Source organism: Mobula hypostoma, chromosome 19, assembly GCF_963921235.1.
Source record: "Mobula hypostoma chromosome 19, sMobHyp1.1, whole genome shotgun sequence".
Taxonomy (NCBI): Eukaryota; Metazoa; Chordata; class Chondrichthyes; order Myliobatiformes; family Myliobatidae; genus Mobula; species Mobula hypostoma.
The window spans coordinates 42332482-42820068 of NC_086115.1; the positions used below are offsets into that span (position 1 = coordinate 42332482).

The window sequence follows — 487587 nt, forward strand, 5'->3', positions numbered from 1 at the left end:
GTTGGCTTTGACTTTTCTTGTTTGCCACGGTTTTTGTCATCTTGCATCTAGAATATTTATTCCTCTTTGGGATATATATACAGTATATATCCCATGCCTTCCAAATTGCTTCCAGAAATTCTGGCCATTGCTGCTCTGCTGTCATCCCTGCCAGTGTTCTTTTCCAATCAGTTCTGGCCACCTTCACTCTCATGCCTCTGTAATTCCATTTACTCCACTGTAATACTGATACCACTTACTTTAGCTTCTTCTTCTCAAGTTTCAGTGAGAATTTGATCAAAATACGATCACTTACCCCGAAAGATTCTTTTACCTTAAGCTCTCTAGCCAATTCTGGTTCATTGCACAACACCCAATCTGGAATAGCTGATTTCCTAGCAGGCTCTAAAAAGCCATCTCGTAGGCATTCTAGAAAATCCCCCTCTTGGAATCCAGCACCAACTTGATTTTTCCAATCTACATGTGTATTGAAATCCCCCATGACTATTGTAACATTGCCCCTTTGGCATTTTCTACCTCCCATTGTAATTTGTAGACCACATATTGCTGTGAATAAAATCAGGGAGAGGTGTGTGTGTGTGTGTGTGTGTGTGTGTGTGTGTGTGTGTGTGTGTGTGTGTGTGTGTGTGTGTGTGTGTGTGTGTGTGTGTGTGTGTGTATCTTAGGGGAAAGAAATTTTCACTGCCATTCAGTACTGTAAAATACTCAATTATAGTCACAGAGAGAAGCTTAATTTTGGATTAATGACCTCCACAGATAAAAGGCCTACCTTCATAAAATGCAAACATTCATGTGTTGAAACTATCCATTGGGTGGGATTTGGTGTGAAACAGTACTATTGTCACAAGCTGGTGCCTTGGTGTGAAAAAGGAAAGTGGGGAAGGTTCGAATTTTAAATTTGTAAGTATATAGAATGTGAGTCACAACTCAGCATATTGAGTAGGGCATAAGCTCTCAGAAATCTAAGTACATTATTTCAAAAGGAATATTTTATACCTTTTCAACAAAACACAGGTAGAAAATATACTGAGAAACACTCACAAAATGCTGGGGTAAATCAGCAGGCCAGGCAGCATCTGTAGAAAAAAGTACAGTCAATGTTTCAGGCTGAAACCCTCTGGCAGGACTGGACAAACAAAGCTGAGGAGTAGATTTAAATGGTGGGGGGAGGGGAGAGGAAACACCAGGTGATAGGTGAAACCTGGAGGGGGTGGGAAGAAGTAATGAGCTGGGAAGTTGATTGGTGAAAGAGACAGAAGGCCCAGGCTGGGTCTTCATGCATTACCGCTGGAACCCCTGTCTCCACTTCCCCCACAGCCACTCCACAATCCCGTCTCTCTCAGGTCACGCCACTAGCTCTTCGGCCCTCAGAGACTCCATCTTCCTCTCACCCCATCACCCCTAAATACCCCAAACCTCCCTTTTCCTCAGACACTACTAATCCCCTTTCCCCCTCCAATCTCAGCTCTCATCCGTTCCAGGTTTTACCATTCCCTCAGACATTCCCATTTCTGAGGTAGAATGTACTGTCCTCAGTGAGGGCCTCAACTTTGTCCGCCTGTCAGTGAGTTCCGCGCCCCCCATGACACTGAGCTTTTCTTCAGCCGCCTCCATCTCTGAGCCTATTTCTTAGGCAAGGACTCCCTACTCCACACCGATGACCCCTTCTCCCGTCTTCAACCCTCATCCTCTTCCTGGACAACCTGCCCTGGTCCTCTGCCTGCTGTGGACCTTTTCATTGCCAACTGCCGACAGGACATTAACCGTCTAGACTTTAACACTTCTCTCTCCTATTCCAACCTCACTCCTTCCGAACACTCTGCTCTCCACTCCCTCCCCACTAATCCTAACCTCACCATCAAACCTGCAGATAAGGGAGGTGCTGTAGTAGTCTGGCGTACTGACCTCTACCTTGCTGAGGCCCAGCACCAACTCTCAGACACCTCCTCTTACTTACACCTCGAACAGGACCCCACTAAGGAACACCAGGCTTTTGACTCCCACACCATCACCAACCTTATTGACTGTGGGAATCTCCCATTACTGCCACCAACCTCATAGTCCTCGCACCCCGCGTCTCCCGTTTCTACCTCCTACCCAAGACCCACAAATCTGCTTGTCCAGGTAAACCCATTGTTTCAGCTTGTTCCTGCCCCACTGAACTCGTATCTGCATACTTCAACCCTGTTCAGTCCCTTCCCACCTACATCTGTGACACCTCACACACTCTTGGTCTTTTCAAGGATTCAAGTTGTCTGGCTCCCATCATCTTATTTTTACTATGGATGTCCAGTCCCTCTACACCAGAAAGGCCTCAAAGCTCTCTGTTTTTTTCTGGACACCAGACCTAACCAATTCCCTTCCAACACCACACTCATCGACTGTAAATTATTTCTCTTTTGGCTCCTCCCACTTCCTTCAAACAAAAGGGGCAGCCATGGGCACTTGCGTGGATTCCAGCTGTGCCTGCTTGTTTGTTGGCTGCATGGAACAGTCTACGTTCCAAGCCTACACTGGAGACCGTCTCATACTTTTCCTATGCTACATCGACAACTGCATTGGTGCTGCTTCCCGTACCCGTGCTGAACTCGTCGACTTCATTCACTTTGCCTCCAACTTCCACCTTGCCCTCAAGTTCACCTGGTCCATTTCCAACACGTCCCTTCCCTTTCTCAATCTCGCTGTCTCAATCTCTGGAGACAGCTTATCCACCGATGTCTATTACAAACCCACTGATTCTCACTGCTACCTGGACTACACCTCGTCCCAACCTACTACTTGTGGTAAAAACACCATCTCCTTTTTTCAATTCCTCCTTCTCCGCTGCATCTGCTTTCAGGATGATGCTTTTCATTCTATAAAGAAGGAGATGTTCTTTGTCAAAGAAAGGGGCTTCCCTTCTTCCATCATCAATGCTGCCATCAACCACATCTCTTCTATTTCACACATGCTTGCTCATACCCCATCCTCCCGCCACCCTACCAGGGATAGGGTTCCTCTTGTCCTCATCTACCACCCCACCAGCCTCCATGTCCAGCACATAATTCTCCAAAACTTTCGCCACCTCCAACAGGATCCCACCACCAAGCACATCTTTCCCTCCCCCCTAACTTTCTGCATTTCACAGGGATTGCTCCCTATGCGACTCCCTTGTCCACTTGTCCCTCCCCACTGATCTCCCTCCTGGCACTTATCCTTGCAAGCGGAACAAGTGCTACACCTGCTCCTACACCACCTCACTCACTACCATTCAGGCCCCTAAACAGTCCTTTCAGGTGAGTCGACACTTTACCTGTGAGTCTGTTAGGGTCATTTATTGTCTTCGATGCTCCCAGTGTGGCCTGCTGTATATCGGTGAAACCTGACATAGATTGGGAGACCGCTTCACCGAGCATCTACGCTCCATCCACTAGAACAAGTGGGATATCCCAGTGGCCATTCATTTTAATCTCACTTCCCATTCCCTTTCCGATATGTCCATCCATGGCCTCATCCACTGTCGTGATGAAGCCATACTTAGGTTGGAGGAACAACACCATATATTCTGTTTGGGTAGTCTCCAACCTGATGGCATGAACATCGATTTCTTGAACTTCCGATAATGCCCACCTCACCCCCCATAACCCATCCCCTTTCCCTCTCTCACATCTCCTTGCCCGCCCATTGCCTCCCTCTGGTGCTCCTCGCCCTTCTTTTTCTCCCATGGTCTTCTGTCTCTTTTACCAATCAACTTCCCAGCTCTTTACTTCATCCCTCCCCCTCCAGGTTTCACCTATCGCCTGGCATTTCTCTCTCCTCTTCCCCCCACCTTTTAAATCTACTCCTTAGCTTTTTTTTTTCTCCAGTCCTGCTGGAGGATTTTGGCCTGAAATGTCAACGGTACTTTTTTCCGTAGATGCTGCCTGGCCTGCTGAGTTCTTCTTGCATTTTGTTTGATTTCTGGCATCTGCAGATTTTCTCTTGTTTAGAAAAATACACTAAGTTGTTATGAACTACAGTGGAAATGGTGGATGAGGGTTGAATTGAAACATTTAAGAGAAGTATGGATGGGAGGGGCATGAAGAGCTATGATCCATCCTCACTCCATCCTCCCGCCACCCCACTAGGAATAGGGTTCCCCTGGTCCTCACCTACCACCCCACCAGCCTCCGGGTCCAACATATTATTCTCCGTAACTTCCGCCACCTCCAACGGGATCCCACCACTAAGCACATCTTTCCCTCCCCCCCCCTGCATTCCGCAGGGATCGCTCCCTACGCAACTCCCTTGTCCATTCGTCCCCCCCCATCCCTCCCCACTGATCTCCCTCCTGGCACTTATCCGTGTAAGCGGAACAAGTGCTACACATGCCCTTACACTTCCTCCCTTACCACCATTCAGGGCCCCAAACAGTCCTTCCAGGTGAGGCAACACTTCACCTGTGAGTCGACTGGGGTGATATACTGCGTCCGGTGCTCCCGATGTGGCCTTTTATATATTGGCGAGACCCGACGCAGACTGGGAGACTGCTTTGCTGAACATCTACGCTCTGTCCGCCAGAGAAAGCAGGATCTCCCAGTGGCCACACATTTTAATTCCACATCCCATTCCCATTCTGACATGTCTATCCACGGCCTCCTCTACTGTAAAGATGAAGCCACAATCAGGTTGGAGGAACAACACCTTATATTCCATCTGGGTAGCCTCCAACCTGATGGCATGAACATCGACTTCTCTAACTTCCGCTAAGGCCCCACCTCCCCCTCGTACCCCATCTGTTACTTATTTTTATACACACATTCTTTCTCTCACTCTCCTTTTTCTCCCTCTGTCCCTCTGAATATACCTCTTGCCCATCCTCTGGGTCCCCCCCCACCTTGTCTTTCTTCCCGGACCTCCTGACCCATGATCCTCTCGTATCCCCTTTTGCCTATCACCTGTCCAGCTCTTGGCTCCATCCCTCCCCCTCCTGCCTTCTCCTATCATTTTGGATCTCCCCCTCCCCCTCCAATTTTCAAATCCCTTACTCACTCTTCCTTCAGTTAGTCCTGACGAAGGGTCTTGGCCTGAAACGTCGACCGCACCTCTTCCTACAGATGCTGCCTGGCCTGCTGCGTTCACCAGCAACTTTGATGTGTGTTGCTTGAATTTCCAGCATCTGCAGAATTCCTGTTGTTTATGATCCATGTCCGGGTCAATGGGACTAGGAAGAATAACAATTTGGCATGGACTAGATGGGCTGAAGGGCCTGTTTCTGTGCTGTAGTGCTCTATGCCAGTAAACAAAAATATTGATCTAAACACTACATGTTTGAAAGTACTGTACAACATCAATGTATTTGAAAAGTACATATTTATTGGATTGTATTCGTACATTTGAAAGTACCTGTTTGTTAAGCATTATGGCCAAATCATTTTATATTCCCAAAAACATTAAACATGAACTTTGCATTAAACATTTAAAAAATGGATTGAAAAATAACCACTCCCTGCACAAATTATTACTTTCACTTTGTTGATACAAATCAAGGTTTAAAAATAAAATTTTACATTGCTTCATTGTGTGTTTTTCTTTAATGAGCAAGAGCCTACAGAGGTTTCTGACAGTGCTCAGCACATCACACAAAACGTGGCACTTTGCAATCCCAAAGGGGTAGTTAATGGCTTGAAATGAAAATGTCAAATTGCTTTTAGGAAATAGATGTGCCTGAAACATAATTAGCAACTTACAGGGCAATTGAAGAACAAACTATTGCCTTTCAAAACACTATCAAAACACAAAGAGTGGGGTTTCAAAAGGATTTAAACAACAGCAAATCAATATGGAATAATTACTTCCAGCAATGGGGATAGTTGTCCATCTGTCTACCATGCTGCATACATTTAACATGCCAACAGTTTGGTTTTAATTGATCTTTCAGGGGATGGGAGCTGTGTGCTTGTGCATTCAATCATTGTTTGTCAATGACTCAAAGCCACCTGGCAAATATCTCTTAATATGTCTGACCAACACAATGAAAAATTCATAAAACATGAATTTGAATGTGATTGGGAAATCTAATGCATCGCGTATATTTATGTACACTTTTGGCCTAAAAGTTTCTTCAGCTATAGGGTAAAGTGCATGAATGTAACATAATACAGTATCAATTCTCCAGTGTAGTCTCTGGCTGTACTTGTGGTTTCACAGAGCAGTATTGCCAATTCAGGGCTAAGTTAATGAGTACTTCAGTGCTGCAGATTTGTGCTCATTTTGGAAAAGGATAAAGACTGCACAAATTAATTGTGCAAATACTTACAATTAAGCAGAAGTACCACCCATCCCTCAGTCTGGGTCAGCTCGAAGTCAGTTTCTATTGTGACACTAGCTTTTTGGAATAGATAACAATAGTCACTTATAACACAATGTGTTTTAACTGTAAACCATTCATGCTTGTCAATACTATGTGGATGTCAAAAGAATAAAAAGTATATATTTTGCAACATTCATAGCAACCCTGTATTTTTGGTTTTTATTAGATTTCTAGCATCTGCGGTTTTATTTTGCTTTCCAAATGGTATTTCAAGTGATATTATCAAGAATTTGGGTCTTAATGAACACCACATTTGTAATACAAAATTTATATCTTTTGACAAGCTACCAATATCCTTTAGGCTGATGAATAAGCAGAATAACTTTCCGTTCATTTGAAACCATCCTCCTTAGCCATTTTACTTTCTGTTTGAAGACACTGACGTGCATTGGGATAATGGTTCTTCATGTGGGAGCTGAGAGGATGAATTCCAACCAGCTATTCATCTCAGCTGCCTCTTCTTTTCTATGATGCGCATCCCACTTTGAACTATTACTTGAACAGTTTCCCATTAACTTTGATGCCTGGCAAAATTAAGGAACAATTGTTTTTTTTCAACAATGATTTAATTTTGCCAGCACTTCAGCTTGAGTTAGCAATTTTAAAGTTGTTTTAGCGTTCTTTGTTTTTTGTTTCCAATGGCAGCTGCTCTGCCATTTCTCTCCAAAGTATTGTTGCTGCAATCAATAGATTTTCTAAAGAGAGTTCCTCCTTATGTCATAAGAATTACTACAACATTCTCAGTTCCCAAATGATGGCAGTAGACACAACAACACAGAAATATCTAATGCCTGCCTGACTATAATATTATAGGGGTGGCATGGTAGTGCAGTGATTAGCCTGCCACTTAAAAGCACCAGCGAGCTGGGTTCGATTCGCACTGCTGTCTGTAAAAACAAAAACAACAGGAATTCTGCAGATGCTGGAAATTCAAGCAACATACATCAAAGTTGCTGGTGAACGCAGCAGGCCAAGCAGCATCTAAAGGAAGAGGCGCAGTCGACGTTTCAGGCCGAGACCCTTCGTCAGGACTAACTGAAGGAAGAGTGAGTAAGGGATTTGAAAGTTGGAGGGGGAGGGGGAGATCCAAAATGATAGGAGAAGACAGGAGGGGGAGGGATGGAGCCAAGAGCTGGACAGGTGATAGGCAAAAGGGATACGAGAGGATCATGGGACAGGAGGTCCGGGAAGAAAGACAAGGTGGGGGGGGGACCCAGAGGATGGGCAAGGGGTATATTCAGAGGGACAGAGGGAGAAAAAGGAGAGTGAGAGAAAGAATGTGTGCATAAAAATGAGTAACAGCTGGGGTACGAGGGGGAGGTGGGGCCTAGCGGAAGTTAGAGAAGTCAATGTTCATGCCATCAGGTTGGAGGCTACCCAGATGGAATATAAGGTGTTGTTCCTCCAACATGAGTGTGGCTTCATCTTTACAGTAGAGGAGGCCGTGGATAGACATGTCAGAATGGGAATGGGACGTGGAATTAAAATGTGTGGCCACTGGGAGATCCTGCTTTCTCTGGCGGACAGAGCGTAGATGTTCAGCAAAGCGGTCTCCCAGTCTGCGTCGGGTCTCACCAATATATAAAAGGCCACATCGGGAGCACCGGACGCAGTATATCACCCCAGTCGACTCACAGGTGAAGTGATGCCTCACCTGGAAGGACTGTTTGGGGCCCTGAATGGTGGTAAGGGAGGAAGTGTAAGGGCATGTGTAGCACTTGTTCCGCTTACACGGATAAGTGCCAGGAGGGAGATCAGTGGGGAGGGATGGGGGGGACGAATGGACAAGGGAGTTGTGTAGGGAGCGATCCCTGCGGAATGCAGAGAGAGAGGGGGAGGGAAAGATGTGCTTAGTGGTGGGATCCCGTTGGAGGTGGCGGAAGTTACGGAGAATAATATGTTGGACCCGGAGGCTGGTGGGGTGGTAGGTGAGGACCAGGGGAACCGGATCTCCCTCCCATCCTCTGGGTCACCCCCCCCCCCGTCTTTCTTCCCGGACCTCCTGTCCCATGATCCTCTCGTATCCCCTTTTACCTATCACCTGTCCAGCTCTCGGCTCTATCCCTCCCCCTCCTGTCTTCTCCTATCATTTTACATCTCCCCCTCCCCCTCCAGCTTTCAAATCCCTTACTCACTCTTCCTTCAGTTAGTCCTGACGAAGGGTCTCGGCCTGAAACGTCGACTGCGCCTCTTCCTATAGATGCTGCTTGGCCTGCTGCGTTCACCAGCAACTTTGATGTATGTTGCTGTCTGTAAAAAGTTTGTTTGTTCTTCCCGTGACTGTGTGGGCTTCTTCCGGGTGCTCCAGTTTCCTCTCATTTCCAAAGACGCATGGTTAATTGGTCACGTGGGTGTAATCGGGCAGCGCAGTCTTGTTGGGCCAGAAGACTGTGCTGTATCTCTAAATAAATAAGATACATATATATTATTAATATATTGTCTGGCTGCATCACAGCCCTGTATGGAAACACCGATGCCCTTGAATTGAAAATCATACAAAAAGTAGTGGCTACAGCCCAGACCATCATGGGTAAAGCCCTCCCTAACACTGAGCACATCTACATGAAATGCTGTTGCAACAAAGCAGCGTCCATCATCAGGGACCCCCACCACTCAGGACATGCTGTCTGCTCGCTGCTGCCACCAGGGAGAAGGTACAAGAGCCTCAGGACTCATAACACTAGGTTCAGGAACAGTTACTACCCCTCAACCATCAGGTTCTTGAAGCAAAGGGGATAACTTCACTTGCCCCATCATCGATATCTTCCCACAACCAATGGACTCACTTTCAAGAACTCTTTATCTCATGTTCTCAATATTTATTTACTATAATTGTTTCTTTTTTTTTGCATTTGCACAGTTCATTTTCTGCACTCCGGTTGAATGCCCTAGTTGGGTGGTCCTTCACTGATTCCGTTACAGTTATTATTCTACAGATTTGTTAAGTATGCCCACAAGAAAATGAATCTCAGGGTTTTATATGATGACAACTATGCACTTCGATAATAAAATTTACTTTGTATTTGGAATTTTGAAATAAATGAATGCCTTTTAGAATCACTCCATTCCTGATATGCCATGCTCTCAGCGGTAGACCATAATGCAATTCTGTTGTCACTTCATGTTCCTTTCCAGGAAGATAATGGAAAGTAACACAAAAGTTTGCAGGCCATCTGGTAACCATTTTTATATCAGGGTACGGGGTGGTTAATCCAAACAGGGAAGAAGATTTATTTTAGACTTCTCCATTTCCAGTGGAAGAGGACTTAACTGCCACGATACTCTGGTTATTCGAATCTAAGGTTCACCAACCACACTATATTGCTGCACCTACCAGGCACAGACTGTGATTGCTAAATTGACTGGTTGGTGGTCAGCATAGAGTCAGATTTAGGCCTTAGCCACTTTATACAAGGACAATAAAGCCACAATAACTAATTATTTCAGGCCTGCTTCCAGCTGCTTGCAGGAATATTGGTGATGGTTCGGTAAAGTGGCACAGACTACAGATATTTTTGCAACCACTGAATGCAGTATTTTAATACCCGGGACTGCAGGCCATATACCGGGTTATTCCTCATCAGGTTGAGGACGATGGCGCCTAACCGCAACTCCTTTGCTTGCACTTTCGGAAACAGCTCTATTTCTATCTTTAATATCTCTATTGGAGTCACACGCTGACTTTGGTTCTTTGTGGAAATAGGACGTGCTCTCGGGGTCTCAGGACTGGTCGCTATTTGATATGCAAGGACAAGCGCCTTCAGGATTCCGGGATTTCGTGCCTCTGGAGGTGGGCAGAACTGAGGTGGGTGCTGGCGCAGAAAACTGGTGTGTTGTGGGAGACGGTCGATTGAAAGCAGCAAGCTGGCTGCTGACTGTGTGCCCAGAGACTCAGGTCCTTTGGGCACAGAGCTTGGAAGAAGCGATGCAACAGACTTTTAGCACCATAAGTCAGCGAGCTGTTTTGTTATAGAAACATAGAAACATAGAAAATAGGTGCAGGAGTAGGCCATTCGGCCCTTCGAGCCTGCACCGCCATTTATTATGATCATGGCTGATCATCCAACTCAGAACCCCACCCCAGCCTTCCCTCCATACCCCCTGACCCCTGTAGCCACAAGGGCCATATCTAATTCCCTCTTAAACATAGCCAATGAACTGGCCTCAACAGTTTGCTGTGGCAGAGAATTCCACAGATTCACCCCTCTCTGTGTGAAGAAGTTTTTCCTAATCTCGGTCCTAAAAGGCTTCCCCTCTATCCTCAAACTGTGACCCCTCGTTCTGGACCTCCCCAACATTGGGAACAATCTTCCCGCATCTAGCCTGTCCAATCCCTTTAGAATCTTATACGTTTCAATCAGATCCCCCCTCAATCTTCTAAATTCCAACGAGTACAAGCCCAGTTCATCCAGTCTTTCTTCATATGAAAGACCTGCCATCCCAGGAATCAATCTGGTGAACCTTCTTTGTACTCCCTCTATGGCAAAGATGTCTTTCCTCAGATTAGGGGACCAAAACTGCACACAATACTCCAGGTGTGGTCTCACCAAGGCCTTGTACAGCTGCAGTAGTACCTCCCTGCTCCTGTACTTGAATCCTCTCGCTATAAATGCCAGCATACCGTTCGCCTTTTTCACCGCCTGCTGTACCTGCATGCCCACTTTCAATGACTGGTGTATAACGACACCCAGGTCTCGTTGCACCTCCCCTTTTCCTAATCGGCCACCATTCAGATAATAATCTGTTTTCCTATTTTTGCCACCAAAGTGGATAACTTCACATTTATCCACATTAAATTGCATCTGCCATGAGTTTGCCCACTCACCCAACCTATCCAAGTCACCCTGCATCCTCTTAGCATCCTCCTCACTGCTAACAGTGTCTCCCCTCTCACTGTGAAACGGGGGCACCTCTTTTTCCCTTATTAGGGAGAGAGCCAGTGGTATGTCGAACACCGGGTGAATGGGTAGTCTTTGGGGTATTGCAAGCCTGTGTCTTTACTGATGCTTTGCTGCACGCTTGAGTGCTCGGTGGGGGGGGGATGCCGTTGCACTTTTGCTGGTGGGGGGTTGTTGCTTTGCTGCTGCTTATGCATGGGAGGGGTAATGCTGGGGGTCTTTGGGGTTCTAACATTTAACTGTCATTCATTCTTTGGGGCACTCCTCATGGATGTATATTGTACACATTTCTCTGACAGTAAATGTTACCTATTGAAACCTTTCAATTTTCACTATTCACCTCTCATCACCTAATAACCCTGGTGCATCCTCAAATACAGTTCTGTGCAGAAGTTTTAGGCCATATGTACAGCTAGGGTGCCTAAGACTTTTGTCAATGTGGAGCAGAGAACGAGTTTATAAATCTGGCGCAAGCAAAGGATGTTGGGAATGGCGAGGGTGGAGCACCGTGGGACAGATGTGGGATGGGTGAAAGGGAAGGAGCACCAGGGCGGGGCACGGCACAGGTGCCGACACACCCAGCCCTGAGACACAAGGCAAGGTCATTTGACTCTGAACAATTGGTTTATTGATCATTACAGAATGTCTCTCTGCTGCTTCCCGCTACCTTCCCCTTTTCCCAAATGTGACTCCCCTCTCCCTTTCCTCTTCCCACTCTTGGTCCACAATAGTGACCCATTTCTGAATCAGATTCATCATCACTCACGTATGTCATGAAACTTGTGTTTTTTTTTGCAGCAGTACAGTGCAATACATAAAATTGCTACAGTACTGTGCAAAAGTCTTAGGCTCCCTAGCCATACATATGTGCCTAAGACTTTTGCACAGTACTGTATGTTAACCCTTTTCTCTAGTGACTAGGATTTTTTACACTGACTCTGATACCCCTCCTTTTAATTGTCCAGATCCCTGTAAATTTTACCAGCACACAATATCCATCTCTCACCTTCAAATTGCTTTCCTCTGCCCTTCAAAGCCGCACCTGAAACTATATGGAATTATAATAATAAAATCATTCTGGAAGATTAGGCCCTATTAAAACAGTACTCCAGTGACCTTTGCTCCGGTTCTTCATCAGTTAGAATTAATTGGAATAGCATACAAAACAAGCAATTAAAAATGTCAAGGAAAGATAGGAATATCTCCCCCTCAACAATGTAATTTAGAAAAGTTCAAGAAAAGACAGAGACACTGCAGTACATGTTCATCTGGTCATCGTTGGATGATGATGGTGAACAAACTACCTTCTGACCCCACCCCCTGGCCAAGTTTATCATCCTGTAAAGCGACTATGGATGTACCCCTTCATTCCCTCTCAAACAGTTCCTCAGTCTGTTACTGCCACTAAATAACCTAATAAAACTCATCGCACCTGGTCTGAGCCCAAAAGTATTTTCATGTTCAGACACGCTTGGAAGTAAATCTTTAAATATCTTTTAAACATGGTAATTATACCCACCTCTGCCATTATCTCTGGCAGCTCATACCACATATCCACTACTCAATGTCTGAAAAATATATCCACCAGATTCCCTTTAGATCTTTTCCTTAAAGTGGGGTGGGGTTGTTTTCAAGCAAAAGTCAAGTTGGATAGAATATGGGAGGAATGAAAGATTAGATGCAAATTGAGACACATAAGTGGGTTCAAATGAGATGGATCCTCTTCATGGTAGGCCTGATTCAACACAAATGGCCTGTGACATGCACAGGTGCTGGACGTGTTAAAACCAACAATCCTGGCAACGTTGCTCCAGCATGTCGAGGGCTCCACCATTCATCTCTGTGCGTAGCACATCTGACAAAATAAGAAACCAAAAAGATAGACAACCAGCTGATTTCCCTCCTTGAGAAGCTTGGGAACTTGGCTCCCCTTGGAAAATCAGAAGTAACAAACCTGGGTGTTATCCTTGATTCAGATTCGAATTTTAAAAATTCTCAATCAAGAAACTGACCAGAGCATCATCTCTACACTTAAGAAATATTGTAAAAGTACGTCCATTTCAGTCACGTAATGATGTTGAAAATCTAATTTATGTCTTTATATCAAATAGATTAGAATGCTGCAATGCACTTTTTCTGGACTTCCAAAGCAATTGATTGACTAACTTCAACTTATTCAGAACGCCACTGCTAGACTTTTAACTAAAACCAGGATCAGGGAGTACATCATTTCCATCCTAACTACTTTTAGATTTTACAATTCTTTTATAATTGATTTTAAGGTTCTCTTACTTGTTTTTAAAGCTCCCAGTGGTCTGGGACCAGAGTACATCACAGAGTCGCTTTTGATTTCTAATCCTGCTCGAGCTGTCAGGTCTTCTTCTGCTGGTGTCTTAAATGTAAACAATCTCTCTCAAAAGATAATTGGCAGGTCAGCTTTTCTGAACCATGCTCCTAAACTGTGGAACTCAATACCTAAAACTACAAGGATGCATGACTCAGATGACACTTTTAAATGCCAGCACAAAACCTATTCATTTAGCCTTGTTTTTAACTAACATCATTTTGCCTTTTATTTTCATGATTGCACTTTATCCCATTGTAAAACACCCTGAGCAACATTCTTTGTGTGGGACGTGTTCTATAAATAAATCATATTATTATTATTAATAGGTTTTTCATTGAAATGGAATTGCGTAGTGCTTAGAAACATGGTGCATTGCAATCCAATTTCCAGGTAGCAATATAAATGTAAATTATTGTTGTCCTCAACACTCTTCAATTAGGTAGGCAATGTTTCTTCAATTCCTATGGCAGTCCTGAAAACGGTTTCCTTCTGTAAAGAGGAAAAGATTTGTGCTGGATGTATTCATTGCCAGCTCATTCCCATATCTATCTTTGCCCACATCAATTGGGTGTAAAAGTACCTTGTCTTAATCTGTGCAGCTATAGGAAGTGGATACCAAGCCTTATGGTTGCTCTCCTGTTGTGTTCGTCTTCATATCAGGAAGCAGTCAGCTCTGCAAATGCTTTCACTAAGAAAGTTATCTCTAAGTAATCACCTTAATGACCTTTAGGGCTACTCAGCAAGAACTCAGAACAAATCAAATTCCTTGTGACCTAGTAATCTTTGAAGTATAGACATACTGTAATTCCATACACAGAGCTAATAATAATATGCTGTAAATTGTGCTTTACATATAAATATGAACTCAGTAAAAAACTAAACTTATAGAAAATTCTTCTTGGTCACTGCTTTCAACTAGAGTGACGTAGACAAAGGAAGGTTGAAAAATACAGAGAAACTGAAATGACAGGAGCACTCAAAGGATGAGAGGATGTCGATTGTACTATCATGTTCAAGAGAGTTTAGCAAACATCTATGCACAAAAACATTTTCATCATTTTGTTGTGCATACTTGTTTAATGAAAATGATTCACCTTTTTTTCAATAGGAATCATGCACTTAAACATCTAAAGAGCAAATATCTGTAATAAAATTAACTATTTCAAGTAAAATAATACAACAGGTAATTGGCATTACAGCCAGCAAATTTTTGATACGTAGACATTGATGCAATTACATATTAAAACTTCAATCAAAATCTATACAAATAACCATATACTGCAGGTATATTTTGCATGTGCTACTTTACTATAAAAATATCATTATTAAAGATGAATAAATAATGGACAGTTTAGAATACTCTTAAACCTACCTTTCACTTCTGTTGTAAAATTATGTCCTTAGCAGTAAATGAAAATTTGGTAAATTTGTAACTAATAGCTGCTGCTCCCCACATACAATTTGCACAGAACACCAATGCAGAGCATATATCAAGTTCAAGTTCAGTTTATTGTCATTCAGCCATACACATGTATACAAAATGTTCCTCTGGACCAAGGTGCACAACACAGTATATATACAGTAACTCACACACACAACACATAAAGTTACATTACCACAAATAAATTAACAAATAATAAGGTGCATGTACATACAAGTTAAAAAGTAACAGTATAACACTACTGGCACTTCAAATGTGATGAGCCCTGGGTGGTAGCAGGGAGCTCAGTAGTCTTGTAGTTTGGGGGAAGAAGCTGTTTCTTGTCCGAATCCTAAGGTAGGTAGGGGTCAAAGAGATTGTTGGACAAATGGGAGGGGTCTCTGATAATGCTAAGTGCTCTGTGTACGCAGCGCTCCTGATAAATATCTCTAATGAGTGGAAGATAATGATGATCTTCTCAGCAGTCCTTGCAATCCTTTGTAGGGACTTACATTAGATGCCTTGCAATTCCCATACCAGACAGCGATGCAGCTGGTCAGGGTACTCTTGATGGTGCTGCTGTAAAAAACTGGTTAAAATGGGCCGGGTAGGAGTAGTGGAGCCTCACTTACCTCAATCTCCTCAGGAAGTGGAGATGCTGTGCTTTCTTGACCAAAGAGGGTGTTGAGGGGCCGAGAGGGACCATTATTTGCACTCCCAGCAACTTGGTGCTCCTAATGCTCTCCATGGAGGAGCTGTGCATGTGCAGTGAGGAGTGGTCAGACAGCTCCTTCCTAAAGTCCACAGTTATCTCTTTGATCTTGTCTACGTTGAGACTCAGGTTGATGTGCATGCACCATTCTGCCAGCTACTCTACCTCCTCTCTGTATGCCATCTCATCGTTATTGTTGATGAAGTCAACCACCGTTGTGTCATCAGCAAACTTGATGATTCAGTTCGGACTGGATCTCGCAAGGCATGTGTCAGCAGTGGGCTGAACATGCAGCCCTGGAGAGCGCCAGTGCTCGGTGTGACAGAGCTAGAGATGTTTCACCTAGATGGACTGACTGTGGCCTTTCTGTCAAGAAGTCCAGGATCCAGTTACAAAGAGAAGTGTTGAAACCCAATGAGGACAGTTTACCCACCGGCTTCTGAGGGGCTATTATACGCCGAGCTGAAGTCAATAAACAGCATTATGGCATATGAGGCACCATGTTCCAGGAGGGACAGGACAGAGTGGACTATGGCATCCTCAGTGGACTGATTTCAGCAATAAGCAAACTGAAAAGAGCCCAGTGTAGCAGGAAGATGGGATTTAATGTGATCCATAACCAGCTGCTCAAAGCACATTAATGTTGAGGTCAGTACCACGGTAGTGATTGAGGTAGGACACTATTGGCCTCTTGGACACCAGGATGATAGTGGCTACCTTGAAGCCTGATGGGACAGTGGTCTGTTCAAGAGAGATATTGAAGATGTCCGTTAGAACCTCCGTTAACTGGGCTGCATAGTCCATCAGCACCTGGCCGGGTATGCCATTCTGCCCCGCAGCATTACTTGGGTTGACTCTGGCTAGGGGCTTGAGCTATGGCAGGACAAAATGCCTGCTCCTCAGGGGGAAAAGGGAGCCTTCCTCGCTGGCATATTGCTCTGTGCATCAAACTGAGTGTAAAAGACATTCAGCCTATCAGGAAGAATATTTAATATGATATATTAAATAAGATAAAAGATGATTGATACCTTTCAGAATGGGATTACTTTGTTCTATTGTGAATATGTTACTTCAAAAACTGATTATCTGATTGTCACTTACCTTAGCGTTATTATAATAAACCATTTCATTCACTATAATCTTCACCCACCTATCATCAGAACCTAATGCTCCACTGATCAACAGTCCTATTGAGCCTGTCCTAAGCACCATCTGCTCAGTATATATAGGTCGTATAAAACATTGAAATTTCACCAAGACTCATTGTCATGCCTCCTCATCACAATTATGGTTTCATTGCAATAAAACCTTGGAAATTTCTTCCTTAATAAATTTTTTTTAGCATAATCTTTGCTAGTCCTGCTGAAGTGTGCAAAATTGTTAGAGGGAGCAACATGGTAAACATGGCAGGAATGGTTTCTCTGGCTGAGAGATCTAGAAATAAGGGTCATTGACTCAGAATAAGGGGAAGACATTTGCAACTCAAATAAGGAGAAATTCCTTTGCCCAGAGGGTTGTGGATCACTGGATTTCTCCCCCCTGGACAGCTCAGTCACTGACCGCATTTGAAACTGAGATTGATAAATTGTTGGGTAATAGGGGAAGCAAAGGATATGAGAACATGATGTTGAGCTAGAATATCTGGCATGATTTCAATGAATCGCAAAGCAGGCTTGAGAGACCCAATGGTCTAATCCTGCTCATATTTTATTTTTAATTCCTCAAAACATATCTGTTTGGCAACCTCACCACAAAAAGAATATCTAGTTCTTATTACATCATTCACAGCAAGAACTTACTGTGTGTGAACTGGCTCTAATGCTACATTTTGAGAACTCTCCATTGTCTGTAAAGCCCTTCAGCACGTCGTCAGTTTATGGAGGAAAGTATAGAAATGTTTGCTCTCTCCTAGCTTTCCTTCTTTTGCTTGAGTTGAATGACTACTGTTGCTGGTGCTTCTCCGCAGAAGACTAAGGAGCTCCAAGCCAGTGATGAATTCCACATGTGCATCAGGCAAAAGAATCCCACAACAATTGGTGAAATGCATTCTCCACTATTTGCTAAACCCTCTTGAATTTGGTCAAGCTCATCGCACAATAGTTAGCACAGCACAGGTACAATATTTTGATGTTGGTTCACCCCAACACTGCTGGTTTTTAACACATTATTCTCTACTGAATTGTTTTAGGTTTTTGTACATCTCAGCATACATCAGAGCAGTTGTGATTTATTTGAACAAAAACTCTTCAAGGGATGTAACATTACACAGTGCAACAAACCTACTCCAATTACTTGAGGATGTTGCTACTGAGGGAATATTGCACAGATGGAAGACAGGACATGAGTATGCTCCTGGATGGTCTGGTGCAGATTGATGCTCTCAGAAGGTATGTACCTTGTGCATGGGGACCACAGCGATTTTTCAGCAGGCAGCTGCCAGGGTTCTCTGCAAGAATACGAGTGCAGTCTTTGATGGAGGAACTTTTATCAGGGAGGCCATGAGTACTGGATTCAAAAACAATTACATCCCCAAGCCATGAGGCTGATCAACATCTCCACCCATTAACCCACCCCACCACTGCATCCATGTCAGCCACTCCTTTCCACAGCACCTCAGCACCCTTCATTCCCCCATGCACTGCCTCTTTACTTGTACACTGTGTTTTATAGGATTGCTGCTATATTTATTGCGTTTTTATGCTGCATTGGATTTGGACTAACAACCATTTTATTCTCATACTCGTGCATTGAAGAATGACAATAAACAATATTGAATCCTTATGGAATGTCTGGGTCTGTGCTCCCTACTTCTAAGCTAAACAAAGATAAAGACTTCTCTTGAGTTTGAAGTTTAACTGCCCTCTGTACCGCAACACTGAGCAGCAAAATGTGGGATAGCGCCAAGATCAGCAGCGGTTGGCTGGAGTGATTTTTGGCTGAGGAAACAGAGACTAAGTATGACCTCGACCTCTGATGGAAAAAAAATTGCAGGCATGTAATTTACATTTAAGATCGAAGGTGGTCAGAGATTTCAGTGATGCCAGGCAATACATACTTCAGTCTTAGCACTTTAAATTGTATTGTTGCAGGGCAACAGGATTAGTAAAGCTTGGTCACTCTGTGAGCAGATTATTATCATACAGATGATGAAACTGCTGTACTGAACTGGTATTGACAGCATACTGGATAACGTGGCAAGGGAGAAAACAAATCTTGCCAAATGTACCAGGAGAGGCATTTCCCAGCAGGCTCTAAGGCACCGAGAAATGTGCCTGACATTCCTTACTCCATGTTAACTTGAACATTATCAGTTCGATGGAACTGTTCGAACAGGTTTCTATCCAGAGATCTCTGTCTCGACAGCAGAACTCTTCACTCAGTCAGCCCTCCACTGCCGTGTCTCAGTGCTGATAGTTGTTGATCTCAGTGTTGATTCCCAGAAAAGTCTGAGCAAGTGATATTGCATCTACAGGTATTGTCAGCATCCAGGCAAGCAAAAGGATCTAAAATAAAAAGTGGACAAATGGAAAGAGTCAGCATAGAATGGGAAGGATAATCTGCAGCAGAGAATGTCAATGCAATGCATCAGAAGGCTGTCATGCCATGTAGATGTTTAGACCAAAACACATTCTCCCCAGTGCCATTATTTTCCAATGTACAAATTACCAGGTATGGCGGGATCTCCTAATTATAACTTTGTGGATCATTTATTCAAAATAATGCACAAGTCCCTGCCATAATTTCATCCGAAGTGATCTCTCCTTTAAAGTCTTCCAAAGTTGTGCTGATGATCATAAAGTGTTTGTTTCAACTTTATATGATGTGGTGAACACAGCTGCTGAAGTCCGGAAATGAGAAATGTTTTCTTTCCCAACCATTGAACATTCAGTGCCTTATTGAGGGTGACTGTGGTTTTACATACTATATCCTCAGCAAGCAACATACTTTCTTTTTCGCAGCAAGGAACTGGAGAATTTCAAATCTGCTTTAACTTTTATGTGATGCTCCAGCTGTACTACAACTTTCCTATCGACACCGTATTCAGTAACAGAATAAAATCAAATTTATGGCTAATGAGACTGCCTACCAGAAGCATTCAGCCAACATTTCCACATATGCTCACTCATTGAAAAAGTACTTGGCAGCTGTTGAAGTACTATTTACATGTGAAACTTTCAGAACTGTGACTTGTTTGTAGTACTCAAGAAGGCTTTGCTCTTCTCAAAAATGAGAGAGCGAAGGCACATGTGTATAGTTAGCGCTCATTCTAATCTCTCAAAATCTTTTACTGCTTCATTATGCGAGGTAGTGCGACTGAAGTTGTATTGGTTTCTTTATCTCCTTGCACTGCTACAAAATATGCAACCAGATTATTGATTCATATTTGCATAAAAGACAATAGAAAAAATTAAGCATACAGATATGCTGACACGATGTTTAACCTAAACATTTGCTCAGCCAATGGATTTAAAGGTTAACTTGGTCATGACATTACACATTTAAAATTAATACTGAAACCCTTCTGGAAAGGAAAATGTATTTTTAAAAGATTTAAAATCCTCCAAATTTGAATTTATCTTTCATGAATTTTACATGGACACAATGATGGGAGAATGACTTCAATAATGGTGGAGGAAATTGCTTGTGTTTTCTTCTTGCCTGTCAATCACAACACTGTAATTGCACAGCAACATCTGAAACTGAATTAATGAGATTCCTAATACAATAAAATGTCAGGATACATTTTCCATGAACAACTCTGTAAATACAATACAGTGAAAACCTTTGCCTTCTCACTAGCACTCCAAATGAAGGCAAAATGAACTTGTAGTGGTCATGCAGGTTGCTTATGAACTCCTGCAGTGATCCATTAACAAGCAGGGAAGCTGTCTCCAGTTGGCAGATGAGATCTCATGTAAAAGAATAACTCCAGCTGTGGTTTAGGAAGAAGACTTAATTTTCCTAGCAGCAATGCCTTATTTGGATGGCAGAGTGGGGGAATGATAGCACTGACAAAAATGTTCAGATGGATTCTACTTAGCTTTGCTTTTTGGTCTGAAGCTGCCCCATCAGAGCCTGACAAGACACAAGTACATGTGCTGGGTTCAGATTGCGTCAGATATGGAAAAGAAATGAAATCTTCATGTTCTGTCCAGCATTGGATTTATTATGGATGGATCGGGTCGTGATTTAGAGCAGATCCCTGATAAGTTGTGACCTGCAACTAGTGGACGTCCAGACCGGCTACAGTAATGCCTGGCATTGTGAACTTCAGTCTGAATGCTGTTTGCAGAATTTGTTTCTTTCTCTCTCTCTCTCTGTACACTGGGTGTTTGACAGTCTTCCTTTGCTTTTAATGTATTGGGGTTCTTGTTTTGTGGCAGTCTGTGAGGACACTATTTTCAAGGTTGTATAATTTTCATAATAAAATGTACTTTGAAAGACAATACCACCAGAAGTTGATTAACACTACATGCATTTCCCTTATCAATGGAGTTATGAGTGTCTGTTAATTGACAAATAGCAATGTTTTCTGAATGTGAAAAGCTGTTAAGTGTACTCCATCAAACTCGTCGTATCCATTGTCTCCAACTCGGTTTCTCCTCCACACATAGTTTGAAAGACACTTGGCCACAGAACTCATTAGAGCCTCACACAAAGTACAAAATACCCAATATTAGTGTGTACCTAACTCAAGATCACTCTAATCACCCAAGAGTGAGAAAGTAATGATATGTCTAATCAGAAAGTACATTAATATTCTGGTCAAGTGTGAGTCTTATTCTCTCAGAAAAATTATTGTTGACCACTATAAACTTTCACTTTTATTTCTCCATCTTTTTCATTCCTCTCTTGCTCCCACCATCATTTCCCTTACGTTATTTCATTTACTATACATGATTTAAATATTCTCATTTCTACTTCCTAATTCAGATTTTGTTCCCTTAATGTCTCACCTGTGTACACTTGTTACTTGACTATATGGGCGCCACGCTAAAAAAAGAAATCTGGTAATCATAAAATGGCCTCAATGGTTCACAGAACTCAAAGGTAGCTTTCCGGTGAAGAATGCCAGTAAGACCATAAGACAACAGAGCAGATTGAGACTATTCTGCCAATTGATCATGGCCGACTTATTTTCCCTCTTTCCCTATTCTCCTGCTTTCTCCCTGCTTCCTTTGACATCCTTACTAATCAAGAATTTATCAACCTTCATTTTAAATATACCCAATAAATTGGCTTCCACAGCTGTTTGTGGCAATGAATTTCACAGCCAGCAACACCACCACAGATAGAAATGTGATTGTGTTTACACTACTGAAAGTGACCCCAGTATATATTTTTTATGCATTGTTATTAGTAGATATTGTCTTCATATCAGAAACCATGTTCATAAAAAGCCAGACTTAAAATTATCAAATGGCCAGGTTAGTGAACATTAATTGCCGTAACCACAAGTACTAACTCACTACTTGGTAGTGACTTAGAAATTGACAGCAATAACCTACAACATACACAGCTGATGAACAAGGTGCAAAAATTAAAATAACCTAATTTCATCATTTTACAAAAATATCTTTATCATGTGTGATTTGAGATACTTGGCATAAAGTAATGAGATCAGTTTGTGCAGTAGAACTTAAAGCTGTTAAAACAATGAGTCAGGCATAACTTTTAGCCATAATACATGGTCAAAAATCAAAAATATTTTTTAGATGAACAGCTTTTGAAGGTTGCACTTACAGGCAACTTTCAAACAGCATGCATCCCAAGGTGAAGAAATACAAATATCCAACCAAATTTACATTTTAAATAAGCACGCCACACAGTTTTACAAAATGTCATAATTTCAACTGCAGCTCGGTTACTCACTCATTGCCATCATAAAAAGGTGATTTTTTTTTTTGCAAATTTCATACTTAAGGATGTAGCCTGCGAATGTAGTCAGACTGTTTAGGGTAATACAGGACTTTCAGAATTACTGTCCCCTCTTCTCCTAAGTGGATAGGATAGGTTCCATGGGTTACTTAAAAAAAAACAAAGATCACCTTTGGTATTTTGGCCAATACTGATCCCTCAATAAGCCTCACTCGTTTAGTTAGCTGGTTTTCATCATGTTGTTAATGAGAACTTGCAGTGGACAAACTACTTGCCATGCTTCCTATGTTAAGATCTGTTTACTATCAGGACAGTTGCTGGCAGATACTCCTATGATAGTGAGGTTCTTTGTGCCATCAATATACTAGTCAGCTTTAATTGACTATTCCTATCATTACGGCATGCCATGGTCGGAAAATAGCGGTAAATTGGAACAGATATGAACTTAATTTACAAAGGAAGCACAAATTCTTACAATGAGTAACCTGAAGGCCAGGGGACTGAATTGCTATGTTCGGTAATTTTGAAAGCATTTACTTTGCAAGTTTGTTTACCCATTTATGGTCAAGGCTGCTTTGTTACCAAGGAGACAGTCTGCTCTGTTTCTGTTAGTGCAGTCAATATTTATGAGAAATGTGATTACAGACATTAAAAATCGATGAAAGTGTAACAGATTGGCAATTTCAAAGGTGTCATTAGACAAGTACATTTAAGAACAAAGTTTTAGAACTTGCTTTTGCAGTTTATTGTAATATGTGTACAATGATTTTTAATCTTAATATAAAAAGATAATTTATTCGAGAGATAGAAGAGCAGAACAGCTCAAAAATCACAAATGCTGTTAGGTACGGTTGCATGCTTAATACATTAATTCTGTGGGCTATTTTGAACAAAGGAATTAACCCATTTATTTATAGGTACAGTAAGTATGCTGTTAAAATTAAGGACAGACGAATGTCATATTCAAATATTGCACATTGATCCAGCAACAATAGTGTCCAGCTTCAAATGCCTGAAATGCCAAACGAGCCAAATGTTTTTAATACAGGCGCCTTAAAAAAGTGTGGATTCTTTGCTAGAAAATAACTCATGTTTCTTCCCCCCCACCTTACCCTTCCTCAAACTCTTGAATTAAAATAAGTCAATAACAATTATAGTAAGTGACTATTTTAAAACAGTTATGTAAATATTTTAAGTTAAATTATTTTTGTTTTGAATGCCAATAAGCACCAGAATGTTAAAAAATACAGGGTAATTAACATTTCCTGTGCTTTTATTTTATTTTACTGTTTGTACTTGTCTCAAGCAGAATCTCAGTATATCATAATTTCTGTCTTGGTGAAAACTGCATTTTGTGCCACTTTTGAATTTGAATAAAATTGTGGGTATGCTTCTGGTCTAGAAGCATATCACTACATACTACATTTTTGCTCTATGTAGTATAAAATAGCTCAGGACCGTGTTTCACATATTAGCTCTCTAGGCCTCAGCAGCTTTAAAGAAAATCATTTTGCTTTCATCTCCACTTTTTGAATTTAGTGGATACTGCACTGAAATCTCACAATATCAATTTTTTTTCAAAAAATAAATATGTATATGTAACTTAAAGCTGTTCACCCTCTCAGCCCCAGATCCATTGATGTCAGTAGGGGATAGCCTGTCTCCATTGCCTTATTATTATTTGAGATTAGGCCAATCAGTGTAGTGTCATCAGCAAATTTAATTAGCAGACTGGAGCTGTGGGTGGCGACACAGTCATGGGTATACAGAGAGTAAAGGAGGGGGCTTAGTACACAGCCCTGAGGGGCACCCATATTGAGGGTCAGAGGGGCAGAAGTGAGGGAGCCCACTCTTACTGTCTGTCGGCGATCTGTCAGTAAGATCAGGATCTAGCTACACGAGGCAGGGTGAAGACCGATGTCTCTGAGCTTCATCTCGAGCCTGGAGGGAATTATGCTGTTGAATGCTGAACTGTAGTCCAACAACAGCATTCTCACATAAGTATCCTTCTTCGCCAGGTGTGTAAGGACAATGTGTAGAGCTGTGGCTATTGCATCATTGGTTGGTAGGTGAACTGTAAGGGGGTCCAGTGTGGGTGGGAGCAAGCTGCAGGTGTATTCCTTGACCGTCCTCTCAAAGCATTTGCTTATTATTGAGGTGAGTGCGACAGGACGCTAGGTGTTCAGACACGTTACCTTGGTCTTTTTAGGTACTGGAACAATGGCGGATATTTTGAAGCAGGAGGGCACTCTACATTTGGAGAGGGAGAGATTAAAAATGTCTGTAAACACACCTGCCAGTTGTGTTGCAAACATCCTGAGTACTCGCCCTGGGATACTGTCCGATCCCACAGCCTTGTGACTGTCCACTCTTTGGAAACACCTGCGTACTTCGACCTCAGAGATTACCAAGCTGCCGGTCGCTTCAGCAGCTCTCCTCAGGGGCTCAGTATTGGCGGCATCAAATCGAGCGTAAAAAAGATTTAGCTCGTCCGGCAGAAAGGCAGCGATCGTTCCTCCCTTAGTCTAAGTGTAATTACGAAGAAAGCACAGCAGCACCTCTACTTCCTTAGGAGTTTACGAAGATTCAGCATGACATCTAAAGCTTCAATAGATGTGTAGTGGAGAGTATATTGATTGGCTACATCACAGCCTGGAATGGAAACACCAATGCCCTTGAACGGATATGACCCAGTCTATCATAGGTAAGGTTCTCCTCACCATTGAGCAGTTCTACACAAAATGTTATCACAGGAAAGCAACTGGTTGAATTCACAAATTGGTACAGTCTTCCATTGATTTTATTAGGGTTATTATTCTATAATATTATAGACTTATTGAGTATGGCCTGCAAGAAAATGAATCTCAGGAGTGTATATGGTGACAATTGTTTGTGTGTTACTAGTTTACGCAGAATGTGCTTGTCTATTAATGTAACTTAGATGAAGATCAGACAGCATTTTACGAGCAAAAATGCAAAAAAACAGGTAAATGCAAGAGGTTCACAAACTTTATCTTGCAAGTGTATGTACCTTGATAATAAATTTATTTTGTACTTGCATTCCTTGATCTGAAAGGCTGTTCTTGCAGGCCCTTAAATAGTGGTAGAACTTCAGAAGACCCCGCTGTGGAACTCCCTGGAACCGTTCAGCCAACAAGAAAAGCCGTTATCATTTATCAAAGCCATCAAAGATTTAAGGTTTTTGAATGTCTCTAATATGCAGTAGCTTTTAATAGTTTACAAATAAACTATTTTGAAAAATGAATCAAAAAAGTTAAGCAAAACAAATAATTTAGAACACAAACTCCAGAGCTCTACAATCTTCAAAGAAATGCGTAGGTTTAAGGATCATGCAGCGGGTCTAACCTAGTGTGGCTTGATAGAGCAAAGTCCCCTGTGTAAATGCAGGGGAATCTCAGCAAGTTTCCATCCCAAAACTTACAGGTAATGCTCCAAGAAATACCAGCAACTCCACAGGGGACTGTTGTCACAATCCAATGAAACTCAAATTAGCATACCTACTATTCTACCATTAGGTTTGCTGAGAACAAACCTGGAGACAACAGTGGAATATAGAATCAATATCTTAAAATGCTAATAATTAGAAATTCTTTAGTGTAAAATCTTGTATTGAAATGGTGTTCACATGAAATCCTGCGGTCTGGTTTAAAGCTTTGGAAGAGCAATATTTTCCAGACTCACAATGTGCCATGTGCCCTCTGTATATCACATGCACAATAGGCCCAAGGTTGTAAACGATGCACAAACTTTGCTGGATCATGACCAGGGAACAGCTGCTTGAACTAATAAGACTGGTCTGTGCCCATCCGTCCTAGAGCAGCAGAGGGTAATGGAGATGAACCAGAAATTAAAGTCACTGGGGGTGGAGGAAGACCCAGATGTTTAGGGTCCCTTGGCAATAAAGAATTCAGAGGCTTACCTAACAGCTGGATGACCTTCGACCACCTGGGAGGAAACATAACCAATTCCACCCAGCTAGGAAAGGACCCTTTAACAAGTACCAGGAAGCCCTTATTTTCTAGTTAGGGCCTGCTCTTATAGTCAAACCATGTATTATTCATACATCTGTGTCACAATTTTGCTAAGGTGACATTAATCATATGTTGTACATTAACTGACATTATGGCAGAGATCTTTATCGCTCGTCCTTCCTGAATTTATTCACATTCTTATCTTACATGCAAAAACAACATTGATCATATCTGAGTGGGAAGAGTATAACTTGGTGAACATTTGACAGTAGTTCATATCAATTACTTAAAGCCTGGAACATACACAAATTATACTGAGAAAGATTATGTGGATTTTACTTAAGGTTTGAAAAGAGAATGTTTCTGAAAATTTTCAGAGATCTGTTAAAAAGATGTTCTGATTGCTGTTGCTAATGAAATATTTATTAAATATTTGTAGTGACACAGAATCTCTTCTTTTCAGATCTTACCATGTCAACTCAGAAATATTTAATGTTCAATCTGGGCCACCCAGGGCAATACAGTTTTGCAATTCACCGAACCACATCAGGGTCATTATAAATTATATTTGCAAGATAAACCGTCTGTGGTCCCCTGCACTGTTTCAATGAGACCTAATGTAAACATGAGGAAAAACACCCACCTTCTCTGTGCACAACCAGATGCAATATTGAATGCTTTTTATCGGTATCCGAATTAGCATTTCTACCAATTATCCATCTATGATTTTAGCTCAGTTTTTAAAAAAAGTCACACAAGTACAGCACAGAAACAGGCCCTTTGGCACCATCTAGTCCATGCCCAAACTATTTAAACTGCCTGCTCCCATTGGCCTGTACTGGGACTGTAGCTCTCTATATCCCTACTATCCATGTACCTATTCAAATTTCTCCTAAACATTGAAATCGATCATGTGCTGGCAGCTCATTCCACACTCTCATGACCCTCTGAGTGAAAAAGTTCCTCTTAAACTTTTCACTTTTAACCCATGACCTCTGGTTATAGTCCCACGAACCTCAGTGGGAAAAACCCTATCTATACCCCTCAATTTTGTATACCTCTATTTTCTCTCTATAAGTGCAGCCTAATCTGGTGGGTATGTTTCACAGCCCTGCTAATAGCAACACATAATACAGAGAAAGAGAAACATTATCACCCTCTAATTGCATACTAGCCCATGTGACCTGATCTCACTCTATCACTGGTATTCTTCATCCTATTCATTTTGCCTAGTGCCCATACTAGGCTGTAATGCAACTCAAGAACAAGATCGCAAGGGGTGACAGAGGATCGTACACTTAGCCAGCTTCAGCATGGGCATCATTGAGAACATCTTTAAGAGACGGTGCTTCAAGAAAGTAGCATCCATCACTGAGGACCCTCGTCATTTGGGATATGCCTTCTTCTTGTTACTGGGAGGAGCCTGAAGATCCACACTCTGATTCAGAAACAGCTTCCTCCCCTCTGCTGTGAGATTAGTCAATGGTGAATGAAGCCAGGAACACTACCTCACTAGTTATTTTGTAATTTATATTAATTTTGTCTTTACACTGTATTGCTGCCCCAAAACAACACATTTCACGTCTATAGAATTCCCTTTAAGGAAATTATGCTGAGTTTGACCTACCTTATCTTGTGTCAGAAACCTCAAATAGACTGCTAACATTTTGCCAACCACTGAAGTAAGGCTACCTGGCCTGATTAATTTCCTAATTTTTGGCCCCCCTCTTCTTAAAGAGTATAGTGAGATTGGCAATTTTCCAGTCCTGTGGAACCAGTTCAGAATCTAGTGATTCTTGAAAGGTTATTACTAGTGCCTTCACAATCTCTTCACAGCTCCCTCCTTCACAGAACCCTGGGATTCTGGTCCAGGTGACATTTACCTTCAGATCTTTGAGCCCCACAAGCACCACCTTCTCAGCAATGGGAACTGCACTCACTCTGCCCCCTGACAATCTCACATTTCTGGTATGTTGCTGGTGCCTTCCACAATGAACACTGATGCAAAAAGTAACACCATTACTACCTCGCTAGTGTCTTTTCCCAGCGATCTGATGTCCATTCTTGCCTCTTTTACTCTACATATCTGAAAAAAAAACTTTTGGTATCCTCTCACTGGCTGGCTTACTTTCATATTTCAGCTTTTCTCTCCTTACTGCTGTGTTAGTTGCCTTCTATTAGATTTTAAAAATTTTCCAATCCTCCAGCTTCCCACTAATTATTGGTATATTATATGCCCTCTCTTTTGCTTTTACGCTGCCTTTGACTTATCTGCTGGCAAAATGGTCTCATCCCCTCTTTAGAATGCTTCTACTTTGCAATGAATCGATCCTGCATCTTTCATTACTCAGACACCCCAGCATTACTACTCTACCGTCATTCCTGCTAGTGACTGCTTCAAATCAAAATTGGCCAGCTCCTCTCTTATGACTCCATAGTTACGTTTACTCAACTGTAATACCAATACATTCAATTTTAACTTCTCCCTCTGAAAATGCAGGGCAAATTCTATCAAATAATGATCACCACATCTCAGGGTTCCTTAACCTTAAGCTTCCTTTTGTGACGAGAATACACATAAAATTAAGATGTTTGCTGGCCTGGGTTAGCATCAGTGACATCAGCAAGTGGTCTGCCACCTGCCCTCAGGGGAAGGAGAGATAAGGAACAATGGAGCAGCGTCTGGAGATGTGTAATGAAGGGACGTGGGAGAGAGAGCTGTCTGGAGCGGCTCCCCCCCTTTGAACCCTAAACTGTTTGAAGTGATGGACAGGCGATACCCCAGCAGGGGGATAAAAAGGGACCGGTTTGCTAAGGCCACACACACGCCACCCGAGGTAACGAGACCCTGGAAGCAGTGCGCCTCTCACGAGTGGGTGAGAAGTATCGGACAACGGCCAGGGTGGAAAGGTACGATCAGCGGGAACCCAGTGTGTGTCCGCCCTTGCCTGGGTGCCGGGTTCACTGCAGAGGATCGACCGCATCTGGAGGAGGGGTCACAGTCGGTGACCTCAGGTGACATCACCAAGGACCCGCCCAAAAGCTGTTTGTGAGCCATCTCGCCGGTCTGTGAGTGAAGCAGTGTCTGAATGATCAGTTGTTCCTGTTCTATCTCTCTCTTCCCCCACGTTGTCCATCGCCATGGCAACGATTACTGCAAACTGAACTACTAAACTGGACTGAACTTTGAGTCACTTTGAAATTTGGTCATTTACCCCTAGACAACGATAGAGCTTGATTGATGCTGTTATCTTAACTCTGTGCACATGTGTGGTTATCATTGTTGAACTGTTGCATTTATTATCCTTTCGATTACTGTGTTGCTTGTTTCTTTAATAAAACTTTCTTAGTTCTAGTACTCCAGACTCCAACTGAGTGATCCATTTCTGCTGGTTTGGCAACCCAGTTACGGGGTATGTAACACTTTTAAAAAAAAATTATATTACATCCACCCTCATTGGCTACTTTATCAGGTTTATCTGCTGGTTAATACTACTCTCTAGTCAGACAATCATGTGGCAACACTACAATGCATAAAAACATGCATATATTGTCAAGAGATTCAGTCGTTGTTCAGACTAAACATCAGAATGGGGAAGAACTGTGATCTGAGTGACTGACTGCATGAATGTTGGTGCCAGATGGGGTGGTTTGAGTATCTCAGAAACTGTTTACTTCCTGTGATTTTCACCAACAGTAATCTCAAGTTTAGAAAGAATGGTGCAGAAAACTTAAAAGCATCCAGTGAGCAGCAGTTCTGTGGGCAAAAACACTTTGTTAATGAAAGAGGACAGGAGAATAGGTAGACTGCTTCAAGCTGCCAGGAAAGCGACTGTAACTAAAATAACCATATGTTACAACAGAGGTGTGCCGTAGAGCATCTCGGAACACACGTGTCAAACCTTGAAGAGGCTGGACGACAGCAGTAGAAGACCATGCCAGGTTCCTCTGCTGTACCTAATGATATACTCAGAGGCTACTAACAAAAATTTACGTATCAGTTAATGACTTAGATGACAGATTTGATGGTGCTGTGACAAAGCTTGTGGATGATACGAAGACAGGTGGAGGGTCAGCTAGCATTAAGGAAGCATGAAGTCTGCAGTATGACTTGGACAGATGAGGACTGTGAATAAAACTGGCACATGGAATACAACATAGGGAAGTATAGTCATGCACTTTGATAGAAGGAATGAAGGCACAGACCATTTTCTAAACTGGAATCAGAATCGGGTTTATTATCACTGGCATGTGTCGTGAAATTTGTTAACTTAGCAGCTGTAGTTCAATGCAATACATAATACAGAAGAAAAAACAAAAAATAGATAAATCAATTACAGTATATGTATATTGAATAATTAAAAATCGTGCAAAAAACAGAAATAATAAATTAAAAAAGTGAGGTAGTGTCTCAGGGTTCAATGTCCATTTAGGAATCGGATGGTAGGGGGGTTTTCCTGAATCGCTGAGTGTGTTCCTTCAGGCTTCTGTACCTCCTACCCGATGATAACAGTCAGAAAAGGGCACGCCCTGGGTGCTGGTGGTCCTTAATAATGGAAGCTACCTTTCTGAGACACTGCTCCTTGAAGATGTCCTGGGTACTTTGTAGGCTAGTACCCAAGATCGAGCCGACTAAATTTACAACCCTCTGCAGCTTCTTTTGGTCTTGTGGAACAGCACCCCCTGACCATCCCCATACCAGAGAGTGAGGCAGCCTGTCAGAATGCTCTCCACGGTACATGTATAGAAGTTTTTGAGTGCATTTGTTGACACACCAAATTTCTTCAAACTCCTAATTAAGTATAGCCGCTATCTTGCCTTCTTTATGACTGCATCGATACGTTGGGGCCAGGTTGGATCCTCAGAGATCTTGACATCCAGGAACTTGAAACTGCTCACTCTCTCCCCACTTCTGATCCCTCAATGAGGATTGGTATGTGTTCCTTTGTCTTACCCTTCCTGAAGTCCACAATCAGCTCTTTCGTCTTATTGACTTTGTGCCAGGTTATTGCTGGGACACCACTCCACTAGTTGGCATATCTCGCTCCTGTACACCCTCTCGTCACTGTCTGACATTCTACCAACAATGGCTGTATCATCAGCAAATTTATAGATGGTATTTGAGCTGTGCCTTGTCACACAGTCAGAGAGTAGAGCAGTGGGCTAAGCACACACCCGAGGTGCACCAGTGATGGTCGTCAGTGAGGAGATGTTATCACCAATCTGCACAGATTGTGGTCTTCTGGTTAGGAAGTCGAGGATCCATTGGCAGAGGGAGCAAATTCAGAAATCGGAAGTACAAGGGGACTTAGGAAACCTAGTGCAGGAGGCCTTAAAATTTAATTTGCAGGTTGAGCCGATAGTAAGGAAGGCAAATGAATGTTAGCAATAATTTCAAGAGGGCTAGAATATAAAAGCAAGGACATAATACTGAGGCTTTATAAGGCATCAGTCAGACCACATATGGAGTATTCTGATGAGTTTTGGGTCCCATATACAAGAAGGGGGATGTGCTGGCATTAGAGATAATCCTGTGAATGAAAGGGTTAACTTATGCAGAGGATTTGATAGATCTGGGCCTGTACTCATTGGAGTTTAGAAGAATGAGGGGAGAAATCTCATTGAAACCTGCCAAATATTGAAAGGCCTAACAAAGTGGACATGCAAAGGATGTTTCCAGTGGTGGAGGATTCCAGAACCAGAGCACAGCCTCAAAATACAATAAACTCACTCTAGAACAGAGATAAGGAGAAATTTCTTTAACCAGAGGGTGGTGAATCTGTGAAATTTATTGCCACAAACGACTGTGAAGGCAAAATCATTGGGTATATTTAAAGTGGAGGTTAATAGGTGCTTAATTAGTAAGGATGTCAAAGGTTATGGGGAGAAGCCAAGAGAAAGGAGTTGAGAGGGCAAGTAAATCAGCCATTCAAATAGCAGCGCAGATTCAATGTTCCAAATGGCCCAAATCTACTCCTGCCATGGTCATTTAAGAAAAGTGACAATAAATGTGATTCTGATTCTGTGCACTACCTTCTATGGCAATTTAAAATTCTTTTTTAAAATCTCTTTTCTGTTCTGACACAGGGCTTCAGACCTAAAACAATAACTGGAGAAACAAGAGAGACTGCAGATATTGGAACCTGAAGCAGTTTTCTGGAGGCACTCAGTGGGTCAAGTGGCATCAGTGGGGAGGTGGGAGGCTTGGGTTAAAACACTGCTTTGGGGCTGAAGCTGGGTTTTGACCCAAAATGTCAACAAGTCCTTTCCTCCCCACAGTTGATGCTCAACTTGCTCCGTTCCTCTAGTAGGCTGAAACAATAGCCATTCCTCTTTCTACAAATGTTGCCTGACCTACCGAGTTCTGCCAGCCTTTCTGCTCTCATTTCAGATTCCAGTAAATGCAATTTTATTTTCGATTTTCAGACTCACTCCAGCTGTGCATCATGTGTACTACATTTTTGAAGTAATTTTCCCTAAAGCAATAGTACAAGCAATTTATTCAGCATGCAAAATTTCCAGCTAGTTGCCTTTCAATTTGAGATTACTAGCACTGATGAGAGAAATTTAATTTTAAAAAATGCCCTTCAGGTTTGAATCCAGAGTTTCATTTTGGGCCCCCGTTTCTCGTCTTCTCTGGACTTAAAAGTTGTACATATTATTTAAATGGAGGAAGCTAGAAACATGATTACTGCAATAGTTACAGAATGTACGGTGTAATGGTAATCAATTACAACTTCAGGACCAAATTAACAGTTCAGGCTGAGATCCTTCATCAGGACTCACGAAGAGTCTCAACCTGAAACTTCCACTGTTTACTCTTTTCCATAGATGCTGCCTGGCCTGCTGAATTCCCCCAGCATTTCGTGTGCGTTGGTTGGATTTTCAGCATCTGCAGATTTTCTCTTGTTTATCCATCTAGACTAACCTTATTTGTATGCACTTGGTCCATACCTTGCAAAAATGGGAACAACTGGTGTCATTCGAAGATAGTCATAGGCCAGAGGATGGTATTAATCAGTTAGTAAAATGAAGCATGCAATTGCACTGGACAGGGTCTGAGGAGATCCACCATGTGGTTGCCCGGGATGGAATGTTTCAATGATTAGAAAACTTAGGTTTGTTTTACATAGAATTGTGCCGACCCTTCTGTCATGTTTTTGCACTGGCATTTTAATCTACTCCAAGATTAATCTAAAGTTTCCCTCCCACATATAACTCCCCTTTTCTTTTAACCATATGCCTGCTTAAGAGTCTTGTAAATATCATTAAAGTATCTGCCCACAACAAAGCATTCCATGCACCCACCACTCGCTATAAATGAAAACACCCACGTCCGAAATACCCCCTCCCCCCACATATACTTTCCTACAATCACTTTAAAACTATGCTGCCCTGGGGAAAAAAGGCACCTGTTTCCAATCTATGCCTCTTATCATTGTATACACTTTCACTCTAAAAAGAAAAGCCTGAACTCACTCAACCTTTCCACACAAGACATGTCTCTAATGCAGACAAACAACATCCCAGTAAATCTCCTCTGCACCCTCTCTAAAGTTTCCATATCTTTTCTATAATGAGTTAATCAGAACTGAACACAATTCCAAACATGAGAAAAATCTGCAGATGCTGGAAATCCATAGCAACCCACTAAATGCTGGAGGAGCTCATCTATGACAGAGTAGACAGACAACGGCTCAGGCCGAGACCCTTCTTCAGGACTGGGAGGGAAGGGGTAAGATGCCTGAATTAGAAGGTGGGGAAGGGGAAAGAGGCTAGCTGGAAAGTGATAGGTGAAGCCATATGTGTGGAAAACGTCAAGGGCTGGAGGAGAAAGAATTGATAGGAGAGGAGAGTGGACAATAGGAGAAAGGAAAGAAGGGGACTGGGGGGGAAGTAATAGGCAGGTGAGAGGAAATAAAAAATCAGAGTGGGGAATAGAGAAGGGGGGGAGTTTTGTTCACAAGAGAGGGAAATCTATATTCATGCCATCAGGCTGGAGGGTATCAGGACAGAATACAAGGTGTTGCTCCTCCAGCCTGAGTGTGGCCTCATCTTGGTACAAAAAGTGGCCATGGATCAACACGGGGATGGGAATTGGAATTAAAGTATTTGGCCACCAGGAAGTCTTTCTTGTGGCGGATGGTGCGGAGGTGCTCGACAAAGTGGTCTCCCAAGTTATGACGGTTCACACCAATATAGAGCAGAATGCATCAGAAGCACCGGACACAACAGATGACCCCAGAAGATTCGCAGGTGAAGTGTTGCCTCACCTGGAAGTACTATTTGGGGCCCTGAATGGAGGTGAGGGAGGAAGGGCAGCTGTAGCACTTTGGTCGCTAGTGCCTAGAGGGAGAGGGAAAGGGAGAGGGAGCAATATCCTTGCAGGTAGGTTTGCTAGTATGGTTCAGGAGGGTTTAAACTAACTTGCGAGCGGGATGGGACCCAGAGCTGTAGAGCAGTGAAAGAAGTGCGTGGAGTAAAGCCAGATCTAACATACAGAGAGGCTTTGAGGAAAGAGAAGCAGAATAAACGGTGTAAAGACAGTAAGGTAGAAGGGTGAAATGTGTGTACCTCAATGCAAGAAGCATCAGGAACAAAGGTGATGAATTAAGAGCTTGGATACATACATGGAATTATGATGTAGTGGCCATTACAGAGACTTGGCTGGCACCAGGGCAGGAATGGATTCTCAATATTCCTGGATTTCAGTGCTTTAAAAGGGATAGAGAGGGAGGAAAAGGGGAGGAGGGGTGGCATTACTGGTCAGGGATACTATTACAGCTACAGAAAGGGTGGATAATGTAGCAGGATCCTCTTTTGAGTCAGTATGGGTGGAAGTCAGGAACAGGAAGGGAGCAGTTACTCTACTGGGGGTATTCTATAGGCCCCCTGGTAGCAGCAGAGATAGAGAGGAGCAGATTGGGAGGCAGATTTTGGAAAGGTGCAAAAATAACAGGGTTGTTATCATGGGTGACTTTAAATTCCCTAATATTGATTGGCACCTGATTAGTTCCAAGGGTTTAGATGGGGCAGAATTTGTTAAGTGTGTCCAGGATGGATTCCTGTCACAGTATGTGGACAGGCTGACCAGGGGGAATGCCATACTAGATCTAGTACTTGGTAATGAACCGGGTCAGGTCACAGATCTCTCAGTGGGTGAGCATCTGGGGGACAGTGACCACCGCTCCCTGGCCTTTATAATTATCATGGAAAAGGATAGAATCAAAGAGGACAGGAAAATTTTTAATTGGGGAAAGGCAAATTATGAGGCTATAAGGCTAGAACTTGCGGGTGTGAATTGGGATGATGTTTTTGCAGGGAAATGTACTATGGACATGTGGTCAATGTTTAGAGATCTCTTGCGGGATGTAAGGGATAAATTTGTCCCGGTGAGGAAGATAAAGAATGGTAGGGTGAAGGAACCATGGGTGACAAGTGAGGTGGAAAATCTAGTCAGGAGGAAGAAGGCAGCATACATGAGGTTTAGGAAGCAAGGATCAGATGGGTCTATTGAGGAATATAGGAAAGCAAGAAAGGAGCTTAAGAAGGGGCTGAGAAGAGCAAGAAGGGGGCATGAGAAGGCCTTGGCGAGTAGGGTAAAGGAAAACCCCAAGGCATTCTTCAGTTATGTGAAGAAAAAAAGGATGACAGGAGTGAAGGTAGGACTGATTAGAGATAAAGGTGGGAAGAAATGCCTGGAGGCTGTGGAAGTGAGTGAGGTCCTCAATGAATACTTCTCTTCGGTATTCACCAATGAGAGGGAACTTGATGATGGTGAGGACAATATGAGTGAGGTTGATGTTCTGGAGCATGCTGATATTAAGGGAGAGGAGGTGTTGGAGTTGTTAAAATACATTAGGACAGATAAGTCCCTGGGGCCTGATGGAATATTCCCCCAGCTGCTCCACGAGGCGAGAGAAGAGATTGCTGAGCCTCTGGCCAGGATCTTTATGTCCTCGTGTCCACGGGAATGGTACCGGAGGATTGGAGGGAGGCGAATGTTGTTCCCTTGTTCAAAAAAGGTAGTAGGGATAGTCCGGTAATTATAGACCAGTGAGCCTTACGTCTGTGGTGGGAAAGCTGTTGGAAAAGATTCTTAGAGATAGGATCTATAGGCACTTAGAGAATCATGGTCTGATCAGGGACAGTCAGCATGGCTTTGTGAAGGGCAGATCGTGTCTAACAAGCCTGATAGAGTTCTTTGAGGTGGTGACCAGGCATATAGATGAGGGTAGTGCAGTGGATGTGATCTATATGGATTTTAGTAAGGCATTTGACAAGGTTCCACATGGTAGGCTTATTCAGAAAGTTAGAAGGCATGGGATCCAGAGAAGTTTGGCCAGGTGGATTCAGAATTGGCTTGCCTGCAGAAGGCAGAGGGTGGTGGTGGAGGGAGTACATTTAGATTGGAGGATTGTGACTAGTGGTGTCCCACAAGGATCTGTTCTGGGACCTCTACTTTTTGTGATTTTTATTAACGACCTGGATGTGGGGGTAGAAGGGTGGGTTGGCAAGTTTGCAGACGACACAAAGGTTGGTGGTGTTGTAGATAGTGTAGAGGATTGTCAAAGATTGCAGAGAGACATTGATAGGATGCAGAAGTGGGCTGAGAAGTGGCAGATGGAGTTCAACCCAGAGAAGTGTGAGGTGGTACACTTTGGAAGGACAAACTCCAAGGCAGAGTACAAAGTAAATGGCAGGATACTTGGTAGTGTGGAGGAGCAGAGGGATCTCGGGGTACATGTCCACAGATCCCTGAAAGCTGCCTCACAGGTGGATAGGGTAGTTAAGAAAGCTAATGGGGTGTTAGCTTTCATAAGTCGAGGGATAGAGTTTAAGAGTCGCGATGTAATGATGCAGCTCTATAAAACTCTGGTTAGGCCACACTTGGAGTACTGTGTCCAGTTCTGGTCACCTCACTATAGGAAGGATGTGGAAGCATTGGAAAGGGTACAGAGGAGATTTACCAGGATGCTGCCTGGTTTAGAAAGTATGCATTATGATCAGAGATTAAGGGAGCTAGGGCTTTACTCTTTGGAGAGAAGGAAGGAGACATGATAGAGGTGTACAAGATAATAAGAGGAATAGATAGAGTGGATAGCCAGCACCTCTTCCCCAGGGCACCACTGCTCAATACAAGAGGACATGGCTTTAAGGTAAGGGGTGGGAAGTTCAAGGGGGATATTAGAGGAAAGTTTTTTACTCAGAGAGTGGTTGGTGCATGGAATGCACTGCCTGAGTCAGTGGTGGAGGCAGATACACTAGTGAAGTTTAAGAGACTACTAGACAGGTATATGGAGGAATCTAAGGTGGGGGCTTATATGGGAGGCAGGGTTTGAGGGTTGGCACAACATTGTGGGCCGAAGGGCCTGTACTGTGCTGTACTATTCTATGTTCTAGATTAGTAAGGAGGGACAAATGAAAAAGAAAATTGCGGAGGGAGTGATTGCTGTAGAAAGCGTTGGGGTGGGGGGGGGGGATTAAAGATGTGTTTAGTGGTGTGGTCCCTTTGGAGATAGCGGAAATTGCAGAGGATAATGTATTGAATGCAGAGCCTGATGGGGTGGTAGGCAAGGACAAGCAGGGCTTTATTACCATTACGATGACAGGAAGATTGGGAGAGTGTAGCTGTACAGGGAGTGGAGGAGATGGGAGAGAGAGAGCAGCATCAATTGTAGAGGGAGGGAATCCCCATTCTTTAAAAGACCTGTCAGATGTCCTGAAATGGAAAGCCACATTCTGAGAACATATGTGGCAGAGTTGAAGAAACTGAAAAGGGAACAGCATTTTTAAAAGAGAATAGGGTGGAAAGAGGAAGAGTTGAGATAACTATGGGAATCAGTCAGTTTATAAAGCATGTCAGCTGTCGGTTTATCTCCAGAGTCAGAGATGGCCAAAGTGAATTTAAGGGCAGAGTGGAAGTTAGAGGCAAAATTGATGAAATTGACGAGCTCAGCATGGGTGTATGAAGTACACTGATGCAGTAGTTAATATAGCAGACGAAGAGTTGGGGAGTATGACCAGGGAAGGCTTCGAACATAGATTGTTCTACATAGCCAACAAAGTGACAGGCATAGCTCAGCCCATGTGAGTGCCCATGGCTACTACCTTGGGTTTGGAGAAATTAGGAGGAGCCAAAGGAAAAACAATTAAGTGTGAGGACCAGCTCTGCCAGACAAAGGAGTGTGGTGATGGAGGGGGATTGGGGTTCTTCTGTCAAGAAAGAAGAGCAGACCTTTGAAGCCTTCTTCCTTAGAAGAAAGGCGGCTGTGGGCAGGATATACAAAATTGTGAGAAGCATAGACAGAGGAGGTAACAGGAAACTTTTCGGCACTGCACAATAAAAAAAAGGACACTGGTTTATGGTAAGGGGCTTAGAGGAGATCGGAGAAGGAACTTTTTTGTGCAGAGGGTCAATGATATTTGGAACACATTGCTTGATTGAATGATGAAAACAAGCACTGAGTCAACAAGACATACAAGGTTATGGAGCGAGTGCTGGCAAAGGGTATTAGTTTCATTACTTAATAGTTAGCATGAATATGATGAGCCAAATGGCCTGTTTCCACACTGTGTGTAACTCTACAATCCTATCTTGATTTCATGATATGAAAGATATTTCAGAGGTAATGAGGGCCAAGGTCAAGAAAGGATTTTTATTACAAGAATGTGTTGTAGACCTGTGTAGATCAGCAAGCAGAGGTTATGTTGGGTAAATGAACTTGCCACAAACTGGGCTACAGAGCTCAATTCTAGACTGAAAGGAACATGAGCAACCTGAACAAATCAAATCTTGCGATAATAAAGTTATAAAATTGCATGTCAGCAGCAAATAAACTGAAACAGCTGGAGTGGGGAAGTGTTGTGAAGGTGGATACAATTGGTGTTAGCAAAGATACATGGCTTGTAACGGATCTTGGGATCAAAACAAAAATTTACATTAGGAACAGGGGTGGGTTACTTGACTCCTCAAGCTATTTTCACCATGAGATAAAGTTACGGCTGACGATATTGCAACCTCAACTCTACCCACAGCAAGTTTTCACAGCCTTGCTTATCAAACATCTACAAACGTCTGCCTTTAAAATTTTTAAAGATGACGAGTCACCTAATGTTCCAGTATGACGACATTTCTGCTGCAAAACAAAACTTGCAGGCAAATTAACCTTTTGCAGACCTACTAAATGTGGACAGCACAGGAGAGAAAAAAAAATCAGTTCAAATTATCCAAACACAAATATACCAAACTATTTTGAAAGCCTGCACAAGGCAGAATCACATTAAAAAATCCTATACACTCCCTGTCAATCCATGCATTTTTAAGAGGATTTTGACAATAAATTCACAGATTTTATGTACTACAATGCAAAGACAAGCAGTAAGCAAGGCCTGAATTTGAAAACCATGAATTTGTTCTTGGTGGAAAATTTAGGCTTCTTCAATTAAGCCCAGACATCCCACCCTGCAAAAACTCATTTCAGGGAGGTAGCACCATCAATTTGCAGGAGACTCCAGGAACTTCCGGGAGAGGTGGGATGTCTGCAATAGAGTAGCTCCTTAGCAGCTGGCCAGCTAGTTTAAATAACGTTAGCTATGCTAATGAATGAATGACACCTGTTAAACTCACCTCAACATGTCTTTTACAGTCTTAACCCACCATGGGCAATAGAAAAGTCACTGTTGCAAACAGTGCAGCGAGCAATACTGTCATTATCTTTAACCCCTATTAGGCAGGGGTATACTTTAGTGTAGTCTGGGGTGACATAAGTTTTATATTTTCTTTTTTTTTTGGAACACTCTGCCATGGCGCATTTGCGCTCTCTCTCTCTCTCTCTCGTGGTCGCTCGCGTGCTCTCTCGCTTGCTTGCTCTCTCGCTCTCGCTTTCTCTCTCTCGTGCTCTCGCATGCTTTCTCTCTCGCGCTCTCTCTTGCTTTCTGTTGCTTGCTCTCAAAAAAATTGATTTCCGTGATATTGTATGTAATTTGCAGGCATCAAGGAGCCACTATTCATATGCGGGAGGCTCCCGGAACTTCCGGGAGAGGTGGGATATCTGTAAGCCCAAAGACAGAAATCCAGAGTCCAAAGACCCACTTCAGCACTTGTCCCTACACCCAAACAAGAATGAGAAACAGCAGATAATAAAGGCCCAAGAGCATGAAGTAGCAGCAAAGGAAGGCTGAGGGAAAGCACAAGTAGATTGGTAAACTGAACACAGACTGAACAATGTGGTGTAAAATTAGCACCAGGAGAAAGTGCTGCCAATGCTTAACAGGCCCTATTGCTGATGGAACCCTGCAAAGAGGTAGTATCACAAGTAAATACAAAATTATTCAATTTAAATTATATCCAACATATAACAACAAGAAAGAAAACACACATAACTAAATTATGTTTCCCCCACACTTGAAGGAAACACTAAGCACACAGAACCAATATGAGAAACAGAGGAGACAGCTTAGTGGATGAACTGAAGTTCCAACAGGTGAATACAGAAAAGCACTTAAAAAGACACGTTTTACAACTTAAAAGCAATTTAAGGTGTTACATCAGAATTGCTGAGTGAGGAATTGAATCACAACACTTCAAATAAATGTGAAAAGTAGACTGCATTTTTAAACAAGATTTAATAACATGTTGGTAGGCTTCATGACATTGGCAACAGATTAATGAGGATGTGCAGAATAGTTTTCCAGGAGGTAGAAGCGATAAACCACCAGGAGTAAAACAATGTGGATTGTGTCATCAACCAACCTGCTGGAGGCACTCAGCAAGTCAAGCAGAGGAAAGGAATTAATGTTTCAGGTCAAAACCCTGCATCAGGGCTGAGTGAAGAGAATGACAGAAAAAACAGAACTGGAATAGCGATTAAAAATTCTGAGATGATTAGAAGACCGAGGAGGATGTAAAATGTCAAGCAAGTAGTACCGGGTAGGGGTTGTGAGCGAGGGTGGAGTTGAGGGACAGTGGCAGGTAAATGATAGATGAATTACACCCTTCCTAGTCTTCTAATTACATAAGAATCCTTCCTTACCACTCCTCTTCTTTATACTTGGCACCTCACCTCTCCACTGTCAGGGTTTTGACCCCAAATATCAACATTTCCTTTCCTCCCACAGATGCTGTTCGAATCCACTAAATTCCTGCAGCTGACTGATTATTGGTTCAGACTTGAGCATCTGCATTCTCTTTGGTTGAGCTTGTAAGTGCTTATGGTTTGGTCAGAAAGGCTTCAGTAAAAGATCAGAAATTACTCAGATTGATGAAGTCACGGTTAATGATAAAGAGTTTTCAAGGACTTGGTAGGGAGAAGAATAACAAAGTGGAGGAACAAGTAGCAGCCTGAACCCAGTATTTGTGATGAACTTTTAAGCGAGCTACACAGGAGATAAGAACAAGGTTTGAAAGGACTGGAGGGTGTTTGTTAAGCAAATACGAAGGGAATAGAAAGTGAAACTAACGAGGCATCTGCTAAAATGCTCAGGTTAAAGATTTCCCCATTCCATGAAGCCCCTGTTAAGTTCTGTCACAAAGCAAAAGCTGAGGGCAAATTAGGTTGCTTCAAACCTAGCAAACTTTGACCAACTATTGATCGAACAGGAAATCACACACTCAGTTCAAATCATTCAAATCATAACGATAAGGCCAGGATAAGGCAGAATCACATTACACAAAGTCAAAGCAAAATTTTCACCTCTGTCTTACATGTATTAATAGCGACTACTGTGTTTAATTATAGAAACAGGCAGACGAGTACGATCTGTATATGCCAAATGAAACATAAAACTGGAAATACTGATTCTTTCCCATTTCTCCTCTAAAACATCTACAGAAACAGCTTGTAAACATTCGCTAAGTTACTGGGTTAAGGAATGAGCATTTAAAGAAATTGGCAGTAAGTTTATCCTACTTCATTAACTAAAATTAGAACATACAGACTAGAACCACTTACAACTACAATTATCTCAAGTGTTGAGGTGACCACATCCAAAGTATTGCATATGTTTTAGTCTCTTTGCATTAAAAAAAGACATACTTGCAGTGGAGGGAGTGCCGTTTAAGATTCACTGGACTGAATTTTGGAATGACAAACCTGTCACATGAAGGCAGATTGAACTGACAAAATTTACAGTATAGAAGATGAGAAGTGATCTTGCATAAGTATTCAATATTTATTTACTTACTTACTGAGATACTGTGCAGAATAGGCCTTTCCAAACCTTCAAATTGTGCCACCAGTAATGTGATTTAACCCTAGCCTAATCAGGGGCCAATTTATAATGACCAACTAACATACCAACCGGTATGTCTTTTGACCTCTTGGAGGCTCAAAGGGTAAAATGGGGAGGATATTTAGAGTCACAGAGCAACACAGTGTGGAAATAGGCCCTTTGGCACAAGTCCATGCTGACCACTGGACCCACCCGACTAGTCCCAAATTCTTGCGTAAGCCCATATCCCAACAGGGCCCTCTCCTCCATGTACCTGCCTCAACCACTTCTGGCTCTCAATTCCACATATTCACTAAGTGAAGAAATTACTCCTTAGCTCAGTCTTTGCAGTATAGAGTGAATGATTGTCCTCTCCCACAGCACAGCCATGATGTGATGAAACCCACAAGTTTGTGTCCACTCTATCTCACACAGCAACATCCCCAAGTTTGAGTGTTGCTTTGGAAGAGTGACTGTGTTCCGTTGCTGGACTCAACTTTGGAAATATCAAGGAATTGACTGTGGACTTTAGAAATGAGAAAATCAAGGAATACACTCCCGTCCCACATCAAGGGGCCAGTACTGGATATAGTGCAAACACGAGGAAATCTGCAGATGCTGGAATTTCAAGCAACACACATAAAAATTGCTGGTGAATGCAGCAGGCCAGGCAGCATCTCTAGGAAGAGGGACAGTCGACGTTTCGGGCCGAGTGAGGCCAAGTTCCTGGGGTCAACATCGCTTAAGATCTATCCTGAGCCTAACATTTTTATGCACTGAAGGCGGCATGCCAGTGGCTACACTCCGTTAGGGGCTTAAGGATATTTGGTACGTAACTAAAGACCCTAGCAAATTTCTACAGTGGACAGCATTGTGACTGGTTGCATCACTACCTGGTATAAAGGGACCACTGCACAGGATAAAAAACAAAGCTGCAGATGGTTGTAGACTCAGCCAGCTCCATCATGGGCACTAACATCCCCACCATCAAGTACATCTTCAAAAGACAATGTGTCAAGAAAAAAAACATGCAGTATCTATCATTAAGGAGCCCACCAAGGACATGCCCTCTTTTTATTACTACCATCAGGGAGAAGCAACAGGAGCCTCAGATCTCTGAATGGTCCATAAAACCATGAATACTGTCACTAGTTTTGCTCTGCATATATGCATACTGTTATAATTTGTACTATACTCCATGTATTGCAGTACACTGCTGCCCCAAAACAACACATTTCACCACATATGTCAGTGATAATAAACCTAATTCTGCATTTTTTCCAAATCCTATATGGAAAATTGCATCAGTCCAGAAGTGTTATTGCCATAATAAGGAGGCAGGCTTTCAAGATTAACACATGCTGCAAAAGCAGCTTCCAAATAGTGAATGCAATTTATTGGTGGAATCTACAGCTTTTTGCTGCATTTAAAATAACACCGTTACTTGAATAATGGCTTTATGAACTCCAGGATGTCCCAATATGTTCTAGTGCTTAGGAGGCACTTTCAGAACATTGTGCTCTATTGCTGGACTCAACTTTGCAAACATCTTGGCACAGATTTGTGACATTGAAATTTCAGTTCTCTGGGAACCAGGTCAAAGAAACAGTGCTGAGCCAAAATGTACCAAATATGCATGGCTAGCAATCAAAAACCTTTATTTATTTCCAAAGTAGTTTCCATTGCCGAAAAGTAAATGTTAGCCACAAAATTTAAGTTACTTTATACCCAACTGCCATTTTCACATAACAGTACAAATATTTAATAATAAATATCTGTGGAGGTGCACCAAGGGCAGAGGAAAGTTATATAGTAGAGATAGATGGCAAGCTTAGAGAGGAGTGAGAGATAGAGACAGCGATTGCCAAAGAGTAATGCAGGCAGAATAGACCAGAGGAAAGACAGGAATAAGTAGTAAAATTGATTGAAGCAAAGGTGAGAGCAGTTAGCAAACAGAAGAAAAAAAGAACAAACTTTTAAGTAAATATAAGAACAGAACAATAAAACAGAAAATAATTACTCATCCAAAATTTCTAACTAGGGAACATATAGTGATACAATTATTTTTGTGCAGAAAACATTTTATTATAGCTTTGAAAATATACCAGACTGCATTGAATTATTTATTTAAAATCAGCACACAAGCTTGAATCATTTATTATTTTTTTATGCACCAATTTGTCAATTAGAACTCAAATTTCTAGGGGACAGTCACCAAGATAGAATCCCCAAATATGTATTGCACAGCACATCATACTGCAAAACACATACAGCACAGAAAGAGGACATTTAATCTAATGCGTCCAAGGCAATGTTAATTTGACTCTCAAGCCAGCTGCTACTCCTCTTAATTTGATTCCAGTGACATATCCTTTGAACTTTCTATTTTATGCCTGCATTTCTTTTAAAAATTTTCTATTTACTTATGATATTGTCTTCTGTCTTCTTAAAAGTTTCTTGTAATTTATCAGTGACTGCCTTATATTTTTCTATCATGGTTCATGTTTTTTCCAAAAGAAATAGCACTATGGCCACTTAACTGACTCCACTCATGAACATCTAAAAAATTCTATTTTATTAGTATTGGCATTAAGAAACCTACACTGTTTAAACTACCAGTTGCAAGTTAATTAGACATTGTAAATTGCCCTGTGATTAGGTTAGGATTAAACCAGGGGATTGCTGGCTCAAAGGGACGGAAGCGCCTATTCCTTGCTGTATCTCAATAATAGAGAACTATTCCACAAAATTCAATTTCTCAGTACTGGTATTATTTTAACAATGTTTTAATGAGATCAGAATTGTTTAAAAGCATATTAGTTTAACATTGCTTTTTAAAAAACATATTTTCTATTCTAACTCAGAACAAATCCATAGCTTTGTTAACCATTGTTTGTGCTTTCAATCTATTTATACACAAGCATGGGGGCTCTATACTTCCAAGTAAAAAGTACAAATACATTTATTACTCCAGAATGTAAACAGTATTTTTCTTTTATTTCAGATGCACATGCATTAAATGATAAATGGTTAATTTCTTTCCCACCAATCCATCAATTTAACATGAATCAAAAAGAAATTAAAAGCAGAAAATGCCCAGCAATTCACTGAGAAATTGAATCACCTGTGGTTACACTCTACCCATGAGGAAAGTGAGTTATCTGGGGCTATGCTAAGTGGAATTCAGAAGAATTAGAGGGGATCTTACAGAAGCAGAAATTTATGAAATGAATAGATGAGATAGAGGCAGGAAATTAGTTTCCACTAGTAGGTGAGATCAGAACTAGAGGGCATATAGCCTCAAAATTCTGGGGAATAGATCTAGGACAGAGATGAGGAGGAACTGCTTTTTGCAGTGGTGAATCAGTGGAGTTGTTTGTCCAAGGAAGCAGGGGAAGCTACTTCAATATATCTATTTGAGACATAGATTTTTGCATTATGATCATGGGAGAAAAAGACAGAAAGGTGGAGGTAAGCCAATCGCAAGATCAGCCATAACCTAATTGAAATGGTTGAGCAGGAGTAGTGGGCCCAGATGGCCTACCACTCCTCCCACTTCTTATGTTCTTAAGTCAGGCAGCACACTGGTGGAGAAAAAAAACAATGTTAACTTTTCAGGTTATATGCATCTCTACACGACAATACTTACTTTCTTTATATTTCAGATTTTCAGCACCAATGGGGCTTTTTTTAAAACACGACCATCCATTCCACGTTTAAAATGTGACCCTTCCTGGTGTGAGCAAGAAAAAGCCTAGTAATTCTCCAGGTTATATTGTAACCGTATAGGATCGGTCTGTCTGAAGTGGAGCTACTTGCTGCGGTGCAATTGCTCAGTGTAATAGTGAATGCCACTTGGTCCAACCCTTTGCTGTTTCGTGAAACTGAGAGCACTGAACCTCAGGTAAAGTGTATGAAAAAAGTTGTAGACCAACTTTATGTGACCAATAGCTACAGTTCACAAACCTACTACAACATAATATATATATACATACATACACACACTTCTACTAATGTGTGTATGATTGGAGCCTGTAATTTACATTTTGATAATATGTTTTTGGGCCGACTGAGCAACCTGGTACTTCTGCTGCCTTTGATGGAGTTCAGCGTGGTTGAAAATGGACTGTGTGACCTAATGGCGGAGCGTGAACCCACGACCTGCTTTTTTCCTCCCCGATTAAAGCGTCGAGCCAGATTGCAATCAACGAGGATGAGAGTGGGAGGTGAGCGATGGAGTTCGGTGGTGTCTGTCTGCACTTGACCAGTCTCCCTCTTGCTTGCTGCTGCCCAGAGGAAGGTGCCCGTGTTTGACTGGTCTCCCTTGCCCTCTCACTCACTGCTGCCAGAAGGTGGTGCCTGCATTTGACTGCTATCTCTTTTGCTTGCTGCTGCTGCTGCTGAAGGAAGGTGCAGGAGTCTTTGTTCTTGGGCAAGGTTTCATCAGCGCAGTTTGTGGATTGGACTCATTTTTAAGAGGACTCTATAGTTCCTGTCAAGTTTTTCTGGTTACTCTTTTTAAAAAATTGTTATTTTGTGCAATTTTGATCAGGGTAGACTGGCTCTGCCATCAATGAATAGCAACACTAAATGGAACTGAACTAAACTGAACATCCCTAGACTGCTTGATGTTTAATATTCTGTGTAATTGATCGTTTTTTTGCCTTTTGCATGACTTGTTTTCTCTTTTTGCACGTTGGGTGTTTTATGTTTTCTTTGCAGGTAGATGAATCTCAGGGTGTATACTGCATACATTGATAATAAATGTACTTTAACTTTGAATAACAGGGATTTCATAATGCTTACCCACTCAGCACTTTTGACTGAACATGGTTGCAAAAGCTTCTGCACTTATTTGGCACACGGGGATACTCTTGAAGCCTCAGTCTTGCATTAATCATTTAACTGTCCACCACCTTTCATGGATAAACATATGCAGGCCTACAGAACTTGGTCTTTTTACACATTTTTTGTGAAAATTGTGTATAACGTTTTTTTGTGAATGCTGCTTATATGATCCTATGTGCTTGTGATACTGCTGCTGCAAGCAAGTTTGTCATTGCACGTGTGCATACATGTACTTAGGCAAATAATGATAAACTATGATTTTTCCTGAACAGACTCGTTTGCTAAGGGATGCTCAGTGCCTAATTTAGGATACAGACCTGATAAGGTCAGCAAATTTCCTACACTGCAAAAATTAGTGAACCACATAAAAAAGATAGCTCAGTAGTTTTCTGGTCGTTGAAACTGCTACTAGCTTTATACTCCAGTCCTAATTATCTGTTTAGGTGGTTTGATATCAAAATTATATTTGATAAGTCCTATAATGAGCCTTGGGGCATTTAGCAACATTGAAAGGCCATATCCAAAATTGAACAAGATGATGAATCTTTTAATTCACCAAGGTAATTTGACAGTGGAAGGTTCATTTAAAGTTTCCCCTTAAACCAATGTATCCTATACAGGACATGAATATGTAAGTAACTTGCTCTTTCACAAATCCTCCTTTAAAACCAAAAGTAAACTTTAAAACATGATTGTTCCTCAACTTCTATTAGACATCCTGCAGAATATAATGGCACCTTTGACTTTCTTTTCAAAAAACAAGGTATGCTGTAACATATGCAAATTGAATTCCTACCTAGTTATTTTTAAAAAGTAAAACAGCTTCTATCCAAATTACTGAAACAGTAGTTGCTTCAAAGCATAACTCTGATGTTATAGGGAGAAGAGAAAGCTATTCAAATCAATAAAACCAAAGCATGCTTATTTACAAATTTTTGAACTGAAAACTATTTCCAGATCTGATCACATCTGAAGCAAAGCAATACAAAATAGAATGCTACTGTTGCACTCCAGGAAAAGTATGAGATGGTCATCTACATACAAGATATTTGCTGGTTAAACACACATAAAAGAAATCTAATCACAGATTGCCTGACAGGACAAAAACCATTTTGTATTCTCTCCTGATATCAACACTCAGATTATCAGACAAAGCAGGCATTCAATGGAAATATTATATTGAATGCTGAAAAGCACACACTTATTAGTGGCTTAAAATCAATGACTGTCATTAATTTTTTTCCCCTTATTTGGAACTGTTTTATGTTATTCTGTCAACACCAGTAACTTGAGCAATTACTCAATTTTCAAAAACAAATGTATTCAGTGCAAGACTTTGAGGCACAATTACAACAATGTTACATGGGTAAACAAAAACAAACTGAAATAAATGCTAAACTGCACAGAAACTAACATTCAATCTTAGAGGTACACCTGTTGCAAAAAACTACCAACTCATAAATAGGAGTTATTGTCATTTAAAACAGTTATTACTCAGCAGGTTCATTTATCGCTCACCTTCAAATATACAGAGGGGAATATTTATTTAAAGAAGTTGGTATACTTGGCCAAACTGACAGGAAAAGACAAATTCTTTCAGGGACACAGAAATAATTTTAAGATAAACCACATTATTTCCAATCAAATTTATATTTCTGAAGTAACCCTATTACATAAGTGGGTTGGTGGGGGGGGTGGTGGAGAGAGGAAATTATAAACCAAAAAAAAAATCACAGTCTAAAAATAAAAGCTGTAAGTGTGTAATTCAATTATCACGAGGCTGAACTAACAATCTCAGCTTTTCCCTATGGTACTGTATTGTGTAACCTTTTGGTTTCCAATTCTCTCAAATGTTAATAAATTTACATGGGATATGGTCAAAAATAACTTTTACAACAGAGAAATAGAACCAAATGGAGTTCAGATGCAGTGTTAGCACTACAAAAAAAAAGATATACAAACTGTTTCAATAGACTTTATTGCTGATTAGTTTTCACCTTGCTGTTGCTACTCCAAATCAGCAGTTTGTACAGTGGAAGTGCACTAGTAAATACACAAATTCAATCTGTTGGAAAGCAAAATCATACAGAGACTGAATACAATTCACTAGCGTTTACAATTACAGCAGCGCACATTTTAAAATTAACTGATACAATCACAAAATAAAATTTTTCCTGTACACATCATGTAAACTTAGAATCGCTCACTGCAATTTACTATCCAGGAAATTAAATCCAATTTAAGACTGATATTTTCAGTGCAGGGTCTTTGAAGTTGAGGTTCTATGCTGTCCCATACATGTCACAGCTTGCTAATTATTCCAGGGAATTGTTTAATAAGTTTTTCCCAAATCCAATTGGCTTACTTATGCTAATGCAAGTGGAGGAGTTGAAACTTCGTCTATAACTCTGAGGAGACATACACACATCTGTGCACAAACACACACACACACACACACACACACACACACACACACACACACACACACACACACTCTGCAGTAGCCTTTAATCATCACAACATATTTTTATGCAGAGGACCTCTTTCAGGATGCAAAAATAAACAAACAGCAATTAGAGCTTTTTTTTTCAGGATCAAATTTTCTACTCAATGGAATTTTAAAGATAAAATAAGTGATAGCTTTGGTACTGTAAATACATATATTTTTGTTTCAACACACTCACAGATTCACAAAAAGGGCTCGAGTCTTTTGATTACTCACCATGATAAAGAGATGTCCCTGAAATCAAGTTGGCAACAGGCAGAGTGACTGAATCTGTACATGTAGGAAAATGCCTTTAGCACTTATTGTCTATTTGTTGGTACATTTGTAGGAGAAAAACATCCATGCGTACAGACTTTAAATTTTTTAAATTCTCACAAACAGGATATCAGCACTGGATCTTAGAATTTAACCATTCTAGCTAGCAAAAACCAGGTTTATTTTTAAACAATTATCATTTTGTATAATGGTATTTTTAACCAGAAAATAAATGTCCAGGTACTTTTTTCCCCCCAATGAAGAATCAAATCAGTAACTTTGTTCCATTTAATAATGGACAAAAATCCTTAAACATGTCTTCTGTGAAAGGTATTGGAAACAATTACAAGACGGAAAAGACAAAAGAACAAAGATATTGCAGGAACAAGAATATAAAATTCTGTTAAAAGACCAAATTTTAAATTTGTCTGTATGACACTGATTACTTAAGTTTGCTTACATACCTCATGCAGAAATTTGCAACAAAAAAAGGGACACTGGGAATGTGGTGGAATCCTTCAGATAAGTCTTCAGGCTTCCTAGCTGTATAAAGAGATTGACAACTGAATTACCCCAAAACCCTATATTTGAAACAGGTCATTTGCGCACTTTTAAGAAAAATGGACCAGAGGAAGTCAAGGAGTGAATACCACCTCAAATTTCACTTCAAATTACATTCTCAACTCCTGCAGAAAGTGTTTGCTGATCCCCCTAGTCCCACATGGCAAGTACATTCCATACAAAATAGCTGTTTCTAAACTGTTCCATTTCTCCAGATTTCCCTTCTGAAGGCAACTGCTCGTGTTTTCATTTTGTTCTGCAGATAATCAATCCTCAATACGTAAGTGTCCATTCCTTATATTGTGGACTGCATTTCAGACTTGCCTAATTTGATAACTAGAGAGACTATAGCAGGATCAAATGGACAAAGCTAGGAACAAAAGTGATTTTTTTAACCCCTCCTATCATAGCCTTAAAATCCATCTGCATAGTAAGAACATTACCTTTAACGAATATTTGGGCAGAATACAGGGCAGGCTTACTGATGTGTATGGCTCCAAGTCATGAAGACATGATAACTAACTGGCACATTATGGAATACTCAAAAAGGCATCTCTGAAGAACAAGACTGAGCAAGGACACACTGGTAAGCATCAGGTAGTGCTTTTTTCAGTGGTTAAAACAGGACAATCTTTTTGAAACAAATTAGACTCAGTCAGAATTAGCGAGCTCCACTATACAAAATATAACTTACTCTGGGCCCCAATCATTCTAAACACGAGGACAATGCATTCAATAAATCTGTTAACCCCCTTTAACCAGTCAGGTATTATTTTTCAGGCATGACATGATCCTCATTAACTTCTACTTTCCTCTTCATTAAATCTTCAAAAGGTTGACAGTATGCAGTTATTTTAGCATTGTTGTGCAAAACAAACATTACAGCTAGCCATCATTCTACAATGAAAACAGGGTGTAATTAGAAAACACCAAATCATGGCATCCACAATATTGCTCAATGTCAAAGAGTCAACATTAAATGCCTTTCAATAAGGACTCCCCCTGGAAACTTGATCTTTTTATTAATTAACTCTTCTCCACTGTAAACTCATCATGTTACAATTTCATCTTCAGGTTACAGTACGGAACTATTTTCAAACCATTACTACTTCAGCATTATTTGTGCATTTGGAACATATCCAATGTTACTGGAGGAAGAGGCAACACAGGCCTTCTGCAAGCTTTGCATCTGGTGCAGAGATAATCATATGCTGCTAAATGCTAATGAAGTTACAAATAATGCCTATTATGCCCTGCAATTGTTTGCAAGACCATTGGGCAATTGCAGTATTTAGACATTTTATACTTGCTGTATTAAAACTACTGCATTACATAATTAAAAAAACAGGAATCAAAATAAAGAGACTAGTCTTTATCCATTACTCACCCTTAGAAATTTTTGCAGTAATTTTATTTTGATTGAGACAAGTCTTAGACAAAGAGTAGTGACTTAAATAGCTACATTCCAACTTATACTATTCACTGTCCACCCATGAGAATATGGGCTCCATCACAATCAATAACAGTCCGAAATGAAATGTCAGACTTCCCTCTGCTCCACTCTTGCCCGTCACAGATAAAGCCCAGTCCTTCGGCTCCTTCAAGATAACTGTTGACAAGAATTCACCAGGATCCGATAGCCTCGTAAATACCAAACAAAATTCTCCAATGGAGTACTGGCTGAAGATCAAAGCCATTTAAATCAGAGAGGATATTGACTTTTTTTTCTCCTGATCTTCGGCTATCTTAAAGAGAGAAGAAAGGAAAATTACTGCATCACAAGTCAATTAAAAGAATGTGGAAAGAAACTACTTGCACTGAAGCATTTCTACAACTGGACTTTGACATCTTGAAAATTACTCATTTTACAAATATGCATTGCAATACTGCTATAACAGGCTAATCTGCATCAGAAATTAAGCATTTATATTTTTTGCCTTCCTGATCCAGAGAAGGAATAGGCAAAACATCATTCATGGACAATAATTCAATATTAAACATGACATCAACACACAAACCCCAGGTGAGGTAATTTCTTCTCCCTGCCCCCTCTCCCAATCACAACATTGAGGTAAATCTGAAGCTGGCCCCTGAGACAGTGCTCAAAGATCACCCCCTTTGCCCAGAACCACAATCTGCATCATTTACATATTCAAACTTGAAATGGACACCCTGAGGACATTTATATGCCTGGCTAAATATCTTGTTAAGATTGCGTTAACTACTGACAAGTCAAATAGACCAGGGTAAAATACCAAGGCAGGTGGCATAGCACAATCCAAGCTAGAACAGAATATCTGGGCAGAACACAGGCCCAACTAGTTTCCATCAGGTGCAGTTTAAACAGCCAGGTTCGACTGCCGAATGTCACTGAACTGTGATAAATCCAACTATTATTCATTAACAAAATCTATCTCCAGTATTCTAACTGAACTAGTTATTTATGCAGAATTCAAAACCCTATTCAAATCTATTTTAGAAAACATGCTGACAGGACCCACCTATCCAAGCTTTCTATACAACTTAATGGATTTTAATTTTCTTTTTGTTGTTATAACAGGACATTTGGCATTATCTTAATATCTCATCCAAAATAATCTGGTGCCCCCTCCCAAGAAAAAGGGATCCAAAACAAAAGTGAAGGAGATTCTAAGGATTTGAAAAGCAGCCAGGAATCAGCATAGATAGAGAAGCAAGTTGGAACTGACAGAGCAGCAAGATTATCTTTTGTAATAGTAAGAGGTTAATGTTTGAAATTACAGAGAAAAACATGTTTCTAAAAATCATTGGTAGACATTTGCTAAATATGCACAAGTGTTGTAGCTGAACATTACTACTTTTTGAACGTTAGTTCTGTTGACTTCAGTAAACCACAAATGTGCTGAGGCAAGTACAATTAAGAGCAGGTGCTCATTCATGCATTTAGCTTATTACCTGAAGACCAGTTTTTTCTCCAGAGACTTTGAGATGCATGCAACATCTAATTTGGATGCCAGATCATTGATTGGAGGATTTCACTTTGTTTTTGGAATATTAAATAGCTTGCATTCAGATAACAACATTATGATAGATAAAGGAAAAACCAGCCACTGAAACTGTAGAAAATCAATGAAGTGGTGCAAAAAGTTGTTGTAGCAGTAAGTTACAAACAAGAAATTTAGGATGTGCAAAGCAGTGATAATACAACGCTGATCACAAAAAGGGGATCCAAGATCACAGAAGCTAGATCCTATACTGATACTTAAACCCTAGTAATAAAGAGCAAATCATAGCACAAATACCAAGAGCTGCTGCACAAGGTATTGTCCAAATTATATCAAGTATAATGTGCCATTCTAGTCACCTGATTATGGATGCTCTTTAAAAGTTCTGTATGCCTCAATTACCTGAATTTTGAAATTTTAGTATCTTTTTATGTTAAAGATTAAAAGTTTTTAAATGAACTGTAAACATTTCAAATGCACACAAATAAAACATTGTAATTAAGAGGAAAATGTGTATAAAATATTTTGAGAAATTCAGGAAAGCAAAACTTCCATTTACTCATTAACTTGCATGCAAACTCTACACAAATTCCTTTGGAAACCAAACCAGTCTGGTTAGACAGATTCTGTCCGAATTACTGTTAGGTGAATAATTTACTTAGAGCCCTCTGTAAATATCATGTGTGAAAACATCCAGTAATTTAATACCATTTAAAATTAAAATACTTCCAATCCTAAAAATAAATGCTAGAAATTAATTTGGAAGCTCATCAGCACATTTCAAAAATTGTAAGCAATATTAAATGAAATATGGCAAATGATGCTCTCCCATAACTTGCTGAAGGTTAAGTCCACCAGTCACAATAATGCAGATAAACTGAACTGTGCTGGCCATGTTAAGTTCTGAAGAAAACTGCCAGCACTATGCTCCTCTTGGGAAGTTAGACATTAGGTATTACAAAAAAAGATGATGCCAAATGTACAAAGATACTTCAAAATTACATAAAGGTATCTGCCTCCAACCTTACCCAATGGAGACCTGACATAAGACTAGAATCCTCATTGAAATAAGTTTGTATTCAGTGATTTTATTTATTTATTTATTCACAATGTCTAGCTTTTAAGTGAATATTAGAATTGCTCAGGGCTCCTGAATTAGAGATACAGCCTGTCATCAGACTGCTGGAGTGGAAACGTAACAAACCCACACATTTGGTCAATGTAAATGCAGGCAAGCAGAGGTAGCAGTCCATATCCAATTTGAGCAATTACACAATCATTATCATTTGCTCTCTTCTGAAGCTGAAATTAGGTTTTCAACTTGGTTTGGCAAAATTTTCAAGAAAATTTTGGCACATCAGTGGGTGATGATTTTATTGAGCAATATTGATCATAACATGTTCTCTTTTATGAAAGTAGGTCACTTTTCCAAGGAAGGATTAAGGGGAACATCAGCACATACTTCAACACTTGAATTATGTTTATCCCAATGAACTGAAGGCTGGACTGAAAATGCAGCTATTGCAGATTTTAGCATTGAAGAGATGGGGGGTGCCAAAGTTTTAAAACGTGTTGTTGGATCACAATCATTGTCGGTTAGCAAACTGGCACTGAGGTAGTGCCGAGAAAGAACTCAGTACAAGGTCTTTAGGTTTGTAGGAATGGTGTTGGGGATAGAGAAGGGACTTGGGGGTCATGTTAATGTTTAGAGACAGGGTTGTGGGTAATTAGGGGTCAAACCAGAGTCTGGGCCTCTGATCCACACTCAAAAGCGAGCAACATAGATGTGTGATGAAGGACATCCATAGACAGATATTGGGCCCTCAGAACAATGAGTCTTCGATGTGGTCCAGGATTGCAGCTCCACCCAGCAGGAGACTAGGGCCAGTGATACCCTAGGCACATGAGTGAGCAAGACCAGAGTTCAAGGCTAAGTGTTCGGGGTCCTCATTGCTGAGTCCTGGATCGACACCAAAGACAAGCGCAATGGTCAATCAGAAGTCCAGAAGTTGAGCCCCACTGGCCAAAATGAGTCCGAGTCTGTTGAGGAAGTCAAAAGGAAAGGGTCTTGTTTTACTGTTGCTGGTGGGCATGCTTTGTTGGCACCAGAGCACGTGCAAGACGTGCGGGCTGCCCTGAACACTGCCTTAGGTTGTTCTGGTTGTTAATACAAATAGCACCTATCACTTCATGTTTTGATGTACATGTGATAAATAAATGAATCTGAATCCAGGAACAGTCAGAGTTTGGTACAAGTTCTAGTTAATGAAAGTGGGAGTTATAGCCAGGAAGCAATGGAAACACAGGCCTGCTTTTTCTGTGAAAACAAACTGCTCTACCTGAAGAGCAAATTCTAGCTCAGAGAGAATAATCCAGGTATTGGAAACATTGCAGTATTATAAACAGCAGTGGAGAGGCTGAAGAGGCTGTAAGAAGGAAAGAGGAAATGGCATATAGCATTAAAGGAATTACAGTGCATTTTTATGTAATAGCCTAGTATTGGAGAGAATTCATTGCAAATAAGCATACAAACTTAAAATATAAATTGGAGGAAATTATTTTGCTCACATTAATGACTCTCATGGAATATTCTACTACACTTTATGAAACACTTGAAAATATAGCAACCAATTTATATGCTAGCAAAAAAAAAATTACAAGACTTTCACTGTTTTATTCACTGAGTATACACTGCTCCACTACTGCCTTTTGAAGAAAACTAATCAAAAGATGACAGTGCTGGAAAGCAAAGTGCCAAACCACTCAATTGTGGAACATCTGGACAGTGAAGATGCATATATCAGGATGCTCTTCATTGACTACAGCTTTGCATTCAACACCAACATCCCCTCAAAATTAATCAGTAAACTTCAAGACCTAGACCTCAACTTGTACAACTGGATCCTCAATTTCCTCACCTGCAGACCCTAGTCAGTTCAGATTAGCTACAATATCTCCTCCACAATCACCATCACCACAGCATGTGTACAAGTGTGTTTTTATTTCTAGCTTTTACAGTTTCAAAATAACAAAAAAGGAAAAGGGCCCGAAGCAAAAGTTTGGGCACCCAGCATGGTCAGTACTTAGTAACACCCCCTTTGGCAAGTATCACAGCTTGTAAACACTTTCTGTAGCCAGCTGAGCGTCTTTCAATTCTTGTTTGGGGGATTTACGCCCATTCTTCCTTGCAAAAGGTTTCTACTTCTGTGAGATTCTTGGGCCGTCTTGCATGCACTGCTCTCGAGGTCTATCCACAGACTCTCTATGATGTTTAGGTCAGGGGGACTGTGAGGGCCATGGCAAAATCTACAGCTTGCGCCTGTTGAGGTAGTCCATTGTGTATTTCGAGGTGTGTTTAGTATCATTATCCTGTTGTAGAAGCCATCCTCTCTTCATCTTCAGCTTTTTTTTTCCACAGACAGTGCAAAGTTTTCTTCCAGAATTTGCTGGTATTTAATTGAATTCATTCTTCCCTCTACCAGTGAAATATTCCCCATGCCATTGGCTGCAACACAAGCCCAAAGCATGATCGATCCACCCCTGTGCTTACCAGTTGGAGAGGTGTTCTTTTCATGAAATTCTGCACCCTTTTTTCTCCAAACATACCTTTGCTCATTGCGGCCAAAAAGTTCTATTTTAACTTCATCAGTCCACAGGACTTGTTTCCAAAATGCATCAGGCTTGTTCGTCGTACTTTATTGATCCCGGGGGAAATTGGTTTTCGTTACAGTTGGACATTCCTTTGGAAACTTCTGATACTGAATTTTGTGGTGAAGACACAGGGAAGGTTTTCTTCTGATGACTCTTCCATGAAGGTCATATTTGGCAGGTGTCACTGCACAGTAGAACAGTGCACCACCACTCCAGAGTCTGCTAAATCTTCCTGAAGGTCTTTTGCAGTCAAACGGGAGTTTTGATTTGCCTTTCTAGCAATGCTACGAGCAGTTCTCTCGGAAGGTTTTCTTGGTCTTCCAGACCTCAAGTTGACCTCCACCGTTCCTGTTAACTGCCATTTTTTAATTACATTACAAACTGAGGAAACCGCTACCTGAAAACACTTTGCTATCTTCTTATAGCCTTCTCCTGCTTTGTGGGCATCATTTATTTTAATTTTCAGAGTGCTAGGCAGCTGCTTAGAGGAGCCCATGGCTGCTGATTGTTGGGACAAGGTTTGAGGAGTCAGGGTATTCATAAAGCTTTGAAATTTGCATCACCCTGGCCTTTCCTAATGATGACTGTGAACAAGCCACCTTGGTAAAAGTTATCTGAGAGCTCAATTCTCTAAGGGTGCCCAAACTTTTGCATGGTGCTCCTTTCCTTTTTTCCCCCACTCTAAAATTGTACAAAACAAAAATAATATACTAATCTTGCTTGAAATGTTGAAAAGAATGTTTCATCTTTAACTTTATGACTTTTGGAGATCATTTTATCTTCTACTCACTTAATTATTCACAGTAACAGAAATTTTGACTGGGGTGCCCAAATTTTTGCATGCCACTGTGTGTCTGTGTGTATAGATACACACACACACAGTCAATGCTTCTCCCTATTGCAGCTTCTGCTCCCTTCACTCTTCCCCCTGAAGAAGGGTCTCAGCCTGAAACATCGACTGTTTATTCATTTCTATAGATGCTGCCTGACCTGCTGAGTTCCTCCAGCATTTTGTGTGTTTTACTCTAGATTTCCAGCATCTGCAGAATCTCTTGTGTTTCTGATTTTTGTCATCAAACTGATGTGGGAACATTCCCTCTACTACAGGTGGAACAGATTGTCCAACCCTTGGATATGATAGAAAAAAAGCATCAGCCATGATTGAATACTGGAGCAGACTCAATGGGCCAGATGGCCTGATTCTGCTCCTGTCTTATGGTCTTAAGTTTGCTGATGACACCACTGTCATTGTTCGAATCAAAAATAGCAATGAATCAGCATATAGGAGAGAGATTAAAAGTCTGGCTGGGTAGAGTGACAATAACAACCTTTCACTCAATGTCAGCAAGACCAAAGAGCTGATTATTGACTACAGGGGGAGGAAACCGGAGGTCCATGAGCCAGTCCTCATCAGGTGATCAGAGTTGGAGAGGGTCAGCAACTTTAAATTCCTCAGTGTTATCGTTGCTGCCTTTTGAAGGCTAAACAAAAGATGAGAACACTGTTGGAAAGCAACGTGTCTAAGCACTCAATCCCAATATTCTTTGTATTTACTGTGAATGCCCACAAGGAAATAAACCTCAGCATTGTATCTGGTGACACATGTACTTCGATAATAAATTTACTTTGAACCCTTATTGTAAACAGAACACTATAAATTGTAAAAGCCAAACATTCTCAGAATTCTTAAAAATTCTTGTCGATTGGAACCTGGGAAAAACTCAGTTTTTCTTTACTAGCAGCACTAAAAGCTAAATTAAAAACAAACATAAAATATCACATCCCCAAATCTGGAAAAGTAACAACTCAACAATTTGACTTCATACTCAAAAATTCAAGATACTAATATACAGCTTTTTGTTGCAATTTTTGTAATACATTCTTTGTTGCTTCAAATTTGTTTATTAAAAACGCAGAGAGTGGCGAGTGCGTTGAATGGTCTGCCGGTGGCGGCGGTGGAGGTGGAAACGATAGGGTCTTTTAAAAGGCTCCTGGATAGGTACACGGAAAAAGAGGGCTATGGGTAAGCCTGGGTAGTTCTAAGGCAAGGACATGTTCGGACAGCTTTGTGGGCCGAAGGGCCTGAATTGTGCTGTAGGTTTTCTATGTTTCTATGACATTCTGCACCTTTCCCTCTCAACCATTAAGAACTTGCATTCCTAATGCCTTTGACACAGAAGGTGTCAATGTTAGGAAGGATCTTCATTTGAATGTTTTACTGCAATCAAGTGATGCAACGGCAAGTTTGCTCAAGCATTCTTTGATGTAAAGTACTTGGCATATTCTGCTAATAACCAGAAAATTCACACTACCTTCCTTGCCCCCATTTATGGCTCTTCTAATTGTTGCAAAATTCTCTTCCTTGTACCCATGAAGCTTTTCAAGACCACAAAAAAACATTCTGGCACACAATACCAGGTAAAACAACCTGAAGTGGTACTTCACAGCATCATACACCCAAGGACAAAATAATATTTTAAGGTGTCTACAAGTACTGCAGGGAAAAATATTTAGAGATAGAATTCAAGAAGCAGGGGTTTTGACAATTGAAGATATATCTAAAACATTATCAAACTGGAGGAGGCAGAGGTAAAGAAAAACACTTAAAAAAAACAGCAGTTGGAAGTTTGCTTCTTTGTTCTAGTTTATGGAATGTTCCTAAAAATATTCCTTGAACACATACATTCAGGAAGCCCAAAAGATTCCATTGAGTCACAGACACTAAAAAAATTCCAAAGCTCAAAAATATTCATCAAAACGCCACTCAAGGATTTAACCCCTCTAAAAAATTAACTCTAGACGCTAGCTTATCAAAGAAGATTTGATATATCTCAGTTCCAGAAATACACTGCAAAACTAGTACCTGGAAAACTCAATGGCTTCGCACAAAGGCCAAGTGTCTTACAACAGCAGTGTAACGTAGCAGCCTAATGACTTCTAAATGCATTTCCATTTATGCAAAAAGGAATAAACAGATGTCAGCAACTCATTTCTAATACCACTTTATAACAAATACCTAAACTGTCTATAAAAGATTAGGAAAAAATATTAATTGCCTTATCCAGCACCTCAACTCCCAATGAGGGAGAAAAAAAAAGGGTGGTCTTGTCTATGAGATCTGATTACATCGGGGTCAAAGAGGGGTAAGGAAATTACTCAATATTTTTGCTGAAATATATACCAAACCTTTGTATTAAGCAATGGGACAGCTAAATTAATTGACCTTTTTCTCTTAAGTAATAATTTATCTATTTGAGAGATTACCCAGAAGTTTTATTTATGCAACTGAATGATATTTTAAAAAACGTGCTCTAGCCTGAGCTTTTTGGACTCAATTTGATCAGCATTTTGAGGGACCTTCTTCAGCTCTGAGATTTTTTGTGTACACTAACAGAGTAATGGAAGCTTCTGGACTACATGAATATGTGTGTCCTAGGAATATTTTGCATATTCTCCTTTCAGCTATGTGGGAAGTTTGGGCATACTCCTGTTTCCTCTAAAATCTCCAAGACGTGACTCATTAGCTATTGTAAATACCTCTGCTGTAGATGATTTGTGAGGGAATTAGGTACATATGTGTGGGAGAAAGGGGCGTGGGGAAAACAGGACAAATGGTTAAAAGAAATCCCAATTCATAAGGAAATACCAAAATATTCAAATAAATATATTCAGAATATGTTGTTATTGAACTGAATTTATTTCTTACATCCTTCACATACATAAGTAAAAAAACTTTACGTTAAGTCTCCGTCTAAATGTGCAATTTATAATAAATAGTATGTACAACAGGACAGTCAATATAACATAGAAATACAGTTGTGTCAGCATGAATTGGTCCTGGCTTTTATGCTGTGTTACCATTTCCCGGATGGTAGCAGCTGGAACAGTTTGTGGTTGGGGTGACTCGGGTTCCCAATGATCCTTCGGGCCCTTTTTACACATCTGTCTTTGTAAGTGTCGTGAATAGTGGGAAGTTCACATCTACAGATGCGCTGAGCTGTCTGCACCACTCTCAGCAGAGTCCTGCGATTGAGGGAAGTACACAGTTCCCATACCAGGCAGCAATGCAGCCAGTCAGGATGCTCTCAATTATGTCTCTGTGGGAAGCTCCTAGGATGTGGGGGTCCATACCAAACTTCTTCAACCACCTAGGGTGAAAGAGGTGCTGTCGTGCCTTTTTCAGCACACAGCCAGTATGTACAGACCATGCGAGATCCTCGGTGATGTTTAAGCCGAGGAACTTAAAGCTGTTCACCCTCTCAACCCCAGATCCATTGATGTCAATAGGGGCTAGCCTGCCTCCATTCCTCCCCGAGTCCACAACCAGCTCCTTAGTTTTTGCGACATTGAGGGAGAGGTTGTTTTCTTGACACCCCATGTCAGGGTGATGATTTCTTCTCTGTAGGCTGCCTCATTATTATTTGAGATTAAGCCAATCAGTGTAGTATCACCAGCAAATTTAATTAGCAGATTGGAGCTGTGGTGGTGACACAGTCATGGGTATATAGAGAGTAAAGGAGGGGGCTTAGTACACAGCCCTGAGGGGCACCTGTGTTGAGGATCAGAGAGGCAGAGGTGAGGGAGCCCACTCTTACCACCTGCCAGTGACCTGACAGGAAGTCCGGGATCCAGCTACACAAGGCAGGGTGAAGGCAGAGAGGTCTCCAAGCTTCTTGTTGAACCTGATGGAATTATGGTGTTGAATGCTGAACTAGAGTCCAAGAACAGCATACAACAGGAATTCTGCAGATGCTGGAAATTCAAGCAACATACATCAAAGTTGCTGGTGAACGCAGCAGGCCAAGCAGCATCTATAGGAAGAGGTGCAGTCGACGTTTCAGGCCGAGACCCTTCATCAGGGCTAACTGAAGGAAGAGTGAGTAAGGGATTTGAAAGTTGGAGGGGGAGGGGGAGATGCAAAATGATAGGAGAAGACAGGAGGGGGAGGGATAGAGCCGAGAGCTGGACAGGTGATAGGCAAAAGGGGATACGAGAGGATCATGGGACAGGAGGTCCGGGAAGAAAGACGGGGGGGGGGTGACCCAGAGGATGGGCAAGAGGTATATTCAGAGGGACAGAGGGAGAAAAAGGAAAGTGAGAGAAAGAATGTGTGCAAGAACAGCATTCTTACATAAGCATCCTTCTTCTCCAGATGTGTAAGGACTTCTGTTATGAAAGCAGATTTCCCAGTGTATGTTTGAAACATCAGCAAGTTTCTGCCGTTATTAGGTTAAAAAATGAATTCAGCAGCAAAGCACTATGGATTCGCCAAAATAGCTGGGAAGTTTAGGGGCCCTGAAACTTAACAGTACTTCACCTGAGGATCACTGGCATTTTAATATGCGACCCCAAGAGCCAGCAAAGTATCTGGCTTCAGGGCTTACAAGCATTACTCAAAGAAAGATAGATGTGATGCCATGAGTTTAGGAGAACCTCAGGAACTTGCCATTCAGACAATCTTTCAAGACTTGAGTACACAGAAGTACAGAGTGATTTGTAAATTATTAAGTGTGCATTAATGCTGAAAGTGTGATCCAAGTAATTTTCAGCTGTTCTGCCAGCCAGTCTCTTCCTCACCTTCCTTTCTCGGGTGACTTCAACCATGTTGCCATGGCTAGAACACTGCCCACCTTCATGCAGTATGTGAGCTGTACAACCAAAGGGGAGAGGACTCTGGATTTGATGTACGCTAACATTAAGGATGCATACAGCTCCTCTCCCCTCCCCCCATTGGGAAGGTCAGATCACAACCTGGTGCATCTAAAACCCTGCTACGTGCCTCTGGTGAAGAGTAAACCGGCAACCTCGAGGACAGTGAGAAAATGGTTGGAGGAGGCTTATGAGGCGCTCCAGGGTTGTTTTGAGGTGACAGACTGGCAGGCACTCTGTGAGCCACATGGAGAGGATATTGGTGGGCTCACAGAGTGCATCACTGATTACATCAGCTTCTGTGTGGACTGCAATGTTCCGACAAGAACTGTCCTTTGTTATTCAAATAACAAGCCATGGGTAACAAAGGACATTAAGGACATCCTGAATGCTAAAAAGAGGGCGTTTAGAGATGGAAATAGGGAGGAGCTGAGGGCAATACAGAGGGACCTGAAAGCCAGGATCAGGGAGGCTAAAGACAGGTACAGGAGGAAGCTTGAGTGGAAACTCCAGCAGAACAACATGAGAGAGGTCTGGAGGGGGTTGAGGACCATCACTGGGTTCCGGCAAACTAGCAACAGAGGAGCTGAAGGCAGTGTGGACAGGGCCAGCGAACTTAACCTGTTCTTTAGCAGATTTGACATTGTGGCCCCTGCCCATCCCCCACATGAGCCATCTGTTGTCGGCCCCCAACCAGCACATATTCCACTCTCCCCTCCCACCCCTCCTCACAGTCCCCCACCCTGCTCGCATGACTATACCCCTTTCCCACACGAAACCACCACGGAGGGCTTCACAGCTGAACCGGTGAGAAGACAGCTGAAACATCTCAACCCAAGCAAGGCTGCAGGACCAGATGGTGTCAGTACCAGGGTGCTCAAAGCCTGTGCCCCTCAGCTATGTGGAGTACTTCGCCATGTAGTCAACCTGAGCCTGAGGCTCTGGAGGGTTCCTGTGCTGTGGAAGACATCCTGCCTCGTCCCTGTGCCGAAGATGCCGCACCCCAGCGGCCTCAATGACTACAGACCGGTGGCATTGACCTCCCAATCATAAAGACCCTGGAGAGACTTGTTCTGTAGCTGCTCCGGCCTATGGTCAGGCCACACTTAGATCCCCTCCAATTTGCCTACCAGCCCCGACTAGGAGTTGAGGATGCCATCGTCTAGCTGCTGAACCGTGTCTACGCCCACCTGGACAAGCCAGCGAGCACTGTGAGGGTCATGTTTTTTTACTTCTCCAGTGTGTTCAACACCATCCGCCCTGCTCTGCTGGGGGAGAAGTTGACAGCGATGCAGGTGGATGCTTTCCTGGTACCATGGATTCTTGATTACCTGACTAGCAGACCACAGTACATGAACTTGCAACACTGTGTGTCCGACAGAGTGATCAGCAGCACTGGGGCTCCACAGGGGACTGTCTTGTCTCCCTTTCTCTTCACCATTTACATCTCGGACTTCAACTACTGCACAGAGTCTTGTCATCTTCAGAAGTTTTCTGATGACTCTGCCATAGTTGGATGCATCAGCAAGGGAGATGAGGCTGAGTACAGGGCTACGGTAAGAAACTCTGTCAAATGGTGTGAGCAGAATTACCTGCAGCTTAATGTGAAAAAGACTAAGGAGCTGGTGGTAGACCTGAGGAGAGCTAAGGTACCGGTGACCCCTGTTTCCATCTGGGGGTCAGTGTGGACATGGTGGAGGATTACAAATACCTAGGGATATGAGTTGACAATAAACTGGACTGGTCAAAGAACACTGAGGCTGTCTACAAGAAGGGTCAGAGCCATCTCAATTTCCTGAGGACAGTGAGGTCCTTTAACATCTGCCAGACGATGCTGAGGATGTTCTACGTGTCTGTGGTGGCCAGTGCCATCATGTTTGCTGTTGTGTGCTGGGGCAGCAGGCTGAGGGTAACAGACACCAACAGAATCAACAAACTCATTCGTAAGGCCAGTGATGTTGTGGGGATGGAACTGGACTCTCTGACGGTGGTGTCTGAAAAGAGGATGCTGTCCAAGTTGCATGCCATTTTGGACAATGTCTCCCATCCACTACATAATGTACTGGGTGGGCACAGGAGTACATTCAGCCAGAGACTCATTCCACCGAGATGCAGCACAGAGCGTCATAGGAAGTCATTCCTGCCTGTGGCCATCAAACTTTACAACTCCTCCCTTGGAGGGTCAGACACCCTGAGCTAGTAGGCGGGTCCTGGACTTAATTCCTGGCATAATTTACATATTACTATTTAATTATTTATGGTTTTATTACTATTTATTATTTATGGTGCAACTGTAACGAAAACCAATTTCCCCCGGGATCAATAAAGTATGACTATGACTACTATTTGTACAATCATCCAAGGCACCAATATCTGCTGGTTCCAGCTATAATCGACCTTAACACAATCAGTAGTCTGTTAAATGTGTTAGCTATCTAACCAATCTAAAAGATAGCACATTTTTAAATAAGTGAATTTTGTTATACTCCAAAATTCCTATAATAAACACTCAAATGCAAAAATAAAGATGGTTTACAACTGGACTTGAACTACAATGTTAAAATGTCTACTCTTCTTGCAAAACAAATTTTTGATTCAGGCCTAAGGTTAGTCACACCAGAAATTCCCATAGTTTCAGATTAAATTGTTGATATGAAAACATTAAAAATGCCATTAAAAAGTTCTGTTAGAACAAAGTATTTATTCTTAACATTTGGATCTTAATTCACTCTGCTACAGCAGTTTCTTATTTACTGCTACACTGGGAAATTAGTCCTTGAATGCTCGAATATTGATGCTCCAGATTCTTCTACAGCGTTCCACTAGAGAGCTGCATGCAAAATATCATCCCATTCTTCCCCAGACATAGAAATTAACAAGGCATGGGTGCTTTACACTTGGAAATCCCTTACTGACGTGGAATGATTGGAAATGGTCTTTATCACAGTCTACTCTGGGGTTGGACAGAGGGAGAAATTGAGTAAAGAGCACAATGCAATGAAATCTCTAGGCAGCGAAATTTTAAGCACTTTTGTGAATTTTCTAGAGATAACATTTGCATTTCAAGGGGACTGGTCATACATGATTTGAAATACCAGATACTATTGCAATAGGAAATCAGGAAATGGAAAACTTACTAAATATGTATTTGGTACAGGTCTTTAGGGAAAAGGGATGAGGGAAAGTACTAGAGAAAAAAAGGAAAATAAAAGCAAAGGAATTAGTAGATACAGCTGTTTAAAAAAAACCACAAAGACAGAAATCAGAACTTGGAAACCTATCCATCACAGTTAGAAGAGAAAGATATTGCCCACCTGTTGGTTCTCAATTTTCTAAATAAAATCACTTCATTCATAAACTGCTCTCTTGCATTGGAGTTTAATAATTGTTCATTTATTATTAAAGGCAAACTTGGAAATAAAATGATTATCACTCTAACATTAACTGTGGGACAGGTATCAGAGTCTGTTATTAGAAACTAAATTACTACACTTCAATTTTCTGGAATAGGAAAGTTCAGAACAGTTTGAAAAGGGGAGGAGGTAGGAGGAAATTGGCGCTAGGGAAGTTACAAGCTGCAGATCTCTCCAGTTCAAAAAAAAGGCAAAACCCAAAAGGTATCTTTCATATACTGGACTGGGAGAGGATAACAACTTTATTAATTCGTTGGCAAAAAAGGGGTTAAGCATTGTAAGTCTTTAAAGTGGCATAGGATGAAAGTTAATTAAAAAAAACTTACTTGCAGCAACATCACAGGAACATTTTAGAGATATTAAAAATGATACAAGAAAGAACAATTAAAACAAAAAAGTCCATTGTATTATAAAATGGTCAAAGTGTTCCTGAAATTCAAATGGAAACAAATAGGCAGGATCTGCTCATGCAATCATTACAGGGGTATTGATCAAAGTTTGTGATGAAAACTGAGAATCAAATACTCCAGAGTAGTTAGCAGTTTACCACGGGCTGCCATAGTAATGTAGCAGTGTGACACAATTAGAGCCTGAAGCAGAGTTCAGAGTTCAATTTTGCGTCTCTGTAAGTTTGTATTGCCTTCCCTTGAGCACCTGGGTTTCCTCTGGGTGTTCTGGTTTCCTCCCACAGTCCAAAAACATACTGCAAGTGGTTCTGCGATTAGGCTAGAATTAAAGAGGTGTGTTGCTTGGCAATGTGGCTCATTGGGCTGTATGGGCCTGTTCCATGCTGCATCTCGAAATAAATAAATTTTGGAAGAATAGATATAGAGGAAGAGGGAGACAGATTCATTCCATTAATAAAAGGATAAGAATGACATAGAGGCAAGGGGTAAACTTGGTTTAGAAGATCAAGATGTTATATTAGTCTGGGAGGAGATAAGAAATAGTACAGAAAATAAAGAAATGGGGGCTTGCAGCAAAGGCACAATAATCGTGGACCACTAATCTTCAGGTAAATTGTGCAAATCAAATTGGCAAAGGTACACTGGAGGATGAACTATTAGATTACACCCAGAACAAACAGGTTTTAAAAATCATTTAGCAAACAAGCCCTTTCAGATCTAGTCATGTGAAATAAGGGAGGGACCTAAAACAATCACTGAAGATTTGCAAATTAATACCTCTAAAAGCTGGCATACTCCTTGTATTCTGTGCTGAAGATATTCTGGAAAGATTCCAATGGATTGGAAAACTACAAATGAACAGCCTGTTATATAAAAAAACAGCCCAATTTAAGGAACTAGGAAGACAACAGTGGAAAATTATAGCATAGTAGTCTGACATGTCACTGGAAAAATTCTAGATTCCTTTATTGAGGAAGTAGACAATTATAAAGTCATAATATAATCAAGCAGAATCACGATTCTTCTATGAAAGGGAAATCATGCTTGACAAATTCATTAGATTTCTTTGGAAATATAAACAGCAGATGAAAGGGAAGCCAGTAGATGTAGTTTGTTTGGATTTCCAGAGGAATCCAAAAGCCCGCATAAAGGTTATTGCACAAAAAAAGGGCTCAACATACTGCAGGTAATATACAAGCATGTATGCAATACTGGCCAATCAACAGAACAAAATTAAATTATTATGTTCATCTTGGCATGTTGTGCCTCAGAAATATAATCCATATTTATGATCTGTGAAAAGAACTGGATTACAAAGCAGGGAGCCTAATTTGTTGACAATAGAGGCAGGTAAGAAATCAAGTTAGGATGAGAATATAAAATCAAAATAAAAGGGATTAAATGCAAGTTAAAGGTGGGCAAAAATCTCTGAGATAAAATGGAATAAAGAGAATATTTATTTAGAGAGTAACAACAGAACGCTGCTGTACAGAGAAACTAGAATGTCCGAACACAAGAAAGATTAAGTCAACAGAACTTGTAGGTACAACAACAGGAATTCTGCAGATGCTGGAAATTCAAGCAACATACATCAAAGTTGCTGGTGAACGCAGCAGGCCAGGCAGCATCTATAGGAAGAGGCGCAGTCGACGTTTCAGGCCGAGACCCTTCGTCAGGACTAACTGAAGGAAGAGTGAGTAAGGGATTTGAAAGCTTTCAGATCTCTTACTCACTCTTCCTTCAGTTAGTCCTGACGAAGGATCTCGGCCTGAAACGTCGACTGCGCCTCTTCCTATAGATGCTGCCTGGCCTGCTGCGTTCACCAGCAACTTTGATGTATGTTGCTTGTAGGTACAACATATAGTTAGGAAGGCAAATGGAGTATTGCCAAGCTACCACTGTACCTAGCACTGCCAGTACCACACACAGACAATCATATGTAGCTTCTCCCTCCTTATTTAATGGAAGATATACTTGCTCTGGAGACAGACTAGATCAATTCTGGAATTTGCTTATAGGGAAAAGGTGAACTTGCTATATTCATTGGTCTTTAAAAGAATAGCGGGGGGGGTGGGGGTGGGGCCACACAAGATTCAGAAGGAGGCTTGACAAAGTGGTTTCAAAATGATGTATCCCGTTGCTGGGAATCTAAATCTGGGGGAATTTTAGACTTAACATTACCCGATATCAGATCATGCCCGCTTTTACTTCTGAAATGGCGAAGGGTGGCAAACCCTAATTTCTTAAATATGTAAAAGATTTCAATGAACAATTCAGGCAAATACTGGACAATATGTCATTTGACTTAATTAAATGCTCAGAAATATGTTGTAAGAAACAAGGCAACTAACTCTTAAGCAGTTCTTTGGCCCCACATTTTCACTGAAACAGGCCTTTTGTAGTTAAGCTTTTTTTGAAGCACAATAGTTTAGATGTGTATAACAGAAAAATAGTCAAAGACAAATTGTGAATTTCATCAAATTGGGAAGTCTACATTTAAAATGCAGCTTGCCTGAAAACCAGGACTTGAAGAATTTGAATCAGAAAGCATAAAATATATAAACCCTATTAGAATTTAAAACTTTTTAAAACTTTGATCACAATGAAAACTTTCATCTATTATTTTAATAACTTATCCTTACTTAATGCTGAAGATCTTGTTAATTTCAGTTAATTGCTCTTTGACCATCCCACAGCAGAAACTCAATGAGGAAAGTATATGGCTCCATTTCTCACCACACCTAACCCACTATGAAACTATACACCAGCCCTGAAGATGAAAGCCTGCTTCACCAAAGGGGTCCTCAGCCCCCAAAACAAATGTACTATCCTCTGTTGTGGTTCCTTTATGACCACCTTCCTTCTTAATGGAAGAAGCAGCATGGTTGCTCTTAGTGCAAAAATATTCAGGCCTAATGCCTACACTTCAGCAGCAAACAAAATTGGAAAAATTCCAAAAGTCATCATAAATCAGGATACAGTGAAATATTTCATTAACAAGTTCACCCTTTTATTATTGGATCTTAATTTTTACTCAGTTACATTTGGCTGAATATATATACAGTTGCAAAAAGTTAAGAGACCTCTTTGCAATTACCAGGTCTTTGTATTATTATTTACTCATAAATAAGATTACCAAACACAATCTGCCTAAATTAGTAACGACAAACAATTGCACTTCTTCTCAATACAAAGTACTCCATTTAAACAATCACAGTCTAGTTTCATAAAAGTATGTGAACCTCTGCCTTTTACAAAAGCTATTTGGAGACCAGACACCCCACCCTGCAAAAACTCATTTCAGAGAGGTAGCACCATCAATTTGCAGGAGACTCCTAGAACTTTTGGGAGAGGTGGGATGTCTGCAATAGAGTAGCTCCTTAGCAGCCAGCCAGCTAGTTTAAATAACGTTAGCTATGCTAATGAACGAATGACACCTGTTAAACTCACCTCAACAGGTCTTTTAGTCTTAACCCACCATGGGCAATAGAAAAGTCACTGTTGCAAACAGTGCAGCGAGCAACACTGTCATTATTTTTGACCCCTATTAGGCAGGGGTACACTTTAGTGTAGCCTGGAGTGACATACCTTTTATACTTTCTTTTTTTGGAACACTGCCATAGCATGCTCTCTCTCTCTCTCTCTCGTGGTCGCTCTCGCGCTCTCTCTTGCTTTCTCTCTCTCGCTCTCAAAAAATTGATTTGCGGGATATTGTATATAATTTGCAGGCATCAGGGAGCCACTATTTATATACGGGAGATTCCTGGAACTTCCGGGAGAGGTGGGATGTCTGGGAGTCAGGTGTTCCAATGAATGAAATCAGATCAGAGGTGTGGGTTGCAGAGGTGCCCTGCCTATTAAAAAAAAATGCACACAAAGTCAGGTTACTGACAGTGCCTGCTCTTCTCAAGAAAGATCTGTTTATGAACACCATGCCTTGACCAAAATAGCTTTCAAAAGATATTAGAAAAAAAATTGTAGAGGTGCATGAAGCTGGAAAAGACTACAAAAGCATTTCTAAAGACCTGAGAGGTTATCAGTCCAGAGTGAGAAAATGACTATAAATGGAAGGAATTCAGTACTGTTGTACTGAAGTGGGTGCCGTGCAAAGGTCACAACAACAGCACAAGATACAATGCTGAAGGAGGTGAAAAAGAACCCAAGGGTAACAGCAAAGGACCAGCAGAAATCTCTAGAACTTGCTAATGTTTCCGTTCATGTGTCCACTATGAGAAAAACACAGAACAAGAATGCTGTTCATGGAAGGACACCACAGAGGACACCTCTGTTCTTCAAAACAAAAATGCTGCATGTCTCAAGTTTGCAAAAGACCACCTGGATGTTCCACAACTAACTTCTGGGACAATGTTCTGTGGACAGAAGAGACAAAAGTTGAACTTCTTGGCAGAAATGCATATAACTACGTTTGGAGGAAAAAGGACACTACACACTAATACTTCATCCCAACTGTGAAGCAGGGTTCGTGCTTCTTGATCCTCCAAAATATTCCGCACGGAATTTAAACTGGAGATGGCGGAGGGTGGGCTTAAGAAGGAGATTTTTGAAGAAAAGCTGCCTTAAATTTAATTGGGTTTGGTTGTGTGACTGTGTTAGGATTAAGATTATTCTATGCTTTAATTGTGCGGGGGAAAAATGAATTGCTGTACACATCTGACTCGTTAGTATTTCAAATTGAGTTGAGTGCCCTCATCTGCTCCTAATAAGTTTGGGTTCGAATGTGGGATTGGTAGTCTATATCAAATTGACCATTTAACATTTTGTAAAAACAGGTCAGGCGGTGTGCTTCATGTTTATCTTGGAGAGAGTTCCACTTTAATGAATTTAAAAGTTGAGTAACACTCGTTTCTCTCTCATAGGTATTTGTAACAAATCAGGCTTCCTGTCTTCCTGTCGCTCGACGGAAGTAGTGTTTTTGTTTGTGTATGGGTTCCATGCAGCAACTGCATATTCCAAATGTGGCTTAACAATGGTGAGTATAACTTCTCCTTAACTGAAGCTGAACAATAATGAAAATTGCATCTCCGAAAATTTAGGGTGGAAGGAGCATTATGGTTTGGAGCTGTTTTGCTGCCTCAGGACCAGGATAGCTTGTAATCATAGAGGGAACAATGAACTCAAAATTGTACCAAGACAGTTTTACGGGAAAATGTCAGTGTTGAGGTCCATCACTTGAAGCCATTTTCCAATCTGCTGGAACCATTCTAGAATCTAGTAATTCTTGAAAGATCATTCCTCCAAGATGCAGCACAGAGCGTCGTAGGAAGTCATTCCTGCCTGTGGCCATCAAACTTTACAACTCCTCCCTTGGAGGGTCAGACACCCTGAGCCGATAGGCTGGTCCTGGACTTGTTTCATAATTTACTGGCATAATTTACATATTACTTTTAAACTATTTATGGTTCTATTATTATTTATGGTGCAACTGTAACGAAAACCAATTCCCCCTGGGATCAATAAAGTATGACCATAACTATGACTATGAATTGCCTCCACAATTTCTTCAACCACCTCTTCCAGAATCCTTGGGTGCACACCATCTGGTCCAGCCCTTCACCTACCTATCTACCTTCAGCCCTTTCAGTTTTCCAAGAAACTTCTCCCTTGGAACGGAGACACACTTCTATCCCCTAACATTCTTGAACTTCCGGGATACCGCTAGTCTTTTCCACAGAGAAGAATGATGTTCATCCAACATTTCCTTGTCCCCCACTATGACCTCTCTAGTATCGTTTTTCAGCTGTCAGATATCCACTCTCATCTCTTTTACACTTTGTGTATCTGAAGAAACTTTTGGCATCCTCTTTAATATTACTGGCTAGCTTACTTTTGTATTTCATTTTTACCTTCTTCATTACTTTTTTTGTTGCCTTCTATTGGTTTTTAAAAAGCTTCCCAATCCTCTAACTTCCCACTAATTTTTGCTCTATTACATGCCCTCTCTTTGGCTTTTCTGTCAGCTTTAACCCTCTTATTAATCATGGCGGTTTCATCTTGCTTTTAGATATTTTTTCCACTCTGGGATACATGTACCCTGCGTCTTCTGAATTGTTTAACTGCTTCCAGAAATTCCAGCCATTGCTGCTCTGTTGTCAACCCTGCCAGTGTTCTTTTCTAATCAATTCTGGCCAATTTCTCTCATCCCTCTGTAATTCCCTTTACTCCACTGTAATACCGATACATCTGACTCTTAGCTTCTCCTTCCCAAATTTCTGGGTGAATTCAATTGTGTTATGTGGGCTCAACCACAAGTTCCCCTAAAAAGCCATCTTGTAGGCAGTCTAGAAATTTCCCCTCTTAGGAACCAGCACCAACCTGATTTTCCCCAATCTGCATGCATACTGAAATTCCCCACGACTATCGTAACACTGCTCTTTTGGCTTGCATTTCCTATCTTCCACAGTAATTGGTAGACCACATCCTTACTATCATTTGTGGGTCTGTATACAACTCCCATCAGGGTCTTTTTACTCTTGCAGTTCCTCAACTCTATCCACAATGATTCAACACCCTCCAACCCCATGTCACCTCTTTCTAATGATTTGATTTCCACTTTTTTTTTAAAAAACCAACAGAGCAACACCACCCCCTCTGCCTTCCTGCTTGCCCTTTCAATACAATGTGTATCCTTGGATGTTAAACTTCCAGCTATAATCTTCTTTCAGCCAAGATTTAGTGATGCCTACATCATACATGCCAATCTGCAACTGTGCTACAAGTTCATCCTTCGGTCCTGTATTCACCCTTTTCGATTCTTGTCCACCTTTTTCATTGCAACTCATCCTGTTAACTGCAATTTTGGCCTATCATCAGCCTCTTCTTGCTAGGAGTGTCACTAGACATAGCCTATCTTTTGGAAACCAAATACCTCATCACTCCAGTTTCCCCCCCACCCCCAAACAACCCTACAGCACTAGCCAACCTGCCTACAAGAACATTGGACCCCCTCAGATTTGGGTGTAACTCATTCCTTTTGTACAGGTGTACCTTTCCCAGAGAAGATCAAATGAGCCATAAATCTAAATCATCACCCTGTATACCAGTTCCTCAGCCACACATGCACTGTCATATTATCCTATTCTTACCTTCACAGGCAGAGGCAACAATCCAGAGATTAGTACTGTGGAGGTCCTGTTTTTCAGCTTTCTACCTCCTCACCTTATGTACCATGTCATTGGTGCCAATACTGTATGTACCAGGACTTCTGACTGCTCAATATCACCTTTGAGGATGTCATGGACCGGATCTGAGATATCGCTGACTCTGACACCAGGGAGGCAACTTTCCATCCAGGTGCCTCTATCGCAGCCACAGAATTTCATCTGTTCCTCTAACTATGGAATCTTCTATCAACACTGCAGTCCTTTTGCCCTTCTTCCCTTCTGAGCCACACCACCAGACTCAGTGCTAGAGACTTAGTTATTGTAGCTCTCCCCGGCAGGTCACCACCCCCCTCCCAAGTAGGCTACTTATTATAACAAGGTGCATTAGCAGAGTATTAAAACAATCTGATTACTTAAGGAAATTTGGTCTGACAACTCGTCTTTGATAGAGAGACTAGTATTAGCATGGCGCGCAAATGGGTTTTGAGGAGAGATTTCCAGACTTTTAGACCTGAAGGCATAGCCAGCTTGATCCAGGAATTAAAACAAAGATATGCCAGAAACCAAAACTGAAGAATACATTTTAGAATTATAGAACCAGAGATTACAGAAATAAGGCAGCATTTGGAAAAAAGCTTGAGATTTTAAGAGCATGGTTCTGATGAATTAGTAGGCACCAAGGACAAAAGAGTACCAGGATGAAAGAACAGAACTCTGCAAGCCCAACTACAAATGACTGAATATTTATAAGTTAATGACTGCTTACTATACTTAAATTTAGATGTGTGTTCTCAGCCTTTTTCTATAGTATATGTATTGAATTGAAAAATGAATGCTACACACACCTAAGATACTGGACACAATCCTCTAAATCCTACTGACTATTGGGCATCCGTTAGTCTTGTGAGACCATGGATCTGCACCTGGAAAGTCTTCACTCTCCAGGGCGCAGGCCTGGGCAAGGTTGTATGGAAGACCAGCAGTTGCCTATGCTGCAAGTTTCCCCTCTCCACGACACCAATGTTGTCCAAGGGAAGGGCATTAGGACCCATACAGCTTGGCACCTGTGTTGTCGCAGAGCAATGTGTGATTAAGTACCTTGCACAACACGTTGCCTCGGCTGGGGCTCGAACTCGCGACCTTTAGGTTGCTAGTCCACTGCCTTAACCACTTGGCCACGTGCCCACATTGACGATTGTGAATGGTTATTCACTACTGGGAAGTCTATAATATAGTCCCATTAATGTGGTTATTCTTTATTACTCCTCAGTTTCACCTATAATCACATCAACGGATAAGCCCTCCAATATATCCTCTCTGAGCACTGCAATAACATTTTCCTTGTTGGGCAATACCACCCCTCTCCCTTTGACAATCCCCTGTCATTCCTGAAACATCAGAACCCAGGAACATTGAGCTGTCGGTCTTGCCCCTCCTGTAACCAAGTTTCACTGATGGCCACAACATCACATTTCCACATATTGTGCTCCAAGTTCATCTACCTTGCCCTGCCACACTCAACCAGTCAATCTGTCTTTGCTTGAAGGCACCGAGGTATTCCGGCTCCCGCAACCAGCCTGTGCAACAGTTTCTTCCCCCAAGCCATCAGACTCCTCAACACTCAGAGTTTAGACTGACATCTACATCATTTATTATATTGTAATTTGTCCTCTACTGTAAACACAAAATAATCTGCAGATGCTGGGGTCAAAGCACCACTCACAACACGCTGGAGGAACTCAGCAGGTCGGGCAGCATCCGTGGAAAAGATCAGTTGACGTTTCAGGCTGGAACGTTTCAGTCCTGACGAAGGATTGTTTATTATTGTCTTGTTTATTATTGTACTGCCTTGCACTGTTTTGTGCACTTTATGTAGTCTTGTAGTCCTGTGCAGGTCCGTAGTCTAGTGCAGTTTTTAAATGTTGTTTTACTTAGTCTAGTGTAGCCCTGTGCTGTCTCACAGTCTAGTGTAGTTGTGTGTTGTTCAATGTAGCACTAGGGTCCTGGAGAAATGTTTTGTTTTTACTGTGTGCTGTACCAGCAGCTTATGGTCGAAATGACAAAAAACTTGACTTAATATCACCTTCCTCAGCCATTCCTCTTGCTACCCTGCCGACTCAGGTTCACACACCCCTGCAACTCTAATTTAACTGCCCCCCCCACAAAAAAAAGGAACATTAGCAAACCTTTCCACAAAGATTGGTCCCCCTCCAGTTCAGACCATCTCATTTGTACAACTACCACTTGCCCTGGAAGAGAACACAATGATTCAAAAATCATCACCCCTACACCATCTTCCTATTTCTTGCCTCACCAGCACTTGACACAGATAATAATCCTAAATTCACCACCCTGGAGGTTCCATCTTCTAGTTAAACCCTCAACTCACTTCTTCACTCATTCCTGCCTATGTCTTTGGTACTGATGTCGCTATAACTTCTAGCTGTTCTCCATCCCATTGAAGAATGCTAAAGATACTGATTCATCTCTGACCCTGTCACCTGGGAGGGAACATACCATCCAGGAGTCTTCTTTTCCACAGGATCTTGTCTGCTCCTTGAATCAATGAATTCCCTGTCACTACTGCAAACCTCTTCCCCCCACCCCCCGGCACTGCAGCTTTGCCCTGGTAGTTACCCCGACCCCTCCCAACAGTATACAAATCTGTAAACTTGTTATGCGGGAATCCATCACAACCATTAAAAAACACTGCTTTAGGTCATTCTTGTAGTACTGTGTAAAGTTCTGATCAATATATCTTGAGAAGGACTGCAAAGGGGTCAGAGGAGATTCACAAGGATGTTGTTCAGAATGGACCAATTCAGAAATGAATCAAAACTGCTAGCAAGGTAACTGGGGGGGGGGAGGGGGGGGGGAAAGAGAGGAGGGAGGAGGTTTTACAGATAGAAACAAGAGAGAATCTGCAGATGCTGGAAATCTAAGCAATACACACAGAATGCTGGAGGAACTCAAAAGGCCAAGCAGCTCTGTAGAAGTACAGTTGACATTTCAGGCCGGGTCCTGCTGAAGGGTCTCAGTCAAAATGTCGACTGTACCCCCCCGCCTCCCCCAATAGATGCTGCCTGGCCTGTTCCGTTCCTCCAGCATTTTGTGCGCGCTGCTGGGGCTACAGCAGAGCTGTTTTCTATGGGAAAAAGTTTTGTTTGAAGTTGTCTTAAAAGGTTTGGAGTAAGAGGAACTCATAGGAAGAAGAATTTCAAATCATTTGGTAGATATCAGGAATACACTACACAATGGGATGGTGGAGTCATAGATTCTCACAACATTCAAGCATATAGATGATTATTTGAATTGCCGAGTGAGTGAAGGCTACAGACCAAGTAATGGAAAATGGGATTATAGATGGGTGCTTGGGGGTGGGATAAACTTTGTGGGTCAAAGGGCTTACACATGTATGTGGCAGAGCAATATGATTTGGAATTGGTCTTCCACTAACATTTGTGCTTGCCAAAGCAAGTTCCTACAAGCAGTCCTCTGCTCATAAATCAAATGCATAATTGGGAGACCAAGCCTCAGGCAACTATCAAACTTTGCATTAAGGAACATGGCAGAGATCTGATGTCATTTAATTCTAAGAAATCAAATTTCAAACAAAACTTCACAGAATACTCACGGACTGCACCATAAACATACTGAGATTTTTTTTAAAAAATTGAATTGCACCTTAGAATGTATTAGGAATATAATTAGGTTTGAATTTTATTCAATAATTAAGCTCCAACCAACAAAACAACAAGTCCTACATGGAAAATTTGATTTTTAAAAAAATACTATTAAAACTCAAAGTTCAACATAAATTTATCAAAGTACATACATGTCACCATATACTACCCTGGAATTCATTTTCTTGTGGGCATTTACAGTAGAACACAATAGAATCAATGTAAAACTGCACACAAGACTGACAAACAACCAATGTGTAAAAAGCAAACAGTGCAAACAAAAAAAAGCAAATAGTAATAAATAAATAATATTGTGAACACGAGTTGTAGAGTCTTTGAAAGCAAGTCCACAGGTGATGAAATCAGTTCAGTATCGGGGTGAGTGAAGTTATCCGCACTGGATCAAAAGCCTGATGGTTGAAAGGTAATAACTGTTCCTGAACCTGGTGGTGTGGGATCCAAGGCTTCTGTACCTCTTTCCCAATGGCAGCAGCAAGAAGAGAATGACCTAGATGATAGATGCTGGTTTCTTGTTGCAGCACTCCTTTTGGATGCGTTCAATTGGTGGGGAGGGCTTTTCCTGTGATGGACTGCGCGGTATCCACTACTTTTTGTTGTTTTTTTCTCCCATTCTCGGGCATTGGTGCTTCTGTACCAGGCCATGATATAACCAGTCAAGATGCTCTCCATTTTGCACCAGGCATGCAGAATTATTTATTTATTTATTTGTTTTTAAAACAGTATGCTGCACATAACTTTTAAAGTTCTATTATAGATTGTGAAAACATAAGAATGGTTAGCAATCTGTAGATCATTAGAAAGTCATGAGACAATAATGTAAGAAAATAAAACTTTTGCAAATTCAGAGGGAAAAAAAAATCCTGAGCAGGTTAAGAAATGATTAAGACTGTGCTGGTCAACATTTGTACACATTACCCAATTTTAATTTAGTTGTACTTTAAGACCAATATAAACTTTAAATCACTGAAAATATCAAATCTTGATAAACACTAATAAGTCTCCAATATGTAAAACTTAAGAACGCAAGCCCCAAACATACGCCATAAAGTTTGTAATACTCAAGGGACAGCATCATTCAATCTGCACTTTGCTTTACCAAATTAAATGCAAAAGTTCATCCCGCTACCTTCAATCACTGTACACAAATATTATAAATCAGATTCCCTCAAAGGTCACAGAAATTAAGGGGCTAGTACTTGCTTCTAATAGATGTCAGAGAATTAACATTTTCCCTCTGCTAATTTTATAGTGCAAGACTCATCACCAGAAGTTTTCCTTGTTAAAATACTTCACCCACTTAAACCCTTTTGAGCGTCTTTTAGAAATGATCTCAAAATCTTTCCTTTTCTTGCAGCTGCAATTTTCATTCCCATTCATGTTAGGAGATCCATTTAAAGCCTTTATCCCGCTCATAAATTTGTTCACAGTATGAGAACTGCAGCCCAATTGAAGTTTAATGCATATTTATTCTTAACTCAATCCACACCCTAAATTTTATAATAAGCCTCAAAGTACTTTATGGAATTGCTTTTATAAATAGAACAAAAAACAAACTAAAGGTCCAGTAAATGTGTCTGTTCCTTTTCAAAAGGCGGATGCACACCAAATATAGCCAAATAATTACAGTACAGAAAAAACTGTACAAAATTTACAAAAGCACAAAGATAAAGCCATTTAGAAACTTGAATCAGACAGGCCAACTTCTGTGAAATCTTGCCTGCCAGTTATCCATCACAAGCTACAAGCAAGGATGAAATAAAAATGGCTGAATGCAGTGAAATGGTATATCTACGATTCATAGGCTCAGAATTAAACATCAATAACACGAGTCATAGTTTCAAAATAAAATTGCTTTAGCAAATGTAGAAAAGATTGCTTTCAAAAAACAGTACGGAGTAGAGCTCTTTTCATTATTAACTGACACCAGCAATAAAAACATAACTCTCTCTGGCTTTCCCCTCACCCCCACAAACTCCTTATAGAAAAAAACTAAAACTTCTTTAAAAAGCACCAAGAAAGTTGACGTTGTTAAACTTGAATAGATGAATTATTTTCTACTGCAGAAGTATCTCTTGAATTTGAGGCACTGACCAGATGCTTTCAATGCAATATAATCAAAACCTATTTAAAGGGATTATTCTAATTATAACCAGACCATTTTAAGGCTATTCAAGGCTACATCCGTTACAAATCATTGAACGGACACTGCAAAGTACAACACAGAAGGCATTCAGAATTATTTTCAGCTGAAGTGATTTAAAGGCCAAATATTTAATTGCCATATTTAGTTTGAGATCTGAGACCACTAAGTGCTGTGCCATTTCAAATTCATGGCATTTAACGCCATCACAAACTCCAAAGCAGTAGAAATCCTTGCTACGACAGAAATTTAGATGCAATAATTTTCATATTGCATGGGTATTTGCTAAAATATTAACAAAAAGCTTGAGACAAAGTTAGCAACTTTAATCGCTAATGAGAAAACAAGACTTCATTCACAAAGATACTTAATGCTGATTACTTCATTACGCACTAAAATTATGGTGATAAAATGCAACACATTAAGAACATGGAGTAATAATAGTTTAATTACAACAATCTTTAGGACAAAAGTACTGCACATCATGGAAGATAATTAAAAGTTCAAGTGACAACCCAAAATTATGTTAACAAGTCAGAAAATCATATTGCAATTTCAAACCAGGCTCAAACACTTGCAGCTCCAGTAATATATCCTTAAAAAAAGTTCAAATCAAGTTTGTTTTGACTTCAAAGGCTATGCAAAAAGTATGATGGCCCATATCAAAGTGACTTGTTACCACCATAATCATCACTCGCCCAGCCAGTGTCAGGAACATGCAATTTTAAATAACCTTGTCGTGATAAATGCAGTGGTTGACAGAAACAACAAATTAAGACTTCATGAAGTATCATATCAAGAAATATTAGAAAAGCAACTAAAGTTGGAAAAGTTAATTGGCTTAGGTAACAATAGATCAATAAATTAAAAGCAAGGAGGAATAGGTCAATTTCGCAAATCATTCTACAGAAAAATGAAGTCATCTCTAATCTCAAGGGCAAAAGAAAGTACACATAGAAACACCCAAATTGCTAACTAGTGAAACACTTCTGAACACTGAAAAGAATATACTTAAATACAAAATTAAAAAGTGAGCAGCTAAAAGGAAATGAACATAGAATACAGTGATCTGCAGTGATCACAGCAAAAGATCTTTTACCTTGATGGGTGCCAGATGACAAGTGAAAATGTAATTGGCTCTCTAAAAGGCTCCTAATAATAGACAGAAAATTGGCTCAATAGGGCAAGGATATTAAATGACTTCTTTGCATCATTCTTCACTTTTGTCGCAATTATACAACCAACTGCTATGGTCTTCACTATCAATGATTAACTTCTGATAATTACATTTTGAATTTTGGATAGAATTGAAAACAATCTTAAAAGTTAAACTCCTGTACAGAAAATCACTAGCCAGACTGAAAAAGTGGGATATGTCTCACAAATCCTTGGCAACATCTCCGGCAGCTAATAGGATTCAAGACTGCTCTCCATGAAATGATCAAAACAAGGGAAACAAGTCATATTCAGGAAGTTGATAGGTCCCAACGGTTGGACATTTGGTATTAGCCAAATTTGAATGGATCAAAGGATTATCTGATCAACTGATCATTAAAAATCAATAGCCAGATGCACAAAAACTCTCAGAAGCTGAATGAACTTATCCATTACCCATCTCATGAGCAATCACACAATAGTTCAGTATAAACCGTACTGACAAGTAATCTAAAATTCCTCATGCAACAATTATATGTGGAAACATTTTAACATCACTAAATGCTCAGCCAGGGAAAAAACATACAAAACAATTCTACATCTTCTGGCACACATTTCAGCTTGCTCCACAAATTGCATATTGCAATCAACTAGGAGCAACTCCCCTCCCCCCATCTTTATATTGTCACAAGATCTGTAACCTCTATAATCTACATTCATTTTTCAGACCTTGATAATGGCATTTTTTGATTCTATCATCAGCAGGAAGTCATGTTTACTGACTGTATTTGAAGTAAAAGATGAAAAATCATGAGTACGCCTGCAATTCTCTGATATAGCCAACGGCCAAAACCATAGTGATCTATATCACTTGTGTAAGGTTCTCAGTAATATTTCTGTTAGCCTTAACAGTTAACATTACTGTTAATATTACTGAGAACCCTACACTTGTATTTTCTATTTCTAACCAAACAGAAAATATAAGAATATCATGAATAATGATGAAAACCGTCCTCCATCCTCACACTCTGCACCCGCCCCCCCCCACCATCTACAATTCCCAGTCTCAGGAAGACATAATAGAAGTGACACCCTAGTTATTCTCCCTTTCCCATCAGAAAATACAAAATCTTGAGCACAGATCACTAGGCTCAGGGACGGCTTCTGCCCTGCCGTTATAAGACTCTTGAACACACTTCTTGTACAATAAAGATGAAATATTTAAACATGAAAATTAAATATTTAAATGTGAAGGACGAATCCTTGATCCCTCAACATAACTCGCCATGGCCCTTATACCTTCTTGTCTACCAGCACTGCACTTTCCTCTGTAATTATGTGTAGCATTGTTTCTTCAGCCAGAGGGTGGTGTATCCGTGGAATCCGTTGCCACAGGGATACAGGGAGAAGGCAGGAGAAGAAAAATAGATCAGCCATGATGAAATGGCTGAGCAGACTTTATGGGCCAATGGCCTAATTCTGCTCCTACATCTTATGGTCTTACATTCTGCAATCCTCTCTCTTCCCCCCCCCCCCACCCTCAAGTGCTGCAATGAACTTTTGTATGGAATGATCTGTGTCTCAGAGCATGTGATAATGGTAAAGCAATTGCCAACAACACTGAGACAGGTTTTTCAGCCAGATACCTCCCAACACTCAGGAGTTCCCGTGCAACAGACCTCACCTACATTAAGAGCAGGAGACTCTCCACTCCCCCCCCCCCCCCCCACCCACTGGCACAGCAAGGCAGCCAGGTCTGCTCCTTGATGACTGATAAGCAACTTCACCAATCCAGTCACTCATCAGAAAAAAGTAAATACCAGCAATTACAGTACGCAGGTGAAATGCTTCAACCCAATGAGTAACAAGACAAAGCCTTTTGTAATCAGTAGGAATTTAAATGGATTATGAATTGGCTGCATTCCAATCCGGTGTAATCAAAGGCTGTGGAACTCTTTAGGAGAACAATCTCCAGCATATTCTAGGATCAATGCTCATTTAAAAATAATGGTTCTAACTTAATACTTTCTTCAGAGGTAGAAGAGCTCCATTTTGCCCACCAAGTCTATACTAATTCTCCTAGTAATCCCATTCATCCTTTTATTTTCCCCTTTAACCTATCCTCTCTTACATTACTATCTTGATTTTTGTACACCAAGAGGAAATCCACTGTAGCCAATTACCTACCAACTAGAAATATCTTTGGGATGTGGGAAGAAATTGAAGCAACCCAGGTAAACTCATACAGTCACAGGCAGAACAATGCTCTACACAGTTATTCAGACTGAAGGTCAGAAATGAAAGCAGAACACGGGAGTTGCGAGACAGCAGTGCACCACTTGCAGCACTACCGTTCCAGATTGTGGCCTAGGTATTGAGACTATAGAAAAATTGAGAGGAGAGTTGCTGATTGATTTCCATCTTGAGCAAACTTATTCACACATGAATACAAAAATACAGAACCATTCAGATGTGCAAGCACTTAGAACATTGGAATGAGGATTGCTGTATCTCCAAGATTGGATAAGACCAGGCCTGGTAAGGGCAACTAGTGTACAAGTACCCATTGGCTAGCATATATTTACTCAATAATATACCAAAACCCACCTGTGTTCCAATGACTTAACTGGATAGGTAAAATAACTGGGAAAAAATATTATCTCCAGCACTAGCTTTATTTATCTGAGGGAAGTCTTGATAGATTTCAGTCTATAAATTGTATTTAATCTCAGCATTTAATCTGATTTTGGTCCCACCATCCCAGGAAATTACAGGGCTGCTGGCAGGAAAATAGCATCTAACCACAGAAACTTCAAACATGATTCTATGAACTGCCAAGGCCTCAAAGACTGAAAAAGTCTTTTGGTCACACTTTACTATGTAACTAATTACCGAATGCTCATATCTAAACATATACTATTGTATTATTCTCTCCCAATTGTGAATCTTCAGATGTAATTTAATTGATTTACAGGGTACAAATCCTGTGGAGTCAGCTATTTTGCTTCTGGAAATTTTTAATCACATACATGAAATAAAGTTCAAGAAGCCAGCTTTACCATCACTCACCTGCTTTGGCTCAGTTAAGTTTCGTATTGCGAAAGGAGAGATCGGATTTCAGGTGTCAGGTGATCAGCTGCCTTTGCAGCTTCTGTAATCGCCCTGCGGTACACTCCTTTCTTCTTCCTGTTAAACCTCAACTTAAAATACTCCAAAAATGGCGAGACTTTTGACACAGAAAGCAGCGATGTTGTAGGTGATCCAAACCAAGACACCCTGGCTTCCTGCCACACTGGAGTCCCATTTTCCTTCTTGTTAACACTAATGCCAAGAATACGTGCAGGCCACCAGGGGAAGCCATGAATCTTCCCCCATACAATATCGCCAACGGATATAGTCCTGCCTTCGGTTGTTACACATCTTGTGACAGTTTTGGTATGAAGTCTCACAGTTAAGGGTGGCACAGTCTTTTCTTCTTTGGAAGAAGATGACACAGATGCATCATCTCCAGGTGCAAAATCACATATTTCTGGTGAAGTTATTTCTGAACTAGAAGACTTTGATTCATCTAGACTATCGTTGCTACAGACTGATAAGCTTGATGAATCTGCTCTTTTTTTCCTATAACTTAAATATACAGTCAGATCATCTTGATCCTTGCTTCGACGACTCCTTTTATACCTCCATTGGTCCTCCTCTCCAGAACTCCCTGATGTCTCCACCGAACTCTTTCCTGTGGATTCTTCAGAATGAAGTGTACCACTATCTGATCTCCGTGCAGGTTGCACTTCACTATTTATATCATCTACAAGCTCAGCCTTATAAATTGCAACATTGTCCCCGTTACTGAGCCGATGAGGTTTTAATCGAATTCTAGGTGGTGGGATGTCTGCCATGGAATGCAAAGGCCTAGTTAGTTTTAGCTTTGGAATGGTTCCAGATGGACTAGAAAATGACTTTTCTTGAAGAACCTCCATCTCATCACAATGTGTGTTCTTGTCCTGGTCCACACTTTCATTTTGACCTAACCGTTTAGGACAAAATGGCTCAACTGAGCCATGTACCCGTGATGGAATTTTCACCACCTTTCCTTTCCCTTGAGGAGTGCTGTATGATATTTTAATTACTGGGCTTCGATGCACCATCTCACTAGAAAATTTATCATCTTTCTTTTCCTTTTTTATTTTCCTATTTTCACAACACATTACCTCAAGTTTCCTCTTTTCATTTTCTTCCATGCTAGTCTTTTTCTCATTCTTATTGTTGTGTCCATCTTTGTCATCATCATCCTCTTCCTCACGATTTAGTGTGTTTTTGCACTTTTCACACAGTACCTGCCTAGGTCGCAATCTAATGGTGCTCATTATAAGCTTACCAGGATCACGATTCCTTGATAGGCGCCTTTTGGTGCGTTTGATTGTCCGAGGTGGAGGCTGGGGAACCCACTGATTGTAAGTTTGTCTCAATACCAGAGGTTGTGGCAGAGGTACACCTTCACAATAAGGTGGAAAGCAAGGCACAGTTTTTGGTAATGGCTGAAGAGGTGAAACTTGTTCTCTGTTTGACATCTTGGGATGCTGCAAGTTGCAGAGCTCAGACTCAGTCTGACAGACTGGCTGTTCTTTCCCATCAAGGAATTCACTGGTGCATGATTCAACAGGAAACGGGTTTGGTAGTAAACCACACAAACCAGACCTGGTGGAAAAATATTCAAGAAACAAAGAGTTAATGGCATACTGACAGAATAAAAAGCAAAATCTAGACCATATAACTTCTTGCATGGCTACAAGAAAGTGTCCACATTAAATGGTTGAAATTTTAACTAGCATCTAATTATAAAGGTTTGTGCTGATTATAAATAGAATGCCAGATTCTGTGGAACCTTGCCACTGAAAATAGCTTTTATTTGCAGTCTTGATCCCCTAAATTCATATTAATGGTTTCAGTTTTTGTTTGCAGTTGCAGAGGGGGTTAAAACAAAGCAGAATTATAAAATACACAGTGCTGAAATTTTAAGTGAAAGACAGGATGGCATATTGAACCACTTTACATACTACTTATCATATTATTAAATATTTCCAACTTTTAATTAAACATGGCCAAACAATATATGTGGAGAATAGACTACAAATTAGTTTTTTTTAATAAAAAGAATGCAATGACTCCTTAAACTTCCCTACATTTCCTGCAAATGAGGAAGCTGAAAGTGACTAAGCTACAGATCACACTTATGAATATATTACAAAGTCCTCTTTATGATGGTTAGCAATTAAAGAATTTTATTTTATTGGCATATACAATTTGACATTGCAATGCAAAACACTTATCTTGTACTTTACTGATCAAGCAATATCAAAATGTAAAAAAGTGCACAGGTAACTGCCTAGAAGTGAACTAGGTGTCACTTGTAGCTGCAACAATCCTGTCAATTTAACAATTATGGTTATTTCGGGGCAAGGGGATGGGTTTTATTTGATTTCAGAATTAGTATTTTATCGGGGGGGGGGTGAGCAGCAACTGAGCACTTATTGGCAGTGCACCATCTTCACAATGATCTCCATGAACAAATCAAGGAACTGAAACTTGTTTATTTTAATGTCTAACAATTTCCTTGTTGCCACTCTAGTCAACATCACTCTTGCACAAATTGATAGAGAACCCAGGACTTGCACTGCATTTTAATAGCATGGACTCACTAGGGAAAAGGGCTTCAACTGCACTGCACCTGCTCCACAGCAATGGAAGCTCTAGATTTGATTCCATGGAGTTTACTGTGTTTTAAGAGAGAGCCTCAGAAAGGGCAACAAGAGGCCAAACACAAATCTACCATGCTCAACAGTGTGAAGTAAAATGCAATGGAGATAATTAGTATCCTATCTCACAACCCTGAGAACTTCAAAAATGGTAGAGCAAGTACAGATTGTGCCTCATGACATGCAAAACTAAAAGTCCTCTTCAAGTTCACCAAGAGCCAATTTAAACTAATTTGGTATTGAAGACCCATTTGTACTCTGCAAAGGAACCAAAGTCCTTCAAATAGTAAATTTTACACTTAAGTTTTTTTTATGAGCTATACTGAAAGGACCAGCCATAACGAAATCCTTATTCCGCTGAACCAGCATTTCTTTTGTTTGCAGCTTCTGAAGGAATGTATTGACTACAAAAAGATACACCAAAAAAACTCACTCAAATAACAGACTTTAAAGAGCAATAGAATGTCAATAGTGCTGGAGAGCATCTAATCAGATGTATCTATCCCGATTCAGTTGGAATACAAAACATTCAGCCAATATGAGCAAAATTCCAGTCGTGGTTTTCTTACAAAATATACGCAGGGAATTTTTATCTCATGACTTCCAGTGTGATTTTAGGTTAGGGCAATGTTGACAACCCAAAAAATAAAGGACAAAATAAAATTTAAATTTGAACTATTACATAGTTATCCAGGGATATCTTCAGTCAAATAAAAACACCATTTATGCATGGATTTTCATTAGAGAACTGGGTCAAGATTCTGTAATTTGCTGTATATCAACTGCTTAAAGGAATCTGCTGCTTTGAACTGAAGGCATGATATGATTTAAGAGAGAAGCAAGTTTAGTGCTCAGTGCCTCAAACTATCAGGCGCCAAAATAACAAGCATCATTTTGGGGAAAAAGATGCTATTGCAAAAAAAAAGCGCCTTTCCTCAGCATGTTTTCAGATTGTTCTTGATTGGATGACATCTAAAATATAGGATTCAATCAGATTGCCAACGTGATGCCCATATAGAATGGTAGAATAGTTGTTTCTATTATGAACTAGGTCACACTAGACAGCACTCAAAGAATTAATTCCTCAAATTTTGCAAAGCAGATTGTGTTTGATCTAACGCCAATTACCCATCTCCCTTGTGCTGAAAGGCCTAGTGCTTGCTGTAGAGCGTGGGTGGCTTCAAACTCGAGTTGTTTTACATCTAAATAAAATGTGTGCACTGACGGGTGAGGGAGGGGTGGTTGCTGGGGGAGTGGGGAGGGCAGAGGACTTACTTCTTGGCCATGTCTATCAGGATCCCGGTGAAGCTGCTGCCTCCGAAGTTGGTGGACACCACTAAGGTGCCGCTAACGACGTGTTCCACAGTGACGGAGAGCTGGGCGCCGGCTCGTAACCCCGTTGCGGCTCCGGGCTCCGGGCTGAGCGCCGCCATGTTGCTGGCGGGGCAATGCTGGGGTGCGGGGGGTGATTGGGGGAGGGGCGGGGTGGGGGGGCAGGGTGACGCAGCGGGGAGCGAGCGTCGCTCCGTGCCCGCGCCTCGCCCTCCACCTGTCAATCAAAAGGAGGCTCGCTCAGTCGCACGGCCCGGAGCGGAGCGCGGGTGCCCGACGCATGCGTCCCATCGCCTGGTCCCGGAGCTCGAGACAAACAGCTGCGCGCACTCACGCACACGATCACCAGTGCAGCGTGAACCACAGGCTGGGGAAGATTCGCTTGGGAGGGGGAAAAGAAGCACCGTTCTTCCCTGCAAGTGAAACCAGGAAAAACATGTTACAAACAATTCACCGTTCATTGCATATGACAATCATTCGCAAGAAAATCGCACTTCCCTCACACAGACAATTGTGATGAGATTAAACACAGCTGATCCACTTCCTTGGGTTCTCATTCCAATTTGCAGCATTAAATATAATCTCATCCATGCAGAACTGTTTAGAGAGAATTAGGGAGGCGCTTAATTAGGATTCAACCGTCTTCTTTGTTTTCAATATATGGAAATTAAGCGCACTGACCTTAACAGCTGTCTATATTTGACTATGTTGCTCTCTTTCAATCCTGGATTATGATTAATATTCCATGATCTTTAAAAACTAATCTCCCCAGACTCAACAAAAGTGGTTTATGCATTGGCTACAGGCCTTAAAGTATTAACAATTGTGCTGCCAACTACCAACGTGATTTTAAAGTATCCAGGTCGCCTTACATTTAAAACAGTGAGTACAGTCTTATCATATGTATCTTTCAATTCATTTTATATAATTAGGCTTAAAATAACACATTTAATTTAGGACAATAGGCTAATACATCACCCCTGTTGGCCTACGAAGCACCAAGTCATTTCAATTAACAAAAAAACTTTAAACTGTTCGTTCTAAGATTCTGATATATTTACCTTCAACAAATCAGGGTAATAAAATAGATTTTACTTTGAAACCACGCATAGAACACAGTGTAAAGCATCGTCCTATTTAAAAAAGCAATAAATAATACCTGAGAATGCACGGACTGAATACTACACGTAGACGGTTTCCTGAAGGTACACCATTTGAAGTCTTTAAAGCTTCCAGAATCAAACGCCCCACAGCGGCCTAATGAGCACGATGATTAATAAAGCAATGCAAAGGATGGATTGCGGAAGCGCTAGACAGCGTCCTCTTGCGGTTCGATTACACGTCCCTCAATACTGTCAATCACAGCATAAGTTTGTTGCTAACATTGCCGGCGAGTCCATTTACCATTGCTATCATGCTGTTTTCGCAGTTTGTTACCAACCAAAATATTCTTAAACTTGCAAAGAGATTAAAAGCAAAATTCTCACCGTTGAACAAGCTTGTCCAGCTGAGTTCCACCAGCGCCTTTTATATTGCTCCAGAGAAAAAAAGCAAAACCAGAATGTAACTCCCACCCTTCTACTTTCAGACTTTTCCTTCCCAGCCTGAACGTCGAAAGAACTTGCCTTTGGTCACTCCAAAACAGCCAACCCAAAGTGGTCTCTCTACCAATCCTTGCCATCTCTATCACTTTGTATAACTTCCCATCCCTTCCTCACCCCTTTCAGCATTCCAAAAGGACCCCTCATTAACAACATTGTTTAATGATTCATGCACCCCAACACAACCTCCCCATTTCTACAGCATCTAACTGCAATGCAACACCTTCCTTTTCTAACCCTTTGCTGCTCACAAAGTTAACCCTCCACATTAGGGAGAGCAAAGATAGAAGTGATCATTTTGTGACATAGAGTCATAGAATAATATAACGTGGAACCAGACCCTTCAGTCAACTGGTTTGTGGAAACTAGTCCCATTTGCATGTGTTTTGCCCACAACCTTCTAAACCTTTCTAATTATTGTACCTGCCTCAGCTACTGGCAGCTGATTCCACAAAGATACCAACTTTATGTTAAAAAAAGAAAGGAAAAGAATAGATAACTAACAATAACTATCGAGAATATGAGATGAAGAGTCCATAGGTTGTGAGAACAGTTCAATGATGGGGTGAGTGAAGTTGAGTGGATTTTTCCCCTCTGGTTCAAGAGCCTGATGATTGGGAGTAATAACTGTCCCTGGACCTAGCTGTGCAGATCCTGAGGCTCCTGCACCCTCTTCCTCATGGTGGCAGCAAGGAGCGGGCATGGCCTGCATGGTTGGGGTCCTTGATGATGGGTGCCACTTCCCTGCAACAGCGCTCTGTGTAGAAACGCTCAATGGTGGGAAGGGCTTTACCCATGGTGGACTGGACCATATGGACTAGATTTTGTCAGCTTTTCCATACCAGGGCATTGGTGTTTCCATACCAGGCCATGATGCAAGTAATCAATATACTCTCCACCACATTCCGATAGAAGTTTGTCAAAGTTTTATTTTACATGCTGAATCTTCACCAACTTCCGAGAAAGTAGAGGCACTGCTGTGATTTGTTACCACCCTTGATACAGCCTTACAACAGTGGTGTCATCAGTAAACTTGAATATGGCATTGGAGGTGTGCTTAGCCTCACAGTCATGCGTATAAAGTGAGTAGAGCAGAGGACAAACCACACAGCCTTGTGGTGTACCTGTGCTGAGGGAGATTGGGGAGGAAATGTTGTTACTGTAGGCTTTAGCAAATTAAGCAGTGAAGGCTTTTATGTTTTGGAAAAGCCATAGCAACTCATTTATTGAACACCAAAAAACTGAGCCCAAAGCATGCAAAAAACGCTTTACGTAATGCTGTTATCATATCAGACCAGCCTCTTAAAGTAAAACCCAAGTCAATATTGGTGGTTGTGAACTATGTACATTCCCACCAATTATGTTACCCTACACAGGCCCCTCCAGAATTCACTAAAACTGGCATTGTGATCCTGTCTGGAGCTCGGACGAGTTGACTAGCTTGGTTCCTACTGAAATATGTTTATCCCTCTTATCTATGATAAAAGTGTTTCACCCTGTTCCAAAATGCAGAATGGGCCATCATAAGGTGACCTAAGGGGATGGTGGTGTGCATCATGGCAGACAAGAACAAATGAGGCAGAATGAGGGTCAACAGGAACCCAAGAGTGCTGTATGCCATGATGGGAGGTAGAAATAAGTGAAAAGGAATTGAATTTACTGATGCAAACATGAGGAAATCTGCAGATGCTGGAATTTCAAGCAACACACATAAAAATTGCTGGTGAACACAGCAGGCCAGGCAGCATCTATAGGAAGAGATACAGTCGACGTTTCGGGCTGAGACACTTTGTCAGGACTAACTGAAAGAAGAGCTAGTAAGAGATTTGAAAGTGGGAGGGGGAGGGGGAGATCCGAAATGATAGGAGAAGACAGGAGGGGGAAGGGATGGAGCTAAGAGCTGGAAAGTTGATTGGCAAAAGGGATATGAGAGGATCATGGGATGGGAGGCCTAGGGAGAAAGAAAGGGGGAGGGCGGAAGCCCAGAGGATGAACAAGGAGTATGGTGAGAGGGACAGAGGGAGAAAAAGGAGAGAGAGAAAAAAAAATAATAAAAGATAAATAAATAACGGATGGGGTACGAAGGGGAGGTGGGGCATTAATGGAAGTTAGAGAAGTCAATGTTCATGCCATCAGGTTGGAGGCTACCCAGATGGAATATAAGGTGTTGTTCCTCCAACCAGAGTGTGGCTTCATCTTGACAGTAGAGGAGGCCGTGGATAGACATATCAGAATGGGAATGGGATGTGGAATTAAAAATGTGTGTCCACCAGAGAAAGCAGGATCTCCCAGTGGCCACACTGTCTTCTCCTATTATTTCGGATCTCCCCCTCCCCTCCCACTTTCAAATCTCTTACTATCTCTTCTTTCAGTTAGTCCTGACAAAGGGTCTCAGCCCGAAATGTCGACTCTACCTCTTCCTGTAGATGCTGCCTTGCCTGCTGCGTTCACCAGCAATTTTTATGTGTGTTGCTTGAATTTACTGATGGTGGGAAGCTGTTGAGAGGCCAACCAGGAAGTCATGGCATCAGGAATGAAATCACCTGTTACTCATAATGGCTACCCCTATACTAACTCAGCCACAGATGACTGCAGGCCCTCTTTTGGAGCTGTTCTAAGCCCCAGCAGAACCCATGGGAGACAATCATGCCAACACTCATCAGTCAGGGAATCCCTCAGAGCAGCCTTTAAGGAATGGTCAAACTGTACGCATCGGCCATTGGACTGTGGGTGATATGTCATGGTGCAATGTAGCCTAACACTGAGGTTCTGGGCCATTGCAACCCTGTAGTTTGATATGAACTGGAGACCGCAGTCTGAGGAAATATCAGATGGGGTGCCAAAACGAGCAACCCAGGTGCTGATGAATGCTTGAGCTACATCTGTGGCTGTCGTCAATGCTAGAGGAACAACCTCTGGCCACCTGGTGGTATGGTCCACCATGATAAGGAGGTATATGAAACCAGGGGAGGAGGGAAGAGGATCAACAAGGTCCACATTGACATGGTCAAACTATGGCTTAGGGACTTGACATGTCTGTAAAAAGTGAGTTTCCAGCAGCCGATATTTATTGTGTTCAGGCAGGTGTTCTAGTTGAGTCACCACTCTTGCAGCCATGGATTTTCTGAGCAAAGTTACTACATAGAAACATTTCCTGTTGCTTGGCAGAGATTTCTTGAAGTGCGAATTGAGCCTCAGCTTGCATGAACCAAGCGGCGGCATTTTGCTCCCAAAACTCCAGCGGTTTCAAAGCAGATACATTGGCTGATTTGTTCAATAACGCTAGGATTGTCCTAGAGCATTGGTGTCACTAATGTAGGTTTTCGCAAATAAAATGGCAGAGGCGTTTTATGATTCAGAAAAGCCGTAGCAACTCACTTAATGAACGTGACAAAACTGAACCCAAAGCATGCTAAAAACTCTTTATGTAATACCATCATCATGTCAGACTAGCTCTTAAAGTGAAACCCAACTCATTGTTGGTGGTTGTGAATTAAGTACATTTCCACCAGTTACGCATTCTTAGGCATCGGTATAATTGAAGCCCGCTTGAAACAGGTGGGTACTTTAGACTGCCAAATTGAAAAGTTGAAGATATCAGCACAGGTCTCTAGTATTCAGCCAGCTACCCTCTCTGGGTTAGATGCTTTCTGTTGGTTCTCCCTCCTGAAGCACGCTCTCTTGTTGGCATCAGTGACTGAAATCATAGGGTCATTAGGGATTGTGGGAGTTTGTGAAGGTGTCTTCATTGTTTTGATGGTCAAAGCAAGCATGAAGGGCATTCAGCTCATCTGGGAGTGAAGCCTTATTGTCACCGATGCTTCTTGGTTTCTCCTTGTAGGAAGTGATAACATTCAAGCCCTACCAACAGCAATTGAGCATCTTTCAAACTTGAGTGACTCAAGTTCGGTCCAGGTTCCCTCTGCTCTTTGAGAAGCATATTCTCTCTCTAGTTACACTTTTACTTTAATATACTTAGTAAAATCGTTTTAAACTTTTCTTTATCTTCTCTGACAAAAGTTATCTCATGTCCCCCTTTTGCCCTCCTAATTTCTTTCTTGACTACATCCATTGTACTCCTCCAGAATTTACTTGATCACAGCTACCTGTACTTGACTTAGGCCTCCTGCTTTTTCCTCACTAGGCCTCAATAATATTGTCACCTCTACTCCTATCAACCTTCCCCTCTACTCTATCTGGAGCATGTAGACATTCAGCTGTCGCTATCTTTCCTTTGAAAGTCTCCTACTTGCCTGTGGTCCACAAACAACCTAACCATAAGCCTTTGCAAGCTCCTATCCCATAACATCAAAATTAACCTTGCCTCAGTTAAGCACTTGAAACTGTGGACCAGTTCTGTTCCTTTCCATAACTATCTTAAAACTAATAGAAATATGGTCACAGGTCAACTCTGTTACTCGCACCATCCTATTACCCAAGAGTAGGTTGAACTTTGCCCTCTCCCTAGCAGGGCCCTCCATATGTCGTTAAAAGAAACTTCCTTGAACACACTTAAAAAATTCTATGCCATCTAATTCCTTAACAATACGGTAGTCCCAGTCTTTGTTAGGAAAGTTAAAATCCTGAATTATTCTGACAGTTCTGCTCAATCACTTGCCTATTAGTTCTTCTTCCTGTTGTCTAGTTGAAGGCCTTTCATACCATCCTAACACTGAGATAATTCACTTCTTTATTCTCAGCTCCACCCATAAAGCCTCACTGGATGATTCTTCAGTGATTTCACCTCTGACTATTGCTGTGACATTTCCCTTAGTCAAAAATGCAAGTTCCTTCCTTCTCTTTTCTCTGCCTCTACCCTGCCTAAAGCACCTGTACCCTGAAAGACTAAACTGCCAGTTCTGTCCCTCTCTTAGCCATATTTCCTTCATGGTTATAATATCCCAGTCCGATGTAGCTATCTGAAGCCTAAGTTCATCTGCCTTACTTGTCAGACCTCTTGCACTGAAATAAATGCAATTCTTTATGCACTGAAATAATCCAATTATCTTTCCTTGTTTCCAGCTAATCTCCTGCCTGCCAAGCCTATTCAAATTCACTTTCCAGGATGTTGGTCTCCTTTCAGTTTAGGTGTAACCCATTGCTGTACTGGAACACATGCACTGAAATCAACATCAGTGTTCCTTAAACATTCCAACTGAAGATTTGATTTTTATGCAACTTTCATCAACTGTACTTAAGGAATCAAAATGTTTTTTGAAGTCCAAAAGGTGGTATGAAGTAACTCTAGGTCATGATATTTTTTGTTTGAGATTTAGAATTATTTTAATTAGCTCCCTGCATGAGTCATTGAGTGGCGTACACTGTTTTAGACAATTCTTTGTGTCCTTTTTCTCGATATACAATAAGCAATGTACATCTCCCCAAATTTTCTTTAATGGCCCAATTATAATAGCCCAATGGCACTGTCCTCATATATCCCACTTTAATCTGTCCAAATGCAACCAGCACAATCCAAAAACTTCTATGCACTCACTATATTTTCCATTCTTACCCCTTCTTATTTTTGATTTCTATGTTGTCCATTCATGAACCTATCAGGATGAATTTCTTTATGACTTCCAGCTTTATCTCTTCTCTGCTGCCCATTTCATGAACTTTAATTTTCTGATTTATTAAATATCTTGATTACAATCACAGTCTGTGTAAAGCTTCTAAAACTCTTACCTTTCAACTCTACTTCCTTCCCAGCTCCATGTTTGCCATGAACCAAACAGTTTTGCTGTCCTTTTCATTCTAGGTAAAACTTAAATGGACGGGACAGATAAAATGATGTATTATTTGGAATTTTCTTTGAAATTATCTACCCAAGAAAGCTATGGATCAGATTCAGAATCAAAATCAGGGGTTTATTATCTTTGAAATAGCTCATGAAATTTGTAGTTTTATAGCAGCAGTATAAGGCAATAAGGTTCCTTAAGGTTGTTACAGCTGGGAGTGGTAATGGGGACAAGCTTCCACTACCTATTAAATACTCCTAATGGCGTGCACCTCAAATGGCCTCTGACAATCAAGTTCAGCTCCTGGCCTTCATGTGTGGCTTAGCTACTAAGCTTGGACAGGAGAAACTACTAAGTTTCTACTGATAGGATAAGGGGCAAAGGTGGGTTACTGGTACCTTAAAACCAGTCGCTTCAGACAGATGGGGCTCGTCAGTTGTGATTGGCAGCTCATCTAGGAGAAGGAAAACTCTGATCTCAAACCTCCACTGACTTGTGACTATATCCACTCATGTGGAAGGCTTTGGGAGTAAACCCTGAGGGAAAAATCCGGAGTCCTACATTGAGCTCAATACTGATTGGCAACTCCTGCGACGCTGCTGGTACCAAACTGTATTGGTCTCTGCCGTTCCTTTGGGTTCATCAAATGCATGGAGAGAGGGAGCTTGCTACATGAGCAACAACTTGCTCTCCATATCGTACTGCCCAGGCTTGCATAACAAGACAGTTAGGACGCTATATTCATGGTCAACTGACTGATGAAGGCCTTCACCATAGGGCAATGCATAAAAATTACTATAAATTACAAGAAGAATATATTAAAAAGTGCAAAATGAGAGCAAACTGTGAGGTAGTGTAGATGAGTTCATGGAACATTCCAAAATCTGATGGCAGAGGAGAAGAAGTTGTTCCTACAGTGTTGAATCTCAATCTTCAGCCTCCTGTACCTCCTCATTGATGGTAGGAATGAGAATGGGGCATGTCCTGATGGTGAGAGTCTTTTATACTAGATACTATTTTCTTGAAGTTTTGCCTTTTGGTTAAGTTCTTGATGGTGGGGTGGGGTCGCTTGTGCTCATGATGGAGATGGCTGAGTTTACAAGCCTCAGCAGCTTCTTCTGATCCTATGAATTGGTGTCTCCACGCCAAATTGTTTTCCATGGTACATCTGTAGAAAGTTACTACACTTTGGTAACATACCAGATCTTCTCAAACTCTTAATGAAATATAGCCACTGATGTATAAGGATTATGGATTGGTAAACATAAGCAGGCTTTTTTCCACTGAGGTCGAGTGAGGCTAGAACTAGAGGTCACGAGTTAAGGGTGGAAGGTGAAATATTTAAGTGGATCATTAACAGGAACTTCATGTTGGCAAAGGAGTTACTAGAGAATGATATAGGGTGGTTATGTGTTGCAAATAAGTAGGGTCACGGTGAGCTAATGGAGAAGAGAAGCAAAACAGCCTCTGTTACAAATGCATGGTTTTGCGCAAAACAGAGGAAGCGAGTTGTCAGAAATTAGAGAATTTGATTTTGAATAGAGAAGACTACAAAGTGTCCAGTCAGAAGATAAGGTGGTGTCCATCAAACTTGCCTTGGACTTTGTTGTAGTGCAAATAATCACAGACAGCAAGGTCTGAGTGAGAATGTGGTGGAGAATTAAAGGGGCAGGCAACAGGAAACTCCAGGTCACCTTTGTGAACAGAACATACAGTAGCTGCTCTGCAAAATGCCCATCCATTTTGTATTTGGTTTCTCTCATGTAGAAGAGTTCTTACAGTGAAAACTGAATGAAAATATTAGATACAGTGATGGGTAGGGAAGAGGTGTTGATCTGCTGTGGTTCTGAGGGAAAGCGCTATGGAGCAATTAATGAGGTAGAAGACTGCACTGGGGAGTCACTACCCCTTCTAAATAGCGAAAGGATTCAAAATATAGGATATATGAGGTGCAGGGCGGTGTTGCTGGTGGAAGAGGAATATGTGTCTGGTGGTGGAGTTCAACATTCAAAGTACATATAGGTCACCATGTGCAAGCCTGAGATTCATTTTCTTGTGGGCATACTTAATAAATCTTAATAGAATAATAACCACAATAGAATCAATGAAAGACTGTCCCGACTTGGGCATTCAACCAATGTGCAGGAGACAACAAACTGTGCAAATACAAAAAGGAATAAATAATAATAATAAATACATAAGCAATAAACATCGAGAACATGAGATGACAAGTCCTTGAAAGTGTGTCCACAGGTTGTGGAACACTTCAATGGTAGTGCAAAAGAAGTTGAATGAAGTTATCACCTTTGGTTCAAGAGCCTGGTGATTGAGAGGTGTAACTATTCCTGAACCTGGTAGAGTGAGTCCTGAGTCTCCTGTACTTTCTTCATGATGGCAGCTATTGGAAGAGAGCATGACCTGGGTGATGGAGGTCCTTGAGGATGGATGCCGCTTTGTGTAGATATGATCAATTGTGAGGAGGGCTTTACCCGCAATGGACTTGGCCATATCCACTACTTCTAGTTGGATTTTCCGTTTGAGGGCATTGGTGTTTCCAAACCAGGCTGTGATGCAGCCAGTCAATATACTCTCCACAACACATCCATAGAAGTTTGTTAAAGTTTTAGATGTCATGTCAAATCTTCATAAACTCCTAAGAAAGTAGAGGTGCTGTTGTGCTTTCTTCTTAATATAATTTATGTGCTGTACCTAGGACAGGTCTCTGAAATGTTAGCACCTAAGAATTTAAAGTTACTGACCTTATCCACCTCTGGCTTATGAACCTCCGATATCCTTTTCCTGAGGTCAATAATCAGCTCCTTGGTCTTGTTGACATTGAGTGAGTGGTTGTTGTTATGACACCACTCAGCCAGATCTTCACTCTCCCTCCTATATGCTGATTCGTCACCACCTTTGATTCCGCCTCTGATGGTGGTGATGTCATCAAGCTTGAATATGGCATTGGGCTGTGCTTAGCTGTACAGTCATAAGTGTAAAGTGAGTAGAGCAGGGAACAAAGCACACAGCCTTGTGGTGCACCTGCACTGATGGGGTTTGTGGAGGAGATGGAGATGTTGTTGCCAATCTGAACTGACTGGGGGCTACAAGTTGCACAAGGATGCATTGAGACCGAGGATCCAGTTGCACAAGAATGTGTTGAGACTGAGGTCTTGAAGCTTATTGATTAGTTTTGAGTGGATGAGGGTATTGAATGCTGAACTGTAGTTAATAAGGAGTATCCTGATGTATGCATCTTTGCTGGCCAAATGTTCCAGGGTTAAGTGAAGAGCCAATGAGGTGGCATTTGCTGTGGACCTGTTGCTCCTGTAGGCAAATTGGAGCAGATTCAAATTGTTCCTCAGGCAAGAGCTGATATGCTTCATCACCAGCCTCTCAAAATTCTCCATTACTGTGGATGTCTGGTAATCCAGTAAGATGATGACGCGTTCAAATGCAGTGGCCTCTCAGAAGCCAACAAAAGGTGAATTTTTTCTTCTTTAAATGCCTTTTTTACAATCACAAGACAAGGCGGGACTCCAAGAATTTTGGGTACTGCAGGTCTACCCCATCAGTGAGCTGCTCATTGGTGGAGGAGCTGGACTTGGTGCAGACCATGTTGCTGCCTGCTACAGGAAGGCATTGAAGGCATCAGAGTTGATGTACAAAGGCAGCGTGCAGTGTAACCATATGTAATTATTTTGGAAGTTTCTTTTGTGATCGCAAGACCCTGTTGGACATTGATAATGTAAGATGTCACATGCCTGTTTCCCTTGTTTGATGGTGCAGTTGATGGCAGGGAAGCTGCATGGCCTCGGTTCTAGCTAGGACTAGGCCTCAAGCTGTGGGCTTGCCTGCTCCTGCAGTCCAGGAGAGGAGACACCGGAGGTGGTGTAGTGTGGTGTCCATGCTTGATTGGGGGCTGGCCACTCTCATCAGTGCTTTCTGTACAGTGTCTGATCGGTGGAATGACAAGCTGGATTGCGTGCATGTTTTCTTCTGCAGACTGCCGGGAACTACACCATCCATTTGCGGGACATGTCACTCAGGGACTTGGGCTGTATATATACTTTTTTGCGTGACTGTATGTGAGCTGACTAACTTGAATGTGCCGTGTATATTTTGCACCTTGGCCCCAGAGGAATGTTGTTTCCTTCAGCTGTTTTCATGTATGAATGAATGATAATTAAAACTGAATTTGATTTGATTTGAAGCAATACTAGATGACAGTCATTGAGGCAGATTATTACGTTCTTCTTAGGCACTGATATAAGTGAAGTTAGCTTGAAGGGGGTGGGTACCTCAGACTGCTGAATTGCGAGGTGAAGGATCTCACTGAACACTCCAGCCAGGTGATTAGCACAGGTCTTTAGTACTTGTCCAGGTATCCTGTCTGGGCCATATGCTTTTCATGGGTTCACTTTCCTGAAGGCTGCTCATACATCGGCCTCAGTGATTAGTGAAATCACAGGATCATAAGGGGCTGTGGGAGTTTGTGATGGTTCCTCCATGTATAGACAGTTAAAGTGAGCATATAAGGCACTGTGCTCATCTAGAAGTTGAGGCCTGTTGTTACCTATGTCACTTAAATTAACTTTATAAGAGGTGATAGCATTCAAGCCCTGCCACCGTTGTCAAGCGTCCTTCATTTCTTCAAGTTTAGTCTGGAATTGCCACTTCCCCATGAGATGGTTTCTGGAGGTCATATCCAGACCTCCTGTGAATTTCTTGGTCACCAGACTTAAATGTCTCTGATCTGGTCCTCAGTAGACTGCAGAGCTCATGGTTCATCCAGGGCTTCTGGTCGGGAGTCTTGGTGGAACTGATGGAAATTGTAATGGATGGACAATTGAGGTAGGAGGTGAGGACCAGGGGAATTCTGCCCCTGCTCTGATATTACAAGGCACTGCACTGAACTTTTGCATGGTCCACTCCTGCTCTAAATTCTTGTGTCTTAATAGAAATAAAATCATTCAATGTGTTCCGAAGTGTAATTACTTATGATAACAGTGATTAGATAAGAGGTCTTGCAGTGTTACTTAAATGGTGTTTTTAGCATATCAAAATATTGGAAGATATTTTACAAAGTTGGGTCAAAGTACCAAGGAAAGTAAACTGGAAGTGTTGTCTGATAGTGAAAGATTCTGAAACTGAAAGTGAGTTAGGAGAAAATTGCACAGTGGGCCAGATTGCAAACTAATGTACATTATTACTTTCCTCCCTTCCTCCCATCCTCTTTTAGTCCCTTTGTCCCTTCCAGACTCTTACGATTCTGTACGTTTGTCCCTCCATACCAGCTGGTGATGCAACCAGTCCGAATGCTCTCCATGGTACATCTATAGACATTTATGAGAGTCTTTGGTGACATACCAAATTATAGCCGCTGGCATGCCTTCATGATGTCTGCTTCAATGCGGTGGGCCCAGGATAGATCCTCTAAGATATTGATGCCCAGGAAATTGAAACTGCTTACCCTTTGTAGCATTGTCCCCTCTATAAGAACTGGTGTGTGTTCTCCCGACTTCCCTTTCCTGAAGTCAACAATCAGTTCCTTGGTCTTGCTGATATTGAGTGAGAGGTTGTTGTTCTGACATAACTCAACTAACCAATCTATTTCACTCCTATACACCTCCTTGTCACCATCTGAGATTCTGCCAACAACGGTAATATCATTGGCAAAGTTGTGGATTGTGCTTGAAAAGTACCCCAGGAATGTAGCGTGAGTAGAGCAGAGGGCTAAGAGTGCATCTTTGAGGTGTGCCTGTGCTTGTTGTCAGTGAGGAGGAGTTGTTATCACCAATTCATATTGACTGTGATTTCTCAATGAGGAAAGAACATAATTGTAGAGGCCTCCAGATTTTGAAGACTGATATGATGACGGTGTTAAATCCCGTGCTGTAATCGATAAACAGCAGCCTGACATAGGTTTTGTTGTTGTCCAGGTGGTCCAAGGCTCACTGGAGAGCCAGTGAGATTGAATCTGCTGCAGAACTATTGTGGAAGTAAGCAAACTAACAGGGGATACAGGTCCTTGTTTAAGCAGAAACTAATTTTAGCAATGACCAAACTCTCAAAGCACTTCATCACAGTAGAAGTGAGTGGTACCAGTTGAAAGTTGTTGAGCAGCTCACCCTGCCTACTTGGACATTGGTATGATTGATGATCTTTTGAAGGATATGAGTACCTATGTGAGAAGTGAGTATTGAGAATTTGAAGATATCCTTGAGAACACCTACCAGTTGGTTGGCACAGGTTTTCGATAAATAACCTGTCAGGTTCACCATCAGTGTCTTACACCTTGAGAGGGTTCGCCCTATTGAAGGATGTTCTGATGTTAGCTGTTGAGATAGACGTCTCAGGGTAACCAGAAACTGTGGGGATTTGCACAGGTGTAAGTTTATTTTCCCTTTCAAAGCGCGCATAAAAGGCATTGAAGTATCATTTCATGCTGTTAGGTTTTGCCATAAAGGAAGTAATGGCAATCAAACCCTGCTACAGCTGTCATTCATCTGATTGTGTATCCAGCTTCACACAAAATTTCCTTTTCACTCTGATGATTGCCATCCAGAGGTCATACCTGGACTTCCTGTAGGGTTCTGGGTTACTGGCTGTAAATGCCACAGACTCCGATTCCGAGCATCTTTTCAGAAGAATCTTGGGTCCCTCAGGATTCCTTGTCATAGCAATCATTTATGATTCTGCACTCTTCTAACTTTTTTTGCTTTTTCTCCAAGGGATATTAATTTAATATTAGCTTCAGCACTGCTATAAAATATGAAAATCTTTTCCAAAATACATCCCCAATTGCCTGTGAACCAGCTCTCACTACTGTCTGCGGGGTGTTGCTGCACAGGTAACTCAGTTTATATGCTATTTTATCGTTTTCTGCTGCAAGATTTGGCTCCTCAATTGAAAATGTTTCCAATTCTACAGGTGCTGATTTCTTCATTTCCCTTCGAAACTCCACAATTCTTTCACTCTCTACCCAGTTTCCCCAATCTTACAGCATATGATCATAAGATTGCAGCAATTTTTCAGTCTTGGGCTAGAGCCAAAACAACAAACTTTGCAACTTCCATCAGCTTCACTTCCTCTCCTATCGGATGTCAGAACCTTTAGTCCTTTGTCACTTGGACACTTGATCTCCCATCTTCTGATGCTATTCCCACTCCCCTCTCACCTGGATTCACCTGCTAGCTCTTGCGCACCCCTTCATCACAGCTATCTCCACACTATTTTTCTGTCCGGATGAAGGCTCTCAACCTGAAATGCTTACTGTCTGTTTCCCTCCCTAGATGCTACCTGACCCAGTGAATTCCTCCATCATATTGTGAGTGGCTGCAAAGTTATTAATGAAAAGACAATGTTACTTCAACCCTATTCCACAATAATCATGGTGTTCAATCCAGAATTAATAATTAGTTGAGAAGCTAACTAATTAAGAGCAAAAACGTGATTCCAAGAAGAACTGAAGGTAGTCAGTGAAACTCACAGCCACTTAAAATGGACTAATATTCCTTTTTTCTTTTGGGCACAGAGGAATTTAAGCTGGCAGTAAGATCAGTCATGATGATATTGAATGGTAGAGCAGGTTTTGAGGGCGGGGGAAGGCGTCCATTTTCTCAAGTTCTCGTCTTCAAAATAGACTTCAAGCATCAGAGGCAATAATTATGATGGTAAGAGACATTTTCTAATTCTCCATTAAGACCGTAAGATATAGCAATAGAATTAGGCCATTTGGCCCATTGAGTCTGCTCCGCTATTTCATCATGGCTGATCCATTTTCCCTCTTAGCCCCAATCTCCTGCCTTCTCCCCATGTCTCTTCATGCCCTGACCAATCAAGAATCCATCAACATCTGTCTTAAATATACATCCTCCACAGCTGCCTGTGGCAATGGATTCTACAGATTCAACACTCTCTGGCTAAAGAAATTCCTCATCTCCATTCTAAAAGGATGCCCCTCTATTTTGAGGTTGGTGTCCCCTGGTCTGAGACACTACCACTATTGGAAACATCCTTTTCACACTGATAGGCCTTTCACCATTTGGTAGGTTTCAACAAGGTCAACCCTCATTCTTCTGAATTCCAGTGAAAACAGGCCCAGAGCCATCAAAAGCTCTTCACAGAAAGGATCTAAAAAGCGTGGATTGGGACAGGTTGTTCTCTAGCAAGGATGTGATCGGTAAGTGGGAAGCCTTCAAAGGAGAAATTTTGAGAGTGCAGAGCTTGTATGTTCCTGTCAGGATTAAAGGCAAAGTGAATAGGAATTAGGAACCTTGGTTCTCAAGGGATATTGCAACTCCGATAAAGAAGAGAGAGTTGTACGACATGTACAGGAAACAGGGAGTAAATAAGGTGATTGAGGAGTATAAAAAGTGCAAGAAAATACTTAAAAAGGAAATCAGGAGGGCTAAAAGAAGACATGAGGTTGCCTTGGCAGTCAAAGTGAAGGATAATCCAAAGAGTTTTTACAGGTATATTAAGAGTAAAAGGATTGTAAGGGATAAAATTGGTCCTCTTGAAGATCAGAGTGGTCGGCTATGTGTGGGACCAGAAGAAATGGGGGAGATCTTAAATGGGTTTTTTGCATCTGTATCTACTAAGGAAACTGGCATGAAGTCTATGGAATTAAGGGAAACAAGTAGTGAGATCATGGAAATTGTACAGATTGAAAAGGAGGAGGTACTTGCTATCTTGAGGCAAATTAAAGTGGATAAATCCCCAGGACCTGGCAGGGTATTCCCTCAGACCTTGAAGGAGACTAGTGTTGAAATTGTAGGGGCCCTGGCAGATATATTTAAAACGTCGGTGTCTACGGGTGAGGTGCCAGAGGACTGGAGAATGGCTCATGTTGTTCCGTTGTTTAAAAAAGGATCGAAAAGTAATCCGGGAAATTATAGGCCTGTAAATTTGACGTTGGTAGTGGGTAAGTTATTGGAGGGAGTACTAAGAGACAGAAGGTACAAGCATTTGGATAGACAGGGACTTTTTAGGGAGAGTCAACATAGCTTTGTGCATGGTAGGTCATATTTGATCAATCTATTGGAGTTTTTCAAGGAGGTTACCAGGAAAGTGGATGAAGGGAAGGCGGTGGACATTGTCTACATGGACTTCAGTAAGGTCTTTGACAAGGTCCCACATTGGAGGTTAGTTAGGAAAATTCAGTCGCTAGGTATACATGGAGAGGTGGTAAATTGGATTAGACATTGGCCCAATGGAAGAAGTCAAAGAGTGGTAGTAGAGAATTGCTTCTCGGAGTGGAGGCCTGTGACTAGTGGTGTGCCACAGGGATCAGTGCTGGGTCCATTGTTATTTGTCATCTATATCAATGATCTGGATGATAATCTGGTAAATTGGATCAGCAAATTTGCTGATGATACAAAGATTGGAGGTGTAGTGGACAGTGAGGAAGGTTTTCAAAGCTTACAGAAGGACTTGGACCAGCTGGAAAAATGGGCTGAAAAATGGCAGATGGAGTTTAATACAGAGAGGTGTGAGGTATTGCACGTTGGAAGGACAAACCAAGGTAGAACATACAGGGTTAATGGTAAGGCACTGAGGAGTGCAGTAGAACAGAGGGATCTGGGAATACAGATACAAAATTCCCTAAAAGTGGCATCACAGGTAGATAGGGTGGTAAAGAGAGCGTTTGGTACATTGGCCTTTATTAATCAAAGTACTGAGTATAAGAGCTGGAATGTTATGATGAGGTTGTATAAGGCATTGGTGAGGCTGAATCTGGAGTATTGTGTTCAGTTTTGGTCACCAAATTACAGGAAGGATATTAATAAGATTGAAAGAGTGCAGAGAAGGTTTACGAGGATGTTGCCGGGACTTGAGAAAATCAGTTACAGAGAAAGGTTGAATAGGTTAGGACTTTATTCCCTGGAGCGTAGAAGAATGAGGGGAGATTTGATAGAGGTATATAAAATTATGATGGGTATAGATAGAGTGAATGCAAGCAGGCTTTTTCCACTGAAGCGAGGGGAGAAAAAAACCAGAGGACATGGGTTAAGGGTGAGGGGGGAAAAGTTTAAAGGGAACATTGGGGGGACTTCTTCACACAGAGAGTGGTGGGAGTGTGGAATGAGCTGCTAGACGAGGTGGTAAATGCAGGTTAACATTTAAGAATACATTGGACAGATACATGGATGGGAGATGTATGAAGGGATATGGTCTGTGTGCAGGTCAGTGGGACTAAGCAGAAAGTGGTTTGGCACAGCCAAGGGCCAAAAGGCCTGTTTCTGGGCTGTAGTTTTTCTGTGGTTTCTATATGACAAGCTGTTTAACCTAGAATCATTTTCGTGAATCTACTTTGAACTCTCTCCAGTTTCAGCACATCCTTTCTCAGAAAAGGGGCCCAAAACTGCACATAATATTCCAAGTAAGGCCTCACCAGTGTTTTATAAAATCTCAACATTACATCCTTGCTTTTATATTCCAGTCAACTTGAAATGAATGCTAACATTGCATTTGCCTTCCTCATCACAGACTCAGCTTGCAAATTAACCTGCAAAAGGACTCCCAAATACAATTGTACCTCAGATTTTTGTATTTTCTCTCCATTTAGAAAATGGTTAACCCTTTCATCTCTTCTACCAAAGTGCAAGACCATACACTTCATGACACTATAGTCGATCTGCCATTTCTTTGATCATTCTCCTAATCTGTCTAAGTTCTTCTGTAGCTCCCTTTTTTCCTCAAAACTACTTGCCCCTCCACCTATCTTTGTATTGTCTGCAAATTTTGCAACAAAGCCATCAATTACATTATTCAAATCATGAAATGCGCTGGTATTCTCACTTTGAAGCTCATAGTTTAATAATTTTCTGCCAATGGAGAAACTTTAACCAGAAGTCATCAGAATTCCATCAAGGCAACTCTGGATACTGCAAGTGGATGGATTTGTGATGAAAATAAATTTTGAAGTTAAAATGTGCCCTTTGGTAATTTTGGATGGACTAAACATGTATTTTCCTGTACAATAAATGCAATAGGGAGCTGTTAAAATGAGTATTGTTTGAAAATGTTGTGTAACTTGTGAAGTGTGAAAAAATTCTATGTGTATTTTATAAAAGCTAAACATTGGGCTGAGTGTAGTCAAATTGCAAAGTATAACTTGTAGGAAAAGATAAACAATGAAATATTTTGGGATCCTACACTTTACAACTTTTGAAAGAGAAATACAAAGTTCATCTACTTTTTTTCATATTTCCTGCAGCAACAAGTGATTTAAGCAGGTAATTACAGTGAATTTCAACTCCACGTTACCTCAATGCAAGTACCTGAAAGTCATAACCAGGCTAAAATGAAAAGGAACAAAGGATGGAGTTTATTGCAGATTCCTGTACGTCGTAACAAACCTATTAAACAGATCAATCAGGAATAAGACAGTGCACTATTTTATTCTGGGATTCATGTGGGCTTGTAAAAACCCTGGCCTGGAACTTTTGCTCCTGGTGCATTTGGAATATTGCTGCCTTTGGCAAAGTTGTCTCTTGTAGATGTTTTCATAGTTATAAAGTTAATGATTAATAAAGTTTGCAACACATTGACTGTGGTTATATGCAAATATTTTAAAATAAGATCAATAAACTCTCTTTGTGTACGTGCCAGTTAAAACAGCAGTGTCTTTTATTATCACATTGCCGCCAATACGGCACGAAGTTGAAGGTTAAAGAGGAATTTTATTTCATCAGTGTTCATCCTTTTTTTTTGAGCTTCACAAAGGCTATAATCTCAGTCTCTGAACTGTGCACAAGGGATATGCAATGTGGCTCCTGTAACCCCAAACCACCAGTGGCATTTATATTGCAGATCACAACAGAACTTTAGAAGATGCATGTAGTAAAGCTCCCGCAGTATGGCACTCTTGGGATGTCAGTGATAGCAGATTAGCACATTTTTCTGACTATTGGATGTTATTTCTTACTAGTATGCCAAGGCACTTTAAATTGACTTATTTTTGATTTACAAATTATTATAGTAACTTTTCCAATTAAATCAATATGCTTAAAGGGAGAACATTCCCAGTGCATGGAAATGGGATGTGAAAATCAGGGTCCTTGTGAGTGAAAGAAGGCACAGGAACAGGGGCTCTGGTGAGTGGGAATGGAGCGTGGAAAACATCAGCTAGTGAGCTAGATGATCGGCATTCATGAATCATTTGATTGTGGATGATCAGAGATTTACTGTAAATTGAACTGCACAACACACTTATGAGCAACGTTGCTCACTGTTAACATGGCACCTCTTGGCAACTATAATTGCAGTTATGAGAAGATGAGAAATCGGGCACCCAACCAGTGCAGTTGTCTGAGATGCCCATAATCCTTCATCACTTGCCTTGAGAAATGTGAACACTGTGCTTCGTGTTTGAACAAGATGGCATTAACCTGAGTTGGGATATGGGCATATAATCAGAACGATTTGTCATAATGCAGCTTCTGCATGAAGAAATGCAATTTGTAGGTGTGTTGCATTGAAACTAAACAAATGCCACTGAAGGGCATAAACAAGACTAACAAAATGCTTCAGTAGCCCAGAATACTATGCAAAACAATCATTTTCTGCAAGTAGTAACATTCACATATGTTACATAAACAGTTGAAATCTTGTTTAACATTTTAATTGGAATTAAATATCAATGAAGAACATTTGTTTCAGTGGCACAACTTCTTACAATACCGTGAGAAAACTGAGCAACAATAAGCACGAGGCAGCAGAAAGATGTCTTTAGAACTATGGTCACTTGAAGCTCACATATAATCACTGAGTTGGCACAACCAGTGGCAGAATAGATCAGCCTGGAGTTTTGCTCCTCCTGTTTTTAGGAACACTGCAATATGGAATGATAGGGAATAAATGGCACAAAGTAAAAGTACCTTGACCATTGCTAATGAGATCTACTCTTTGAAAACACCTTGTGCGACTCTATCAATATTGTAGGAGGCTCAGCACAGGGCTGGTTAGCCACGTGTCTTGAGTGTCATGTTTCCACCTTGCACTGTCCTTTCCCTTGGTTATTTTTTCTCTTGAATGCTTGACTACTGCCCGAGTAAAATTTAATAATGTACACTATACCTCTTGGCATTTCTGATAATTTTTATCACCTTACTGTGGCACTTCCTTTTAATTCTCTCACCCCAATAAGTATCAGTCATTCACACGTTTCCTACACAGAATTCTGCAATAGGATCTATGAATTGTTGGTAAATATTGAAAAACTTGGAATCTGAGTGCCATCAGGATGTTAAATTTCTGTCTGAGATAGCAATCCACCAATGCTTTTGTCATCTTCAGCCTTAACCCTTTAAATCATCACCTAGCTTACTGAAATATATTTTATTTGAGTATATTCTGCTCCTCCTTTTCTATTACAGGCCGAATATTATTCAGCCTCTACCTCTGTTCAATGTTGCATCTCGGACTAGCAATGCCCCAAACTGAAAATGAGCACTTATTTTGTTCCAATCTCATCATTTTACATCTCCTTAACATTGGAAATATCTCCAGTTCTGCTTAATAGAATTTAGTTGGGACTCATGTATGCCACACATGAATGAATAACGTTCCAATCATTCTCCTATCAATTCTAAAGGATAACAGTCGATTGTTCTCTCACCCACAATGTTCTAGCATTCTAGTAATCAGGAAAATCTAATTCAAGGTCTGTCCACTGCATTGTTAGAGTCATAGAGAGGTACTGCACAGAAATAGGCCCTTTGAGCCATCTAGCCCATACCAAAATCATTTAAACTGCCTACTCCTAAAAACCTGCATTGGGACCATAGCCCTCCATATCCCTACTTTCCATGTACCTTCAAACTTCTCTTAAACACCAAAATCGAGCTTGCATGCACCACTTGTGCTGGCAGCTCATTTTACACCGTCACGACTCTCTGAGTGAAAAGGTTTCCCCTCATTTTCCCCCTAAACTTCTCACCTTTTATGCTTAACCCGTGACCTCTGGTTGTGGTCCACCCAACCTCACTGGAAAAAGCCTGCTTGCATTTACCCTAGCTATAACATTGTAGAGAGATGGCAGATGGAGTTTAATGCTGATAAATGTGAGGTACTACGTTTTGGTAGGACTAATTAAAATAGGACATACATGGTAAATGGTAGGGCATTGAAGAATGCTTTAGAACAGAGGGATCTAGGAATAATGGTGCATTGTTCCCTGAAGGTGGAATCTCATGTGGATAAGGTGGTGAAGAAAGCTTTTGGCATGCTGGCCTTTGTAAATCAGAGCATTGAGTATAAGAGTTGGGATGCAATGTTAAAATTGTACAAGGCATTGGTAAGGGCAAATTTGGAGTATTGAATACAGTTCTGGTCACCGAATTATAGGAAAGATGTCAACAAAATAGAGAGAGTACAGAGAAGATTTACTAGAATGTTACCTGAGTTTCAGCACCTAAGTTACAGAGAAAGGTTGAACAAGTTGGGTCTTTATTCTTTGGAGCGTAGAAGGGGACTTGATAGAGGTATTTAAAATTATGAGGGGGATAGATAGAGTTGACGTGGATAGGCTTTTTACATTGAGAGTAGGGGAGATTCAAACAAGAGGACCGGGGTTGAGAGCTAGGGGGCAAAAGTTTAGGGGTAATATGAGGGGGAACTTCTTTACTCAGAGAGTGGTAGCTGTGTGGAACGAGCTTCCAGCAGAAGTGGTAGAGGTAGGTTCTATATTGTCACTTAAAGTAAAATTGGATAGCTATATGGACAGGGAAGGAATGGAGGGTTATGGGCTGAGTGCAGGTTGGTGGGACTAGGTGAGAGTAAGCATTCAGCATGGACTAGAAGGGCCGAGATGGCCTATTTTTGTGCTGTAATTGTTATATGGTTATAAACCTCATACTTTTGTATACCTCTATCAAATCTCCTCTCAATCTTCTACATTCTAAAGAGTATAGTCGTAACCTATTCAATCTTTCCTTACAACTCAGGTCCTCCAGACCCGGCAACATCCTTGTAAATTTTGTCTATACTCTTTCAAACTTGTTTATGTTTTTCTTATAGGTAGGTGATCAAAACTGCAAACAATACTCCAAGTTATACCTCTCCAACATCTTATACAATGTCAACATAACATCCCATCTCCTGTACTCAGTACATTGATTTATGAAGACCAACGTGGCAAAAGCTTTCTTTACAACCCTACCTATCACACCGCTTTCAATAAATTATGTACTTGTATTCCCAGATCCCTTTGTTCTACCACACTCCTCAGTGCCCTACTGTTCGCTGTGTAAGACTTGCCCTGTTTGGTCCAACCAAATTGCAAAACCTCAAAATTGTCTGCATTAAGTGATAGAGGTGAAGGAAGGTGATATAAACTATAGACAAGGCAACAACCAGGAAACTGCTGCTATGATTGGAGTTCAGGTTTGTTATGGTTATAGTTTGTTCCCAGTGATGAAAGGGATTTCTACCATTCCTGTGTTTGACATTTTAGTAATAAGTCTATTGCAAGAGAATTCTTTAAGAAATTATATCATCTCACTTGTACCAAAATAAGATGTTGAATTAAGATATTGCAAACTATTTGCAAAACTGACATTTTTATACACTCATAGCTCACCTACCAGTATTTATGCTGAATTTTGAATACAGGCTTGAAATTTCACCAACACTATTTTTGACCTACACACGTCAAAGTTGCTGGTGAACGCAGCAGGCCAGGCAGCATCTCTAGGAAGAGGTACAGTCGACGTTTCAGGCCGAGACCCTTCGTCAGGACCTGAGTTACAGAGAAAGGTTGAACAAGTTAGGTCTTTATTCTTTGGAGCGTAGAAGGGGACTTGATAGAGGTATTTAAAATTATGAGGGGGATAGATAGAGTTGACATGGATAGGCTTTTTACATTGAGAGTAGGGGACCTGAGTCCTGACGAAGGGTCTCGGCCTGAAACGTCGACTGTACCTCTTCCTAGAGATGCTGCCTGGCCTGCTGTGTTCACCAGCAACTTTGATGTGTGTTGCTTGAATTTCCAGCATCTGCAGAATTCCTCGTGTTTGCGTTATTTTTGACCTGTTAGCTAAGAAGTTCATTTTAAAGTTCTTCCATGTGTTATTGAACCAAGGTTGTTTTTTTGTCAGTGTACTAAATTTGTTAACTTGTAATCATTGCAGTCACTTGTAATAGGCAAAGCGATCTTTGTTTCCTTTGCAAAGATTAGGAAATAATACACAACGTACTCACATATTAAGCAGAAAGAGTCATGTAAAGTGTAACCTTAAAAAAATGAAGTGCTTTGGTACTCTTCTCCTTGGATAAAACATCAATGTAGTTAGTCGAAGGAAATGCATGAAGACATAGCACACACATAGCAATTACTGAGCTAACAAATAACATAGCAGCCCTGCTGTTCTAATTGCTTTGCACTTGACAGCACTCAGAATTATGATGAATTCACATAATAAAAAAAAACAGAATTAGCAAAACAAGCTAATGGCAAGATATTTATCCATGCATGTTATAAAGGATGTAGTATTTGGATATTAAAACATACACTATTTGAAAGTTACAACAGATACACATTCAAATCACTGTCTTTATTTCCTCTTCTGCACTTGCCATTTAATTGAAATAGAATTAGAATTTCAGAATTTAGGCCATATATATCTGTTGTATCTCAATAGATATGGGTTTGTATTCATGGTTCTTGTAAAAGCATCCCCAGCTTCACCTCATCCCATCACTGAACCCTTTATAATTCCTCTTTGTGTTCACTGGTTCTTCTCAAATGTACCAAATTTGTTCACTCACATTTCAATCACATTCTAGGTAAACAAAAATCTCCTAAAATATTGGATTTAGTTATTACCATTAATTGTAAAAGTCTTAACAATCCTTACTCATAATTAATGACTACAGCCAATGATAGAGAGAAACAATATGTAAGTGTAACTTTAAGACAGATATAATTAAAGGGAATTTAAAATTTTTTGATACAAAAGGTGTTTCAGCCCAGTAACAAAGCTTGCCAAAGCTGAAGTGACATAAATTGATATGTGTCAATGAAAAAAAAATGAAAGGAAATGAAGGGAAGGCTGCTGTTTACATTTTTCATTGTTTACTGTGCTACCTCGTTAGTTAAGGTTAACAGCACTGATAAGGGACAAGAAGATGCTTACACTGCAATACAGCAATATCTGTGAATCTGGTGTTATTTTGATACATATCTGGCTGAGTACTGAAGACCTGGGCTAATCGACTTGCTGATATCTTTAACTTCTCACTTTGGCAGTCTGAGGTACCCACCTATTTCAGGCAGGCTTCAATTATAAGAATATTGAAGAACATAGTACTCTGCCTCAATGACCATCATCCAGTAGCACTAACATCCACAGTGATGAAGCACATCAACTCCTGCCTGAGGTGTGACCTGGTTCTGCTCTAATTTGCCTACCGTCACAACAGGTCAACAGCAGATGCCATTTCATTGGCTCCTCATGCAATCCTGGAGTACCTGGACAGTGAAGATGCATCCATCAAGTTGCTCTTCATTGACTACAGCTCTGCATTCAACACTACCATACCCTCAAAACTAATCAATAATCCTGGCCTCAATACCCCCTTGTGCAACTGATTCTTGATTTCCTCACTTTTAGACCACCGTCAGTTCAGATGAGCAACATCTCTCCCACAATCATCATTAGCACAGCTGCACCACAAGGCTGTATGCTCAGACCCCTGCTCTACTCACTTGATACTAGTTTGCTCTGATACCACTGTTGTTTGGGTGAATCTAAAGTGGGGATGAATCGGCATATAGGAGAGAGGCGGAAAATTTGACTGAATGGTGCCATAACAACAACCATATTCAATGTCAGCCAAACCAAAGATCTGATTATTTATTATAGGAGGAGGAAACTGGGGTCCGTGAGCCAGTTCTCATCGGGTGATCAGAAGTGGAGAAGGTCTGCAACTTTAAACTCCTCGGTGTTATCACTTCAGAGGATCTGTCCTGGGTCCAGCACGCAAGTGCCGTTACAAAGATGGGACAGCAGGATCTCTTCTTAGAAGTTTGCGAAAATTTAGCATGTCATTCAAAACGTTGGCAAACTTCTATAGATGACAAGTGGTGAGTATACTGACTGGTTATGGGAACATCAATGCCCTTGCATGGAAAAACCTACAAAAAGGTAACTAACTTCCCAGCACCATCTCCTCCATACAGCTCAATTCTACCAAGATACACAGATTGGCAGAACCATTGCTTTTAATTGACAGAATTTTCTTCCTAGTTTTGTTCTATATTTTTGTTTCGATTTATATCACACTACACTTTCACCACTGACTAAAATGGTCTAAGACTTTTCCCACAGTTTCAACTTAAATCTTAGGGAATCCACTTTATTGTGATAACCTTTATTAAATAGTCTAATGCAGTTGCACTCACCCTTGGCACCCTCCTGTCACTCAACATGTTTCTTAAGTAATAATTTGTCTCTAATACATGGTTAAGGTGTTGGACTAGTGATCTCACTTATCCTGTGCCCACCCACTACATAATGTACTGGGTGGGCACAGGAGTACATTCAGCCAGAGACGCAGTCCTCCAAGATGCAGCACAGAGCATCAGAGGAAGTCATTCCTGCCTGTGGCCATCAACCTTTACAATTCCTCCCTTGGAGGGTCAGACACCCTGAGCCGATAGGCTGGTCCTGGACTTATTTCATAATTTACTGGCATAATTTACATATTACTATTTAACTATTTATTAGTATTTTCTATTACTATTTACTATTTATTAATAGTAATATTACTATTACTATTTCTATTACTATTTATTATTTATGGTGCAACTGTAACGAAAACCAATTTCCCCCGGGATCAATAAAGTATGACTATGACTATGACTATCTGAAGGTCGTGAGTTCGAGCCCCAGTCGAGGCAGCGTGTTGTGTCCTTGAGCAAGGCACTTAACCACACAATGCTCCAGTTCACCCAGCTGAAAATGGGTACCAGCAAAATGCTGGGGGTTAACTGGCATCCTATCCGGTGGTGGGGGGAGGGGGGAGTCTCATACTCTCAGTTGCTTCACACCACAGAAACTGGCATAAGCACCGGCCTATGAGCCTATAAAGCTCGGGACAGACTTTAACTTTAACTATAGTAAATGGATACTATCCATTTGTTGATCTCCACTTGGGTAAAGAAGAATGTGATCAGTTTGTGATAAATTTTCTCTGTTGCAGCTATGTGGTTTTCTTTCTCATTAATATGTGATCACATGACCCATTATTTTCTCCTTATGCCACAGTCACTATGTGTCCCAATGATTTCCCTACGGCTGTTGAGGGAAGATAAATCTGAACATTATTGTCTTCTAATTTTGAAGGGTAATTTCAAATTATCTTTGATCGCAGCATTTTTTAAATCCTCTGTGAGAATGATAAAAGATCTACAGTGTTGGAACAAAAGTTTGCTTATTTTTCATTGGTTTTCAGGATTAATCACAATCATTCTCTCCTCAGCCTTACCTCTAGCATCCTCCCCTTGTTCTAGGTCGAGAACGGCGCTAAGTCATGATATGCATTTCGGCTTCTCAGAAATGAATACAAGAAAGTAATACAGTACTACAAATTTATTTTCTTTTGGTTTAAAAAGAAAATATAATGTAGTAACAACTGCATTTTACTAATCATTATCATTATGTGCCATGTCATATGACGTGGGTGATGACCATGATTGAAGTTCCTCTCTGTGCCTATTGGTGCATTGGGCAGTAACCTTGCTGTTTGTCTATTTTACAAGGCCGAGTTGCTAGCTCAACGCTCAACCCAGCACGGATGGAAAGCCTCCAAGGAGCCGTCCAGATTCGAATCTGGGACCGCTCGCCCTGAAGTCCGGTGTGGATGCCACTACACCGCCAACTGGCATTAATGACCATGACTGCTCTTGGCAAGTTTTTCTACAGAAATGGTTTGCCACCGCCGCCTTCTAGCATTTTACCAAAGAGAATGAAAAAACGAGATTTAAGTTAGTTGCACAATTTGTTTTGCAAAACAGAGGTGATTTGGAATGTATAAAGAAAATTGCAATTGTGGGCTCAAATGAGAAAAAAGGTATTGTATTTTTCTTTCGATAACTTATAGCAAAAGTGTTGCCATATTATTTGAACATAATTGTATGCTTAAAATGCCCTCTGAGCACTGCTGATGTTTTTGCCACCAATGGAGAAGCATGTTACACCTGTACAGACAGCTTCTATATATTTCATTGAACTACAAAGGAGCTGAGTCCGATACGTAGAGATGGATACTTTATTGATCCCAAAGGTAATTACAGTGTCACAGTATGTTACAAGTGCACAGGTATCCAACTATTAGAAGAGAAGTAAGAAGGAATAAAAAATAAGTTACATCAAACTTTCTAATGGGTGGGCGGGTCATCACTTCCATGGATATGGGTTGACTAACGAAAGAGGGTAAAAATAACCTCATATAGCACTCTTTGGAGCAATACAGTTGTCTTAATCTATTTCTAAAAGTGCTCCTCTGTTCAGCCAAGGTAGCATGGAGAGAGTGAGAAACATTGTCCATAATTGCCAAGATTTTCTGTAGTCTTTTGTTCTACCACAGCCTCCAGCATGTCCAGTTTGACTCCTGTAAAAGCTTTTCTAATCAGTTTATTAAGCCTATTGGCATCACCCGTGTGGATGCCATTGCCCCAGCACGCAACCGCACAGAAGATTGTACTTGTGACAACAGACTGGTGGAACATGCGAAGGAGAGGCCTGCATGCTTCAAAGGACCTCAGTCCCCTCAGTAAGTAGTGGTGACTCTGGACCTTCTTATAAACAGCCTTTGTGGTGGCACAATTTTCTAACCACTGCAGGTGCATATTTATACCAGTTAGATATTTTTCTTCTTCATTCCTCCTCCGCTCTCAAGACTATTACATTAATTAAAAGTTAGTATTTTACTGACTGTTTACCCTGGTGTTTTCTGATTGATAATATTTTAAGTGAATGGGGATTTTACAGAAAATGATATAAGGAGCTAAAGCACAGGAAAATTCAGAAGCCTTTCAGCAAGGGAAAGCTCTTTCTTCACCATTTATAATGATGGTAAACTGAAATAGGAAGTTAAAAGATTTAAACAATTCATTGTAGCACACACAAAATGCTGGAGGAACTCATCAGGGTAGGCAGCATCTATGAAATGAACAAACAGTCGATGTTTTGGGCCAAGGCCCTCTATCAGGACTGGAAAGGAAGGGCCAGATGCCAGAATGAAAAGATGGGAGGATAGCTAGAAGATAATAGGTGAAGCCAGGTGGGTTAGAAAGACAAGGGCTGGAGAGAAAGAAATCTAAAAGGAGAGTGGACCATAGGAGAAAGGGAAGAAAAAGAGGTCCCAGGAGGAGGTGATCAGCGAGTGAGAAAAAGAAAGAGGCCAGAGTGTGGAATAGAAGAAGAGTGGAGTGAGAGGGAAAGAATGTTTTTTACCAGAAGGCGAAATAATTATTCAAGCCATCAGGTTGGATGCTACCCAGATGAAATACAAGGTGTTGCTCCTCCACCCAGAGTGTGGCCTCATTGTGGCACAAGTTGAGGCCATGGACCAACATGTCAGAATGGGAATAAAAATGGGAATTAAAATGTTTGGCCAACATGAATTTCCACTTTTCGTGGATGGAGTGGAGGTGCTTGAAGAAGCGTTCCCCCCATTTCCGACGGGTCTCACCAATGTAGAGGAGGCTGCATCAGGAGCACTGGACACAATAGATGACCCAAGCAGGTTTGCAGGTGAAATATTGCCTCACCTGGAAGGACTGATTAGGCCCTGAATGGAGGTGAGGGAAGAGGTGAATGGGCAGGCGTAGCACTTAGGCTGCTTGCAGTGATAAATGTGGGGAGGGAGATTAGTGGGGAAGGATGAATGGCCAAGGGAATCACAGCTGGAGTGATCCCTGTGGAAAGTGGGGGGGGGGGTTAAAGACATGTTTGATGGTAGGATCCCTTTGGAGATGATGAAAGTTGTGTTGAATGATCTGTTGGATGTGGAGACTCATCGGGTAGTAGGTAAGGACAGGAAGGATTGTACTTCTGTTAAGACGGCGGGAAGATAGGGTGACGGTAGATGTTTGGGAAATGGAAGAGATACGGGTGAAGGCAGCATCAATGGTGGAGAAAGAGAAACCCTGTTCTTTGAAGAAGGAAATTAAGTGATCTCTAAGGGAGTTGAAGTGAGTTTGCATTTTTACAGTGTGACCTCAGCCAAAGCAACAGGAGTTTGGATTTCACTAATAGATACGGCAGAAGAAAATCCAATGCATTGTTTAATGGCTTTGTTTTCAAACTGAAAGAAATATGCCTACAAAGGTGAGAAGCAAATTTTTGAAACTTGTTAATAAATGTAATCAGGAAAATGGCCTGAATTACTTTGTAAGTAGTACACTTGCTCAGCAACTTTACTTGTATGAGATTTACAATTGGAAGCTACTATTGGCATACAAGACTAAGTAAATTTATTGCACTGCTTTTTAGGTTCTTAAACCTGCTTAAATAACTTGTGCACAATGTATTTGGAACTAATATGTCATAGGTCAACAAAAGGGCAATGTAAGTGTGTTATAAACAGAAAGGAGCAACTGTGGTGCTGTTCTGCATAACTTTTAATGTAGATTTACTCTCAAATAGCCAAAAAGCAGAAGTACATTTTAGGTATGCTAGGTGCCTGTGATTCTGCTGCAAATAAATTTTTCATTTGACCTGCGCCTACATGTACTTGCGAATATGATTTTCCGTGCTATATCTCAATAAATAAACAAACTACAGACTTTGACATTCACTTATTCCTAAGGTGTACCTCTGCTTGCAAAAGGACACCCCTCAGAAGTTGTAGGCTAGCTCCAGTTAATGACTAATACTGGACTGCATTGCCATGAGGTCATGATATTGGCTTCCACTACAGAAAGGGTGCCAGTGAGTAATCAGAACACATAAAAACTTTTAGATGCTAAAGATACGAGAGTTTAAAAAAAAGACATTGTTTAAGATACTCAATGTCGTCTGTTGAGTAATAACATATGAGGTACGAGAAATGGAGTTAATGTACAGTATCAGGTCAATGTACTTCTTCAAGACTGGAACAATGAGAAAAGAAGTGAAAAAGGATCTAGTGCTTTACAGGCATATATGACAAATAAACTCTTCTTGGGCTTCCAGCCAGGTACAGGTATCGATTTTAACGGACATTTCGATGACAAGGTCTAGTCCAGGCATGTCTGGTCCTGTGGTATATACCCCCATTGTTCATCTCTCCTTATAGGTTAGTCCTCCTCCAATCAGGTTTCCGCTGTCACACCTTGTTGACAATCAAATTCCAGTTCTCAGAGTGAGACCTTTGTCTTTGCTGAAATTCTTTTCCTCTAGTTTTATTTCAATGGCTTCCCTCACCAGGCGGTCCCAAAACTATTGGCGCGGCACAGTAACTTTATGCTGTCATAATTAATCCTGTGATCTTTACGAATGTCTATGCTCCTTGATGCAGTTTCCCCCGTATGCTCCATCTGGCCGATATACGCTGCTCCACATTCACAGGGAATCCTGTAAACGCCAGCCTTCCTGAGTCCCAGGTCATCTTAGACTCACATAAGCTGTGACTTGAGCTTCCTTACAGGTTTGTGGATGGTATTAATCTGGTATCTCTTCATGACACTGATGATCTTTCCAAAAACCATGGAAATATTCAGAAGACAGGCGGTAGTGATGGTTCCTCCTTGTTTATAGGTGAACTGAATTTTAAATTGTAGGGAGTTTTATGTCTTTCATGGAGTGGAGACCAAGGCGTACAAAAATGCTATTAATGCCATCTAAACGAGGGAGATAAATGACTGTTAGCCACAGCTGACCTGTCTAGTGCAAAGTGAACATAAATGAAGCAAGTAGATTGGAATCAGAAGCAATGCTGCAGTTGAGAGATGCAAATCATAACAGTTTTTGGAAATCCAAAACAAGAGAGAAAAAAGCTGATATCAGAGATGCAAATCACAGCAGTTTTTGGAAATCCAAAACAAAAGAAAATATCTGATATCCTCAACAGACAAGGCGGTGTCTAGAGAGAGGGAAGATCTTAAAGTCACAAGATGATGACCTTTCATCAGAATTGGCCAGTTATGAAACAAACAAGAACGGTTTTCTGTGAAATTGTTTAATTCAATACTGAGTTCTAAAGATAGCATAACGCTTGGAGAGAGTAAGTTCCTCATTCTAAGAAACTGTATACCCTCCCATTCACCTCTGCTGTCACCTCCATACAGGGCCCCAACAGTACTTGCAGGTGAGGCAACACTTCACCTGCAGATCTGTTGGGGCCACCTATTGCATCTGTTGCTCCCGATGTGGCCTCCTTCCTCTTCATTGGTGAGACCCAAAGTAAATTGGGGGACTGCTTTGTTGAGCACCTCTGCTCCATCTGCCAAAAGCAAAACTTCTGGTAACCAACCATTTAAATTCATATCCCCATTCCCGCTCTGACATGTAGTGGCCTAGGGCCTTCTCTTCTGCCACGATGAGGTCAGTATCAGGGTGGAGGAGCAACACCTCATATTCCATCCAGGTAGCCTCCAACATGATGGCATGGGTATTGGTTTCCCCTTCCAGTAGCTGTTTTTCTTTTTCCCGCTCTCTTCCTTCTTCTACTAGTCCCTACTCTCACTTCTTAACTCCTCTTCTCAGCTGAATATCACCTCCCCCTCGTGCCTCTCGTTCTTCCCTTTGTCCTATGGTTCACTTTCCTCTCCTATCAGATTCCTCCTCTCCATCCCTTTACCTTCCCATCCACCTGGCTTCATCTATCATCTTCTAACCTGTCTTCCTTCCTCTCCTCTAACACCTTTTTATCCTGGCATTTTCCCTCTTCCTTTGTAGTCCTGATGAAGGGTCTCAGCCTGAAACATTAACTGTTTGTTCATTTCCATAGGTGCTGCCTGACTTACTGAATTCCTCCAGCATTTAGTGTGTGTTGCTCTGCAGAATCTCTTGTATCTGCACAATACAGGCCCTTCAGTCCACAAAGCTATGCCGAAAATGTCCTTACCTTAGAAGTTACCTATAGGGTTATCCATAGCCATCTATTTTTCTAAGCTCCGTGTACCTATCCAGGAGTCTCTTAAAAGACCCTATTGTATCTGCCTCCACCGTCGTTACCGGCAGCCCATTCCACGCACTCACCACTCTCTGCGTAAACAACTTACCCCTGACATCTCCTCTGTACCTACTTCCAAGCACCTTAAAACTATGTCCTCTTGTGCTAGCCATTCTATCCACATGATCAATGCCTCTCATCATCTCATACACCTCTATCAGGTCACCTCTCATCCTCCGTCGCTCTGAAGAGAAAAGACTGAGTTCACTCAACCTATTCTCATAAGGCATGCTCTCCAATCCAGGTAACATCCTTGTAAACCTCCTCTGCACTCTTTCTATGGTTTCCATATCCTTCTTATAGTGAGGCAACCAGAACTAAGCACAGTACTCTAAGTGGGGTCTGACCAGGGTCCTACACAGCTGCAACATTGCCTCTCGGCTCTTTAACTCAATCCCACGATCGATGAAAGCCAATGCACCGTATGCTTTCTTAACCACAGAGTCAATCTGCGCAGCTGCTTTGAGTGTCCTATGGACTCGGACCCCAAGATCCCTCTGATCCTCCACATTGCCAAGAGTCTCACCATTAATACTATATTCTGTCATCATATCTGACCTACCAAAATGAACCACCTCACACTTATCAGGGTTGAACTCCATCTGCCACTTCTCAGCCCAGTTTTGCATCCCATCAATGTTCAAAGGTCGAATTTAATATCAGAGAAATGTATACAATATACATCCTGAAATGCTTTTTCTTCGCAAGCATCCACGAAAACAGAGAAGTGCCCTAAAGAGTGAATGACAGTTAAACGTGAGAACCTCAAAGTCCCTCCAGCTTCCACCCTCCCGCACGTAAGCAGCAGCAAGCAATGATCCACCTTCCCCCGACCAGCAAAAAAAAAGCACATTGGTACTGTCACCGAACCCAAGTGCGTGCGAAGCAATAGCGAAGACACAGACCAAAGTTACCCCAAAGGTTTGCATTTCATCCGACATTCGACAAACCACAGGTTACAACGTCCCACTGTAACCTCTGACAGTCCTCCACACTATCCACAACACTCCCAACCTTTATGTCATCAGCAAATTTACTAACCCATCCCTCCATTTCCCATCAAAGTTGCTGGTGAACGCAGCAGGCCAGGCAGCATCTCTAGGAAGAGGTACAGTCGATGTTTCAGGCCGAGACCCTTCGTCAGGACTAACTGCAGGAAGAGTTAGTAACAGATTTCTTACCAACTCTTCCTGCAGTTAGTCCTGACGAAGGGTCTCAGCCTGAAACGTCGACTGTACCTCTTCCTAGAGATGCTGCCTGGCCTGCTGCATTCACCAGCAACTTTGATGTGTGTTGCTTGAATTTCCAGCATCTGCAGACTTCCTCTTGCCTCCATTTCCCCATCCAGGTCATTTATGTTGGGGTCCCAGAACAGATCTCTAAGGCACACCGCTGGTCACTGACCTCCAGTCAGAATATGACCTGTCTACAAGCACTCTTTGCCTTCTTTGCAAGCTAGTTCTGGATCCACAAAGCAATATCCCCTTGGATCCCATGCCTCCTTACTTTCTCATTAAACCTTGCACGGGGTATCTTATTAAATGCCTCAAAAAATTCAATCAGGCTCGTAAAGCATGACCTACCTTTGACAAAGCCATGCTGACTATTCCTAATCATATTATGCCTCTTCAAATGTTCATAAATCCTGCCTCTCAGGATCTTCTCCATCAACTTACCAACCACTGAAGTAAGTCTCACTGGTCTATTGTGTTTATGAGATCCTCAAGCTTACTCTGTGTTTTGTTGGAATAATACAAGAAAACCAAGACAAGGAGGTCAGGCAACACACACAAAATGCTGGTGGAATGCAGCAGGCCAGGCAGCATCTATAGAAAGAAGTACAGTCGACGTTTCGGGCTGAGACCCTTCATCAGCACTAACTGAAAGAAGAGATAGTAAGAGATTTGAAAGTGGGAGGGGGAGGGGGAGGGGGAGATCGAGATCCGAAATGATAGAAGACAGGATGGGGAAGGAAGAAGCAAAGAGCTGGAAAGTTGATTGGCGAAAGGGATACAAGGCTGGAGAAGGGAGAGGATCATGGGACAGGAGGTCTAGGGAGAAAGAAAAGGGGAGGGGAGAGCAGGCAAGGAGTGATTGTAGGAGGGACAGAGAGAGAGAAGAAGAAGCAAAAAAAGGGGGAAATAAAAATAAATAAGGGATGGGGTAAGAAGGGGAGGAGGGGCATTAACGGACATTAGAGAAATCAATGTTCATGCCATCAGGTTGGAGGCTACCCAGATGGAATATAAGGTGTTGTTCCTCCAACCTGAGTGTGGCTTCATCTTGATAGTAGAGGAGGCCATGGATTGACATATCAGAACGGGAATGGGATGTGGAATTAAAATGGGTGGCCACTGGGAGATCCTGTTTTCTCTAGTGGACAGAGTGTGGGAGTGGGATGGCAAATTAAAGTAACAGGTAGCTAAAAGATTAGGGTTATCCTAACCACCCTGCTGCTCATTTTGCTTCCCCAGTTTCTCAACCTGCTCCACATCTATTCTGATAAGGAATCTTTTGACACCAGTGCTCCTATGATATTTTTCTTTGCTTAATAATGAGATCCTCTCTACTATAGTTAACTGGTATTCCAAATGCTTTTCTTCTACTTACCATACTTCTGCTCTTGCTCCTCTCCTTCCACTCAGAACAGTGATAGGATTTCCTTTGTCCTCACCTTCCACCCTCCCAGCCTCCACATTCAACAGATTATCTCCATAATTTTCACCACCTTCACTTAAGCCCCTGTGCCACATACAAGCATACATTCCTTTTCAGAACTTTAAAGGGGCTATTCCCTTTGTGACTGTATGGTTTGATCTCATACTCCTACCAACTACTACTCTTCCTTTCTCCTGCAACCACAGAAGATGCAACACCTGTCCTTTTACCTCTTTCATTGACACCATTCTGAGACCCAGAATTTTCTCAACTAAATTATTTGTACTTTTTCCAACGTAGTACATTACAGCCACTGCTGCTCTGTATTGGAGAAATGTACTGCAGATTGGATGATTATTCTACAGAATGCCTCCATTAAGTCCACAGGTGAGATCCCAGCCTTTGAGTTGCCTGACTCAAAGCAAAGGGGTTTTCCAACCCCTTTCCACTCAGATTTCTCCAACTTTGGCTTCCTTTACAGTTCCAACAAAGCTCAATGCAGGATAGAACAGTTCTCCTTTTCTGTCAAGGGCATGTTATAGCTTTTGGGGATCAATATTTAAATAAGTAGATTCAGGTAAGCAACCTTTCATGTTTGTGTCAGAACTACCCATCAGTAACGATAACTAAATTTTCTCTGTCCACAGATGCTACCTAACCTGCTGATTATTTTCAACATTCTCTTCTGCAATTAAAGCAAAAATCTTTAGCTTTGGCTGAGGTTACAGTATACTCAATATCAACAAGGTATAAATTACAAATGTAACTTCTTCATTGCAGCTTTACATGCACTACGGTGTACCTTTTGGTGAAGTGGATTATTATTGTTCAGATTTACTGGTATATCAAACACTCTTGATTGGACTAGTTTTAAGATCAATATCAATTGTGCTTTTCCATTTTGTGTAGATTTCATATCTGATGATCTGGAACATATTATGTGCAGCACATTTAAAAGTATCTGTTATACATATCCAGGTGGAATATCTGCACATTGGTGTATTTGAGTATAAATCAACATTCAAGAGAGTGCAGATGGCACAATCTGGAACAAAAAAAGTGCTGGAGGATCTCAGCAGGTAAAGCAACATTTGTGGAGGGGAAATATTTAAATTGGAACTAGAATTTTCAATGCAGTAGGAATCAAAAATCAATCAACTGCTGCTTTTTAATCAATCTACTCCAACTTTGCTCTGCTTCACTCGCCCCAACTTTGTCTCGAATATCCCTTCATTCCGCACCTGCACATTTTGACCCTTGACTCAACCTTGCCTTCACTCATCTTTCCATTGTGTGCAATGATCATTTACTCTTTTTTTTTCTCACAGAAAAAGTGTAATTAATGAAGTATTTTGTTGTATTCCTTGTTTTGGTAACCACTCATAAGTTGTTGCTCGCCTTCAGCAGCGCCATCTTAAACATCCATATCTCCAATATTATCCTAACAACAGGATCCCAGCCTCTTTCTGCAGTATTCTCTTAGCCATCCACTTCCAATCAGAAAAGCATTCTCTCACCACTACCCTCTGCCTGCTATCATCCAACCAATTTCAGATCCAATTTGATCCCATATGTTTGAGCTTATGGACTAGCGTGGACTACCATGCTGGACCCAAGCCAAATGCCTTACTAAAGTCCATACAGACAATGTCTACTGTTCTACCATTATCAGTCTTCTTAGTTATCTTCTTAAAAGGCTCAATCAGATTAGTAAACCAGGATTTTCCCTGCACAAAAACTTGCTGATTATCCCTGAACAGTCCCTGCCTTTCCAAATGTACATAAATTCTATCCCTTAGAATTTTCTCCAATAATTTCCTTATCACTGACATAAACTTACTTGCCTGTGGTTACCTGGCCTATCCTTCTTGCCCTTCTTTAAGTAAAAAAAAATCAACTTCTATTCTTCAGGCACCTCACCTGTGGCTAATGAAGGGACAAAGATTTCTATCAGGACCCATTACACCCCCAGCTATCTCCTCCCTGGCTTCCTGTGGCAATGTGGGATTATCAACCATTATGCTTTCCATGATACCTTGTAGCTTGTTCATACTTGACGTTCACCAGATTACCAAGTTGTCCTTCCTGAATTTCGCTGTGAAGACTCCTCCATTTCCTTCTCCTTAGTGAATACAGGCAAGTCATTTATTTAGGACCTTAGCCATATCACCTGGCTCCATACATTGATTAACCCTTTACTTATGGAGACCCACTCTTAGCTTGCTCTTTCTTTTTACTCATGTTCCTAAAATATGAGTAAATACAACTTCATAAAAATATCATGAAGTCGGGAGGAGAGAGAGCAGCGTGCTGCGCGTGCGCAGCCCTCTGGTGAAAAATGATCTCGTATCCATTAAATAGGGGCTGTGGACAATTCTGATTTGATGGAGACAGACGTGAAAGCACAGAGGAACATCTGGAGAAATTTCTGAAACGTCAGTTTGCTGCTGTTGTACTGCGTGATCGAGAAATCTTCCAGAGGGAAGGCCTCAAAATTCCCGGCTTTGCCTGCTGCTGGCGACCGAGATTGAGGTCGAATCGTTCGGATAGAGATGGCGCTCGGTACTTGGTGTCGGAGGCTGATTGGAGGCTCGAAGTTTTCGGATGACTCAGAATCGGACTGTGGTCGGGCATGGCAGGGAGAGTTTTTCTTCCTTCTCCCGTCTGCGTGAGATGTGGGACATTTGAGAGACTTTGAACTTTTTACTGTGCCATGGACTGTTCTTCATCAAGTTATGGTATTGTTGCACTGTTGCAACTATATGTTATAATTATGTGGTTTTGTTAGTTTTTTCAGTCTTGGTCTGTCCTGTGGTTTGTGATATCACACTGGAGGAAATATTGTATCATTTCTTAATGCATGCATTACTAAATTACAATAAAAGGGGACTGCGTGTCTTCATAATCTAAAAAGTCTTTTACTAAATATGTTTTTCAAACATGAAGGAAGCTACCAGTGCAACAGTAACTCTAATCAATCATGTTCTGAATCAGATGAGACATTTTCCTCCTTGATTCTTCATTTAAACTTTGTCAAATGCTGCTGTGATGTAACCATTTCCCCAAACTTGTCTTTATAGTTCATCATCTAATCAAGAGTTATGTTACATTGTACAAACCTGATTATTTGATAGGAGCAGTGGAGTACATAAGTAAACACAGTTTAAGGATTACCACCAGTTGTGTCACTGTGATCACTGAAAAACATCCAAAACTACTTGATAAAGTCACTAGAGGGAGCTAAAGCCACATGCTGGATAACTCACAGAGGGAAAACAGGTATTGCAGAACAGTTAACTTCACTAAAAGATTTCTGAATATTAAAGCTTTTACTGTAATCAAATCTGCAGCCAAGAGTCTTGATAGAATGCTATTATCTTTGAAATTGGCTCAAGATAACTTCTGAACCACTGCTTGAACAAGAAGAGGAGTTCTGGCTCATGAAATGTCTCAACTTCACAGCATCCCTCAAGAAACTGGATATCTGTAAATCTTGGTGTTTGCTAACCTACATACAGTATATCTTTTCCAGAACCAGTGAGGAGAATCCCACCACCCACCAATACAAATGACTAAAAATTCATCCAATTTAAGAATATTTTAGTTAAAGTTAAAGTCCGTCCCGAGCCTTGTGGCCCATCAGGCCGGTGCTTACGCCGATTTCTGTGGCGTGAAGCAACTGAGAGTACGAGACCGCCCCCCCCCCCCCCGGAGAGGACGCCAGTCTATGCGAGGTTACGCCCCAGCATTTGCCGGTACCCATTTTCAGTTGGGTTTTCTGGAGCAGTGTGTGGTTAAGTGCCTTGCTCAAAGGCACAACACACTGCCTTGGCCGAAACTTGAACCGACGACCTTCAGATCGTGAGCCCAACGGCCTAACCACTTGGCCATGCACCACACAATTTAAAAATATTCTGCAGTGTAAATTCTGCATTTATTGTGTACCAGTAAATTAATGATAATAACAATTTCTCCAAACTATCCATGGAAAAAACAAAATCAATATTCTGCTCAAAATTGTAATGAGTGAAATAGAATCTGCTGGTACCAGTTTTCATGTGCTTTATCAAGGATTTTCTTCCATGATCATGGAAATGCTGAGTTTGGGATCATTGCATAATGCACAGTTTCCATTGTAAATCCTCAGACAACAAAGCAGTTTAGGCTGATAACATCTACATCACCAAAATGGCAAGTAATAACCACCTCCAACAAACAGAAATCTAACCTGCTATTCTTAACATTCAACGGTATCACCATTGTCAAGTTCTTTACTATCAACATCATGGAGGATGTTGGAAGGTAAGGGATGGATACCATGTTGCACCTCTAAATCTGAATCTATTGACCAAAAGCTTACTTGGACCAGCCACGTAAATACTTGGTGACATGGGAATGTAAAGGGCTACAAATCTTGCAGTATGTCTTTACTCTTCTAAATCTCTCCATCTTGGTACAAGTCAGGAGTGCAATAGAATTCTCTCTACTTACCTGAACTAATGCAGTTCCACCAACCCTTGAGGACCTCTCAAAATTCATGAAAAATAAGTCCTTAAGAGTGATATCTAATTCACTCAAAGTGCAACATAGTGGCAATTATATATAATCTTCAAAAGAAATGTAAGACATAAGGATCTATTCAATTTCAACCTTTTACCATTAATTAATCAGGTTAAATAACTGATTACTAAGTGGTCCCCACTGTCTCCATCATTGATTGGCCGAATCAATGCTATTAAAATGATTATTTTACCTAAATTTTTAATATTTATTTCAAATGATACCAATTTTTATTCCTAAATCCTTTTTTGATACTATTGATCCTAAAATTTCCTCTTATATATGGCAAAATAAAAATCCCAGATTAAGTAAAAAATACTTACAGAAATCCAAGAAAGATGGTGGTTTGACATTGCCTAACCTAAGATTTTATTATTGGGCATTTAATATTCAATATTTAATATTTTGGACGCAAGATTGGAATACAACTCCGAGCCCATATAGGGTAAACCTTGAAGGCCACTCTGTACAGGGGTTTTCTTTAGTTTCCATTTTAGGAACTTCACTTCCTTTTGTACTATCTAAATTGAATAAACAAATATTTAAGCCTATAGTTAAACATACATTGTGAATACGGTTTCAATTTCGTAAATTTTTTTGGTCTGAATGAATTTATGTTATCAAGTCCTATTATATCTCATGTCTTTTTTCTACTCTCGGTAATGGACCAAGCCTTTTTGATATGGAAAACGAAAGGTATAATATGTTTTCATGACTTATTTCTGGATAACTGTTTTATGTCTTTTGAGCAGTTAGCTAAGAAATTTGATTTGCCTAGATCCCACTTTTTTTTTTAGATACTTACAAATAAGGAATTTTTAAAATACTACGTTGCCTACCTTTCCGACTTCAAATCCTACTGATATTATTGATAAAATTTTAGGTTTAAATCCCTTTCAGAAGGGATTAATAGCAATTATCTATGATATAATTATGAAATTACAGCCAGGTATATCTGATAAAATTAAAAATGAATGGGAAAGTGAACTTCAACTTTGTCTACCTATAGAGAAACGGGATAAAATTTTTCAATTAGTTAGTATTTCTTCTATATGTGCTAAACATACATTAATACAATTTAAAGTAGTACATAGAGCCCATATGTCCAAAGATAAATGAGCTCATTTTTATTCCCATATAAACCCTACTTGTGATAGATGTCACTCTGAGGTAGCCTCTTTAACTCATATGTTTTGGTCCTGTCCTCTTTTGGAAAAATATTGGAAAGATATTTTTGATATTATTTCAACAGTTCTATGTTTTGATTTAAAACCCCATTCTATTACGGCAATTATTGGATTGCCAATGGTAGAACATAGATCTTTGTCTTCTTCAGCCTGTCAGATGATAGCATTTGTTACTTTAATGGCTAGAAGACCTATTTTGTTGAACTGGAAGGAAACCAATCCTCCTACTACATTCCAATGGTTTTCTCAAACTATATTAGGTTCAAATTTAGAAAAAATTAGAAGTGATATTTTTGATCCTTCAGTTAAATTTGAAGAAACTTAGAAACCTTTTATGCAACATTTTCATACGATGTAATTTGACCTTTCCGAATTTTTTTTAAAACTTAAATTACATGAATAGAGGAGCGGAGTTGACGACATTACTGAACGTGTCTGATTCAAGATATTGGTCTAGCCCTGTTTTGTTCTGTTTCTTTTTGTTTGTTTTTTCTTTTTCTTTTGGGGGTTTTTCTTTGTTTATATATATTTTTTTCTTTTTATTTCTTTTTTTTAATGACTAATTTCATTATGAGTTTGGAAGTCTATTATACCTATGTTACTTTAAATCCTTTTTGTATATGCTTATTAAGATTATTCCAATCTCTTTGTATTAACTTTGTTACTGAGTTTATGATTTTGAAAATTAATAAAAAGATTTAAATAAGAAATGTAGCTATTCACACATCTACATCAACAGCAGCTCTCAGATCAGTAAGTTATACTATTTATACAGTCAAAGACAACAGGCACATTAGAACACTATCACTTGCAAATTATTTGCCAAATTGAACAGCAGGTTAGCACATCATCTTAGGGAGAGCAACATTTGTTCATCATTGCTGTGTTAAATCTTGGAACTCCCTACCCAACAAGACTATGAGAGTCCCTTCACCAGAACGACCAGTCATTTTGGAAGGCACTTTAGCAACTTCTTCTCAAGAGAAATCAAGAATAGCCAACATTGCTGGCCTTGGCCATTCGTCTCAAGAAAGAACAGGAAAAGTGAGAAAAAGACTCTCATTAACCATTTTAACAAAATATATTATTATTTATTTTGGTATTCTGAACAAAAGAGAGCTTCAAGATTTGCACATATAGAGAATAAAAAGTTTTATAACAAATGACTTCTTGTTGCAGTCAAATAATTATAAGCTTAAACAGAATTTATCAACAGAAAAACATTGATTTAATTTATTCAAATAGTGAATATTAACTTGGAATTTTTTCAGTGACTGCATTAAAATTACTTTACAGTGGATTATCTATGATTTTCCTTCTTGCAAGTTCGGATTTCAGATTTACAGCCTATACAAAAAGAGAAAAGATTGTTTAAATAGATTAGCCCTGTAAAATCTGTGCACCAATAAATGTAACATGGGTATTAGCAACCATACCTAAACATTACTGATAATATATACATTGTTGTATTGCATTTCCATTTCTATTAACGTTCATGTGTGTTTGTACTGCTGGCTTTCTACTCTTCCATTTGATCCCCATGGCCTCTCTGAAGAAAAAAAAATTACTGTTTGCCATTAAAATGGGATTAGGAGGGTCACCAGGAGGTAGTCCTGTTCAGAAGTATAGTTAACAAGAAGGAATACAGGGGTTAACACTTTTATTTCACAGAAAATCAACAGCATGGAAACAAATCCAGCTCTTTGAGTCTACATCGGTCATCTACACTAATCCTAATATATTTTACCCCCACTCACCCACGCACAAAAGGCAATTTATCTAATAACCACTCTTCCGGGATGTGGAAGAAGACTGGAGCACCTCAGGGAAACCTATGCAGTCAAAGTGAGAATGTGCAATTTCTACAAAGATAATGCTGGAAGTTCAGAACAAATGCTTGAGACTGTGAGCATGTGAGACTGATGCTCTACTACTTGTTTTGATTCTTCTGCCCCCCTATAAATACTTTCCTTGAGGACATTACCAAACATATTTTATTAAAAGTGAACACAATTAAGGCAAGTAGATAGGTTTGAATGTGGAACACAAACATAAATAAGAGTATATAATGAAAATAATGTGACACAAAACTGTGAAGAAGGAAACTAATACCCTGATAGAAAGGTATTTAATACATCACTAGATCTTTAAATGTGCTGCTCATTATGATTCAATGAATGTGTTATTTTGGGCCTAGAACTTGGATCATGTAACCCAATGTTCCTGTGAACTACACAATTAAATTTCAATAAAATAAAATTAATCATAATGAACAAATTATAAACTCAATCCACAATTGGTTGGATCATGGAGAAACCTGGTTAGAGCACTGTACATTGTGCATATAGAAGCTCATTACAGACTTCTAAACTCTCCCATTGCAGCAGAGATGTTGGGAATATGTTAGATCAGAAATGCACAATTTCCTTTGAAAGTCCAGGACGTTGAGTTGAAGGGCCAGATATAAAGCTTCTCTAAGGACTGATTCATTCTTTTGAATGGTTTGTTGTCCTTAATGTAAAAGGCAAGATTTTTTAGTTCTTTTTATTAGATTTGATTTTTATGTTTTTAATTAAATAATAATTATTAAAGAAAGTTATTTTACTTCATCAAAAATGGCATTCTTTTTGACTGGTTCTGAATGTCTCTGATCATCAGATATATTTGAAGCAGTGAAAAAGCCTTCTCTCAGCAGGTCAGCTAGGAAATCCATGGGCAGGCTCAGGTTGTGCTACCAGAAGCCAACTTGCTATCCACTCTGTTGTTTAGAACAGCCCTGAAGTCATTAGCAGTTACAGAATTGCAAAACATTAGTATGGCAACTGGATTAGTGCAAAGAATGACCTGGAGGAACAAGCTGATAGCAATCATTACTAATGTTGTTTACCTCTGGGTCCACCATGTGTCTAGTGTGTTAATGAACAGAACGGTAACCGCACAGAGCAGCATTTAAATGGTGTGTTACCAAAACCTGGATACCATATCTGCACCTTTGGCTCACATATGTGTGGCCCCAGGAAGCAGGGGACAATTCTTCTCTTGCCTGTAGGGTGTGTTTCATCAGAACTAAAGTGCCCTACCAGAGCAGTTCCTAGTCCATGTCGTGCAGCACAGGCAATTAACCTTAGATAGGTTCTTCTTGGAACCCTCTCCTGCAACTCTTTAGTTGTGGCCTCTATGCACCAACAACCAGCCCAACTCTCACCTGAGTATCTCACCAATAATTTCCAGGCCAATCCTTGCCTGATTTCTTTAGAGTGACAAATTTTAAATCTCACTCAGCAGCGCTGTGATACACTTTGGGAGGAACTAGATTAATGGCATTTTTTTCTCATCTGTTTTCAATAAATGTTACATACACACAATCACAAAGAAATAATAAAATTATGAAGTAAGTATTTTAACAGAGATTCTACCACTGATTTTTTTTTCAGGCAAACCCTTTGTATCATAGATCTTCATACACATTTAATTCCAACTTCATTCTATTTGTCTAAATTTTCACTTTGTTATTTTTAAATTTAAATTTCAAAAAGACAGGGGAAAAAAGGTTTTAAAAAGGAGAGTTTCACGGGGCTGGGCACATCAGCAGTGGACTAACTGATTTGAAGAGAATGTGAGCTTCGCACAGGTTGGGGAGAAGTGCGCAGACGCAGTAGCTCACCATCGCACAAGGACACTGAGAAAACTCCAAAATAAAAGGGAGACGCTGTCTAGGGGAGCGGTCGTCAGAGGAGTGTAAGTCAGAGTAGTAGGGCTTTGGCTCATTGGGGCTTCGGCAAGGTAGGTTACTTCCTTTTCCCCTCCTCCTCTAACAAGAATAATGGGTATGACTGTGAGGCCAGTTTTCTGTTCTGGGTGTCAGATGTGGGATGTCCGGGACACTTCTAGCCTCCCCGATGGTCACATCTGCGCCAGGTGCATTGAGCTGCAGCTCACTAGAAACCGAGTTCGAGAACTGGAGCTGCACCTCGATGACCTTTGGCTTGTTACGAAGCGTGAAGAGGTGATAGACAGGAGCTACAAGGCAGGTAGTCGCCCCGGGGCCACAGGAGACAGATAAGTGAGTGACTGTCAGGAGGGGGAAGGGAGGGCGTCAGATAGTGGAAAGCACCCCAGTGGCTGTCCCCCTTAACAATAAGTACTCCATTTTGAGTGCTGTGGGGGGGGGGGTTGGGTCGACCTTCCTGGGGAAAGCAACAGTGGCTGTGCCTCTGGCACTGAGTCTGGCCCTGTGGCTCAGAAGGGTAGGGAATGGAAGAAGATGGTAGCGGTAGTAGGAGACTCTGTAGTTAGGGGGACAGATAGGGGATTCTGTGGGTGTGAAAAAGAAACAAGGATGGCAGTTTGCCTCCCAGATACCAGAGTTCATGATGTTTTTGAGCGCATCCACAATATTCTGAAATGGGAGGGTGAGCAGCCAGAGGTCGTAGTACATATTGGTACTAACGACATAGGTAGTAAAAGGATGGAGGTCCTGAAAGCAGAATACAGGGAGTTATAAAAGAAGCTGAGAAGTAGTATCTCAAAGGTAGTATTGCTACCTGTGCCACGCGACCATGAGTATAGGAATAGAATGAGGTGGAGGATAAATGCATGGCTGAAGGATTGGAGCAGGGGGCAGGGATTCAGATTTTTGGATCACTGGGACCTCTTCTGGGGCAGGTGTGACTGTACAAAAAGGATGGGTTGCACTTGAATCCGAGGGTGACCAATATCCTGGCAGGGAGGTTTGCTAATGCTATTGGGGAGTGTTTAAACTAGATTTGCAGGGGGGTAGGAACCGAAGTGAAGAGGCAGAGGATGGGGAGGTTGGAGCACAAGTAGAGACAGCTTGTAAGGAGTTTGTGAGGAAGGATAGGTAGATGTTAGAGCAAAGATGCACTTAGCCTGATGGTTTGAGATGTGTCTTTTTTAATGCAAGGAGTATCATAAACAAGGTGGATGAACTTAGAGCATGGATCAATACGTGGAACCATGGTATTGTGGTCATTACAGAGACTTGGATGTCTCAGGAGCAGGAATGGCTACTGAGTGTGCCAGTCTTTAAATGTTTCAAAAAGATCAGACAGGGAGGCAAAAGAGGTGGGGGTGTGACACTGCTAATTAGGGATAATGTCACGGTTGCAGAAAAGGAGGAAGTCATGGAGGGATGGTTTACTGAGTCAGTGTGAATGGAAGTCAGAAACAGGAAAGGGGCAATAACTCTACTGGGTGTTTTTATAGACCTCCCCCCCCCCCCAATAGTAACAGGAATATTGAGGAGTAGATAGGGAGGCAGATTCTGGAATGGTGCAATAATAATAGGGTTGTTGTGATGGGAGATTTTAACTTTCTTAATCTTGATTGGCATCTCAACGCAAGAGGTTTAGATGGGGTGGAGTTTGTTAGGTGTGCTCAGGAAGACTTCCTGACACAATATGTAGATAAGCCAACTAGAGAGGAGGCTATACTTGATCTGGTATTGGGAAATGAACCTGGTCAGGTGTCAGATCTCTCGGTGGGAGAGCATTTTGGAGCGAGTAACCATTACTCTATCTCCTTCACCACAGCGCTGGAGAGGGATATGAGCAGACAATTTGAGAAAACATTTAGTTGGGGTAGTGGGAAATATGATGCTATTAGGCAGGAACTTGGGAGCAGATGTTCTCAGGGAAATGCACAGCAGAAATGTGGCAAATGTTCCATTGAGGCAGGGAAAGGATGGTAGGGTTTAAGAACCATGGTGTACAAAGGATGTAGGAAATCTAGTCAAGAAGAAAAGAAAAGCTTACGAAAGGTTTTCAAGAAATTAGGTACTGTTAGAGTTCTAGAAAATTACAAGATTGCTAAGGAGCTTACGAATGGAATTAGGAGAGCCAAAAGGGGCCATGAGAAGGCTTTGGTGAACAGGATTAAGGAAAACCCCAAGGCATTCTACAAGTATGTGAAGAGCAGGAGGATGAGCCGTGTGAGAATAGGACCAATCAGGTACGATAGTGGAAACATGTGCATGGTGTCGGAGGAGGTAGCAGAGGTACTTAATGAATGTATTCACCAGGTAAAAAGATCTTGGCAATTGTGGGGATGACTTACAGCAGACTGATATGCTTGAGCATATAGACATTAAGAAAGAGGATGTGTTGGAGCTTTAGAAAAGCATTAAGTTAGATAAGTTACCGGGACCAGATGAGTTATACCCCAAGCTACTGTGGGAGTGAGAAAGGAGATTGCTGAGCCTCTTGCGATGATCTTTGCGTCATCAATAGGACAGGAGAAGTACCGGAGGATTGGAGGGCTGCAAATGTTGTTCCCTTGTTCAAGAAAGGGAGTACAGATAACCCAGGAAGTTATAGACCAGTGATTCTGACTTCAGTGGTGGGCAAGTTGCTGGAGAAGATCCTGAGAGGGAGGATTTATGAGCATTTGGAGAGACATAATCTGATTAGGGATAGTCAGCATGGCTTTTTCAAGGGCAGGTCATGCCTTATGAGCCTGATTGAATTCTTTGAGGATGTAACAAAACACATTGAAGAAGGTTGAGCAGTGGATGTCGTGTATATGGATTTAGTAAAGCATTTGATAAGGTTCCCCATGCAAGGCTCCTTCAGAAAGTGAGGCGGCATGGGATTGAAGGAGGCCTTGCTTTGTGGATCCAGAATTGGCTTGGCCACAGAAGGCAAAGAGTGGTTGTAGATCGTTTATTTTCTGCATGGAGTTCGTGACCAGTGATGTTCCACAGGGATCTCTTCTCTTTGTTATTTTTATAAATGACCTGAATGAAGACGTAGAAGGGTGGGTTAGTAAGTTTGCTGATGACACAAAGGTTGGGGGTGTTGTAGATAGTCTGGAGGGTTGTCAGAGGTTACAGCGGGACTTCGATAGGATGCAGAACTGCGCTGAGAAGTGGCAGATGGACTTCAACACAGATAAGTGTGAAGTGGTTCATTTTGGTAGGTCAAATTTGAAGACAGAATGTAATATTAATGGCAAAACTCCTGGCAATGTGGAGGATCTGAGAGATCTTGGGGTCTGTGTCCAAAGGACACTCAAAGCTGCTGCGCAGGTTGACAGCGTTGTTAAGAGGGCATATGGTGTGTTAGCATGCATCAAACGTGGGACTGAGTTCAAGAGCCGTGAGGTAATGTTACAGCTATACAAGACCTTGGTCAGACCCTGCTTGGAGTACTGTGTTCAGTTCTGGTCACCTCACTACAAGAAGGATGTGGATACTATAGAGAGAGTGCAGAGGAGATTTACAAGGATGTTGCCTGGATTAGAGTGTGTACCTTATGAGAACAGGTTGAGTGAACATGGCCTTTTCTCCTCAGAGTGACAGAGGATGAGAGGTGACCTGATAGAGGTATATAAAATGATGAGGGGCATTGATTGTGTGGATAGCCAGAGGCTTTTTCCCAGGGCTAAAATGGCTAACTCGAGGGGGCATAGATTTAAGGTGCTTGGAAATAGGTACCAAGGGGACGTCAGGGGTAAGTTTTTCACACAGAGAGTGGTGGGTGCGTGGAATGCACTGTCGGCGGCAGTGTTGGAAGCGGATACAATAGGGTCTTTTAAGAGCCTCTTAGATTTGTACATGGAACTTAGAAAAATAGAGGGCTATGCACTGGGGAAATTCTAGGCAGTTTGTAGAGTAGGTACATGGTCAGCACAACATTGTGGGCCCAAGGGCCTGTAATGCGCTGTAGATTTCGATGTTCTATGTTAATAATGACCTTAGAACTAGTTTCTCTCTCTAAAATAAAATAAACAATACTTCAATCTTAGAAATGCTAGAAAAATAAGTTTTCAAAATAATTATTTTTTATAACTTAATTTTCAAATTCCTATTGAACACTATTTGCAAATAAGAGCAATTGGTCAACCTACAACTTCTAACTCTCTCTTTGCAGCCTCTAATTCTTCTTGTGGTGTTCCCTTTGGTTGTTTTCTTCTAGCTTGCATCAATTCAATATGCTGCTGGATCCGTAGTTGCAAGTCACGATCTTTAACAGCTCTACAGAAAAATTATTACAAATTAATTTAAATTTCAAAGAATAATTTGTCAAGATTATAATGAGAATCATTAACTCCATTGCTTTTTCCCCATAATCTGCCTGTCCTGCTTGGCGTTTCCAACACTTTCTGTTTTTATTTCAGATTTGAAATTTACAGGTGGCACGGTAGATACCTTAGTGGTTAGCACAACACTTCACAGTTCAGCAGCCATATGAATGATGTGAACAACGTATTACAGCCTGTATAGTGTAACAAAGAGCTTTCATACAGAGGATGTTGACATTAGTTCACTTAACTTGCCAACAGATTTGAAAAATCTTTTAGAATCATCATGAGTAATACAGCTCCTGTACTCTGAAGTGCCCATGTCTTGGAAACATCCTGGAGGACAATGATCATTAGCTTTGTGTCAGATTTGAGGTTTTAATTTTCAAACACTTACTGCTAGGAGATTAAAGAGTTGCTGATAACCTTAGTCTATTATCACTTTTTTCAGCACTGTCAAAACTATCAACACATCCAAGGGCCTAACCCTAACCGTAAGAAAAGAACACAGATTATCTAGGGTGGAATAGTTATTTGCCTCCCATTGGAAGAACTACTTTGAAGAACTCCCTAACCATGGCTCTTTTCTTGAGTGTCCTTAATTACCCTGTCCATTCCAGCATCATCTGAGAAGTCATCATATAAATTAAAGATTATAGTGTCCATTAATTCCCTCATTAATTGTTCCAAGATAAATGCTTGCAGATATAAAGTTCAGAGTGATGCCAAATTAGACATACTATAACTGTCTTTTTAATATACTTAAAATCCTGGCATCTATTGAACAATGTGGAAAAATTGCTCAAGAATATCTGGTTCATAATAAGATGATGGAACGTCTCACTGACAAAAGGCATTTAGGAGCCAGATATTGACCAGTGGGGTGAACTCCAGAAGTGAGGTGAAATGACTCCCTTTGACATAAAAGCAGCATTTGGCTTACTTTGATATTATGGAGATAACCCGCTAGTGACTGGTGTCAAACTACAAAGGAGGATTACCATCGCTGCTCGGACACTGTTATAGGAATTCCTTCGTGTCCTAGGACTAATCAGTTGCTTTCTTCCATTATAGGTCAGGTAGAACATTTGTTGATTATTGTCAAATTCTATTTGCAACTCCAGAAGAAATAAGCAATCCATACCCAAGTGCAAGATGATCTACACAATATACAAATGGAGATTGCTAAGCGTTTAGTAATATCTTCCCAGATGCTAAGAAAGTGTCTAACCATCAACTGCTAATATGGAATGGTATTACCATTACCACCAAAATATCTCAGGATCTCTACTTGTCAGATATACAACTGTCAAAACCACACCAATACAGTGACTACAAGATCATGTAAGATCATACAAGATCCTACAGTATATACTACATGACAATCTAAAGTCCTACTCAAGAAATACTTTGGATGGGGAAATTTTGAGTAACACACACAATATGCTGGAAGAACTCAGCAAGTCAGGCAGCATCTATGGAGGGGAATAAACAATTGATATCTCCGGCTGAGAATCTTCATTAGAACAGATCTAAAATCCCACCACCAAGGCACAATTCATGGAAGTGATTCACTTGACAGCTCCAACAACTGAAAATTAATAGCTTTCAGGAAAAAACTGCCTGCTTGATTAATACCTAAACTTTATTCTATCCACCACTGTGTACTGCAGCTAATGTGTGTTCTGTCTACAAAAATATACCACAGTTGCTTAGCAACACACACAAAAAATGCTGGTGAACGCAGCAGGCCAGGCAGCGTTCGGATCTCCCCCTCTGCCTCCCACTTTCAAATCTCTTTACTATTTCTTCTTTCAGTTAGTCCTAACGAAGGGTCTCGGCCCGAAACGTCGACTGCACCTCTTCCTATAGATGCTGCCTGGCCTACTGCATTCACCAGCACTTTTTGTGTGTGTTGCTTGAAATTCCAGCATCTGCAGATTTCCTCGTGCCACAGTTGCTTACCTAGGCTACTTTGACAGTATCTCCCAAACCCCTAATTTCTCCTGCCATAAAGGACAAGACTGGCAGATGAAGAACAGAAGTAGCTGCAGGTGGCTTTCCAAGTCATATATCATAGGGACATGGAAAAACAATGTCTTTCCTTCAGCTTTGCCTGAAACTGCCTGCTGTACCTTGGCAACATGAACTGCAGCAGCTTAATAAGATGACGTTTGAACAATCAGCTACAATATGTTGGTTGATTATATATGTTGTGTTGCATAAATATTTTAATATTTACTAATAAATAGTAGTAAGCCAGGTAAGGTTTCAGTTCACTGAAGTTGAATGTTTAATATGGAAACTACAGAAAACTGTAACAGAATTCCAAGTAAGCAAATGTTGGTGATATTTTTTACTCAATTATCCATTTAGTTTATATGTTCCTCTGTTTTGCTAGTTTGAAAATCTGATTATTATTATATACCCCATATTTCCTCAGATCTGTATCATTATCTGACTCATCTTAATTTTATCTATTCTCACTAACAGGTTATTTTCTGCTTTTTGTTATAACCTTGCACATGGTTCCATATTTTTGGGCTTCTATTCTGGACCACTTCCTTAAGCATACTTTAAAGAGGCTTCTTTCTGCTTACACTTTTAACATACCCCAAGAGATATTTCAATGTTGCATGACTGTCTATATTTAGGAATGCAAAACCAAATGTCATGCTGACCTTCCCCAATAAGTCAATGTTTTTCCAAATGTAAATAAATCCTGTTCCAAAGAATCTTCTGTAACAATTTCCCTCCCACAATGCAATGTTTATCAGCTTATAATTTCCTGGTTTGTCACTATTGCCCTTCTTAAATCAAGTGTATAAAATAATGAGTGGTACAGATAGACCAGACTTTAGAAAACTCTTCTGCATATCGGGGGTAGATAAAATTTGGAGAGATAGATTTAGGGTGAGGAGCAAGAGATTTAGAGGATATCTACTTCCCCAATAAGTGTTGAGAACTTGGCATACACTGCCTGACAGAGTGGTGGAAGCAGAGTTAAAGGTACTTAACAAGTGTCCAGATGAGCTTGCATCACCTAAGCATAGAAGGCCAAGGGTCAAGTGTTGGAAGATGGAATTAATAGGAACAGGTGCCCACTGGTCAGCATGGACGTACGGGCCAAATGCATGTTTCTATCCTCTTGACTCTATGACTAAGTTAGGTAGTATTTCATTGAAGTTTTAATTTTTTTTATAAGTATTTCAAGCATTCATGACATCTTCTGTAGCTCATCATCCACATCTTAAGCCAACTATCTGTAATAGTACTTGCAATTGATCCTTTATCCACTAACTCAGAATAAAAACCTATTTAAACTACAGTATAAAATTAAATAATGAGCCTTTGATTTTACACATTGAACTAAAATATGTTGTAACTGAACTTTTCAATAAATGTTGGCTTAAAGAACAGTACGCATAATTAGTGACATAAGAGAAGCTCGTCATTTAACCTATGAGTCAGCCACATAATTGTGCTAACTCCATACCATAAGGGGAGGGGAAGTGGGGGGGTGGGAGGGAACGTCGACTCAGACCATGAGAGGCCTGTGTCCGGCATTTTCATGCCTTACAAGGCGCAGACTGGAAGTCTGTGTGGGGCGCCACTCCTTGCACAGACACTAGAGCAATGTATGGTTAAGTGCCTTGCTCAAGGACACAAACACGCTGCCACAGCTGAGGCTCGAACTAGCGACCTTCAGATCACTAGACGAACACCTTAACCACTTGGTCACGTGCCACAGACACATATCACAAAAATAGCAGATATTGCATTCATTGGTTATCTGAAATACTACAGAAGAGAATAGCTACATATTGTTCAGCATTATTTGAGCTCCAGATTTTAGCTGAAGCATCAAGTAGTATAGTATAACATAGAAAACCTTGACCTTCTATCAAAGCAATTGAATAATATACATCTATCACTATGTAGTGTGCTATTAATAGTTACTTTAGGGTAAATCATCCTCTTATGTGATGGTATATATACATGTGAGGAAGAGTGGAAAGGTGGTTTCGAAGTCAAAGTACATTTATTCTCAAAGTATGTATACTTTATGGAACCTTGAGATTCATCTTCATACAGGCAGCTACTAAACAAAGAAACCTAACAGAACCCATTAAAACAAAAGAAGACTGTCAAACACCTAACACGCAGAGAAAAAAAATGTGCAAACAATAAAATTATACAATTAGTATTCAGAACTGAAGTTCACAAAAGTAAGTCCACACTGTGATAGCTGCAGGCCACAACCACAGTTTGGTGCAGAGATGAGTAAACCTTGCGGAGTAATGAGTTGAAGTTAAGTACGGAGATGAATAATTGTGGAGCACTGTATTGAACCAGCCGTGCCTTGCCTCAGGCCCTGACACCCTGTCCTTTTCAATCTGGCCTGGCACTTAAATCGTCTAGACCTTGCTCTCAGACCTGGATCCTGCTGCTTCGATATGCTCTTGGGCCAGTGCCCTGCCACCTCAATTCAGCCCATGCCCTCCTTTTCCAATTCGGTCTGGCACTTAAATTGATCTTTCCACACTCTCAGGCCCAGATCCAGGCTCCACAGCCTTGAACCTGCATCCCCTCCACTTCCCTCACCTCGGTTCTGCCAATTTGAATTGCCTCCAGATTCGCTCCAAGAATGGCCAAACATTGGCTCATTCTCCACTCTCTGGCCTGGATCCCAACACCTTGATTCAGCCTGTACACACCGTGCTGCAGCCGCCCTGCACCTTCAAGACTTTAGTTCTCACTGCAAAAATGCCAGGATATACAGGCAGATCAAAAGCTCTGCTCCGACAGGGAAGTTACAGTCTATTGTTTGCAGTGATTGTTTAGCAGAAAAAGTGTAATTAATGAAGTATTTGGTAGTTTTCTTTTGTTTTATTTGCCACCTTCAAGTAGTCACTGAGCGTTGCCAACACCATCTTACACTGGAATGGTTTGAGCAAGTTTTTGTTGGAAGAGAAGACATGAGGGAATAAGCAAATTCTTCCAAGTAAAAATCTTAAATGAATAAAGATGTTTTTTTAGATGCAACACAAGCAACACATAATAAGGAAAGTTTTATATATGTTAAATTTTGAACATATTGATTGCTTTCACATTATTGATGTAGAATTCTACTGATGGAATTGAACCCTTAAAATATACCTTAATTCTTTGATTTCCTTCTCAAAATCCACTTTTTGGTTATTTTTGTGGACAGGTGTTTTTTTCGCATCAATGACTCTTACTGTGTGGTAGTAGTTTGGATCTGTAGCAAATGGTGCATTCTTCACTATCTGCGCAAAGAACATCAAATAACAATCTGTATATATTAATTATCCTCTCAGGAGTTGCAGTCATTCACAATCTGTATTTTGCAAATATCTATTAAACCATACAGGAAATTTACACCCACTGAAGGTGGAAGTTTGGTGTAGCACTCTGCCACAGTATAGAAGGGTCATACCAAGCTGATTGATAATATCAACAAACTATGACTCTAATCATCTGTGGTTAGCACTCTGTCTTTCAGAACATTTCTAAATAGGACTGCCCACATATGAATTTTTATAATAACTATTGATATAAAAATCACAGGAAGAGGATTAATATATCAAGGTCTCTGAAAAGTGGAAATATATTGTACACACTAAGGGTTTGTAGAATTAGTTTTATTGCATTTTTTTTTAATGGGTATTTTGATAGCAACTACTGTATTGTTATTGTTATTTTCTTTGCAGTTTAATTTTCTTATGTCTGCTTGGATCGATGCAGTTATAAAGAAGACAAGACAGTGGCTATACTTCATTAGGAGTTTGAAGAGATTTGGTATGTCAACAAATACATTCAAAAACTTCTATAGATGTACCATGGAGAGTATTCTGACAGGCTGCATCATTGTCTGGTATTGGGGGGGGGGGGTGGTGTCTACTGCACGGGACTGGAAGAAGCTGCAGAGGGTTGTAAATTTAGTGGCTCTATCTTGGGTACTAGCCTACAAAGTACCCAGGACATCTTCAAAGAGCGGTGTCTCAGAAAGGCAGTGACCATTATTAAGGACCTCCAACACCCAGGGCATGCTCTTTTCTCATTGTTAACATCAGGTAGGAGGTATAGAAGCCTGAAGGCACACATTCAGCGATTCAGGAACAGGTTCTTCCCTACTGCCATCCGATTCCTGAATGGACATTGAACCTGTGAACACTGCCTCACTTTTTAAATATATATTATTTGTTTTTGCACAATTTTTAATCTATTCAATATACATTTACTGTAATTTTTATTTATTTTTCTTCTATATTATGTATTGCATTGAACTGCTGCTGCTAAGTTAACAAATTTCACAACAGATGCTGGTGATAATAAACCTGATTTTGATTCTGATTCTGAACAAATGCAGGATTAAGAGCAAAACTGACAGAAAAACTTACAGAAAATGGAACAAACTAGGACATATACAAACAGCATGTCAGCCAGACAAAAATAACTGGACTGCACTGGAAAGAGATAAAGATTAAAAAGTCAAGTTGCAATTTCAAAAAGATCACTGATCTGCATGCTGTTGATAAAAAATCTGATAATAATGAGAATGACTCACGACTGGGTAGTCTTGAGATTTATAATGTGAAAACTGACAAGAGACAAGTAATATGACTTACACCAGAAGTGAACAGTAAATTAATTGAAATGGAATTGGACACTGGCTTGATGTTTCAATTACTCTACAAAATGAGCTTGAACAGCATTTCAAAGATACCATTGGATTCCTGTGGATATTCAATAAAGAACATATACAGTACTGGCAAAAGGTAACTCCTGTAGGAATGACTTTCATAACAGTGAAATACAGCAACCATTGGGCTTGTATGTGGTAAAAGCAGGAGAATCAGCATTATGGGGTCATGAGTGGCTGAGACAACTTCAATTTGATTGGAGATCCACCCATCATTTGCATACCACATCCCCTGCAAGAGAGTTAACTGAAAGCTAGTTAAGAAAGGTACTGGATGATGTCACAGAAGTGTTCAAGGATGGTATTGGATATGCAAACTATCAAGGGTAAAACAGTGTTAAATGAAAATACCACACCCACATTTTACAAAGCCCATCTGGTACCTTATACCATCCATAATAAAGTAGCCAGAAAACTAGATTGCATGGAAGCTGGAGGAATTCTTTCTAAGTATGAGTGGAGCCCATGGGCAACACCAGTGGTTCCAGTAGCCAAGAAGAATGGGTCGGTCAGGAGCTGTGGTGATTGTAAGTACACTATCAATACACTCTGCCCAGGATAAAGAACATCCTTGCAAATCCTTCTGGAGGGAAACGCTTCAGCTGACTTAGCTGAGGCCTGCCTAAAGATGGAGATAGAAGCAGAGTCTAAAAGTGTTTCTCACCATAAGCACTCACAAAGGCTTTATCCCTTTAATGGGCTTATTTTTGGGGTAGCATCTGTGCCAGCACTCTGATAGAAAGCTATGGACAAGGCGATGAAAGGCTGTCTGGGTACTCATTATTAGTTATTTTGTTTTTTTTTCCTTCTGTATTATGTATTGCATTGAACTGCTGCTGCAAGTTAACAAATTTCACGTCACATGCCGGTGATGATAAACCAGATTCTGATTCTGGATTTTATATCATTGCTTATGCATGTGCAATTGTTCAGCATGTCCTCTAGTGGCTTGAATTCATTCTATTAGAAACTTGTTAGTTATCACATTATTTGAATATGGACTATCGGATTGGTTAACTCTCATCTACAAATCTGAAAGGAATGACTGTTATCTATGGTATAAGAAGAGCAGAGCACACTGGCTTGCCATTTTCTTTCTTCCATTGCTATTAGACTCTTGCTACTTTCCTGTTCAATTCCTTTGTTCTCTTAGCATTTCATAAAATGATCATGAAGCCACAAGTTTTATGCTTCATTCTTGACTTGTGAAAGAACTTGAATCAAAAACATCAGAATCCAACATTATTGTGTCATAGTGAACCATATCTGATCAATCGCGAGAATGTGGCAAGTGCACATAATGTGACTGATCATGCGGTGAATTGATTAAGCTTCCTACATAACTCAGTTACAATATTTAATTCTATTGTGATGGACAATCACTGCCTTTGGGAAAGGGGGGCCTTATTTTTTGCCAAGCTCAGCTTTCTATACAGCTGATGATATTTCTGAAGATCAAAGTGCTGTTTTTGAATAAGTTAAACTTTCAACCACTATCTTTTAAATTTAGTTTCTGGTCGTAAATGGGAGCCAGTCTTCAGTTCTTAATGTAATTGGAAAGAAGTAATTACTTTGAAGTTGAAAAGCCAGCTTTGCAAGCAAGCACTGGCTGTCTAAAAACAACGCTGGCTAAGTTATTATTTTAAGGAAGCTTGCAGGCCAGATGGATATTACTGTTTAGCCTATCTATAGCTGACTTCTTAATAAGTTGAAAGGTTTATGTATTCATGGGGTTAGCTTCACAGCATACCTGAGAATTCTGTTTCCAGAAATTTTTGGAACACTTGTGTTAAAAGGTATCTAAAAGAATACACATATTTGTGAAGTCATCCAAGTTGCAGAGAAATAGTATAAATTTAGACAGTAGATCAGGCTTTTTAGGAATGGTTCAGGAATATCAAGAAGATGAGATAACTAGAATCCATTCCTCCGCCTTCAATTTCTGTGATGGGTGACTGGTTTGTCTGTGGCACATGAGTATGTTTTTTAGCTTGTAGGAATTGTACCTGTGTTTTATAAATCCTTTGTGTTTTAGAAATGGTTTGTGATTTGTAAGTCTTTTATAAGGATGACTTCAGACATGAAAGGGTTATCATACAAGGAACTTTTGATGGCTCTGGATCTGTACTCGCTGGAATTCAAAAGGATGAGGCGGGGGGACTCTCATTGAAACCTTTCAAAAGTTGAAAGGCCTAGATTGAGCAGATATGGAAAGGATGTTTCCCATCATAGGAGAGTCTAGGACAAGAGAGCACAGCCTCAGGATAGGGGGGCGCCCTTTCAAAACAGAGATGCGGATAAATTTCTTTAGCCAAAGGATGGTGAATTTGTGGAATTTGTTGCCACATGCAGCTGTGGAGGCCAAGTGATTGGGTGTATTTAAGGCAGACATTGATAGGTTCTTGATTGGACATGGCATCAAAGGTTATGGGGAGAAGGCGGGAACTGGGGTTGAGGAGGAGAAGAAAAAAGGATCATCTATGATTGAATGGCAGAGCAGACTCAATGGGCCAGATGGCCTAATTCTGCTCCTATATCTTATGGTCTTAAGATACAAATCCTCTGATTTTTAAATGTGTTTTAAGACTGTGGCTTGGATTTAAATATGTATCACTGAAAATGGAAATACAGTGTTTAAATTACTATATCAGCAGGAGGTATCTCCTTCTTGGTGTGTGTGGGGGGGGGGGGGAGAAACTTGCCATGAAGGATAAACAGAGAAGTATAACCTCCCTTAAGTGAGGGTACCCGTGGCTATCTATAATCGGGTAGGACTCAAGATCTTTCTTTGAGTTTAGAAATTTGCGATCAGAAAACCCAAAACTGTCACATATTACTCTGTTGTCATTCTTGTTCTGCGCATACAGTACATTACCCTTTTAATAAACTTGACAACCATTTAAGGGTGCTGTGTATGGCTGTGACAAAAACAGAATGCAGCCATTCTTTACATTGTGATCAGCAGTGATTATGTATAATTAATCATGAATATAAGGGCGAAAGAGAGCAGTGGTTACAGTAGCCACGATCAGAAAAGAGACTCTAGAATCTGATCCTGCAATCAGAATAAATTATAATAAGTGATCTGAAGTGGGTGACATCAACCTCATTGTACTTCACCATAAATGTAAAAGCATACCCATTTTATCATAGGATAGATTTTCCATCTCCTTTCCTGGGTGAAGTATTTAATTTGCAGGCATCAGCAATGACCCATAACATTTAATAGTATGTTTTGATTGCTCTGAGTTCCTTGAGGATAACCTAAAATATGACAAATTACTTCAGTTCTTAATAAAGCATTCATCTTCAACTGCTTCAACAATGATCTTCCTTCAATAAGTAATAAAAAACTTGACAAATGATAAATTAATTTGAAAGGAAAAGTCTGAACATTTTTATAATCAAGTACCATGTTCTTTTCTGATAGATGTGGAGACCTTTGGATTCTTTCTTTTTCTTTCTTTTCTTGCAACAGCTGAGCTTTATCCCTCCAATTCTTCAATACTTTATAATCTCTGGAAATATGTAAACATCGATTTTATTTCTATTAATTTTTGAAATAGACAAAGCAAAAGAAACTAACTCTAGTCATAAATGATATCAAACAAAAATGTGAGAATGTTTTATAATTCCATATCATGAACTATTGTCATGGAGCAGGATGAGAAGTTAATTTAAATTACAATGGAAACAGACTTGAACTATATAATATTCTAAGCTGTAATAAACTAAGAAACAAAACTGAATATTGTTAGAACCAAAATCAATTAACATTTTATATGTAATATTTAGCTCAAAGTAAATTTTCAAAATCTTTAATTGACAATGTCTGGGTTCAGTTTGAGTTCCACCAAAGTCAGTCAGCTCCTGACTCCATGACAGCCTTGGTCTGAATATGAATAAAAGAGCTGAACTGTAGAGGAAAAGCAAGAATAACTTCCTTTGATATTAATGTAGAATTTGACCAAGCATGCCATCAAAAAGCTCTGCTTAAACTGAAATCAATGGGAAACAGGGGGAAAACCCTGTACTGGTTGGGATCATAGCTAGCACAAAAGAAGACTGGAGGTCAATCATCTCAGCCATAGGTCATCTCTGCAGGAGAATCCCAGGCTTAATCATCTTCAATTGCTTCTTCAATAACCTTCCTTCAGTAAGTAAGAATACTTAATAATGATTGTACAATATTCAGCACCATTTACTACTCCTCAGACAATGAAGCAGTCAAGAAATTTGGCATGTCTACCAACTTTGTTTGATACACCATGGAAGGCATCCTATTTGAATGCATCGCGACTTGGTATGACAATTACTTTGCCTGTGACCACAAGAACCTGCAGAGAATTGTGGACATAGCTGAGCACATCATGGAAACAAATCTCCCCTCCATGGAATGTGTCTACACTTTTCAATGCCTTGGTAAAGCAGTCAGTATAATCAAAGACCACACCCATTCCAGACATTCTCTCATCCCCTCCCCCACTGTGTGGAAGATCTAAAAAAGCCTGAAAACAATTACCACCAGGCTCAAGGACGCTTCTGCCCCAGTATTATTAGGCTACTGAATAGTTCCCAAGTACGATAAAATGGACTCCTGACCTCACAATCTACCTCATAATGAGCTTGCACTGCACTCTATCTGTAATTGTAATACTTTTTTTTCTTGCACTTTTATTATTTTAGCTTGTACTACATCAAAGCACCGTTGTAAAGAATTGATCTGAATGAATGGTATGCAAGACAAGTTTTCACTGTATCTCAGTATGTGACCAATTTATCCAAATACAGCAACACATGGGGACTGATAGGTGCATGTAACATTTGCGCCACACACACATGCCAGTCAATGATGATACCAACAAGTGAATTATCTAACCATAACCCAGTGATATACAATGGCGTTACTACAACTGAAAGCCTCTATCAGTATCTGGGGATTACCATTAACCAGAAACCGAACAGGAATACCCATATATGTTATGTGACCACAAGAATAGGTCAGATGTAGAAATCCACAAGACCATAAGGTATAGGAGCAGAATTAGACCATTTGGCCCATCAGGTCTGTTCCACCATTTCATCATGGCTGATCCAATTTTCCTCTCAGCACCAATCTCCTGCCATCTCCCCGCATCCCTTCATGCCTGGACTAATCGAGAATCTATCAATCTTTGCCTTAGATGTACATAAAGATTTGGCTTCCACAGCTGCCTGTGTCAAAGAGTATCCCACAGATTCACCACTCTCTGGCTTAAAAAATTCCTCCTTATCCTCGTTCGAAAAGGACACCCCTCTATTCTGAGACCGTATCCTTTGGTTTTAGACTCTTCCACCAAAGGAAACATCCTCTCCACATCTACTCTATCAAAGCTTTTCACCATTCAATAGGTTTCAATGAGGTCATCCCTCATCCTTCTGAACTCCAGTGAATACAAGCCCAGAGCCATCAAATGCTCTTCATTTGACAAGCCATTCAATTTTGGAATAATTTTTGTGAACCACCTTTGAACCTTCTCCAGTTTCAGCACATCCTTTCTTTTCTTTTCCAATATGTTTTATTGATTTCTATACAGAAGAATAGAGTCCAAGAGAATACATATTATAAAGCAAAATAAAAAATATAATAATACCAGATACAGTATATTGAATAACATTAACAAACTCCTTACCCTGTATTCATATAGATTAGATTAATTCGTATATTAGAATATAAACAATCTTTTCTAAGGTAAGGGGCGCAAAACTGCTCACAATACTCCAAGTGAGGCCTCACCAGTGCTTTATAAAGTCTCAACATTACATCCTTACCTTTAAGTTCTAGCTCTCTTGAAATAAATGCTAACATTGCACTTGCCTTCCTCACCACACTCAACCTGCAAATTAACCCAAGCACTTTGCCCAAGTCAGTTTTTCTTTTGTATTTTCTCTCCATTTAGAAAATAGTCAACCCATTCATTTTTTCTACCAAAGTGCATGACCATACACTTCCTGACACTGTATTCCATCTGCCACCTCTTTGCCCATTCTCCTAATCTGTCCAAATTTTTCTGTAGCCTCTCTACTTCCTTAAAACTACCTGCTCCTCCACCTATCTTCATATCATCTGCAAACTTTGTAACAAAGCCATCAATTCTATCATCCAAATCATTGACATACAACATAAAAAGAATTGGTCCTGACACCTGTGGAATAGCAACAGTCACCAGCAGCCAGCCAGGAAAGGCTCCCTTTATTCCCTCTCTTTGCTCCTGCCAATCAGCCACTGTTGTACCCGTACTAGAGAATCTTTCCTGTAATACCATGTTGACTATGGCCTATTTTATCATGTGCCTCCAAGTACCCCGAGGCCTCATCCTTAATAATCAACTCCAACATCTTCCCACCACTGAGGTCAGACTAACTGGCCTATAGTTTCCTTCCTTCTGCCTCTCTCCCTTTTTGAAGAGTGGAGTGACATTTGCAATCATGTGGTGAACAATTTGAGCTTCCTAATTCACCAAGGCCAACCACTATTTATAAAGCTTGTTAGAGTGATTTTTGGGTTTAGCACATTTACATTTAGCAAATAATTTTGGCTTCCAGTCTTTGGGTCTGAGTATAAATTGTGAATTTAATTGGAGTGCAGCTCTGAACAATAGGTTCCTAAAAGCCATGAATCCCAGACCAGACAATGCTGACTAAAATTCATTTGGATGTCTGTGGCATGGGTGCAAATCAGGAGGTGTGAAGTTTGTGTGTAGTTTCAAAAAAAACATTGTAGATACATTGTAAATATAGAATTGGCCTTTTATATTTAGCACGTAAGATTTTAAACTGAATATTGGGCCAGCCAGATCTTTCAACTGAAAGCATCTCCATATGATGCCTGCTGTTTTTTGTTTTGTTGAATAAAGCTGCTTCATATCTGCCAGTACTTTTCTCCGGTGACTTCATTCACGCACAACAAGGCTCAAGTCAGGAGTATGATGGCATACCCCCAACTTGCTTGAATGAATGCAGTTTCAACAACAATCAGGAGCTCATCATCATATAGGGCATAGTAACCCACTTCTTAGGGTTGCTACACCCTAAATGATATTGAGCAATTAATTATTGTTGAAATGGCACTCTTTCAAGCAAGTTGGGAGTATGCTATCACACATCTCAGCAAGGAAGCAGAGTAACAGCAGACTGTACCATCTACAGCACGTACTGCTAAAACTCACCCAAACTCCTTAAACATCAGCTTCTAAATCCATGACCTCAACCTGCCTGGGAACACCACTATCTGGAAGTTAACTGCCAAACCACATACTATTCAGACTTGGAAACTTTTACCATTCCTTCATAGCTGCTGCATCAAAAATTCCTGAAACACTCTCCCTAACAACATTGTGGATATACCCAAACCTCACGGACTGCAATAGTTCAAGACGAAGTTCACCACCACTTTCTGAAGGACAATTATGTATGCATTTAGACAATGCAAAGCCAACATCCTGTGATTGAATAAAAAAATACAAATAATGAATTCCCAAGGTTACTGTATTACACAGCTTTTAAAATAAATAACTAAAATCAGTGAGCCAATTAAAAGATCTGACATGGGCATACTTAAAAAGCCAACATTTATAAATTTGATTTCCTGTTGTTCATTTTTGTGCTCACATAACAGTCTGAAAATTTTGATAGGGTTTCTATTGCACATCTAGATTCTGTTGTGTTGCATTGACTTGGTTCATTAATGGGTAGAATCAGCAGACAGTTGTGAGTTATTCACACCAGCTGTGAGTTTAAAGTCCAGATGCATCCTTTGTATCTTACCAGCTCGAACTTTAGAATTTATTGGGAGAAAGCTTAGGAATTCTTGATAGTGAAAGCATATACAATTAAACAGGTAATGCATAATAAAGGGTCACACAGGACAGTTAAAAACAAGCCCCATAAGTGTGTGTTTCTCTCCAAGTTGCCTTATTACTTCAAACTGGATTCAATCCAATATTAAAAACAGAAGATATTGGAGAAAAATTAGACAATTCAGTCTAAGAAGTCTGCTCTGCCATTGGGTTATGACAAATTTAGATTTCATTTTCCAACCTATTCTCTTGCCTTTTCCACATAACCTTTGACACCCTTACAAATCAATAACCTATCAACCTCCACTTTAAATATACTCAATGACTTGGCCTGCACAGCTGTCTGTGGTAATAAATTCCACAAATTCACCATCCTCTGGCAAAAAATATTCCTCCTCATCTCTGCTCTAAAGGGGCATTCTTCTTTTTGAGGTTGAGCCTTCTGTTGTAGACTCTCCCACTATAACTATTGGGACACACACGCCCTTACATATTCATCAGCAAATCATTATAAAGTTCTGCATTCTGCATTTGAATATTGATGTTGACAAAGAAATATGGTACTCACAATTTCCTCTGTTCAATAATTGCTTGCTTTTCTTTGAGTTCCTTCAGTGCAGCGAGTTTAAGTTCTTCCTTTCTCTTTGCCTGAATGGACACATCATAGGCTTTTGACGCTGGAAATATTGTATTTGGATTAGAACCTTCCTTTCTGAAACATATTATAAAAAAACACATTTTTACATGAAAAATTTTAAAAAAAGAGTATTTTCCAAAAGAAAGGAATGCAAGAACAGATGTAGATCATTCCATTCCTTGAGCCTGTTCCACCAATTCAAAAAGATCAGGGTTGATCTCTATCTAAATGCTCCCTGTCCAATTTGGTTAAATATCCTTCAATACCTTTGCTTTGTACAGGCTTATTATTCTCCATATTGACATTTTCTATTGACCTATTATCAGTGGAACTTCAAGAGAGAGTGATAGATTGTCCTACTACTCCTTATGTGGAAAAGTGCTCTCTGATGTTGCCCTGATTGATCAACTCAAGTTTAATAAGGATTAATACTGTTCAAATGTGGCAGGTCTTCCTCTTTAGAAAACATAGAAAACCTACAGCACAATACAGGCCCTTCAGCCCACAAAGCTCTGCTGAACATGTCCTTACCTTAGAATTACCACGGCTTACCCATAGCCCTCTATTTTTCTAAGCTCCATGTATCCATCCAAGAGTCTCTTAAAAGATCCTATCATTTCTGCCTCCACCAATGCCGCCGGCAGCCCATTCCACACACTCACCACTCTCTGTGTAAAAAACGTGCCTCTGACATCTCCTCTGTACCTACTTCCAAGTACCTTAAAATTATGGCTTCTCGTGCTATCCATTTCAACCCTGGGAAAAAGCCTCTGACTATCCACATGATCAATGCCGCTTATTATCCTGTATATCTCTGTCAGGGGTCACCTCTCATCCTCCATCATTCCAAGGATAAAAGGCTGAGTTCACTCAACATATTCTCATAAGGCATGCTCCCCAATCCAGGCAACATCCTTGTAAATCTCCTCTGCACCCTTTCTATGATTTCCACATTCTTCCTGTAGTGAGGTGACCTGAATCAAGCACAGTACTCCAAGTGGGGTCTGACCAGGGTCCTATATAGCTGCAACATTACCTCTCAGCTCTTAAACTCAATCCCATAATTGATGAAGGTCAATGCACCGTATGCCTTCTTAACCACAGAGTCAACCTGCGTAGTGGCTTTGAGTATCCTATGGACTTGGACCCCAAGATCCTTCTGATCCTCCACACTGCCAAGAGTCTTGCCATTAATGCTATATTCTGCCATCATATTTGACCTACCAAAATGAACCACCTCACACTTATCTGGGTTGAACTCCATCTGACAGTCCTCCACACTACCCACAACACCCCCAACCTTTGTGTCATCAGCAAACTTACTAACCCATCCCTCCAGTTCCCCTTCCAGGTCATTTATGAAAATCACAAAGAGTAGGGGTCCCAGAACAGATCCCTGAGGCACATCACTGGTCACCGGCCTCCATGCAGATGACGTCCCATCTACAATCACTCTTTGCCTTCTGTGGGCAAGCAAGTTCTGGATCCACAAAGCAACGTCCCCTTGGATCCCATGCCTCCTTACTTTCTCAATAAGCCTTGCATGGGATACTTTATCAAATGCCTTGCTAAAATTCATATACACTACATCTGCAGCTCTACCTTCATCATTGTCTTCAGTCACATCCTCAAAAAATTCAATCAGGCTCGTAAGGTACGACCTGACTTTGACGAAGTCATGTTGACTATTCCTAATCGTATTATGCCTCTCCAAATGTTCATAAATCCTGCCTGTCAGCATCTCCTCCATCAACTTACCAACCACTGAAGTAAGACTCACTGGTCTAAAATTTCCTGGGCTATCTCTACTCCCTTTCTTGAATAAGGGACCAACATCCACAATCCTCTAATCCTCCGGAATCTCCCCCGTCCCCATTGGTGATCATTGCCAAAGGCTCAGCAATCTCCTCCCTCGCTTCCCACAGTAGCCTGGGGTATATCCCATCTGGTCCTGGTGACTTATCCAACTTGATGCTTTCCAAAAGCTCCAGCACATCCTCTTCCTCAATATCTACATGCTCAAGCTTTTCCGTCCACTGCAAGTTATTCCTACAATCGCCAAGATCCTTTTGCATAGTGAATACTGAAGCAAAGTATTCATTAAGTACTTCTGCCATCTCCTCCGGTTCCATACACACTTTTCCATTGTCACACTTGATTGCTCCAATTCTCTCACGTCTTATCCTCTTGCTCTTCACTTACTTGTAGAATGTGTTGGGGATTTCCTTAATACTGTCCGCCAAGGCCTTCTCATGGCCCCTTCTGGCTCTCCTAATTTCATTCTTAAATTCCTTCCTGCTAGCCTTATAATCTTCTAGATCTCTATCATTACCTAATTTTTTGAACCTTTTGTAAGCTCTTTTCTTCTTGACTAGTCTTACAACTGCCTTTGTACACCACGGTTCCTGTACCCTACCATCCTTTCCCTGTCTCACTGGAACGCATCTAATCAGAACCCCGCGCAAATATCCTCTGAACATTTCCACATTTCTTCCGTACGTTTCCTTGAGAACATCTGTATCTAATTTATGTTTCCATGCCTGATAGCCTCATATTTCCCCTTACTCCAATTAAACATTTCCCCAACTTGTCTGTTCCTATCCCTCTCCAATGCGATGGTGAAGGAGATACAATTGTGATCACCATCTCCAAAATGCTCTCCCACTGAGAGACCTGACACCTGACCAGGTTCATTTCCCAATACCAGATCAAGTACAGCTTCTCCTCTTGTAGGTTTATCTACATATTGTGCCAAGAAACCTTCCTGAACACACCTAACAAACTCCACCCCTTCTAAACCCCTAGGGAGATGCCAATCAATATTTGGGAAATTAAAATCTCCCACCACAATAACCCTTTTATTATTACTCCTTTCCAAAATCTGTCTCCCTATCTCCTCCTCGATGTCCCTGTTACTAGTTATAGTCATAGTCGTACTTTATTGATCCTGGGGGAAATTGGTTTTCGTTACAATTGCACCATAAATAATAAATAGTAAAAGAACCATAATAGTTAAATAGTTAAATGTAAATTATGCCAGTAAATAATGAAGTAAATCCAGGACCAGCCTATTGGCTCAGGGTGTCTGACCCTCCAAGGGAGGAGTTGTAAAGTTTGATGGCTACAGGCAGGAATAACTTCCTATGACGCTCTGTGCTGCGTCTCAGTGGAATGAGTCTCTGGCTGAATGTACTCCTGTGCCCACCCAGTACATTATGTAGTGGATGGGAAACATTGTCCAAGATGGCATGCAACTTAGACAGCATCCTCTTTTCAGACACCACCGTCAGAGAGTCCAGTTCCATCCCCACAACATCACTCGCCGTACGGATGAGTTTGTTGATTCTGTTGGTGTCTGTTACCCTCAGCCTGCTGCCCCAGCACACAACAGCAAACAGGATAGCACTGGCCACCATAGACTCGTAGAACATCCTCAGCATCGTCCGGCAGATGTTAAAGGACCTCAGTCTCCTCAGGAAATACAGACGGCTCTGACCCTTCTTGTAGACAGCCTCAGTGTTCTTTGACCAGTCCAGTTTATTGTCAATTCGTTGACTATTGGGTGGTCTATATATAAAAAAACACCTAGTAGAGTTGTTGACCCCTTCCTATTCCTAACTTCCACCCACACTGACTCCGTAGACAACCCATCCATGACTTCCTCCTTTTCTGCAGCCGTGACACTATCTCTGATCAACAGTTCCACGCCCCCACCTCTTTTGCTTCCTTCCCTGTCCTTTCTGAAACATCTAAAGCCTGGCACTTGAAGTAGCCACTCCTGCCCCTGCACCATCCAAGTCTCTGTAATGGCCACAACATCATAGCTCCAAGTGCTGATCCACACTCTAAGCTCATCCGCTTTATTCATAATACTCCTCGCATTAAAATAGACACATCTCAAACCATTGGTCTGAGTATGTCCCTTCTCTATCACCTGCCTATCCTCCCTTTTGCACTGTCTCCAAGCATTCTCTATTTGTGAGCCAACCTCCCTTTCCTCCGTCACTTCAGTTCAGTTCCCAAGCCCCAGCAATTCTAGTTTAAACTCTCCCCAATAGCCTTTGCAAACCTTGCTGCCAGGATATTGGTCCCCCAGGATTCAAGTGCAACCCGTCCTTTTTGTTCAGGTCACACCTGCCCCAGTAGAGGTCCCAATGATCCAGAAATCTGAATCCCTGCCCCCGCTCCAATCCCTCAGCCACACATTTGTCCTCCACCTCATTCCATTCCTATACTCACTGTCACGTGGCACAGGCAGTAATCCCGAGATTACTACCTTTGAGGTCCTGCTTCTCAACTTCCTTCCTAACTCCCTGTAGTCTGCTTTCAGGACCTCCTCCCTTTTCCGACCTATGTCGTTGGTACCAATATGTACCATGACCTCTGGCTGTTCTTCCCACTTCAATTTATTGTAGACGCAATCAGAAACATCCCGGACCCAGCCACCAGGGAGGCAAACACCATCCATGTTTCTTTCCTGCATCCACAGAATCGCCTGTCTGACCCCTAACTATAGAGTCCCCTATCACTGCTGCCATCTTTTTCCTTTCCCTACCCTTCTGAGCTACAGGGCCAGAGGCGCGACCACTGTTGCTTTCCCCATGTAGGCCGTCTCCCCCAACAGTACTTAAACAGGAGTACTTATTGTTAAGGGGGACAGCGACAGAGGTACTCTCTAGCACCTGCTTCTTGCCCTTCCCCCTCCTGACTGATACCCACTTATCTGTCTCCCCAGGCCCTGGAGTGACTACCTGCCTATAGCTCCTATCACCTCCTCACTCTCCCTGACCAAATGAAGGTCATCGAGCTGCATCTCCAGTTCCCTAATGTGGTCCCTAAGGAGCTGCAGCTCGATGCACCTGGTGCAGATGTGACCGTCTGGGAGGCTGGGAGTCTCCAGGACCTCCCACATCTGACACTGAGCACAGAAAACCGGCCTCACATACATTCTTTCTGTCTGTATTCTAATCAGATAACCTACCTCTCCTCGACCCTTTATTGCTGAAGCCCCGTTGAGATGTCAATTCAAATCAATAGCCTGTCCACAAAAAAAGGGCTTTCATTATAAAAGCAACCCAAAACACAATATACTGCATGTGGGTTGACCTACATAATTTTTATGAAACAGGAGATGCCCATTTATCCCAATCTGCAACCCATGAAATTCCATCAGTCCTAGTCTCCCCCTTCCTTATTTTTCTGTAGCCTGAAAGTATATTCCAGACCATAAGACATAGGAGCAGAATGAGGCCATTCAGTCTATCACATCTGTTCCGCCATTCCATCATGGCTGATTTATTCTCCCTCTCAAACCCATTCTCCTGCCTTCTCCACATAACCTTTGAAACACTGCCTAATCAAGAACCTATTAACCCCCACTTTAAATATATCTAATGTCTTGGCATCCACAGCCGTCTGTAGTAATGAATTCCATAGATTCACTACCCTCTGGCTAAATAAATTCCTCATCTCTGTTCAAAATGGATATCCCTCTGTCCTCTGGTCCTAGACTCCAGCACTACAGGAACCACCCTTGCTACACTCTGTCTAGGCCTTTCAATATATAATAGACTTCAATGAGATCCGCCCCTCATTTTTCTAAATTCCAGCGAGTACAGGCCCAAAGCCATCAAAAATGCTCCTCATACATTAACCCCTTTGATTCCCAGAATCATTCTTGTGAGCCTCCTCTGGATTCTCTCCAATGCCAGCATAACTTTTCTTACAGCTACTCACAATACTCCAAGTTGTGTCTGATCAATGCCTTACACAGCCTCAGTATTACATCCTTGCTTTTTTTATTCTAGTTCTCCTGAAATGAATGCTAACATTACATTCGCCTTCCTTACCACCAACTCAACCTGCAAAGTAACCTTGAGGAAATCCTGATGAGGACTCCCAAGTCCTTTTCACTTCTATTTTTTTAATTTTCTCCCCGTTTAGAAAATAGTCAACATCTTTGACACAACAGGTAGAGATGTTGTCATTATCATGGCTTGGCTTCGCGAATGAAGATTTAGGAAGGAGGCTGCCCACGTCTAGGCCCCTCTCTGTGTGGAGCAAGCAGTGCTGTCCCTAGAGAAGGCTGCTTGGTTGTTCAGGGTGCTGCTGAATGATATCGTTGTCACTAGGGACAACATCAGACGACCCATACACCTGAACCGCCTGCATGCAGGATTGGAACTGCGGCTTCCAGTGTCATCTTCCACCTGCCGTTTTCGCCCCTTTCTCATCGCTGCAGGGCTTGATGAATGGTCGGGGAGGATGGTCGTAGATGTGGGCATGTCCTTCGACCTGTGCAATGGTACTTTAAGTGGAGCACAGTGTGCGTGGTACTGGCCCCACCTTTTACACCCGGGGTTCATCTGCCATAGCCTAGCAAGCTGGGACGGTGACAGCGAGGTCCTTGGGTCATAGGATTTACATTGGAGCGTCCTTCTCCTACGTGGATGGCTTGACAAGGCTAACGAGCCCACCTACCCGGGTTTGGATTCAGAATTGTCCTTCTCTTAGGCTGGCTGCCAACCAAGGCTAACGAGCCCAGCCTACCCATCCAGTTATACCGCCGGACACTCGGTGGCACCATGATGTAACAAGCTTGCTGGAAACGGTGGGCACCGACGAGAAGGTGTTGCTACAGATGCAGTAATGTAGGAGAGGCCATTTGCAGTGGCTTCCTGCCTAGCAGGCCAGACAGTGACAACGCAGCGATCACTACACCAGGAAAGGAGAGGCGATGTATTGTGCGTACACTTTCCCTGGGTGAACGGGACGTCAGGTCCAGACCTCACCCGCCCCTCCAGATTTACAGTCTGGATGCTGTAAATCCAGACCAAAACACATTATGCGCCAGAGGAGCTCAGCAGATTAGGCAGCGTCTATGGTTGGGAATAAACAGTCAACATTTTGAGCCAAGACTCCTTCATCAGGACTGGAAAGGAAGGATGAAGAAGTCAGAATATGAAGGTGAGGAGGGAAATGGAACAACGTGGCAGGTGATAGATGAAACTAGGAGAAGGAGAGGGGGTGAAACAAAGAGCTAGGAAGTTGATTTGTGGATGAGATAAAGGGGTGGAGAAGGAGGAATATGACAGGGGAGGTCAGAAGCCCATGGAAGAAAGGAGAAAGAGAAGGGAAGGAGCACCAGAGAGAGGAGATAGGCAGGTAAGAAGAGCATGTATGAGAGGGAAACAAGAATGTGTAATGGTGAATGGGAGGGGAGGGGGGGAATTAACAGAAGTTTGTGAAATCAATGTTCATGCCATCAGGTTGGGGGCTACCCAGACAGAATATAAGGTGTTGCTTCTCCAACCTGAGTGTGGCCTCATCGTGGCAGCAGAGGAGGCCATGGACTGACATGTCGGAATGCGAATTGAAATGGGTGGCCACTAGGAAATCCCACTTTTTGTGGCAGTTAGTGTGAAGGTGCTTGATGAAGCGGTCTCCCAATCTATCTCGGGTTTCTCCGATACACAGGAGACCACACCGGGAGCACAGGATACAGTAGACGACCCCAACAGATTTACTGATGAAGTGTTGTCTCATTTGAAAGACTGTTAGGTGCCCAGAATGGTAGTGAGGGAGGAGGTGTAGGGGAAGATGTGGCTCTTGTTCTGCTTGCAAGAATAAGTGCAGGGCGGGAGTTCAGTAGGGAGGGATGGGTGGACAAGGGAGTCGCATAGGAAGCAATCTCTATGGAGGGAAAGATGTGCTTGTTGGTGGGATCCCATTGGAGCTGGCGGAAGCTACAGAGAATTATGTGCTGGATGCGGAGATTTGTGTGGTTGTAGGTTGGGACAAGAGGAATCCCATCCCTAGTGTGGTGGTGGGAGGATGGAGTTAGGGCAGATGTGTGTGAAATGGAAGAGATGTGGGTGAGGCAGCGTTGATTTTGGAGGAAGGGAAGCCCCTTTCTTTGAAGGAGAAGATCTTAGCTTTTCTGGAATGAACAGTCTCATCCTGAGAACAGATGCAACATAGATGGAGGAACTGTGAAAGAGGAATATATATTTTTTTAAAACAAGGGTGGGAAGAGGAAGAGTCAAGATAGCTGCGATAATCAGTGGGTTTATAAAAAATATTAGTAGATAGACTCTCCAGAGATAGAGACAGAGAGATCGATAAAGGGGAGAAAGGTGCCCTTTCTTTTGCTTTTATGTTGTCTTTGACTTCACTTCTCAGCCACAGTTGCACCATTGTGCCTTTAGGATACTTCCACATCTTTGGGATGTATCTATCCTACATCTTTCGAATTGCTCTCAAGAAGTCCAGCCACTGCTGGTCTGCTGTCATCCCTGCTAATGTCCCCTTCCAATCAACTTTCAATCGTTCCCCTCTCTTGCCTCTGTAATTCCCTTTATTCCACTGTACCACTGATACAACTGACTTTATACTCTCCCTCTCAAACTGCAGGGCGAATTCTATCATATTATGATCACTGGCTCCTAAGTATTCCTTTACCTTAAGCTCCCTAATCAAATCTGGTTCATTACACAACACCCAATCTAGAATTCTAGAATTGCACTACTTAATTAACTATTTTATTTGTGTGTGTGTGTGTGTGTGTATGTATGTATATGTGTATGTAAACATACAAACACACACATAATATACACACACACACACATATATATATATATATATATATATACACATATACACACACACACACACACATTCTATTAGTATGCATTAGATTGTACTGCTGTTGCAAAGACAACTAATTTTATGACATATGCCGATGATATTAAACCTGATTCACTAGTGGACTCAACCACAAGTTCTCAAAAAAGCTATCTTGTTGGCATTCTATAAATCCCATCACTTGGGATTCAGCATCAACCTAATTTTCCCAATCTTCCTGCATATTGAAATCCCCATGACCCTAATAACATTGTGCTTTTTACATGCCTTTTCTATCTCCCATTGTAATTTGTGCCCCACACATCTTTGCTACTGTTTGGAGGCCTGTATATAACTTCCATCAGCATCTTTTTACCCTTGCAGTTTCTTAACTCTATCCATAAGGATTCTACATCTTCCAATCCTATGTCACTTCTTTCTAAGGGTTTGATTTTATTTTTTTAACCAACAGAGTCCCCCCACCCCGGCCTACCTGCCTGTCCTTTTGATACAATATGTATCCCTGGATGTTAAACTTCCTTCTCTAAGCCACAATTCAGTGGTGTCTACAATGTCAATCTTTACCTGTGCTGCAAGATCATGACCTATTCCTGTACTACGTGCACTCATATATAACACGTTCAGTCCTGTATTCATCACCCTTTTCAATTTTGCTCCCGTGTTATACTTCAACTCAGACTGTAATCTTGCGCAATCATCTGCCTGTTCATCCTCCCAGTCTCACTACACACTGCATCTACTCGTATAACAACTGCCCCATCCTCAGCTCGATCACTCCAGTTCCCATCCCCTAGCCATCCTAGATTAAAGCCTCACCAACAGCTGTAGCAAACCTGCCAGAAAGGATATTGGTTCCCCCTTGGATTCAGGTATCATCCATCTTTCTTGTGCAAGTCATATCTTTCCCAGAGTGTTCCCAATAATTCAAAAATCTGAAACCCTGTCCCCTCCACCAATTCCACAGCTACACATTCATTTGCCAAACCATCCTATTATCTTCAATGGTGTGCGCACAGGCAGAAATCCAAAGATTACTACCCTGGAGGCCTTGCTTTTCAGCTTTCTACCTAACTCCTTACATTCTCTCTTCAGAACCTCCAGCTTTTTCTTACCTATGTTATTAATACAATATGTTCTCTGATCCTGACACCTGGGAGGCAACATACTATCCAGGTGTCTCTTTCTTGTCCACAGAATCTCCTATCTGTTCCTCTAACAATGGAATCCCTTATTCCTGCACTCCTCTTCTCCACCCTGCCCCTTCCCCTTCTGAGGCATAGAGCCAGATTCAGTGCTGGAGACCTGACTGCTGTGACTTTCCTCTGCTAGGTCATCTCCTCCTCAATAATATTCAAAGTGGTACATCGATTGTTGAGGGGAACAGCCACAGGGGTACTCTGCACTAAATGCCTATCCTCCTTTCCCCCTCCTGATGGTTACCTGTCTCCTGCACCTAGAGTGTCACTACCTCCCTGTATGCCCTGTCAATCAGCCCGTCAGCCTCCTGAATGATCCACAGTTCATCCATTTCCAGCTTCAATTCCTTCAGACAGTCTGAAAGAGGCTGCAGCTGGATGCACTTCTTGCAGGTTCAGTTTTTAGGGACACTGGAGGGCTCCTTGCCTTCCCACATCCTTCAAGAGGAGCATTCCACTATCCTGTCTGACATCCTGCCCCCCCCCCGTACTCTAACTGTGCAATAAGAAAAAGAAAGATATTTTTAATGAAAAAATCTACTTACAGTCTTTGTGTCTCCTTGTCTCCGCCTCTAAGAGCCAAATCTCAAGTACCCCACTTCAACACTGGCCAACTCACACAATGGTTGCTCCACTTAAACCTAACTTCTTTTTATTAGCCCTTGCCAAGTGCTTAATTCCAAGTGCCTCAGAAACTGTGGCATGCCAAATATCCTGATTGCTCCCCTCACCTATTCTGAACTCTCTCCTGCTTTGTCTTATTCAGGAATTGTGATGCACAGAATGTACAGAATTCTCTCCTGTATAACCATCAACTGTGTCATCTTTGACTCCCTTTACTAGGAACCTACTTTAAGGAGAAATCTACTGTAGACAGTTGGATTCTACCAGCAGGCTTTTGAGTTGTGGGAGGGAAGAAACCAGAGCACCCAATGGACATCCACAGTCATGGAAAGTATTTGAAATTTAGACTGAAAACATCTGAAGTTTGGATAAAACTCAGACACCAGAAACCATGAGGAAGCAAAGCTAACCATGCAACCTTCATGTTACTAGTCATGATAAAGGAGGTATATCATGCTTGCTCTTCGGCATTTTCATTCACCTCAGAATGCTGGGCACAGTTGACACGAAACCTGCACCCCAGTCTTTTCTAGATTGGAGAAATCCTTCTCTTCTCTCTTCTTGTGCTAGTTTCTGTTTCAGTATTTTGAATCGTTGCCGCTCCTTCTCGTTGGAGAAATCTAAACTTGATTCTGTTCGTGCATTCAGCTGCAGTTTTTCTATCACTGGCATTTCTAAGACAGGGAAAAGAACAGCTCAATAAATTTCAATAACATTCCATGTACTATGTGAAGTGACAGCATTGAAATAAGCAGAAATGAATTCTAAACTCTTGAACAATTAGCGAAAATGACGGAAGGAAAGCAGTTCTTAACTTCTGGAATGAAAACAGTGTTATTAGCATATATAACTTGATGGAAGTCCAAATATAAAAGCACTCCACTGGTACTTAAGGCAATTAAGTAATATGGGGATAAGGTACAGAAGTGAATTGAATCAGCATCAGTTTTAATATCACTGGCACATGTAACGAAATTTGTTGTTTTGCAGCAGCAGTACATTGTGTGACAAGAATACACATAGATGTTAGCTGTCCTGTGTGATCAGCAGTTGGTCTGCTACCTGTCTTCGGGGAGAGAGAGATAAGGAAGACAATGAAGCAGCATTTGGGAGATGTGTAATGAAGGGGAAGGAGAGCTGTCGGGAGCGGCTCCCCCTTTGAACCCTGATCTGTTTGAAGTGATGGACAGGCGATTTGGAAATGTGTAATGAAGGGACGGGAGAGAGAGCTGTCCAGAGCGGCTCCCCCTTTGAACCCTGAACTGTTTGAAGTGATGGACAGGCGATACCCCAGCAGGGGGATAAAAAGGGACAGGTTCGCTAAGGCAGGACACACATGACACCCCAAGGTAACGAGACCCTGGAAGCGGTGCGCCTCTCACAAGTCGGTGGAAAGCTCTTGGATGGCTGATCGCGGGATCAGCCTTAGACGCACAGGGTGGAAAGGTACGATCAGCGGGAACCCGGTGTGTGTCCGCCCTTGCTTGGGTGCCAGGTTCACTGCAGAGGATCGACCGCATCTGGAGGAGGGGTCACAGTCGGTGACCTCAGGTGACATCATAAAGGACTCGCCCGAAAGCTGCTTGTGAGCAATATCGCAAGTCTGTGTGTGGAAGCCGTTTTGAATGATCATTCGTTCTTATTCTCTCTCTCCTTCCCCCCCACATTATCCATCGCCATGGCAACGATTACTGCGAACTGAACTAAATTGAACTGGACTTTGTGTCACTTTGAAATTGGTCATTTACCCCTAGACAACGATAGAACTTGATTGATCCTGTTATCTTAATTCTGTGCACATGTGTGTTTATCATTGCTGAACTGTTGCATTTATTATCCTTTCGATTACTGTGTTGCTTGTTTCTTTAATAAAACTTTCTTAGTTCTAGTAATCCAGACTCCAACGGAGTGATCCATTTCTGCTGGTTTGGCAACCCAGTTACGGGGTACGTAACAATTGCGATACTTAATAATAAAAACGATATCTTAAAAATTTTTTATAAAAATATTAAATTAAATAGGCAGCACAATTGTGCAGATATTCCACCTTAATGACATAACAGCATCTAGTAACTCAAAAAGATAAAACTGGACGAAGTACAGCCTTGCTACCCAACTATTAAAGCTTCTTTTGTTATTCAGATGAATCTCAAGATCAAGGATGACTCACTTTCCACTCTAGGTCCGTGAAGCACTAGGTAAGTGCCTATGTGCCAATACTTCTATAATGGGCTGCCCATTGCACATAATCTACCACACACCCTAAACAGATTGAATGGCATGATGACCAATACAATATGAGATCATACTTAATTGAACAGACTCAGTACTTACATTTATGTGGACACAGACTGTAAGCATTCTCAGATGAATTCTGATCTCATAGACACACACTCTTGTCCACAACTTCTTCCTTGGTCTTCCTTCACTAATTTTCTACCACCTTCAATTCCTCTTTCCTCTAATCGTCTTTTTCTGTCTTCCTCCATTCTGTTCCTTTCCCTTCACTCACCACCTCTTTCTTTTTCTGAAGGACATATTACTGCAGGTATGGTTGGACAGTGAACTTGATTCTATTAGGACAAATGACAGTCTGCATCTCATTGACAGTGGGAAAGAGGAGAAAGAACTGCCCGACAATAGAGGAAAACTTAATATTCTGTGAATTGACTTACATCTGTGGTTAAGTAATACACATCAATTGTTCATTTCTTTCTATTGATGTTGCCTGACCTGGCGAGTTTCTCCAGCATTTGTGTGTTTTATTCAAGACTTCCAGCGTCTGCAGAGTCTCACATCAAGGTTTTTTTAAACAAACACTTCATTTCTCTTTCTGATGAGTACCGCAGCTTTAAGAGTTTTGCAAAATTTGGCTGGCTGGAAGCCCCCTCCACACAGAAATATTTGGGTTATCGCAAATTTTTCAACTGATATCGCTGCTATGGAAATAAGGCTCAACCTGCAAAATACATTACCTGATATTTAGAAAAGAGATTTTCAAAGCTGACATGAAAATGTACGAAGACAACTGTATACCCAAACTAACAATCAACAGCATTTTGAGCAGCTGTCAGGATGTTAGATATCATGGGAAATCAAAAAATAGCAAGAGCAGGCTATTTGAGTCTTTTAGTTTGTTCCACCATTCGATACAAACATGGCTGATATCTGTCTCAAAAGCATTTTCTTCTCTCTCTCTCTCCCTCCCCCCCCCCATGTTCTTTGATACTTTTTGAGCCCACGCATCTTTCATTCCTAAATTTCTTATTTTGTGATTTGAGACTGTCGTATCATTTATTGGAAGCATCCTTCCTACATCTGGTCTGGTTAATCCTGTAAGAATGTTGTGTTTCAATTAGATTTTCTCAATTAGGTTATGCGCAGTGGTCACATTACTCTGTACACCTGCTCATTAATGCAAATATCTAACCAGTCAAACACTTGGCAGCAACTCAATGCACAAAGGTATACGGACATAGTCAAGAGGTACATTTATTGTTCAGACCAAATATCAGAATGGGGAAAGAAATGTGATTTAAATAACATTGACCATAGAACAATTGTTGGTGCCAGACAGGGTGGTTTGACTATCTCAGAAACTGCTCAACTCCTGGATTTTTCACACACAGCACGCTCTCTCGAGTTTACTCTAGAGTTTGGTGTGCAAAACAAGAAACATCCAGTGAGTGGCAGCTCTGTGGGTGAAAATGTCTTGTTAATGAGAGTGGCCAGAGGAGAACTGTCAGACTAGTTCAAGCTGACAGGAAGGCAACAGTAACTCAGCTAACCATGCATCACAGCAGTGGTGTGCAGAAGAGCATCTCTGAATGCACACATCAAACTTAGAAGTGGATGGGCTACAGTAGCAGAAGACCACAAACATACACTCACCACAGAAGTCAGAAGGGTCAAACAAATACTCTAAAGTTCTCTTGATGATATCATAGAAATATTTATTCGAGTTAGCTTTACAGTTCTGCAGTTTTCCACTCCATTTCCAAGTTTTAACCTTCCATGGTAGCTGATGAAGAGCAGTTAGGTGGTGGTGATGGTGGTATGTAATTAAAGAATGAGTTAAGTAGTGAAGCACACCAAGAAACACATCTTTGTCATCATTTGGATTCTTTCATATTTGCTATTGCTACCATATTTTCCTCTTATCTATGTTAACTCATCATCACTTGCCATAGGTTGTATGAAGACACAACTACTCTTCTGGTGGCAGAACCTCTTCAGCATTTTTGCTACAATCCTTAAGTGTTTACTAACAGAATTCATTTTTAAAGGATATCAACTTGACAAAAGAGGGAGTGGGAAACATGTTTTTATTCATTTCAGCTTGAAATATTTTAGGGGTAGATTTGACCCCACTTGCCAACTTTCAGGAGGCAGAGCTTCTGAACTGGTCAGATCCATATTTAGTTGAACAGTGGTTCATGTTAGTTTAAGCTTAGAGAATATTTCTATCTGCAGATTGACAGGAATCAATTCAGTGAGATATAGGCAATGAATATTGTTCATTGTCAACCATTAGTGTTTCAAGTGACCTTACAGTACCTGCATAGCTCTACTGTTTAGATTGAAGTCAGAACTGGAACTGTCAACTCCCAATTCCCTCTCCAAAGCCCATTTTGGAGAACATGTATGCATATGCTCAATATTCTGTCACAGGATTTCTTCTGATCCAATACAATGAGACACGTGTCCATCCCACCTCCTCTCTTCTGTCTCACACAGTGGCAATAGTTTCCCTGAGCAGCACAACACTCTATAATTTTCCTGCTACCATATGAATCCCCTGAGCACTCTAAACTCAATTAGCATTGGACAGAAACTTGTAATCTACATTGAATAGTGAGATGGTCACTAATTTCTGATGCCCTCCCTCTCTCTCTTCTGCAGATGATGAGGATGATGATGCACTTCTTCAGGATTTTGGCATGCTGCAAACTAGCACAATAGCCTTGCATACTTTCTGAAGGTCCAGTCCTATAGAGCTCAGTACAAATCAGGTGGTAAGCTGTCAATTCTAGGAGTGTTATTCATCTCCTGATTCCATGGTCTGTCTAGTCTCTCCCACTCCATGTTACTTATGGGGGTTGATTTTGAAAGAGCAGTGACTGCTTCAAAATAAAAATACAACACACAGGAAACATGGCACTGAAAACAGCACAGATAGGCCCTTCCAAAGAGCAACAGATGCTTAATACAAGCACCAAAATACATGCTGGTAAAAAAAAAATGAGGCTATGCCATAGCAAGAATGCTTCTGAGCAAGACTCAAGATACAGTAGTAATGTCAGATTTAAATAATTTGGCTGTCATAGGAGCATAATAACCACCAGCAGCCAAGATCATTCAACAAAATTAATTGCATTTTTCTTGTCATTAGCATCTTTGAAAACAGACTTGGTATAAAGCTGCAGCTATCAACTCACATAGGAGTCTGAAGGAAAGAGATGATTAACATTAAATCTCTTTAGTTTGAATTTCATTTTAGGGATAACATTCATTGAGAGGTGTTTTTAAGTATAAATTATTACATTAGTACAAATAGGTTACAATTCTCAAAATAATCTTTCAATACTATGAAGATAATGGAATGAATGAAAATGAATGAAACCAAGACCGAAATAAATTACATAGTGTATTTTGCAATTAGAAATACAGACAGTAAAAATTCAAATTACAAAATATTTGAGTTTTGAGCTTCTGGTTACTGGTGTCGTATGATCCCTTAATTTGAACTTTTGAACTCACTGCTAACAATCATTTTGCTCCACACTTCACTAACAGACTTTCTAGGTCGAATTCCCCTGTCAATCTTTCTCCTGTATTCGTCATAGATAATCTGTACCTCTTGCTGCAATGTAGTAGCAATTCCTGTTCAAAATTGAAACAAATAACCTTCTATTAAAGTTGATCTATAAAACGTCATTACTGTTGCCAACTCCATTTTACACAAAATCAATTTTAACATCATGACAATTTCAGTACCATATCCAATTTAAAAATAGGAAGATGTGGAATACAGATAACTAATTTGCTTTCTTAACTGTACAGGGCAAGATATGATAAATAAAATAAACAAAATTTCACACAAGCTTCCACAGCAACAATTTCAAATGTACTAATAACATCAAAGACACGTTTCTTCCATAATTATTATGCAATTTGCACCAAGAAAACAATGTAATTTGCCACTTTTCTCACTTATTATTAATGCAATTTCAGAAGAAATATTTGTTTATGTAAACATTTAGGTAATTTATCTCAGTTATCTAGACATGATAAAAGAAGATTTTGATTGTATTTAATCAAGCTTACTGGGCAATCTCAGCAAGTTCAAGCTCCATCACTTGTCAAAATTTGTCAGCACTTAGCCCAGTACAGAGTAATCTTTACCACTACTCTGTCATCAAAATTATGAAGCTTCTAGAGCTATAGCTACCAAATCTCTGCTCCCTGTAGATAACAGATCATGGTTATCGGCCTGTTCGGACAGCTGTTCCTGATATGCATCTGTCACACAAATCCTTTTCTGTCTGGTAAGACTTGAATTACTTTTCCCAGGATCCACGAGTTTTGAGGCACTATTTTGTCAACTCTAAGCACAATGTCTCCTTGGAAATTGAGTTTACACCTGACTATTTCTGATGTTCCTGCAGCCGTGGTAAATACTCCTTGACCCACTATTACCGAAACAAGTTTGACATGTATTAGACTCGTTTCCATCTATGACAAGCATAAACGTCTTCCTTTTGGAACTCTCCTGGTGGTAAAGATGGTGAAGTCTTCAGAAGCAACAGATGGTTGGGTGTTAATGCTTCCAAACCAGGATCAGAATGTGCTTTAGTATTTGGACGACCATTGATAATAGCATTTACTTCAAAAGGAACTGTGTGAAAACTCTCTTTGTCAAGATTCTGTACCTTCACGATGGAATTGAGGACCTTTCATGCAGACCTGATCAAACTCTCTCATCTTCCTCCATGCTGTGAGAATTCATTTGGAAATATCTTTTTTTGGGAAAACCCAATGATCTCTATTTCAGCCTTTCTGAGTTGCTTCACTGAGAAACAAACTTGGCTATTCTGATCTTTGGCTTTCTCAATAACAATACCTTGTTATTCTTCATCCAAGTCGGACTGAGGAATCGTGATGTTCAATTGTTTCCTCTTCTGACTAAGAAACAAGAGCAGGATCTTAAATCAAAGAATCCAGGTCTCTGTGTTCCTCAAATGGGCCTAAGATGAGATGTGATGGATTATACGCATTAGTGCATATATCTCCTCTTCAAGCTGCATGACATTCATTGTAACATCTTATGACTTCTGAATAATTTAGCAGAAGTTCTCCAGAACAATCGGGATTCATAGGCCACTTTCAGGTTGAAGGTGATGCTAGGGTCCTGATACTCATGTCTCATTCTTCAGGAGTGGTTTCACCTTCCACCCTCTAGAGGCCACAACTGCTGGTTGCTTGAAGTGTTTACTTACCTCCATTGAGATGCTTGTGAGACCTTAAGAATTTTGAAATTCTTAGCAATTCTAGAGCACTGGTTAAGATTTCTACTGCTAATCTGTCAGGTACTTCATTTAGTAGCTTTCTGTAAAAACAGCGTGGCCTGCTGGTAGAATGTTTTGGTTTCGGTTAAAGATGAGGGATGATGATGTTCAACTTAGGAATGTCGCGTCAGCCAATCAGGATGGCGGAATTTGGAGAAGGTTCTAGAGCGGGCTGGGTGGAGAGAGACTTGTGATGAACACAGGTGGGGTTCGTGGTCTTTTGGCGGGAGGTGCGGAAAAGAGATCGGGAGAGACAGCAGTAGGATTCAATCCGACCGGAAAACACAATTACAAAGAGTGCTTCGCAAGACAAAGGAGTCCAAGATGGGAAGCTCTACTGGTGACTGGTGATGAGAATTCAGCGCCATGAGTAACAGTTACACCAAGTTTTTGGAAGATACAAGCTCCAAAGTCATGTGCACATTTAGACTGGTTTAACTGTAATGGGTACTTTTTTTTTATTTTCTTTTTTCATTAACTGTTTGATAAAGTTGAAATTAGTAAACATTCTTTTGTCACAATTTTATGCGGTATGTGATTTATTTCATGCTGACTGATAATTCCGTATGGACAGTATTTATACAGCATTCACTCAAATCGGGGTTCCGTTAATCAGAACATCCCAACTTTTCTGTTTGGTAGAACTCCAAATCATACCGATCCTAGACATATATTGCTTATGAAAAGAAGCCTTCACACTGTTGAGTCTGCTATCAAGCCAAGTTTGTATATGAGATCAGTGAGAGGGCTACACAATGAAGGCTGGGAACCTGGAAGTTTCATTCTTGATGTACTTTAGCAGAGAAGTACTATCAGTCCAAAAACCTGAGTCTTAAAGCTGCATATGCATCTCACTCCTCCAAAATGAGTCCATGTGGCTTGGCATCATAGCACCAATGAGCCCCATACGAGAGATGGAAACGGAATTCAATGGAGCTACAACAGGAATTCTGCAGATGCTGGAAATTCAGGCAACACACATCAAAGTTGCTGGTGAACACAGCAGGCCAGGCAGCATCTCTAGGAAGAGGTACAGTCGACGTTTCAGGCTGAGACCCTTCGTCAGGACTAGTCGACTGTACCTCTTCCTAGAGATGCCTCAGTGGAGCTACCCTAGATTTTCCCATGATAAAAACACTGTGAACATGTGTTGTGCAGCAATAGGCAGGTCACTGCTCCACAGCCATCTTCGCTTGCGTTTGTAAAGTGGTGTAACTGCGCAGCAGTAACTTCTTCAGAATCCAAAGGTTTCAAACATCTAATAACCTTGAGGTCTTCCAGTTGGCAGAGTTCTTCCAGGCAGCTTGTCCACTCATGAGAAACTCATGTTCGTATAATGTCATCTCAGCAAAGCCCTCTCTTACATAATCTTGTAAAATCTTCTTAGCAGATAGCACCACTGGACTCAAAATTCTTAAAAGTTCATGGATGGAACTAACTGTTGGAGAGGATCCTCTTCTGGTGAGTGGTCCATCTTAGATTGTGATCTTAAATTTTCAAGTATCAGACTGAATGCATCATTGCACACCCAGTATTTTCTCCACCAAAGGGATATCTTGATCTAAATGCAAATTCTTCAAGTCTTTCGCTTATTACTCTTTTGGTATCACAGATAGCACACCTTGTCTGTTGTTTATCCACTTTGAGAGTCAAATAGGGCTTTTAGCACAAATGGATACAATGTCATGGCAGAGAGATACCCTTTCTTCGTCAGGGGACACCGACACAGGCAGTAATATACATAGAAGCATTGCAAAACCTTATCCGCCATCTTGCGGCTGAACTGTTCTTCATTGACTTCTGCGTATTTCCCAAGAGTGAAATTGGCACAGCTCAATGATGAAGTTGCTTCAAAGAGATGTACCACTATTCTAAAATCCACTACATCTTGGATGAGGTCACCATCAGGCCACCAGAGAAACCTTAGTACAGCTGCATCTTCCACTGCTATCTTAACTTGATGAGACATTGATTCAATACATGCCATGATAACCATCAGATCTTTTCTGAATTTATGACTCCAATCAGTGAGCTAGTAAGATCTGGTCTCTGTAAAAGCTGAGCATTAGGTGATATTTCCTGAAAAGTCACTCCACAGTCAAACACAACACAAAGTTTCTCTTTTCTGGGGGAGGTAAACACCATAATGTGGAATATACCAGAATTTCCCATCACTGTGATCCAGATCATCTGCTGGCACTGTTTCGGCATAACCTTTGGAGACGATGTCCTTCATGAAAGTTGTGTAGTCAGTGTGAAATGACAAATCATTCTTCAACCTTTTCCTTAGATTTACAGCAACCTTTTTTTTATGTTATACATGTTAAATTCCTTCTTTCTAAAAGCAAACAAATCTGGTAGTGGCCATTGACCACTTTTGCAGAGTCTGCAACTAACTCCATGAACTTACTCACTTCTCCTGACGAACCAGGTTGTTCATCCTGACTGCGTTCAGGGAAGTCTGCTTTGAACTGCCACTGACAAAGCTTATCCAGGTTCAAAACTGAGATCCTATTAATCAGCTCAGGTCGAGCACAGTCTCTTCCATCACCATTGTCTCTTTTCAGTAGTCCATTCACAGTCCAACTCAACATTGTTCTGATTGCAATTCTGCAATTCACTTGCATTTGCTCCAATACTTCATGCATATTTGTCCTTATCAGCAGCATAATTTCTGAATCAATCTCTGGCAAATGGACATGTTTCAGTTGAGACCAATACTGGAGATCCCTCTGTTGTGGAATGTTCCTTTTGTGGACAAGCATACTTTCCTGAGTATAAATGTTAGGTTCTTCACAATAATTTTCACCATCTAAGCTAGCCACTCCTAATCCTGCAACAAGGTAGCCACTCACGACCTTCTTTTGACCCATTGTGCAGAAGAGAATGTGTGTCCATTTTCCTGTGAGGTTGAGTTTGTCCATGAGGCCCACTGTGCAGAACACTGCTATACTTCCTTGATCTAGGAAAGTGTAAGTAACCACTGTCTTGTGAAGTCTAAGATGGGTAACTTGTACCGGAATTCTGGGAAGTTAACAATCATGATCTCCAGCCCCTGTAAGGTCATTAGATACCAGGGCACTAGTCACTGCTGTGTCTGATTCTTTCACAGCTTGTTTCAACTCTGCACCCTTTTCATCAGAGTGAATATGAAATAGGCTGAGACGTTTGCCACTACATACCTTGCATGAAAGACACTTCCTTACTGATGTGTTCTGTACACAAGCAACCAAAGCAGACATAGTTTTCCTTTAGGGAGGCAATCTTCTCAGTATTCTCCAGCTGAAGGCACAAATCCAATGTATGTTCACCCTTGCAGAACAGACAAACTCATTTGGCTGACAAGACCTTCTCTCTTCTATTAGTTCCAGGTTCAATTTTAGCTTTACTTCTAACAGTGGTCATAGTAGTTGAGCACATGGCCAAGTGGTTAAGGCGTTCGTTTAATTATCTCAAGGTCGCTAGTTTGAGCCTCAGCTGTGGCAGTGTGTTTGTGCCCTTGAGCAAGGCACTTAATCACACATTGCTCTAGTCTGTGCGAGGAGTGGCGCCCCACAGACTTCCAATCTGCGCTTTGTAAGGCATGAAAATGCCCGACGCAGGCCTCTCATGGTCAGAGTTGACGTTCCCTCCCTCCCCACAGCAGTGGCAAAATGCTTCCTTTAGCCTTCGAACGAAGTTGTGCCTTAGCTTTGATTTACACTGTTGCTTATTGCTGGTGATGGAGCATCCTGTATACTCACAAATACCATACGTAAAGCAATCTTTAATTGCCTTTCAATAAAATCAACAATGTCAGTGAAATTAATTTCACATTTGTTCCTTCCTTACAGTTCACAAACCACCATTCTTCATTTCTCCTGAAGTATACAGGGCAATTTCTTTAAGACAAGCGACATACTGGCAGGCATGTCCAGTTCTTGCATGTACTGCACTTCTCCCATGGCATCACAGCAGCCTCTAAGAATAAGACTGTAGTCTTGAAAAACTTTCACATTAACAGATTTGACAGGTACCCATGAAAGAACCTTTTGCATGTAGGTGGATGCAATTTTCTGCTCATTACCAAAATGTTCCTGTAGTAAAACTATGGCCTTTAGATATCCTTTCTTCTGGACAACATGCTGGCAACTTCTGACAAGTTGTCAAGGGAAACCCCCAGTGTACTGTTCAAGCAATTAGAGGCAGTCACTATAGCTATCAATCTTGCTTCAACACTATTTTCAAAAGCCCTTATGAAGGCATGATACAGCAATGGATCACCAAAGATTTGAATCTTTCTTTTAGGCAAAGATGAAATTGTGTTATTGTTGTACCAAAAAGGTTTTTAGCAGCCAAACCACACTAAAACCAAAACAATTGTTGCTGCTGATGACCCAACGGATTTGTCACATTTGCGTGATGTGCCATCACTCCAATAATGATTGCTCCAAAAGTCAAGGATATGTATTCGATCCTTCATTAGCTATCTTGAAGCAATGAAACTTAAGCATACCCAAGTGAACGCTAAGTGTAATTGAGAGTTATTGAGCGGACAGCAAACGATACGACATCTACTAGTCCCCAGTTACTACAGACTGCAACAAAGCACAACTATGATAACTTATTCCCTTCACTTTTACCATACCTCCACTCATGTGACTAGTTATACAATCATCATACAATACAGATAGAGAACGGATGCATGACTCCTACATTCCAGCTCACTAATTATACTAGAAAAATTACAACTACATGCTACCAAGACACAGGGGACATGAAATCTCAACATTTACACAAGTGTCCTCTTTTGGTAAGCAGCCTGGCCTGGATTGTGATCTTTTCCTGACATACCAGGTCAAAGCTCATTTAAGCTCAAAACTAAAATCCTGTTAACTGTCAGCTCTGGCCGAACATCAACTCTTCCACCATCACAGTCTCCTTTCAAAGGTTTATTAAGAATCCAACTCAGCATTGTTCTGATTGTATAGGGTCCATCATTAACACCGCAAATCATTTGCAATGGCTCTAATGCCTTGGGCACATTCATCCCTACCAGCAGCTCAATTTCTGACTCATTTTCCAGCAAATGAATACGCTTCAGGTGAGACCATGCCTGACGATCTCTCTGATGAGGATTGCTCCCTTTATAGAAAGGAATAGTTCCTGCGTATAGATGTAAGGCAGATCACAACTGTTTAACAATCTAAGTTAGCTACTTCCAATTCTTAAATGACATAGCTACTCACAAACTTCCCTTGACCCCTTATGTGTAAGAGAATGTGTGTTCCTTTTCCTGTCAGGTTGAGCTTGTTCATGAAGCTTACTGTGCAGAACACTGCTGTACTTCCTTGATTGAAGAACGCCTAAGTAACTACCGTCTTGATGCTCCCCTTAGACTTCACCTGAACTGGAATTACAGGAAGTTTACAATCATAATCAACAGTCCCAGGTAAGGCCATTAGATACTAAGGAAGTACTCGCTGCTGTTTTAGCTTTATTCACAGCTTGTTTTGAATCTGCACCCTTTTCATCAGTTCCACGCTCAGTTAAGCTTCAATTTCCGCAGCAGCAACAGTAGTAGCAAAGCTGCATCCTTCAGCTGAGAATGAATTTGTGATCCTGTTTCATTCACACCTTTATTTACTGCTGCCAATGTAACATTGTATGTTTTCCCCCGCCCCCATACACTGGGCGTGCAGTAATCTTTAGTTGCCTCTCAATAAAATTGCAATATCAGTGAAAGTAATCCTTCAGTTGTGCCTTTCTTGCAAGTTATATATCACCAATCCCCATTTTTCCCCAAAGTTTATTTGGCAATTTATTTAGGATAATTCTCATAATAGCAGTCACATCCAACTCATGTACGTCCTGCACATTTTCCATGGCATTGCGACAGCCTCTAAGAAAAAGACAGTAATCTCAAAGAGCTTTCATGTCTTCTGATTTGACATGTGGGCAAGAAAGAGCCTTTTGCACATGGGATGCAGCAATTTGGTGCTCATCACCAAAATGTTCCTGTAGTAAAGTCTGGGCCTTTAGATATCCTTGCTGACCCACTAGCAACTTTTGATAAGCTCTGTACAGTAACCTCCAGTGAACTGCTGAAGAAAAAAAAGAGACAATCACCATAATTATCAATCTTACCTTCAATGCTATTCTTGAAAGCCCTCATAAGTGAATGATTCTGCAATGGATTGCCATCGAAGATTTGAATCTCTCTTTCAGTCAGAGATGCAATGCGTTGCGGTTGCATCGCTACGTTTGTGGTTTCCTTTCATGTCCTAACAGCCTCCAGTGCGGCATTTAGACACCAGAGTGTTACCATACTATAAATCAATGTCCTCAGAAGCACCTTGTGCTATTGGATATGGCATAGATTCATGAGTTCCTCCAGCATTTTCTGTGTTACTTTTGATTTCCAGCATTTGTAGATTTTCTCATGTTTCTGAGCCTGAACTACCCCTTGGGGTTCAAACCTGTGGCTCATAGACATTATCTACACTGGCATTGAGAATGTTGGATTTTCTCTGTTCCATGTCAACATAGGAACTCTCACTATAGAATTGTCCTGCTGGAGCTCATTTAACACCCACAGTACTTGAAGTCACTAGCACTTTAACTCTGGCCATTTTGACTGCAATTTCTTCCTGCAATTTAAGCTGTTCCATCTTTCTCTGAAGTTGCTCTTCCATCTGTTCCTGCTTTCTTTGAAGCTTTTCAATTTTTTCTTCCCATGCTTGTTTATCTCTCAATATTTATCGTCTTGTGTATAACTCAGCTACATCAGCCTCCATTCTAATGCGTGTCAATGCGGTCTCAGACTCACAGGATGCACTGTTAGCAAAAGATTGTGCTGCAGACACATTAGACACACTGTCTTCAGCTTTATACGTAGTCACAGACTGTTCTGTGGCTTAAGAATATTTCTACTTCTTCCAGCAATCTGACCTTCAATATCACATTTGATTAGTTTGTCTCTTAGTCTTGACTTCAAGGTCACTGCTTCCAGGTTGACTCATGTTGTTTTCCAAGTGCACAAACCAGACAAAACAATGGCAAATTCTATTCAGCTTTCCAACAGAACCAAGTGGTCATACTCTCAGGCAAACACCACTACAGGTTTCCCCCGCCATCCGAAGGTAGAGCATTCCTATGAAACTGTTTGTAAGCCGGAATGTCATAAAGTGAGGCAGCAATTACCATTTATTTATATGGGAAAAATTTGTGAGCGTTCGCAGACCCAAAAATAACCTACCAAATCATGCCAAATAACACATAAAACCTAAAATAACAGTAACATATAGTAAAAGCAGGAATGATATGATAAATACACAGCCGATATAAAGTAGAAATACTGTACTTTTCTACAATCATTGCTGCAATCGGCAATCGCCTCTGATCTGGGCCGACATTTACATGCCGGGCGGCACCTAATTAATTAGCTTGTTTATTTCGGCTTTTCTCTTAAAGATGTGCTGGGTGCATTCTGGCTACTGCTGCATTCTCCGCGAATCGGTATCGGTCCGCGGCCCAGGGGTTGGGACCACTGGGGTGGTGGGACACGGGGGTGTCATCTCATCGTCGATCAGGGCAGACAGGTCATCTTCTTCTATGTCTGCCTGCCTTGATGTCAAAGGTCGAGGTTCGTTATCTGCTGTGGCTGATGTGGAAGGCTTGAAAAACAACAGTATGCTTGACTGCTTAGCCTCACACATTTTTCTATCATACAATTCTTTGTAAACCATCTTGCAAATTTGCCCTAAACCGACGTACCCTTTCAAAATTAAAGTCGTACTTTATCATTGCAGCGAAAATCTCACGCGGTTGCTTCACATTCAGTTCCTGGACAACTTCACTTTCGGTCCGTTCGCTACTGCATTTGGTTTCAATTGTTATCCTTTCCTCTTCCAATTGCATCAGCTCTTCATCTATCAGTTCTTGGTCATGGGATGCCAAAACCTCTTCAACATCATCTTCGTCAACTTCCACAAGCCAAACTCACTTTGTCCTTACTTTGTTCACCATGATTGAAACGCTTAACTATGTCTAGTTTTACGCTAAATGTAACACCTTTACAAGCTCTTTTAGGCTTTTCCGATACCTTAGAACTCATCTTGCAAACGGATGCTCAAAAAATAAATCGACATAAAGCACAGATGCTCACAGGCACGTGTTTAAGCAATGCTGGCGAGAATGCCGTTCCGAATCTCGGGGAAGAGCGGCTGCTCGGGGCTCACGCTGCCTTTTATCACACGCTTCTTTTTTCACGCGCTGCTTTTCCCACGTGCTGCCTTTTTTCGTGACAGTGAAAACACCTTCTGTTAGCGAAAACAGGGAACTAATGTAGGTCTTTCGTAACAGTGAGGTTTCGTAAAGCGAGCGTTCGAAAAGCGGGGGAAACCTGTACACAGCTTTCAGTCTCCAATGGACAGGCAGCGCTGACCATTCAAAACTGTGTTTCAAACCCAAACACACAGCATGAACCAACAGCAGGTTTATTACTTGCCACAAGCTGTTCCAAGCTGCAGTGCTTCTAATTTCATGGACACATCCAAAAGCTGATGTTTGTTTGGCGTAAATGTCAAAAATTTTTGCTGACAGAATGCAGCGGCCCATATCAAAACAATTGCTATTGCCAGTGTCCCTAAAGATTCGTTATACCTGCACTCCAATAGTGATTGCTCCAAAAGTCGAGGATATCTATTAGCAAACATATTGAGGTGATGAAACTTACCCAAGTGCAAGCTAAGCATAATTGAGCAATGATATAATATTCACTGGTCCCCATCTACTACAAACTGGGCCAACAAAGCAAGAATACTCGACTTATTCTCTTCACTTTTACCATGCCTCCACTCATGTGATTAGTTACTATAATAAATGTGCAACACAGAATATAATGCAGATAGAGAACAGATGCATGGCTCCAACAAGGTTGTTATTTCAACTTGCTTGCTCATAATATCAATAGCACTACTTTGACCTCTATTATCTAAAACAAGAGTGTTTCCATGCCATAAGTTAATGTCCCCATAAGCACTTTGAGCTGCTGGAAATGACAAAGGTTCAAAGTGCCTCCTTAGTACAAGCCAAGAGTGAAAACCCTGAACCATCTCTTGGAGGTAGTTCAGACACTTGAGGAACAAATGAATCTACATTGACAATGAGTGTTGGGTTTTCTCTGTGCCTTGTAAATAAAGCCCTTAGCACATTAACTTTGGCCCATTTGTGCGGCAATTTCTTCCTGCAACTTAAGCTGATCCTTCCTTCTCCATAGCTGCTCTTTCATCTTCTCCTCTTGCTCTTCCAGTGCATGTTGGTCCTTCAATAATTGTTGTCATATGATTAATGCAGTGAAATCAACCCCTATTTTAATGCATGAAGAGGAGGTATTAGATACAGAAGATGTTCTGCCTGCAGCAAAACTTGGAGCATGGTCATTTGACGCACTGTCACTCAAGTTTATGTCATCCTGTGTATGCATAGTCAAAACATGTCATGGAATCTGAGAAACACTTTCACTTATTTCCACAACATGATCTTCAATATTACATGTTTAGTTCAACCATTACCATCCCTATGAATACAGTACTAAGGCATCCAATGTTTGAAAAACATTCACTTTGTTTTATCTTATTCGACCTCAGGAAGCAGTGACAACAATACATATTGCTTAGCAACGGGTTCACAGAAATCAGTCAAATCCTCAAAATAAGATTGCACTTGTAAGGCATTTTCCTTATTTCTCCGTAAGATCGTTAATTGATATTGACGTTTAATTTTGTTCGCATTTGTATCGTATTCCTTTTGGAGCCTTCAATTCTACTCACTAAAATTTCACAGTAAGTTTGATTTCTCTTTTGCCAACACTGATATGCTGACATCAGTTCCAAACTTTAATTCACTCATGTTACCTTTTGTAGTTGTACTACTCACAACTAAGTCTTTGTTCACCTGCAGCATCAGTGATATTGCAATTCGATAAACGTAGTCAACAAACTGTCCCCGCATCCACATCACTTTAACCAGACTAAACAAAACAGCCTTCAAATTCAAACGCGGCAACAGGAATATTTCAGCATTTCAATAAAACAAAGCGATGAACCCTCAGGCAAGCACCACATAATCATGGAACAGTCCCCAATGAACCATTCAAAACTGTGCTCAAACCACAAACACACAGCGTGAACCCCTCTAAAGGTTGTTACATGCCACAAGCTGCTCTGGTTTCTGTGTTGCAATTCCAATTTCGCCAACAGGTCCGAGGCAATGCTTAGCTGTAGACTGGTGTTCATTTGGTATAACTCTTTTTTGTTGACAAAAATGTAGTGGTTATTTGAAAAAAAACAAAAACGCTGAGAGACTAAACACGGGGCTTGACACTGCATGATACGCTATCCACAATAACAAGGTTCTAAAAATGAAGGAAGTAAGTTCGATCTTTTATTAAGAAACCAGCAAAGATGAACAATCTTGCTATGATAAAAAAACTAACAAAACTAAAAATAGTAATGTAATGAAATAAGCAGTCTAATAACAATATGACAGTAATCTAACAAACGAGAGCCGCCAAAAAAAATATTCTGGCTTCCTCTCTGACTCTAACTAAACTAAATGCAAGGTGTGAATACGCAACTATACTTATTTGTTTCTACCACACCACAACCCACATGACAAATCAGTCATAATAAATGCAATACAAAATACAATACAGACAGACAGAAAATAGATACATGGCTCCTGCAGCATGACCCTTATGAATTCTTCATGTCAGTTAAGTCAAAGGTCTCAATAGCTTTGTGTTCTGTTTTATTGATTATACATAATCAATAAAACTGCATACATTGAGACTGAAGTCAAATTAATTCCGGGACAGAGAATCTCAAGAAAAATGAAAGATCATCAGTAGAGGTCAGGACCAAGGAGGAGCAAATATGTTATGATGAAAAGTAAATAAAAAATATTAGTGAGCTTTGGAAGTTCTATGATTGGACAGAAATGTGGCATTTTATTGAAGAAACGACATTCAATACATGTTTAGTTTTGCAGTGTTAGAGGAATTCAATTGAGAAGCATCATGACACTAAACATCATATTTCTAACAAATTCACAGGTCAGCAGCCCAAACAAAAAGCAAAATTTCAGGGAATTTATCTGCCTTATCTGTCCAGAGGTACGGAAATAATCACAAATCATCACACAGGCACACTACAACATTTCTTAGCTTTCAAGATGTCATGGCTTTTAATTAAGATTTTGCAAATCATTGGTTGCTAATAGCATGACTTATTCCTGTGTCAGATTTGAGAACTGACAGCTGTAAGCTATGATTTAAAAACAATCTGTCACAGAACCTACTGATATACAACTCAAATGGAAACATTCCTGTTGGTTGTGATGAATGCATTTGGATTTATAATGAACTAGCAGAGTTGGTATCATTTTATGGGTGAACTGTCAAGAAAAAGAGGAGGCTTGACTCAACCGTAGAGCAGTGGAGGTGACTTATCAGTGAGTGATCACTTTAAAAATACATTGCAAAATAACGAGTCACAAAGGGCCACAAAACAACAGACGGATACATAACATGACAAGGCAAGAAGGTAACCGAAGGCTAGGGGAAACTGGTTGAGATTGGCTGGTTTGAAGGGTTAACAAGGACTATGGATGAGAACTGGGTTTAAATAGGCTGCAGGTGACAAGTTGAAAATGAGTGGCAGGATACTCCCGTTAGCTTGATGAATATTGGGAGGTGCCTACCTGTGCAGGTCTGACAAGAACCCTCTTCCTATGGCTAGCACCAAATAGCCCAGGATGATCTGATGGGTTCAGTGGAACTCCTTGATAAGCAATGGACACAAGATGAAACTGGATGGCACCCAAGAACTCTCTTCTGGACCATACCCTTTCCAGTCAGCCAGGTACTGTACACCCATCCACGACACTATGAATCCATCAACCGGCGAACTGTCTATACCTTTCACCATCCTAGGTTCTGGAGGTGCAGGCTCAAGTGGGTTGAGTGGTCCATGGCAATCGACGAGGCAAGACAAGTGTGATTCTGAAGGACAATGGCAGCCGGAGATGGTAAGTGACTGGATTATTGCAATGGTGATCTTAAAGGGATTGTTGAACCAGAGCGAAAGCTCGTGCCAGTCAATGCACAGCCAGATGTGGTCCCCAATCTGGAGTAGGCTGGCTGGGCTCTGAGTGTGGTTAATCAGGCAGCAGTAACCACGATTGGCAGTTAGGATGGCCCTTGCAAGCATTCCAGCATCAGCAAACCAGGGTCATGGTGGATAGGAACTCTACATTATTTCTTCTCCACGGGGAACAATGAGGGTTGGTAGCAATAAAGAACTTCAAAGCCGCCACCTATCTGTAGCAGAGAATGTGTGGACTGTAGGTCAGTTCGGCCCAGAGAAGATACTTCTTCCATGTGGAAGGGTTACAGGCAGCAAAGTATCACTGGAACTTCTTTACTTGCTGATTGGCTCTTTCTGTTTGACCATTGGTCTGTGGATGATAGCCGGAGGACAAACTCACTGAAGTGCGGAGGAGGGAGCAGAAGGTTCCCCAGAAGCGGGAGACGAATTGTGGGTCCTGCTATGACACAATGTAGAGGCAAACTACATGCTGGAGTACAAGATCTGTCGTCTCAGCAGCTGACAGAAGTTTGGGGAGGGTAATGAAGTGGACCACTTGGAGAACTGGGTCCACCACTGACACGACTACCATGGTCCCATCAGAAGGTGATAAACCTGTGATGAAATCCATGGTGATACGGGACCATAGGCGACAATGGATTGGTAGGGCTGCAGGAGCCTGGAGGGTCACTGTCTGGAGGAATTGGACTGGACACATTTAGGTCAGGTAGCAATGAACTGAAGTACATCTGCTGTCATGGTGGGCCAGCAAAACTAGAGTCGTAGAAAATGCAATGTCCGTTGTGCACCTGATTAGACAGAGAGGGGTGAAGAGCGGGCCCACTGGAGTGCCTCAGAGTGCATGGCCACCAGCATATACATGTGGTTGTCAAGTGTGTCAGTGGGAATAGGCTGATTCTGTAACAGAGATTGACTCTCAGCCATCATTCCATTGGTTATTGGGTCAGGGAGCTTGGGCACTGGAATCCAGGTCTCCGAAGGAGGAGGTTGGCTGGTGTGAGGTTCTTGTATTGAGACAGAGAGTTGGTTGAGAGTGGTGAATAGATGGTCAATGGTTTCCTGCTGCTTCGGGACCGCATGCTCCTGTTGATGCTTGACTTCCTTTAGATGAGCATACTCTGCTGGGTCAATCATTGCTTCACCTATCTTGTCAGGAAATGTAGAGGAGGCTTGACCCAAATGAAGAGCAGTGAAGATGATTTAGCGGCAAGTGATCACTTAGTCATAGTCATACTTTATTGATCCCAGGGGAAATTGGCTTTTCGTCACAGTAGCACCACAAGTAATAAAATAAATAGTTAAATATTAATATGTAAATTATGCCAGTAAATTATGAAATAAATCCAGGACCAGCCTATTGGCTCAGGGTGTCTGACCCTCCAAGGGAGGAGTTGTAAAGTTTGATGGCCACAGGCAGGAATGACTTCCTATGACGCTCTGCGTTGCATCTCGGTGGAATGAGTCTCTGGCTGAATGTACTTCAATGAATAACTGCAAAACAAAAGCCATGAGGGGCCACAAAACAAGAGAGAAAGGATACTTAACATGACAAGATACTAAGGTAACTGAAGGCTAGAAGAAACTGGTTGAAGCTGGTTGGTTCAATGGGTGAACAAGGACTGTGGATGAGAACTGGGTTTAAACAGGCTGCAGGTGGTGAGTTAGCAATGAGTGGTAGGTGACTCCTGTCAGCTGGGTGAAGACTGGGAGGTGCCTACCTGTGCAGCCTGACACGAACAATTAGTTTGGACTTAATTGAATCAACATTAATCTTTTGGTTAGAGGAAAAAAATTGTTATCATTTTGACAGATGAAGTACACTCTGGGACAGCGTAATATAACAGAATAATCAGACATCTCAAGCAGTTCAGCAAGAAAAACAGCTTGTCAAGTATTACTGTATTATTCTCCAGCAAAATCTCTGTGACAAAGATCTTAATTTGAATATGTTTTTGTCTCCATGAACAACATAGTATATTGTTGATTCACTGTCATTATTTTAAAGCATTTTATAAAAAAGTAATGCTGGGTGCAACAAACTATTTCATCATACCAAATGAGGTCGTTCAGCAAGGATAAAGTTGAGTAAATGGTTGCTGCCTCATCCTTTGAGGATGCTCTGCTTTCCCCATTGACACCTACTGTTTTCCTTTATGATTCAAACATTTGGCTTCAGGCAAAGGAAAAATCAGTGTTTAAACTACCTGGTTATTTATCTCTTCTCAACCTAAACTTAATATGCAAGAGGCACTACAGACATGATTTATTTCTATTCTTTGCCTATCAGAAAATGTTTTCCTTTCAAACACAGCAATGACTCAGAATCTTATTCTGATATTTTGGGAAAGGTTCGGTTTTCATTTGAAATGCAATCCTCCAAATAAAAGAACTCAGGTAATTTTTTGACATATTTTCATCCCATCCAGAACTGTGAAACAGAGTATTCTTCTTGAACTTAAGGATCTGAAATGTCTGGTTCCCTTCACAGTAAATGCCTTGAAGTAAGGCTCATAAGAAACTAATGAAAATGTGGGAGAGGGAGGAGAGCAGTAGGGACAGATAGCAGGAGGGACCAAAAGATTCATGAAGCTTCATTGTTTTCTGAGCAGAACGGCGACTTCTGAGGTTGTTTTTCTCCCCCCTCTGCTGTGTCTCAGCAAAGCAAAACAGCACAATTAGATTAGGGATGAAAATTTTGAAGCAGGTATGTAACTAGCAATAAAACTAAAACCTGGCATTTCCAGAATTAATGCCCAAAATACTGTTTTAATCTAATTCATAAAGCAGTGCATATATTAAAATCAACACTGAGATACTGTTCATATTAGAAACACAAACATGGAGGCTCCAGACTAACAATAATAGTCGGCGATGTTGCCAAAGACCCACAAGCAGTAGTCAATTCTGATTTTTAAATAAGGTTATTTCTTTAGGGAAGACCTTGATTGTGTTAACTATACTGTTAACAATTTTTTCCACATTAACATCTCCATGTACGTGACATCAATATTCATATCAACTTCTCCATGTACATAGGATATACACCATGAAGACATCTTAGAGAGTACTGAGGAACAAAAGGATAGCATACAAGTCCCAAGATCCTAGTAAGTAGCAGTGAGGGTAGATAGCAGATTATGAAATATTGGTCTTCTTCGGTTGAGATATTGTATCCAAGGTCAGGGAGGATTATGGTTCAACTTTATAAAACATTGGTCAGCCCACAGCAGGAGTACAGTGCTTAGTTCTGATCACCACATTAACAGAAAGATGTGATAGCTCTGCAGACTGTCCAGAGGACAGCTGAAGCCTGTGTCAACAAGGATTGTAAGGAGGTGGACACAGGATGTTAATGAGACACTGCAGGAATGCTTTGTGAGGACAGACTGGGATGTGTTATGTGAGCCACACAGGGAGGACATTAATAAAATAAATGATTGTATCACAGACTATATCAAATTCTGTGAGAACACCATCTTGCCAGCTAGGACTGTTCAAGATAGGGGGAAAATGAAGTAAGAAGCTGGGAAGTGATGAAGCAAACGGCTGGAGAAGATATAATCTGATAGGAGAGAGAGTGGATCATTGGAGAAAGGGAAGAAGGAGGGGTACCAGGGATATGTGATAGGCAGGTGATGAGAAGAGGTAAGAGGCAAGAGTGGGGAACTGAACAAGAGGGAAGGGGGAGGGGAAAATTACCAGAAGTTAGAGAAATCAGTGCTCATGCCATCAGATTGGAAGTTACCTAGACAGAAAATGAGCTGTTGCTCCTCCAACCTCAGACTGGCTTCATCAGGGTAGAAGAGGAGGCAGTGGACTTACATGTTGGAATGGGAGTGGGGATAGGAATTGAAATGCTTGGCAACCAGGAAACAAAACTTTTTGCGGATGAAGCAGAGGTGCTCAACGAAGTGGTCCCTTGATCTATATTGGGTCTTATCAATGTAAAAGAAGGCCTCATCAGGAGTACTGGATACAGTAGATGACCACAAAAGATTCAGGCATATTAGGTTATGAGGGGCAAAGACAGAGTAGATTAAAATTAGAGTATATAGATTTAGTTTAAGTGGTAAGTGATTGAGGCAGTCTGATTATAAACTTTTTCCAATCAGTGGTGAGTACCTGAAATGCACAGCATGAGAGAGAGCACAGAAGCATAGTCGTTGTATCACAAATTGCCCAGGCATAGAAGGATTGGGTCAAATTCTGGAAAATGGTTGACCACAAGTTGGCATGAACATGATGGGCTGAATGATCTGTTACCATGGTCTTTAACTCTATAAGTTATTTTGGTCTACAGTTCAACTAGTTACTACCACTTTACACTGATGTGTCAGAATTTTGCACAATTGAGTAGTTCATTTACAGTACACAAACTCATGTATATACTCAGAAAAATTCAATAGAGATTTTGAAATAATTTGTTGCATTGATCTTTGAAAATAACGAATATATCAATTAGTGTTACAAAATGCTTTTCTACATAATGTATATTAGCTTCTGTTTAATATTAATTTTTAGCCCAGATATGAACAAATAGATTGAGGCTTAGCAGAACCATCTGTTAAATATTTGCTTCCCCTGCCAATTCAAAGCAAGGCAGAATAAGGCAACAGCATCTTTCTTCTTTCTGATGCATATTTTAAAAGGTATGAGGTTCATGGTTCATTTGCAGTACAATATTCTAGACATCATGTGCAGAGCATCATGTTACAATTTATTTTCTGCATAGACCTTCTTTAGAAATTAATTAAATAAATTTATAAATTTTAATATGTTTTGCACAAGTAAACTCAGCACCACAAATTAAGGCAACCCATTAAAAACTTAAATGTAGATCCATATGAAAATAGCCAAGCAATAATAAATACAAACATTCAACTGACATTTAGACATTGCTCATGTACAATAGTTTTTATATTGAGGACGATGTTTTTTTTAAAAAAATTTATACCTGTATCACATGCAGATTCTGCTGTATGCTCTGCTTCTGTTGCCCTAGGCTTTCTGAGGAAGGTCAGAATGGTTGCCAATCCTTGATGCAGAACACCATCAGGAGGAAACTCAATTGGACACTTTCTAAGATTAAGGGCCTTCAATGAGATCACATTGCCTAGGGAAAAATTAGGTTAGATCACTAAGCTACATAATTATTACAATTCCTAAAGTATGTGAAATGCTTAAATACATTATTTCTCAAACTGCTAAATATTATCAAAACAAGTTTTATTACTATTTTAAATGGGATACTGGGTTCATTGGAAAGACCAGCAATGAATGTATATTCCGAACTGCCCTCAATGTTGTGGCAGTGATGTTGATATTCTTGATATTCTTCTTCATATTCTGCAATCCATGAGCTGTTGTAATCCTGCAAGTAAAGACACTCCCACAGTACTCTTTGGTAAGGAGACCCAACAGCAATGAAGAAATGCTATATACTTAAAGACAGGGTAGTATGCAACTTAGAAGGGAACTTTCACACATTCATATGATCGTTACCTTTCTTTCTTGGTGTTAGAAATCTTGGGTTTACGACAAAAACAGAAGTACTGGAAGAACTCAGCCAGTCAAGCAGCATTTGTGGAAAGTGGAATCGTTCTGCAGTTTTACTCCTTTTCTTGTGTTTGGGAGTTGCTTTGAAAGGAACCCTAGCCAGTCAATGCAGTGCACTTTGTAACACATTCACTCAATGGCCACTTTATTAGGTACAGGACATTCCCAATAAAGTAGTCACTGAGTGTATGTTCTTGGAATCTGCTGCTGTAGACCATCTACTTCAAATTTCAACAGGTTGTGTGTACAGAGATGCTCTTCTGCACATCACTACTATAATGTTCGGTTATTTGAGTTACTGTCACAATTCCTGTCCACTTGAACCAGTCTGGCCATTCTCCCCTCTCATTAACAAAAGTTTTTCTGTCCCCCACAAAAAATCCGCTCACTGGATTTTATTTTGTTTTTCACAGCATTCCCTGTAAACTCTAAGGAATATTCTGCATGCAAACCCCAGGAGATCAGCAATTTCTGAGACACTCAAACCACCTCACCTGGTACTAACAATCATTCCACAGTCAAAAATCACTTGAATTATATTTCTTCCCCATTCTGATGTTTGGTCTGAAGAACAACTGAACCTATTGACCATGTCTACATGCTTTTATGCATTGAGTTGCTGTTACAAGATCGGCTGATTAGCATTAATAAGCAGGTGTACAGGTCTACCAAATAAAGTGGCTAATGAGTGTAAACTGCAGCTACAGTGGCAGAAGGACTGATTGTTTCGGGGTGGTGAATGAGGCTGCAATCAAGTGGCTTATTTTGCTAGAGAAAGAGTTCTACTTCTTGAATGCCATCCAGGCAAGTATTCTGACATGCTCCTGGGGTCTGACATCCTAGTTGGTGAAGTGTTTCAGGCATTTAGGAGGCATCTTGCTAAATGGAATAACCTGCTCTTATATAGTATTTATGTAACTTGTTCACTTCAGTTCTTGGCCAACATTGACTATTCCACTCCCCCATGTGGTAACTTAGGAGAATCTGGCATTAATGCCTTTGAATATAACATGTAGGTAGTTAGACCCTCCACTGGATATCATCTTGTCAAATACTTCAGTAGCAAAAATGTTGCTGAATATCACCGTATACCTGTAAAAGATGCTTAATTTTCTTGGGAGTTGGAAATAGAAAACATTGCATCTTCATTAGTGAATATTGCAACTTCTAAGATAATGAACTCAACTCAATCAACGCCTTCATTATTGTTACCGTTGTAAAATTTGGGCTGTAAAATGGAAAAGGCTCAAAAACAACATAACAAGAGGTATAAACTCAGAGTTAAAAAGCAATTGTTTGGCAGAAGATGGGCAAAAACGAGGGAAAATAACTTCATATTTGCTAAGATGCAGTGAACCAGTGACCTCCAATAATGTAATCAATTAGAGATGAAATACAAACTTGCCCAGAAGTGTTACACAAAAGACTTGCGCCTTTGATTGGTTTGGCTAATTATTTCTGTTGTTTTCTTTCATAGGTTTGTATTTTTAACATTAACATACAAACAAAATAATAAATCAACCAGTAGAATTAGAATTCCAAACTAACCGAGTTCCACTGGCAGCTTTCGTATAGGATTTCCTTCAAGAAGCAGTGTTTTAAGGCATCTGTTAGAAAAATATCAAAATACAAGGTAACAGTAACATTAATAAACTAACTCAACAATAATATGTTCCAGGATAGATTATAATGGTAAAAATGGATTCTCAGAAAATATACCACAAAAAGGCAATAATATACCAGTGCCTAAGAAGAATAATGTGAGCTGCCTTAATGACTATCGCCCAGTAGCACTCACATTTACAGATATGAAATGCTTTGAGAGATTGGTCATGACTCGACATAACTCCTGCCTCAGCAAAGACTGGACCCGTTGCAATTTGCCTATTGCCACAATAGGTCAACGGCAGTCACAATCTCAATGGCACTCCATGTGGCTTTAGACCACCTGGACAACACAAACACCTATGTCAGGATGCTGTTCATCGACTATAGCTCAGCATTTAATACCATCATTCCCACAATCCTGATTGAGAAGCTGTAGAACCTGGGCCTCTGTACCTTCCTCTGCAATTGAATCCTTGGCTTTCTAACCGGAAAACCACAATCTGTGTGGATTGGTGGTAATATCTCCTCCTCCCTAACGATCAACACTGGTGCACCACTGCTCTACTCTCTATATACCCATGACTGTGTGGCTAGGCATAGCTCAAATACCATCTATAAATTTGCTGACAATATAACCGTTGTTGGTAGAATCTCAGGTGGTGACAAGGGGCCGTACAGGAGTGAGAAATGCCAACTAGTGGAGTGGTGCCACAGCAAAAACCTGGCATTCAATTTCAGTAAGACGAAAGAGCTGATTGTGGACTTCGGGAAGGGTAAGACGAAGGAACGCATACCAATCCTCATAGAGGGATCAGAAGTGGAGAGGGTGAGTAGTTTCAGGTTCCTGTGTGTCAAGATCTCTGAGGACCTAACCTGGTCCCAACATATCGATGTAGTTATAAAGAAGGCAAGACAGCAACTGTACTTCATTAGGAGTTTGAAGAGATTTGGTATGTCAACAAATACACTCAAAAACTTCTATAGATGTACCATGGAGAGCATTCTGACAGGCTGCATCACTCTCTGGTATGGGAGGACTACTGCACAGGACTGAAAGAAGCTGTAGAAGCTTGTAAATTTAGTCGGCTTCATCTTGGGTACTAGCCTACCAAGTACCCAGGACATCCTCAGGGAGCAGTGTCTCAGAAAGGCAGCGTCCATTATTAAGGACCCCAGCCCCCAGGGCATGCACTTTTCTCACTAATCAGGTAGGTGGTACAGAAGCCTGAAGGCACACACTCAGCAATTCAGGAACAGCTTCTTCCCTTCTGCCATCTGATTCCTAAATGGACATTGAACCCTTGGACACTACCTCAGTTTCTAAAAAAAATATATAGTATTTCTGTTTATTGTACAATATTTAATCTATTCAATATACATATACCGTATAAAGCATACTGAACAAGATTTACTTTTGTTTTTATTTTTTCTCTTCTATATTATGTATTGCATTGAATTGCTGCTAAGTTAACAAATTTCTCATCACATGCCGGTGATAATAAACCTGATTCTGATTAAAGATTTTTTTAAAAACATGGAAAGAAGAGATAGCAAGCTGGAAAGGGCAAGGAAGTAAATTTCCAGACTGCAGTTAAAGGTTCCATCACTAAAAGGCTAATTTGAAGTTGTGGGATATTAAAGATTCAAAGATTAAAAACAAATGTCATACATGAGCATATAATATCTAGTTCTAAAATGGATTGAGGTCTTGATGAAGTGTTTATATAACAATTCAATAGGTTGGCAACCAGGAGATACAATGAGACACAGGTATCGAACTTTGCAGCTCCTCCCGAGAAGGGTCAGACACCCTGAGCCAATAGGCTGGTCCTGGACTTATTTCCATCTGGCATAGTTTGCGTATTGTTGTTTGATTGTTTGTGGTTTTTGTATTTCTATATTTATGCTCTATTCTTGGTTGCTGCAGCTGTAACAAAACTCAATTTCCCTCGGGATCAATAAAGTATGTCTCTGTCTACATCTATTATTTGATACTAGCAGTCGAGTTTTGAACCAACTTAAGATTTACTTAGGAAGGGAATTCAGACAGTTGACACTGGTAGGAAACGGAGCGGTTATAATGCAGGGTGAGGTAAGGAGAGTGGTGGGCAATGTTTTACAGGTTAATTTCAGTAATCCTGGTGATGTAATCCTAGAGTGAGGATGATTCCTGACAGAGGTGATAGGAATAGAAGGAAGTGACAGATAAATACATGACTGAAGAATTGGAGCAGGGAGCCGGGATTCAGATTTCTGGATCATTGGGACTTCTTCTGGGGCAGATGTGACCTGTACAAAAAGGATGGGTTGCACTTGAATCCAAGGGGGACCAATATCCTTGTGGGTAGGTTTGCTAGAGCTGTTGGGAGTGGTTTAAACTAATATGGCAGGGGGATTGGAACCAGTATGATCAAGCTGAGGATGAGCCAACAGGTTTACAAGTAGATGGTGGGCGTAATATGAATATAAGGAAAGACAAGCCAATGATTGGGTACAAATGCAGACAGTGCAAAGAGTTAAATTGGACCACAGAGGCAAAATTCAAAAGGGTGAAGAATGCAGAACAGAAAGTGCTGTATTTAAATGCATGTAGTATTCGGAATAAGGTGGATAAACTTCTGGTGCAATTAGAGATTGGTTGGTATGACACTGTGGGCATCACTGAGTTGCGGCTGAAAGGTCATAGTTGGGAGCTTAATATCAAAGGATATACTGTGTATCGAAAGGACAGACAGGAAGGCATAGGCGGTGGTGTGACTCTTTTGGTAAGAGATGGAATCATCTTTAGAAAGAGGTGACATAGGGTCAAAGAATGTCAAATCTTTTGGGTAAAGGTAAGAAACAGCAAGGGTAAAAAAAAAACATTATGGGAATCATATATAGGCCTCCAAATAGTAGCCAAGATGTGGGGTTGAGATTGCAAAGGGAGCTGGAAAGGGCAGGTAATAAGGGTAATGTCAAGATGGACTTGAATACACAAGGGGATTGGGAAAGTCAGTTTGGTGATGGATCGCAAGATAGAGAATTTGTTGAATGCCTATGAGATGGCTTGTTAGAGCAGCTTGTGCTTGAGCCTAGTCAGGGAAAGGTTATCTTAGATTGGGTGTTGTGTAATAATCCAGATTTTATTAGGGAGCATAAGGTAAAGGAACCCTTAGGAGACAGTGATCATAGTTAATTCAGAAACAAAGGTTCTGAACTTAAAGAGGGGTAACTTTGAAGGTATGAGACGTGAATTAGCTAAGATAGACTGGCAAATGACACTTAAAGGATTGACGGTGGATATGCAATGGCAAGCATTTAAAGGTTGCATGGATGAACTACAACAATTGTTCATCCCAGTTTGGCAAAAGAATAAATCAAGGAAGGTAGTGCACCCGTGGCTGACAAGAGAAATTAGGGATAGTATCAATTCCAAAGAAGAGGCATACAAATTAGCCAGAGAAAGTGGCTCACCTGAGGACTGGGAGAAATTCAGAATTCAGCAGAGGAGGACAAAGGGCTTAATTAGGAAGGGGAAAAAAGATTATGAGAGAAAACTGGCAGGGAACATAAAAACGGACTGTAAAAGCTTTTATAGATATGTAAAAAGGAAAAGACTGGTAAAGACAAATGTAGGTCCCCTACAGACAGAAACAGGTGAATTGATTATGGGGAGCAAGGACATGGCAGACCAATTGAATAATTACTTTGGTTCTGTCTTCACTAAGGAGGACATAAATAATCTTCCAGAAATAGTAAGGGACAGAGGGTCCAGTGAGATGGAGGAACTGAGCGAAATACATGTTAGTAGGGAAGTGGTGTTAGGTAAATTGAAGGGATTGAAGGCAGATAAATCCCCGGGGCCAGATGGTCTGCATCCTAGAGTGCTTAAGGAAGTAGCCCAAGAAATAGTGGATGCATAAGTGATAATTTTTCAAAACTCGTTAGATTCTGGACTAGTTCCTGAGGATTGGAGGGTGGCTAATGTAACCCCACTTTTTTTAAAAAAGGAGGGAGAGAGAAACCGGGGAATTATAGACCGGTTAGCCTAACGTCGGTGGTGGGGAAAATTATCAAGGATGTGATAACAGCACATTTGGAAAGCGGTGAAATGATCGGACAAAGTCAGCATGGATTTGTGAAAGGAAAATCATGTCTGACGAATCTCATAGAATTTTTTGAGGATGTAACTAGTAGAGTGGATAGGGGAGAACCAGTGGATGTGGTATATTTGGATTTTCAAAAGGCTTTTGACAAGGTCCCACACAGGAGATTAGTGTGCAAACTTAAAGCACACGGTCTTGGGGGTAAGGTATTGGTGTGGGTGGTGAATTGGTTAGCAGACAGGAAGCAAAGAGTGGGAATAAACGGGACCTTTTCAGAATGGCAGGTGGTGACTAGTGGGGTACCGCAAGGCTCAGTGCTGGGACCCCAGTTGTTTACAATATATATTAATGACTTGGATGAGGGAAGTAAATGCAGCATCTCCCAGTTTGTGGATGACACGAAGCTGGGTGGCAGTGTTAGCAGTGAGGAGGATGCTAAGAGGATGCAGGGTGACTTGGATAGGTTGAGTGAGTGGGAAAATTCATGGCAGATGCAATTTAATGTGGATAAATGTGAAGTTATCCACTTTGGTGGCAAAAATAGGAAAACAGATTATTATCTGAATGGTGGCCGATTAGGAAAAGGGGAGGTGCAACGAGACCTGGGTGTCATTATACACCAGTCATTGAAAGTGGCCATGCAGGTACAGCAGGCGGTGAAAAAGGCGAATGGTATGCTGGCATTTATAGCGAGAGGATTCGAGTACAGGAGCAGGGAGGTACTACTGCAGTTGTACAAGGCCTTGGTGAGACCACACCTGGAGTATTGTGTGCAGTTTTGGTCCCCTAATCTGAGTAAAGACATCTTTGCCATAGAGGGAGTACAAAGAAGGTTCACCAGATTGATTCTTGGGATGGCAGGACTTTCATATGAAGAAAGACTGGATGAACTGGGCTTGTACTCGTTGGAATTTAGAAGATTGAGGGGGGATCTGATTGAAACGTATAAGATCCTAAAGGGATTGGACAGGCTAGATGCAGGAAGATTGTTCCCGATGTTGGGGAAGTCCAGAACGAGGGGCCACAGTTTGAGGATAGAGGGGAAGCCTTTTAGGACCGAGATTAGGAAAAACTTCTTCACACAGAGAGTGGTGAATCTGTGGAATTCTCTGCCACAGGAAACTGTTGAGGCCAGTTCATTGGCTATATTTAAGAGGGAGTTAGATATGGCACTTGTGGCTACGGGGGTCAGGGGGTATGGAGGGAAGGCTGGGGCGGGGTTCTGAGTTGGATGATCAGCCATGATCATAATAAATGGCGGTGCAGGCTCGAAGGGCCGAATGGCCTACTCCTGCACCTATTTTCTATGTTTCTATAATATGATTGAATTCATATTCAATTTGAGAGGCAGAAGCACAAGTCAGATGTATCAGTATTGCAATGGAATAAAGGGAATTACAGAGGCACGAGAGAGGAGCTTGCCCAGTTGGATTGGAGAGGGATACTGACAGAGATGATGGCAGAGCAGAGGTGGCTGAAGTTTCTGGGAATAGTTCACAAGGCACAGATACACACTGAAGAAGTCGTTCTCAAATAGCAGGGGTAAGCAACCGTGACCGACAAGGGAAGTTAAGGACTGCATAAAAGCCAAGCGAAGGGCATATAATAAAGGAAAAATGAGTGGAAAGTTTTTTAAATCCAACAAAAGGCAATGAAAAAGGCCATAAGAATGGAAAAGATGAAATATCAGGGCAAACAAGCCAATAATATAAAGCAGGATACTAAAAGTTTTTTCAGTTATATAAAGAGTAAAAGGGAGGTGAGAATTGATATTGGACCACCGGTAGATTATGCTGTTGAGGTAGTAATGTCAGACAAAGAAATGGCGGATGAACTTAGTAATTGCTTTGCATCAATCTTCACTGTGGAAGACACTAGCAGTATTCCAAATGTCCATGAGTGTCAGTGAGCAAGAGTGAGTGCCATTGCCATTACAAAGGAAAAAGTGTTGGGCAAACTGAAAGGTCTTAAGGTGGATAAGTCATCTGGACCAGACAGACTACAAGCCAGAGTCCTGAGAGAGGTTGCTGAAGAGATAGCAGATGCATTGGCTCTGATCACTTGATACTGGAATGGTTCTGGAGGACTGGAAAATTGCAAATGTCACTCCAGTCTTTAAGGAAGGAAGGAAGGCAAAAGAAAGGAAAATTTAAGCTAGTTATCCTCACCAGAGTGGCTGGGAAGGTGTTGGTAGTCCATTATTAAGGATGAGGTTTTGGGGTATTTGGAGACGAAGGATAAAATATGTCAAAGTCAATATGGTTTCTGTAAAGGGAAATCTAGTCTGACAAATCTGTCAGAGTTCTTCAAGAAAGTTACAAGCAGGGTGGACAAAGGAGAGGCAGTGGATGTTATTTACTTGGATTTTCAGAAGGCATTTGATAAGGTGCCACAAATGAGGCTGCTTAACAAGATAAAATACCATGGCATTACAGGAAAGATACTGGCATGGTTAGAGAAACAGCTGACAAGCAGGAGGGAACGAGTGGGAATAAAGGATACCTTTTCTGGTTGGCTGCCAGTGACTAGTGGTGTTCCTCAGAGGTCAGCACTGGGACCGCTACTTTTCACATTGTTTATCAGTGATTCAGGTAATGAAATTAATGGCTTTGTGGCAAAGTTTGCAGATGATGCAAAGATAGGAAAATGGGTAGGCAGTGCTGAGAAAGCAATGCGATTGCAGCAGGATTTAGTCAAATTGGAAGAATGGGCAAAAAAGGGGCAGATGAAATATAGTGCTGGGAACTGTATGATAATGCATTTGGGTAAAAGAACCAAAAGTGCAGACTTTATCTAAATGGGGAGAAAATTCAAACATCAGAGGTGCAAAGGGACTTAAGAAACCTCATGCAAGACTCCCAGAAGGTTAATTTACAGGTCGAATCTGTAGTGAAGGCAGCAAATGCAGACATCCCACCCTGCAAAAACTCATTTCAGGGAGGTAGCACAACCATTTCAGGGAGGTAGCACCCCCGCCCCCTGCAACCTCATGTCACCGCCACCGCACCCCCCGTCGACCTCCAAGGGCGTATGTAATACTTTGTTTAGTGATTTTGCCTAATCTGTAAACCAAGTTGGGTATATACAGCAAATGTGACATTAAAATATGTACTTATATTATATTATCATGTTTATTCTATTACAACTTTAAGCAAGTCGACAGGGAGTTTGGCCTCATCATGTAGGACATCAATAGCGTAGCTCCTTGGCAGCTAGCCAGCTAGTTTAAATCAGGGGTCCCCAACCTTTTTTGCACCGCGTACCGGTTTAATATTGACAATACTTTCTCCGACCAGCCAACCCGGGGGAGGGGGGGGGCAGTGCTGGGTGTTAAACGAGACTGGAATATAGGTGATAAGTCAACTGTAAGTCTCTTGTAAATGGCTAATACACTCAATTTTGTTTCTAAAGGGGTTTATCTAACAAATTTAATATTAAACACACAGCGCATATTTTCCTCGCATGAATGCAGTGATAAGTCAATTATAACAGTGGTCCCAAACCTCCGGGCCATGAAGAATGCAGAGGTACAGCGATAGCCAGAACACACCCAGCACATCTTTAAGAAAAAAGCAGAAATAAACAAGCTAATTGATTGGGTGCCGCCTGGCACGTAAATGTTCGCCCAGATCAGAGACGATGCAATCGGCAATCGCCTCTGATCTGGGCCGACATTTACCTGCCCGGCGGCACCTAATTAATTAGCTTGTTTATTTCGGCATTTTTCTTAAAGATGTGCTGGGTGCGTTCCGCCCACCGCTGTATTCTTCGCGGCCCAGAGGTGGGGACCATGTCATAACATTTTAAGTAACGTTTGGATATTAAACACACAGCACATATTTTCCTCGTATGAACATATAAAATCATTGCAACACACCAATTATGGCTGAATCAGTGGGAGCCCTGGGCTTGTTTTCCTGCAACAACACGGTCCTATCCAGAGGTGATGGGAGACAGCTATACTCGAAGGGGGTTCTTTATGTCCAGTCTATTCCGCAATTTAGTTTTCGTTGCATTCATCACAGAAAACTCCGCTTTGCAGAAATACGTTGGAAATGGAAGCATCGTTTGCAGTGCCTTCGTGGCTATCTCAGGATATTCAACCTTGACTTTGATCCAGAATGCCGGCAGAGATATTATGTCAAACATACTTTTCAGCCCGCCGTCATTTGCAAGCTCGAGAAGTTGATCTTTTTCCCATGCTGACATGGATGATTCACCGGGGACATTCACAAATGTAGTGAAGGTGGCAAATGCAGACATCCCACCCTGCAAAAACTCATTTCAGGGAGGTAGCACAACCTTTGCATGTCTTGGGTCACTGATGACCTCGCGCGCGTTAAAATTCAGCAGCGAGTGACAGGGAATGAGGAAAGGTGCAGCTGACTCATATCGTTTCATATCACCAAATCATATTGTTTCCTCGCGGCCGGGTGGTTGGGGACCACTCTTAGCACGAAGAGAGACTAATTAGGATGCTTGCTCTCCCTCTACCTCTCAAAAAAATCTATTTCTGGGATATTGTATATAATTTCCGGGCGTCAGGGAGCCACTATCGATACGCGGGAGACTCCCGGAACTTCCGGGAGAGGTGGGATGTCTGCAAATGCAATGTTGGCATTCATTTCAAGGGGAATAAAATATCAAAACAAAGAGATAATGATAAGACTTTTATTATAAGACACTAGTCAGGCCACACTAGGAGTACTGTCAACAGTTTTGGGTCCCATATCTCATAAAGGATGTGTCGTCATTGGAGGGAGTCCGCAGGAGGTTCACGAGGAAGAGGTTAACATACGAGGAGCATTTGGCAGCTTCGGGCCTGTACTCACTAAAATTTAGAAGAATGTAGGGCGAATCTCATTGAAAACTACCATATGTTGAAAGGACTAAAAAAAATGGATGTGGAGAGGATGTTTCCTGTGGTGCCAGGGAATAGAGAATCTGTGGAATGCTCTGCCACAGACAGCTGTGGAGGCCAAGACCGTGGGTATAATTAATGTGAAAATCGACAGTTTCCTGATATCCGGGTTCTGCCATGATGGTATGGTGGAGCAGACTTGATGGACTGAATGGCCTAATTCTGATCGTTTGTCTTATGAAAAGAAAACAGGTTTAAAGACTAGAGTGTATATTTTATACAAAATCAAGTTCATCCTAAGAGATCACAGGTAATGTTATTCCATTATTCAAGAAGGGAACTTGGGATAATCCTGGAAACAATGGACTGGTGAGCCAATTCTTAGTGATAAGATTTGGAAAACCATGATCTAATTAGGGAGAGCCAGCAAGGCTTTGTGCGGGGCAAGTCATGTCTTACTATTTTGATTGAGTTTTCTGTTGAGGTGACAAGGATGATTGATGAAGATGAAGCTATGGATGTTGTTTACGTGGATTTTAGTAAGGAGTTTGTCAAGGTCCCTCATCGGAGGCTCATCCAGAAGATTAAAACGCACGGGATCAATGGTGGATTGGCCGTTTGGATTCAGAACTGGCTTACCCATAGAAGACAGTGGCTAGTGATCAATGGGACTTATTCTAGCTGTGAGGTCTGCGATTAGTGGCCTCTGCTGTTTGTGATTTATATACGGTAAATAACCTACATGAAAATGTAGATACATAGGTTAGTAAGTTTGCAGATGATACAAAGATTGATGGTGTTGTGAATACCGTAGAAGTCTTGCAAAGAATATAGCAGGATATGAACCAGTTGCAGATGTGGGTGGAAAAATGGCAGATGGAGTTTAACACAGTCAAATGTGATGTGTTGCACCTAATTAGGTCAAATGTAAAGAGACAGTACACTGTTAAGCACAAGACCCTTAACAGTGTTGATTAGCGGGATCTTGGGGTCCAAGTGCATAGCTCCTTGAAGGTGACTACACAGGTTGATAGGGTGGTTAAGAAGGCATATGACATGCTTGTTTTTATTAGTTGAGCTGCTATGTTCAAAAAATCAGGAAGTTATGTTGCAGCTTTATAAAACTTGATGTTTAGCAGGATGCTGCCTGGATGAGACGGCATATGCCACAACGAGAGGTTGGCAAACTTGGGTTGTTTTTCCTGGCGTGGCAGATGCTGGGGGGAGATCAGATAGAGGTGTATAAGATTGAGAGAAATAGATAGATTGGGCAGACAGCATCTTTCTCCCAGGGTTGAAATGTCTAATACTAGAGGGCATGCATTTAACGAGAAAGGAAGCAATTTCAAAGGAGACATGAGGGACAAGTCGTCCTTCTTAAAAACACAGATCATGAGGTGTATGTCTATAGCTCACTGAAAATGGCAATAATGGATGGGATAGAAAAGATCATGTACCACAGATAGGTCAAACAGGTGGAAAGGCTTAAGATGAGAGGGGGATCTTCAAAGATGTACAAGCCATTTTTTTTGTACATAGAAAGTGGTATGTACTTAAAATACACTGCCAGAGGAGTTGGTAGCAGCAGATACAAAATGTGACATTTTACACAGATATCTGAACAGGCTGAGAATAGAGGTATACAAACATGTGTAGATAAATGGGAACAGTTTAGATTGATATCATGGCAAGTGCAGACATTGTGGACCAAAGGCCTTGTTCTTGCCTTGCACTGTATGACAAACAGCTGAGTAATGAGTCTTAATAGCTGGTTGCTGATTGATTAATGTTCAGTTACCATATGCTCCGATTGACCAAAATGGCAATAAATGGTGGCATTTTGCATTCGGAGAAAATCACATTAACTTGTCCAAAACAAAGAGCAGTTAAAAAGAGCAATGAGTATGAAGATTAAATGAAGATTATTCATGAGAATACACATAATAAAATTCAGCTCTCATGGGTTAAAATATGAAAAAATTGTGCTAGACAAATTGAAAATAATCACAAATATAAGCATGACAATGTGCAAAGCTACTCGGGTACATCATGGTCACTTCAATTCAGGACAAAGATAAACTAGCTAATTGACGACCTATTCAGTCATAAATTAAGGGATACAAGGTGTCATTAATAAGCTACACAAACTTACTAATAAATAATTTATCGCTGCCCAGTTGAGGTTTTGCCAAGGCCACTCCAGTGTAGACATTAAATCAGTCTTGATAGAAAAATAGACCAGAGAATTAAATTCCAAATAATGAGCTGAGTGAAAGTGACCATCCTACAAAGCAGCATTTGATCAAGTGTGATATCAAGGAGCCCTGACACATCAAGATTCCCTGGATACCCAAAAATGAAGTCAATGTGTGCAAAAGCCAAAACACTCCAGTGGTTGGAGTTTTATGCTGCAAAAAGGAAATTGATATGATTGTTTGAGGTCAATAATCACAGCCCCAAGACATCAGTGTAAAAGCTTCTCAGAGCAAAGCCTGAAGGCTGAAGAGGGAGCGTTTATTGATCAGAGTAGTAATGTCCAACTCCATTCAGGATACTTCAACAAATGTGGTGGTCCATGCCTTCATACAACAAAACCTAGATATCATTTAGGCAAGCACTTAATGATGTCCTCATCACCTGACCATCACCTTTTATCTTCCTCCCTCTAGTTTCCTACCTCCATCCCTTCATTCCATGGTGTTCCGTCCTCTATCAGACTCCTTCCTCAACTCTTTGCCGCTTTCACGTATTACCTCTCAGCTTCTTACACCATTCTTTTTCTTAACCTCCTTCCCCACCCTTCTGCTATACTCACCCCGTCATCTGAATTAACTTATCTCCTGTCAGCTTGTGCTCCTTCCCTTCCCATTACCCACCCACTTCTCTTCTGCCTTCTTCCTTTGCAGTCCTGATAAGGGTCTTGGCCTGAAAATATTGAATGTTCATCTCCCTCCATAGATGCTGCCTGATCTGACCTACTGAGTTGCTGCAGCATTTTGAGGGTATTGCCTCACGATACCCATGTCAGGAAACTAAACAGACAATATTTTTTTAATTTTCCAATGCACGCTGCATGCCTTTGCTTGAATGCTAGTAATGGTACAAAAGAAAATAAGTACAAGGGCACACATAACAATACAGAAAAATAATTAGCAAACCTGTGATCCCCAATTGAAAGAGGAAGGCTTGTGAGTTTATTGTTTCGTAAATCCAACCAGATAAGATGTGGTAATCGATGAAAGAAGTCTTCAGAAAGTTCAGATATAACATTTCCTTCCAAATATAAATACTATTGGGGAAAAAAAAAATCAGTCAACGACTAGGTATGACAAGAAATGCTAAGAAAAATACTTGTAAGGAACTTTTAATAACTCAGTTGTCTCAAAACTCTTTACAGTCAATTAAATACTCACGAAATGCACTCACTGTTGTCAGGTAGAAAATATGAAAGTCAATTTGTGCTTTGTAATTACCACAGGGGACTGGACTAATGACCACATAATTTTCTTGATGAAGCTATTTGACAGATAAATAGTAGCCTAGATAGGCAGGAATAATGTTCTTCCAAATAACATCTTAGTATCTTTAAAAAAGTTCATAAACTCAAATTGGTGGCTTATGGAAGAGCCTTCATAAAACAAGAACGAAGAAGCAACAATTGGAAACCAACTTGGGTAAGAAATAAATGTTTGGACCAGGAACCAGGTTTCCTACACTTCCACAAAGAGTCGGTTAACTTATTGACAAAACAGCTTTTCCCAGGCTAAATAGCTTGAATGAGCAAGATGTTTAAGAGCACGATTGTTCCTCTTTCCAGTGACACGCCGAATATTTAAAATTCAACAAGTGGGACTGAACGAGGAAAGCTCAGAGCCCCAACTTCAGCAGCGTTGATCCTCGCCCGCCGGATGCAGGCACTAGTTCATCAGTGGCCTTACCTCCAACCCAGTCCTTTCGAGAACGTGTTCAGGCACCTGCTTCAGCCCCCGACCAGCTAAATCAACCATTTCCCCAACGGAGCTTGAGCCAGTAGACGAGGACACTGCCGCACCCTCACTGCCCATTGAGCTAGGCCACAGCAATTCCCGCTCCAGCCGCTGTCCACAACCGAGCGCCCCGCGTATCCATGACAACCGGACGTGTGACGTAATTACGACTCACGGCCATGATTCATCAGGCACCGGCACTGAAGGCAATACATTTGCGAGTTGTGTTTTGATCATACCTGTGTGATAAGATTGTGGACCTGTGAAATCACCAACAACTCACTTCATTTTATACAGCATTTTATTCGCAGTAGAAACGTCCCGGAGCCTATCACATGCTTGTGATGAAACACAGAATAATTCTACCTGAACCTTCTTACTTTCTCTAGTTTCGGGGGTGGTGGTGTATGACAGACTCATCTCTACCTTGTGGAGAATGAATCCAGCTCTTCCAACACTTGTACTTCTCTCTGGAACATGACCTGCAACCCAAAATCAACGTGTTTTTTTCCAGATAGTGATCCCATTACAAGCAACCTCCAAACTCAGCCATCTTAATGTGTAACCTGTTTCAACGATTTTCATCAAAATACCAAAGCAAAACTATTCTTGTAGACTTCCTGTTTCAGCCAGCTGTGGCCCCATCAAGCTTATTTCTTCCCACCTGGTCACAAAGCTTTTGTCCCTACTCTAATCTCTTCACATTGCATCTGTGACACGTGATGCCCCTCATTATCTTTACCATTTTGAATTCCCTGGTCCTACTGACTCATCTTTACACTTTCATCCCAAATCAATGTGGTCCGAAGGCTCTAAGCTTCTTACTTCAGCAGAGGCCCAACCAGTTCCCACCACCAGCATACTCATTTGCCTTACTGAACATCCACAACTTTTTCTTCTACTCTGTCCACTCTCTCCAAATCAAAGATATATCTATGGGACTCACATAAGCTCTGTCCATTTTTTAATGGGATACGTAGAGCAGTCTATACCCAGCCTTACTCCCTCAACTCATTATCCAACTCAATGGGTGCGCCTTCCGTACATGCAGTTTTCAACAGATCTCTTTAATTTTGGTGTAAATTTCCATGAGGCCCTCCCCTTAACATGGTCAATCTGTCTTTCTTTGCTGGATCTCTGTGTCTCCATCTCAAGAGGTAGACTGGCTACTCGCATCCGTTACAAACTTATTGACTCCAACAGGTGTCTTGACTTCCCCTCCTCCCACCCTGCTTCCTGTATGGACTCCACTCCATTTTCCTAGTTACTCCATCTCCATTACATATATCCTAATAATGAGACTTTCTGCACAAGTGCGTCTAAAATGTCTTCCTGCTTCTTGCACTATGGCTTTCCTTTTACTATTCACTGCAATTTATGCCACACTCAGAAAGATTCCACCACCAGACACAGTTCCCTTTTTCGCAGGGACAATTCCCATTATGACTCACTGATCCACTCTTTTCTTCCTACCAACCACTCTTTTTATGGCACTTTCCTCTGCAACCAAAGGAGCTGCAATGCTTGTCCTTCAACCTTCTCCCACTATTCAGAATGTATACCTCTTCCAATCTACTTTGGTGTACCCAAACCAAATGCAGATTTGTGATTGCTTCGTGTAACACTTGCATTCAGTTTGCAAGGACAACACTGAGTTTCCTAATGCCTGCCCCTTTTACTCCCCATCGGACTCCGACTATCAGTCTGTGGTCTGCACTATTTCAACAAGGATCAACACTCTATCTTCCGAGTGGACATGTTTCAGCCTTTGAACTCAATACTGAACTCTGAAATTTGCTACATTGATTTCAGTCATCCTTCTGGGATACTGGCTCAGCTTGCTTGTTTTGTTTTCTCCTTTCTTTTCTTCCCTTTCTTCTGAGAAAGGACCTGCTGTTTTGAAAGAGTACTTTATGTCACCACTAGGCATTTGTCCTTTCCTGGTATTGTTTGTCTGGAGTCACAGGCCAGACTGGGTTGCCAGACTGTAGATTTTATTCTATAAAAGCCATTAGTGAGCAGTCTTTGCTTTTACATTAAGTGGCTGCTTTTCCAGTTAATAGCAGTTCATTCCAGATTTATTTAATTAACTGAACTGAAGTTATGCAACTGCCATATGAATATACAAATTGGGACCAGGAATAGGTCACTTGACCCATTAAGCTCGCCCGGCTTGATAATAAGATTCTACCATTAAGTTTCTGCCATTTATTAAAACTTTCCATTTAATTTAACTGTAAGATCAATTTGGCCCTGTCGTTTCCTTGTAATAATGGGCCCCTTTGCTTTCCCAGTATCTATCTACCTCTGCCATAAAAATATTCTGTTTCTATTATCCTATGAGGAAGAGATTTTTGAATATGCCTTGCCTTCAGAGAAAAAAATAGTACCTTATATCCATCTTAAGTTGATGGCTCCTTATTTTTAAACAATGACCTCTAGTCTGGAGTTCCCACATTTTCTCCCTCGCCACATTGTCAAAGTCCCTCAGGAACTTAACAGTTTCAATTAAGTCGCCTCCTACTCTTTTAAAGTGCAGCGGATACCAGTTTAGCCCATCTAATCATTGCTTATAAGACAACTTGTCCACTGCAGATGATTAATGTAGTAAACCTTCTCCGAAATCTATCAAATGCACTAACATTCTTCCATAAACAAGGAGAACAATATGGTACACAGCTCTCCAGAAGTGATCTCACCCATGACCCCCACAGCTGAAGCAAAACTTCTCTACTTTTGCATTTGATTTCCTTAGCAGTAAAGAATAACTTACTGTTGCTTTCCTAATTAGTTGCAATTTGTGTATACAAGCTTTTTTCAAATGATACACTAGAGCCAGTAAATTCATTTGAATTTAATAATATTTAGGGAACTCACTGGTATGGGTAGGGAACCATAAATTAGATATTCATAATCTGAGGAGAGCCTGATCTGGTCTTTAGATTTATTATCCAGTAATAGATTAAGAATCATATCTAGCTTTAACACCATCAATCTCAGCCAGGATATTAGGAGTATCTCAAATTGATGCAATGATTCTATATCAACAAAAAAAATCACTTATTTAAATAGGAAGGGTTGTCATTGAAGATTTATTAGAAGCAAAAGTAGGACATCTTATAACCGTGGCTAAAAGAGAAAATAACATGCACTTTCTTGAATAATTCACGATATTTATACAATCTTTGAGTTTGGACAAAGAATAAAATAAAAGCATAAGGAAAATGTATTGAATAAAACCCTAATTCTAAAGCTAATTGTTCTATAAAAGGTAATACTGGGGAAAACAATTTTTTAAGTTTTATTCAAGTATTACTTATGAAAATGCTACAGACTGCTAGAAATGTGCCTAAATTGAAAGTTTATTTCTTTGCATTCAGGAATCACTTGTCTTCAAGCCTTTCAGTATCTATGTAGTCATAGTTTTCTCTACCAAAAGGTGGCTCTGTTCACACTCCTATTAGGTTGAGTCAGTTAACATCGACAAAGAACCACTTTCTCTTTTAAGTATGGCTCAGCTGTCTTTTGTGTTTAGTGATTTTATCCATGATAACTGTTTGATTCTGTACTAAATAAATACCATTATGTCAGAGTTGCTCAAACATCAATTTGACTTTCTTAATATATGTCTGAAACTCAGTGAAGGGTCAGCAGTGGAAAGAGGGAGCAGCTTAAAGTTCTTGGGCATCAATATTTCAGAGGATCTATTCTGGGTGTCAACATCTCAGAGGATATACCCTTGGTCGAACACATTGATGCAATCATGAAGAAGGCATATCAGCAGCTACACTTCATTGGGGGTTTGAGGAGATTTGTTATGTCATCAAAGAACTCAGCTAGTTTCTGCAGATGTACTGTGGAGAGATTCTGACTGCTTAATTCACTGCCTGGTATGGATGCTGCAATGTACAGGATCGAAAAAAGTGACTGCAGAGGATTGTAAGCTCAGCAAGCTCCATCATGAGCATTAGCCTCTCCACCATCATGGACATCTTCAAAAGACAGCGCCTGAAGAAGGTGACATCCATCATTAAGGACCCTCACCATCGAGAACAGGCCCTCTTCTTATTATTGCTAAGGAGAAGGTACAGGAGGCTGAGGATACACTCTCAATATTTTGGTAACAGTTTCTTCTCCTCCACCATCAGATTTTTAAGCAGTGCATGAAACATGAAGACTATCTCACTATTTTGCTGTCTTTTTACACCATTTGTTAATATTTCTTACTGTAACTTATAGTAATTTTATGTATTGCACTGTACTGGTGCCACAACAATTTCATAACATATGTAAGTGATAATAAATCTTGTTCTAATGCTGATTCTGAACTCATAACTTCTGGCTGCCAGTGCTCTCCAGTTCTTACTGAAAGTTGTGGGGTTGGCTCCCTTATAAAGTTTATTCATATATCTGGCTGAGTACAACTGCAATGTAGCTAAGGTGCTGGGCTGGGAGAACTTTATTTTTTTTATTTGCTTTTTAAAATTTCAGGAATATGAGGTCTGAGAGAGCAACAGATGGGTATAACCACTTTGAAAGATTGAGAATTCTATCTGGCATTCTGTGGAGACAGTCTTTGATCACAAACATCATTCATGCTTCTAAGTAGGAGAGTCATAGGTGGAAGACTCACCTGAAGTTTTCTGCACGTACTTTTCATTGAAATTTTAGAGAAATACAAGACTAGGGAACCCATACAATATTGTTATTATTGTTAAGATAGATCCAGAAATTACTCCCTGCCATTCCTTTTGCCACACACACCATGTTGCAAGCTATACAAATCCTTTTCTGTGAAAGTCACATGAAGACTGAGACAACATTTGTGAAGTTTACAGTTGTTAAGTTGCCTGAAATTACTCCATGGCAAAACTGACTCTTCAAAGGATATATCACAAGACAGGCAATACTCTACATGGGAGACATTAAAGAGCGTGTGCTGGATTCTGGAGAAAAATGGCAGTCCAGATGAATGGTCTCAACCTTAAATTTTGACCATCTATTTCCTTGCACAGATTCTGCTCGGCCTCCTGAATTCCGCCAGTAAGTGGATTCTTACTTCATCAGAGTCCTGATGAAGGGTCTTGATCCAAAAGTCCACTGTTTATTCCCCTCTATAGATGCTGCCTGACTTGCTCTAGCACCTCATTCATTAGTGTGTGGATTGAGGTGGTAGAATATTGCTTGGGCGGGGGGTGTTTGGGGTGGGTTCAGAGGAACATGGACTGCCTAGGGAAGGATATCTTCCCCTGAGAAGGAGAAAGCACCTATAGGGGTACAGGTGGTGTTCTTGACAGAAGATGTTTCTGTAAAAGTATAAAACACAATTTATGAATTGTAATATGAGAAAAGGTTTATACTTATTTTGCCTGCTCTCCCAGCTTAAGGAAAAGTAGGTGAAGTCTTCTGTCCTTAGATACGAAGCTATAATGCAGCAACAAGTATTGAACAGTGAGATATGGGAGAGATGAGCAGCAGTCTAGGATGTTCCTGAGGCTTGTTAACTTAGAATGATTTTGAGCTTAACCTCATTGACAAACCCATTCAGGAACACCTATCAAACTATATTTGAGGTCATAAAAAATCTCATATCTCAGAAGGGAAAAAAAAGGAATGCAGTTTGAGCATTTTCCTTGTAAATAGTATGATTTCTGGGGAAATGTGGTAAGTAAAACAAGATTGTTCATATTTTGACTAAATAAGAATTTTTTTTTCAGATCACCATCACTGAAAATCTCACTTTGTGTAAACTTTATGTGTAGCACTACTGTTGATATAATTTGAATGGTTTTATGCCAGAAAAAAAAATGGCTAGGTAATACAGAAGTCCTGCTGAAAATCAGGAGAGTAAGTTCCCCGTTGGTTAACGAACAAACGTGGTTCAGAATTCCAAGGAAACTTTGAAATGAACATAATTGCTCTAGCTGATTTCCTAATGTATTCTTTGGATAATTTTCGAGTCTAACATGTTCAAGCCATTTTCCATCCCCTCCCTTGTAAAGGAACACATACCACTGAGAAAACAGCAGGGAATTCTCACTGGAATTTAATGCAATATTTACACATCAACCAACAGGGATCGTGTTCTGCTCAATTTCATTATCTGATTTCTTACTTTGCAAAGAGGACAATAATTCATTGATTAAACTATCCTTTGGGATGCTCTGAGGTTGCTATAGACACTCAATAGCTGAGGGTTCTTCCTTCCTCATTTTAGATTTGTGGGAATATACAAAGAAAGGTACTAATGTCTCAGACAGCCAACACACTGGGAGACACTGGCCAACATTCTGAGAGATGCTTCCCCTGAGAAACCACTCCTTGTTCTTCTTTTGAAGTATCTCTCCATATGGGCTCCATGTTTTTAAATAGCAATGTTCCATTGACACAAGGTTTAATATTGGAGGATATATTCTTGTGTGTATACTTGCTGAGTTCTTCCAAAGACACCCTGAACTTCTCTGAATGACAACTCCAGTCAAGACACCTTCCTCAATTTAGTACACCCTGTTCGTGGCAACAAAGTAAATATTGTGCTATTTGAAAACTAATTGAATTGTATTGACTTTATTTCTTACATCCTTCACATACATGAGGAGTAAAAATCTTTTCGTTACATCTCTATCAGAATGAGCAATGTGCAATTTATAGTAATTTGTAATAAATAGTATGTACAACAGGACAGTCAATATGGCAAAGAAATACAATTCTATCAGCGTGAATTAATCAGTTTGATGGCCTGGTGGAAGAAGCTGTCCCGGAACCGTTTGGTCCTGGCTTAATGCTTCAGTACCATTTCCTGGATGGTAGCAGCTGGAACAGTTTGTGGTTGGGGTGACTTGGGTCCCCAATGATCCTTCGGGTCCTTTTTATGCACCGGTCTCTGTAAATGTCCTGAATAGTGGGAAGTTCACATCTACAGATGTGCTGGGCTGACCATACCACTCTCTGCAGTTCCCATACCAGACAGTTATGCAGCCAGTCAGGGTGATCTCAGTTGTGCCCCTAAAGAAAGTCCTTACAATTTGAGGACTCATCCCAAACTCCTTCAACTATTTCAGGTGAAAGAGGTGCTGTTGTGCTTTTTTCACCACACTGCCGGTATGTACAGACCAAGTGAGATCCTCGGTGATGTTTATGCTGAGGAACTTAGAGCTGTTCACCCTCTCAACCACAGATCCATTGATGTCATGAGGGTTAGCTAGTCCCCATTCCTCCTGTGGTCCCCAACCAGATCCTTTGTTTTTGCAACACTGAGGGAGAGGTTGTTTTCTTGACACCACTGTGTCAGGGTGATGACTTCTTCTCTGTAGGCTGCCTTGTAATTATTTGAGATAAGGACAATCAATGTAGTATCAACAGCAAATTTAATTAGCAGATTGGAGCTGTGGGTGGCGACACAGTCATGGGTGTACAGAGAGTAAAGAAGGGGGCTTAGGACACAGTCCTAAGGGGCTCCTGTGTTGAGGGTCAGAGGGGCGGAGGTGAGTGAGCCCATTCTTACCACCTGCCGGTGATCTGACAGGAAGTCCAGGACCCCATTGCTCAAGGCAGGGTGAAGACTGAGTTTTCTGAGCTTTTTGTCAAGCCTGGAGGGAATTATGGTGTTGAACACTGAACCGTAGTCCAAGAACAGTATTCTCACATTAGCATCCATCTTCCCCAGGTGTGTTTAATTATCTTCTTTGAAGAGTTCAAAGAGAATGAAGAATTATAAAATAATGGATTTTTCTATCTGCCATCAACAATTTGATACTTGATGTGAATAAACATATTTACTCAGCAATATCCCTTCCCTCCCTGAGAAAGTTGAGAATTTTAACTACAGGAGCTCACAATGCTTTGCGTAGGTTCACAATTTGGGATAGCAATTTGCCAAAATAGATAGCTGGTCCTTTGCTGCTAAATGTTTTGAGTTTCCCAAATATCACAAAACAAACGATTAATTACTCAGCAAAGATAGTCCTCAGGGTCTTTTGTGTTTCAACTGTGGAGATATAATACCATCTTAGAGCACTTTCTCATGCAACTGTCCTTTTACTTCTTCCCTTCAAAATGTCGAGAACCCCAACGGTTATTCCAGGTGAAGCAATGATTAACTTGCATTTCTTCCAGTTCAGTGTTCATGTTGTGGTCTTCTCTGCACTGGAGAAACAAAGTGCAGTTTGAGTGATTACTTTGCAGAGTAGCTGTGTACAGTTCACAAGAGAAACCCTGAGCTCCTTGCTGCCTGCCATCGTATTCCTCCATCCTACTCCCACTCTGGCCAATCTATTTGTAGCCTTCTGCATTGTTATAGTGAGCACAAAAGATTGCTTGGCCTTCTTTTGAAGAAGGGCATGCAAGTTATAGATGACATCTAGCCAATGTCTATCTCTTTATCAGAATCACAGTAAGACAAATGATCCAGTCATTATTACACTACGGTTTTTGATAGAGTTCACTATATATAAATTAGCTGATATGGTTCCAATATTACAATTAAAAACTACAAAAAAACATATATATATGCACCATTGCTTGTAAAATATTTTGGAATACTTCCTGGGTTCCTTAACTGCACTTCATAAATGTAATTTAAAAAGAAAATATTTTCTTATGACAAAGAAGGATGCCAATGATTCTATGAAGGCATTCAGGGCAATTCCATCAAGGCTTCACTTATTCTCCTGTAAGCCATCAATTCTATCTAGATTTTCCAACCACCCATCAACAGTAAGAGTAATTTGCAGTAACCCGTTAAGCTCTAAAACCTTGGCTTCTCTACCTGTCTCTACAACTGGATCCTTGACTTCCTCACCAAAAGACCATAGTCTATGCGGTCAAAATAATATTTTCTCCTTGCTGACAATCAACACTGGCACGCCACAAGGATGCATGTTTAGCCTACAGCTTTAGTCGCTCTACATCCATGACTGTGTGGTTATAACAGCTCAAACACCATCCACAAAATTGCTGATGACTCAACTATTGTTGGCAGAATTTCAGATAGTGACGAGGAGTGAGATAGATTAGCTGGTTAGTTGGTGTTGCAACAAAATCCTTGCACTCAACATCAGACAAAGAAACTGATTGTGGTCTTCAGGAAGGGGAAGTCGAAGGAACACACACCAATGCTCATTGAGAGATCAGTAGTGGAAAGAGTCAGCAGTTTCAAGATCCTGGGTGTCAATATTTCTGAAGATCTATCCTAGGCTCAACATATTGATGCAATTACAAAGAAAGCAGGGCAGCGGCTATATTTCATTATAAGTCTGAGAGAACTGGCATGTCATCAAAGACACTGATAGATTTCTACACATGTACCATGCAGAGCATTCCAGCTGGTTGTATCTCCATCAGGTGCAGAGGGGCAACTGCACAAGATCGAATAAAGGTGCAGAAAGTTGTAAACTCAGCCATCATGGGCTACCAGGGGTGGCCAACCTTTCACATTCCATTCCACGCACACTTAATATTTCAGGAATAGTTGCTGTCTCTCTGCCATCAGATTTCTGAATGGACAATGAACCCATGAATAATACCTCAGTATATTTTCCCTCTCTTTTTGCACAACTTACTTAATTTAATTCTCTTTATATATACTTATTGTAATTTATTGTGTATAATATTATATATTACAATTTACTGCTGCTACTAAACCACAAATTTCACAACAGACATGTCTTTGGGTTGTGGGGAGAAACTAAAGATCTGAAGGAAATCCAGATAACCAGAGGGAGAACATGCAAACTTCAAGTTTAAGATTAAAACTAGGTCACAGCAGCTCTGAGGCTACAGCAGCTCTGAGGCTGCAGCAGCACTACTGACTGAAGGAAAGTATGTTGATTTGTGGAGAGGAGGCTACAAACAACAGTGGATATGTATACTTGAGGCCTATGTGGATTGATCAAAATATTACGTGTGTAAGTCTAAAAGCTTTCTTATTGGAATGACTTCAGATGATGGCAGCTGTCCACGATATTCCATTTATTCAATTACGATGATGTATTTGTGAAGTGAGTTGCAGGTGTGTGTAGTCATTTCATTGCCAATATATCAGCAGGATATAAGATAGATGAAAATATACATCAAAACGTTTTTTGTGTAATATTATGTTATCTTCAGAAAAACCAAATGGCATGAATATAATCAGATATTTAAATACTTCAAATGTAAGCCATTTGATACAGAACACAGATTTCTTTATAGGTGTAAGTATTCAGAAGATTATTTGATACTTGAATTAACAGATAAAAACTGAGGATGCTTTGTAACATATCTTTATTTTGCATTCAGCTGGGCACCATGGTAGTGTAGCGGTTAGCGCTATGCTGTTACAGCTCAGAGCATTCCAGAGTTGGAAGTTCCATTCTGGAGCTGTTCTGTAAGGCGTGTCTGTGCAGCCTCTCTGTGGACTGCATGGGTTATCTCCGGGCCCTCCAGTTCTCTCCCACAGACCGAAGTTAATTTGTCATTGTAAATTGTCTCATGATTAGGTTAGGGTTAATTGGGATTGCAGGGTTTGCTGGGGTGCTGTGGCTCCAAGGGCCTACTCCGTGTTGTATCGCTAATAAAATAATAATAATAACTTTATTTATGTCGCACCTTTCATACATTAAGATGCAGGCTTAAAGTACTTCACATAGATTGTAAAGGTAAATCAACAGTCATAAAAATACGAGACAAAGTTAAAAATCACAAGTAAAGACAAACATTATGTAGAATAAAATGTAATCAAATACACCAAATTATATATATGTAATCAATATCAATAGGCAGTAAGTAATCCTATAAGTAGGCCAAATTTAAAAAGTGTTTGAAATGTTCCACAGTACTAGCCTGGCATATCTCAGTTGCCAGAGAATTCTAGGTTCCTGGTGCATAAGAGCAAAAGGCATGCATCACCAGTTCTTACAAGCTTGGCTCTAGGAACACTAAATAAACCAGTATTTGTGGATCTAAGATTATAAATAGGATGTAAGCGATAGACACCCCAAAAATAATGGAGGAGCTGGATTATTCTGAGCACTATATACAATTAAGAGTATTTTAAAATTGATCCTAAATTTCACAGGCAGTCAATGCAATGTTCAAAGTTCAAAGTAAATTTATTATCAAGGTACATATTTGTCACCATACACACCCCTGAGATTCATTTTCTTGCGGGCATATTCAATAAGTCCATATTAGGATAATAAACATAATAGAATCAATGAAAGACAGCACCAACTTGGGCATTCAACCAATATGCAAAATACTACAAACTGTTCAAATACAAAAAGAAAGAAATAATAATAATAAATAAGTAAGCAATAAATGTCGAGGCCATGAGATGAAGAGTCCTTGAAAGTGAGTGCAAAGGTTGTGGCAACATTTCAATGATGGGGCAAATGAAGTTGAGTGAAGCTATCCCTTTTCATTGAAGAGCCTAATGGTTGAGAGCTAGTAACTGTTCCTGAACCTTGTGTTAATGATGCCAAACTGGTGAAATGTGCTCAGATTTTCTTACTTTTTGGTTAAGATTCCTACTGTTGCATTTTGAATAAACTGCACCTGATTTATATCTTTCTTGAAAAAAAGATTTATATCTATACATCCTGAAAAAAATGCATGACAGGAGTCTAGTCGGCTAAAAACAAAAGTATGTATCAATTTTTCTGCATCTTGAGATATTATAACAAATCGAGCTCTTGCAATGTTCCTTAAATAAAAGAACCCAGTCTTAGTAACATGGTTAAAATAATTAATAAATAAATAACTTTCAATAGTTGTATACAGCTTAGTAAGCCATCATCAGCTTCACAAAAATTTCAACGCACAAACCGAAATGCACTTGAATCGGGTGAGATTTCATCTTTGTTTTCCCAAGACAATTTTGATTAACTTAGGAACATTATGCAATAATACTGTCAAATATACAGACGGTGAAATTTCTTCAACAGGTGAAAGTAATTCTCTGGATGGATGGAAAGTTTTCAACAAAATCAATATTGGATCTAGTGTTTTTTTACATATACTGTACATCATATCCCAAGTTCTTCTACAGAAATACAAAGGAGCATCACTTTTCAAATCACGGCAAAAAAATAATGAAAGGTGAGTGAATGTTAGGACAGAAAGATTGTTTTGATTAGATGAGAATTAACTAGAATGTCTTGGAAAAGATGTTTTGGGGACTTCTATAAAAATTTCTATAAAGTAGGGTCAAAATGATTGAAAGTTCTATCATTAATGACAAGACAAATGAGGTTATTACAAGGTCAATTGGTGACTGAAAACTACAAGGTCAGATGATGTTGCTGTATGACATTGGATGATGAATATTCATGTAGAAGGTGTATAGTGGAGTCTGTAATCCCGAAGTCACACTCAACAGCTTCTTCCCCTTCTCCACCATCAGATTTATGAATGTACAATGAATTCAAGTACACCACCTCACTATGTTGTCTTTTTACACTACTTAATTTAATTATATATATATTTCTAATTGTAATTTATAGTTTTTATTAGTACATATGTATTCCAATGTACTGCTGCTGCAAAACAGCAAATGTCATGACATATGCAGTGATGATAAACCTGATTCTGATTCAGAGGATAAGTTTATCCCACTATTTATTCAAGCAAAGCTGTGTTGCTGTCTACAATTTAATTCCTCCATTTTCCCCTCAAGCTCTAAAGCTTCTGACCAATGTTAGCATTGGATGCCTCATTAAGAGCTTATTATTTATCATGCATATTGGAAGATACTTGACTACGGGATATTGGTGTTTCTGATTTTGTCCAAAATGCACAAATACAGAGCGCTTAGCAGGGTTAAAAGTATAGCAACCAAGAATGAGAATAATGATGGACTTCTTGCTACAACTGCCCCATTCAGCTGAAGACACTTCAATATTTACTGTGGAACCTCAGCTAAAGCAACTTTTGCCACATAAATTGGGGATTTGGCTTCTTACTCTGTGTGAATGTATGTATACCTACTTCTTAGAATAACTTTCAAACAAAATTAGAACAACAGTTATTTGGAAATAATATTATACAATGAAGACTATTGATATATTAAATACAGTGTTCTTTTCTTTCCAGATTAATATTTTAAAAACTAATACAGTAGATGCTAATTCAGCATAAACTTCAAACTTCAAAGGTATTTCCTGTGCATAACGAACAGCCATAATAACATTTTTGTTCAGGTGTAAGTTGCCCAGTATTTCAATTGTTGAATAATTTATGGCAAAAAATGAGTAAGAATTAAAACAAATTAAACCAAATCAAGGTGCAAAATTAATTATAATTTATCTTAAATGACTGAAATATAAACAATTAAATCAAGAAGATGAATGATTTATCTTGATTATTGTATTTCAGGAAGGCCATACATTAATGTCTCAGTGTGCACTGTTGCAAAATATATTGCGTAGTCAAAAAGATTATGTGCCAATTAAATTTACTCTTTATGTTCAGCAGCAACAGAAGGGATTCCTGAGAATGAGCAGCAAATTCAGTGTAACCTTGCTGCCTGGATAAATCATAATAAGATTAACCTATTGTAAGAAGGGTTAGAATAATTCCAGGGTGGAGATACTGCTTGCACATAAAATAGTAGTAATTTTAATTTACATATATGATGAAGTTTGCTGAAATTCAGATTATAAGGATGTTCAGTGCTGAAGGATGACAAATATTTTGACAAAAGTTGCACTAAAGGAAGAAAGTACAAGCTAACAAGCTGTAAGGACTCTGAATGCACTGAGAAGGATTAGGAGTGGATTGATAATTACAATCACAGAACGTTAAAGGCATCCTTCAAAAATTAAACTGGTGTTTTATTCAGGGGAGAGGAAAGACTGCAATATTTTTAGGCTAATATGGGCAGGATACATGGGAGCAAAGCAGTCAGTGCCACACCATTACGACTTGGGGCATTCCCTGACGCTATTCCAGTTCAGAGTTCAATCCAAACATCCTCAGTAAGGAATTTGTACTGTACATTCTCCCCTTGGCCGCGTGGGTTTCCTCCAGGTACTCTGGTTTCCTCCTGCAGTTCAAAGACATACCGACTGGTCAGTTAATTGGTCATTGTAAATTGTCCCGTGATTAGGTTAGGGTTAATTTGGGGGTGGCTGGGTGGCACAGCTCAAAGGGCCTGAAGGGCCTGTTCCACACTGTATCTCTGAAAACAAATAAATAAATACATTTACAGATTTAGTCATTGAATGTCATCTTGAAATAACGTGAGGCTTAAATGTCAGTCCATTTCTGCTCCCACAGATGCTGCCTGAGCAGCTGACTATTGCCAGCATTTTCTGAGGTTTTCAATGTCAGATTTCCACCATCCTTAAGAATTTGGTTTTGTGTTAGTTTACACTGTACCAGCCTTAGACTATTTCTGCTAAATGTTTTTCAGGGTTTTAAGTTTTTCCTTTTTCTCTTAATTCTAAATCTTAATTTGAGTACTTTTTGCCACTTTCAATGGCACATGAATTAACTGGTTCACGAGTGAAAAGCTTCAAAGAGAGGGCGGACAGCTTTCAGACCACGGGCCATCCTTGAGTTTCTGTGGCTTGTTTGCAGTGTTAATTTCCCATCTCTCTCTAACCCACCGGTCTGTGGCTTCCTGTACTGTCATAGAGAGGCCCCACGCAAAACTGAGGAACAACGCCTCAGTTTCTCCCTCAGAACATTGCGAACTTCTGGACTCAGTACTAAAAGCCACTTCACGTCTTGGTCTGTGTCATTGGTCCATACGTAATGTCAGCTCAACTTCTTTTTCTTTCCTGTTTTTCTGTCGGGGTCGGCTTCTTTCGGCCCTAAACGTCGACTGTTTATTCCCCTCCCTAGATGATGCCTTACCTGTTGAGTTCCTCCAGCATTTCGTGTGTTGCTCCTTTCTTACCGGGCACTGAAATCTCACAACTCCGACAATCTTTTGCCTATGTTCTTATTCTCTAACTAATCCCACTCACTCGTTGTTCGGATTACCTTCCCGTAGTCACCCTTTCAGAGACCGTCTCCCTCTCCACTGTCGTTGAAGCTTCCACCCTCTTCAGCTCTGACCAAGTGACTCAACCTGAAACACCAACCTCAGTCTCTCTTCCTACAGATGATTATTTATTGATTGCTGAGTATTCCCAGCAATTTCTGTATTTTAGAGAGTCTAGGTACAATTGATTTCTCAGTGTAGTTAATATTACAACATCTTTCACTTACGTCGGTACCTTTCATTTGTGCGCTCAAAACCTCGAATTCAAGCGACTGCGCCCTGCCGGCAGCGATCTTTCCATCTCGAAAGCAGCGGCTCCGGGCTCTCGGGTGATTGATTAGCAAAATAGACAATCACTCTCCAGGGATCTGCAGAATTGCCGCCCATGCAGCCAATGAGCGCGGGGAATGGGTGGGACGATGTGGATCACGTGGGGCTGCTACCTTGTACAATGAGCTGCCTTGGTGTGAGCGGGTGTTCACTATTCGGCCCCCGCTAGTGCAGTCAACTTGATCTTCTCCGCGATACTGCCTATCTAGTATCCTCTGCAACACAAACATTTTTTTTGGACATCTATCAGAGAAGGGGGCATTTTCTGGGTGGTTGCCCGAGATGTAGAGAGAAAGGGAGACAGTGAAATTGAACCTTGCTCCCCGCGATGTATCAATCGTACCAGTACGGTGGGAAGAAGCAAACGGTTCGTCGCTGTCCCGGCACTCTGTGCTCCAGCTAGTAGTTTTCCATTCAGTCCCACATTTCCAAGTTGTAGCGTTACCGTAACCTCAAACAATACAAGAGTATATTGTTCCCCGCTTTGTTATGGCCGTAAGATACAAGCGGCGAAGGAGATGTTAGCTTCCAAATCCTGCTCAGCCTTCCTTGTGTTGAATCAACTAAGGAATGCCAGCGGCTCGACTCCTTCTTAAATGTATCAGAGGTGAGAGAGAATGGGAGCGAACAGTTCTTCAAAGCGGCCAGTTTTTGATGAAAAGGAGGATGGTAAGTACCAACTCGATTTTGCCGATTGATTTTTAAAAAATGATTTTATTGGGGTATGCTTTCTCTGTATGTACAAAATGTTTTTTTACTGAACGCAGTTTTCAATTTAAAGTACCAGTTTACTGTTCATAAATAACTTTTAGGTTTAGAGTGATTTCCAGAGAAATTTGGGAACCATCTTTCCACGCTGTTCTATCAAAATATATTTAAAAGCGTCTTGACTAACACGTGTGTCAGTGTATTTAAGAGTGAACCCTTGAGAACAAATACTGTACAGCATTGATCAACATGAAAAATTCTGAGGGACATTCATTCATTAGAGACGATTTGTCTGTCGTACATTTATTCAGATTTTAACCAGTTACAGAGGTGGACGTCTTATGATGTTTATTTGAAACACACCCGGTGCAGTTCTGAACACCTTTATTTGTTTTTTATATTGATAATACCGCATTTGGGTTTTCTTTAATGTTGCATTGTATTTTACTAGTAATTCCTTTCTTTGCGTTTAGTGATTCATAATGCGAATAATGGTGTAAACTAACTCGAGAAATGTCATTTCAGTTTAACAAAACGTTACACTAAAAAATTCCAATAGCCTGCATTTTGAACAAAGTTTTCCAATGTTAATTTTCTCCGTTGATTTTTCATAAATGTATTACTAGAACCTCGTATACCATTGTTGGCGAAATGTTAATATATTTCATATGCATCTGATTGGTTACATTTGTAAGTATCACTTGGATGAATGGGATTTCACTTTTCAAGAAAACTTTGCAGACTGCAGGGCTCATCCACACTACAGAACAAAAGAGATCCAAGAAATATTTCTTTACTAGAGACACTTGGTCAAAAGGGAGATATCCATTAGGATACAACATGTATAAGCCATTCAGTCAGCGGAGTGGACACCGATGGGACTGGTCTTGCTTGAGGCGTATGTTTTGTTCATACCTGTTGCTAACTGTAATGATCGCAAAATATTAACTATGAGCAGTAAGTATATTTCTGCTGTAATAAATTATTAACCCAACTCAGATAATGCATAAAACATATCTATTTACTTTTGAAGTATAAACCTTGTAATTTGCTAATGTCCACAATTTGAACACTCTACCTTTATAATCATGATATTATATGGCAGAAGGCTTGCATGCATAATTCTTAATCTTACCCATGAATGCCAGAGTTAGTGATTTATAGAGCAGAACAAAATTTAATCAAGGAATGTAGCAGCACAAGCTTGACAATTGTTTGTTTAATTAGAGCGTGGCTGATCTGTGCTTCACGTCCATTTATAAAGCAAAGGAAGGATCTGTTTCCTAAGAAAATTCTATTGATTACTTCTGGAAATTCACATTGACTCCCAGCATCCACTAACATTGGGGGAAGAGAGTTCAGACTTGCATTGTCTTTGCGAGTGTTTCTTATTTTCCACCTAAACTTATAGACTCCATCTGTAATTTATAGAATTGATGTTCTGAATTCTCAAAGTAGAATCTGTATCCTTTTTTAAATGTTCTGCTCTATTGAATTCTTTTATCATCTTTATAAACTTTAAGTTAACTCCTCAGTGTCCTGAACACAGGTGTACAAAGCAATGCTAATCAATCTTGCTGCACAATTTAGTGGTTTTAACTTGGGGGAGTGGTTCTTCTAGTGAATATAAACTTTATTTCTAAAACTAAAATATTCTGAGTTAGTCACAATCAGTATGAAAATAGGCCATTTTTCCGCACTACGTCTCCACCATCTTGTAGGCTTTTTCCAGCTCCAGGCTGGTAGCCTTCTCTGCTTTAAATACTCACTCTGTTTCTAATGCTCTCTCCAGCAGTGTATTCCAGGTACTCACCACTCTCGAAGAGAAACAAATCCGCCTCAATTCACCTCTAGATCTTAACCCTTACACTAACTCCATGTTCACTGGCTTTATCTATCTGTGATATGAAGAAAGTTTTCTGCAGTGTGACCTATCTATATAATTCCCAATCTTACATACCTCAGTCATGCCCCCTCTTAATCCCTGCTCAGGAAAACCAGACCTAGATGCTCTAGTCTCCTCTCATAGATGAAATGCCCCAACACGACCAACATCCTGGTGAATTTCCTTTGCACCTTCTTCAGAGTAATCATATATTTCCTATGGTATGGTGACCAGAAATGCATGCAGTATTCCAGCAGAGGTCTGACCCATGCTTGATGAAGCTGGACCGTAATCTCACTACTCTGGAATTTAATATCCTGACTAATGAAGACCAATATTCCAATGTCTTATTAACCATGTTTTCCACCTGGACTGCCACCAAGGAACTTGTGACTTCTATGCCATCCTTCTATTCCTCTGTACCCCCTAGGATCTTACCACTCGTGGATAATCAGAATCAGGTTTAATGTCACTGGCATATGTCATCAAATTTGTTGTTTTGCAGCAGCAGTAAGTTACAATATATAACAATAGAAACTGTAATTTACAATAAGTATATGAAATAAATATGCAGTGCAAAAAGAGATTTCTCATTTCTAAGAGAAAAAAGACCCCCCCCCATCGTCTCTAAATCTTAACTTTTACACTAGTTCTATATTCACTAGTTTTATCTATCTGTGATATGAGGAAAGCTTTTTGCAGTGTGCCCTGTCTATATCCTTAATTTTGCATACCTCAGTCATGCTCCTCTTCATCTCTGCTTCAGGAAAACAGAAAATGGGTTCATTGCCCATTCAGAAGTCTGATGGCAGAGGGAAAAAGTTGTTTCTGAAACTTTGTGTGTAACTTCAGGCTCTTGTGCCTCATGTTTGAGTACCATTTTTTCTTAACAAAATCCATTAACTCTTATTTACCTGGATTAACCCCATCTATCAGTTCTTAGTTAATTTCATCAACACATTGATATCATCCTGTAACCTAAGACTACCTTCCACACTGGTAGCAACTCCACCAACTTTTGTGTTATCTGCAAACTTACTGATTGAGGATTCTTCATCCACATCCAAATCATTCACGTAGATTATAAAAAGCATGTGTCCCTGCACTGTTCTCTGTTGTACACCATTAGTGACGAGTGCCAAATCTGAGTAAACAGCCCCCTACCATCACCTTCTGTCTCCTATTACCAGGCCAATTTAGGATTCAACTTGCCTTGGATTCAATGGACCTGAATCTTTTGGACCAGTCTCCCGAAAGGGACCTCGTCAGAGGTCTTGTTTAAGTCCACAGCTGCTGCACTGCTGTCATCATCAGACCTTGTTACATCTTCAAAAAAAAGTTAAGTCAGCTTGGTCATACTCATCTCACCTTTGAAATTAAACTCTTTGGTCCATGATTTCACCAAGTCCACACTTGGTGAGATCAGGAGCTGAGTGATATTGGCAAAATCCCAAATGAAGATTGAAAGGCAGGTTATTGAAGCACTTGATTACATTTTCCGTCATTTTGAGAATAAACTGATTTGATAGAACTATAATTGGAAAAATTGAATTTGCCTTGCTTTTTGTAAACAGGATTAAGTCAGCCTGATCTTCTCTTGACAAAGGCTCTCTCTGATTAGTCTCTGCCTTTCCAGGTGATCAGTAATCCTATCTCTCAGGATATTTTCCCAATAGCTTGCCTATATTGGTGTTGAATACAGGTAATCACCAATGTTTTCTCTGTTGTCCTTGTTAAAAAGGGAGAAATTCACATTTGCCATCCTTTATTCATCCAGTACCTCACTTGTGGTCAGCCAAGATATAAAAATTATAACCAAAGACCCAGCTTAATCTATTTATGAGTAATAAACAGGACATGATAAGAGTCATGAAGTTGACATGGTTTTCTTTATATATAATCTTTAAAACCAAGAATCCTAGTAAAGCTCTAATTACTCTGACAGTTTCCTTGGAAATTGCCTCAAATTTTGCAGTATGTTGTTATAATTATTAAAAAAGGTACAGAGCTGGAACTGTAATGTTCTCCTGTTTTAAATCTAAACCTGTGACAACATTGTTAGAACAGTGCGTAGTCCTTGTAGAAGGAACTCCCTTATGGTATTGCATAGTATAGCAATCATGCAATATAGGACAAACTCAGGACAGATCTGGCAGCTAAAAATTTGGCTGCCACTTAAATGCATGCCACCACAAACCATAACCCCTTGATATGGTATAGCCTTTATTTCAGTATTACCATAAAGCCAAGGGATCATTCCCGCCTCAATGGTGAGTTCAGAAGTCCATTCTGGAGCAGCACCAGGCAAGTATGAAAATGAGGTGTCAACCCAACAAAATTAGAACATAATGTTACATGTGTGCTGAACAGCATGCAATGCATAGAGGTAAGTAATTTGATCTGTGTTTCAAATCAAAACTCTGCAGTCCTGTCACATCTAGTCATGAATGGAAATGGACAGTTAATTTATTAAAGGAAGGATATCCAAGAACATCTCCATTGCCAATGATGACATCCCATTATGTGTGTGGTAATGATGATAAGAACATTGGCAGAAATATTTATACAGAAATGCTGAGTTTATGATCATTCCAGTTTCCTCTTGAGATACCCACCATCCCCAAACCACTTTTCAACCAATTCAATTCACTTCACATGAAATCAAAAATTACTGAGGACATTGAATACAGCAAAATGCAATGGGAACACCCGATATCTCATCTCTGATACTGAAACTGCAGTCCAGAATTGCCCATTCCTCTAGCAAATCTGTTCTAGTGAGATCTATGTGACTGACATCTACATGAGAGAGAAGAGCTACCCAGGCATGTCCTGTTCACAAAAAGCAAGGCAAATCCAATTTCCCAATTAAATCAGTTTATTCTCTAAATGATGGAAAATATAATTAACAGTGCTTCAATAACCTGCCTTTCAATCTTCATTTGGGATTTTGCTAATGTCCCTCAGCTCCTTTGTCTCACCAAGTGTGGTCTTGGACTTGGTGAAAACATGGACCAAAGAGTTTAATTTCAAAGGTGAGGTGGGCATGACTGCTTCTGAGATTGAGATAGCGTTAGATGTAATGAGACATCAAGGAGGTCAAGCAAAATTGAAGTCATTAAGGAGAAAAGATTCCAGAGTTTGGAGTTATAATCACACAATGAAAGATGGCATGCTTATCCCAACTACTCTCAACTGCTTGATCATTGACTTTCTGTCACAAAAGTAACATTTCTGTCACAAAAAGGCCAGGTGATGACCATATTCAATGAGTTATATAGTAGGTTATCAAATCCCCACCATTGATATGAAGAATACCAGAAACTCATTTAGGTCAGCTGTATAAATACTATGGCTATAAAAATGAATTCAGGACCAGGTATCTGGCTCACAACATTTAAGGAGCTCAAACAGAAGAAAGCAGGCCACTTGAATACCAATCCATTCACCACTCTAAGTTTTTATTCCATTTAGTCACTTGTGCATATTGGATGCAGTGAGTACCATCTACAAATTGCTCTGCTGTTACTCATCTAAGCAACTCTGTCAGCACTTCCTCGACCCAAATCCTCAACAACAAGAAGTTATAATCTCACAATGGAAGATGACATGCTTATCAAGAAGGACAAGTACAACCACACCACCACTTGTATGTTCCTCTTCTGGTCACACAATATCCTGACTTTGAACTGTGTCACTTTTCATTTCTGTTCACTGGGTCTCGACCTAAGAACTTCATCCCTAGTTCTGTGAAGTACCTTCAGAAGGACTGCAAGAAGAGAGTTCACCATCTCTTCTGAAGGAGATAATAGATATATCTCATAAACTTAAAGCACCTTTGTATTCAAATATTGTATCTATTTTTACATTTCTTTAAAAAGGTTGAAGGACCTTTGACTTAATGACTTTCATCACAGAGTTAGAGCCTTTCTGGTAAAGGAACAGCCGAAGTTACACACAAAGTAAAATTCTCTGCTGTATCAATGCAGCTTTCAACAAGAAAGAATCAATTTTTTTAAGTAGCTCTCACAATATCCATATTAAAAATGTATTCCCAGTAGGTAGATAAGTCACAGCAATCAGCTTTCTTTCATCTAGAATCAGGGACTATCATAAATTCTTCAAGTAGATCAGTTGGTATCACTCATTTGAATCAGAGATACACACAAGACATTTGAGCACAAAACTTTAGGTTGATCTTTGCATTGAAGGGAATGTAGTGCTGGTGGACATGTGGATGAACCTTTACACTGCTCTCTTAGTTAAAGGATTCTCTGTCACAATTGGAAAAAGAGTTGATAAGTTATCCCTGATGTCCTGCTGAATATTTATCCCTCACTCAGGGCTGCAGTGGTGACTGAACTTAAAAAAATAATAATAATAATTTCCTCTAAAATGGGGGAAGTTTGAGGCCTCTTGAAAATTGTTATCCAAGTATGAAAGTGACAGGTTATGGAAGCCCAGTTTCCAGAATTGTATCAAAACATGTTTTACTAAACTGAAACTAGTTATTAAGCTTTCTCCCATTTGGTTGGCTGCATCATTCATTTCTCAAGCTCTCAATGAATTCTGAACAAGTCAACTCCCTGCTACACCATTAAATAGTTGATTAATTTTGACATGTTATTTAAAGAGTAAATGTACAAAATATATTGTGTATCACAACTGATATTTTTGAATCACTGATACCTATGTTCTTTATTGAGCTTTAAATTGGCAACTTAAAGGGATTTACTAATCTTAATATACAGATTTAGTGAAAATAGTGCTTGTCCCACATTTTGTCATCTTTTGCAAAATATATGGTTGCTTATTGCCCAGTGGGATAAGCTAGCTTATTCAAGCCAGAGGTCATATTGCAAAATCACAGTATTTGAGGTAATATTTTCTCTAAAACTGGACAAAGTCAGTTTGAGAATAGATTTAATTTGATTGTAAAATGCATATCAATGAGTGATGCTGCTAAGATTTTCTCTGGTTAATGTTCTTGGTACCAATAGAAGCATCCTACCTTCTCAAGACTTTACAAGTAAAATATTTATATCTTTGGAATAATAACAAGAAGAATAAAATGCTGTTTTAAGAATTGTCAATTTTTTTGACCCTGAAGACATGCTGAGAATAATGCATCTCTATTAAGTCAGCTTCTAGGTTTTTCAGGGCACTGACTGGTATTTCAAGACAGATGGCTGATGAAACCTGTTTGCCTTTCCAGAGAACATTTTCCCCAATCCTGTTTATTTCTGTCCCTTGAAAACTTCTCTTTACATTTCCTTTTGCCCCTTTTCCCTTCACAATTTTCTTTTGCGCGTTGACTTCACCTCTTCAAATCCTCTGTGTCTCCTTCAGCCTGCAAACACTTGGTGGTCTTTCATTATCATGCAGCCATTTCACTTTGAATGTAGCACAGATACTTCTGTACTTGAATATTCAGCAGAATATAAAATATGACCCCTTTAGTCTTCTGAATCAGCCCATTTCACCTATGAAAAATACAATTTGCACTTATGGTATTGCACTGGCATCCTTGGGACATTCAGAAATGAGTCATGGTCCCGTGAAGTAACTTTACTCTGCAGGTAGTAAAGTATCAAATGCCTTCTCTTCTCAGTAGTTTCTTTGTGTTGATGATAACTTGTTACCACCCTGGTTCTGTGAGTTTTGAGAAGACAAGTGAGGTTAATATGAGACCCACATACTGTGCTGTCACGGTGTGCGCTTGCAGGACTGGACGCAAGTGCGGAGGAATGGCAGGCGCTCTCTGTCACAGCAGTTGTTGGCACTGACCCAACCCGAGTGTGGCGGAAGGCAGCCTCGGTCACAGGAAATGCTGATAGCGATATGACCCCAGGAGCAGAGGGAGGCAAATGCCTGTGAAGAGATGGAAATGAGGACTCAACATGGGAATACCAACTGAGTTTTGGAGAAACAACTGAGCAATACCATGAGACAATTCATTCTTTCCAACATAATGACTCTGCTAAGGTACAAATGAGTTTTCAAATAATGGTAGATTGTGGGAAACCGTGCCAGTTACAATTAATTGAGAAGGTTAATCAGAAAGCAAAGGGCTTAACGACTCTTGTTAAGACAACAATTAGTAAATGGTTGCTTGAGCAACCTAGAAGTCCAACGACCTATGGCAATTCACAGAATCCCACAGGCTCATGACATTCTACTGCAGATGAGGCATGAGATGCCTGATGGATTGAGCGGGTGTATAGATCTTGAATTATTGCATCCTTTATATTTTCACAGGGCTTCTGCATGGAGTATGCACTCCTGTTCTTTGCCTTCCCAAATGGCTTGAACTGTTAGCAAGGAGAGTCAGTTGACATTGGTTCACTTGTTCCTCCAATGAAATTGGAAGACTGTGGATGCAGGCTTGGTGATACCGCTTCGGTTTGCTTATAGATGGGCCACGATATGAGAGTTCAATGTGTTTAGCAGCAAGCGGGGGTGAATTTACTTCTGGAGTGAAGGTAATGCAGTGTGAGTTATTTGCCATTACTGTAGTCCTGCTGATAAGTCCCACTTCTCCATAACTTTTTATCAGCAGTACTAAGTCAAGATTGATGCATAATGCCTGAGTATCCCAGCATATCACATTCCTGATCATGAGCTACTACAAAGAATGAAGCATCAGGAAAACTGAGTTGGCACACAGGAAACTGAACATGTGAACAAGGACACGGCAGGACCGGACTTTTCATAATTGGGAACATTATGATACAAGGGCCAAATGGAAAGTGTATTTAATAGTGTATTTAGATGTATGATTTGTATGAGCAAAATCTGCAGTATGCTCTGATAAAATAGTTTTGTATGTTGCACGTCTATGTACAGTATTGTTTGCTAGTCTCGGTGTTTTTCACGTTTTGCTGAGCACAGAAGCTGTGCAGACCATTGTCAAAATATTTAATAACTGTATGTCTGCTTGAATGTAGCATTGCACATTTTAAGTCACTATTGTGTCTGTGAGATGTCTTTGCAATCTAGATGATTATTTTCTCATCATAAACTAATTGTTTTCCAACAACTGGGTTGCAAGACTGTTTAAATGTGCCTGCCTTTTATTTTTCATTTTTTAAAAATCACCTCATTTTACTTCACAAAATTTTGAGGGAAGAAATTCTATATGACTGAATTTGTTACAGGCCAGTTTTGTATAGAGACCTATAACAGACTAATTTCTCTGTGCCGTCCTCGAGTTATTTTGTCCGTTTTTCTTCCAGTTTGGTGGAAGAGGCTCGGCTTGGAAGATAAACACAATGGATTTTTAGCTACTGATTAGAAAGTGGAGAGAGCAGGAGACATGAAGGAAGGATGAATCGGAAAAAAAATTCAAGAACAAATCAAAATTGGGAAAAAAGTGACGAAATTGCAATTTGTACACAATTGGCTACAAGCAGAAGGCACAATATAGATAAACACATTCCAGGTGAATGTACAGAAATGAGAATTATGGAAAATACAGGAAAGATGAACATATTGACTCATGGAAGTGTCAGCACTGTAAGGAAATGCAATTCCAAAACAGAGTTCCAGAATTATCAATACACGAGACAATTTAGGAAGAGCAAGAAATCAACAGAAATGCAAGAAATTTTTAGTTTCACTTTTGTGTAAACACATCACTGAGATGTGGAAGTTAAAAAATAGCATCAGAGGAAACCAATGTGATCACATGCAAATGTACAACATCCGCATGGACTGCAATGAGGGTCAGGATTGAACCAGCATCAGTATACCTCCTAATTGTGTAAATGTAGTTAAGGGAAGATGGTGCAGGTTGTATTTTCCATTGGCAAGGGAAACTTTTGTCTTTGTATTCTGGTAGTTAAGACCAAGGAATATACACTTATACTTTTTGTGGGTAAAAGGATTGAAAGTACATTTATTATCACTTTATCTATGCAGTATAGAACCCTGAGATTCATCTTTCCGTAGGCAACCACGAAACAAAAAGTAATGGAACATGTTCAAAGAGAAACATCAACCCCACCCGCCCCCACCAATGCCCAAAAAACAAATTACGCAAACGGCAACAAGAATGCACAAGCAAAAACACAGAATTTCAACACAGAATTGAAAGGGTCCAAATTCAATTCAGCTCAGTGTTCATTATCTGCAGGTCCCTGACTGCATCAAGGCAGAGAAAGACCATTCAAACACAGGGACCTTCCCTTAGGAGTAGCGAGCGACAAGGAAAGACATTCATATGCAGCCAGCTTCCTCCAGCAAGCAGAGAGCGAAAGGCTGGTAGACGGTGCTGAACATTCACTCGCCTTCCACACTTGCCTCAGTGTTTTCAATCTTCCTCGATGCCTTAATTGGCAAGATTAGTGAGAAATGAATTCATTCATGGGCTCGTGCCCCGTCTCCAAGCTTCTTGGCCCCAAGAAGGCTGCCCACCTCCTGGAACCCTCTTGGAGACAGCAAAGCACCAGATCACTTAATCAGCCTGAAAACATACCATCAAACTGTAGATCGCAGGCTCCAACAGTACCAGAACCATATTTGAAAGAAAAAGAAAATGTAAAAGAAGTGAAAGAAACTATTTTGTGGACCATGGTAGCATTGTTCACTGACACCACTTTCTTAAAATGAACTATATGATTGAATAGTCTGATGTGACTGGAGAAAAAAAAATCTGCACTCCTCCATCACAAAGGGAAGTTTTCTGTATATTGGTAAATGTTGACTTCAGCGGTACTGAGTAGCATGATAGCATAGTGGCTAGCATACTGCTTTACAGCACCAGTGATTGGGGCTCAATAACTGCTGCCATCTGTAAGGAGTTTGTACTTGTGACCACATGGGTTCTCTCTGGTGCTCCAGTTTCTTCCCACATTCCAAAGATGTACAGGTTAGTGAGTTGTGGGCATGCCTGTTGGTGCCACTTGCGAGCTGCCCCAAGAGCATCCTCAGACTGTTGGTCATTGATGCAGGCAACAAATTCCACTGTATGTTTTGATGTACATGTGACAAATAAAGCCAATCTTTAAATTTTATCTTTATTTTCATTATCATTAAAAATTCTACCGGGTGATAGATTTGGTACAATACAGCAGTCAGCCTATGGTATGGTACTTTCAGTTTCAATTCTTCTCATTCCATTGAATGTGATTATTTAAAGTGGGTGGGCTTTAAGCTATTGATCAATATTTTTTATATTTTGAGCTATATAAATAATGTATTACTAGTCTATGGTGATTGTTTGGTCAACTCCCGTAATCTTCTGCAATCCTGAAAAAAAACAATACAGTGGATTTCAGTTAATTGGGACACATTGGGACAGTACCTTTTGGCCCAATTAAGGGGCTGTCCCAATCCACCAAAGTTTTATGGAAATAGTTTCAAAGGTACATTTAATGTCAGAGAAATATATACAATATACATCCTGAAATACTTCTTAAAATATTAAATTGTTAAAAAGGCATTTAAAAAATCAAACTGAGTAATAAATTATATATTTAAATGATATGCAGAACAAATTAGAACTACCAATAGTAATAAGTGCTATAAAACTATTAGTTCCTAATAGTTACTGATAGAGGAGTTTATCTTGTGTGTGCAATGAACAAAATCAGCGCAGACCATCGAGTGCTGACAACGGAGAACCTCCATACATTGCTCTCGATGATTGCATCCAAATCTTCATTTTCATTGTAACATTTAAGATGATTTGTCGATATTTTAATTCTTCATAGTTCCTAACTTGTTGAAGTCATGAAATTGTTTTATTTTCACTCTTTGCCATTTCTGGCATCTCCAAGCCTGAATGATTGAAACCACAGTGAGTCAAATAGTTCTGAATTGTCTTGCAGCTTATTTTTTTTTGCCAGCTATTAATGCCAAAAATCACTGTTTTTTGAATACAAGCACACAAGTGGCGCTACTTAAAAACTCCTTGCTCCAAGCACGGTTTAACGTCTCACATCTGCACAAGTGTGCAACTGACGCTAGTTAGAACCTGTTTGACAACAGTCTCCTGTCCCAATTAAGTGGCCTGGTGTCCCAAATCAGAGAAGAATCCTAGCGATTTTCTCAATTAGTTTTTGTTTTTAAAGAGTTATCCTAAATAAGCCACTGGCTGAGTTAACTGGAATCCACTGTTAAAAATAGGTGCTGAAAACTAAACTGCTATTCTTTTTCAAAATTATCAATGCAGAACTGAATTCTGGTCAGTTAAAATACAGGAGATAGCAGAAATATCTTGCAGTTAAGGAATCAATCGCAAAATCCATTGGATACGTGTGAATGTTGTGAATTATTTTAATTAGATCTAATAGTAATTCACAAATACTATGTCATTTTAGGCACAGGCATCTTGGTGGTCTGACCTGAGGCAATAAACTATACCTTCTAATTGCTGCAAGTCAAAAGAGAAGTACTTTTACACAATTTTAGTTTAGTTACTTGTTCATATTAATCAATGACACAGAACTATACAAAATTCAGTGGTATCACACATTCAGTTTTATTTGGTCTTCGAGGCTGATTCTTATAGGAAATATAGATAGAAACATAGAAAGCTTACAGCACAACACAGGCCCCTTGGCCCACAAAGCTGTGCTGAACATGTCCTCACCTTAGAAAGTACCTAGGTTACCCATAGCCCTATATTTTTCTAAGCTCTATGTACCTATCCAGGAGTCTCTTTTAAAAACAAAAACGCTATTGTATCCGCTTCCACCACCGTTGCCAGCAACCCATTCCACACATTCACCACGCTCTGCATAAAAAAAAAACAAAAACAAAAAAATACCCAACTTACCCCTGACATCTCCTCTGTACCTACTTCCAAGCACCTTAAAACTGTGCCTTCTCGTGCTAGCCATTTCAGCCCTGGGGAAAAGCCCCTGACTATCCACATGATCAATGCTGCTCATTATCTTGTACACTTCTGTCAGGGCCCCTCTCATCGTCCATCGTTCCAAGGAGAAAAGGCCGAGTTCACTCAACCTATTCTCATAAGGCATACTCACCAATCCAGGCAACATCCTTGTAAATCTCCTCTGCACCCTTTCTGTGGTTTCCACATACTTCCTGTAGTGAGGTCACCAGAACTGAGCACAGTACTCCAAGTGTGGTCTGACCAGGGTCCTATATAGCTGCAACGTTACCTCTCGGTTCCTAAACTCAATCCCATGATTGATGGAGGCCAATGCACCATATGCTTTCTTAACCACACCGTCGACCTGCGCAGCAGCTTTGAGTGTCTTATGGACTCGGACCCCAAGATCCCTCTGATCCTCCACACTGCCAAGAGTCTTACCATTAATACTATATTCTTCCATCATATTTGACCTACCAAAATGAACCACCTCACACTTATCTGGGTTGAACTCCATCTGCCACTTCTCAGCCCAGTTTTGCATCCTATCAATGTCTTGCTGTAACCTCTGATAGCCCTCCACACTATCCACAACACCCTGAACCTTTGTGTCATCAGCAAATCTACAAACCCATCCCTTCACCTCCTCATCCAGGCCATTTATAAAAACACAAACAGTAGGGGACCCTGAACAGATCCCTGAGGCACACCACTGGTGACCGACCTCCATGCAGAATATGACCCGTCTACAATCACTCTTTGCCTTCTGTGGGCAAGCCAGTTCTGGATCCACAAAGCAAAGCAATGTCCCCTTGGATCCCATGCCTCCTTATTTTCTCAATAAGCCTTGCATGGGGTACCTTATCAAATGATATTATGCAGCCTAGTTTTTGTGTTAACTTTCTGAGTTTGATACTGAAGCAAATCACTTTATATCTAATTCACTTAACCTGTGCTTGGAAATACTTCATATGGATACCAGTCACCACATTTCGATTCTATTCCTATCAACCTGTTCCAACTCGTACCCTCAGCAGTTGACACTGGTCTTAAGCAAACCAATAGTCTGTTTGTATAATCTTCTGTTTTCAAAGGAAAACCTATAACAACTCACTGCCTCTCTATTTCTGCATGAAAGTGTATAAACATGATAATGACAGGCCCTAATTTTAGTGAAATTCATGTGGTAAATTTTGCAAATGGAAACAGCTACAAATATGTTTGCATTAATATACAACCAATACTAGATGGTATGAATGTTCTTACACTAATTTTATTTTCTAAAGGCCCATGACATTTTTACCTTTCGTATATTCCTTCACAGGTATCATCTGCTGTTTTTGCCTGATGACCAGAAGTTGCTCTAGGACTGGCTCCCATATTGTGCATTTAAATTGATTTGTAGAGTCCTTATTTTGGAACCAAATTAGATGAAGGGAAATTTTCAAACCATGCCAAGCTATTTCCTTTCCAAGTTTTCAAATGATACAAGATTAAATGGAAACGTGAAAATGATGGTGTAATACAATCCTACCAGAGTGTATTCTCATTAACATTCTTCTTGAAAACTTCTAATAGTCAATGCACAATATTTTGATGGCTAACTGAATGTCGGTGCAGTCTTTCATTGATTCTAATATGGCTATTATTCTATTATGGATTTATTGGCTACCCATAAGAAAATGAATCACAAAGTTGTATATAGTGACATAAGTGTACTTTGAGAATAAATTTACTTTGAACTTTGAATGTGGAATATTCTCCTGCATGCTGTAGGCTGTTATTGCAATCTTCTGGTCCCAGGTATTTTATTGGAGAATATTGCACACAAGCATATTTAGTAAAATATTTTTTTTCTGCTGAAAATGATTTAATAAGAGAAAATGCTGGAAATACACAGGCATCCATGGGACAGGAACTAGATTAAAGTTTCACATCAATTAACTTCTTTTTGTGTTACTTGAGTACCACAGCTATACAGATGCATCTTTCTGTGTTGAATCCAACAAAATTTAAGATGGTCTTTCTTTTATATTACTTAAGGGGTATTCCAAAAATCATGACTCCAGAATCACAGCCCAATTTCTAATAGGCAGAATGAAGCACAGAAAAATCCACCTTCCCTTTTATGCATTATTACTGAGACAGTTTGAGACAACTTAGCAAAACCTTGGAATTCTTTTTAGCTTTAAATGATTTGAAAATGTTTGAAGTCAACACTGCACAGCGCTAACATTTATTCAACCTTGGAAATATATCTGTGCACTTAGAAACTAATAAATAGACAGCAAAAAGGAATTATTGCACAAATTCTCAAAAAGATTCAATGTTTGAAGATATTGGCTTAGATATGAATTTTGAAGTAGGAGAGGACCTTGAAAATGCATAAAGAGGGGGATTTGAGAAGATTGGCACTGCAATATTGAAGGCATGTGCAGTGATTGTATAGCACAGACAGTAACAAATGCTTTGGAAGTCAGCTTGCACAAACAGATTTTTGGCAGGGATGTACAACTGGGAAGTTACAGCATAGAATACTTGAACAGAAGGATGGAAATATTTAAGTTTGAGAAACTGGGAATATGCAAGGCAGCAAGGACCAGCTAGGTGAACTTCGTACATTTTGGGTGTCAGGAGATTATGCAAAACTGTCACAATGATGGACAGGACAGATCTGCAAAAAGTGTATGTAAACCAATATGAAGGCTTGAAATAGGATCAATCTTGTAACAAGATATGGAGTTTGTGGTGATAGCATTTGAAGAAAGGAAGAAGTATTTACCCCCCTGCCCCATATAGGGTAAATGTATAATTGTGGTCTTTGCTTCTGAAATTTGACTTCAAACAGAGTACGCCTCTGTGCTTCATATCATATTACACATTCATGAATTCCCACTCCATTTGGGGATACAACTTATCAAAGGCAGACTTGGTGAGATGAATAAAGAGGACTTTTGCTAGCTGATGGTATTATGATCAGCTCCTATCGATGGCTGCAGCTTGACAAGGAGGGAAATGCACAAGATAGAAATGAATTCTTTTGAGGGCTGAAGTCCTTACTTTAAAAGCAAGAAAAAAATATCAACATTAAAGAGGATATTTTGAAAACACATGATATGTTGAGGCTCTCCATTGGTCGGGATTGACGATGGGTATTGTGTCCTCGTTGCCTATGTAATATGCAAGCCAGAGCAGTAAATAGGGAGAGGAAGCTGTTGCCCATGTAGCAGGCTTCCCCTCTCCACGCAGCTAATGAATCCAAAGGATCAGCAGAGATTATAGAGTTTCGCACCAGTGATGTAACAGGTGTTTTCAGTCAGCATTGAACTTGACATAGGACTGCTGTAGGGATTCCAGTTCTGGATTTTTCTGGGCTGATTCCTGAAGCCTTCCCCATGAGTGGGTATAGTCACAACACAGTGGAGGTTTGAGATCAGTTTTCCTTCTGGAGGGGCTGCCAACCACTGGTAGGCCCCATCTGCCTGAAATAACTTGCTTTAAGGCACTAGTAACCTGCCGTTGCCCCTTCTCCTGTCAGTAGAAACAGTTCTGCCGTGCTTCATATCTAAGCCACACCTGAAGGCCAGTAGCTGGACTTGGTTGTCAGAGGCTATCTGAGATGTACATGGAACATTTAACAGGTAGTCAGAGCGCTTAACCCCACTACCTCCCCCAGCTAGGGCAACTTAAGGAAAACAAGGGATGTGATTTGTATTTAAAAATTAACTGACCTGTTAACTTGGACCAAAGCAGAATATAATTCATTTTTACAAAACTCTTCATCTTTTATTTCAGATAAATTCATAAAGACATTAATGATGTTGGATGCAGTATATTTCTGTATAGTTTACCTCTGATATAATTGACTGGAACTTGAATACATAACCAGCTGTTGTGCTGTGTGGATATGAAGTACTATATTATAAGCATTCTTACTGAATTATATTTTTCATAATCAGCATAGTTATAGTAATAAGGCTGTAAAATATCATCACCATAAATTACAAAGTACTTAGCAGCAATTAAAGGTTACACACAGTACACCTGGAGATAAAGTAAACTGAAGGCAGATTGTGGATATGATAAATCAGTCCATTGCCAGCGGTCAATATTCAGAAACACTTAAGAGATTGAAACATGTTGCAAAGCTGATTTGGGCAGATGATAGAATCATGGAATTGTTATGACACAGGGGGTTGTTTCATCCCTCAAACCCCTGCAGACAACTCTGTTCAGTCCAATGTCCTGTTATATTTTCTGCAACTGCAAATTTTTTTCACCTGACCTGCCTCATTTCCTTTTGGAGAGCTCTGATTGAATCTGTTTTCATCATCTTCGTATGCAATATTCACAATTACCATTATTCTCTTCACTTAAAAATAAACTTTATAAATTTATATTTCTAATTAAACTACTGTTTTCAATAATTTATGACATAAGCAGGCATGAATAAATATTACTTTGATTTACACTAGAATTAAACATACATTTTCTAGCCCATAAAGCAAAGAGTTTATTAAAATTTTGCTTACATATCTTAAGTGCAGTTAATAATTTTGTATTATTTTCTCATTCTTTTGTGGAAGGCAAGATATCTAGTCAGATCTATGGAATACTTTTAGAACTGATTCAGCAAATCTCAGTACACCTGCACATGCTGGGAATGTGCCTTGCTCAATTAGTCAAGTAGACCTTGAAGCTTGAAATTTTTATAGCAAATACATTAATGCTGTGGTGGTGTGTTTATTCTAGCTGTTGTTGCTGTTAAGACTAGGAATTATTGTCTATGACTCACCAACCTTGGTAGAGATGATGGTGAGCTGGAATTTGAGAGGCTGCAGTTTGTGGGCTGGTCATGCTTCGGTTGTGCTTTTAGATCCATGATTTTTGAGCCAGAACATGAAGGAATAACTTATAGGTCCCCCTCCCCCCCCCCAAATGTGCATGTGAATTTTATATTATCACTGTGCTGTCTGGCTGCTCCTGCACCTTCCTACAGCCTTTACAAACCTCTGTGCTGCCTGGTGGTATTGACTGTGTTACATTAACTGGGGAGGGGATTGCCTCAGGTCTCCTCCTGCCTTGCTTTATCTGCTAGACAATCTTTGGGAATTTGGGAAAAAAAACTGCCTACTTTGGAAATCTGAAATGAAAATCTAATATTTCTTCAGCGGTTTGATTGGGGCACGACTGTGCAAGCGTGTGGACGTCAGCCAGTGAGAACAGCGAGAAGAGTTTAAAAGGAGACCCCTTATAGAGCGGGCTTTGGAGTGGAGGGAGACAGAGTAGAAGCCTTTGGCTCAACGGGGCTTCGGCGATAACGGGTCGAGGCGAGGTAGGTTGCCTGTGTAGAATACAGACAGGAAAACTGTGTGTGGGGCTCGTGTTCTGTGCTCGGTGTCAGATGTAGGATGCCTGGGAGACACCCAGCCTCCTGGACAGCCACATCTGTACCGGGTGCATCAAGTTGCAGCTCCTTAGGGACCGTGTTAGGGAACTGCAGATACAGCTAGATGACGTTCGTCTGGTCAGGGAAAGGTGAGGAGGTGATAGAGAGGAGCTATACGCAGGTAGTTACACCGGGGCCTGGGGAGACAGATAAGTAGGTAACAGCCAGGAGAGGGAAGAGCAGGAGTCAGACACTAGAGAGCACCCCTGTGACTTTACCCCTTGACAATAAGTACTCCTGCTTGAGTACTGTTTGTGGGCGGCGGGGGGGGGGTGGGGATGGACTACCTGGGGGAAGCAATGGTGGCCATGCCTCTGGCACAGAGTCTGGCCCTGTGGCTCAGAAGGGTAGGGAAAGAAAGAGGATAGCAGCAGTAATAGGGGACTCTACAATTAAGGGGTCAGACAGGCGATTCTGTGGATGCGGGAAAGAAGCACGGATGGTAGTTTGCCTCCCAGGTGTCAGGGTCCGGGATGTTTCTGATCGCGTCCACGATATCCTGAAGTGGGAAGGAGTACAGTCAGAGGTCGTGGTACATATTGGTACCAACGACATAGGTAGGAAAAGGGAGGAGGTCGTGAAAGCAGACTACAGGGAGTTAGGAAGGAAGCTGAGAAACAGGACCACAAAGGTAGTCATCTCAGGAATACTGCCTGTGCCATATGACAGTGTGTATAGGAATAGAATGAGGTGGAGGATAAATGTGTGGCTGAGGGATTGGAGCAGGGGCCAGGGATTCAGATTCTTGATCACTGGGACCTCTTTTTGGGACAGGAGTGACCTGTACAAAAAGGATGGGTTGCACTTGAGTACCAGAGGGACCAATATCCTGGCGGACAGGTTTGCTAAGGCTATTGGGGAGAGTTTAAACTAGGATTGTTGGGGGGTGGGAACCAAAATGAAGAGATGGAGGAAGAGACGGTTGGCTCACAAATAGAGAAAGGTTGGAGACAGTGCGAGAGAGAGGATAAGCAGGTGATATAGAAGGGACACACTCAGACCAACTGTTTGAGGTGTGTCTATTTTAATGCAAGGAGTATTAGAAACAAAGTGGATGAGCTTCGAGCGTGGATCAGTACTTGGAGCTATGATGTTGTGGCCATTACAGAGACTTGGATGGCTCAGTGGCAGGAATGGTTACTTCAAGTGCCAGGCTTTAGATGTTTCAGAAAGGACAGACAGGGAGGCAAAAGTGGTGGGGGCGTGGCACTGTTGATCAGAGATAGTGTCATGGCTGCAGAAAAAGAGAAAGACATGGAGGGATTGTCTATGGAGTCCCTGTGGGTGGAAGTTGGGAACAGGAAGGGGACAATAACTCTACTGGGTGTTTTTTATAGACCACCTAATAGTAACAGGGACATAGATGAGCTAATAGGGAGACAGATTCTGGAAAGGTGTAATAATAACAGGGTTGCTGTGGTGGGAGATTTTAATTTCCCAAATATAGATTGGCATGTCCCTAGAGCAAGGAGTTTCGATGAGGTGGAGTTTGTTAAGTGTGTTCAGGAAGGTTTCTTGGCACAATATGTAGATAAGCCAACTAGAGGAGAGGCTATATTTGATCTGGTATTGGGAAATGAACCTGGTCAGGTGTCAGGTCTCTCAGTGGGAGAGCATTTTGGAGATAGTGATCACAATTCTATCTCCTTTACCATAGCATTGGAGAGGGATAGGAACAGACAAGTTAGGAAAGCGTTTAGTTGGAGTAAGGGGAAATATGAGGCTATCAGGAAATAACTTGTAAGCATAAATTGGAAATAGATGTTCTCAGGGAAATGTGTGGAAGAAATGTGGCAAATGTTCAGGGGATATTTGCATGGAGTTCTGCATGGGTACGTTCCAATGAGACTGGGAAAGGATGGTGGGGTACGGGAACCGTGGTGTACAGAGGCTGTTGTAAATCTGGTCAAGAAGAAAAGAAGAACTTACAAAAGGTTCAAAAAACTAGGTAAAGATAGAGATTTAGAAGATTATAAGGCTGGCAGGAAGGAGCTTAAGAGTGAAATTAGGAGAGCCTGAAGGGGCCATGAGGAGGCCTTGGTGGACAGGATTAAGGAAAACCCCAAGGCATTCTACAAGTATGTTAAGAGCAAGTGGAAAAGACATGAGAGGATAGGACTAATCAAATATAACAGTGGAAAAGTGTGCATGGAACTGGAGGAGATGGCAGAGGTACTTAATGAGTACTTTGCTTCAGTATTCACTCCAGAAAAGGATCTTGGCAATTGTAGGGATGACTTAGAGCGGACTGAAAAGCTTGAGCATGTAGATAATAAGAAAGAGGATGTGCTGGAGCTTTTGGAAAGCATCAAGTTGGATAGGTCACCGGGACCGGATGAGATGTACTCCAGTCTACCGTGGGAAGCGAGGAAAGAAATTGCTGAGCCTCTGGCAATGATCTTTGCATCATCAATGGAGACAGGAGAGGTTCTGGAGGATTGGAGGGTTGTGGATGTTGTTCCATTATTCAAGAAAGGGAGTAAAGATAACTCGGGAAATTATAGACCAGTGAGTCTTACTTCAGTGGTTGGTAAGTTGATGTAGAAGATCCTGAAAGGCAGGATTTATGAACATTTGGAGAGGCATAATATGATATGATTAGGAGTAGTCAGCATGGCTTTGTCAAAGGCAAGTTGTGCCTTATAAGCCTGATTGAATTTTCTGAGGATGTGACTAAACACGTTGATGAAGGTAGAGCAGTAGATGTAGTGTATATAGATTTCAGCAAGGCATTTGGTAAGGTACCCTATGCAAGGCTTATTGAGAAAATAAGGAGGCATGGGATCCAAGGGGACATTGCTTTGCTTTGTGGATCCAGAACTGGCTTGCCCACAGAAGGCAAAGAGTGGTTGTAGAGGGGTCATATTCTGCATGAAGGTCTGTCACCAGTGGTGTGCCTCAGGGATCTGTTCTGGGACCTCTACTCTTCGTGATTTTTATAAATGACCTGGATGAGGAGGTGGAGGGATGGGTTAGTAAATTTGCTGATGACAGAAAGGTTGGAGGCATTGTGGATAGTGTGGAGGGCTGTCAGAGGTTACAGCGGGACATCTATAGGGAGTTCAACCCAGATTAGTGTGAAGTGGTTCCTTTTGGTAGGTCAAATATGATGGCAGAATATAGTATTAATGGTAAGACTCTTGGTAGTGTGGAGAATCAGAGGGATCTTGGGGTCCGAGTCCATAGGAAACTCAAAGCTGTTGTGCAGGTTGACTCTATGGTTAAGAAAGCATACGGTGTATTGGCCTTCATCAATCGTGGAATTGAGTTTAGGAGTTGAGAGGTAATGTTGCAGCTATGTAGGACCCTGATCAGACCCCACTTGGAGTACTGTGCTCAGTTCTGGTCGCCTCACTACAGGAAGGATGTGGAAACCATAGAAAGGGTGCAGAGGAGCTTTACAAGGATGTTGCCTGGATTGGGGAGCATGCCTTATGAGAAAAGGTTGGGTGAACATGGCCTTTTTTCCTTGGAGCTACGAAGGATGAGAGGTGACCTGATAGAGGTGTATAAGATGATGAGAGGCATTGATCATGTAGATAGTCAGAGGCTTTTTCCCAGGGCTGAAATTGCTAGCACGAGAGGGCACAGTTTTAAGGTGCTTGGAAGTAGGTACAGAGGAGATGTCAGAGGCAGGTTTTTTACGCAGAGAGTGGTGAGTGCTTGGAATGGGCTGCTGGCGGCGTTGGTGGAGGCGGATACGATAGGGTCTTTTTAAGAGACTCCTGGACAGGTATGTGGAGCTCAGAAAAATAGAGGGCTATGGGTAACCCTCAGTAATTTCTAAGGTAAGGATATGTTCGGCACAGCTTTGTGGGCTGAAGGGCCTGTATTATGCTGTAGGTTTTCTATGTATCTATGAAAACATAAAATGATCGAAACCCTCACAGGTCAGGTTCTTTAAATAGAAACAGTTTAAGTTTTATGAAGGGTCTCAGCATTAAACATCAACTGATTTTTTCCCCCTACTCTTCACAGATGCTGAGTGCCCATCTTTATATGCTGTTGATTTTTGGGAATGACTGACCAAAGAATTCATATTGAATAAATTGATAATACTTTGAAATGTTTAAAGACCTTATTTGGACTATGGTGAGGTCTCTTAAGTGTCATTATCGCTGGTGCTCCAAAGCGTATGTATATAGAGTTAGCTGAAGCAGGTGGGAGAAGGTTCATCTTTAGTTGAACCCATGGCAAACCGTTGAACTGAATGGCTTTTTACCATGTTGAAAATGTTATGGTCATTAATAGTTGAATTCTTAAAGGCATCATAGTTCATAATTATTCTAATACTTTAAAAATTAATTTATCTTTGTCTTATTTGCCATCTGTATTAGCATTTGTGCATTTGCTGTGATGTGATCTGACTGTGATCATTTCTGGCCTGATCTTTGATCTTCATTTTTCAGATTGACTGGTTTTACATTGACAGCTGTGTGTTCAACCTCCAGAGTTTTCCATCCAGTCTTCTGTTTCTCACTCAAGTGCTGTTGGATGGATGCTTCCTTCAAATTTAGCAGTCAGTGGTGGAACCACAGCTGGCTATAAAAGAATCTGACAAATAACTTTAGATCAGAATTTTGTATTCGATGATTATTTTCTTTTAATTGAATGGAAAAATTACAATAATTTGATGTAATGGCTGACAGTATATGCTAATATTTACCCTCCCCCCCCACCCCACTACTAGCTCAGACCTGCGTAATCACAGCAGCCTTGAGGTCAACTGGCCATGATATATGCATGAATGGCTGAACTCTGCTTGTCATTAACAAAGTTCAAAGTAAACTTGTTCTCCAAGTACATACATGTCACCATTTACAACCCTGAGATTAATTTTTTTTGCGAGCATGCTCAATAAATCTATGGAATCATAGCCATAAGAGAATCTAGGAAAGACCGCCCAGCTAGGGTGTTCAACCAGAGAGCAGAAGATGACAAACCGCACAAATACAAAAGAGATAATAAATAAGCAAGCAATAAAGATCGAACATGAGATGAAGAGTCCTTGAAAGTGAGTCCAGTGGTGGTGGGAATATTTCAATGCTGGGGTAAGTGAAGTTGAGTGAAGTTATCTCCTTTGGATGGCTGATGGATAGTAACCATTCCTGAACCTGGTGGTGTTGTCTCTTTAACTTTTCCTTTTATCTGCTAATACTGCCTGTCAACACTGAGCTTGAGCATGTAAGAACGTCTATAATTTTGACTATCTTGTCTCAGTCTTAAATTTATCATACTGCAGTAAAGTTCTGCAACAGAGAATATGCATCAGGTAACTCTGTATGTGCACATGCTGCTCACCATGCAACAGCCAGCAAACCCCAACCCTCCCTCCCCTCCCCCATTTCTGATGGTACCTTTTTCATTCTGGTTGTTATTTGGAATTCCATGAATTAACCAGTCCATCCTACTTCATCTTTCATCAAGCAAAGCTGATTTGATAGAAAATGTTCTGGGTTTTTCACCTTTTTTGAAGAATGCATGAGTGGATTTCACTCCAGCAACCGTCAGAGTATTTACATTTTCAAAAGGCTTTGATAAAGCTTTCTGGAGATATTGTTATGCTTCCCTATTTCTTCTTGGTCTTGTCCTCAGCCAAACAGTAGGAGTTCAGGGAAGGAAATAGTACATTCAATATATAGAAATATCATCCCTCCTCCATTTTCTTCAGCTCATAGTTTGTTTTTAGAAGTTCAGTGCAGAGGCCCTGGTTTCCTCACAGCATGTGATATTAAGTTTAATCAGCTTGAAGGTGCTAATATTGGAAAAAGGAAAAATATGAAGCCAAAAATAATACACATGGAGATGAAGTTCCTTATTTGGTGGCATACACTCAGTGGCCACTTTATTAGCCTAATGTTCATGTATGTTCATGGTCTTTTGCTGTTGTAGCCCATCTACTTTAAGGTTCTGAAGTGTTGTGCATTCAGAGATGCTCTACTGCACACCACTGTTGCAACGCGTGGTTATTTGAGTTACTGTCACCTTCCTGTCAGCTTGAATCAGTCTGGCCATTTTCCTCTGACTTCTCTCATTAACAAGGTGTTTTCACCCACAGAATTGGCACTCAGAGAATGTTTTATTTGTTGTTTTTTGCACATTCTCTGTAAACTCTAGAGATTTGTGGGTGTGAAAATCCCAAGAGATCAGTGGTTTCTGAATACTCAAAACAACCCTGTCTGGCACCAACAATCAGTCCATGGTCAAAGTCACTTGGACTATATTTCTTACCCTATTCTGATGTTTGGTCTGAACAATAACTGAATCTCTTGACCACATCTGCATATTTTATGCATTGAGCTGCTGTCACATGATTGGCTGATTAGATATTTGTATTAACAAGCAGGTGCACCTAAAGGTAGCTACTGAGTTAAATATGGAGATCAATTTAAAACAAATTCTTCTAGTCATGAATATGCACTTCAAATGCATTTTCCTAGCAAACATGCGGTTCAATATTAAAAGAATTCAAAATAAACAATTACTTGAGAATGTGACCAAAAGGAATTTTTTTGGAAATTAATCCACCTACTTAAGTTACAAGGTTACAAGATCTGCAGAAATGCAGCAAGGAATGAGATCTTCCCCATTTCCTGCTAAGCAGATAACAAATCAGTGTCAATTAGGAGGTTATGGATGCCTTGCTAACTTGACGGTTAGCGTGATGCAATTACGGCTTGGAGCATTGGAGTTCAATCCTGGCATCCTCTGGAAAGAGTCTCTTTACGTCCTCCCCATTGAATGTGTGGGTTTTATATGAGTGCTCCAGTTTCTTCCCACTGTCTGGAGATGTAATGGATAGGTTAATTGTCCCGTGATTAGGTTTGGCTTAAATCTGGGTTCTCAGTGTTTGCTGGGTGGTGCGGCTCAAAGTGGCAGAAGAGCCTATTCTACGCTGTCTCTCTAAATAAAAATAAAACATTTTTTGGAATATCTGCAATTTTAAACAAAACAGGAATTTTAGAAGCTGGATTTAAAGAGGAAAAAGTTGCCTAAGCAGGCTATTATAGATTTTTATTCATTTTAACTACTGATGTCCCAAATAGGACTTTTGTTTTTACTTGCAGCCATTATAGCAGAAAGAACATTAGAATGTTCCCTTTTAGAAAAATAGAGAAGCTACTTTATTCCTGCAACCCTGCAGAAATGTACTTTCTATTGAAACTGAATATAGAGTTGGAGGAACAGGCTTTCCTCTGTCAATGCTATTTTGAAACCACAGTTTGTAGTGAGCTGCTGGCTTGGTTCCCATTTCTCCCATGAATGACATTGTTGACCACTTTCTCCCATTTTCAGAGAGATGGCCTCTGGAAATCACCTGTACCTGATCCTGGCAGAAACCCTTTTCCTACTTCCACCCTCTTTGGGATTACTTCCCAATCTCCTTTTATGGAGTTTTCTGAGGAGAGATCTTCAAAGCACTCTTGCAGGCAAGCAGGCAGGGACAACCAGTAGATGTATCTGTGGTTTACTGGCTCTAATGCCAAAGCTTCAAGCCTGTCTAATATTCATTAAAGTGCATGAAAAAATATTCCCAGCTTTCCTGTTTTTGTTTGTCAGTAATTCTTTGCAGCCTTGTGTTACTAATGAAAACAAGATTTTTCCAAAATCACCTTTTGGCAATCTTTTTGATGCCTCCTATCCTCTCTGATTACTTATTGGTACCTATTTCATGATTCTTTCCTGGTGCTGGTTGTATTTAGTCTTTACATTTACATTTCTAACTCACTATTGCTAGTTTGTTTGTTGGCATTCTTAAATGTTCAATCATCTGATATTCAAGTAAATCAGGTACAAGCATGACTCTTTGATATGTGATCATGTCTCTTCAACACAGATATTTAGTTATTTAGTTTGAATTGTGTAAAAATAACTAGCATTCCCTTGAGGTCAAAAAAGTGAGCAGAAACCATGGCAACGTGTAACATGTCTAAGTAGCTTGCTTTAAGGCACAAAATATCTGAGAGAATATTTTACAGTTTTGTAGAAACTAAGTTAGGTTTTCATTTTGGATAAATTACCTTATTAAGTTTTAGATTAACTGGATTGAGAGATCGGAATTGAGTTATCATTTCTTATTTCTACTCACCCGAAAGATACTTCATTTCCCTTTAATCCTCACAGATTCATCTTCTATATTCAGGCCTTTCTTCACTTAACCCTTCTAGGATATCCTGTCTTCTCAAATCCGTATCCCCTTAGCAATTCTGCACTATTTTCCTGCCATTGTTCCAGACTTTAATCCCTTTTGGAAAAGCCACAACTTCTCCTCCCATCCTTCAGATGTCATCTAAACACCCATGGGTGCCTCATTTGAGCCATGATCCTGACTCCTACATCTTATTCTTTCATTGACTTCACCATTCAATGGTTCCACTAGGTTAATTATTCAAATATCCTCATGCAATTCACTCCTTGTGTGGAACCTTAGGGGTCTTCAATAGATTAGCCATTACCAATTCACTCCACAGCTCATTTGCCTTGAGAAGAATATCATTGTTATACAGTACATGAACATTAAACCTACCAAAGGACTGGACAGGGTGGATATGGAGAGGATATTTCTTATGGTGGGTGTATCCAGAAATAGAGGGTACAGCCTCAAAATTGAGGGGCAACCTCCTAGAAGAGGTAAGGAGGAATTTTTTTTTAGCCAGAGAGTAGTGAATCTGTGGAATGCTCTGATACAGACTGTGGTGGAGACCAAGTCCGTGGGTATATTTAAGGCGGAAGTTGATCATTTCCTGATCAGTCAGAGCATCAAAGGATGTGGTGAGAAGGCAGGTATCTGGAATTGAGTGGGATCTGGGATCAGTCATGATGGAATGGTGGAGCAGACTCAATGGGCTGATTGATCTTATTCTGCTCCTTTGTCTTATGGTCTTATAAAAGGGACTATTGAATTAAAATCAGAGGCTTGATGGAAAGATGATAAATGCATTTTTCCCTGCATGTTGCCATCACATGCCTTGGCCACATGGTGACATGGTTTCCATCTTGTTCAGTCCTCCACTTCATGAGTATCTTGCCTTGTTCCCAAAAATCTAAATCCCCAAGCATAATTTGGGGGGAAAAATCTTGCCAGTTTGCTACTTTCCTATGAGTTGCATTGAGTGAATACTAATTTTGGTCATTTTAGTTTCCATTTTAAATTCTCTTGATTTTGTCATTCTGGCTTAATTATCCTTGTAATTCTTTCAGTTGCTTTCATAAAATCTGTGTAGCTTGTATTCACGGTTGCTTCCTTTAATATCGCTATTCTTACTTTTCTAATCACTTCTGTATATTGTTGTTCACCTGTGCATTAGACTCCCGAATCAACTCCATCTCATGTCTCTTTTTGAAAATTGATCTCTCCTCATTACATATATTTTTCCCTTACAAATTTCCAATTGTCCTGTGCTTATTTTATTTGTTGTTACCAGTTGACTCAACCAACTTCATCTTCATCTCTATAGCATTTGTCTTTAAATCCATTACCATTTGTCACACAAACGTGCTCGTGGTAAACGTGTTTGTACTGCACATAATTCTTGCCTTTTCCACTGGATCATGGGGGTCTCACTTCCACCCGTCCAGGATATTTATCAGAAGTGCTACATATGCAAGACCCTTGTCATTGTCAATGATCCCTCCTATCCATCCAGCAATCTCATTGATCCCAACCATCAGGCAGAAGATACTGTAGCAATAAGATAAGGACTGTTAGGATGGGGAAACAGCTGCTTCCCTCAGGCCATAAGACTACTGAACTCCCTGCCACCAATGAGGGCTCATCATCTATGACGTGCCAGTAATGTATGCTGTTTATTTTTTGACTTGTGCCATAAGTGCACCTTATTATGTGTTAATTTATTTGTGGTAAGATTACTTTGTGTTTATGTGTGAGAGTTAAATGTACTGTTTTGTGCACCTTGGTCCGGAGGAACATTGTTTCGGTTGCTGGTATACTTGTATATGGTTGCATAACAATAAACTTGACTCCAACACCACCACTTTTGAGTACACATTTTGTCTTGTTAATGTATTTTGTTTGGGATTGTAAACTTGGATGTTTTGCAGCAATTAAAGGGGAAGTTATGTCAAAGCCAGAGATATTGATTGATTATTCATAATGGCACAGTGGTGATGTCGTGTACAGCAGTTTTTCCTTTGATGTGGAAGAATTGGAAATCTAATAGCAGAAAGACCATCAAAGGGTGATGATTATTTGGGCTGTTGGCCACTCAGCAGTTGGCATGGTTCATACGTGCCTGACTTCCCCTGTTTCTTGTTGTCTGGTTACAAAAGAGATTAGTGTCCAGCTTGCAGCAGTAAGCAAATATAGGTGCAATTGAAATGTTTTCTTCTTTAGAAATCAGTCAAGCATAGCATGAAATCATGAAGCTGTTGGGATTCTAAGCAGTTCTCTAACAGATGCCATATAAAGCTTACCATTGTCTAACGAAAACTCTCTCTCAATTCTAAGCTCACTAAGAACTTTTAGCTACAAGACCTTGCATAGAATTGTTGAAAGGGAGATTGGTTTTCCGTAGGACAATAGCCAAGGATCCACAGGGCAGTCTTTCTTTATGCATAGAATGTTGTTGTGCAATAGCAGATTGAAAGGTTCTTGCCTGCTCCCTGAATATCAGTTAATAATGTGCAATATGTCAACCCATTGTGTGTTACATGAACACTAATTTAAAAAGTGACCCCTTCTCTTCATGAAGCCCATGGGGCCCTTGATACTTGACTGCAGAACGAAACATGCTCTGTGGTGAAGGCTATCATCTAATGCCATCTTTGAGAGAAGACAGAGGAAGATGTCTTTTCAGTCTTAAAGTTGAAAAGATGTGAACTCCAGACAGCTTGATGCTACTTTGGTGACCTGAATGCTTCATACTGTGGTAACCTCAATGGGAGAAAGATTAATGACTCTGGAGGTATTGTGTATGCACCATAGGGCTACAAATAGCACAGCTAAGTAGTACTGTATTTTGTGATGAATCCTGGTCATGTTTGAAGTGAGAACAAAATTGTTTGTGCCTCAGGCTTCCAGTCCTGTGACAGTTGTGCACAAGCAACAGAAGTATCTTCAGAATTCGAGGTGATAGATGACAAAATAGTTATAGAATACATACATATATTTATAGTCCTACAACATGGAAATAGCCCCTTCAGCCCATTCTGGTCTATGTCAACCAAGATGCTCATCTAATAACCAGACCTTTATGTTACAATTTCGTCCCCTTGACATTCCAAGCCCACCCCAGCATCACACTATCACAGCTGCTCCCTTTGTTCCATGCATCATGTGCGTAAGGATCTCTAGGATCCTGTGAAAATATTGGCCCAGCCATCGGTGCTTCTTCCCCACAGCTCCATGTTTTATCTCGACCTGTGCTGCTGTCTCCGTGCAATTTTTAGCTTCTTTTGACAGCACAGTTCTCCTCTAATATTCTGTACTTCTAGTGGCAGGTTAATTGTGTTATCCCCAGTGTAGGTAAGTGATAAAATAATCAAAGGGGCAGTTGATGCACCTCCTGCCCAGTGTAAAACTGGTCTTTTCTTTCACTGTTCTGACAAAGTATCTTCAAACTGCAAACTCGATTATTTCTCTTAATGGATACAGCCTGATGTGTTGAATGTTTCCAGCATTTGCTGCTTTAATTCAAGATATTAGCCAGCATGTTGTTTAGTCTATGGAGAAGGAATTGGAGAGTTTCTGCATACGTTGAGAAAGTGGGATTTTTTTGGATTGAGAGGCCACTATGGTAGAGGTGAACGCTGAAGAATATAGTCTTCTCTAGTATGGGAGCAGATGAGTTGGTGCTGGAAGAACCAGTGCCATCCTTGCAAACTAGTGGCTGTGTTGTTTTGTAGTACCTATACTTGAAGGGCTTAAATAATATCCCCTTTAAATGCAAGCAGTAAATAACAGTAACAGAAGGAATTGCAAATCAGGTTTGCAACTTTAAGAAGTATGATAAGATATGAGTACAAATACTTCCAATCACTTCCTGGTAAGTTTGTATTTTTGCAGTGCTTAGTTTGGGAAAGTGACCCTTCAGATCTTATCTCCATGCAAATGCATTTTAAAAAAAAACCATTGGTGTTTTCTCTGCTTGATTCTAATAAAGATACAAAGTCAATTGAAATAGTTTTTTTCAACTGCTTGCTTGATGGGATTAAGAAAACATTTTAAATATATAGACTTTCAGTTAAATGCATGATTGATTATTATTTTCAAAGGTCAGTTACATAAAACTGTAGCAGCTTCTTCCTCTCTACCATCAGATTTCTGAATGGTCCATCAACACTACTTTGTTATTCCTTTCTTTGCATTGGTTAATTATTTTTTTTAAATGCTGCCCTCACCTGCATCTCCGCCAGTTCCCGGACATCTGCCACCCTATTTTTCCGCTGCCTTAACAGTGATGTGTGTGGGCATGTGGCCAAGTGGTTAAGGCATTCGCCTAGTGATCTGAAGGTCGTGAGTTGAAGCCCCAGCCGAGGCAGCGTGTTGTGTCCTTGAGCACAGCACTTAACCACACAGTGCTCTGCGACGACACTGGTGCCAAGCTGTATTGGCCCTTGCCCTTCCCTTGGACAACATCAGTGTCGTGGGGAGGGGAGACTTGTAGCATGGGCAACTGCCGGTCTTCCATACAACATTGCCCAGGCCTGCGCCCTGGAGAGTGAAGACTAACGGATGCCTAACAGTGATGTAGTTTCTCTTGTCCTTACCTACCGCCCATGAGTCTCCACATACAACACATCATTCTCTGCAACTTAGGCCATTTTCAAAGCGATTCTACCACTGAACACATCTTTACCTCCTATCTCATCCTCTGCTTTCCGCAGGGATTACTCCCTTTGCAATTCCAATTCCATTCGTCCTTCCTCTCATCCTTGCAAGCAGCCAAAGTGCTACATCTACCTACTCACCTTCTCTCTCACTTTCTTTCAGGGCCCCAAATAGTACTTCCAGGTGAGGCAACACTTCGCCAGTGAACTTGCTGGTGTTGTCCATTGTATCTGGCACTCCTGGTGAGGCTTCCTCAACATTGGTGAGACCCATCGTAAATGGGGTGTTTCGTTGAGTGTCTTGATTCCTTTTCAGACATGTCAGTCCATGGCCGCCTCTTGTGTCACAATGAGACCACCCTCAGGGTGAAGGAACAACACCTTGCATTCCGATAGGTAGCCTGAACCTGATGGAATGAATCAGCTTCTCCTTCTGGTAATTTTTTCTCCTCCTGCTCCCCTCTTCTTTTATTCCCCAGTCTGGCCTCATTTGCCTATCATCTCCCACTGGTGCCCCCTCCTCCTTTCCTTTCTCCTCTCCTATCAGATTCCCTCATCTCCAACTCTTTATCTTTCCAACCCACCTGGCATCACCTATCACCTTCTAGCTACCTGTCTTCCTTCTACCCCACTCCACCTTTTTATTCTGGTATCTTCCCCCTTCCTTGCCAGGCCTAAAGGAGGGCCTCTGTCTGAAACTTTGACTGTTTGTTCAGTCAAACGAACTTTGGCTGTTTGTTCAGTCAAACGAACTTTGGCTGTTTGTTCAGTCAAACGAACTTTGGCTGTTAGTTCAGAGGACCAATGAGTCCTCCAACATCTTGTGTGTTTTGCTTTAGATTTTCAGCATCTGCAGAATTTCTTGTTTGTTACTTATTTTGTAGTTTATAATAATTTGATTTCTTTGCACTGCAATGCTGATGCAAAACAACAGATTTCACAACATATAAATTGGTGATAGTTAATCTGATTCTGATTGTGATTCACTGCTGGGCTCCGACTAAATTCCGGATAGACTTCAGTAAGGTGAAAGTATTGATATGGTCCACCAAGTTCATCAGTATGTAGAACAGTGCAGTTCAGTCCAAGCCCTTCAGCTCAATGTTGTGCTGACTTTTTAACTTACTGCAAGATCAATCTAGCCCTTGACTCCCACGTAGCCCACCATTTTTCTTTCATCTACATGTGTGCCCATCTAAAGAGCCTCTTAAATGTCCCTTATATATCTGCCAATACTCCCACCTCTGGCAGTGGACTCCTCGCACTTACAACTCTGTGTGTTAAAAAGGAATACCTCTGACATCCCCTCTGTACTTTCTCCCCCAAACCCTTTAGAATTATGCCCTTTCATATGTTGTAGATTTCTATGTCTGGCAGCGTCTACATGGACGTATGTGTTCCTTCTGTAAAATTTTGCAAATAAATTCATTTTCTAGGAATTTTCTTGAAGGGCTGGGGCCCTGGGGTAGGTGATTGATACGTGGGAAACTTGTAAGTAGTAAAACTGGTATAATTAAGAAGTCACTGAGTTCACATAATCAATAGGCACAAGTACAGGTTAAGTACCCCTCATCTGAAATTCCAAAGTCCAAAAAGCTCCGAAATCTGAAATGTTTTTGAGCACTGATATGACGTCATAAATGGAAAATTTCACCATGTGCTGAGAAGGATTCCAGGTGATGCACAGGTCTCTGCACACCACAGGCAGTATTGAGAAATAACCTCACATATGTATGGATAGAAGTTAATAAAAGATCATCTCTGTATAAAGGAAAAATTGAAGATCTCAATCGTGTATTAAAAGAATGGATTTGTCAGCATCAGAGTGAGCATATGCCACTTAACGGTATGCTGACCCTGAAACAAACAAAGATCTAATGTGACGAACTGGAAGTTGCAGGTAATTGTGAATATTCAGCAGACTGATTGCAGAAATTTAAAGAAAAGGCTCAGCTTTAAACTTTTAACGATTTGTGTTGATGATGCATCTGCTGATCATGAAGCAGCCGAGAAATTCATTGCATTTGACAAGATTTTTACTGATGAAAAACTAATATGCTGAATGGCTGCATCAGTACACGTGTGATGAGCAAGACAAAGATTGCCTACCGATAGTGCACAAATTCAGCGCCAGAAATGGTGGTGATTCCAAGCTATCTTTTTATATATTGCAAAATCCAAAACAAAAGCTGAAACACTTCTGGCCCCAAGAATTTTGGATAAGGGATGCTCAGCCTGTATGTAGAAATTCTAAAGGTATCAATGACTTGCTGCCCGTCTACCTGCTGCTAAAATAGCCTTTCCATTTCTGCTTCCTTGATTTGGAAGTTTGTGGCACTTGCCTGCTTTGTTGACATTTACAGACTGCAGTTAAGTTGTGAGGTTCAAGCTCCACTTTGCAAGTCTTTCAGAACCTGCAATCTGGGCAGCAAGCTTCCCACACCTTGTGAATTGAGCAGTACTCTGTTCCACGTCAGAAGACAACTTGTGTAAACATTCTCAGCATGTTTAAGGAAAATGTATTTCCCTAAAATTGAAGTCACCAGAAAGGTCTGGTGTGCATGTGTAATTTATTCACTGGATTTCACATTATTGCCATTTAAGAGTCTAAATATTGAGGATTTCAAATTACCAGTAAGATCTTTCCAATCATATTTGCTATCTTAGTTCATATTTCTATGTTTTGCATGCTTTGCCTCTCCACGCACTATATTGATTGGTTCAAAAATTAATTTTGATGTATTTTCAATATACTGACTTCACTAAACTATTTCTGGAGAATATCAATTTCACTTAGAAAACTGGCACTATCATGACGGCATGCAGCTTTGCCACCATTCATAAAGTGAAGATGCTTGCTGTGCCAAAGGACTGCATGCACAGGAGTTTGCAGGAGTTTAAATTTGTGGCGGACGTTCTATAATACTGTGCAGGTGTTTGGAAGGTGGGTGTAGGAACAGGATGGAAGTAGTTAGGGTACTGTGTGTGCATATACCTACAACCTCACAATTAAAATATTACAATTTTGGAAGGAGACCCATGTCTTTATATGCTCTTGCTTCACTCCCCTGGACTCCTCACCCCATTAGATGTTTCTGGTTGCTTAGGATGTAAGCAAGGTATTCAGTCAACCAATTCCATCTAAATTCCATTTAAACATTGCAATTGTTCCTGCTTCTACAACTTCCTCTGATAATTAATTCCACATATCCATTACTCTCTATATAGGAAAATCTGCCTCTCACTCCCTTTAATATTTCCCCCTCTTACCTTAAGTTTGTACCCTCTAGTTTTAGACTCCACTAACTTGAGAAAGAGACTGTCACTGTTCACCCTATCTATGCCCCTCATGATTATATGTAATCTCTTATCAGGTCACCCCTTAGCCACCTACACTCATGGAAAAAGCTCTAGCCTGCACAGGGAACAGTAAATCTATTGATGCTGCTTGACCTGATGAGTGCTCCCTACATTTTCTGTTTTCTCCTTGGTGTACAGATGCCAAAATATGGTACTAATTTGGGACTGCTTGCCCGACTTTCATTTTGTTGTTGATTTTCTGTCAACTTGCATTGCCAACTTCAATGCTTTGTTTATTGATACTCCCAGGATCCAATTCTTCCCCTACCCTATTTGAGTTCTTATTTCACATTGTCTCATTTTCATTGAAATCTATTGGCCTCTTTAAGCAGGTACATTGATTTCTATCTTGCAGCAGATAGCTAAGAGTAGGAGCAAGGGGCACGTGTTCAGAGGGTGGTAAATGAGGTCACTCAAAGATTGGTGCTAGCCTTTGTTGCAATTCACTAGAAAATTAAATTCCCATTCTACTGGTTTATTAATATCATGCGATTTGTTGTAGTCTTTTTCACTGTCCATAGATTTTCTAATTTGATGTTCACTGCAAATTTAAAAATATTCTTCACACCAAAGATTAAATCATTAATATAAATGCACCATCCTTGAGTGACCTCACTTACTGTCCTCTGAATTTCTGCCCTTTGCTCCTACTCTCAGCTATCGGCTACAAGATAGAAATCAATGCATCTACTTAGTGGCTAATTGATTTCAATTATACTTATTCATTCGGGCAGTTCCTTGGGAAATGTGCTGTGAGAGTATTTGTGGTATGGTTGTATTTTGGTTCAGAAAGTGGTAGGAAATTAAAGATTAATTTTCACAAATTTCAGGATAGAGATCTCCAATTTAATTACATGATCTTTTTGTGCTCCAGTGTGGGATAGCTGGGTGTAGGAGTCACAAGAAGAAATTGTACATAACTCTGGCAAATAAACTACTGTTTTCAACCTTATTATTATTTTGTGTAAAATTAATGATGTCATCTTGAACTCCTGATCCTATTTTTTTTTTTCTGCTTTGATGGGCTCATAACTTGTTTAGACTAGACCAGTGAGAGCTCAACTTTCATTTCGATGTTGCAGCTAGTTGTTGGAGGTTAGTGAGATAGCCTACTGCGTTTCCATGAGAGTTAATTTTCATAGTTCTGGACTGTCTTAGCAGTTCTGGATTTTGCTTGTCCTGTTAATGGCTTCCTATGGTGCAGAGAAAAATAACGAAGGTATACTCAGATCAAGTTGATAAATTATGTATGTTACATGTATAAACATCATTATTTCGAGTGTTCAGAGCAATTAAATTAGTACATTGCAGCAGCAATAGCTTTTCTGTGACCGTCAATTTGATCAGCCTGATTCTGTCACTAAAATGAACAATTTCATTTTAGCTGTAACACTTTCTTCTTTTCCCCTCATTCTGAGCTGATTATTTCTGATCGCGCAGTTTAACTTTTTAAAATGCTTCCTTTTTTCTTGGTGTGGCACAATATTTTAGTTTTCATTCCACCTCACCTCTGTGTGAATGTTTCTCCATTTGTTCACAAGGCTCAGTTGAAACAGCTCCTTTTTATCTCTGCACAAACTTGTGTGTGTTTGCAAAGCAACCTAAAGATATTATCAATGATCTGAAATGAAGGAAGAATGGCATCCTTTTAAAATTAGCTTTGGCTGCTGCTTTTTAGAATGTACATCACAGTACAGACCCTTCAGCCCATGATGTTGTGTGGACTTGTATAAACCAACTCCATAATCAGTGTAACCAATCCTTCTAACATAGCCCAAAACCCTCCATTTTCTTTCAGCTCAGTGCCGATCAAAAAGTCTCTTAAGTGTCCCTAATGTATCTGTCTCAACCATTGTTCCCAGCAGTGCGCTCCGGGCACTTGACGCTGTTTTATTTTGAAAAAAACACCTAGATTTGACATCCACACTAAACTTTCCTGCAAGCACCTTAAGAGGATGCTATCTATTATTAAAGGTGCTGACCGTTCACTCGATTTCTGCTTTATTGTCTTGTGTACCTCTCATCCTCCTTCGCCTCAAAAGGGAAAAGAAGTCCTGCTTTGTTCAACCTATCCTTATAAGACATGCTTTGTAATCCAGGAGGCATCCTGGTAAGTCTCCTCTGCACCCTCTCTAAAGCTTTCACATCCTTCCTCTGAGGCAACCAGGAAAGAACACAATAATCAAAGCCTGGTCTAACCAGAGCTTTATAGACCTGACACTTTGCCTTGTGGTTCTTGGATTCAGTCTCCCCTGTCTACATCCTCTTAACAACCATATTGTGTTCTGTGGCAACTTTGAGGGCTTATGAACTTGACTTCCAGATTCCTATGTTCCTCCACTCTGCTAAAAATTCTGCTGTTTACTTTATGCTCTATCCTCAAATTTGACATCCCGTGAGACCCAGTGAGAAAGCAGAAAATCATTGTCATCAACGCCACAACAATCTCTTCCTTCATTGCCTCGTAGTAACCTAGGGTATACACCATCCAGCTCTGGGAGCTTTTTTATCCTAAAGTTTTTCAAAAGATCCATCACTGCCTCTTTCTTAACCTCAGCATGCTCCAACACTTTAGCCTGTTCTACATTGATTTCACATTTATCTCCTTGGAGATAAATACTGAAGCAAAGTATTCATTAAGGACCTCCCCTACCTCCTCTGACTCCAGGCACATATTTCCTTCTTTATCCCTCACTATTGTCATCCACTGATTCCTCCCATATATGTAGAATACCTTGACAGTTATCCGTAATCTTACTCTTCAAGGCCTTCTTGTGTCCCCTTCTAGCTCTCCAGCATTCCATCTTAAGCTCCTTCCAAACTAATTTATATCACTCGAGCTCTGTCTGATTTTTTTTCCATTCTATACCTTAAGTATGCTTTCTTCTTTCTCTTACCTACCTTTAACACCTGTCTTGTCAATCATTGTCCCCTCACCCTTCCATCCATGCCCTGTTTCAATGAGACACAACTATTCAGAACCCCATGCAAGTCTCCCTAAACAGCCTCCACATATCTGGTTCCAATTTATGTTCCCAAGTTCCTACCTAATACATTGTAATTAGCTCTCCCCCAATTAAGTACTCAACTACTCTCCTGTACCTTCTGCTCTGATCCTTGTCCATGGCTGTGCTAAAGCTCAGGGAGTTGTGGTCACTATCTCTGAAATGCTTGCCCATTGAGAGATGTGTCATCTGACCAGGTTCATTACCTCGTACTAGGAACAGTATAGCCTTTCTTCTAATCGGCATGTCTACATACTGTGTCAGGAATCCTTCCTGGACACACTTAACAAATTCTGCCCCATCTGAACCCTTTTCTCCTAGGAGGGGTCAATCACTATTAAGGACATTGAAGTCTCCAATGACAATTAATTTTTCACCTTACCAAAATTTGCTTACTTATCTGCTCATCAATGCTCCTGTTGCTATTGGAGGGGGAATGGTCTGTATAGTACTCCCAACAGAATAATTGCTTCCTTCCTGTTTCTGACGTCCACACTAACTCAGTAAATGATCCCTCTGCAATGTTCTCCCTTTCTACAGCTGTGATACAATCTCTCACTAGCAATGCAACTCCCCCACCTCGTTTACCTCGCTCCCTATCCCTTTAGAAATATGTAAACCTTAAAACATCAAGCAGCTGATCCTGCCCTTGCAATAGCTCAGTTTCAGTGAAGACCACAACATTGTAATTCCATGCTCTAAGTTCATCATCCATGTTCTTAGTACTTCTTGCATTAATGTAAACACACTTCAACCATCCAACTGACTGCATTTATGCCTTATGCACTGCCTGTCCATCCTCACAGTCTCTCTATATATTGCATCTACATTTCTGTCAACTGCCCCATCATCTGACCTAATTCTCTGGTTCCCATCCCCCTGCCAACCTTCTTGTAAACCTGCCCACAAGCTTTTTTAGTTTCTTTCCTAACTCCCTATATTCTCTTCTCATCCCTCTTACCCAGGATTTAGATGATTTTGGTTCTGTTGCCCAACAAAACCTGCTCAGTGTTAATCACAACATCCATTTTTTTTGTAATGATCTTTGAGTACTTTCATATTATTTTGTTCAGTTATATGTATTTCTTTTAAATCTTTTACTTTGAACAGTGGTGGTGCTTTAATCTTGTTAGACAAGTGTTGGGAGTTGAATTAATATACATAATAACCTTGAAACATTGTTCATTGAATGATTACACCTCTGATATTAATTTAACTTCTGAGACCATTTTAGATTTTGATACTTCTAAGCAAACACATCCAATAATGTCATTAGTTTTTGATATTCATACAAAACATTAGTAGATTTCTGCAACTTTCTTCATGGTCAATTGAAGCTTTTAGGGATATATTAGACCTGTTGTGGTGCCTTTGTGACATTGGTGTGGTGGTGTGATTCTGGGCCAGCAAGGTAGCATAATGGTTAGTGAAATGCTTTGCACTGCTGGCTGTAAGATTAGGTTAGATTCCCACTGCTGTCTGTAATGAGTTTGTACATTCTTCTTGTGAATGGCATGGATTTCCTATGGGTGATCTGGTTTCCTCCCACTTTCAAAGATGTACGGTTTGGGTTAGTGAATTGTGAGCATGCTATGTTGGTGCTGAAAGTGCGATGACTCTTGTGGGCTGCCTCAGCACAATCTTCGCCGATTTGATGCAATTGATGAATTTCACTGCATTCTTCAAAGTACATGTAACAAATAAAGCTAATCTTTTGTCTTCTATCTTTTTAGTCTTTAATAATGCTATTGCTGCATTCAAGAAAAATAGAGAAATAACAGCAAAATTCACAAAATCAATTTTACCTGATGATTCTGTGTCCATCTTGAAACTGGACTGAGCAGTTTTAGATGTGATGCTTGTCAACAGCTCCAACATATTCTCTGTGTCAGATATGCCCCTTATGACATCAATATTCATTAAAACATAAGAAATGGATGCGGGGTAGGCCATTTGGCTCCCATGTACCTGTTCTGCTTTTCAGTAAGATCATTACTGATTCTTTTTTTAACCTCCTCTCCACTAACCTGATATCCTTGATTTGAGTAATATTCATAAATATATCATTTTCTCTTTTGGATTCACTTAGTGACTGAGTCTTTATAGCTGTTATAGATTGAGAATTCAAAGAGTCTGCTGCCCTCTGGGTCAGTGAGAGTCTGAGTCAGCATTGTGCAGCATAAAAAACAAGCCCATCGGCCCATCTTGTCCATGATAAACAAGGTGCCTGATGTTCTGTCTTCTATTGGGCACATTGATAGGAAAATGGAGCGCTATGTAGGATGGAAGGGTTATGTTAATACTAGAATAGGTTATAAGTTTGGCACAACATCATGGGTCAAAAGGCCTGTACGGTGTTGTAATGTTCTATGTCTTCAATCATCTTCTCAAAGCTTTTTGCAATAAATGTCAGGGGATTACGCGCCTGTTGTTAGTGCATAGTCGTCTTCTCTTTACCATTTAAAAAAATACTCAGGCTTTCTATTTATTCTAACAAGGTGGATGTCCAAACATTTTTGTACATTCTATGCCACCTGCCAACTTGTCCATTCATGTAGCTTGTCCATATTATCCAGTAAGTTTGAACAGCTGGGGCCGTGGCACTAGTCCACGTGGCACCCTATTATTCCCAGCCATTCAACTCAAAAATCCTCTCGTATCCCCTTTGCCAATCACCTGTCCAGCTCTTGGCTCCATCCTTCCCCCTCCTGTCTTTTCCTATCATTTTGGATCTCCCCCTCCCCCTCCCACTTTCAAATCTCTTACTAACTCTTCCTTCAGTTAGTCCTTACGAAGGGTCTTGGCCTGAAACGTCGACTGTACCTCTTCCTAGAGATGCTGCCTGGCCTGCTGCGTTCACCAGCAACTTTGATGTGTGTTGCTTGAATTTCCAGCATCTGCAGAATTCCTGTTGTTTGCAACTCAAAAATTGTCTGTTTGTTCGTACAATAGCTTTCTTTGCTCTTCCCAGGATATATTGGAGCCAGTACAGTCATGAAATAGTATAAATCGAAACACTTCACTTTGCACTCATTTTTGTTTTTCATATTAGTTAGAGGGGCACTCACATTGTGAGGCATACTGTGGAGGATGGCTTGTTGTCTTCTTGGGCCATTAGAACCCTGTAGACAGTCAATGACCTCCTTGTGGAGTTCATCCAATGTTTCTCTAATCCATTGCATGCACTGTACAGGGGTTTGGCCTGTACAGCACTGGTTGCTGTATACCTACCAAAATCCATTGTATCTACTAAAACTTGGCATTTCTCCAGTATTCAGATGCTCTGATGCATGTGCAATGGTTGTGTAAGTGGTGATTTTGCTGTGGTTTACATCTCGCCCTGACTGAACTTGTGAAGACATGAAATTTATTTCCACATTGCTACTTTGAATGGCGAGTTTCATAACTGGAGAAGGTAATCAGAAGCACCTCTTGCTAGATACAACTTGTGTGGCCCTGGCCCCCTTGATGCAGAGGACTTCCCTCTTGGTTGTTAACCAACTGACCAGGGCTATTTTCTATTTCTCTGACTGAACCTGGGATCACAGTCCCTCTTTCCTGAAACCTTTTTCTCTGGAACAAGTAAGTGTTATTGTGATCTGACTGTTGTGGCAGCGTCTGTTTAAGGCTGATGTCCTTCTCAAACAGGAGCATAACAGGTTTTCAGGAACTGAAATTGGATGAATTTGGTCCAATTTTTGCCATGTGTTTCTCAGTGTAAATAACCCAAGTTCTATTCCTGATCTCTTTTTGGATAATTTCATGTTTTTTTTTCACAATCATCAGACCCCAAACTTCAATACTTTTTCTCTGTCTCTAGATATTGCCTGTCTAGATGAGCATTTTGAATACTTTCAATAAATTTCCTGTTGCATCTTGAGAAGTGAACCCATGAATCATAAATGAAATGAACAGCATCAAACATCTACGTGAGATCTGGAAATGCACCTAGATGTAATGAACACCCAGCCTCCTTACTGAACACAAGAAATAGAAGCAGGAGTAGGGCGCCTGGGTCCTCATACCTACAACACTATGAGCTTCAGACTAGACGCACAAGTCCGATGCTATAGCTTGGCTTTGTTTTTGCATTGAACTTGAGGGTGAGATTTGGACAGGTCCACGATGGATTCCAGAATTCATGGCTATATAATCAGTTGTGTTCTCTGACTACATGCATGAGGCCTTGCAAAATGTAGCTCGTTAGTTATTGATATGATCATTGATTCTCTTTTAGACAGTGATTGCTGGCTCAGAGTGCCAAGCAATTTATTAAATGGCAGGCAGGGGGATAATTGTAATAGAAATGTCATTTGCTGGTTGAGAATGAGGCAGTAAGAAGCCACATAAAAATAGTCTGGGTCATGAAATTTTAAAATCACTTGTCAATGCTCTGCCTACCTTTATTAATTATTTTTGATTGCCTTGTGAACTGTCTTGATGTGATGCATTTAGCTATAATTGTTCCATAGGGTGAGATCATTACTTCGACAAAAAACTGTTGCATAAAATGAGTCTTGAATCTACCTTAAATTTTGTTAAGAGACATTCCAGATATGTAGTCAACTAAAAATGTGAATGTGAATTTTCTGGTTTTGTTGGATCTCTGCATTGTTCGGAGTATTAAGCGTTTCATACATGACCAGGATCTAATTTGAAACATATTTGAACCTGTGATCCCAGGTTCAGTCAGAGAAATAGAAAATATCAATATGGTGATATTGCTTAGAAAATGAGTAGGTTTCCTATTCTACTGTAGCCTTTATGATGAATACATTCAGCAATCCATTCTGCAGGGGGACTTCACACTCCAAAAGCCAATATTAATGAATAGAAAATCATAGACTTCATGCTAGAGCTTTCCTAAAATGACCTTCCCTTACCTTTGGGTAAGGCTTTAATTTAAATTGTTCTCCTGTTTGTGAAATAAAAACCCCCAAAATCCCACAGCAATATTTTGAAGAACAGATATGCTCTCTCAGATCCCTGGCCATTTTTTAAAAACCCCTCAATATGGTGACATCAGTGTGTGTTGAAGGAGGCATTTGACACACTTGCCCGCATAATGGGCATTCAGTACCACAGTTCAGACAACACGTTACAACTCTACAAGATACTGGTGACGCTGCACTTGGAGTATTGTGTTCGTTTCCGGTCACCCGCTGTAGGATGTCATTAAACTGGAAAAGGGTGCAGAAAAGATTCACAAGGATGTTGATGGGACGGGACCACTTGAGTGGAGAGGTTGGGGCTGTGTTCCCTGGAATGCAGGAGGCTAAGGGCTGACCCTATAGTGGTACATAAAGGACATAGATAAGGTAGATAGTTGATCTTTTTTGCAGTGCAGAAGAGATTATAACTAGTGGGCATAGGGGACCTGAAAGGTAAGTTTTTCATGAATAATGGAATATGGAATGAGCTGCTAGGGATGGGGAGATTTACAACATTTAAAAGGCATATCGATAGGTATATGGAAAGGGAAGGTTTGGAGCAGGAATTCTCAAACTGGGGTCCTCCAACCCCTCAGTTATTGGTAGGGATCCATGGCATTAAAATGGTTGGGAACCCCTGGTTTAGAGAGAGATGAGCCAAATATTGGAAAATGGGACTAGCTCAGATGGCATTATGTTTGGCTTGCGCAAACTGGGTCAAAGGATCAGTTTCCACACTGTATAACTCTGACTCGAGGGTTCTGATCAACATCATAAGGAAATGATTATGTAGTCATTATCAAAACCGTTATATCAGTACGCAGTGCAAAACTTCCCTATGGTTCCTATATTACAGTTATGACTGTCCTTCCAAAGATATTATTGGCTATTTTATCTTGTGTAAATATCATAAGTACTGTAAAACTGTAAATGGTAATGAACAATTGATTTGATTCAATGATATAAACTCTGAGTTTGATGGCAGCACTGGATTCTGGATTAACCCCATGTAAATCTACAAAATGGGGTTTATTGCTCCTCTGAGTCCTTGTTCTGATTTTTACAGCAGTTATTTTCTGCATATGGTAAGCCGCTGCTCTGCTTGGACTAAATTAAGTTACTTTTTTTGTTTACCCAAATTCAGACATGTGCAAAGAATACAAATTGCAGCCAGCTGACTCGTATTCTGCTTTTGCTCATCTCTTGTAGATACAATATGCTGAGCTTGGATTTAATTTTACCACTACACTCTTCTAAGTCTATTTATTATTGGTGGAACTGAAAGTTGCCTCAGAAGTGTGTTTTTTTCAAGATTCTTTAATGTCATTTGCAGTACACAAGTGTAAAGCAGAACAAAATAATTGTTATTCTGGATCTGATGCAGTACAAAAAAAACCCCAATGAGATAAAGACCACAATAATACATGAATCGTCATAAATATAAACACATAAATGTATACATTCAAGCAACACACACAAAAAATGCTGGTGAACGCAGCAGGCCAGGCAGCATCTCTAGGAAGAGGTACAGTCGACGTTTCGGGCTGGGACCCTTTGTCAGGGCTAACTGAAAGAAGAGCTAGTAAGAGATTTGAGAGGGGGAGGGGGAGATCTGGAATGATAGGAGAAGACAGGAGGGGAGGGGTGGATCTAAGAGCTGGAAAAGGGAAAGGATCATGGGACGGACAGAGCATAACAAGATCTCCCAGTGGCCACACATTTTAATTCCATGTCCCATTCCCATTCTGATATGTCTACCCATGGCCTCCTCTACTGTCAAGATGAAGCCACACTCAGGTTGGAGGAACAACACCTTATATTCCATCTGGGTAGCCTCCAACCTGATGGCATGAATATTGACCTCTAACTTCAGTTAATGCCCTTCCTCCTCTTCACAGCCCATCCCTTATTTATTTTATATTTTTTATTTTCCCCCTTTTTCCCCTCTCTTTTTTCTCCCTCTGTCCCTCTCACGATAACTCCTTGCCTGCTCTCCACCCTCTGGACTCCCCTCCCCCCCTTTTCTTTCTCCCCAGGCTTCCTGTCCCATGATCCTTTCCCTTCTCCAGCTCTTAGATCCACTTAGAGGTGGGTTAGTGGGTGGAGGTGTTTTAGTGGGTGGAGATGTTTTAGAGGTGGGTTAGTGGGTGAAGGTTTTCAGAGCCTGCAGAGGGACTTGGACCAGCTGGAAAAATGGGCTAAAAAATGGCAGATGGAGTTTAATACTGACAGTGTGAGGTATTGCACGTTGAAAGGACAAACCAACGTAGAACATACAGGGTTAATGGTAAGGCACTGAGGAGTGCAGTGGAACAGAGGGATCTGGGAATACAGATACAAAATTCCCTAAAAGTGGCGTCACAGGTAGATAGGGTCGTAAAGAGAGCTTTTGGTACATTGGCCTTTATTACTCAAAGTATTGAGTATAAGAGCTGGAATGTTATGATGAGGTTGTATAAGGCATTGGTGAGGCCGAATCTGGAGTATTGTGTTCAGTTTTGGTCACCAAATTATAGGAAGGATATAAATAAGGTTGAAAGAGTGCAGAGAAGGTTTACAAGGATGTTGCCGGGACTTGAGAAACTCAGTTACAGAGAAAGATTGAATAGGTTGGGACTTTATTCCCTGGAGCGTAGAAGAATGAGGGGAGATTTGATAGAGGTATAAAAAATTATGATGGGTATAGATAGAGTGAATGCAAGCAGGCTTTTTCCACTGAGGCAAGGGGAGAAAAAAACCAGAGGACATGGGTTTAGGGTGAGGGGGGAAAAGTATAAAAGGAACATTAGTGGGGGCTTCTTCACACAGAGTGGTGGGAGTATGGAATGAGCTGCCAGACGAGGTGGTAAATGCGGGTTCTTTTTTAACATTTAAGAATAAATTGGACAGATACATGGATGGGAGGTGTATGGAGGGATATGGTCTGTGTACAGGTCAGCGGGACTAGGCAGAAAATGGTTCGGCACAGCCAAGAAGGGCAAAAAGGCCTGTTTCTGTGGTTTTCTATGGTTTTCTATCAACCTTACTGCTTGGGGAAGGTAACTCTTTCTGTGACTGGTGATCCGGCTTGGTTGCTACTTAGCCCCCTCTCTGACGGCAGTGGGACAAACAGTCCATGAGCAGGATGGGTGAGATCCTTCAGGTTACTGGACATTTCCTGGCACTTTTCTGTATATATGTCCTTGATACTGGGTTGGCTGGAGTTGGTGATGCATTGGGCGGTTTTGACTACCCTTTGTGGAGGCATCCTATCTACTACAGTACAGTTTCTGTACCATGCAGTAATACTGCTTATTAGGAAGCTCTCACTACACATCTGCAGAATGACATGTCCTTGTTTTCTTGGTGAGCCAGGGCTGGGTGCATGACAGATGCTATGGCATCTGTCGTTTAGAGATTCTGTCAGTAAGTATGTTGATGAGTGTTCTATGAGGCAGGAATGGAGTTTTTGCTATGTGCCATTAACAGCTGTACAAAGTACCTCATGCTTTGGAGTTGATTATATAGATTCAAATTTGATAACTAGACTTGTCCCTGATTATTTTTTTTAGCTGTTCCATCTCAGCTGATCTTTGCAAGTCTTCTTTCATGTCCAAAAAATTGTTACAAAAACTTAACACCTGCAATTTTAAAATCTAGACTCCACTTTCAAGGATGGTTCTTTCTCGTCCTTTCCTGAACTTCATGGTGCCAGTGTGATTTTTACTGCTATCTCCTTCGTGAACATACACTGATTGATGCTCACTTGTGCAGGTCCAGGATTTTAAATTTGCAATTTACAGGAAAACAGGTTTTATTACTATATTTGAGGCACCGTTGCGACTCCAGTTGGTGTCTCAATCCAAAAATAGAATGGACCTATTTTCTGATCTGATTATTTTGTTCAGTGAATACACCTATCCTTTTGATAGCTGCAACCTTGCAATAGCAAAATTTAGAAAAGTATTTGGACCCTGCTGGATAAGCCGGACACCATGGTGTATGTCTACATTTCTAGTAAGTGTACTATGCTGTGTTATTCATTACTTTAGAGGACCACTTTGAGGATATAACGAGAGCTATCTGCTCAAAATACTGAAAGTGCTCATCAGGCAAGGGACAGAGAAGCAGATGAAGTTTAGTGTTGATGAAAGCTCATTGACCTGATAAATTAACCCTGCTCTCCTTCCATAGATATTCCTGAAATGATTAGCATTTTCATTTTCTCCTGTTATTTCATATTCCTAGCTTCAACATTATTTTCCTTCTGTCAGGGAGATCCCCTTATTTCTTCAAGGTTGATTCACCTCCAGGGCTTCTGTCCAAACAGACAGAAATAAAATTTGCTAAATTGCGACCTCATCCAGTGTACAAGTGTTTCCTGCTGTGAGTGACATAGGCTAGTCCTCAGGTAGCTTTTCACTTGTTTGAGGCAGACCTGTTGACATAAAGGTGCTATTTGTTGATAGAGACATTATTCAACTTGATGCCCAGATGGATCATTTCCAGTAATACCTTGTCATTTCAGCTTTAATTACTGGTTTAAATACTGTATTGTTTTGCTTTGGCCACATTTGGAGTTGTCACTACGCTACATGCACAAAACTAGCTTGTGTCCAGCATCTGTGGAAGAAATTGTATTCAAAGACCTTTGTTGCCCTTACCTTAGGAGAGGTAGGGACTCTTGCAATGTTTAATAAGTATCTGAGTGAACACTTGAATTGCCAAGATACTGAAAGCTAAAGGCTAAGTGATTAAAGGGGGTAGGTATAGATGGCAATACACATAAAAATTGCTGGTGAACGCAGCAGGCCAGGCAACATCTCCAGGAAGAGATACAGTTGACGTTTCGGGCCGAGACCCTTTGTCAGGACTAACTGAAAGAAGAGATAGTAAGAGATTTGAAAGTGGGAGGGGGAGGGGGAGATCCGAAATGATAGGAGAAGACAGGAGGGGGAGGGATGGAGCCAAGAGCTGGACAGGTGATTGGCAAAAGGGATATGAGAAGATCATGGGACAGGAGGCCTAGGGAGAAAGAAAGGGAGAGGAGGGAAGCCCAGAGGATGGGCAAGGAGTATAGTGAGAGGGATAGAGGGAGAAAAAGGAGAGAAAAAAAAAATATATAATTATAAATAAATAATGGATGGGGTACGAATGGGATGTGGGGCATTAACGGAAGTTAGAGAAGTCAATGTTCATGCCATCAGGTTGGAGGCTACCCAGACGGAATGTAAGGTGTTGTTCCTCCAACCTGAGTGTGGCTTCATCTTGACAGTAGAGGAGGCCGTGGATAGACATGTCAGAATGGGAATGGGATGTGGAATTAAAATGTGTGGCCACTGGGAGACCCTGCTTTCTCTGGTGGACAGAGCGTAGGTGTTCAACAAAATGTTCTCCCAGCCTGCATCGGGTCTCACCAATATATAGAAGGCTACATCGGGAGCACTGGACGTAGAGTATCACCCCAGCCAACTCTCAGGTGAAGTGTTGCCTCGCCTGGAAGGACTGTCTGGGGCCCTGAATACTGGTGAAGGAGGAAGTGTAAGGGCATGTGTAGCACTTGTTCTGCTTACAAAGATAAGTGCTGGGAGGGAGATCAGTGGGGAGGGATGGGGGGGGACGAATGGACAAAGGAGTTGCGTAGGGAGCGATCCCTGCAGAAAGCGGAGGGGGTGGGAGGGAAAGACGTGCTTGGTGGTGGGATCCCGTTGGAGGTGGCGGAAGTTGCGGAGAATTATATGTTGAACCCGGAGGCTGGTGGGGTGGTAGGTGAGGGCAACGGGAACCCTACTCCTAGTGGAGTGGTGGGAGGATGGGGTGAGAGCAGATGTGCGTGAAATGGGAGAGATGCTTTTGAGAGCAGAGTTGATGGTGGAGGAAGGGAAGCCCCTTCCTTTAAAAAAGGAGGACATTTCCTTCGTCCTGGAATGAAAAGCCTCATCCTGAGAGCAGATGCGGTGGAGAGAAGGGGATGGCATTTTTGCAAGAGACAGGGTGAGAAGAGGAATAGTCCAGATAGCTGTGAGAGTCCGTAGGCTTATAGTAGACATTAGTAGATAAGCTGTCTCCAGTGATAGAGACAGAAAGATCCAGAAAGGGGAAGGAGGTGTCAGAAATGGACCAGGTAAACTTGAGGGCGGGGTGAAAGTTGGAGGCAAAGTTAATGAAGTCAATGAGCTCAGCATGCGTGCAGGAAACAGTGCTAATGCAGTCGTCGATGTAACGAAGGAAAAGTGGGGGACAGATACCTGTATAGGCTTGGAACATGGATTGTTCGACAAAGCCAACAAAAAGGCAGGCATAGCTGGGACACATACGGGCGCCCATGGCTACACCTTTGGTTTGGAGGAAGTGGGAGGAGCCAGAGGAGAAATTATTAAGAGTAAGGACTAATTCCACTAGATGGAGTAGAGTGGTGCTAGAGGGGAACTGGTTAGGTCTGGAATCCAAAAAGAAGCGGAGAGCTTTGAGACCTTCCAGATGGGGGATGGAAGTATATAGGGACTGGATATCCATGGTGAAAATAAAGTGGTGGGGGCCAGGGAACTTAAAATCATCGAAAAATTTCAGAGCGTGAGAAGTATCACGAATATAGGTGGGAAGGGATTGAACAAGGGGGGATAAAACCGTGTCGAGGTATGCAGAAACAAGTTCGGTGGGGTAGCAGCAAGCTGAGACAATGGGTCTACCTGGACAGGCAGGTTTGTGGATCTTGAGTAGGAGGTAGAAATGGGAAGTGTGGGGTGTGGGAACTGTAAGGTTGGTAGCAGTGGATGGGAGATCCTCTGAGCGAATAAAGTTGGTGATGGTGTGGGAGACAATGGCCTGGTGCTCCTTGGTGGGGTCACGATCGAGGGGTAAATAAGAGAAGGTATCCACGAGTTGTTGCTGTGCCTCGACAAGGTAGAGGTCAGTACGCCAGACCACAACTGCACCCCCCCTTATCGGCGGGTCTTATAGTAAGGTTAGGATTGGTGTGGAGGGAGTGGAGAGCAGAGTGTTCGGAAGGAGTGAGGTTGGAATGGGAACAAGGTGCGGTGAAGTTGAGACAGTTTATGTCCCGTCGGCAGTTAGCAATAAAGAGATCTAGAGCAGGCAGAAGACCAGAGCGGGGTGTCCATGAAGAGGAGGAGGGTTGAAGATGGGAGAAGGGGTCATCAGTGGGGGTGGAAGAGTCCTTACTGAAGAAGTAGGCTCGAAGATGGAGCCGGAAGAAGAAGAATTCAGTGTCATGGTGTACGCAGAACTCGCTGAGGTGTGGGTGAAGGGGGTCAAAGGTAAGGCCATTACTGAGGACAGAGTCCTTTGCCTCCGAGAGTTGAAGGTCGGAGGGGATGGTAAAGACCCGGCACGGATGAGAAGTGGGATCAGAGGGGGGAGGGGAAGGGAGGCTGGTGGTGTCTGTGGAGAGGGGAGGGTTGGGGTAAGAGGAAGTTGGAGCCTCTGAAGGCCCAGGAGCTGACGGTGGGATCTGAGAGAGACGGGGTTGCAGAGTAGTGGTGGGGAAGGGGAGACAAGAGTTACAACAGGGGCACGTGAAGACCTGGCCTGGAGTTCAAGGTTGGAGTTGCAGCTGGTGGTTGCGCAATCGATTTGAAGGTGTCCATGATCGTTGCTGGAGTCCGGGTTTTGAATATGCTCTGGGGTGCTGGAGCCGGCAAGATCAATGGCAGAGGCCGCGATCTGAAGTTCATGCCTGCTAGTGTCGGGGCCAGCAGGCTCTGGGGCCTGCAGATGGAAGATCTTGCGATCCTCGCCTAACGTGACGAAGTCAAAAAAAACGGCGATTGCAGGCATAGATCTGACGGAGGATGAAATAGCGGGTAGGACCATTACAAACAGCGAAGAAAGTGTCCCTGAGGTGTGGAAGGGTCTGGGATAGGGACATCAAGTACCACCTCATGGCGGAGAGGGTCACTTTCAGAGCGGGAGACGGGAGACAGTGTCAATAAAATGTGAGATGGTTTTGTGGTAGACTGAAAGGCCTGTTAGAGTCTCAATGCAGGATATGTTGGCCTAGAACATTGGTTCCTTTATCCTTCCTGTGTACGTAGTGGATTTTACTGAGAGAGCATATGTGGTATTTTTCCATTGCTGTTGGTAGAACAGGACTCAGACTCTGTTTGAGATTTTGATTGTCATATGCACTTTTGGTCAGTTGAAGAAAGGCTGTGGAGATACATTGAGGACAGTGAGGAATTTTATCACTGATATCTGCGTTTGTTGGTCTTTGTCTCTTCAGTGACTTGTAGGTTCAAACACACACAAAGGGCCTTTCAGCCCTTCACATACATGCTGACCTTTTAGCTGATCTATGCTAATTCCATTTGCCCTTGTTAGAACATACCTGTCTCAGTCTTGTCTCTCCAAGTACGCAGGACTGGTCAGCAATGGTCAGCAGGCTGGATAGAGAGCGAGGTGCCTCCCAGTTGAAGTTGGGTGTAGGGGATTCGCAGCCCGTTCCTTAGTTAGAGCCTTCAGCAATTTGGACATTGAGGGAGAGAGGAAGAGGAGAGCCATCCGCAGTACCACTGATGCGGCAGAGAGGGCCTCAAGATGGCTGTGGCTCAAAAGAGGGGAGCCATGGAGTCATAAGTAGCTAGCCATCTGGACACAAGCTAGGGTCTGACCAGCCCTGGCTGGGTTACCTGGAGGAGGGTGTATGATGTTGAAAGACCCCAAACACATTACGATTCCAGGAACATCACTGAAGATGTGTCCAGAGGCATCAATAGATGTATATCCACAGTCTACTTAACTATTGATCTAAATGCTCCTTAACTACAGAGATTTAATTGACTCCACCACCTCCTCTGGCAGTGCATTTGAGGAATTAACCACTCACTATCTAACGAAAATAATGATAAAAACAAAATTCCCTTCAGATCCTTTTTTAAAACCACCTTCCTCTAACCTTAACATTATGGCCTGTATTTTTGGTAACTCTCACCATGATTTTGAATATTTGCCCTATATATGCCCCTCATAATGCTCTATTTTTTATCAGGTCACCCTAAACCTCATTTGTTCCAGGGAAAACATGCCCAAACTACGCAATCTGTCTTCATAACTGAAGCCCTCCAATCTGGGCAGCAAGCAGGCAAAATCCCTCTGCATTTTCTCTAGTGCAGTAACCAGAATGGTTTGTAAGTGCGCTCTAACCAGTGTTTTGTCAAGTTGCAACATAACATCCCAATTCTTTAATTCTACCTATGTAGGAGAGCTTCCTAAATGCTGTCCTCACCACACTGTCCACCTTTGTTGCCACTTCCATTGAACTTTGGACTTAGACACCAAGACCTCTCTGTTCATCAACATCCCTTCCATTTCCTGTATGTCCTATTCATTTTGACTTGTCAAAATCAATCTCCCCATACCTTTTGGGATTAAACTCTATCTACCGATACTCTCTACAGCTTTCCAATTGATCTGTACCATGCTGCAGACTTGGACAACCTTCCTCACTATTCAGAACACCAATTTTGGTGTCATCTGCAAACTTTACGAGTCACATCCTCTGCATTCACATCCAAGTTGTTACCATGAATCATAAAAAGGTCCCAGCACCAATCCTTGTTGTACATACTGGGCACAGACGTCCAATCTGAGACAAAAATCCTTGCAGTGCTACCCTGTTTCTCATCACATGGCCAAAGTTGGATCCCTCTGGACCTAGCAGTCTACCACGAGGTATCTTGTCAAATGCCTTTCAAAAGCCAATATGGACAGCACTTATTGTCCTGTCTTCATCAAATCTCAAATTAGCAAGATAAGATCTTCCTTCACAAGGCTATACTGACTATACTTAATCAGCCCCTTTAGGACCCACATTTTTTTTCTCACCGACTCCCATATTCCCCCTTCCCCCTATCTTGTTCCACTTCATACCGTCCTCAATTTTCAGAGTCCTGTATTAGTGCTATTTATCTGTCTCTACTACTTGCATCTCCATTTATGTCTCCACCTTTGCCCTTCTGCCTTTGTTTCCGGGCCTCTTTCCGAACACCACCCATCCCCCACTATTTGCATCTGCCCACCATCCCCCTCTCCACTTCAGTCCACCTAAAACCAATTAGCCTCTGCTTTACCTCTTTCCCTCTTCTCTTTATACTGGCTATTCTTCCTATGAGCTCTCAGTCTTGGTCTGAAATATTCCCTCTACAGACGCCTGTGTTTTTATTTTGCTCCAGAATACTAGCTTTTGCAGTCTCTTGTGTTTAAAGAATCATTCCCTGCTTTCGCTCCAGTGGATATTTTTTTGAGATGGACTAATACTGCCTTTGTGCACAGTGCTCTGCTCTGGGATTTTTTTTTAGTAGGCTGTTCAAGCAGACATGGTCTGTTTGAGATCATTTTTAAAAATAGATTTATAGGCCTCATTTATGTTCAAAGTCCAAAGTAAATTTATTATCAAAGTACATTTCTGTCACCATATACAACCCTGAGATTTGTTTTTATGAGGGCATAATCAGTAAATCCAAGAACCACAATGGAATCAATGTAACAGGGCAGACAAGTAACCAATGTACAAAAGACAAATAAACTGTGCAAACGGTGTCCCTAGTTCCGTTAAAATTTTAGGCATAGAAATTTATAAACTGAATAAAAGACAGAGCTTATCATTTTTGTTAAGCTCCAGTGCTAATTTTTGAGGCAACATTTGGTCATGAATCCCTTTGGAGACTGAATAATAAATCAATACACATTATCAGATGCTAAAGAATGATGCCAGTGAAAACAAATTGCATGTCTTGTGTGTATTTTTTTGGTATTGATAATAATAGGATTGTTTTATGGGCATCATTTCAAAATACATTGTTGTTGAGACCGTGGTTTTGGCTTGCCTGTAATAATGAAGCAAACTGAAATCTGTTGCTCTTTCCAATGGGGCAGTGATTTTAAGCAGTTGCAAGTCACAGCAGTGATGCCTTTCACCTAGTTGCTGGAATCCCTGTCTTGACTGTGTGGATTTTAAAATGGAAACTGCTATCTTTGACACCAAAATGGGTAGAAATCCAATATTTCATAATTGGATTTAATGATGTACTAATTACATGATGATGTATGTAAATACATGTTAAATATTCAAATTCCAGTACCTTTTTTCAAAGTGTAATAATGCTCTTTCATGTTTCTTTCAATTGCCATTAGTTCAGCAGAATTTCAAGAATAAAATACAAAAAAAATTGCACCAAATTTATTCAGGCTCTCATGGTTATGAGCACTGGAGAGGAACTGTGAAAGCCTCAGGAAGTAAAGTCGCTGATAATTGTGTGAGTAGCACAATGTGTACTGCTAATGTTATTGGGCGTCATGTAAACAAGAATGAATTTTTGTACCAACCAAATCTTTAATACCATAGAGTATGTCCCACAACCATGTTTTGAGACTGACTTTTGTCAGTCCCCAAGGTTTTATGTTCAGTAATACAGCTTTACAGATTCTTGCTTACCATCCTCATTTTGTAGCAAAGGAATAGTGATAATTTTGGTTTGCATTTTTATAGTTTTAGTGCAGTTCAAAGTTTTGAAAAATCACAATTATTTTTGGTAACTATGGTGGAACAATTTCCTCTGAATCAGGAATGTGCAGATGATTTTAAAATTATAGTTGGTCATTCAGCAGCAAACTGAAGGAGTACAAAGGGTGTTAGGAATTAAGAGTTTTCTTCCGCTAAACACACGTGGCCAAGTGGTTAAGGCGTTGGTCTAGTGATCTGAAGGTCACTAGTTCGAGCCTCAGCTGTGGCAGCATGTTTGTGTTCTTGAGCAAGGCACTTAACCACACACTGCTCTAGTCTGTGGGAGGAGTGGCACCCCACACAGGCTTCCAATCTGCGCCTTGTAAGGCGTGAAAATGCCCGACGCAGGCCTCTCATGCTCTGAGTCAACATTCCCTCCTTCCCCCCCCCCCAACACCTTTGCTATTTGAACCATTGGAGCTTTCAAGATGGGGAGGGGGAGGGGGGACATTTGTGTGGGAAACGTACATTTCAGGCAATTTTGTGAAACTTCGGATCCAATCGTCACAGAACATACAACAGAAGCACAATGTTTGTGGTACGTCTACAGAATAATTTTTTATTTATTAATTTATTGTATTAATATTATTTTATGTATGTGATGTATTTATGTACTGTGTTTTGCACCTTGGTCCCTGAGGAATATTGTTTTGTTTAGCTGTATAGTTGAATTGTTAATAAACTTGAAGATTTATTTTGTTGAGAAGATTTAATGTAGATATGCTAAGCAACAAGATGTTTGAGGTATTACTGGAGATTTAAGGATGGAAAAAAATGACTTTAGGCAGAACACCATCAGATTAACTAACTAGAAATTGAGCATGAAAATTAAAATATAGGAAATGTTTTTTTTCTATTTTGCTGTGAGTGATCATTTTTTTAGGGAGGAAAGAGGAAAAGAACTGTTTAGTATTTCAGAAATGCATCAAATGCTGCACAGAAATTTGAATTAAACAGGAATATGTTTCTATTCATTGTGGGAAAACTATTTGTAACAGAGTCAAGTTGCAGGGAAAGTAGGTGAAGTTACAAATAATTTACAATTGTGATGTCTATTTTTTCAGTAGTAGTAACATATTCAGTAATTCTACCCAAATCAGCTGTTAAGTTAATATCTCAATCTGTTGGAGAAACCATTCTCAAAGAGACCAGAGCAAAAATTTCAAACTTCACTCCAGAATCCAGATTACTTCTGCGGAACATTATTTACAGGGGTTTTTGGGGTTTTCTTTTACATGTGTGTAATCACTACTTTATAAAAGTTTGCTTGAAAGTTATGGAATCGGGATGATAGTATTAGGTGTTAATTATAGCCTTGTCAGTCTTGGATGTGATTGACAAGGTCTTATACTTGTAGTGATATAGCACAGAAATAAGCCCTTCTGTCCACGTAGTTTACATTGAACATCAATACTATAAGACATAGGAGCAGAATTGGGCCATTTGGTACACTGAGCAGCTCCGCCAATGCATAATGGCTGATTCATTATCCCTGTCAGCCCCATTCTCCTGTCTTCTCCCCATATCCTTTGATGCCCTTACTAATCAAGAACCTATCAACTTTTGCTTTAAATATACCCAACGATTTGACCTTCACAGACATCTGTGGCAATGAATTCCACAGATTCACTACCTTCTGGCTAAAGAAATTCCTCCTCATCTCTGTTCCAAATAGACGTCCCTCTACTCTGAGGCTGTGCCCTCTGCTCTTAGACTTAACCACTCTCCATATCCGCTCTATTTAGACCTTCCAATATTCAATAGGGTTCAATGAGATTCCTTTCATTCTTCCAAACTTGGAGTACAGGCCCAGAGCCATCAAACATTCCTCATGCTTTAACGCTTTCATTCCTGGCATAATTCTCATCACCCTTCCCTGGACCCTTTCCAATGCCAGCACATCCTTTCTCATAACTGCTCACAATACTCCAACTACAGTCTGACCTTAGCATTAAATCCTTGCTGTTATATTCTAATCCTCTTGAAATTAATGCTAACATTTCATTTGCCCTCATTACTACCGTACTCAACCTGCAAGTTAATCTTTATGGAATCCTACACTAGGACTTCCAAGTCCACTTGCAACCCTCAATTTTTGAAATTGCTCCTGTTTAGAAAATAGTCTACACCTTTATATTTCTTCCAGCAAAGTGCATGACCAAATGCTTCGCTACACTATATTCCATCTGCCACTTCTTTGTCCATTTTTCAAATCTAAGTCCTTCTGCAGGTATTCTGCTTTCTCAATACTACCTGCTCCTCCAGCTATCTTCGCATTGTCTGCAAACTTGGCCACAAAGCCATCAATTCACATTATTGACAAATAACATGAAAAGAAGTGGTCCCAAGACTGACCCACTTTTACTCTAATTTTATCTTAATCAATTTCATAGTCCCACACTCTTATCAATTCCCCTCTAGATGCCACCACTCATCTGCAGACTTGGGGGAACTCAGTAAGTATAATGTTGAGCTTAAGCCCAATACCTGCGATCTGAATCCACAAATGAGGCCGAGGGAGTGCTCCTCTGCCAGATGGCATCTTAGGTACAATGTCGTCAAAGTCTGATTTGTCCTTTCAGCTACAGTGTTGGAGAAGTTGAGTCTCATGGCCAGCATTTATCCAACAACAAAGTTCAAAGGTTCAAATTAGATCTATTATCAAAGTGCATGTATTTCACCATATACTGCCCTGAAGCGGGGTCTCGAATAAATGCGGGAGAAAGGTCTCGGCCCAAAACATTGACTGTTTATTCATTTCTATAGATGCTGCCTGACCTGCTGAGATCCTCCAGCACTTTGTGTTGCTTTGGATTTTCAGCATCAGCAGACTTCCTCATGTTTATGATATACCACTGTGAGATTCATTTTCTTGTAGGCATTTTCAGTAAGTACAAAGAAACACAATAGAATCAGTGAAACAACTGTGCGCTCAGCAGGACCGACAAACAACCAATGTGCGGAAGACAACAAACTGTACCAATACAAAATGGAAAAAAAATGAATTAATAAACAATAAAATTGCAAACATGAAATGAAAAGTCCTTGAAATTGAGTCCATAGGTTGTGGGAACAGTGCAGTTGTGGGGTGAGTGAAACCCTGGTCATTTACTTTACTGCAGATTGTTGGCTCTTGCTGGGCCTAATGTGACTACTGCTGGTTCTTCGCATTATCACAATGGCTACAATTGTGGAATTCATTAATTGGGTGTGAAGCGATTATGAAGAGTACTGCATGAAGACAAGACTGATTGTTGTTTTTTGCTTGAAGCTGTCAAACATAATAACCTAATAGGAGTTGGCCATTTGGTCCACAACTCTTCCAGCATTCATTAAGATCCAGGCTCGACTATTGCCTCAAGGCCATTTTCCTGAACTAGCCCAGACATTTCCCTTAATATCTAAACAAAACCTTTTATTTCTGTTTTGAATATGCATGACGCTCACAGTCCCCTTGGGAGAGAGGATGCAGGATTTTTTCTCAATCTACGTCTTGAATAATTGACTCCTTATTTTGAAACTGCAGTGTCTTGTTCCCAGCACCTCAGCTAGGAGAAACATCATTCCTGCATCTGAACAGTTAAACCCTGCAAGAAAATGTTATGTTTCAATAAGGTCACTTTTTTTCTTCTAAACTTTCTGAAAACCTAGTTTGCATAATCTTTCCTGATTGGACATTCTTGCGATCCCAGCTACAAATATATCTTGAATGAATCCTGATGAAGTGTCTTGGCCCGAAACTGTTCATTTATTTCCATAGATGCTGCCTGACCTACTGATTTCCTCCAGTAGTTTACGTGTGTTGCTACAAATACATCTTTACTTCCTTAGATTGGGAGACCATGTGTGCTGTTATATGGATCAATATGTGCAGTGTGATGCCTTTTTTAATTTCTGGTTTTGAATATGAGTGAAGGCCTACAAGTCATTTGCATTCTTAATCACTTGGTCCTTCTGAACAATATGGTATGACGGTAGTTAGCATAATGGTTTACAGCTGCAACTGTAAGATCAGGGATCTTTTCCCACTCTTGTGTATCAGGAGTCTGTTTGTTCTCCCCGTGACCACATATTTCCTTCAGGTGCTCCAGTTTCGTTCCACATTGCAAAGACGAATGGTTTGGATTAGTGAGTTGTGGGCATGGTGTGTTGGTGCTGGGCTGGGAGCGTGACGACATTTGCCCAGCACAATCCTCCCTGATTTGATACAAATGACGCATTTCACTGTGTTTCTATGCACTTGTGAAAAGTAAAGCTAATCAAGTTTTCTTTTTGCTTTTTGTTCTGCCACTGTTGAAAACTGCACTGCTATTCTTTAAAAGAGAATGCCTTCACATTTCTCCATCTCTCAAATACTTAGCATGACTGCATCCCAATTTTCAACAAATCTGCATATATACTTGTGTTTTTCTCACCCAGATCAATTCTAGATTGTAAACAACTGGGAGCCCAGCACTGATGCCTGGGGCACCCCAATGCTCATGGCGTCTAACCACAAAATGAACTGCTGTCTGTTCTCATTGTTAACATGCCGGGTAACAGCTTCTTTCCCCAGGATGTTAGACTTCTTCACGCCCTGCTGGCACCCAGCACATATGGGCACCCTGTCTGAATGCCCTGCTGCCCCCCCACCCCCCACTTTCAACTCACACACTCTCATCCTGTACTGGTCACTTTTCATCTTTTATTACGGCTGCTTCACATATTTACACAATTGCTTGTTTTCTTATAGTAGTGCCAGTGACAGTATACTGTCTTGAGGAAGCACCTCGCACTTTGTTTCAACCCGTCACCCTTCAGGCCATGGCACTCAGGGACTTGTGTTAATATTATTTTGTGCCTCTATGTGCTGGATTGTAACTATATGAACTGTGCTTTCCACCTTGGCCCCAGAGGAAGGACGTTTCAGTTAGCTGTACACCTGTGTTTGTTAAATGATAAACTTGAACTTGAACAGATCACTGTTTACAGCAGTATGTTACTAACAGACCCGTGTGCTCTAATTTTGTTCAGTATCTGCTTAGGTGGCAAAATACCAAAAACCTTTTGAAAGTCTGAATGTATCATACACACTGGTTGCCCCTTTAACTACTCTGTTGCTACAACCTCAACAAAGCTAAAGTTCAAAGTAGTATTTATTATCAGAGTATATACCTGTTGCCACATAGAACATGGAACATAGAATAGTACAGCACAGTACAGGCCCTTCGGCCCACAATGTTGTGCCGACCCTCAAACCCTGCCTCCCATATAAGCCCCCACCTTAGATTCCTCCATATACCTGTCTAGTAGTCTCTTAAACTTCACTAGTGTATCTGCCTCCACCACTGACTCAGACAGTGCATTCCACGCACCAACCACTCTCTGAGTAAAAAACCTTCCTCTAATATCCCCCTTAAACCTCCCACCCCTTACCTTAAAACCATGTCCTCTTGTATTGAGCAGTGGTGCCCCGGGGGAAGAGGCGCTGGCTATCCACTCTATCTATTCCTCTTATTATCTTGTACACCTCTATCATGTCTCCTCTCATCCTCCTTCTCTCCAAAGAGTAAAGCCCTAGCTCCCTTAATCTCTGATCATAATGCATACTTTCTAAACCAGGCAGCATCCTGGTAAATCTCCTCTGTACCCTTTCCAATGCTTCCACATCCTTCCTATAGTGAGGTGACCAGAACTGGACACAGTACTCCAAGTGTGGCCTAACCAGAGTTTCATAGAGCTGCATCATTACATCGCGACTCTTAAACTCTATCTCTCGACTTATGAAAGCTAACACCCCATAAGCTTTCTTAACTACCCTATCCACCAGTGAGGCAACTTTCAGGGATCTGTGGACATGTACCCCGAGTTCCCTCTGCTCCTCCACACTACCAAGTATCCTGCCATTTACTTTGTACTCTGCCCTGGAATTTGTCCTTCCAAAGTGTACCACCTCACACTTCTCCGGGTTGAACTCCATCTGCCACTTCTCAGCCCACTTCTGCATCCTATCAATGTCTCTCTGCAATCTTTGACAATCCTCTACACTATCTACAACACCACCAACCTTTGTGTCGTCTGCAAACTTGCCAACCCACCCTTCTACCCCCACATCCAGGGCGTTAATAAACAACCCTGAGATTCTTTCTGCAGGCATTCTTAGCAAATCTATAGAACAGTAACTGTAAACAGGATCAGTGGACAACAAACTGCAAATGGAAATATAAATAAATAGCAATAAATAATGAGTAGGAAATAACAAAGTAAGGAGTCGTTAAAGTGAAGACCTTGGGGTGTGGGAACACCAGAAGTAGAATTTGTGGTTATCTACTTTTGTTTAAAGCTACCAGATTTATCAAATACAAAGTTCAAAGTAAATGTATTACCGAGGTACATGTATGTCACCTTATACAGCCCTGAGATTCATTTTCTTGTGAGCATACTCAATAACTCCATAATAGAATAAAAACCATAATAAAATCAACGGAAAACCGCACCAACTTGGGTGTTCAACCAGTGTGCAAAAAATAACAAACTGTGGAAATACCAAAAGAAAAAGTAATAATAAATGAGCAATAAATATTGAGAACATGATATGAAAAGTGGCTCCATAGATTGTGGGAACATTTCTAGAATGCTGCTAGAACAAGGTTATGAGAAAGGAGTTTAAGAATAGAATCTGGAGAGCCAGAAGGGGCCATGAGAAGGCCTTGGTGAGCAGGATTAAGGAAAACCCCAAGGCATTCTACAAGTATGTGAAGAGCAAGAGGATGAGCTGTGTGAGAATCAGGTGCGATAGTAGAAATGTGCATGGAGTCGGAGGAGGTAGCTGCGGTACTTAATGATGCATTTCAGCAGGGAAAAAGACCTTGGCAATTGTGAGGATGACTTACAGCAGACTGAAATGCTTGAACATATAGACATTAAGAAAGGATGTGCTGGAGCTTTTGAAAAGCATTAAGTTAGATAAGTCACCAGGACCAGATGAGATATACCCCAGGCTACTGTGAGAAGCGAAGGAAGAGATTGCTGACCCTCTTGTGATGACCTTTGCATCATCAATAGGGACGGGAGAAGTACCAGAGGATTGGAGGGTTGCAAATGTTGTTCCCTTGTTCAAGAAAGGGAGTAGAGATAACCCAGAAAATTATAGACCAGTGAGTCTGACTTCAGTGGTGGGCAAGTTGTAAGGGAAAATCCTGAAGCAGGATTTATGAGCATTTGGAGAGACCTAATCTGATTAGGGATAGTCAGCATGGCTTTGTTGAGGGCAGGTCATGCCTTGCGAGCCTGATTGAATTCTTTGAGGATGTAATAAAACAATTGATGAAGGTTGAGCAGTGGGTGTAGTTTTTATGGATTTTGGTAATGTACTTGATAAGGTTCCCCAGGCAAGGCTCCTTCAGAAAGTAAGGAGGCAGGGGATCCAATGAGACTTTGCTTTGTGGATCCAGAATTGGCTTGGCCACAGAAGGCAGAGAGTGGTTGTAGATGGTTTGTATTCTGCATGGAGGTGACCAGTGGTGTTCTGTAGGGATCTGTTCTGGGATCCCTCCTCTTTGTGATTTTTATAAATAACTGGATTAAGACATAGAGGATGGGTTAGTGAGTTTGCTGATGACACAAAGGTTGGGGGTGTTGTGGATAGTCTGGAGGGCTGTCAGAGGTTACAGTGGAACATCAATAGGATGCAGAACTGGGCTGAGAAGTGTCACATGGACCAACACAGTTAAGTGTGAAGTGATTTATTTTGGTAGGTCAAATCTGAAGACAGAATATAATATTAATGGCAAGATTCTTGACAGTGTGGAGGATCTGAGAGATCTTAGGGTCTGTGTCCAAAGGACACTCAAAGCTGCTGTGCAGGTTGACAGTGTTGTTAAGATGGTGTGTTGGTATTCATCAATCATGGGATTGAGTTCAAGAGCCATGAGGTAATGTTACAGCTATACAAGACCTTGGTCAGACCCCACTTGGAGTACTGTGTTCATTTCTGGTCACTTCACTACAGAAAGGATGTGGATACTATAGAGAGAGTGCAGAGAAGATTCACAAGGATGTTGCCTGGATTAGAGGGCATACTTTTGAGAATAGATTGAGTGAACTCGGCCTTTTCTCCTTGGAGCGACGGAGGATGAGAGGTGACCTGATAGAGGTGAATAAGATGATGAGGGGCATTGATTGTGTGGATAGCCAAAGGCTTTTTCCCGGGGCTGAAATGGCTAACAAGAGGGGGCATAGTTTTAAGGTGCTTGGAAATGGGTAACAAGGGGATGTCAGGGGTAAGTTTTTCAAACAGAGTGGTGGGTGCGTAGAATGCACTGCCAGCAGCATTGGTGGAAGCGGATACAATAGGGTCTTTTAAGAGCCTCTTAGATAGGTTAATGGAGTTTAGTAAAATAGAGGGTTATGCTCTGGGGAAATTCTAGGTAGTTTCTAGAGTTGGTTACATGGTCGGCACAACATTGTGGGCCGAAGGGCCTGTAATGTGCTGTAGGTTTCTAAGTTCTATGTTAGAATGGGACAAGTGAAGCTGAGTGAAGTTATCTCCTTTGGTTTAAGAGCTTGATGGTTGTGGGGTACTAACTGTTCCTGAACCCGGTGGAGTGAGTCCTGAGGCTCCTGTACCACTTTCCCTCTTTCCTTTCAGAAATTCAGTTAATTCTGCCCAGTCTTGTTCTACTTTCTAATTGCCCCTTTACCACTTTAATAATAGATACTTATATTTTCCCCTTGTACCAATGTCAAGGCACCTGCTCAGTAGATCCTTATCTTTCTCTTCTTTGTTAGATGGTGGTGTTATATTTACTTCTTTTCAATATATAGAAACTATTCTAAATTGCAAGGAGTTTTAGAACCTGACAGTTAGTTCAATATGACAGTTTCCCCCAGAGCAGCTCGTTCTTCACACTTATTGACTTTTAGTTTCTTTTGTTTTGACTTTTTTCCTTATTAATTACCTCCTGCTCTTTAAATATTGTAGATGTTCATCTCCTCCAGTTTTCCATGTAGACAGATACAAAATATTTGTATAGATTTTCTGCCAATTTCTTATTCCCTAATATACTATCTCCTGTACCAGAGTGGAAAGAGGCCATATCAAAAAGGATCTCGTGCTAAAAAGTATCTAGTACTTTCCTGGCGTATATGACGATTAAACTCTTCTTGGGTTTGCATCCAGGAAAAAGGTTTCGATTTTAACTGATTCAATGACAAACTCTGCCATCTTCATCAGGGATGATGCCCAGGCATGTCTAGTCTGGTGGTATTTATACCCCCACTCCCCGTACATTCCTGATTGGTTAGTCCTCATCCAATCAGGTTTCTGCTGTCCTACCTTGGTTACAATAGAATTTCAGTTCTTACTTGGAATGAGACCGTTTGTTAAAATTCCTTTCTTCTAGTTTTATTTCAATAGTTTTCTTCATCAAGCAGTCCCAAAAACCATTGGTACGGCACTGTAGTTTTGTGCCATTGAAGTCAACCCTATGGCCATTGTGAATGCAATGTTCTGCTACTGCCTATTTCTCAGGTAACACAAACAAATGCACCTCCTATACTCCTTGATGTGAGCTTCCACCATGTGTCCTGTCTGGCTGATATATGCTGCTCCACATTCACAGGGAATCCTGTAGACGCCAGCCATCCTGACTCCCGTGCCATCTTTGACCCACATAAGCTGTGATTTGAGCTTCCTTACAGGTTTGTGGGTGGTATTGATCCAGTATTTCTTCAGGATCCTGGCGATCCTTCTGGAAACCATGGAAATATTGGGAAGACAGGTGGTAGTGATGGGTTCCTCCTCGTTGTTAGGTGTTTCCATTGGCCCAATTGATTTCCTTTGCCTTGTAGCCGTTCTGTAAGAATGTCATGTGTAATTGCTTTATTTCCTTGTGGAGACTCTCCAGGTCTGAAATAGTTTTCACATGGTTAATCAAATTAGATAGAACTGCTCTACGTTGGGAGGCATGATGGTGGCTGTTATTGTTAATGTACGAGTCCACGTGAGTGGGTTTCTGATAGACGCCATGTCCGAAGCTTCTGTCTGGTTCCACCTGGTGAAGGAAGCCAATTGAAATAAAACAGGAGGAAAAAATTAGAAGAACTGGAATTGAGTTGTAAACGAGGTGGGATGGCGGAAGCCTGATTGGATGAGGACTAACCAATCAGGAGGGATGGATGAGAGGGATATGAATACCATCAGTCTAGACATGCCCAGGCATCATTCCTGATGAAGATGGTAGAGTCTGTCTTTGAAACGTCAGTTAAAATCGATACCTGTATCTGGATGGAAGCCCATGGAAAGTTTATAGGATATATTAACTTATGTTAATTTTGCTTCTTTTTACATACAATAAAGTTCCATTGTCTGGTTTTCACTTGCACTTGTGTCTCCCTCACCTTATTAATTCCTTGGTCTACTTTTGCTGAATTCTAAATTTTCCTATCTGCAGCAATGAACTTTGTATTTCAGAATAATATTTGGACAAAATTCCTCTGTGAGCAATAAGCAGGGAAATCATAAATTCATTCAGAAAGAACAAGTTTATAAATTTGTCACATATATTTACAGAAGTAATCCTTTCTCTGACTTTTTTTGGTAATATACTGTATAACTCTATTGTAATGAATGGTAAAAAGAAAGTAAAAATCGAAGGGTATTGCGTTCTCTGGATTTATGAATCTGTATTGCACTTAATTTATGGATATCTTGTTGTTGGTGCTTTGCTTCAATGACCTCTAGTAAATGGTACAGTGCTCAAGAAGAAAATAAGATTGATTTTAGGCATTTATATTTTCCAACACCAGGATGATATGGAATCTTGTTCAGACTAATTTTGTGTAATATTTGTGATTAGCATTGAGGTAAACTCTGATCTTCCTAATGTACCAACATGAGACCAAAGACTTGAAGTTTACTGAATACAATGTTTGTTTTACTTGTAATGATTGTGTATATTGATGACATTTTGACATACCTGTTATTGTTCTGATAACTGTTAGAGTGAGGCCATTTTTGCAATTATTTGCATCCAGTGCAGTTTGTCAATGGCGTTACAGTAATATTATAGGGTTATAGAAAAATACAGTACAAAAATAGGGCCAAATGGCTGGTCCATCTTGTCTGTGCTGGCTTGGTTGACTGCCGCATCCCATTTGTCTGTACCCAGACCATAGCATGCACCACTTACAGATTGAAGAAGATCCTCTTCAGATTCCCCCTAAATATTTCACCTTGCTCTCTAAACCTATGAACTCGCCTTCTGGTCTCATCCAACCTGAGGGGAAAACGCTTGCATGCATCCAACTTATCTATACTCGAAATAATTTTGTATACCTCTCTGCGATCTCCCCTTATTATCCTTTGCTCCAATGAATGAAGTCCTAACCTATTCGCCCTATCCCTAGAACTCAATTCCCAGTGACAGCCATGTAACATTTCTCTGCGCTGTTTCATGCTTATTGGTGTCTTCCCTTATCCAGCCTCTCCTTGTAGTTCAAGCTCCTGGTCTTGGTGTTATCCTTGTGAATCTTTTCTGGACCCACTCCATTTTAATCACATCCTTCCTGTACTGTAGTGACCAAATCTACGTACAATACCCCATGTGGCTTGACCAAAGACTTGTCCAAACTTGCAATCGAAATTTTTAAAAACCTTTTGTTATTTGTGATTACATCTGTCTCAATGTTGATTTTCTTTTCTTACATCCTCAAGATGTTCAAATCAAGTTGATCTTGTGGGCCAAACTCATGAACACAAATCACTAAAGTTTCTGCCCTCCCTCCTTCTACCTAGTCTGTTTGTTTTTTTTTAAAAAAAAGCCCTTGATGTCACCAGTTCCTGATTTACGTTTTATGCTTTTAACATCTTCATGTAAGCCACATCTCGTGACGTGCATTGGATCATTCGTATTCTTGGGTGTTAAATTATGGTTACCTTGATAATCTCATATCAGACCAAATGTATTAAGTGAATGTAAAAATAGAAATGCTTTTGGTTATGGTTTTCCTATTTTACTTGTGCATCACTTGTGACCTTGCAAACTAGAGTGTGAGTTCAAATAACTTGCAGTTTTTTTTTGACAAAAATGTATTATATCTTACTAAATGCTCTTTGAGTTTAAGGCTGCAGTGACCATATTCTGTTTATACTCTTAGTTCTACAGTCTCTTTATGGCTGCTTTCAACACCCCTTATCCTTTGTGATCACCATGGAAACACTGTTGCCTTATTCTCTGATACCTAGCAACAAGGGAAGCCTAAATTCTCAATGAAATCTAGCTCTTAGTTGATGGCAATGCATCATAATTTGCACCATGAACTGGTGGATGATAATATATCCTAATCAGAAGAAATAAGTTGCTGTGAATATAGTTTAAATGAGATTACCTATGAACAGATTTTCATTTTTGAGGTATTATCAGGTTGGGCAAGTGTTCAAAGACACTGAATTTTAAGCTGGTTGGTTCCATTTAAAATTTGTAATGTAAACTTTGATTTTTAAAATTCAAATTGATTTTGAAGTCTGAAAACAGATTTGAAACACCATTTATAATGAAGTTAATCTAAATTTTGTGCTTACTTGGATTGTTAAATCTGTTGAATATTGAATGTCAATCTGTTCCTCACCGTGCCCCTGTCCCTTTCAACATTTGCTTTACTTTGTTCAGCAGATATCCTGCGAATAATTATACGAGATCATCTGTACAGGGAACAAATAGAAATTTGGTTCTGTTGTTGGCATCTATTTTAGTTCCACCGTATTAAATTATCAAGTGATTATGTTTGAAAAGATTTTCATTTTGATGAATGTCAGCCATTTGATTAGCCAAAATGCAGCCTTCAACTTCAGGATCTGAGGAAGACAGGATTCTTCTGTGGTTCAGCAACATGCTGGCAAGACTGTTTGCCGTGCACACAAGTAGCAGAGTAGGCTGACCTTCAGTTATTTGACAATGTCAAATAGTCGATATTTAGTACGTGCTCCTATAAAGACCACACAACAGATCAGATGCATGGTTAACCAATTACCTAAGGGCTTTTAAACTGCTCTTTGTTAAACATATCAAGTTTCAAGGCACAGACTGGTATCAGTGTGAGTGATGTTGTTTACAGCTCTGAAAAGTCTGTAAGTTATCCTGAACTTCATTGGCATTAGTAATTAGTACTAAAATTCTTTAGTTTGAGACTCTAAGTGGAGTGAAATGGAGGGAAGACTAAAATGACAGCAAGATAAAACCTTGGTCAGTATCTGGGGAAAATTACAACCGTAACTGGGCTGTTATTAAAGTGATTCATCAAATAACTAACTCAAGAGAAAAGGATAAGAGAAGTCTGTTAAGAGAAGGCTGAAAGTTAATGAACAGGAGGGTGTAATTTAGGATATGAATTATAATGTAAATGTAGCCCGGAGATAAAACTGAAGGAATAATTAATACTGCTTAATGGCTTTTCTTTTGTTATGGCTAAAAACAAAAATAAGTGGAATAAATGCTTAGTGCAGTTTTGATTCAGCTGCAGTTTTTAGATTTTGTCCTTTTCTGTTGGCTTATTCAGGTCATCATCACTGTCTTGTGCCCTCTTGTATGACATGGGTGGTAGTGGTCTTTCCATGACCATGATTGTTCTTGGCAAATTTTTGTACAGCAGTGGCTTGTCATTGCTTTCTTTTGGGTGGGCAGTGTCTTTGTAAGGTGGGTGACCCCAGCCATTATCAATGCTCTTCAGAGACTGCCTGCCTGTCATCAGTGGTAACATAACCGGGACTTGTGATGTACTCCAGCGGCTCAGATGACCACTCACCACTTGCTCTCATGGCTTCAAGTGACTCTGATCAGGGGCTAACCCCTGCTCAAGGGAGCTCTGCAGACTGGTGGAGGAAAGGAGCACCTTACATCTTCCTTAGTAGAGACGCATCTCTTCCCTGCCATCCATTTATTTGGGTACCATTTTGAAAAATAAATGATCTTTTCAACACCAAGGTTGTTTTTGCAGAATTTTGAATTGTTTTCTTTTTGAAAGCCCAGAAAAATTGGTTTTTGCCATTGAATCAAAAGACTCTCCATACCCTGCATATATTTTGGAGTATTAAGCTTTTTCTAACTTGCTTACAGAGAATTTGCATATGACTTAGTAACAAATAAAAAAAGAAAGCACTAGCAATGCCCAGGACAGACAGCACCTTTGCTGAGAGAAATGGAAGTACATGTCAAGGTCAAAGATCTTTCTTCAGTCGTATTCATTGTCTATTTTTCTGTTGAAAGGCCTTACACGAAATGTGGATTGACTGTCCATTCTGTTTGGTCAAAAACAAGATGGATCTTTATAGTATCATTACGTTTATAGTCCCATACCGCTATCAAAATAGATGAAGCCAAAGCTTTATCCTGAATAACCTCAAATGAACAGATTTCTTCATCAAAAACTAACTAATTTCTTTAAAAGATATAAATCTTTGGTGAATCAGATTTTTTTTTATCATCTTAATTTGTAGTGTTCTTGAGACATTGCTATTTTTGAAATTATTTTTCTATACGTGAAATGATTATTTATTCATGTCAGGAATGAACAACAAGTAATTATTGTAATTTTAGGGTTTTTTTTGGATAGTATACTACTTTGTTTTTTAAATAGAATCACATTTAGAAGCCTCCTGCTGATCATTTTTGGACAGCAATGCTGAGGTTTTCAAACACCAACCTTCATTCTATAATAGGAAGATGTTTTTGTGCTTGGTAGGAGTTTGCTTGATCTTGTCACTGGCAACATATTTTGCAGATGTGGAGCAGGTTTCCCATTCTGCATTAACACTTGATCCCCTCCCACCCCATCTTTTTGATTCTGTGGCCATTGGCATGCTCTTCATTCGCTTGAAGTTACCCAGGGCGAGCAAGACACTGCAGATTCTGGAATCTGCAGCGCAACAACAAACTGCTGGAGGAATTCAGTGGATTTAGTTGCACCAGAAGGAAGTGGGGCAGGGGGGGGGGAGTGAGGGGAAGGTACTGAAGTTTTGATATAATTTAAACTTCTCCAGAGCTTTACTTTCCTGATTGAGTGGCTTGTACACAAGGAAGTCACTGTTGACCTGATTCTGATTTGGATCTGAGGTTTCAGCGTGTGCAGGTGGACTTAGCATGCTTACAGATAGATATTATATTATGATACATTGATATTATGGGTATTACAGATAAATTTACTTATTTATTTAGAGGTAGAATGTGGACAGGCCCTTCCAGCCCACTGAGCCATGCTACCCAGAAACACACCCTAGCCTAATCATAGGACAATCTACAATGACTGATTAACCTGCTAATGAGTATGTCTTTGGAAGAAACCCACATGCACACGTACAAACTTTCTTGGAGCACGCCAGAACTGAACTCTGACAGCCTGAGCTGTAATATCATCATGCTAACTGCTGTGCCTCCATGGAGCAACATAAATGAAAAGAAATGGATATTTGATAGAAGTATTCTGAGTGTCTGGAAAGAACAGTCACATACAGTATGGGGGAGATTTGGATGTGACTTATCGTTATTTACTGCTTGTTTACATTCAGTATGTATAGATTATGTATACAGTTATCTTTATGTACAGGTTACCCAGTAACACAATAAATAATGAAGTATACACCCCCCAGCACACACAATTAATCAATTAAGTTCCTCTTAAAATGCATCATGAGGAGACCCACCTATAGGTTCATCCATGGCTTTTGGTCTGGGGTTCTTTAACAAAGCTCTGGAGTTTTATTTACTAAACAATTATTTTAACAATATCAAAGGGAGTTTCTCCCTTTTGCCGCCTGCTATCGGGGACTCGGGAGCCGATCGACTCGGGACTTTGAGACTTTTTTTTACCGTGCCCATGGTCTGTTCTTTATCAAATTATGGTATTGCTTTGCACTGCTGTAACTATATGTTATACTTATGTGATTCTGTCAGTGATAGTCTTTGGTTTGGCCTTTTTTTCTGTGATATCACTCTGGAGGAGCATTGTATCATTTCTTAATGCATGCATGCATTTCTAAATGACAATAAACGAGGACTGAGTGTTCTCATAATCTAACCTAATCTAATCTGCTAACATTTGCTCTGTTATGTTTCATCAGAACCACTTGGATCTTGAACAGTGTTGATTAGCAGAGGGATCTTGGGGTCCAAGTACATAGCTCCCTGAATGTGGCTACACAGGTCAATAGGGTGTTAAGAAGGCATATGGCACGCTTGCCTTGATTAGTCGAGACCCTGAGCTCAAAAGTCAGCAAGCTGTGTTGCTGCTTTATAAAACTCTAGTTAGGCCACATCTGGAGTGTTGCATACTTTCCTGGTCACCCTATTATAGGAAGGATGTTGAGGGTTTGGAGAAGGTGCAGAAGAACTGTACCAGGATGTTATCTGGATTAGAGGGCACATGCTATAATGAGAGGTTAGAGAAACTTCTGTTGTTTTCTCTGGAGTGACAGAAGCTAACAGAAGATCTGATAGGGGTTTATAACATAATGAGAGGCATAGATAGAGTAGTCAAGGGGTCAAATGTTTAACACCAGAGGCTCTGCATTGAAGGTGAGAGGGTTTAATTTTAAAGGAGATGTGAGGGGCTAGTTCTTTACACAAGGAGTGGTGAGCGCCTGGGATGGTAATACAGGCAGAAACATTAGAGGACTTTTAAGAGATGTTTAGATAGGCACATGAATGTGAGGAAATTGAAAGATTTAGACATTGTGTACTCAAAGGGGATTAATTAGGTTAGCCATTTGATTAATAATTGGTTCGATGCAACATTGTGGGCTGAAGGACCCGTTCCTATCCTGGACTGCTCCATTTGATTGTGGCCACATTACACGTATTTTAAACAGCAACACAAATCCCTTTTGCCATAAGGGAATATTTGCTATTGCACATCGAGTACCCTTGGCAAAATTGCTGAGAGAGGAGAATGAAGTGGAAAATACTTCATTGGTGGGAACATATGAAGCACAAGTGGTTGTAATTTTTAGAGTTCCGTCATCTCAGCTGTGGAACTTTGCTGCCCTGGGACCTCAACCTGGAGTTCAGCTTCATCAGCAGGTCGGTTTCTAGGTAATACACTATCTTCAAGTCCAGAATGAGTGGGAAAAGAAGTGTAGCTCCACTGACACTAAAATAATCAATACTGCCCAGGACAAAATAGTCTATTTGATATGTGCTTGATCCAACCCCCTTAAGCATTTATTCTCCCCATCATCAGTGAGCAGAATGTATGCCATTTACAAGATGCATTTCAATGAATCCACAAGGTTTCTTTAATAATGTCTCTAAGCTTGTGACCTCGATCAGAAGGGCAAGGGTACTAGCAATAAGGGGCCGCCGCAAGCCACACAGCATCCTGACTTGGAAATATGTCACCAGTCCTTCATATCACCAGTTCAGTGAAAGGATATCAACCCGTCGAAGACCAATTAAGATTGAACAGTACACAGTTACCTTGCCAACATCAACAACATCCTGTGATAAGAATAGCTGAAAGAACCTTTTGTAGGGAGTCTGAATCCCTCCTTTCATGAATCATGTTTCAGTATCAACTTCTGATCAACCTTGTGCTGTGAAAATCTGCTCATTGATGTGTAGTACACTTAAAGTTACTGCCAATTGTCAATTAAAGCAAAGAATTACCTGTATTTACATGATCCCTTTTATGAATGGATGACATCCTATACAATTAACAGCCAACAAAGTAGTGTTTGAAGTGTAAACATTAATATGTTGCGACAACCTGTTCATTTAATTAGCAGTTTAAATAAACAAAATGGGTGCTGCAATATTACATTCAGTTTGCTCTACGAGTATACGAGATCATGGATGATTTGATCATTTCTTTTAGCATGTCTCACCAGACAGTCAGCCATTCTTGTCTGGCGCGTGGTGTCAGGATTGGTCTCCTTTCGGATTAACTGGGTCACGATATGAACGTTCCTGACTCGACCCTTTTTTTTGCGAGGTCGAGTGGCTAGCTTGACACTCAACCCGGCACGGGCGGAAAGCGTGCTCGGGGGGGTGGCCTGACTTGGATTCGAATTTGGAAGCCTTTGCTCCAGAGTCCAGTGCTGATGCCATTGCGTCACCAGCTGGCCATGATTTGATAATAAACTCATTCCATTTCCCTGTCTATCCGTAATTCTGTAAACACTTGTGTTTCAGGTTTCCAAATACTTCCACTTGAAAAATGTTCAGACCTATTGAGGAGTAGTAATTGAAACTCTCAACCCACTGTCGTAACGGGTGATCTCTTATTTAAGTAGTGATCTCTGGTTCTAGAGTCTTCCACAGGAGCAAGTTGTCTGCCTTCTTTTGAGACCCCACAGGATCTCAAGTCCCAACCAAGTCCTCTTTCATTCTCTTAAAAATCAGCAGATAGTCTGTTCAATTTTTCCTCAGAAGATGATCTACCCATTTCAAGCCTTATTCTTGTTAATCTTTTTTTGTATTCTTCCAATGCATGAGCATCTTTTTTAAAACAGAATAACTAATATTGTATGCAGTGCTCCACATGTGGTCTCACTAGTGCCCTATATAACTGAAGCACAACTGTCCTATTTTCATAGTCATCTCACCTAGCAATGAGCTATAACATTCTGTCAACTTTACTGGGACATCCAACTCCCTTTGCATCGTTTGGATAATATACTTTATTTTTCCTGGCAATATTGATGATTTTGCATTTTCCTATACTGTACTTGGCAAATCTTTATCCACTTAACCATTCGATCTACTGTATCTTAGTAACCTACTTTTGTCTTATTCACAACTTAGTTTCCTACCTATTTTTATTCATTTACATATTTAGCAACCATGCTTATATAAGTATGCGAGCTAGGAAAATGCTGTGGGCCATAGTGCATCTCTTGACCTCCAAACCAAAAGACTAATTTGTTCTTACTCTCAGTTTTCGTTCCCAAAATGTGAGTTCTTCCCTGTGAACTTTTATTAACTGCAATAACCTTTGTTATACAAATTCTGTATATTTAAGAAGAGTACATCCTCAAGTCCCCCCTTAACTGTAGCACAAGATCCTAATTTGAAGGGCCCCAGTAACTTGGTCAGAGATTTTTTTTTTCACAACACTCTGACTTTGCTTGATCACCTGGAATTTCTCTAAGTGCCCCACTGTAATACCTTTAATGATAGCTTCTAAAATGTTCCATCAGCCAGACAATAATACAACTGGCCTGTAGTTCCTGTTTTAGAGGGGAAAAAAGGACAAACTGACCAATTTCTCAACCCTGGGTATCCATGTTGAAGTAGCAATCTTAGATAAAGTGTAGAAAGAAGTGTTGTTTTTGACTTCATATGAATGAACATTGGTGGCATATTTGTGGGGGAAAAGTTGAATTCACAAGGACTTCCCAAGGAGATGTAAAATGTGGGTCATAATGCATGCAAAGATATTATGCATCCTCCTGTTCTTGCATTGTGGCTCCCCAAGGAACTGATCCATTTTTTCTCCAAATTTAGAACACAGAAGGTTAATATTGTAAAGAAATGTAATGACCTGATATCTGATGATAGCATTCCCTACAGGGCATTTAACTGTTATTGCCAGCAAACAGGCAACAACTGATTATTACAGATAAATTGTAGACAGATTTGGACCACTACCTTGCAGATATATCACTTTGAGGACAAACTTAAATAAGCAAATTTTGTTGTAAAAGCTTGTTTGAGCACTTCTCTTTTGCAGAAAGAGGCATCTAGTTATGGCTGCCTAAACCTTAAGAGAATTCCCATAATCTGATTTAAGAGGAACGTTAGGTTTCATCATGTGGTAATATTTGTGTCTATCTGTACAAAGCTGGTTCTCTTTCAGCTCTTCCATCTTTGGTCACTTTTATAAGTGGCTTAAGAGGCATGTCTGCAAGTTCAGTGTATAATTATATGATGGCATAATTTATGATTTGAGGTTAACAGTTTAAAGTAGATACTCCATGATAGCTTAGGAGCAAGGATTTTAATGGAAGCATAGTGCAAAAGAAATGAAATATTGCTGGATATTAATTAGCTTAGTTGCTGACTGAAAATATGCAATCACTAAAATAATTTTGCACATACTAATTTGAAAAGGTGATATAATTAGCAGGGTTGATACGGGGGAGCCAGTTGATATACTGCACTACTTTCTACCCCTTCATTTAATTGATCCACAGAAAACTGTTATTATAAGTTTTTGGAAGAAATCATTGGAATTTAACACATGGGTTTAATGAAAATATAACCTATTCCTTGCAATGGTATATTAAGACCTCATAGTGAAAGAATGAACACAAAAAAGACATTGCTATTTCTAATGTAATTATAAAAATATCACTTTTGTTTTTCTGAGTTCTATATTCAGCAACATTGTGCCATCTGTTTCATTTAGAATGGATTAATTGTAGGTTCCAATCTAAAATCCAACTTAAATACGTTATAAATTTTTAGTTAGTCATTTCTCAGCTGTTCACTCAAGCATGAATATGACCTAGTTGCAAACTTCAAACTTGTGGAAATTGTAAATCTGTGTTTATTATAACTTGGATGACCAAAGAATATACAACTCATAAGTAATATTGTAAATGGAGTAAGCAAGTTTCTGGTTAATGTTCCTTCAGCAAATGAGGTGAGGAGGAGCTGAGGTACTTTGCTGCTTGGGGAGAGAAGGAAATTTAATCATAGATCTGAAGTTAGCTATTAACTAAACATTTTTCATTTGATGCAAATTTAGCCAAAAGAACATAAATTTAGAAGGTGACATTTCGCTTGGGTGCAAGCTTGTATTCCGTGGTTGTATTGGCATTGACCTACTGTTGTGGTAATTAAGTATGTTGAATAGCTTCATAACAGTGCTGTTTTGCTTGAGGTTACCATTCAACATGCAGAAACTGCATTCCATTCAAGAAGTGGCTGCTTAATTTTAAAATTACTTAAATAAACACATTACAGTGTTTAATCTTTACCAAAAGAAAATTGTAATTAATGAATAATGAATATTAACACAGGTTTGCAAGATTACATAAATATTTCAGGAGCATCCAAAATAATTGATTTTGAGGTAAGTACATTTAAACAATTTTGTTGGAAATGAATAGTTGATTCTGATTTATCCAGACTGAAATGGATCACTTCATGATCTCTCTCCTCACTGTTCTTCTCATTCCAGTTCTTTCTGTTTTTTTTAAAAGGACATCTCTATATTTCATCCATGCTAATTGTGGCAAATATGGACAACGATTGAACCAATAGAAATTATGAAATTATAAAATGTGTGACAGTGGGAACAAGAAACAGACAGTGGAACAGAAAACTATAAACTGTGTAATCCCTGAAGGTGGCTTAAAAAAAATAAGATGCAAATCATCTGTATACTGGTTAAGTGAATGGTCAAAATGTGGAGGATAATGTGAGGAAATAGGTGGCCATCCATTTTGGTAGGAACAATAAAAAAGAATATGATTTTAAATGGTGTAAGACTAAATAAGATCTCAATACTCTTGTATCAGAAGCATAACGTTAGTGTGAGGGTATAAGGAAGGCAAATAAGATTTCTATTTTCATTATAAAAGGGATTTAGTAAACCGTAATTTGGACGTTGATATCATTACATTATCAAAGAGCCGGCGCACTTGCCTTTGGGGCTGTGCAGAAAAGATTTCCTAGGTAGCTTCTTGAGATGAAGATGATGCATTATGAGAAACATGCAGGATTCATATGAGTTTGGCAAGGTGAGGAGAATTTAGAATGGAGTTGGAAGTAGATATGGTTTCAGGATAAAGGACTAACCATTTAAAACTTTTATAAGAAGAACTTTATTTTCCTGAGCATTATGAATCATTATATTTTGGTGCTTGTCATTAAGAAAGATTTGACTGTTTATTCCCTTCCAGCATCTGCAGAATTTGTGTTTGAGATTTCTAGATGCTATTTTGTCTTTTGTTACAATTTCCCTTAACCATAGGGACATTCCAGGCTGCCATACAGGATATCAATTTCATTAATCATACAGAAATGGAGGAAAACTCATTAGAGCAGGTATACAGTGATAAGTGAAATAGTTTCATATCCAAAGCACAAGGACAGAGCCATGTACATCTGCCTCTGCTCGTGCATCCTCTGTCATCTTCACCAAATGACCAGCTCTTCCTTATTCGTTTCAGATGTTGATAGATTGGTGCTTCTAATGTTTGGTGTAAGTGCTAGCAAATGCTGTGAATTATTTGGGGCTGATTCACTGGGGCTGGACGCCATTTTCTTTGGGCCTGTGTGGATGAATCATAGGAGGGGAGGTCAGAATGAGTGAAAGAATTATGGAGTTAAAGTTCAAATGACTTCGCCAGTATCAAGGAAAACACATCCTTGGCATGGCTCAAGTACGTAATTTCTGCTTCATCTTGGTTTGGTAAAGCACTTTAATGTGGGATATCATAGATACAGTAGTGGATTCGGCTCAGTACATCACAGGTAAAGCCCTTCCAACCATTGAACACATCTACACGAAACACTGTTGTAGGAAAGCAGCATTCAACTTCAGACAGCACCACCACCCAGATTGTGTTCTCGCTGCTGCCATCAGTAGAAGGTACAAGAGCCTCAGGACTCGTATCACCAGGTTCAAGAACGTTTACTACCCCACACATCAGACACTTGAAGAGGAAATAACTACACTCAGTGGCCCATCCTTGAGATATTCCCCCAGCCAATGATCTCACTTTAAGGACTCTTTATCTTGTAATCTCACGTTCTTGATATTTATTTATATTTTCTTTTGCAGTTTGTTGTCTTCTGCACTCTAGTTGACCTTTCATCAATCTTGTTATATTTACTCTTTTATCGAATTGCAGAGTATGCCCACAGGAAAATGAATCTGTGTTGTATATGGTGACATATGTATTTTGATAATAAAATTTACTTATCAAATACTGTGTTATTGCAAGTTATGTTACCAGAGATGGTGTTGTCAGGAACTAGGAGATGTGCATTGCCTGGGTACCAATCCGCACATTAATGAAATGCTCCAGATGATGGGCAACACATTGCTGGCTTCCAGTTTCCTTCTTGACCAATGTTTTCTTGACTACCTCAACAGTAACCTTTTCTTTAATTGTACAAGTTATAAGCCAAGACTGTACTCATGAAACAAATTGTACTTGTGCCAGACGGGCACCACACAAGTAGCTGTGGCTGTCAGTCATCTGAAAGAAAAACATGAAATGTTTAAAATGTTTCGCTTGATCAGTTTTGTGCGGCACTTGCCCCTGAGATACTATGTTATAAAATGACCTTTCTTTAACACTTCTGAGAGCTGACTTGGCTTAAATTTTAAACTCTTGCAATCCTATGAATTATTTTTGATTTTTTTTCTTTGATTTTAAATGTTTGTGTTAGTCAGTTTTCATTTCAATTGATATCTGTTGCGCGGTTGTACAATAGGTAACTGACTAGTACTGAAATGTTAAATCTTACTGTCTAATTCATTACAACTGGATCTTTTCAGTATTAAGTACTGATTCATTTGTTACTTAGAATAACATTTACGTTCTAATACTTAGTCTCATTCCCCTAGTTCCCTTAGACTTGAATTGTGTGCACTGTAGCGTTCCTGAATGAGGTTGGTCTTAAAATGTTATTTTCTGCATAACCTAATACTTGATTACTTTCAATAATTTTCTGGAGTTCTCATTCATGAGTGGGTTATTTTGTAAATGATAAAAATGATTGAAAGTGCCAAATATCATGATTTAAAAAAGCTTAACAAATGTTTAACTGTAAAAAAGCTTATTGGTGAATTTAGGAAGACAAACAAGGTTTATATTTGGGCAAATACATAAATAGCCGATATAATTTTATTCAAAGAAATCTTGGGTCATAAATTTTTGGAGGAAGAATGCAGAAATGATTAACAAATGATAAATCTTTGAAAATAGAACAAAAGATGCTTGCGTTTTAAAGCAAAATGGGTCAACTTGATAAACACTTTCTTTCTTTTAATAAAAGAAATACATTAACTCTTTAGTTCTATAAATGAAGCTTTCCAGTTACAAAAAAATGAAGTTGTAGTGCTATATCTACTGATGACTCTCAGAACTGGACATTCAGTCAGTGGACGGGTGAGGAAGTTCCAGACTGTCAGTATGTATTGGAGTTCACACTGCCAACATTTCAATAGGATCCTTCATTTTTTGATACTTTGAAAATTTACGAGATGGTGCCATTCATCAAGGTATTAAAAGTGATGGGAAGTGCTAAAATAATATCGTGGAAGAGGCTTTAATTTCCAGTCTAAGATGGGTATCCTAATATTTCAATAGAGGGGTAATTATGAGCAATCTTACTTCATTTTATTTGACCTACACAACATATTGCTCACGCTGGGTAAGCAGTGAAGACAATGATTTGTCCTACTTTTAACCTGCCGGCAAAAGTAAATGGATGCAACTTTGCTACAAGTTTATCAATTAGACTAGTCTATTGTGTTTGACTTCCTCTGCTCATCTTTTAGTTCTGTTGAAAGTTCACCAGCTACTGTTAAAAGCTCAGGAAACAGGACTTAAAACAAATGTAACCACATTGGTGTCTCTAAGTAATGTTATTCTACGACAATGACGTCATAGAAAATTATGTTGCTGTAATCTGCAAACTAGTGTTCTAAACTTTCTTGTGTCATTCCTCTGGATTTTCATGCTAGGATCTTGGAGATAAATTAAAATGTGCCCATTAAAATAGTTGGAATGTCATTCCCAAGCAGATGTATTTAACATTTTTGGTTGATTTCATTAATGGCAAACTTTAGCTTTTATTTAAATATTCTCTCTGTCCATTTAACAAAATGAATGAGTTTTTTTGAGCAAAGTGCTTATGAGTCTAAGATTAAACATTTATAGGATTTGAAGCATTTTCAAGTAGTGTGAAATGTATAAATAAATGTTTTGGTAGGAGGTTTCCTTTGTGTGGCATGTGCAATAAAATTTCAGTAAAATATGAAAATTAGTTTCATTGATCTTGATGCACAGATGAAGCTACTCAGTGGTATGATTATGACATAAGGCCATAAAAGATAGGTGAAGAATTAGGCCTTTTGTCCCAGCGAGTCTGCTCTGCCATTTCATCATGACTGATCCATTTTCCCTCTCAACCACATTCTCTTGCTTTCTCCCTGTAACCTTTCACACCCTGACTAATTAAGAACCTATCAACCTCTGTCTTAAATACACTTAATGACCTGGCTTTCAAAGCTTTCTGTGGCAATGAATTCCATCGATTCACCATTCTCTGGCTAACAAAATTCGTCCTAGTCTCTGTTCTAAATGAACGTGCCTGTATTCTGAAGCTGTGCCCTCAGTCACTAGACTCCCCTAGGACAGGAAACATTCTTTCCACATCCACTCTATCAAGGCCTTTCAACATTCGAAAAGTTTCAATGAGATCTGCTTCACTCTTCCAAATTCCATTGAGTACAAGCCCAGAGCCATCAAATTCTCCTATAACGATAACCGTTTCATTCCCAGAATCATTCTCATGAATCTCTTCTGAACCTTTTCCAATATCAGCATACTCTTTCTTAGATAAGGGCCCAAAGCTGCTCACAATACTCCGAGTGAGGCCTCACCAATGCTTTAAAAAGCCTCAAAGTTTACATCCTTGCTTTTGTGTTCTAGTCCTCCCCCTATGAATGTTAACATTGCATTTGCCTTCCTCACCACAGACTCAACCTGCAGGTTAACCTTTTAGGGAATCCACTTCTTTGTACATATATCCTAATCTGTCTAAGTACATCTGCATCCTCTCTGCTTCCTCAACACTACCTGCTCTACTTATCTCCACAAACTTGGCCACAAAGCTATTAATTCTGTCAATCGAATTATCAACATAGAACAAAAAACGAAGTGCCCCAATGCCGATCCCTGTGGAAGACCACTAGTGACCGGCAGCCAACTAGAAAAAGGCTCCCTTTATTCCCACGCTTCCTGGCAATCGGCTAATCATCTATCCATGCTAGCATCTTTCCTGTAATACTATTGGCTCTTATCATGTTAATAAGCCTCGTGTGCAGCAACTTGTCAGAGTCCTTCTAAAAATCCAAGTACACAACATTCACTGATCTTTCCTTTGTCCATCCTGATTATTTCTTTAAAGAATTCCAACAGGTTTGTCGGGAAAGATTTTCTCTTGGAAAACCATGCTGACTTCGCTCTATTTTATCATGTGCCTCCAAGTACTGTAAGACTTCATCCTTAACAATTGACTCTAACATCTTTCCAACCACTGAGGTCAGGTTAAATGGCCTTTAATTTCCTTTCTTCTACCTCCCTCCCTCCCTCCACAAACAGTGGAGTGACATTTACAATTTTCCACTCCTTCGGTACCATTCCAGAATCTCGTGATTCTTGAAAGATCTTTACCAATGCCTCCACAATCTCCCCAGCCACCTTTTTCAGAACCCTGGGGTGTAGTCCATCTGGTCCAGGTGACTTTTCAGGTTCCCAAGCACCACCTCCTTAGTAATAGCAATTGCACTCCCTCCTGCCTCCAGACACTCCCGAACTTCTGGCATACTGCTAGTGTCTTCCACAGTGAACGCAGATGCAATATGCTTATTTAGTTAATCCGCCATTTCTTTGTCCCCTATTACGACCTCTCAAGTGGTATTTTTTTTAAGTGCTACTAAATGAGCACCTTTTTAAAAGACTGAGATCCCAACATTGATTTATGTTAACCATGTAGGAAGAAGGTACTAATAGTGAAATAATGTACTCTGGCAGTTTTCAGCTAGAACCATTTAATTTCTCCTTATTTCTATTATAGTATTTAAATTTTCTGTTCAAAATTTTTCACCTTATTCTGACCATTTATGTTTCATAATGGTTTCCTTCAGCCTTGGTGCTCACTAGAATCAGTTTCTATTTTATGAGTGTGAACATTGAAATAACATTAATAATCATAAAACATTCAAAGGGTGGTCAGGAAATGCTGTGTTCTTATGTCATGCCTGACTTCCCTGACCCTGTAATACAACCTGGGGGTTTTTCCATTTTTCGCATGTTTACCCCCCAGGCAAGGAGGTGGTGGTTTCTGCTTTATGATCAATGCCTCGTGCTGCACAGTCGTAGTTTAATTCTGTTCCCCTGATCTGGAATACCTGTTCTTAAAATGCTGTCCCTTTTATCTACTGATGGAATTCACCTCTACCCTCTTATCATTGGTGTACATACCACCACAAACTAACATCAAGAATGCTGCAATGTTCTCGGTCTCTTAATTCTACCTCTGTTATTTTGTTGTTGATAGTTTAGCACTTTCTGCATTTCAGCGAATCTGTTTTTGCATTCATCACTGTATTCATTATTGTTATGTAAAGTACTGTTTACTCTGTGGGCTTCATGTGAGTGAGGAACTTCACTGCACCCTGATACAGATGACAGAGAACTAATCTGAATCTAAATGGGTGTCATACAAATGGCGGCAATGAGGCATTCCTCACACCGCACAAACTTAATTTATGCCACTTCAATAGATTTTTTACAGGCAACGAAGTATTTGTAATTCCCTGGAAAGCTGGAATATAATTAAACTGCTTATAAACAGTCTCAGAGATGTGTTTATCTTAAGCTTATTTGTAAAATTGAATACAACTGACAGGAAATGTGTTTGGCCCTGAACCAGATCCCAAATAAGTTTGTGTGTGTGTGTGTGTGTGTGTGTGTGTGTTTGTAAGAGAGATGCCTCAGGCCTCGTTTTAATTATAGAGGCAAGCTGCTGGTGCTGGTCACATTTACAGAAACAGCTTGCCCAGCATTGGAGATCTATTTTAGGCCATCTGTCTTACTGGCACCAGACCAGCACAGGTGCAGGAAACTGCAAAGGTGGGACTGATGACCATACCATAGTTCTGCTGACTCAAGGGAAGAAAGTAAAAGTAAGTGTTTCCTACCATTTCTTTCCCTATCTCCTGAAGCACTCTGTAGCGCTCGGAACTTGCATGAAAGAGGCATTTTCTCATTAAAGCATTATGATTTGTAGAAGAATAATAACCAAAATTGATGCAGGGCTCTGAACATCATACCCAAATTTATCAATTTCTAAAAATTCTAGTTACCTCTTGGTCCTCCTTTTCTTTCCTAGTTACATTCATGATCAATATGGTTACAGGAAATTAGGAAATATCATTTCAAATTCTCAATCTGGAAGAAAAACCCCGAAAGGACACCAAAACTGTAATCTATTATGAATTGCAATAGAATTTACCTCTCATTGTACTTAAGATTTCCACAAATCAGTGAATTTTATTTATTTATATTCATAATTGTACAAAGATCAATTAGTCATAGTCATAGTCAATTGTACCATTTTAAAAACAAAACAAATGATTATTCACTACCTTATGTTAATTGTTTCTCTTTCTTTCATAGTTGACACTTTACTTTTGGATTACTGCAGGCCGTTAACAGATTTAAAATAACATACTACTACCTGATTTATTTGTTGACCATTTTAAGTTTTCAGGCAATATTTAGCTTTCTTTTATTGGGAGACATAAACAATACTATTCAATTGAATATATGTTCTTGTACATTTGTCATTAAGTCTATGAATCTAAGCCTTTCTTGCTGTTCTCCGTCCTGTGCGCTGTAGAAAATAAAACACAAACCCAGTTTTTGGTACAATTAGCAGATGTTGGCACTAATCCCCTGCAGGATTTTGTCCTTACTGGGTACATCTTGCCTATCTATATCAACATGTTCTATATTTCATTTTCCTTCCATCACCTGTACAACCTATTCTTGAAAGTTGACATAGTTTCTACTTCCAGTCCCGCTTTCACAGCCTTGCTGTCATTAAGGTCTTTTTTTAAAAAAAGGGTATTTCTTCCGCCCGTTGTCCTACATAAATGCAATTAATCTTTATCCATGTCCCATTGTCCTAAAACTCCTTTGGCCGAGAATGTTCCTAAGTTTTCTGCGCTGAAAATGCATGTTTAAGGGGATTATAATATTATGCGTATACAAAAATTAATATACAACGTATTATTCATTCATATGTTAATATTCACAATTTAAGAGCCAAGAACGCTTCAGATGTGGAAAAGATCCAGCAAGCCCATACCTTTTCAAAGATCTCTCCTTTGTTTATGATGATCCTAAATCACATAAATTTATTTCCTATCAAGAGTGCATCATTGTTCCTTGATCCCAATAAATAGGAAACTGTTCCACAAGTGTATTATTCCTTGGGTGAAAGAATCCTAATTTCTTGCACTTAACCTACGATTTAACTTCAGACTCTTATTTGAAATCTTTGCGTTCATGAACAATTTGCTGGATCAATTATTTTAGGTTTTGGTAATCTTTAAAATTTTAATTCAGTCACTTCAAGGTTTTTAATATAAACCAAAAACTGTATTACAGACATTTCCGGAGACATTTATTGGTTGTGGATGTGCAGTAAACATCATCCTTTTTGAAACAGTTTTGAGATTTTGTGGATTTAAGTAAATATATACACAATCAAGCTGACCATGGAGTTACTAAATGTGTTTAAATTCAAGGGAATAGTACTGAAGAATACTCATTTCTTCACTGGGGTCTTCTAACAAGAAACCAACAGATTACTGCTGTGTTCTAGAATTAGAATTTTTTTTAAATTATGCTGGAGTTAACTTGGGGTGGACAATATGTAGTATATTTTTTTTCTCTAAAAGACTAGCAACACCAGGATTACCTGGGGCACCCTCATGGGAAGGGAGTCAGGTGTAGCAGCATACAGACAGAATGCAGATTTAGGTGCCTGACAATCAAGGTTCTCACTCACCAGCAATCCTCTTGGGTTAGCAATGTGGGATTAACAACAAAAAGTGAGCTGCTGGACGAACTCAATGGGTCAGACAGCATCTATACACGAAAGCTGATAGCTAATATTTTGGCTTGAAGAGATTCATCTGGACGAATGTCATGAACATTGAATGTTTGAAATTCAGGCCACCCGCTCCTGATCTGCCCAGACCTCTTTACAAGCACCTTTCTTTCCAAGCCACTGACACACCCATCCCCTTCCTTCTCGAACTCCCCAACTCTCAATTTCTTTCCTCTTCCCCCACCTAGTCCATCTGCCTGTACCCACATACTCCTCCTGCTGGGTCCCCTCCCTCCCATTGCTCCCATCTGCCCATCACAGCTCCCACATTTGGATACTTTTCCTCTTCCTTTCTTATCAGATTCCCTCATCTGCAGCCCTATGGACTCATCACCTATATTACCTCCTAGCCTCCCCCCCTTACTCCAATGGAGATGAATTTTTCTCAACCCAAAACACTGTTTGTTACCCTCTGTAGATGCTGCCTGACCCACTGAGTTCCTCTGATAGCTCATTTTTTAAAAAAAATATTTTTGCTCCTGATTCCAGTACAGGAGTCCCCCGCTTTACGAACGTTCGCTTTACACCACTTCGCTTTTATGAAAGACCTACACTAGTACCTGTTTTTGCTAACCGAAAGAGAATTTTCGCTTTTACGAAAAAAGACGCCCGCTTTAAACTTGTGTTTACCCTGAGAAAGACTACCATGACCATGAAGCTTTGCGCGGGCAGGTGCGTGTACGTGCCAATTTTTTTTCTACAAATCGGTTTTGGCTAAATCTTCTCGATTCTGTTAAGTAAAACTACACTGTACATACATTATTTCTACTTTATATAGGCTGTGTATTTATCATATCATTCCTGCTTTTACAATATGTTAGTGTTATTTTAGGTTTTATGTGCTATTTGATATGATTTGGTAGGTTATTTTTTGGGTCTGGCAACCATCAAAAATTTTTCCCATATAAATTAATGGTAATTGCTTCTTCGTTTTACTCCATTTCAGCTTACGAACAGTTTCATAGGGACGCTGTACCTTCGGATAGCGGGGGAAACCTGTATCTGAAGTCTCTTGTGACCCCACTGTGGGATTAAGACTTGCCTAGATGTGCCCGGCTACTGGGAAACTGTCATTCCAGGGCAATGCTGCAGAATAAACACTGTATGAAGAACAAAGTCATCAGGTGCATCCTCGATGCAGAAGTTATGACTCAAGGCAGGAAGTGCCTGGTTTGAATTCCTCGGTTGATGCAATTTGTCCTCGAGGTGGTAATGAACACAGTTCACATTGTGTGGAAGTAATTCTCAGTAGCATAATTCTGAAAATCTGCGGGTCTGCAATTAAATTTCTAAGTAATACTTTCATTTTATGCCGTTTTTCAATGGTGCCAATTTGAAGGTATTTTGTGCACGTAATTTAAAAATATTTGGAGGCTGATATCTTGATTCCAAATGTATAAGATGGTAAATTGGACAAGATCAAAACAAGGCAGATTGTCAACTTTTGGTATAGTGTCTGTAGTCAATAGTCAAATTTGTATTGCACTAATAGCTTTTTGAATTGAATTGAATTTAATTGAAGTGACGTTATATCTTACATCCTTCACATTCAGGACACTCAAAACTGCTGTACAGGTTGACTGTGTGGTTAAGAAGGCATACAGTGCATTGGCCTTCATCAATCGTGGGACTGAGTTTAAGAGCCGAGAAGTAATGTTGCAGCTATATAGGACCCTGGTCAGACCCCATTTGGAGTACAGTGCTCAGTTCTGGTTGCCTCACTACAGGAAGGATGTGGAAACCATAGAAAGGGTGCAGAGGAGATTTACAAGGATGTTGCCTGGATTGGGGAGCATGCCTTATGAGAATATGTTGAGTGAACTCAGCCTTTTCTCCTTGGAGTGATGGAGGATGAGAGGTGACCTGATAGAGGTATACAAGATGATGAGAGGCATTGATCATGTGGATAGTCAGAGACTTTTTCCCAGGGCTGAAATGGCTAGCATGAGAGGGCACAATTTTAAGGTGCTTGGAAGTAGGTACAGAGGAGATGTCAGGGGTAAGTTGTTTTTTTGTGTAGAGAGTGGTGAGAGCATGGAATGGGCTGCCGCCAGCTGTGGTGGAGGCGGATATGATAGGGTCTTTTAAGAGGCATCTGGATAGGTACATGGAGTTTAGAAAAATAGAGGGCTATGGGTAACCCTGGGTAATTTCTAAGGTAAGGACATGTTTGGCATAGCTTTGTGCCCTGAAGGGCCTGTATTGTGCTGTAGGTTTCCATGTTTCTACATACATGAGTAATAATCTTTGTTACGTCTCCATCTAAATGTGCCATGTGGAATCATAGTAATTTATAATCAATAGAACAGGCAATGTAACATAGAAATGCACTCAAATTAGCTTGAGTTAATCAGTCTGATGGCCTGGTGGAAGAAGCTGTCCCGGAGCCTGTTGGTTCTGGCTTTTGTGCTGCGGTACCGCTTCCCAGATGGTAGCAGCTGGAATAGATTGTGGTTGGGATGGCTTGGGCTCCCAATGATCATACGGGCCCTTTTTACACACCTGTCCTTGTAAATGTCCTGAATCATGGGAAGTTCACAACTACAGATGTGCTGGGCTGTCCGCACCACTCTCAGAGTCCTGCGATTAAGGGCGGTATGGTTCCCATACCAGGTAGTGATGCAGCCAGTCAGGATGCTCTCAATTGTGCCCCAGATTGAATATTTTGAGGTTGTATATTCTACAGAATTATTAACTCTTATCATAATATTACTATTGTCTACAGTTATACTCAAGTGTTTAATAGTTAGACAGCATATGCAGTACAGCCAAGAGATGAGGTTCTTGCCCAAATGTGCTTGTGCTTAATATGCACGAGAGGCTTTTAATTCTGTTTAGTTGAGTGCATTTTTTTAGTATCTCCTTTAAATCTCATTTTCTATTCATTCCACTTCCTTTTGGATACACCAATATTCAGAAGCCTGAAGTTTTGCACCACCAGCTTCAGGAACAGCAACTTTCCTTCAACTAATCATTTGCTGTCCACGAGGAGCAAATCACTCAATAAGCCACAATTGTATTTGAATTATAAAATCTCATTGTGAGATTTGTTTGGCATATCTGAGAGCTTTTAGCTGCAAAAATAAAAGTGCTTATGATCTCTGACTGTACCATACTATATTTGAGAGTAACTTTGAGCATGTGGATAGATGCCAACGTGTAATTGTGTGGTGGTTTGAGAACTAGGTTTAACCAAGTGTATTGAAGACATGTCCTGTACAGCATTTACACATCCTACTTCATAACTTCCTCTCACCTCCATGGTAGCCTTTTTGCTGCTGTGCTATGGTTGGCATAGCCAGAGGAGGTTATAGGGATAAGCTCCCACTGCCTATTAACTGCTGCCAATGGCATGTGTCTCACATAGCCTCTGACAACCAAGTCCAGCTCCTGGCCTTCATGTGTGGCTTAGCTACCAAGCCTGGCAGAACCATTTCTACTGATAGGAGAAGGGGCAAAAGCGGATTGCTGGTGCCTTAAAACCAGTTGCTTTGGGCAGATGGGGCTCATCAGCCATGGTTGGCGTTAACTAGGAGAAGGAAAACTCTGATCTTAAACCTCCACTGCCTTGTAGCTGTACCCACTCATGGGGAAGTAAACCCCAAGGAAAAGCTGGAGCTGGAGACCCTATGTTGAGTTCAATGATGACTGGCAACTCTTGCAATTCTGCTGTAGCAGCTTCTTTGGAGTCATCAGCCGTGTGCAGAGGGGAGAGGCTGCTATGAGGGTAACAGTTTGCTCTCCATGTCGTGCTGCCTTGATTTATGTATCATGCAGACAGCTAAGGCACAACATCCATGGTCAATCCCAACCAATGGATGGCTTCAAGATATGGTTGCCATAGGATGTGGACTTTAAAACACAGACTTGTTTCTCTGTAGTCATTGTGGAGGTAAGATGGTAGCTGCAAAGTCTGCATACGTTTGCTGTCAAGGTGCGCATTGAAATTGATTTAACAAAGGAAAAAACACATGCCACTGAGGATTTTAAAATGATATATTTAATCTTTATTTTTATGATTAGTTTGCTAGGACTATGCAGCTATGTAGAAAATGGGTGAAATGCAATGTCTCAAACAAGAGAAAATCAGCAGATGCTGGAAATCCGAGCAACACGCAAAAAATGCTGGAGGAACTCAGCAGGCCAGGCAGCATCCATGGAAAAAAGTACAGTCGACTTTCGTGCTGGGCCGAGCCCCTTCCTTTGGCCCGAAACGTAGACTGTACTTTTTTCCATAGATGCTGCCTGCCCTGCTGAGTTCCTCCAGCACTTTGTATTTCCAAGCAACACATACACAATGTCTAATCAAAGGTATCCATACAAAAGTGTTGAAGAAAAAGTAACAAATTTCATAAATGGTGATTGGTCATCTTTGTGATCTTAGATATGGGTATGGTATCATTGATTACTATGGCTTTGCTGATGATGTTATGATGTCAGATATTGCAAGATCTATCGAAGCAATGCATGGTCACTTTTTCCCGTCGAATTTGAATTATTATCTACTCAATGTGAATTTAAGTACGGAATTTAGAACTGCTCTGGTTGACAGTAAATAGATTAACGGTCACTGTCCATGGAAAGTTATTTTGCAAACATGATATATTTAAAATGAAGGTTGAAAAGATGAAAAAGTTCTTGCTGGTAGTGAAGGTTATTTGAATTATGTCAAGATAATTTGAGTTTAGCCTATTTGGGGGAAAGGTTCAAACTCTGGCCCTCATTTTTATTTTTAGATTGATTTTCTGAAGTAGGAATGCAGCAGTTGTAAAATATCAAGTGTAAGATAGAATACTCTATTATCCAGTTCTGAGATCATTGTCTTGTTAATCAACCAAATGAGTGGCATTACACAGTTACTGGTGCTCGCAAACCAGAGCTTTAATTAGTGGAGAATGAAGCAGTTAAGTATTCCATTAATTATCAATAAGTGATTGTGATTTACAGCACATAGTTTTATCATTTTGTGTTACCTAAAAAGACTATTCAGAAATTGATTTTATTCCTGAATGAGCCATCAGTCAACATGAAAACAAATCCAAGTAGACTTCATACTCTCAATCTATGACATCACTTTCCCCCTTTTGATTATGAGAATATCAAATCAGATATCTTTTCTGAATTACCCTTTTTTAATCCCAATTGGTTTGCCCTTTTCTTTTTGCCTTTTCCAGTTGTATAAAACACCAACTTCTTGGATGTAACAACAGGAATTCTGCAGATGCTGGAAATTCAAGCAACACACATCAAAGTTGCTGGTAAATGCAGCAGGCCTGACGAAGGGTCTCGGCCTGAAACGTCGACTGAAACTCTTCCAATAGATGCTGCCTGGCCTGCTGCATTTACCAGCAACTTTAATGTGTGTAACTTCTTGGATGTGTATATTATCTTGCCAGAGATCTCGTCTGATCCATCATTTGAATAGCATTTCCGACTGACATAGTTACTACCCATTATGCCACTGGCGTTTAGGGCAGCAGTGGAGGCCCTCCATCACTGGCAGTGGTCAGGGCTTCCTTCATTATGTCAGTAGCTTTCTCTTGCAATCATTCACGCAGGTCCCAGTTGGAGACTCAGGAATACCATCACACTCAGATGTAGAAGATTCTTTATTGATGTTTCTGTAACAACTTTGTTTTACCACTCAGGGTTATGAGCTAAACCACGACAGGGTTGTGGTCCTCCTCCTGTGCACTGGTCTAAATCTGCACTATATTTATTTATTTTTAAACCTAGCCTAATCGCAGAACAACTTATCATGACCAATTAACCGACTAACCGGTAGGTCCTTGGACTGTGAGAGGAATCTGGAGGAAACCCAGGCATTTCACGGGGAAGAAGGACAAACTCCTTACAGCAGACGATAGGATTAAACTCAGATTTCCAATGCCCTAATAGTGTCATATTACCTGCTGTGCTTGTCAATGGCTTTGATCATTGGACTCAAAAGAGGTGCCAACTAGCAGGCAAGAAATAGAATTCTGACCAGAGGAATATCAATGTGGGTTTTATCCTTAATGATTACCAAGCTTTGGTTTGCTGTCAGAAAGTCTAAGGCATCCATCTTCCACTATCCTTCTGTTACTATGGGATGTCAATGTCTGGTTTCACTTAAATGTGGAACGTTAATCTCAGTCAACAGTAGTGTCGGGGCAGGCTGGCAGTTTGGGGGCACATTGAAAACAAGGGAATTGAAGACAGGGAGCACCAGTATTTCATTTGCAACTCTCACTGGAGCACTCCTTCTCTCTTATAATGGGTCAAACTTTTCTGATCCTGCTGCTATCATGCAAAAGCAGATCTTTATAGAGAAAAAAGTTGGTATTGAATCCACTGTCATAGCCATGGGAACTTGAGTAAGCAACATCGTTTTAAGACATTCTTTTAAAAAATCTGTTGGTCCTCAAAATTGGTGGACCCCAGACTACAGACTTGAGTCATTTCCTTTTGAAAAAGGAAATGTTGAAATCATGCTGGGCTGCAAGAGAGGTTGAATCTTCGTGCTCTTAGACCCTCCCACTCTCTACTATCCTGCTGGTCAATGTATAGTTTGTAGAAAATAAAACTGAAGACCTCAGAGCAAGATTGAAGTACCAAGGGATATCAGGTCCTGCTGTGCAATTTGCTACATGGTAACATGGCTCACCCCCACCATTCTGGATGCAGTGCTGAAGCCTAAGGGCTTCCCCATCCACTATAAAGACAGGACAGTGGAATCTCTGAAAGGCAAAGGAGGCAGAGTGTGTTTCTTGATTGACTTATTGTGGTGCACAGAAGTGGCAGTTCTGTCTCAATCCTGCTAACCTGGAACATCCAGTGGTCAAGCGGCATTCATTCTATCTGCAAAGGGAGTTTTCCGTCATCATCCTAATAACGGTATACATTCCACCCCAGCCTATGTGAGGCAGGCATTGGAGGAGCTGAGCGCTGTGACTAGCAGTCACAAAAAAGAGCACCCTGATACCTTCCCGATCATTGTGAGGGATTTCAACCAGGCCAGCTTGAAGAAGTCTCTGACCAGCTGTCACCAATGCATCTCCTGTGTAACCAAACAAGCAAACACAATTGACCACTGTTACATTGCCATCATGCATGCTTACTGTGCAACACAACACCCCCACTTTGAAAAGTCCGATCACCTGACTGTACTTCTACTTCCGACGTAACAGGCAGAGACTGAGGACTGCAGCATCAGTGGTGAGGACCATAAAGATATGGTCAAAGGAAGTGGAGGAACACCTACAGGACTACTTTGAATTGGTGGACTGGACAATATTCAGAGATTCATATTTGAATCTGAATGAATATGCCACGGTAGTCACCAACGTCATCAAGACCTGTGTGGATGAGTGTGTGCCTTCGTGAGCATACCGGACATAACCAAACCAAGGGCCTTGGATAAATCAGGAGATTAACAGTCTGCTCAGGGCTAGATCTGTGATATTCAGGACTGGTGATCCAGAACTCTATAAGAAGCCTAGGTACGATCTACAGAAGGCTATTTTGAGAGTGAAGAAACAACTCTGATTGAAGTTAGAGTTTAAATTGCCTGCACATCAGCTCTAGCAAGGGTTGTTGGACATTAAAGTTCAAATAGATTTATAATCAAACTGTGTGCACTATATACAACCTTGAGATTCATCTTCATACTTCCATTACTTCCTAAAAGGTGAAACCTAATATCATGAATGGCTGTGAGGTTTGACTCCCAGATGAGCTCCAAACCTTTCGTGCATGTTTTGAAAGGGAGAATAAAACTATGCCTGTACAAATCCCTGAAGCATCTGTGACCCTGTAATTTCTGTCTTGGTAGCCGATGTCAGAACATCTTTCAAGAGAGTTGATGCTCACAAGGCATCAGGCCCCAGTGGTGTACCTGGGGGGACAGTGTAAACTGGCAAGTGTGCAAGGACATCTCCAATCTATTACTATTGCATTTGGTGGTACCCATCTGCTTCAAAAGGGCAGGGTGAGCTACCTCAATGACTATCACCCAGTTGCACTCTCATCTACTGTGATGAAGTACTTTGAGAGGTTGGCCAGAATTGATTCCAGCCTAATTAAGGACCAGGTCTGACTGCAATTTGCCTATTGACACAATAGGTCTACACCAGATGCAATCTTCCTGGCTCTCCACTCAGCCTGGGACTACCTGGACAACAGCATCAGCTACATCAGCTACTGATTACAGCTCTATATTCAACACTACCATCTCCTCAATTCTAATCAACAAGCTCAAAAACCTAGGCCTCTGTACCTCCCTTTGCAACTAGATCCTTGACTTCCTCACCAGGTGACCACAGTCAGTGTGGATCAGAAATAACATCTCCTCCTTGCTAGCAATCAACACCAGCGCACCTCAAGGATGTGTGCTTAGCCCACTGCTCTACTCTCTCTACACTCATGACTCTGTGACTAGGTGCAGCTCAAATACCATCTATAAATTTGCGAATGATGCAACTATTCTTAGCAGAACTACAGATGGTAATGAGGAGGCGTACAGGAATGGGATAGATCAGCTTGTTGAGTGGCGTCGCAGCAGTTTTGCACTGAATGTCAGTGAGACCAAGGAATTGATTGTGGACTTCAGGAAGGGGAGAGTGAAGGGAGCACACATCAATCCTCATTGAGAGATCAGCAATGGAAAGTGTGGGTAGTGTCAAGTCCTTGGGTGTCAACATCTCTGAGGATCTATTGTGGGCCCAACATATTAATGCAATGATGAAGTCTGCATGTCAGCAGCTATAGGATATTTCATTAGGAGTTTGAGGAGATTTGGTATGTCATCAAAGCCACTTGCAACTTTCTCCAGATGAACTGTAGAGGGCATTCTTACTGGATGCATCACTGTCTGGTATGGAGAGGCCACTGCACAGGATCAGCAAATGTTTCAGAAAGTAGCAAAGTCAGCCAGCTCCATCATGGACACCAGCCTCCGCTGTATTGAGGGTATTTTCAAAAGGCCATACCTTTAAAAAGTTGCCACCTATCATTAGGACCCACATCACCCAGGATGTGCCCTCTCATTGCTACCGTGAAAGAGGTGGTGCAGAAGCCTGAAGACATGCAACATTTTAGGAATAGCTTCTTCCCTTCCATCAGAGTTTTGAATGGACAATGAATCCATGTACACTACCCCCCACTATTTTGTTTTGCTCTTTTTGCACTACTTATTTAATGTGTACTGTTTATGTATGTTATATATTACATATATATATAGTATTGTGTTTTTATTATGCATTGCACTCTACTGCTGCCACAAAATAACAGATTTCACAACATTTGTCAGTGATATTAATCCTGATTCTGATTCTGCTTGTTAATTAACAGCATCAACAGTTCATTAATGCTGTATGATTTGTCAGTTTATTCATAAATATAAAATACCTTGTGTTTCATTCAAATATGTGGGAAATATGGGACTTGCATTAGGATACTTAAACAAAAGTTGAGTTTTTAAAGGGGTATGATTATTCTGTGTTCAACTAATTGTAATCTTGTGTGAGTTAAGCTGCAATAATTTATACATCAACAGTAATGGAGTTGTTGCCAAATTGCCACAGGCTGTCAAATTTACACATGGGAGTAAAAAGATGTGATCTGTGTTAACGAACAGAGTGAATTTTAACCGATGTTTGAGCTTGTTCGTGACTTGCTAATGCACATTTGCTCCCAAAGTTACTCCACCCTGACTTGAAATGGACAAAGATGTGATTACAGCCTATGAATTACTATGGCAGGCAACGGAAGATGGATAATGAGCAAAAATAGAATTGCATCAAATACTGTGTAATACATACAAAATGCTGGAGGAAATCAGCAGGGCAGGAAGCATCTATGGAGAGGAATAAAGAGTCGACATTTCTGGCAAAGACCCTTCATCAGGACTGGAAAGGAAAGGGGAAGAAGCCAAAATAAGGGGTTGGGAGGGAGGGGAGGAAGGAGTACAAGCTGGAAGTTGATAGGTGAAACCAGGTGAGGGGGGAGGGAGGATGAAGTGAGCAGCATGGATGTGAAGAGCCGAAGAAGAACTAGAATGGGGAAAGGTAAAGGAGAGGAGGGGAAGGGGGAGAAATGACTGGAAATTGGATAAATCAATCAATTGTGTGTGCACCTCATGTCAAGAATTGATTGCCAGAATTGAGGGTTGAAATACTAAGAAACATTCTATGGTAATGATTACAGTGGGTGGGTTTCAACTTCGTTCTTTTTGTTCAATCGCAGGAAGTGTGTGGTGAAAATGGAAAGCTGACCCTCTTGATGTTTATGGGTATGTTATAGACTTGTACATGTTTATTGAGGGACATGTGAATGTTAATATTTAAAACAACCTCTGAGCAATGTGGAGAGGTCATCACATCCTATTTTCTTCAGTTGATGGTATCAGATTAACTGTATCAGTTAAATATCACATTAGGCATGTATACTAGCTTTCCAATGACTACTCATGTATATTATTATTCTTTGAATAATATGTAGGCAATATATCATAGAGATCCATAAAAGCTGCAGTTGCTGGAAATCAGAAACAAAATCAGAGGATGCTGAAAAAATGAAAATAAAATTGAAAAATACTGCAAATGCTTAGCAGGATAGAGAGCACCTGTGGGGACAAAAGCTGAGTCCGTGTTTTGCAAATGAGACCCTCTCTATATGCTGCCTTTTCTGATTTTAATTGTATAATATATAATGAAGCAAATTTATGACTGATAACTGAATTGGTTTTCACTAACTCTTCTGACTTCTTCAGGCAAACATTTGGACAGGCAATTCTAGGTGCCTGTACCTTTTTTAGTTTTATACAGTTCTGTAAAGAGAATGAAGGTGCAGACTGTCAACAAAATAACGGTTAGTATAAAAGAAATGCATGTAGATCTCTGCATTTAGGAATAGGTTTCCTTTGAAGTTCAGGCAAATTTTTGCTTGCTGCACTGACGTAAGAACTTGGGTCCTATGACAAATTTAAATTTGACCAGAAAGATTATCAGGGTCTCCTAGGATGTATCGGTTATTCTAAATGGTCTGAAAATCCATGCAGTCCTTAAACACAGTTAACACTACCCGCTTGCAACATTCCAAGCCAGGGAAGGAACTTAGTAAAATTCTATGCTTAAACATGTGTCTGTGGCATAACACTCACACTCAGCTGTAATTTACAGTGGATCCTGGTTTGCATGGCAATTATGGGAACAAAAGGGCCACATGCACCCAGCAGTAAATTCCCAGGTGCCAGAACACCCACCATGACAACATTGACACGATATTTGCAGCAACATTCTTCTCTGACAAGGCAATTGCAGAAATTGCTTCTAAAGTAGACTTTCTTCTTCAAAAATAACTTAAATTGATTCTTGATCCAATCCTTCTGAGACTGTGATTGCAGACAGACCCTTTCAAAGCAGCGCATTGTTCTTTTCAGTGCAGTGCTTAGAAGTCCATCTAAGGTCAACACAACTTTAAATTTGTACACGAGATGGATGATTCACAGGGTAATTTCTTTTTTGCTCCATTTTAGCTATGTTTTTTTGTAATACTGCAACTCAAGCATTGGCAGATATCGTGAATGATCGTGTGCATAGTGTATTAGGAAAGACTTTGAATCGTTGCTATCTCACTAACAGTGAGCCCATTGTTAACGTGGTTGGCGTGGTATTTGTTTGTGGATCATCATGTCTTTTGTCTTCAGCATTTTGGCTCCACAAAGACGTGTATCAACTAGAACACCATATTGGTGACAGTAGAGTAGGTAGATTGTGACATCAATCAGCATTCAAGGTCAGCGCTGCTATTTTACAGATCATCCCTTGAGCTAACATTCTCTCTGTGCTAACCTTGCACAGCTTAATGTTATCACAATAGCAAGGACTCCAACAGCACTTATGAAGGGATCATCAGCCGTTCTTAGGATAGTGAGTGGTTGACTTCAACTGGCTCGGAGTTGAATCATAATCAGGTTTATTATCACTGTTACATGGCATGCAATTTGTTGTTTTGTGGCAGCAGTACAATGCGATGCATAAAATCTATCAGAAATTTCAATAAGAAATACACATATAATAGCAAAAATAGTGAAATAGTGTTCATGGGCTGTTCAGAAATCTGATGGAGATCAAGAAACTGTTCCTAAAACCAGTGTATGTCTTCAGGTTCCTGTACTTCCTCCCTGATGATAGTAATGAGAAGGGAGCTTCTTGAGTGATGAGGGTCCTTAATAATGGATCCCATCTTTTTGAAGCTAACCTTTTTGAAAATGCCCTTGATGCTGGAGAGGCTAGTGCCGGGTGGAGTCGGCTGAGTTTACAACTCTCTGCAGCTTTTCCTGGTCCTGTGTGGCCCCTCCATACTAGACGGTGATGCTCTCCACAGTCCATCTGTAGAGGTTTGCTAGAGTCTCTGGTGACATACCAAATCTTTTCAAACTCTTCATGAAATATAGCTACTGACATGCTTTCTTTATAATTGCTTTAATATTTTGGGCCCACAACAGATCTTCAGAGACGTTGACGCCCAGGAGCTTGAAGCTGCTCACACTTTCCTCCGATGATCCCTTCAATGAGGACCGGTGTTTGTTCCGTCAACCTTCCCTTCCGAAAGTCCATAATCACTTCCTTGATATTACTGGCATTTAGTGCAAGGCTGTTGTTGCATCACTCAACCAGCTGATCTAGCGCTCTGTTGTAAGCTTCCTCAGCGCTATTTGAGATTGTGCAGTTGTGTAATCAGTGAATTTATAAATGGTAATTGTGCTGTGCCTGTCCACGCAGTTATGGGTGTATAGAGAATAGAGCAGGAGGCTAAGTATGCATCCTTGAGGTGCGGCTGTGTTGATTGTCAGCGAGGAAGAAATGTCAGATTCAATCTGCACTGACTGTGAAATTTAAGGATCCAATTGCAAAGAGAGATACAGAAAACCAGGCTTTGAAACTGGTTGATTCGTGCTGAGGGGACAATGGTGTTGAATCCTGAGGTGTAATCAATAAAAAGCAGAATGTTCTGATGTCGGCCTCTGAGATGGGTATCACCGGGTCACCAGATGCTGCAGGGATTCACACAGGTGTAGTTTTATTTTCTCTTTCAAAATGTGCATAAGAAGCATTGAACACATCAGGGAGTGAAGCATCACAACCATTTATGACATTAGGTTTCATCTTGTCGGAAGTAATGGCCCGTAAACCCTGCCAAAGTTGATGCCCTTTCAATTTTGTCTCTAATTTCAGTCAGAATTACTTTTTTCACTCTATAATAGCCTTCTGTACATCATACCTGGATCTCTTGTAGAGTTCTGGATCACTGGTCTGAACACCTCAGATCTAGCCCTTCCGATTCTTCTGATTTATCCACAGCTCCTTGTCCGGTACATTCTCAAAGGCACACCCTCATTCACACAGGTCATGATGAAATCAGTGACAACTGTAGCATGTTCATTCAGATACGAGAATGAATTCCTGGAGATCGTTTGATCGACTGATTCAAAGCAGTCTGGAAGCAATTTGTATACATGCTTCCTGCCTTCTAATCTTCAAAGTTGTTGGCCTCTAAGGTATGGTGTTGTAGGTGGTAGAGGATGTTGATCTAACGACAAGTAAGTAACTTTGCTTCTAGAAATGGGCACATTGGACAGCATTGACATGGAATGTTAATTTGTGGAAAAATGAGCAGGGACACACAATTGGGCATCAAGAAGACTTCTCAGCAGGAAGTCCAGCCTGCCTGTCGTGTCCCAGGAGTAGTTACTGTACCAGTGGATCTAAAAGGAAAAATGTGTGAGGTGTATGCAAAGAAGAAACCCCTAAACTCCAAGTGGAGTCATTGGGACGCCATCATGACGGTGTTTTTTTAGCAGGCTTTCTTAATTTTACGAGGTCGAGTTGCTAGCTTGACACTCAACCCAGCACGGATGGCAAGTGTGTAAGGGAGCCAGCTGGATTCGTACTCGGGAGCCTTCACTCCAAAGTCCGGTGCTGATGCCACTATGCCACCAACCGGTGTGTATGCAAGCATTTACGGAAATAATTTCAGGATGGAAATTGGAGAAGTCAACAACCCTATTTTTTTTAGGTGTTATTGCAAGTACAGTATGTTGTATAAGGTCAACACGGAATGTTGGCACGAGGGATGATCAGTAAAGTGACAGTGCTGTCCTTGATCAACTGTGCAGTCTGCTTCAACCTTAACTAATATATCAGAGCTAGGAGAAGGTTCATTTACCAGAAATTTTCAGGGGAAAGATTTTAGCAACTTATTTGCAGTTGTTGCAAAAAGGGGGATGTTTGAGCCTCCCAATGAAGAGACCCAATACATCTCAGTTATTCTTGCCAGAGAGCAGCAGAGGTAACAGATGGTTTTGCTGTGAGAATTGTGAACTTTTCAATAATGCAGGATGTGATTGCATGTTGCCTGTTACATTATGGAAGGCTGTATTCTCAACTGTGAGATGTGTTGATACCAAAAGGATTTTTTTCCTTCCTTAGTGTCCAGTGGGTGTCAATGAATCTTGCCAATCATTATTCCAGAGATTGGCTGGGGCTGGGATGCCTTCATCGTGCAGTAACCTCTCTAACTTCAGCACTGGAGCCATCATAATATCATTTTGTAGCAGCCATTGTTAACTACTGACATAAATGTGGCTCACAATTGTAAGCACACATTGGCAGCTCGCAAAGAATGCAAGTCTTAAGAATAGAAAAATTGTAATAGGGCATTGGCTGCTGAAATAATCCTTTTGCTATCTGGATCTCTCTAGAGAAGACCTGCAGCATTTGGAATAGTTTGCTTTGTCCTATACGCCCATTTGGTCATGAAGGCGCAGTAATGAGAGCGGCACATAGGATAGCAGCTGGTGTAACACTTCACAGCCCCAGTAATCGGAGTTCAGTTCCCACCACTGTCTGAAAGGAATTTGTATGTGCTCCCGCTTCTGCATGGGTTTCCTCTGGTGCCTCCAGTTTAATCCCTCAGTCGAAAAAGACAAAGGCATCGGGGTTAGTAAGTTGTGGGCATGCTACGTCGGTGCTGGAAGCGTGGCAACACTTGCGGGCTGCCCTCAGACTGCGGTCGATGATGCAAATGACAGATTTCACTGCATGTTTCGATATACATGTGACAAATAAAGCTAATTACTTTTTTAAATCACTGTTCGCTGGTTGGGAAGAAAAGAAAAAAGGGAAAGAGGAGGTAATTGAAACATTTTTTAATCAAACAACTTTGGACGCAGAAAGCAACTTAAGACTCGTTATTGTGGCATCAGTGGCCATGGTCTGGACTTCTGGTTACCAGGCAAAACAAGGGCACTGGTGAACTGGTGGGTGAAGCTATCATCCTAAGAGGGAACAGAGGATTTTTTTTTACTTCACAGAGCTACTGCCATTCTTTCTCAGCATCACCTCAGCAATTCTAGTGTTCTGTTGGAGGAGAGATGAAACGCCTTTTTACTGGGCATCTCTAGAAACTGCTCATTAGCCCCTCATTATTGGATTGTTCTAATACCTTACAACACTTCTTTCCTCAACCACCAATGCAGTATTATAGCTGTTCTGATACAGTAGCTGTATCTTTGACACCAGTGCTTCCCTTTTAGCATTCTGAGGGCAGCCCTTCCTTTCTTGGTTCTCTTTCAACTGCACCAATATCTCTCTCTACAACACTTTCCCATATACAACTTCAGGAGATGCCACACCTGTTCTTTTAGCTTCACCCTGCCATCATCCAAAAATCAAAGCTCACCAGTGAAGTAATGATTCACTGGCACTGCATTAACAAACACAACGTGGACTCCTATCTCATGACATAAAATGCAGATTGAGTATCTACATTGCAGAATTTCTAAGTTCAGTCTGCAAGGGTAATTGTTAGCTACTGGTCTCCTAAAATTTAAATTTCTGTCCTTGCTTTTAGATTCCCATACTACTTCATTAAAGCTCAGAATAAACCTGGAGAATGGGACCTCATCTTCTAGTTACAGTATTCAGGATTTAACATTGAACCTAGAAGTTCCACATAATTGCCTGTTTCTGACTTGTCCTGTTCATTTTCAGCATTCAATTCTTTTTCCTCTGCTTTGGCATTTCAGCTTTCTTTTACCTCTCCCTAACTGTTTTGGGATGCATGCTCAATGGTTTAAAATGCACGCTCAATGTCTTCAGATGCGCTAATATTTTCCGAATGGTTTCTTCCCCACCACCGTCACATTTCTGAATGGAGCTTGAACCCGTATACATGACCTCCGTATTCTTTTTCTTTTTCCTCTACTTATTTAATTTTGTATATTTGTTGCAAGACAACATGTTTAACAAATACCAGTGATATTAAACCTGATTTTGCCTCTTCCACAAGTACTGTATGTTTGTCACACTCTTTCAAATGGCACTGCCACCACCTGTGTAACTTGGTCTCTCTGGTCTATGCCCCATTGCTGACCTTTTTGTTCTGCTCCAGCACCCAAATCCACCCCCCCACCCACTTCCACCCCCTGCTCAATAACTTAAATCTTTTTCTCAATTTTCCCTATATTATCACTGATTTGCTCCCTAGGTGTTGTTGCCTGAATATCTTCAAAAAGATCGAAACCAATACCCCTTAAGCTATCAGGTGCGGTATCTGCAATCTAAGTTATAGCTACACACATGAAATAGCGATTATGGTTTCTTTATTGTCTATCAATTTTTCACTGTTCTTTCAGCAAGGAGAAAGGGTCAAAGATAGTACTGCAGCGAGGAGATGGGGGGGGCGCGGAGAGATAATTGAATATGGCTACACCATTCTCACCTTCTAAATCAGAGACAATTTTTGGAGAGTGAGAGTAGTGGAATGTGAAAAGCCCGCTCACTTATGAAGATAGAATCTTCCCTTTCCCCAGAAGTAAAACAAGAAACCAAATTTACCAGTTTTGCAGACATGTAAACTGCAAACATTTTTAATCATTTTAAAGTCCACTTTCAGCATTTGGGTTTTACAAACAAGGCATGCATTTATTACCCAGTGTTCTTGGACTGCTGAAGTTCTTCTGGTGAAGGTACTGCACAGTGTTGTTGCATAGGGAGCTCCAGTATCGAAATACAGTGACGGGGAAAGAGAAGCAAGATACAGTACTGTGGAGAAGTCCTAGACACAGTATAGTCCTGTATTTGTCAATGTGGAGAGGAGAACAAGTTTGTACATCTGGCAGGATCAAAGGATCTTGGGCACGGTAAGACAGGAGTGTCATGGGAGGGGTGTGGGACTGGTGTCAGAGAAGGTGTGCTAAAGGCAGGGGTTTGGGACAGGTGCAGACACACCCAGCCCTGAGACACCAGGCAAAGTGATTTGATTCCAGACAATTGGTTTATTGATCATTATAGAATGTCCATCTGGTGCTTCCTGCTTCCTCCTTTCTCCCTTCCCCTTTTCCCAAACATAATTTCCCACTCCCTTCTCCCTTCCTCCTCTCAGGCCACTATAGAGACCCTTATAAGAGTCTGGTTTATCATCACTCACATATGTCATGAAATTTGTTGTATTTTGTGATGGCAGTAAGTGGAATATGTAAAATAAATACAGTACTGTGTTAAAGGCTTAGGCACCCTAGCTGTATATGAGTGCACAGTACTGTATTTCTAAGCCTGAATGACGTGTGGTTTGGAAGGGATCTTGCAAGTAGTTCTGAACCTGTTACTTTTGTTCTACTTGGCTTTAGACATCATGGATTTTGGAGCTGCTATGACATACTTACTTGGTCCCTTAGCTCCCAAGTGGAGCTTAGGCCATCAATGAGCTGCTGTCTCCATCATCCTCTGAAGTCGAAGGTATGGTTGGAGTTCATCAACGCTTCTGCAATCCAATGCACCCACTGTGTGGGGGATTGGCCTGTACAGTTTCACCAGCGCCCTGTTGGCCGGCCTTGCCCGTTTCCACCTCTCAAGGTGGGGATGTAAGGTTGGACTTTGGAGTTGCTATGACAGTGGCCTGGGCAAACAACTGCTGCACATTTGGTTGGTGATGTGCACTAAAAACTGAGCATCATCGCTGAGGTTAATAAATGTTTTGGATGGTGGTAGGGTTGCATTGACTTGGATGGATAGCTTTGAACTTCTTGCATGTTGCCTCTGAGAATGTCACCTGAAGCCAAGAAGAATGAGAGATTTGATAACGGCATACAAAATTGAGCGATATAGATAGGGTATAGGCAAGCAGGCTTTTTCCACTGCGGTTGTGTGAGACTAGAACTAAAGGTCATGGTTAAGGTTGCAAAGTGAAATATTTAAGAGGAACAAAGAATTCTTTCATTTTGCTGATGTTTCAGAGTTCAAATTTCAGACAGTGATTAGCCAGGCTGGATTTGTCCTGCATTTTGTGAATGGGTCAGACCGAGGCAGTTTCCCACCATCATTGATAGACAGGTAACTGTACGGAAGGGCTGTATTTCCCTGATAGGCTCTTTCCTGTTCACAACCTGGTTATTAAAATTCTTTCTACTGGCCACAATGTCTGCATCTGCAATGATGACAGCTACCATTTGCTCCACGTTGCTAAGGATGCGAATCATGAGTTGTTTGGGATATCAAGATTATAAAGTCTGTCGTAGTGAGGGTGAAATTAACCTACTAAAATAGTCAGGTTTTGTTCGGTTACAGCATCTATTTGGTTAATGTGGTGCTCCACTGAATGATCTAGCTGGTTGTACCTATGAATTCACACATTCTCAAAGTTGAGGGTAAATTTATTATTTGAGTATGCATATGTTACTGTATGCTACCTTGAGGTTCATTTCCTTGTTGGCAACAGAATTTCTAGGCACCCACATTTAGTACTGTGAACATTTAGTACTGTGAAGGCTGACTCTCAGGGTACACATATCTTCTAACTATTGATAGATCATCTATTTGACGTGCTAAGTGATATTATCAATCTGGTCTGCAAACTTCCTGAATTAAATAGTTTAAGTGTTGTCTGGTTTGATATAGGCCAGTTACCATAACCCCATTGTTTTACACTGCACTCTTGAGCAGTCAGTCCTGTGCTGTGGATCAGCTGTCTGTGCTCCATAGACAGTGCTGTTTGTTTGCAAAGTTGCATTTTTAACCTGAGACTGTGTTTATTGCTTCCAATTTATGTTCAGAACTGAAGACTGGTTTCCATTTACTAGAAGAAGCTGAACAAAGAATATTGGTTTGAAGTTTAAGTTGCTCAAAAACAATTCTTTGATCTCTAGAAGTGTCAACTGCTGTATTAGAAAGCTGAGCTTGGTTAAAAATATTAAAAAAAGGCCCTCCCAGCCCTGGACAGCGAATATCCACCGAACAAGGAACCCAATAGGAGAGCTTTGGGGACATCTTCCTTATTCTATTAGGATAACAATTGGAGGAATGAGGAGATTTGTTTTAAGAGTTTGTTTTTTTGTGCAATGCAGATGTATGTGGTTCTGGAATTAATGGTAATTTACTCACTCCAGCTACAGCAGGGGGTTCTGTGATGTCCTAATAATGGATGATAATGGTTTGTTTTCAAGGCAATGTGAGGAAGATGTCTGTATTACCTGAATAGTGTTTACATGGGTTAAACACCAGTCAGTGGTGGCTATTTATGGTACATTAAGTAGCCTAAACTGATTTTTTTTTCCCTCTGTAGATAATCAGTTTAATCGATTGCTAGTTTCAAATATTTGTGGCACAGTCCTGGGGAGAAAAGATGTGTTGGAGAAAAGATGTGTTGGAAAAAGGACAAGTGACAGCAGATGAGTTGACAGCAGGTTGCAACGCGAGTTGGGATGTGAGCCAGGTGTCAATGAAAGGATGTAGCAGGTATTATAGTTTGGTCCACTAGATGTGCTACATCAAGTTTTTCAAAAGGAAGGTTGTATGTTGCACATTGTCGTATTACAGCTTGGAATATTTTGATAAAATTGCTATTCCAGTTATGTCCTTTGATAGACTAAAAGGGCATATTGGCAAAGGTGTATGTTTAATCTATAATTATTTATCTTTCTAGCTTATATTGTCAAAGTGAATCGTATATTTTATGCTTAACAAGTGCTCGCAGGAACTGGAGCTATCGGTGTAAGAAAAAGTGAGAAATTGATAAGCTCGTTGCCACATAATATCTCCCCAGTGCAGACTTACAAAGTAATAAGTTGTATTACTTTTTTATGAGTTTAGATAATGTTTTTCTTTGCTTGTGATGGAGAATGAAGCTACAGTATTCGTTCTTGCTGTCCACAGCTTTACCAGGCATTCGGAATGGTTTGTTTGTTTGGTGCTAGGGGGCAGTTGTAAGAGGTGGTGGGCATTGGCTCTCAGTCAAGATCACTACCTCTGCTGCCAGTTTTACTTGTAGCACTGAACACCAGTGCCAGTCTGCTTCCCTCCAAGATGCACACGATCTCCTGACTTGGAAATGCTTCACCAACTCTTCATCTCTATGTTGGAATCATGGCCAGCAGCACTGTGGGAAACTGCTGGACTGCAGTGATTCAAGGTGGCTACCCCTGAGGTGATTGTTGTTGTTGTTGCTCTCCATTTCTTGTGACGCACCGGGCAGCAACCTCGCTGTATCTTTAGCATTTGTTTTATTTTTAAATGAGACTGAGTTAGAAGCTCGACACTCAGCTCAGCATGGATGGAAAGTGTGCAAGGTGCTGGCCAGATTCGAACCCAGGACCACTCGTCTCAAAGCCTGATGCAGATGCCATTACACCACTGCCCAGTTTACTAAAAGTGTTTAGCAATGGCCAATAAGTGCTGTCTGGTTCCTGAAAATGGGGAATAAAGTTGGAGAGAGGGAAATGTGTATCAAATAATGTCAAAAATTACATTAATTACAGGGAGAAGGCTGGGGAATGGGTTGGAAAGGGGAAATAAAACAGCCATGATCAGATGGCAGAGCAGATCCGATGGGCCAAATAGCCTATTTTTGCTCTTATGGTCTTAAAATATAAAGATTTAATTTTGTATTGTGCATTATATATATTAAACAGCATGCTATACTGTGCCATACAATGAATATATCAGTTCATGTTGTGACTATGGAGCTAGAAACAAACCCAGCAATTAAAATAAGACAGAAAATGCTCTGCACCTGTGGTTACTGTTTATTTTCTGGCCATTAGGATGAAATGTCGAAAGTTCATTCTGTGAAGGAAGTAAGAGAAGGGCATGTGAACCAACTTCACCAGCAGTGGAAGGGGCTCTGTCATCTGGTAGATCAACTAGATTCTAAACATTACAGATTGAATGCTGCTGGGACACAAGCCAGGGCCTGGTCAACCCTGGCAGGGCAGGCTGGGCAATGGTGTCTGATGTTGAAAGACCTGAAACTCCCGGTGACCCCAGATTACATCACTGACGATGTGTCGCAGTGCATCCCAGGATGCATCTCAGCATCACAGAGTCAAGGACGTGCTTGAACAGTAATCTTGCAGTGAGATGATTTTTTCAAAATTGTAATACTTCAGATGATGAAAATTTGAAATAAAAAGAAACTGCTGGAAGTACTCAGTAGGCTAGATATATTGAAATAAAGAAATTAATTTCTCAGGTATCACCAAAACCTGTAAATATTGGAAACAACCAACTTTCAGATGCTAAGAAAGGGCGAGAGGCAGAGAAGAAAAAAGTCTGAGACAGGATGGTGATTAAGAGAGATTAAATAACAAAAGTAGTGTTTGAGTTGTAATTGTAAAGTGATTTAAAAACATTGCTGAATCATAAAAAAGCAAAATTTGTAGAAGCACTTAGTGAGTCTGGCAGAGTCAGTGAGAGAACAACAGCCAAAGTTTTGAACTAATGGACAGAGCTGGAAAAAAGAGAAAACAAATTGCAGAGAATCAGATTTAACATCACTGGAATATGTTGTGAAATTTAATTTATGCCAGCAGTACAATGAAATGCGTGAAAGATAAATATAGGGGAAAAACTGAGTGACGTTTTAGTAATCAGTGAAAGGCTGCGACATGCCTGACTGGCAGATGAGGTTTTGGTTTGTCCCGAAGTTGTTCACTGGGGGAATGGTTGTATTAAATATCAAGTATTTAATCTTGTTGTCAAGTAGTTGGGCATTCCCTGTTTCACTGTCCTCAACTCCCAGGTTCACTGGGATGTAATCTGTTGTCTAGCACTGCTAATTCACTCTCTTCTACAAAGAGAATAAAATGTAAAAGTGAGCAGATTGCCCATGGTGAATAGTTGGATGGAGAAGTCTTATTGAGAGTGTCTGTGACGGAGTGCCAGTGGTTGGTGGAGAGAAGGGGATATGAGAAAGTGTAGCAAAGGGAACACAGGGCACAGCTGCAGGCTAACTTGAGGTGAAGAATGATGTACTTGGTGTACATCAAGAATGAGGTCGGTGGTGTGATGTGCATAATAGGATGTAACCAAATGTGTCAATGCTTGCACATTTGCTTCTTTCATCCAGCTCAGCTTCCCTGCTTTCAGCTTTGTATGAGGCGTATGGTGCAATCAACTCCTACTACAGTCCTCAGTATTCCTGCTATACAGTTTTCTGGAGTTTTCTTCGACTGCTCATAGACCCTAGCTGCAGAGTCAGTGAAAATTAAAGAGCTGCAACAAAACTTTTGTCCTGCTTGACTCCATTTTCCCTCTTTCTTCTCTTGGTTGCCAGATTCACAACACTTTCAAATTGCATTTGAACACCAAAATTTCTTCTCCTGGGCTGTCATTGTGCTCACTGCTGCAGGTTGGTTGCGAGACCAGGAAATAAAACATTTTTCCCAAAATTGAAGTCTTTATCACAATCAATCCTATATCTTTAAAATCTGACACAAAATTTAGAAACTTAATTGTTCTTAATGTTTTAATCATTCATGCAGGCGTAGAATGGTAATTCTGAAAGCAAATTTTGTGTTGAGCTTAATGCTTGAATACAGAAGTAAAACTATGTTGGAAACAGAATTGATTATAATGGTGCTTAGATAATTCCACGGTTTTGTATCTCCACTTTTAGCTTTTTCCAGATTCATTGATTCACTTTTCATAAGCAGGAAGGTAGAAATGTGAATTTACCAAAGTAATATCTGACTGCCTCACCCATTATGAACCAATATCCTTGCCAAAGAAGTAGATGTTTCTATTTCAACTATACAATGCTTTAAAAACAAATTGTGTAATTTAAAATAGGTTTTACAAATATGTATAGATACTTGCGTTTTCAAAATGCATTGTGTGATGCTACAGGTGGGTTATTACATTGTATATTATGTCAAAATTACTTTGTCCATTTATCAGTCTCATTCTCAGAGAAAATCTTCATACTCTTCAAAGAGCATGTTACCAATCACATTTTGCACTGATTCTTGCCCATTAGAATGCTAGAATAATTCTATGTTAATTCATTTGTCAAACTTGAGCAAGTGTGACTTTTAATCAGTTTGTGAAACAGGGGAGGAATTTCAGATACAATGCAACTCGTTGGAAAGGCTAGAACTATTCCTCCTCCTTATCTTAAAGATTTTACATAATTTTAATCAATGTTATATTACAATGTTTTGTCTCTGTTAAATTTACAAATCTTTTCTATTGTAATGTAACAGTATTATTGAATTTCTAATATCCCTAGAATTATTTCACCTGATATCAGCATCCTCTTTGTCTTTTATTTCCTGTGGTTAATGACTAATTATTTTACTCAGTACATGATGCCAGAAAATGCAGTGCACATGTTCAGGAAATGTGAAAGGAGGTGGTTAAGGAAACTAATACCTTCAATCTATCTGTTACAGTAAAGAATAATTCTGCTGGAAACTGAGTGCCTTACTGGCACACGCTCAACTTGAATATATAAAGGTCTTGGAATATTCATACTACAGTTGAAAAGTGGGTAGAGTTAATGTGACTGCAATTATATGCATATCTTCCAGTACCATTGACCAATTTAACTAGTGATGTAATTTCTCCAGTGCTGCAAGAGAGAGAGTTCTGGATTAGAGAAATGTGGAATTGATATTTTGGCATGAGAATAGTGATAAAACTGAGATTATAATGCCATTCAAATGATTTATTTCTTCTTTTGCAGTGAATTTTGACCACTTTCAAATACTGCGTGCAATTGGGAAAGGGAGCTTTGGAAAGGTATTTATAAAAGCTATCTGTTTGTTAATTATACACAAGTTATGATTTTGAATAGCAATTTCTGCTTGTGAAATTGGTTGCATTGATGGTGACTATTCTTTAGATTTCAATGGGCAGGATATGATGCAGCAGACACCCACAATAGAGAAAGCAGCATTAAGATTGCACTGGTTACTGGGCCATGGGTAAATGCAAGATAATGTTTCAAATGTGGAAGTATTAACTTGTATCTAAGGTCTAAGAGCACAAATCCTTATTCGTAATTGTTAAAACACTTAATGAACTATGTAGAGATCAAGAAGTTTTAAAATGGATATATTGCTTTTGATAAGTTCCAATTTAATTTACTTATTATTGTATGAAAATATGATGTAATTCCAATCTCTTTGACCCCCTACCATCAGGCAGAGGTACCTGATAGAATGACATATAGCTTGCTCCCCCTGACCATAAGACTACTGAACTCTCTGCCGCCACGTATGAATCTCATCATGTATAAAACGCCAATAGTGTTATACTTTACTTTTTAATTTGTTTTGTCTGTGCACCTTATTATTAATTTATTTGTGGTAATATTACTATGTGTTGTGTGTGAGTTATATGTACAGTGTTGTGCACTTCTGTCCAGAGGAATGTTGTTTCATTTGATGGTATTCATGTTTACAGTTGAATGACAATAAACAGAAATTGAACTTGAAGTAGAATGGTACTGCTGCATTTCCTTTGTCAAGTTGGAAAATATAAATATTCTTGACTGATCCATTAGTTAATTACATTTAAGAAGGTGATGAATCCTCATCAAAGATAGATAGGGGAATGTAATTACCATTAAGGTCCTCTGAATTTTATTCAATACTTCTTTCCTCCCAAATAAATGTAAACTTACACTATATTTTCCTAAAAAAAATTGCATAAGTAGACATAGTAAAATGTGAAGTATTCAAATGTGTTTAAATACCTAAAAGAAAATAATACTAGCTAATAATATACTTCCATAGAAATTTAAAAGGAGTGATACTTTTTGAAATCATAACATAGATGTATAATTGAAAACTGCTGTCTGTTAGAACAGCACACAGCAGGGAGCCACTTGACACAAGTGGTCTGGAAACCGATCACCATACTTACGCAGACAATGACTGATTCCTCCACATGTACATGTGTATAATGATACTTATTAGAAAGAATTTGCGATGCAGCCTGGGCTGACTTTGCAAATATGCAGGTCCATGGATAATAAATCAGCAGATATCAAAGAATAAGTGCAATTAAATTTGTCTAATTGCCTTTTCTGTTGGATAATTCTGTTATTTGAGAAAATCTAATTCTTAGAGAGTTTGAGGATTTACAGATTTTTTTTCTCTGTTGGGGATAGGTTATAACTTTAATTTTAATACACTCTAAAGTAAAGCTACATGAAAGGCAATCTATTGATAAGATGCATTGCATCCATGGCAAATGGACGATGTGAGCAAAAAAGGCCTTTTTGCTGATAGCATCCTTTGCAATGTCAAGATTAATCAAGGCACTTTCAAGCCAGTGATATCATCTTGAAATGTAATCACTTTTGCAATGAAGTACAGTAACCTTAGTCACAGAAAAGAAATGAGCTCTGACACTTGAATAAATATTCCTACTAAATTTCATGCAAGCTCAGACACCAGATTTGGATAGTAGAGTCTTATTTTACATCTGTAAATTATTCTAAATTGTGTGAATATTGTGCATATTCTGTCTGCCACTTTAACTCTTACTAAGGCTTGATGTTGTATTTGTATAGCGTTAGATATCAAAGTATAGTTGGGTCTTGATTTCGCTGAATACTCGGTCATGTGTAACAAAATGATGCGTGCCATACATGATGCATTGAAGAGTTTTTCAGTGTGCCTTCTATTTGAAATGTGTAATTTGTACCATCTATTAAAAATGTATTGTAGCCTAGAAATTCAGTTATGAATATTTAATGTGCTATAATTTAAATTAAGGTGTAAAATCAGTTCATAGATGATCATGCAAATATGGCTTTGTGGTCACAGTATCCCTGTACATGAAGAATGCAGGGCCCAAAGCAATTACATCAATTGTAATGCAAACCATATTTGCCATTGCTGCAGCTGCTGCATTGGTTGGAGAAGCAACTTGGGCTGTGAATTAGGAAGCAGGAAATGGCCAGTCCATGCAATGGTAGTCCAGGTATTTGAGCAGAATTCAGGTGAGATTTAGGTTGGTCGAAGTGAGTTGCACTCTGATCCCCCTGGGTATTTCACTCTGCTGAACTTCAGAGGATCATTTCAGAGGACCTGTCCTGGGCTTAGCACGCAAGTATCATTACGCAGAAAGCAAGTGGTGCCTCTACATCCTTAGACACTCGCGAAGATTCACCATGACATCTAAAACTTTTGACAAACTTCTATAGATGTTTGGTACAGAGTATATTGACTGGCTGCATCACCATCTGGTATGGAAACACCAGAGCCCTTGAATGTAAAATCCTACGAAAAATAATGGACGCAGCCCAGTGTATCATGGGTAAAGCCCTCCCCACCCTTGAGCACATCTACATGAGCTTGCATGTAATTTAGCAGGAATATTTATTCATGTGTCAGAGGTCATCTCTTTTCAGTGATGAAAGTTACTGTACTTCGTTGTAAAAGTGATTATATTTCAAGATATCACTGGCTGTTATAGGAAGGCAGCATCTGTCACCAATGACCCCCATAGTCCAGGCCATACTTTCTTCTCACTACTGCTATCAAGGAGAAGGTACAGGAGTCTCAGGACTGACACCACCAGGTTCTGGAACAGTTATTACCTCTCAATCATCAGGCTCTTGACCAGTGGGGATAACTTAACTCAACTTCATTTGCCCCATCATTGAACTGTACCCCCAACCTATGAGCTCATTTTCATGGACTCTTCATCTCATGTTCTTGATATTTATTGCTTCTTTATTATTATTGTTGTTATTATTATTACTATTCCTTTGGAATTTGCAGTTCGTTATTTTTTGCACATTGGTTGTTTGTTCATACTGCTGGGTTCGGTCTTTCATTGATTCTGTTTTGTTTCTAGTATTTACTATGTATGCCTGCAAGGAATTGAATCTTGAGGTTGCAAATGGTGACATATATGTGCTTCGATAATAAATTTGCTTTGAAATTTTGAACTTTGAACTGTTCTCAAAAGTAGCATCATTTTCTTGCATTCGTTCCCACATTCCTAGCAAGGATTAGACTGGTTTGCACATGGAACTTCCAATGCAAAACCATTTCTACAGGTGTTCTTCACTGAGGCTGAAATCTTATGCCCTGTGCTGCCAGCAGATGTGACAGGATATGTTGATGCATTAGATTTCTTAAAATGATTATACCAAAATGCAGAAAAAATATAAGATTTGGTGGCCTGATGAATGAAAACTCGGCTTGCTTTTGTATAATTGCATAGTATCTCTGCCTTTGGCTCTTTTGTTTGTTGCTGGTATTTCAGTTCTCCTGAGAGGCAACTTGAGGCTGTTATTGGATGATGCATGGTAAAGCTAATATGCCATTTGACTCGAGTTTCATTGTGAGTGACAGTCTCATTTGAAAATCTCCCAAAGTTGAATTAGTAAGAACATTAGAAATAAGAGGCAGAATCTGTCATACAACCCCTTGAGCCTGTTCCACCATTTAGTAAGATCAAAACTGATCTGATTTTGGCAAATTTTGAGTATAACTTGGCTCAAATATTGTGTTTTGCTTATCTCTACAACGTGGTCAATAACTGGCCCATTTGACTGCTTAATAGTTCACCACAAAACGTAAAATATTTGTGTCAGTGCCTTGACTCATGAGAGCCAGAAAGGAACAAGCAATCTGAATGTCACGGTCCGGTCCATTGACTCCTCATTTCAGTTGCTTTCCTTTTCCCCGTGTTCCACTGGGCTCCTTGATTAGGGCACTTGATCCTCTTTCGAACCGGCAGCATAAAAACTCCGGCTTATATCTACTCGCTGCTGGTTTGCCACTTCAGCAGTGCGGCTATGCTTGTTCCGGGCCGCCGAGAAGGAGTTGAGTCGAGAACCTGCCATCCGCAGTTCCTGGGTCGAGTCGAGAGCCTGCCGTCCAGCTGAGTTTTGCTAGCCAATTGCTGCTTCATGTGCTACCCAGAGTTGAGATATGAATTGACTGTCGTTGTTTACTTTGCTGTCTTATGTCCGACTGAGTATTGCAGGCCGTTTGCCGCTGCCTCGAGCCGTGATACGAATTGTCTGACGTTGTTTGGTTTTGTTGCTCAGTGTCCAGGTCAAGTCCAAGACCAGGCTCCGAGTCCCAGTCAATGTTCAAGTCCGTGTAAGAATCCTAACCCGCTCTCCATGCCTGTGTCCTGCACTTGGGTCCGCTGAATGCAACACTGACCAGGCAAAGACTTGATGTTTGCCTTGCCCATTCTGAGATGCATTTCCCTGACTCCCTCAAAACTGACGGTAAAAATAAATCCTTTGTGCAATGCCTTCTGAAAACTTGCAGAGTTCTGCAATATTCTGAGGGAGATTATATTACAATTTGTTTGCTTTTTGAGACAGGCACTTCATAGGATACAAGAGCACTGGGGCCATGCTTAAAACATTACAGGTGGTTGGTGGAAATGATTTTTTTTTCTTGCTTAAAATTGTTGTCAGTTCCATCATAGTGAAGACCTTCCCAGCTTGAAGATGTCCCTGATAATGGGGAGAGTTGTGCCTGTGATAGAACTGGCTGATTCTCAACCCTCTGCAGCCTCTTGCCGTCCCGTGCACCGCAGCCTCCACATCAGCCTATGATGGAGCCAGTTAGAATGCTGTCCACTGTACATTTGTAGAAATTTGCAGGTCTTCGTTGATGTACCAAATCACCTTAAACTCCTAACAAAGTAGAGCCACTGGTGTGCCGCCTTTGCCATTCCATCAATGTGTTGGGGCCCAGGATAGATCTTTTAATATATTAACACCCAGGGACTTGAAGCTGCTCATCCTTTCCACTATTGACTCCTCAAGAGGACTGGTGTGTGGTTTCCTGCCTTGCTCTTGTTGAAGTCCATACACCGTTCCTTTGTCTTGCTGACATTGAGTAGGAGGTTGGGTGCTTGGCCATCTGAGATTCTGCAGTGGTGTCACCAGCAAATTACAGATGCCATTTTAGCTATGCCTAGCCCCTCAGTCACGAGGGTAGATAGAATGGAGCCGTAGTCCAAGCATGCATCCTTGAGGTGCATGTGTGTTGATTGTCAGCGAGGGGAAGATATATATTACTGATCTGCACTGACTGATCTGAAAATAAGGAAGTCAAGGATCCAGTTGCAGAGGGAGGTACAAGGACCAGCTTTATAAAGTTGATTAGAGAGAGGAAGATGCTCAAATTGCAAGCTGTAAACAATAACCAGCAGCCTAATGTAGGTTTTACAGCTATCAAGCTACTCCAAAGCTGAGTGGAGAGCCAATGAGATTTTGTCTGCTGTAGACCTGTTGTGTCAGTAGGCAAATTGCAGCAGACCTATGTCCTTGCTCAGGCAGGAATTAATTCTAGCCACCACCAAAGCACTTCATCACATTAGAGGTGAATGTTACTGGGCAATAATTGTTGAGGTAGTTCACACTGCTCCTGGGTATCGATATAATTAAAGACCTTTTGAAGCAGGTGGTAATGTTCATTCTCTGGGCTTCAAAAATACTGCAGACCATGATTGTGTTCAGGATCTGGATGATAACAGAGATTCGGTGAATGAATGGCAGGTAAACACTGCCTTAATTAAGTGAAACGTTTCAATTAGCATCAACCATACTGAATTCCCGCTGTTAATACCAGATATATTAACATGTTATCTTTGAGGTCAGTACAGGTGCAGATTGATCACCTACAGGATTCACATTGGTGTGTTGGAATAATCTTATCTATCTGCATAATTAAATCTCGACATCACTGGAAACCCGTCATTGAATTTGATGTAAGTTACTACATTCTGCTGATGGCTCTAATTTCATTTAACTCCCCAAGGCCACTTATTATCTCCTGCTTGCACAATTTTTGTCATGCAGTTGAAGTGGAAGAATTGCATGAGAATTCCATTACTATCATGGCCTTCCTGTCTTGAATGTATATTTCATTCAATTCTTGGCACTGGGCCAGTATCCTTGAATACTCTGTTGACACTATAGTAAGAACAATGAAAGCGAAAAAAAACCTTGCATTTTTCCAAAAGATGTTCCTAAGGTAAGCTCAAAATCCATGCTGAATGGATCTTTCTGGTGTTGCTATGATCCTGCATATAAAAAAACTATAACAGATAAAATCTATTTACTTTGTATAGTAGATTAGTGAAGTGTACCAATATTATAGCCCAATTATTATCACATTCATGGAGAGATACAGCATGAAAATACACCACAGTATCCACCACCCGTTTACATTAGCCCTGCATTAATTCCTACTTTTTCTTCCACATCCTCATCAAGATTCTAGCACTTACATGCTGGCGATAGTGTACAATGGCCAATCAACCCATTAACCTACACGTCTTTGTGATGCGATAAGAAACCAGAGTCCATGGAGGAAACCCACGCTGTCAAAGGAGAGCATGCATACACTACACAGGCGGCTCCCCATGTCAGGGTTGATCTCAGGCCATGATTTCAGAATGGAGCATGAGACAACATTATGAGAAAAATTTGTCTTGTGCCTGAAGATTTTTTTTTAACTCCATCTTCAATACTTAGGACAGAATTAGCATTTTTAGATATGCAAGATATATGGAGAAGTCACTTAAACAGCATTTCTGTTTTTTTTCCCCAATATGACTTGTTAAGTGATTTATGTAATACAGGTTGAGTACCTCTTACCCAAAAATGCTTAGGGCTGGACGTATTTCAGATTTTGGATTTTTGGAAGATATAACGAGATAGCCTGCGATTGCCATTACTTCCGTCCGACTTTATGTGCTACTGGTAAGCAGCCTTTCTCTTGCACTTGTTCATCACACATTGTATTGATGCAGCTGTTCAGGGTGTTAGATTTTCATCAGCAGTGATCTTGGCAAACTCATCAATGAAGTTCTCTGCTGCTTCGTGATCAGCAGATGCTTTATCACCATAAGTCTTTAAAAATGTAATGCCATGCCTCTTCTTAAATTTCTGCATCCAACCTGCTGAATATTAACAATTACCTTCAATTTTCAGTTCGCCGTGATAGATCTTTGCTTGTTTCATGGCCAGCATACCATTAAGCAACGTATGTTCACCCTGCTGACGAATCCACTCTTTCAATACATGTTCGAGATCATTTTTTTTTTGCAATGTTTTTCTATTTTTCATTAACCTCTGTTTATTACATACGTGAGGGGAGAGCTCAGAACTGTCTGTGGTGCACAGAGACCTGTGCACGCCTGAGAACCTTCCCAGCGCCTTGTGGAATTTTCCATTTGTGATGTCATGTCAGCACTCAAAAAAAAATTTCAGATTTTGGAGGTTTTTGGGTTTTCGGATTTCTGGTAAGGGATACTCAACCTTCTCGTCCTTGTTATTTTTCATTTTACTGAAAACATTGCATGTAGGCAGAAACCTGCACTGAATTTCATGCTGCAATCTGTTTGTCTTCAATTGTTCGCCAAATATGTATATTGTTGTTCTAATTGGGACTGTGATGTATTTGTTTACTGCTTTTTAAGCTCAGGTGCTCAATACATTATTATTCATAACATTGTCAATTTAAATGTTTTCTGCAAAAATGCATTTATAAGCTGCTGTTATCTGCATTAAAGATACAAAGAAAAATATCTATTTCATGTAGCTGGTGATATTGTGCTGAGTAAGTTTGCATCCATGTTCACTCATCTTGTTGAAAATCATGAGCTATGTTGATCTGTGGTGTAATTCTTCACTGATTTCAAAATGTGTATCTGCAATAGGTAATTAGCACAGTAATTCACAGTGATTTGTGGAAGTGTGAACTATTATCCATTTAAAGGAACAAGTTTCTGCTTTGCTTTATAATTCAAAATAATCGAATTTCTACTTGACTAATGGAAAATGTATTGAGACAGACCCTGCTGGGCCCAGGCTGCACTTCATGATTGTCTCTCATGCAGTGCCTACACTGGTTACCTTTAGTAACTCTGCATCCCATCCCACATCCTGCTGGAGCATTCCCTGAAGAGCACGTGTTGTCAGCAGGACCCTCCTATCACTACTTCTAAACCCTTCTGATGTTCAAAGACTATTGATCATTTCTGATGTTCAAAAACACCTATTGAAATCTTTTAAATGTAAAACAAAATTGAGAGTAGTAAATTATTATTAAGCATGTTATATTATTTAAAACAATAATAAATTAAGCAAAGTTTTAAAGAACACTTCAGAATCAGGTTTAATATCACTGGCAATATCAGTTGTAAAATTTGTTAACTTTACGGCAGCAGTACATTGCAATATATGATACAGAGAGAAGAATAAAATACGTAAATCATTGCAGTAGGTATGTTCTATTAACTAGTTAAATTAAAAATAGTGTAAAATCAGAAACAATATAAAAACAAAAAAAAAGTGAGGTAGAGTTCATGGGTTCAATGTCCATTTAGGAATCGGATGGCAGAGGGGAAGGAGCTGTATCTGAATCGCTGAGTGTGTGCCTTCAGGCTTCTGTACCTCCTTCATGACGGTAACAATGAGAAGAGGGCATTTACCCTTTCTGTGCCTGCCAGTGACTTGTTGAGATGTTTGTAGTGGCATTGCAAGTGTGTATTTAGCCCGATTGTTCAGATGGCTCTAGACTTGGTGCCAAATCCAATGGCAGAGCAGGAGGTCAAACATGTTGCTATCTGACCTCAGCATGTTCTGAACTTTTGTATTGCAGTTTTCAGGCTTAGAACATTGAAGGACTTTGATAGGCATACTGCAGCTAGCCAGTGCTCTGCTGTGGGACTGCTTGTTTACCATCAGTAGGAACTGGCTCTTTACAAAAAACCTCAATAACAAAAGATCATTCCTCTGGTGGGCGTCAAAGGTTGTGAGGAGAAGGCAGGAGAATGAGGTTGAGAGGGACAATAAATCAAAGTTCGGAGTCACCATATGCAACCCTGAGATTTATTTTCTTCTGGACAATCACAGTAAATTCAAGAAACATAATAGAATCAATGAAAGGCCACACTCAACAGGATGGACAACAATCAACATGCAAAAAAACCCCTGCAAATGCAAAAAGAAAGGAGATAAAAAGTGAAATAATAATAAATGAGCAATATACATTGAGAACATGATGCAGAGTTATTGAAGGTGAGTCCATAGGTTGTGGGAACCATTCAGTGAATGGGGGGGAGTAAAGTTATTCTCTCAGGTTGAAGAGCCTGAACCTGGTGGTGTGGGTCCTGAGGCTTCTGTACCTTCCTGTTGGCAGCAGCAAGAAATATGGGGGTATTTGACGATGGATGCTGCTTTCTGTGACAGTGTTTTGATGTAGATGTTCTCAATGATGGGTGGGCTTTACCCATGATGGACTGGGCTATATCCACTACTTTTTATATGCTTTTCTGTACAATAGGATTGGTGTTTTCAAACCAGTACATGATGCAACCAATCAATATTCCCTCCACCACACATCTATACAAGTTTGTCAGTGATAGATGACATGCCAAACCTTCAGAAACTTCTAAGAAAGTAGAGACACTACTGTGCTTTCTTCGTAAGGGCACTTGCGTGCTGGATCCAGGACACATCCCCTGAAATGATAACACCGAGGAGTTTAAAGTTGCTGACCTTCTCCACCTCTGATTCTCAGATGAAGATTGGCTCATGGACCTCCATTTTCCTCCTCCTGAAGTCAATAATTATCTCGTTGGTCTTGCTCACATCGAGGGAGAGGTTGTTGCCGTGGCACCATTCAGACAGATTTTTAACCTCTCGCCAACATCTTATGGTGAGTTTAAACGTAAACAACAGGAATTCTGCAGATGCTGGAAATTCAAGCAACATACATCAAAGTTGCTGGTGAACGCAGCAGGCCAAGCAGCATCTATAGGAAGAGGCGCAGTCGACGTTTCAGGCCGAGACCCTTCGTCAGGACTAACTGAAGGAAGAGTGAGTAAGGGATTTGAAAGCTGGAGGGGGAGGGGGAGATGCAAAATGATAGGAGAAGACAGGAGGGGGGAGGGATAGAGCCGAGAGCTGGACAGGTGATAGGCAAAAGGGGATACGAGAGGATCATGGGACAGGAGGTCTAGGGAGAAAGACGGGGGGGGGTGTCCCAGAGGATGGGCAAGAGGTATATTCAGAGGGACAGAGGGAGAAAAAGGAGAGTGAGAGAAAGAATGTGTGTTGTCACCACCTTTGATTCAGCCAACAGCAGTGGTGTCATCAGAAAACCTTAATATGGCATCAGAGCTGTGCTTGGCCTGACAGTCATAAGTTTAAAGCGCGTAGAGGGGGCTAAGCACACAGCCAATATCAGTCATGTTGGAAAGGTGGAGCAGGCTTGATGGGCCAATCACCTAATTCCTTCCAATGTCTTATGGACATTTAGAATAATTTCATGAGAAAAAACATGAAAGCTTGCATCAAAATGAATGATCAGCTGAAAATGATCCCAGTACTTTTTCCGGTTATTAGTATGCATGTTATTTCCCTCCAGTGTTGGTCTGGATGAAAATGCATCAAAATACTTCCTTTGGAATGATAGTTTCAAGATAATTTTTCCAAAGAACCTTTAAAATATGAAGCAGTTCTTGGGCATTGTTAAAATGCATTGAGCAACAGATGGGCAGCAACATAGTATTTTTTTTTTGCTTTTTTGTTAGAGAGCTTCATTTTCAAAATCCCATACTGATTCACATTTTCCATGCTTTATAAAGGAAAGTAACATCCTTTGCCAATTGGAATATTGCCATGAGCTTGGATAAAATTCTATAGAAAGGAAATTTCTGTAATAATGTTGGGACAATAATTCTTGGGTGAATCTTCAATTTTAGAGATGTAGACGAACATGAAGAGATCACTTTTTTTCTTGAATTGACAGTACGTTCAAAGATAGAATGTGCAAGCAGACACTAGGAAATAGGTTGTATTTCTAAATTCTGGGTCTGTGCCTGATTTGCATTGTATTTTCTTGAAATTTATGTACATTCCATTATTGAAATGGGAAGTAACAGAACTGCAACGAATACAAGTGCATTTCATGGTGTTTCTTGTTGTGCCCAAGTTCAACGTTATAAAGCATGGAGTGACAGTTAAGATCAAAGACCTCCAGATGGACAGTGTGTTGTGAGTTAAAGGAGACAAGCTTAATTTATCCCTTGACCACTCGCAAGAAATAAACATTCAATACTGGATTTCTGAGAACTAGGTTTTTGGCATCTTTTAACTTCAGTTCCTGGGAACAGTGTTTCTGCTAGCTCCCATTCAAAATTGGAATATGTGGATTTGCTTGGGTACAAAGATGGAGCAACTTGTTTGTTACTCAACCCGAATATTGTTTCGGGAATGTTGGAGATAAAATGGTATTTGTAAGCTCCATTTAACTACACAGACAGTAATTAAATATGCTGTTTACTGCAGTTTGACATTGAACATAGAACAGTACAGCACAATAAAAGCCCTTTTGGTCCACAGTATTGTGCTGACTCCAAGATCAAGCTAATCCTTCCCCCCCATAGCTCTCCATTTTTCTATCATGCATGTGCCTATCTAAGATTCTCTTAAATAGCCCAAATGTATCTGCCTCTACTACTACCCTGACCTATAGAAATTTTCAGTCACAGGGTCGATTTAGCTAGTGGCAGCCAAGATGAACATAAATTGTAATCACCATTGTCATCAGTAACAGCAGCCAGGTTGCATTGTGTTGGTGGATCAAACTGATCAGAGAGCCATTGCACACTGCAGAATCTTGAATATGTATGGCCACTTGGCTCCTCTTTTCTATGCCAGTTAGAGGAAACAAAAACTATCTGGCTCATCCAAAATTTCAAATCTCAATCTATTTCCAAGTAGGTTAGAAATGCAATATAAAGTGAGTTCCAGGCTCTCACAAAACTCCAATGAAAAATAATCAACCTCGATCCTCTTTCATCTCTCTACCTGGCCACATTAAAGAAATGTCAGCATTAGAGCTGTTAGTAGTTTGACAGCATTTGTGGTCAGGGAAATTGTGTTGAATATTCATGTAGAAGAACCAGAAAATACTAAAATATTAGCACGTTTTAACTTGCAGGAAGGGGAAAAAATGGAACAAGTTGGGAAGAATAAGAAGGTGCTGGAACCAGTTGAGAGAGGGTGATGAAGACTTTTAAATAAAGATTAAACAGGACAAGTGAAAGCAAAGCGCAGCCCAGTGGTTCAGTCACTGGAGCCACTGCCTCCAGCACCAGAGTCTGGGGATCATATTTAGTCTTGAATGTTGTCTGTGTGGAGTTTGCACGTTCTCACTGTGACAGGTTGGGTTTTTTCTCACAACTCATAGACATGCAGGCTGCTAGGTTAATTGACCACTGTAAATTACCCTCAGTGTGTAGATGAGTGTTAGATTCAAAGAGGGTTGGGTGCTGAGAATGTGGGGAGAATAAAAAGGGGGATTAATGTAAGAGTAGTGCAGATACTTGGTTGATGGTCACTGAACTCTCAGAGGACTGAAGGGCTTTTTTTTATGTTCAATCTCTCTGTGATTGACTATGTTGCAGCTGTGAGATGTGAAACATTGCAATAAGTCTTCACTGTGGAAGACGCTAGCAATTTGCCTGATGTTGTAGTGTGTGGAGGAAGAGAAGTGTGTGCAGTTACCATTACAAGACAGAAGGTGCTCAAAAAGCTGAAAGACCTAAAGGTACATAAGTCACCCGAACCAGGTGAACTGCACCCTAGGGTTCTGAAAGAGGTAATGTTAGAGATTGTGGTGGCATTAGAAATGATCTTTCAAAAATCACTGGACTCTGTCATGGTGCCAAAAGGCTGGAAAATTGCAAAGGTTACTCCACTCTTCAAGAAAGGAGGAAGGCAGCAGAAAGGAAATTATAGACCAGATAGCCTGACGTCAGTGGTTGGGAAGATGTTAGAGTCGATGGAGTACTTGGTGACACAGGACAAGATAGTACAAAGTCAGCATGGTTTCTTTCAGGGAAAATCCTGCATGATGAACCTATAGGAATTCTTTGAGGAGATTACAAGTAGGAGAGTTAAAGGGGATGCAGTGGATGTTGTATATTTGGACTTTCAGAAGACATTTGATGAGGTACCAAACATGAGACTGCTTACCAAGCTTAAGAGCCCATGGTATTACAGGAAAGTTACTAACATGGTTAGAGCATTGGCTGATTGGTAGGGAGCAGCGAGTGGGAATAAAAGGATCCTTTTCTGGTTGGCTGCCAGTGACTAGTGGTGTTTCGCAGGTGTCGGTGTTGGGACCACTTTTTATTCTGTATATAAATGATTTAGATGATGGAATAGATGGTTTTGTTGCCAATTTTGTAGATGATGCGAAGATTGGTGGAGGGGCAGGTAGTGTTCAGGAAACGGGTAGGATGCAGAAGGACTTTGACAGATTAGAGAGTGGTCAAGAAAGTGGCAAATGAAATACAATGTTGGAAATTGCATGGTCATGCATTTTGGTCATAGAAATATATGTGTGAACAATTTTCTCAACAGGGAGAAAATCCAAAAATCTGAGATGCAAAGGACTTGGGAGTCCTTGTGCAGAACACCCTAAATGTTAACTTGCAGGTAGAGTTGGTGGTGAGGAAGGCAAATGTCATGTTGGCATTCATTTCATGATAGCATTAATTTCAAGAGATCTAGAATACAAGAGCAAGAATTCTGAGACTTTATAAGGTACTGGTGAGGCCTCACCTTGAGTATTGTGAACAGTTTTGGGCCCCATCTTAGAAAAGGTGTGCTGGCATTGGAAAGGGTCCAGAGGAGGTTCACAAGGATGATTCCAGGAATGAAAGGGTTATCATACAAGGAATGTTTGATGGCTCTGTGTCTGTACTCACTGGAATTCAGAAGGATGAGGAGGGGATCTTGCAAATGTTGAAAGGCCCAGACAGAGTGGATGTAGAAAGAATGTTTCTCATGGTGGCAGAGTCTAGGATAAGGGGACACAGCCTCAGAATAGAGGGTCGCCCTTTCAAAACAGAGATGCAGAGAAATTTCTTTAGCCTGGTAGTGGTGAATTTGTGGAATTTGTTGCTATGCACAGCTGTGGAGATCATGTTGTTGGGTGTATTTAAGGTAGAGTTTGACAAGTTCTTGATTGGACATGACATCAAAGGTTACGGGGACAAGGCTGGGAACTGGGGTTGAGGAGGAGATAGAAAAAAGGATCAGCCATGATTGAATGACAGAGCAGACTCGATGGGCCAGATTACCTAATTCTGCTCTTATGTCTTATGGTTTTATAGGTAAGGGTACTGGAAATAGTCAGCAAATTATGCAGTACCTTTGGTTAGAGAAACATAAATGAGCTTGAAAAGCGCTTCAAAAATCCTTCAAGGCTCCAGCACCATACCAGTAGCCACAGAGGACTATAATATATTGGTCAGCCCTAAAATACTTCATTATTTTGATAGATACATTCCATCTTGTCTTCTGGGTTTGTCCACCCTGAAAGTTATCATTCAGTACAGTATTTATATTCCTTTCTCTTAATTCTTCTTCTGTTGGAGATGGTGGAGAGTCTTCAATAAGATCCAAACCCTTTGTATTCTGTCTCCACACATTTTAGTTCCTATTTCAGTAATGTTGAGCGAGGGGACATTCAGGGAATTTTTAACAATAGTTTCATAGAATCTGTTGGATCTACATGACTGGGTGTATGCAGCATTAATTGTAACATCTCATCGCCAAAGGTGGTATCTGTGATAATTCAGCACTTGATCATTAGCCAAGATTTCAATGTGCTCGGGGTTCCGGAGCAGGACTTAAAACGCACGTCCTTGTGAATTATGCCAATGAGCCACAATTGACGAGTATCTTGAATTCATGTTGCCTGCTTTACAACTTTAAGGCAATTATTCCAAGTGTTGTACATTGAAATACACATTTATTTTCCTGCTTGTCACCTCCTGCCGATATGAAAAAAGTGACGTTCAGTTAAAGTGTATTGAGCTTCGCTTCATACTGAATACTGCATTATTATGACAAGTTGAAAACTTAGAAACGACAATTTCACTGCAGTGCTGAGGTGTCTTCAGCTGCAGAGTTCCAATAATAACATGCACGATGGCCTACTTGCATCTAAAGTGATGAGTGGCTGACTGTTACCTGAAGTTTTCCCTTTTACTGAAAATGCATTCAAGATCAACATAATAATTGGATATTTTGCACTTGTCAGAACACAAATTATTTAAACAAAACTACAATTGATTTCTGACTGCGTGCAGATACAATTTAAAATCTGAAAATATAAAAAAAACACTTGTTAGTTTGCAGAATTGTATCTCCCTTTTGTATCTCCCTTTCTGCCCTCTGGACAATCATACTTCCATTATGCTGGAAAAAAAAATAGATTTTTTGTGCTTTTTATTACAATTTAAGTCTAAGATCAAGCTTCAAATTTAGTAATACCCAGTTTGTATTTTTGCTTGGGATGACCTCCATAAAAGATTAAGAATATTCAATTTTAATTACAAGATTACAACGCTGTTTAAGAATTCAATTTTTTGCTTTCTTTTTTCTCAATGGTGTTGCTTTGGATTTGCCGTTTACAGTCCAGTAAACTCAAGTAACTTTGTTCTGAACCAGATATACATTAAAATCTTTGAGAGACAAATAATATAGTTGTGTTAATATACCATTTCTTGTGATTTCAAATTACTTGAGCTTAGCTGAAATTATTTAACATTTGATTTCATCTTTTAACTGAACGAGGTTGAACAATATTACTTCCTTTCAGTCCTTAAAACCTATATTTTACTCCTTAATGGAGCCATGTTACTACACACAATCATGTAACTAATAGGTGAGATGCATTAAAATTGATTTGCATTGTATTAAAGCTATTTATTCCAACTGTTTCATTGCACATTATTTTAAGTTATGTTACACCACTGTGCTAAATAAAGTAGTCATTCAAGGACAAAAGTCTATGAAGCAAGTGAAATTCTCAAAGTTTGCAGCCTGACCCAGTTTCGCAGGCTGCCTGAGGGGCGGCTGTGATGGGTTGGCCATACTGCTTGGTCCTCCTGTTGTTTTGAATGAATGTGATCACCAGGTAGGTCAGTTGCATGCAAAATAAAATTTAGAAGTTTTCTATGAGTCAACGCAAAATAACAATGGATAATCAATTTCTGATCTTTGCTGTAGTTGGGTCTGCTTAAATATACAGTACATTCCGGTTAATTAGGCCAACAGTTAATCAGGGCAGCCGCTTATTTGAGACAACTCTTAGAGAACAAAAGCTAATTGAGAAAATACCCAGGATTCTCTTTTGCTTATTTGGGACACTATGTTGCTGAATTTGGACAGAAGACTGTTGCTGAACAGTTTCTAAGTAGCATCAGTCATGGTACTTGTGTGGCTGTCAGACACCACACCGTGCTTAGAGTGAACAGTTTTTAAATAGCTTCAGTAGCATGTGCTTGTGTTCAAAAGCAGTGATTTTTGTCACTGATAGTTGGTGAGAAATAAACAGTAAGACATTTCAGAACTGTTTTGTTCACAATAGTTTCAAGCATAGAGGCATGCAGATGCCAGAAATGGCTGTTAGACATTATGAAACAAACAGTTCTTAAATAGTGTTAGTTGTGTGTGCTTATGCTATATTGTCCATTGGGCTGATGGACACAGAATCAAAAAGCAGTGATTTTTGATCATTTTGTTTTTTACTTTGGCTTTTTCAGGAAGGCAATGAAGGTCATCCATTATCTGCACTAGGTGGCTGTGCAGATTTTGTTTATTTACAGTCAATTAAAAGAACATGGCAGCAATGAATACTTCCATCAATAACTATTAGGAACCAATAGTTTTATAGTACCGTAGTTGTATTGATAGTGTTCTAACTTGTTCTGTATTTCATTTAAATACATAATTTGTTATTCAGTTAAATAGTAGTTTGTCTTTGTTATGCTTTTAAACTATTTCCAATAAATTTCGGCTAATTCGAGTAGCTGCTTAATTGGGCCAAAATGTACTGGTCCTGGGTGTCCTAATTAACCAAAATCCACTGTATTTGAATTTCTTCACTACACCAACTGAATTTCAGTTAGGGTTACTAATACCTTCCCAGTTTTTCTTGGCCTTTTATACCTGAATTATTTCTGTCAGTATTTCTGTCCAAGATTTTCCCAAGGGTCTGTGCATTTCAATTTGTTGTTGAGGAAAATTTATACTCTCTCCAGTCTTCTTGTTAATCTTGGTCTCTGCTTTTTCCTTTTAATCTTGGTGGCACTGGGAAATATGGTAAGGGCAAAGAGTCACAGAAGACTAAAGGCTAAATTTGCAAGGCACAACTGTAACTCACTACTTAGGATGTATCACAATTGTTTCTTTCATGTTATTTCTTGCAAGTGATGGCTCATGATGGGCTGGGAGGGCTTCCTGGCCCTCGATATAGAAGATAACTCCTCTTGGCCACCTTTCCTATTGGAGATGTCCATGATTGTTTCATGTCATTCCCAGTACACAAGTGTAAAGGAGGATGAAATAATTGTTACTCCAGATCTGATGCAGCACAAAAAGATATAAATCACAATAATAATAAAAAAACACAATAAGTATAAATAAGGTAACTAAAGTACATTGATTGTATGTCCATAGAGATGCTGGCACAGGAGAGTCTGCACATGAAGTGACTGGCAGAAAGTGATAAAGTTGTGGTGGGTGGGGGTGTGGAGGGTTGGGTCAGTGTTGGTGTTTATCAGCCTTAGGGAAAGTAAGGTTTTCGTGTCCTGGCATGGATGCGATGTAGCCTCCTCCCTGATGGAAATGGGACTTAAACCTGATTTATACTTCTGCGTCAAATGTACGCTGTAGGTACCGTGTACCCTACGTCGTAGGGTGACGTGCACCTCCCCAAAAAAGTAACTCACGTGTCACGGTGACGCAGACCGCAACTACGCATACTCGCTACAGCGTAAGGCTACGCAGAAGTATAAATCAGGCCTACGGCGTAGCCCGTACGCACAAGTATAAATTAGGCTTAATAGTCCCTGAGTAGGGTGGGTGTTACTGCTAATTGATGATGTTTAGTGTCCCTGTTCCTTCATCTTTCTGTATATATATCCCTGATGGTCGATAGGCTGGTGCCGGTGATCAGTTGGGCAGTTTTGACTACTCGTTATAGAGCTTTCCTGTCTATTGCAGTGCATTTTCCATTCCATACAGTGGTGTAGCTTGTTATGATGCTGTCTACTATATATCTGTAGAATGACATGAATACTGATGTGCAGAAAGTAAAGGCATTGGTGAGATTTCCTGATTTTGTAGAATGTGTGCCAGGACCTTGAGAGGTTGTGCGAGATGTGCACTCTCACGGTTTTGAAACTGCTCGTGTTTTCCACTGCTGTGCCACTGATGTAAAGAGGAGTATGAGTTCCCCTGAAGCTGAAAACCATCTTCTTTGTCTTGTTAACATTAAGGAAGAGGTTATTTGCCTGGCACCAAGCTTCAAGCTCTTCTACCTCCTCTCTGTAGGCCGTCTCATTGTTGTTGATGATGAGCCCCACCACTGCCGTGACATTGGCGAACTTGATAGTGTGATTACTCGAGTGTCTGGCCATGCAGTCATGTCTGAGCAGAGTGTACAGCAACGGGCTCAGCACCCAGCCCCAGGGCACCTGTGATGAGGATGACAGAGAGGGAGGAGTGGTGGTGCAACCTGACTGTCTGGGATCAGAGTTTAGGAAGTACCTGTATACCACCCAGTTGCACAGTGGTGTATTTAGGCTGAGGACTAGGAATTTGTCCACCTAGGCTTGTGGAAAAATAGTGTTGAATGCCAAGCTGAAATCCAGCAATAGCATTCTGACAGAAGTGTCCTTGTTTTCTAGGTGTGTCAGGCCCAGGTACTAGACAGATGCTATGGCATCTGTTGTATGGTGGTTCTGTCAGTAAGCGTGTTGGTGAGTGTCCAAAGCTGCAGGAATGGAGTTTTTCATATGTGCCATTACCAGCTGTTCAAAGCACCTCATTATGATTGGCGTCTGTGCCGCGAGGTGGTAGTTTAGTTCTGAAGGTGCAGAGTTCAGCAAATGGTGACGGATTTGAAGTATGTGGGGTCAGCACCTTGGATGAATGAAGTCAGGAAGCTGTCTGTGAAGACATCACTGAGACATCTTCAAGGAGCGGTGCCTCAAAAAGGTGGCGTCCATCATTAAGGACCCCATCACCCAGGACATGCCCTCTTCTCATTCACCAAGAAGGAGGTATAGAAGCCTGAAGGCACACACTCAATGATTCAGAAACTGCTTCTTCCTCTCTGCCATCTATTTCTGAATGGATATTGAGCTCATGAACACTACCTCACTACTTTTTATTTCTGTTTTTGCATAACATATTTACTGTAATATAGTTTTCCCCTATATTATCATGTATTGCATTGTACTGCTGCCGTAATTAACAGATTTCACAGCATATGCCGGTGGTATTAAACCTGATTCTGATTGCTGTCACAGGTTGTACCCTACAATTTGCTCTGATATGCTAAGCAGCTTCATTCATTTTAGCAAGGTGCACACGTGACTTTCAGGTGAAATCTGCTCCAGATGAGCCTGATGTGATTATTTGGACATGATGATTCCAGTGCATTTTCCCAACCTAATGCATTTTTTTTCTTTTTGTGTAGTTAGTGATTTGGATCTTATGACCTCATTACAGACAAGTTCCCTTAAAAAGTGAAACAAGTTTTAGTGTATTTAAGTATTTTTTTCTTTTACTCCGATGACGCTTTGTTGCCCTAATTAAAGATCTGCTGAAAATACATTCTAATCTGCTTTATAGTTGTCGTGGCAAGTAAAGTAGCTTAATTTCTTCTGCATTTGTATTTAAATGGTACATCTACTTTCTGATTAGGTTTACATGGATACAAATGAGAAGTGTTAGACAACATCATTGAGTAAATTTCTTATTCATATGCTAATTCAAGTGAAAGTCTCAGTTTGTTTTAAATAGTTGTTGACACCTACAGCATAAAGAACCTTACCATTTATTGCTTTATGTTCAACAAATATTTGGTAATGTACCAATTTATGCTGTGAGAGACTTTATCGTGATAATATACCAACCTGTCAGAAATTTAGTGGGTCAACTGCATGAATTCCATTAAATGAAAAGCGCAATGTATTTCTAGTATTTCTTTTTATCTTTCCTTCAGTTTTCCAAAGCATTTTTACAAGCGTATTCACAAACAAGAGAAAATCTGCAGATGCTGGAAATCCAGACGTGCACACAGACACAGACAGACAGACACACAGACAGAGAGACAGACAGACAGACAGACAGAGAGACAGACAGACAGACAGACAGACAGACAGACAGACACACAGACAGAGAGACAGACAGACAGACAGAGAGAGAGACAGACAGACACACAGACAGAGAGACAGACAGACACACAGACAGAGAGACAGACAGACAGACAGACAGACAGACAGAGAGACAGACAGACAGACAGACAGACAGAGAGACAGACAGACAGACAGACAGACAGACAGACAGACAGACAGACACACAGACAGACAGAGAGACAGACAGACACACACACCTCTTTAGATGGCATTTCCATTTTACGTGCTTTTGTTTGATTTTCACTTTTTTTTACTAGACCCAGAGTTTTATGATTTTAAATTAATTAGTGCTAGGTATTACACTGAAAACCTTAAATGCCAGAGTATTCTTGTTTTGGCACTGGATCATGCTTTGTCATTCACATCAAGAGCTCTATTTCTAATTAGTTTCAGTTGGCCAGGAGATTCAACAAATTTACTTGTTTATAATTGGAATAACAGTGGAAGGATGAACAAGAATTCATCGGTAGCAGTAGTTTGTACTGTTCACCCAGGAATATTTCTGATGGTTGTCTGGAAGCATGCTTAAATAAAAAGGTAAATACATCGGAGAAAAGGTGACAAGGAGGGGTGGCCAACTGGTGCTTAACGAGGTGACTTTGTGTGGTGAGGAAGCAAAGGGTTGTGATCAGATGGAAGATTGCATTTATCATTCAACTTGCTAAAATTGTGTTTTCACATAACAGAATAGCCATGGATAGATGTGAAATGTGGGCAAGATTCTGCCTGGGCTCAGAAATGACGGCTTTGCTCTTGCTAATATAAATTAAGGCTCTTATCTCACAACCTGGACATTGAAGAGCCCTGGAGAGGGATAGAGCTGGACATCACAAGTGAATGTTTGGAAAACAACGAACATGATTCTGGATGATGGCACAAAGTAAAGAAGTTGGTCAAATTAAATATTTGAGGGATTTATAAAAGACAATGCATGGGAAGTTGATCATTGCTGGAGATACTCCAGGTAAAATGTGGTAAGCAGAATTGGAATCAATGAAGAACAGCCCAGCTGAAGTGAATAATGAAAATGAGCCGTTGGAGGAGGTGGTTGGCTGCCTGGTGGTGGAGGTGGGGATAATGCATGATCAAGCAGAATATAAATTGCAGAATTTGTTTCTGTTGTTTGGACTGTAGTAGTGGTTTAGATTTTATCAGAAGGAGTGAAATATGGAATTGCCAGAAATTCTTAAACAGAAAAACAGAATTAAGCCATACACCCTTTGAATTTGTTCCACTAATCAATCAGATTTGGATGATTCTGTGGTGATTATGACTGTGTCCTCTTGATGACACTGGAGGAGTTGGGTGTGGTTGGAGAACTTTCTTGGCCAGAAAATGCTGAGGATCTTCCAGAGGCTCATGATGCGGAATGATGACAGCTTGGCAAGGATGCTCTCTATCATGAGCCAGTATTCTGACCCACGTAGACAGATCATAGCTCTGGTACAGCTTCACCTTGGTGTGGACACTGTACTTGGTTGATCCCCATATGTTGCTCATTGATCTGAAGACAGGTTGGTGGACAGGTTAGACTGAGCCAGAGAAACACTGAGACCATGACCCTCAATGTAGAGTCACCTCCTTTCGACAAGGCATATGGCAATGACTTATCCAGTACTGGCAGATTCTTCTACCTGGGCAGCATCATTCGTCACGATGGTGGAACCAAGGACGACATCCAATGCAAAACTAGGATTGTCTTCAGATCCATGAGCAACCTATGTAGATTATAAAGGTGGATAACACCCAAAATAAATTGTCTATTCATGTATCAATAGGAATGCCATCAGCAGTATGAAAATTTGCTACCAAGTTCTTGACTGGCATAAACTGCACAGTTTCTGCACAAGGAGTTTACTGAGCATCTTCTGCCCTCTGAGGTCAGAAATTCCAGAGGTACAGCAGTGTTTCTGAAGAACTGCTGTCAGCTCTAAATGGCCGACTTCTTGTGACTGTGTCCCCTGGTTCTGAACCCTCAGGCTAAAGGAAATGCCCCTCATTTGGGACGGCATAATAGCGTAGTGGTTAGCACAATGCATTACAGTACAGGCAACTTGGATTCAATCCCGGCGCTGACTGTAAGGAGTTTGTACTTTCTCCCTGTGTCCATGTGGGTTTCCTCTGGGTGCTCCGGTTTCCTCCCACAGTCCAAACATGTACCGGTTGGTAGGTTAACTGGTTATTGTAAATTGATCCGTGATTAGGCTAGCATTAAAAATGGAGAATTACTGGGTGGCATGGCTCAGAGGCCCGGAAGGACCTATTCCGTGCAGTATCCCAATAAATAAATAAATAAAATGTCTTTTACTGTTATCACTCGAGAGCTGAGTTGGCTGTGATGGAGTCAGGATGGCATTAGACAAGAAAGGAAGATCTGTTTCCTGAGAGACGAGGTGGCGATTTAGAAATGGAGGCCGACATCTCTTTGTATCATATTCTTACAATATGACTGCATAATTGAAACAAATTGATCCTAAACATGGCTTCTGCCTGCTACCAGGGCAACAGACTACTAAACCTTGTGTTTTATCTGGGGTTTACACGAGTTCTCTTTCTATATAAAAGTAAAAGAACTTAATGATACCTTAATAGGGATTGGTTATCTAAATTTCACCCATCATATAAAGCATTTTGAATTTTCTTCTTAAGCAGTCCCTTGGGTCAAGGATGTCTTGCATCATTCTGTTCTGGTGAGCTCTGAGATTGCGACGAGGTCAGTGTGACACCTGCAGACATTACTACAGATGTACACTGCCTTGTGAAAGTATTCAGCCACCAACTCTTTGTTCACATCAATGAGTTCACATAAATCAGGGATTTTGATCAATTTAACTGAGAATTTTTAATTGTTAATCAGATGCCCCTTTTTGTCACAGTAGAGCCCAAAAAACAGCAAAATTTGTAAGTTTGAGAAACTAAAATTTCAAACATTGAAACTACAGCTGTTCAAAAGAATTCATCCCCCCCTTGCTCAGTATTTCCTAGTTGAACTACCCCTCACAGCTATTACAGTCAGTAGTCTTTTTGGATAAGTCTCTATTAGCTTTGCACAATGTAATTGAGTAAGATTTGCCGAATCCTCCTTGAAAAACTACTTAAGCTCTGCCAGGTTGGTTGGGAGGTGGCAGTGGACAGCAAATCTTGAGGTTTTGCCAGAGGTGTTCAATTGAGTTAAGGTCAGGACTCATGGCGACACAAGGACATCAATCTCTTCATCTGGAACCACTCCACAGTTGCTCTGGCAGGGTGCTTTGGGTCGTTGTCCTTCTGAAACACTAACTTTCTTCCCAATTTAAGCTTTCTGGTAGAGGCTAGCACGTTTTCACCCAGGATATCTAAATTTAGCAGCATTCAACTTCCCATCAGTCCTGACCAGATTTCCAGTCCCTGCCACTGAAAAGCATCCCCATAGCATGATGCTGCCTCCACAGTACTTTACAGCAGAGATGGTGTTACCTGGCTGATGTGCAGTATTAGATTTATGCCACACACCACTTAGCACCGAGGCCAAAATATTCAACTTTAGTCTTATCCGACCACAAGACTTTCTTTCACCCCCCCTCACAGTATCTTCTAAGTGATGCTTTGTGCAAGTCTTTATGGGCAAGGATATAAATGTTGCTGGTGAACGCAGCAGACCAGGCAGCATCTCTAGGAAGAGGTGCAGTCGACGTTTCAGGCCGAGACCCTTCGTCAGGACTAACTGAAGTTGCGTTCACCAGCAACTTTTATGTGTGTTGCTTGAATTTCCAGCATCTGCAGAATTCCTGTTATATGGGCAAGGATATGTTTTTTTTAGTGATACATATGAGTTGTTGAGGATGTTAGCCTTTTCCTGTGAGGCACAGAGAAAGTCTTTGAATGTTTTTTTTCTGGTTGTCTCATTTCATGATAAAGTTCAGAATAGCTTCGCAAGACAGAACAGCAGTGAAGGAAAGAGTGGATTCCAGTGGAGGAAAGCTAGGCTCATCTGTGGGAGAGAAAGAGATGGTATAGAAGTTAATGTACATACCTGCAATCCTGGCTGGGGCTGAAAGTTTGTCATATGCCCATGGAACTGGCTGCATTTGCAACTTTCTGTAGCTTTTTCCTATCCTGTGCAGTGGCTCTTCATACTAGACGATGATGCAACTAGTTAGAATGCTCTCTATGGTACATCTGTAGAAATTTGTGAGCGTCTTCGGTAACATACCATGTCTCCTCAAACTCCTAACGAAATATACCCACTGATGTGCCTTCTTTGTAATTGTATCAATACGCTGGGTCCAGGATAGATACTCAGAGATGTTGTCAGTCAGGAACTTGAAACTACTCACCATTTCCTCTGCTGATCCCTTGCTGAGGACCAGTGTGTGTTCCGTCAACTTCCTCTTCCTGAAGTCCACAATCAGTTCCTTGGTCTTATTGATGCAGAGTCCAAGGTTGTTATTGCGACACCACTCGGCCAGCTGATCTATCTCACTCTTGTACACCACCTCATCACCATCTGAAGTTCTGCTAACGACAGTTGTATCATTGGCAAATCTATAGATGGCGTTTATAGTCATGGGTGCAGAGAGAGCAGAGCGGTGGGCTAAGCGCACATCTTTGCGATGCGCCGATGTTGATTGTCAGCGAGGAGATGTTATTTCTGATCCGATGAAGATTTCTCCCGATGAAGAAGTCGAGGATCTGGATGCAGAGGGCTGAATAGAGGCCCAGGTTTCAAAGCTTTTTGATTAGCACTGAGGGGCTAATGGTGTTGAACACAGAACAGAAAACAGCTGCCTGCATGTAGGTATGCTCATCTCCAGGTGGTCCAAAGCAGAGTGGAGAGCCAGTAAATGGTAGACCTATTGCTGTGGTAAGCAAATTGCAGTGAGTGCAGGACCCTGCTTAGGCAGGAGTTAATTCTGGTCATGACCAACCTCTCAAAGCACTTGATCACAGTAGATGTGAGTGCATATGGGCAATAGTCACTCCCTGCTCTTCTTGTGCACTGATATGAAGCGGGTGGGAGCCTCTGACTGCAGCAGTGAGAGATTGAAGATCTCCCTGACATTATTCCAGAAATAACTGACATTAGTTCTAGAATTATATCTTAGCTAATGCCATTAGAGACATAGCCAAAGAGAGCTCATTCTAGATGTTTCCAAATGATTTACATATCCCTATGTTTCCTCAGAACTTTCTGTTGTCTACATACCAGTTAGAAGAATGGGCTAACCAGCTAACTTGCGATTGAATCTTTGAAGTACATGTCTTGATTTACAAGCCTATTCACCACAATGAAAAGTTGGCTATTCTCTGTTCATGAGATACATGGAACTGAAATACTCATAATGCATTTAGCCCAGTGCTTTTAATTTATGAAACTTCACTTAACAAATCGATTTTCTGAAAGGAATCTCTTTTGCAAATTGAGAAATGGCTGTACCCAGTTACACTTCAGACTCTTTACTTCAGAGAAGCTTGAGATGTTTGGGTAACAATATTTTAACTTTCAAGGCTAGTTATGGACAATTTCATTTATAGTTTCAAGTTCACTTTTATAATATAGCATAGTCAGAGGTGTTGAGACCTTTTACTGCTTCTGCCTGTGTATTAGGAGCTGCTTCTCAATTTTACTTTGCTTCTGGCTTCCACCATGAAAATTCCTGAAATATAGATTCAAAAACATGTGTTCATTGTTCCCAGATACCAGACTTTATCTGTAAGACAAAATACAGTACAATCATGAAGTTTCATCTGTGAGACATTGTATCAATAGGATTTTTTTTTAAGATAACAGATGAAGCAACACACACAAAGTGCTGGAGGAACTCAACAGGTCAGGCAGCATCTATGGAAAAGAGTAAACAGTCGATGCTGGAGGCAGGAAGCATGTTCCCGCTGATGGGGGAGTCCACAACCAGAGGCCACAGTTTAAGAATAAGGGGTAGGCCATTTAGAATGGAGTTGAGGAAAAACTTTTTCACCCAAAGAGTTGTGGATCTGTGGAATGCTCTGCCTCAGAAGGCAGTGCAGGCCAATTCTCTCGATTCTTTCAAGAAAGAGTTAGATAGAGCTCTTAAAGATAGCAGAATCAAGGGATATGGAGAGAAGGCAGGAACAAGGTACTGATTGTGGATGATCAGTCACGATCACGGTGAATGGCGGTGCTGGCTAGAAGGGCCGAATGGCCTATTCCTGCACCTATTGTCTATTGACGTTTCGGGCCGAGACCCTTCTTTAGGACTGTTTACTCTTTTCCATTGATGCTGCCTGACCTGCTGAGTTCCTCCAGCATCTTGTGTGTGCTGCAATGGATTTCCAGTATCTGCAGATTTTCTTGTGTTTAAGATAAAAGATGACCCCCTTTACATCAGGGGTTCCCAACCTGGGATCCACGATCTCCTCGGTAAGGGAAATGGTTGGGAAACCCTGTGTTACATCAAGGAAATGCTATTGTTTCGGCACTCATGAAAAATGATGGTAAAGCGATTGGGTCCACCTTCTTTCACTGATACTTCCCGGAAAGAGGCTTACACTGTATGGTAATCAATTTTAATAAATGGCAGATTGAAAAAGTTGCCATTCAGTCCACATTGGCTAGCAGTATTGAAACAGTGGGGCAGGATTGTACATAATTCAGTAACAGATGTTTAAGAGGTAAAGTCACCGGCCGGAAATTCACTGGTGCAGTTAAAGTGGATGGAAATGCTGCTGAGCTGCATACCATCGATAGTTTCATTTGTGCACTCATCACAGCAAGCTTTACAGAGCTTGAGTTATTGATTGCTATTGAGCCCAGCAGCCTCGCGGAAGAGTGGGAATAATTGGCCAACACAGCCCATTTGGAGCCTGGGTTTGGAGGTTGGGAGTCAGCTGGGATGTGGAGTACTTACGGGGCTGGCAGAGGGGACTGTTGTAGGATGCCTGAGGAATATAGGTGTCCAATAAATTCCATAAATTCTTAGTGGGTTGCTGACTGGTACTTGTTCCAGGAGGTCAGTTTTAAATAGGAGCACTGCAGCATAGATAGCAATTCAATATAAGTCTGGTGCTTCTGGGGGTGAGCAAATACAGTTGCTTCTCCAGAACAGTGTGACCTATTTTCCTTAGAAATTTGCACAGAACATGATGTCATACCATTTGTGACTGACATGGAGCTATGTTATCTTCACGAGAGATTTGAAATGGTCAGTGCACAATCCAATCCTTGGGATGGCATAATTCAAAACTGGAATGGTTGCAATCACGGTCCACTCTGAAATTGAACACTATTCTCAGAGGCACAGTGCCAAGAAAAGCAGCATCACCTAACTATGGTTTGAATAAAGGATATAAATATATTGTACTAAATGTCTGCTGTTGAAAAAGTAAATAGAGCTGATAGTTGATTTATAATGATTTTTAATTATTGTTTTAATCAAGTTGATTCAAGTTTATTGACATTTAACTATATTCACATATATAACACGTATGGAAACGAGACAATGTTTGTCCGAAGTGGGGTGTAAGGCATAGCAGTTCATACAACACATGATAACTTATGAAGGTAAGGATGAAATCTACAGATGAATTACACAAACTAAAGTGCATAAATTACAGAACAGATTAAAGTTGTTAAAGGATTCATTTAATTAAGGTCCATTTTTTCATTGTTCTTTCCAATTGCTTCCACAATCTGATTGTATTTAATAATATTAATATAATTGTATTAATATGAGATGTATGAAGTTCTAATCTATATTATGTTTTTTAATTGAAACTAATGAATCTACACCACATAATGTATTATTTATTTTAGTTTATTAAGCATGGGATTTTAAGGCTGTTTTATTGGCAGATGAATGTAAGGATATTAATACTAGTTTATTGGTATTAGGGGAAGATTGTTGTATTTCCAGTGTGAAGGTGAAGCAGATTTATGAAGTTGCAGCTAAATGTATATAGCTACTTATATCAATTGGAAGCTAAAGCTATTTAATTCTAGGTGATTCTTGACAGATGTGGCACTGTTACAAAAAACTTAATCAAGTCCTCTGACCTAATTTAGACTTGCTGAATAATGGTGTGGAGGTTAAATATCACAAAGGACTGGATGAGAATTTGGGTCAGTGAATGAGCTCATTGTGAATTGTGATTTTCTTTGCACAATGGATGTCAAGAAGGAAACCTACTTAAGAGTTCTGACGTACCTTCTCACAAACTACCCTATCAATTTAACATTCATGTATACCACTTAATCAAAAATGCAACATTAAATATGGTAGCAGTAATATCAATAATAATAATTTAATCTGGGGTTTGTGGACCTGAGTTATAGGGAAAGATTGAATAGGTTAAGATTTCATTCTCTGGAGCATAGGTGAGTGAGGGTAGACTTGATACAGGTGTATAAAATTATGAGTAGTATGAATAGAGCAAATCCAAGCAGGCTTTTTCCACTGAGGTTGGGTGAGACTAGAACTAAAGGTCATGGATTAAGGGTGAAAGGTGAAATGTTTAAGACGGACACGAGGGGGAGCTTCTTCATCCAGAGGTGGTGAGAGTGGAATGAGCTGCCAGCGAAAGTGGCGGATGCAGGATTGATTGCAACGTTTAAGAGAAGTTTGGATAGGAGGGGTATGGAGGGCTATGGTCTGCGTGTAGGTTGATGGGATGAGGCAGAAAAACAGTTCTGCATGGACTGGATGGGTCAAAGAGTACTGTAGTGTTTTATGACTAAATATGAATGTTTAATTGGGTTATAGTAAACTGTGATTGAACAGAGGCCAAGTGTCATAACAATATTAGAGAAGGAAATTTCAAGGGCTTCATTTGATAGCTGTAATTTCCAGGATACTTGTATTAAAAATGAAATCTTAAATGATGAGCTACAAATCCAATGTATAAGTGGCAATGAAAATGTAATTAGTAAATACTTTGAATAGTTGATCAAATTTGCTTGCACTGCACCAAGCAAAAATAGTCAGTTAACTAAAATTAAAATAGTTGTAAAGTTGCTGACCAGGTATTGTAGAATGCTACTGAAATGGACCATGGAACTGAGACTTACTTCATACTCAGTTAGTTCTGAACTATCAGGCACTTGCCACATTATTAACCACTTAGAAGGAGAGATTGAAAAGTCATCTGTCTCTGATGTAAGCCAAGGACACTTGCACAATGAAAAGTATGCTGCTGTGCCTGATGTATTTAGTTGTCTATAGTACATAACCTAGAAAGTTTTTTTTGTTCCAGTAAGTTTTTAGATACTGAACCTTTTCCTTTATTTTTCTCCCAAGAGTTAGTACCATGACAGAAATTGATATTGGTTCTATGTATAGCTTAAACTTGGGATCAGAATGCTGCATACAGCAGTAGCATATGTGACCTTGGCAAAACTGTTATCCATTATTCTGACAGGCACGAAATAAACTATTTTTGTCAAATTTCTAACAAATGTAAGTTCTAAATTAAGTTTATATTGTCTCTAGATTGCTGGGGAGAAAATCAAGATGGCACTGGCAAGACCGAATTATCTTTTAGAATGCTGCCACAGCAATATTTAGAAGTGGACCCTTAACTTACCAATATACCTCATTAGAATGAGCCCAGATGCCATAAAATAGGTTATTAATCTCGAGTCTGCATTCCAAGTGCTTTAGCTGAATAACTTTTTATGTATTCATTAATCTCGTATGAGAAACATCATACATTGGAACCAAATGGCTTGAGAGATGGAGAAAAAGTTATAAAACAGCTTTATTTAACTTCGTTATTGGGGGCTCCTTTACCTATGCAATTAGGTAAAGTTGTTAATTTAAACTTATATCCTGTGATTAAGTATTCTTTACAAATTTGGCTCCAGTTCCGCAATTCTTTTAATCTTACAAAATTTAAACTTTGTAGTTTAATTTACCGAAATTACTTTTTTAAGCCTTCTTTGAGTGATTCAATTTTTCTACTTTGGAAAAATAAAGGTATTAATTCTTTTTTGGACTTATTTAAAGAAGATAGATTGATGTCCTTTGAACAATTAACTGATAAATATTCTCTTTCATATTCACACTTTTTGCAATACCTTCAAGTTAGACATTTTTTACAAAAATATTTAAGTAATTTCCCTTACATATTGGAGGCTGACCTGTTAGATACTATTATGAGTATGAATCCTTTGATTAAGGGTTCTATTGGAAGAATTTATAATTTATTATTACAATGGTATAAGCGTCCTTTGTCTAAGATTAAACAGGATTGGGAAAAGGAACTTAGTTTGACCTTTATGACGGAGGATTGGATGCGGATATTGAAGTTGGTTAACTCTTCTTCAATTTGTGCTAGCCGTTCATTGATTCAATTTAAAATTGTACATCGTTATCATTTGACAAAGGAGAGACTTTCTAAAATTTTTCCTAATGTTGATTGTCATTGTGATAGATGTAAAACTGAGATAGCTACACTGACACATATGTTTTGGTCTTGTTCTATATTGGAACAGTTCTGGAAGTCGGTTTTCTCAACAATTTCTAAAGCACTTAAAATTAATTTACAACCTAATAAATTAACTGTGCTTTTTGGAATAGTTCCTCAAAATATTCATGGTATTTCTGTGTCTGACCAGCATGTTATTGCATTTGTTACTTTGATAGCTAGGAGGGCCATTTTGTTGAAGTGGAAGGATACATCAGCTCCCACTTTGTCACAATGGTTCTCTCAAGTGATGCTATGTCTTAGTTTCGAGAAAATTAGAAGTCGATCCTTTGAACCTTTATTTGATTTTGAGAAAAAAATGGGGCTCATTTGCTCGTTATTATCATTTGAGTTAATTGATATAATTTTTCCACGATCTAATTGTAAACTCTTTGAGTATATTTTCTTTTCTTGCTAGCGGATTGATGTTTATTTTTAGAAGATTTTTGTATGACGCATGCCTCCGGGGTTGTACACCTAATGGGTTCTCTTTTTTTCCTCACTTTCCTGCTTAGTAAGCTTTTTTTGTTATCACAAAATTTTGTTTTCAATCTTTAAGATGATGGTTTTTTTTTGAGGCATTGTAAGTGTTGTTACTTCGATGTACTCATGTTATTTTTCATATATATACAATAAAAAGATTTGAAAAGAAAGAGAGATGGAGAAATATTGAAATTTAGGTTCTATTTTCCTGTATATTTCAATATAGTGAGGCAGCTTTTCTCTCACTGGAATTAAACCATCAGGTCAGCTTCATCCATCCGCCAGTCTGTATCTAATATCATAAAGGGGTGCCATGGTAGCATAGCGGTCAGCACGGTGCTATTACAGTTCATGGCTTTGGAATTCGGAGTTCAATTCTGGCGCCGTCTGCTAGGCGTTTGTACATTCTCCCTATGAACATGTGGGTTTTCCCTGGATATTCCAGTTTACTCCCACTGCCCAATGACGTACCACTTGATAGGCTAATCAGAGGACAATTAATCTATGGTTAAATAGTTAGGTCGTTGGGTGGTGTGCCTCCTTGGGCAGAGAGGGCTAGTTCTGTGTTCTATCTCTAAATAAATAAACACCTCAAATGATTAACAACCTTTTTTGTGAAGCAATTATGACCACAAGTTGTGCAGCTTTGGGGAATATCTCCAAGGCAAGATAACCAGAGTTATTTTTTGTTTTTTTTTGCTGTATTTCAAAAAAGAGTAAATTTATGTTAGTGCTTTATGATGTGTTTCTGTATAATACAAAAAAGTACCATTCAATCTAGCAGATTTAGCATACTAGATATAAAATTGAAGCTGAAGGCCGAATATAATTTTGCCTGTAGCAGGGGGCAGTGATCAATCAGAGAGAAAGAAATTGCTTGGGAGATGGATATTGAACTGCAAATAGCTCAGAACACTCCCTCAATTGTTTGAGGTTCGGCTGGTGTGAAATAATTTACTATTGGTTGCAGATAGCAGTGAAAATCTGTCCTCAATTTTAGTGGCAGGCTGCTCTGAACTAATCTTCATCACTGCTATGGGGGTATTGTAAGAGCTGACTAGCTCAACCTCCTGATCATTTGTGTACTTTTAATATCACATGGAATGAAACAAATTTAATGGACATATTAGTATTCATGATGTGAACAGCACCAAAAGAAAGACAAATAGAACCATCCACTTGACATTGTTGGCTGAAGATGCTTGCAAACATTTCAGCATTTATTTTGCATTCTGCATTGATCTGAATCACAATTAACAATGGGGATGATTTGGAGACAGTTCCTCCTGGTTTTCCCGATGAACCATAGTTGTGAGATTTGATGGACTTCGAACAATGTCCTGCATTCTGGGTACTATCTCCATTTCAGACAGGCTTCATAACATAATTACACATCAAAAATACTTCATCAGCTGTGGAGTGTTTTCAACATCCTAATATTGTAAAAGATATCATGGAAATGTCAACTATTTTCTTCTCTTACTTCGTCTGATTCCATTCATCCTGACCACCTTGAATGTTTCATTCCGAAATTCATCTGTTGAACATATTAATAATACAAGAGAAATTCTCAAGTTGTATACAGTTTAATCACTGTATAGTGTACACTAATGGAGGGTTTTGAATCAGTTCTATCAAATTATTAGACATAAGAGATGGGGTCATCTTTGGGCCAAGTGGCCTATCAAGTCTGCTCTACCATTCCATCAGGGCTTATTTATTATTCCTCTCAATGCTGTTCTCCTGCCTTCTCCCTGTAACCTTTGAGACCCTGACTAATTAAGAGCCTATCAACATCTGTTTTAAATATACTCAATGACTTGGCCTCCACAGCCACCTGTGGCAGTGAATTCCACAGATTCACCACCCTCTAGCTAAAGAACATCCTCCTCATCTCTGTTCTGAAGGGGTGTGCTTATGTTCTGAAGCTGTACCTTCTTGTCCTACATTCCCCCACTATAGGAAATATCTACTACACATCCACTCTGTCTAGGCCTTTCAATATTCAGTAGGTTTCAATGTGATTTCCATCCCCCTCCCCCATTCTTCTAAACTCCAGTGAGTACAAGCTCATAGCTGTCAAATGCTCCTCATATTCTGAGATCATTCTTGTAAACCTGTTCTGGATGAGAGTGATCCATCGAATGAAAGGGTTAACGTATGTGTTCATGAAAGGTGTAGTGCATTGCACAGTGGTTGGGTACATTTTGGGAGCAACTTTTCTTAACTTTGCAGCTATAGTATATTTCAAGTGTGCTGCTAAAGTGCCACAGCCTTAAAATCACAAAAAAATGTTAACATTGCTTTTTTTAAAAATAGTGTTACGTACCCCGTAACTGGGTTGCCAAACCAGCAGAAATGGATCACTCAGTTGGAGTCTGGATTACTAGAACTAAGAAAGTTTTATTAAAGAAACAAGCAACACGGTACTCTAATCAAAAGGATAATAAATGCAACAGTTCAGCAATGATAAACACACATGTACACAGAATTAAGATAACAGGATCAATCAAGCTCTATCATTGTCTAGGGGTAAATGACCAGTTTCAAAGTGACGCAAAGTTCAGTTCAGTTCGCAGTAATCGCTGCCGTGGGAGATGGACAGTAGGGGGAAGGAGAGAGAGAGCAAAAACGAATGAATATTCAAACTGCTTCCGCACACAGACCTTCGCAGTCAGCTTTCGGGCGAGCCCTTTGTGATGTCATCTGAGGTCACTGACCATGACCCCCTCCGTTTTCAGATACGACCATTTCTCTGCGCTGAACCTGGCACCCAGGCAAGGGTGGACACACACCAGATTCCCGCCGATCGTGCCTTTCCACCCTGTGCATCTATGGCTTGACCCTGCGACCAGCCGTCCAAAACTTCCCACCGACTTGTGGGAGACGCACCGCTTCCAGGGTCTCGTTACCTCGGGGTGTCGTGTGTGTGTTGCCTTAGCGAACCTGTCCCTTTTTATCCTCCTGCTGGGGTATCGCCTGTCCATCACTTCAAACAGTTCAGGGTTCAAAGGGGGAGCCGATCTTGACAGCTCTCCTTCCGTTACTCTCTCCTGTCCCTTCATTAACATCTCCAAATGCTGCTCCATTGTTTTCCTTATCTCTCTCTCTCCTGAAGACAGGTGGCAGACCAACTGCTGATCCCACTGGTGCCAGCCCAGGCCAGCTAACATCTTAATTTATGTGTATTCTTGTCACAATAGCCAGTAACATAATCTCTGTCAATTGAATTACTTTGATTCACACAAATAGATTGCTATTCTGAACTGCACAGAATTGTAGGCCTTTGGTTAAGATGATTAAAGATTTCAGTCCTTTGTAATACCTGTATCTTTGAATCAAACAGCACTTTAGAGGATGAATTCATTTTTCTTTGAGGATGAAACAGTTATTGCACAGATGAATGCACTTAATTGTAATACTTGTAAGGAAAATACACAGATAAAATTACTATTTTGTTAAGCATGGTTTGTGTATCAAAATTCTGAATATTTTGGTGGTTGAATATTGAGGATAAAAGATAGTTCCAAGAGGAGCAGGCAATTATTTCCTTATTAAGAAATACTCATTTTACCTTTTGGTTTTACAACACCCACAATTGTATAAAATTAATAAAAATAGATTTTCACTTTCATGCTTCATGGAAATCTATATTTTTACCTGCTTACTCAGCAGAGAGGATTATATTCTGTGTATCATATGTAAATTTTCTAATTTGCAAACTTGTTCTGAATAAACACCTTGAGAGAAGAAGTTTGCAGCAACTCACTAGGCTTGAGGAAACATCTTATTTTTGATATAATACTTTTTCAATTATAGGCTGTAAGTGTAGTTAGCAAGGTTAGTATTTAATAGCCAATTCTGACTGCTCTTATGAAGATGGAGGTGAGCCACAGTCTTGAACTAGTACAATCAAAATGGTTAAGGGTCAGGCAAGAAAGAGGTCCAATATGTTGGCTGACGACAATGAAAGATTAATAATTCTTCCCGTTTTTCTTGTAATTGGCTAGTTGAACATAGGGGTTGCAGAGAATTTGTGCACTTACAGGCTGACTCTGCTAGGTGGTAAAAAAAAAATTGCATATTTCAGTATTTATTCTGGAAATAGGGAAGTGCATTCAGAATCGAAAAGAACCAGATTTGCATGCGGATATTATTTTACTTGGTGCTAGATGCAGCTGCTATAAAACTTCAGAAAAATTTAATCTTTTTTAATTTCAGTGCAGGAGATGTCTTATCAGCAGGGACTAACTGCGAACTCCAGACTCCAGTCCATATTGAGAGCAGTCACTAATGTATCAGGTTCATGTCACTTAGGGAACATTTTGAATGAATGTGTCATCAAGAAGCCCTGATAAAATAGAAGTCAATGAACATTGGCGGAGGTGGGGAGGGGTGGTGGGGAGTTCAATTGGCTGCTTCAATTACTTGAACAGAAGAAGCTGGTTTTAGCTGTTGGGGATTAGTCAGCTCAATGGCATGATGCAGTAATTCCTCAGGGCAGTAACTAAGTCCCAACCAGCTTCAGCTGATTCATCTTAGTGTCAGAAGCAGGGATGTTTACGTGCAATTGCACCATGTTCAATTCCACTCATAGTGGCTCAAAAAGTAAAGCAACCCCTGCTATATACAGCTAGACCTAGAGGGCATTTAAAAATGAGTTGTGAAATGGAAATTAACATTCTTACCAGGCAATGGACTCACCATATCATCTATTTTCAATACTTGTTACAATTGACCAGAAACCCAACTTAATCATTTATAATAAATATTCTGGCTATAATGATAAGTCAGGGGCTTGGTATCTTGCACTAGGTGATTTACCTCATATTACACCCAGAACAAGCACAAGTTGGGAGTATGATGGACTCCTTTCACTTGCCTTTATGCATCCAGTTCCAGCAACAGTCAAGAAGCTCAGCAATGCACAGGATAAAACAGCCCTCTGATTGGGGGCAAATTCACCAAGCAAAGCATTCATTCCTTCCACCACAAGTGAACTATGGTTGTCATGTGTAAAATCTGCAATACTTCAGTTACTCTCCTGGGCCTTGCTCCAGCGTGCAGACTCTGACTGCAAGGACAAGTCCATGAACTTATCTGCACGTTAAGGTCTTGAATTGGAAAGCTACTCTTTACCATTATCTTCTCGAGAGAATTTAGGGATCACCAGCAAATGTTTGACACACGATGAAACATCCTGAAAAAGGGACATTAAAACAAAAATGTTAAGCTGGACAATGTATAAAAGCAGAAGCAGAAATGTAACCATATTTATGTGAACTGATGAAGGCTGACTGTTAACTGTAAAATGAGGATTGGACGAGGGAGCATGCTTTTATGACAAATATTAGAGGTTCTAATTTATTAAGTGCAGAAAAAGGTTTCTTCCCTTGTCAGATGGGAGAAATGTTTCTTTAAAAAAATTCTAATTAACCTTAAATCTGATCTCTGCGTGTAAGTGTTATTTGGAGTACTCACTACTTAGATACAGATCAGTGAATAGATGCTAGTCTTAAAGATGCTAAGTTAATGGCTTTCATTGCCAAGAGCTCTTTTAAATATGCATGCACCCTTGAAACCTGTAAATGAGATCCTCCTCTCCGGCTTAGTTGTTAATAGAAACCTGGACATTCCACCCATGAGAGAAGTGTCTGCTGAATTTATGAAGCCCACCATGGCTTGGTCACAGTTTGTGCTTCCATGCCACACTCTGAGGGCTCAAATTCACAAGATGTACCTGTGAAGAGACGTCACAAGCCATGCCTGTTATCAACAGGAGTTGAATTAGTGTAAACATTCCTCATGGCAGTTCAGTTCAATGAGTTGCAGTAGGTGAATAATTATCTGCACCCATTGCTTGTGAGATTCCTGGGGTAAAATTGTTGGACACTGTATGACCACAGATCCATGGTCAGCAGAAATATCATTGATGTTTATAATCCTATTATTCAAGTTTGGGCTTCGCTTGATTTAATGTTCTTGACCAGTTTCAACATGGGTGATAAGGTTGAGAGAGAAGTATAGAGATTCACAGGTATTGTTGCCACCGAGTCATCCAGGGGTACCTGTTAAAGGAATGGAGCAACACCACACCTGGGATTGGCAAGGTGAGGCAACAGGTCAGTGAAAGGATATTTGGCCAAGCTAGCATGTATTGCAAATGACAGCGTAAATGCCAGATTTCAGATAAGTCAGGGCAGTCACAGTAGAGAGTAGGGGTGAATTGGCTGACCAGATATTTCATGAATGAGGACAAAGTCATATGAATAAAACCAACAGTCACCAGAACCTTCCAGCTGACTAGTATCCTTATTCCTTCCAGAAGGAAATTCTGTAAAAGGGAACTATAGTTTGGACAAACAGATGTTAACTTTACAAATCTTGGAAGGTGCAGTGCAAATAAAGTGAAAAGGTTTTTGAAGAGTCTGACAATGCTAGAGCAAGAATATTAATGATTTTGTGAAACCTTATCTCCATTGGAACCAGGACATATGGAAGTCATGCTTTAGCCCCTGGTTATTTTTGCAACAAGATGGATAAATAAGATAGGGTATCTCTCTACAGTTACATGCCGATTCCGGAGCAGCTGAGTTAGAAGAAGATTCCTACTTCTTCACGCTTAAATCCACTGCTTGCATTGAAGTCATATTGGATTAAGGGGCAGAAAGTCATCTTAACTAACACAGTACTTACTCTACTACATCTGGCTTTTCACACAGTTTACAGAATGGCACTAAAATTGGTGCAGGAATGTTAATTTTATTTGAATTCCTGGGTGTCAAGATCTCTGTGGATGGTCCCAACATACCAATGCAGTTATAAAACAGGCAAGACAGCGACTATACTGCACTTCATTAGGAATTTGAAGAGATACGGTACGTCAACAAGTACACTCAAAAACTTCTATAGATGTACCGTGGAGAGCATTCTGACAGGCTGCATCACTGTCTGGTATGGGGGGGGGGGGTGAGTGGGCTACTGCACAGGAGCAAAAGAAGCTGCAGAGGGTTGTAAATTTAGTCGGCTCCATCTTGAGTACTAGCCTACAAAGTACCCAGGACATCTTTAGGGAGCGGTGTCTCAGAAAGGCAGCGTCTATTATTAAGGACCTCCAGCACCCAGGGCATGCCCTTTTCTCACTGTTACCATCAGGTAGGAGATACAGAAGCCTCAAAGTGCACACTCAGCGATTCAGGTACAGCTTCTTCCCCTCTGCCATCAGATTCCTAAATGGACATTGAACCCATGAACACTACCACACTTTTTAAATATATATTACAGTATTTCTGTTTCTTGCATTATTTTTAATCTATTCAATATACTATACTGTAATTTGTTTATTTATTATTATTTTTCTTCTATGTATTGCATTGAATTGCTGCTGCTAAGTTAACAAATTTCATGACACATGCCAGTGATAATAAACCTGATTCTGATTCAATATACATTTCAAGCAGTTACTGTACTGGTATTACCCAAAAACTGTAGACTAATATAGACAGGTGCCATGTCGAAAATGTGGATTGGATGTAAAGATCTCACGAGAAGCAATTGGTGATCATTGAACCTTTTTACACCAAACAAGTGTACACTGATTTTGAAGTCAGTGTATCAATTTAAGTTTTGCTCCTGTGGCTGCAAATAAATGCCTGGATGTTGGATTACCACCACCAAAGAAATTAACATATCAATATTGAATTTAGGAGAAGGAGTAGCCCATTCAGATTTTCAACCTGCTTCACAATTCAATAGGATTATGGATGATTATTCAAATTCATATGCCTGACTCTGGCTTTCGCTCAATGTCCCTTTATGTCTTTAGCACAAAATATTATATCCAACTCCTTAAATACATGTAATGATTTGGCTTTCTAACTGTTCGGCTGAAGAATTTTTTTCTTGTGTCAATCCAATATAGCTTACTCTTTATTTTTTAATTATCATGGTGTAATCCTGGACATCCTAATGCTGGAAACATACTTTCTGCTTCAAACTTGTACAGTTCTGCTAGAATTTTTATAGTTTTCTATGAGATCCCTGTTTTTTTTTGATATGTAAGACATAGTTGTCTGTCATAAACTTGCACATAGCCCACTTGGTTTTTTTTTGATATGTAAGACATAGTTGTCTGTCGTAAACTTGCACCTAGCCCACTTGGTGAATTCCTTGCTGTTTATTCCTAGTATCTAAAATACAAGCCACTCACAAATTCCCATCTTCATATCTCTTTCCATTGTACATCTATTTTGGTCACAGGATGTGATGTAACCTCAGCATGATGTGAAGTTCTCTTTGTCTTCAGAATGGTGGAATCTAGATTTATCTAATTCTGTACCACTCTCATTAAATCACATCACTTAAATCTGCAGATTTTTGGCTGAATTTATTTAGTAAGGCCACAGTTGGCACATGCCTTTATTAGAGAGTACTTCAAATGTATGACCTTTCTCCTTTTGCTTCAAATTGTGATGGTTGTCTGGGTAACAGCATTTCACCTGATTTCTCCTTCCAAGACTGACTTGGAAGAATTGTCCTTTATGTGAACAGGATTGTCAAATGTCTGCTATGGTGCATGAAAGGCAGGATGTATGTACGAGTTTAAGCTAATTCAGGCACTTTCATCTAATCCTCAATACCAATGTTCTTGTACTTATTTTTCTCATTATATTGTTACCACTCAACTCAAAGTCACAATATAATATAACTTCCACAAAGCATTGTTATATTCTCTGTGAAAATCATCTCTTTGTTTTCAGCCTCTGAAATGTTTTGTTGTGTTGCTGAAGGATCAGAAGAAAAAAGCTTGATATTGTCTGCATCTGTACTCTGTGCCTGCATTCTTCGTCTATGAAGACATCTTCTACAAAATGACAAATGCAATGTGTGCTTTGCAAATTAGTACTTGGAGCAATGCAAACTATAGTTAGATCATAGCCTGCAATGGAAATACCTTCAAACAGCAACAAATGGTAGATGTGGGAAAGCAAATAAAACAAAAAAAAATGTTTGATATTCTCAGAAGGCCAGGAAGCTTCGGTGGAAAGAGAGAAACAATATTAATCTTTCAGGTCAGTAATCTGATGAAAGGCCATCAATCTAAAGCATCCCTGTTCTCAACAATACTGCCTGAAATGCAAACTATCTTATTCCAGACCACCAAAGTGATTGACTTTTAACTGCCTCCTTAGCTCTGGGGCAATAAGAGGTGGACAATAAATAATGGCAACATCTGTATTCAATGAATGAAAACAGCATGATTACTCGGTTTCTTTAATTGCCTCAACATTCTCAAATATTTGCACCACAGTATCTCAGGCTCATCCTATTCCTTGTCCACATGCCGTTCCTGAACTTGTATATTTATGACAGCTTTTGGATACCTGCAGATACTTGCTCCTATGGCTGCACTGTCACTATTGCCTCTATGATCACCTAGATACACTGTCAAATAACTTGACCAACATTTGATTGTTCAGGAGAGAGAGTTACCTCCCAAATAATTGCAATGCTGAAGCCTTAGTGTTTGCTTGCTGCAAAATCTTAATTAAAATCCATTCATCCTGCATCCATCCATGACATTCTTTGAACATCAGGATGACTTCTACAAAAACATCTTCATTTCATTGGCATGGCCACCTAAAACACATTTCTTGTATTTTTAAGTCCCTGGCCCAGAAATTCTTCTGCATTGGTAATGCCACACAGCAGGCCAATGCAATGTTTGTGCAGGCCAAGATGATACTCAGGTCTTGCATATTTAATGTCCACAGAGAGGCCTTTTACCCAGTTCCTGTGGAAGATGTAGGTTGGGTGCAAATTGTTGGGTTGTGGCAGGTGTGGGATTGGGAGATGGAGACATTGTTGCAATATACTGAGGACTAAAAAGGGGAAGGTGAGAGATGATCAAAAAGAACAAAGGAAATGTTTGTCGAAGTGTAGAGCCCAAGCAAGATTGAATGATACAAGTGAAAATAGTTTCCAGTGAGAGAAGGTGGTGAAGGTTTGTTAATTGAAGCTAGTCCATCTGAAAGAGATGCAACTAGACAAAGCTAACTGAGGCTGAGAAACAAAACACAAAGCTATTGGTGGAAATCTGAAATAAAAGAGAATGCTGGAAATATTCACCAACTTGCGTAGGATCTGTGGAGAGGTTGATGACAAATTCTGATCCCTGAATTTGTTGAGCACTGTTGAATATTGAGGCCTGAATTGGAAGGTGAGATGTTCTTCTTTAAGTTTACATTGAGCTTTGATCCCCAAGACAGATCAGAGTGCCTGTAGCCAGTCGTCCTTGAGGATTGAATAGAGGTGTTCTGCAGAGCAATCAGCCACTATGCAAATGTTTTCCTTCAGTGTAGGGGAGAAAGGAGAGTGGCTGTTGGTGGAGAAGGAGGAGTAAAGCAGGGGATAACAGAGGGAAAGATCCTGTTAGAATGCTGAAAGGGAAGAGAATAGAGAATAGAAGATCTCAGCCAGATTACTCTCCTCAGTAGATGCTGCCAAACCTGCTGAGTTTCTCCAGCATTCTGTATTTCCAGCATATGCAGAGTCTCTTGTGTTTAAGAGAATGGAGATGATGTGTCAGGTAGTGGCCGCATGTTGAATGACGTTGAAATGACAGGCGATGATCCTGGATGCTGGTGGAGAGAAAGATGAGGACCAGGAGCATCTCTACTTTCACTATGAGAGAGGAAGGTGAGACCAGAGTGTGTCTAAAGAAAGAGTTGTGTTTTGAGTGCCCCTATATATACTGGTATGAACAGCATTATCAGTAATGTGTTAACCTAATCTTGTTCAGGATACCAGGGAAACTTGTCTACATTACTTTGAAATGGCATCATTGGATCTTTTGTTGTTGATGTGAGAGAGCAGAGCTGACATTCAATTAACATTGAAGACTACATATCAGGGGCTGTCAATTAAAAGTGAAGTCATAACTGCTTCTCACAGAGGGTCGTCAATTTCTACCCTGAGGGTCATGGAGTCTAGATCATTGTGGTATTTGAGGAGAGAGTTAGCACATAGTATATATAGGTACAATGGTTGGCATGGATATGGTGGGCTGAGGGCCTTATTCTGTGCTGCATGACAGTATGATTGTATGACCATCATATTTTGGAAGATAAGTGAATAGAGAACAATGAGGATCTGAGGAGAGGAGACCTGAGGCAGTCTAACCTTGACTGTATTTGAATGAGGGACTAATTCCTTATTTGCTGAATCTGGCTTCTATTCTATAACGAAGCAATCACTAACTGTGCAGCATTCCCAGAGTACTACTTGTGATTGTGGGTTTGGAATTTGATACCCACATCTCAAGAGTGGGACTTAAGCCAAGAACTTTTCAACTTGGAGGTGAGAGTGTTGCCAGCTGAGCCACAGAGCAGAGTAGTAAATTGGCCTGAGGGTATTGCAGCCTTCTGGAAATCACGATCAGTGCTATTTCTAGCTCTGTTGTAATGCAACATTTGATCTAACAGAACCAAAAATAGTTGTACAGAACATTGCTGATAGAGTTGTATGGTTGTAACTGTTTTATATTCATGGATGAGTCAGGGAGAGCACTTTATATTCATAGAATAAAAAGAGCTGGTTATGTCCTGCTATATCAAATCATATGGACAACACCCTGGGCTCATCCCCAGCATTTGAATGTTGTGCAAGAGTGACAGTAATCACAACTGTGGAACTTCCCTTATTATTACACCTGTCTTTTGCATTGTATAAATTGATAGATGGACAGCTTACTGTTTAGTGTGTCTTCTGCCATAGGCCTCTTGTTGCGTGCCCTGTTCTCATGGAGATTGGTCTCATATGCAGGCAAGTATTTTAACTTGTGTGTACTTTACACACACATACACAAACACATATATGTTGCATCTGGATATGCCGGTGTGTATCCCAAATATTGTTAGTTTTATGGTTATGGGTGCCTGCTTAGGTGCTCTGACCTTCCCATCCCATGGTAGTCCTGATCCTGCCAGCTTCCTTTAACCTTGGACTTGTCCAATTTGTCATGACTTTTCCTGAAGCCTGGAGCTGATCATGCTTTTAGACCACCGTATCCTTTGGCAATCTTCTACATGATCCACACTACCACCAGTCTTTGTTGTATGCAAACTTACTGACATCATCCATCACTCATGTATCACAAACAGCAGAGGACCCAGTATGAATCCCTGCAAATCACCAATGGTCACAGACTTCTAACCAGAAAAAATTCCATCAATTACTATCCTCTCTCTTATATGGGAAGTCCATTTTGAATCTAAACAGCCCAATCGTTGTGGATCCCATGCTTTTTAATCTTCTGAATAAACCCCAGTCTTCTGAACAAATGGTCAAATGCCTTACTAAAATCCAGCTAGACAACATCCATTGCTGTAGCATCATTGATCACCTTTGAAACCTCCTTGAAAACTTCAATCAACTTGGTAAGGCATGACCTGCCACACAAAATCATGCTCACTATTTATAAGTAGGCAACACTTTTTCAAACGCCCAAATGTCCTATCTGTGAGAATCTTCTTCAATAGCTCCTCTCCCACTCCAGTCTATGATTTCCAGAATTATCCCTACAAAAGAACAACATTAGCTACTCTCCAGTCCTCTAGGACCTAGCCTATGTCTAGAGAGGACAGAAACATCTTGGTTAAGGCCCGAGCAATCACATATCCTGCCTCCCTCTAAAGCTGGGGTACATCCCATCAGGACTTCTGTGCTCTTCAATAGCCCAAACACCGTTTTGTTTATCCCAAAATTCCTTAGCATATTAGCATGTTCAACTTAATGTCCTCTATGAAAACCTTCTTGAAGAAATACTAATGTAAAGTTCTCATTTAGAGATTAACTGCATCCTTTGCCTCCTAGCACACATTTTTATCCTTTTATCCTTGAGAGGTCCTCTCCCTAAAGCTCGACTTACTTTTGTTGTGCAGTATTTATATAATGCCTTGGGATTCTCTTTAATTTTAGTGTTGGCCAAAAACATTTCATGGCTTCTCTTTGGCTCTCCTCATTCCCTTCCTGAGTTATTTAACATCTTTATATTCTTTTGGGGTCCTGTTAAATTTTAGATTCCTAACCCTTACATATGTTTCCTTTTCCTTCTTGACCAAAGTTTCAACCCCTCTCCTCAGCCAAGGTTTTATGCTTTCCTTGTTTTTCCTTCCAACTGAGACATGTCTGTCTTGTACTCTGTGCACTTGGTCTTTCAACACCCTGCACGTGTTAGAAGTAGACTTGCTGAAGAATAGGTATTCCTAATTAACTCTGCCTACCTCTCAGAATTTGCCCTCCCTTGATTTAATACTTTCCTGCAAGGTCCATACATAGCTCTCTGAAAACTTTAGGAGTTGCGATCACTGTTTCCTAAATATTCCTTGTAAAAGGTCAGTTACCTGGCCAGGCCAATTTCCTGATACAGTACAAGGTCCAGTTGGGTCCTTCCTCTAGTTGACTATCTACATAATGATTGAGGAAATACCCTTAGGTACACCTTAAAAAAATTCTACCCCATCTAACTCTCTTGTATCATGAAGATCCCAGTCAATACAGTATTGGGGAAATTGAAGTCACCCAAATCAGCAACCCAGTTGTTTCTGCAAATTTCCTGCATATCTATTCTTCAATGGCTGGTGACTTTTGGCGGTCTGTCTTACAAACCCTTCGGAATTCTACCCATGTGACTTAGTGGATAAGCCCTTCGTTATGTCCCATTGTTCTTATTTTCTATTTTCCAAATTAGCCTCTTCTGATTCCATTGCATCCTCACTTTAAAATTTTATTTTTCTGGTAACTTTGCATAGTTGCTTGTTTTGTGTTGGAGTATTAGGAATTTTAAGGTATACACAAAACAATTGGAAAATGTGTGCAACAAAATTGGAATGCAGTTCCTATTCAGTAGAGTTGTTCTGAGAGAGATCCCTTTATAAAAGGCAAAATAAGATATAATTACACATGAATCATATTAAATTCTTTCAACGATTATATACAAGATTAAAGAGGGATTTTTGGGGAGATCACTTAGTTACTAAATCAAATCTGGCCCACTTATACAATCAAAAGAAATTTTGAAAATACCAATGAGTATTGAGTGAGGGCAACTACTCATCTGTGTTGTCTCAGTCATCAGAGAGCCAATGGTAAGAAAAATATTCTGTGTTTATTTTCAGGAAACAGTTAAAAAAAATTATAGCACTGTTTCTTCCATAATTCTTTACTGTTTGTTCTGCATCCACCCTCTCCACAATGAAATAATCTCCAACGACTAAAGAAGAACCCTATACAAAGAATGATCATACATTGTAGGAAATTATTTTTGTAAGGGGAAAAAATGTTCAAAGAGAACTTCCATTTCCCTGGCTTCTCTCCTTCCATCGCAATTTATCCACAGTTCCAATCATCTTAATGGTAGAAGAGTGGTATGGTGAAGAGTGAATGTGACAGGACTCCTAATAGCAACAAAGTTGCCTCGTGATTTAGAATCAACAGGCTTCATGTGCAGTACTGTGCAAAAGTCTTAGGCACATACAGTATATACAGTTAGCATGCCTGAGACTTTTGCACAGTACTGTATTTTTCAATGTGGAACAGAGAGCAAGTTTGTAAATCTGGCAAGAGCAAAGAATGTGGGGAATGATGAGGGTGGAGTGTCGTGGGAGGGGTGTGGGAGAGGTGGCAGAAAAGAGATGCCAGGGCGGTGGGTGGCATGGGTGCAGGCACACCCAGCCCTGAGACACCAGGCATGGTCATTGATTCCAAACAATTGGTTTATTGATCATTACAGTATGTCCCTCTGGTGTTTCCCACTCCCTCCCCTACCACTTCTCCTTTTCCCAACCATGATTCCGCTCTCCCTGCCCCCTTCCCACTCTCAGTCCACAATAGAGGCCCATATCTGAATCGGGTTTAACGTCACTCACATATGTCAGGAAACCTGCCACCTCACTTCCATCTTTCTGCATTATTTTTTCAATTTCCTTGATTCCAAAGCATCTGTCATCTGTGTTTTGAAGATGTGTAATGATTGAGTATCCACAACCTCTGTGGAGGAGGATTTCTTAGATTTTCAATATTTAAAAAAAATCCAACCTATTTTAGTTCTGATTAAACAGTCCCTTTGTTTTGAAGTAGTGACGCCTATTTTAAAATCCACAGCCAGAGACAATGCCCTTCTAGCTTCCACGCTATCAAGCCCTTTAAGATCTTCAAAAATCTGTAGTGATATTTTGGCCTTTTTGTTTCAATCACCTATGCCAGGAATCATCTTGTGAACCTTTGTTATATTACCATTCAGTGAGGCAACATATCTTTCCTTAAGAGACAAAATTATACGCAGTGCATTAGGCAAATACAGTATAGCCTCAATATTTAATAATAGAACTCAATCTTATCCTGCCAATTAATTTTTGGTACAAAGGTTAATATATTTGCCATGTCTAATTGATTGATGTACCTACACTTTAACTTTATGTATGTAAGAACTTGATCATTTTGAATAATGCGTTTCAGTCTCTTACCAAATTGTAAAAGTATTCTGCTGTTCTAGTTTGCCCAACAAATTTAATAATGTCACATTTCTTCATGTTAGTATTTTGTCAAGTGCATCCTCACTCACTTCATTTATCAAGGTCCCTTTTCAGATTTGTATCCCATTCATTGTTTTCCACCCAGCTTTGTAATTATGACTAACCAGGATAGGTTGCACTCTGTTCTTTGATCCAAGTGACCAATGTAGATTGTAAAGAGCAGAGGCCTATGCATTGATCATTCTTGTATCTCTCCGGTTGTAGTTTCCAAAAGATGATATGTTTACTTCTGCATCATTTTCTACTAACCAATCCTCATTCTATGCTGATACAGTCTCATAAACCTTTGGTGCAGTACCATCAAATGCATTTAGAAAAATCAATATATACAGCAATTGCTAGTTCCTTCTCCACTCTGCTAGCTACAATTTCAAAAATCCTCTAGCCTTTTGTCAGACACTATTTTCCTTTCCGTATTGATTCTGCCAAATCATCTTATGACTTTTTAAGTATGATGTTACAATTGTCAGAATAACACATTTCAGCATTTCTTAACTACTGTTGCTTGGCCTCACCTATTCCACTGTCTTTCACAATTCATAATATTACATTAACTGCCTTATGTTCTGACAGGACCATGACCATTCCTCAATTCATGGAGTTGTAGAAAATCAAAGCCAATGCATATAGTGCATTCATGAAAGCTTGAGACTTGAATTATTCCCATTTCCCACTCACATTATTTCTTTGCCTGCTCATAACCTCCCTCTGGTGCTCATCCCCTTTTCTTTCTTCCATGGCTTTCTGTTCTCTCCTATTAGATTTCCCCTTCTTCAGCCCTTTCTCTCTTTCACCAATCAACTTCCTAGCTCATTATTTCACGACTCCTCTCCTCCCAGTTTCACTTATCTTTTGTTTCTTACTCCTCTGACCCTCATCTTCCTCAGACTCCTCATCTTTTTTTTTCTCCAGACCTGATGAAGGGTCTCAGCTGGAAACGTCGACTGTACACTTTTCCTTAGGTGCTGCCTGGCTTGCATTTTGTGTGTGCATTGCCTGAATTTGGTGTAGTTTTGGCTACACTAACTTGAGCACTATATTTCTTTACAGATAGTATTTATTTTTAGCTTCTTTAGATGCTTTGTTCTAATTTCCAAAATAAAGAAAAAACTTGAAGAGACTTTGGAGGAGGAGGAGAAATGGTGAGAAGTGTTTGAAGCAGGTGGTCGTATCCAGACAGGATTTTTTTTTTGGTAATTTTTTTTTTATTGAATTTCATCATCAAACAAACATTTCCATAAGATGTATTTCAGATACTGTACATATATATCATACAATCATATTTGTCACAAATCTCCACATAATATTTATCTGAGGTATACACTTATAGAAAGGAGAGGAAAGACAGAACAATCGAAAGAAGAAAACTATGTACAGAGTAGGGAGTGATTTTTTTTTACAACATATTCATTGACTTGTGAGAATAAAATCAGGCCTATGAGGTGTTATTAGTTAAACCATTTTTTCCAGTATGAATAGAATTGTTCCAACTTATGGTTAACAGATGCTGTTATCTTCTCCATTTTGTAAATGTCCATTGTAATTTCCATCCATACATTTAAAGTTGGTCTCTCCAGAGATAGCCATTTCCTGGTAAGGATCTTTTTACCGGCCACCAGCAGTACATTCATTAAATATTTATCTCTTTTCTACCATTCTTGAGGTATATACCCGAAATATATGGTCTTACTCTCTAAGGGTATTTCACATTTAAAGATGTCTTGCAGGGCATTATGTATTCCACTTCAATAGTCTTTGATAACGGGGCATTCCCAGAAAATATGATAATTGCATTTTGATTTCCACAATTTCTCCAACAAGTGGGGGGGGAGGGTGGGGGGAGGTTACTATTATAATGGGTTTTCTGAGAGGGTGTAATAAAATATCTTATCAAGTTTTTCCACCCGAGCTCCCTCCATTTCTGTGAACTGGTACACTTCCACTGATACCTCCATATTATTGTCCAGATATTATTATCCCTCCTTTCTTCTCCCATTTTGTCCCAGGCAGGATCTTAAGGAAATTATTGTAACTTTAAGCAGATGAATGTGGCATCTACCTTTTAGTAAAAGTGTACTTATTTAATCTTGCTCCGTTTTCAGTCTGAACCTTAGAGCAATGAAGGGATTCCTTCGTCAGTGACTGCCAAGGTAACTATGACTATAACTCTTTCTGCATTTGGCAAGTTTGCTTCAAGATCGGGAGATGTTTATGTCTGTCAGCCTGCCATCACTGTTATATAAGCGAGGTTGTTTCAAGAGAAACAAATTTCAAAACAACAAATTTCACGATATATGTCAGTGATATTAAATCTGATTCTAAAGAGAAATGAGAATACTTCATTCTCTCCTGCTGGAGAGCAGCATGTGGTTTTCTGAAGAGTTTAGTTTTCCCTGAGGCATGGCATGATATTGTCAGCACACGCAGCAGTGTGCGTGCCAAATGCCAGCGCAGATGTAGCACAACTGGAAGAGCTCCATTGCTTCTGTGCCCAGCCGATAGGTGACACTATCCAGAATGTCATGAATACAGAGTGGTTCCTTGATATAATGAGATGTATACTTGCACTGGAGGCAGCTCTAAGAAGGTTCAATGGTTTGATTCCTGGCTCTCAAGAAAGGAGCAGCTGTTTAGGCCAATAGTCAGTGAGTCGCTCGAGTTCAGAAGAATGAGAGGTGATCTTATTGAAATGAGCAAGATTATAAGAAAGCTTAACAAAGTAAGTACTGAGAGCATGTTTCCCCTCAGGAATGTAGAACTAGAGCACCAAAGGGTCGCTTATTTCACACTGAGAAGAGGAAGAATTTCTTCAGTCAAAGTTGTTAGAATTCTCAGTCCCACAGAGCTGTCAAGGCTGAATCATTGAATATATTCAAGTTCAAGAGTGACTTTTGAATTACAGCATGCACTTGCTGTTATTTATGAGGAAATGGAACATAAAGTAGGTGCTAGCAGGAAAGAAGAATGAAGAAAATGCAAAGCTAACAGACTACGCAGAGAAGGTGGACAACCACAGATGCTCCCACCTCCTTGCTACTGAGCACCGCCGACTGAGAGATCATTGGTAATGAAGAAGCACAAGTAAGGACGTTGTTCCTTGGAGATTGTTTTAGTGCTGCAGCAGAGTGAGTTTAAAATTTGAAGTGGTAGATGAGTGGGATGTGATCCAGAGGAATGTGGGACAAAGACTTTTGAATGAACTGATAGTGAGAGTAGATGAAGGATGGTGTTGACCAAAGCTGAGAGTTAATGCTTTACTTGGTTAGTTCTATCCTTCTCTGATGTATAACTGCTGTAGCATCCCCGGAAGAAGCTCAAGATCATGTACAATTGTCAGCCTTGGCTCTCCTTTGATATATTTTACTGCATTAGTGTATCTCCTCACAGGCAGCAACTTTGGAGAGCAGAGGTTTAGGGTGAGGTGTCTATGGTTCCCAGGGAATCTGGGAGGAAGAATCTTCCACCTAGTGTGGTCAGATTTCAAGCATTCAATTCACTCACGCCTTAAAGGCTATGAACGAAGAGCTGGTAATTTGGATTGATGCAGATGGGTATGATGGTTTAAAAAAAAGTCAACAGTGAGTGACTATGAAACTGATTGCATAGTGTAGAGGTGAATCATGAGGTGACTTGTGCTTTTTGGAGGATTCCATGAGATCGATGAGTCCCAACTTAATTTCATGACTCAATGCAAATTCTTCTTGAATTCTCCCCTTGTGATTGAGCAGGGGCTTTATTAACCTGGAAGGTTAACCCCTTGTTGCAGGACCTTATCATTTCCACTCAATGTCTGTTATTCTCATCTGCTGTGAAAAAAGAACTATTTATGTTGTTATATTATTATTTGGTAGTATTTCCTTATTATTAAGTAGCACAAGCGTGACAGTTTGGAGTGCACAGCTCAGTTGGTTGGAGCGTGGGGAAGCCAATGGAATACAGGCTTAAGCTAAAAAGTGCAAAACTGACAGAATTTTTTCATTAGGGTATAATGATAGAGTGACAATTGTCATAAGATTTTCCATTATAAATGTAGACATATGAACTTGCAAGTAAATTGTAGGAGGTACCAGTTGTGTATTTAATATTTCAGTAATATTTGCGTAATCTTGTGGGTGCATGTATGTATGTGTGTGTGTATACATATATTAAGCATTACAGATTATATGTATAAATATGTGAAGTAGATACGTCATCACACTACCATGTGATATGTGTGCATGTCGCTTAAAGTAAACACACGAACTTAGACTCATAGACTCCCTGCCTTCCTTTCAAATAGTTTACTGTTTTGAAATTATAAAACATGACAGTATGGATAGATATGTGAATTCTTACTGAGAGGTTAGATTTTAATAAATGTTCTTTATTGTTGCCTGATCATAACATTTACAGATGAATGTTAAATTTAAAAAGCACAGCTGCTCTGGATGTCAGCTGACTCATTTTAATGAAAGTCCTCATGAAACGTCATTGATTTTAATAGTTAATTCCATGTTTCCATGTTGTTTTTTATTCACAGATGCTATTTCTAACATTTTACCCTAACTTTCATTTTCTAAAGTTTTAAAAATTGGTTCCTGTATACTGTTAAACCCTATATTGTTTCTAGACACCTGAACTGTAATTTTACTATGGAACTGTACCACAGATCGTAACTCAGTATTTAATGTCAAGTTTAGAGTTGTAATATATCTTCCACAGCAAGAACTTAATGTTTGGTTATAAAATTAGGTTAGTCATTTAAAAAGAATACAATTCCTCACAGCATAGTGTTACTACATTAGCTGCAAAAACAATGATAATATACAAGGATGTAACATTTGGAAGAGCTAATATATGCCCATTTCCAGTAAAGTGCCATCTGTTTCCAAGGCTGGCTTGGTTGAGTGATTATTCAGCTCAGACACCTCAATTAAAATACGTTCTTGTAATGTCCAAGCACCTTGATAATTGGTAATTTTTTAAATGTTAGATTCTAGTTATAAGACCCTTTTATTCATTTGGGAATTGCAGGTAGCCCCATTTATATTTTATTTTTCCTGTTCATTTTGAATGGAAAGACTAAAGCTGAAGTAACAGGCTTTCTTTCTCAATGGGGAGGAGATACAAGGAAGAACTAATCCCATAATTGAGAAGGCAGAAATTTGGATGTCTTTTATAGCTGCTGCATATGCAGAATCTCAAATGTTATTTTAACTAAGATTTGTAATTTAGCAATCTGCAAATCTAACAACATTGCTTTTTTTCCTCAGAAGAATTAACACATAGAAATAATTTCACTTGCATGTCTAAGGTCTGGTTGTAAACTTGACATTTGTGAATAACTCTAAAAATGCTGGCTGAGAAATTCACTGGAGTTTGCAGAGGCACATTAATCTATTGTTGTAAGATGCACCAGAGCTTATTCTGCTTACTGATATGCTACAGGAACACAAGGATTTTGGAAGCTGCTGCATCAAGCTTGCATTAGGGCTTGGATCATCTTCTGGTGATTGGTGCCGGTGGGGCATATGGTTTTTGGTCAGGGCAATTGGTGGTGGGGTGTCGTGTGTTATATCTTGTAACTTCAAAACATTAAATTAATTCAAAGACACTATTTTAGTTCGAGTTTACTTTAAGCGAGGCATGCATTTACCACATGGTAGTGTGATGCCATATGCAATTGACACATACTTGCTCATAAGCCATAATTAATTATTTAAACAGATTAGATTAGATTATGAGGACATGCAGTCCTCTTTTATTGTCATTTAGTAATGCATGCATTAAGAAATGATACAATATTCCTCCGGTGTGATATCACAGAAACACAGGACAGACCAAGACTGAAAAACTAACAAAAACCACATAATTATAACATATAGTTACAACAGTGCAACAATACCATAACTTGATGAAGAACAGACCGTGGCACTCTCACGCAGACGGGAGAAGGAAGAAAACTCTCCCTGCCATGCCTGACCACAGTCCGACTCTGAGTCGTCCGAAAACTTCGAGCTCTAATCAGCCCTCTGACACCGAGTACTGAGCACCCTCTCTGCCGAACGCTTTGACCTCAGCCTCGGTCGCCAGCAGCAGGCAAAGCCGGGGATTTTGGGGCCTTCCCTCCGGAAATTCTCGGTCGCACAGTAGCAGCAGCAGCGAACCGGGCATTTCAGAAATTTCTCCAGCTGTTCCTCTGCTTCTCATGTCTGTCTCCATCAAATCAGAATTGTGCACGGCACCCTACTTACAAATACGATATCATTTCACGGGAGAGCTGCGCGCGCTGCGTCGCGCTGTCATCTTCTCCTCCTGCCTCAGGAATACTTAATCAACATATATACAAAATTAGTCAAATATTATTGAAAAATAATACACACAGGGTGGGTAGCAGACATCATTGGGTTTGATAGGTGTTTACCTGTTGCTGGAGGAGGCGGTGGTGTGGAGTTGCTAAGTTAGGGTGCAGGATGTCACACAATTGCCATGTGGTTGATATAAAGGTTTGCACCAAGGCATAACTGTTTGCCAAATTCTTCACCTCCTTTATTACCAATGAAAAAAAAATAAATCATTCTATGTGAGAAACCTGTTCACAATCGACTGATGTGATGAAATGATTTGTGTGGATGGCGTGCATGCAAAACCAAGTTTTTCACTATACTTTAATGCACATGACAATAATAAATTCAATAATTTGTTTATGAAGCAATAACAGTTTATTCTGATGAAATCTCTTGATTGCAATTTTAAGCAATAAATGAAAATGTCAATACAATTCGAATACATTTGCGTTCTCGTCCTAAGGTCAGGTATAGTCCGTCAGTAAAGTCAAAGTCAAGTACATGTATTCACAGGTGTGATGGAAAGCGTACCTGCAACAGCATCGCAGGCACAACATTCACAAGAAAAACACAAGCATAAATTAATTCAAAATTTACCAAGAAAGAACATAATGAGGACAGAAATAAACAAAGTCTGTTGTTGTGGAAACTGGTCATTAGTGTTGCTAATGCTGAGCTAGTAAATGGAATTGTTCAGATTGGTTTAGGAACTGAATGATTGAAGAGACGTAATTTGAATCTGGTGGTGAGGGATTTCAGACTTCTGTAAATCCTGTCCAATGGTACCTCTAAGAAGGTGGCATGGGCCAGATGGTGGGGATCTTTGATGATAGATGTTGCCACCTCGAGGCAGCACCTGATGTCGATACTTCCAATGGTTGGGTGGGATGTGCCTGAGGTGAATTGGGGCGAGTCCACTGCTCTCTACAGCTTCTTACCTGTGCTTTTGAATTATCATACCCAGACCATGATACAACCAGTCAGGATATTTCAATAGCACAACTATAGAAGTTTGTAAAAGGTTAAACTCCCAATTAGACACGTTATCCCACTGACAATGATACCAAATATCATGTGAAATAAATGTTCTTGATTTAAAATGTTCAGATCAAAATATTGCCATAGTTAAGTCCTGCCACTGTTGCAATGTAGGTGCTTGTCTTCAGGCTTGAGTGATATAGGATCACAATAATTCATCCGGATTTCTTTCCTCTCAGTGGAGTCAATATATTTACACATGAACTACTCAAAAACATTGCTTTTCAGACTTATTCTCTGCAGTGCTTCTGATTGAGTGCATTTTCCTGATCTTAAACTCTTAATATTTTTGTAATTTAGGAATTTATGTAATTGCTGGTGCCCACTGTTGATGATAAGATGTTTTAAAGTATTTTGTTGCTTGCTGTGTAATCATCATAGACTGGTTATAAACCAGAGCAAAGGAGATAGGTATATACTGGAGATGCCCTGGCTGCCAATCTGACTAATGAGGTACTACAATGGCTGGTGCTGGAAACCCTGCTATTGACTATCTGCACTCAGTGGTCACATCCTGTTCCTAATAAAATGGACACTGGGTATTTGATTGTGGTCTTCTGATGCTGTATCCTGACCACTTCAAGGTTCAATGTGTTGTGTGTTCAGAGGTACTCTTCTGCACACCTCTGTTGCAATGCATGGTGATGTGATTTACTATCACCTTCCTATCTGCTTAAACCAGTCTGGCCATTCTCCAGTAACCCCTCTCATTAACAAGGCAATTTCAGTCACAACGATTGATCACCGGATTTTTTAAAATTAAATGTATCATTAGTAAACTCAGCCCGAACGTCGATTGTACTCTTTTCTATGGATGCTGCCTGGCCTGTTGAGTTCCTCCAGCATTTTGTGTCTGTTGCTTGGATTTCCAGCATCTGCAGATTTTTTTCTTGTTTGAAATGCTAGGGACTGTTGTGCGTAAAAATACCAGGAGATCAGCAGTTTCTGAGATACTCAAACCACCCTGTCTGACACTAACAATCATTCCACGGTCAAAGTCACTAGATTACATTTCTTGACCATTCTGATTTTTTAGTCTGAACAACAACTGAACCTTCTGACCACATCTGCATGCTTTCTTGCGTTGAGTCGCTGTCACACGATTGGCTGATTCAATGTTCGCATTAACGTACAGGTGTACCTAATAAAGTGGCCATTGAGTGTTTATTAATTACAGGCTGAATAATTGGTCAAGATATGATTTACAAATTTGCCATCCATAAATGCTATCCATAAATTTACTGATCATACAATCAATGTTGGCAGAGCTGCAGATGGTGGCAAAGGGCATACAGTAGTGTGATATACCAATTAGTTGAATGCTGTCACAGCACTACTTATTTTAACTCAGCTATTTAATATGCATATATACTTAATGGAATTCAATTTTTTCTCTATATTTATCATGTATATCATAGTCTTGCTGCTAAAGTTAACGAATTTCATGACATATGCGGGTGATATTAAACCTGACTCTGATTATGTACAATCATTCAGAGTTCCGTACTTTGGTGCATGAAGAAGAAAAGTGATATTTCTTTGAAGGAGTGAGAGAATTTGGAACGTTGAAGTTCAAGAGGCTAAGCTCTTTTTGTATCCATGTCACTGAAAGTCAACTTGCAGGTGCAGTTTGGAGTGGGTTTTTTTTTTAAATTACAGGAGTTTTTGAGTACAAGAGTAAAGTGGCCTACTGCAATTATGTTGCACTTTGCTGAGACAACACCTGGAGTATTGTGTACAATTTTGGTCTCTTAAATTAGGTACTTAATATAGAAGATGTGCTGTGTAAATTCACTAGACTGGTTCTAGTGCTGGTGTGTTTGTCCTATGAGGAGTGATTGAACAGGCTCTTGGTTCTGGTGCTGGTGTGTTTGCCCTGTCAGGAGAGATTAAACAGACTTTTAAACGCTGTAGTGCAGCTCATGGAACTGCTGCCTCACCATTCCAGCAGTCTACGTTCAATCCCAATCTCCAGTGCTATCGGTGTAGAGTAGGAACATTTTTCGTGTGACCACGTGGGCCTCTCATGATGGAATGCAACGTAAGGCGTTGGTCAGACCACATTTGGAGTATTGTGAGCAGCTTTGGGCCTCGTATCTAAAAAACGAATGTGACGGCATTGATCCTGGGAATGAGGCAGAATATGGAATGAGATCCTGGGAAAGGCAGAATACGGTTCAGAAGGAAAATAAATCAGCCGTGATTGAATGGTGGAGCAGACTCGATGGACCAAATGTTCTAATTATGCTTCTATATCCTACGGTCTTATGGTCTCTCTATGTACTGTGGTTTCCACCCACACCCTGAGATGTGTGAGTTGTTAAGTAAGTAAAGGCATCCGTTAGTCTTGTGAGACCATGGATCTGCGCCTGGAAAGTCTTCACTCTCCAGGGCGCAGGCCTGGGCAAGCTTGTATGGAAGACTGGCAGTTGCCCATGCTGCAAGTCTCTCCTCTCCACGACACTGATGTTGTCCAAGGGAAGGGCATTAGGACCCATACAGCTTGGCACCAGTGTCGTCGCAGAGCAATATGTGATTAAGTGCCTCGCTCAAGGACACAACACGTTCCCTCGGCTGGGGCCCGAACTCACGACCTTCAGGTCGCTAGTCCAATGCCTTAACCACTTGGCCACGTGCCCACTGTGAGTTGGTATGCAAGTAATTGGCCATTATAAATTGCTCACTAGAATAGATGAATGGTAGGGTACGATGGCAGTTACAGGAATGTGGAGAGAATGTTCCAGGAAAAGATAGCCAGGGAATGATATGTATTCCTGGACTAGTATGGATTCAGTGGACCGAATGGCCTTCTCCTATGTCCGACTTTAAATGGCCTTTGAACAGGAATTCTCAGAAATCAGTATGATGTTACACTTCTTGAAGTAAGTTTTGAGCACCTCCTTGGATCTTTCTGTCTCTCTGACCAGTGATCTCTTCCATTTAATAGTGTGTTGGCAGAGTGGTGTCAGGTATATAGCAATGTGGCCTGCTCAATGTAGCCAACTGAATGTAACTCGGGCCTCAGTGTTGGCCAGGCGGAGGACATGACTGGATTTTGATGATACAACCAAATAAGAAGATGAACATTACGACTTACCAGCAATGAGGAATATTGTGCCAGCCCTGAGATCTTGTTTTTCCAAGATTCCTTTGCTCAATCCATCAAAGATTATGCTTACACATTGAAGGTGAAGTTTGTGCCAGCTGCCAACATCTAGAAAGCAGCGCACGTTTTCCTGAGTCTGTCTGCGAACCTTTAATGTTGGAGTGGAGGTGTGGAGTGTGGGATGGGGTTGGGAGTTCAGTGCAGCTTTGTGAATGCTGTGTGTGTGCCCTATTGTCTTGTATGCTTCAGCAAGCAAATGGTCAGTGTCCTAGACCTCAGCCTCCCAATTGTGGCAAATGCAAGTGTCACCTGCATTCTGCAACTTGATTACTAGCTTGATTACTACTTGATTACTTGAACTTATCTGAACAATTCCTCTTTGCCTCTGAAATTAAGTCCACCCCTGAGAGAGGTTGATGGCAGGTGAAGTACAACACTGGTGAGGGAAAGTTTGAGAAAGGTGTTTTACAGGAATGAGCTAGCGGAAGTGGTAGATGTGTGTTCAGTTGTAATATTTAAGAGAAGTTTGGATAGGAAGCGATGGAGAGATGTGGTCTGTGTGCAGGTAGATGGAACCAGGCAAAAGGTCAGATTGACATGGACTAAATGGATGAAACACCACAGGAATGGGCCTAATACTTTGTGACTTTAAAGATTCTGCCTTGTTCAACACGGGACTCTCTGTATCTTGTTTTACGGCGGTTGGCATCCAGCTTAATGGTGCATTACCGCCACACAACACAGGTCTCACTGAGATTGGCTCTGTTGTAGACTCATTAAAGGTTCAAAGGATCATTTTATTATCAAAGTATGTATGTAGATTCTGAGATTCACCTTCTCCAGATAGCCGTAAAATATAGAAAAACCCTAGAAGTAGTTGAAAGAAGGGCAACTCCCCCGCATGAAAAGAGAAAGAAACAATAACTCGCAAACCCCAAAATCTCTCCCCACCACTCTGTGCACAAAAGCCCACATAGAGAAAGAGCAACAAGAACATTAAGCCCCAAACCCCAGCCCGCCAATCAGCAGCCTGGAGCTAGGGTGGGTGAGTGAGAAGCTGGAGGGAGGTCATAGATGTCATAGATGTGATAGATGTGTGCACATGAAGCGGATGACATGGGGGCATATTAATACCTGCACCATAGAGACTGGTCTCCTGTCAACGTGATTCCTGCCGCCACTGGAACATAGGAAATGTGTCTGTTGTGCAACAATCACTAGAGCTGAGAAGAAAGAGAGGATGTCTCATTGAAATTTGTAACATTCTTAGAGGGCTTGATGGGCTTCATACTAAGAGGGTCTTTTCCTCTGGCTGAGGAGTCTAGAATTCTTCAGAATTTCATATTTTAGCCTCAGAGTATGGAATGACAAAGGAAGATTTCACACAATCTTTATCTCACAGTCACTGAGTTCATTCAAAGCCAAGACTGATGGAATTCTGAGTATTAAACGATGGAAAATAGTGTTATAGACAATAGACAATAGGTGCAGGAGTAGGCCATTCGGCCCTTCAAGCCAGCACCGCCATTCACTGTGATCATGGCTGATCATCCACAATCAGTATCCAGTTCCTGCCTTATCCCCATAACCTTTGATTCCGCTATCTTTAAGAGCTCTATCCATCTCTTTCTTGAAAGCATCCAGAGAATTGGCCTCCACAGCCTTCTGGGGCAGAGCATTCCATATATCCACCACTCCCTGGGTGAAAAAGTTTTTCCTCAACTCCGTTCTAAATGGCCTACCCCTTATTCTTAAACTGTGGCCTCTGGTTCTGGACTCACCCATCAGCGGGAACATGCTTCCTGCCTCTAGCATGTCCAATCCCTTAATAATCTTATATGTTTCAATAAGATCCCCTCTCAGCCTTCTAAATTCCAGAGTATACAAGCCCAGTCGCTCCAATCTTTCAACATCTGACAGTCCCGCCATCCCGGGAATTAACCTTGTGAACCTACGCTGCACTCCCTCAATCGCAAGAATGTCCTTCCTCAAATTTGGAGACCAAAATTGCACACCAGGTGGGGTCTCACCAGGGCCCTGTACAGCTGCAGAAGGACCTCTTTGCTCTTATACTCAATTCCCCTTGTTATGAAGGCCAGCATGCCATTAGCATTCTTCACTGCCTGCTGTACTTGCATGCTTGCTTTCAGTGACTGATGTACAAGAACACCTAGATCTCGTTGTGTTGAGGTAAAAGTAGCTAGGTTAGATGGTATGGCCACACATTGCTGCCTCAATGACCCAGAGATCCAGGTTTAATCCTATTCTCTGGTGGTGTCTATGGGGACTTTCAAGTTCAGGTTCAAATTTATTGTCCTGCAAGCATATGCATGTATACAGCTAAACAAAGCAATGTTCCTCAGAAGCTGAGGTGCAAAACACAGTACATGTATCGCATGCAGCACATAAAATAATGTTCACAGATAAAAAAAATTATTCTTCGTATTCCTCAGGAATGAGACTCCAATTTCCTTGCATGTTCCAAAGATGTATTCTGGGCCATTTCTCCACTGTGAATGATCCCTGTGTGTAGATAGGTAGCAAAAAGAAGGAAAACAAAGTTGATGGGCATGTGGGAGAGAATAAATTGTGGAAAGAAAGTGAATGAAATTGATGGGATTTGCTCCAATGAGAGCTTGTATGGGTTGAATGGCCTCCTTCTGTATTATGGTCAGTAAATCATTAAATCTGTCGTGATGTTACTGAATTGCTGGAGCAGTTTCAGAAGGCCAAAAGGCGCCTTCTGTTCCTGTTCTTATGAGTCATTCATGTGTTTGCTTCAAAGCTACTTCTGCTTTCAAGGATCCCCAGCTTCATCACATCTTGCTTTGTGCTACCTTCTGTTGGGGTGCCTGCCAAAAGCATTTAAAATGAGACTGGTCTCAGTGCTCGCTGGGGTAGGCCTTCACAGAGATCGTAGAGTGCAAAGCTGAATTCTGCCGGATTCTCAGCTGACTGAAAAAGCTGAGCCAGTCTCTACACTTCAGAGCTATGTTACTCCACAGATGGTTCTTCCCACCATCGAAAAATGGTCGCGTCAGAGCGACAGTTTTGGGTCAAGTGAAGTACAGCAGAATACCCGAGGGTTTGCAAACTCCTGACTCATCAATCACACTGGAACCAGCTGATTAGTGCTCCTGGGCAAAGCATTCTCTGTAGTAGAATGCTGCATGACCAGTGACATAGGAATTGCTGCTGAGACTGGTAGTGTTAGAAAGCACTGAGCAGTTGGCAGATGGTATGGGATTTTACACCCAGTTTGACATCACATGGGAGTTTTCATTATAAATCTAATTAGTGTAGGGTGGCACCTTGAGTTTCCAGTCTAGAATGAAGTGTTTACTTCTATTACAAGGATGATGTAGCAATGCGTTGTTACATTTTTGTTACTTTTTTCAATTTATGGGACACAAGTTTATATGCTGAGAAATTCATCAATTTATTTGTGCAGAAAAGGGCATGTAGCCATGGCAGTATGCTACAATGCTTCCAAAATTCAGTTCCATTTCTGTAAACTTGAATTATATCTGTTATGAGGTGAGACAGGGAGTAAGACAAGGGGGGAACGTGATAGAGGTATACAAAATCAAGAGAGTCAAAAAATTAGGCATAGGTTTAAGCGCATAGAACGGTACAGCACAAGAACATGTTTACACTGACCATGATTTTAATCTAAACAAATCCTATATCAGACCTGCATGTGGTCCATATTGTGACCTATTCCCTGCTTGTTTCTCAGTATATACTTTATTGTCGCCAAACAATTGATACTGGAGCGTACAATCATCACAGATATTTGATTCTGTGCTTTGCACTCCCTGGAGTACAAATCGATAGTAAATATTAAAAATTTAAATTATAAATCATAATTAGAAAAGGGAATGTAAGGTAGTGCAAAAAAATCGAGGGGCTGGTCCGGATATTTGGAGGGTACGGCCCAGATCCGGGTTAGGATCCGTTCAGCAGTCTTATCACAGTTGGGAAAAAGCTATTCCCAAATCTGGCTGTACAAGTCTTCAAGCTCCTGAACCTTCTCCCAGAGGGAAGAGGGATGAAAAGTGTGTTGGCTGGGTGGGTCGTGTCCTCGATTATCCTGGCAGCGCTGCTCCAACAGCGTGCAGAGTAAAGTGAGTCCAAGCACAGAAGATTGGTTTGTGTGATGTGCTGGGCTGTGTTCACGATCTTCTGTAGCTTCTTCCGGTTTTTGTCAGGACAACTTCCATACCAGGTTGTGATGCACCCTAGAAGAATGCTTTCTACGGTGCATCTATAAAAATTAGTGAGGGTTTTAGGGGACAGGCCCAATTTCTTTAGCTTTCTCAGGAAGTAAAGGCTCTGGAGGGCCTTCTTGGCAGTGGACTCTGCTAAGTCAGGTCATTTGTGATATTGACCTCCAGGAACTTAAAGCTTTTGACCTGTTCCACTTGCGCACCGCAGATGTAAATGGGGTCGTGCGGCTCCGCTACTCCTTCTGAAGTCAACAACCAATTCCTTCGTCTTGCTGACGTTGAGGGATAGGTTATTTTCTTCGCACCATGCCACCAGGTTCTTAATTTCCTCTCTGTACTCAAACTCATCATTACCCGAGATACGGCCTACAATTGTTGTGTCATCAGCAAACTTATATATTGAGTTCGATGGAAACTTGGCTACACAATCATGGGTGTACAGTGAGTACAGCAAGGAGCTGAGCACACAGCCTTGTGGGGCACCGGTGCTCAGAGTGATTGTAGAGGAGAGCTTGTCCCCTGTTTTTATAACCTGGGTCCTGCCTGTGAGGAAGTTGAAGATCCAGCTGCAGATCTGAGTGCTAAGGCCTAGGTTCCGGAGCTTAGGAATCAGTTTATTTGGAATGATGGTATTAAAGGCAGAGCTGTAGTCAATGAAAAGGAGCCTTACATATGCATCTTTATTCTCCAGGTGTTCTAAGGAGGAATGTAGGGCCAGAGAGATGGCATCTGCTGTTGACCTGTTGCTCCGGTAGGCGACTTGCAAAGCATCGAGGTTGACCGGTAGGCTGTGATTGATGTGTGCCATAACCAATCGCTCGAAGCACTTCATAGCAATTGATGTCAGAACCACAGGTCGATAGTCATTCAGGCATGCCACCTTGCTCTTCTTCGGCACTGGGATTATTATTGTCTTCTTAAAACACAAGAGGGTCTTAGACTGAAGCAAGGAGCAGTTGAAGATGTCAACAAACACTCCAGCTAGCACGCTTACGCAGGCCCGGAGAACCCATCCTGGGACGCCATCTGGACCCGTCGCCTTCCTTGGATTTGTCTTCAGGAAGGCCCTTCTAACATCCTCCTCGGTGACGATGAATCTCGATGCCACCAGGTCCGGTTCATCCAGAGGGAGTAGGACGCTCCTCTTCTGTTCGAATCTTGCGTAGAGTACGTTAAGTTTGTCAGGAAGAGAAGCGCCACAGTTATTGATATTCCCAGCCTTTTCTTTGCGCCCAGTGATCTCATTTAGACCCTGCCGTAGTCTACTGGCATCCCTCTGGTTAGCCTGGGCTTCCAACTTGGCTCGATATTGCCTCTTGGCGCCCTTACTGGCTTTCCGGAGTTCACACCTGGATTCCGTGTAGCGACTGGTATCTCCAGACCTAAAAGCCACAGTTCTAGCCTTCAAAAGGGACTTGACTTCATAATTCATCCAAGGTTTCTGGTTAGGGAATACCCAGATCATCTTGCAAGGCACACAGTCCTCTGTGCATTTCCAGATAAAGTCCGTGACAGCCGAGGCATACTGATCGAGGTTAGCTGCTGAGTCCTTGAATACTAACCAGTCCACCGATTCAAAGCGGTTACAGAGGACCTCATCCGTTTCCTCCATCCAAAGCAACACCACTTTTGACACTGTAACCTCCCACTTCAGTTTCTGTTTGTAAGCCGGGAGGAGGAGTATGGCCTGATGGTCCGATTTTCTGAAGGGAGGTCGTGGGACGGAACAGTAGGCATCCTTGACTGCTGTGTAGCAGTGGTCAAGTATATTCGGGCCTCTAGTGGGGCAGGAGACATGTTGGTATAACTTTGGCAGTGCCTTTCTGTGGTTGGCCTGGTCAAAGTCCCCGGCTGTAATGAGCAAAGCCTCCGGATACCTGGTCTCAAGTTCACTGATGTTGGCATACAGTATGTTCAGAGCACACTCCAAGTTCGCCTGGGGGGGAATGTGGACTGCTGTCAGTATTACCGAGGTGAATTCCCGTGGCAGATAGTAGGGATGAAACTTCATCAACAGGTGTTCCAGGTCCGGGCTGCAGGAGCTTGTCAGTACCACTGTGTCCAAGCACCACGCTGTGTTGATCAGTAGGCAGACACCAACTTCCCTCGTCTTGCCCAAAAACATCGTGCGGTCCACCTGATGGATCGAAAATCTCTCCGGTCGGATGGCACCGTTGGGAGTGGCAGGGGAGAGCCAGGTCTCGGTGGAACAGAATACACAGCAGTTCTGCATCTCCCTGCAGTAGGTGAGTCTCCCTTTAAGATCATCCACCTTGTTCTCTATGGCTTGCACATTAGCTAGTAGGATGGTGGGCATAGGGACCCTGAAGACCCTCAGCTTCAATCTGACCAGCAGCCCAGCTCTTTTCCCACACTTCCTTGGTAAATGGTGCATCTTTCCAGGTTTCCATTGATGCAGTGTGTTGTTGTCAGCTCTTTGATGTTGGTGGATGCGTCCCGCGGGGATTGATCGGCAGTCACGTCGTCGGGCGCTCCGGGTTGGGCCCAGTGACGGGGGAGGCTCCGCTGCCACTTCTATAGTTGTATGGTGGAGAGTATATTAACTGGCTGCATCACAGCCTCGTTTGGAAACACCAATGTCCATGACCAGAAAATCCAACAAAAAGTAGTGGATATGGCCCAGTTCATCATCGGTAGAGCCCTCCCCATCTTTAAGCACATCTCCATGTAATGTTGTTGCAGGAAAGCAGCATCCATCAACAATGATGTTGCACCATCCATACCATGTTCTCTTATCGCTGCTGCCATGAGGAAGAAGGTACAGGAGGTTTAGGACTCACAACACAAGGTTTAGAGTCAGCTACTACCCCTCAACCATCAGGATAATGAACCAAAGGGGAAAACTTCACTCAACTTTACTTGACACATCGTTGAAATGGTCCCCCAACCAATGGACCACTTTCAAGAACTCTTCATCTCATGTTCTCGATATTTATTTATTGCTTGGTTATTCATTATTATTGTTATTATTATTTCTTTATTTTTGTATTTGCACAGTTTGTCTTTTGCACACTGGTTGATGCCCAAGTTGTAGTTTTAAATTGGCTCTACAGGATTCCCCCGCCATCCGAAGGTAGAGCGTTCCTATAAAACGGTTCGGAAGCTGAAATGTCGTAAAGCGAAGAAGCAGTTACCATTTATTTATATGGGAAAATTTTGTGAGCATTCGCAGACCCAAAAATAACCTACCAAATCATGCCAAATAACACATAAAACCTAAAATAACAGTAACATATAGTAAAACAGCAATGATATGATAAATACACAGCCTATATAAAGTAGAAATACTTCCCTACAACGATTGCCTGCACAGATCTCCGTAGCGAAAATCTCACGCAAGCGCTGTTGGCAAGAACACTCTCTCCAGTAACCTTTAAGCTATGAAGCTGCCAAATCATACCAAATAACACGTAAAAATACACAGCCTATATAAAGTAGAAATGATGTATGTACAGTGTAGTATCACTTACGGGAATTGGGAAGACAGCTTGCCGAGCACACTGATCATGGTGTGTTAGGCTGAGTCGGAGGTTGGGTGGTGCAGTGGCCCCCACCCTCCGGGCCACCGACCCGATACATTGCCACGAAGCACGCAGGGGTCCAGCGGTAGCCGGGAGGTACACAGCACATCTTTAAGAAAAAAGCCGAAATAAACAAGCTAATTAATTAGGTGCTGCCCGACACGTAATTGTAGGCCCAGATCAGTGCCGATTTCCGATTGCGTCGTCTCTGATCTGGGCCGACAATTACGTGTCGGTGGCACCTAATTAATTAGCATGTTTATTTTGGCTTTTTTCTTAAAGATGTGCTGTGTGCGTCCCGGCTACCGTTGCATTTTCTGCGAATCGGTATCTGTCTGTGGCCTGGGGGTTGGGGTGGTGGGACACTGGGGTGTCATCTCGTCGTCTCTTTCCATTAGAGCAGGCAGCTCATCTTCTGCTATCTCTGCCCGCCTGGATGTCAAAGGTCGAGGTTCGTCGTCTTCTGTGGCTGATGTGGAAGGCTTGCCTGACTGCTGAGCCTCGCGCACTTTCCTATCGCACAGTTCTTTAATAAAGACACAAACCATCCTGCAAACATCTCCTAAACCGACGTACCCTTTCAAAATTAAAGTCGTACTTTATCATTACTCATTCGGTTTCGATTGTTATCCTTTTTTCTTCCAATTGCATCAGCTCTTCTATCAGTTCCTGGTCATGGGATACCAAAACCTCTTCAACATCATCTTCGTCAGCTTCCACAAGCCAAACTCACGTTGTCCTTACTTCGTTCACCATGATCGAAATGCTTAATTATGTCTAGTTTTACCGTAAGTGTAACACCCTTACGAGCTCTTTCAGGTTTTTCTGATACCATTGAACTCATCTTGCTAACGGCTGCTCAATGCAACATGTTTAAGCAATGCTGTTCCGAATCCGGGGGAGAGCGGCTGCTCGGGGCGCGCTCTGCCTTCTATCGTGCGCTGATTTTTTCATGTGCTGATGTTTTATCGCGCGCCGAAATATTTTTCATATCAGTGAAAACACCTTCTGAAAGCGAAAACGGTACTAATGTAGGTCTTTCGTAACAGCGAGGTTTCATAAAGTGAACGTTCGAAAAGCGGGGGACACCTACTATGGTTATTATTCTATAGTTTTATTGGGTATGCCTTCAAGAAAATAAATTTCAGGGTTGTACATGGTGACATATATGTACTTTGATAATTTTACTTTGAAGTTTTTGAACTTTGAGATAAAGACCCTGACTATGTACCCTATTTTCGTCTCTCATAATTTTATATATTGCTATCAATTTACCCTTTAGCCTCCACTGCAGCAGAAAGAAGAATCCAATTTTGTCCAACCACCCCTTATAGCTAAAATACTCCAGTTCAAGTAACATCCTAAATCATCCATAGATATTTGTATTCCTTAGGCATTCTTTATCATCTCTGAATTTTCTCCTTTTGATCTTCAATGCTCACCCAGAAAAGACACTTAGTGGCTTTTTAAAGGAATAGTTGATAGAATATTAATTGTTTCATGTCTTTTTTATTCAATTATAAAGGAATGGACAAATTATCTGATTCTCTGGAGCAGCAAGAAACCTGCTTACAGTGCACTGAAATGCTACAGTTATACAATCATTATCCAAATCCCATAGCTGTTTATACCTAAATATCCAAATACTCTGAATATCTTAAGGCCCTGTTAAAAGTAAATTTTTTCAGTGGAAACAATTTGTCTTATATGACGTGAAATTTCTTGTTTTGCAGCAGCAGTTCAGTGCAAAGGCATAACGTTACTATAAATTACAAAATAAATAGTCCAAAAAAAAAAGGAATAATGAGTTATTGGTCATGGATTCATGTACTGTCTAGAAATCTGATTGATGGAGGGGAAGTAGCTGTTTCTGAATAGTTGAGTCCGGGTCTTCAGGCTTCTGTACCTCCTCCCTGATGTGAAAAGGGCTTGTCCCAGACGGTGAGGGTCCTTAATGATGGGTGCCACCTTCTTGAGGCACTGCCTCTTGAAAATGTCCTCTGTTTGGATGGGTTGTGCCTGTGATGGAGCTAGTTGAGTCTACAACCTTCTGCAGTCTCTTGCTATCCTGTCCATTGGAGTCTCCATACCCAGGCTTTGATGCAACCAATCAGAATGCTCTCCATCATACATCTGTAGAAATTTGCCAAGAGTCTTTGGTGACATACCAAATCTTATCAAACTCCTAACCAAGTAGAGATGTTGCTGTGCCTTTTTCATGACTGCTTCGATGTGTTGGACCGATGACAAATCTTCCGAGATGTTGACACCCGGGAACTTAAAGCAGCTCACCCTTTCCACTGCCAACCCCAGAATGAGGAATGATGAATGTTCTCCCAATTCTCCCTTCCTGAAGTACACGTTCAATTCTTTGGTCTTGCTGACATTGAGTGCAAAGTCGCTGTTGCAACAGCACCCAATCAGTCAGTCCATCTTGCTCTGAGTTAATTATTTTGAATCAGAAATTAATTATTGTGAATCTTATTAAATCCTTCAGAGCGGTTTAAAACAAAAAACTTTCCAACTACTCCTCGCTGAATTATTTGACTTAATCAGAGCTTCACGTCAACTGGGATTTTCAGGGAATGTTCAATTATTAAACCCACTGTTTGTTTTCAGCCCCTTTGTTCCACTAACAAAGATTTTTTTTCAAATTCCCCTTCTTTGGCCCAGAGTTAGTGAAAGCTGTTGCCACAATACAAAGATAGCTCATTGAGGCCAATTGGCCCAATGGAGACTGACAATAGAATTGCTCTTGGATTCTTGGAGCATATCATCCGGCCAGATATTAGGTTATGAGGACACGCAGTCCTCTTTTATTGTCATCTAGTAATGCATGCATTAAGAAATGATACAATATGCCTCCGGTGTGATGTCACAGAAACACAGGACAGACCAAGACTGAAAAACTAACAAAAAACACATAATTATAACATATAGTTACAACAGTGCAACAATACCATAACTTGATGAAGAACAGGCCATGGTCACAGTAAAAAAGTTCAAAGTCTCTGGAAAGTCCCACAGCTCATGCAGACGGGAGAAGGAAAAAAACTCTCCCTGCCATGCCCGACCACGGTCCGACTCTGAGTCGTCCAAAAACTTAGAGCCTCCGATCAGCATTCCGGCACCAAGTACCGAGCACCATCTCTGCTGAACGCCTTGACCCCAGCCTCGGTCGCCAGCAGCAGGCAAAGTCGGGGATTTTGGGGCCTTCCCTCTGGAGATTCTCGATCGCACAGTAGCAGCGGCAGCGAACCGAGCATTTCAGAAGTTTTCTCCAGATGTTCCTCTGCTTCTCATGTCTGTCTCCATCAAATCAGAATTGTGCACGGCATCCTACTTACAAATACGATATCATTTCACTGGAGAGCTGTGTATGCTGCGTTGCGCCACCATCTTCTCCTCCCGTCTTTTTCTATTCAAGTGGGCAAGTTGAAAGGGTATTTTTGCTTCCATTAACTAAATGGTGAGGCCATTAACTAAGCATTCGTTATATAAGCAGGGAAACTTTGGTGAAAAATAAATACCTTTTCTTCAGGATTTTAACAAGTAGAAATTAGGAAGGTAGCTGTATACAATTTGCTAATTCTATGATGGGGATCAGGTAAAATAGGTAATCTTAAAGCAAGTCTAACAATTCCATAATGTCTTTATTATGCAGCTAATAAATAATTTAAATAGGATAAAGGATAACTTCTGCAAATCTAGCAGCAAAAATGCTTCACACTTTTGAGAAATAACCCAAAAATGGACTCTGAAAGAATTTTTCAGTTGCTATGCTCTAAGGATTCTTGAAAAATGGGAACTGAAAATAAGCAAAGCTTTTTCAGGAGGTAAAAGGCGCAAAAAAAAACCTAACAGATAATCTGAAGTCAGGACCAACTGCTGTAAGGAAGTGGAAGGAGATGAAGAATAAAATTGCCAATTTGAAAAAAGCCATAAGGCAAGACAAGAGCATTATTTGTAGATGGAGCAAACAGATATGTGGCCAATGCTAAAAGGACAATACGTTATGGAAAATAACAAGTAAGATTGTTGGATAACATGGGTCAATTTATTTGCTGAAGTTGTATTGCGTACAGTGCATTTTTTTGTAAACTACTAGAGACGGGTGACAGTGGGTAAAGAGGATGTGGTATGCCACAGGGATCAGTGCTCCAACGTTTTACAATTTACATAAATAGCTTGGATGAAGATATGGAAGGTATCTTGTTGAATTTGTTGTCAACATGAAGAAAAGCAAGGAAGTACGTTCTAAAGAGGTTATAAAGAAAGGGGGATATAGATAAGTTAAATGAGTGGGAAGAGATTTGCAATTTTGAAACGTGGAAAATGCAGTTTTTCATTTTGGAGGACAAAGTAAAAATATGTTGTCTAAATAAATACTGACGTTGCAATGTTCTGAGATGCAAAGGAATCTGGGTTTCATTACGTGTGATTTGGGTAAATATGTAGCTACTACATTGAAAAGTTCATAGGATGTTCCAAGTTATTGTGAGAGGATGAATGCAAAAGTAGGGAAGCTTTGGTGAGGCAATATCTAGAATACTTTATACAATGTTACTTTGCTTACTGCAGGAAGAATATTAATATGGTTAAGAGAATATTTACAATAAGAAAAGTAGGACAGTGTCGGCTTAGAGAATTATAGTGCACTGCAGCCCAGAAGCAGGCTCTGCAGCCCATCTTGATCACATCAAACTGTTTTTCTGTCAAGTCCTATTGACCCACTCCTGCATACCCATCCCTTTCCTGTACTTACCAAAATTTCTCTTATCTATTGAAATCAAACCTACATCAACTACTTTCTCTGGCAGCTCATTCCACACTAACACTACCCTCTGAGTGGAGAAGTTCCCCCTCAGGTTCTCCTTAAATATTTCACCTTTCACACTTAACCAATGACCGCCCGTCTCACCTAACCTCACTGGAAAAAGCCTGTTTGCATTTACCCTATCTATACCCCTCATAATTTTGTAAACCTCTATCAAATCTCCCCTCGTTCTCCTATGCTCCAGGGACTAAAGTCATAAACTATTCAACCATTGAATAAACACTTCTCGGGCTTCCAGCTGGGTGCAAGTACTGATTATAACCAATACCTGTACCCGGCTGGAAGCTTGAGAAGATTTTATTCATTATATACAACGGGAAAGCACTAGATTCTTATTCAGCATTCCCTGTAACTCAGTTCCACAGATCCTGGCAACATTTTTCTCTTTACTCCTTCAATCTTAGTGATATTTTTCACATAGGTAAGTGACCAGAACAGCACATAATACTCCAAATTATGTCTCACTAACATTTGATACAATTTCAACAAAATATTCCATCTCCTGTACTCAATACTTTGATTTATGAAAGCCAAGTGGCAAAAGCTGTCTTTATGCATCGCCTCTGATCTGGGCCAACATTTACGTGTCGGGTGGCACCTAATTAATTAGCATGTTTATTTCGGCTTTTTTCTTAAAGATGTGCTGTGTGCCTCCCGGCTACCACTGCATTCTCCGCGAATCGGTATCTGTCTGTGGCCCGGGGGATGGGGTGGTGGGACACTGGGGTGTCATCTCATCGTTGTCTGTTTCCATTAGAGTAGATACAAAAAAAGATTTCAAAGATGTGTCTGAAACAACTTTGAATAAATGCAGTCTCCCACTGTCACCTGCCAATCTTTGTCACTGACAGCTCAAAGTGGTAGATGGTATTGAGAGCCTTAATACCGTGCATCAGGAGCCTTCAGAATTCCTGTGTAAGTGGCTACCACTTCAACCACCACTTGCTCCATCTGTGAAAGATACTTCAGCTGTCACATTGATGTTTAGCCACCTCAGTACCTAGAAATGAGTGGAAGAAAATCCTTGATCTGGATGAACTGTGTTATAAGAGGCTGCAATGCAAGTCTGTGACAGTCACTAGAAGAAAGATCGAAATTCTATTGGAGGAATTGAGTGAAAAGACCATAAAGCCCTCAAGTGGTCAGGGTCAACCACGGATCTGGCGTCATAGCTGACTGCGTCGAAGTCTATATGCAAGCCAGGGGAGTACGATATGGAGAGCAAGCTGTTGCCCATGCAGCAGGCTCCTCTTCTCCATGCAGCTGATGAACCCAAAGGAATGGCCGAGACTGATTCAGTTTGGCACCAGCAGTGCCACAGAAGTCGCCAGTCAGTGTTAAACTCAACTTAACACTGCCTTAGGGACACCAGCTCTGAAGCTTTCCTTGGGGATTTCTCCCAAAGTCTTCCCCATTATGGCTTCCCTGTAAGCCAATGGAGGTTTGAGATCAAAGTTTTCCTTCTGCTGGATGACCTGCCAACCACAGCTAATGAGCCACATCTGCCCAAAGCAACTGGTTTTAAGGTGCCATTAGCCTGCTTTTGCTCTGTATCCCATCAGTAGAAATGATTCTGCCGGGCTTTGTAACTAAGCCACATGTGAAGGCCAGGAACTGGACCTGGTCGTCAGAAGCTATTCGAGATTCACGTCATTGGGAGCATTTGATAGGTAAAGGGAGCTTATCCCATCTCCTCCTCCCCACCTATGACAACTATAGGAACCAACTGGGAATAAGGCAGATCATTAAAAGGGAAAGATAGTTTAAGGTCAGAACTGTTAAAATAAAAAGATTATGTTTATCTGGATTATCCATTACTGGAAAGAATTGCACAAACAATAAATATTGACCAGTGCTATCTTACCAAAGTCTATTAAACTATGTTGAATAAATTTTATTATTTCCTGTTGGAGAATGATCAGAAGCCGAATTTAATTTTAGTATTTCACAACATACATGGGATTCTCAAACAAATTCCCATTTACAGGGTATGTAAGGCTGCCACGCTCTGTCTACATACACCATTGTATTCTCTCGATTCTGTGGCAGATGAGTTCTGAAAGCTGAAGTTATAACTTTTTCTCAAAAACTCTAGAAAGCCCATGTGGCTGTGTGATATCTAAATGTTGCGGATTAAAATGGCAAAGCAGATTACTTGCACATTTGGGTTTATTACACATTTATTAACATGAAAGAGTTATAGGTTGTAAGAATAAGGAAAATAGGCCTATGAATGCAGAACGTCACCATGGGTGTTAACTGTATCTTTGCCGAGGTCTTAGTGGTGCAGAAAATGCAAGCCAGGAAAAATCCCTGTAGGCCAGGTCACTGTGCAGCAATCTATTCTGCATGATGTAAATCATGCACATAATAGCAAGGCAAAGAGCGAAACATTTGAGTAACTTGTAATTAAAAATGAAATCACTGTTGTGGAATTAATTGGAGGCAGTATTGTTCATGGTGACTGTATAAATCAAACGCTTTTCAATACAAGTTGTTTCACGATTTTTGGAATTTATTATAGGGATTCTGTGGCAGAATTCTGTAATTCTTTAGGGGAAAATGTATGCAACATGTGCCTATTTAGTGACTGACCCAATTCCAATTCAGTCGCATGCAATTCTTGAACATTTTTACCAGTGTCTTCAATGTTGGATCTTGTAGATCCTTGCATTTTCCTCAGATATGTAACTCCTGAGTCTATGGATTTCAAAGTATCCAATGGCTCTTCTGTTGCTGTGTAAGGCCCAATTAAGTATTTATATTCAGATTTTGCCCTTCTGCTGAAAGGTCATTATCCCAAAAGAAGAACTTACTCTGTCTATCTCAATCACCCCTTCTATCTCAGCACCCACTCTCTCTAAATGTTTGCAGTTTTTTTTTGGCGTGTGTGTGCGAGTCTGTGCGTGTGTCCGTGATTATATCTTTTTCATGGCTTTTTTACAAGGCGCGGAGCGAGAGAGAGACTGTGTGACGCACCACTCCTCACACAGACATCTTCGTAGTATTTTTCCCTTTTATTTTACGAGGTCGAGTTGCAATCTCAACACTCAACCCAACACGGATGGAAAGCATACTCGGGAGCGGACTCAACTGATTTTGAACCTGGGAACCTCCATTCCCGGGTCCGGCGCTGATGTCATTGAAATGTTTGCAGTTCTAGCATATTCCATTTTTATTCAAAATGGATGAATACATACTCAGCAGGTTGTTGCAATGCTCTCAATAGAAAGAGCTGATTTCGGGAATCACCATCAATGTCCCAGTTATAAATGCGAGAGTCTCTGCAGATGCTGGAAGTCCAGAGCAACACACACAAAATGCTGAGAGGAACAGGAAGCATCTATGGAGGGGAATAAACAGTCGATGTTTCAGGCTGAGATCCTTCATCAGGATATTAGCAAATTATCATTAAACCATAATTATCCAAATTATTATATTTCAGGAATGGTATAATTACTGAAATATTTGCCATTGTTGCACTTAATTATTCTTGTAATTTGTGAAAAGACTGCAGAGGGATGAATGAGGGTTCTTGGAGCACTGACAATAAGTGATGGTAGCAATGAGGATGACTTGGCACCTGTTGAATATATCTGATCCTAGGACCATCACGGCTGTTTAAAATACTGTCCCCAGTATTTTGTACTATCCTCCTTGCATAAGACAGTAAACTTTACTTCAAAATAACAATCTGGAGGGGGAGGGATGAAGAAAGGAGCTGGGAAGTTGATTGATGAAACTGGTGAGAAGGCCATAGAAGAAAGAAAAAGGGGGGAAGGAGCACCAGAGGGATGCGATGGGCAGACAAGGAGATGAGGTGAGGGAGGGAAAAGGTGAAAGAGGGGGTTCATTACAGGAAGTTTGAGAAATCAATGTTCATGCCATCAGGTTGGATGCTACCCAAACGGAATACAAGTGGCTGTTCCTTCAACCTAAATGTGGCCTCACCACGACAGTGGAGGAGGCCACAGATGGACATATCAGAATGGGAATGGGAAGTGGAATTAAAATGGGCAGCCCCTGTGAGATCTTGCTTACTCTGGCAGACGGAGCGTTGGTACTTGGCAAAGCAGTCTCCCAATCTACATAGGAGCTCACCGATATATAAGAGGCCACAATAGGAGCACCGAACACAGTAAATGACCCCAACAGACTCACAGGTGAAGTGTCGTCTCACCTGGAAGGATTACTTAGGGCCCTACATATAGTGAGGGAGGAGGTGTAGGGACGGGTTTAGCACTTGTTCTGCTTGCAAGGATAAATAGATCAGTGGGGAGTGACAAGTAGACAAGGGGGTCACATAGTAAACGATCCCTGCGTAAATTCTCCAAAACTTCCGCCACCTCCAATGGGATCCCACCACCAATCTCTACTTTCCCTCCCCTCCACTTTCTGCTTTCCACAGTGATCATTCCCTATGCAACTCCCTTGTCCACTCGTACCTCCCCAAGGGAATGCCCCCCAACCCCCTTCCTTCACCATTTCCCATCCCCTCTTCCCTCCCTCACCTTATCCCCTTGCCTGCCCATCACCTCCCTCTGGTGCTCCTCCCCATTTTTCCTTTCTTCCATGGCTTTCTGTCTGTTTCACCAATCAATTTCCCAGCTCCTTACTTCATCCCTTCCCCCTCCAGGTTTCACCTATCACCTAATATTTCTCTCTACCCTCCTCCCCTTTCAAATCTACTCCTCAGTTTTTTTTTTCTCCAGTTCTGCTGAAGGGTTTTGGCCTGAAAAGTTGACGGAACTTTTTTTCCATAGGTGCTGCCTGGCCGGCTGAGTTCCTCCGGCATTTTGTATGTGTTGCTTGGATTTCCAGCACCTTCAGATTTTCCCTTGTTTGTGTTCAAAATATCAGTCAATGTGTTTTAGCATTTATAAGTCAAAAGTGGACTTGTTAATGTATCTTCATCAGTTATTCCTTGTGTTCAGGTTGCTGCTACAGAAGGCAGGCACTGGATTGTACATGCAGTTCTTTAATGGAAATGCCATTTGTCTACAGAGTTTATGGTTAGTTTTGGAACACACCTGTGAACAAAGAAGTTCTGAACTTGCATGGAGTCAAATGATGGAGGTTCACCTCTATTTAGAGGGTTAGTTCTGTTACAGGACTTGTGAGCTCTTTGAGCAGAAGAACTCAAGGAAGCAGGAGCAGGGAGAAGATCACCATGCCCCTTGAGCCTGCCTTGCCATTCAATACGATCATGTCTGATCTACATTTTCTTCAACTTCTCTTCTCTGCCAGTTCCCCAAAATCCTCAGTTCCTTAATATTTCAAATATTTATCTATTTATATAACATAAGAACATAAGAAGTAGGAGCAGGAGTCGGCCATCTGGCCCGTTGAGCCTGCTCCACCATTCGATAAAATCATGGCTGATCTGGCCATGGACTCATCTCCACCTACCTGCCTTTTCCCCATAACCTTTAATTCCCCTACTATGCAAAATATATATACCTAATAATTAAGCCTCCACCATATTCAGGGTCCTGAATTCCAGAAATTTACAGTCGCAAGAGAGAAAAAATTTCTGTGCACCTCAGTTATGAATGACTAGTCCATTATTTTGCAGACTTGTTTTCTACTCCCTCACTCATGAGAACAAATCAACATCTACTCTGTCAAACCCTTTGGGACTTTGAGTTTGAAAAGGTTGACATAAATAGAGTTGTAAGGCCTCAAGGAACAAAAGTTAAGTACAACTTTAAAAATTATTTATGATGTATTTAATATTTTTAAGTATTTTTGGTGTTTTAAAAATAATATTTAACATTTACATCTTTAAATTGCAATCCAGTCATCTTTCTCAGAGGGTTCTGACCTTTAATAAAGCCTTCACATTTTTGCTTGGACTAATTTTATTGGAGTCTCACAGTTGACAGAGACAGGCAAATTCCTTCTGCTTCATCCAATCAACTGCTAATGCAAATCCACCCTGTTGTCTAAATTAATATAGCATAAAATTGACATTTAATTAATTCATCTTTTTGAAAAAATGATAAATAACAAAATAGAAGCTACCTATTTGGTATTCAAGTTTTCCAGGATCTAAAATTTGAGGCTTCGTATTAATATTAGCATTTAAATTGTATTCCATTAATTAAGCATTTTAATTAAACACTAACAGTCACCATGGTGCAACTCTAAGGCAGCAATATCTATCTGCAGTTAAATGCCAAGACAACTGTGACTGAGGGATTTGGAGAAAGTCCAGGAGCACTGTGTAATTGTGTATTCATATTCATACGGTGCTTTTATTTTAGGTCTCTGTGTGCTGATCAGTCACCAGTTGCAAACTATAAAAATGACAAGCTGGCAGCCTGCTATGATATTATTAATCAAAATTAATGCAAAAGTGGAAAATAATAGTTGTAACAGCAACTCACCAGCCAGAGCCTAATGGCTCCTAATCAATTTGTTATGAATTCAAAGGTCATCTATCTCTTCTCATAATCCCCAGTCATATTTTTGTAATGTTCTTACCTTTACCGAACAATTACAGGATTATTTAAAGCAAGGCTGTCTGCGGAAAACTTGGTGCTGGGTGTCTGACAGGGCACTATAAATTCTGCATGCCTGAGTGTATGCTCAAGATTAAACATTATTTCTATAAAGGTTGAAAGGTCACAAATATGATGTGCCAAATTAATGTACAGTGGAATTTAAGAGTACGATCATTCATGGAGCAGATAGTCTTGTATTCTGTGTCTTAACCAATACAGTCTTAAATTAGTTTTTCTCCATTGGAGATGCACTGGTAGCTGATATTTTTGGCCTATATTCTGTCTGGTAAGCATTTAGCTGACACCAGTCATGTGATCAAACACTGAGGACCTGGATTGAAACAGTGGAAAACAGCATCCTTATCATTTCCAGAACTGCCAAATGTTTGTCCAGTGCCAGCAGGGTGAGGTATATCCAGCGAGATAGCACTAACAAATTGGCATGCAGGTCTTGGAAACTGCTGTAGATAGAAAATGTTTATCACTTTGTTTGAAAGAACTTTGTTATTTCTTAAAAAATTATAATTTTCCTTCAGAGGTGACCTATTTTCTTATTTTACTGCCTTCCAGGTGTGCATCGTACAAAAGCGGGACACAGAGAAAATGTATGCTATGAAGTACATGAATAAACAGCAATGCATAGAGAGAGACGAGGTCCGAAATGTCTTCAGGGAGCTGGAGATCCTGCAAGAAATTGAACACGTTTTCCTAGTAAACCTCTGGTGATTATCTCCAATTTCATTATGTGTGCATTGAGATATTGTGATTTTGTTTGATCTGAATGCCCCTATTTCTGAATTAGAACACATCCCTAAAATCTGTGCTTCTATTTTTATGCTATGCCTGGAGGTTTGCAAAAATGGAATTTGCAAATTGTCACAACTTGCGTGTTTGCTGATCTACTTGACACCAGCAAGCTTGAGCTCTGATAATCAAGAGAAGACGTGAATGTTGCATAATTCCAATATTCTTTTGCAGTTTTAAAGTTATTATTTTTATTATAGAAAGTACTGCTCCTTCATTAATAAAGCCAGGCCATTCCAATTAGACTTGTAGAGTTTTATAAGAGCTTGTTCTGCTAGCCAATCACTTTATACTTCCAGCCAAGTGTTGATTATGGAATTGGTTTTATAACGGAGATAGTTCTGTAATAACAATAAAATCACTGCTCCAGATTGTTTGAGATCACAGCCATCACTATCACTTAAAATATTTGTAGATCACTTCAGTGATATTAGTAAAAGTTTGTAAAGTTGGATTGAAGGGATTGAAGTTGTGTAGCAAAGTATACAAAATTTACCAATATAAACAAATAAGGAAGGAATTGGAAAAGGATCTAGTGCTTTCCCAACATATATGACAAATAAACTGTTTTCAGGCTTCCAGCTGTGTTCAGGTATTGATTTTAACCAATGTTTCAATGACAAAATCTGCCATCTTCATCAGGGATGATGCCTGGGCATGTCTAGTTCTGTGGTATTATTATGGAGACACTCTGGGCCTGAAATACTTTTTTGTACAGTTAATCAAAGTAGGAAGAACCTCTCCACATTTGGGAGGCATGATGGTGCCTGTTATTGTTGAGGTATAAGGACAGGTATTGTTAAGGTATTGAGTTATTGTTAAGGACAGTTTGGTCCTCCTATGGTCAAGGTTTGGTAAGAGTACCAGTGACCTTTTTGAACCCATTCTTATATCAATGTGCTTCCTCAGTAAGGGGAACTACTATGAACCAATGGATGGTGTGGCCGTGGGATCACCCTTGTCACTGGCTATTGCTAATTTCTACATGGAGGACTTTGAGGAGAAGACTCTGAGTTCATCACCCTTATGCCCCCAAATGCTGCTTCAGATACGTTGATGACACCTTCATAGTGTGGCCTCATGGACTCCAGGCACTTCAACTGTTCATGAGCATCTGAACAATATACATTCAAGCATTCAATTTATGATGGAGATGGGGAAGAATGGCTGCCCTCCATCCCAATGTAGAGCGGTTCTTTCTACATTGATTAACCATATGAAAACTATTTCAATGACACGAGGAAATAAGACGATTATGCACGGCGCTCCTACAGAATGGCTACAAAGTGAAGGAAATCAGTCGGACCCTTGAAAGGGCCGGCTGAAAAACCAGGAAACCTAGCAACGAGGAAGAACCCGTTGCTACCGCCTATCTTCCCTATATTCCATGGTTTGTGGAAGGATTGCAAAGATCCTGAAGAAATACTGGGTTAATACAATCCTCAAACCTGTAAGGAAGCTCAAATCACAGCTTATGTGGGTCAAAGATGACCTGGGACTCAGGACGGCTGGCATTTACAGTATTCCCTGAGAATGCAGAGCAGTGTATATCAACCAGACGGGATGCATGGTAGAAACCCGCATCAAGGAGCACAGAAGATGTATTCATTTGGGTTACCCAGAGAAATCGGCGGTAGCAGAACATTGCATCCGCAATGGCCATAGGATTGTCTTTGGCACTAAACTACTGTACCACGCCAATGGCTTTTGGACCGCCTGGTGAAGGAAGCCTTTGAACTAAAACTAGAGGAAAAGAATTCTAATAAAGAAGGTGGTCTCAGTCTAAGTAAGAACTGGAATTCGATTGTCAACAAGATGGGACAGTGGAAACCTGATGGATGAGGACTAACCAATCAGGAGGGATGGATGACAGGGTATAAATGCCATCAGACTAGACACACCCAGGCATCATCCTTGATGAAGTTGGCAGAGTTTGTCATCAAAACATCAGTTAAAATTGATACCTGTACCTGGCTGGAAACCTGAGAAGACTTTATAAGGAAGAAATTGGTTGAGGTGCAAAAAACAGCTAAATTCTCTTCCAGATCAAAATTTATCAACCCATTTTTGAACCTAAGTAAAACCTGAAAATGACTAATTACTGATTTATTAGTATTGGCTTTATATTTCAAAAAACTCTGCTGTAAACTGAATAATTTTAAGCCTCCCACTGTAATATTGCAACAATGGCTTCATCACTTCCTACACAATTGCATTACAATTCCTCAACTGTTTCTGTCTACATCTGGATAATCAGTGCTCAATACATCTGGATAATCAGTGCTCAATATTCATTGCTGCCAGTCTATTTATTGGTCCATACCTGACCATTAAATTCGATCAGACGTTGAACCATGCCACTATTTGCTCAAGAAAAGATGCTTTGCAGCTGAGTAACCCCTTTGGTTTACCAAAATATCAGTTCATTGAGACTCCTAAAAAGATGCAACAACAGCAGAGACACTTAAGCTATGTGAGTCCATATCAGCCATCAGGACCTATTTTCACACTAATTCCAACACAATTTAATAATTTACTCTGTTCACACTCCCATCAAGTCCACCCCGCCCCCCCCCCCACACACACACACATTCTATTTCACACCTACATAATAGGGTATTTTACAGGGAACATTTAGCCTGCAGATCCACAAGTGTTTGAGATGCGGAAGCGAATCGGTGTGCCCAAAGGAAATCAATATGGTCTGAAGGAGTGTGTAAGCAGCTCACAAACAGTGCTGGAGATCAAGACTGAATCCTGTTCACTGTTCACTGGAGCTATGAGTCAGCACTGTGCTGACTGAGGTTTACTCTCACTTAATTTATTCAATGAGTGGAAGCATTATGAGAAATATTTATCACAATTGCCTTAAAAACTTCATTGCTGAATATAAACAGATGTACGCAAATCAACAGCAAATGGAACTTTAATAGGAGCTCTGTAGCAAGTGAGGAAAATTAATCTTTCTTCATTCTTAATATGTAAATAAAATTTTAACACCAACAATCAGAACCATCACAGCAGCGAGCAGCAAAATAACCCAAGAATCCTAGGAGTATAGTTGAACAAAAATATTTTCAGAGTGGGAGGTTTTAAAGAGCTTCTTGATGGAGGAGGAGAAATAAAATATCAGGAATGAGGAAAAACAGAACTTCAGAGTTTGGGACTTCTGATAATAGAGAAGAGATAGCGCCTAGAGCTAGAAAACTAGAGAGTTATAGGGCTGGGCTACAGAGATGGGGAGGCTGAGTACAGGGCTACGGTAGGAAACTTTGTCACATGGTGTGAGCAGAATTATCTGCAGCTTAATGTGAAAAAGACTAAGGAGCTGGTGGTAGACCTGAGGAGAGCTAAGGTACCGGTGACCCCTGTTTCCATCCAGGGGGTCAGTGTGGACATGGTGGAGGATTACAAATACCTGGGGATACGAATTGACAATAAACTGGACTGGTCAAAGAACACTGAGGCTGTCTACAAGAAGGGTCAGAGCCATCTCTATTTCCTGAGGAGACTGAGGTCCTTTAACATCTGCTGGATGATGCTGAGGATGCTCTATGAGTCTGTGGTGGCCAGTGCGATCATGTTTGCTGTTGTGTGCTGGGGCAGCAGGCTGAGGATAGCAGACACCAATAGAATCAACAAACTCATTCGTAAGACCAGTGATGTTGTGGGGATGGAACTGGACTCTCTCACGGTGGTGTCTGAAAAGAGGATGCTGTCCAAGTTGCATGCCATCTTGGACAATGTCTCCCATCCACTACATAATGTACTGGGTGGGCACAGGAGTACATTCAGCCAGAGACTCATTCCACCGAGATGTAACACAGAGCGTCATAGGAAGTCATTCCTGCCTGTGGCCCTCAAACTTTACAACTCGTCTCTTGGAGGGTCAGACACCCTGAGCCAATAGGCTGGTCCTGGACTTATTTCCTGGCATAATTTACATATTACTATTTAACTATTTATGGTTTTATTACTATTATTTATGGTGCAACTGTAACAAAAACCAATTTCCCCCGGGATCAATAAAGTATGACTATGACTTGCAGGGAGTTGAACATCACAATTCTTGAAAGTTTCAAAATTGAGGCATCAGTGGTCTGAGGGCTAACATACATCAGCAAGCACAGAAGTGATGGATGATTGTGGGTTTTGAAATGTAAGCTGAATATAGAATGAGTAAATTGGGAGGCTGGCCATGATGGCATCGAAATTGCTGAGTTTGCAATTACAAGAGTATGAGTGAGGTTTCCAGCAATAGATAAATGAAGGAGAAACTGCTGATCTTAGTAATTATATCGGGTGGGAAGGTGAAGCTATGACCAAAAGCTACATGTTTTCAAATGATGTCCAATGTGGAAAATGGAATCTCTGTCAAAGGATGAAAACTGAAAAGGGATAATTTCAATGACAATGGTTTTCACAATTTTTAAATAGTTTACTTAGTCCTGTACACATTCAATAAGCTTTCTTTTAGAATAAAAGTAATAGATAGAAAGATGCATTTGAAATCCTATCACCTCATAGTTGATGTTGTCAAGAGTTAGTGTCGAAATTAATCACCTGAAGTTTCCTTTGTGTATTGAATACATAAATGAGGTTATTTTTAAAACCTATGGAACATATCTAGTGACTTGTAAGTGTAGTACAGAATACTCCATTTAGCATAATAATGTGTAAGCATTCTCTAAAATTATACACAGGGTCAGATAAAATTAACCTCTATTTTTGTTTGGAACTTGAGAGTAATGGGGAAATACAGTAAGTCTTGCACAATTCCCATGCAGATGGTTAAAAATATTTTTTTAACTGACTTATTGATTGTGCACTGCATGGTTGAAGTGCAAGTTATGAAAGCATCTCAGCAAAGTAGAAGACAGCAATGAAAATATTGCAATTCAATGTATAGTTCATTTTTTTCCAATTTCCACTTCTGTCATGAAGGTGATTAATCTTGCTGGGATACAGTTTAGCAGATACAACCAATAGCTTTTCACAGAACTAACTGCACCCCAGTGGAGCTAACAGGCAAGGGGAATTCAGTGCCAATTCAAATCCTATTTAATCTCTAAAACCTTGCTCCTTTCACCCATATGGTGTAGTGTTATCTCATGGGGTTCCTTTGACCACCAGATCATTTAAGAGCCATTTCTTCAACCTCATTTGCAATATTAATCATTGAAAACCAGGTCAGTAGTATAACAAATAATCTTTCTGAACTCATCAGTTGAAATACTCACAACAACAAAAGACTACTATAAAAGCACATTTTTTCAAAAATTGTCATAACTAATAATTTTGTAGAATGGTATACTTCAAGGCACCTGAATGTAGCAATTGTTTGAAATAAATGTCAAGACTGCAGCGAATATAATTTTGAATAATTACCCAAAGTTGGTTAAGTCAGTTTAGAAAATTTAATTTATTTTATTAGTTCAATTCTTAACTTTCAAATCAGTTGTACTGGTAAATTTTTAAAGCAGAATTTTAGGCAGTGGGTATCAACAAATCATAAACTGAAAAGGGTTGTCTAGACACTGAAGTACATACAAACCTATTGACCAAGCACTGAGTGAGCCTTAAACTTAGATGATGAGGAATGGCTACATCATTTTTGACAATGCAATGGTGTTACTGATTGATAGAAATGCACTTAGTAGTTTAACAGTGAAGTTATTTAGATGCTATTTTGGGGACATGATATCTGTTCTGAGTCCCAAAAAAATTCTTGAGAGCCAAAGCACCAGAAGCAAACTGTTGTTTTACAAAAAGTCTCATTACCATAGTTCACTGCATGATTCATTCCAGCATACTTCACCAGTTCACTTGAAAGTCATCCAATTATACAATGTCTTTATCACTGAATTTTCAAATTTGCCAATACATTTCTTTGCTTTGATATTATTTCTTGAAATTTAAACCACAGCAAATTGGCACTCACATTGCATTGAAATGTTTGCTCAGAAATGGGATATTGCTTGTTTTTAATTCAAAAAGTATCATAATGTGTGGAGCTAGCTCTAGACTGGTTACCTAAAAGCAAGTGAAATTGGTGAAAAGCAATCATTAGTGTGTTTTTCACTTGGAAAGAAATGCTAACACTATAGTTGTTCCTACGAGGCTAAATGCAATGCAGCGGCTGAAGCTTTGCTGCATAGCTGTGAGAAAAGTGTAGCAACCTATTGCACTGTTGTTGCAACTGCTGGCATTGCAGTAAATACAATGATGCCTCACTTAGGAAGGATACCCATGTCATGCATTTCAGGTTAAGTCATAGTCATACTGAAGTACTATTTGCCTCTTTGTAGTGGTTTGAATGAAACAAGTCAGACTGATGCCATACCTGTTAGGCAACTTCTGATGGATAACTATTATCTCTTATTTAAGGTTGCTGGTTTTTCCCTCCATTAAGCTCCTTAAGACATCTTATGGCACTCGTTGAAGTTGAGACTCTTACAAGTGGCTGAAAAATTCAAATAAGTTGGCATGGCCATATACGCTATGTACTTGCTGCTGTCCATACTTGAGACTAGTGTATTTCTTTGCAAATTTGAAATCTTCCTGAAAAGGCGAGATCGTGTTGGCCAGAAGGACCACCCTGAGTCAATTGAGTGAATGTAGAGTAATCACATTTAACTGCCTTGAATGTGCAATTTTCATAACAATCCTGGACATGATCATGGTACTTCTTGTACAATGTTCTTTTTGGAACATTGGATGGCTTGGGGGTGAATCAGACCAGGTTTTCCTGGGATGTTTCTGGGAAAATCTGGATTTCCTAACACAATACCAGTTTGGAAACCTGTAGTTTTCTTTTTACGTCCTTTTGCCCCCAGCAAAGCTTAACAACCTTCACTGTCCTCCAGCCTTCTCTGAGATCTCAGCATCAACCCCAAGGGCCAGGCTTCAACTTTCCAACCTTCGGGATACCCCCAGTGATTTCCTATGATGATTCTTATGGAGGCCGTGATCTTTATTGTTCATTTTTCAGGAAGTGGGTGTTGTGGGAAAGCAAATATTTCCCAAGTCCAATGGTGAGTAACTCAGAGGGGACTCCGCAGGTTGTGTTGTTCCCACACATCTGCTGCTCATGACTTCCTTGTCATTAAATGTCCTGTTGGAGGACTTCAGGTAAATATAAAGCCTGCTGTTAGCAATGTGCACAAGTGTGGATGGAAGACTATTGAGGAGGGAAGAAAAGAAGCCAGTTATTTTGACCTGGATTATGTTGACGCAATCATTTTTGTAAACAGAAGGTATGTCAATACTTTCTTAACATGTGCATTGCAGATGATGGAAAGACTCTGAGGTGCAGGCTGTGAGTGTGTGTCTTCAAGCTCCTGAACTACACTACCATGGTATTAATGAGGAGTTGGCTGACTCTATAACCCTCTGTAGTCTCTTTTGATCCTGTGCATTGGAGCTTCCATGCTGGGTGATGAAGCAACCAGTGGTCCTTTCTCCTTGTTTCTCATCTGGCCACAAACCACCAGCTCCCAAGCCTATCCACATCTTAAGCCTGTTCCTGCTCCCTGACTCTAACCCACACCCGGCCCATTTTCTGAATACCTTGCCTTACCCTGGCTGTGCACGTGGCCCAGATCCCTAACCCTCAACATGGGTTGTGGAGACACCCCAGATACCCAGCACCTGTCTGCATTACTGACTCTCTGCACTGGCCATGTATCAAGCCCTTGCTTGTGACAATTGTCAGACTCCTCTGACTCGCATTCCGAACCCTTTGCACTGCCACACCCACTGCTAATGTACCCGTCAGCTCCCCCTCCCAGCTCTGGCTGCACATCCTCTCACGTTCCCCACCTCTAGCCTCTCCTGCCTCTGTACTGGCTACTTCCCTGACCTTGTACACCTGGCGCAGGTTATCTCGCTCCTCACTTTGGCCACCACACATCTGTTTATTGTGATCACGTGACCGGAAATAAACTTTGCTTTACAGATAATTTCAAAACAAGGGAAAGTAATAAAGGAATGTGAATATAGTGTTACAATTACAACGAAAATGCAGTGCAGACAGACAATTAAGAAGCAAGGGCTATGGTAGATTGTAAGTTCAAGAGCTCCCCTTCATCATACAGAAAGTCTGTTCAAAAATCTTATATAGAAGATGTCCTTGTGCCTGATTTTCAAGCTTTTGTACCTTCTGCCTGATTGAAAGGAAGAAAAGGGAGAATATCTAGGATAGGAAAGCTCTCTGATTACTTTGGCTGTTTTCCCAATACGTCAGGAAATCCAGGAAAAATCCTTGAGGATAGGCTGGTTTTCATGATGGAATGAGCAGTGTCCACAGCACTCCACAGTTTCTTGCAGTCTTAGGCAGAGTAGTTGCCATACCAAATGTAGATGCTTATTACAAGGGAGCTGTAAAGGTCAGCAAGGTTCAACAGGGACATGCTGAACTCCTTCAACCTTCTGGAGAGGTCGAGACACTGGTGTGCTTTCTTGACTGTAGTGTCTATGTGGTTGGACCAGGAAAAGACATTGGTAGTGTTTATTCACAAGAGCTTGAAGCCCTCAACCATCTCCACTTCACCAACATTGATAGGGGCCTGTGCTGCACTCCACTTCCTAAAGTCAATGACTAGCACTTTTATTTTGCTGACACTCAGGGAAAGGTTGTTGCCATGACACCAAGCCATTAAGCTATTTCCTCCTTGTTCCTGTGCCTTTGTTATTTGAGATCTGCCCCCTTCCCCCACCCCCCCCCCCATTGCTGGTGTCATCTGTGAACTGGTGGAGGGAGTTGGAGCAGAACCTGGCCACACAGTCATGTTGTTGGTCAGAGAGGCCTGGGTGTCCTCATGCTGATACGGTAAAAACTAACACGCAAATAGAGGATCAATCAGGAAGGCAAACAGCATGCTGCCTTTTATTGTAAGAGAATTTGAGTGACTTGCCTAGTCAGACTGCACCTGGAAAATTGTGTACAGGTCTGGTCTGTAGGACCTGTACATCATTCGTGAGGAATAATGTTTGTAATAAAGAGAGTGGAGCAAAGATTCACCAGACTGATTCCTGGGGTAGTTACATTGTCCCTGAGAACAGATTGAGGAGGATAGGTATGCTCTCTTTAGAGCTAAGAAGAACGACTGATGATTTTTTTGAAACCCACAGAGTTCTTATAGGGCTTCAGTGGATAGATGTTTCCCTTGATTGAGGTGTACAGAATGAGATGAGAAGAAATTTCTTAACCCAGAGGGTGGTTAATCTTTGGAATTCTTGATCCATGTAGACAATGGAGGCACACAGATGTTGGACATATTCAAGACTCTGTTTGATAGAGTTTGGATATTAAGGTAATCAAGTGATATGAGATTAGTACAGGATAGTAGTTCTGAGATAAAAAGATCACCCACAATCTTAATGAATGATGAAGTAGGTCTGATTCTGTTCATCACAGGAAGATTTGTGGATTGGCTATATTTTTAGTTATTACTTCATGGAACGTGGACGTGGTTGGCAGGTTACCAGCCCATGTCTCAGTGACAGGTGGTAATGAATTACTGCAGTGCCAAGTGCTGCTAGATTGGGATCACCAGAACTTTGACATAGCTAGGGAACAAAGTAATGCTGGCATACAGTACTTCAGTCAATATACTTTGTGATTTGTAGATGGTGGCATTCCCAAGTGTCAGCTGTCCTTATTTTTCTGGGTGGGTGTTTGGACTTGGGGCAAATTACTGCTGTGTATCTTGTGGTTAAAGAATTGTGCAGCCACACTGAGCTACGGGTGGAGAAATCAGTACTATGGTGGGCAGAATGCTGATTAAAGAGTGTAAGGAGTTTCTTTTTTTATGTTACCGCGTAGGCTAATCAAAATAGCTTCTTTGTTATGTTAACTGCCGAGAAAGTTCTCTCTCTAGCAGCTTGTTTGGGTTATAAAGAGAATTGTATTCATTTGCTAACCAATTGGGATAGATGTTATTCTTTCTTGTTTGCCTGTAAGCTATTGTGTTGTGCGGGCTTTGGTGCAGAAGGCACGATGGGAACAGAGAGAGGAGACGTGATGCTGTAAGCTGGCCAACCGGAAGGACCCCGAGCGGGAGTCCGAGGCCCAGGGTCTTCGGTGAGGACAGGAGACGAAGACAGACTCATGTGGAGCATCTGGTCGACCACCGTGGTTGGTCCCAGGCGGCGGGTCGAGGGGGTCGGAGGGGATCGAATGGTGGAAAGAGGACCCCGTTAATTGAGCTCCAACTGTGCGCACGAAGTGGTTGAACTTTGATAAGTTTGGCACCTTTTACTTTCCTTTTATATTTTATCTCTATTAGTTACATAGTTCCAGTAATATCTATAAATGGTAATCATTTAATCGCATATGGTGTACTGTCTGTTATTTGGTGGTGTGGGGTACATCACACAGCATCCACACAAACTTGATTACCCAGTTTGGCGGGGCCGAAGGGTGCTCCCCCTAGACGAAAGCGAGTTGAGCGAGCCTGAGGCTTACCAGGGGGCTACACAAGGAATTTTGCATTGGAATGGGCTCAACATGAGTGTTGCTCAAGTTAGCACACACTTACTTGGATGGTTGTACTGTAAAACCTTGATAATTCAGCAACCTTGGGACTTGGGACTACTCGGAGTTATGTATCCATAGTCTGGCAAACAAGCTTTCCAGACTATGGATAAATATATTACTTCAATAGCACTTGAATGCACTTTTAATTAGTTTCCTTAGATGTTACCTATTTGGGCAGTGTAATAAATTTTCTGGACAGTCAGATGAGTTTCCAGGCATGAGCAGACAGGGCCCCAGAGAGTTTAAAAGGACCCAGGAATTTAAAAAGGAGTATGGGAACTGAATACTGATGATTTTAAAATGGCAATGGGGAATGGTGCGTTGCTGATTTTAAAGAGGTTGTGGGAATAATGCAATGATGAATTTAAAGTAAGTGTGGGAAATAGAACCAGGTGAGACACATAACAAGCCAATAGGATGTCCAGTTTTTTGGAAAGATTTCAATATAATTGTCCTCAAATTTCTAAATGAGAGGGGATAGTGAAGTAATTTCCCCTGGAAATGGGTTGTCTGGTGTTTGGTGAAAACAATTGATTTGTGATGCCAGGCGAGATGCTAAGCATTTCCTGTACTCATTCTCCAAGGTCATACATCCCACTGAAATAGTCTCCAATAAAGTATCAGTGCCTTCAGAAGTCCATTAGAAACAGGAGCAGAATTAGACCATTTGGCCTATCGAGGCTGCGCCACCATTCAGTCATGGCTGATCCTTTTTTCCCCTCCTCAGCCCTACTCCATGGCATTCTCCACATAACCTCGGATGCCATGTTCAATCAAGAACCTATCATTCTCTGTCTTAAATACATCCAACAACCTGGCCTCCACAGCTGCCTGTGGTAATAAATTCCACAAATTCACCACCCTCACACTAAAGAAATTTCTCTGCATCTGTTTCAAATGGATGCCTCTCTATCCTGAGGATGTGCCCTCTTGTCCTAGACTCCCTGACCATGGGAAACATCCTTTCCATACCTACTCTAACATGGCCTTTTAACATTCGAAAGGTTTCAATGAGATCCCTCCTCATCCTTCTAATTTCCAACAAGTACAGACCCAGAGCCATCAAATGTTCCTTGTATGATAACACTTTTATTCCTAGAATCATCCTTATGAACTTCCTCTGGATTCTCTCCAATGCCAGCACAGCTTTTCTGAGATGAGGAGCCCAAAACCGTTCATAATATTCAAGGTGAGTCCTTACCAGTGCCTTATAAAGCCTCAGCATCACATCCCAGGTCTTGTATTCTAGACCTCGTGATATGAATGCTGACATTGCATTTGCCTCCCTAACCACCTGCAAGTTAGCCTTTAGGGTGTTCTGCACAAGGATTCCCAAGTCCCTTTGCATTGCAGATTTTTGGATTTCCCCCCATTTAGAAAATAGTCTGCACATTTATTTCTTCCACCAAAGTGCATGATCATGTATTTTCCAACATTGTGTTTCATTTGGCACTTTCTTGCCCATTCTCCTAATCTGTCTAAATCCTTCTGTAGGCTTCCTGTTTCCTTAACACTACCTGCCCCTCCACCAATCTTCGTATCACCTACAAACTTGGCAACAAAGCCACCTGTTCCATTATCTAAATCATTGATATACAGCTTAAAAAGAAGTGGTCCCAACACCGACCCCTGCAGAACGCCACCGGTCACAGGCAGCCAACCTGAAAAGGATCCTTTTATTCCCACTCGCTGCCTCCTACCAATCAGCCAAAAGTCTAACCATGCTAGTAACTTTCCTGTAACACCATGGGCTCTTAACTCGGTAAACAGCTTCATGCATAGCACCCTGTCAAAGACCTTCTGAAAATCCAAATATACAACATCCACTACATCACCTTTATCTATCTGACTTGTAATCTCTTCAAAGAATTCCAACAAGTTCGTCTGGCAAGATTTTCCCTTAAAGTAACCATGTTGACTTCGTCCTGTCTTGTCCTGTGTCACCAAGTTCTCCAAAACCTCATCCTTAACAATTGACTCCAACATCTTCTCAACCGCTGAGGTCAGGCTAACTGGTCTATAATTTCCTTTCTTAAAGAGAGGATGACATTTGTAATTTTCCAGTCCTCTGGAACCATACCAGAGTCTGATGATTTCTGAAAGATCATTACCAATGTCTCCACAATCTCTACCACTACCTCTTTCAGAACCCTAGGGTGCAGTTCATCTGGTCCAGGTGACTTATGTCCCTTTAGGTCTTTCAGCTTCTTGAGCACCTTCTCCCTTATAAGAGTAACTGCATTCACTTCTCTTCCCTCACACCCTTCAACACCTGGCAGACTGCTAGAGTCTTCCACAATGAAGACTGATGCAAAATACTTATTTGGTTCATCTGCCATCTCCTTGTCCCCCATTATTATTTCTCTGGCCTCATTTTCTAGCGGTCCTATATCTACTCTCATCTTTCTTTGATTTTTTTAAATATATGCTTAAAAAAGCTTTTTCTATCCACCTTGATACTGTTTGCTAGCTTGCTTTCATAGTTCACCTTTACCCTCCTAATGATTCTTTTAGTTGCTTTCTGTAGGTTTTAAAAGATTCCCAATCCTCTATCTTCCTGCTAATTTTGGCTTTGTCGTATGCCCTTTCTTTTGCTTTTACATTAACTTTGCCTTCCCTTGTCAGCCATAGTTGTATTATTTTGCTATCTGAGTACTTCTTTGTTTTTGAAATACATCTATCCTGCAATTTCCTCATGTTTCCCAGAAACTCAAGCCATTGCTGCTCTGCTGTCATCCCTGCCAGCATCTCCTTCCAATTTATTTTGGCCAACTCTGCTGTCATACCACTGTAATTTCCTTTACTTCACTGAAATAGTGCTATGTCAGGCTTTACCTTCTCCCTATGAAATTTCAAGTTGAACTCAATCATATTGTGATCACTGTCTCCTAAGCGTTCCTTTACCTTAAGTTCCCTAATCACCTCCAGTTCGTTACATACCACCCATTCAGTATAGCTGATCCCCTAGTAGGCTCAATGACAGACTGCTCTAAAAAGCCATCTCACAGACATTGAACATTCACTTTCTTGAGATCCATTTCCAACCTGATTTTCCCAATGGAGCTGCATGTTGAAATCTTTGATGACTATCATAATGTTGTCCTTTTGACATGGCTTTTCTATTTCCTGTTGTAAATTGTGGACCACATCCCTGCTACTGTTGGGAGGCCTGCATATAACTGCCACCAGGGTCATTTTACCCTTGCGGTTTCTTAAATCATCCCACAAGGATTTAACATCCTTCTACTGATTTGATGCCATTTTTTACTGCCACTCCTCTGCAAACCCTCCTATCCATCCAATACAACATGTAACCGTGGATATTCAGTTCCCCACTACAACCATCCTTCAGCCACGATTCAGTGATGGCCCGCCAATCTGTAATGGTGCAACAAGATAATTTCTTATATTCTGTGCATTGAGATATAACTTTTTGAAGACTGCATTTGGTATCCTTTTTGTTTCTGCATCCCTAATATACTGATACTCACCCTGCTGGCTGCAATTCTGTCCTTTCAACTGTCTATCTTTCCTGACAGTCTGACTGCAAGCTATCTTTGCTTTTTTTAACCATCCGTCCTGTCCTGAGTCCCTTCATTTTGACTCCCAATCCCCCTACCAAATTAGTTTAAACTCTCCCCAGCAGCTCGAACAAACCTGCCCACAAGCATATTGGTTCCCCTCGAGTTCAGGTGCAACCCGTCACTTTTGTACAGGTCATCCCTCCCCCAGAAGAAATCCCAATGATCCAAGAACCTGAAACACTGCCCGCTGCTTATAAGCCACACATTAATCTGCCACATCATCCTGTTTCTATCCTCACTGGCGTGGGACACAGGTAGCAATCCAGAAATTACTTCCCTGCAGGTCCTGCTTCTCAGCTTTTGGCCTAGCTCTCTAAATTCTCTCTTCAGGACCCCTTTGCTTTTCCTATATTATTGATAACAATACGTACCAAGACATCTGGCTGCTCTCCCTCCCCCTCCCAAGTGCTGTGGACGTGATCTGAGATATCCCTGACCCTGGCACCTGGGAGGCAACATACCATCCGGGTCTCCCGTTCATATCAACAGGAATCATCTTTCTGTTCTTCTGACTATTGAGTCCCGCATCAGGACCGCCCCCCTCTTCTCCTACTTTCCCTTCTGCACCGCAGACCCATGCTCACTGCCAGTAATCTGGTCTCCGTAGCATTCCTCCAGGAGGTCATCCCCCAATACAATATCCAATACAGTATACTTGGTATTGAGGGGAATGGCCATAGGGGTGCTCTGCACTAACTGACTATTCACCGTCCCATTTCTTCTCCTGACAAGTCACCCAGCTACCTGCCTTCTGCAACTTAAGGATGGCTACTTCCCTTTAACTCCAATCGATAATCTCCTTACTCTCCTGCACAAGCTGAAGGTCATCCACCTGCTGGCTCCAGATCCCTAACACGGTCTTCAAGAAGCTGCAGCTGGATGGACTTCACGCCGATGTAGTTCCCCGGGAGAATTTGGGTCTCCCAGGACTCCAACGCAACAGCCACTAGGTGCCCCTGACATAATAAGAAAAAACGGAAACTTACCCAGACAAGAGCCAGTACCTCTTCAGAGCTGAACTCTTCTTTGAGCCAAAGCATAACACTCCCACTTTCACCACTGGCCCACTCCCAGCAATGAGCACTCCGCTTGTCCCTTCTGTACTTTTATTTACTCCTCTCTGCGCTGCTCCCTCAGTTGATTGGGCTGCCAGAATAACAACAAATGCCCACAAAGTTCTCCTTTCAAACCGGCGTCGTTGACCTGCACGTGACCTCCTCGCTGCGCGCTGCTCCTGCCGCTGATCGTGCTGCTGGAATGACACTGAACGCCCGCGAAGCTCTTCTTTTAAACGAGTGCTGCCAACTTGCAAATAACCTTCCTGTGTGTTGCTCCTGCTGCTGATTGGGCCACCAAAATGATTTTCTTCCTAATTGAGGAAAAGGGACAAAAATAACTGGTCTGGAATATATTGCAATTGAAATAAAAAATATATTTTATCTAAATGAATGGAACTCAGCCGCAGATGGCAGAAATGGTTAAATTTTCCATTCCTGGCATAGAACATTCCAATCACTGTGAGCAAAATTATCATAAATAATCAACTGTTCATCCTATCTTATGTAAAGTAATAACTAGAAGGTTGTTATAACTTTATAACTAGAGTAACAGAATGTAAAGAAAAGGAAGCTCTGGGTACAGCTGAATTACTGGCTACTGCACTCTGGCAGAGATAAATTGACTTTGGATGCAACAGATTAATTGTATTGTTGCTAGAACTATAAGATTTAAAATATGCAAATCCATAAGCTTCTATAATCTGTCATATAATAATTTTGTTCCAACAGTTTTCTGGAGTGAGATGATAATTGTTTTCTCTGTGTGATCATTTGAGTCAGGTATGTTGTTCTCCCAAGGGGCTGTCTTTTGGAGGGTCCTTAGTTGTCTGTGGAGACTTATTCGGGATCCACATATTCTGGTTTAGTGTGGGCAAGAGTAAGTGGTAGCTGCAGTTAGTAGTTGAATCTTTTGGTTGCTCAGTCTCTTCTTTTGTAGCTGCCACTTGTTCTCTGCTGCACAGTGGAGGTCGTTCTCAAGGTGCATGGCTCCCTCTTGAACACATTTCTATTGAGTGCAACACCTTCCCAGTTTTTTTGATATAGCGTTGAGTTTCAAAATCAAAAAGATGCTGTTGGTAAGGTCAGTTTAAATACTGGGTGTTGAAACTTATTCGTGTAAAGTATTAACTGTACGACTAACGAAAGTGCTGCTGTTCCACAAAAGCACAACTGGCACTTAGTGATCCTGTGGTCAGCAGTGAGGAACTGTCATGGTCTCCTGACCAAGAAGTAGTTTCAGATAAAGAGTAACTCCCTAAATGACACCTGCTGCTTTAACCATCAGGTCAAATATATCCATGATGTCTGACATCTATGATGTCAATTGGCAGGCTGAACCAGCAATCACATTAAGGAATAAACACAAAATTCTTCAGATGTTGAAAATCCAGAGCAACACACACACAAAATGCTGGAGGAACTCATCAGGTCAGGCAGCATCTATGGAACTGAATAAACAGTTGACATTTTAGTTTGAGAACCTTCTTCAGGCCTGGAAAGGAAGGGGAAATGTCAGAACAATAAAGTTAGCGGGAGGGGAAGGAGGACTAGCTAGAAAGTGATAGGTGAAGGTAGGTGGGTGGGAAAGGTAAAGAGCTGGAGAAGAAGAAATCTGATAGAGGAGAGTGAACCACAGGAGAATGAGAAGAAGGAGGGGCACCAGGGGGAGGTGATAAGCAGGAGAGGAGAAGAGGTGAGAGGTCAGAGTGGGGAATGGAAGAAGAGGGAAGGAGAAGGGAAAATATTATTACCAGAAGAAAAATTTGATGTTCAAGCCATCAGATTGGATCTGATCAGATGATCGTGCCATCACCTGGAAGGAATATGAAATGTTGCTCCTCCACCCTGAGAGTAGCCTCATTGTGGCAAAAGAGGAGGCTGTGGACAGAGATGTCAGAAAGGAATGGGGAAAGGAATTAAAACGGTTGGCCACAGGGAAACTCTGCTTTTGGCAGATGGAGCGGAGGTGCTCAACAAAGCAGTTTCACCAATGAAGAGGCGGCCTCAGTGGGGGCACCGGATACAATAGACAACCACAAGAGATTTGCAGCTGCAGCGTTGCCTCACATGGAAGGAGGTGAATTGATTGGGGCTCTGAATGAAGTAAGGGAAGAGGTAAATGAGCAGGTGTAGCATTTTGATTGTTTGTAGGGATTTGTGCCAGGAGGGAGATTAGTGGGGAGGAATGAATTGACAAGAGAATCATGGAGGGATTGATCCCTGCAGAAAGCGGAGAGAGGTGGTGGGAAGGTAAAGGTATGTTTGGTAGTAGTTCCCGTTAAAGATGGCGGAATTTGTAGAGAATGATGTGTTGGATGTGGAGGCTCATGGAGGGGGGGTGAGTGAGGTCAAGAGGAGCTCTAGAGGCAGCAGGAAGATGGGTGAACGCTGATGTCCAGGAAATGGAGGAGATGTGGGTGAGGGGAAATGGAGGAAAGGGGATCCTGTTCTTTGATGAAAGCGGTCATCTATAATGTCCTGGAATGGAAAGCTTCATCCTGGGAACAGATGCGGTGGAGACGAAGGAACTGAGAAAAAGGAATAGCAGGATGGGCTGAGGTATAGTCAAGATACCCATGAGAATCAGAAGGTTTAAAAAAGATGTTGGTAAACAGTTTGTCTCTGGAGGCGGAGGCAGATCGAGAATAGGGAAGGAAGTGTCAGAATGGTCCAAGTGAATCTAAGGGCATGTTGGAAATTGGAGGCAAAGTGGATGAAATTGACAAGCACAACATGGGTGAATGAAGCAGCACTAATGTAGTCAACATTGTAGTGCAGGTAGAGGTGGGGAGCATTACCATGGAAGGCTTGGAGCGTGGACTGTCCTGCATAGTCAGTGCAAAGGTAGACATAACTTGAGTCTATAGCTACGCCTTGAGTCTGGAGAAAGTGGTGGCAGGGGTTGAAGCAGAAATTGTTGAGGGTGAGGACCAGTTCTGCCAATGGAGGATGGTGGTGGTAGAGGGGAAATGGTTCGGTCTTTTGTTGAGAACAAAGCAGAGAGCTTTAATTCTTCCCTGATGGGGAATAGAAGTATATAGTGGCTGGACATCTATGGTGAAAATGAGGCGGTGAGGGCCAGGAATTTGAAAGTTGTTGAGGAGATTGAGAGCACGTGAAGTGTCGTGGATGTAGGTGGGCAGGGACTAAACCAAGGAGGATAGAATAGAGTCGAGGGTATACAGACACAAGTTCAGTGGGACAGGAGCAGGTGGAGACAATGGGCCTACCTGGACAGTCAGGTATGTGGATCTTGGGTAGGAAGTAGAAACGAGTAGTGCTGGGTAAGGGAGCAATGAGTTTGGTGGCAGTGGATGGAAGTTCTCCAGAGTTGATGAGGTTTATGAGTTGATGACATTAAAGAAATTTTGTGGTCAGATGCATGGGAGCATATTTGAAAAAAATACTAAACAGAGAACTAATGAAAGATCAGAATGTGCACTTATAAAGTAGAAGCTGGAATACCATGATCATTTTTTGTTTTCAAATTTATTATATTTTGAAATATTAATCTGAGGAAATCATATGTATTTACATAACTAGTGTTATGATATAGTTTATCAGGCAGTAATCGTACTGTGGCCACTGTTAAAATCTCCCAGGAACCCTGTGTAACAAGATGTGAGATTTTCAACTATTGTTACCGTGAAACAAGTGCGTATAATGCTTAAATTCATTTCTGATCATACATTTCCAGGTTGATTTAAGCAAGAGAAAGCTGCAAGGAACTGAGGTTGTGAAGGAACGCTTAAGGATATTGATTCTGAGATAAATGTTTACAAAATGTGAAAGTTGCCGATAATTGCCTGAAGCAGTAACTGTGATCAAAGAAGCCTAGAATTTTTTGATCAGTGTACTATGGCCTACAGGGATAACTCATGTTGGAGCAGTTAGTAATTCCTCTAAGCCTTCTGCTGAGCTCCTCATTCCAGATATGGCATTGCAGTCTCTTGTGTCTCTGACTACAATTCCAGTTCCTCCCTTCACCTCCCTTGCAAGGTTCTTCGAGGTCAGCCATTTTGTTTCAAATATTCTTCTCTTTGCTTGGGTTATGGCCTATTTCAACACTTCTTCAGCAACAGCTCAAGCTGTAGCCAGTTTACTACAATCTCTCCGTAAAATGAGCTTGTGTGACATTGATTTTGTACACTGTTAAAGTAGATCTTGTCATTACAAGTACTTGCCTTCTAAAGCAGAAGTGGCACAGAATTTATAGTCACCATATTAATTAAGTTTTCAGTAACAGACCTAATTCTGTCTGGCATCTTGCCATGTAAAGCTAATCAGGCCAGCTTAGGCAGAAAACAGGGGCTGACCATCAGAATTATGTGAGCACAAAGTTTGCAGAGTTCCCATCTCACTGAACCAGAAAATAACTTCTGAATGGCTGGGCAGGGTACAGAAGATGGAAAACATTCACTTGGGAGACAAACTAGTGATCCAATCAGATAAAGGAGTCTAGTGATTTTTAGAGTTCATTATCAATGAGTGATGATGGATGAAACCGATTTCCTACTTTACTGCATGATGTTACAAACTTATGATACAGTTTGGGCACTCCTTATCTAAAATGCTTGGGGCTGGAAGTGTCTTGGATCTTGGATGTCTTTCGGATTTTGGAATATTTGTGTGTACAAATAAGTACCACAAAATAACAGACAGTACACAGCATACAATTAAAAGATTGAGTTTAATAATTCTTAATTTGACTAAAAGGTTAGTAAAAAAAGAGCAAAAAAAGAAAAGGCCCAATTTAATTAAACAGTTTAATGTGCACAAATTAAAGCTCATGGTTTCCCCTTCGCTGATCGTCCATTGATCTCTCCGCGCTTCGTCGAATCATGACCCTGCTCCGGGTTGACTCCTACAACATCTTCTCTCTGGCATCTTCTCTCCTGTTCCCCCAACAAAAGCCCCAAGCCTTTAGTGTCCCTCACCAGAGAAACCTCCCCTTAATCCGGCCATCCTAATTTTATGGCACACAATTCTCCTCTTGCTTATTTTCAACAGTAACCCAAACAAGCAGCTTGCATGGAACAGAACAGCATAACAGAGAAAAGATATGAACCATATGAACCAGGGTATTACACTTGGGGATGGGATCTAAGTCTAAACATGAAATCTGTTTACATTGCATATGCAGCTTATACATATACCCTGAAGGTAGTTTTTAAAATAACATTTTTAATAATTTTGTGCATGAAACAATAATGTATACATTGATCCACCAGAAAGATAAGCTATCACTGCCTTGGCCACCCAGAAGGACAGTCAGTGGCTGTTTGGCATCGCCATCATTCTGACTCTGAATTTATGTGCTACCGGTGAGCAGTCTTTGTCTTACACTTGTTCATCACATAAATGTATTGATGCAGCCGTTCAGAGTGTTAGATTATCATCAGTGACAATCTTGGCTAATTCATCAATGACACTCTCTGCTGCTTTGTGGCTTTATCACCACCAATCTTTCAGAAATTAATACCATGCCTTTTATTGAATTTCTGCAAATGGCCTCAATTTTCAATTTTCAGCTCATTGTGATAGATTTTAGCGTGCTTCATGATCAGTATACCGTTAAGGGCATACGTTCACTCTGACGTTGATGAGTCCACTCTTTCAATACGTGATCGAGATTTTCATTTCTCACTTTATGCAGTGTTTTACTATTTTTCATCAATTTCTGTTCATCACAATTGTGAGGGTCACTTCTTAGACCTGTCTGTGGTGTGCAGAGACCTGTGCAACTCTTGGGAACATTCCCAGTGTTTTGAGGAATTTTCCATTTGTGACATCATGTCAGCGCTCAAAAAAAAAATTTGGAGTTTTTCAGATTTTGTAATTTCAGATAAGGAATACTCAACCTGTAGAATGAAATGTTCCAGTTAATATTTTCCATATCTAGGGTAATTAATGGAAAAGGCTATTAACAAACAAAATTTACAGTATTTCATAAAGCAATTTTTTCTTCTTACTGCAAGGGGGTTAATGCTGAAATCATTGGGTATGTGAAGTGCTTGTGGTAGGATTTAGTATAGCTATCTTGGTAAACAGTTGAAGTGGCAGATTGAAGACAAAAAATACACTGAATGGCAAATGGGAACTTTGAGATAAGGTGATTTTTCAATTTTATCCAGTTGCACCTTGAGGACAATTGTCTAATCCTATCTGTCCCTGAGCTGAGGAAGGTCAACCACATTGGTGGGTTTGGGCTCATGTACTAGAAATGGGTGGCAGATTCTCTCCTCCTGAGGACATTGGCCAACCAGATGGGTATTAACAACAATCTAATAGGCTTGTAGTTACCAATACAGGTCTCCCCCACCATCCGAAGGTAGAGTGTTCCTATGAAACTGTTCGTAAGCCAAAATGTCGTAAAGCGAAGAAGCAATTACCATTTATTTATATGGGAAAATTTTGTGAGCGTTCACAGACCCAAAAATAACCTACCAAATCATGCCAAATAACACATAAAACCTAAAATAACAGTAACATATAGTAAAAGCAGGAATGATATGATAAATACGCAGCCTATATAAAGTAGAAATACTTCTCTACAACAATTGTCTGCACAGATCTCTGGAGCGAAAATCTCATGCAAGCGCTCTCAGCAGAAAATCTCACGCAAGCGCTGTTGGCATAAGCGTGCTCTCCAGTAACCTTTAAACTATGAAGCTGCCAAATCTACCAAATAACACGTAAAAATACACAGCCTATATAAAGTAGAAATAATGTATGTACAGTGTAGTATCACTTACCGGAATTGGGAAAACAGCGCCGAGCACACTGATGATGGTGTGTTAGACTGAGTCGTCGCAGGCTGGGTGGTGCAGTGGCCTCACCCTCCGGGCCGCCGACCCGATACATTGCCGCGAAGAACGCGGTGGTAGCTGGGAAGCACACAGCACATCGTTAAGAAAAAAACCGAAATAAACATGCTAATTAATTAGGTGCTGCCCAGCACGTAAATGTCGGCACAGATCAGAGGCGATTGCCAATTGCATCGCCTCTGATCTGGGCTGACAATTACATGCTAGGCGGCACCTAATTAATTAGCATGTTTATTTCGGCTTTTTTCTTAAAGATGTGCTGTGTGCCTCCCGGCTACCGCTGCATTCTTCGTGAATCGGTACAGTATCTGTCCGGGGCCCGGGTGTTGGGATGGTGGAACACGGGGATGTCATCTTCTCCTATGACTGCCCGCGTCGATGTCGAAGGTCGAGGTTCGTTGTCTGCTGTGGCTGATGTGGAAGGCTTGCTTGACTGCTGAGCCTTGTGCATTTTTCTATCATACAGTTGTTTGCAAGCACTCAAACCATCCTGCAAATATCCCCTAAACCTACGTACCCTTTCAAAATTAAAGTCGTACTTTATCATTGCAGCAAAAATCTCACGCAGTTGCTTCACTTTCTGCCTTCGGTTTCGATTGTTATCCTTTCCTCTTCCAATTGCATCGGCTCTTCATCTATCAGTTTTTGGTCATGGGATGCCAAAACCTCTTCAACAACATCTTCATCAACTTCCACAAGCCAAACTCACTCTGTCCTTGCTTCGTTCACCACGATCGAAACGCTTAATTATGTCTAGTTTTACGCTAAGTGTAACACCCTTACTCTTTCAGGTTTTTCCGACACCTTAGAACTCACCTTGCTAACGGCTGCTCAATGCAACATATTGAAGCAATGCTGTTTTTGAATCCGGGGCAGAGCGGCTGCTCGGGGCGCGCACTGCCTTTTATCGCGCGCTGCCTTTCTTCGTAACAGTGAAAACACCTTCTGAAAGCGAAAACAGGGTACTAATGTAGGTCTTTTGTAACAGTGAGGTTTCGTAAAGCGAAAGTTCGAAAAGCGGTGGAAAGCTGTATTAAGATTAGATTTTTTAAGAAATTCTGGAATTAGTTAATCTAATTTAATCTCACCAGCTTCCATGGAGTGATTCAAACCTCTATCTCTGAACTAATAGTCCTGGGAGTGTGGAATGAGCTGCCAGATGAAATGGTAAATGCGGGCTAACTTTTAACATTTAAGAAAAATTTGGACAGGTACATGGATGAGAGGTGTATGGAGGGATATGGACCAGGTGCAGGTCAGTGGGACGAGGCAGCAAAATGGTTCGGCACAGCCAAGAAGGGCCAAAAGGCCTGTTTCTGTGCTATAATGCTCTATGCTTCTATAACTAACCATTATGTTCCCATTCCCATTCGGGTGATGTGCTTCAGTTAGATGGCTGTAATAGGAAAATCAAGGAGCAAAACACTGTTTGTTCCTATCAGAAATGTTCCCCTTGTTTTACCTTAACCTCTGCAACTGAAAACTCTACTTTTTTACTATATTTCTCAGTCAAATGAAGGGCATCAGACATAAAATATTACCTCTGTTACTCTCTCTGTGTATGCTGTTGGTCTGCAAGGTGATTCTGGCATTTTCTGTTTCAGTTTTCAGTTCGTTGTGATAGACTACACAGTTCATTGTGTAGGAACTGAAGTTTGACGTGACTCCCTGAAAGTTTACTGGGCATAGGAGAATGAGGGGGCATGTCATGAAAACATTTCGAATGTTAAAAGGCCTGAACAGATTAGATATGGCAAAGTTATTTCCCATGGTAGGTGAGTCTAGGACAAGAGGGGACAACTTCAGGATTGAAGGACGTCCATGTAGAACTGAGATGTGGAGAAATTACTTTAGTCAGAGGGTGGTAAGTCTGTGGCATTTGTTGCCACGAGCAGCTGTGGAGGCCGAGTCATTGTGTGTATTTAAGGCAGAGATAGATAGGTTCTTGATTAGCCAGGGCATCAAAGAGTATGGGGTGAAGGCAGCAGAGTGGGGATGATTGAAAGAATTGGATCAGCTCATGATTGAATGGCGGAGCAGACTCAATTGGCCGAATGGCCTACTTTTGCTCCTATATCTTATGGTCTGGTAGCTGGGTAAAGTAAATGCTCAGTGCTTATCTGTCTTAAATTTAAGTGTAGAATCCCACTCATTGAGAATCAGATCACCTGTCATTCAGAATATAGTCGCAAATATCCCTAACTTTGAGGAATCTTATAACTTGAACAAACTCCTCCCAGTTCTAGGGGGGAGTACTGTATCAACCACTTATTTAAAGTAAGCAGATCAGCTGATGTTCATGTTTCTCCATTCTCACAATGATGGAGTCTGAGATGAATCAGTTAAGAGATGCCCTGATCCCTGGCAGTGTTATGATTGGCTGAATAGGTTTAAGCAATCAGCTTCAAAAATCTATTGCTTTCATCCTAGAAAAATTGAAACAATCTCTCACACATTTTGTCACCAAGGCATTTACAACCAATTTTCATGCTCTATTGACAGGATAAAGGATTCTCTGAAAACAGAATCCTTTCAAGTGCTTTTCTTCCAGCTGGAGTGACTTCCTAGAAGAGATTTAAAGCAATAAATGTGATTCTTGAAAACATTTGACAGACAAGAATAAAAGTAGTGAATAGATAATCCTTCAGTTTGGGGGAAAGTATGCAGTTAATGGCCCAACCCTTAACGGCACTGATATACAGAAAGATCTTGGGACCCAAGTCCAGACATTCTTGAAATTGGCAATGTGATTTGATATTCTGGGAAATAAGGCATGTGGCGTGCTTTCCTCACTGCGAAGGAGATAGGAAGTCTTGTTGCAGCTGCATAAACATTGGTTTGGCTATACTTGGAGTATTGTGTGCAGATTTTGTCAGCTCATTACAGGAAGGCATTGGTGAGGGTTTTGAAGGGGTTTACTGGACGCTTATTGGATTGAAGAGTATCAGCTCTAAGGAAAGGTTGGATAAATTTGGATTGTTTTCTCTGGAGTGTCAGAGGATGAGGTTACACCTGATAAATGTTTATAAAATTATGAGAGACATAGATAGGGTACACAGCCAAATTTTTCCCCGGATAGAAATATTGAATATTAGAGAGCATAGCTTTAAGGTGAGAAGGAGAATGTTTGATGGGGATGTGCATGTGCAAGATTTTCTTTTAATACAGAGACTGGTGGGCGTCTGGAAAGTGCTGCCATGGTGGTAATGGAAGCAAATATGATAGTGATATTCAGGAGGTTTTTAGATAGGTACAGGAATATGCAGGGAATGTATGGATATGGATCATGTGCAGGCAAAAGGGATTAGTTTCATTGGCAACATGCTCAACTGGACCAGGGCTGAAGAGCCTGGTCCAGTGCTGTACTTCTTCTGATGCTGAGTGTAGGGCAAATATGTGCCAGATAACTGAATAGTTTTCTTGTTCTTCCTTATAATACTGTCATGGGTCACTTTCATCCACCTAAGAAATCACTTCAAGCCTTAATCTGACACTTCACTCTCACAGTACACCACCAATGAGTCAACCTGGATGTTGTGCACTTAAACCCCTGGAGTGGGACTTGGAAAAACAACGTGCTGTGTCGAGGCTCACTGCCAGCTGCTGAGGATGCTTGTGGGTAAGTGTGACAAATGAGACACTTAAATGGGTTTAAATTATTTTAAACGATGCTGTGTGAGGTAAATAAGATGGGAAACTCACAGACACAGGTAACCATGTGAACTGAATTACCCACAGACCCACCCAGTCTCAATAGTAAAGCCTTGAGACAAGTGAAGCACAGGCACTTATATATGATCACAGGGAGCAGGTCGGATGGTGATGGCTTTCAGCAAGGCTATGAGCTCTCAATTTTTAAGGTTTATATTTTTAATACCCTCTGTTATCTAAAGTGCCTTACAGTCTAATGAAGTATTTTTTTAAATGTGATCATCTCAAAATATTAAGAAGCAGGTTAGCCAATTTGTCCATTGCAAGTTTCCAAAACAGCAATGTGATTATGACCAGATAATCTGTTATATGCACAATGAGTTAAGAATTGGTCAGGCTATCAGTAATAGCTTCCCTGGTTTTCTACAGAATGGTGCCAATGGATATTTTACAGCCCTAACTGTACTCTTGGCATTGCCAGTGCCACAGCTTCAGTGACCTACGTTCAACCCTGACCTCAGGTGCGGTCTGGAGTTCACACATTTTCTCCACGCCCACTTGGATTTCCTCTCACATCCCAAAGGTTGGTAGGCTCAATGGCTGCTGCAAATTGCTCCTGGTCTATAGGTTACTTGGAGTATCTGGGCAAGTCATTGGGCATTTGCGGAGAATAAAACAAGATTAACACAAAATTGTGTCTTGACTGATGTAGTATGGAAGTTAATACATATAAAAAACATCCAAATGCTCCAAATATCTTTACCTGAGAGCAGCCAATAATCTTTTAAAATACTGTTGGAAATGTATGATCCCATGTTCTGTAGGTGGGAGTAAGAAGTGTCATTATTCATCTGCTAAGGTGGGAAATTGATCCAATTGAGTACAAACAGGGCAATAGAGGAGAGAATTGCCTCCAACGTGTTTCCATTTCATTACACTGATCATAAGTTATGCAGCCACACACAACTACAAACAAAGGCTTTAATCATGTGGTTGGGAAACTTAAACACCGGGATTAATTCTAAATATACTAATTTTGACATTAAAGTTAGCAATGGAGTATAAAGTTAACCAGTTATGAACACAGCAAACTTTTTTTAAAAAAGCAGAATTTAAATTAGTTTGACTGACAGTCAAAAAATACTTTGTAATTTGATGAGTGGAACATGCTTGGGAGAAAAGCCTACTACAAAATAGATCTGAGTCAGCTATAACGTCATGCTCCAACTAACACAGTAGTAGAAAAAAGCTCTGAAGTTAAAGCAGATATGACATTTAAGTATGCAGTCCTGCTCAGAGATGGATCATAATATGATTGAATACATGTATGCATGCAGTTGAATACATTTTACTCTGAACATTTATATCAAATCGATTATGTACATTTACTATCTTGTTGGCTTTTAACTACAAAATGAAATCAAAACTATTAGCCTAGAATTTAGTTGCTGCTTCTCTTTACCAAAATGTCCCATTTAAAAATGTCAAAGTCTAAAGAAAGTAAATTTATTATGTCACAATATACCACATTAAGATTCATTTCATTAAGTTGAATCAAGAGTTAAAATTGGCATGTCGCAAAGGTAGTGCTACGATTGTTATGGGGGAGTTCAACACGCAGGTAGACTGGGAAAATCAGATTGGTACTGGACCCCAAGAAAGGGAGTTTGTGGAGTGCCTCCGAGATGGATTCTTAGAGCAGCTTGTAATGGAGCCTACCAGGGAGAAGGCAATTCTGGATTTAACGTTGTGTAATGAACCAGATTTGATAAGGGAACTCGAGGTAAAGGAGTCATTAGGAGGTAGTGACCATAATATGGTAAGTTTTAATCTACAATTTGAGAGGGAGAAGGGAAAATCGGAAGTGTCAGTATTACATTTGAACAAAGGGGACTATGGAGCCATGAGGGAGGACCAGGCCAAAGTTGACTGGAAAGATACCCTAGCACGGATGACAGTGGAACAACAATGGCAGGTATTTTTGGGAATAATACAAAAGGTGCAGGATCAGTTCATTCCAAAGAGGAAGAAAGATTCTAAGGGGAGTAAGGGGTGACTGTGGCTGACAAGGGAAGTCAAGGACAGTAGAAAAATCAAAGGGAAGAAGTATAACATAGCAAAGATGAGCGGGAAGCCAGACAATTGGGAAACGTTTAAAGAGCAACAGAAGATAAGTAAAAAGGCAATACGGGGGGAATAAATGAGGTACGAAGGTAAGCTAGCCAAGAATATAAGGGAGGATGGTAAAAGCTTCTTTAGGTATGTGAAGAGGGAAAAATTAGTTAAGACCAAAGTTGGACCCTTGAGGACAGAAATGGGTGAATTTATTATGGGGAACAAAGAAATGGCAGAGAAGTTGAACAGGTACTTTGGATCTGTCTTCACTAGGGAAGATGCGAACAATCTCCTAGATGTAACCCAGGGTATAGAACCCAGGGTAATGGAGGAACTGAAGGAAATTCACATTACGCAGAAAATGGTGTTGGATAGACTGATGGGACTGAAGGCTGATAAATCCCCAGGACCTGATGGTCTGCATCCCAGGGTACTTAAGGAGGTGGCTCTAGAAATCGTGGACGCATTGGTAATCATCTTCCAATGTTCTATAGATTCAGGATCAGTTCCTGTGGATTGGAGGGTAGCTAATGTTATCCCACTTTTTAAGAAAGGAGAGAGAGAGAAAACAGGGAACTATAGACCGGTTAGCCTGACGTCAGTGGTGGGAAAGATGCTGGAGTCAATTATAAAAGATGAAATAGCGGCACATTTGGATAGCAGTAACAGGATCGGTTCGAGTCAGCATGGATTTACGAAGGGAAAATCATGCTTGACTAATCTTCTGGAATTTCTTGAGGATGTAACTATGAAAATGGACAAGGGAGAGCTAGTGGATGTAGTGTACCTGGACTTTCAGAAAGCCTTTGATAAAGTCCTACATAGGAGATTAGTGGGCAAAATTGGAGCACCTGGTATTGGGGGTAAAGTACTGACATGGATAGAAAATTGGTTGTCAGACAGGAAACAAAGAGTAGGGATTAACGAGTCCCTTTCAGAATGGCAGGCGGTGACTAGTGGGGTACCACAAGGCTCAGTGCTGGGACAGCAGCTATTTACAATATACATTAATGATTTGGATGAAGGGATTAAAAGTAACATTAGCAAATTTGCAGATGACACAAAGCTGAGTGGCAGTGTGAAATGTGAGGAAGAAGGTATGAGAATGCAGGGTGACTTGGACAGGTTGGGTGAGTGGGCAGATGCATGGCAGATGCAGTTTAATGTGGATAAATGTGAGGTTACCCATTTTGGTGGCAAGAACAGGAAGGCAGATTACTATCTGAATGGTGTCAAGTTAAGAAAAGGGGGAGAACAACGAGATCTAGGTGCCTTTGTTCATCAGTCACTAAAAGTAAGTATGCAGGTACAGCAGGCAGTGAAGAAAGCTAACTTGGCCTTCATAACAAGGGCAGTTGAGTATAGGAGCAAAGAGATCCTTCCACAGTTGTACAGAGCCCTGGTGAGACCACACCTGGAGTATTGTGTGCAGTTTGGTCTCCAAATTTGAGGAAGGACATTCTTGCTATTGAGGGAGTGCAGCATAGGTTCACGAGGTTAATTCCCGGGATGGCGGGACTGTCATATGTTGAAAGATTGGAGCGACTGGGCTTGTATACACTGGAATTTAAAAGGATGAGAGGGAATCTTATTGAAACATATAAGATTATTAAAGGATTGGACATGCTAGAGGCAGGAAACATGTTGCCGATGTTGGGGGAGTCCAGAACCAGAGGCCACAGTTTAAGAATAAGGGGTGGGCCATTTAGAACGGAGCTGAGGAAAAGCTTTTTCACCCAGAGAGTTGTGGATCTGTGGAGTGCTCTGCCTTAGAAGGCAGTGGAGGCCAATTCTCTGGATGCTTTCAAAAAAGAGCTAGATAGAGCTCTTAAAGATGGTGGAGTCAAGGGATATGGGAAGAAGGCAGGAACGGGGTACTGATTGTGGATGATCAGCCATGATCACAGTGAATGGCGGTGCTGGCTCGAAAGGCCAAATGGCCTACTCCTGCACCTATTGTCTATTTCCTTGCAGGCATTTGCAGGAAAATTTAAAAATTACAATAGAATTTATGACGATACATAATGACTAACAGAAGCCCCAGTACTGAAACGTCCATTGGAAATTAATGCCGCAACTCATTCTTCCTCCAGTGAATAAATTCTTGCTCTATTCTCAAGGAGATTTCCCAGAAACTTTGTTCACATTGCCATTCAGAAGTACCTGCCACTGTCACTCCTGGAATAATCACTTGTGGCTGCTTGAACAAGTCCAGTCCAGGCCACCTTTATTATCACACTTCCACTCTGGGTAATCTGAAATACTCTCTGCTTCAGAGAATGTGCCTTCTCCCCATTGAGCATTATGGAGCCCACAAAAACATTTCCTCATTTCCTGCACATCTGCTCTCACCAAGCTTCCCTCCACCCCTCCTGGTCCCCTGACAGAACAGAAATAGAACAACACTTGCCCTCACCTTTCACCCTACTAGTCTCTGCATCTAACACATCATCTGTCATCAGTTCTGCCCGGTCGAACAGGAACCCATCATATTATCTTCTCTCCCCACCTCTTTGCTTTCCATTGGAACCACTTTCTACTTTGAATGTTTTTGGGGGAGACAGTCTGCCAGAGGAAAACCACAGCAGCCAGTTCTCTGGCACTGGGACTGGCTCTGAGGTTCAGAAAGGAAGGGGGGAGAAGAACAGAGTGGTGAAGATCAGGGAATATATCTAGGGGAATAGACAGGAGATTGTCAATGTGAAAAAGACCCCTGGATGGTACGTTGTTTCCAAATGCCAGGGTCAGGGATGTCTCTGATCAGGTCCATAGAATTTTAAAGTGGTGGGGTGAGCAGCCAGAAGTCGTGGTACACATTGGTACCAATGATACAACTTGGAAAAGGGATGAGGTACTGAAGAGCGAATATAGAGATTTTAGGAAGGAAGCTAAAAGCAGGACCTCAAGGCTGGTAATCTCTGGATGGCTGCCCATGGTACTCGCCGGTGAGGGTAAAAATAAGATGATGTGGCAAATGAATGTATGACTGAAGAGTTGATGCAGAGGGCAGGGTTTCAGACGTGTGGATCATTGGGATCTCTTCTGGGGAAGGTGAGGATTGTACAAAAGGTTACACCCAAAATTGAGGAGAACCAATATCCTTGCAGGTACATTTGCTAGAGCTGTTGGGGAGGGTTTAAACTAGGTTGACAAGGCGATGGAAACCAGAGTGATAGGTCAGATGATGGAACAGTTGGCGCAAAGATAGATACAATATGCAGAGAAACTCAGGAAAGATAGACATTGTTCTGGTCATAATGAGACTTGGCTGTCACATGAGCATGATTGGCTGCTTGATATTCCAGCGCTTAAATCTTTCTTAAAGAATATAGATGGAAGTGAAAGAGGTGAAGGAGAGGATTTATAATCAGAAATACTATAAGGAATTTGTTAGGTGTGTCAAGGAAGGAGTCCTGAGAGTATGTGAACAGGCTGACCAGAGGAGAGGACATACTGGAATTAGTACCTTGTCAGGTGACATATCTCTCAATGAGCTTAAGGTCAGAGAATTGTGATCACTACTCTCTGACCTTTAACGTAGACAAGAACAAGGGTAGGAACAGATGGAATGCTGAAGTAATGAATTTGGGGAGCACTAATATGCTTTTAGGCAGCAAATTAAGAGCATAAATTGGGAGCAGATGTTCTCAGGGAAATGTGGAGGTTGCTTAGGGAGTATTTGCATGGGGTTCTGGATAAGTTTGACCCATTGAAATGGAAAGGATGGTAGGGTGAGGGAAGCATGATTGACAGGAGGTGGAACATTAAGTCATGAAGAAGAAAGAAGCAGACTTCAGCCTTTGAAAGCAAAAATTGGACTGGACTCTTGAGAGTTATAAGGTAGCTAGGAAGGAGCTCAAGAAGGGACTTAAGGCAACTAGAAGGGGACATGAGAGGGCATTGGTAAGTAGGATTAAGGAAAACATGACCAAGGTTTTCTACACATATGTGAAGAACAGGAGGATGACTAGAGTAAGGTTTGGGCCCCTCAGGGATAAAGGGAGAAACATGTGCCTGGAAGCTGAAGAGGTAGCAGAGATCCTTAGTGAATACTTTGCTTTAGTGTTCACCAAGGAGAGGGACACTGAGGAATGTGAGGTCATTATAGGGGCATGTTGAGGTTAAGAAAGTGACTGTGTTGGAAGATTTTTAAAAAAAAGAATAGATAATTCCCCAGGGCTGCACAGGATATATCCCAGGAAACAAGCTATGAGATTGCTGAGCTATTGACCAATGTTCCCTCCAATTTTTTTTTACGGCTGTACGGACCAAAGATTGCTCTGAGCAGGAATTTTTTACATGGCCTGAAAACTGAGCAGCATATTATATAAAATAAAATTCTAGCTGCGTGGCAACAAAGGCTATGTGCATGGGAGCATTTCAGTTACTGCGCAGCTGTACAACTGCACAGCTTAGAGGGAACAGTGGTTTTAACAATGATCTTTGTATAATCGCTGGTTGCAGGAGTGGTACTCGAGGATGGCAAATGTTCTTCATTGTTTAAGAATGCCACTAGGAATAATCACTGATGTATAATAGGAAATTATAGACAGTGAGTCTTGCATCAGCAACAGGCAAACTAATAGAGAGGTGTCTCAGAGCCAAGATTTATGAGCTTTTGGAGAAGCATAGTTTTAGAGATAGTCAGAATAGCTTTGTGAGAAGCAGGTTGTCTCTCACGAGTCCGAATGAATGTGTAGAGGAGGTGACAAAACAAATTGATGGAGACAGAGCAGTGAATATGGTGCATATGGATTTTAATAAGGTGTTTAATAAGGCTCCCCATGGGAGGCTCATTCAGAAAGTCAGGAGGTACGGGATCCAGAGAAACTTGGCTGTATGGATTCAGAAATTTGCTTGCCCAGAGAAGGCAGAGATTAGTATTAGACAGAGCATATTCCGTCTAGAGGTCGGTGACCAGTGGTGTTCCACAGAGATCTGCTCTGGGACAACTGTTCTTTGAGATTTTTATAAATGACTTGGATGAGAAGGTGGAAGGTTGATTTGTAAGTTTCCAGATGACACAGAGGTTGATGATGTTTTGGATAGTGTATAAGGCTGTCATAGATTACAAGGAGATACAGACAGAATGTAGATCTGGGCTGAGGAATGGCAGATCAAGTTCAATCTGAAAATGTGAGAAGTAATAGATTCTGGAAGATTAAACATGAACGGGGAGAACAAAGGTAATGGCAGGATTCTTGGCAGTGTGGAACAACATAAGGGTCTTGAGGTCAAGATCCATTGATTCCTTAAAGTTGCTGCACAACTTGATAGGGTGGTTAAGAAGGTGTATGGTGTGTTGCTCCTCAATTGGGGGATTGAGTTCAATATTTGCTCTATAAAACCTTAGAGTATTGTGTTCCATTCTGGTCACCTCCTTATAAGGATGTGGAAGTTTTAAAGAGGATGCAGAAGAGGTTTACCATGATGCTGTTCAGATACGAACAAAGTCTTATGAGAAATGGCTGAGCGAGCTAGGGCATTTTTCTTTAGAGTGACGGAAGAAGAAAGTGGACTTGATGGAGGTATATATGATTATGAGAGGCATAGATAGAGTGGACCGGCTGCATCTTTTGCCCCATGTGGTGGGCAGCAAGGCTAATACCAGACAAAATCCATTTAAGTTGAATGGAGGAAAGTTTAGGGGAGATGTCAGAATTATTTAATTTTTACACAGTGGGAGGAGCCTCCAGGGCATTGCTACAGGTGGTGGTCACGGTTGATTCAATAGGGACATTTAAGAGACTTTTTTAAAAAGAAGTGAAGCTATGGAGATTCTGTGGGGATACTGTCCGCAGTCAAAGCTATGCACCACAGAGTTTCTCAGAGGTCGAACTATTCAACCCCAGAGCATTGGTACAGCCTTTCCTCACAGCAGTGTTCAGCCAAAGCATCTTTCACAAAGTCAGAAATGGAGGCATTAATTGTAAATTGCTCAGTTTCAATCAGAACTCCTCAGACAATGAAACAGTCTCTGGCTGTGTTCAGTATGGCCTGGGCAAAGTTCAGGATTAATCCGATATGTGGTGTAAATTTTACATATCACTTAAATTTCAAGTGACCGCTTCCAACAGCGACCTTTGACACTGCTGCCACAATGCTTATTCAGCAGAGGGAAGGAATTTGTGTGAGGGGAGGTAGGCTGAAATATAGAAATGTGCTCAGAAGCAATGCTAGATGTATCCAGTGATAGCAATGTTCAGATGGCATAATCTATCAAGAAGTCCTGATGCTACGTACAGATGAATCCTGTTTTAACCATAAATCTGCTTGATAGTCCTTCAATGTCTTGCCTCTACTGATGATCAAAAGAAATAAATCCTGGCTAGAAATGAATTGTTAGTCAATGTTGAAAAAGGTAAAGTTTTATCCCAAATTTTAGCAAGATTGGAGGCAGAGACCAGATATCCAGATTGCTCCAAGAGCCATTTTTCTCACATGCAAGATTCTCAGCACAAAATACTTCATTCAGCTTTGATTATGTTCAGTAAGCTCAATAGAAATAGTAGATTTGCATATTTTGTTCACAGTTGCTCACAATATCACACACAGAAATGGGCCAACTCTCAAATTTTCATACACACTTATAACATCTAATCTTTACTGAAGGGGTAAGCTTGTACCTAAATATATAAATGACATTAGCTCAAGAGTTACTGTAAACTTGGAAAATATCCTGTTGATCTTGCTAGCAATCAAATTTGCTGCTTCGGGTTATGAAATTCTAGCTTATTTCTAATTAGCATCAAACACCTTCTGTTTATTGTGGGTCATCTATCACCTTGGCAAAGAAGTTGGACATGAAATTATCAGAACTAAGCCAGTGTAAAAGAAGCTGAAAGCTCATTGTAATGGATAAGCAGCAAGCAGTATCTCTTTTTTAAATGCATGCCATCTGTATTTTTGAAGTAGCTAGTCAATTGCCACAGTGCGGTTTACAGATATCAGATGCAGTTGCTTGTAGCAAGTGGTTTTAGACAAAGTTCCACATAACTGAACTGGGGCCTGAGAAATACATATTCAAGTATGTACTATTGACTAAAGTCTCAAGTTATTTTATACATATATCATCTCTGCATTGTGCAACCTCTTGCAGGGGCTTGGGCGTTTTAATGGAGATGACACAAAAGTTCCTAGGAAATAAAGCAGTATAAGGATGTAGTTAAATGCTAGCAAAGGCTGTCTGGAATAGAATTAAAGAATCTCAGTTTCCTCTATCAATTACCTAATGTTGTGAAAGTTCTATACCCCAAAAAGTTTTTAAATGGTGCTGAAAGAACCATTGCTAGCGTTCTTATTAAGAGAATTTATTGCAGTAGTGAGTGGACAGAATCTAAGTACAGTATGGATGATAGGTTCAGAGGAGTGAAAAAGCTGTAACAGTTATAAGATTGTACTCGTGCTCAGTTTATTGCTTGATACAGAAACACCAGTTTGTTGTTCTGTTGTTTTCAATAATAATTCAGTAAGACTATAAGACACAGGAGCGGAATTAGGTGATTCAACCATTGAGTCAGTGGTGGAGGCAGATACACTAGTGAAGTTTAAGAGACTACTAGACAGGTATATGGAGGAATTTAAGGTGGGGGCTTATATGGGAGGCAGGGTTTGAGGGTCGGCACAACATTGTGGGCCAAAGGACCTTTACTGTGCTGTACTATTCTATGGTCTGTTGTGTCTGCTTCACTGGCATGCCATCTTACCAGTAAGAGAGTATATCAGTGTCCTGGAAATGGCATTTTGCAATTATATTCATAAACTCTTTGTAAGAATGAAATTCTAGTTAGTTGAATCTTGCTCAACGTCATCAATCGATCACCTGAGAGAAAAAAGGTAAGCCTAAGCTACATTGTTCATTGCAAATGGTGATATGTAGCCACAAGTATATGATGTAACCTGGTGGTGACGACTGCCAACACTGCCTAGGTAGTGGTTTAGTCAACCAATACCTTTGTCTTTCATCTGAGCAGAATTATAGCAAATACATATTAACAAAAAAAAAGGTAGGACTGGAACTCCAGATCTGTTGTTATGTGTAGCAGATATTTACATGCAATCATTTTGACAACTGTTACGTATCCCGTAACTGGGTTGCCAAACCAGCAGAAATGGATCACTCAGTTGGAGTCTGGATTACTGGAACTAAGAAAGTTTTATTAAAGAAATAAGCAACACAGTACTCTAATAGTAAGGCTATAAATGCAACAGGTTAGCAATGAATAAGCACACATGTACACAGAACTAGGATAATAGGATCAATCAAGCTCTATCGTCGTCTAGGGGTAAATGACCAGTTTCAAAGTGACGGAGTTCAGTTTAGTTCAGTTCTCAGTAATCGCCATCGCCGTGGGAGAGAGACAGAGAGAGTGAATGAATATTCAAATCGGATTCCAAACAGACCTTCAATATTCCTCACAGTCAGCTTTCGGGCGAGCCCTTCGTAATGTCTTCTGAGGTCACCGACTGTGACCCCTCCGTTTCAGATACGATCGTTCCTCTGCAGTGAACCTGGCACCCAAGCAAGGGCGGACACACACCAGGTTCCCGCTGATCATACCTTTCCACCCTGTGCGTCTATGGCTTGGTCCCGCGACCAGCCTTCCAAAAACTCCCACCGACTTGTGGGAGGCGCACCGCTTCCAGGGTCTCGTTACCTCGTGGTGTCGTGTGTGTCCTGCCTTAGCGAACCTGTCCCTTTTTATCACCCTGCTGGGGTATCGCCTGTCCATCACACTTCAAACAGTTCAGGGTTCAGAAAGGAGCCAATCTTGACAGTTCTCAGACCGGTATCTCCTTCCGTTAAACTCTCTCGTCTCTTCATTAACATTTCCAAATGCTGCTCCATTGTCTTCCTTATCTCTCTTTCTCCTGAAGACAGGTGGCAGTTCAACTGCTGATCCCACTGGTGCCAGCACAGGACAGCTAACATCTTAGTCTATGCATACTTTTTGTAACCCTCTTTCGTCACACAACCTTCAAAGAGAATTTTGCCAGTGTTGAGGGATACATAAATACATAGATTATTTTTGGTTCTTTAAATTCACTTTAGTGTCAAGTTGTTTAACCATTTAGTTGGTGAACTCTGATGATCAGTTTTATCTTACAACAGCCAGCAAACTTAAAAGTTGTAAAAGCTACTTAAAGAGACTGCATTCATAGGTAGATTTTTTTAAATAACACGGCAAAAGGTGAAATTCTGCTCACTAATAACAGAAAAGGTTTTGTGAAATATTTAATTATGTGAATAGTATAAGCTATAATAAACAGAATACGAATCACTTTAATGCATAATCAAATATCATTGGATCATGCTTTGGTAGACATTTAAATGTTATGTTAAAGCTGAATACTCTCACTCTGTCAAGTGTTTGCTGATGGTTCAGATATCTTTCTGCATTTAAAGTTTTGTTGTTTTCGTGTGATACAGATGTGTTTTTTTTTCTTCTGGAGGACTCGGCCATACAAGTGTGAACAATAAATAGCGCAGTTGGAGGTTGGCAGGTATGATGTTGGGAACATCACCGAGTTGTGGCTGAAAGAAGATTATAGTTGAGAGCCTACCATTCAAGGCTGCACCTTGTGCAGGAAGGCAGAGGAGTTGGTGTGGCTCTGAAAATGAAATCAAATCTTTCGGAAGAGGTGACGTAGGATCAGAAGATGTAGAATCATTCTGGGTAGAGTTAAGAAACTGCAAGGGTAAAAGGACCCTGATGGGACCCTGAACAGTAGGTAGGATGTGGGATATACATTTCAATAGGAAATAGAAAAGGCATGTAATAAGGACAACGTTATGATAGTCATGGGGGGATTTCAATATGCAGGAAAATTGGGAAAATCAAGTTGTTGCTGGATCCCAAGAGAGGGAATTTGTAGAATGCATGTAAGATAGCTTTTTAGAGCAGCTTGTGGTTGATCCCACTAGGGTTTCAGCTGTCCTGGATTGGGTGTTGTGTAATGAAACAGATTTGATTAGAGAGCTTAAGGTAAAGGAACCCTAAGAAGACAGTGATCGTAATATGATAGAATTCACCCTGTAGTTTGAGGGGGAGAAGCTAAAGTCAGATGTATCAGTATTACAGTGGAGTAAATGGAATTACAGAGGCATGAGAAAGGAGTTGGCCACAGTAGATTGGAAAGGGACACGAGTAGGAAAGACAGCAGAGCAGCAATGGCTGAAGTTTCTGGGATCAATTTGGAAGGTGCAGGATAAATACAACCAAATGAATATGAAGTATTCTAAAGGCAGGATGACATAACTGTGGTCGACAAGGAAAGTCAAAGCCAACATAAAAGCAAAAGAGACGGTATATAATAGAGCAAAAGGTAGTGGGAAGATAGAGGATTAGGAAACTTTGAAAAATGAACAGAAGACAATTAAAAAAGCCTTAAGGGCAAAAATGATGAAGCATGAAGGTAAACTAGCCTGAGGGTTCGAAAAGAGATAGCTGAAGAAATTGTGGACTCATTGGTAATGATCTTTCAAGAATCGCCAGATTCTGGAATAGTTCCAGAGGACTGGAAATCCTTCTGCCACAATTGTCACTCCACTCTTTAAGAAGGGAAGAAGGTAGAAGAAAGGAAATTATAGGCTAGTTAACCTGACTTCAACAGTTGAAAAGATGTTGGAGTCAATTGTTAAGGATGAAGTCTCAGGGTACTTGGGGGCAAATGATAAAATAGTCCAAAGTTAGCATAGTTTCCTTAAGGGAAAATCTTGCCTGACAAATCTGTTAGAATTCTTCAAGGAAATAACAAACAGGATAGACTAGGGAGAATTGGTAGATGTTGTGTACTTGGAGTTTCAGAAGGTCTTTGACAAGGTTCTGCACATGTGGCTGCTTAACAAGGTAAGAGATCATGCTATTACAGGAAAGCCCATGGACAAAGCAGTATCTGATTGGCAGGAAGTAGAGTGGGAGCAAGAGGAGCCTTTTCTGATTGGCTGATGTTCTGCAGGGGTTGGTGTTGGGACACTTCTTTTTGCATTGTACATTAATGATTTGGATGATGGAATTGATAGCTTTGAGGCCAAGTTTGCAGACAATATAGATGGAGGTGCAGTTAGTGCTGAGGAAGCAAGGAGGCTGCAGAAGGACTTTGAAAGATCAGGAGAATGGGCAAAAAAGTGGCAAATGGAATACAGTGAATACTGATGCAATTTGGTGGAAGGAATAAAAGCATAGGCTATTTTCTGAAGAAAATTGAAAAGAATGAAGTGAAAAGGGACTTGGGAGTCCTTGTGCAGGATTACCTTAAGATTAATTTGCAGGTTGAGCTGATGGTGAGGAAGGAAAGTGCAATGTTAGGATTCATTTCAAGATGTCTAGAATACGGGATCAGGAATGCAATGCTGAGGCTTTATAAGACACTGATGAGGCCTCAGTTGCAATATTGTTAGCAGTTTTGGTCGCCTTATTTAAGAAAGGATGTGTTGCATTGGAGACGTTTCAGAGGAAGTTCACAAGAATGATTCTGGGAATGAAAGACTTATCGTATGAGGAGCACTTGATAGCTCTGGACCTGTATTTTGCTGGAATTTGGAAGAATGAGGGGGCATCTGATTGAAACCTATCGAATGTTGAAATGCTTTGATAGAGTGTATGGGCAGAGGCTGTTTCCTATGGTGGGCGGTGTAGGACCAGTGCATACTGCCTCAGAATAGAGGTACGTCCATTTAGAACAGAAATGAGGGGGAATTTCTTTAGCTAGAGAGTGGTAAATCTGTGGAAGTCGTTGCCACTGGGGACTGGAGAGTCCAGGTCGTTAGGTATACTTGAGGCAGAAATTAGTTAGGGTGTGAAAGGATACGGGGAGAAGGCAAGAGAGTGGGGTTGAGAGAGAAATAGGTCAGCCACGATGAAATGGTGGAGCAAACTCAGAAGGCTGAATGGCCTAATTCTACTGCTATGTCTTCTAGTCTTATGTAATGAAATGTGAGTAATGTGCACCCATCTTAATAACATTGAGTGGGGGAAAATTATTTCCAACATTTTTTGTGTTTCCAATAATAAAATAATTATTGAAAAGCAATTTAATGTCAACAATTTGCTCATCACAATTAGCACCATGTTTGGAAGTGGGGGAGTCTATTGGAGGAAATGGAAAAGGGGAAATAAGGGGAGTCTGCAGATGGACTTAAACAGATTGGGCAAATTGGCACAAAGTAGGAGATGGAATACAGTGAAGGGAAGTGTATGGTCATGCACTTTGGTAGAAGGAATAAAGGCATAGACTATTTTCTAAACGGGAAGAAAATTCAAAAATCTGAGGCACAAAGGGACCTGAGAGACCTGTTGCAGGATTCCCTAAAGGTAGACTTGTAGTTTGAGTCAGTGGTACGGAATGTAATTGCAATGTTAGCATTTATTTCAATAGGACTAGAATATAAGAGCAAGGGTGTTATGATGAGGCTTTTTAAGGCATTGGTCAGACTGCACTTGGAGTATTGTGAGCAGTTTCGGGCCTTTATCTAAGAAAGGATGCGCTGACATTGGAGAGGGTCCAGAGGAGGTTCATGGGAATGATTCCGGGAATGAAAGGGTTAATGTCTGAAGAGTGCTTTGAGGGCACTAGGCTTGTACTCGCTGGAGTTTAGAGAATGAATGAATCTTATTGAAACTTATCGAATAGTGAAAGGCCTAGAGAGAGTGGATGTGGAGAGGATGTTTCCAATAGAGGCTGAGTCTAGGACCAGAGAGCACAGCCTCAGAATAGAGGAACATTCACTCAGAACGAAGATGAGAAGAAATTTCTTGAGCCAGAAGGTGGTGAATATGTGGAATTAATTGCCACAGGCTGTTGTGGAGGCCAAGTCATTGAGTATATTTAAAGCAGAGGTTGATAGGTTCTTGATTAGTAAGGGCATAAAAGGTTTTGGGGAGAAGACGGGAGAATGAGGTTGAGAAGGATAGTAAATCAGCCATGATAGAATGGCAGAGTAGACTCAGTGGGCTGACTGGTGTAATTCTGCTCCTGTATCTTATGATCTTACGGACAGTAGTTCAATCCAGTGGTTAATTCAGCTCACTTATGATTTCTGCTCTCTTCTTTGTAGCATGCAAGTTAGAAATGTACTGGAGGTACAATTCTGACACACCTGGCGTACTGCATTGCTGTTAGACTCTGCACTTAGTCCAAGGCTGGAGTTCAGACATGCTGAAACGTGAAGCAGAATTCACTTTGTATTCAGACCCTCAGTATTATGTCACATACCTCCAAATGCTGGAGTAACATTGGTAATTGATAAATATTTTTCACTGAATTTATATCATTTAGTATATCTGTAAGATAATTTGTTTTATTTTTTAAGTGTTTCATATTTTTGAGCTGTTTTAGACGTCTGTGATTTTAGTCACTTACAAATTGTTCAGTGCCCTTGACAGCAGCAGAATATTAAATGACTATGTCACTTTGAGGCATTTCAAAATTTACCCTCAGTAGGTAGGATATCGGCATTTATTTATTTAATTGTTGTGATACCGCATAGAATTGGCCCTTCCAGCCCTTCAAGCCGTGTCAGCTGGCAACCCCCGATTTAACCCTAGCCTAATCACGGGATATTTTACAATGACGGATTAACCTACCAACTGGAGTGTCTTTGGACTGTGGGAGGAAACTGGAGCACCCGGAGGAAACCCACACAGTCACGGGGAGAGTGTACAGACTTCTTACACACAGCAGTGTAGCTTTGACCCAGTTCACTGGTACCGTGAAGTGTAGTGCTAACCACCACTCTACTGTGCCGCAATCCATAGCTTCTCAGAAGTAAGCCAGATTTCATGAACATCAGTTGCCAATAATGTTGAGATGTATATTTCTTATGATCACAAATGATTCCATTGTCTTGGCAACTGTCTGTTCCTACTCTCTTAACCTTTTTATTCCATGTACATCATTGTTTGTAATTACAGTAAACAAATCAGAATAATATATTTTGAACTTTATTTAACCAAAGTTTTCTAATTAGTTAGCAAATCCAACAAGGCTATTCTTCCATATGGAGCCAACTTCACCTGAAATGTGATATAATGATGCCTTACAATATGATGGCCCAAATATTCATTTCCTTCAAGTTATGAAACAAGGATTCACAAAGGAAGAATTGAATAAGTCTTGTTCCATTACATTCTATTGTTACATACCCCGTAACTGGGTTGCCAAACCAATAGAAATGGACCACTTAGTTGGAGTCTGGATTACTGGAACTAAGAAAGTTTTATTAAAGAAATAAATAACACAGTACTCTAATCATAAGGTTATAAATGCAACAGGTTAGCAATGATAAAACACGCATATACACAGAACTAGGATAATAGGAATCAATCAAGCTCTATCGCAGTCTAGGGGTAAAATGATCAATCTCAAGTGATGCAGAGTTCAGTTCAGCTGAGTACAGTTCGCAGTAATCGCTGTTGTGCCGTTGGAGAGAGAGAGAGAGAGAGAGAGAGAGAGAGAGAGAGAGAGCGAGCGGATGCAAATTTCGATTCACAGACCTTTGATTTTCCTCGCAGTTAGCTTTCGGCGCGAGCCCTTTTAATGTCTTCTGAGGTCACCGACTGTGACCCCTCTGTTCCGGATACGTTCGTTCTTCCTCGGTGAACCTGACACCCAGGCAACGGCGGACACACACACCATGTTCCCGCCGATTATACCTTTTCACCCTGTGCGTCTATGGTCGGTCCTGCGACCAGACCTCTAAACTCTCACCAACTTGTGGGGGCACACCGCACTTCCAGGGTCTCGTTATCTTGTGATCTTGTTGTGTCTGTCTTGCCTTAGCGAACCTGTTCCTTTTATCCCCCTGCTGGGGTATCTCCTGTCCATCAAACTTCAAACAGTTCAGGTTCAAAGCAACCGGTCTGTCAATACTCGGGACTGTGTCTCTTTTCGTTAATCACTCTTCTCTCTCATTAACATTTTGAACGCTTCTCCCTTTGTCTCTCTTATCTCTCTCATCAGCATCAATCTTCTGATAACTTGGTCTTTCATCACACTATCAATCCACCAGCTTTCATACTTGGCTTGTAGAGACAAAATTGATCTATATACTATTGGTTGCAGATTACTTTCTAGCTTCCTGAAATAATTCTATTTATTTAATTATATACGTAGACCTCACCATTTTTCATCCCTATGTAAATCTTGCCTATTCTTGACATATTTGCTGCTTATCTGCCTCATTGAGCAAATTATATGAATCTTACATATTGTTGTTACTTCTGGCCTACTATTTTTGTTTCATCAGTTAATTTGAGCATCTTACAAAAATCCTGCAAAAAGTAAACACAAAATACACTGCAGATGCTGGGGTCAAAGCAACACGCACAACACGCTGGAGGAACTCAGCAGGTCGGGCAGCTTCCATGGAAACGAACAGTCAACATTTTGGTCCGAAACCCTTTGTCAGGACTGAAGTGGGAGGGAGCAGGGGTCCTATAAAGAAGGTGGGGGGAGGGTGGGAAGGAGAAGGCAGGTAGGTGCCAGGTGAAAAACCAGTAAGGGGTAAGATCAAGGGGTGGAGGAGGGGAAGCAGGGAGGGGATAGGCAGGAAAGGTGAAGAAGGAATAGGGGAAAGCACAATGGGTAGTAGAAGGAGGCAGAACGAAGAGGGAGGTGATAGGCAGCGGGAGGAGGGGGCAGAGTGAAACTAGGATGGGGGAAGGGAGGGGGAGGGAATTACCGGAAGTTGGAGAATTCAATGTTCGTGCCAAGGGGCTGGAGACAACCCAGACGGTATATGAGGTGTTGCTCCTCCAGTCTGAGTTTGGCCTCATCATGGCAGTAGAGGAGACCATGTATGGACATATCCGAATGGGAATGTGAAGCAGAGATGAAGTAGGTGGCAACCGGGAGATCCTGTCTGTTGTGGCGGACAGGGCGGAGGTGCTCGACGAAGCGGTTCCTCAATCTTTCTGCGTCGGGTCTCACTGATGTAGAGGAGGCTGCAAAGGGTAGTGGATACTGCCCAGTCCACCACAGGTAAAGCCTTCCCTACCATTCAGCACATCTATATGGAGTACTCTCGTAGGGAAGCATCAGCCATTATCAAGGAGACACACCATCCAGGCCGTACTCTCTTCACACTGCTGCCATCAGGAGGAAGGTGCAGGAGCCTCAGGACCCACACCACCAGGTTCAGGAATAGTTACTACCCCTCAACCATCAGGCTGTTGAACCAGTGTGGATAACTTCACTCAACTTCACTTGCTCCAGCACTGAACTGTTCCAACAACTATGGACTCAGTTACAAGGACTCTTCATCACATGTTCTCAATACTTATTGCTTATTTATTATTTTTTTTCTCCATTGTGTGTTCGCACAGTTTGTTGTCTTTCGCACATTGATTTTGTCCTGATGGGGGCAGTCTTTCATTGATTCTATGGCTTCTTGTATTTACTGTGAATGCCTGCAAGAAATGAATCTCAGGGTCGTCTATGGTGACATACATGTACTTTGATATGAAATTTATTTTCAACATTGATATTTTCTTTCTTAATTCATTGCCGTGGACAACTGTGGAGGCCAAGTCAATGGGTGTACTTAACGTGAAGGTTGATAGGTTCTTGCTTATTAATTATGTTAAAGGTTACGGGGAGGAGATAAGAGAATGGGTTTGAGAGCAATAATACTGTAAACCAGCCACGATAGAATGGTGAAGCAGACTCGATGGGCCAAATTGTCTGCTGCTTCTCCTATATCTTATAGTCTCAATCACTCTAGAAAGAGGCAAAAAATTAAAGTCCAAGTTTATTGTTATTCAACCGTATGCATGTGTACTGCCAGTAAACAGTATAATGCTACTGGCGCTTCATAAGTGATGAGACTTGGTTGGTGGCAGGGAGTACAGTGGTCCTACAACCTGGGCAATAAAACCTGTTTCCCATCTGAACAGTTCTTATCCTAATGCCGTGGTACATCCTACCTGATGGCAGGGTGCCTATAGCAATTGCGAGACAGATGCGAGAAACCCTCGACAATATTTTAGGACCCTGTGCACGCAGTGCTCTGGGATAAATATCTCAGATGGGTGGTAAATGATATATACAGAACATCTTCTGTCTGACATTTCATTTCTTATATGTTATCTCTTTCCTTTTTCTAAACTGCTAGTTACATTTGAGATTCTTACTATGAACTATGTCTTTCATACTAAAATTATTGAAAAGTCAGAGTAAGCTACATCATAAATAAAGTAGCAAGCAGCAGTACTTATATTGAGAAACTGTTTTTCAAGTAGCTTCCGGAATTTTATTGTAAAGCACCAATTATATGCTTGTAGTCAATAAGATTGTTTTCTCATTTTTGTCACCGAACATTAATGCCATTTGACTGAAAGAGTTATTGCCAATGAATTAACAAAATGTATGTTTTAATGCATATGATAACAGTACATCGATAAGCTGGCTAAGTGCTTAAAGTGGTTTAAAATATTATGCACAATTTGAAACTCCTTGAATCCAAATTAACCTGTGGTTAAGTAGGGCACTATTATAAGATGAGCACTAAGAGTTCCTGTGGAAAGTTCAAAACACATTTATTATTCTAGTATGTATACCACCCACAGCTTTAAGATTTGTCTTCAGCCAACCAGAAAACCAAGAAATCCAGTATAACCCACTGAAAAAACCCACACAACAAAGGCTGTCAAACAGCCAAAAAAGGACCAAGTTGTGCAAAGGATAAGAAGTAAACAAATAGCAGACAGGGTATGAACCGTAGAGGTTCGGAAAGTGGATCAGTAGCCGTGAAGCCAGTTCAGCACTGCAGCTGGTCCAGGAGCCTGATGGCTTCAGACCACAGCCATAGAGTCAAGTTAGTGCTGAGGCACGTAAAGCATCTCAGAGTAGTGAGCTGAACTTCTCCCTCGACCTTGATGCCTTGATCTTTTTAATCTGGCTCGGTGCTTAAGTTTTCTAAAGATTGGTTCATTTTCCGCTCTTGGACTCAGGGCCTGCCGCTTCAATCTGGCCTGAAGTTTCAGTCCGGCCCCGTCTGCTCCAGCAATGGCTGCCATGGCCACACCTGCTTTCTCGAGAATCTAGTTCGATGAATCCTTCAGGATATCACAAAAGTTTCAGGTCAGATAGACAGAAGCACAACTCCCAAAAGGGATCATTGCTGAGGTCCCGCTTTAATGAAGGAAACGTGATGCATCAGGTTATTGCACCTGTCGTGGTAGGAGCCTCTTAGCAATGGAACTTCCAGAGCGAAGCCTGCCCTAGAGGCCAGCTAGAAAATTAAAACAACAATGAACTGTTCTAAGGGAGAGAACCTGAAGCATGGGAGGAACTGAAGATTTTCTTTTACACAAACAATCTTGCCCTCAGATTCCACAGAGGCTGCAGTCCTTATTATTTCACAGCATCTTTAGGGATTTTAGTAACCATGTTACAGAAACATGACTGCTGCAAAGTATTAAAAGCGACATGGAGAATGTGCACAACTCTTCATCTTTTTCTCAGAATTAGAGAGATCAGTTCATACTGCCATTAGCTGTTCTGAAAGACACCAGTTTTCAAACCTGTTCACTTCTGATGTTTCGCTGCAATAGCATGAGACTGCAGAGAGACAGCTCCAGTTTGGAAAAACTTGTACAAACTGTACATTATATGCTTTATTCTAGAATAAATCCTTTATGGAAAAATGCATTTCTTTAATACTTTTATCTGCGTTTTAGGTATTCCTTTCAGGATGAAGAGGATATGTTCATGGTGGTTGACCTCCTCTTAGGTGGAGATCTTCGCTATCACCTTCAACAAAATGTCCAGTTTACAGAGGATGCAATGAAACTTTATATCTGCGAGATGGCAATGGCACTAGACTATTTACAGAGCCAACATATTATCCACAGGTAAAGAGGCACGGATTCAATTTGATTCTGTCTAAAACAAACTTTTGATTCCTTCTTAATGCATTTCTGGTGGCTGCAGGCTTTGGGACAGCATTTGACAGTGAAATAGCAATGTTAATCATCACCGTTTGATTCTGTGCTTGATGAATACCTCTTATAGAGGGCTTCTATATTAGATTTGACCTACGTATGGTCAGAGAAAGTATGAACATATATTCATATGGGCCCTTGCTTGCTTGTTCATATTTGGAAAAAATATATACTGATAAGACCTTTTGTGATTCGAGTTCCTGCAAATTAAACTCCATTTCTCAAAATGTTGATAGACTGTGTCATTACACAGTAAGTTTATTTCCTGGTTGGAAATGGTATATTAAAGTCTTTATAATGAAGCTTTATAATTGAACAGTATTGATTGTAAATAAGCACTGAAATCATGAGTTATAATTATATTTGGGAACTGGGGAGAAGCTTAATTCATGAAATTAAATAAAACAGACAGAGCTCATTAAATATATTCATTATCTGTGCATTTATTTTTGCTTCTTTTCCAGAGATGTCAAGCCTGACAACATTCTTCTTGATGAGCAAGGTCAGAAAATATGCTGATTGCATTTACAACAAGTGTCCTTACTAATGGCATTCTTAATGGATGTAGCTCTTGTGTTTTGCAACTGACAGTAAATACAATGCAAAGATTGAGAGCTATTCTTTTTTTCCGGTATTTTCATTGTCTGATGCCTCTATTTTTAAATAATCACCTTCTTTCAGGTCATGCACATCTGACAGATTTCAACATAGCAACAATTATTAAAGATGGAGAAAGAGCAACTGCTTTGGCTGGAACAAAGCCATATATGGGTAAGGATTAATTGGATTTTCAAATTATAAGAGTTGATCATTTTTGAAATATATTTTCCATTTTTGATTGCCATCTCCTTTCGTGGATTCTCGGTATTCCATTCATGACTTCCTATGAGAGAAGGCTAACAGGCAAGCAGTTCCAAATGATAGACTGGAAATACTAAAGTGGTCTGGTGAAAAGTTCTCTTTTCTGTTCTGTTATTTTTGTTTCTTTTCTATTCAACTCAATTCAAGCAGGGGAAAACATTTCTTTATCATATATTAGACAATCATACTAACAAACACTGAAAGAGAAAGGCTCTTTGTTCCATACAGTTGTGTCTTCTTTCTGGAATTGTTACCAATTAGTTCTTGGCTCCTACTCATATCCCAAGGTCCTAAAACTTCCTTTTCATGTGTTTACTCAGCTCCTGGTTGAGGTTGCAAATTAACTGACTTTCTGTCCTGTCCTCGATCTTTGAAGCTCAATGACTCTTAATTTCAACTTTACAGGAGATGAGTGTTTAAAGAGTATACATGATTGTTCGGTCAACGTCAGACACAGACTTATACAGTTTAAAACACTACGTAGACTCCATTATTCCAAAGAAAAGTTGCACAGCTTTTATCCTGATGTTTCACCAGTTTGTAACAGATGTAAATCTGTGAACAGTAACTTGTCACATTCATTCTGGTCATGTTGTAAGCTCTATGCATACTGGAAAAGTATTTTTCACTGTTTCTCTGAGGCTTTTGGGAAGCGGTGGGAACCAGACCCGCTCATAGCCATCCTTGGAGCAACAAGCTCCCTATCTTCAGCCAATATGTATGAAAAAATGGCTGTATTGTTTGGAATGGTGATTGCTGAGAAGTTAATCCTGCAAATGTGGAAAATGGACTCTGTGCCTACGTACGATCTGTGGCTGAGGGAACTGGCAAATACTTTACATTTGGAGAGACTGAGACTGTGTAATGAGGACAGAGGGGACATATTTGAAAAGATATGGGACCCTGTATTGGACTTTCTTACGGGATGAGGACTGAGGTTTTTTGGTGCGATGCACCTCTGCTGTGTATGTTTACTTTTGCCTTTATATTTTTCTCTCTTTTGCTGCTCAATATTTAATTTGATTTTGTTATGGTTGTGGTTTTTGTGGATGTGCTGTTTTTTTTTGTTTGTTTGTTAGTAAATAAAATTTAAAATAAAAATATTAAAAAACTACTTTACAGGAGATGAGGAGCTGAATGTTCTCTCTGTATTGTGAAGGGAATAGGTGAATGGTGTTAGGTTGACACTGCCAGAAGAACCAGTTTTTGTAGTCAATAGGCAGGACCTGATCATTGTCTTACCTTCCCACAGCCAGGCAGACTAGTTATGAGGCAGCTGGGCCAGGAGCTCCAGTGAGGAGCTGTGGAATGGAGAGAAACATCAGAAAGGTTAGGTCATGGTAAAGATTGGGGCCCACAATTGTGAGAGGTTTCAAGGCATTGTGGAACTGGTTGGAATAGGGGCATGGGGGGTGTCCAAAGAAATGGTGAAGCAGATTAACTGGATCCCGCATGTATGTGCTAATGTTATCTTAGCTGGTTCTCCAGACCCAGAAAACTCAATTAAGGGTTTACCTTTGATCTAAAAATAAAATACTACAAATGCTGAAGATCCAAAATAAAAAACAGTAAATGTTGGAAAAGCTGCACCAGGTCAGGCAGCATCTGTGGTGAACTTTTTGAAAGTTTTTAAAGAACAGGGAAACTTTCAGTCAGTAGCTTTCCATCTGAACTGGTAAAATGATAAAAGAGAAGTAAAAAATTATTTGAAGTAGCTGAGAAAAGGTCATATCTGAAGTTGAGGTGCAGATCGTGAGGCAAAGTTCAGAAAGATGTCAAAATAAGATCTTCTCTAATAATGGTTGACATCTCCTTAGTGCAAAAGGTTTAACGGGGTGGAATTTGTTAGGTTTGTGCAAGAAGGATTCCTGGAACAATGTGTCGATGGGCCAATTAGAGAAAAGGCCATACTGCAAATCGTACAAGACAATGGACAGAGTTTTCAGAGAATGAGCAATTTGGAGATGGTGCTACTGTGCAGGAACATGGGAGCATAAACTGGGACTAGATCTACTCAGGGAATGTATAGGTTGTTTAGGAAGCACTTGCACAGGGTTCTGGATAGGTGAGTCATAATGAGGCAGTGTAAGGATTGTAGGTCAAGGAACCATGGCTGATAAGAGACAAACATATAGTAAAAAGGAAAGAAGGCTTACTTAAGGTTTAGGAAGTAAGGATCAGTCAGGGCTTTTAAGTAACAATGTAGCCAAAAAGCAGTGGACTTAGGAGAGTGAGAAAATGATGTGAGAAGGCCTTGGTGAGTGGGATTAAGGAAAAACACAAGGCGTTCTATGCATAGGTGAAAAATAGGAGGATGACTAGAGTGAAAGTTGGCCCAATCAAGGATAAAAAGGGAAATGTGTGCCTGAAGTCAGAGGAGATGAGGGAAGTGCTTAACAAATACTTTGCTTCAGTATTTACCAGTGAGGGATGTTGCTGAGTCTGACATTAGCCTAGAGCGAGTTGATATGCTGGAACATGTCGATGTTGAGAAAAAAGATGTACCAGAACCTCTGAAAAGCATTGGGAAAGATGACCCAGGGTGGATGAGATATACCCCAGGTTACTGTGGGAAATGAAGGAAGAGATTGTTGAGCCTTTGGTGATGATCATTGCTTCTCATTCGCCACAGGAGTTTGCAAGTGTTATTGGTTCTTCAAGAAAGGTAATAACAATAACCCTGGGAATTATGGACCAATGAGTCTTATGTCAATGGTGAGCAAACTATTAGAGAGGATTCTTAGTAACAGGATTTATTAGCATTTGGATATGCATAGTCTGATTAAAGATAGTCAAGTTGGCATTGTGAGAGGCAGGTCGTGCCTCACGAGCAGAGTGAATTCTTTGAATAGGTGACAAAACAAATTGATAGAGGCAGAACGTTGGATGTGGTGTATTCAGATTTTAGTAAGACATTGAAGTTGTATAAGACAGTGGTGAGGCCTAATTTGAAGTATTGTGTGCTGTTTTGGGCACCTACCTACAGCAAAGATTTAAATAAGGTTGAAAGAGTACAGAGAAAATTTGCAAAGATGTTGCCAGGTCTTGAGTTGTATGTAAAGACTGAATAGGTGAGGATTTTATTCCTTGGAACATAGAAGATTGAGAGAAGATTTGATAGAGGTATACAAAATTTTGTTGGGTATCTCTATGGGGTAGTGTTGGCACGTGGCCAAGTGGTTAAGGCATCAGTCTAGTGATCTGAAGGTCGCTGGTTTGAACCTCAGTTGAGGCAGCGTGTTGTGTCCTTGAGCAAGGCACTTAACCACGCATTGGTCTGCGACGACACCGGTGCCAAGCTGTATCAGCCCTAGTGCCCTTCCCTTGGACAACATTGGTGGCGTGGAGAGGGAAGACTTGCAGCATGGGCAACTGCCGGTCTTCCATACAACCTTGCCCAGGTCTGCTCCCTGGAAACCTTCCAAGGCGCAAATCCATGGTCTCACGAGACTAACGGATGCCTATATATGGGGTAAATGCAAGCAGATTTTTTCCACTGAGTGTTGGTGGGACTACAACCAGAGGTCATGGGGTAAGGGTGAAAGGTACAAAGTTTAAGGGGAACGAGAGTGGAAACTTCTTCAATCAGAAGGTTATGAGAGTGTGGAACGAGCTGTCAGTGCAACTGGTGCATGCGAGCTAGATGTCAACATTTCCGAGAAGTTTGGATAGGTACCTGGATAGCAGGGATATTGAGGGCTACAGTCCTGGGGCAGATCAATTAGAGTAGGCAGTTTAAATAGTTCAGTATGGACTAGATGGGCCAAATAGCGTGTTTCTGAACTGTACTTTTCTTTTACAAGATTTCCAATGGTCAGTTCATTCATAAAATCAGGAGGCATAAGATTCAGGGAAATATTGCTGCATGGATTATAAATTGGCTTTCCCATCGAAGGCAGTGGGTAGTAGCAGATGGGGGGTGTTCTACCTGGAGATCTGTGACCAGTGGTGTTCTGTAGGGATCTGTCCTGGGGACCCTGTTCTTTGTGATCTTTATAATGATTTGGAAGAAGAAGTGGAAGGGTGGATAAGTATGTTTGCAGATGGCACAAAGGTTGGTGGTGTTGCAGACAGTGTAGAAGGTTGTTATAGGTTAAAATGGGACATTGAATGGATTGGATGCAGAACTGGACTAAGTTGCAGATGGGGTTCAATCTGGAAAAATATGAAGTGGTTCACTTTGGAAGATTGAACTTGAAGGCAGACTACAGGGCTAATGGCAGGGTTCTTAAATCTGGAGGAACAAAGAGATCTTGGAGTCCACATCCATTGTTCTCTCAAGTCTGCAGCATAATTTGATAGTGGTTAAGAAGGCGTATGATGTGCTCGTTAGTTGAGGGATTGTGTTCAAGAACTGTGAGGTAATGCTGCAGCTCTATAAAACCCTGATTAGACCACACTTGGTGTTCAGTTCTGGTGCCCTCAGTATGAAAAGCATGTGCAAGCTTTAGAGAGGGTGCTTAGGAGATATACCAGGATGCTGTCTGGATTAGAGAGCACATCACCTGAAGACAGGTTGAGTGAGTGAGAGTTTTTTCCTTTTGGAGCAAAGGAGGATGGGAGGTGTCTTGATAGAGGTCTACAAGATGATTGGACATATGTGAGGTGGCATAACCTTAAGCTGTTTAGAGGGAAGTGGAGGGGAGATATCAGAGGTAATTTCTTACACAGAGATTGCTGGGTGTGTGGAACTTACTGCCAGGGTGGTGGTAGAGGTAGATACATTAAGGGTATTTAAGGGACTCACGGATAGGCACATGCATTAAAAAAAATGGAGGGCTATTGGAGGGAAGGGTTAAATTGATCTTGGAGAAGAATTTCAGGATGTATATTGTATACATTTCTCTGACATTAAATGTATCTATTGAAACCTATTGAGTATGTTAAAGGATCAGCAAAATAGTATGGGCCAAATGGCCTGTACTGTGCTGAGCTCTTCTACATTACGTTTAGCTTTTAATTATTCTGCTGATCCAAATCTACCTATTTTGAAAAGTTAAACCGCCACATTTTATTCCACACATGTATTATCCCATTGCTTATACTCTACAAAAAATAATTTCAACCAGTTAAAAGCAAACGAAATAGAAGCTTTCTAGTAAAGCTAAAGAAGCCCCAAAGGAATAAATATTGCAAGAATTTTGGTATTCTTGACTCACATTGCCTTTGCTACGAAATTAAATAATTGGCGTAAAATTTAAATTTTGTTCCTGATTATACATTATGATTTCAACTTTTCAAGTATTAACAATGGACACTTTCAGATCAGGTAAAGCATAGGATAAAAAAAAGAGAGAAATCTGGTGTTTTCCTAATCATTTCTCCTCGGGTTTTCTGGCAGGATTGCATGTGCCAGCTGACCTTGAAGCCTTATAGACATCCATATGAGGAAGTATTACTCATCCTTCACATTTTATCACATTTAACATAATGATAATGCCAGCACTTTCTGTAAATGTGCTTATTTCATATCTTGGCAAGGAGTTGAACACCTGCCAGCCGCAGATGCTCTAATAACAAAAAAAAATGGTTCAAGGTGTGAAAAAGATCTGTTCCTATTAGAATAATGCAACAAATAACGCAATGGTTTTTTTTTCTCTAAGCAGTTGTCTGGATTCATAAAGAACTTCTGTTTTGGCTGCTAAGTTTGACAAAATTGTCACTTGCAAAAATTCCAAATGTTTTCAACATGTATCACTTTTTATTCACTAATTGTTTATGATTGCAAAGTGAATTTATTTTGTAACTTCAATTCATTTTTGCTGTTTGTAGCTCCGGAGATCTTCCACTCCTTTGTCAACGGTGGAACAGGATACTCATTTGAGGTTGATTGGTGGTCACTGGGAGTCACTGCTTATGAACTTCTTCGAGGATGGGTATATTGTTCTCCAACTTCTGCACTTTTTGGTAGATGTTATTGATGGTGGCCATATTCTAGTTCACTGACAATATGTTTTTTTTAATTTTTAGAGACCATATGATATCCATTCTAGTATTACAGTTGAATCCCTCATTCAGTTATTCAGTACAGTCAGTGTACAATACTCCTGTACTTGGACAAAGGAAGTTGTTACTTTGTTAAGAAAGGTAAGACTTGATTAGCTAAAATGACTTTCATAATAGTGATGATGATATCTACGTGCTTTGCTGGCAAATTCTAAGACACATTTGCATACTGCTAGAGTAAACAAGCATAATAAGGTGTTTATATTGAGCATCATTCAATAAAGAAGCAAGGAAATGACCTTAAGACATTATTTATATGCTGTTGAAACATTTGAGACAGAAAGGAGTAGAATAATATTCTGATGGTGTTAGATAAAAGAGTGTAAAACGAGTAAAGCAGTAATATAGCATAGACAAATGGGCTAAAGGGCTTACATTTTTGCCGTGTATACTTAATGTAACCCGGTGCATCACATGCAGTTCTGGAATTTCAATCGTGGGATTTGTATCCAGAGGAATATGATATCTAGATTGAGTGAATAACTACGTTAATGACAAAGAAGTTTTGTCCCCATCTTATGCGCACCCAACAATATATTGAATCCTTCAGTGGGTTCAATGTCATTGGTTTACTGATTGACTGCTGATAGAAGGATCAACAATCAGAAAGAATCAGAGCACCCTTGCTCTGGCTAGTTAGTGCCTGCTTAACTAGTACAGAGGAGGACAAAGAGGGATATAATGCAACTTCCTCAAGATATTTCTGAGTCTATAGCATTATATCATACGTCTGGGATTGACACTAAAATGGTATAAAGTGAGGCAAACATTTTATTGGTAAGCAGAAATAAGCAACCAAGTCTGAAGATACCACTCAGTAGTAAGAGGCACCAAAAGGTGGATGGGTCTGGGGTCTTTGGTCCTTCTCGGGCCAAATGGGAATGGTCATCAGCAGATTAAGGTTAACAATATAATGAAGGGATGAATGAAACTCTTACATATTGTTTGCATTGTAAATATTATATTTTGGTGTAATGATTGGACACATTTACAACTGATTCAACTTTCATTCCTGTCACTCATTTTAGTTGCAGGCGATATTGACTGGTAATTGCACGAACCATTATGACAACATGTCTTACTGTAACAAAATTACTTATTGTTAAGACAAAAAAAAATCACATCAGAACTAGGTTTAATATTACTGGCTTATGTTGTGAAATTTCTTGTTATGTGGCAGCAATACAATGCAATACGTAATAATAGAAAAAAAGCTGTGAATTACAGTAAGTAGGTATATATCAAATATTTAAACAAGTAGAGCAAAAGCGGAAATGAAGGAGTAGTGGGGTAGTGTTCATGGTTCAAAGTCCATTCAGAAATCGGATGACAGAGGGGAAGAAGCTGTTCCTGAATCATTGAGTGTGTATCTTCAGGCTTCTGTACCTCCTTCCAGATGGTAACAGTGAGAACAAGGCCGGTCTGCACCTGGGCTGGACTGGAACCAATGTCCTAGGGGGAGTGTTTGCTACTGTTGTTCAGGAGAATTTTAACTAATGTGGCAGGAGGATGGGAACAAGTGCAGAGAGACAGAGGGGTGTAAAATGAGGGTAGAAGCAAAAAGTAATAAGGTGAATAATAAAAGTGGCAGGCTGGCAAATCCAGGGCAAAAATCAAAAAGGGCCACTTTTCAACATAATTGTATGAGGACTAAGAGTGACATAAAAGCAAGCCTGAAGGCTTTGTGTGGAGCACTTGTAACAAGGTGGATGAATTGAATGTGCAGATAGTTATTAATGAATATGATATAGTTGGGATCACAGAGACATGGCTCCAGGGTGACCAAGGATGGGAGATCAACATTCAGGGATATTCAATATTCAGGAGGGATAGACATGAAAGAAAAGGAGGTGGGGTGGCGTTGCTGATTAGAGAGGAGATTAACGCAATAGAAAGGAAGGACATTAGCCGGGAGGATGTGGAATCGATATGGGTAGAGCTGCGTAACACTAAGGGGCATAAAACGCTGGTGGGAGTTGTGTACAGGCCACCTAACAGTAGTAGTGAGGTTGGGGATGGCATTAAACAGGAAATTAGAAATGCGTGCAATAAAGGAACAGCAGTTATAATGGGTGACTTCAATCTACATATAGATTGGGGAAACCAAATTGGTAAGGATGCTGAGGAAGAGGATTTCTTTGAATGTATACGGGGTAGTTTTCTGAACCAACATGTCGAGGAACCAACTAGAGAGCAGGCCATTCTGGACTGGGTATTGAGAATGAGGAAGGGTTCATTAGCAATCTTGTCGTGCAAGGCCCCTTGGGTAGTAGTGACCATAATACGGTGGAATTCTTCATTAAGATGGAGAGTCATATAGTTAATTCAGAAGCAAGGGTTCTGAACTTAAAGAAGGGTAACTTTGAAGGTATGAGATGTGAGTTAGCTAAGATAGACTGGCAAATGATACTTAAAGGGTTGATGGTGGATATGCAATGGCAAGCATTTAAAGGTCTCATGGATGAACTACGACAATTGTTCATCCCAGTTTGGCAAAAGAATAAACCAGGGAAGGTAGTGCACCCGTGGCTGACAAGGGAAATTAGGGATAGTATCAATTCCAAAGAAGAAACATACAAATTAGCCAGAAAAAGCGGCACACCTGAGGACTGGGAGAAATTCAGAGTCCAGCAGAGGAGGACAAAGGGCAAAATTAGGAAAGGGAAAAAAGATTATGAGAGAAAGCTGGAAGGGAACATAAAAACTGACTGTAAAAGCTTTTATAGATATGTGAAAAGAAAAAGATTGGTTAAGACAAATGTACAGTCAGAAACAGGTGAATTGATCATGGGGAACAAGGACATGGCAGAACAATTGAATAACTATTTTGGTTCTGTCTTCACTAAGGAGGACATAAATAATCTTCCGGAAATAGTAGGGGACCGAGGGTCTAGTGAGATGGAGGAAATGAGGGAAATACATGTTAGTAGGGAAGTGGTGTTAGGTAAATTGAAGGGATTGAAGACAGATAAATCTCCAGGGCCAGATGGTCTGCATCCCAGAGTGCTTAAGGAAGTAGCCCAAGAAATAGTGGACGCATTAGTGATAATTTTTCTTTAGATTCTGGAGTAGTTCCTGAGGATTGAAGGGTGGCTAATGAAACCCCGCTTTTTAAAAAAGGAGGGAGAGGGAAACCGGGGAATTATAGACCGGTAAGCCTGACATCGGTGGTGGGGAAAATGCTAGAGTCAGTTATCAAAGATGTGATAACAACACATTTGGAAAGCGGTGAAATCATCGGACAAAGCCAGCATGGATTTGTGAAAGAAAAATCATGTCTGACGAATCTCATAGAATTTTTTGAGGACGTAACTAGTAGAGTGGATAGGGGAGAACCAGTGAATGTGGTATATTTGGATTTTCAAAAGGCTTTTGATAAGGTCCCACACAGAAAATTAGTGTGCAAATGAGGAAATTAAATGCAGCATCTCCAAGTTTGCGGATGACACAAAGCTGGGCGGCAGTGTTAGCTGTGAGGAGGATGCTAAGGGGATGCAGGGAGACTTGGATAGGTTAGGTGAGTGGGGGGATTCATGGCAGATGCAATTTAATGTGGATAAATGTGAGAATATCCACTTTGGTGGCAAGAACAGGAAAACAGATTATTATCTGAATGGCAGCCGATTAGGAAAAGGGGAGGTGCGACGAGACCTGGGTGTCATTATACACCAGTCATTGAAAGTGGGCATGCAGGTACAGCAGGCAGTGAAAAAGGCGAATGGTATGCTGGCATTCATAGCAAGAGGATTCGAGTACAGGAGCAGGGAGGTACTATTGCAGCTGTATAAGGCCTTGGTGAGACCACACCTAGAGTATTGTGTGCAGTTTTGGTCCCCTAATCTGAGGAAAGACATTCTTGCCGTAGAGGAGATACAAAGAAGGTTCACCAGATTGATTCCTGGCATGGCAGGACTTTCATATGATGAAAGACTGGATCGACTAGGCTTATACTCTCTGGAATTTAGAAGATTGAGGGGGGATCTGATTGAAATGTATAAAATTCTAAAGGGACTGGACAGGCTAGATGCAGGAAGATTGTTCCCGATGTTGGGGAAGTCCAGAACGAGGGGTCACAGTTTGAGGATAAAGGGGAAGCCTTTTAGGACCGAGATGAGGAAAAACTACTTCACACAGAGAGTGGTGAATCTGTGGAATTCTCTGCCACAGGAAACAGTTGAGGCCAGTTCATTGGCTATATTTAAGAGGGAGTTAGATATGGCCCTTGTGGCTAAAGGGATCAGGGAGTATGGAGAGAAGACAGGTATAGGGTTCTGAGTTGGATGATCAGCCATGATCGTACTGAATGGCAGTGCAGGCTCGAAGGGCCGAATGGCCTAGTCCTGCACCTATTTTCTACGTTTCTATGTTTCTAAGGCATGACCTGGGTGATGGGGGTTCATAATGACACCATTTTTGGGGCATCGCTTCTTGAAAATGTCCTGGATACTACGGATTTATTTCCATTTATTATTAAAGTTTAGTATGATTAAGGAATTCAATCTCTTATTTTATTATTATTAAAATTAATTATTTTGAAAAATGGTTACTTTCATATTGCCAACTTAATATATGCACAAATAGTGAATAATATTGTGTGTTGCTCTGGATTTCCAGCATCTAAAGAATCTCTTTTATTTATGAACATCAAATATTAGCTTTGTCATGCTGATTCATAAAAAAGGATTATCATGCCAGACAACATTAATTCTGCCTGGAAAAGATGAGAGATTCAGTATTCTGTTGGTAGCCTGAACTATTTAGCTGAATAGCTATCGTTGTGACTTCTACAGTACATGCAATGAAAACTAGAAGAGCCACATAAAATTGAACCAGATGCTCGCCTGATGTGTCACTGCCTTATGACAAAGGAAATTCATTTGCACTGAAATTCAATATTATAAAGCTCTTTGTAGAAAGGCCATAAATGGTGAAGTTAAATATTTGGTCTGGAAGCATCAAAAATAGAAGTAACTTCTTAAAAGCATGTTGTGCTTTTATGGTAATGCAATATACAATTTTATTCATGGCAAAATACTATGGGGCATATTTTATAGTCAATCGCTACAGGAACTGGCCCTCTGGCCTATCAAGTGCACATCAATCATCAAGCTCCCACTTACACTAATCCCATTCCTTTCCCCATGTGCCTATCAACTCCCCCAGACTCTGCTGCTTGCCTGTATATGAGAGGTAGTTCATAGTGGGCAGTTACCCTACCACCTAGGAACATCCAGAGAATCACACAATCTACTTCATAAAGTCTGGCTGCTTTCATTGTGCTAGCCTTTGATACCGGATACTATTAAGTCGTGATTGCCACCCGACTGCTGGAAAGATATTGGATACTCATCATGAGCTCTGTCAGCAGCTCTTGCCTTTATTAACCTCCAGGGCACAAAAGCGCAATTTCATGTTGTTTAGTAAATCTGGTGGCTCACTCCCTCTCCTTGGTTTCCTCTTATTATGATTGCAGTGATGTTGTCTGTGTGTTGGTTTGTGTTTTATTATTATAATTAAGGGCTGAGGTCAGAGCAACTTTGAAAAGTGCCAAAACAGATCTCCATTTAACTAAAGCCAGACAGAAAACAGTGAACAGCCAATAGAATATAGAACATGTGGGTCTGAAATCACAGGATCATCGGGGCTGTGGGAGTTTATCCTTTGTGACTGCTTTGTCATCCAGACTATGACATCAAATTATAGAGGTGCTGCCCCTTCAACCTGGGGTTGGCTTCTTCATAGTGTTTTTATGACAAAGGAAATTCATTTGCACTGAAATTCAATATTATAAAGCTCTTTGTAGAAAGGCCAGAAATGGTGAAGTTAAATATTTGGTCTGGAAGCATTAAAACCAAGAGATACTAGGTTTCAATTTTCCTCCCCGATCAAGATTCTAATTCTGTATGATTGTAGGCTCTGGGCCTGTGCTCAAATGAATTCAGAAGAATGGCAGGGGCAGCCTCAATAGAATGGATGTGGTGAGGATATTTCCTTTGGTGGGGGAGTATAAGACCAGAGGATGTCCAATTAGAATGGAGATGAGGGACTTCTTTAGCCAGAGAGTGGTGAATCTGTGGAATTCATTGCCATAGGCAACTATGGAGGCCAAGTCTTTGTATATTTAAGGAGAGGTTGATAGGTTCTTGATTAGTCTGGGGATGTAGGGATACAGGAGGAAGGCAGGAGATTGGGGCTGAGAGAGAAAATGGATCAGCCATGACGAAATGGCGGAGCAGACTCGACAGGCCGAATGGCCTAATTCTGCTCCTATATCTTATGGTCTTATGGTCTTACTGCAGCTGGGACAGACATGGGGAATGTCAGGTGACGCTGCTGGTGCCTGTGACGTCTGTGCCGCTACATGGGCAACAGCTTGCTTTTCATTTCGTACTGCCCTGGCTAGCAAATGCCCAAAAATGTCATTCATTGAAGGTGGCACGGTAGCATAGCAGTTACTACAATACTTTACAGTGCCAGCTGTAAGATCAAGGTTCAGTTCCCAATGCTGCCTGTAAGCAGTTTGTATGTTCTCTCCATGATAGCTTGGGCTTTCACTGGGTGCTCCAGTTTCCTCCCACAGGGATAGTGAGCTGTGAGCATGCTGTGCTGGCTCTGGAAGCTTGGCAACGTTCGATGGTTCGATGCAACGACTCATTTCACTATGTATGTTTCAATGTACATGTGACAATTAAAGTTAATCTGATCTTTTAGTCAATATTTGGTAGACCGCACCAGCTTTCATGAAAGGCAGTATGAGGTAAAGTAAAATACTAGCGCTGGTTGTGATGAAAAGTGACAGCCTTTCAGTAACTTTTAAAATCTACTGGTAATTATGTTTTAGTGCATTGAATTTAGAGTAAACAAATTCCTAAGTCACTATGTTTTGTACCATATTTCATCTAACATTTGCATTGCATTAGATTCTAAAGCAATGCATTAGTGCTTAATATTAGGAAAGAGATTTCAATCAACTTAAGAGTTCTTAAGATTGAGAATGTTAATCTATTTGATTTTTATTTAACATTTTAATTAGTCTAATTCAACTGTGGGTCTCTTTGGTAAGAAGGAGAATTGTGGGTCATTCTTTACCAACTATGAAAACTCAATTATGATATTCTAATTACTTGAACAATTTTAGAAGTTGGTTTGTAATTATAAATCATATCTATTAGTTAGACCCAAGGGTATGGCTGGACCTCTATGGATAGTTTTTGCTAGGACAAAGGAAAATCCTGCCTGACTAACCTACTGCAATTCTTTGAGGAAATCACAAGAATTGGATCAGTCCACGACTGAATGACGGAGCAGACTCGATGGGCTGAATGGCCTACTTCTGCTCCTATATCTTATGGTCTTATGCCTGCTCTCTAGCCCTACACCCTGGTGATTCCTCATCACGCCTGGCACACTCAAGGCTGTAAGCAGTCCAGCATAGGTGGGGGTGTCATGTCAACTGCACCCTGTTGAACAGACCCCTCGACAGTTCATTCACAGACAGCTGTAGCCCTAACCATCCCTGCTGAAAACAAAGGTAGATTTCAGAGTCTTGTGCTTTCCAGTCAAGTAGCTGGCAGCCAAATGTGTAAACCGAAGTGTGACAATGTTTCTCTGTTCTAAGCTATTTTTCCTGGCCAGTGACTTCAGAAGTTACTGTCTAAACAGATGCCAATTTGAGTGTCGAAGCATAGATTGTACCAAGAGCTGAATTTAATTGTTTCCAATTCAATGCTATTTATGAAGATTAATGCACTTTTAACTGAATATTCTGTCACCAATCCTAAATCCTTTCACTCTCCTTCTCTCCACCTTCTCTCTATCTCCCTACCGTCCCTTCCACCCATAACTTTGCCTCTCCTACTCTGCTTCTTCCCATCCCCTCTCTGCCTGTACCCACCCTGCCAACAATGCCTTTCCCATCTACCCTTCTCTGCTTCCTCCTGTCCTTCTATTCCACTACTCTCCTATTTTCCCTCCTTCCTTTGCTCTCCCATTTCCCTAAGGCTGCTAATGCTAGCCGAATATGTTCTGCAGCATCTCAGCTGTATTTCCCCAGGTCTTTTTCCCTCTTCCTGCTAGTTTAGACTATCTAGCCTCTCACCCTCAATAGCCTGATTACCTCAACCCCCATTTTTTGTAGCGTAGAGTTAGCTCATGCTTTAAAATGCCAGCCAGCGATCAATGATGGGTTCAATTCCCATCGCCACCTGTAAGGAATTTTTCATGTTTTCCTTGCTTCCTCCAGGTGCTCCAGCTTCCTCGCACATCCCAAATACCTATACTTCGGGTTAGTGAGTTATGGGCATGTTATGTTGGCACTGGAAGCATGGTGACACAATCCTCATTGATTTGATTTGGCGCAAAAGATGCATTTCACTGTATGTTTCAATGTTTCCATGCACTTGTGGCAAGTAAATCTAACCTTTTAATCTCATTAACATGCAAAGTCTTGCTTTGAGAACGCTGAACAGCACACAGATTTGCACAAGATTTGGTGTCGTGCAGCTAAGTCTCCAATCCCTTCCATCATGAAGGTCCGTCTCTTTGATGATTTCCTGCCTACACATCATCCTTGGAAGTCCAACAATCGAGTTCATATATGCAACATTTTCCTAGCAATTGTATTTAGGAATCTGCCTTTTGAACCTGTGCCAAATGAATGGAGATAGGTATGAAGTTAAGCAAAGCAGTGAAACCGGTCCAGCCTTCCAGAGCTCCTTACTGTGGCGGGAATTCACCCATGCTTCCAACTTGTGATCTGTTACTTGAATTTGAATTTATTTAAATTTTACATCATCCCACAACGTGAGGGAGTAAAAATCTTGGCATTACGATTCCATTGTGCTGTACAGACATGTGAATTTATAAGTCTAATGGCTTGTGGAAAGAAACCGTCCCATTGCCTGTTGGTCCTGGCTTTAATGCTGCGATACCACTTGCCAGATGGAAGCAGCAGAGACAGTTTATGGTTGGGGTGACTGGTGTCCCCGATGATCTTCCAGGCCTCCTTTCTGCACCCGCCATAAATGTCCTTAACAGAGGGAAGTTTGCATCCACAGATGCGCCAGGCAGTCCGTACCACTCTCTGCAGTGCCCAGCAATCATGGTTGGTGCAGTTCCCCTACCAGGAGGTGGTACAGGTGGTCAGTATGATCTCGATGGTGCCCCTATAGAAGATATTGAGGATTTTGGGGCTCATGCCAAACTTCTTCAGTAACCTGAGGTGGAAGAGACGCTGTTGTGCTTTTCTTTTGCCAGAGAGCCAGTGTATATAGTCCAGGTGAGATCTTCGGTGATGTGTATACCGAGGAACTTGAAACTACTCACTCTGTCAGCTGCAGACCCACTGATGTTGATTAGGGTGAGCCTGTCTCTGTTCTTTCTGTAATCCACAATCAGCTCTTTTGTTTTTTGGACATTGAGGGACAGGTTTTTTACCCTGGCACCACTGTGTCAGGGTGTCACCCTCTCCTCTGTAAGCTGTCTCATCACAGCTGGAAATAAGGTCAATCAAAGTCGTGTGATCTGTGAATTTGATCAGCAGATCGAAGCTGGGTGTGGCAGCATAGTTGTGGGTGTAAAGGAAGTAGTGAAGGGGACTCAGGACACAACCCTGTGTTGAGGGTCAGAGGGGTAGAGGTAAGTGAGCCCATCCTTGCCACCTGTCGGTGAGCTAATAGGAAGTCTAGGATCCAGCTGCACAAGGTGGGGTGCAGGCCGAGGTCTCTGAGCTTCCTGTCAAGCCTGGAGGGAATTATGGTGTTGAGTGCTGAACTGTAATCCAGAAACAGCATTCTAACGTATGCATCCCTCTTCTCCAGGTGAGTGAGTATGGTGTGTAGTGCTATGGCTATGGCACCATCAGTAGACCAGTTCTGTCGGTAGACGAATTGTAGTACATAATGTGTGGGCACGTGGCCAAGTGGTTAAGGCATTTGACTAGTGATCTGAAGGTCGTGAGTTCGAGCCCCAGCCGAGGCAGCGTGTTGTGTCTTTGAGCAAGGCACTTAATCACACAGTGCTCTGCTACAACACTGGTGCCAAGCTGTATGGGTCCTAATGCCCTGCTGTTGGACAACATTGGTGTCGTGGAGAGGGGAGACTTGCAGCATGGGCAACCGCTGGTCTTCCATGCAACCTGGCCCAGGCCTGCGCCCTGGAGAGTGAAGACTTTCCAGGCGCAGATCCATGGTCTTGCAAGACTAACTGATGCCTTAAAGTACATAATGATATAAAGTAATTCACAGCATAAATAAGGGACCTAAAGCTGATGTGAGGACCCCCACAGCAATATTTACTTGGGAAGAGGGTTAAATTACTTGAATTAATATGGCATCAAGTGCTTGCCTGAACATCTGCAAACAGATGTTTGGTTTCTGTTGCAGATGTCTCAAGTGATTGCCTTGGACAAGCCCAATATATCAGAATTAAATGGATAAATTGTGCTACTGGCACTACAATACTTGGCTGTGGATCAACTTGCAGCGTAAGGCATAACTTGGTTACAATGTACTCCATAATCTGAAGCCTTCACCAGCTCCATGACAGTGTCAAGGGAAAGGAGGTGTATGCATATACAGTACATTTCTGTACATTTATATCCCCATAAATAAGGCCTTAAAGCTTGTGCTTCTTTCTCGACAACAGACCTGACCAGTTTCCCTCTACTGCCACTTTCATCCGTCTGGAGGAACAAGTCCTCATAATCAACATTTCTCTTCAATCCCCTCCCATTTTCTCCAGACTCAAAGTATAGCCATGGACAGCCACATGGGCCCTAGCTGAACTTGCCTTTTCACTGGCTACATGGAACAGTCCATGTTTCAAGTTGTCCCTGGTACTGCTTCCCAAATCTTTCTGCGCTACATTGACATCTGCATTGGTGCTGCTTCATGCCCCCATGAAGAGCTTGTTACTTCCATCAAATTTGCCTTCTTCAAAGAATGGGGTTTCCCTTCCTCAATCACTGATGCTGCCCTCACCCATATCTCCTCCATTGCCTGACCGTCTGCCCTCACCCCATCTTCCTGCTGTCTTAACAGGGATAGAGTTGCTCTTCTCATCACCTACCACCGCAAGAGCCTCCACATCCAACACATCATTTTCTACAACTTCCAAAATCTTCAACAGGACCTTGCCACAAAACACATCCATACTCGGCCCACCACTCTCCACTGTCCATAGAGATTATTCTCTCCATGATTCCCTTTGTCTATTTGCCCCTCCCCACTAGTTTTATTCCTGGCAGTTATATCTGCAAGCAGAATTGTGGAGGGGTTTTTCAGGCTGCCTAAATTTGTTGACAAATCTTTCCTCCTATATACTGATATGTCACCACCTTTGAATTGGGCAACGATACTGGTGTCATCGGCAAAATTGAATATGGCATTGGGGCTGTGGTTAGCCACACAGTCTTGTGGAAAGAATGTAGAGCAGGGGGCCTAAACACACAGAGCACAATTCATATTACGGCATTATTGCCTGTGTCCAAGTCTGCTTTGGTTGAAGAGCATTCTATGAGCACAAGTTAAGTAAGCAAGGTAAATTTAGCGCTAAGCCCAGCATAATGAATGGACAACCTTTTTTCAAAGAAAGGTGGCTTTTGAGTCTTCTGATTGCAGACCTTAAGGAGGGAGGGTGACATCAGACTCAATTGCTTAATAATCAAATTTATTTATTGAAGGCTAAATAAACATTCAACTATAAAGCAGAAAGTTAGGCAGGTAAAAGTTGCTAACTCTTCATAGGATTAAAATCATGAATAATTCATAGTTCCGCCGAACTAATTATTTTCCCCACATCTCATCAGCTTTGGGAGATACAACCTTAATTAAGATACTCTGGTTATCCCAATTAGTCTGGCTTCAGAAGCTCCAGGTAGAGTCAATTGATTTGATAGTTACAGGTTTATAAATATGTCAAAAACAGTTATAAAGGGCAGGTTTAATTTAAATAGCTGCTAAGTCCGGAAGCGGTACTACTGAAACGCAGGTCTGAAGGAGTCCCAAAGCATGTTTTTAATCTTTCCTCAAGGTAGGTGCTAATCAAAACAGTCTGCACATCTGGTACATGATCTTTGAAAGTGTTTCAAAATTTTAGTTGTGAATTTCAAGCCAGCCCCAAGTTAAAGAACTTACAAAATTGGATAACATTCTACAAAGAAGCATTTGATTGTATTGCTTAAAAAGTGGCCATAGTGAGGAATTGTAGCAATCATCTATTCAGAATTTATTATTTCTTCCAGACCGATTATAGGGAGTAAGCGCAGAGGTGTTGATGGCTAACTAGACTGTGCTCATGTAATTGTATAATTGTGTCCTATTCATTAATAGTTTCATGACTGGGGAGCAACACATATTTCAGCCGTTGGTTGTGCACTCTGTGTTAAATGACACCTGGAAGGAACTGCCCATGAAGTGCTCAACTCCAGTTGAACTCCTTTAGGTATAAAAAGAACTATGTTCAAATGAAGCTTGCTCCCAGTTTCTTTGGTTGAGCGAGTTCCCTACCTTTGATATATCTTTAGTGGGAACCACTACTGAAAATGATAGCAAAGTTGGGACAGGTACAAAAGTGGGAGAAATTAAAGTATAACTGGGCTCTACCCTATTTCCTGCTTCTGTCCAATTAACACCGTAAAGCAGGGCTTCCCAAGCTGGGGTTCATGGACCCCTCAGTTAATGGTAGGGGTCCATGTCATTAAAAAAAGAAGCTGTGAACCCTTGCCATAAAATCTAATTTCTCAGCAGCAAAATTTCCAGGTTGATGATTTGTGTTCTATTGGTACATAAGGTAATAAGGTCAAGTTAAGGCAAGGAAGTAAAAGAACAAGTAACACTGGCAAATGGAAGAGCCAAAGAAAGCATTCTGCCGAAGCCTATTTCATGGTCTGTCACACTTATCTCATTGGTCTACAATCACTGGGATATTTGACATCCTTTACAAACATGGCAGTTGGCAAGAATGAAGCAGAGTTGCATCATGGTTGAGAGTTCCTTCCGTGTTTCTGGAATGATACTCTGGTTGGGAAAGTTGTGGATCATTTTTTCTCCATTAAGATGACTGGTCTATAAATCTTCTGCTGTGTGCCTGCAGAGTACTGATAGTGTGATGCTCTCTGCTGGAAGAAAACAGTTTTAAAATCGAGCAAGAGAAAATTTGCAGATGCTGGAAATCCAAGCAACACACACAAAACGCTGGAGGAACTCAGCAGGCCAGGCAGTATCTATGGAAAAGAGTTAACCGTCGACATTTAGGGCCAGGACCCTTTATCAGGACTCAGGTACTGATTAAGGGTCTTGGCCCAAAACATCGATGGTTTACTCTTTAAAATTGAGCCTTTGGTATCAATTAGCTTGAAAGGTATATATTTTTTTTTACAGAAGAGAAGGAATTTTTTTTTCAAAGATTGCAACTCAAAACTTTGTGTTATTCTGTTGCTTTTGACATCTGCTTTTTCTATTTTTATATCCCCAAATCTATAAATTGAGGGAATAATAAAAAATGTGCTGCACCCAGAGGAGCATCACCTCACATTAGACCCGCGATAATCCTCGGATAATCCTTTCCTAACAAGAAATTGCACTTGTGACTAGAAAACTAGATGGTTCTACTTTAATAAGACTGATATGACCAGAAATAAACAGCTGCAAATTCTCAGTAAAATATAATTCTTGAAAATAGATGCAGGCCTGTCAAAATCTGTCTGAAAATAATGAGAAGTGACCCCACAGAAGATGAACAATGCTAAAACTGGAAGCATGTGTGCCAAAATGGTGTAGTGGTTCTCACTGAATCAAGAACATTGACAGTAAATTATTCAAGATGCACAAAAGAAGTTGAAGGAATATAGTTCTTCTGCTGCTGTATCAATGCATGCAAAGCACTTGGGAGAAAGTGCTTTTCTCTTCAGTTAGCTTCTGGGTGAGATGGTGAGGTATTAGAGAAACAGGCAATGAGAGACAAGTCAACAACAACTGGAATGTGACTCTTGATTAAAGGAACTTCCCTCTACAAAACACTACTGCAACAGAGGCATCATTGTACAATCATAACACAAAGGAGCAGAATTAGGCCATTCAGCACACCAAGTTTGCTCTGCCATTCCATCATGTATGGCTGACTTATTTTCCTTCCCAACTCCATTGCTCTGATTCCCGCCCCCCCCCCCCCCCGTAACCTTTGATACCCTTACTAGTCAAATAGCTATCAACCTCCACTTTAAATATATCCAGTGACTTGGCTGCCACAGAAGTCTGTGGTAAAGAATTCCACAGATTCACCACGCTCTGGCTAAAGAAATACCTCCTCATGTCTGTTTTAAAGAGACAACCCTCTATTCTGAGGTTTTGCTCTCTGGTCTTAGAGTCACCCCACGGTGGGAAACATCCTCTCACATTCACTTTATCTAGGCTTTATAATGCTCAATAGATTTCAGAATCAGAATCAGGTTTAGTATCACCAGCATGTGACGTGAAATTTGTTAACTTAGCAGCAGCAGTTCAATGCAATTCATAATCTAGCAGAGAGAGAGAGAGAGAGAGAAATAATAAATAAAATAAACCATAATAATAAATAAACAAGTAAATCAATTACATACATTGAATAGATTTTTAAAAATGTTCAAAAACAGAAATACTGTATATTTAAAGAAAGTGAGGTAGTGTCCAAAGCTTCAATGTCCATTTAGGAATCGGATGGCAGAGGGGAAGAAACTGTTCCTGAATCGCTGAGTGTGTGCCTTCAGGCTTCTGTATCTCCTACCTGATGGTAACAGTGAGAAAAGGGCATGCCCTGGGTGCTGGAGGTCCTTAATAATGGATGCTGCCTTTCTGAGACACCGCTCCCTAAAGATGTCCTGGGTACTTTGTAGGCTAGTGCCCAAGATGGAGCTGACTAGATTTACAACCTTCTGCAGCTTCTTTCAGTCCTGTGCAGTAGCCCCTCCACACCAGACAGTGATGCAGCCTATCAGAATGCTCTCCATGGTACAACTGTAGAAGTTTCTGTGTGTATTTGTTGACATGCCAGATCTGTTCAAACTCCTAATAAAGTATAGCTGCTGTCTTGCGTTCTTTATGACTACATCGAAATGTTGGGACCAGGTTAGATCCTCAGAGATCTTGACACCGAGGGACTTAAAGCTGCTCACTCTCTCCACTTCTGATCCCTCTGTGAGGATTGGTATGTGCTCCTTCGTCTTACCCTTCCTGAAGTCCACAATCAGCTCTTTCATCTTACTGACATTGAGTGCCAGGTTGTTGCTGAGGCACCATTCCACTAGTTGGCATATCTCACTCCTGTACACCCTCTCGTCACCACCTGAGGTTCTACCAACAATGGTTGTATCGTCAGCAAATTTATAGGTGGTATTTGAGCTATGCCTAGCCACATAGTCATGTGTATATAGAGAGTAGAGTAGTGGGCTAAGCACACACCACTGCGGTGTACCAGTGTTGATCGTCAGTGAGGCAGATATGTTATCACCAATCCACACAGACTGTGCTCTTCCGGTTTGGAAGTCGAAGATCCAATTGCAGAGAGAGGTACAGAGGCCCAGGTTCTGTAACTTCTCAATCAAGATTGTGGGAATGATGGTATTAAATGCTGAGCTATAGTGGATGAACAGCATCCTGACATAGGTGATTGTGTTGTCCAGGTGGTCTAAAGCCGTGTGGAGAGCCATTGAGATTGCGTCTGCCATTGACCTATTGTGGCAATAGGCAAATTGCAATGGGTCCAGGTCCTTGCTGAGGCAGGAGTTCAGTCTAATCATAACCAACCTCTCAAAGCATTTCATCACTGTCAATGTGTGTGCTACCGGGCGATAGTCATTAAGGCAACCCCCATTATTCTTCATAGGCACTGGTATAATTGTGCCTTTTTGAAGCAAGTGGGAACTTTTGCTCGTTGCAGTGAGATTCCCCATTCTTGTAAACTCCAGCAAATACGGACCCAGAGCCATCAAACACTCCTTATACATTAACTTTTTCATTCCTGTTATCATTCTCATGAACCTCCAATTCTAGCACATCCTTTCTTAGATAAGGGGCGTAAAACAGCTCACAATACTCCATGTGTGAAGTGACCAGTGCCTTATAAAGCCTCAGCATTAGATACTTTCTTTTATATTCTATTCCTCTCGAAGTGAATGCTAACATTGCATTTACCAACAATTATCTGGTAGAAGAGGCAGCACACTAACTCATACTACAGCCTCTGACCCATCTTGTGAAAGGCAGGCTCCAGGCTTCGTTTTTCCTTGTGAAGGAAGGAGGCTTTAATTCATCATCACATCAAGTTATTTCTCATGGCCTGTAATGCTGCTCTAAATGCTTCTACCCTACCCTTTCCCAGGTTTTCCAAGTATTCTGATTATCAGCTCCAGGTCCCACACATACCTGTGCCAGCTTTTAAACTCTCTGTTACACCACTCCCCCAACCCCCTCAACCCTCAACCCCTCAACCTCATTCTCCCTTCATTGCTCTTTCAGTCCAGCCCAGCCCTTTTAGGACAGCTAATCCTCTTCAACTGAGGACACCTCTTGTGCGTGGCACCATTCTGCCAGTCCTTTTGTCACTAACGCCTCACTGGATAAACAGGTATAATTTGATTGGTGTTTTCTTAAGTTCAACACCCATACATTTATATGGGATCTAACCAAAAAAATGTTTCATTGATATCCTCTGAAATGCATTACATTCATTGAATGGACAACAGGGTTATAAACATAGATAAGTTGGGCATGACCCAATGCTGAATACCTTATTTGAGCTTATGAGCTTCTCTGCTTCCCTGGAGCAATTTCTCAATGTTCTGCTACGATCAGGAGGTCTGTGTAAGCAGAGAAGCTCGTGGCCCCAAATATTCAGCGTTCTTCCTCATTATCCCAAAAAAGTGGTAGTAACCTTTGACACTTCATGTGGTGAGTTGAAAGCCAATCTCCAGAAGATGCTGTCAACAGTACTCCTTTCCATCATATGCTGTGCTAATACCCTACAGTCTCAAGCATGGTCAGCAAGAAAATCAGACCTTTGAGTGTTTTAATATTTTTTCACTAACTATGTTTGGTATAAAATCTGCTGTAACTTTAAACCTTGTTAAATGAGTTTCAGTTGTGTTTTAAACTAGCATCCATTTGTCAACATATGCCCTTGCTGGCTGGAAAGTAATTATGGGATGCTATTCAGATTTATTTATTTATCACGTGTACAGAGAAACATACAGTGAAGTGTGTAATTTGCATTAACAACCAACAGAACTTAAGGATGTGCTGGAGGTAGCCCGCAAGTGTTGCCACACATTCCGGCGAAAACATAGCACACTCACCATGTTCGGCAGAGCAACACGAGCAACAACGGAACAACAAGACAAAATAACAATGGTAAACCAAGCCCTTTTCCCACTCTCCCACTCACTCACATACATAGGTTGGGTCCCAACCCAGAATAGGCTGCCTTAGGGGTTCCGACCACCAGTCCCTTGCCCGGATTTGCACACCTCCAGATCCGCCAACCCTTGGGCTTTGACCTTCAGGCCTCAGCCTCCAGACTCAGTGGCTTTGGTCTTTGACCTCTGGGTATCAACCCTAGGGTTCACCAATCACGAGACTTTGACATCCGGATCACGAATCCGGATTCCCAAGGGTCTCATCCCTGGGACTTGGCAACCTGGGGGTTCACTGGCTCTCGTGCTTCCTGGCCACATAGATCTCCTACCCGAGAACACACTGACCTGGGGTGGGGGTGGGAATGTGTCTCGCCGACGTGGGGTTCGCCAGCACTTGTCCATGGGGTCTACCAACCTTAGTTATTTGATCATTGACTTGGAGTTTGCTGGTCTTCATCTTCAATGCCTGCAGAACCAACATTTCTACACATGTATTGCAGAGGGCCCTAACCTGGATCTGACCACCAGCACCTGCTCCTGCCTCTAAACCCCCTTCATACCTGTCTCTAAACCCTAACCTGTCCTGTAACTCCCCACATTACCCCTAAAGCTGTCCCTGCAAACCTGTGGCATAATATGATATTTCACTTGGTGCCATAATTTTTCTATTTAATAAAATCCTTAGAAAGTTAAAGGAAATTAGCACTGTTTTACTTTGATTGAAGCTAATTCATGAATCTGAATAGCTACTTCGTCTCTTTATTGACATTATCCCTGCAAAAGATGCTTGCTTTCAAATTCTATCATGTGTCAACACTTAATCTACTCAAAGATATTACATATGAATACCAATTAAAATAAGCAGAAAGGAGAACAAAAGCATACTGGCAAAATATAGAATGAATTTCAAAGGTCTTGAACACAGAAGATAGTTAAATTCCATGAACAACTGAGTGTTGAACCATTTTTGTTTAAAATCTTTGTTTGCACAGTAATTTACACATTCTTTTCAAGTGTTGAGCTTGTAGTATTATTAATTTCTTGTAATTTCCAGTGAGTAATCCTTTATAAGGTGTCGATTGTAGAAATTTCTATCCAGTATTACCTTCAAAGGTTCAATTTTGCTTCCCTATTAAATGTATAGCATTTACTCAATATCGGTCCTCCCGTGCATCTACTGCATGTGCTTCTTGGAACGCTGAGAACCAGAGAGACAGCCTGCATCTATAAGGGAGGAGAGGACACTTGGTTTTCCTATTGCTATTCCCTGCAAGAATTGATGATGCTTTGCCTGCCTCCAGCGAAGGTCAACTTTCCTGCGATGGGTCTGTTCCATGTGCTTTACAAAGATGCGAAAAAGCTTTGATGTAATCAGATTTTTGTGGACAGACTCATATATTTCATACTAATGTAAAAAATAGGTCTGTGAAATTTTATTTATCCTGCCACAGGACTTTGCGTTCTCTATGAGCTGCATTTTTAGTTGATCTATTGTTATAATACTTGAACAAATACTTCTGGAATAGCAGTAATATTATTTGGAAATTTATCTTGCTACTGATTTTGCATCCTCCAGCAGAATTTCATTTCTTCTTAGTCAGCAGCATTGTGATAAGTCTTGCCATTCTTTCCTAGTGTGTGCTTCCGAGCCATGCGTTTCTCAAACTGACTTTGAATGATTTTTTTTACTTTCAGCTTTGCTACTCCATTGGTGTACAATTTCTGTTTTTGGTCATGAACATTAAAGTGATAACAGCTGCATATTTTATACCTCCTCTTCAAACCTGTTTGATAATGGCTGGGGAATAAAGGCAAATTTCTAATGCAGCATCATTCCCTTATAAACCAGTATTGCCCTCTTTTTTTAAGCATGTTAATCTACACAGGCTGGTGGATTCACATTGTTACCAAAGCAACTGATATGGGATTCCCTTGTGATTTGGAAGAAAGTGATGTAGCGTAGCTAAAGAATTGAACTGCTGACTAATGATTCTCCTTAACAAAATGTTTGTTAAATTAATCTGTAATTGATACGTGTGTAATGTTATGAAATCCTAAATTAAATATGCTTTGATTGTTCATAGCTACTTACTGTCAAACCGGAGCATCGGCTCTCCAGCCTTTCAGATATTCAGAGCTGTGCTTACTTATCTGATGTCAGCTGGGACACTGTCTACCAGAAGAAGATGGAACCTGGTTTCGTTCCAAACGTAAGCAAATGAAACTGCCTAGCCCAGTGCAAAAAAAAAAATTCTAAACCCTGATATTAGAATTAAATCATTAAAATCCATAATGTAAGCTGCCAACCTCTTAATGGGAGTTTACTGTTCCGAAAGTGAAAAACGCAGTAGTAGTAATTTAACTTCCACAATTGGCTTGGGAAGTGACTTGGTTTCAATTCGTAACATTTTACCATTTAAACAGAAAGGTCGGCTGCACTGTGACCCCACGTTTGAACTGGAAGAAATGATTTTAGAATCTAGGCCACTGCACAAGAAGAAGAAAAGGCTGGCAAAAAACAAATCAAGAGACAACAGCAAGGACAGTTCGCAGTCAGTAAGTCAGGACGTTCTGGGTGAAGGGTTTTACTTAACTCATCCATCAATGTAGAAACTGGTCATTGTGTTACACTCTCACTTGTGCTAAGGCATGTCTATCCACAAACATTGCATTAAGTATAATTATGAAGAATCTGTCTAAGGTGCTGAGTGGATTTGTACAAAGCTTATATTACAGTATCTACATAACAGATTATAAAGGGGAAATGCTCTGCTTGCTTGCAATTGTGATTGTTGCAAGTGGATATTTTACTTTTGGGCTTATTACTTAATATATGTAGATGTGCATTTTAGTTTAATATGTGAGAAAATGACAAGTGCTTGATCAAAAATTTAACAGTGCAGTCGCCGTCTAGAAATACTGCACACATTTCATTAGAATTCTTTTGACTTCGCAGTTTTTAAGTTTCTAGTAATTGCTCTTTTTATTTCTCTGAAAGGATAATGAGTATTTGCAAGAATGTCTAGAAGTAGTGAGACAAGAGTTCATGATCTTCAACAGAGAAAAGTAAGTATGGTAAGAGCATTTTATCGTTAATCATTAAGCTACAGAGTTAAATCATCCAAAAATGGTGGTAAGCTGAACTATAGTCAGACCTCCCACTCAATTTACATTTTTATTTAATACCACCCAGCAACAATTTTACTCTGCAAAACATAATGAATTTATTTAAATGGAACTTTTCTTTTACAATTCAACACTTGCAAGGACAAGAACAGGTTTAAAAAAATCAAGTGTGATTTCTGTCACAATAGAGTAAATGGTAGACCACTGGAGAATCTGCCATCAGATAGAAGTTAGTAATTTGATTTGTCTTATAATATTTTGTGTGATTAACTTTGGGATGTTTCTCATATTATTATCATCATTATATGCCGTGTCATATGAGATGAACAATCGTGGTCGACCCATGACCGTGATTATTCTTGGCAATTTTTTCTACAGAAGTGGCTTGCCATTGCCGCCTTCTGGGCAGTGTCTCTACAAGACGGGTGACCCCAGCCATTATCAATACTCTTCAGAGATTGTCTTCCTGGCGTCAGTGGTTGCATAACCAGGACTTGCGGTGTGCGCCGGCCTCTCATATGACCATCCACCACCTGCTCCCATGGCTTCACGTGACCCTGATCAGGGGAGCGTTAGGCAGGTGCTACACCTTGTCCAAGGGTGACCTGCAGGCTAGCAGAGGGAAGGAACGCCTTACACCTCCTTAGGTAGAGACGTATCTCTACCCCACCACCCATCTCACATTATAGGGATATTATAAATGTAAATTAATGCTAGTTAGGGTTTAATTATAAATGCCAAATTATTGGATTTTCTGGATTGCAGCAGTAATTTATTTTGGGTTCAGACAGATTGTATTTGGCACATTCTGAAAGGCATGTATTTTAATTTGCATGATTTATACCTTGTTACCACTTTGCAGTTGGAGCCAAGTTCTGAGGAGAACAGGATTCTTGATTATTCTCTTGGGGCAGATATATTTTGGGTGACTTATCTGTTTGGGTGCAGGGGTCAACCCAGCTCCCCAAATAACCCTCGCTTATATACACACGGAGGAATGTCAGGAGATGTAACTGCTTCCCAATTCTACTCTGCTTTTGATGATCACAAAGTAAATAAAATTGGTTAACAAGTGTATTTTATTATTATTGGCATACTGAAAAGTCAGTTACTAATTGGGTAGGCATTGCTCCTGGTTACCGCCATAGAAATACAAGACCGTTCATTAATGGTTGAGCCTGTTCTCATCAGTGTATGAACATTCATTGATCAAACTCATCCCAAGTGTTTTATGAATTGATACTGGATCATTGATAGCAGCAATATTCTTTGTGCAAATCCACCTTCGGATTTATTTCACTGTAAATATTTTTAAATGCCTAGGGAGAAAAATCAGTGCAAAGTTTTACCAAGATCAAAACCAACAGTTTGGACTGGCAGCTGTCTTCCTTTTAGAAAATGGTAATGACCTGGGCTTAATCTTTGGAAAGGCACAAAACGGTCTTTATGTTTGTCAGTCTTTGCTGCTTCTGATTTAGTCCTGCATACATTTTGAATAAGCTGAAGGAAACATCCCTATGCAATCAGGAAAGAAGGTACTACCCATGATATGCAGAAAGAGAAGGAAGCTCTGTTGATAACCACTGACAGTCGATATGTTATATCTCTGGAGAAATTGAGGTTTAATTCTGATTGTATAATTAAAAACATAACAGCCTTCATTATAAAAATAAAGAATAACACAATACAATTTTTAAGCCAAATTTATATTTCCTTATTTTTTACAACCATAACAGCAATTTACGGAGTTGGTGGCATTGCATTAGATCTGGGTGCTACTTCCTTCCTGGGTTGTTTCAGGCACTTCTGTTATTTTGGGGTGCAATGTTGATGAAGATCTTCTCCTCTGATGGGAAGGGAGCCTCATATTGTCCCAGCTGACCTGTATTTCTTGCCTCTGAGTACTTTCAGTTGAAAGGCTGCTGCCCGCCCCTTAGTACAGCAGGTCTGTACAGTTCTGGGAAGAATGGCTCAGAATTCAGGACCTGCCATTGTGAGTACCCAGCACTTGCGTCTTTGCCCTGGGTTAAGGAGGTGTATGGTTATAGACCTTTTAGGTGGCTTAGTATGTGCTATCGTTCTGTAGGGTCTGTTGCTATGTGTTGCCGGTAAAGTGAAGTAAGTAACTTTGTTTTTATTTGTGAGTTGCATTTACTCCAATGGATTTGTTTGAAAATTTTGCATGGGCGTAATTATAAGCATGATCTTTTCTGAATTTCTAGGATCAGTCTGCTTACCTTTTATGACGTTCAATCCTTTAGCTGTCCAATTCAAGTGAGAAGATTGTTTGAACAATAATTCTTCCTGTCAGATTTTAGGAACAGTGCTTCACCATTATCATTTTAACTGTTCCTTTTTTATTGACTGTACATTTATCCCAGGCATCTTAGTATATTACACAGTTAGTATAGCTCAAACATTTATATACGGTATTTCTCTCAAGCCTGAAGAAACTCAAGTGAAACCGTGTCAATCTTAAAATTAAGGGATTTATCCCACTTTGATAAATATACTGACAATTATTATTGTAAATTGAGAAGATGAGATTATTTTGCCAAATATTTTATGTCATAAATTGGCATCCCAACTATTCTCTAGTTCATTAGTTAAACAATGAAGTAGGTATACTGAACGCCATTAGCTGAACTGAAGGAATGATTAATTTTTTGTCATCTGGTATCAATGCAGCGGGCATTCTCTATGTTGAGCTGCCTCCACAGCAGCGACTAAGTAGACCCTGCCAATTTGCTCAACTATCTTGCAAATTTTTTGAAAATAAAGATTAGAAGGTGAAGAAAAAAACCACCAACAACCCCTTATTCTGTATCACTTGATTGAATCGTAATGCCGAGAACGTCACATGTTTAATTTGTGGGCAAGATCTTCTTTTCCCTGTGATAGAGGGTCTGCTCCTCCCTGAACAATGCCATTACTGTCAGCATGATCAAGGGTGCAGTCTTTCACTGGGCAAACAACTTCCATCGCTTTAGCAAGGTTCAATACGTTGCCTCACCTGAACAATCTATGTGTCTGGCTGTACTGATGTGATGGGTTTGACAACTGTTTGAGACCTCATCCCCAGCTTGTCAAATGTACCATTTAAGTTGTCACAGCATTCAAAGTCTACCGATAACTGCTTAATATAGTGTGAAAATTATTAAGAAAGTTTTAAAATGTATTAGGATAAAACAAAACACACACACATACACACTCACATAGAACAAGTAAAAACGTTTTATACTAATTAAATGAGTTAAGGAACTTTGCTTACCTCCCTGCTGGAGGACTGTTTCTCCGCTGTTACTCAGTGGGCTCACTGTATGAGCATCAGGTTAGCACAGCACATGTTCAGCAGGCAGATTAGCCAACTTGAGAGCCGGGAAATCAGCAGACCATGGTGGTGGGCTGCTGAAAGCTGGGTTATAGGCTCCACTTAGTGATAGCTTATTAACAGCCATTCTTACTGATTGATTCACTGATTCATGTGGAACCTGGACACTTATCAATTTGGATTCCAGTTGTTGAAATTTTTTACTTTGGCAAATTTGCATTGCTTAAACCGTGGGATACATGTAATGACACTATGAAACTACAAGCATTTCACATTATGTGTGATCATAATCTTGACCTATCTGAGTGCCTACAGGCCTTCCCCAGTGATAAATGAAGGTCAGTGAAGGATAGCCAAGATGCATGAGATGTCTATCACAGCCCGTGTGAGCTATCCATTTTCCCTTGTCATGACACACTCATTTGGAGATGGGAGGTAGCAACTGAACAATATACCCTCGGAAGAGTTATCTTGAAACAGTGTTGGGAGTGCAGGATTAATTATACAGTCAGGTTATTGCCATGTGCACCAGCTGATAAAGGCACTTTGTAATGCACAGGAGTTTTCATTGCCTGTATTGGTTCCACTTTATAAATTACTGAACTGGCTTCATAGAGAAATATTGTTAATGAGAGTATCCAGTATTTGTAAAATGCTTGCAACCTGAGATTCGAGAGATGTCCATACCTGCTCTTCTTTATACCTACACAATCCTGGATTACTTTCTCCTTCAAGCCTTAAACAAATTTAAATTTGCAGTGCTTCCCGAAAAAAAAATTAAGCATGTAACAAGGTTAGAATCACTTTCCAATCTCATTTGCTTGTTCAGATATAACAATGGCAAAGTTTACTCCTTTCTAAATATTGTGGTTTGAAATACAGTAAATATAAAAATTCCAATACCAGTGGCAACCTTTGAATTCTATTAAGTCTAAGGAAAGGTCACCATGGAGCCTAATTAGAACATAACTTATTCCGATTAATTTCTCTCAGGAACTTACAAAAAATCTAGTTACACAGCTCTTCCCACAATTCAGAAACTGCTACTGTTCTCAAAATCTACTTGAGTAAACTGAGTTTGCTGAAACAAAAATATTTGATTTTAAAGGAACTATTCTGTTACAACCCTCTCTACAATAAAGTATTTTTGGATATGTAGAACCTATCTTGATTTTGTTTTTTTTAAGTATTATTAAAACAGGCATTAGAAGCAATTATGTTATTAAATAGATTTTGTCAATAATAGTTTGACATCCTTTTATTAGTCATTGTAGCTTTAAGTTTACGATAATAATTACTATTTCATAACTGGAGAAGTTTGATTCTTCTCATGTTCTGTGCATTACTTAGAGTCTTCTTCGCATCATCATCCCCGAGGTCTGACGTGGTCATTCTGTCAGAAACCTCAAAGCTGCTGGTCATAGTAGAATTGACAATTCCTTTGGAAAACTGGATTGAGGAGGTGCTTGAACGTAAGAAAACCAAGTACTAGGAGTTGGTAGAGTAGAGCCTGAGACAGGGGTGGAGGGCATAATGTGAGACTATGGGGGTGGGGTGTAGAGGTTTTTCTGGCTGCTCGCTATGCAGAATCTACCCTCTCCTTGGCATTACGGGGGCTGCAGGGAGAAGAGCCATCAGGACCATCACAGAGGATGCTGAGCGAGCCTCCAGATGTCTATGGATCAGGAGGTGTGACTCGTAGACTAATGATACTGGGACACAAATGGCTGCCTGTTCAAACCTGTCTGGGTCATCTGGGTGAGAGTGTCTGATACTGAAAGAGCCAAAACACCGGATGACCCCCAGGTTATATCACTGATGATGTGTCCCAGTGGATCCTAGGATGTACAGTATCTCAGCATCATAGACCAGTTCCATCACCAAAACAGATTATATCATTGTAGTGTGGTAGCTCTTTCTGGGAACTTGCTGCATGAAAGTTGCTGGCAACAATTTTTGCAAAAGTCTCTACACTAAAAATATTTAATTTAGTTTAAACTGTTTTGAGATATGTTGTCATTTTTAGATCTTGTTTCTTTACATTCTAAATGATTTTATCCTTGAGATTATACTGCAGCAAATTGGACTAGCAGTAAAATGTCATCCTCTTTAATCATCAAAATGAATTTGAATTAAACCATATTTTACCATCATTATGGAGTCTAGATGTTTGTGGTTGATTATTCTTTAGTGAGAGTTATTTTAAACCCAAGAGAATCTGCAGATGCTGGAAATCTACAGCAGCACCCACAAAATGGGGGAGGAACTCAGCAAGTCAGGCAGCATCTATGGAGGAGAATAAGCAGTCGATGTTTTGGGCCAAGACCTTTCCTCAGGACTGAAAAGGAAGTGGGAGAAATGTAGGGGCAGAAACCAGAAAAAGGTGTTTGGGGAAAGGGAAGGTGATAGGTGAGACTCAGCGAGGGGAATGAGGATGAAGTAAGAAGCTGGGACATGCTAGATGGAAAAAGAAGGAATCTAATAGGAGAGGATAGTGGACCATGTAAGAAAGAGAGGAAGAGGGGACAAATACCTCTGTCACTGCCATTCAGAGCCATAAACAGTCCTGCTAGGTAAGGTGACATTTCACATGCGGGTCTGTCAGTATCATCTATTGTACCCAGTGCTCCTGATGCGGCCTCCTCTATGTCCATGAGACCCACCGCAACTTGGGGGCCACCTTGTCGAGCTATAAAAGATTCATCTTCTGCCACAATGAGGCCAGAGTCGGGATGGAGGAACAACACCTCATATCCTGTCTGGACAGCATGAACATCCTTATGGCATGAACAATGATTTTTCTAACCTCTAGTAATTTCTCCCCTCCCTTCTCTCTCTTTCTCAATCCTTATTCTGGTTACCCCTTCTCCTCTTCTCACCTGCCTATCAAATCCCTCTGCTCCCCCCCTCCCCTTATCTTTCCTCCATGGTCCACTGTTCTCTCTTATCAGATCTCTTCTCCTCCACCCCTCCACTTCTCCCACCTATCATCTCCCAGCTTCTTATTTCATCCCCCCTCCCGCACACCCAGCCTCACCTATCACTTGCGAGCTTGTTCTGTTTCCTTTCTGGCGCCCCACCAACCACACACCACCTTATTTTGGCCTCTGCCCCCTTCCTTTCCAGTCCTGATCAATGACCTCAGCCCAAAACTTCGACTCTTTATTCCATAAATGCTGCCTGACTTGGCTGAGTTCCTCCAGCATTTTTTGTGTGTGGCTGCTATTTTAAATATTTTGGAGGAGGGTGCATCTTGTTTGCATTTGATGAGGGGGAGTTCAAATTTGGTCAGTTATTTTTATTACTGAAGTTGTTTGAAATCTGGAAATGCCAAGGCATTAGTGTTATCGTTACTTGACGTTTTTAAGCAACAGCATCAGCCATTGTCAAGAATTGTACCACGATATATTTTATTTTGTGTTTGCATTAAGTATGTTCCTTTGATTTCAAAATATCTTAGCATTTCACACAATTAAATATCTGTTCAAGTGCAATGAGTACTCAGTGATATATGTTGGTGCTGATGTTTTCAAATCCCCTCCAGAGGAGGATCTATGTACAACCATTGGTAAAGTCACAAAAAATTAGCTTATCTATCAGTTTTTATTATCACCGCCATTTCATTGTAATTTCTCATAATTAACAAGCAAATTACAGAAGTTATCTTTGCTAGATTCATGGAATAATTGATTTTGTCTCACAGTGTAGGAACATCTATTCATATAATCTTAATTCTTTTGTTGGTCAAAACAAAACACAAGCTCTACTTGTAGTTTTATTGCTTACCTTCAAGTTTTGTCCAGGGCACAAGAACTAAACAGTATAGTCTCAGAAATCTTTTATCAGGTGAACTTCTATAGCGAACTGGTTATATATATGTAACTGAGTCACAGGAAGGTCTGATTAGAGAAGGAATGCATATTTTAAAAAAGAAGTAAGTGGAAGTAATGGTAATTTATAGCGAGAGACATTCTAGCAGCAAATTTGAGTTTCTGTTTTGACGACCTCAGAAATGGAAATGCTGTATAAATTTCACTGGGCAGAATCTTCCAGCACCCTTCTGGTCATTGGTGTACTTGACTACTGAATGTTTGTGTATTATACCTACATAAAAATTGTATCATTATGTGTTAATGTGTTTAAAATTATCAGACTGCCTATCATGTTTGTGAAGCTACACAAGTCTGGCTTTTTACCGTTCCAGCTTTTGTTGGAAATGTCCCATGTTATAGGCTGACTGTGCTAAAGATTTCTATTATCTCCCCCATTTTAAAACTACACCTAGGTTGAAAAAGAGGCCGGAGGAGCCATCAAGCTCCATATCAAAGACGGAGGAAAAGCCAGAAGCAATTGCGGAAGATGAAAGTGGAAACCTGCACATATGTAGTTCAGTGTGTTCTTCAACAAGCAGTAGCTAGGACTGATCTAGCTGCTTGTTCCATCTGTCTTAATGTTTCTCAGGCTGCTTCACTGGGCTAACAAGCTTAACAAAGTTTTCAACAGCATTTGGGGTGGGTGGGTGGAGGGGAGAAACTCATCCATGGAACGACAACTAAAACACATTGCCTAGTGAATTTACCGTATTTCACATAAAGCACTGGAAAATGAAGAGGTTGATTCTCTGAAGAACTGAATGGTAGATATTTTCTATGCAACCATATAATGGCACATCATGTCATCAATTTAATAGAATGTTGAATGTCTAAAACAAGTTAAATCTGTATTTCTTCTTTAGTTTTCTGTGCTTTGTTAATGTCTTGCTATTAGTATGTGAAAATCTTTACATGCAATGGTCCTTATTAATCAATCAATCTTCATAGACATTTGACATAAATCAGTTTAATTTACAATCACTTTATTAGAACAAAGGAAGTTCTAAACTATTGTAAAATGAAATTATCATACAATAGGAATAATTACATTTGTTTCTATCGCATCAGGATCTTTCATACAGGGTGGGAGGGGAATTATGGATTGAACAATTTTATGTGTAAATAGTGACAGCATTGTTGTGTTTCCACAGTTTTATGTGGAGAGCTTTGATAGGAAAAAAGTATTATTAAACCAAATTTTCATACGGAAGCTTACACTATTTCCAAAAAAATGTTTCAAATGTGCAGGCACAACTAATGGGCAAGGAGGCCAAAGCTTTTATAGCACTGACATTTTCATTTATTACATGCAATGAGCTATATGTCTTTAACATATTACTAAATGGCTTCAAATGATATTAGTATTAAATTTGTTAAATCTAGTGTACACTTTCAATTTAAATAACATGCAGCTTTATGAGCTACAAAAATCTATTAGCAAAGTAGGAAAAATTAATACAGTATGCTTAACTGATATTTGGTATTACAGCTGCTTTTATGATAGGTACAATAAGCAGTTTTTAAATAAAAAAAAAGAGAACCTCAGAGCTTTGAAGAGCCAGGTGGAAATTTCAGTCATTGAAGTTTGCAAAAGTACTTGATGCACTGGTACTACATTTTTGTATGCTCTGGTTTTACATGAATTCTTTTTGAGATAACAGATCAACACAGAGCGATTGAAAATTGCCGACACAGGAATGTAGTCATGAATGCTGGTGTTCATGTACAAACTTTGCTGACCGCAATGTCTGCCTTGGGATGTCAGTATATGGCTCAATTTACTTGAAAATACCTGTCAGAAATAATTGCATTTTAAAAACCTACTATATGTATTCAAATGTTATTTATGTATTTTTGTTGCATGGATAATACATTGTTTTGGACTGAATCTTGGACCTCGAAAATATGTGCAATGTAAAGGAACTCTTCAAGAAAGGGTTGTATCTCTGTAGTACTGAGATGTTGAATTTTTAATATTTAAATACATGGCGCATGATCCAGTTTCTTGCTGTATTGGGAAATAAACACTTGGAAATAAATTTGTTCTTGTACATAACAGTAACTGAACTTTACCCATTTATTTCACATAATTGCAGGAAGTTAAAAATATAACTCGAATGGCTGAGCTTTATACAGTATGCTCACTCATCCTAATCAAATAAAATAGAAACTGATCACTTCAAAAACCAAAATCTTCCTTGAAATAGTGATAATTTGAATGTTTCCATGAGAATTAATATAACTCGGTTTCTTTTTCCGATAGTGGAGGGCCTAAGACTAGAGAGCCCTTTAGATCAGAGATGAGGAGAAGTTTCTTTAACCAGAGGGTAGTGAATCTGTGGAATTCATTGCTACAGGTGGCTGTGGAGGCCAAGTCATTGAGTCTATTTAAAGTGGATGTTGATAAGTTCTTGTTTAGTAAGAGTGTCAAAGGTTACAGGGAGAAGGCAGGAGAATGTGGTTCAAATCAGCCAAGACGGAATAGCA

At 40.7% G+C, this 487587-nt stretch overlaps 3 protein-coding genes across 11 annotated transcripts; 1 reads left to right on the plus strand and 2 right to left on the minus strand.

The window, feature by feature from the left end:
* Positions 1 to 15087: 15087 nt before the first annotated feature.
* On the minus strand, positions 15088 to 89557 carry pwwp2b (PWWP domain containing 2B). Of its 6 annotated transcripts, none has more exons than XR_010021000.1 (6): positions 89430 to 89557; positions 88214 to 88683; positions 84255 to 85880; positions 52349 to 52706; positions 50865 to 50943; positions 15088 to 19211 (listed from the first exon to the last, which is right to left on the minus strand). XR_010021000.1 is itself a non-coding variant. In XM_063071766.1 (4 exons), exons 2-3 carry the CDS (start codon positions 88369 to 88371, stop codon positions 84269 to 84271), a joined length of 1770 nt encoding a protein of 589 aa, XP_062927836.1. In that variant the 5' UTR covers positions 88372 to 88683; positions 89430 to 89557; the 3' UTR covers positions 49342 to 52702; positions 84255 to 84268. The 6 variants fall into 6 exon arrangements, 2 of the variants coding, with proteins under 2 accessions (XP_062927836.1, XP_062927835.1); XR_010020998.1 differs by adding an exon at positions 50362 to 50415 and having other exon boundaries at positions 50865 to 52706; XR_010020999.1 differs by lacking the exon at positions 15088 to 19211 and adding an exon at positions 49344 to 50415.
* Positions 89558 to 130284: 40727 nt separating this feature from the next.
* Positions 130285 to 202802, minus strand: LOC134358736 (leucine-rich repeat-containing protein 27-like). 2 transcript variants are annotated; one of them, XM_063071195.1, is made up of 10 exons: positions 202655 to 202802; positions 201875 to 202005; positions 189708 to 189766; positions 187558 to 187716; positions 163368 to 163560; positions 152355 to 152498; positions 147361 to 147466; positions 142382 to 142512; positions 137048 to 137174; positions 130285 to 130528 (listed from the first exon to the last, which is right to left on the minus strand). In XM_063071195.1, the coding sequence occupies exons 1-10, from the start codon at positions 202778 to 202780 to the stop codon at positions 130472 to 130474; spliced, it is 1233 nt and encodes a 410-aa protein (XP_062927265.1). In that variant the 5' UTR covers positions 202781 to 202802; the 3' UTR covers positions 130285 to 130471. The 2 variants fall into 2 exon arrangements, with proteins under 2 accessions (XP_062927265.1, XP_062927266.1); XM_063071196.1 differs by lacking the exon at positions 187558 to 187716.
* Positions 202803 to 218147: 15345 nt separating this feature from the next.
* On the plus strand, positions 218148 to 487147 carry LOC134358999 (serine/threonine-protein kinase 32C). Of its 3 annotated transcripts, XM_063071768.1 has the most exons (13): positions 218148 to 218669; positions 326368 to 326423; positions 403566 to 403717; positions 450255 to 450428; positions 450983 to 451020; positions 451200 to 451289; positions 457152 to 457255; positions 457350 to 457466; positions 476856 to 476981; positions 477196 to 477327; positions 477770 to 477837; positions 479221 to 479298; positions 485514 to 487147. In XM_063071768.1, the coding sequence occupies exons 1-13, from the start codon at positions 218618 to 218620 to the stop codon at positions 485644 to 485646; spliced, it is 1320 nt and encodes a 439-aa protein (XP_062927838.1). In that variant the 5' UTR covers positions 218148 to 218617; the 3' UTR covers positions 485647 to 487147. The 3 variants fall into 3 exon arrangements, with proteins under 3 accessions (XP_062927838.1, XP_062927839.1, XP_062927840.1); XM_063071769.1 differs by lacking the exon at positions 479221 to 479298; XM_063071770.1 differs by lacking the exon at positions 479221 to 479298 and having other exon boundaries at positions 477770 to 477846; positions 485514 to 485639.
* Positions 487148 to 487587: the final 440 nt, after the last annotated feature.

Coding starts and splice junctions, on each gene's coding strand:
- pwwp2b (XM_063071766.1), bottom strand. CDS start 88,371: ATGGCGGCGCTCAGCCCGGAGCCCGGAGCCGCAACGGGGTTACGAGCC. Junction 85,881..88,213: donor CTGATAGACATGGCCAAGAA/GTAAGTCCTCTG, acceptor TTTTTCCACCAG/GTCTGGTTTGTGTGGTTTAC.
- LOC134358736 (XM_063071195.1), bottom strand. CDS start 202,780: ATGGGCAGTGAGGGTGCGGCAGTGTCCTCGTCTACTGGCTCAAGCTCC. Junction 152,499..163,367: donor ACTGTGCCCAGCATTCTGAG/GTGAATGAAAAT, acceptor AATATGTTTCAG/AAAGGAAGGTTCTAATCCAA. Junction 142,513..147,360: donor ATCTATCAGAAAAGAACATG/GTACTTGATTAT, acceptor TTCTTTGCGCAG/ATAGTGAAGAATGCACCATT.
- LOC134358999 (XM_063071768.1), top strand. CDS start 218,618: ATGGGAGCGAACAGTTCTTCAAAGCGGCCAGTTTTTGATGAAAAGGAG. Junction 326,424..403,565: donor GGAAAGGGAGCTTTGGAAAG/GTATTTATAAAA, acceptor ACTGCCTTCCAG/GTGTGCATCGTACAAAAGCG. Junction 457,467..476,855: donor TTGTTACTTTGTTAAGAAAG/GTAAGACTTGAT, acceptor GATTGTTCATAG/CTACTTACTGTCAAACCGGA.